The sequence below is a fragment of the Ranitomeya variabilis genome, chromosome 4 (genome assembly GCF_051348905.1).
Source record: "Ranitomeya variabilis isolate aRanVar5 chromosome 4, aRanVar5.hap1, whole genome shotgun sequence".
Taxonomy (NCBI): Eukaryota; Metazoa; Chordata; class Amphibia; order Anura; family Dendrobatidae; genus Ranitomeya; species Ranitomeya variabilis.
Genome location: NC_135235.1, coordinates 184,737,622 through 185,157,225, shown reverse-complemented (window position 1 = coordinate 185,157,225; position 419,604 = coordinate 184,737,622). Strand labels below are relative to the sequence as shown.

The 419,604-nt window shown below is 44.5% G+C and overlaps 1 protein-coding gene across 1 annotated transcript; it reads right to left on the bottom strand.

Annotated features, from left to right (window-relative positions):
- Nucleotides 1–161,825: 161,825 nt before the first annotated feature.
- On the bottom strand, nt 161,826–406,613 carry LOC143770143 (sulfotransferase 2B1-like). The gene is made up of 7 exons (XM_077259473.1): nt 406,487–406,613; nt 374,224–374,365; nt 217,016–217,227; nt 201,357–201,483; nt 201,181–201,275; nt 168,272–168,452; nt 161,826–162,178 (listed from the first exon to the last, which is right to left on the bottom strand). Exons 2-7 carry the CDS (start codon nt 374,357–374,359, stop codon nt 162,054–162,056), a joined length of 876 nt encoding a protein of 291 aa, XP_077115588.1. The 5' UTR covers nt 374,360–374,365; nt 406,487–406,613; the 3' UTR covers nt 161,826–162,053.
- Between the last annotated feature and the right edge of the window lie 12,991 nt (nt 406,614–419,604).

The following is a 419,604-nucleotide window of genomic DNA, read 5'->3' as shown; positions in this document are numbered from 1 at the left end:
CTGAAAGTGATGCAGTAATGTCACCAAATTGCACTCTGTGTTATCTTTAGTGTGGCTTCTTTGCCTGCTGTGGCTGCTGCTACTGATGATAGCACAAAGTTGTGGAAATGTGAACAGTCACGGCTGGTCTACATCTGCTGGGTTAGCAATAGTGGAAGACTTGTCGGTCACAATTATACTATTTCTATTCTTGTGACAGTTCTTCCACTTCTGTAGTGTCAGGCCCTCAATTTTTAAAATGTGAAAACTCCTGGTTGGGTGTCCTGCTGGATTGAGTGAAGTGGAAGACGTATCTGTCACAATTATATTTCTACTGTCCTGAAATTTATGCCACATCTGTTGTGTAAAGCCCTCAATTGTTTAAATGTGAACACTCCTGGTTGGGCATCTATCTGTTGGATTGGGCATAGTGAAAGACCTGTCGGTCCCTATTATGCTGTTTCTACTGTGGTGAAATTGATGCCACTTTGGTATTGTCTGCCAATAATTTTTGGAAATGTGAACACTGTTGGTTGGGTCTCTTTCACATGTGTTGTTTGTAGCAGTAGGCCTCCGAGACCATCAGGTCTCCACTGCCATGGATTCAACTACCCGTGTTACTATCCTTAAATGTTTCTGACAATGGTAGTCTACAAAACTGATATTTGTGACACCTGAGTGGCTCAGCATGAAAGCAGGTAGAGGTGTTGCATGTGGTAAAAGAGCTCTCAGCAAAGGAGGCCTACACCGTTCCCTCACCCGCCTCGTCCTACTGTGACATTCAATTGAAAGCTGTAAATATTGTTCCAGACCCCGATACCTCATACCTGGCTGATTGCTGCAGTACTATAGTACAATTTGTACTGTGGGTGAATTGAGACCACTTTCCTGGTGTCTGTCACTCATTTGATGTGTTTTGGCAGCATTTGTGGCCGTTATAAGGGGTTGTGCATGCGTTTGTTTTTGAATCACATTGACATGAATGGCATTCGGTTGTGTTTGGAGAATATATCGACGAATTAATCAGCGAATATTGCAAATTCGGCAATCGTAATCTGAACCGAACATTAAAATATTCGCTCATCGCTACTCTTGATAGTGAACTCATGAACAATAAATTAGCAAATGTACTTCTTAGAAGTTACCTTGAGTTCCTTTGTGACCTTGAAAACTATTATACAGTGTAACTACACAGCATTTATTCTTAATTATGCCAATTTTTTTTTCAGTAGTTATAAGCCATTGTTGGTATGAACCTGAATGCTGACTTTTGAATTGATGTTTGTTGATTTGTTGAATGCTTGTTAACTACCTATTGCATCCATCCCTGCAGCTTATTGTTCTGCTATCTTTGAGGGACAAAGGCACCGGTTAATTGAACAATTGATGTTTGTTAACGTGGTTAATCCCTGCTGACTACCTATTGTATCAGTCTATTTAGCTTGTTCTGCAAACATTAAAGGACAAAATATGTATGTTGCTTGAACACTTGAACAATGAGAGATGACCTTCTCCCACCTCTCCCCAAACCTGTGGATAATGGCCTGAATAAAAGCTAAAGGGATCTGACTCCTGGACTGCTTCCAGAGACTCTATATGACAGTAGCCAATGAATCATGGCTCCAACCAGAGGGATACAGATTTGAAACTCTAGAGAGCAGCAGTCAAGGAACCATGGCCTCAACTGGAGGAATACAGATTTGATTCACTGCCCTGTTGTGAACTCTATTTTTGGGCTCCCTCTAGTGGTCACAAGCGGTACTGTGTAGTGTTGTCTTTCTGCAGGTTGGCAGCATCAGCTGGTTCGTTATCCTTGGTTGGTTTCCTATTTAGCTCACCTGGATACTCAGTTCCTTGCCTGCTCTCAATGTATTCAGTGCTCTTCAGATTCCTTGTGACTACCTTGCTCCCAGTCTCTCCAAGACAAGCTAAGTTTTTGTTTGTTTATTTTTTGATTATCAGCATTCATCATGTTTCTTGTCCAGCTTGCTAAAATGTGATTTCCTCGCTTGCTGGTTGCTCTAGGGGACTGAGTTTCTCCCCCCACACCGTTAGTTGGTGCGGGGGTTCTTGAAATCTCAGTGTGGATATTTTGTAAGGGTTTTTTACTGACCGCACAGACCCCTTTTCTATTTTCTGCTATCTAGTATTAGTGGGCCTCATTTGCTGAATCTGCTTTCACCCCTGTGTATGTGCCTTCCTCTTACCTCACCGTTATTATTTGTTGGGGGCTTCTATATCTTTGGGGATTATTTCTCTGGAGGCAAGTGAGGTCTTTCTTTCTCTCTAGGGGTAGTTAGTTCCTCAGGCTGGCTCGAGACGTCTAGGATTTTAGTCACGTTCACCGGCTACCTCTAGTGTGTTGGATAGGTTCAGATTTGCGGTCAGTCCAGTTTACCACTTCCCTAAAGCTTGTCCTATGTTTTGTTACTTAGCTGGAGTATTTTGTGATCCTCAACCACTAAGGATCATAACACTGCCCATCACTGAACCCATGGAGACATTTGGAAAACCCATGCTGGGATAATCATGTCACCTGGCCACATACCTCAATGGTATCTGTCAGCTTCCTAAGCGTGCTGCTACCTCCTTTGACAAATACAGGGTGCCACTGGTTGGGGTAGTTGGCCCTGGAAGCACCGAATTCTCAGATGTTATAATTCCCAGTGAGCCAGCTGAAGGGTGAGACGCTGCTATTTGCACTTATGTACCTTCTGGGTCTGTGCTAAATGTTGTTGTCTCTTGGTGGTTCAATAATGTATTGCCACACTTTGTTACCCTCACCCTTTGTTGTCTGAGTAGTATTCTGCCCATGGAGAGGGAGTGCGAGCGTTCAGCGGGATGAGTCCTTGTCCATGCGGTCTTTCTAAAGAGAAACAGGCCAGCGGACACGAGCACCCACTGACCCTCGTGTCTCCACATATACTTTTCTTTTCAAGAGATATTTGTTGGTTAACCACTGCTGGAAAGGGTAATAATCACTGTGAATTTCTTCCATTTTTACACCATTTGTTTTACTGTGGATTGCTGCCTTACAAAACTCTTTAGAGATAGTTTTTTTAATATTTTCCAGCCTGATGACCATCAGCAACTCTTCTGAGGTCATAAGAAATCTCCTTCATTCATGCTATGATACACATCTTTAATCATGTGTTATGAAATTCAGACTCTGAATGATGCCTGTTCTTTAAATAAAACTGGTTGCCCATGCACAACTTTAAGTCATCCCATTCATTGGGAACACCAGTCTCTAGTTTCACCTTCAAATTATCTACTAATTCTAACATTTCAAATTATTTTTCCAATTACAGCCATTTGATATTGGATCACTTTCCTTGTTTTAAAAACAAGCAAAGTGAGTTTTTGACTCATTTGTTTGATTTGGTTCTATTGCAGAAATAATGAAAATTCTGAAGGATTTACATTCTTTAAAATAGCACCATAACTGATCAACTCTAAAAATATTACAGGAAGAGATGAGATAGAGATGAGAGAATAAAATCTAGTGGAATTTAATTTTACTTAAATTTGACAAAAATCTGCATTTGGCAGAATTCATATTTTTGGTATTTCGCTTTTGCAAGATTTCTACAAAATAGGGACCATGAAAATGTAAAAATATAAAAATCCTTGTATTCACGTTACCACTCACCTCCTGGTCCCTCTGTGTCACCTGTCCGGTCCTCACCTAGGCCTGAGCATCTTATTCAGGTGATAAAATCCATGAAGGAGGATTTGAATGTTTAGAAAATATTTCTTAACTAAAATGGTCATACTTGTTGTCAATCTAATGAAGTGTCTAATGCTGAATTGGAGTTATCTACAGACTCTACTGGCTCCAACGGTTTTGGCACTATTTTTGGCATTGAGTGGTGTGCAGAGATTCTTGGCAGGAGTCTTGGATCAGCTCCGCACTGTGCAGCAATATTTCTTTCATTGAGCTGTTCATTGACACTGGCGTGGCAACCCAGGGCATCAGGACATCAGGCACAGGAAGGACATCAGGACAAAAGCAGGACATCAGGTCAAAGGCAGGACATCAGAACACAGGCAGGACATCAGGAACATAACACAAAGGACACAGTTCAGACAGGATCAGATAATGGATATGCAGCCACCAGGATAGGTGGATCTGGGTACTTTGCCCCGAGAACAGGCGGAAAATACAAGATACAAATGGATCTGGATATTCTGCCCCCAGAGAAGGCGGAATCTGGGTACTCTGCCACCAAAACAGGTGGAAAAAACAAGAAACAAATGGATCTGGGTATTCTGCCCCCAGAGTAGGCAGGATCTGGTACTCTGCCCCCAGAACAGGCAGTAGACAGGTATCAGCACTCTCAGAACAGACTGCAGACAGAACAGGAGCTGCATACCTAACTCACTAGGCAAGACACAGAAACACAATGCAATGCTCTGGCCCCGCCCAACAGGAAAGAGGGAGTTTATATAGGAGCTGCCCCTCAGCAATAGGCTGAGGAAGCAATGCAGGTGCACACTTAAACCCTAATAAAAGCAGGGTAGGAATGGCCACGCGCACCCTAAGAACAAACAGAAACCATTACAGCACAGGAACTGTGGCTTAGGGCACCTGGCAGCGACTGCTAGCTTGCACACGTGGAAAGTCATGTAAAAGCTGCAGACGACCTCGCAAGCCGTGGCTAGCTTCCACAGCAGAAGCCAGGGACCGCACATGCAAGTGGCCGTGCAGCAGAGCAAAGATATCACAGCACATGTACAGCTACGCAGCGGTGGCAGGGAACTGAGCAGCGTCCATACAGGTAACAGACAACAGTATCCCTGCACAATTGGGGGGAGAGGAGCAAGGGTTAAAGCAGAGACATGCAGAGTAACGCCGAAGAAACAAGGTATAAACCCAGCGGCGTTACAGTGGCCAAAGCATTCTTCACATGGTCAGCTAGCCCCCTCCAAAATACTGGGATGAGGACTTTATCTGGCCACTCCAGCTCTGATGCTAAAGTCCGGAAGTGGATGGCAAAATGGCTGACCATGGACGAGCCATGTGTCAATGCCAGCAGTTGGAGCACCATATCATGTGTAACTCGAGGTCCCAAAAAGACCCGTTTCAGAGTGTTCAGGAACCGTGGAGCACTCTGCACCACATGATCATCGCGCTCCCACAGCGCCATAGCCCACTGCAGTGCCCTGTCCCACAGGAGGGATATTATGAATCCCACCTTTGCCCACTCTGTAGGAAAACGTGCAGCCAGGAGCTCAAGGTGTATTGCACACTAGCTCATGAATCCCCTGCACAACTTGCTGTAGCCAGTAAACTTGTCTGGCAACGGGAGGCGAGATAATGTTGGAACAGGGGTGGCAGTGGACAAACTGGCTGCAGCCACGCTACCAGCCTGAACAGCTACTGCAGTAACATCCACAGCTGAGGTTGTGCACTTGAGAGCTGCCAACCTGCCCTCCAGCTGCTGGATGTACCGCTGCAGTCGCTTTTCATCCGCTATTACTAGACAGACCCTGGTGCTAGTATAATGTTAGGGCTGGCGGAACGCACCAAATAATATAAAGGTAGTAATAAGGTGTGATTGCAACCTGGGTTCCACCGTGCAGAGATGTTACATGCTGCCTGGTAATGGCAGACGCTATATGGCGGTATAATAGATGAACACACGCGGGATAGCATCACCCGGTGTGAACAGAGGTGGACTCTGTTGCTTCACAGAACCGCACTATCACAGAATATCAATGCCGTAGCCTGTTAAAGCTCACAGAGCTCAGCAAAGTGAGCACTAGTGTACAATCACAGGACTCTGCCCCAAGGACACAGGTTTAGAGTACCTCTAGACCCACTAGCACTCGGCGCCGCAACTGAGGTGCCAGGAGAGGCTACGCTAAGAGATTTAGCGCACTATGTGAGCCATTAACCACCGAGACTAGGGCCTGGAAAATGCACTAATTGCGCATGGCGTCACACTGGGGGTCGCTGCTAATGTGATGCAGTACATTCTTGCCTAGTGCTGAATGGCACAGTCTGGTGGTAGTTAGCTCAAACACCCAACTACATGCAACAACACTAGGGAAGGGGATGATTGGGATCTTTCAACAGATATCAAACACACATCCACACACACGAGTTCAGTTTTATACTAGCGCATGGTCGGGTGGCCATGCAAACATTCTATAGTTGCAACCTTCCATGACCTTCCCAGTGGACCAATCAGAGCTGCAAGAGGACATGAGCATGTGACCTCCGACCTCCAATGAGAGGTCACCCCACAGGCATGCTCAGTAGACAAAAAGCAGGACTCAGTCCCTGGAGCATCTGCTCGCCGCTGAGTAATGCTGGTTTCAATAGCTGGACCTGTGACAGCACCAGTAACCAAATGCACAGCATCAGCTAGAGCAAGACAATGCAACTGACATCTCTGCGGAGCAGGCTCCTCTGTGGCTGGAGAAGAATGGTAGACCGCAAAAGACATGGTTTCAGTTTCCCCCTGTGCAGCAGTGGGAACCTTACCCCTACATGTTCAGAATCACATTGAGCAATTTAATTGGAAAGATATCTTTTGGATCTACAAATTAAATAATCTCACCCCAAATGGACTTAATGAAATTACAGATGTATTCCTATGACCATTCTCACAATATCATAAATTTTATCATCATATGCTTTCGGTATTACAATCATATCTATTTTTAACACTTGCTCTTAATATATAATATATTTTTTCCATATCATGTCATGTTTCTCACTTTCCCATATCCTTCTATATTATTTCTAAACACTCTTTTTCGGTGATTACTTTGTATCTTCGTTCATAGTGCACCCACACACACAAATGATACACCATTTGAAAGGTAAACTTGTCCCCTTCAGCAAGAAAATAGCCAAACCACACATCCTCGATGTGATCACAAAATACAGTTTAAACATTAATTTTCATAAACCTGCAGTAAGGAAAAATGACCTGCAGGTGGCACCACACTACCCCAAAGCACACTACCACAAAGCTGCTTTAAGACATCACAAACAAATCCAAACAGATTGCACACTTCACTGCAGGAGAGTCACATATGCAAATATATTTGTAAACATGCACTGCTTATTCTATTGGAAACATGCACTGCCTATTGTACATTTCAAGCTGCAGCTGTGTTTCTTAGTCATGATGGTGCACCACCATGCAAATTAGATTTTTCTATCTACTCAAAATCAAATGGGCAACTTCATAAAATCTCTTACTTGAATCCACATTCTGATCCAATTTGCTACCCATTGCTTTTCCCATGTGGAGAAGCAGGTTGGAGTGAAGGAAGGCATCATGTCAATGTCAGCTGTATGAACTGTCACTGCTCAATTGCATCTGCAATTTGCAATTGCATTGCTATTGTTATCGGTTAGCAGTTAGAGATGGTTTCAGTATACTTCATGCTTCAGGTAAATTATTTCAACAGTACACTATAGACAGTTATGTAAAAATAGAAGGTTCCAGATTAGCGTATATTCGCACACATCAAAAACAACTTAGAGCTGACAGTTACAAAGGTTTAATGAACTTTCTTCTGACCAGCTTGCTTTTTTGGAAATAGCCTGCACCCCCGACAACCAATGTGCAAAAATTTTGCACGTGCAAACTAGTATATACAGTGCCTTGCGAAAGTATTCTGTTCCCTGGAACTTTTCAACCTTTTCCCACATATCATGCTTCAAACATAAAGATGCCAAATGTAAATTTTTGGTGAAGAATTAACAACAAGTGGAACACAATTGTGAAGTTGAATGAAATTTATTGGTTATTTTACATTTTTGTGGAAAATCAAAAACTGAAAAGTTGGGCGTGCAATATTTTTTGACCCCTTTAACTTAATATTTTGTTGCGCCAACTTTTACTGCAATTACAGCTGCAAGTCGCTTGGGGTATGTCTCTATCAGTTTTGTACATCGAGAGACTGAAATTCTTGCCCACTCTTCCTTGGCAAACTGCTTGAGCTCAGTGAGGTTTGATGGAGATTGTTTGTGAACAGCAGTTTTCAGCTCTTTCCCCAAATTCTCAACTGGATTGCGGTCTAGACTTTGACTTGGCCATTCTAACACCTGGATACGTTTATTTGTGAACCATTCCATTGTAGATTTTGCTTTATGTTTGGGATCATTGTCTTGTTGGAAGACAAATCTCCATCCCAGTCTCACGTGTTTTGCAGACTCCAACAGGTTTTCTTCAAGAATGGTCCTGTATTTGGCTCTATCCATCTTCCCATCAATTTTATCCATCTTCCCTGTCCCTGCCACCACCATGTTTGACAGTGGGGATGGTGTGTTCAGGGTGATGAGCTGTGTTGCCTTTACGCCAAACATATCGTTTGGCATTGTTGACAAAAAGTTCAATTTTGGTTTCATCTGACTAGAGCACCTTCTTCCACATGTTTGGTGTGTCTCCCAGGTGGCTTGTTGCAAACTTTAAACAAAATGTTTTATGGATATCTTTGAGAAATGGCTTGCTTCTTGCCACTCTTCCATAAAGGCCAGATTTGTGCAGTTTACGACTGATTGTTTTCCTTTGGACAGACTGTCCCACCTCAGCTTTAGATCTCTGCAGTTCATCCAGAGTGATCATGGGTCTTTTGGCTGCAGACGGCCGGGTCTTGGTAGATTTGCAGTGGTATGATACTCCTTCCATTTCAATATGATGGCTTGCACAGTGCTCTTTGGGATGTATAAAGTTTGGAAATCATTTTGTATCCAAATCCTTCTTTAAACTTCTCCACAACAGTATCACGGACCTGCCTGTTGTGTTCCTTGGTCTTCATGATGCTCTCTGTGCTTCAAGCAGAACCCTGAGACTATCACAGAGCAGGTGCATTTATACTGAGACTTGATTACACACAGGTGGTTTATATATATCATTATTAGGCATTTAGGACAACATTAGATCATTCAGAGATCCACAATGAACTTCTGCAGTGAGTTTGCTGCACTGAAAGTAAAGGTGCCAAATAATTTTGCATGCCCAACTTTTCAGTTTTTGAATTTCCACAAAAATGTAAAACAACCAATACATTTTGTTCAACTTTACAATTGTGTTCCACTTGTTGTTGATTCTTCACCAAAAATTTACATTTGGTAGCTTTGTGTTAGAAGCATGATATGTGGGAAAAAGTTGAAAAGTTCCAGGGAGCTGAATACGTTCGCAAGGCACTGTATATATTATATTTTTTTGCTCTTCCACTTCTCACATCAGTTTGTGTTTTGATCCGCCCACCTAATTTTTTTTTGGTCTTCTCCTGTCCAGAGCGCTTGTCCACTGGATCCTCGTTCTATGTCCTGAGAGATAGCCAATATTTCCTTGAGTTTCACATTATTAATTTCTTTCTAAGAGAAATACATGCCGCTTCCCTTTCCCTTCTATCAATTCATTCAGTAAACATGCTTGACAAGCTCCCAAACTAGCAACTTGTCTCAGATATTTGGTCACAAGCTTGTCCGGCATCACTGCAATAGCCGCAATCGTGAAACAACATGCACACCCTCAGTATTCCCAAGTAGCAGAACACAAACACATCTATCCTATTGGCTAGAGAAAAAAAATGTAGTTTCATTAAAATGGCATCGGGCACCGCCGCCTATATGATGAATATATATATTTTTTTTTTTCAAACAATAATATATACAGTATGTAAAATAACTGGCAGGTCATTTTGGGATCAGTGACCTGTCATGAGTAGTGTTGAGCATTCCGATACCGCAAGTATCGGGTATCGGCCGATATTTGCTGTATCGGAATTCCGATACCGAGATCCGATACTTTTGTGGTATCGGGTATCGGTATCGAAACAACATTAATGTGTAAAAGTAAGAATTAAAATAAAAAATATTGCTATACTCACCTCTCCGACGCAGCCTGGACCTCACCGAGGGAACCGGCAGCGTTCTTTGCTTAAAATGCGCGCTGTTCCTTCCTTCCGTGACGTCACGGCTTCTGATTGGTCGCGTGCCGCCCAAGTGGCCGCGACGCGACCAATCACAGCAAGCCGTGACGTAATTTTCAGGTCCTTCTAGGCATTCAGTATTTTAAAATTACGTTCCGGCTTTCTGATTGGTCGCGTCGCGGTCACATAGGCGACGCGACCAATCACAAGCCGTGACATCACGGGAGGCAGGAGACGCGCGCATTTTAAAATGCGCGCGTGTCCAGCCTCCCGTGACGTCACGGCTTGTGATTGGTCGCGTCGCCCATGTGACCGCGACGCGACCAATCACAAGCCAGAACGTAATTTTAAAATCCTGAAGGACCTGAAATTACGTCACGGCTTGCTGTGATTGGTTGCGTCGCGGCCACATGGGCGACGCGACCAATCACAAGCCGTGACGTCACGGGAGGCTGGACACGCACGCATTTTAAAATGCGCGCGTCTCCTGCCTCCCGTGACGTCACGGCTTGTGATTGGTCGCGTCGCCCATGTGACCGCGACGCGACCAATCACAAAGCCGGAACGTAATTTTAAATACTGAATGCCTAGAAGGACCTGAAAATTACGTCACGGCTTGCTGTGATTGGTCGCGTCGCGGCCACATGGGCGGCACGCGACCAATCAGAAGCCGTGACGTCACGGAAGGAAGGAAAAGCGCGCATTTTAAGCAAAGAACGCTGCCGGTTCCCTCGGTGAGGTCCAGGCTGCGTCAGAGAGGTGAGTATAGCAATATTTTTTATTTTAATTCTTTATTTTACACATTAATATGGATCCCAGGGCCTGAAGGAGAGTTTCCTCTCCTTCAGACCCTGGGAACCATCGGGGATACCGTCCGATACTTGAGTCCCATTGACTTGTATTGGTATCGGGTATCGGTATCGGATTAGATCCGATACTTTGCCGGTATCGGCCGATACTTTCCGATACCGATACTTTCAAGTATCGGACGGTATCGCTCAACACTAGTCATGAGCCATAAAGATGAATATGTAAGCAGAGCATCACATAAAGCCACACCCACAGCCCTACCCACAGGCTGCCCCAGAGCACAAGATTCTCATTAACTGAAAACTGCAAATAAAGATTAAGCAACAACCACAAAATAGATTTCATCAACCAAGGTATCATTTTAATCAGTATAACGACACTGACCTTACACTGTCTGTAGTTTACTGAGCACAATCCTGATGACATGTTCACTGTAAATTTTACTTATTTCTCACAACCCTGAATCACAACAACACACCAACCTATCCCCTTAGTTCATTTTTTCATCCTTCCAGCTTTCCACTTTTATAATTTTATTGCGAAAAGGGCTCAAAATACAAAGTAAACTTAAAGCAAGTATTAGAGGCTTAGAAACTAAAATGTAACTTTTATTACGGATTAGTTAAAAAAAAGTTTCATGTTCAAAAAACCAAACAAACACTGGACAGATAAAGTCCAAATGTGACAACAAATTGCGCAACACCAAAAATATAGCTATGCTCACAGGTAGGGTTGAGCGAAACGGATCGGACAAATTCAAAAATCGCCGACTTTCGGCAAAGTTGGGGTTTCGTGAAACGCGACCCGATCCCAAAGTCGCGTTTCGTATGACGCTTTCACCGCCATTTTTCAGCCAATGAAGGAGGACGCAGAGTGTGGGCAGCGTGATGACATAGGTCTCGGTCCCCACCATCTTAGATAAGGGCATGACAGTGATTGGCTTGCTTTCTGCGGCATCACAGGGGCTATAAAGGGGCGTGAACGCCGACCGCCGTTATACTTCTGCCGATCTCAGCATAGGGAGAGGTTGCTGCAGCTTCGTCAGAAGCAGGGATATCGTTAGGGAGGGAAGATTAACCCCCAAACCGCTTGTGCTGTAGCAATTTCCACTGTCCAACACCACCTTTGTTTTGCAGGGACAGTGGAGGCTATATCTTTGTGCATCAGCTCTGTAGCTTATTAGGCTGCCTTATAAGGCTCCCTGATAGCTGCATTGCTGTTTGCACGCTGCTGTGCAAACCAACTGCTTTTTTAAAAGCAAAAATCCTTTTGCTCTTTTCTGCAGTTATCTTGTGTATTTGTCCACACTTTTGTGTGCAGCAGTCCTTTTTGTTGCTGCCATACTTGTCCTGAGATCATTGTAGGGAGATAGAAATTGTACTACAGTCCTTGGATTTTTTCAGATATCTTCCAGCCACTTGCTGCCACTTACATTGCGTTGTGTTACACATTGGGCCTGAGTTGTGGTGCTGTCTCCCCCCAAAAAAAGTGAGATTGAAATTCTCACAAAGTGGATATATGTCAGTTTTGTTAGTTTGTGGTGTATCAGCCAGCCACGTTCTGCCACTCACATTGCGTTGTAAAATACACTGAGCCACAGTTTGGGTTCTGTGTCCAAAACAAAAAGTGAGATTGAAATTCTCACAAAGTGGATATACCTCAGTCCTCTTAGTTTGTGGTGTATCAGCCAACCACTTGCTGCAACTCACATTGCGTTGTAAAATACACTGGGCCTGAGTTTGGGTGCAGTCTCACCCCCAAAAAAGGGAGATTTAAATTGCCACTAAGTGGATCTACGTCAGTTCTGTTTGTCGTATATCTGCCAGCCACGTTCTGCTACTTACATTGTGTAGTGTAATACACTGGGCCTGAGTTTGGGTGCAGTCTCACCCCCAAAAAAGGGAGATTTAAATTCTCAACAAGTTTAGATACACCTTCTACCTTGTTTTACAGTACCATATAACGGTTGTTATTTTGGTTACATTTTCCCAAAAATGAGGAAGTCTGGTGGAAGAGGCCGTGGGCGGTCGTCAGCAGCTGGTAATAATGGTGGTGGTGGTGGAGCATCTGGTGGTAGTGGGAAAAGCAAAATAGCACCTAAGGCTGGAGGTGTTGAGCCAGCGTCATCGTCTGGCTACACAAGACCTCAAAGGCTCCCTTATCTGGGAGTAGGAAAACCGCTTTTAAAGCCGGAGCAGCAGGAAAAAGTTTTGGCTTTCCTTGCTGACTCAGCCGCTAGCTCTTTCGCTTCCTCTTCAGAAAGTTCCAAATATAAAAGCAGCGAGTCGTCAGTGGATGCTCCCTGTCAGGAACAAGTCACTTCCTTGTGTCCTTCACCCAAACCAAAAGTGAAGGATGCGTCAGGCGACACTACAGGTTACTCCATGGAGCTCTTTACACATACTGTGCCTGGGTTAGAAAGGGAAATTGTTAACAGCCCATTACAAGATGAATCGGACATGGAGTGCACTGATGCACAGCCACAGCTAGATTATTATGCTGCTTCATTGACTCAGATCACTACATTGCCCTCGCAGTGTACTGAGCCAGAAACAGACCCTGATGAGACTATGGTGCGCCGTCCCGAACGCTATAGTACCTTACACGGTGACACAGAGAAAGGTGCACATGACATTGAAGAGGAGGTGATAGATGACCCAGTTGTTGACCCAGATTGGCAGCCATTGGGGGAAGAGGGTGCCGCTGACAGTAGCTCAGAACCGGAGGAGGATGATCCGCAGCAGCCATCAACATCACAACAGCTTTCATCTGGCAGACCCGTCTCAGGCCAAAAACGTTTGTCAACCAAAAAAAACAGTTTTAGGACAGCGTGGCCATCCGGTGAAAGTAGCACAGCGTGCAATGCCTGAAAAGGTATTGCATAGTAGAAAGAGTGGAGTGTGGCAATTTTTTAACCAAGATCCGAATGATCTGTGCAAAGTTATCTGTAAGAAATGCCTTTAGCAGAGGGAAGAATCCCCTAAATTTAAATACAACGTGCATGCGTAGACATTTAACCAGCATGCACTTGCAAGCCTGGACTAACTACCAAACATCCCATACCATTGGTGCACCTGCTCAGAATGAAGGTAGTCAGCAACGCTACATTGCTTCCCTCACTGTAAGCCCACCAGTTAGGACACCACCAACAGCAAATGTGGAGGTATCATCGCAAGGCCAAAGCAGTCAGGGAATCACAAGGTTTTCGGTAGGAAACACTGCATGTAGGTCAATATCAAAAATACCATCACCAACCCTCTCTCAATCCGCCATGATCACCACCACCACCACCGATAGTTCCACTATATGCACCTCTCCAGTACAGCTCACCCTACAAGAGACTCTCATTAGGAAAAGAAACTACTCATCCTCTCATCCGTGTACACAGGGTTTGAACATTGCTAGACTAATCTCGTTAGAGATGATGCCCTACCGGTTGGTTGAAAGCGAAGCTTTCAAAGCCCTGATGACCTATGCAGTACCACGCTATGACCTACCCAGTCGACACTTCTTTGCGAGAAAAGCCATCCCAGCCCTCCACCAGCATGTCAAACACTGCATTGTCCATGCACTGAGGCAATCAGTCAGTTGAAAGGTGCACCTCACAACAGATGCATGGACCAGTAGTTATGACCAGGGATGTTACGTGTCCATCACGGCACACTGGGTTAATGTGGTGGATGCAGGGTCCACAGGGGACAGCCATAGTGGGACAGTTCTGCCTAGCCCAAGGTCTAGGAAAACAGTTGGCTGTAGGCGTTCACCACCCCTCCTCCTCCTCCTCCTCCAGCAGAAGTGAAAGCTCGTCCACAGAGCGCAGTCGCACGACCACTCCATCCGCAGCTGCCAGTTGTGCACACGAGGTGTCCCATTATGGAACAGCTAGTGGCAAGCGTCAGCAAGCTGTGTTGGAAATAAAGTGTTTGGGCGACAACAGACACACCGCGGAAGTTCTGGTCGAGTTCTTGCAGCAAGAAACTCAGTCATGGCTGTGCAGTGTACATCTTGAGGCAGGCAAGGTAGTCAGTGATAACGGAAGGAATTTTATGGCTGCCATAGCCCTTTCAGAACTGAAACACATACCTTGCCTGGCTCACACCTTGAACCTGGTGGTGCAGTGCTTCCTGAAAAATTATCTGGGTTTACCAGCCCTGCTCCTGATGGTGCGAAGACTTTGCTCGCACATCCGGCGGTCACCCGTACACTCCAGCCGTATGCTTAACCATCAGCGATTGCTGAATCTTCCCCAGCACCACCTAATAATCGACGTTGCAACAAGGTGGAACTCCACACTGCACATGCTTCAGAGGCTTTGCGAACAGAGGCGTGCTGTAATGTATTTGTGGGTGGATACACATACACGGGCAGGCATTTGGATGGCAGACATTGAGTTGTCAGGTGTGCAGTGGTCGAAGCTACAGGACCTCTGTCAAGTCCTTCAGTGTTTTGAGGAATGCACACGGCTGGAAAATGCAGACAACACCATCATAAGCATGAACATCCCACTAATGCGTCTGCTGATGCAAAGTTTCACACACATTAAGGAGCAGGCGTCTGCAGCTGAGGAGGAGGGAAGCCTTGATGACAGTCAGCCATTGTCTGCTCAGGGAACTCTCCTGGACGAGGTGGTGGATGAAGAGGAGGAGGAGGAGGATGATGGGGATGAATATTTATGGGAGGATGCTTCTCAGGGGGCAATAGAAACTGGTGGCGTTGCAAGGTCAGGTACAGGTTTTTTTGCGGGTGACAAGTGATGTTGATTTGCAAGACAGTGCTCCTCAACCCAGCACAAGCCGTGAATTGACACCTGGAACATTGGCCCACATGGCTGAGTATGCCTTGCGTATCCTAAAAAGGGACCCCCGCATTATCAAAATGATGACCGATGATGATTACTGGTTGGCCTGCCTCCTGGATCCATGATATAAAGGAAAAATACAAAATATCATGCCACATGAGAACCTTGAGCAAATATTGACTACCAAACAAGCAACTCTTGTAGACCGTTTGGTTCAGGCATTCCCAGCACACAGCGGCGGTGATGGTTCTCACACGAGCTGTAGGGGGCAACGTGGCAGAGGTGTTAGAGGTGCACAAATCATAAGTGGCGTTGGACAGAGGGGTTTTATGACCAGGTTGTGGAGTGATTTCGCAATGACCGCAGACATGACAGGTACTGCTGCATCAATTCAAAGCGACAGGAGACTGCATTTGTCCAGTATGGTTACGAACTATTTTACCTCCCTTATCGTTGTTCTCCCTCACATGTCATTCCACTTTGATTACTGGGCATCTAAAATAGACACCTGGCCTGAATTGGCTGAATATGCATTACAGGAGCCCGCTTGCCATGCTGCTAGTGTGCTATCAGAAAGAGTCTTCAGTGCTGCTAGTTCAATACTGACCGAAAAAAGGACTTGTCTGGCTACCCAAAATGTTGATGATCTAACCTTTATTAAAATGAACCAATCATGGATTTCAAATTATTTTGCCCCACCTTCCCCTGCTGACACGTAGCTTGCCTGAAAAATGTCTGGCTTTTGGCCTCCTCTTACTGACTGCTCCAATTCCTCCATTTGCAGCTGCTGAATGTCCACCATAGGCCATTTTTATACCTCCCTAAATGGGCTGACTCCCCCCACAGGGCCGTGGTCACCACTTGACACAAGCACCCGTGCAAGTGCCGTTTGCCTGGACAGGTGGGTGTGCCCACTCTTGGGCGATGGCACTGGCACAGGGTCCCTCATAGTACAAAGAAGTGTCTCTGATGGTGGTGGTGCACAACCAACGTCAGACACACCGTCGTAATATGAGGGGCCCTGTGCCAGTACCGCCACCCACGAGAGAGTGTTCCCCCTGCTCAAACAGTGCTCTACCACTTGCAATACTTACCTCTCCCTGCTCCACCTCTGTGCTGTTAAATCCTTCAATGGCACTGCCAATACAAATTTGTTGAAATGATAGATGATAGTTAAAATATACAGGGGCCCTGGCCTCCATTTAGACCAGTTAATACTTTGCGCCTACTACCACTGTCTGCTACTCAGCAGAGGAGCCCACCCCTGTACCTAGCTATGCCACCATTTTACTTATTAACAATTTTTTGACAGACATTTAGCCTACTTTATTATTTGGGCCTACTAACTTTGTCTGCTACTCATTACAATTTTCCGAAACTGAACAAAGCAATGCCGCCAGTTTACTCCAGTTACCAATTTTGAACTGCATTTAGCCTACTTTTTTATTTTAGGCCTACTACTTGTGTCTGTCTGCGCCACTCAATACAGCTGTCCTCCACTGAACAAAGCTATGCCGCCTGTGTACTCCAGTTACCAATTTTGAACTGCATTTAGCCTACTTTTTTATTTTAGGCCTACTACCTGTGTGTGTCTGCGCCACTCAATACAGCTGTCCTCCACTGAACAAAGCTATGCCGCCTGTGTACTCCCGTTACCAATTTTGAACTGCATTTAGCATACTTTTTTATTTTAGGCCTACTACCTGTGTCTGTCTGCGCCACTCAATACAGCTGTCCTCCACAAAACAAAGCTATGCCGCCTGTTTACTGCTGTTACCATTTTTGAACTGCTTGGAGCCTACTTTTTTAATGTGGGCCTACAAACTGTGTCTGTGCCACTCCTTACAATTGTCCTCCGTTGAACAAAGCTATGCCGCCTGTGTACTCCTGTAACCAATTTTGAACTGCATTAAGCCTACTTTTTTTATTTAAGGCCTACTAAGTCTGTCTTACAATTGTCCTCCGCTGAACAAAGCTGAGCCTCAATTTTCATCCCGTTTCGAATATTAAACTGCATTTGGCCTACTTGTTTGGTTGGGCCTACTAACGGTGTCTGCCACTCCTTGCTTTTCTCCTCCACTGAACAAAGCTGAGCCTCAATTTTCATCCTGTTTCGAATATTAAACTGCATTTGGCCTACTTGTTTGGTTGGGCCTACTAACGGTGTCTGCCACACCTTGCTTTTCTCCTCCACTGAATAAAGCTGAGCCTCAATTTTAATCCCGTTTTGAATATTAAACTGCATTTGGCCTACTTGTTTGGTTGGGCCTACTAACGGTGGCTGCCACTCCTTGCTTTTCTCCACTGAACAAAGCTGAGCCTCAATTTTCATCCTGTGTCGAATATTAAACTGCATTTGGCCTACTTGTTTGGTTGGGCCTACTAGCCGTGTCTGCCGCTCCTTGCTTTTCTCCTCCACTGAACAAAGCTGAGCCTCAATTTTCATCCTGTTTCGAATATTAAACTGCATTTGGCCTACTTGTTTGGTTGGTCCAACTAACAGTGTCTGCCACTCCTTGCTTTTCTCCTCCACTGAACAAAGCAATGCCGCCTGTGTACTCCCGTTACCAATTTTGAACTGCATTTAGCATACTTTTTTATTTTAGGCCTACTACATGTGTCTGCGCCACTTAATACAGGTGTCCTCCACTAAACAAAGCTATGCCGCCTGTTTACTCCTGTTACCATTTTTGAACTGCTTGGAGCCTACTTTTTTAATGTGGGCCTACAAACTGTGTCTGTGCCACTCCTTACAATTGTCCTCTGTTGAACAAAGCTATGCCGCCTGTGTACTCCTGTAACCAATTTTGAACTGCATTAAGCCTACTTTTTTTATTTTAGGCCTACTAAGTCAGTCTGCGCCACTCCTTACAATTTTCCTCCGCTGAACAAAGCTGAGCTTCAATTTTCATCCTGTGTCGAATATTAAACTGCATTTGGCCTACTTGTTTGGTTGGGCCTACTGTTGTGAACTCTGTGTTCAGGCTCCCTCTTGTGGTCACTGGTGGTATGGTGTGACTTTTGCTTTGGGCTCCCCCTGGTGGCTTTGTCTGTTATCCTGCTGGTCTCTGGCTATCAGCTGGTTCATTATCCTCTGGGAGGTTCCTATATAGCTCTGTTTTACTTTCACTTGTTGCTGGCTGTCGATGTAATCAGTGCTACTCAGATTCCTTCTGACTACCTTGCTCCCAGTCCATCCAGGACAAGCTAAGTTTTGTTTGCTCATTTTTTGATCAGCAGTGTTTATCATGTTTTCTGTTCCAGCTTGCTAAAATGTAATTCCCTCGCTTGCTGGTTGCTCTAGTGGGCTGAGTTTCTCCCCACACACCGTTAGTTGGTGTGTGGGTTCTTGAAATCTCAGGATGGATATTTTGTAAGGGTTTTTTATTGATCGCATAGACCCCTGCTCTATTTTCTGCTTTCTAGTACTAGTGGGCCTCTTTTGCTGAATCTGATTTCATCCCTATGTATGTGCCTTCCTCTTACTTCACCGTTAATATTTGTTGGGGGCTTCTATATCTTTGGGGATTATTTCTCTGGAGGCAAGTGAGGTCTTTCTTTCTCTTTAGGGGTAGCTAGTTCCTCAGGCTGGCTCGAGACATCTAAGAATTTTTTAGGCACGTTCACCGGCTACCTCTAGTTGTGTTTGATAGGTTCAGATTTGCGATCAGTCCAGTTACCATCTTCCTAGAGCTTGTCCTAAGTTTATTCACTTGCTGGTCTATTTGTGATCCTCAGCCACCTAGGATCATAACAGTACAGCCGGCCAACAAAGTGTTAATTGCATGGCAGAAGCAGGAGAAAAGAAGCCTTGAGAAATTTTTTTTTTTTGTGTGTTGTTGCCGTGTGTCTAGCTGCTGTGGCTGGCTTCTCTCCTCCTCTTAATCTTGGTGTGGCTCTGAGTTCAGCTGCTGACATGGATGTCCAGAGCTTGGCTTCCAGTCTGGATCATCTTGCTGCTAGGGTTCAAGGTATTCAGGATTTTGTTGTTCACAGTCCTATGTCAGAGCCTAGAATACCTATTCCGGAGTTGTTTTTTTTAGATAGATCTAGGTTCCTGAATTTCAAGAACAATTGTAAGTTGTATCTTTCTTTGAAATCGCGTTCCTCTGGTAATTCCGTTCAGCAAGTTAAAATTATAATTTCTTTTTTGCGGGGTGACCCTCAAGATTGGGCTTTCGCATTGGCGCCAGGGGATCCTGCATTGCTCAGTGTGGATGCGTTTTTTCTGGCCCTTGGATTGCTCTATGAGGAACCTAATCTTGAGAACCAGGCTGAAAAAGCGTTATTGGCTCTCTCACAGGGGCAAGATGAAGCAGAGGTGTACTGCCAGAAATTTCGGAAATGGTCGGTGCTTACTCAGTGGAATGAGTGTGCCCTGGCTGCAAATTTCAGAGAAGGTCTTTCTGAAGCCATTAAGAATGTCATGGTGAGGTTCCCTACGCCTGCAGGTCTGAATGAGTCAATGACTCTGGCCATTCAGATTGATCGGCGTTTGCGGGAGCGCAAACCTGTGCACCATTTGGCGGTGTCTTCTGAACAGACACCTGAATTTATGCAATGTGACAGAATTCTGACCAGAAGTGAACGGCAAAATTATAGACGGCAAAATGGCTTGTGCTTTTACTGTGGTGACTCAGCTCATGTTATCTCAGCATGCTCTAAGCGCAAAAAGAAGGTTGATAAATCAGTCACCATTGGTACTTTACAGCCTAAGTTCATTTTGTCTGTTACCCTGATTTGTTCCCTGTCATCTTACTCAGTTAATGCTTTTGTAGATTCAGGTGCTGCCCTGAGTCTGATGGATTGGTCGTTTGCCAGGCGCTGTGGTTTTGATTTGGAGCCTTTGAAATTCCCTATTCCATTCAAGGGGAATTGATTCTACACCATTGGCTACGAATAGACCTCAGTACTGGACACAAGTGACCATGTGCATGACTCCTGTTCATCAGGAGGTGATTCGTTTTCTTGTACTGCATAATTTGCATGATGTAGTCGTGTTGGGTCTACCATGGCTGCAGACTCATAATCCAGTCCTGGATTGGAAAGCTATGTCTGTGTCAAGTTGGGGTTGTCAGGGAATTCATGGTGACGCTCCTGTAGTGTCAATTGCTTCGTCCATTCCTTCTGAAGTCCCTACGTTTTTGTCAGACTACCAGGATGTATTTGAGGAGCCCAAACTCAATTCTTTACCTCCTCATAGGGATTGTGATTGTGCTATAGATTTGATTCCTGGTAGTAAGTTTCCTAAGGGACGACTTTTCAATTTATCTGTGCCGGAGCATGCTGCCATGCGGAGTTATATAAAGGAGTCTTTGGAGAAGGGACATATTCGCCCGTCCTCATCCCCTCTTGGTGCAGGATTCTTTTTTGTGGCTAAGAAGGATGGTTCCCTGAGACCTTGTTTTGATTATCGCCTTTTGAATAAAATCACGGTCAAATTTCAGTATCCTTTGCCATTGTTAACTGATTTGTTTGCTCGCATTAGGGGGTCTAGTTGGTTCACCAAGATAGATCTTCGTGGTGCGTATAACCTCGTGCGTATAAAACAGGGTGATGAATGGAAAACTGCATTTAATACGCCTGAAGGCCATTTTGAGTACTTGGTGATGCCTTTTGGACTTTCTAATGCTCCTTCAGTCTTTCAGTCCTTTATGCACGACATCTTCCGTGAATATCTGGATAAGTTTATGATTGTGTATCTGGATGATACTCTGGTTTTTTCGGATGATTGGGAGTCTCATGTTAAGCAGGTCAGGATGGTCTTTCAGGTCCTGCGTGACAATGCTTTATTTGTGAAGGGCTCAAAATGTTTTTTTGGAGTCCAGAAGATTCATTTTTTGGGTTTCATTTTTTCTCCTTCCACTATTGAGATGGACCCAGTCAAGGTTCAGGCTATTCATGACTGGACGCAGCCTACATCTGTTAAGAGTCTTCAGAAGTTCTTGGGTTTTGCTAATTTTTACCGTCGCTTCATAGCTAATTTTTCTGGTGTTGTTAAGCCTTTGACGGATTTGACCAAGAAAGGTTCTGATGTGACTAATTGGTCTTCTGCGGCTGTGGAGGCCTTTCGGGAGCTGAAGCGTCGGTTTTCTTTGGCTCCGGTCTTATGTCAGCCAGATGTCTCACTTCCCTTCCAGGTGGAGGTTGATGCTTCCGAGATTGGAGCGGGGGCTGTTTTGTCGCAGAGAAGCTCCGATGGCTCTGTGATGAAGCCATGTGCTTTCTTTTCAAGAAAGTTTTCGCCTGCCAAGTGGAATTATGATGTCGGTAATCGGGAGCTGTTAGCTATGAAGTGGGCATTTGAGGAGTGGCGACATTGGCTCGAGGGAGCTAAGCATCGTGTGGTGGTCTTGACTGATCACAAGAATTTGATTTATCTCGAGTCGGCCAAACGGCTGAATCCCAGACAGGCTCGTTGGTCGTTGTTTTTCTCTCGTTTTGATTTCGTGGTTTCGTACCTGCCTGGTTCGAAGAATGTAAAGGCTGATGCTCTTTCTAGGAGTTTTGTGCCTGACTCTCCTGGAGATTCAGAGCCGGCTGGTATTCTTAGAGAAGGGGTGATTTTGTCTGCCATCTCCCCAGATTTGCGATGTGTGCTGCAAGAGTTTCAGGCGGATAGACCTGATCGCTGTCCACCGGAGAGACTGTTTGTCCCGGATAGATGGACCAACAGAGTCATCTCCGAGGTTCATTCTTCGGTGTTGGCGGGCCATCCTGGAATATTTGGTACCAGAGACTTGGTGGCCAGGTCTTTTTGGTGGCCTTCCTTGTCGCGGGATGTGCGTTCCTTTGTGCAGTCTTGTGGAATTTGTGCTCGGGCTAAGCCTTGCTGTTCTTGAGCCAGTGGTTTGCTGTTACCTTTGCCTGTCCCGAAGAGGCCTTGGACGCACATTTCCATGGATTTTATTTCAGATCTCCCTGTCTCTCAGAGAATGTCTGTCATCTGGGTGGTGTGTGATCGTTTTTCTAAGATGGTCCATTTGGTACCCTTGCCTAAGTTGCCTTCCTCCTCCGAGTTGGTTCCACTGTTTTTTCAAAATGTGGTTCGTTTGCACGGGATTCCGGAAAACATTGTTTCTGACAGAGGATCCCAGTTTGTGTCTAGATTTTGGCGGACCTTTTGTGCTAAATTGGGCATTGATTTGTCTTTTTCGTCGGCCTTCCATCCTCAGATGAATGGCCAAACCGAGCGAACTAATCAGACCTTGGAGACTTATTTAAGATGTTTTGTTTCTGCTGATCAGGACGACTGGGTTACTTTTTTGCCGTTGGCCGAGTTTGCCCTTAATAATCGGGCTAGTTCTGCTACTTTGGTTTCTCCTTTCTTTTGTAATTCGGGGTTTCATCCTCGTTTTTCCTCAGGTCAGGTGGAGCCTTCTGACTGTCCTGGAGTGGATGTTGTGGTTGATAGGTTGTATCAGATTTGGAATCATGTGGTGGACAATTTGAAGCTGTCTCAAGAGAAGGCTCAGCTCTTTGCCAACCGCCGTCGCTGTGTGGGTCCTCGACTTCGCGTTGGGGACTTGGTGTGGTTGTCTTCTCACTTCGTTCCTATGAAGGTCTCCTCTCCTAAGTTCAAGCCTCAGTTTATCGGTCCTTATAAGATTCTGGAAGTCCTTGGCCCTGTGTCATTTCGTCTGGACCTCCCAGCATCATTTGCTATTCATAATGTTTTCCATCGCTCGTTGTTGCGGAGGTATGTGGTGCCTGTGGTTCCTCCGGTTGAGCCTCCTGCCCCGGTGCTGGTTGAGGGAGAATTGGAATACGTGGTGGAGAAGATCTTGGATTCTCGTATTTCTAGACGGAGGCTCCAGTATTAGGTTAAATGGAAGGGCTATGGTCAGGAGGATAATTCTTGGGTTGTCGCCTCTGATGTTCATGCGGCTGATTTGGTTCGTGCCTTCCATGTGGCTCATCCTGATCGCCCTGGTGGTTTTCATGAGGGTTCGGTGACCCCTCCTCAAGGGGGGGGTACTGTTGTGAACTCTGTGTTCAGGCTCCCTCTTGTGGTCACTGGTGTTATGGTGTGACTTTTGCTTTGGGCTCCCCCTGGTGGCTTTGTCTGTTATCCTGCTGGTCTCTGGCTATCAGCTGGTTCATTATCCTCTGGGAGGTTCCTATATAGCTCTGTTTTACTTTCACTTGTTGCCGGCTGTCGATGTAATCAGTGCTACTCAGATTCCTTCTGACTACCTTGCTCCCAGTCCATCCAGGACAAGCTAAGTTTTGTTTGCTCATTTTTTGAGTTGAGTTTGAGCAGTGTTTATCATGTTTTCTGTTCCAGCTTGCTAAAATGTAATTCCCTCGCTTGCTGGTTGCTCTAGTGGGCTGAGTTTCTCCCCACACACCGTTAGTTGGTGTGTGGGTTCTTGAAATCTCAGGATGGATATTTTGTAAGGGTTTTTTATTGATCGCATAGACCCCTGCTCTATTTTCTGCTTTCTAGTACTAGTGGGCCTCTTTTGCTGAATCTGATTTCATCCCTATGTATGTGCCTTCCTCTTACTTCACCGTTAATATTTGTTGGGGGCTTCTATATCTTTGGGGATTATTTCTCTGGAGGCAAGAGAGGTCATTCTTTCTCTTTAGGGGTAGCTAGTTCCTCAGGCTGGCTCGAGACGTCTAAGAATTTTTTAGGCACGTTCACCGACTACCTCTAGTTGTGTTTGATAGGTTCAGATTTGCGATCAGTCCAGTTACCATCTCCCTAGAGCTTGTCCTAAGTTTATTCACTTGCTGGTCTATTTGTGATCCTCAGCCACCTAGGATCATAACAGCCCACTAACGGTGGCTGCCACTCCTTGCTTTTCTCCTCCACTGAACAAAGCTGAGCCTCAATTTTCATCCTGTTTCGAATATTAAACTGCATTTGGCCTACTTGTTTGGTTGGGCCTACTAACGGTGTCTGCCGCTCCTTGCTTTTCTCCTCCACTGAACAAAGCTGAGCGTCAATTTTCATCCTGTGTTGAATATTAAACTGCATTTGGCCTACTTGTTTGGTTGGGCCTACTAACGGTGTCTGCCGCTCCTTGCTTTTCTCCTCCACTGAACAAAGCTGAGCCTCAATTTTCATCCTCTTTCGAATATTAAACTGCATTTGGCCTACTTGTTTGCTTGGGCCTACTAACGGTGTCTGTCGCTCCTTGCTTTTCTCCCACACTGAACAAAGCTGAGCCTCAATTTTCATCCTGTTTCGAATATTAAACTGCATTTGGCCTACTTGTTTGTTTGGGCCTACTAACGGTGTCTGCCGATCCTTGCTTTTCTCCTCCACTGAACAAAGCTGAGCCTCAATTTTCATCCTGTGTCGAATATTAAACTGCATTTGGCCTACTTGTTTGGTTGGGCCTACTAGCCGTGTCTGCTGTTCCTTGCTTTTCTCCTCCACTGAACAAAGCTGAGCCTCAATTTTCATCCTGTTTCGAATATTAAACTGCATTTGGCCTACTTGTTTGGTTGGTCCATCTAACAGTGTCTGCCACTCCTTACTTTTCTCCTCCACTGAACAAAGCAATGCCGCCTGTGTACTCCCGTTACCAATTTTGAACTGCATTTAGCATACTTTTTTATTTTAGGCCTACTACATGTGTCTGCGCCACTTAATACAGCTGTCCTCCACTAAACAAAGCTATGCCGCCTGTTTACTCCTGTTACCATTTTTGAACTGCTTGGAGCCTACTTTTTTAATGTGGGCCTACAAACTGTGTCTGTGCCACTCCTTACAATTGTCCTCTGTTGAACAAAGCTATGCCGCCTGTGTACTCCTGTAACCAATTTTGAACTGCATTAAGCCTACTTTTTTATTTTAGGCCTACTAAGTCAGTCTGCGCCACTCCTTACAATTTTCCTCCGCTGAACAAAGCTGAGCTTCAATTTTCATCCTGTGTCGAATATTAAACTGCATTTGGCCTACTTGTTTGGTTGGGCCTACTAACGGTGTCTGCCACACCTTGCTTTTCTCCTCCACTGAATAAAGCTGAGCCTCAATTTTAATCCCGTTTTGAATATTAAACTGCATTTGGCCTACATGTTTGCTTGGGCCTACTAACGGTGTCTGCCGCTCCTTGCTTTTCTCCTCCACTGAACAAAGCTGAGCCTCAATTTTCATCCTGTTTCGAATATTAAACTGCATTTGGCCTACTTGTTTGGTTGGGCCTACTAACGGTGTCTGCCGCTCCTTGCTTTTCTCATCCACTGAACAAAGCTGAGCCTCAATTTTCATCCTGTTTCAAATATTAAACTGCATTTGGCCTACTTGTTTGGTTGGGCCTACTAATGGTGTCTTCTGCTCCTTGCTTTTCTCCTCCACTGAAGAACGCTGAGCCTCAATTTTCATCCTGTATCGAATATTAAACTGCATTTGGCCTACTTGTTTGGTTGGGCCTACTAACGGTGTCTGCTGCTCCTTGCTTTTCTCCTCCACTGAACTAAGATGAGCCTCAATTTTCATCCTGTGTCGAATATTAAACTGCATTTGGCCTACTTGTTTGGTTGGGCCTACTGTTGTGAACTCTGTGTTCAGGCTCCCTCTTGTGGTCACTGGTGGTATGGTGTGACTTTTGCTTTGGGCTCCCCCTGGTGGCTTTGTCTGTTATCCTGCTGGTCTCTGGCTATCAGCTGGTTCATTATCCTCTGGGAGGTTCCTATATAGCTCTGTTTTACTTTCACTTGTTGCTGGCTGTCGATGTAATCAGTGCTACTCAGATTCCTTCTGACTACCTTGCTCCCAGTCCATCCAGGAGAAGCTAAGTTTTGTTTGCTCATTTTTTGATCAGCAGTGTTTATCATGTTTTCTGTTCCAGCTTGCTAAAATGTAATTCCCTCGCTTGCTGGTTGCTCTAGTGGGCTGAGTTTCTCCCCACACACCGTTAGTTGGTGTGTGGGTTCTTGAAATCTCAGGATGGATATTTTGTAAGGGTTTTTTATTGATCGCATAGACCCCTGCTCTATTTTCTGCTTTCTAGTACTAGTGGGCCTCTTTTGCTGAATCTGATTTCATCCCTATGTATGTGCCTTCCTCTTACTTCACCGTTAATATTTGTTGGGGGCTTCTATATCTTTGGGGATTATTTCTCTGGAGGCAAGCGAGGTCTTTCTTTCTCTTTAGGGGTAGCTAGTTCCTCAGGCTGGCTCGAGACGTCTAAGAATTTTTTAGGCACGTTCACCGGCTACCTCTAGTTGTGTTTGATAGGTTCAGATTTGCGATCAGTCCAGTTACCATCTCCCTAGAGCTTGTCCTAAGTTTATTCACTTGCTGGTCTATTTGTGATCCTCAGCCACCTAGGATCATAACAGTACAGCCGGCCAACAAAGTGTTAATTGCATGGCAGAAGCAGGAGAAAAGAAGCCTTGAGAAATTTTTTTTTTTTGTGTGTTGTTGCCGTGTGTCTAGCTGCTGTGGCTGGCTTCTCTCCTCCTCTTAATCTTGGTGTGGCTCTGAGTTCAGCTGCTGACATGGATGTCCAGAGCTTGGCTTCCAGTCTGGATCATCTTGCTGCTAGGGTTCAAGGTATTCAGGATTTTGTTGTTCACAGTCCTATGTCAGAGCCTAGAATACCTATTCCGGAGTTGTTTTTTTGAGATAGATCTAGGTTCCTGAATTTCAAGAACAATTGTAAGTTGTATCTTTCTTTGAAATCGCGTTCCTCTGGTAATTCCGTTCAGCAAGTTAAAATTATAATTTCTTTTTTGCGGTGTGACCCTCAAGATTGGGCTTTCGCATTGGCGCCAGGGGATCCTGCATTGCTCAGTGTGGATGCGTTTTTTCTGGCCCTTGGATTGCTCTATGAGGAACCTAATCTTGAGAACAAGGCTGAAAAAGCGTTATTGGCTCTCTCACAGGGGCAAGATGAAGCAGAGGTGTACTGCCAGAAATTTCAGAAATGGTCGGTGCTTACTCAGTGGAATGAGTGTGCCCTGGCTGCAAATTTCAGAGAAGGTCTTTCTGAAGCCATTAAGAATGTCATGGTGAGGTTCCCTACGCCTGCAGGTCTGAATGAGTCAATGACTCTGGCCATTCAGATTGATCGGCGTTTGCGGGAGCGCAAACCTGTGCACCATTTGGCGGTGTCTTCTGAACAGACACCTGAATTTATGCAATGTGACAGAATTCTGACCAGAAGTGAATGGCAAAATTATAGACGGCAAAATGGCTTGTGCTTTTACTGTGGTGACTCAGCTCATGTTATCTCAGCATGCTCTAAGCGCAAAAAGAAGGTTGATAAATCAGTCACCATTGGTACTTTACAGCCTAAGTTCATTTTGTCTGTTACCCTGATTTGTTCCCTGTCATCTTACAAGGTTAATGCTTTTGTAGATTCAGGTGCTGCCCTGAGTCTGATGGATTGGTCGTTTGCCAGGCGCTGTGGTTTTGATTTGGAGCCTTTGAAATTCCCTATTCCATTCAAGGGGAATTGATTCTACACCATTGGCTACGAATAGACCTCAGTACTAGACACAAGTGACCATGTGCATGACTCCTGTTCATCAGGAGGTGATTCGTTTTCTTGTACTGCATAATTTGCATGATGTAGTCGTGTTGGGTCTACCATGGCTGCAGACTCATAATCCAGTCCTGGATTGGAAAGCTATGTCTGTGTCAAGTTGGGGTTGTCAGGGAATTCATGGTGACGCTCCTGTAGTGTCAATTGCTTCGTCCATTCCTTCTGAAGTCCCTACGTTTTTGTCAGACTACCAGGATGTATTTGAGGAGCCCAAACTCAATTCTCTACCTCCTCATAGGGATTGTGATTGTGCTATAGATTTGATTCCTGGTAGTAAGTTTCCTAAGGGACGACTTTTCAATTTATCTGTGCCGGAGCATGCTGCCATGCGGAGTTATATAAAGGAGTCTTTGGAGAAGGGACATATTCGCCCGTCCTCATCCCCTCTTGGTGCAGGATTCTTTTTTGTGGCTAAGAAGGATGGTTCCCTGAGACCTTGTATTGATTATCGCCTTTTGAATAAAATCACGGTCAAATTTCAGTATCCTTTGCCATTGTTAACTGATTTGTTTGCTCGCATTAGGGGGTCTAGTTGGTTCACCAAGATAGATCTTCGTGGTGCGTATAACCTTGTGCGTATAAAACAGGGTGATGAATGGAAAACTGCATTTAATACGCCTGAAGGCCATTTTGAGTACTTGGTGATGCCTTTTGGACTTTCTAATGCTCCTTCAGTCTTTCAGTCCTTTATGCACGACATCTTCCGTGAATATCTGGATAAGTTTATGATTGTGTATCTGGATGATACTCTGGTTTTTTCGGATGATTGGGAGTCTCATGTTAAGCAGGTCAGGATGGTCTTTCAGGTCCTGCGTGACAATGCTTTATTTGTGAAGGGCTCAAAATGTCTTTTTGGAGTCCAGAAGATTTCTTTTTTGGGTTTCATTTTTTCTCCTTCCACTATTGAGATGGACCCAGTCAAGGTTCAGGCTATTCATGACTGGACGCAGCCTACATCTGTTAAGAGTCTTCAGAAGTTCTTGGGTTTTGCTAATTTTTACCGTCGCTTCATAGCTAATTTTTCTGGTGTTGTTAAGCCTTTGACGGATTTGACCAAGAAAGGTTCTGATGTGACTAATTGGTCTTCTGCGGCTGTGGAGGCCTTTCGGGAGCTGAAGCGTCGGTTTTCTTTGGCTCCGGTCTTATGTCAGCCAGATGTCTCACTTCCCTTCCAGGTGGAGGTTGATGCTTCCGAGATTGGAGCGGGGGCTGTTTTGTCGCAGAGAAGCTCCGATGGCTCTGTGATGAAGCCATGTGCTTTCTTTTCAAGAAAGTTTTCGCCTGCCAAGCGGAATTATGATGTCGGTAATCGGGAGCTGTTAGCTATGAAGTGGGCATTTGAGGAGTGGCGACATTGGCTCGAGGGAGCTAAGCATCGTGTGGTGGTCTTGACTGATCACAAGAATTTGATTTATCTCGAGTCGGCCAAACGGCTGAATCCCAGACAGGCTCGTTGGTCGTTGTTTTTCTCTCGTTTTGATTTCGTTTTTTCGTACCTGCCTGGTTTGAAGAATGTGAAGGCTGATGCTCTTTCTAGGAGTTTTGTGCCTGACTCTCCTGGAGATTCAGAGCCGGCTGTGTTGTGATCCGCTTTTTGGGCTCCCCTAGTGGTGGCTGGTGGTACTGGAGACTTGTGTGTTCTTTTCTGCCTCAGCTCACCTGCTTCCATCAGTTTTGGGAGTTCCCTATTTAGCCTTGCTCTCCAGTCACTTCCTTGCCGGTCATCATTGTAACCTGAGTCTTTCAGTTGCATGTTCCTGCTACCAGTCTGCTGATCAGCTAAGTGGACTCTTGTCCTTTTTGTTTTGTATTTTTTGTCCAGTTTACAGTTTGTCATTTCCTGTTACTGGAAGCTCTTGTGGACTGAAATTGCCAATCCTGTGTCATGAGTTGACACAGGAGTCTTAAAGTAATTTCAGGATGGGTTTTTGAAAGGGTTTTTCAGCTGACCGTGAAGTCCTCTTTTGTATCCTTCCTCTATCTAGTAAGTGGACCTCGCTTTGCTAAATCTACCTTCATACTGTGTATGTCTTTTCCTCTGAACTCACCGTTAATATATGTGGGGGCTACTATCATCTTTGGGGAATTTCACTAGAGGTAAGCCAGGTCTGTTCCTTCCTCTTCCAGGCGTAGTTAGTTCTCCGGCTGGCGCATGGCATCTAGGCAGCCGTAGGAATGCTTCCTGGCTACTGTTAGTTGTGTGGTAGATTTAGGTCACGGTCAGCTTGAGTTTCCATCACCCGAGGGCTAGTCTGTTATTTTGTGTTTCTGATGTTCCCATGCCATTGGGGAATCATGACACGGCTGGTATTCTTAGAGAAGGGGTGATTTTGTCTGCCATCTCCCCAGATTTGCGATGTGTGCTGCAAGAGTTTCAGGCGGATAGACCTGATCGCTGTCCACCGGAGAGACTGTTTGTCCCGGATAGATGGACCAACAGAGTCATCTCCGAGGTTCATTCTTCGGTGTTGGCGGGCCATCCTGGAATATTTGGTACCAGAGACTTGGTGGCCAGGTCTTTTTGGTGGCCTTCCTTGTCGCGGGATGTGCGTTCCTTTGTGCAGTCTTGTGGAATTTGTGCTCGGGCTAAGCCTTGCTGTTCTCGAGCCAGTGGTTTGCTGTTACCTTTGCCTGTCCCGAAGAGGCCTTGGACGCACATTTCCATGGATTTTATTTCAGATCTCCCTGTCTCTCAGAGAATGTCTGTCATCTGGGTGGTGTGTGATCGTTTTTCTAAGATGGTCCATTTGGTACCCTTGCCTAAGTTGCCTTCCTCCTCCGAGTTGGTTCCACTGTTTTTTCAAAATGTGGTTCGTTTGCACGGGATTCCGGAAAACATTGTTTCTGACAGAGGATCCCAGTTTGTGTCTAGATTTTGGCGGACCTTTTGTGCTAAATTGGGCATTGATTTGTCTTTTTCGTCGGCCTTCCATCCTCAGACGAATGGCCAAACCGAGCGAACTAATCAGACCTTGGAGACTTATTTAAGATGTTTTGTTTCTGCTGATCAGGACGACTGGGTTACTTTTTTGCCGTTGGCCGAGTTTGCCCTTAATAATCGGGCTAGTTCTGCTACTTTGGTTTCTCCTTTCTTTTGTAATTCTGGGTTTCATCCTCGTTTTTCCTCAGGTCAGGTGGAGCCTTCTGACTGTCCTGGAGTGGATGTTGTGGTTGATAGGTTGTATCAGATTTTGAATCATGTGGTGGACAATTTGAAGCTGTCTCAAGAGAAGGCTCAGCTCTTTGCCAACCGCCGTCGCTGTGTGGGTCCTCGACTTCGCGTTGGGGACTTGGTGTGGTTGTCTTCTCACTTCGTTCCTATGAAGGTCTCCTCTCCTAAGTTCAAGCCTCAGTTTATCGGTCCTTATAAGATTCTGGAAGTCCTTGGCCCTGTGTCATTTCGTCTGGACCTCCCAGCATCATTTGCTATTCATAATGTGTTCCATCGCTCGTTGTTGCGGAGGTATGTGGTGCCTGTTAGGGTTGAGCGACTTTCATTTTTTTAAGATCGAGTCTGGTTTTGTGAAACCCGATTTAGTCCAGAGTCGAGTCGAGTGAAGTCGGCCGATTATCGCTAAAAGTCGGGGATCGACCGAAACACGAAACCCAATGCAAGTCAATGGGGAAGCATAGCCGGCAGTGAGTGGAGGCCAGGAAAACACCTACAGTGCACATTTTACTGCCAAAAACATCCATTCTTGTTTTCTGAAGCTTGTCAATCTTAATTAACTTTATAATAATAGTTGGGCACTGGAAATTGGGGGTCATTTGGCAAAAGTTGTGGGGGTAGGGCTGGTTCAAGGTTTTAGTGGGCCCAGGAAACATGGACTATGTCATGGCGGTGGAGCAGGGAGAGGTAAGTATTTCAACGTTGCAAGTGCTGTGATCCTGAGCAAGCAGGGGGGGCCCACTCGTTCGCATTGGCACTGGCACAGGGCCCCTCAAAGTACGGCGGTGTGTTTGCATGGCGGGGGCGCCTCCCACCAGCAGTGACACTTTTGCGTACTCTGAGTGGCCCTGTGCCAGTGACGTCGCCATCGAGTATGCCCCCCCACCTGATGAAGGAACCTGCACTTTCATCTGCACCTTCCTCTTTGTCCCTGTGTAAGGTGGTATAATATGCGGGAAGGGGAACCTTACTTTCAGCAGGGTCAGATTCTGGCTGTGTAGAGTACAAGGGGAATGTAGTGGTCTAGGTCAATGTACCAGCAGACTCATCTAGCAGTGGCTGGGCAATGGGCAGGATGATGAGGAAACAGATATAGGGCCAAAGAATAAAGTAGGCTAAATGCAGATCAAAATTGGTAACAGGACTAAACAGGCGGCATTGCTTTGTTCAGTGGAGTAGCAAACCCAAGAGCAGCAGACACTGTTTCAAGGGCCTAACCACACTAGTAGGCCAAATGCAGTTTAATATCTGATAGTATAGGCCGAAAGCCAGAATGTGGAAGCTCAGCTTTGTTCAGTTGAGGACAACACCAGGGAGGGGCAGACACCGTTAGTAGGCCCTAACCACCATTTTGTTTTTTAAAAAACACTTAATGAGAGCCAGAAGGTTGAAGCTCAGCTTTATTCAGTTGAGGGCAACACCAGGGAGGGGCAGACACCGTTAGTAGGCCGGAACCACCAATGTGTTTAAAAACAGCAGTTAATCAGAGCCGGAAGGTAGAAGCTCAGCTTTATTCAGTTGAGGGCAACACCAGGGAGGGGCAGAAGCCGTTAGTAGGCCCTAACCACCATTTTGTTTTTTAAAAAACACTTAATGAGAGCCAGAAGGTTGAAGCTCAGCTTTATTCAGTTGAGGGCAACACCAGGCAGGGGCAGACACCGTTAGTAGGCCGGAACCACCAATGTGTTTAAAAACAGCAGTTAATCAGAGCCGGAAGGTAGAAGCTCAGCTTTATTCAGTTGAGGGCAACACCAGGCAGGGGCAGACACCGTTAGTAGGCCGGAACCACCAATGTGTTTAAAAACAGCAGTTAATCAGAGCCGGAAGGTAGAAGCTCAGCTTTATTCAGTTGAGGGCAACACCAGGGAGGGGCACAAGCCGTTAGTAGGCCCTAACCACCATTTTGTTTTTTAAAAAACACTTAATGAGAGCCAGAAGGTTGAAGCTCAGCTTTATTCAGTTGAGGGCAACACCAGGCAGGGGCAGACACCGTTAGTAGGCCGGAACCACCAATGTGTTTAAAAACAGCAGTTAATCAGAGCCGGAAGGTAGAAGCTCAGCTTTATTCAGTTGAGGGCAACACCAGGGAGGGGCACAAGCCGTTAGTAGGCCCTAACCACCATTTTGTTTTTTAAAAAACACTTAATGAGAGCCAGAAGGTTGAAGCTCAGCTTTATTCAGTTGAGGGCAACACCAGGGAGGGGCAGACACCGTTAGTAGGCCCTAACCACCATTTTGTTTTTTAAAAAACACTTAATGAGAGCCAGAAGGTTGAAGCTCAGCTTTATTCAGTTGAGGGCAACACCAGGCAGGGGCAGACACCGTTAGTAGGCCGGAACCACCAATGTGTTTAAAAACAGCAGTTAATCAGAGCCGGAAGGTAGAAGCTCAGCTTTATTCAGTTGAGGACAACTTGAATTAGGGACTGCAGACAGACTTAGCAGGCTGTCCCCTGTGTGGACCATGCATCCAATACATTAACAGATTAGAAGTAAACAAAGTCCAGCTCACCATACTGACATTCCCGAGGACTCGGAGCACGGAGCCACTGTGTCAAGGCGTAGACGAACAGGAAAAGAGAGGAGATCCAGCTCAACGATGCAGTGAAAAATCCATAACTTTATTCACTTCCAATAGTATAGTGTAAGGATAAAACATCAGCGTGCAATAGAATAAAATCCAAGATCAACGCGTTTCCGGTGGCACAGCACCCTTAGTCATGATACCTGGTACGTGTCAAATCTCATGCTTTTATACTAAGATCCGGTGAACACACCGGCATAGCAATTAAGTTGGTGAATCCAACAAAGTAGAAACACATGAGAGTGAACACAAGTTGAACGTGTTTATAAAATTTTATAAAAATTTTTATTTTATAAACACGTTCAACTTGTGTTCACTCTCATGTGTTTCTACTTTGTTGGATTCACCAACTTAATTGCTATGCCGGTGTGTTCACCGGATCTTAGTATAAAAGCATGAGATTTGACATGTACCAGGTATCATGACTAAGGGTGCTGTGCCACCGGAAACGCGTTGATCTTGGATTTTATTCTATTGCACGCTGATGTTTTATCCTTACACTATACTATTGTAAGTGAATAAAGTTATGGATTTTTCACTGCATCGTTGAGCTGGATCTCCTCTCTTTTCCTGTTAGTCTACGCCTTGACACAGCGGCTCCGTGCTCCGAGTCCTCGGGATTGTCAGTATGGTGAGCTGGACTTTGTTTACTTCTAATCTGTTTATTGGTGTCTCCGTGCTCGCCTAGACTCCCATTATATTTACAATTAAGGCAAAAGGATTTATTTTCATCTTAACATCAGCGCAATAGATCTTGACGTGATAAAATGGATACGTCAAAAAGACAAAACAAAGCAGAGAAACTATTTGCATTGTCAGCAACGGAGGAGACTCCAACAACCGGCAATAAAGATGCCTCACTTGATAATTTATTATCCTTAATGCTCAAGGAAAATCGCCTCTGGTGGGATCTTAGCTCATTGAGAAACTATAAAGAAAAAAATGTTATCCCAAGAGGACTGAGAGTGAAAAAAATTCCCAGTACTGTGTTTTCAGATACTTTTGTTCAGGAATGGAATGCAATTTTATCTGACTGTTCGTTGAAACTAATTGCACTTATAATACAATACGAGGAAAATTCTCTAACGAAATTGCAGCAAGACATTGAGATCACAATTAAGGAGGTGAAGGACAAAATGACATCGGCACAATTTGATGAATTTATTAATACAAGCAATTCTAAAATTTCCAAAGCAGAAGAAAATATCATGGACATGAAAAAACGCAAGCTGGACCGTGATCTTTATGATTATGCAAATGAACAGGTTTATGAATGGGGGAGGTGGGATAAAATGAATCAATCCCAAAGATCAATCCTTAAACCCCATAAAAACCGCATTTATAAAAATCGCATGCAGAGACAGGTCACCTTCAGCTCATCTGATTTGGACACTTCAACTGGAGTCACGGAGGACTCAGACTCTGAACCTGCACAAAGTTCAAAAAACTCTTATTTCAAAAAAAGCAAACCTCCATTAATCAACAGAAGAAGGTTTACCGGAGGAAAGGAAGAAAACATCGAAGTAAACAGAAATCCTCCGAGATATCATCTCAGACGTCAACGTTAGGACATTTTAATGTTGTTAATATTTCTTCTGTTCCCCTTACAGATGATCAACAGGAACTCTTATCACATGGCCTTAATTTTGTACCAAGCTGTAATTTTGATCTTTTTTCTACAATCTGTGACGTAAATAGATTTATTAGAAATATTGCTCTTAAATTGCACTTTAGAGATGATCCAACAGGGGTAAAATGCGACACTAACCCTCATGATAATGCTTTCAAATCTCTTGATTTTGCAGATCAGCTGTCACTCATGTGCTTATTAGAATTGCAGGAGGAAAGCTCAGAGGCGAGCAAAAACCTAATCATTCCAAAAAATATAATGAAAGTGCCCAACCCCCATTACTATCCTGTCCAAGCACGTACACCTGCCATGGACAGATTCCAAAATGTAATGGAATCCCAGCTGAGAAGCCTTTCTGAAGGAGTGCGGGATAAACACTTACATAATAATAATCTTAAACCAAGACTACAGAAGGCATTACGTGAACTTCAAAATAACGACGACCTTGTCATTAAAAATTCTGACAAGGGCGGATCCGTTGTCGTGATGGACAAGGATAATTATATTACATGGGTCAATAACATGCTTTCGGACTCGACCGTGTATAAGTGCCTGTCTGCCAACCCCACTCCACAAATACAAAACAGAATTTATCATCTCATTGATGATGGTGTCAGCATGGGATTCTTTAACAAAAAGGAAAGTGATTATCTGAAAGTCCCAAATCCGGTAACTCCAATTTTGTACGCTTTGCCCAAAACCCACAAAAATAAACATCCACCACCCATGAGGCCAATTGTGTCAGGTATTGGATCTCTGGGCGAGAGGCTGGGGGAGTGGCTGGACCTGCTCCTCCAGCCTCTCGTCCAGAGAACACCTGGTTATTTGAGGGACAGTACTGACGTTCTCAATTTTATGGAGGACTTTATATGGCAGCCCAATTTCTCATGGATTGCCTCAGATGTCACCTCGTTGTATACTTCCATACCATACAAGGTGGCGCTATTTGCACTTAAATTCCACATGCAAAAATATAGTGATTTTTCCGTTGATCTTCAGTCTTATGTCATAGAGGTTACCTCGTTTCTTATGACTACCAATTTTTTTTGCTTCAACCAAACATACTACATGCAAATCAGTGGTGTCTCAATGGGCGCTAAATACTCGCCTTCCATTGCCAATTTGGTGATGAGTTGGTGGGAAGAATCTTATATCTATAATTTTGAGAATCCATTTAAAGATTGCATACGTTGGTACGGTAGATACATCGATGATTTGATTATTATTTGGAATTCGGATGTATCTACCGTGCAGAATTTAACGGATTATTTTAATTGCAATTCTTTTAATCTCAAATTTGTTTCACGTCAGGACCACATTTGCATGGAGTTTCTAGATTTAAAATTAAAGGGTGTATCCAATACCCCTATTGTTACCTCCACTTTTCGGAAAACTACCGCAGGAAATACGATTTTGCGTGCAAATAGCCACCACCCCAAACACACAATTAAAAGCATTCCTGTAGGGGAGATGGTAAGGGCAAAGCGTAACTGCAGCATTCAGAAAGATTATTCTCAAGAGATCGAGAGCATAAAAGAGAGACTTGTGCAGAGAGGCTACAGTGACAGGCACTTATATAGAGCAGAAAAAATTGTTGCACGACGACCACGCTTTCATAGTAAACAAAATCACAATCAATCTTTCCAGAATCCAATCACTGTGGTTTTTCAGTTTAGTAACCAATTTGATTCAATTAAAAAATTAGTAAAAAACAATCTTGCTATTCTAAAAGAAGACTCTGATATAGCTGAAATCCTGAAAAATGGATGCAGAATTGTGTCCAGAAAAGCGCCCTCTTTAGGTACTAGTTTATCACCAAGCTCTCTTAAGGCTCCCTCTGCACAGCCCTCTCATTGGCTCAGTACAAAAGGCTTTTATAAATGTGGTATTGTGGCATGTAAAACCTGTAAATTTTCGCTGAAGTGCTGTAATTTCACTGACGCTGGTGAACAGAATACTTATCCCATCAAAACATTTCTAAATTGTAACACCAAGAATGTAGTGTACATAATAGAGTGCACAGCTTGTCACCTTAAATATGTTGGGAGCACTATACGCTCCTTAAAAACAAGAATTCGTGAACATGTCTATGATGTTGAGAATATCAACATCAATAGAAATACATCACAAGCCTCACAGCACTTTATTAACCATCATAAGTCTAATCTTGAGTCATTCAGAATCTACGCTATTGAAAAAATCTATAAACCTTTCAGAGGAGGTGATATTGAAGCAACCTTGAGAAACAGAGAAACATGGTGGATTTTCAAGCTTGGGACTAGAATACCACATGGCTTGAATAAAAGGAAGGACATAATGCTTTGTTATTGATACTCTTGCAGTGTATAGATACCAATGTTGCTCCTCCATTAACTTGATTACCTAGCCTGTAGTCCACACCACTTACATGTTTTCTCTAAGTTTATTACTTTTCTAGTTACTAATTTCTTGATTAATTTAGCAAATTTCTTTAAAAAATAGTTGTATTTTTTCCTCTCCTTTTCTCCCCATAGTGGGATATGGAGAATAGAATCACCCTAGTATTATTGATTCTTAAAGTATGTTTATTTATTGCATACTCACTCATATGCTTCACTGCTTCCTCCTTATAGCTGATTCCATTGTCATTGTTACGGCGTCTGCAGCTGTACTATAGCTTTTTTGGACGCAATAGTTCCCTGACCTGCAATGGCCTCGTTGCTGCTCGTTCTGCTCCCTCACCCGTAGCCGCTTATTAGTTCATGGACACTTTAAAAGCGACCTCCGAACTAAAGGAGCCTGTAGCTCTGCCGTCTATTAGGCTGACACGCATACCATATCTGCGAACACAGAAGGCATTTGCCGACACACATAAAAGTCTGTGTTCGATCCTGGGTAGACAGCTCTGTTTTAACCTCTTATTAACCCCTTCACCACCAAGGGTGGTTTGCACGTTAATGACCGGGCCAATTTTTACAATTCTGACCACTGTCCCTTTATGAGGTTATAACTCTGGAACGCTTCAACGGATCTTGGCGATTCTGACATTGTTTTCTCGTGACATATTGTACTTCATGATAGTCGTAAAATTTCTTCGATATAACTTGCGTTTATTTGTGAAAAAAACGAATATTTGGCGAAAATTTTGAAAATTTCGCAATTTTCCAACTTTTAATTTTTATGCCCTTAAATCACAGACATATGTCACGCAAAATACTTAATAAGTAACATTTCCCACATGTCTACTTTACATCAGCACAATTTTGGAACCAAAATTTTTTTTTGTGACGGAGTTATAAGGGTTAAAAGTTGACCAGCAATTTCTCATTTTTACAACACCATTTTTTTTTAGGGACCACATCTCATTTGAAGTCACTTTGAGGGGTCTATATGATAGAAAATACCCAAGTGTGACACCATTCTAAAAACTGCACCCCTCAAGGTACTCAAAACCACTTTCAAGAAGTTTATTAACCCTTCAGGTGTTTCACAGGAATTTTTGGAATGTTTAAATAAAAATGAACATTTAACTTTTTTTCACACAAAATTTATTTCAGATCCAATTTGTTTTATTTTACCAAGGGTAACAGGAGAAAATAGACCACAAAATTTGTTGTACAATTTGTCCTGAGTACGCTGATACCCCATATGTGGGGTTAATCCACTGTTTGGGCGCATGGCAGAGCTCGGAAGGAAAGGAGCGCCATTTGACTTTTCAATGCAAAATTGACTGGAATTGAGATGGGACGCCAAGTTGCATTTGGAGAGCCCCTGATGTGCCTAAACATTGAAACCCCCCACAAGTGACACCATTTTGGAAAGTAGACCCCCTAAGGAACTTATCTAGATGTGTGGTGAGCACTTTGACCCAACAAGTGCTTCACAGAAGTTTATAATGCAGAGCGGTAAAAATAAAAAATCATATTTTTTCACAAAAATTATCTTTTCGCCCCCAATTTTTTATTTTCCCAAGGGTAAGAGAAGAAATTGGACCTCAAAAATTGTTGTGCAATTTGTCCTGAGTACGCTGATACCCCATATGTGGGTGTAAACCATTGTTTGGGCGCAGGGCAGAGCTCGGAAGGGAAGGAGCGCCATTTGACTTTTCAATGCAAAATTGACTGGAATTGAGATGGGACGCCATGTTGCATTTGGAGAGCCCCTGATGTGCCTAAACATTGAAACCCCCCCACAAGTGACACCATTTTGGAAAGTAGACCCCCTAAGGAACTTATCTAGATGTGTGGTGAGCACTTTGACCCAACAAGTGCTTCACAGAAGTTTATAATGCAGAGCCGTAAAAATAAAAATTCTTTTTTTTTTCACAAAAATGATTTTTTAGCCCCCAGTTTTGTATTTTCACAAGGGTATCAGGATAAATTGGACCTCAAAAGTTGTTTTCCAATTTGTCCTGAGTATGCTGATACCCCATATGTGGGGGGGAACCACTGTTTGGGCGCATGACAGAGCTCAGAAGGGAAGGAGCGCCATTTGGAATGCAGACTTAAATGGATTGGTCTGCAGGCGTCACGTTGCATTTGCAGAGCCCCTGATGTACCCAAACAGTACAAACCCCCCACAAGTGACCCCATATTGGAAACTAGACCCCCCAAGGAACTTATCTAGATGTGTTGTGAGAACTTTGAACCCCCAAGTGTTTCACTACAGTTTATAACGCAGAGCCGTGAAAATAAAAATTCTTTTTTTTTTTCACAAAAATGATTTTTTAGCCCCCAGTTTTGTATTTTTACAAGGGTATCAGGATAAATTGGACCCCAAAAGTTGTTGTCCAATTTGTCCTGAGTATGCTGATACCCCATATGTGGGGGGGAACCACTGTTTGGGCGCATGACAGAGCTCGGAAGGGAAGGAGCGCCATTTGGAATGCAGACTTAAATGGATTGGTCTGCAGGCGTCACGTTGCATTTGCAGAGCCCCTGATGTACCCAAACAGTACAAACCCCCCACAAGTGACCCCATATCAGAAACTAGACCCCCCAAGGAACTTATCTAGATGTGTTGTGAGAACTTTGAACCCCCAAGTGTTTCACTACAGTTTACAACGCAGAGCCGTGAAAATAAAAAATCCTTTTTTTCCCACAAAACTTATTTTTTGGCCCCCAGTTTTGTATTTTTCCAAGGGTAGCAGGAGAAATTGGACCCCAAAAGTTGTTGTACAATTTGTCCTGAGTACGCTGATACCCCATATGTGGGGGTAAACCACTGTTTGGGCGCATGGGAGAGCTCGGAAAGGAAGTAGCACCGTTTGACTTTTCAATGCAAAATTGACAGGAATTGAGATGGGACGCCATGTTGCGTTTGGAGAGCCACTGATGTGCCTAAACATTGAAACCCCCCACAAGTGACACCATTTTGGAAAGTAGACCCCCTAAGGAACTTATCTAGATGTGTTTTGAGCGCTTTAACCCACCAAGGGCTTCACAGAAGTTAATAATGCAGAGCCGTAAAAATAAAACAAAAATTTTTTCCCACAAATTATTTTTTTAGCCCCCAATTTTGTATTTTCCCGAGGGTAGCAGGAGAAATTGGACCCCAAAATTTGTTGTCCAAGTTGTCCTGAGTGCGATGATACACCATATGTGGGGAGAACCACTGTTTGGGCGCATGGGAGGGCTCGGAAAGGAAGGAGCGCCATTTGGAATGCAGACTTAGATGGAATGGTCTGCAGGCGTCACATTGCGTTTGCAGAGCCCCTAATGTACCTAAACAGTAGAAACCCCCCACAAGTGACACCATGTTGGAAAGTAGACCCCCTAAGGAACTTATCTAGATGTGTGGTGAGCACTTTGACCCACCAAGGGTTTCACAGAAGTTTATAATGCAGAGCCATAAAAATAAAACAAAAATTTTTTCCCACAAAAATTATTTTTTAGCCCCCAGTTTTGTATTTTCCCGAGGGTAACAGGAGAAATTGGACCCCAAATGTTGTTGTCCAATTTGTCCTGAGTGCGCTGATACCCCATATGTGGGGGGGAACCACCGTTTGGACGCATGGAAGGGCTCGGAAGTGAAGGAGCGCCATTTGGAATGCAGACTTAGATGGAATGGTCTGCAGGCGTCACATTGCGTTTGCAGAGCCCCTAATGTATCTAAACAGTAGAAACCCCCCACAAGTGACACCATGTTGGAAAGTAGACCGCCTAAGGAACTTATCTAGATGTGTGGTGAGCGCTTTGACCCACCAAGGGCTTCACAGAAGTTTATAATGCAGAGCTGTAAAAATAAAACTAAAAATTTTTCCCACATAAAATATTTTTCAGCCCCCGGTTTTGTATTTTCCCGAGGGTAACAGGAGAAATTGGACCCCAAAAGTTGTTGTCCAATTTGTCCTGAGTGCGCTGATACCCCATATGTGGGGGGAACCACTGTTTGGATGCATGGGAGGGCTCGGAAGGGAAGGAGCGCCATTTGGAATGCATACTTAGATGGAATGGTCTGCAGGCGTCACATTGCGTTTGCAGAGCCCCTAATGTACCTAAACAGTAGAAGCCCCACACAAGTGACCCCATTTTGGAAACTAGACCCCCCAAGGAACTTATCTAGATGTGTTGTAAGAACTTTGAACCCCCAAGTGTTTCACTACAGTTTATAACGCAGAGCCGTGAAAATAAAAAATCTTTGTTTTTCCCACAAAAATTATTTTTTAGCCCCCAGTTTTGTATTTTCCCAGGGGTAACAGGAGAAATTGGACCCCAAAGGTTGTTGTACTATTTGTCCTGAGTACGCTGATACCCCATATGTTGGGGTAAACCCCTGTTTGGGCACACGGGAGAGCTCGGAAGGGAAGGAGCACTGTTTTACTTTTTCAACGCAGAATTGGCTGGAATTGAGATCGGACGCCATGTCGCGTTTGGAGAGCCCCTGATGTGCCGAAACAGTGGAAACCCCCCAATTATAACTGAAACCCTAATCCAAACACACCCCTAACCCTAATCCCAACAGTAACCCTAACCACACCTCTAACCCTGACACACCCCTAACCCTAATCCCAACCCTATTCCCAACCGTAAATGTAATCCAAACCCTAACCCTAACTTTAGCCCCAACCCTAACTGTAGCCTTAACCCTAGCCCCAACCCTAGCCCTAATGGGAAAATGGAAATAAATACTTTTTTTTTATTTTTCCCTAACTAAGGGGGTGATGAAGGGGTGTTTGATTTACTTTTATAGCGGGTTTTTTAGCTGATTTTTATGATTGGCAGCCGTCACACACTGAAAGACGCTTTTTATTGCAAAAAATATTTTTTGCGTTACCACATTTTGAGAGCTATAAATTTTCCATATTTTGGTCCACAGTCATGTGAGGTCTTGTTTTTTGCGGGACGAGTTGACGTTTTTATTGGTAACATTTTTGGGCACGTCACATTTTTTGATCGCTTTTTATTCCGATTTTTGTGAGGCAGAATGACCAAAAACCAGCTATTCATGAATTTCTTTTGGGGGAGGCGTTTATACCGTTCCGCGTTTGGTAAAATTGATAAAGCAGTTTTATTCTTCGGGTCAGTATGATTACAGCGATACCTCATTTATCTCATTTTTTTATGTTTTGGCGCTTTTATACGATAAAAACTATTTTATTGAAAAAATAATTATTTTTGCATCGCTTTATTCTCAGGACTATAACTTTTTTATTTTTTTGCTGATGATGCTGTATGGCGGCTCGTTATTTGCGGGACAAGATGACGCTTTCAGCGGTACCATGTTTATTTATATCTGTCTTTTTGATCGCGTGTTATTCCACTTTTTGTTCGGCGGTATGATAATAAAGCGTTTTTTGCCTCGTTTTTTTTTTTTTTTTCTTACGGTGTTTACTGAAGGGGTTAACTAGTGGGCCAGTTTTATAGGTCGGGTCGTTACGGACGCGGCGATACTAAATATGTGTACTTTTATTGTTTTTTTTATATATTTAGATAAAGAAATGTATTTATGGGAATAATATATATATATTTTTTTCATTATTTTGGAATATTTTTTTTTATTTTTTTTTACACATTTGGAAAAATTTTTTTTAACTTTTTTACTTTGCCCCAGGGGGGGACAATACAGATCGGTGATCTGTCAGTTTGCATAGCACTCTGACAGATCACCGATCTGCGAGAAGTGCAGGCTGCTTCACAGTGCCTGCTCTGAGCAGGCTTCTGTGAAGCCACCTCCCTCCCTGCAGGACCCGGATCCGCGGCCATCTTGGATCCGGGTCTGGAGCAGGCAGGGAGGGAGGTAAGACCCTCGCAGCAACGCGATCACATCGCGTTGCTCCGGGGGTCTCAGGGAAGCCCGCAGGGAGCCCCCTCCCTGCGCGATGCTTCCCTGCACCGCCGGCACATCGCGATCATGTTTGATCGCGGTGTGCCGGGGGTTAATGTGCCGGGGGCGGTCCGTGACCGCTCCTGGCACATAGTGCCGGATGTCAGCTGCGATATGCAGCTGACACCCGGCCGCGATCGGCCACGCTCCCCCCGTGAGCGCGGCCGATCGCGTATGATGTACTATCCCGTCCGTGGTCATGGGGGCCCACCCCACCTCGACGGGATAGTACGTCAAATGTCGGGAAGGGGTTAAATAAATAATAAAAAATTCCCCCCTTTTTTTCTCAATGCTTAAAATATATAATCCCTATTAAGGAGTAATGCAGCTTTATTTATTATATTGATATTATGCCACATAACATCATACTTTTGATCATGTGCCTTTATGACACAAATACAAGTAAAATCAGGCATTAATCATTGCATTATTACTGTATTTCATTTCTATTAAATTTCTTATTAATTACATTTAATTTTGTATAACTGTAATTACCCAGGCTTTCCTAATTGCTGCACACAGGATTGTATATATGTATTTTGTGCATTTTTTGTATTTTTTGTATTTTTTGCTTTGTTCTGTTTTCTCTGCATTTCTATTTAGTGTTAAAATTTGTTTTTATAAACACGTTCAACTTGTGTTCACTCTCATGTGTTTCTACTTTGTTGGATTCACCAACTTAATTGCTATGCCGGTGTGTTCACCGGATCTTAGTATAATAGCATGAGATTTGACACGTACCAGGTATCATGACTAAGGGTGCTGTGCCACCGGAAACGCGTTGATCTTGGATTTTATTCTATTGCACGCTGATGTTTTATCCTTACACTATACTATTGGAAGTGAATAAAGTTATGGATTTTTCACTGCATCGTTGAGCTGGATCTCCTCTCTTTTCCAATACATTAACCCATTGAGCCACAAAGGACACGTAACCTTCCGTGGCCATGCCTACAGGTCCATGTGTCTGTTGTCAGGTGTACCTTTGTCAGTGTAGGCCTATTGGAAGGAGGGACCGCAGACAGGCTTCGAAGGCCTAACACAATAAAATGGGCTGGCTGTAGGCACTTTAAAATTGGTTCCAGGGGTACACGGGCAGCAGTGGTCTGGTCAGTGGAGGCCTAGTGGAAGGAGGGACCGCAGACAGGCTTCGAAGGCCTAACACAATAAAATGGGCTGGCTGTAGGCACTTTAAAATTGGTTCCAGGGGTACACAGGCAGCAGTGGTCTGGTCAGTGGAGGCCTAGTGGAAGGAGGGACCGCAGACAGGCTTCGAAGGCCTAACACAATAAAATGGGCTGGCTGTAGGCACTTTAAAATTGGTTCCAGGGGTACACGGGCAGCAGTGGTCTGGTCAGTGGAGGCCTAGTGGAAGGAGGGACCGCAGACAGGCTTCGAAGGCCTAACACAATAAAATAGGCTGGCTGTAGGCACTTTAAAATTGGTTCCAGGGGTACACAGGCAGCAGTGGTCTGGTCAGTGGAGGCCTAGTGGAAGGAGGGACCGCAGACAGGCTTCGAAGGCCTAACACAATAAAATGGGCTGGCTGTAGGCACTTTAAAATTGGTTCCAGGGGTACACGGGCAGCAGTGGTCTGGTCAGTGGAGGCCTACTGGAAGGAGGGACCGCAGACAGGCTTCGAAGGCCTAAACTAACAAACAATAGGCTCATGGCAGTTTTACAGCGGTTACATGGATACACGGGCAGGCAGCTTGGTGGTGAGTGGAGGAGTATTTAAAGTAGGGACCGCAGACAGGCTACCAAAGGCCTAAAATAACAAACAATAGGCTCATGGCAGTTTTACAGCGGTTACATGGATACACAGGCAGCTTGGTGGTGAGTGGAGGAGTATTTAAAGTAGGGACTGCAGACAGGCTATCAAAGGCCTAAAATAACAAACAATAGGCTCATGGCAGTTTTACAGCGGTTACATGGATACACGGGCAGGCAGCTTGGTGGTGAGTGGAGGAGTATTTAAAGTAGGGACCGCAGACAGGCTATCAAAGGCCTAAAATAACAAACAATAGGCTCATGGCAGTTTTACAGCGGTTACATGGATACACGGGCAGGGAGCTTGGTGGTGAGTGGAGGAGTATTTAAAGTAGGGACCGCAGACAGGCTATCAAAGGCCTAAAATAACAAACAATCGGCTCATGGCAGTTTTACAGCGGTTACATGGATACACAGGCAGCTTGGTGGTGAGTGGAGGAGTATTTAAAGTAGGGACCGCAGACAGGCTATCAAAGGCCTAAAATAACAAACAATAGGCTCATGGCAGTTTTACAGCGGTTACATGGATACACGGGCAGGCAGCTTGGTGGTGAGTGGAGGAGTATTTAAAGTAGGGACCGCAGACAGGCTATCAAAGGCCTAAAATAACAAACAATAGGCTCATGGCAGTTTTACAACGGTTACATGGATACACGGGCAGGCAGCTTGGTGGTGAGTGGAGGAGTATTTAAAGTAGGGACCGGAGACAGGCTATCAAAGGCCTAAAATAACAAACAATAGGCTCATGGCAGTTTTACAGCGGTTACATGGATACACGGGCAGGCAGCTTGGTGGTGAGTGGAGGAGTATTTAAAGTAGGGACCGCAGACAGGCTATCAAAGGCCTAAAATAACAAACAATAGGCTCATGGCAGTTTTACAGCGGTTACATGGATACACAGGCAGCTTGGTGGTGAGTGGAGGAGTATTTAAAGTAGGGACCGCAGACAGGCTATCAAAGGCCTAAAATAACAAACAATAGGCTCATGGCAGTTTTACAGCGGTTACATGGATACACGGGCAGGCAGCTTGGTGGTGAGTGGAGGAGTATTTAAAGTAGGGACCGCAGACAGGCTATCAAAGGCCTAAAATAACAAACAATAGGCTCATGGCAGTTTTACAGCGGTTACATGGATACACAGGCAGCTTGGTGGTGAGTGGAGGAGTATTTAAAGTAGGGACCGCAGACAGGCTATCAAAGGCCTAAAATAACAAACAATAGGCTCATGGCAGTTTTACAGCGGTTACATGGATACACAGGCAGCTTGGTGGTGAGTGGAGGAGTAGTGCAAGGAGTGTCTGTCCCAGTACTCCCAAAATATAAATAGATGTTAATGTCTCGCAAAACAACCAAAACAAAAAAAAAGGTGGCATACTTAGGTACAGGGGTGGTCTCATCTACTGAGTTTCTGACATAGTAATTTGGCAGTAACTATTTAATGGTGCCAATATAGGACACAGACACAGACTACTTTAAGTTGCATCATAGATGTCTACAAATTTGTATTGTCAGTGCCAGACATTGAATGATGTCAGCGAATAGACTAAAGATTGGTGGAGCTGTGCGACATAATTTTGCACGTGGTAGAGCACATTTTGAGCTGGGGTAGGGGGGAACTCTCTTGAGGCCGGCGGGACCGCCCCAGGGCCCCTCATGTTACAACGGTGTGTCTGACGTTGGGTGCGCACCACCACCGCCAGAGACACTACATTGTACTATGAGGGACCCAGTAGCAATGCCGTCAACCAAAAGCGAGCACACCCACCTCTTCAGACAAACAGCAGTCTCACGGGTGCTTGCGCCAAGTCGCGATACCACAGCCCCGTGTGGGGAGTTTGGCCATTTAGGGAGGTGTAAACATGTCGTATGCTGTACAATCAGCTGCAGCAAATTAGACATTAGAAAAGTAATTCACAGGCAAGAGCTTTTCATAGGAAAGCTAGGTGTCGGCCGGGCAAGGTGGGGCAAAAGATTTCGAAATCCAGTTGTGGTTCATTTTAATGAATGTTAGATCGTCAACATTTTGGGTAGCCAGACGAGTCCTTTTTTCGGTTAATATTGAACCTGCAGCACTGAATACTCTTTCTGATAGGACACTTGCTGCCGGGCAAGCAAGCTCCTGCAATGCATATTCTGCCAATTCTGGCCAGGTGTCTAATTTGGAGGCCCAGTAATCAAATGGGAATGACGGTTGAGGGAGAACATCGATAAGGGATGAAAAATAGTTAGTAACCATACTGGACAAATGTTGTCTCCTGTCACTTTCAATTGATGCAGCAGTACCTGTCCTGTCTGCGGTCATAGCAAAATCACTCCACAACCTGGTCAGAAAACCCCTCTGTCCAACGCCACTTCTGATGTGTGCACCCCTAACACTCCTAGTCTGCTGCCCCCTGGAGCTCGTGTGAGAACGATCACGTGCGCTGTGTGCTGGGAATGCCTGAAGCAAACGGTCAACAAGAGTTGATTGTTTGGTTGCTAATATTAGTTCCAAGTTCTCATGTGGCATAATATTTTGCAATTTGCCTTTATAGCGTGGATCAAGGAGGCAGGCCAACCAGTAATCGTCATCGTTCATCATTTTCGTAATGCGTGTGTCCCTTTTTAGGATACGTAAGGCATAATCCGCCATGTGGGCCAAAGTTCCAGTTGTCAAATCTCCGGTTGTGATTGGTTGAGGGGCAGTTGCAGGCAAATCTACGTCACTTGTGTCCCTCAAAAAACCAGAACCCGGCCGTGACACGCAACCAATTTCCTGTGCCCCCGGGAAAGGTTCGGCATTAAAAATATACTCATCCCCATCATCCTCCTCGTCCTCCACCTCCTCTTCGCCCGCTACCTCGTCCTGTACACTGCCCTGACCAGACAATGGCTGACTGTCATCAAGGCTTTCCTCTTCCTCTGGTGCAGACGCCTGCTCCTTTATGTGCGTCAAACTTTGCATCAGCAGACGCATTAGGGGGATGCTCATGCTTATTACGGCGTTGTCTGCACTAACCAGCCGTGTGCATTCCTCAAAACACTGAAGGACTTGACACATGTCTTGTATCTTAGACCACTGCACACCTGACAACTCCATGTCTGCCATCCTACTGCCTGCCCGTGTATCCTCCCACAAATAAATAACGGCACGCCTCTGTTCGCACAGTCTCTGAAGCATGTGCAGTGTTGAGTTCCACCTTGTTGCAACGTCTATGATTAGGCGATGCTGGGGAAGGTTCAAAGACCGCTGATAGGTCTGCATACGGCTGGCGTGTACAGGCGAACGTCGGATATGTGAGCAAAGTGCACGCACTTTGAGGAGCAGGTCGGAGAACCCAGGATAAGTTTTCAATAAGCACTGCACCACCAGGTTTAAGGTGTGAGCCAGGCAAGGAATGTGTTTCAGTTGGGAAAGGGAGATGGCAGCCATGAAATTCCTTCCGTTATCACTCACTACCTTGCCTGCCTCAAGATCTACTGTGCCCAGCCACGACTGCGTTTCTTGTTGCAAGAACTCGGACAGAACTTCCGCGGTGTGTCTGTTGTCGCCCAAACACTTCATAGCCAATACAGCCTGCTGACGCTTGGCAGTAGCTGGCCCATAATGGGACAACTGGTGTGCAACAGTGTCATCTGCCGATGGAGTGGTTGGCAGACTGCGTTCTGTGGAAGAGCTGTAGCTTCTGCAGGAGGACGAGGAGGAGGAGGAGGAGGGGGTGCGAACGCCTACAGCCAACTGTTTCCTAGACCGTGGGCTAGGCACAACTGTCCCTAAATTGATGTCGCCTGTGGACCCTGCATCCACCACATTCACCCAGTGTGCCGTGATGGACACATAACGTCCCTGGCCATGCCTACTGGTCCATGCATCTGTAGTCAGGTGCACCTTTGTACTCACAGATTGCCTGAGTGCATGGACGATGCGCTGTTTAACATGCTGGTGCAGGGCTGGGATGGCTTTTCTGGAAAAAAAGTGTCGACTGGGTAGCTCGTATCGTGGTTCAGTGTACTCCATCAGGGCTTTGAAAGCTTCGCTTTCAACTAACCGGTAGGGCATCATCTCTAACGAGATTAGTCTAGCTATGTGGGCGTTAAAACCCTGTGTACGCGGATGCGAGGATAAGTACTTCCTTTTTCTAACCAGAGTCTCATGTAGGGTGAGCTGGACTGGAGAGCTGGAGATCGTGGAACTTTCGGGTGTGCCGGTGTACATGGCAGACTGAGAGACGGTTGGAGACGGTATTGTTTCCGCCGGTGCCCTAGATGCAATATTTCCTCCTACAAAACTGGTGATTCCCTGACCCTGACTGCTTTTGGCTGGCAAAGAAACCTGCACAGATACTGCCGGTGGTGCGGAAAATGGTGGCCTTACAGTGACGGAAGGGATGTTGCGTTGCTGACTAGCTTCATTGGCCGAGGGTGCTACAACCTTAAGGGACGTTTGGTAGTTAGTCCAGGCTTGAAAATGCATGGTGGTTAAGTGTCTATGCATGCAACTAGTATTTAGACTTTTCAGATTCTGACCTCTGCTTAAGCTAGTTGAACATTTTTGACAGATGACTTTGCGCTGATCAGTTGGATGTTGTTTAAAAAAATGCCAGACTGCACTCTTCCTAGACTCGGATCCCTTTTCAGGGATTGCAGACTGAGCTTTAACCGGATGGCCACGCTGTCCTCCAACAGGTTTTGGCTTTGACACGCGTTTTGGGCCAGATACGGGCCCGGCAGATGGAACCTGTTGCGATGTTGATGCCTGCTGCGGCCCCTCCTCCACCTCCGCTTCTGAACTACTGCCGCCTGCACCCTGTTCCCCCAATGGCTGCCAATCGGGGTCAATAACTGGGTCATCTATTACCTCCTCTTCGAGCTCGTGTGCAACTTCGTCTGTGTCACTGTGTCGGTCTGTGGTATAGCGTTCGTGGCGGGGCAACATAGTCTCATCAGGGTCTGATTGTGGATCTGTACCCTGAGAGGGCAATGTGGTGGTCTGAGTCAAAGGAGCAGCATAGTACTCTGGCTGTGGCTGTGCATCAGTGCACTCCATGTCAGAATCTACTTGTAATGGGCATGGCCTGTTAAATGTTTCACTTTCTAAGCCAGGGACGGTATGTGTAAAGAGCTCCATGGAGTGACCCGTTGTGTCGCCTGCTGCATCCTTCTCTCTTGTTGTAGTTTTTGCTGAGGAGGACAAGGAAGCGACTTGTCCCTGACCGTGAACATCCACAAGCGACGTGCTGCTTTTACATTTACCAGTTTCTGAAGAGGAGGCAAAAGAGCTAGAGGCTGAGTCTGCAATGTAAGCCAAAACTTGCTGTTGCTGCTCCGCCTTTAAAAGCGGTTTTCCTACTCCCAGAAAAGAGAGCGTTCGAGGCCTTGTGTAGCCTGACGACGAAACTGGCTCCACAGCTCCAGACTTACGTGGAATATTTTTATCCCCACGACCACCTGATGCTCCACTACCACTACCATCATTAACAGCTGACAATGAACGCCCACGACGACCTCTTGCACCAGACTTCCTCATTGTTTTAAAATCTTAACCAAAGTAACTTTATTTGTTGCTGTCAAACAACTTACACGGTGAGCTATAACTTCAGTATGATTTCAATATCCCTTAACAGGTTGGTGAGACCACAAGGAAAATCAGGCACAATGTTACACACTCTGTTTTCTGTGGCACAAAATCACAGAGATGACACACACGCAGGACTGTCACTCAAGCACTAATGTCAATATTAATCTCCCACCTAATTTATTTATTTTTTTTTCTCAGGGAGACTTTAGAAACCAAATAATATTAAAAAAAAACAAAAAAAAAAAGGCTTTCTATGGCCCACAATTAGAGAGAGAGAGGTGGCACACCCAGGAGTCAAGATTGGCGCACAAGCTGAAAGGGCAATATTACTCTCCCACTGTTTTTTTAAGTTTTTTTTTTATTATTTTCAGGGAGACTTTAGAAACCAAATAATATTAAAAAAACCAAAAAAATAAATAGCCTTTCTATGGCCCACTGAATGAGAGAGAGAGGTGGCACACCCAGGAGTCAAGACTGGCACACAAGCTGAAAGGGCAATATTACTCTCCCACTGTTTTTTTATGTTTTTTTTTTTTTTCAGGGAGACTTTAGAAACCAAATAATATTAAAAAAACCAAAAAAAAAAATAGCCTTTCTATGGCCCACTGAATGAGAGGGAGAGAGGTGGCACACCCAGGAGTCAAGACTGGCACACAAGCTGAAAGGGCAATATTACTCTCCCACTGTTTTTTTATGTATTTTTTGTTTTTTAAGGGAGACTTTAGAAACCCAATAATATTTAAAAAAATAAATAAATAGGCTTTCTATGGCCCACTGAATGAGAGGGAGAGAGGTGGCACACCCAGGAGTCAAGACTGGCACACAAGCTGAAAGGGCAATATTACTCTCCCACTGTTTTTTTATGTATTTTTTGTTTTTTAAGGGAGACTTTAGAAACCCAATAATATTTAAAAAAAAAAAAAATAGGCTTTCTATGGCCCACTGAATGAGAGGGAGAGAGGTGGCACACCCAGGAGTCAAGACTGGCACACAAGCTGAAAGGGCAATATTACTCTCCCACTGTTTTTTTATATATTTTTTGTTTTTTAAGGGAGACTTTAGAAACCCAATAATATTTAAAAAAAAAAAAAAAAAAGGCTTTCTATGGCCCACAATTAGAGAGAGAGGTGGCACACCCAGGAGTCAAGACTGGCACACAAGCTGAAAGGGCAATATTACTCTCCCACTGTTTTTTTATTTATTTTTTTTTTTTTCAGGGAGACTTTAGAAACCAAATAATAAGAAAAAAAATAAATAAATAAATAGGCTTTCTATAGCCCACTGAATAAGAGATAGCACACACAGCAGTGGCACACAAGCCCTGACTGAGGCCAATATTTTTCTACCACTGATTGATGTAGTGTTTTTGTGTTGAGGTAGAATTTAGAACACAAATCACGGAAAAAATAAATAGGCTTTCTATGGCCCACTCAGTGAGAGATGGCACACACAGGGATGGCACTGTAGCAGAAATGCCAATCTTAATCTCCCACAAAAAAAACAAAAAAAAAAACAGGGACTGTCCTACAATTACTATCTCCCTGCAGTAATCTAAGCCAGGTATGGCAGGCAGCAATAGGAGTGGACTGATGCACAAATTAAATAAAAAGTGTGGACAAACAAAAAAGATAGCTGTGCAGAAAGGAACAAGAGGATATGTGCTTTGAAAAAAGCAGTTGGTTTCCACAGTGGCGTACACACAGCAATACAGCTATCACGGAGCCTTCTAGGGCAGCCCAATGAGCTACAGCGCTGAGGAAAAAAAAAAAAATAGCTTCCACTGTTCCTGCACACCGAAGGTGGTGTTGGACAGTGGAAATCGCTACAGCACAAGCAGTTTGGTGGTTAGTGGACCCTGCCTAACGCTCTCCCTGCTTCTGACGAAGCGGCAGCAACCTCTCCCTAAGCTCAGATCAGCAGCAGTAAGATGGCGGTCGGCGGGAACGCCCCTTTATAGCCCCTGTGACGCCAATCACTGCAATGCCCTTCTCTAAGATAGTGGGGACCAGGATCTATGTCATCACGCTGCCCACACTCTGCGTTCACCTTCATTGGCTGAGAAATGGCGCTTTTCGCGTCATTGAAACGCGACTTTGGCGCGAAAGTCGCGTACCGCATGGCCGACAAGCACAGGGGTCGGATAGGGTTTCATGAGACGCCGACTTAGCCAAAAGTCGGCGACTTTTGAAAATGATCGACCCGTTTCGCTCAACCCTAGTGCCTGTGGTTCCTCCGGTTGAGCCTCCTGCCCCGGTGCTGGTTGAGGGAGAATTGGAATACGTGGTGGAGAAGATCTTGGATTCTCGTATTTCTAGACGGAGGCTCCAGTATTTGGTTAAATGGAAGGGCTATGGTCAGGAGGATAATTCTTGGGTTGTCGCCTCTGATGTTCATGCGGCTGATTTGGTTCGTGCCTTCCATGTGGCTCATCCTGATCGCCCTGGTGGTTTTCATGAGGGTTCGGTGACCCCTCCTCAAGGGGGGGGTACTGTTGTGAACTCTGTGTTCAGGCTCCCTCTTGTGGTCACTGGTGTTATGGTGTGACTTTTGCTTTGGGCTCCCCCTGGTGGCTTTGTCTGTTATCCTGCTGGTCTCTGGCTATCAGCTGGTTCATTATCCTCTGGGAGGTTCCTATATAGCTCTGTTTTACTTTCACTTGTTGCCGGCTGTCGATGTAATCAGTGCTACTCAGATTCCTTCTGACTACCTTGCTCCCAGTCCATCCAGGACAAGCTAAGTTTTGTTTGCTCATTTTTTGAGTTGAGTTTGAGCAGTGTTTATCATGTTTTCTGTTCCAGCTTGCTAAAATGTAATTCCCTCGCTTGCTGGTTGCTCTAGTGGGCTGAGTTTCTCCCCACACACCGTTAGTTGGTGTGTGGGTTCTTGAAATCTCAGGATGGATATTTTGTAAGGGTTTTTTATTGATCGCATAGACCCCTGCTCTATTTTCTGCTTTCTAGTACTAGTGGGCCTCTTTTGCTGAATCTGATTTCATCCCTATGTATGTGCCTTCCTCTTACTTCACCGTTAATATTTGTTGGGGGCTTCTATATCTTTGGGGATTATTTCTCTGGAGGCAAGCGAGGTCTTTCTTTCTCTTTAGGGGTAGCTAGTTCCTCAGGCTGGCTCGAGACGTCTAAGAATTTTTTAGGCACGTTCACCGGCTACCTCTAGTTGTGTTTGATAGGTTCAGATTTGCGATCAGTCCAGTTACCATCTCCCTAGAGCTTGTCCTAAGTTTATTCACTTGCTGGTCTATTTGTGATCCTCAGCCACCTAGGATCATAACAGCCTACTAACGGTGGCTGCCACTCCTTGCTTTTCTCCTCCACTGAACAAAGCTGAGCCTCAATTTTCATCCTGTTTCGAATATTAAACTGCATTTGGCCTACTTGTTTGGTTGGGCCTACTAACGGTGTCTGCCGCTCCTTGCTTTTCTCCTCCACTGAACAAAGCTGAGCGTCAATTTTCATCCTGTGTTGAATATTAAACTGCATTTGGCCTACTTGTTTGGTTGGGCCTACGGTGTCTGCCGCTCCTTGCTTTTCTCATCCACTGAACAAAGCTGAGCCTCAATTTTCATCCTGTTTCAAATATTAAACTGCATTTGGCCTACTTGTTTGGTTGGGCCTACTAATGGTGTCTTCTGCTCCTTGCTTTTCTCCTCCACTGAAGAACACTGAGCCTCAATTTTCATCCTGTGTCGAATATTAAACTGCATTTGGCCTACTTGTTTGGTTGGGCCTACTAACGGTGTCTGCTGCTCCTTGCTTTTCTCCTCCACTGAACTAAGATGAGCCTCAATTTTCATCCTGTGTCGAATATTAAACTGCATTTGGCCTACTTGTTTGGTTGGGCCTACTGTTGTGAACTCTGTGTTCAGGCTCCCTCTTGTGGTCACTGGTGGTATGGTGTGACTTTTGCTTTGGGCTCCCCCTGGTGGCTTTGTCTGTTATCCTGCTGGTCTCTGGCTATCAGCTGGTTCATTATCCTCTGGGAGGTTCCTATATAGCTCTGTTTTACTTTCACTTGTTGCTGGCTGTCGATGTAATCAGTGCTACTCAGATTCCTTCTGACTACCTTGCTCCCAGTCCATCCAGGACAAGCTAAGTTTTGTTTGCTCATTTTTTGATCAGCAGTGTTTATCATGTTTTCTGTTCCAGCTTGCTAAAATGTAATTCCCTCGCTTGCTGGTTGCTCTAGTGGGCTGAGTTTCTCCCCACACACCGTTAGTTGGTGTGTGGGTTCTTGAAATCTCAGGATGGATATTTTGTAAGGGTTTTTTATTGATCGCATAGACCCCTGCTCTATTTTCTGCTTTCTAGTACTAGTGGGCCTCTTTTGCTGAATCTGATTTCATCCCTATGTATGTGCCTTCCTCTTACTTCACCGTTAATATTTGTTGGGGGCTTCTATATCTTTGGGGATTATTTCTCTGGAGGCAAGTGAGGTCTTTCTTTCTCTTTAGGGGTAGCTAGTTCCTCAGGCTGGCTCGAGACGTCTAAGAATTTTTTAGGCACGTTCACCGGCTACCTCTAGTTGTGTTTGATAGGTTCAGATTTGCGATCAGTCCAGTTACCATCTCCCTAGATCTTGTCCTAAGTTTATTCACTTGCTGGTCTATTTGTGATCCTCAGCCACCTAGGATCATAACAGTACAGCCGGCCAACAAAGTGTTAATTGCATGGCAGAAGCAGGAGAAAAGAAGCCTTGAGAAATTTTTTTTTTGTGTGTGTTGTTGCCGTGTGTCTAGCTGCTGTGGCTGGCTTCTCTCCTCCTCTTAATCTTGGTGTGGCTCTGAGTTCAGCTGCTGACATGGATGTCCAGAGCTTGGCTTCCAGTCTGGATCATCTTGCTGCTAGGGTTCAAGGTATTCAGGATTTTGTTGTTCACAGTCCTATGTCAGAGCCTAGAATACCTATTCCGGAGTTGTTTTTTTGAGATAGATCTAGGTTCCTGAATTTCAAGAACAATTGTAAGTTGTATCTTTCTTTGAAATCGCGTTCCTCTGGTAATTCCGTTCAGCAAGTTAAAATTATAATTTCTTTTTTGTGGGGTGACCCTCAAGATTGGGCTTTCGCATTGGCGCCAGGGGATCCTGCATTGCTCAGTGTGGATGCGTTTTTTCTGGCCCTTGGATTGCTCTATGAGGAACCTAATCTTGAGAACCAGGCTGAAAAAGCGTTATTGGCTCTCTCACAGGGGCAAGATGAAGCAGAGGTGTACTGCCAGAAATTTCGGAAATGGTCGGTGCTTACTCAGTGGAATGAGTGTGCCCTGGCTGCAAATTTCAGAGAAGGTCTTTCTGAAGCCATTAAGAATGTCATGGTGAGGTTCCCTACGCCTGCAGGTCTGAATGAGTCAATGACTCTGGCCATTCAGATTGATCGGCGTTTGCGGGAGCGCAAACCTGTGCACCATTTGGCGGTGTCTTCTGAACAGACACCTGAATTTATGCAATGTGACAGAATTCTGACCAGAAGTGAACGGCAAAATTATAGACGGCAAAATGGCTTGTGCTTTTACTGTGGTGACTCAGCTCATGTTATCTCAGCATGCTCTAAGCGCAAAAAGAAGGTTGATAAATCAGTCACCATTGGTACTTTACAGCCTAAGTTCATTTTGTCTGTTACCCTGATTTGTTCCCTGTCATCTTACAAGGTTAATGCTTTTGTAGATTCAGGTGCTGCCCTGAGTCTGATGGATTGGTCGTTTGCCAGGCGCTGTGGTTTTGATTTGGAGCCTTTGAAATTCCCTATTCCATTCAAGGGGAATTGATTCTACACCATTGGCTACGAATAGACCTCAGTACTGGACACAAGTGACCATGTGCATGACTCCTGTTCATCAGGAGGTGATTCGTTTTCTTGTACTGCATAATTTGCATGATGTAGTCGTGTTGGGTCTACCATGGCTGCAGACTCATAATCCAGTCCTGGATTGGAAAGCTATGTCTGTGTCAAGTTGGGGTTGTCAGGGAATTCATGGTGACGCTCCTGTAGTGTCAATTGCTTCGTCCATTCCTTCTGAAGTCCCTACGTTTTTGTCAGACTACCAGGATGTATTTGAGGAGCCCAAACTCAATTCTTTACCTCCTCATAGGGATTGTGATTGTGCTATAGATTTGATTCCTGGTAGTAAGTTTCCTAAGGGACGACTTTTCAATTTATCTGTGCCGGAGCATGCTGCCATGTGGAGTTATATAAAGGAGTCTTTGGAGAAGGGACATATTCGCCCGTCCTCATCCCCTCTTGGTGCAGGATTCTTTTTTGTGGCTAAGAAGGATGGTTCCCTGAGACCTTGTTTTGATTATCGCCTTTTGAATAAAATCACGGTCAAATTTCAGTATCCTTTGCCATTGTTAACTGATTTGTTTGCTCGCATTAGGGGGTCTAGTTGGTTCACCAAGATAGATCTTCGTGGTGCGTATAACCTTGTGCGTATAAAACAGGGTGATGAATGGAAAACTGCATTTAATACGCCTGAAGGCCATTTTGAGTACTTGGTGATGCCTTTTGGACTTTCTAATGCTCCTTCAGTCTTTCAGTCCTTTATGCACGACATCTTCCGTGAATATCTGGATAAGTTTATGATTGTGTATCTGGATGATATTCTGGTTTTTTCGGATGATTGGGAGTCTCATGTTAAGCAGGTCAGGATGGTCTTTCAGGTCCTGCGTGACAATGCTTTATTTGTGAAGGGCTCAAAATGTTTTTTTGGAGTCCAGAAGATTCATTTTTTGGGTTTCATTTTTTCTCCTTCCACTATTGAGATGGACCCAGTCAAGGTTCAGGCTATTCATGACTGGACGCAGCCTACATCTGTTAAGAGTCTTCAGAAGTTCTTGGGTTTTGCTAATTTTTACCGTCGCTTCATAGCTAATTTTTCTGGTGTTGTTAAGCCTTTGACGGATTTGACCAAGAAAGGTTCTGATGTGACTAATTGGTCTTCTGCGGCTGTGGAGGCCTTTCGGGAGCTGAAGCGTCGGTTTTCTTTGGCTCCGGTTTTATGTCAGCCAGATGTCTCACTTCCCTTCCAGGTGGAGGTTGATGCTTCCGAGATTGGAGCGGGGGCTGTTTTGTCGCAGAGAAGCTCCGATGGCTCTGTGATGAAGCCATGTGCTTTCTTTTCAAGAAAGTTTTCGCCTGCCAAGCGGAATTATGATGTCGGTAATCGGGAGCTGTTAGCTATGAAGTGGGCATTTGAGGAGTGGCGACATTGGCTCGAGGGAGCTAAGCATCGTGTGGTGGTCTTGACTGATCACAAGAATTTGATTTATCTCGAGTCGGCCAAACGGCTGAATCCCAGACAGGCTCGTTGGTCGTTGTTTTTCTCTCGTTTTGATTTCGTGGTTTCGTACCTGCCTGGTTCGAAGAATGTAAAGGCTGATGCTCTTTCTAGGAGTTTTGTGCCTGACTCTCCTGGAGATTCAGAGCTGGCTGGTATTCTTAGAGAAGGGGTGATTTTGTCTGCCATCTCCCCAGATTTGCGATGTGTGCTGCAAGAGTTTCAGGCGGATAGACCTGATCGCTGTCCACCGGAGAGACTGTTTGTCCCGGATAGATGGACCAACAGAGTCATCTCCGAGGTTCATTCTTCGGTGTTGGCGGGCCATAATGGAATATTTGGTACCAGAGACTTGGTGGCCAGGTCTTTTTGGTGGCCTTCCTTGTCGCGGGATGTGCGTTCCTTTGTGCAGTCTTGTGGAATTTGTGCTCGGGCTAAGCCTTGCTGTTCTCGAGCCAGTGGTTTGCTGTTACCTTTGCCTGTCCCGAAGAGGCCTTGGACGCACATTTCCATGGATTTTATTTCAGATCTCCCTGTCTCTCAGAGAATGTCTGTCATCTGGGTGGTGTGTGATCGTTTTTCTAAGATGGTCCATTTGGTACCCTTGCCTAAGTTGCCTTCCTCCTCCGAGTTGGTTCCACTGTTTTTTCAAAATGTGGTTCGTTTGCACGGGATTCCGGAAAACATTGTTTCTGACAGAGGATCCCAGTTTGTGTCTAGATTTTGGCGGACCTTTTGTGCTAAATTGGGCATTGATTTGTCTTTTTCGTCGGCCTTCCATCCTCAGACGAATGGCCAAACCGAGCGAACTAATCAGACCTTGGAGACTTATTTAAGATGTTTTGTTTCTGCTGATCAGGACGACTGGGTTACTTTTTTGCCGTTGGCCGAGTTTGCCCTTAATAATCGGGCTAGTTCTGCTACTTTGGTTTCTCCTTTCTTTTGTAATTCGGGGTTTCATCCTCGTTTTTCCTCAGGTCAGGTGGAGCCTTCTGACTGTCCTGGAGTGGATGTTGTGGTTGATAGGTTGTATCAGATTTTGAATCATGTGGTGGACAATTTGAAGCTGTCTCAAGAGAAGGCTCAGCTCTTTGCCAACCGCCGTCGCTGTGTGGGTCCTCGACTTCGCGTTGGGGACTTGGTGTGGTTGTCTTCTCACTTCGTTCCTATGAAGGTCTCCTCTCCTAAGTTCAAGCCTCAGTTTATCGGTCCTTATAAGATTCTGGAAGTCCTTGGCCCTGTGTCATTTCGTCTGGACCTCCCAGCATCATTTGCTATTCATAATGTGTTCCATCGCTCGTTGTTGCGGAGGTATGTGGTGCCTGTGGTTCCTCCGGTTGAGCCTCCTGCCCCGGTGCTGGTTGAGGGAGAATTGGAATACGTGGTGGAGAAGATCTTGGATTCTCGTATTTCTAGACGGAGGCTCCAGTATTTGGTTAAATGGAAGGGCTATGGTCAGGAGGATAATTCTTGGGTTGTCGCCTCTGATGTTCATGCGGCTGATTTGGTTCGTGCCTTCCATGTGGCTCATCCTGATCGCCCTGGTGGTTTTCATGAGGGTTCGGTGACCCCTCCTCAAGGGGGGGGTACTGTTGTGAACTCTGTGTTCAGGCTCCCTCTTGTGGTCACTGGTGTTATGGTGTGACTTTTGCTTTGGGCTCCCCCTGGTGGCTTTGTCTGTTATCCTGCTGGTCTCTGGCTATCAGCTGGTTCATTATCCTCTGGGAGGTTCCTATATAGCTCTGTTTTACTTTCACTTGTTGCCGGCTGTCGATGTAATCAGTGCTACTCAGATTCCTTCTGACTACCTTGCTCCCAGTCCATCCAGGACAAGCTAAGTTTTGTTTGCTCATTTTTTGAGTTGAGTTTGAGCAGTGTTTATCATGTTTTCTGTTCCAGCTTGCTAAAATGTAATTCCCTCGCTTGCTGGTTGCTCTAGTGGGCTGAGTTTCTCCCCACACACCGTTAGTTGGTGTGTGGGTTCTTGAAATCTCAGGATGGATATTTTGTAAGGGTTTTTTATTGATCGCATAGACCCCTGCTCTATTTTCTGCTTTCTAGTACTAGTGGGCCTCTTTTGCTGAATCTGATTTCATCCCTATGTATGTGCCTTCCTCTTACTTCACCGTTAATATTTGTTGGGGGCTTCTATATCTTTGGGGATTATTTCTCTGGAGGCAAGAGAGGTCTTTCTTTCTCTTTAGGGGTAGCTAGTTCCTCAGGCTGGCTCGAGACGTCTAAGAATTTTTTAGGCACGTTCACCGGCTACCTCTAGTTGTGTTTGATAGGTTCAGATTTGCGATCAGTCCAGTTACCATCTCCCTAGAGCTTGTCCTAAGTTTATTCACTTGCTGGTCTATTTGTGATCCTCAGCCACCTAGGATCATAACAGCCTACTAACGGTGGCTGCCACTCCTTGCTTTTCTCCTCCACTGAACAAAGCTGAGCCTCAATTTTCATCCTGTTTCGAATATTAAACTGCATTTGGCCTACTTGTTTGGTTGGGCCTACTAACGGTGTCTGCCGCTCCTTGCTTTTCTCCTCCACTGAACAAAGCTGAGCCTCAATTTTCATCCTGTGTTGAATATTAAACTGCATTTGGCCTACTTGTTTGGTTGGGCCTACTAACGGTGTCTGCCGCTCCTTGCTTTTCTCCTCCACTGAACAAAGCTGAGCCTCAATTTTCATCCTCTTTCGAATATTAAACTGCATCTGGCCTACTTGTTTGCTTGGGCCTACTAACGGTGTCTGTCGCTCCTTGCTTTTCTCCCACACTGAACAAAGCTGAGCCTCAATTTTCATCCTGTTTCGAATATTAAACTGCATTTGGCCTACTTGTTTGTTTGGGCCTACTAATGGTGTCTGCCGATCCTTGCTTTTCTCCTCCACTGAACAAAGCTGAGCCTCAATTTTCATCCTGTGTCGAATATTAAACTGCATTTGGCCTACTTGTTTGGTTGGGCCTACTAACCGTGTCTGCTGTTCCTTGCTTTTCTCCTCCACTGAACAAAGCTGAGCCTCAATTTTCATCCTGTTTCGAATATTAAACTGCATTTGGCCTACTTGTTTGGTTGGTCCATCTAACAGTGTCTGCCACTCCTTACTTTTCTCCTCCACTGAACAAAGCAATGCCGCCTGTGTACTCCCGTTACCAATTTTGAACTGCATTTAGCATACTTTTTTATTTTAGGCCTACTACATGTGTCTGCGCCACTTAATACAGCTGTCCTCCACTAAACAAAGCTATGCCGCCTGTTTACTCCTGTTACCATTTTTGAACTGCTTGGAGCCTACTTTTTTAATGTGGGCCTACAAACTGTGTCTGTGCCACTCCTTACAATTGTCCTCTGTTGAACAAACCTATGCCGCCTGTGTACTCCTGTAACCAATTTTGAACTGCATTAAGCCTACTTTTTTATTTTAGGCCTACTAAGTCAGTCTGCGCCACTCCTTACAATTTTCCTCCGCTGAACAAAGCTGAGCTTCAATTTTCATCCTGTGTCGAATATTAAACTGCATTTGGCCTACTTGTTTGGTTGGGCCTACTAACGGTGTCTGCCACACCTTGCTTTTCTCCTCCACTGAATAAAGCTGAGCCTCAATTTTAATCCCGTTTTGAATATTAAACTGCATTTGGCCTACTTGTTTGCTTGGTCCTACTAACGGTGTCTGCCGCTCCTTGCTTTTCTCCTCCACTGAACAAAGCTGAGCCTCAATTTTCATCCTGTTTCGAATATTAAACTGCATTTGGCCTACTTGTTTGGTTGGGCCTACTAACGGTGTCTGCCGCTCCTTGCTTTTCTCATCCACTGAACAAAGCTGAGCCTCAATTTTCATCCTGTTTCAAATATTAAACTGCATTTGGCCTACTTGTTTGGTTGGGCCTACCAACGGTGTCTGCTGCTCCTTGCTTTTCTCCTCCACTGAACTAAGATGAGCCTCAATTTTCATCCTGTGTCGAATATTAAACTGCATTTGGCCTACTTGTTTGGTTGGGCCTACTGTTGTGAACTCTGTGTTCAGGCTCCCTCTTGTGGTCACTGGTGGTATGGTGTGACTTTTGCTTTGGGCTCCCCCTGGTGGCTTTGTCTGTTATCCTGCTGGTCTCTGGCTATCAGCTGGTTCATTATCCTCTGGGAGGTTCCTATATAGCTCTGTTTTACTTTCACTTGTTGCTGGCTGTCGATGTAATCAGTGCTACTCAGATTCCTTCTGACTACCTTGCTCCCAGTCCATCCAGGACAAGCTAAGTTTTGTTTGCTCATTTTTTGATCAGCAGTGTTTATCATGTTTTCTGTTCCAGCTTGCTAAAATGTAATTCCCTCGCTTGCTGGTTGCTCTAGTGGGCTGAGTTTCTCCCCACACACCGTTAGTTGGTGTGTGGGTTCTTGAAATCTCAGGATGGATATTTTGTAAGGGTTTTTTATTGATCGCATAGACCCCTGCTCTATTTTCTGCTTTCTAGTACTAGTGGGCCTCTTTTGCTGAATCTGATTTCATCCCTATGTATGTGCCTTCCTCTTACTTCACCGTTAATATTTGTTGGGGGCTTCTATATCTTTGGGGATTATTTCTCTGGAGGCAAGCGAGGTCTTTCTTTCTCTTTAGGGGTAGCTAGTTCCTCAGGCTGGCTCGAGACGTCTAAGAATTTTTTAGGCACGTTCACCGGCTACCTCTAGTTGTGTTTGATAGGTTCAGATTTGCGATCAGTCCAGTTACCATCTCCCTAGAGCTTGTCCTAAGTTTATTCACTTGCTGGTCTATTTGTGATCCTCAGCCACCTAGGATCATAACAGCCTACTAACGGTGGCTGCCACTCCTTGCTTTTCTCCTCCACTGAACAAAGCTGAGCCTCAATTTTCATCCTGTTTCGAATATTAAACTGCATTTGGCCTACTTGTTTGGTTGGGCCTACTAACGGTGTCTGCCGCTCCTTGCTTTTCTCCTCCACTGAACAAAGCTGAGCGTCAATTTTCATCCTGTGTTGAATATTAAACTGCATTTGGCCTACTTGTTTGGTTGGGCCTACGGTGTCTGCCGCTCCTTGCTTTTCTCATCCACTGAACAAAGCTGAGCCTCAATTTTCATCCTGTTTCAAATATTAAACTGCATTTGGCCTACTTGTTTGGTTGGGCCTACTAATGGTGTCTTCTGCTCCTTGCTTTTCTCCTCCACTGAAGAACACTGAGCCTCAATTTTCATCCTGTGTCGAATATTAAACTGCATTTGGCCTACTTGTTTGGTTGGGCCTACTAACGGTGTCTGCTGCTCCTTGCTTTTCTCCTCCACTGAACTAAGATGAGCCTCAATTTTCATCCTGTGTCGAATATTAAACTGCATTTGGCCTACTTGTTTGGTTGGGCCTACTGTTGTGAACTCTGTGTTCAGGCTCCCTCTTGTGGTCACTGGTGGTATGGTGTGACTTTTGCTTTGGGCTCCCCCTGGTGGCTTTGTCTGTTATCCTGCTGGTCTCTGGCTATCAGCTGGTTCATTATCCTCTGGGAGGTTCCTATATAGCTCTGTTTTACTTTCACTTGTTGCTGGCTGTCGATGTAATCAGTGCTACTCAGATTCCTTCTGACTACCTTGCTCCCAGTCCATCCAGGACAAGCTAAGTTTTGTTTGCTCATTTTTTGATCAGCAGTGTTTATCATGTTTTCTGTTCCAGCTTGCTAAAATGTAATTCCCTCGCTTGCTGGTTGCTCTAGTGGGCTGAGTTTCTCCCCACACACCATTAGTTGGTGTGTGGGTTCTTGAAATCTCAGGATGGATATTTTGTAAGGGTTTTTTATTGATCGCATAGACCCCTGCTCTATTTTCTGCTTTCTAGTACTAGTGGGCCTCTTTTGCTGAATCTGATTTCATCCCTATGTATGTGCCTTCCTCTTACTTCACCGTTAATATTTGTTGGGGGCTTCTATATCTTTGGGGATTATTTCTCTGGAGGCAAGTGAGGTCTTTCTTTCTCTTTAGGGGTAGCTAGTTCCTCAGGCTGGCTCGAGACGTCTAAGAATTTTTTAGGCACGTTCACCGGCTACCTCTAGTTGTGTTTGATAGGTTCAGATTTGCGATCAGTCCAGTTACCATCTCCCTAGATCTTGTCCTAAGTTTATTCACTTGCTGGTCTATTTGTGATCCTCAGCCACCTAGGATCATAACAGTACAGCCGGCCAACAAAGTGTTAATTGCATGGCAGAAGCAGGAGAAAAGAAGCCTTGAGAAATTTTTTTTTTGTGTGTGTTGTTGCCGTGTGTCTAGCTGCTGTGGCTGGCTTCTCTCCTCCTCTTAATCTTGGTGTGGCTCTGAGTTCAGCTGCTGACATGGATGTCCAGAGCTTGGCTTCCAGTCTGGATCATCTTGCTGCTAGGGTTCAAGGTATTCAGGATTTTGTTGTTCACAGTCCTATGTCAGAGCCTAGAATACCTATTCCGGAGTTGTTTTTTTGAGATAGATCTAGGTTCCTGAATTTCAAGAACAATTGTAAGTTGTATCTTTCTTTGAAATCGCGTTCCTCTGGTAATTCCGTTCAGCAAGTTAAAATTATAATTTCTTTTTTGTGGGGTGACCCTCAAGATTGGGCTTTCGCATTGGCGCCAGGGGATCCTGCATTGCTCAGTGTGGATGCGTTTTTTCTGGCCCTTGGATTGCTCTATGAGGAACCTAATCTTGAGAACCAGGCTGAAAAAGCGTTATTGGCTCTCTCACAGGGGCAAGATGAAGCAGAGGTGTACTGCCAGAAATTTCGGAAATGGTCGGTGCTTACTCAGTGGAATGAGTGTGCCCTGGCTGCAAATTTCAGAGAAGGTCTTTCTGAAGCCATTAAGAATGTCATGGTGAGGTTCCCTACGCCTGCAGGTCTGAATGAGTCAATGACTCTGGCCATTCAGATTGATCGGCGTTTGCGGGAGCGCAAACCTGTGCACCATTTGGCGGTGTCTTCTGAACAGACACCTGAATTTATGCAATGTGACAGAATTCTGACCAGAAGTGAACGGCAAAATTATAGACGGCAAAATGGCTTGTGCTTTTACTGTGGTGACTCAGCTCATGTTATCTCAGCATGCTCTAAGCGCAAAAAGAAGGTTGATAAATCAGTCACCATTGGTACTTTACAGCCTAAGTTCATTTTGTCTGTTACCCTGATTTGTTCCCTGTCATCTTACAAGGTTAATGCTTTTGTAGATTCAGGTGCTGCCCTGAGTCTGATGGATTGGTCGTTTGCCAGGCGCTGTGGTTTTGATTTGGAGCCTTTGAAATTCCCTATTCCATTCAAGGGGAATTGATTCTACACCATTGGCTACGAATAGACCTCAGTACTGGACACAAGTGACCATGTGCATGACTCCTGTTCATCAGGAGGTGATTCGTTTTCTTGTACTGCATAATTTGCATGATGTAGTCGTGTTGGGTCTACCATGGCTGCAGACTCATAATCCAGTCCTGGATTGGAAAGCTATGTCTGTGTCAAGTTGGGGTTGTCAGGGAATTCATGGTGACGCTCCTGTAGTGTCAATTGCTTCGTCCATTCCTTCTGAAGTCCCTACGTTTTTGTCAGACTACCAGGATGTATTTGAGGAGCCCAAACTCAATTCTTTACCTCCTCATAGGGATTGTGATTGTGCTATAGATTTGATTCCTGGTAGTAAGTTTCCTAAGGGACGACTTTTCAATTTATCTGTGCCGGAGCATGCTGCCATGTGGAGTTATATAAAGGAGTCTTTGGAGAAGGGACATATTCGCCCGTCCTCATCCCCTCTTGGTGCAGGATTCTTTTTTGTGGCTAAGAAGGATGGTTCCCTGAGACCTTGTTTTGATTATCGCCTTTTGAATAAAATCACGGTCAAATTTCAGTATCCTTTGCCATTGTTAACTGATTTGTTTGCTCGCATTAGGGGGTCTAGTTGGTTCACCAAGATAGATCTTCATGGTGCGTATAACCTTGTGCGTATAAAACAGGGTGATGAATGGAAAACTGCATTTAATACGCCTGAAGGCCATTTTGAGTACTTGGTGATGCCTTTTGGACTTTCTAATGCTCCTTCAGTCTTTCAGTCCTTTATGCACGACATCTTCCGTGAATATCTGGATAAGTTTATGATTGTGTATCTGGATGATATTCTGGTTTTTTCGGATGATTGGGAGTCTCATGTTAAGCAGGTCAGGATGGTCTTTCAGGTCCTGCGTGACAATGCTTTATTTGTGAAGGGCTCAAAATGTTTTTTTGGAGTCCAGAAGATTCATTTTTTGGGTTTCATTTTTTCTCCTTCCACTATTGAGATGGACCCAGTCAAGGTTCAGGCTATTCATGACTGGACGCAGCCTACATCTGTTAAGAGTCTTCAGAAGTTCTTGGGTTTTGCTAATTTTTACCGTCGCTTCATAGCTAATTTTTCTGGTGTTGTTAAGCCTTTGACGGATTTGACCAAGAAAGGTTCTGATGTGACTAATTGGTCTTCTGCGGCTGTGGAGGCCTTTCGGGAGCTGAAGCGTCGGTTTTCTTTGGCTCCGGTTTTATGTCAGCCAGATGTCTCACTTCCCTTCCAGGTGGAGGTTGATGCTTCCGAGATTGGAGCGGGGGCTGTTTTGTCGCAGAGAAGCTCCGATGGCTCTGTGATGAAGCCATGTGCTTTCTTTTCAAGAAAGTTTTCGCCTGCCAAGCGGAATTATGATGTCGGTAATCGGGAGCTGTTAGCTATGAAGTGGGCATTTGAGGAGTGGCGACATTGGCTCGAGGGAGCTAAGCATCGTGTGGTGGTCTTGACTGATCACAAGAATTTGATTTATCTCGAGTCGGCCAAACGGCTGAATCCCAGACAGGCTCGTTGGTCGTTGTTTTTCTCTCGTTTTGATTTCGTGGTTTCGTACCTGCCTGGTTCGAAGAATGTAAAGGCTGATGCTCTTTCTAGGAGTTTTGTGCCTGACTCTCCTGGAGATTCAGAGCTGGCTGGTATTCTTAGAGAAGGGGTGATTTTGTCTGCCATCTCCCCAGATTTGCGATGTGTGCTGCAAGAGTTTCAGGCGGATAGACCTGATCGCTGTCCACCGGAGAGACTGTTTGTCCCGGATAGATGGACCAACAGAGTCATCTCCGAGGTTCATTCTTCGGTGTTGGCGGGCCATAATGGAATATTTGGTACCAGAGACTTGGTGGCCAGGTCTTTTTGGTGGCCTTCCTTGTCGCGGGATGTGCGTTCCTTTGTGCAGTCTTGTGGAATTTGTGCTCGGGCTAAGCCTTGCTGTTCTCGAGCCAGTGGTTTGCTGTTACCTTTGCCTGTCCCGAAGAGGCCTTGGACGCACATTTCCATGGATTTTATTTCAGATCTCCCTGTCTCTCAGAGAATGTCTGTCATCTGGGTGGTGTGTGATCGTTTTTCTAAGATGGTCCATTTGGTACCCTTGCCTAAGTTGCCTTCCTCCTCCGAGTTGGTTCCACTGTTTTTTCAAAATGTGGTTCGTTTGCACGGGATTCCGGAAAACATTGTTTCTGACAGAGGATCCCAGTTTGTGTCTAGATTTTGGCGGACCTTTTGTGCTAAATTGGGCATTGATTTGTCTTTTTCGTCGGCCTTCCATCCTCAGACGAATGGCCAAACCGAGCGAACTAATCAGACCTTGGAGACTTATTTAAGATGTTTTGTTTCTGCTGATCAGGACGACTGGGTTACTTTTTTGCCGTTGGCCGAGTTTGCCCTTAATAATCGGGCTAGTTCTGCTACTTTGGTTTCTCCTTTCTTTTGTAATTCGGGGTTTCATCCTCGTTTTTCCTCAGGTCAGGTGGAGCCTTCTGACTGTCCTGGAGTGGATGTTGTGGTTGATAGGTTGTATCAGATTTTGAATCATGTGGTGGACAATTTGAAGCTGTCTCAAGAGAAGGCTCAGCTCTTTGCCAACCGCCGTCGCTGTGTGGGTCCTCGACTTCGCGTTGGGGACTTGGTGTGGTTGTCTTCTCACTTCGTTCCTATGAAGGTCTCCTCTCCTAAGTTCAAGCCTCAGTTTATCGGTCCTTATAAGATTCTGGAAGTCCTTGGCCCTGTGTCATTTCGTCTGGACCTCCCAGCATCATTTGCTATTCATAATGTGTTCCATCGCTCGTTGTTGCGGAGGTATGTGGTGCCTGTGGTTCCTCCGGTTGAGCCTCCTGCCCCGGTGCTGGTTGAGGGAGAATTGGAATACGTGGTGGAGAAGATCTTGGATTCTCGTATTTCTAGACGGAGGCTCCAGTATTTGGTTAAATGGAAGGGCTATGGTCAGGAGGATAATTCTTGGGTTGTCGCCTCTGATGTTCATGCGGCTGATTTGGTTCGTGCCTTCCATGTGGCTCATCCTGATCGCCCTGGTGGTTTTCATGAGGGTTCGGTGACCCCTCCTCAAGGGGGGGGTACCGTTGTGAACTCTGTGTTCAGGCTCCCTCTTGTGGTCACTGGTGTTATGGTGTGACTTTTGCTTTGGGCTCCCCCTGGTGGCTTTGTCTGTTATCCTGCTGGTCTCTGGCTATCAGCTGGTTCATTATCCTCTGGGAGGTTCCTATATAGCTCTGTTTTACTTTCACTTGTTGCCGGCTGTCGATGTAATCAGTGCTACTCAGATTCCTTCTGACTACCTTGCTCCCAGTCCATCCAGGACAAGCTAAGTTTTGTTTGCTCATTTTTTGAGTTGAGTTTGAGCAGTGTTTATCATGTTTTCTGTTCCAGCTTGCTAAAATGTAATTCCCTCGCTTGCTGGTTGCTCTAGTGGGCTGAGTTTCTCCCCACACACCGTTAGTTGGTGTGTGGGTTCTTGAAATCTCAGGATGGATATTTTGTAAGGGTTTTTTATTGATCGCATAGACCCCTGCTCTATTTTCTGCTTTCTAGTACTAGTGGGCCTCTTTTGCTGAATCTGATTTCATCCCTATGTATGTGCCTTCCTCTTACTTCACCGTTAATATTTGTTGGGGGCTTCTATATCTTTGGGGATTATTTCTCTGGAGGCAAGAGAGGTCTTTCTTTCTCTTTAGGGGTAGCTAGTTCCTCAGGCTGGCTCGAGACGTCTAAGAATTTTTTAGGCACGTTCACCGGCTACCTCTAGTTGTGTTTGATAGGTTCAGATTTGCGATCAGTCCAGTTACCATCTCCCTAGAGCTTGTCCTAAGTTTATTCACTTGCTGGTCTATTTGTGATCCTCAGCCACCTAGGATCATAACAGCCTACTAACGGTGGCTGCCACTCCTTGCTTTTCTCCTCCACTGAACAAAGCTGAGCCTCAATTTTCATCCTGTTTCGAATATTAAACTGCATTTGGCCTACTTGTTTGGTTGGGCCTACTAACGGTGTCTGCCGCTCCTTGCTTTTCTCCTCCACTGAACAAAGCTGAGCCTCAATTTTCATCCTGTGTTGAATATTAAACTGCATTTGGCCTACTTGTTTGGTTGGGCCTACTAACGGTGTCTGCCGCTCCTTGCTTTTCTCCTCCACTGAACAAAGCTGAGCCTCAATTTTCATCCTCTTTCGAATATTAAACTGCATCTGGCCTACTTGTTTGCTTGGGCCTACTAACGGTGTCTGTCGCTCCTTGCTTTTCTCCCACACTGAACAAAGCTGAGCCTCAATTTTCATCCTGTTTCGAATATTAAACTGCATTTGGCCTACTTGTTTGTTTGGGCCTACTAATGGTGTCTGCCGATCCTTGCTTTTCTCCTCCACTGAACAAAGCTGAGCCTCAATTTTCATCCTGTGTCGAATATTAAACTGCATTTGGCCTACTTGTTTGGTTGGGCCTACTAACCGTGTCTGCTGTTCCTTGCTTTTCTCCTCCACTGAACAAAGCTGAGCCTCAATTTTCATCCTGTTTCGAATATTAAACTGCATTTGGCCTACTTGTTTGGTTGGTCCATCTAACAGTGTCTGCCACTCCTTACTTTTCTCCTCCACTGAACAAAGCAATGCCGCCTGTGTACTCCCGTTACCAATTTTGAACTGCATTTAGCATACTTTTTTATTTTAGGCCTACTACATGTGTCTGCGCCACTTAATACAGCTGTCCTCCACTAAACAAAGCTATGCCACCTGTTTACTCCTGTTACCATTTTTGAACTGCTTGGAGCCTACTTTTTTAATGTGGGCCTACAAACTGTGTCTGTGCCACTCCTTACAATTGTCCTCTGTTGAACAAACCTATGCCGCCTGTGTACTCCTGTAACCAATTTTGAACTGCATTAAGCCTACTTTTTTATTTTAGGCCTACTAAGTCAGTCTGCGCCACTCCTTACAATTTTCCTCCGCTGAACAAAGCTGAGCTTCAATTTTCATCCTGTGTCGAATATTAAACTGCATTTGGCCTACTTGTTTGGTTGGGCCTACTAACGGTGTCTGCCACACCTTGCTTTTCTCCTCCACTGAATAAAGCTGAGCCTCAATTTTAATCCCGTTTTGAATATTAAACTGCATTTGGCCTACTTGTTTGCTTGGTCCTACTAACGGTGTCTGCCGCTCCTTGCTTTTCTCCTCCACTGAACAAAGCTGAGCCTCAATTTTCATCCTGTTTCGAATATTAAACTGCATTTGGCCTACTTGTTTGGTTGGGCCTACTAACGGTGTCTGCCGCTCCTTGCTTTTCTCATCCACTGAACAAAGCTGAGCCTCAATTTTCATCCTGTTTCAAATATTAAACTGCATTTGGCCTACTTGTTTGGTTGGGCCTACCAACGGTGTCTGCTGCTCCTTGCTTTTCTCCTCCACTGAACTAAGATGAGCCTCAATTTTCATCCTGTGTCGAATATTAAACTGCATTTGGCCTACTTGTTTGGTTGGGCCTACTGTTGTGAACTCTGTGTTCAGGCTCCCTCTTGTGGTCACTGGTGGTATGGTGTGACTTTTGCTTTGGGCTCCCCCTGGTGGCTTTGTCTGTTATCCTGCTGGTCTCTGGCTATCAGCTGGTTCATTATCCTCTGGGAGGTTCCTATATAGCTCTGTTTTACTTTCACTTGTTGCTGGCTGTCGATGTAATCAGTGCTACTCAGATTCCTTCTGACTACCTTGCTCCCAGTCCATCCAGGACAAGCTAAGTTTTGTTTGCTCATTTTTTGATCAGCAGTGTTTATCATGTTTTCTGTTCCAGCTTGCTAAAATGTAATTCCCTCGCTTGCTGGTTGCTCTAGTGGGCTGAGTTTCTCCCCACACACCGTTAGTTGGTGTGTGGGTTCTTGAAATCTCAGGATGGATATTTTGTAAGGGTTTTTTATTGATCGCATAGACCCCTGCTCTATTTTCTGCTTTCTAGTACTAGTGGGCCTCTTTTGCTGAATCTGATTTCATCCCTATGTATGTGCCTTCCTCTTACTTCACCGTTAATATTTGTTGGGGGCTTCTATATCTTTGGGGATTATTTCTCTGGAGGCAAGCGAGGTCTTTCTTTCTCTTTAGGGGTAGCTAGTTCCTCAGGCTGGCTCGAGACGTCTAAGAATTTTTTAGGCACGTTCACCGGCTACCTCTAGTTGTGTTTGATAGGTTCAGATTTGCGATCAGTCCAGTTACCATCTCCCTAGAGCTTGTCCTAAGTTTATTCACTTGCTGGTCTATTTGTGATCCTCAGCCACCTAGGATCATAACAGCCTACTAACGGTGGCTGCCACTCCTTGCTTTTCTCCTCCACTGAACAAAGCTGAGCCTCAATTTTCATCCTGTTTCGAATATTAAACTGCATTTGGCCTACTTGTTTGGTTGGGCCTACTAACGGTGTCTGCCGCTCCTTGCTTTTCTCCTCCACTGAACAAAGCTGAGCGTCAATTTTCATCCTGTGTTGAATATTAAACTGCATTTGGCCTACTTGTTTGGTTGGGCCTACTAACGGTGTCTGCCGCTCCTTGCTTTTCTCCTCCACTGAACAAAGCTGAGCCTCAATTTTCATCCTGTTTCAAATATTAAACTGCATTTGGCCTACTTGTTTGGTTGGGCCTACTAATGGTGTCTTCTGCTCCTTGCTTTTCTCCTCCACTGAAGAACACTGAGCCTCAATTTTCATCCTGTGTCGAATATTAAACTGCATTTGGCCTACTTGTTTGGTTGGGCCTACTAACGGTGTCTGCTGCTCCTTGCTTTTCTCCTCCACTGAACTAAGATGAGCCTCAATTTTCATCCTGTGTCGAATATTAAACTGCATTTGGCCTACTTGTTTGGTTGGGCCTACTGTTGTGAACTCTGTGTTCAGGCTCCCTCTTGTGGTCACTGGTGGTATGGTGTGACTTTTGCTTTGGGCTCCCCCTGGTGGCTTTGTCTGTTATCCTGCTGGTCTCTGGCTATCAGCTGGTTCATTATCCTCTGGGAGGTTCCTATATAGCTCTGTTTTACTTTCACTTGTTGCTGGCTGTCGATGTAATCAGTGCTACTCAGATTCCTTCTGACTACCTTGCTCCCAGTCCATCCAGGACAAGCTAAGTTTTGTTTGCTCATTTTTTGATCAGCAGTGTTTATCATGTTTTCTGTTCCAGCTTGCTAAAATGTAATTCCCTCGCTTGCTGGTTGCTCTAGTGGGCTGAGTTTCTCCCCACACACCGTTAGTTGGTGTGTGGGTTCTTGAAATCTCAGGATGGATATTTTGTAAGGGTTTTTTATTGATCGCATAGACCCCTGCTCTATTTTCTGCTTTCTAGTACTAGTGGGCCTCTTTTGCTGAATCTGATTTCATCCCTATGTATGTGCCTTCCTCTTACTTCACCGTTAATATTTGTTGGGGGCTTCTATATCTTTGGGGATTATTTCTCTGGAGGCAAGTGAGGTCTTTCTTTCTCTTTAGGGGTAGCTAGTTCCTCAGGCTGGCTCGAGACGTCTAAGAATTTTTTAGGCACGTTCACCGGCTACCTCTAGTTGTGTTTGATAGGTTCAGATTTGCGATCAGTCCAGTTACCATCTCCCTAGATCTTGTCCTAAGTTTATTCACTTGCTGGTCTATTTGTGATCCTCAGCCACCTAGGATCATAACAGTACAGCCGGCCAACAAAGTGTTAATTGCATGGCAGAAGCAGGAGAAAAGAAGCCTTGAGAAATTTTTTTTTTGTGTGTGTTGTTGCCGTGTGTCTAGCTGCTGTGGCTGGCTTCTCTCCTCCTCTTAATCTTGGTGTGGCTCTGAGTTCAGCTGCTGACATGGATGTCCAGAGCTTGGCTTCCAGTCTGGATCATCTTGCTGCTAGGGTTCAAGGTATTCAGGATTTTGTTGTTCACAGTCCTATGTCAGAGCCTAGAATACCTATTCCGGAGTTGTTTTTTTGAGATAGATCTAGGTTCCTGAATTTCAAGAACAATTGTAAGTTGTATCTTTCTTTGAAATCGCGTTCCTCTGGTAATTCCGTTCAGCAAGTTAAAATTATAATTTCTTTTTTGTGGGGTGACCCTCAAGATTGGGCTTTCGCATTGGCGCCAGGGGATCCTGCATTGCTCAGTGTGGATGCGTTTTTTCTGGCCCTTGGATTGCTCTATGAGGAACCTAATCTTGAGAACCAGGCTGAAAAAGCGTTATTGGCTCTCTCACAGGGGCAAGATGAAGCAGAGGTGTACTGCCAGAAATTTCGGAAATGGTCGGTGCTTACTCAGTGGAATGAGTGTGCCCTGGCTGCAAATTTCAGAGAAGGTCTTTCTGAAGCCATTAAGAATGTCATGGTGAGGTTCCCTACGCCTGCAGGTCTGAATGAGTCAATGACTCTGGCCATTCAGATTGATCGGCGTTTGCGGGAGCGCAAACCTGTGCACCATTTGGCGGTGTCTTCTGAACAGACACCTGAATTTATGCAATGTGACAGAATTCTGACCAGAAGTGAACGGCAAAATTATAGACGGCAAAATGGCTTGTGCTTTTACTGTGGTGACTCAGCTCATGTTATCTCAGCATGCTCTAAGCGCAAAAAGAAGGTTGATAAATCAGTCACCATTGGTACTTTACAGCCTAAGTTCATTTTGTCTGTTACCCTGATTTGTTCCCTGTCATCTTACAAGGTTAATGCTTTTGTAGATTCAGGTGCTGCCCTGAGTCTGATGGATTGGTCGTTTGCCAGGCGCTGTGGTTTTGATTTGGAGCCTTTGAAATTCCCTATTCCATTCAAGGGGAATTGATTCTACACCATTGGCTACGAATAGACCTCAGTACTGGACACAAGTGACCATGTGCATGACTCCTGTTCATCAGGAGGTGATTCGTTTTCTTGTACTGCATAATTTGCATGATGTAGTCGTGTTGGGTCTACCATGGCTGCAGACTCATAATCCAGTCCTGGATTGGAAAGCTATGTCTGTGTCAAGTTGGGGTTGTCAGGGAATTCATGGTGACGCTCCTGTAGTGTCAATTGCTTCGTCCATTCCTTCTGAAGTCCCTACGTTTTTGTCAGACTACCAGGATGTATTTGAGGAGCCCAAACTCAATTCTTTACCTCCTCATAGGGATTGTGATTGTGCTATAGATTTGATTCCTGGTAGTAAGTTTCCTAAGGGACGACTTTTCAATTTATCTGTGCCGGAGCATGCTGCCATGTGGAGTTATATAAAGGAGTCTTTGGAGAAGGGACATATTCGCCCGTCCTCATCCCCTCTTGGTGCAGGATTCTTTTTTGTGGCTAAGAAGGATGGTTCCCTGAGACCTTGTTTTGATTATCGCCTTTTGAATAAAATCACGGTCAAATTTCAGTATCCTTTGCCATTGTTAACTGATTTGTTTGCTCGCATTAGGGGGTCTAGTTGGTTCACCAAGATAGATCTTCGTGGTGCGTATAACCTTGTGCGTATAAAACAGGGTGATGAATGGAAAACTGCATTTAATACGCCTGAAGGCCATTTTGAGTACTTGGTGATGCCTTTTGGACTTTCTAATGCTCCTTCAGTCTTTCAGTCCTTTATGCACGACATCTTCCGTGAATATCTGGATAAGTTTATGATTGTGTATCTGGATGATATTCTGGTTTTTTCGGATGATTGGGAGTCTCATGTTAAGCAGGTCAGGATGGTCTTTCAGGTCCTGCGTGACAATGCTTTATTTGTGAAGGGCTCAAAATGTTTTTTTGGAGTCCAGAAGATTCATTTTTTGGGTTTCATTTTTTCTCCTTCCACTATTGAGATGGACCCAGTCAAGGTTCAGGCTATTCATGACTGGACGCAGCCTACATCTGTTAAGAGTCTTCAGAAGTTCTTGGGTTTTGCTAATTTTTACCGTCGCTTCATAGCTAATTTTTCTGGTGTTGTTAAGCCTTTGACGGATTTGACCAAGAAAGGTTCTGATGTGACTAATTGGTCTTCTGCGGCTGTGGAGGCCTTTCGGGAGCTGAAGCGTCGGTTTTCTTTGGCTCCGGTTTTATGTCAGCCAGATGTCTCACTTCCCTTCCAGGTGGAGGTTGATGCTTCCGAGATTGGAGCGGGGGCTGTTTTGTCGCAGAGAAGCTCCGATGGCTCTGTGATGAAGCCATGTGCTTTCTTTTCAAGAAAGTTTTCGCCTGCCAAGCGGAATTATGATGTCGGTAATCGGGAGCTGTTAGCTATGAAGTGGGCATTTGAGGAGTGGCGACATTGGCTCGAGGGAGCTAAGCATCGTGTGGTGGTCTTGACTGATCACAAGAATTTGATTTATCTCGAGTCGGCCAAACGGCTGAATCCCAGACAGGCTCGTTGGTCGTTGTTTTTCTCTCGTTTTGATTTCGTGGTTTCGTACCTGCCTGGTTCGAAGAATGTAAAGGCTGATGCTCTTTCTAGGAGTTTTGTGCCTGACTCTCCTGGAGATTCAGAGCTGGCTGGTATTCTTAGAGAAGGGGTGATTTTGTCTGCCATCTCCCCAGATTTGCGATGTGTGCTGCAAGAGTTTCAGGCGGATAGACCTGATTGCTGTCCACCGGAGAGACTGTTTGTCCCGGATAGATGGACCAACAGAGTCATCTCCGAGGTTCATTCTTCGGTGTTGGCGGGCCATAATGGAATATTTGGTACCAGAGACTTGGTGGCCAGGTCTTTTTGGTGGCCTTCCTTGTCGCGGGATGTGCGTTCCTTTGTGCAGTCTTGTGGAATTTGTGCTCGGGCTAAGCCTTGCTGTTCTCGAGCCAGTGGTTTGCTGTTACCTTTGCCTGTCCCGAAGAGGCCTTGGACGCACATTTCCATGGATTTTATTTCAGATCTCCCTGTCTCTCAGAGAATGTCTGTCATCTGGGTGGTGTGTGATCGTTTTTCTAAGATGGTCCATTTGGTACCCTTGCCTAAGTTGCCTTCCTCCTCCGAGTTGGTTCCACTGTTTTTTCAAAATGTGGTTCGTTTGCACGGGATTCCGGAAAACATTGTTTCTGACAGAGGATCCCAGTTTGTGTCTAGATTTTGGCGGACCTTTTGTGCTAAATTGGGCATTGATTTGTCTTTTTCGTCGGCCTTCCATCCTCAGACGAATGGCCAAACCGAGCGAACTAATCAGACCTTGGAGACTTATTTAAGATGTTTTGTTTCTGCTGATCAGGACGACTGGGTTACTTTTTTGCCGTTGGCCGAGTTTGCCCTTAATAATCGGGCTAGTTCTGCTACTTTGGTTTCTCCTTTCTTTTGTAATTCGGGGTTTCATCCTCGTTTTTCCTCAGGTCAGGTGGAGCCTTCTGACTGTCCTGGAGTGGATGTTGTGGTTGATAGGTTGTATCAGATTTTGAATCATGTGGTGGACAATTTGAAGCTGTCTCAAGAGAAGGCTCAGCTCTTTGCCAACCGCCGTCGCTGTGTGGGTCCTCGACTTCGCGTTGGGGACTTGGTGTGGTTGTCTTCTCACTTCGTTCCTATGAAGGTCTCCTCTCCTAAGTTCAAGCCTCAGTTTATCGGTCCTTATAAGATTCTGGAAGTCCTTGGCCCTGTGTCATTTCGTCTGGACCTCCCAGCATCATTTGCTATTCATAATGTGTTCCATCGCTCGTTGTTGCGGAGGTATGTGGTGCCTGTGGTTCCTCCGGTTGAGCCTCCTGCCCCGGTGCTGGTTGAGGGAGAATTGGAATACGTGGTGGAGAAGATCTTGGATTCTCGTATTTCTAGACGGAGGCTCCAGTATTTGGTTAAATGGAAGGGCTATGGTCAGGAGGATAATTCTTGGGTTGTCGCCTCTGATGTTCATGCGGCTGATTTGGTTCGTGCCTTCCATGTGGCTCATCCTGATCGCCCTGGTGGTTTTCATGAGGGTTCGGTGACCCCTCCTCAAGGGGGGGGTACTGTTGTGAACTCTGTGTTCAGGCTCCCTCTTGTGGTCACTGGTGTTATGGTGTGACTTTTGCTTTGGGCTCCCCCTGGTGGCTTTGTCTGTTATCCTGCTGGTCTCTGGCTATCAGCTGGTTCATTATCCTCTGGGAGGTTCCTATATAGCTCTGTTTTACTTTCACTTGTTGCCGGCTGTCGATGTAATCAGTGCTACTCAGATTCCTTCTGACTACCTTGCTCCCAGTCCATCCAGGACAAGCTAAGTTTTGTTTGCTCATTTTTTGAGTTGAGTTTGAGCAGTGTTTATCATGTTTTCTGTTCCAGCTTGCTAAAATGTAATTCCCTCGCTTGCTGGTTGCTCTAGTGGGCTGAGTTTCTCCCCACACACCGTTAGTTGGTGTGTGGGTTCTTGAAATCTCAGGATGGATATTTTGTAAGGGTTTTTTATTGATCGCATAGACCCCTGCTCTATTTTCTGCTTTCTAGTACTAGTGGGCCTCTTTTGCTGAATCTGATTTCATCCCTATGTATGTGCCTTCCTCTTACTTCACCGTTAATATTTGTTGGGGGCTTCTATATCTTTGGGGATTATTTCTCTGGAGGCAAGAGAGGTCTTTCTTTCTCTTTAGGGGTAGCTAGTTCCTCAGGCTGGCTCGAGACGTCTAAGAATTTTTTAGGCACGTTCACCGGCTACCTCTAGTTGTGTTTGATAGGTTCAGATTTGCGATCAGTCCAGTTACCATCTCCCTAGAGCTTGTCCTAAGTTTATTCACTTGCTGGTCTATTTGTGATCCTCAGCCACCTAGGATCATAACAGCCTACTAACGGTGGCTGCCACTCCTTGCTTTTCTCCTCCACTGAACAAAGCTGAGCCTCAATTTTCATCCTGTTTCGAATATTAAACTGCATTTGGCCTACTTGTTTGGTTGGGCCTACTAACGGTGTCTGCCGCTCCTTGCTTTTCTCCTCCACTGAACAAAGCTGAGCCTCAATTTTCATCCTGTGTTGAATATTAAACTGCATTTGGCCTACTTGTTTGGTTGGGCCTACTAACGGTGTCTGCCGCTCCTTGCTTTTCTCCTCCACTGAACAAAGCTGAGCCTCAATTTTCATCCTCTTTCGAATATTAAACTGCATCTGGCCTACTTGTTTGCTTGGGCCTACTAACGGTGTCTGTCGCTCCTTGCTTTTCTCCCACACTGAACAAAGCTGAGCCTCAATTTTCATCCTGTTTCGAATATTAAACTGCATTTGGCCTACTTGTTTGTTTGGGCCTACTAATGGTGTCTGCCGATCCTTGCTTTTCTCCTCCACTGAACAAAGCTGAGCCTCAATTTTCATCCTGTGTCGAATATTAAACTGCATTTGGCCTACTTGTTTGGTTGGGCCTACTAACCGTGTCTGCTGTTCCTTGCTTTTCTCCTCCACTGAACAAAGCTGAGCCTCAATTTTCATCCTGTTTCGAATATTAAACTGCATTTGGCCTACTTGTTTGGTTGGTCCATCTAACAGTGTCTGCCACTCCTTACTTTTCTCCTCCACTGAACAAAGCAATGCCGCCTGTGTACTCCCGTTACCAATTTTGAACTGCATTTAGCATACTTTTTTATTTTAGGCCTACTACATGTGTCTGCGCCACTTAATACAGCTGTCCTCCACTAAACAAAGCTATGCCGCCTGTTTACTCCTGTTACCATTTTTGAACTGCTTGGAGCCTACTTTTTTAATGTGGGCCTACAAACTGTGTCTGTGCCACTCCTTACAATTGTCCTCTGTTGAACAAACCTATGCCGCCTGTGTACTCCTGTAACCAATTTTGAACTGCATTAAGCCTACTTTTTTATTTTAGGCCTACTAAGTCAGTCTGCGCCACTCCTTACAATTTTCCTCCGCTGAACAAAGCTGAGCTTCAATTTTCATCCTGTGTCGAATATTAAACTGCATTTGGCCTACTTGTTTGGTTGGGCCTACTAACGGTGTCTGCCACACCTTGCTTTTCTCCTCCACTGAATAAAGCTGAGCCTCAATTTTAATCCCGTTTTGAATATTAAACTGCATTTGGCCTACTTGTTTGCTTGGTCCTACTAACGGTGTCTGCCGCTCCTTGCTTTTCTCCTCCACTGAACAAAGCTGAGCCTCAATTTTCATCCTGTTTCGAATATTAAACTGCATTTGGCCTACTTGTTTGGTTGGGCCTACTAACGGTGTCTGCCGCTCCTTGCTTTTCTCATCCACTGAACAAAGCTGAGCCTCAATTTTCATCCTGTTTCAAATATTAAACTGCATTTGGCCTACTTGTTTGGTTGGGCCTACCAACGGTGTCTGCTGCTCCTTGCTTTTCTCCTCCACTGAACTAAGATGAGCCTCAATTTTCATCCTGTGTCGAATATTAAACTGCATTTGGCCTACTTGTTTGGTTGGGCCTACTGTTGTGAACTCTGTGTTCAGGCTCCCTCTTGTGGTCACTGGTGGTATGGTGTGACTTTTGCTTTGGGCTCCCCCTGGTGGCTTTGTCTGTTATCCTGCTGGTCTCTGGCTATCAGCTGGTTCATTATCCTCTGGGAGGTTCCTATATAGCTCTGTTTTACTTTCACTTGTTGCTGGCTGTCGATGTAATCAGTGCTACTCAGATTCCTTCTGACTACCTTGCTCCCAGTCCATCCAGGACAAGCTAAGTTTTGTTTGCTCATTTTTTGATCAGCAGTGTTTATCATGTTTTCTGTTCCAGCTTGCTAAAATGTAATTCCCTCGCTTGCTGGTTGCTCTAGTGGGCTGAGTTTCTCCCCACACACCGTTAGTTGGTGTGTGGGTTCTTGAAATCTCAGGATGGATATTTTGTAAGGGTTTTTTATTGATCGCATAGACCCCTGCTCTATTTTCTGCTTTCTAGTACTAATGGGCCTCTTTTGCTGAATCTGATTTCATCCCTATGTATGTGCCTTTCTCTTACTTCACCGTTAATATTTGTTGGGGGCTTCTATATCTTTGGGGATTATTTCTCTGGAGGCAAGAGAGGTCTTTCTTTCTCTTTAGGGGTAGCTAGTTCCTCAGGCTGGCTCGAGACGTCTAAGAATTTTTTAGGCACGTTCACCGGCTACCTCTAGTTGTGTTTGATAGGTTCAGATTTGCGATCAGTCCAGTTACCATCTCCCTAGAGCTTGTCCTAAGTTTATTCACTTGCTGGTCTATTTGTGATCCTCAGCCACCTAGGATCATAACAGTACAGCCGGCCAACAAAGTGTTAATTGCATGGCAGAAGCAGGAGAAAAGAAGCCTTGAGAAATTTTTTTTTTTGTGTGTTGCTGCCGTGTGTCTAGCTGCTGTGGCTGGCTTCTCTCCTCCTCTTAATCTTGGTGTGGCTCTGAGTTCAGCTGCTGACATGGATGTCCAGAGCTTGGCTTCCAGTCTGGATCATCTTGCTGCTAGGGTTCAAGGTATTCAGGATTTTGTTGTTCACAGTCCTATGTCAGAGCCTAGAATACCTATTCCGGAGTTGTTTTTTTGAGATAGATCTAGGTTCCTGAATTTCAAGAACAATTGTAAGTTGTATCTTTCTTTGAAATCGCGTTCCTCTGGTAATTCCGTTCAGCAAGTTAAAATTATAATTTCTTTTTTGCGGGGTGACCCTCAAGATTGGGCTTTCGCATTGGCGCCAGGGGATCCTGCATTGCTCAGTGTGGATGCGTTTTTTCTGGCCCTTGGATTGCTCTATGAGGAACCTAATCTTGAGAACCAGGCTGAAAAAGCGTTATTGGCTCTCTCACAGGGGCAAGATGAAGCAGAGGTGTACTGCCAGAAATTTCGGAAATGGTCGGTGCTTACTCAGTGGAATGAGTGTGCCCTGGCTGCAAATTTCAGAGAAGGTCTTTCTGAAGCCATTAAGAATGTCATGGTGAGGTTCCCTACGCCTGCAGGTCTGAATGAGTCAATGACTCTGGCCATTCAGATTGATCGGCGTTTGCGGGAGCGCAAACCTGTGCACCATTTGGCGGTGTCTTCTGAACAGACACCTGAATTTATGCAATGTGACAGAATTCTGACCAGAAGTGAACGGCAAAATTATAGACGGCAAAATGGCTTGTGCTTTTACTGTGGTGACTCAGCTCATGTTATCTCAGCATGCTCTAAGCGCAAAAAGAAGGTTGATAAATCAGTCACCATTGGTACTTTACAGCCTAAGTTCATTTTGTCTGTTACCCTGATTTGTTCCCTGTCATCTTACAAGGTTAATGCTTTTGTAGATTCAGGTGCTGCCCTGAGTCTGATGGATTGGTCGTTTGCCAGGCGCTGTGGTTTTGATTTGGAGCCTTTGAAATTCCCTATTCCATTCAAGGGGAATTGATTCTACACCATTGGCTACGAATAGACCTCAGTACTAGACACAAGTGACCATGTGCATGACTCCTGTTCATCAGGAGGTGATTCGTTTTCTTGTACTGCATAATTTGCATGATGTAGTCGTGTTGGGTCTACCATGGCTGCAGACTCATAATCCAGTCCTGGATTGGAAAGCTATGTCTGTGTCAAGTTGGGGTTGTCAGGGAATTCATGGTGACGCTCCTGTAGTGTCAATTGCTTCGTCCATTCCTTCTGAAGTCCCTACGTTTTTGTCAGACTACCAGGATGTATTTGAGGAGCCCAAACTCAATTCTCTACCTCCTCATAGGGATTGTGATTGTGCTATAGATTTGATTCCTGGTAGTAAGTTTCCTAAGGGACGACTTTTCAATTTATCTGTGCCGGAGCATGCTGCCATGCGGAGTTATATAAAGGAGTCTTTGGAGAAGGGACATATTCGCCCGTCCTCATCCCCTCTTGGTGCAGGATTCCTTTTTGTGGCTAAGAAGGATGGTTCCCTGAGACCTTGTATTGATTATCGCCTTTTGAATAAAATCACGGTCAAATTTCAGTATCCTTTGCCATTGTTAACTGATTTGTTTGCTCGCATTAGGGGGTCTAGTTGGTTCACCAAGATAGATCTTCGTGGTGCGTATAACCTTGTGCGTATAAAACAGGGTGATGAATGGAAAACTGCATTTAATACGCCTGAAGGCCATTTTGAGTACTTGGTGATGCCTTTTGGACTTTCTAATGCTCCTTCAGTCTTTCAGTCCTTTATGCACGACATCTTCCGTGAATATCTGGATAAGTTTATAATTGTGTATCTGGATGATATTCTGTTTTTTTCGGATGATTGGGAGTCTCATGTTAAGCAGGTCAGGATGGTCTTTCAGGTCCTGCGTGACAATGCTTTATTTGTGAAGGGCTCAAAATGTCTTTTTGGAGTCCAGAAGATTTCTTTTTTGGGTTTCATTTTTTCTCCTTCCACTATTGAGATGGACCCAGTCAAGGTTCAGGCTATTCATGACTGGACGCAGCCTACATCTGTTAAGAGTCTTCAGAAGTTCTTGGGTTTTGCTAATTTTTACCGTCGCTTCACAGCTAATTTTTCTGGTGTTGTTAAGCCTTTGACGGATTTGACCAAGAAAGGTTCTGATGTGACTAATTGGTCTTCTGCGGCTGTGGAGGCCTTTCGGGAGCTGAAGCGTCGGTTTTCTTTGGCTCCGGTCTTATGTCAGCCAGATGTCTCACTTCCCTTCCAGGTGGAGGTTGATGCTTCCGAGATTGGAGCGGGGGCTGTTTTGTCGCAGAGAAGCTCCGATGGCTCTGTGATGAAGCCATGTGCTTTCTTTTCAAGAAAGTTTTCGCCTGCCAAGCGGAATTATGATGTCGGTAATCGGGAGCTGTTAGCTATGAAGTGGGCATTTGAGGAGTGGTGACATTGGCTCGAGGGAGCTAAGCATCGTGTGGTGGTCTTGACTGATCACAAGAATTTGATTTATCTCGAGTAGGCCAAACGGCTGAATCCCAGACAGGCTCGTTGGTCGTTGTTTTTCTCTCATTTTGATTTCGTAGTTTCGTACCTGCCTGGTTTGAAGAATGTGAAGGCTGATGCTCTTTCTAGGAGTTTTGTGCCTGACTCTCCTGGAGATTCAGAGCCGGCTGTGTTGTGATCCGCTTTTTGGGCTCCCCTAGTGGTGGCTGGTGGTACTGGAGACTTGTGTGTTCTTTTCTGCCTCAGCTCACCTGCTTCCATCAGTTTTGGGAGTTCCCTATTTAGCCTTGCTCTCCAGTCACTTCCTTGCCGGTCATCATTGTAACCTGAGTCTTTCAGTTGCATGTTCCTGCTACCAGTCTGCTGATCAGCTAAGTGGACTCTTGTCCTTTTTGTTTTGTATTTTTTGTCCAGTTTACAGTTTGTCATTTCCTGTTACTGGAAGCTCTTGTGGACTGAAATTGCCACTCCTGTGTCATGAGTTGACACAGGAGTCTTAAAGTAATTTCAGGATGGGTTTTTGAAAGGGTTTTTCAGCTGACCGTGAAGTCCTCTTTTGTATCCTTCCTCTATCTAGTAAGTGGACCTCGCTTTGCTAAATCTACCTTCATACTGTGTATGTCTTTTCCTCTGAACTCACCGTTAATATATGTGGGGGCTACTATCATCTTTGGGGAATTTCACTAGAGGTAAGCCAGGTCTGTTCCTTCCTCTTCCAGGCGTAGTTAGTTCTCCGGCTGGCGCATGGCATCTAGGCAGCCGTAGGAATGCTTCCTGGCTACTGTTAGTTGTGTGGTAGATTTAGGTCACGGTCAGCTTGAGTTTCCATCACCCGAGGGCTAGTCTGTTATTTTGTGTTTCTGATGTTCCCATGCCATTGGGGAATCATGACACGGCTGGTATTCTTAGAGAAGGGGTGATTTTGTCTGCCATCTCCCCAGATTTGCGATGTGTGCTGCAAGAGTTTCAGGCGGATAGACCTGATCGCTGTCCACCGGAGAGACTGTTTGTCCCGGATAGATGGACCAACAGAGTCATCTCCGAGGTTCATTCTTCGGTGTTGGCGGGCCATCCTGGAATATTTGGTACCAGAGACTTGGTGGCCAGGTCTTTTTGGTGGCCTTCCTTGTCGCGGGATGTGCGTTCCTTTGTGCAGTCTTGTGGAATTTGTGCTCGGGCTAAGCCTTGCTGTTCTCGAGCCAGTGGTTTGCTGTTACCTTTGCCTGTCCCGAAGAGGCCTTGGATGCACATTTCCATGGATTTTATTTCAGATCTCCCTGTCTCTCAGAGAATGTCTGTCATCTGGGTGGTGTGTGATCGTTTTTCTAAGATGGTCCATTTGGTACCCTTGCCTAAGTTGCCTTCCTCCTCCGAGTTGGTTCCACTGTTTTTTCAAAATGTGGTTCGTTTGCACGGGATTCCGGAAAACATTGTTTCTGACAGAGGATCCCAGTTTGTGTCTAGATTTTGGCGGACCTTTTGTGCTAAATTGGGCATTGATTTGTCTTTTTCGTCGGCCTTCCATCCTCAGACGAATGGCCAAACCGAGCGAACTAATCAGACCTTGGAGACTTATTTAAGATGTTTTGTTTCTGCTGATCAGGACGACTGGGTTACTTTTTTGCCGTTGGCCGAGTTTGCCCTTAATAATCGGGCTAGTTCTGCTACTTTGGTTTCTCCTTTCTTTTGTAATTCTGGGTTTCATCCTCGTTTTTCCTCAGGTCAGGTGGAGCCTTCTGACTGTCCTGGAGTGGATGTTGTGGTTGATAGGTTGTATCAGATTTGGAATCATGTGGTGGACAATTTGAAGCTGTCTCAAGAGAAGGCTCAGCTCTTTGCCAACCGCCGTCGCTGTGTGGGTCCTCGACTTCGCGTTGGGGACTTGGTGTGGTTGTCTTCTCACTTCGTTCCTATGAAGGTCTCCTCTCCTAAGTTCAAGCCTCAGTTTATCGGTCCTTATAAGATTCTGGAAGTCCTTGGCCCTGTGTCATTTCGTCTGGACCTCCCAGCATCATTTGCTATTCATAATGTGTTCCATCGCTCGTTGTTGCAGAGGTATGTGGTGCCTGTGGTTCCTCCGGTTGAGCCTCCTGCCCCGGTGCTGGTTGAGGGAGAATTGGAATACGTGGTGGAGAAGATCTTGGATTCTCGTATTTCTAGACGGAGGCTCCAGTATTTGGTTAAATGGAAGGGCTATGGTCAGGAGGATAATTCTTGGGTTGTCGCCTCTGATGTTCATGCGGCTGATTTGGTTCGTGCCTTCCATGTGGCTCATCCTGATCGCCCTGGTGGTTTTCATGAGGGTTCGGTGACCCCTCCTCAAGGGGGGGGGTACTGTTGTGAACTCTGTGTTCAGGCTCCCTCTTGTGGTCACTGGTGTTATGGTGTGACTTTTGCTTTGGGCTCCCCCTGGTGGCTTTGTCTGTTATCCTGCTGGTCTCTGGCTATCAGCTGGTTCATTATCCTCTGGGAGGTTCCTATATAGCTCTGTTTTACTTTCACTTGTTGCCGGCTGTCGATGTAATCAGTGCTACTCAGATTCCTTCTGACTACCTTGCTCCCAGTCCATCCAGGACAAGCTAAGTTTTGTTTGCTCATTTTTTGAGTTGAGTTTGAGCAGTGTTTATCATGTTTTCTGTTCCAGCTTGCTAAAATGTAATTCCCTCACTTGCTGGTTGCTCTAGTGGGCTGAGTTTCTCCCCACACACCGTTAGTTGGTGTGTGGGTTCTTGAAATCTCAGGATGGATATTTTGTAAGGGTTTTTTATTGATCGCATAGACCCCTGCTCTATTTTCTGCTTTCTAGTACTAGTGGGCCTCTTTTGCTGAATCTGATTTCATCCCTATGTATGTGCCTTCCTCTTACTTCACCGTTAATATTTGTTGGGGGCTTCTATATCTTTGGGGATTATTTCTCTGGAGGCAAGAGAGGTCTTTCTTTCTCTTTAGGGGTAGCTAGTTCCTCAGGCTGGCTCGAGACGTCTAAGAATTTTTTAGGCACGTTCACCGGCTACCTCTAGTTGTGTTTGATAGGTTCAGATTTGCGATCAGTCCAGTTACCATCTCCCTAGAGCTTGTCCTAAGTTTATTCACTTCCTGGTCTATTTGTGATCCTCAGCCACCTAGGATCATAACAGCCTACTAACGGTGGCTGCCACTCCTTGCTTTTCTCCTCCACTGAACAAAGCTGAGCCTCAATTTTCATCCTGTTTCGAATATTAAACTGCATTTGGCCTACTTGTTTGGTTGGGCCTACTAACGGTGTCTGCCGCTCCTTGCTTTTCTCCTCCACTGAACAAAGCTGAGCGTCAATTTTCATCCTGTGTTGAATATTAAACTGCATTTGGCCTACTTGTTTGGTTGGGCCTACTAACGGTGTCTGCCGCTCCTTGCTTTTCTCCTCCACTGAACAAAGCTGAGCCTCAATTTTCATCCTCTTTCGAATATTAAACTGCATTTGGCCTACTTGTTTGCTTGGGCCTACTAACGGTGTCTGTCGCTCCTTGCTTTTCTCCCACACTGAACAAAGCTGAGCCTCAATTTTCATCCTGTTTCGAATATTAAACTGCATTTGGCCTACTTGTTTGTTTGGGCCTACTAACGGTGTCTGCCGATCCTTGCTTTTCTCCTCCACTGAACAAAGCTGAGCCTCAATTTTCATCCTGTGTCGAATATTAAACTGCATTTGGCCTACTTGTTTGGTTGGGCCTACTAACCGTGTCTGCTGTTCCTTGCTTTTCTCCTCCACTGAACAAAGCTGAGCCTCAATTTTCATCCTGTTTCGAATATTAAACTGCATTTGGCCTACTTGTTTGGTTGGTCCATCTAACAGTGTCTGGCACTCCTTACTTTTCTCCTCCACTGAACAAAGCAATGCCGCCTGTGTACTCCCGTTACCAATTTTGAACTGCATTTAGCATACTTTTTTATTTTAGGCCTACTACATGTGTCTGCGCCACTTAATACAGCTGTCCTCCACTAAACAAAGCTATGCCGCCTGTTTACTCCTGTTACCATTTTTGAACTGCTTGGAGCCTACTTTTTTAATGTGGGCCTACAAACTGTGTCTGTGCCACTCCTTACAATTGTCCTCTGTTGAACAAAGCTATGCCGCCTGTGTACTCCTGTAACCAATTTTGAACTGCATTAAGCCTACTTTTTTATTTTAGGCCTACTAAGTCAGTCTGCGCCACTCCTTACAATTTTCCTCCGCTGAACAAAGCTGAGCTTCAATTTTCATCCTGTGTCGAATATTAAACTGCATTTGGCCTACTTGTTTGGTTGGGCCTACTAACGGTGTCTGCCACACCTTGCTTTTCTCCTCCACTGAATAAAGCTGAGCCTCAATTTTAATCCCGTTTTGAATATTAAACTGCATTTGGCCTACTTGTTTGCTTGGTCCTACTAACGGTGTCTGCCGCTCCTTGCTTTTCTCCTCCACTGAACAAAGCTGAGCCTCAATTTTCATCCTGTTTCGAATATTAAACTGCATTTGGCCTACTTGTTTGGTTGGGCCTACTAACGGTGTCTGCCGCTCCTTGCTTTTCTCATCCACTGAACAAAGCTGAGTCTCAATTTTCATCCTGTTTCAAATATTAAACTGCATTTGGCCTACTTGTTTGGTTGGGCCTACTAATGGTGTCTTCTGCTCCTTGCTTTTCTCCTCCACTGAAGAACGCTGAGCCTCAATTTTCATCCTGTATCGAATATTAAACTGCATTTGGCCTACTTGTTTGGTTGGGCCTACTAACGGTGTCTGCTGCTCCTTGCTTTTCTCCTCCACTGAACTAAGATGAGCCTCAATTTTCATCCTGTGTCGAATATTAAACTGCATTTGGCCTACTTGTTTGGTTGGGCCTACTGTTGTGAACTCTGTGTTCAGGCTCCCTCTTGTGGTCACTGGTGGTATGGTGTGACTTTTGCTTTGGGCTCCCCCTGGTGGCTTTGTCTGTTATCCTGCTGGTCTCTGGCTATCAGCTGGTTCATTATCCTCTGGGAGGTTCCTATATAGCTCTGTTTTACTTTCACTTGTTGCTGGCTGTCGATGTAATCAGTGCTACTCAGATTCCTTCTGACTACCTTGCTCCCAGTCCATCCAGGACAAGCTAAGTTTTGTTTGCTCATTTTTTGATCAGCAGTGTTTATCATGTTTTCTGTTCCAGCTTGCTAAAATGTAATTCCCTCGCTTGCTGGTTGCTCTAGTGGGCTGAGTTTCTCCCCACACACCGTTAGTTGGTGTGTGGGTTCTTGAAATCTCAGGATGGATATTTTGTAAGGGTTTTTTATTGATCGCATAGACCCCTGCTCTATTTTCTGCTTTCTAGTACTAGTGGGCCTCTTTTGCTGAATCTGATTTCATCCCTATGTATGTGCCTTCCTCTTACTTCACCATTAATATTTGTTGGGGGCTTCTATATCTTTGGGGATTATTTCTCTGGAGGCAAGCGAGGTCTTTCTTTCTCTTTAGGGGTAGCTAGTTCCTCAGGCTGGCTCGAGACGTCTAAGAATTTTTTAGGCACGTTCACCGGCTACCTCTAGTTGTGTTTGATAGGTTCAGATTTGCGATCAGTCCAGTTACCATCTCCCTAGAGCTTGTCCTAAGTTTATTCACTTGCTGGTCTATTTGTGATCCTCAGCCACCTAGGATCATAACAGTACAGCCGGCCAACAAAGTGTTAATTGCATGGCAGAAGCAGGAGAAAAGAAGCCTTGAGAAATTTTTTTTTTTTGTGTGTTGTTGCCGTGTGTCTAGCTGCTGTGGCTGGCTTCTCTCCTCCTCTTAATCTTGGTGTGGCTCTGAGTTCAGCTGCTGACATGGATGTCCAGAGCTTGGCTTCCAGTCTGGATCATCTTGCTGCTAGGGTTCAAGGTATTCAGGATTTTGTTGTTCACAGTCCTATGTCAGAGCCTAGAATACCTATTCCGGAGTTGTTTTTTTGAGATAGATCTAGGTTCCTGAATTTCAAGAACAATTGTAAGTTGTATCTTTCTTTGAAATCGCGTTCCTCTGGTAATTCCGTTCAGCAAGTTAAAATTATAATTTCTTTTTTGCGGGGTGACCCTCAAGATTGGGCTTTCGCATTGGCGCCAGGGGATCCTGCATTGCTCAGTGTGGATGCGTTTTTTCTGGCCCTTGGATTGCTCTATGAGGAACCTAATCTTGAGAACCAGGCTGAAAAAGCGTTATTGGCTCTCTCACAGGGGCAAGATGAAGCAGAGGTGTACTGCCAGAAATTTCGGAAATGGTCGGTGCTTACTCAGTGGAATGAGTGTGCCCTGGCTGCAAATTTCAGAGAAGGTCTTTCTGAAGCCATTAAGAATGTCATGGTGAGGTTCCCTACGCCTGCAGGTCTGAATGAGTCAATGACTCTGGCCATTCAGATTGATCGGCGTTTGCGGGAGCGCAAACCTGTGCACCATTTGGCGGTGTCTTCTGAACAGACACCTGAATTTATGCAATGTGACAGAATTCTGACCAGAAGTGAACGGCAAAATTATAGACGGCAAAATGGCTTGTGCTTTTACTGTGGTGACTCAGCTCATGTTATCTCAGCATGCTCTAAGCGCAAAAAGAAGGTTGATAAATCAGTCACCATTGGTACTTTACAGCCTAAGTTCATTTTGTCTGTTACCCTGATTTGTTCCCTGTCATCTTACAAGGTTAATGCTTTTGTAGATTCAGGTGCTGCCCTGAGTCTGATGGATTGGTCGTTTGCCAGGCGCTGTGGTTTTGATTTGGAGCCTTTGAAATTCCCTATTCCATTCAAGGGGAATTGATTCTACACCATTGGCTACGAATAGACCTCAGTACTAGACACAAGTGACCATGTGCATGACTCCTGTTCATCAGGAGGTGATTCGTTTTCTTGTACTGCATAATTTGCATGATGTAGTCGTGTTGGGTCTACCATGGCTGCAGACTCATAATCCAGTCCTGGATTGGAAAGCTATGTCTGTGTCAAGTTGGGGTTGTCAGGGAATTCATGGTGACGCTCCTGTAGTGTCAATTGCTTCGTCCATTCCTTCTGAAGTCCCTACGTTTTTGTCAGACTACCAGGATGTATTTGAGGAGCCCAAACTCAATTCTCTACCTCCTCATAGGGATTGTGATTGTGCTATAGATTTGATTCCTGGTAGTAAGTTTCCTAAGGGACGACTTTTCAATTTATCTGTGCCGGAGCATGCTGCCATGCGGAGTTATATAAAGGAGTCTTTGGAGAAGGGACATATTCGCCCGTCCTCATCCCCTCTTGGTGCAGGATTCTTTTTTGTGGCTAAGAAGGATGGTTCCCTGAGACCTTGTATTGATTATCGCCTTTTGAATAAAATCACGGTCAAATTTCAGTATCCTTTGCCATTGTTAACTGATTTGTTTGCTCGCATTAGGGGGTCTGTCATGATTCTCAATGGCGAGAGAACATAGCCCAGCATATATGAGAACTAGCTCTTGGAAGATGGAAACTATACTGACCATGAACTAAACCTGCCGCACAACTAGAAGTGGCCGGGTAGCATGCCTACGTTTTATATCCCTAGATGCCCAGCGCCAGCCGGAGAACTACCTAATCCTAGCAGAGGAAAAGACAGTCCTGGCTCACCTCTAGAGAAATTTCCCCAAAAGGCAGACAGAGGCCCCCACATATATTGGCGGTGATTTTAGATGAAATGACAAACGTAGTATGAAAATAGGTTTAGCAAAATCGAGGTCCGCTTACTAAATAGCAAGAAGACAGAAAGGGCACTTTCATGGTCAGCAGAAAACCCTATCAAAACACCATCCAGAAATTACTTTAAGACTCTAGCATTAACTCATAACACCAGAGTGGCAATTTCCGATCACAAGAGCTTTCCAGACACAGTAACGAAACAGCAGCTGTGAACAGGAACAAAATGCAAAAACACACAAGGACAAAAGTCCAACTTAGCTGGGAGTTGTCTGGTAGCAGGAACATGCACAGAAAGGCTTCTGATTACATTGTTGACCGGCATGAAACTGACAGAGGAGGAAGGTTATATAGCGACTCCCACATCCTGATAGGAGCAGGTGAACAGAGGGGATGATGCACACAAGTTAATTCCACAAGTGGCCACCGGGGGAGCCCAGAATCCAATTTCACAACAGTACCCCCCCCTCAAGGAGGGGGCACCGAACCCTCACCAGAACCACCAGGGCGATCAGGATGAGCCCTATGAAAGGCACGGACAAGATCGGAGGCATGAACATCAGAGGCAGTGACCCAAGAATTATCCTCCTGACCGTATCCCTTCCATTTGACCAGATACTGGAGTTTCCGTCTGGAAACACGAGAGTCTAAGATCTTTTCCACAACGTACTCCAACTCACCCTCAACCAACACCGGAGCAGGAGGCTCAACGGAAGGCACAACCGGTACCTCATACCTGCGCAACAATGACCGATGAAAAACATTATGAATCGAAAAGGATGCAGGGAGGTCCAAACGGAAGGACACAGGGTTAAGAATCTCCAATATCTTGTACGGGCCGATGAACCGAGGCTTAAACTTAGGAGAAGAAACCCTCATAGGGACAAAACGAGAAGACAACCACACCAAGTCCCCAACACAAAGCCGAGGACCAACACGACGACGGCGGTTGGCAAAAAGCTGAGTCTTCTCCTGGGACAACTTCAAATTGTCCACCACCTGCCCCCAAATCTGATGCAACCTCTCCACCACAGCATCCACTCCAGGACAATCCGAAGATTCCACTTGACCGGAGGAAAATCGAGGATGAAACCCCGAATTACAGAAAAACGGGGACACCAAGGTGGCAGAGCTGGCCTGATTATTGAGGGCGAACTCCGCCAAAGGCAAAAAAGCAACCCAATCATCCTGATCCGCAGACACAAAACACCTCAAATATGTCTCCAAGGTCTGATTAGTCCGCTCGGTCTGGCCATTAGTCTGAGGATGGAAAGCAGACGAAAAAGACAAATCTATGCCCATCCTAGCACAGAATGCCCGCCAAAATCTAGACACGAATTGGGTCCCTCTGTCAGAAACGATATTCTCCGGAATACCATGCAAACGAACAACATTTTGAAAAAACAGAGGAACCAACTCGGAAGAAGAAGGCAACTTAGGCAAGGGAACCAGATGGACCATCTTAGAGAAACGGTCACACACCACCCAGATGACAGACATCTTCTGAGAAACAGGCAGATCCGAAATAAAATCCATCGAGATGTGCGTCCAAGGCCTCTTCGGGATAGGCAAGGGTAACAACAATCCACTAGCCCGAGAACAACAAGGCTTGGCCCGAGCACAAACGTCACAGGACTGCACAAAGCCTCGCACATCTCGTGACAGGGAAGGCCACCAGAAGGACCTTGCCACCAAATCCCTGGTACCAAAGATTCCAGGATGACCTGCCAACGCAGAAGAATGAACCTCAGAGATGACTCTACTGGTCCAATCATCAGGAACAAACAGTCTACCAGGTGGGCAACGATCAGGTCTATCCGCCTGAAACTCCTGCAAGGCCCGCCGCAGGTCTGGAGAAACGGCAGACAATATCACTCCATCTTTAAGGATACCTGTGGGCTCAGAATTACCAGGGGAGTCAGGCTCAAAACTCCTAGAAAGGGCATCCGCCTTAACATTCTTAGAACCCGGTAGGTACGACACCACAAAATTAAACCGAGAGAAAAACAACGACCAGCGCGCCTGTCTAGGATTCAGGCGCCTGGCAGACTCAAGGTAAATTAAATTTTTGTGGTCAGTCAATACCACCACCTGATGTCTGGCCCCCTCAAGCCAGTGACGCCACTCCTCAAAAGCCCACTTCATGGCCAAAAGCTCCCGATTCCCAATATCATAATTCCGCTCGGCGGGCGAAAATTTACGGGAAAAAAAAGCACAAGGTCTCATCACGGAGCAGTCGGAACTTCTCTGCGACAACACCGCCCCAGCTCCGATTTCAGAAGCGTCGACCTCAACCTGAAAAGGAAGAGCAACATCAGGCTGACGCAACACTGGGGCGGAAGAAAAGCGGCGCTTGAGCTCCCGAAAGGCCTCCACAGCATCAGGGGACCAATCAGCAACATCAGCACCCTTCTTAGTCAAATCAGTCAATGGTTTTACAACATCAGAAAAACCAGCAATAAATCGACGATAAAAGTTAGCAAAGCCCAAAAATTTCTGAAGAGTCTTAAGAGAAGAGGGTTGAGTCCAATCACCAATAGCCTGAACCTTGACAGGATCCATCTCGATGGAAGAGGGGGAAAAAATGTATCCCAAGAAGGAAATCTTTTGAACCCCAAAAACACACTTAGAACCCTTCACACACAAGGAATTAGACCGCAAAACCTGAAAAACCCTCCTGACCTGCTGGACATGAGAGTCCCAGTCATCCGAAAAAATCAGAATATCATCCAGATACACAATCATAAATTTATCCAAATAATCGCGGAAAATGTCATCCATAAAGGACTGGAAGACTGAAGGGGCATTTGAAAGACCAAAAGGCATCACCAAATACTCAAAATGGCCCTCGGGCGTATTAAATGCGGTTTTCCACTCATCCCCCTGCTTGATTCGCACCAAATTATACGCCCCACGGAGATCAATCTTAGAGAACCACTTGGCCCCCTTTATACGAGCAAACAAATCAGTAAGCAGTGGTAACGGATATTGATATTTAACCGTGATTTTATTCAAAAGTCGATAATCAATACACGGCCTCAAAGAGCCGTCTTTCTTAGACACAAAGAAAAAACCGGCTCCTAAGGGAGATGACGAAGGACGAATATGTCCCTTTTCCAAGGACTCCTTTATATATTCTCGCATAGCAGCGTGTTCAGGCACAGACAGATTAAATAAACGACCCTTAGGGTATTTACTGTTGTGAATTTACTTTTTGCTCCCTCTAGTGGTTACTAGTTTTTTGACTCTGGTTTTTCTGTCATTCCTTTTATCCGCACCTGGGTCGTTAGTTAAGGGTGTTGCTATTTAAGCTCCCTGGACCTTCAGTTCAATGCCTGGCAACGTAGTTATCAGAGCTAGTCTGCTGTGCTCTTGTCTACTGATCCTGGTTCCAGTTATATCAGCTAAGTCCGCTTTTTGCTTTTTGCTATTTTGTTTTGGTTTTGTATTTTTGTCCAGCTTGTTCCAAATATATATCCTGACCTTTGCTGGAAGCTCTAGGGGGCTGGTGTTCTCCCCCCGGACCGTTAGACGGTTCGGGGGTTCTTGAATTTCCAGTGTGGATTTTGATAGGGTTTTTGTTGACCATATAAGTTACCTTTCTTTATTCTGCTATCAGTAAGCGGGCCTCTCTGTGCTAAACCTGGTTCATTTCTGTGTTTCTCATTTCCTCTTACCTCACCGTTATTATTTGTGGGGGGCTTCTATCCAGCTTTGGGGTCCCCTTCTCTGGAGGCAAGAAAGGTCTTTTGTTTTCCTCTACTAGGGGTAGCTAGATTCTCCGGCTGGAGCGTGTCATCTAGAATCAACGTAGGAATGATCCCCGGCTACTTCTAGTGTTGGCGTTAGGAGTAGATATATGGTCAACCCAGCTACCACTGCCCTATGAGCTGGATTTTTGTATTCTGCAGACTTCCACGTTCCTCTGAGACCCTCGCCATTGGGGTCAAAACAGTTTGCCAGGCCAGTATTAAATGTTTAATGCATTGCAGAAGAGGGATTATAAGAAAGAAGATTCTGAGTTTTTTTTTTTTTTCTTCTTCCCCTTTACCTCAGAGTGGCTATGCTTGCTGCAGACATGAATGTCCAGACCTTGATTACAAGTGTGGACCAGCTGGCTACTCGTGTGCAGGGCATACAAGACTATGTTATCAGTAATCCTAGGTCAGAACCTAAAATACCGATTCCTGAACTGTTTTCCGGAGACAGGTTTAAGTTTAGGAATTTTGTGAATAATTGTAAATTGTTTTTGTCCCTGAGACCCTGTTCATCTGGAGACTCTGCTCAGCAAGTAAAAATTGTTATTTCGTTCTTACGGGGCGACCCTCAGGATTGGGCTTTTTCGCTGGCGCCAGGAGATCCGGCATTGGCTGATATTAATGCGTTTTTTCTGGCGCTCGGTTTACTTTATGAGGAACCCAATCTTGAGATTCAGGCAGAAAAGGCCTTGCTGGCTATGTCTCAGGGGCAGGACGAGGCTGAAGTGTACTGCCAAAAATTTCGGAAATGGTCCGTGCTGACACATTGGAACGAGTGTGCACTGGCCGCTAATTTTAGAAATGGCCTTTCTGAAGCCATTAAGAATGTTATGGTGGGTTTTCCCATTCCCACAGGTCTGAATGATACTATGGCACTGGCTATTCAAATTGACCGGCGGTTGCGGGAGCGCAAAACCGCTAATTCCCTCATGGTGTTGTCTGAACAGACACCTGATTTAATGCAATGTGATAGAATCCTGACTAGAAATGAGCGGAAAATTCATAGACGCCGGAATGGCTTGTGCTACTACTGTGGTGATTCTACACATATTATCTCAGCATGCTCTAAACGTATAGCTAAGGTTGTTAGTCCTGTCACCGTTGGTAATTTGCAACCTAAATTTATTCTGTCTGTAACTTTGATTTGCTCACTGTCGTCTTTTCCTGTCATGGCGTTTGTAGATTCAGGTGCTGCCCTGAGTCTTATGGATCTGTCATTTGCTAAGCACTGTGGTTTTACTCTTGAACCATTAGAAAATCCTATTCCTCTTAGGGGTATTGATGCTACGCCATTGGCAGCAAATAAACCGCAGTATTGGACACAGGTTACCATGTGCATGACTCCTGAACACCGCGAGGTGATACGTTTCCTGGTTTTACATAAAATGCATGATTTGGTTGTTTTAGGGCTGCCATGGTTACAGACCCATAATCCAGTCCTGGACTGGAAGGCTATGTCAGTCTCAAGTTGGGGCTGTCGTGGTATTCATGGGGATTCCCTGCCTGTGTCTATTGCTTCTTCTACGCCTTCGGAAGTTCCGGAGTATTTGTCTGATTATCAGGATGTCTTCAGTGAGTCTGAGTCCAGTGCACTGCCTCCTCATAGGGACTGTGACTGTGCTATAGATTTGATCCCAGGCAGTAAATTTCCTAAGGGAAGACTGTTTAATCTGTCGGTACCTGAACATACCGCTATGCGTTCATATATCAAGGAGTCTCTAGAGAAAGGACATATTCGTCCGTCTTCTTCCCCTCTTGGTGCGGGATTCTTTTTTGTGGCAAAAAAGGACGGATCTTTGAGACCTTGTATTGATTATCGGCTTTTAAATAAGATCACTGTCAAATTTCAGTATCCTTTACCGCTGTTGTCTGACTTGTTTGCCCGGATTAAAGGTGCCAAGTGGTTCACCAAGATAGATCTTCGTGGTGCGTACAACCTTGTGCGCATTAAGCAAGGTGATGAATGGAAAACCGCATTCAATACGCCCGAAGGTCATTTTGAGTACTTGGTGATGCCTTTTGGGCTCTCCAATGCGCCTTCAGTTTTTCAGTCCTTTATGCATGACATTTTCCGGAAGTATCTGGATAAATTTTTGATTGTTTATCTGGATGATATTTTGGTTTTTTCTGATAATTGGGATTCGCATGTGGAGCAGGTCAGGTTGGTCTTTAAAATTTTGCGTGAAAATTCTTTGTTTGTCAAGGGCTCAAAGTGTCTCTTTGGTGTACAGAAGGTTCCCTTTTTGGGGTTCATTTTTTCCCCTTCTGCTGTGGAGATGGACCCAGTCAAGGTCCGAGCTATTCTTGATTGGACTCAGCCCTCGTCAGTTAAGAGTCTACAGAAGTTCTTGGGTTTCGCTAACTTCTACCGTCGTTTTATCGCTAATTTTTCTAGCATTGTGAAACCTTTGATGGATATGACCAAGAAGGGCTCCGATGTAGCTAACTGGGCTCCTGCTGCCGTGGAGGCTTTCCAGGAGTTGAAACGCCGGTTTACTTCGGCGCCTGTTTTGTGCCAGCCCGATGTCTCACTTCCCTTTCAGGTTGAGGTGGATGCTTCAGAGATTGGAGCAGGGGCCGTTTTGTCGCAGAGAGGCCCTGGTTGCTCTGTTATGAAACCTTGTGCCTTTTTCTCTAGGAAGTTTTCGCCTGCCGAGCGAAATTATGATGTGGGCAATCAGGAGTTGTTGGCCATGAAATGGCCATTTGTGGAGTGGCGTCATTGGCTCGAGGGTGCTAAGCATCGTGTGGTGTTCTTGACTGATCACAAAAATCTGATGTATCTCGAGTCTGCTAAACGCCTTAATCCGAGACAGGCCCGCTGGTCATTGTTTTTCTCCCGCTTTGATTTTGTTGTCTCGTATTTACCAGGTTCAAAGAATGTGAAGGCCGATGCTCTTTCTAGGAGCTTTGTGCCTGATGCTCCTGGAGTCGCTGATCCTGTTGGTATTCTTAAAGATGGAGTTATCTTGTCAGCTATTTCTCCGGATCTGCGACGTGTGTTGCAGAGATTTCAGGCTGATAGGCCTGAGTCTTGTCCACCTGACAGACTGTTTGTCCCGGATAAGTGGACCAGCAGAGTCATTTCCGAGGTTCATTCCTCGGTGTTGGCAGGTCACCCGGGAATTTTTGGCACCAGAGATCTGGTGGCCAGGTCCTTTTGGTGGCCTTCCTTGTCAAGGGATGTGCGGTCATTTGTGCAGTCCTGTGGGACTTGTGCTCGAGCTAAGCCTTGCTGTTCTCGTGCCAGCGGTTTGCTCTTGCCCTTGCCTGTCCCGAAGAGACCTTGGACACATATCTCCATGGATTTCATTTCTGATCTTCCGCTATCCCAGGGCATGTCCGTTATCTGGGTGATATGTGATCGCTTCTCTAAGATGGTCCATTTGGTTCCTTTGCCTAAGCTGCCTTCCTCTTCCGATCTGGTTCCTGTGTTTTTCCAGAACGTGGTTCGTTTGCACGGCATCCCTGAGAATATTGTGTCAGACAGAGGATCCCAGTTCGTTTCCAGATTCTGGCGATCCTTTTGTAGTAGGATGGGCATTGATTTGTCGTTTTCGTCTGCTTTCCATCCTCAGACTAATGGACAGACGGAGCGAACCAATCAGACTTTGGAGGCTTATTTGAGGTGTTTTGTCTCTGCTGATCAGGACGATTGGGTGACATTCTTGCCGTTGGCTGAGTTTGCCCTTAATAATCGGGCTAGTTCCGCCACCTTGGTTTCGCCTTTTTTCTGCAACTCTGGTTTCCATCCTCGCTTTTCTTCGGGTCATGTGGAGCCTTCTGACTGTCCTGGGGTGGATTCTGTGGTGGATAGGTTGCAGCGGATCTGGAATCATGTGGTGGACAACTTGAAGTTGTCACAGGAGAGGGCTCAGCGCTTTGCCAACCGCCGCCGCGGTGTGGGTCCCCGACTACGCGTTGGGGATTTGGTGTGGCTTTCTTCCCGCTTTGTTCCTATGAAGGTCTCCTCTCCCAAATTTAAACCTCGTTTTATTGGGCCTTACAAGATATTGGAAATCCTTAATCCTGTATCTTTTCGTCTGGATCTTCCTGTGTCGTTTGCTATTCACAATGTATTTCATAGGTCCTTGTTGCGGCGGTACATTGTGCCTATAGTTCCTTCTGCTGAGCCTCCTGCTCCGGTGTTGGTTGAGGGCGAGTTGGAGTACGTGGTGGAGAAGATCTTGGATTCTCGCCTCTCCAGGCGGAGGCTTCAGTACCTGGTCAAGTGGAAGGGCTATGGTCAGGAGGATAATTCCTGGGTGGTCGCCTCTGATGTTCATGCGGCCGATTTAGTTCGTGCCTTTCATGCCGCTCATCCTGATCGCCCTGGTGGTCGTGGTGAGGGTTCGGTGACCCCTCACTAAGGGGGGGGTACTGTTGTGAATTTACTTTTTGCTCCCTCTAGTGGTTACTAGTTTTTTGACTCTGGTTTTTCTGTCATTCCTTTTATCCGCACCTGGGTCGTTAGTTAAGGGTGTTGCTATTTAAGCTCCCTGGACCTTCAGTTCAATGCCTGGCAACGTAGTTATCAGAGCTAGTCTGCTGTGCTCTTGTCTACTGATCCTGGTTCCAGTTATATCAGCTAAGTCCGCTTTTTGCTTTTTGCTATTTTGTTTTGGTTTTGTATTTTTGTCCAGCTTGTTCCAAATATATATCCTGACCTTTGCTGGAAGCTCTAGGGGGCTGGTGTTCTCCCCCCGGACCGTTAGACGGTTCGGGGGTTCTTGAATTTCCAGTGTGGATTTTGATAGGGTTTTTGTTGACCATATAAGTTACCTTTCTTTATTCTGCTATCAGTAAGCGGGCCTCTCTGTGCTAAACCTGGTTCATTTCTGTGTTTGTCATTTCCTCTTACCTCACCGTTATTATTTGTGGGGGGCTTCTATCCAGCTTTGGGGTCCCCTTCTCTGGAGGCAAGAAAGGTCTTTTGTTTTCCTCTACTAGGGGTAGCTAGATTCTCCGGCTGGAGCGTGTCATCTAGAATCAACGTAGGAATGATCCCCGGCTACTTCTAGTGTTGGCGTTAGGAGTAGATATATGGTCAACCCAGCTACCACTGCCCTATGAGCTGGATTTTTGTATTCTGCAGACTTCCACGTTCCTCTGAGACCCTCGCCATTGGGGTCATAACAATTTACTACCCGGGATCAAGTCTATGGCACAATCGCACTCCCGGTGCGGAGGTAGTGAACCAAGCTTAGGTTCTTCAAAAACGTCACGAAAGTCAGACAAGAATTCAGGAATCTCAGAGGGAATAGATGATGAAATGGAAACCAAAGGTACGTCCCCATGAGTTCCTTTACATCCCCAGCTTAACACAGACATAGCTCTCCAGTCGAGGACTGGGTTATGAGATTGCAGCCATGGCAATCCCAGCACCAAAACATCATGCAGATTATACAGCACCAGAAAGCGAATAACCTCCTGGTGATCCGGATTAACACGCATAGTCACTTGTGTCCAGTATTGTGGTTTATTACTAGCCAATGGGGTGGAGTCAATCCCTTTCAGAGGTATCGGAGCCTCCAATGGCTCCAAATCATACCCACAGCGTTTGGCAAAGGACCAATCCATAAGACTCAAAGCAGCGCCAGAGTCGACATAGGCGTCCGCGGTAATAGATGACAAAGAACAAATCAGGGTCACAGATAGAATAAACTTAGACTGTAAAGTGCTAATTGAAACAGACTTGTCAGGCTTCTTAGTACGCTTAAAGCATGCTGATATAACATGAGTAGAATCACCACAATAGAAGCACAACCCATTTTTACGTCTAAAATTCTGCCGCTCGCTTCTGGACAGAATTCTATCACATTGCTTATTTTCTGGCGTTTTCTCAGTAGACACCGCCAAATGGTGCACAGGTTTGCGCTCCCGCAGACGCCTATCGATCTGAATAGCCATCGTCATGGACTCATTCAGACCCGCAGGCACAGGGAACCCCACCATAACATCCTTAATGGCATCAGAGAGACCTTCTCTGAAAATCGCCGCCAGGGCGCACTCATTCCACTGAGTAAGCACAGACAATTTGCGGAATTTTTGGCAGTATATTTCAGCTTCATCTTGCCCCTGAGACAAGGACATCAAGGCCTTTTCCGCCTGAAGCTCTAAATGAGGTTCCTCGTAAAGCAACCCCAAGGCCAGAAAAAACGCATCCACATTGAGCAACGCAGGATCCCCTGGTGCCAATGCAAAAGCCCAGTCTTGAGGGTCGCCCCGGAGCAAGGAAATTACAATCCTGACCTGCTGTGCAGGGTCTCCGGCAGAGCGAGACTTCAGGGACAAAAACAATTTGCAATTATTTTTAAAATTTTGAAAGTGAGATCTATTCCCCGAGAAGAATTCAGGCAAAGGAATTCTAGGCTCAGACATAGGTGCATGAACAACAAAATCTTGCAAATTTTGTACCTTTGTGGCGAGATTATTCAAACCTGTAGCTACACTCTGAAGATCCATTTGAAACAGGTGAACACAGAGCCATTCAAGGATTAGAAGGAGAAAAATGGAGGAAGGCTGCAGTATAGGCAGACTAGCAAGTGATTCAATTAAGAGCACACTCAGAACTAGAGGAAAAAAAAAAAAAAAATTGTAGCAGACTTCTTTTTTCTCTCCTTTCTCAGCCAGTAATTTAACCCTTTTTTTTGGCCGGTCAAACTGTCATGATTCTCAATGGCGAGAGAACATAGCCCAGCATATATGAGAACTAGCTCTTGGAAGATGGAAACTATACTGACCATGAACTAAACCTGCCGCACAACTAGAAGTGGCCGGGTAGCATGCCTACGTTTTATATCCCTAGATGCCCAGCGCCAGCCGGAGAACTACCTAATCCTAGCAGAGGAAAAGACAGTCCTGGCTCACCTCTAGAGAAATTTCCCCAAAAGGCAGACAGAGGCCCCCACATATATTGGCGGTGATTTTAGATGAAATGACAAACGTAGTATGAAAATAGGTTTAGCAAAATCGAGGTCCGCTTACTAAATAGCAAGAAGACAGAAAGGGCACTTTCATGGTCAGCAGAAAACCCTATCAAAACACCATCCAGAAATTACTTTAAGACTCTAGCATTAACTCATAACACCAGAGTGGCAATTTCCGATCACAAGAGCTTTCCAGACACAGTAACGAAACAGCAGCTGTGAACAGGAACAAAATGCAAAAACACACAAGGACAAAAGTCCAACTTAGCTGGGAGTTGTCTGGTAGCAGGAACATGCACAGAAAGGCTTCTGATTACATTGTTGACCGGCATGAAACTGACAGAGGAGCAAGGTTATATAGCGACTCCCACATCCTGATAGGAGCAGGTGAACAGAGGGGATGATGCACACAAGTTAATTCCACAAGTGGCCACCGGGGGAGCCCAGAATCCAATTTCACAACAGGGGTCTAGTTGGTTCACCAAGATAGATCTTCGTGGTGCGTATAACCTTGTGCGTATAAAACAGGGTGATGAATGGAAAACTGCATTTAATATGCCTGAAGGCCATTTTGAGTACTTGGTGATGCCTTTTGGACTTTCTAATGCTCCTTCAGTCTTTCAGTCCTTTATGCACGACATCTTCCGTGAATATCTGGATAAGTTTATGATTGTGTATCTGGATGATATTCTGGTTTTTTCGGATGATTGGGAGTCTCATGTTAAGCAGGTCAGGATGGTCTTTCAGGTCCTGCGTGACAATGCTTTATTTGTGAAGGGCTCAAAATGTCTTTTTGGAGTCCAGAAGATTTCTTTTTTGGGTTTCATTTTTTCTCCTTCCACTATTGAGATGGACCCAGTCAAGGTTCAGGCTATTCATGACTGGACGCAGCCTACATCTGTTAAGAGTCTTCAGAAGTTCTTGGGTTTTGCTAATTTTTACCGTCGCTTCATAGCTAATTTTTCTGGTGTTGTTAAGCCTTTGACGGATTTGACCAAGAAAGGTTCTGATGTGACTAATTGGTCTTCTGCGGCTGTGGAGGCCTTTCGGGAGCTGAAGCGTCGGTTTTCTTTGGCTCCGGTCTTATGTCAGCCAGATGTCTCACTTCCCTTCCAGGTGGAGGTTGATGCTTCCGAGATTGGAGCGGGGGCTGTTTTGTCGCAGAGAAGCTCCGATGGCTCTGTGATGAAGCCATGTGCTTTCTTTTCAAAAAAGTTTTCGCCTGCCAAGCGGAATTATGATGTCGGTAATCGGGAGCTGTTAGCTATGAAGTGGGCATTTGAGGAGTGGCGACATTGGCTCGAGGGAGCTAAGCATCGTGTGGTGGTCTTGACTGATCACAAGAATTTGATTTATCTCGAGTCGGCCAAACGGCTGAATCCCAGACAGGCTCGTTGGTCGTTGTTTTTCTCTCGTTTTGATTTCGTGGTTTCGTACCTGCCTGGTTTGAAGAATGTGAAGGCTGATGCTCTTTCTAGGAGTTTTGTGCCTGACTCTCCTGGAGATTCAGAGCCGGCTGTGTTGTGATCCGCTTTTTGGGCTCCCCTAGTGGTGGCTGGTGGTACTGGAGACTTGTGTGTTCTTTTCTGCCTCAGCTCACCTGCTTCCATCAGTTTTGGGAGTTCCCTATTTAGCCTTGCTCTCCAGTCACTTCCTTGCCGGTCATCATTGTAACCTGAGTCTTTCAGTTGCATGTTCCTGCTACCAGTCTGCTGATCAGCTAAGTGGACTCTTGTCCTTTTTGTTTTGTATTTTTTGTCCAGTTTACAGTTTGTCATTTCCTGTTACTGGAAGCTCTTGTGGACTGAAATTGCCACTCCTGTGTCATGAGTTGACACAGGAGTCTTAAAGTAATTTCAGGATGGGTTTTTGAAAGGGTTTTTCAGCTGACCGTGAAGTCCTCTTTTGTATCCTTCCTCTATCTAGTAAGTGGACCTCGCTTTGCTAAATCTACCTTCATACTGTGTATGTCTTTTCCTCTGAACTCACCGTTAATATATGTGGGGGCTACTATCATCTTTGGGGAATTTCACTAGAGGTAAGCCAGGTCTGTTCCTTCCTCTTCCAGGCGTAGTTAGTTCTCCGGCTGGCGCATGGCATCTAGGCAGCCGTAGGAATGCTTCCTGGCTACTGTTAGTTGTGTGGTAGATTTAGGTCACGGTCAGCTTGAGTTTCCATCACCCGAGGGCTAGTCTGTTATTTTGTGTTTCTGATGTTCCCATGCCATTGGGGAATCATGACACGGCTGGTATTCTTAGAGAAGGGGTGATTTTGTCTGCCATCTCCCCAGATTTGCGATGTGTGCTGCAAGAGTTTCAGGCGGATAGACCTGATCGCTGTCCACCGGAGAGACTGTTTGTCCCGGATAGATGGACCAACAGAGTCATCTCCGAGGTTCATTCTTCGGTGTTGGCAGGCCATCCTGGAATATTTGGTACCAGAGACTTGGTGGCCAGGTCTTTTTGGTGGCCTTCCTTGTCGCGGGATGTGCGTTCCTTTGTGCAGTCTTGTGGAATTTGTGCTCGGGCTAAGCCTTGCTGTTCTCGAGCCAGTGGTTTGCTGTTACCTTTGCCTGTCCCGAAGAGGCCTTGGACGCACATTTCCATGGATTTTATTTCAGATCTCCCTGTCTCTCAGAGAATGTCTGTCATCTGGGTGGTGTGTGATCGTTTTTCTAAGATGGTCCATTTGGTACCCTTGCCTAAGTTGCCTTCCTCCTCCGAGTTGGTTCCACTGTTTTTTCAAAATGTGGTTCGTTTGCACGGGATTCCGGAAAACATTGTTTCTGACAGAGGATCCCAGTTTGTGTCTAGATTTTGGCGGACCTTTTGTGCTAAATTGGGCATTGATTTGTCTTTTTCGTCGGCCTTCCATCCTCAGACGAATGGCCAAACCGAGCGAACTAATCAGACCTTGGAGACTTATTTAAGATGTTTTGTTTCTGCTGATCAGGACGACTGGGTTACTTTTTTGCCGTTGGCCGAGTTTGCCCTTAATAATCGGGCTAGTTCTGCTACTTTGGTTTCTCCTTTCTTTTGTAATTCTGGGTTTCATCCTCGTTTTTCCTCAGGTCAGGTGGAGCCTTCTGACTGTCCTGGAGTGGATGTTGTGGTTGATAGGTTGTATCAGATTTTGAATCATGTGGTGGACAATTTGAAGCTGTCTCAAGAGAAGGCTCAGCTCTTTGCCAACCGCCGTCGCTGTGTGGGTCCTCGACTTCGCGTTGGGGACTTGGTGTGGTTGTCTTCTCACTTCGTTCCTATGAAGGTCTCCTCTCCTAAGTTCAAGCCTCAGTTTATCGGTCCTTATAAGATTCTGGAAGTCCTTGGCCCTGTGTCATTTCGTCTGGACCTCCCAGCATCATTTGCTATTCATAATGTGTTCCATCGCTCGTTGTTGCGGAGGTATGTGGTGCCTGTGGTTCCTCCGGTTGAGCCTCCTGCCCCGGTGCTGGTTGAGGGAGAATTGGAATACGTGGTGGAGAAGATCTTGAATTCTCGTATTTCTAGACGGAGGCTCCAGTATTTGGTTAAATGGAAGGGCTATGGTCAGGAGGATAATTCTTGGGTTGTCGCCTCTGATGTTCATGCGGCTGATTTGGTTCGTGCCTTCCATGTGGCTCATCCTGATCGCCCTGGTGGTTTTCATGAGGGTTCGGTGACCCCTCCTCAAGGGGGGGGTACTGTTGTGAACTCTGTGTTCAGGCTCCCTCTTTTGGTCACTGGTGGTATGGTGTGACTTTTGCTTTGGGCTCCCCCTGGTGGCTTTGTCTGTTATCCTGCTGGTCTCTGGCTATCAGCTGGTTCATTATCCTCTGGGAGGTTCCTATATAGCTCTGTTTTACTTTCACTTGTTGCCGGCTGTCGATGTAATCAGTGCTACTCAGATTCCTTCTGACTACCTTGCTCCCAGTCCATCCAGGACAAGCTAAGTTTTGTTTGCTCATTTTTTGAGTTGAGTTTGAGCAGTGTTTATCATGTTTTCTGTTCCAGCTTGCTAAAATGTAATTCCCTCGCTTGCTGGTTGCTTTAGTGGGCTGAGTTTCTCCCCACACACCGTTAGTTGGTGTGTGGGTTCTTGAAATCTCAGGATGGATATTTTGTAAGGGTTTTTTATTGATCGCATAGACCCCTGCTCTATTTTCTGCTTTCTAGTACTAGTGGGCCTCTTTTGCTGAATCTGATTTCATCCCTATGTATGTGCCTTCCTCTTACTTCACCGTTAATATTTGTTGGGGGCTTCTATATCTTTGGGGATTATTTCTCTAGAGGCAAGCGAGGTCTTTCTTTCTCTTTAGGGGTAGCTAGTTCCTCAGGCTGGCTCGAGACGTCTAAGAATTTTTTAGGCACGTTCACCGGCTACCTCTAGTTGTGTTTGATAGGTTCAGATTTGCGATCAGTCCAGTTACCATCTCCCTAGAGCTTGTCCTAAGTTTATTCACTTGCTGGTCTATTTGTGATCCTCAGCCACCTAGGATCATAACAGCCTACTAACGGTGGCTGCCACTCCTTGCTTTTCTCCTCCACTGAACAAAGCTGAGCCTCAATTTTCATCCTGTTTCGAATATTAAACTGCATTTGGCCTACTTGTTTGGTTGGGCCTACTAACGGTGTCTGCCGCTCCTTGCTTTTCTCCTCCACTGAACAAAGCTGAGCGTCAATTTTCATCCTGTGTTGAATATTAAACTGCATTTGGCCTACTTGTTTGGTTGGGCCTACTAACGGTGTCTGCCGCTCCTTGCTTTTCTCCTCCACTGAACAAAGCTGAGCCTCAATTTTCATCCTCTTTCGAATATTAAACTGCATTTGGCCTACTTGTTTGCTTGGGCCTACTAACGGTGTCTGTCGCTCCTTGTTTTTCTCCCACACTGAACAAAGCTGAGCCTCAATTTTCATCCTGTTTCGAATATTAAACTGCATTTGGTCTACTTGTTTGTTTGGGCCTACTAACGGTGTCTGCCGATCCTTGCTTTTCTCCTCCACTGAACAAAGCTGAGCCTCAATTTTCATCCTGTGTCGAATATTAAACTGCATTTGGCCTACTTGTTTGGTTGGGCCTACTAACCGTGTCTGCTGCTCCTTGCTTTTCTCCTCCACTGAACTAAGATGAGCCTCAATTTTCATCCTGTGTCAAATAATAAACTGCATTTGGCCTACTTGTTTGGTTGGGCCTACTAACGGTGGCTGCCACTCCTTGCTTTTCTCCTCCACTGAACAAAGCTGAGCCTCAATTTTCATCCTGTTTCGAATATTAAACTGCATTTGGCCTACTTGTTTGGTTGGGCCTACAAACGGTGTCTGCCGCTCCTTGCTTTTCTCCTCCACTGAACAAAGCTGAGCCTCAATTTTCATCCTGTTTCAAATATTAAACTGCATTTGGCCTACTTGTTTGGTTGGGCCTACTAACGGTGTCTGCCGCTCTTTGCTTTTCTCCTCCACTTAACAAAGCTGAGCCTCAATTTTCATTCTGTTTCGAATATTAAACTGCATTTGGCCTACTTGTTTGGTTGGGCCTACTAACAGTGTCTGCCGCTCCTTGCTTTTCTCCTCCACTGAACAAAGCTGAGCCTCAATTTTCATCCTGTTTCAAATATTAAACTGCATTTGGCCTACTTGTTTGGTTGGGCCTACTAAAGGTGTCTGCCGCTCGTTGCTTTTCTCCTCCACTGAACAAAGCTGAGCCTCAATTTTCATCCTGTTTTGAATATTAAACTGCATTTGGCCTACTTGTTCGGTTGGTCCAACTAACAGTGTCTGCCACTCTTTGCTTTTCTCCTCCACTGAACAAAGCAATGCCGCCTGTGTACTCCCGTTACCAATTTTGAACTGCATTTAGCATACTTTTTTATTTTAGGCCTACTACATGTGTCTGCGCCACTCAATACAGCTGTCCTCCACTAAACAAAGCTATGCCGCCTGTTTACTCCTGTTACCATTTTTGAACTGCTTGGAGCCTACTTTTTTAATGTGGGCCTACAAACTGTGTCTGTGCCACTCCTTACAATTGTCCTCTGTTGAACAAAGCTATGCCGCCTGTGTACTCCTGTAACCAATTTTGAACTGCATTAAGCCTACTTTTTTATTTTAGGCCTACTAAGTCAGTCTGCGCCACTCCTTACAATTGTCCTCCGCTGAACAAAGCTGAGCTTCAATTTTCATCCTGTGTCGAATATTAAACTGCATTTGGCCTACTTGTTTGGTTGGGCCTACTAACGGTGTCTGCCACACCTTGCTTTTCTCCTCCACTGAATAAAGCTGAGCCTCAATTTTAATCCCGTTTTGAATATTAAACTGCATTTGGCCTACTTGTTTGCTTGGGCCTACTAACGGTGTCTGCCGCTCCTTGCTTTTCTCCTCCACTGAACAAAGCTGAGCCTCAATTTTCATCCTGTTTCGAATATTAAACTGCATTTGGCCTACTTGTTTGGTTGGGCCTACTAACGGTGTCTGCCGCTCCTTGCTTTTCTCCTCCACTGAACAAAGCTGAGCCTCAATTTTCATCCTGTTTCGAATATTAAACTGCATTTGGCCTACTTGTTTGGTTGGGCCTACTAACGGTGTCTGCCGCTCCTTGCTTTTCTCCTCCACTGAACAAAGCTGAGCCTCAATTTTCATCCTGTGTTGAATATTAAACTGCATTTGGCCTACTTGTTTGGTTGGGCCTACTAACGGTGTCTGCCGCTCCTTGCTTTTCTCCTCCACTGAACAAAGCTGAGCCTCAATTTTCATCCTCTTTTGAATATTAAACTGCATTTGGCCTACTTGTTTGCTTGGGCCTACTAACGGTGTCTGTCGCTCCTTGCTTTTCTCCCACACTGAACAAAGCTGAGCCTCAATTTTCATCTTGTTTCGAATATTAAACTGCATTTGGCCTACTTGTTTGTTTGGGCCTACTAACGGTGTCTGCCGATCCTTGCTTTTCTCCTCCACTGAACAAAGCTGAGCCTCAATTTTCATCCTGTGTCGAATATTAAACTGCATTTGGCCTACTTGTTTGGTTGGGCCTACTAACGGTGTCTGCTGCTCCTTGCTTTTCTCCTCCACTGAACTAAGATGAGCCTCAATTTTCATCCTGTGTCAAATAATAAACTGCATTTGGCCTACTTGTTTGGTTGGGCCTACTAACCGTGTCTGCTGCTCCTTGCTTTTCTCCTCCACTGAACTAAGATGAGCCTCAATTTTCATCCTGTGTCAAATAATAAACTGCATTTGGCCTACTTGTTTGGTTGGGCCTACTAACGGTGGCTGCCACTCCTTGCTTTTCTCCTCCACTGAACAAAGCTGAGCCTCAATTTTCATCCTGTTTCGAATATTAAGCTGCATTTGGCCTACTTGTTTGGTTGGGCCTACTAACGGTGTCTGCCGCTCCTTGCTTTTTTCCTCCACTGAACAAAGCTGAGCCTCAATTTTCATTCTGTTTCGAATATTAAACTGCATTTGGCCTACTTGTTTGGTTGGGCCTACTAACGGTGTCTGCCGCTCCTTGCTTTTCTCCTCCACTGAACAAAGCTGAGCCTCAATTTTCATTCTGTTTCGAATATTAAACTGCATTTGGCCTACTTCCTTGGTTGGGCCTACTAACGGTGTCTGCCGCTCCTTGCTTTTCTCCTCCACTGAACAAAGCTGAGCCTCAATTTTCATCCTGTTTCGAATATTAAACTGCATTTGGCCTACTTGTTTGGTTGGGCCTACTAACGGTGTCTGCCGCTCCTTGCTTTTCTCCTCCACTGAACAAAGCTGAGCCTCAATTTTCATCCTGTTTCGAATATTAAACTGCATTTGGCCTACTTGTTTGGTTGGGCCTACTAACGGTGTCTGCCGCTCCTTGCTTTTCTCCTCCACTGAACAAAGCTGAGCCTCAATTTTCATCCTGTGTTGAATATTAAACTGCATTTGGCCTACTTGTTTGGTTGGGCCTACTAACGGTGTCTGCCGATCCTTGCTTTTCTCCTCCACTGAACAAAGCTGAGCCTCAATTTTCATCCTCTTTTGAATATTAAACTGCATTTGGCCTACTTGTTTTCTTGGGCCTACTAACGGTGTCTGTCGCTCCTTGCTTTTCTCCCACACTGAACAAAGCTGAGCCTCAATTTTCATCTTGTTTCGAATATTAAACTGCATTTGGCCTACTTGTTTGTTTGGGCCTACTAACGGTGTCTGCCGATCCTTGCTTTTCTCCTCCACTGAACAAAGCTGAGCCTCAATTTTCATCCTGTGTCGAATATTAAACTGCATTTGGCCTACTTGTTTGGTTGGGCCTACTAACGGTGTCTGCTGCTCCTTGCTTTTCTCCTCCACTGAACTAAGATGAGCCTCAATTTTCATCCTGTGTCAAATAATAAACTGCATTTGGCCTACTTGTTTGGTTGGGCCTACTAACCGTGTCTGCTGCTCCTTGCTTTTCTCCTCCACTGAACTAAGATGAGCCTCAATTTTCATCCTGTGTCAAATAATAAACTGCATTTGGCCTACTTGTTTGGTTGGGCCTACTAACGGTGGTTGCCACTCCTTGCTTTTCTCCTCCACTGAACAAAGCTGAGCCTCAATTTTCATCCTGTTTCGAATATTAAGCTGCATTTGGCCTACTTGTTTGGTTGGGCCTACTAACGGTGTCTGCCGCTCCTTGCTTTTTTCCTCCACTGAACAAAGCTGAGCCTCAATTTTCATTCTGTTTCGAATATTAAACTGCATTTGGCCTACTTGTTTGGTTGGGCCTACTAACGGTGTCTGCCGCTCCTTGCTTTTGTCCTCCACTGAACAAAGCTGAGCCTCAATTTTCATTCTGTTTCGAATATTAAACTGCATTTGGCCTACTTGTTTGGTTGGGCCTACTAACGGTGTCTGCCGCTCCTTGCTTTTCTCCTCCACTGAACAAAGCTGAGCCTCAATTTTCATTCTGTTTCGAATATTAAACTGCATTTGGCCTTCTTCCTTGGTTGGGCCTACTAACGGTGTCTGCCGCTCCTTGCTTTTCTCCTCCACTGAACAAAGCTGAGCCTCAATTTTCATCCTGTTTCGAATATTAAACTGCATTTGGCCTACTTGTTTGGTTGGACCTACTAACGGTGTCTGCCGCTCCTTGCTTTTCTCCTCCACTGAACAAAGCTGAGCCTCAATTTTCATCCTGTTTCGAATATTAAACTGCATTTGGCCTACTTGTTTGGTTGGGCCTACTAACGGTGTCTGCCGCTCCTTGCTTTTCTCCTCCACTGAACAAAGCTGAGCCTCAATTTTCATCCTGTGTTGAATATTAAACTGCATTTGGCCTACTTGTTTGGTTGGGCCTACTAACGGTGTCTGCCGCTCCTTGCTTTTCTCCTCCACTGAACAAAGCTGAGCCTCAATTTTCATCCTCTTTTGAATATTAAACTGCATTTGGCCTACTTGTTTGCTTGGGCCTACTAACGGTGTCTGTCGCTCCTTGCTTTTCTCCCACACTGAACAAAGCTGAGCCTCAATTTTCATCTTGTTTCGAATATTAAACTGCATTTGGCCTACTTGTTTGTTTGGGCCTACTAACGGTGTCTGCCGATCCTTGCTTTTCTCCTCCACTGAACAAAGCTGAGCCTCAATTTTCATCCTGTGTCGAATATTAAACTGCATTTGGCCTACTTGTTTGGTTGGGCCTACTAACGGTGTCTGCTGCTCCTTGCTTTTCTCCTCCACTGAACTAAGATGAGCCTCAATTTTCATCCTGTGTCAAATAATAAACTGCATTTGGCCTACTTGTTTGGTTGGGCCTACTAACCGTGTCTGCTGCTCCTTGCTTTTCTCCTCCACTGAACTAAGATGAGCCTCAATTTTCATCCTGTGTCAAATAATAAACTGCATTTGGCCTACTTGTTTGGTTGGGCCTACTAACGGTGGTTGCCACTCCTTGCTTTTCTCCTCCACTGAACAAAGCTGAGCCTCAATTTTCATCCTGTTTCGAATATTAAGCTGCATTTGGCCTACTTGTTTGGTTGGGCCTACTAACGGTGTCTGCCGCTCCTTGCTTTTTTCCTCCACTGAACAAAGCTGAGCCTCAATTTTCATTCTGTTTCGAATATTAAACTGCATTTGGCCTACTTGTTTGGTTGGGCCTACTAACGGTGTCTGCCGCTCCTTGCTTTTGTCCTCCACTGAACAAAGCTGAGCCTCAATTTTCATTCTGTTTCGAATATTAAACTGCATTTGGCCTACTTCTTTGGTTGGGCCTACTAACGGTGTCTGCCGCTCCTTGCTTTTCTCCTCCACTGAACAAAGCTGAGCCTCAATTTTCATCCTGTTTCAAATATTAAACTGCATTTGGCCTACTTGTTTGGTTGGGCCTACTAATGGTGTCTGCCGCTCGTTGCTTTTCTCCTCCACTGAACAAAGCTGAGCCTCAATTTTCATCCTGTTTCGAATATTAAACTGCATTTGGCCTACTTGTTCGGTTGGTCCAACTAACAGTGTCTGCCACTCCTTGCTTTTCTCCTCCACTGAACAAAGCAATGCCGCCTGTGTACTCCCGTTACCAATTTTGAACTGCATTTAGCATACTTTTTTATTTTAGGCCTACTACATGTGTCTGCGCCACTCAATACAGCTGTCCTCCACTAAACAAAGCTATGCCGCCTGTTTACTCCTGTTACCATTTTTGAACTGCTTGGAGCCTACATTTTAATGTGGGCCTACAAACTGTGTCTGTGCCACTCCTTACAATTGTCCTCTGTTGAACAAAGCTATGCTGCCTGTGTACTCCTGTAACCAATTTTGAACTGCATTAAGCCTACTTTTTTATTTTAGGCCTACTAAGTCAGTCTGCGCCACTCCTTACAATTGTCCTCCTCTGAACAAAGCTGAGCTTCAATTTTCATCCTGTGTCGAATATTAAACTGCATTTGGCCTACTTGTTTGGTTGGGCCTACTAACGGTGTCTGCCACACCTTGCTTTTCTCCTCCACTGAATAAAGCTGAGCCTAAATTTTAATCCCGTTTTGAATATTAAACTGCATTTGGCCTACTTGTTTGCTTGGGCCTACTAACGGTGTCTGCCGCTCCTTGCTTTTCTCCTCCACTGAACAAAGCTGAGCCTCAATTTTCATCCTGTTTCGAATATTAAACTGCATTTGGCCTACTTGTTTGGTTGGGCCTACTAACGGTGTCTGCCGCTCCTTGCTTTTCTCCTCCACTGAACAAAGCTGAGCCTCAATTTTCATCCTGTGTCGAATATTAAACTGCATTTGGCCTACTTGTTTGCTTGGGCCTACTAACGGTGTCTGCCGCTCCTTGCTTTTCTCCTCCACTGAACAAAGCTGAGCCTCAATTTTCATCCTGTTTCGAATATTAAACTGCATTTGGCCTACTTGTTTGGTTGGGCCTACTAACGGTGTCTGCCGATCCTTGCTTTTCTCCTCCACTGAACAAAGCTGAGCCTCAATTTTCATCCTGTGTCGAATATTAAACTGCATTTGGCCTACTTGTTTGGTTGGGCCTACTAACGGTGTCTGCCACACCTTGCTTTTCTCCTCCACTGAATAAAGCTGAGCCTCAATTTTAATCCCGTTTTGAAAATTAAACTGCATTTGGCCTACTTGTTTGCTTGGGCCTACTATCGGTGTCTGCCGCTCCTTGCTTTTCTCCTACACTGAACAAAGCTGAGCCTCAATTTTCATCCTGTTTCGAATATTAAACTGCATTTGGCCTACTTGTTTGGTTGGGCCTACTAACGGTGTCTGCCGCTCCTTGCTTTTCTCCTCCACTGAACAAAGCTGAGCCTCAATTTTCATCCTCTTTTGAATATTAAACTGCATTTGGCCTACTTGTTTGCTTGGGCCTACTAACGGTGTCTGTCGCTCCTTGCTTTTCTCCCACACTGAACAAAGCTGAGCCTCAATTTTCATCTTGTTTCGAATATTAAACTGCATTTGGCCTACTTGTTTGTTTGGGCCTACTAACGGTGTCTGCCGATCCTTGCTTTTCTCCTCCACTGAACAAAGCTGAGCCTCAATTTTCATTCTGTTTCGAATATTAAACTGCATTTGGCCTACTTGTTTGGTTGGGCCTACTAACGGTGTCTGCCGCTCCTTGCTTTTCTCCTCCACTGAACAAAGCTGAACCTCAATTTTCATTCTGTTTCGAATATTAAACTGCATTTGGCCTACTTCCTTGGTTGGGCCTACTAACGGTGTCTGCCGCTCCTTGCTTTTCTCCTCCACTGAACAAAGCTGAGCCTCAATTTTCATCCTGTTTCGAATATTAAACTGCATTTGGCCTACTTGTTTGGTTGGGCCTACTAATGGTGTCTGCCGCTCCTTGCTTTTCTCCTCCACTGAACAAAGCTGAGCCTCAATTTTCATCCTGTTTCGAATATTAAACTGCATTTGGCCTACTTGTTTGGTTGGGCCTACTAACGGTGTCTGCCGCTCCTTGCTTTTCTCCTCCACTGAACAAAGCTGAGCCTCAATTTTCATCCTCTTTTGAATATTAAACTGCATTTGGCCTACTTGTTTTCTTGGGCCTACTAACGGTGTCTGTCGCTCCTTGCTTTTCTCCCACACTGAACAAAGCTGAGCCTCAATTTTCATCTTGTTTCGAATATTAAACTGCATTTGGCCTACTTGTTTGTTTGGGCCTACTAACGGTGTCTGCCGATCCTTGCTTTTCTCCTCCACTGAACAAAGCTGAGCCTCAATTTTCATCCTGTGTCGAATATTAAACTGCATTTGGCCTACTTGTTTGGTTGGGCCTACTAACGGTGTCTGCTGCTCCTTGCTTTTCTCCTCCACTGAACTAAGATGAGCCTCAATTTTCATCCTGTGTCAAATAATAAACTGCATTTGGCCTACTTGTTTGGTTGGGCCTACTAACCGTGTCTGCTGCTCCTTGCTTTTCTCCTCCACTGAACTAAGATGAGCCTCAATTTTCATCCTGTGTCAAATAATAAACTGCATTTGGCCTACTTGTTTGGTTGGGCCTACTAACGGTGGTTGCCACTCCTTGCTTTTCTCCTCCACTGAACAAAGCTGAGCCTCAATTTTCATCCTGTTTCGAATATTAAACTGCATTTGGCCTACTTGTTTGGTTGGGCCTACTAATGGTGTCTGCCGCTCCTTGCTTTTCTCCTCCACTGAACAAAGCTGAGCCTCAATTTTCATCCTGTTTCGAATATTAAACTGCATTTGGCCTACTTGTTTGGTTGGGCCTACTAATGGTGTCTGCCGCTCCTTGCTTTTCTCCTCCACTGAACAAAGCTGAGCCTCAATTTTCATCCTGTGTTGAATATTAAACTGCATTTGGCCTACTTGTTTGGTTGGGCCTACTAACGGTGTCTGCCGCTCCTTGCTTTTCTCCTCCACTGAACAAAGCTGAGCCTCAATTTTCATCCTCTTTTGAATATTAAACTGCATTTGGCCTACTTGTTTTCTTGGGCCTACTAACGGTGTCTGTCGCTCCTTGCTTTTCTCCCACACTGAACAAAGCTGAGCCTCAATTTTCATCTTGTTTCGAATATTAAACTGCATTTGGCCTACTTGTTTGTTTGGGCCTACTAACGGTGTCTGCCGATCCTTGCTTTTCTCCTCCACTGAACAAAGCTGAGCCTCAATTTTCATCCTGTGTCGAATATTAAACTGCATTTGGCCTACTTGTTTGGTTGGGCCTACTAACGGTGTCTGCTGCTCCTTGCTTTTCTCCTCCACTGAACTAAGATGAGCCTCAATTTTCATCCTGTGTCAAATAATAAACTGCATTTGGCCTACTTGTTTGGTTGGGCCTACTAACCGTGTCTGCTGCTCCTTGCTTTTCTCCTCCACTGAACTAAGATGAGCCTCAATTTTCATCCTGTGTCAAATAATAAACTGCATTTGGCCTACTTGTTTGGTTGGGCCTACTAACGGTGGTTGCCACTCCTTGCTTTTCTCCTCCACTGAACAAAGCTGAGCCTCAATTTTCATCCTGTTTCGAATATTAAGCTGCATTTGGCCTACTTGTTTGGTTGGGCCTACTAACGGTGTCTGCCGCTCCTTGCTTTTTTCCTCCACTGAACAAAGCTGAGCCTCAATTTTCATTCTGTTTCGAATATTAAACTGCATTTGGCCTACTTGTTTGGTTGGGCCTACTAACGGTGTCTGCCGCTCCTTGCTTTTGTCCTCCACTGAACAAAGCTGAGCCTCAATTTTCATTCTGTTTCGAATATTAAACTGCATTTGGCCTACTTGTTTGGTTGGGCCTACTAACGGTGTCTGCCGCTCCTTGCTTTTCTCCTCCACTGAACAAAGCTGAGCCTCAATTTTCATTCTGTTTCGAATATTAAACTGCATTTGGCCTACTTCCTTGGTTGGGCCTACTAACGGTGTCTGCCGCTCCTTGCTTTTCTCCTCCACTGAACAAAGCAGAGCCTCAATTTTCATCCTGTTTCGAATATTAAACTGCATTTGGCCTACTTGTTTGGTTGGGCCTACTAACGGTGTCTGCCGCTCCTTGCTTTTCTCCTCCACTGAACAAAGCTGAGCCTCAATTTTCATCCTGTTTCGAATATTAAACTGCATTTGGCCTACTTGTTTGGTTGGGCCTACTAACGGTGTCTGCCGCTCCTTGCTTTTCTCCTCCACTGAACAAAGCTGAGCCTCAATTTTCATCCTGTGTTGAATATTAAACTGCATTTGGCCTACTTGTTTGGTTGGGCCTACTAACGGTGTCTGCCGCTCCTTGCTTTTCTCCTCCACTGAACAAAGCTGAGCCTCAATTTTCATCCTCTTTTGAATATTAAACTGCATTTGGCCTACTTGTTTGCTTGGGCCTACTAACGGTGTCTGTCGCTCCTTGCTTTTCTCCCACACTGAACAAAGCTGAGCCTCAATTTTCATCTTGTTTCGAATATTAAACTGCATTTGGCCTACTTGTTTGGTTGGGCCTACTAACGGTGTCTGCCGATCCTTGCTTTTCTCCTCCACTGAACAAAGCTGAGCCTCAATTATCATCCTGTGTCGAATATTAAACTGCATTTGGCCTACTTGTTTGGTTGGGCCTACTAACGGTGTCTGCCACACCTTGCTTTTCTCCTCCACTGAATAAAGCTGAGCCTCAATTTTAATCCCGTTTTGAAAATTAAACTGCATTTGGCCTACTTGTTTGCTTGGGCCTACTATCGGTGTCTGCCGCTCCTTGCTTTTCTCCTACACTGAACAAAGCTGAGCCTCAATTTTCATCCTGTTTCGAATATTAAACTGCATTTGGCCTACTTGTTTGGTTGGGCCTACTAACGGTGTCTGCCGCTCCTTGCTTTTCTCCTCCACTGAACAAAGCTGAGCCTCAATTTTCATCCTCTTTTGAATATTAAACTGCATTTGGCCTACTTGTTTGCTTGGGCCTACTAACGGTGTCTGTCGCTCCTTGCTTTTCTCCCACACTGAACAAAGCTGAGCCTCAATTTTCATCTTGTTTCGAATATTAAACTGCATTTGGCCTACTTGTTTGTTTGGGCCTACTAACGGTGTCTGCCGATCCTTGCTTTTCTCCTCCACTGAACAAAGCTGAGCCTCAATTTTCATTCTGTTTCGAATATTAAACTGCATTTGGCCTACTTGTTTGGTTGGGCCTACTAACGGTGTCTGCCGCTCCTTGCTTTTCTCCTCCACTGAACAAAGCTGAGCCTCAATTTTCATTCTGTTTCGAATATTAAACTGCATTTGGCCTACTTCCTTGGTTGGGCCTACTAACGGTGTCTGCCGCTCCTTGCTTTTCTCCTCCACTGAACAAAGCTGAGCCTCAATTTTCATCCTGTTTCGAATATTAAACTGCATTTGGCCTACTTGTTTGGTTGGGCCTACTAATGGTGTCTGCCGCTCCTTGCTTTTCTCCTCCACTGAACAAAGCTGAGCCTCAATTTTCATCCTGTTTCGAATATTAAACTGCATTTGGCCTACTTGTTTGGTTGGGCCTACTAACGGTGTCTGCCGCTCCTTGCTTTTCTCCTCCACTGAACAAAGCTGAGCCTCAATTTTCATCCTCTTTTGAATATTAAACTGCATTTGGCCTACTTGTTTTCTTGGGCCTACTAACGGTGTCTGTCGCTCCTTGCTTTTCTCCCACACTGAACAAAGCTGAGCCTCAATTTTCATCTTGTTTCGAATATTAAACTGCATTTGGCCTACTTGTTTGTTTGGGCCTACTAACGGTGTCTGCCGATCCTTGCTTTTCTCCTCCACTGAACAAAGCTGAGCCTCAATTTTCATCCTGTGTCGAATATTAAACTGCATTTGGCCTACTTGTTTGGTTGGGCCTACTAACGGTGTCTGCTGCTCCTTGCTTTTCTCCTCCACTGAACTAAGATGAGCCTCAATTTTCATCCTGTGTCAAATAATAAACTGCATTTGGCCTACTTGTTTGGTTGGGCCTACTAACCGTGTCTGCTGCTCCTTGCTTTTCTCCTCCACTGAACTAAGATGAGCCTCAATTTTCATCCTGTGTCAAATAATAAACTGCATTTGGCCTACTTGTTTGGTTGGGCCTACTAACGGTGGTTGCCACTCCTTGCTTTTCTCCTCCACTGAACAAAGCTGAGCCTCAATTTTCATCCTGTTTCGAATATTAAACTGCATTTGGCCTACTTGTTTGGTTGGGCCTACTAATGGTGTCTGCCGCTCCTTGCTTTTCTCCTCCACTGAACAAAGCTGAGCCTCAATTTTCATCCTGTTTCGAATATTAAACTGCATTTGGCCTACTTGTTTGGTTGGGCCTACTAATGGTGTCTGCCGCTCCTTGCTTTTCTCCTCCACTGAACAAAGCTGAGCCTCAATTTTCATCCTGTGTTGAATATTAAACTGCATTTGGCCTACTTGTTTGGTTGGGCCTACTAACGGTGTCTGCCGCTCCTTGCTTTTCTCCTCCACTGAACAAAGCTGAGCCTCAATTTTCATCCTCTTTTGAATATTAAACTGCATTTGGCCTACTTGTTTTCTTGGGCCTACTAACGGTGTCTGTCGCTCCTTGCTTTTCTCCCACACTGAACAAAGCTGAGCCTCAATTTTCATCTTGTTTCGAATATTAAACTGCATTTGGCCTACTTGTTTGTTTGGGCCTACTAACGGTGTCTGCCGATCCTTGCTTTTCTCCTCCACTGAACAAAGCTGAGCCTCAATTTTCATCCTGTGTCGAATATTAAACTGCATTTGGCCTACTTGTTTGGTTGGGCCTACTAACGGTGTCTGCTGCTCCTTGCTTTTCTCCTCCACTGAACTAAGATGAGCCTCAATTTTCATCCTGTGTCAAATAATAAACTGCATTTGGCCTACTTGTTTGGTTGGGCCTACTAACCGTGTCTGCTGCTCCTTGCTTTTCTCCTCCACTGAACTAAGATGAGCCTCAATTTTCATCCTGTGTCAAATAATAAACTGCATTTGGCCTACTTGTTTGGTTGGGCCTACTAACGGTGGTTGCCACTCCTTGCTTTTCTCCTCCACTGAACAAAGCTGAGCCTCAATTTTCATCCTGTTTCGAATATTAAGCTGCATTTGGCCTACTTGTTTGGTTGGGCCTACTAACGGTGTCTGCCGCTCCTTGCTTTTTTCCTCCACTGAACAAAGCTGAGCCTCAATTTTCATTCTGTTTCGAATATTAAACTGCATTTGGCCTACTTGTTTGGTTGGGCCTACTAACGGTGTCTGCCGCTCCTTGCTTTTGTCCTCCACTGAACAAAGCTGAGCCTCAATTTTCATTCTGTTTCGAATATTAAACTGCATTTGGCCTACTTGTTTGGTTGGGCCTACTAACGGTGTCTGCCGCTCCTTGCTTTTCTCCTCCACTGAACAAAGCTGAGCCTCAATTTTCATTCTGTTTCGAATATTAAACTGCATTTGGCCTACTTCCTTGGTTGGGCCTACTAACGGTGTCTGCCGCTCCTTGCTTTTCTCCTCCACTGAACAAAGCAGAGCCTCAATTTTCATCCTGTTTCGAATATTAAACTGCATTTGGCCTACTTGTTTGGTTGGGCCTACTAACGGTGTCTGCCGCTCCTTGCTTTTCTCCTCCACTGAACAAAGCTGAGCCTCAATTTTCATCCTGTTTCGAATATTAAACTGCATTTGGCCTACTTGTTTGGTTGGGCCTACTAACGGTGTCTGCCGCTCCTTGCTTTTCTCCTCCACTGAACAAAGCTGAGCCTCAATTTTCATCCTGTGTTGAATATTAAACTGCATTTGGCCTACTTGTTTGGTTGGGCCTACTAACGGTGTCTGCCGCTCCTTGCTTTTCTCCTCCACTGAACAAAGCTGAGCCTCAATTTTCATCCTCTTTTGAATATTAAACTGCATTTGGCCTACTTGTTTGCTTGGGCCTACTAACGGTGTCTGTCGCTCCTTGCTTTTCTCCCACACTGAACAAAGCTGAGCCTCAATTTTCATCTTGTTTCGAATATTAAACTGCATTTGGCCTACTTGTTTGTTTGGGCCTACTAACGGTGTCTGCCGATCCTTGCTTTTCTCCTCCACTGAACAAAGCTGAGCCTCAATTTTCATCCTGTGTCGAATATTAAACTGCATTTGGCCTACTTGTTTGGTTGGGCCTACTAACGGTGTCTGCTGCTCCTTGCTTTTCTCCTCCACTGAACTAAGATGAGCCTCAATTTTCATCCTGTGTCAAATAATAAACTGCATTTGGCCTACTTGTTTGGTTGGGCCTACTAACCGTGTCTGCTGCTCCTTGCTTTTCTCCTCCACTGAACTAAGATGAGCCTCAATTTTCATCCTGTGTCAAATAATAAACTGCATTTGGCCTACTTGTTTGGTTGGGCCTACTAACGGTGGTTGCCACTCCTTGCTTTTCTCCTCCACTGAACAAAGCTGAGCCTCAATTTTCATCCTGTTTCGAATATTAAGCTGCATTTGGCCTACTTGTTTGGTTGGGCCTACTAACGGTGTCTGCCGCTCCTTGCTTTTTTCCTCCACTGAACAAAGCTGAGCCTCAATTTTCATTCTGTTTCGAATATTAAACTGCATTTGGCCTACTTGTTTGGTTGGGCCTACTAACGGTGTCTGCCGCTCCTTGCTTTTGTCCTCCACTGAACAAAGCTGAGCCTCAATTTTCATTCTGTTTCGAATATTAAACTGCATTTGGCCTACTTCTTTGGTTGGGCCAACTAACGGTGTCTGCCGCTCCTTGCTTTTCTCCTCCACTGAACAAAGCTGAGCCTCAATTTTCATCCTGTTTCAAATATTAAACTGCATTTGGCCTACTTGTTTGGTTGGGCCTACTAATGGTGTCTGCCGCTCGTTGCTTTTCTCCTCCACTGAACAAAGCTGAGCCTCAATTTTCATCCTGTTTCGAATATTAAACTGCATTTGGCCTACTTGTTCGGTTGGTCCAACTAACAGTGTCTGCCACTCCTTGCTTTTCTCCTCCACTGAACAAAGCAATGCCGCCTGTGTACTCCCGTTACCAATTTTGAACTGCATTTAGCATACTTTTTTATTTTAGGCCTACTACATGTGTCTGCGCCACTCAATACAGCTGTCCTCCACTAAACAAAGCTATGCCGCCTGTTTACTCCTGTTACCATTTTTGAACTGCTTGGAGCCTACATTTTAATGTGGGCCTACAAACTGTGTCTGTGCCACTCCTTACAATTGTCCTCTGTTGAACAAAGCTATGCTGCCTGTGTACTCCTGTAACCAATTTTGAACTGCATTAAGCCTACTTTTTTATTTTAGGCCTACTAAGTCAGTCTGCGCCACTCCTTACAATTGTCCTCCTCTGAACAAAGCTGAGCTTCAATTTTCATCCTGTGTCGAATATTAAACTGCATTTGGCCTACTTGTTTGGTTGGGCCTACTAACGGTGTCTGCCACACCTTGCTTTTCTCCTCCACTGAATAAAGCTGAGCCTAAATTTTAATCCCGTTTTGAATATTAAACTGCATTTGGCCTACTTGTTTGCTTGGGCCTACTAACGGTGTCTGCCGCTCCTTGCTTTTCTCCTCCACTGAACAAAGCTGAGCCTCAATTTTCATCCTGTTTCGAATATTAACCCCTTCCCGACATTTGACGTACTATCCCGTCGAGGTGGGGTGGGCCCGTATGACCGCCGACGGGATAGTACGTCATAGCCGATCGGCCGCGCTCACGGGGGGAGCGCGGCCGATCGCGGCCGGGTGTCGGCTGCATATCGCAGCTGACATCCGGCACTATGTGCCAGGAGCGGTCACGGACCGCCCCCGGCACATTAACCCCCGGCACACCGCGATCAAACATGATCGCGATGTGCCGGCGATGCAGGGAAGCATCGCGCAGGGAGAGGGCTCCCTGCGGGCTTCCCTGAGCCCCCCGCAGCAACGCGATGTGATCGCGTTGCTGCGAGGGTCTTACCTCCCTCCCTGCCTGCTCCAGACCCGGATCCAAGATGGCCGCGGATCCGGGTCCTGCAGGGAGGGAGGTGGCTTCACAGACGCCTGCTCAGAGCAGGCACTGTGAAGCAGCCTGCACTTCTCTCAGATCGGTGATCTGTCAGAGTGCTATGCAAACTGACAGATCACAGATCTGTATTGTCCCCCCCTGGGGCAAAGTAAAAAAGTAAAAAAAAAATTTCCAAATGTGTAAAAAAAAATAAAAAAAAATATTCCAAAATAATGAAAAAAAAAAAAATATATTATTCCCATAAATACATTTCTTTATCTAAATTAAAAAAAACAAACAATAAAAGTACACATATTTAGTATCGCCACGTCCGTAACGACCCAACCTATAAAACTGCCACACTAGTTAACCCCTTCAGTAAACACCGTAAGAAAAAAAAAAAAAAAACGAGGCAAAAAACAACGCTTTATTACCATACCGCCGAACAAAAAGTGGAATAACACGCGATCAAAAAGACTGATATAAATATCCATGGTACCGCTGAAAACGTCATCTTGTCCCGCAAAAAACAAGCCGCCATACAGCATCATCAGCAAAAAAATAAAAAAGTTATAGTCCTGAGAATAAAGCGATACCAAAATAATTATTTTTTCTATAAAATAGTTTTTATCGTATAAAAGCGCCAAAACATAAAAAAAATGATATAAATGAGATATCGCTGTAATCGTACTGACCCGATGAATAAAACTGCTTTATCAATTTTACCAAACCCGGAACGGTATAAACGCCTCTCCCAAAAGAAATTCATGAATAGCAGGTTTTTGGTCATTCTGCCTCACAAAAATCGGAATAAAAAGCGATCAAAAACGGTCACGTGTCCGAAAATGTTACCAATAAAAACGTCAACTCGTCCCGCAAAAAACAAGACCTCACATGACTCTGTGGAGCAAATGTGGAAAAATTATAGGTCTCAAAATGTGGAGACGCAAAAACTTTTTTGCTATAAAAAGCGTCGCTGGTTTCACACTTCCGTTTTTGTCTGCAGCGTTTTTTGCACAAAAAAACGCATGCGTTTTTTCCCTATATTTAACATTGAAAACGCATGCGTTTTTTTTGTACGCGTTTGGTCGCGTTTTCAAACGCATGCGGTTTTTTTCTGCATGCGTTCATTTTCAGAAATACAACCTGCAGTATTTTCTTGCGTTTTTAAGCACATGCGTTTGTTTGCGTTAAAAACGCATGCATTTTTATCGAAAAAAACAGAAAACACACTGAAAAGCCACCCACCACCATCAAGGTGATAAAGGGATCCAAACCCTAACCCTAACTCTACCCCTAACCTCACCCCTAACCGTTTAATGAACATTTTCTGACAGTCATAGTGCCACGTATTTCAGTGCCACGTATTTCAGTGCCACGTATTTCAGTGCCACGTATTTCAGTGCCACGTATTTCAGTGCCACGTATCACGTATTTCAGTGCCACGTGTTTCAGTGCCACGTATTTCAGTGCCACGTATCACGTATTTTAGTGCCACGTATTTAAGTGCCACGTATTTAAGTGCCACGTATTTCAGTGCCACGTATTTCAGTGCCACGTATCACGTATTTTAGTGCCACGTATTTCAGTGCCACGTATTTCAGTGCCACGTATTTCAGTGCCATGTATTTCAGTGCCACGTATCACGTATTTCAGTGCCACATATTTTAGTACCACGTATTTCAGTTGCACGTATTTTAGTGCCACGTATTTCAGTGCCACGTGTTTCAGTGCCACGTATTTCAGTGCCACGTATCACGTATTTTAGTGCCACGTAGTTCAGTGCCACGTATCACGTATTTCAGTGCCACGTATTTCAGTGCCACATATTTCAGTGCCACGTATTTCAGTCACGTTTAGGGTTAGGGTTAGGGGTAGGGTTAGGGTTAGGGCTAGGGTTGGAGGTAAAGTTAGGGTTGGGGCTAAAGTTAGGGTTGGGGCTAAAGTTAGGGTTAGGGTTTGGATTACATTTACGTTTGGATTAGGGTTGGGATTAGAATTATGGGTGTGTCAGGGCTAGGGGTGTGGTTAGGGTTACCGTTGGGATTAGGGTTAGGGGTGTGTTTGGGTTAGGGTTTCAGGTAGAATTGGGGGGTTTCCACTGTCCAGGCACATCAGGGGCTCTCCAAGCGCGACATGGCGTCCAATCTCAATTCCAGCCAATTCTGCGTTGAAAAAGTAAAACAGTGCTCCTTCCCTTCCGAGCTCTCCCGTGCGCCCAAAAAGGGGTTTACCCCAACATATGTGTTATCAGCGTACTCGGGACAAATTGAACAACAACTTCTGGGGTCCAAGTTCTCTTGTTATCCTTAGGAAAATAAAAATTTGGGGGGCTAAAAATAATTTTTGTGGGAAAAAAAAGATGTTTTATTTTCACGGCTCTGCATTATAAACTGTAGTGAAACACTTGGGGGTTCAAAGTTCTCACAACACATCTAGATAAGTTCCTTGGGAGGTCTAGTTTCCAATATGGGGTCACTTGTGGGGGGTTTGTACTGTTTGGGTACATCAGGGGCTCTGCAAATGCAACGTGACGGCTGCTGACCAATCCATTTAAGTCTGCATTCCAAATGGCGCTCCTTCCCTTCCGAGCTCTGTCATGCGCCCAAACAGTGGTTCCCCCCCACATATGGGGTATCAGCGTACTCAGGACAAATTGGAAAACAAATTTTGGGGTCCAATTTATTCTGTTACCCTTGTAAAAATACAAAGCTGGGGGCTAAAAAATCATTTTTGAGAAAAAAAAAAAAATTATTTTCACGGCTCTGCGTTATAATCTGTAGTGAAACACTTGGGGGTTCAAAGCTCTCAAAACACATCTAGATAAGTTCCTTAGGGGGTCTACTTTCCAAAATGGTGTCACTTGTAGGGAGTTTCAATGTTTAGGCACATCAGGGGCTCTCCAAACGCAACATGGCGTCCCATCTCAATTCCAGTCAATTTTGCATTGAAAAGTCAAATGGCGCTCCTTCCCTTCCAAGCTCTGCCATGCGCCCAAACAATGGTTTACACCCACATATGGGGTATCAGCGTACTCAGGACAAATTGCACAACATTTTTTGGGGTCCAATTTCTTCTCTTACCCTTGGGAAAATAAAAAATTGGGGGCAAAAAGATCATTTTTGTGAAAAAAATATGATTTTTTATTTTTACGGCTCTGCATTATAAACTTCTGTGAAGCACTTGGTGGGTCAAAGTGCTCACCACACATCTAGATAAGTTCCTTAGGGGGTCTACTTTCCAAAATGGTGTCACTTGTAGGGAGTTTCAATGTTTAGGCACATCAGGGGCTCTCCAAACGCAACATGGCGTCCCATCTCAATTCCAGTCAATTTTGCATTGAAAAGTCAAATGGCGCTCCTTCCCTTCCAAGCTCTGCCATGCGCCTAAACAATGGTTTACACCCACATATGGGGTATCAGCGTACTCAGGACAAATTGGAAAACAAATTTTGGGGTCCAATTTATTCTGTTACCCTTGTAAAAATACAAAGCTGGGGGCTAAAAAATCATTTTTGAGAAAAAAAAAAAAAATTATTTTCACGGCTCTGCGTTATAATCTGTAGTGAAACACTTGGGGGTTCAAAGCTCTCAAAACACATCTAGATAAGTTCCTTAGGGGGTCTACTTTCCAAAATGGTGTCACTTGTAGGGAGTTTCAATGTTTAGGCACATCAGGGGCTCTCCAAACGCAACATGGCGTCCCATCTCAATTCCAGTCAATTTTGCATTGAAAAGTCAAATGGCGCTCCTTCCCTTCCAAGCTCTGCCATGCGCCCAAACAATGGTTTACACCCACATATGGGGTATCAGCGTACTCAGGACAAATTGCACAACATTTTTTGGGGTCCAATTTCTTCTCTTACCCTTGGGAAAATAAAAAATTGGGGGCAAAAAGATCATTTTTGTGAAAAAAATATGATTTTTTATTTTTACGGCTCTGCATTATAAACTTCTGTGAAGCACTTGGTGGGTCAAAGTGCTCACCACACATCTAGATAAGTTCCTTAGGGGGTCTACTTTCCAAAATGGTGTCACTTGTAGGGAGTTTCAATGTTTAGGCACATCAGGGGCTCTCCAAACGCAACATGGCGTCCCATCTCAATTCCAGTCAATTTTGCATTGAAAAGTCAAATGGCGCTCCTTCCCTTCCAAGCTCTGCCATGCGCCTAAACAATGGTTTACACCCACATAAGGGGTATCAGCGTACTCAGGACAAATTGTACAACAACTTTGGGGGTCCATTTTCTCCTGTTACCCTTGGTAAAATAAAACAAATTGGAGCTGAAATAAATTTTGTGTGAAAAAAAGTTAAATGTTCATTTTTATTTAAACATTCCAAAAATTCCTGTGAAACACCTGAAGGGTTAATAAACTTCTTGAATGTGGTTTTGAGCACCTTGAGGGGTGCAGTTTTTAGAATGGTGTCACACTTGGGTATTTTCTATCATATAGACCCCTCAAAATGACTTCAAATGAGATGTGGTCCCTAAAAAAAAATGGTGTTGTAAAAATGAGAAATTGCTGGTCAACTTTTAACCCTTATAACTCCGTCACAAAAAAAAATTTTGGTTCCAAAATTGTACTGATGTAAAGTAGACATGTGGGAAATGTTACTTATTAAGTATTTTGCGTGACATATGTCTGTGATTTAAGGGCACAAAAATTCAAAGTTGGAAAATTGCAAAATTTTCAAAATTTTCGCCAAATTTCCATTTTTTTCACAAATAAACGCAAGTTATATCGAATAAATTTTACCTTTAACATGAAGTACAATATGTCACGAGAAAACAATGTCAGAATCGCCAAGATCCGTCAAAGCGTTCCAGAGTTATAGCCTCATAAAGGGACAGTGGTCAGAATTGTAAAAATTGGCCCGGTCATTAACGTGCAAACCACCCTTGGGGGTGAAGGGGTTAAACTGCATTTGGCCTACTTGTTTGGTTGGGCCTACTAACGGTGTCTGCCGCTCCTTGCTTTTCTCCTCCACTGAACAAAGCTGAGCCTCAATTTTCATCCTGTGTCGAATATTAAACTGCATTTGGCCTACTTGTTTGCTTGGGCCTACTAACGGTGTCTGCCGCTCCTTGCTTTTCTCCTCCACTGAACAAAGCTGAGCCTCAATTTTCATCCTGTTTCGAATATTAAACTGCATTTGGCCTACTTGTTTGGTTGGGCCTACTAACGGTGTCTGCCGATCCTTGCTTTTCTCCTCCACTGAACAAAGCTGAGCCTCAATTTTCATCCTGTGTCGAATATTAAACTGCATTTGGCCTACTTGTTTGGTTGGGCCTACTAACGGTGTCTGCCACACCTTGCTTTTCTCCTCCACTGAATAAAGCTGAGCCTCAATTTTAATCCCGTTTTGAAAATTAAACTGCATTTGGCCTACTTGTTTGCTTGGGCCTACTAACGGTGTCTGCCGCTCCTTGCTTTTCTCCTACACTGAACAAAGCTGAGCCTCAATTTTCATCCTGTTTCGAATATTAAACTGCATTTGGCCTACTTGTTTGGTTGGGCCCACTAACGGTGTCTGCCGCTCCTTGCTTTTCTCCTCCACTGAACAAAGCTGAGCCTCAATTTTCATCCTCTTTCGAATATTAAACTGCATTTGGCCTACTTGTTTGCTTGGGCCTACTAACGGTGTCTGTCGCTCCTTGCTTTTCTCCCACACTGAACAAAGCTGAGCCTCAATTTTCATCTTGTTTCGAATATTAAACTGCATTTGGCCTACTTGTTTGTTTGGGCCTACTAACGGTGTCTGCCGATCCTTGCTTTTCTCCTCCACTGAACAAAGCTGAGCCTCAATTTTCATCCTGTGTCGAATATTAAACTGCATTTGGCCTACTTGTTTGGTTGGGCCTACTAACGGTGTCTGCTGCTCCTTGCTTTTCTCCTCCACTGAACTAAGATGAGCCTCAATTTTCATCCTGTGTCAAATAATAAACTGCATTTGGCCTACTTGTTTGGTTGGGCCTACTAACGGTGGCTGCCACTCCTTGCTTTTCTCCTCCACTGAACAAAGCTGAGCCTCAATTTTCATCCTGTTTCGAATATTAAGCTGCATTTGGCCTACTTGTTTGGTTGGGCCTACTAACGGTGTCTGCCGCTCCTTGCTTTTTTCCTCCACTGAACAAAGCTGAGCCTCAATTTTCATTCTGTTTCGAATATTAAACTGCATTTGGCCTACTTGTTTGTTTGGGCCTACTAACGGTGTCTGCCGCTCCTTGCTTTTCTCCTCCACTGAACAAAGCTGAGCCTCAATTTTCATCCTGTGTCGAATATTAAACTGCATTTGGCCTACTTGTTTGGTTGGGCCTACTAACGGTGTCTGCCACACCTTGCTTTTCTCCTGCACTGAATAAAGCTGAGCCTCAATTTTAATCCCGTTTTGAATATTAAACTGCATTTGGCCTACTTGTTTGCTTGGGCCTACTAACGGTGTCTGCCGCTCCTTGCTTTTCTCCTCCACTGAACAAAGCTGAGCCTCAATTTTCATCCTGTGTCAAATAATAAACTGCATTTGGCCTACTTGTTTGGTTGGGCCTACTAACCGTGTCTGCTGCTCCTTGCTTTTCTCCTCCACTGAACTAAGATGAGCCTCAATTTTCATCCTGTGTCAAATAATAAACTGCATTTGGCCTACTTGTTTGGTTGGGCCTACTAACGGTGGTTGCCACTCCTTGCTTTTCTCCTCCACTGAACAAAGCTGAGCCTCAATTTTCATCCTGTTTCGAATATTAAGCTGCATTTGGCCTACTTGTTTGGTTGGGCCTACTAACGGTGTCTGCCGCTCCTTGCTTTTTTCCTCCACTGAACAAAGCTGAGCCTCAATTTTCATTCTGTTTCGAATATTAAACTGCATTTGGCCTACTTGTTTGGTTGGGCCTACTAACGGTGTCTGCCGCTCCTTGCTTTTGTCCTCCACTGAACAAAGCTGAGCCTCAATTTTCATTCTGTTTCGAATATTAAACTGCATTTGGCCTACTTGTTTGGTTGGGCCTACTAACGGTGTCTGCCGCTCCTTGCTTTTCTCCTCCACTGAACAAAGCTGAGCCTCAATTTTCATTCTGTTTCGAATATTAAACTGCATTTGGCCTACTTCCTTGGTTGGGCCTACTAACGGTGTCTGCCGCTCCTTGCTTTTCTCCTCCACTGAACAAAGCAGAGCCTCAATTTTCATCCTGTTTCGAATATTAAACTGCATTTGGCCTACTTGTTTGGTTGGGCCTACTAACGGTGTCTGCCGCTCCTTGCTTTTCTCCTCCACTGAACAAAGCTGAGCCTCAATTTTCATCCTGTTTCGAATATTAAACTGCATTTGGCCTACTTGTTTGGTTGGGCCTACTAACGGTGTCTGCCGCTCCTTGCTTTTCTCCTCCACTGAACAAAGCTGAGCCTCAATTTTCATCCTGTGTTGAATATTAAACTGCATTTGGCCTACTTGTTTGGTTGGGCCTACTAACGGTGTCTGCCGCTCCTTGCTTTTCTCCTCCACTGAACAAAGCTGAGCCTCAATTTTCATCCTCTTTTGAATATTAAACTGCAGTTGGCCTACTTGTTTGCTTGGGCCTACTAACGGTGTCTGTCGCTCCTTGCTTTTCTCCCACACTGAACAAAGCTGAGCCTCAATTTTCATCTTGTTTCGAATATTAAACTGCATTTGGCCTACTTGTTTGTTTGGGCCTACTAACGGTGTCTGCCGATCCTTGCTTTTCTCCTCCACTGAACAAAGCTGAGCCTCAATTTTCATCCTGTGTCGAATATTAAACTGCATTTGGCCTACTTGTTTGGTTGGGCCTACTAACGGTGTCTGCTGCTCCTTGCTTTTCTCCTCCACTGAACTAAGATGAGCCTCAATTTTCATCCTGTGTCAAATAATAAACTGCATTTGGCCTACTTGTTTGGTTGGGCCTACTAACCGTGTCTGCTGCTCCTTGCTTTTCTCCTCCACTGAACTAAGATGAGCCTCAATTTTCATCCTGTGTCAAATAATAAACTGCATTTGGCCTACTTGTTTGGTTGGGCCTACTAACGGTGGTTGCCACTCCTTGCTTTTCTCCTCCACTGAACAAAGCTGAGCCTCAATTTTCATCCTGTTTCGAATATTAAGCTGCATTTGGCCTACTTGTTTGGTTGGGCCTACTAACGGTGTCTGCCGCTCCTTGCTTTTTTCCTCCACTGAACAAAGCTGAGCCTCAATTTTCATTCTGTTTCGAATATTAAACTGCATTTGGCCTACTTGTTTGGTTGGGCCTACTAACGGTGTCTGCCGCTCCTTGCTTTTGTCCTCCACTGAACAAAGCTGAGCCTCAATTTTCATTCTGTTTCGAATATTAAACTGCATTTGGCCTACTTCTTTGGTTGGGCCTACTAACGGTGTCTGCCGCTCCTTGCTTTTCTCCACCACTGAACAAAGCTGAGCCTCAATTTTCATCCTGTTTCAAATATTAAACTGCATTTGGCCTACTTGTTTGGTTGGGCCTACTAATGGTGTCTGCCGCTCGTTGCTTTTCTCCTCCACTGAACAAAGCTGAGCCTCAATTTTCATCCTGTTTCGAATATTAAACTGCATTTGGCCTACTTGTTTGGTTGGGCCTACTAACGGTGTCTGCCGCTCCTTGCTTTTCTCATCCACTGAACAAAGCTGAGTCTCAATTTTCATCCTGTTTCAAATATTAAACTGCATTTGGCCTACTTGTTTGGTTGGGCCTACTAACGGTGTCTGCCGCTCCTTGCTTTTCTCCTCCACTGAACAAAGCTGAGCCTCAATTTTCATCCTGTGTTGAATATTAAACTGCATTTGGCCTACTTGTTTGGTTGGGCCTACTAACGGTGTCTGCCGCTCCTTGCTTTTCTCCTCCACTGAACAAAGCTGAGCCTCAATTTTCATCCTCTTTTGAATATTAAACTGCATTTGGCCTACTTGTTTGCTTGGGCCTACTAACGGTGTCTGTCGCTCCTTGCTTTTCTCCCACACTGAACAAAGCTGAGCCTCAATTTTCATCTTGTTTCGAATATTAAACTGCATTTGGCCTACTTGTTTGTTTGGGCCTACTAACGGTGTCTGCCGATCCTTGCTTTTCTCCTCCACTGAACAAAGCTGAGCCTCAATTTTCATCCTGTGTCGAATATTAAACTGCATTTGGCCTACTTGTTTGGTTGGGCCTACTAACGGTGTCTGCTGCTCCTTGCTTTTCTCCTCCACTGAACTAAGATGAGCCTCAATTTTCATCCTGTGTCAAATAATAAACTGCATTTGGCCTACTTGTTTGGTTGGGCCTACTAACCGCGTCTGCTGCTCCTTGCTTTTCTCCTCCACTGAACTAAGATGAGCCTCAATTTTCATCCTGTGTCAAATAATAAACTGCATTTGGCCTACTTGTTTGGTTGGGCCTACTAACGGTGGTTGCCACTCCTTGCTTTTCTCCTCCACTGAACAAAGCTGAGCCTCAATTTTCATCCTGTTTCGAATATTAAGCTGCATTTGGCCTACTTGTTTGGTTGGGCCTACTAACGGTGTCTGCCGCTCCTTGCTTTTTTCCTCCACTGAACAAAGCTGAGCCTCAATTTTCATTCTGTTTCGAATATTAAACTGCATTTGGCCTACTTGTTTGTTTGGGCCTACTAACGGTGTCTGCCGCTCCTTGCTTTTGTCCTCCACTGAACAAAGCTGAGCCTCAATTTTCATCCTGTTTCAAATATTAAACTGCATTTGGCCTACTTGTTTGGTTGGGCCTACTAATGGTGTCTGCCGCTCGTTGCTTTTCTCCTCCACTGAACAAAGCTGAGCCTCAATTTTCATCCTGTTTCGAATATTAAACTGCATTTGGCCTACTTGTTCGGTTGGTCCAACTAACAGTGTCTGCCACTCCTTGCTTTTCTCCTCCACTGAACAAAGCAATGCCGCCTGTGTACTCCCGTTACCAATTTTGAACTGCATTTAGCATACTTTTTTATTTTAGGCCTACTACATGTGTCTGCGCCACTCAATACAGCTGTCCTCCACTAAACAAAGCTATGCCGCCTGTTTACTCCTGTTACCATTTTTGAACTGCTTGGAGCCTACATTTTAATGTGGGCCTACAAACTGTGTCTGTGCCACTCCTTACAATTGTCCTCTGTTGAACAAAGCTATGCTGCCTGTGTACTCCTGTAACCAATTTTGAACTGCATTAAGCCTACTTTTTTATTTTAGGCCTACTAAGTCAGTCTGCGCCACTCCTTACAATTGTCCTCCTCTGAACAAAGCTGAGCTTCAATTTTCATCCTGTGTCGAATATTAAACTGCATTTGGCCTACTTGTTTGGTTGGGCCTACTAACGGTGTCTGCCACACCTTGCTTTTCTCCTCCACTGAATAAAGCTGAGCCTAAATTTTAATCCCGTTTTGAATATTAAACTGCATTTGGCCTACTTGTTTGCTTGGGCCTACTAACGGTGTCTGCCGCTCCTTGCTTTTCTCCTCCACTGAACAAAGCTGAGCCTCAATTTTCATCCTGTTTCGAATATTAAACTGCATTTGGCCTACTTGTTTGGTTGGGCCTACTAACGGTGTCTGCCGCTCCTTGCTTTTCTCCTCCACTGAACAAAGCTGAGCCTCAATTTTCATCCTGTGTCGAATATTAAACTGCATTTGGCCTACTTGTTTGCTTGGGCCTACTGTAGAACGGTGTCTGCCGCTCCTTGCTTTTCTCCTCCACTGAACAAAGCTGAGCCTCAATTTTCATCCTGTTTCGAATATTAAACTGCATTTGGCCTACTTGTTTGGTTGGGCCTACTAACGGTGTCTGCCGATCCTTGCTTTTCTCCTCCACTGAACAAAGCTGAGCCTCAATTTTCATCCTGTGTCGAATATTAAACTGCATTTGGCCTACTTGTTTGGTTGGGCCTACTAACGGTGTCTGCCACACCTTGCTTTTCTCCTCCACTGAATAAAGCTGAGCCTCAATTTTAATCCCGTTTTGAAAATTAAACTGCATTTGGCCTACTTGTTTGCTTGGGCCTACTAACGGTGTCTGCCGCTCCTTGCTTTTCTCCTACACTGAACAAAGCTGAGCCTCAATTTTCATCCTGTTTCGAATATTAAACTGCATTTGGCCTACTTGTTTGGTTGGGCCCACTAACGGTGTCTGCCGCTCCTTGCTTTTCTCCTCCACTGAACAAAGCTGAGCCTCAATTTTCATCCTCTTTCGAATATTAAACTGCATTTGGCCTACTTGTTTGCTTGGGCCTACTAATGGTGTCTGTCGCTCCTTGCTTTTCTCCCACACTGAACAAAGCTGAGCCTCAATTTTCATCTTGTTTCGAATATTAAACTGCATTTGGCCTACTTGTTTGTTTGGGCCTACTAACGGTGTCTGCCGATCCTTGCTTTTCTCCTCCACTGAACAAAGCTGAGCCTCAATTTTCATCCTGTGTCGAATATTAAACTGCATTTGGCCTACTTGTTTGGTTGGGCCTACTAACGGTGTCTGCTGCTCCTTGCTTTTCTCCTCCACTGAACTAAGATGAGCCTCAATTTTCATCCTGTGTCAAATAATAAACTGCATTTGGCCTACTTGTTTGGTTGGGCCTACTAACGGTGGCTGCCACTCCTTGCTTTTCTCCTCCACTGAACAAAGCTGAGCCTCAATTTTCATCCTGTTTCGAATATTAAGCTGCATTTGGCCTACTTGTTTGGTTGGGCCTACTAACGGTGTCTGCCGCTCCTTGCTTTTTTCCTCCACTGAACAAAGCTGAGCCTCAATTTTCATTCTGTTTCGAATATTAAACTGCATTTGGCCTACTTGTTTGTTTGGGCCTACTAACAGTGTCTGCCGCTCCTTGCTTTTCTCCTCCACTGAACAAAGCTGAGCCTCAATTTTCATCCTGTGTCGAATATTAAACTGCATTTGGCCTACTTGTTTGGTTGGGCCTACTAACGGTGTCTGCCACACCTTGCTTTTCTCCTGCACTGAATAAAGCTGAGCCTCAATTTTAATCCCGTTTTGAATATTAAACTGCATTTGGCCTACTTGTTTGCTTGGGCCTACTAACGGTGTCTGCCGCTCCTTGCTTTTCTCCTCCACTGAACAAAGCTGAGCCTCAATTTTCATCCTGTGTCAAATAATAAACTGCATTTGGCCTACTTGTTTGGTTGGGCCTACTAACCGTGTCTGCTGCTCCTTGCTTTTCTCCTCCACTGAACTAAGATGAGCCTCAATTTTCATCCTGTGTCAAATAATAAACTGCATTTGGCCTACTTGTTTGGTTGGGCCTACTAACGGTGGTTGCCACTCCTTGCTTTTCTCCTCCACTGAACAAAGCTGAGCCTCAATTTTCATCCTGTTTCGAATATTAAGCTGCATTTGGCCTACTTGTTTGGTTGGGCCTACTAACGGTGTCTGCCGCTCCTTGCTTTTTTCCTCCACTGAACAAAGCTGAGCCTCAATTTTCATTCTGTTTCGAATATTAAACTGCATTTGGCCTACTTGTTTGGTTGGGCCTACTAACGGTGTCTGCCGCTCCTTGCTTTTGTCCTCCACTGAACAAAGCTGAGCCTCAATTTTCATTCTGTTTCGAATATTAAACTGCATTTGGCCTACTTGTTTGGTTGGGCCTACTAACGGTGTCTGCCGCTCCTTGCTTTTCTCCTCCACTGAACAAAGCTGAGCCTCAATTTTCATTCTGTTTCGAATATTAAACTGCATTTGGCCTACTTCCTTGGTTGGGCCTACTAACGGTGTCTGCCGCTCCTTGCTTTTCTCCTCCACTGAACAAAGCAGAGCCTCAATTTTCATCCTGTTTCGAATATTAAACTGCATTTGGCCTACTTGTTTGGTTGGGCCTACTAACGGTGTCTGCCGCTCCTTGCTTTTCTCCTCCACTGAACAAAGCTGAGCCTCAATTTTCATCCTGTTTCGAATATTAAACTGCATTTGGCCTACTTGTTTGGTTGGGCCTACTAACGGTGTCTGCCGCTCCTTGCTTTTCTCCTCCACTGAACAAAGCTGAGCCTCAATTTTCATCCTGTGTTGAATATTAAACTGCATTTGGCCTACTTGTTTGGTTGGGCCTACTAACGGTGTCTGCCGCTCCTTGCTTTTCTCCTCCACTGAACAAAGCTGAGCCTCAATTTTCATCCTCTTTTGAATATTAAACTGCATTTGGCCTACTTGTTTGCTTGGGCCTACTAACGGTGTCTGTCGCTCCTTGCTTTTCTCCCACACTGAACAAAGCTGAGCCTCAATTTTCATCTTGTTTCGAATATTAAACTGCATTTGGCCTACTTGTTTGTTTGGGCCTACTAACGGTGTCTGCCGATCCTTGCTTTTCTCCTCCACTGAACAAAGCAGAGCCTCAATTTTCATCCTGTTTCGAATATTAAACTGCATTTGGCCTACTTGTTTGGTTGGGCCTACTAACGGTGTCTGCCGCTCCTTGCTTTTCTCCTCCACTGAACAAAGCTGAGCCTCAATTTTCATCCTGTTTCGAATATTAAACTGCATTTGGCCTACTTGTTTGGTTGGGCCTACTAACGGTGTCTGCCGCTCCTTGCTTTTCTCCTCCACTGAACAAAGCTGAGCCTCAATTTTCATCCTGTGTTGAATATTAAACTGCATTTGGCCTACTTGTTTGGTTGGGCCTACTAACGGTGTCTGCCGCTCCTTGCTTTTCTCCTCCACTGAACAAAGCTGAGCCTCAATTTTCATCCTCTTTTGAATATTAAACTGCATTTGGCCTACTTGTTTGCTTGGGCCTACTAACGGTGTCTGTCGCTCCTTGCTTTTCTCCCACACTGAACAAAGCTGAGCCTCAATTTTCATCTTGTTTCGAATATTAAACTGCATTTGGCCTACTTGTTTGTTTGGGCCTACTAACGGTGTCTGCCGATCCTTGCTTTTCTCCTCCACTGAACAAAGCTGAGCCTCAATTTTCATCCTGTGTCGAATATTAAACTGCATTTGGCCTACTTGTTTGGTTGGGCCTACTAACGGTGTCTGCTGCTCCTTGCTTTTCTCCTCCACTGAACTAAGATGAGCCTCAATTTTCATCCTGTGTCAAATAATAAACTGCATTTGGCCTACTTGTTTGGTTGGGCCTACTAACCGTGTCTGCTGCTCCTTGCTTTTCTCCTCCACTGAACTAAGATGAGCCTCAATTTTCATCCTGTGTCAAATAATAAACTGCATTTGGCCTACTTGTTTGGTTGGGCCTACTAACGGTGGTTGCCACTCCTTGCTTTTCTCCTCCACTGAACAAAGCTGAGCCTCAATTTTCATCCTGTTTCGAATATTAAGCTGCATTTGGCCTACTTGTTTGGTTGGGCCTACTAACGGTGTCTGCCGCTCCTTGCTTTTTTCCTCCACTGAACAAAGCTGAGCCTCAATTTTCATTCTGTTTCGAATATTAAACTGCATTTGGCCTACTTGTTTGGTTGGGCCTACTAACGGTGTCTGCCGCTCCTTGCTTTTGTCCTCCACTGAACAAAGCTGAGCCTCAATTTTCATTCTGTTTCGAATATTAAACTGCATTTGGCCTACTTCTTTGGTTGGGCCTACTAACGGTGTCTGCCGCTCCTTGCTTTTCTCCTCCACTGAACAAAGCTGAGCCTCAATTTTCATCCTGTTTCAAATATTAAACTGCATTTGGCCTACTTGTTTGGTTGGGCCTACTAATGGTGTCTGCCGCTCGTTGCTTTTCTCCTCCACTGAACAAAGCTGAGCCTCAATTTTCATCCTGTTTCGAATATTAAACTGCATTTGGCCTACTTGTTCGGTTGGTCCAACTAACAGTGTCTGCCACTCCTTGCTTTTCTCCTCCACTGAACAAAGCAATGCCGCCTGTGTACTCCCGTTACCAATTTTGAACTGCATTTAGCATACTTTTTTATTTTAGGCCTACTACATGTGTCTGCGCCACTCAATACAGCTGTCCTCCACTAAACAAAGCTATGCCGCCTGTTTACTCCTGTTACCATTTTTGAACTGCTTGGAGCCTACATTTTAATGTGGGCCTACAAACTGTGTCTGTGCCACTCCTTACAATTGTCCTCTGTTGAACAAAGCTATGCTGCCTGTGTACTCCTGTAACCAATTTTGAACTGCATTAAGCCTACTTTTTTATTTTAGGCCTACTAAGTCAGTCTGCGCCACTCCTTACAATTGTCCTCCTCTGAACAAAGCTGAGCTTCAATTTTCATCCTGTGTCGAATATTAAACTGCATTTGGCCTACTTGTTTGGTTGGGCCTACTAACGGTGTCTGCCACACCTTGCTTTTCTCCTCCACTGAATAAAGCTGAGCCTAAATTTTAATCCCGTTTTGAATATTAAACTGCATTTGGCCTACTTGTTTGCTTGGGCCTACTAACGGTGTCTGCCGCTCCTTGCTTTTCTCCTCCACTGAACAAAGCTGAGCCTCAATTTTCATCCTGTTTCGAATATTAAACTGCATTTGGCCTACTTGTTTGGTTGGGCCTACTAACGGTGTCTGCCGCTCCTTGCTTTTCTCCTCCACTGAACAAAGCTGAGCCTCAATTTTCATCCTGTGTCAAATATTAAACTGCATTTGGCCTACTTGTTTGCTTGGGCCTACTAACGGTGTCTGCCGCTCCTTGCTTTTCTCCTCCACTGAACAAAGCTGAGCCTCAATTTTCATCCTGTTTCGAATATTAAACTGCATTTGGCCTACTTGTTTGGTTGGGCCTACTAACGGTGTCTGCCGATCCTTGCTTTTCTCCTCCACTGAACAAAGCTGAGCCTCAATTTTCATCCTGTGTCGAATATTAAACTGCATTTGGCCTACTTGTTTGGTTGGGCCTACTAACGGTGTCTGCCACACCTTGCTTTTCTCCTCCACTGAATAAAGCTGAGCCTCAATTTTAATCCCGTTTTGAAAATTAAACTGCATTTGGCCTACTTGTTTGCTTGGGCCTACTAACGGTGTCTGCCGCTCCTTGCTTTTCTCCTACACTGAACAAAGCTGAGCCTCAATTTTCATCCTGTTTCGAATATTAAACTGCATTTGGCCTACTTGTTTGGTTGGGCCCACTAACGGTGTCTGCCGCTCCTTGCTTTTCTCCTCCACTGAACAAAGCTGAGCCTCAATTTTCATCCTCTTTCGAATATTAAACTGCATTTGGCCTACTTGTTTGCTTGGGCCTACTAACGGTGTCTGTCGCTCCTTGCTTTTCTCCCACACTGAACAAAGCTGAGCCTCAATTTTCATCTTGTTTCGAATATTAAACTGCATTTGGCCTACTTGTTTGTTTGGGCCTACTAACGGTGTCTGCCGATCCTTGCTTTTCTCCTCCACTGAACAAAGCTGAGCCTCAATTTTCATCCTGTGTCGAATATTAAACTGCATTTGGCCTACGTGTTTGGTTGGGCCTACTAACGGTGTCTGCTGCTCCTTGCTTTTCTCCTCCACTGAACTAAGATGAGCCTCAATTTTCATCCTGTGTCAAATAATAAACTGCATTTGGCCTACTTGTTTGGTTGGGCCTACTAACGGTGGCTGCCACTCCTTGCTTTTCTCCTCCACTGAACAAAGCTGAGCCTCAATTTTCATCCTGTTTCGAATATTAAGCTGCATTTGGCCTACTTGTTTGGTTGGGCCTACTAACGGTGTCTGCCGCTCCTTGCTTTTTTCCTCCACTGAACAAAGCTGAGCCTCAATTTTCATTCTGTTTCGAATATTAAACTGCATTTGGCCTACTTGTTTGTTTGGGCCTACTAACGGTGTCTGCCGCTCCTTGCTTTTCTCCTCCACTGAACAAAGCTGAGCCTCAATTTTCATCCTGTGTCGAATATTAAACTGCATTTGGCCTACTTGTTTGGTTGGGCCTACTAACGGTGTCTGCCACACCTTGCTTTTCTCCTGCACTGAATAAAGCTGAGCCTCAATTTTAATCCCGTTTTGAATATTAAACTGCATTTGGCCTACTTGTTTGCTTGGGCCTACTAACGGTGTCTGCCGCTCCTTGCTTTTCTCCTCCACTGAACAAAGCTGAGCCTCAATTTTCATCCTGTTTCGAATATTAAACTGCATTTGGCCTACTTGTTTGGTTGGGCCTACTAACGGTGTCTGCCGCTCCTTGCTTTTCTCCTCCACTGAACAAAGCTGAGCCTCAATTTTCATCCTGTGTCGAATATTAAACTGCATTTGGCCTACTTGTTTGGTTGGGCCTACTAACGGTGTCTGCCACTCCTTGCTTTTCTCCTCCACTGAACAAAGCTGATCCTCAATTTTCATCCTGTTTCGAATATTAAACTGCATTTGGCCTACTTGTTTGGTTGGGCCTACTAACGGTGTCTGCCACACCTTGCTTTTCTCCTGCACTGAATAAAGCTGAGCCTCAATTTTAATCCCGTTTTGAATATTAAACTGCATTTGGCCTACTTGTTTGCTTGGGCCTACTAACGGTGTCTGTCGCTCCTTCCTTTTCTCCCACACTGAACAAAGCTGAGCCTCAATTTTCATCTTGTTTCGAATATTAAACTGCATTTGGCCTACTTGTTTGTTTGGGCCTACTAACGGTGTCTGCCGATCCTTGCTTTTCTCCTCCACTGAACAAAGCTGAGCCTCAATTTTCATCCTGTGTCAAATATTAAACTGCATTTGGCCTACTTGTTTGGTTGGGCCTACTAACGGTGTCTGCTGCTCCATGCTTTTCTCCTCCACTGAACTAAGATGAGCCTCAATTTTCATCCTGTGTCAAATAATAAACTGCATTTGGCCTACTTGTTTGGTTGGGCCTACTAACGGTGGCTGCCACTCCTTGCTTTTCTCCTCCACTGAACAAAGCTGAGCCTCAATTTTCATCCTGTTTCGAATATTAAGCTGCATTTGGCCTACTTGTTTGGTTGGGCCTACTAACGGTGTCTGCCGCTCCTTGCTTTTTTCCTCCACTGAACAAAGCTGAGCCTCAATTTTCATTCTGTTTTGAATATTAAACTGCATTTGACCTACTTGTTTGGTTGGGCCTACTAACGGTGTCTGCCGCTCCTTGCTTTTTTCCTCCACTGAGCAAAGCTGAGCCTCAATTTTCATCCTGTTTCAAATATTAAACTGCATTTGGCCTACTTGTTTGGTTGGGCCTACTAACGGTGGCTGCCATTCCTTGCTTTTCTCCTCCACTGAACAAAGCTGAGCCTCAATTTTCATCCTGTTTCGAATATTAAGCTGCATTTGGCCTACTTGTTTGGTTGGGCCTACTAACGGTGTCTGCCGCTCCTTGCTTTTTTCCTCCACTGAACAAAGCTGAGCCTCAATTTTCATTCTGTTTTGAATATTAAACTGCATTTGGCCTACTTGTTTGGTTGGGCCTACTAACGGTGTCTGCCGCTCCTTGCTTTTTTCCTCCACTGAGCAAAGCTGAGCCTCAATTTTCATCCTGTTTCAAATATTAAACTGCATTTGGCCTACTTGTTTGGTTGGGCCTACTAACGGTGTCTGCCGCTCCTTGCTTTTCTCCTCCACTGAACAAAGTTGAGCCTCAATTTTCATCCTGTGTCGAATATTAAACTGCATTTGGCCTACTTGTTTGGTTGGGCCTACTAACGGTGTCTGCCGCTCCTTGCTTTTCTCCTCCACTGAACAAAGCTGAGCCTCAATTTTCATCCTGTTTCGAATATTAAACTGCATTTGGCCTACTTGTTTGGTTGGGCCTACTAACGGTGTCTGCCACACCTTGCTTTTCTCCTGCACTGAATAAAGCTGAGCCTCAATTTTAATCCCGTTTTGAATATTAAACTGCATTTGGCCTACTTGTTTGCTTGGGCCTACTAACGGTGTCTGTCGCTCCTTCCTTTTCTCCCACACTGAACAAAGCTGAGCCTCAATTTTCATCTTGTTTCGAATATTAAACTGCATTTGGCCTACTTGTTTGTTTGGGCCTACTAACGGTGTCTGCCGATCCTTGCTTTTCTCCTCCACTGAACAAAGCTGAGCCTCAATTTTCATCCTGTGTCAAATATTAAACTGCATTTGGCCTACTTGTTTGGTTGGGCCTACTAACGGTGTCTGCTGCTCCATGCTTTTCTCCTCCACTGAACTAAGATGAGCCTCAATTTTCATCCTGTGTCAAATAATAAACTGCATTTGGCCTACTTGTTTGGTTGGGCCTACTAACGGTGGCTGCCACTCCTTGCTTTTCTCCTCCACTGAACAAAGCTGAGCCTCAATTTTCATCCTGTTTCGAATATTAAGCTGCATTTGGCCTACTTGTTTGGTTGGGCCTACTAACGGTGTCTGCCGCTCCTTGCTTTTTTCCTCCACTGAACAAAGCTGAGCCTCAATTTTCATTCTGTTTTGAATATTAAACTGCATTTGGCCTACTTGTTTGGTTGGGCCTACTAACGGTGTCTGCCGCTCCTTGCTTTTTTCCTCCACTGAGCAAAGCTGAGCCTCAATTTTCATCCTGTTTCAAATATTAAACTGCATTTGGCCTACTTGTTTGGTTGGGCCTACTAACGGTGGCTGCCATTCCTTGCTTTTCTCCTCCACTGAACAAAGCTGAGCCTCAATTTTCATCCTGTTTCGAATATTAAGCTGCATTTGGCCTACTTGTTTGGTTGGGCCTACTAACGGTGTCTGCCGCTCCTTGCTTTTTTCCTCCACTGAACAAAGCTGAGCCTCAATTTTCATTCTGTTTCGAATATTAAACTGCATTTGGCCTACTTGTTTGTTTGGGCCTACTAACGGTGTCTGCCGCTCCTTGCTTTTCTCCTCCACTGAACAAAGCTGAGCCTCAATTTTCATCCTGTGTCGAATATTAAACTGCATTTGGCCTACTTGTTTGGTTGGGCCTACTAACGGTGTCTGCCACACCTTGCTTTTCTCCTGCACTGAATAAAGCTGAGCCTCAATTTTAATCCCGTTTTGAATATTAAACTGCATTTGGCCTACTTGTTTGCTTGGGCCTACTAACGGTGTCTGCCGCTCCTTGCTTTTCTCCTCCACTGAACAAAGCTGAGCCTCAATTTTCATCCTGTGTCAAATAATAAACTGCATTTGGCCTACTTGTTTGGTTGGGCCTACTAACCGTGTCTGCTGCTCCTTGCTTTTCTCCTCCACTGAACTAAGATGAGCCTCAATTTTCATCCTGTGTCAAATAATAAACTGCATTTGGCCTACTTGTTTGGTTGGGCCTACTAACGGTGGTTGCCACTCCTTGCTTTTCTCCTCCACTGAACAAAGCTGAGCCTCAATTTTCATCCTGTTTCGAATATTAAGCTGCATTTGGCCTACTTGTTTGGTTGGGCCTACTAACGGTGTCTGCCGCTCCTTGCTTTTTTCCTCCACTGAACAAAGCTGAGCCTCAATTTTCATTCTGTTTCGAATATTAAACTGCATTTGGCCTACTTGTTTGGTTGGGCCTACTAACGGTGTCTGCCGCTCCTTGCTTTTGTCCTCCACTGAACAAAGCTGAGCCTCAATTTTCATTCTGTTTCGAATATTAAACTGCATTTGGCCTACTTGTTTGGTTGGGCCTACTAACGGTGTCTGCCGCTCCTTGCTTTTCTCCTCCACTGAACAAAGCTGAGCCTCAATTTTCATTCTGTTTCGAATATTAAACTGCATTTGGCCTACTTCCTTGGTTGGGCCTACTAACGGTGTCTGCCGCTCCTTGCTTTTCTCCTCCACTGAACAAAGCAGAGCCTCAATTTTCATCCTGTTTCGAATATTAAACTGCATTTGGCCTACTTGTTTGGTTGGGCCTACTAACGGTGTCTGCCGCTCCTTGCTTTTCTCCTCCACTGAACAAAGCTGAGCCTCAATTTTCATCCTGTTTCGAATATTAAACTGCATTTGGCCTACTTGTTTGGTTGGGCCTACTAACGGTGTCTGCCGCTCCTTGCTTTTCTCCTCCACTGAACAAAGCTGAGCCTCAATTTTCATCCTGTGTTGAATATTAAACTGCATTTGGCCTACTTGTTTGGTTGGGCCTACTAACGGTGTCTGCCGCTCCTTGCTTTTCTCCTCCACTGAACAAAGCTGAGCCTCAATTTTCATCCTCTTTTGAATATTAAACTGCAGTTGGCCTACTTGTTTGCTTGGGCCTACTAACGGTGTCTGTCGCTCCTTGCTTTTCTCCCACACTGAACAAAGCTGAGCCTCAATTTTCATCTTGTTTCGAATATTAAACTGCATTTGGCCTACTTGTTTGTTTGGGCCTACTAACGGTGTCTGCCGATCCTTGCTTTTCTCCTCCACTGAACAAAGCTGAGCCTCAATTTTCATCCTGTGTCGAATATTAAACTGCATTTGGCCTACTTGTTTGGTTGGGCCTACTAACGGTGTCTGCTGCTCCTTGCTTTTCTCCTCCACTGAACTAAGATGAGCCTCAATTTTCATCCTGTGTCAAATAATAAACTGCATTTGGCCTACTTGTTTGGTTGGGCCTACTAACCGTGTCTGCTGCTCCTTGCTTTTCTCCTCCACTGAACTAAGATGAGCCTCAATTTTCATCCTGTGTCAAATAATAAACTGCATTTGGCCTACTTGTTTGGTTGGGCCTACTAACGGTGGTTGCCACTCCTTGCTTTTCTCCTCCACTGAACAAAGCTGAGCCTCAATTTTCATCCTGTTTCGAATATTAAGCTGCATTTGGCCTACTTGTTTGGTTGGGCCTACTAACGGTGTCTGCCGCTCCTTGCTTTTTTCCTCCACTGAACAAAGCTGAGCCTCAATTTTCATTCTGTTTCGAATATTAAACTGCATTTGGCCTACTTGTTTGGTTGGGCCTACTAACGGTGTCTGCCGCTCCTTGCTTTTGTCCTCCACTGAACAAAGCTGAGCCTCAATTTTCATTCTGTTTCGAATATTAAACTGCATTTGGCCTACTTCTTTGGTTGGGCCTACTAACGGTGTCTGCCGCTCCTTGCTTTTCTCCTCCACTGAACAAAGCTGAGCCTCAATTTTCATCCTGTTTCAAATATTAAACTGCATTTGGCCTACTTGTTTGGTTGGGCCTACTAATGGTGTCTGCCGCTCGTTGCTTTTCTCCTCCACTGAACAAAGCTGAGCCTCAATTTTCATCCTGTTTCGAATATTAAACTGCATTTGGCCTACTTGTTTGGTTGGGCCTACTAACGGTGTCTGCCGCTCCTTGCTTTTCTCATCCACTGAACAAAGCTGAGTCTCAATTTTCATCCTGTTTCAAATATTAAACTGCATTTGGCCTACTTGTTTGGTTGGGCCTACTAACGGTGTCTGCCGCTCCTTGCTTTTCTCCTCCACTGAACAAAGCTGAGCCTCAATTTTCATCCTGTGTTGAATATTAAACTGCATTTGGCCTACTTGTTTGGTTGGGCCTACTAACGGTGTCTGCCGCTCCTTGCTTTTCTCCTCCACTGAACAAAGCTGAGCCTCAATTTTCATCCTCTTTTGAATATTAAACTGCATTTGGCCTACTTGTTTGCTTGGGCCTACTAACGGTGTCTGTCGCTCCTTGCTTTTCTCCCACACTGAACAAAGCTGAGCCTCAATTTTCATCTTGTTTCGAATATTAAACTGCATTTGGCCTACTTGTTTGTTTGGGCCTACTAACGGTGTCTGCCGATCCTTGCTTTTCTCCTCCACTGAACAAAGCTGAGCCTCAATTTTCATCCTGTGTCGAATATTAAACTGCATTTGGCCTACTTGTTTGGTTGGGCCTACTAACGGTGTCTGCTGCTCCTTGCTTTTCTCCTCCACTGAACTAAGATGAGCCTCAATTTTCATCCTGTGTCAAATAATAAACTGCATTTGGCCTACTTGTTTGGTTGGGCCTACTAACCGCGTCTGCTGCTCCTTGCTTTTCTCCTCCACTGAACTAAGATGAGCCTCAATTTTCATCCTGTGTCAAATAATAAACTGCATTTGGCCTACTTGTTTGGTTGGGCCTACTAACGGTGGTTGCCACTCCTTGCTTTTCTCCTCCACTGAACAAAGCTGAGCCTCAATTTTCATCCTGTTTCGAATATTAAGCTGCATTTGGCCTACTTGTTTGGTTGGGCCTACTAACGGTGTCTGCCGCTCCTTGCTTTTTTCCTCCACTGAACAAAGCTGAGCCTCAATTTTCATTCTGTTTCGAATATTAAACTGCATTTGGCCTACTTGTTTGTTTGGGCCTACTAACGGTGTCTGCCGCTCCTTGCTTTTGTCCTCCACTGAACAAAGCTGAGCCTCAATTTTCATCCTGTTTCAAATATTAAACTGCATTTGGCCTACTTGTTTGGTTGGGCCTACTAATGGTGTCTGCCGCTCGTTGCTTTTCTCCTCCACTGAACAAAGCTGAGCCTCAATTTTCATCCTGTTTCGAATATTAAACTGCATTTGGCCTACTTGTTCGGTTGGTCCAACTAACAGTGTCTGCCACTCCTTGCTTTTCTCCTCCACTGAACAAAGCAATGCCGCCTGTGTACTCCCGTTACCAATTTTGAACTGCATTTAGCATACTTTTTTATTTTAGGCCTACTACATGTGTCTGCGCCACTCAATACAGCTGTCCTCCACTAAACAAAGCTATGCCGCCTGTTTACTCCTGTTACCATTTTTGAACTGCTTGGAGCCTACATTTTAATGTGGGCCTACAAACTGTGTCTGTGCCACTCCTTACAATTGTCCTCTGTTGAACAAAGCTATGCTGCCTGTGTACTCCTGTAACCAATTTTGAACTGCATTAAGCCTACTTTTTTATTTTAGGCCTACTAAGTCAGTCTGCGCCACTCCTTACAATTGTCCTCCTCTGAACAAAGCTGAGCTTCAATTTTCATCCTGTGTCGAATATTAAACTGCATTTGGCCTACTTGTTTGGTTGGGCCTACTAACGGTGTCTGCCACACCTTGCTTTTCTCCTCCACTGAATAAAGCTGAGCCTAAATTTTAATCCCGTTTTGAATATTAAACTGCATTTGGCCTACTTGTTTGCTTGGGCCTACTAACGGTGTCTGCCGCTCCTTGCTTTTCTCCTCCACTGAACAAAGCTGAGCCTCAATTTTCATCCTGTTTCGAATATTAAACTGCATTTGGCCTACTTGTTTGGTTGGGCCTACTAACGGTGTCTGCCGCTCCTTGCTTTTCTCCTCCACTGAACAAAGCTGAGCCTCAATTTTCATCCTGTGTCGAATATTAAACTGCATTTGGCCTACTTGTTTGCTTGGGCCTACTGTAGAACGGTGTCTGCCGCTCCTTGCTTTTCTCCTCCACTGAACAAAGCTGAGCCTCAATTTTCATCCTGTTTCGAATATTAAACTGCATTTGGCCTACTTGTTTGGTTGGGCCTACTAACGGTGTCTGCCGATCCTTGCTTTTCTCCTCCACTGAACAAAGCTGAGCCTCAATTTTCATCCTGTGTCGAATATTAAACTGCATTTGGCCTACTTGTTTGGTTGGGCCTACTAACGGTGTCTGCCACACCTTGCTTTTCTCCTCCACTGAATAAAGCTGAGCCTCAATTTTAATCCCGTTTTGAAAATTAAACTGCATTTGGCCTACTTGTTTGCTTGGGCCTACTAACGGTGTCTGCCGCTCCTTGCTTTTCTCCTACACTGAACAAAGCTGAGCCTCAATTTTCATCCTGTTTCGAATATTAAACTGCATTTGGCCTACTTGTTTGGTTGGGCCCACTAACGGTGTCTGCCGCTCCTTGCTTTTCTCCTCCACTGAACAAAGCTGAGCCTCAATTTTCATCCTCTTTCGAATATTAAACTGCATTTGGCCTACTTGTTTGCTTGGGCCTACTAATGGTGTCTGTCGCTCCTTGCTTTTCTCCCACACTGAACAAAGCTGAGCCTCAATTTTCATCTTGTTTCGAATATTAAACTGCATTTGGCCTACTTGTTTGTTTGGGCCTACTAACGGTGTCTGCCGATCCTTGCTTTTCTCCTCCACTGAACAAAGCTGAGCCTCAATTTTCATCCTGTGTCGAATATTAAACTGCATTTGGCCTACTTGTTTGGTTGGGCCTACTAACGGTGTCTGCTGCTCCTTGCTTTTCTCCTCCACTGAACTAAGATGAGCCTCAATTTTCATCCTGTGTCAAATAATAAACTGCATTTGGCCTACTTGTTTGGTTGGGCCTACTAACGGTGGCTGCCACTCCTTGCTTTTCTCCTCCACTGAACAAAGCTGAGCCTCAATTTTCATCCTGTTTCGAATATTAAGCTGCATTTGGCCTACTTGTTTGGTTGGGCCTACTAACGGTGTCTGCCGCTCCTTGCTTTTTTCCTCCACTGAACAAAGCTGAGCCTCAATTTTCATTCTGTTTCGAATATTAAACTGCATTTGGCCTACTTGTTTGTTTGGGCCTACTAACAGTGTCTGCCGCTCCTTGCTTTTCTCCTCCACTGAACAAAGCTGAGCCTCAATTTTCATCCTGTGTCGAATATTAAACTGCATTTGGCCTACTTGTTTGGTTGGGCCTACTAACGGTGTCTGCCACACCTTGCTTTTCTCCTGCACTGAATAAAGCTGAGCCTCAATTTTAATCCCGTTTTGAATATTAAACTGCATTTGGCCTACTTGTTTGCTTGGGCCTACTAACGGTGTCTGCCGCTCCTTGCTTTTCTCCTCCACTGAACAAAGCTGAGCCTCAATTTTCATCCTGTGTCAAATAATAAACTGCATTTGGCCTACTTGTTTGGTTGGGCCTACTAACCGTGTCTGCTGCTCCTTGCTTTTCTCCTCCACTGAACTAAGATGAGCCTCAATTTTCATCCTGTGTCAAATAATAAACTGCATTTGGCCTACTTGTTTGGTTGGGCCTACTAACGGTGGTTGCCACTCCTTGCTTTTCTCCTCCACTGAACAAAGCTGAGCCTCAATTTTCATCCTGTTTCGAATATTAAGCTGCATTTGGCCTACTTGTTTGGTTGGGCCTACTAACGGTGTCTGCCGCTCCTTGCTTTTTTCCTCCACTGAACAAAGCTGAGCCTCAATTTTCATTCTGTTTCGAATATTAAACTGCATTTGGCCTACTTGTTTGGTTGGGCCTACTAACGGTGTCTGCCGCTCCTTGCTTTTGTCCTCCACTGAACAAAGCTGAGCCTCAATTTTCATTCTGTTTCGAATATTAAACTGCATTTGGCCTACTTGTTTGGTTGGGCCTACTAACGGTGTCTGCCGCTCCTTGCTTTTCTCCTCCACTGAACAAAGCTGAGCCTCAATTTTCATTCTGTTTCGAATATTAAACTGCATTTGGCCTACTTCCTTGGTTGGGCCTACTAACGGTGTCTGCCGCTCCTTGCTTTTCTCCTCCACTGAACAAAGCAGAGCCTCAATTTTCATCCTGTTTCGAATATTAAACTGCATTTGGCCTACTTGTTTGGTTGGGCCTACTAACGGTGTCTGCCGCTCCTTGCTTTTCTCCTCCACTGAACAAAGCTGAGCCTCAATTTTCATCCTGTTTCGAATATTAAACTGCATTTGGCCTACTTGTTTGGTTGGGCCTACTAACGGTGTCTGCCGCTCCTTGCTTTTCTCCTCCACTGAACAAAGCTGAGCCTCAATTTTCATCCTGTGTTGAATATTAAACTGCATTTGGCCTACTTGTTTGGTTGGGCCTACTAACGGTGTCTGCCGCTCCTTGCTTTTCTCCTCCACTGAACAAAGCTGAGCCTCAATTTTCATCCTCTTTTGAATATTAAACTGCATTTGGCCTACTTGTTTGCTTGGGCCTACTAACGGTGTCTGTCGCTCCTTGCTTTTCTCCCACACTGAACAAAGCTGAGCCTCAATTTTCATCTTGTTTCGAATATTAAACTGCATTTGGCCTACTTGTTTGTTTGGGCCTACTAACGGTGTCTGCCGATCCTTGCTTTTCTCCTCCACTGAACAAAGCAGAGCCTCAATTTTCATCCTGTTTCGAATATTAAACTGCATTTGGCCTACTTGTTTGGTTGGGCCTACTAACGGTGTCTGCCGCTCCTTGCTTTTCTCCTCCACTGAACAAAGCTGAGCCTCAATTTTCATCCTGTTTCGAATATTAAACTGCATTTGGCCTACTTGTTTGGTTGGGCCTACTAACGGTGTCTGCCGCTCCTTGCTTTTCTCCTCCACTGAACAAAGCTGAGCCTCAATTTTCATCCTGTGTTGAATATTAAACTGCATTTGGCCTACTTGTTTGGTTGGGCCTACTAACGGTGTCTGCCGCTCCTTGCTTTTCTCCTCCACTGAACAAAGCTGAGCCTCAATTTTCATCCTCTTTTGAATATTAAACTGCATTTGGCCTACTTGTTTGCTTGGGCCTACTAACGGTGTCTGTCGCTCCTTGCTTTTCTCCCACACTGAACAAAGCTGAGCCTCAATTTTCATCTTGTTTCGAATATTAAACTGCATTTGGCCTACTTGTTTGTTTGGGCCTACTAACGGTGTCTGCCGATCCTTGCTTTTCTCCTCCACTGAACAAAGCTGAGCCTCAATTTTCATCCTGTGTCGAATATTAAACTGCATTTGGCCTACTTGTTTGGTTGGGCCTACTAACGGTGTCTGCTGCTCCTTGCTTTTCTCCTCCACTGAACTAAGATGAGCCTCAATTTTCATCCTGTGTCAAATAATAAACTGCATTTGGCCTACTTGTTTGGTTGGGCCTACTAACCGTGTCTGCTGCTCCTTGCTTTTCTCCTCCACTGAACTAAGATGAGCCTCAATTTTCATCCTGTGTCAAATAATAAACTGCATTTGGCCTACTTGTTTGGTTGGGCCTACTAACGGTGGTTGCCACTCCTTGCTTTTCTCCTCCACTGAACAAAGCTGAGCCTCAATTTTCATCCTGTTTCGAATATTAAGCTGCATTTGGCCTACTTGTTTGGTTGGGCCTACTAACGGTGTCTGCCGCTCCTTGCTTTTTTCCTCCACTGAACAAAGCTGAGCCTCAATTTTCATTCTGTTTCGAATATTAAACTGCATTTGGCCTACTTGTTTGGTTGGGCCTACTAACGGTGTCTGCCGCTCCTTGCTTTTGTCCTCCACTGAACAAAGCTGAGCCTCAATTTTCATTCTGTTTCGAATATTAAACTGCATTTGGCCTACTTCTTTGGTTGGGCCTACTAACGGTGTCTGCCGCTCCTTGCTTTTCTCCTCCACTGAACAAAGCTGAGCCTCAATTTTCATCCTGTTTCAAATATTAAACTGCATTTGGCCTACTTGTTTGGTTGGGCCTACTAATGGTGTCTGCCGCTCGTTGCTTTTCTCCTCCACTGAACAAAGCTGAGCCTCAATTTTCATCCTGTTTCGAATATTAAACTGCATTTGGCCTACTTGTTCGGTTGGTCCAACTAACAGTGTCTGCCACTCCTTGCTTTTCTCCTCCACTGAACAAAGCAATGCCGCCTGTGTACTCCCGTTACCAATTTTGAACTGCATTTAGCATACTTTTTTATTTTAGGCCTACTACATGTGTCTGCGCCACTCAATACAGCTGTCCTCCACTAAACAAAGCTATGCCGCCTGTTTACTCCTGTTACCATTTTTGAACTGCTTGGAGCCTACATTTTAATGTGGGCCTACAAACTGTGTCTGTGCCACTCCTTACAATTGTCCTCTGTTGAACAAAGCTATGCTGCCTGTGTACTCCTGTAACCAATTTTGAACTGCATTAAGCCTACTTTTTTATTTTAGGCCTACTAAGTCAGTCTGCGCCACTCCTTACAATTGTCCTCCTCTGAACAAAGCTGAGCTTCAATTTTCATCCTGTGTCGAATATTAAACTGCATTTGGCCTACTTGTTTGGTTGGGCCTACTAACGGTGTCTGCCACACCTTGCTTTTCTCCTCCACTGAATAAAGCTGAGCCTAAATTTTAATCCCGTTTTGAATATTAAACTGCATTTGGCCTACTTGTTTGCTTGGGCCTACTAACGGTGTCTGCCGCTCCTTGCTTTTCTCCTCCACTGAACAAAGCTGAGCCTCAATTTTCATCCTGTTTCGAATATTAAACTGCATTTGGCCTACTTGTTTGGTTGGGCCTACTAACGGTGTCTGCCGCTCCTTGCTTTTCTCCTCCACTGAACAAAGCTGAGCCTCAATTTTCATCCTGTGTCAAATATTAAACTGCATTTGGCCTACTTGTTTGCTTGGGCCTACTAACGGTGTCTGCCGCTCCTTGCTTTTCTCCTCCACTGAACAAAGCTGAGCCTCAATTTTCATCCTGTTTCGAATATTAAACTGCATTTGGCCTACTTGTTTGGTTGGGCCTACTAACGGTGTCTGCCGATCCTTGCTTTTCTCCTCCACTGAACAAAGCTGAGCCTCAATTTTCATCCTGTGTCGAATATTAAACTGCATTTGGCCTACTTGTTTGGTTGGGCCTACTAACGGTGTCTGCCACACCTTGCTTTTCTCCTCCACTGAATAAAGCTGAGCCTCAATTTTAATCCCGTTTTGAAAATTAAACTGCATTTGGCCTACTTGTTTGCTTGGGCCTACTAACGGTGTCTGCCGCTCCTTGCTTTTCTCCTACACTGAACAAAGCTGAGCCTCAATTTTCATCCTGTTTCGAATATTAAACTGCATTTGGCCTACTTGTTTGGTTGGGCCCACTAACGGTGTCTGCCGCTCCTTGCTTTTCTCCTCCACTGAACAAAGCTGAGCCTCAATTTTCATCCTCTTTCGAATATTAAACTGCATTTGGCCTACTTGTTTGCTTGGGCCTACTAACGGTGTCTGTCGCTCCTTGCTTTTCTCCCACACTGAACAAAGCTGAGCCTCAATTTTCATCTTGTTTCGAATATTAAACTGCATTTGGCCTACTTGTTTGTTTGGGCCTACTAACGGTGTCTGCCGATCCTTGCTTTTCTCCTCCACTGAACAAAGCTGAGCCTCAATTTTCATCCTGTGTCGAATATTAAACTGCATTTGGCCTACGTGTTTGGTTGGGCCTACTAACGGTGTCTGCTGCTCCTTGCTTTTCTCCTCCACTGAACTAAGATGAGCCTCAATTTTCATCCTGTGTCAAATAATAAACTGCATTTGGCCTACTTGTTTGGTTGGGCCTACTAACGGTGGCTGCCACTCCTTGCTTTTCTCCTCCACTGAACAAAGCTGAGCCTCAATTTTCATCCTGTTTCGAATATTAAGCTGCATTTGGCCTACTTGTTTGGTTGGGCCTACTAACGGTGTCTGCCGCTCCTTGCTTTTTTCCTCCACTGAACAAAGCTGAGCCTCAATTTTCATTCTGTTTCGAATATTAAACTGCATTTGGCCTACTTGTTTGTTTGGGCCTACTAACGGTGTCTGCCGCTCCTTGCTTTTCTCCTCCACTGAACAAAGCTGAGCCTCAATTTTCATCCTGTGTCGAATATTAAACTGCATTTGGCCTACTTGTTTGGTTGGGCCTACTAACGGTGTCTGCCACACCTTGCTTTTCTCCTGCACTGAATAAAGCTGAGCCTCAATTTTAATCCCGTTTTGAATATTAAACTGCATTTGGCCTACTTGTTTGCTTGGGCCTACTAACGGTGTCTGCCGCTCCTTGCTTTTCTCCTCCACTGAACAAAGCTGAGCCTCAATTTTCATCCTGTTTCGAATATTAAACTGCATTTGGCCTACTTGTTTGGTTGGGCCTACTAACGGTGTCTGCCGCTCCTTGCTTTTCTCCTCCACTGAACAAAGCTGAGCCTCAATTTTCATCCTGTGTCGAATATTAAACTGCATTTGGCCTACTTGTTTGGTTGGGCCTACTAACGGTGTCTGCCACTCCTTGCTTTTCTCCTCCACTGAACAAAGCTGATCCTCAATTTTCATCCTGTTTCGAATATTAAACTGCATTTGGCCTACTTGTTTGGTTGGGCCTACTAACGGTGTCTGCCACACCTTGCTTTTCTCCTGCACTGAATAAAGCTGAGCCTCAATTTTAATCCCGTTTTGAATATTAAACTGCATTTGGCCTACTTGTTTGCTTGGGCCTACTAACGGTGTCTGTCGCTCCTTCCTTTTCTCCCACACTGAACAAAGCTGAGCCTCAATTTTCATCTTGTTTCGAATATTAAACTGCATTTGGCCTACTTGTTTGTTTGGGCCTACTAACGGTGTCTGCCGATCCTTGCTTTTCTCCTCCACTGAACAAAGCTGAGCCTCAATTTTCATCCTGTGTCAAATATTAAACTGCATTTGGCCTACTTGTTTGGTTGGGCCTACTAACGGTGTCTGCTGCTCCATGCTTTTCTCCTCCACTGAACTAAGATGAGCCTCAATTTTCATCCTGTGTCAAATAATAAACTGCATTTGGCCTACTTGTTTGGTTGGGCCTACTAACGGTGGCTGCCACTCCTTGCTTTTCTCCTCCACTGAACAAAGCTGAGCCTCAATTTTCATCCTGTTTCGAATATTAAGCTGCATTTGGCCTACTTGTTTGGTTGGGCCTACTAACGGTGTCTGCCGCTCCTTGCTTTTTTCCTCCACTGAACAAAGCTGAGCCTCAATTTTCATTCTGTTTTGAATATTAAACTGCATTTGGCCTACTTGTTTGGTTGGGCCTACTAACGGTGTCTGCCGCTCCTTGCTTTTTTCCTCCACTGAGCAAAGCTGAGCCTCAATTTTCATCCTGTTTCAAATATTAAACTGCATTTGGCCTACTTGTTTGGTTGGGCCTACTAACGGTGGCTGCCATTCCTTGCTTTTCTCCTCCACTGAACAAAGCTGAGCCTCAATTTTCATCCTGTTTCGAATATTAAGCTGCATTTGGCCTACTTGTTTGGTTGGGCCTACTAACGGTGTCTGCCGCTCCTTGCTTTTTTCCTCCACTGAACAAAGCTGAGCCTCAATTTTCATTCTGTTTTGAATATTAAACTGCATTTGGCCTACTTGTTTGGTTGGGCCTACTAACGGTGTCTGCCGCTCCTTGCTTTTTTCCTCCACTGAGCAAAGCTGAGCCTCAATTTTCATCCTGTTTCAAATATTAAACTGCATTTGGCCTACTTGTTTGGTTGGGCCTACTAACGGTGTCTGCCGCTCCTTGCTTTTCTCCTCCACTGAACAAAGTTGAGCCTCAATTTTCATCCTGTGTCGAATATTAAACTGCATTTGGCCTACTTGTTTGGTTGGGCCTACTAACGGTGTCTGCCGCTCCTTGCTTTTCTCCTCCACTGAACAAAGCTGAGCCTCAATTTTCATCCTGTTTCGAATATTAAACTGCATTTGGCCTACTTGTTTGGTTGGGCCTACTAACGGTGTCTGCCACACCTTGCTTTTCTCCTGCACTGAATAAAGCTGAGCCTCAATTTTAATCCCGTTTTGAATATTAAACTGCATTTGGCCTACTTGTTTGCTTGGGCCTACTAACGGTGTCTGTCGCTCCTTCCTTTTCTCCCACACTGAACAAAGCTGAGCCTCAATTTTCATCTTGTTTCGAATATTAAACTGCATTTGGCCTACTTGTTTGTTTGGGCCTACTAACGGTGTCTGCCGATCCTTGCTTTTCTCCTCCACTGAACAAAGCTGAGCCTCAATTTTCATCCTGTGTCAAATATTAAACTGCATTTGGCCTACTTGTTTGGTTGGGCCTACTAACGGTGTCTGCTGCTCCATGCTTTTCTCCTCCACTGAACTAAGATGAGCCTCAATTTTCATCCTGTGTCAAATAATAAACTGCATTTGGCCTACTTGTTTGGTTGGGCCTACTAACGGTGGCTGCCACTCCTTGCTTTTCTCCTCCACTGAACAAAGCTGAGCCTCAATTTTCATCCTGTTTCGAATATTAAGCTGCATTTGGCCTACTTGTTTGGTTGGGCCTACTAACGGTGTCTGCCGCTCCTTGCTTTTTTCCTCCACTGAACAAAGCTGAGCCTCAATTTTCATTCTGTTTTGAATATTAAACTGCATTTGGCCTACTTGTTTGGTTGGGCCTACTAACGGTGTCTGCCGCTCCTTGCTTTTTTCCTCCACTGAGCAAAGCTGAGCCTCAATTTTCATCCTGTTTCAAATATTAAACTGCATTTGGCCTACTTGTTTGGTTGGGCCTACTAACGGTGGCTGCCATTCCTTGCTTTTCTCCTCCACTGAACAAAGCTGAGCCTCAATTTTCATCCTGTTTCGAATATTAAGCTGCATTTGGCCTACTTGTTTGGTTGGGCCTACTAACGGTGTCTGCCGCTCCTTGCTTTTTTCCTCCACTGAACAAAGCTGAGCCTCAATTTTCATTCTGTTTTGAATATTAAACTGCATTTGGCCTACTTGTTTGGTTGGGCCTACTAACGGTGTCTGCCGCTCCTTGCTTTTTTCCTCCACTGAGCAAAGCTGAGCCTCAATTTTCATCCTGTTTCAAATATTAAACTGCATTTGGCCTACTTGTTTGGTTGGGCCTACTAACGGTGTCTGCCGCTCCTTGCTTTTCTCCTCCACTGAACAAAGTTGAGCCTCAATTTTCATCCTGTGTCGAATATTAAACTGCATTTGGCCTACTTGTTTGGTTGGGCCTACTAACGGTGTCTGCCGCTCCTTGCTTTTCTCCTCCACTGAACAAAGCTGAGCCTCAATTTTCATCCTGTTTCGAATATTAAACTGCATTTGGCCTACTTGTTTGGTTGGGCCTACTAACGGTGTCTGCCGCTCCTTGCTTTTCTCCTCCACTGAACAAAGCTGAGCCTCAATTTTCATCCTGTGTCGAATATTAAACTTCATTTGGCCTACTTGTTTGGTTGGGCCTAGTAACGGTGTCTGCTGCTCCTTGCTTTTCTCCTCCACTGAACTAAGATGAGCCTCAATTTTCATCCTGTGTCAAATAATAAACTGCATTTGGCCTACTTGTTTGATTGGGCCTACTAACGGTGGCTGCCACTCCTTGCTTTTCTCCTCCACTGAACAAAGCTGAGCTTCAATTTTCATCCTGTTTCGAATATTAAGCTGCATTTGGCCTACTTGTTTGGTTGGGCCTACTAACGGTGTCTGCCGCTCCTTGCTTTTTTCCTCCACTGAACAAAGCTGAGCCTCAATTTTCATTCTGTTACGAATATTAAACTGCATTTGGCCTACTTGTTTGTTTGGGCCTACTAACGGTGTCTGCCGCTCCTTGCTTTTCTCCTCCACTGAACAAAGCTGAGCCTCAATTTTCATCCTGTTTCAAATATTAAACTGCATTTGGCCTACTTGTTTGGTTGGGCCTACTAACGGTGTCTGCCGCTCCTTGCTTTTCTCCTCCACTGAACAAAGCTGAGCTTCAATTTTCATCCTGTGTCGAATATTAAACTGCATTTGGCCTACTTGTTTGGTTGGGCCTACTAACGGTGTCTGCCACACCTTGCTTTTCTCCTGCACTGAATAAAGCTGAGCCTCAATTTTAATCCCGTTTTGAATATTAAACTGCATTTGGCCTACTTGTTTGGTTGGGCCTACTAACGGTGTCTGCCGCTCCTTGCTTTTCTCCTCCACTGAACAAAGCTGAGCCTCAATTTTCATCCTGTTTCGAATATTAAACTGCATTTGGCCTACTTGTTTGGTTGGGCCTACTAACTGTGTCTGCCGCTCCTTGCTTTTCTCCTCCACCGAACAAAGCTGAGCCTCAATTTTCATCCTGTGTTGAATATTAAACTGCATTTGGCCTACTTGTTTGGTTGGGCCTACTAACGGTGGCTGCCACTCCTTGCTTTTCTCCTCCACTGAACAAAGCTGAGCCTCAATTTTCATCCTGTTTCGAATGTTAAACTGCATTTGGCCTACTTGTTTGGTTGGGCCTACTAACGGTGTCTGCTGCTCCTTGCTTTTCTCCTCCACTGAACAAAGCTGAGCCTCAATTTTCATCCTGTGTTGAATATTAAACTGCATTTGGCCTACTTGTTTGGTTGGGCCTACTAACGGTGTCTGCCGCTCCTTGCTTTTCTCCTCCACTGAACAATGCTGAGCCTCAATTTTCATCCTGTTTCGAATATTAAGCTGCATTTGGCCTACTTGTTTGGTTGGGCCTACTAACGGTGTCTGCCGCTCCTTGCTTTTTTCCTCCACTGAACAAAGCTGAGCCTCAATTTTCATTCTGTTTTGAATATTAAACTGCATTTGGCCTACTTGTTTGGTTGGGCCTACTAACGGTGCCTGCCGCTCCTTGCTTTTCTCCTCCACTGAGCAAAGCTGAGCCTCAATTTTCATCCTGTTTCAAATATTAAACTGCATTTGGCCTACTTGTTTGGTTGGGCCTACTAACGGTGTCTGCCACTCCATGCTTTTCTCCTCCACTGAACAAAGTTGAGCCTCAATTTTCATCCTGTGTCGAATATTAAACTGCATTTGGCCTACTTGTTTGGTTGGGCCTACTAACGGTGTCTGCCGCTCCTTGCTTTTCTCCTCCACTGAACAAAGCTGAGCCTCAATTTTCATCCTGTTTCGAATATTAAACTGCATTTGGCCTACTTGTTTGGTTGGGCCTACTAACGGTGTCTGCCGCTCCTTGCTTTTCTCCTCCACTGAACAAAGCTGAGCCTCAATTTTCATCCTGTTTCGAATATTAAACTGCATTTGGCCTACTTGTTTGGTTGGGCCTACTAACGTTGTCTGTCGTTCCTTGCTTTTCTCCTCCACTGAACAAAGCTGATCCTCAATTTTCATCCTGTGTCGAATATTAAACTGCATTTGGCCTACTTGTTTGGTTGGGCCTACTAACGGTGTCTGCCGCTCCTTGCTTTTCTCCTCCACTGAACAAAGCTGATCCTTAATTTTCATCCTGTGTAAATATTAAACTACTTTTGGCCTACTTGTTTGGTTGGGCCTACTAACAGTGTCTGCCGCTCCTTGCTTTTCTCCTCCACTGAACAAAGCTGAGCCTCAATTTTCATCCTGTGTTGAATATTAAACTGCATTTGGTCTACTTGTTTGGTTGGGCCTACTAACGGTGTCTGCCGCTGCTTGTTGTTCTCCTCCACTGAACAAAGCAGAGCCACCTGTTTACTCCTGTTACCAATTTTGAACTGCATTTGGCCCACTTTATTACTTGGGCCTACTAACTGTGTCTGCCACTCATTACAGTTTTCCTCCACTGAACAAAGCAATGCCGCCTGTTTAGTCCTGTTGCCAATTTTGAACTGCATTTGGCCCACTTTATTATTTGGGCATCTATCTCTGTTTTTCCTCCTCATCCTGCCTATTGCCCAGCCACTGCTAGATGAGTCTGCTGGTACATTGACCCAGACCACTACATTCCCCTTGCACTTTACACAGCCAGAATCTGACCCTGCTGAAAGTCAGGTTCCCCTTCCCGCATACTATACCACCCTTACACGGGGACAAAGAGGAAGGTGCAGATGAAAGTGCAAGTTCCTTCATCAGGTGGGGGGGCATACTCATTGGCGACGTCACTGGCACAGGGCCCCTCATAGTACGCAAAAGTGTCTCTGCTGGTGAGAGGCCCCACCGCCGTCAAACACACCGCCATACTTTGAGGGACCATGTGCCAGTGCCAATGCGAATGAGTGGGCCCCCCTGCTTGCTCAGGATCACAGCACTTGCAAAGTTGAAATACTTACCTCTCCCTGCTCCACTGTCGTGACGTAGTCCGCGTTTCCTGGGCCCACAAAAAACTTGAACCAGCCCTACCCCCCACAACTTTAGCCAAATTACCCCCAATTTTCAATGCCTAACTATTATTAGAAGGTAAATTAAGATTGACAAGCTTAAGTAACAAGAATTGATGTTTTTGGCATTAAAATGGGCACCGTAGGTGTTTTCCTGTCCTCCACTCACTGCCAACTTTGATTCCCCATTGACTTGCATTGGGTTTCGTGTTTCGGTCGGCCCCCGACTTTTCGCAATAATCGTCCGATTTCACCCGACCCGACTTTTGAGAAAGTCAGGTTTCGCGAAACCCAACTCGATCCTAAAAAGTAAAAGTCGCTCAACTCTACTCACAGGCATAGGAACTGGCAATCTGGTAAATATAAATGTAAAACAAAACTATCTCACATACAGCAGCAAATAGACACAGTGAAATATTCAATTTCCATATCCCATAGGTACTACACTATATATGACTTAAAGCCCTGGATAGGGGTTGTACTTTATGCATCACCTCATTATGCGGTTCGGTTAAACTTTCTGACCCCATGGTGCGTGCCCCAAGTTTTAGGCCCACAACACTAAGTCATATGCGGCAATACGTAGGAAAAATCTCACCGCATGGCACAGGTTGAGTCTTCTATAATGGCCAGTATGTAGAATATCACCAGCATTCTGTCCCACAGATTATTTTCTCCTGATGCGTTTCTTCAATCTTGATTCTTCAGGGGAGTAGAGTATACCATAACTGGGTGTATATGAACCTCGTAATCAGCTGCACTGAATATTTCCCTGGGTCTGTTTGCTGCTATATGTGAGATAGTTGTGTTTTACATTTATATTTGCCAGATTGCCAGTTCCTATGTCTGTTAGCTCAACATAATAAATAAAAAAGGTTTTGGAGAGTAGGGAGACACTCAATTCATACTCCAAGGTTAACAAATGATTTGGTTTCTTGGTTATCTTCTGTATACACCCATATACACATTTATATTAAGGATCTCATTGAGCCTGGGTGGAGTATATATAAATAATACTATTGAGCTCTGGTAGATATATATGGATTGTGATATGTTACTCAGGGTACAAAGATCAACTAAATAGGATACTTTACTTAGTTTTAAGCCTGGTATCTATCCTTAAAAAGTTCTGAAGCAGGGAGTCTGTATGAGTATTATCTTGTTGACTACTAAAAGCTAAGTGAGCAATCTGAGATACACTATCGGAAAAAACAAGCTATCTTTTTGCTGTTGCGTGATTTGTTGGCACATTTGCATTATATCTGTCCACTGTTTGATTTTTTTGAACATGAAACTTTTTTTTAACTAATATGTAATAAAAGTTATATTTTAGCTTCCAAGCCGCTAATACTTACTCTTTGAATTTCCATTTGTTAGAATGACTTCCACTCTATATTATATGAAAATGTTTTCCTTACTTCTGACAGCACCATTCACTGCACAAAATACCATCTCCTAATATTTTTCTCACATATTTCCTTTGCAAGCTCATCTCACTGTCACTGCACCTTCACATGAGTCCTGACGATCTGAACGAGTCTCTCATGCTATTTCGCTTGTAATTCTCCACCTATTTGTTATATCATGATTTAGATCCCCTTTTTCTCTTTTATAACTTACCACCTTCTCCCTAGATTGCTCTTCCGACAAATGTTCTCTTTCTGGCTCCTATTCAGTGACTCATCCTAAGTTACATCCTGTTTCTCCTGTGCTATAAACTTTTTTGGTGGCTTCTCTGTTTAAAGGCCTCCTTCTGGTTCTTATTCATGGATTCATCCTGGATTCTAATCCCATTTCTCCTGCATTCATCTTTTCAACACTTTTTGTCCTTTTTCATCTATTCAGATTTTTTATTTTTATATGTATATGTGGATTTTTTGTTTTGTTTTGTTTTTGTACATTTAGATCATCTTTTATAGTGGCTCCTCTGTTTAAAGGTCCTTATCTGGTTCTTATTCATAGGTTCATCCTGGGTTCTAATCCCATTTCTCCCGCTCTCATCTTTTCAACAGTTTGTCCTTTTCCTCATTTGTTTAGGTGGCTCCTCCATTAAATTTTCACTTTCTATATCCTATTCACTGGCCCATCCTGGGTTCTTATCTTACTTCTTCTACATTCCAATAATTTATCCTCAATTCCTTGTCCTCTATTTACATTGTATCATCAAAAAGTATGGTATCTTTTTTCTCTCTACCTTTAATCAATTTGTAATTGCCAGTTAAACGTCCCTTAACTTCTCAATTTCCCTATTGATTTAAGTGTTCCTCTGGGTGTTCCCTATATAATTAGCATCCATTTGGGTCCTTTAAGAATCCATCTTTTGTCATGCTTTGCACATTTTCTTTAACTTGATAAAGACACCAGTACAGCATTGAAACATGTTGTGAATAAAAAACCTTATTCTCATCATAATTTCAGAAGACTTGATTCACTCCAGCAGTGAAGATCACCCATGTGTTAATCCAACTGGATCCAATATCTCCCTGCGGATTCATCCACCAGCCATGGGGCAGCAGCAGCTATCTTTCTTCATGCCTACATAGGAGTTGTGCCTGTCACCACACCACCAGATGAGTGTAACCAAACGTCTCCTACTCTCCCTCCAAAGGCTATCACCCTATTGTGCGCTCAGTTTCCCACTTCTAGATTTATTCATAGAAAAGACTGAAGGATATGATCACTTCTTTGAAAATAGCCTTCTCTGTCGCTCGTCACCAATTCCTGGCCAATACCTTACAGCTTGATGCACTGGTCTAAAATAAAATGACACTTTGCATTTTTTACTAAAACTGAGCCACATGTGTCTATGAGAAATGTCTGGTATGGTCGATCATCTATAAACAGATGGCCTGCCATCAAGAACCTGGCTAACAAATAAGAGATATACAAGGTCAGCCATCTTTGTGCAGACAGAGAGCGGCGGTGACAATAAAACTGTGCATGCACTCCTCCTGTACAAAGATGGCGGCAGTCAGAGAATCATTCGGCTGATCCCGGCGGCAGCGTGTTCGCAATGGTGTTCTGCTGGTCATACCGCGCAAGAGGCTACGTGAGTGTGTGTGAGTGTGTGAGAGTGTGTGTGTGGTGCATACGGCGTATAGAGTGTGTGTGAGTGTGTGAGTTTGTGAGTGTGTGAGTGTATGGTGCGTACGGCATATAGAGTGTGTGTGTATGTGTGTGGTGCAACGGTGTTCTGCTGGTGGTACTGTGCAATAGGTTGGTACCAGCAGCAGTTTCCACATTGAGACACCCATATCGTAGTCGGTGTACTTCCTCCGCTTGGAATTCTGGGATACGGTGACATCTGGACAGAACAGGAAATTAAAACATTACAAGGCAATTATATAAATAGACATAGAAACATGGATTACACTCAAATGCAATACATTTATTTAAAATAATGAAATGAACTCAGTACAGGAAGAACAGTAAGAAAACAACAATATCTTTTACTAGATCATTAATCTTATTCATAAAAAATCAAAGAATATGTCAAAGCTTTATGTGATCTTGCATATAAAATGTTAATTTGTAACCAATAATCATCACAGACTGGTAAATATAGTGCACTGCGAACATTTGGTCAGCTGGCAAAGCCCCGTTATTCCGGTACGTTTGTATCCCAAGGAAACTTCACACTGAAGTCTTCCATTTCTGCCTTATAGATCTTGTCAAAATATTCATTTTGAGCCACAGTAAAATTATTTTTCCAATCTCCGACTATTCCTGTAAATCACAAGTGGTGACAAAATATTGAAATTTATGTTTAAGAGATCTGTTATATGCACATAGTAACCCCTAAAATTGAAACATTCCCAAAACACAATACATAGGAAATATATAGAAATAAAAACTGTGGAGAATGTGGCATAGTCCAGACAAACTTGGATAAGGGTAAAAAGAATTTCATCTAATAAACATAAACTACACGTTTCTGCATTGTACTGATGCCTTCCACAGATATATCAGAATAAAGGGAGCTGTAAATGGTATAAAAAGATGGAATCACAAGTCTAAAGTCAAATGAAATCAATAGTAGAACATTTCATATAGACATAAATCCTTGAAAAACAATCAATACACAAAAAAACACATGATCATGTAGAAATAGGTCATCAATATCTGATCAGTAGGGTTGTAACAACCTGGCCGACCAACTATTGCCGTCAAAGGCTGGAAGTTCTCAGATGATGCCGGGAATGCAGAAGTTCTGTAAAAATTATAGTGACCACAGTCAGCTGCTGCACATTGCCCCCTATTCATTTAAATAGATGGTAAATCTCCAGTATCCGGCTGCAGCCACCATAGAAATGAAGGAGTGCCTGTGTTCTGGCAACGTCCAAGAACTTCCAGCCACCACCGATAGCAGCTGATTGAATTATGCATTTCACTGAAAAGGGATGCAGGAAAAGTATATACAGTGGGTATGGAAAGTATTCATTCCCCTTTAAATTTTTCACTCTTTGTTTCATTGCTGCCATTTGGTAAATTAAAAAAAGTTAATTTATTTCTCATTAATGTACTCTCTGCACCCCATCTTGACTGAAAAAAACAGAAATGTAGTAATTTTTGCAAATTTATTAAAAAAGAAAAACTGGTCATAAATATTTAGACCCTTTGCTCAGTATTGACTAGAAGCACCCTTTTGAGCTAGTACAGTCATGAGTTTTCTTGGGAATGATGCAGCAAGCTTTTCATACCTGGATTTGGGGATCCTCTGCCATTCTTCCTTGCAGATCCTCTCCAGTTCCATCAGGTTGGATGGTGAACGTTGGTGGACGTCATTTTCAGGTCTCTCCAGAGATGCTCAATTGGGTTTAGATCAGGGCTCTGGCTGGGCAAGTCAAGAATGGTCACAGAGTTGTTCTGAAGCCACTCCTTTGTTAATTTAACTATGTGCTTAGGGTTATTCTCTTGCTGGAAGGTGAACCTTCAGCCAAGTCTGAGGTCCAGAGCACTCTGGAAGAGGTTTTTATCCAGGATATCTCTGTACTTGGCCACATTCATGTTTCCTTCAATGACAACCAGTCGTCCTGTCCCTGCAGCTGAAGAACACCCGCATAGCATGATGCTGCCACCACCATGTTTCACTATTGGGATTGTATTGGGCAGGTGGTGAGCAGTGCCTCGTTTTCTCCACACATACCGCTTAGAATTATCACCAATAGACCGGGATCACACACAGCGAGATACGGCCGAGTCTCGCAGGTTAAAACCAAGCTCTGGCACTCCAGAGCGGAGTGTGAGGCTGCATAGCAATACATGGAGCCGCACGCTCCACTCCGGAGTGCCGATGCCAGAGCTTGTTTTTATCCTGCGAGACTCGGCCGCATCTCGCTGTAGTGTGACTCCAGCCATAGGTCTATCTTCATCTCATCAGACCAGAGAATCTTATTTCTCAAAGTCTGGGAGTCCTGCTTGTGCTTTTTAGCAAACTCTATGCAGGCTTTCATATGTCTTGCACTGAGGAGAGGCTTCCATCAGGCCACTCTGCCATAAAGGCCCGACTGGTGGAGGGCTGCAGTGATAGTTGACTTCTCCCTACTGCATCTGTGGAGCTCAGCCACAGTGAACTTGGAGTTCTTCTTTACCTCTCTCGCCAAGGCTTTTCTCCCACGATTGCTCAGTTTGGCTGGATGGCCAGGTCTAGGAAGACTTCTGATGGTTCGAAACTTCTTCCATTTAAGGATTATGGAGGCCACTGTGTTCTTAGGAACCTTGAGTACTACAGAAATTCTGTTGTAACCTTGGCCAGATATGTGCCTTGCCAGAATTTTGTCTCTAAGCTCCTTGGCCAGGTCCTTTGATCTCATGATTCTGTGAGCTATGAGGTCTTATAGGTGTGTTCCTTTCCAAAACAAGTCCTATCAGTTTAATTAAACACAGCTGGACTCCAATGAAGAAGTAGAACCATCTCAAGGAGGATCACAAGGAAATGGACAGCATGTGACTTAAATATGAGTGTCTGAGCAAAGGGTCTGAATACTTATGACCATGTGATATTCCGGTTTTTCTTTTTTATTAAATTTGCAAAAATGTCTACATTTCTTTTTTTCAGTCAAGGTGGAGTGCAGAGTGTATATTAATGAGAAAAAAATACATTTTTTTAAATTACCAAATGGATGCAATGAAACAAATAGTGAAACATTTAAAGGGGTCTGAATACTTTCTGTACCCACTGTGTGTATCTTGGGAATTGTAGATGAAGAACTGTGGTTGCACTATGATAAAATATTTCTGCGGGAAGTTCTATTTATTGCTAGGAAACCAATAGCACTAAGGTGGATGAGAGGAATCCTACTACTATTAATCAGTGGAAAAAAATAGTGAATGATATAATACCATATGAGAATATATTATATAGAAATAGAAGATGCACTCAGAAATTCCATAAGATATGGGAGAGATGGGGTGATTCACCCTTAACGCATCTATCCCCTAATGCCATGACTTCATTTATCTCACAATATGAACCCTAATGTTGTCCCTGTCAACATATGGAAGGTGACGATGTGTGTAAACTGCAACAGTATACTTTTACTATGACCCAAATGGGTACGTTATCTGATTTTTGATAGACATTAATTGAGTTAATTCAATTGAGTGTGCAATGCTTCATAATGGAAATTATCCTAATATGCTATGTTCTATATTGTTTGATCACTTTTTTTATTTGTTTACTCTATTATTGAGAGTGTAATGTTACTTACATGTTATTGTGAATGGTGACTGTTTGGATCATTCTGACCATACACTGTGATATTATATGTTTGTAACTTTATCCGGTGGAATCTTTCAATAAAAAGAGTTGAAAAAATTGAAAAAAAAAGTGTTGAGAGACAATAATATTATATATTGATGATGAGGCTTCCCAGTTAAAATGATGATTCTCCATTCAGGAACAACGTACGTATGCCAGTCACCGGTGCAAGAGGAACATCTGTTAAGTAAATGGAACCTGCTATCTTCTATGTCGGAGAATAAAGCCTGAAACAGCGGCAGTCAGAAGAAATTGGACCTGGACTAGCTAAAGATTTAGATATGGAGGAGGTCCAGGAGTCTTGCTGGACTTTTAGGTCTTAGTTGAGACTTGGGTTTTCTGTAAGTCAGAAAAAGCAACTTGTGCATGACACTGTAGGACTCTCAATCACTTTGCTTGCATCTGGAATCCGTTCAAGTTTTGTGACAAATCCGAGCGGCAAAAACAATATATAGATTTTGCTCTAATCCTATATTAATATAGATGTAGTCATTTTTAATTCATTTGACTCTACAATAGATGACTATAGGATCTGCGTGTTGTCTCTTGCACACACAGAGAACACAAAGACTGAAAATACAGTCATCTGAACGTGACCATATATATCACCAGAATTAGTGTTTCACTAAATCAGATTGATGAGCTAGTTTATCTCGTACTATCCCCCCCCCCCCCACACACTTCGTCCAGTGCTCCTCTGTTTTCTTTAAGAGAGCTGCTACAAACATTTCTGGTGGTGACGCCTTTTTCACACTTCCATTTTTAACAATCAGTCACAATCCATCAAAATGTTGAAAAGACAGATCCTGTGTGTTAGGTGTCGAATTCCCACCGCTGCACAGAGGGAATCTCGAACCATGTCCACTGCAGTCTCCCAATCTCCTCCAGCCACAGTGGAATCTGCTCAGCAGAGACTTCGATCATAGCGTCTGGCTCAAGCTGATACTGTGCGCTTGGGTACTGCTACCTTTCCAGGCTCTGCCTTTGCAGCCAGCACTGTTCAGCAGCAAGCAGGCATTTCAGGGACTAACCCTGCTTTTCCCACATTGAGCATGCCCACGGGATGACCTCCCATTGGACGTTGGGGGTCACATGCTCAGGTCCTGTTGTGGCTCCTATTGGACCATCTGGAAGGTCCCAGAGCACTACTGCTATAAAAGGTTGGCATGGCCGCTCGACCAGGCGCTAATGTAAACTTATTAACTTGTGTGTGTGGACGAATGCCTGTCGATGGATGAAAGCTCCGAATCATTCCCATCCCTAGTGTTGTTGCCTGCTCGCGAATGGTAGAGCTACCCGACAGTGCTATCCTGCACAATTGCACAAGTTGCTGAATCCAGATAGCAGCGACCGCCAGAGCGGCGCATTGCGCAGATAGTGCACTTTCCAGGCCCTAGTTAGGGTGGTTAGTGGCATCCGCCAGAGCGGTGCTGCGCGCACTCCTGTGCAGTAAATATTTTCTTAGTTTCCCTGGCACCGCAGTAGCGGTGTTGAGCAAGAGATCTAGATGGACTCTTACCTTGAGTCTTGGGGTAGAGTTCTGTGTCGCCTTGCTTGCGCTCTCTGTGCAGTATCGTGGCTCTGTGATGCAACAGGGTTCGCTTCCTTCATACTGGGTGAAGCTACCCCATGTGTGTACTCACATTATACCACAATATAGTCCGTTATTACCAAGCAGCAGGTGTCTTCGCTGCATGGTGGACCCCGGACTGCGAACGCACCTTATATCATCTCTAATTATTATTTGGTGCGTCCCGCCAGTCCTAAGATTGTGCTGATTGTAAAAAACGGATGCACTGGATCGTTTTTTTTTGGTTTTTTTTACTGATCCTTCAAAGCATATGCTGCCTGAATTTAAAGGATCAAAATTTGAGAGAGAGAGAGAGAATTTTTTTTTCCCTGAATTGAAATTCCTTCCAGGCATGCTCAGTTTCAAAAAACTGAATCCGTTGCTGGATTACGTCTTTTGACAGTCAGCGACGGATCCTGTGTCCATAGGCTTCCATTATAGCCAACGACGGACAGCGCAGGATCTGTCGCTGGGTAATTTTCCGACGTACAGCGATTTTACGATGGATCCAGTGCCCGACGGATGAAAAGGAAGGCCATCCGTCACTAATACAAATCTATGAGAAACATTTGCTAGATCCGTTTTTTCCACATTACGACGGATTTTGACGGGAACAAAAAGATGGAAGTGTTAAAAAAGCCTTATCTATTAGAGAAAAAAAGGATCTGCAATCTGAATTTGGACACCCCGGATTCTTAACTCCCCCAACAATCATCAGTCAGAGGCAACAATTCATATTACACTGTCAGCTGAACCTTTTGATATTGGCCTGTTTGGCCACTGTTAGTCTTATGTTAATTTATGACTTTTAGGGTAGGGGCACCATTAGAGTATGTGAACACTATATTTTTTAAATGTCTGCGAACCCAACACATTTTTCAGGTGGAAGACACTTTAGGACTTGCCAGTGTGTTTTCTCCTGAAGTTATATTTTGTATCTCTTTTTTTTATTCATCAGTTTTTCCTTGACATCTTTTGTTTGCCCATTTTGGACAAGTCATTCCTTTTACCCTCTTGACATCTTTGGAAGCCCAAAACAGTTAATGGAACCTCAACAGCAAACCGTTTTCACATTGCAGTGCATTTGTTCAGACCTTTTGGAGTTTACTTTTCAGGCAGGTTATATAGCGCACCAAACTGAAAAAGGTAAAAAAAAAAGCTTGGGCCACCAGAATATTTTGCTTTTCATATCTTTTTAGCCACTTCATGGCTTTTGAAGCTTGCATTTAAAAGAAGCTACAAACGATGGGACCTATGAACAGCTATGTCGTTTTGACATTGCTGCACATAAGTTAATTTGTTTTTTCTTTTTTTTAAGCTTTTCAAGCAGTTTTTAGGTGGAATCTGACAGATTAAAACACTGTATGTGCATACCTTCAGTCTGACTTGCCAGTAGAAGACATGACAGAAAGTGCCTAGTGCAGAATGAATGCAAGATAAGACCTTGACTATACATATTTTTCTTCTCAATATGGTGCTCAGTTGTTACCTTTTCTAAAAAATGGGCTTTTCTCCTGGTCCAAGTGACCAGGTGGCGCAAGGCTGTAATTAGCCATATTGTTCTGTTTCATGTTCTTAAAGGAAGCATTTTTTACCACAGAGTCCACTGCATCGTCATCTAACTCCTTTCCAAGAAATTTGCAAATCTTAATCACGCTTCCTCGTGGGTCCTGTTGGCAATTAAGAAAATCCAATTTTTAGCATAATAAATATACAGCATGAAATGAAATATTTATATTTCTACTTTAATGGTGCGACCAACCACACAATGCGACTGGACACATGAGGCCAAAACTCCACTCACGCTGTTTGCCAATTGCTGCATAATTTTATTTAAAAATAGTGTAGACATTGGCCAAGCGGGGCCAGAAGGAGCCTCAATGCATGATGAGCCAGAGAGTGTAGCTGCAGCCTAAGACTGCACTTACATCTTACAAGTTACTACTTTCATTACTGCATGTCTAGCTGTATTCTTAACCTGCTCCATGATGGCACGCTATGATGTAACACATAAGTTATTCAGATTCTCAAGTAGTCTAAAAGTTATTTTCATCTTCATTAGGGATGAGTAGATCCATGGAGGTTCGGGTTCTGGTAACCAACTGAACTTTGGCTCTCCCTCTTTATCTCTCTTTTTATTTCTTTTTCTCTCTTTCTATCTCTCCAGACTCCCAAACTGTGAAACAGACTTCCATCAGAAGTCCGTATTTGGACTTGAGGTGCAAGAACAACAGAAACACCGTCCGTATATTTGAACTCATTTTACAAACTACACTCCTCAATGAAGTCATCTAAGGGTACAGTGATCATATTGACACCACATGTGCCTCACAGGATTCTATACCAGCGGTGAGTGGTGAAGAAAGAATATATTACATTTTTACCACTAAAATATTCCTTTATCAACAAGTTTTTATATTCCTTTATCAACAAGTTTTTAATTTTTCTAAGGAAAATAGGACTTTTTTTTACAACAAACTGAGGACCACTTTTTCCTGAGTGCGCCAATGCCCTACATGTAATCAGGAAATATTTTTCAGGCACAGTGCAAATTACAGAAGGCAAGGAGCCCCAGATTTTACTGTTATGGTTTGCTGGTACCTTGACCCCCTGGGAGAGCCCATGAGGTGCCAAAACAGCAGAACCCCCCCATATCACTTTAGAAATGCCAAGTGTGGATGCAATATGTGGTTTATGTACACTGTGGGGTTCAGAAGGGAGGGGATTTGGGAGCAAAGAATTTGCTTAATTTCTTTTGGTAGGTGAGGAGCCATTTTGATATTCCAGAGCCTTTGTGTTTCCAGTAACATGGAAGCCCACTATAATCTCATTTACAGATCACAGACCTGAATGGGGAATTGTTTTTTTCGTGGACTGATTAGCGGCTTTTATTGGGAACATTTTACATATCCTTTGGGACCATATTTATCTGGCACTCTATGCTGAGTGCTTGTTTTGGGGTTATGAAGACACAGCATTGTATCTAATTAAACAGTAGACTATTTTTAGAAAGCGGATATTATTATTATATATTATATTATATTATCTATACTTTTGCTTGTAATATTGACTTGTATGGTGTGCTTGTGTAGGGAGGTGTACCGGGTCCACGGTTCCTCTTGCTTGTCTGGGCCGGTACGGCGGCCATTTTCCTGAAGCCGAGATGCGAACTCGGCTTCAGGAAAATGGCTGCCGCGATCTCCATCTGCGCACGCATGGCATCCCGCGGCCATTTTCCTGAAGCCCCGGGAAGCAGAGCACTCCATCTGCGCACGCGCGGCCTCAGGAAGATGGCTGCCGCCACCGATAAACCGTTGAATAGTGCAGATCGTGCTCTTTTTCTGCCGCTGCACAGTGCATTTGGCTGTTGCGCATGCGCGAACCACTACGCCAACGCCAGGAAGAAAAGCAAGAGGTGGGGGAGAAACAGCGATTTCACCACGTCCATTTGACCAGACCTGCGTGATTGACAGCCGAAAACGGCAACTTTACTAAGGTATTTTGGCAGCAAAGGTGGGGAATCAGGGGATAATAAAGGCACTATTGTACAGCACAGCTCAGGCCCTATTGAACACTATTTTTACCTCATATTGAAAAAACAGGGTGACAGGTTCCCTTTAACAAGGTGTTGCAGATCTTGGAGGAGACTCATGGAGACCTTACAGACGTAGGGGAACTGAGAACACGTCTTTTTAGTAGAATGCAAAGGGAGGGGGAGACCGTAACCCAATATATGAATGCATTGCAAGTCTGTTCTTTATGTGTGAAGAAAAGTAATGTGGCACTCACCAGATGGATTGATTATTCCAAAGTCCTGTTTTATTTCATCCAAGTGCACAAGAGACTTTGTCTGGTATTTGCCGTTCAGTGAGACATGCAGGGAGCGTGCAGGTGGACGACGGCCATTTCGCACAGTGAGCTCTTCAACGGGTCCAGGTTGCATGAAACGGCCGTCGTCCACCTGCACTCTCCCTGCATGCCTCACTGACCCCAGGGCCAGCATTAGGGGCAGGCAGACCAGGCAGCTGCCTGGGGCCCCCGCTCCTCCAGGGGCTCCCAGCTAGCAGCAAGTCACGCAGCCGCTATGGGGCCCCTGTGAGGCAGGGGGGCCCACCTGCCGCCAGCGCCGACTCCCCCGCCACATTGAACTATACAGTCGTCTGCTGGTACAGTTCAAAGCAATGATGGAGGATAGAGCATCACCTGACGCTCCCTCTCCCATCATTCCCTGCTCTGCCTCTGACACAGCGGGTGCGTGTCATCGCACACTCACTGTGTGCCGGGCAGTGCGGCAGCAGCCACCGACACAGGAGCAGGGAGCAGCGCGGGCTCAGGGAGAGGTGAGGAGCTTGTGGTTTGTTTGTTTTTTACTGGACTGTGGCCATTCTCGGGAGGCGAGAGGAGGGGAGGGAAGGGGGGGATGTGGGCTGTGCTGTATACTACTGTGTGGGCAGTGCTGTATACTACTGTGGGCAGTGCTGTATACTACTGTGTGGCCAGTGCTGTATACTACTGTTGGCAGTGCTGTATACTACTGTGTGGGCAGTGCTGTATACTACTGTGGGCAGTGCTGTATACTACTGTGTGGGCAGTGCTGTATACTACTGTGTGGGCAGTGCTGTATACTACTGTGGGCATTGCTATATACTACTGTGCGGGCAGTGCTGTATACTACTGTGGGCAGTGCTGTATACTACTGTGGGCAGTGCTGTATACTACTGTGGTCAGTGCTGTATACTACTGTGGGCAGTGCTGTATACTACTGTGTGGGCAGTGCTGTATACTACTCTGTGGGCAGTGCTGTATACTACTGTAGGCAATGTTGTATACTACTGTGGGCAGTGCTGTATACTACTGTGGGCTGTGCTGTATACTACTGCGTGGGCAGAGCTGTATACTACTGTGAGCAGTGCTGTATACTACTGTGTGGGCTGTGCTATACACTACTGTGTGGGCTGTGCTGTATACTACTGTGTGGGCAGTGCTGTATACTACTGTGGGCAGTGCTGTATACTACTGTGTGGGCTGTGCTATACACTACTGAGTGGGCTGTGCTGTATACTACTGTGTGGGCAGCGCTGTATACTACTGTGGGCAGTGCTGTATACTACTGTGTGGGCAGTGCTGTATACTACTGTGGGCAGTGCTGTATACGACTGTGTGGGCAGTGGTGTACACTACTGTGTGGGCAGTGCTGTATACTACTCTGGGCAGTGTTGTATACTACTATGTGGGCTGTGCTATACACTACAGTGTGGGCAGTGCTGTATACTACTGTGTGGGCTGTGCTATACACTACTGTGTGGGCTGTGCTATACACTACTGTGTGGGCTGTGCTATACACTACTGTGTGGGCTGTGCTGTACACTTTTGTGTGGGCTGTGCTGTACACTACTGTGTGGGCTGTGCTGTACACTACTGTGTGGGCAGTGCTGTACACTACTGTGGGCAGTGCTGTATACTACTGTTTGGGCTGTGCTGTATACTACTGTGTGGGTAGTGCTGTATCCTACTGTGTGGGCAGTGCTTTATACTACTGTGTGTAGGCTGTGCTGTATACTACTGTGTGGGCAGTGCTTTATACTACTGTGTGGGCTGTTCTATATACTACTGTGTGGGCTGTGCTATATACTACTGTGTTGGCTGTGCTATATACTACGTGGCTGTGCTAAATACTACTATGTGGGTTGTGCTATATAATATGGGGGAATATTATATTCTATGGGGGAGGCTGTGTTACTTACTATGTGGCTGTGTTATATATTTGGGGGGTAAATTATACATTATATTCTATCGAGGGGGCTGCATTATATTCTGTGGGGGGCTTTATTAGATTTTATGAGGGATAATTGCATCATACCCTTTGATGGGGCTACATTATATTCTATGGGGAGGTGGGCTGTATTATATCCTGTTCGGGGCTACATTATATTCTATGGGGGGGCTGTATTATATTTATATTCTATGAGGGGTGATTGCATCATACTCTATGAGGGGGCTACATTATACTATATGGGGGGCTGCATTATATTCTATGGGGAGGTTACATTATACTCTGTGGGGGGTTACATTATACTCTGGAGTGGCTGCATTATACTCTGTGGGGTGGCTGCGTTATACTCTGTGGGGTGGTGGCTGCATTATACTATATGTGGGCTGAATTATACTGTATCGAGGACTATGGGGTGTCACAGCGCCACTCAGAACCACTGCTCCTGCCGCCCCACCTGCAGCTCCACCCCCTGTTCGCCGGCATACTTACCCGACCCGGCGCGTGCCTTCCGGTCTCTTCTCCTCCAGTCTCGCCACCGATCCCTGGCTCCCATCGGGTGCGCGTGCACACTCCTCTTTCCAACTCCTTCTGCGCACGCGCACTTCCTTCCTCTGCTCTACAGACGCTCCCTTCCTCCTCTCTCTGACCCTGGAGGACCCTGACCCGGATGTCCTTCTGCGTCTCTCCTATTTAAGGTAACCTCTTCCTCTGCTCCATGCCTGATTGTCATTTGTCCTCATTTGACCCAGGTCCCTCTGTACCTTGCTCTGTCCTGTGCGTTTGCCATACCTTGCTTTGTCCTGGGCGTTCGCCATTCCTTGCTCTGTCCTGTGCGTTCATCATACCTAGCCTGTCCTGTGTTTCTGCCATACCCTGCCTGCCCTGTGTTTCCACCATTCCCTGCCTGCCCTGTGTTTCTGCCATACCCTGCCTGTCCAGTGTTCCCGCCATAACCTGCCTGTTTTGTGTTTCTGCCATACGCTGCCTGTCCTGTGTTCCCGCCATATCCAGTCTGTCCTGGGCATCCGCCATGCCCTGCCTATTCTTTGTCTCGGTCATTGCCAGTCAGTCCTGTGTCTCCGTTATAGCCAGTTCTGTGTCTTTTCCGCTCCTCCTTCCTGTCCCCGGGTATCAGCTTCCACGGCAATAGTCTCCCTCGGGCCTGCCCCTAACGCTCCCTGTATTGGGGGTGGTCTACCTGGCCAGCTCACCCTTGGGAGGTTTGTTGTCGTGGTTCTGTGGGTTCACCTTAGGAGTTCCAAAAGAGCTGACAGTACAATCAGGCCATGGACCCCGCTGGTACCCCGACTCCAACCCAAAAGGAACTACTGTTTCTCTGAGAGAACCAGTCTAGTATCATGTCCTTCTTAAAATCCATGGAGTCCCGTCTCTCGTCTCTGCAGGCCTCCGACCCTGGGAGCGCTCCGCAGCTGGCAGGTCTCCAACAGGAGCTTGCTCAGTAGAGTGACACCAAAACTAGCACCCTCAATTTTATGGCTTCCGTGGATGATCGCCTTCGTGTCCTCCAGTCTCCTGCTCCTGTTTCCTCTCAGTCCTCGGTCCCTCACCCACAGCCTCACCTGGCTAAACCAACTCGTTACAGTGGGGATCCAAAATTATGTAGGGGATTTCTGAACCAGTGCCAACTACATTTTGAGTTGCTCCCTATGCAGTACCCTACTGATCGAGCAAAGGTGGCCTTTGTAATTTCCCACTTAGAGGGAAAGGCTTTAGCTTGGGTAAACCCCCTCTGGGAGTGAGGTGAACCTCTTGTCTCTCAATTATCCATCTTTTTAGATACTTTTCGTAAAGTATTCGACGAACCGGGTCATTTGGCCTCTACCACCGTATCTTTTTAACCTTCATCAGGGTTCATTGTCTGTGGGTCAATACGCCATTATTTTTCGCACACTTTCATCTGAGTTAGGATGGAACAACGAGGCATTGGTGGGAGCCTTTTGGCGTGGTCTCTCATCTCGAATTAAGGACGAAATGGCGGGTCGGTATACTCCGACTACCTTGGAAGATCTAATATCCCTGGCAACCCGCATAGATTTACACTTCCAAGAGCGCACCCGAGAATCCGCTAGGGAAAGGACAGTTCCTCGTCTTCCTTCGGCTACTCTGTGTCCTTCCTCTCCGTCTACTGTGATGACTTCTGCTGTTTCTGTCCCAGAGCCCATGCGGGAGGATCGTCTCAAACCGGCAGAACAGCGCCGGAAGGAGAGACTGGCTCAAGGTCTCTGTTTCTATTGTGGCAGTGCGGCTCATCTTTTGCGTTCCTGTCCTTTGAGGCCGGAAACGCCTCAATCTAGGACAGGTAAGAGAGGTCTCCCTAGGTATCCCTGAACCCTCTCAACCCCTCACTCTTTCAGTTCTTTTGCATCTGGGTAATAAGCATTTTTCTGATTTTGCTTACATAGATTCCGGGGCGGCCGGGAATTTCATCCAACTCAAGGCAGTTAGGAGGTTGCGGATTCCGGTCAGATCCCTGGAGACTCCTCGACAGATTGCGTCGGTCGATTGTCAACCTCTGCGGGAGTCCGTTACCTTGGTTACAGAAGAGTTGGAACTCCAAATTGGAATCCTTCATCGGGAGAAGATCATCTTCTATGTGCTGCCCTCCTTGTCCCATACTATTTTGCTTGGTCTTCCTTGGTTGAGGACTCACGAGTCTTGTCTTGACTGACGGTCTGGTGAAATCCTGCGCTGGGGACTCTTCTGTCAGAGTAACTGCCTGCTTCCTGTTCAGCCATGAAAACCACCCCATCCAAGTTCTGTGCCTGCCAATTTACCTTCCTCATACTTGTCTTTCTTGGATGTCTTTGACAAGAAAGAAGCAGAGATCCTGCCTCCACATCTGCCGTACAACTGCCCAATCGATCTTGTACCTGGCTCCACTCCACCCCGGGGTCGTATCTATCCATTGCCTAAAACCGAGACCCAGGCCATGACTGAATATGTCCAGGAGAATTTGGCTAAAGGCTTTATTCGCAAGTCCTCCTCTCCTGCTGGTGCTGGTTTTTTCTTCGTAAAGAAGAAGGATGGATCCCTCCATCCATGTATTGACTACCGAGGCCTCAACAATCTCACGATCAAAAACAAGTATCCTCTAACTCTTATTCCAGAGCTGTTCAATCGCCTTAGGGGAGCACAAATTTTCACGAAATGAGACCCTCGCGGAGCTTACAACCTAATCCGTATTCTTTCTGGAGACGAGTGGAAAACTGCCTTTAATACCCGAGACGGCCACTATGAGTATCTTGTAATGCCTTTCGGCCTGTGTAATGCTCCAGCGGTGTTCCAGGAATTTGTGAATGATGTCTTCCGGGATCTACTCTACACCTGCATGGTGGTGTATTTAGACAACATTCTTGTGTTTTCCTCGGATTTTGCTTCCCACAGGAGAGATGTCCGCCAAGTCCTATCTCGTCTTAGACAGAATCATCTTTATGCCAAACTCGAGAAGTGTGTCTTTGAACAAATCTTCATTACCGTTTCTCGGTTATGTCATCTCTGACTCAGGCTTACGGTTGGATCCGGATAAAGTGTCTGCCGTTCTTAACTGGCCACGTCCTCAAGGGGTAAAGGCAATTCAACACTTTCTCGGGTTCTCACACTACTACCGGCAGTTTATTCCATATTTCTCTACTCTGGTCTCCTCAATTTCTACCTTGACTCGCAAAGGGTTTAATCCTCACATCTGGACTTCGGAAGCTGAAGAAGCATTTCAGTCTCTTAAGCAAGCCTTTGCTTCCGCTCCTGTACTTCGTCGTCCTGAGGTCAACAAGCCTTTCATCCTTGAGGTAGATGCTTCTGCCATTGGCGCTGACACGGTACTTTCCCAGAGATCATCTTCCGGACAATTGGCTGCTTGTGGTTTCTTTTCCAAAATCTTCTCCGTCTCAGAGAGAAACTACACCATTGGTGACAAAGAACTATTGGCAATCAAGTTGGCACTGGAGGAGTGGCGGTATTTGCTGGAGGGAACTGTTCACCCTTTCAAGATTTATACTGACCACAAGAATCTGGAATACATCCGTTCTGCGCAGAGACTAAATCCCCGGCAGGCCAGATGGTTGTTATTCTTTGCCCGCTTTGACTTTGAATTACATTTCCGTCCTGGCAACAAAAACTTTAAAGCTGATGCCTTGTCCAGATCTTTTCTTGCATCCGATGTAGAAGAAGAAACTTCACATATTATGGATCCCAGCAACATCATTCTTGTAGCTCCGATCAGCATGTCTTCTTTACCTCCAGGTAAGACCTTCGTCCAGGCTAAAAAGAGGTCTCAAGTTCTACGTTGGGGTCATGCCTCCAAATTAGCAGGCCATGTAGGGTACAAGAAGACACTCGTTCTCATCACACGCTATTATTGGTGGCCGTCTCTTCTACAAGACGTCCGAAGTTTTGTCGCCTCTTGTCCTTCTTGTGCAAGAAACAAGGTTCCTAGACATTTACCCTCCGGTCTCTTGCATCTGCTTCCAGTTCCTTCGGCTCCCTGGCAACACATCGCCATGGATTTTATTTCGGATCTTCCTCGCTCTTCTGGACATTCGGTCATTTTTGTAGTCATGGATTGATTTTCCAAGATGGCTCATTTTGTCCCTTTGCCTGGTTTACCTTCTGCTCCAGAGTTGGCAAGAATCTTCATAGCCCATATCTTCCGGATTCACGGTTTTCCTCTACACATAGTCTTGGATAGAGGAGTCCAGTTCACCTCTCGATTCTGGCGTGCTCTATGCAATCAGATGAAGGTTACTTTGGATTTCTCTACTGCTTACCATCCACAGTCCAACGGACAAGCTGAGTGCACTAACCAAATTCTAATGACTTATCTCCATCATTTTTCCAACAGTCATCATAATAACTGGTCTGATTTGCTTCTGTGGGCTGAGTTCACGTACAATAACCATATCAATGACTCTTCATCCAAATCTCCCTTCTTCATCATTTATGGACAACATCCTGGAGCTGCTCTGCCAGTGCTTCCTGTCTCGGGTGTGCCAGCAGCCAATCTTCTGTCTGAGGAGTTCTCCAGGGTCTGGCAGGAGACCAAAATCACTCTTGAACAAATGCCGATAAGAGACGCCTGGATCCTCCGTCATATCAGCCAGGTGATAAGGTCTGGTTGTCTTCCAGGTTCATTCGTCTTAAAATTCCTTCGTATAAATTGGGTCCTTGGTACATTGGTCTTTTCGAGATTTTGGCTCGTATTAACGACGTTGCCTACAAATTGAAATTCAATCAGATAAGTAACCAATTGTATAAAAACAATTCTGTCAAGCACAATTTATAAATAAATCCTCCCAAAAATTGTGTGCAAGAAAAGACAATAAATATCGATAAAATTAATTATTTATTTAATGGAATAATATAAAAAATATATATATATATAATATGACAGCTGATAGAAGCAGATTTATAAATAATTCTATGGTATGGGAACATACAGAAAATTCCAATCTTTACATTAGTACCATAAACCAGGTATTGCAAGAAATATACATATATAAAAGTCTAACACAAAAACACCTATAGCACAAGAATCTATTGCGGCCACACAGTGCATAAATAATTAATGCTAAATACAAGAACCATGTATCTCCTAGAATGCATACTAAAAAAACCTTTTAATAATTGTGCAAATCACAAAAAAGTGCCATAATGTGCATAGCAGCAAACTGAATTTACAAGGATTATAGTGTAATCACAAAATTACCAAAGTGCAGTGATAGACCAAATGTGTGCATAAAAAACTGGTTATGCACTCCAGGACTTTACATATATCCTGACAGGGCTGACAAACCCATATAAGGTGCAACAGTGCCAAAGACTGAATATAAAAAGTGTGCAATGCAGCAGAGAAGCCGGTAAAGTGTCTAGGTGCTAGATAAAAAGGCAAAACCTGGCAAAATATATTAATAATCAAAGTTCTCACATACCACGCTGCTCCTGGATCCCTACGTACGTTTCGGCGTTTAGCCTTCTTCCGGGGGGCGTATACACTCCAGCCCAGGGTGTGCATATTTAAGTAAATGGCCACCAATAAGAAAACAGATCTAAATGCCGGGCGGTGTGAAGCGGCGCATGCGCAGATGCCCCGCCGCTGAGCACATCCGCCCAGCGTCTCCAAGACAACGCACACCAAGCAAAACCCCCCGGCATGACCGGGAAATCGCCAGGGGCGCGCTGCCAAGGAAACAGACGCCGGAACAGATGCGGCCAGCAGCAGGGAAAACCACGCAAGCGCACAACCACCCACACTCAGATCTGGAAAAAGTTATAAAACTATCCTTAGTGCGTTTATACCGCTATCATAATGAGTATCATCCATAAAAACCGCATTATAATGAAACTTATAACAAATAAACTGTGTGCACAATAGACATATATTGTATAGATTTGAATATATATATATAATATAAACTTAATATTTAAAGTGCTGCAAAAACGAAAATTATAAAATCAAAACCATAAATGCTAATTTGTGCACATATGTACACAAATTAAAAATTATATAATAATGTGATAATGATATAATAATACCGTACTCATGAGTAATTAAATCCCATAATGTGATAATACATATGTATATAATAATACTAATAATAAAAAATAAAAAATATAAAATATAAAATAATACCCATATCAAAAATAAATATATAAAAAAAAATTATATAAATAATATAATAATAGTAATTATCAATACATAATATTAATTACTTAAATCAATCCATTGTGTAAAATTATTATAAATACATATATATAATAATATAAATTTTAAATTTAATAATAATAAAAATACGTGATGATGTGTAATAATAATAGAATCCTATTATGTGACATTAATACAAATAACAAAAATATGTAAAGTCATATCAGTGATAAATGCATAACAGTGTATGATAGTATAAACCATAAAATACCATTACAAGAATCCTATACTAATAAATACAATACTAATACAATAATGCATCATGAGTACAATAAAAATACAAAAATTACTATTATAGAAATAATTGTGCAAATGTCCTGGATATAAAAATTACATATACTACATATACAAAAATTTCATACACAAATTTTTTTTTTATATCTTTAATGTATAAAAAAGTTTTTACAAAAATCTTCTGATTAGTTGATAGCGGTGCCATTCATAAAATCTTCTCACTGCTCATGGGCTGGAGACCAATCCCAAAATAGAATAATGGATAATATAACTAAAAAAATATATATAAAGATTATTAATAACATATTAAAACAACAGTATAAAATATACAACATGAAATAACTACAAAAGATGATCAGAGAAAAGGTGAATAACTTATATTCTCATTTAAACCCAAAGGTTGGAGGGTACGAAGGGTCCAGATCCACCTGGTTTCTTTCTGAGCAAGTCGGCGACTAACATTGCCACCACGTAGATCTGAAATGATTCTGTCTATACCTATAACTCGAAGGCCAGTTGGATCACAATTGTGATAAATTTTAAAATGCCTTGGTAGGGTTTTTAGGTATTCTAATGTTGTTTCTTTTTCCGCAGCTATAATCTCTCTAACATGTTCTCGTACACGCACCTTTAAATTTCTGGTTGTGAGCCCAACATATATTTTTTGACACGGACATGTGGCATGGTATACAACAGCTTTCGTGTTACACGTAATCGACTGTATTATTTTATAAGTTTTTTTGTCAGAACCAACGAAAGTAGTTGCATGATCTATGTTGGGACAAGCAATACAATTGCCACATGGAGCACAACCCCATTTCTCAATAGGTTTAGGAATTATTGAGGGAAACAATGTAGATTGGGTGTTAATTGGATAAAAACTCTTAGTCAAATGATCTTTGAGATTACGGGCCCGACGTGCTGTTATACACGGTCGCTCTGGTAAATATGCTCTCAAAACAGGATCGCTTGTAAGTATAGTCCAATGCTTAGATAAAATATCCTGCATCATACCCCATTGTGAGTGATATTCCGTAATTAATCTAACTCTATTATCATTCTGTAATTTGTGTTTTGGAAAAATCAAACTCCCACGTTCGGTCTTCATGGCACGATGATAAGCCTTCTTGACGCTTCTATGACTATATCTTCGATCAATAAATCTCTTTTTCATATCGTCGGCTCGTATTTTGAAATCATCAATTGACGAGCATAGGCGCCGAAGTCTCAAAAATTGCCCAGTTGGAATAGCGTTGATGACATGTTTGGGATGTGACGAAGAGGCATACAATAATGAATTAACGGCCGTTTTTTTGTGAAAAATATCAGTTTGTAAAATGCCGAAGTTGTCACGTCGGATTGTGACATCTAAAAAATCGACATGATTAAAATCAAAATTGCATGTTAGTTTAATATTAAGTTGATTATTATTTAAAATACTAATAAAATTTAAAAGATCTTCAGGAGTACCACGCCAAATAAAAAAAATATCATCAATAAAACGAGTCCAAAAAACAACTCGTTCCATGGTATCCGTAGAAAAAAGCTCCCTCTCCCACAGCCCCAGGAACAGGTTGGCGTAAGAAGGGGCACATGCTGCACCCATTGCTGTTCCCTGGAGCTGCAGGAAGAAGGAGCCATTAAAAGTAAAAAAATTATGGGTTAAAATAAATTTTAAAAGTAAAATAAGAAAATCAATTTCTTCAGTATTAAAATTTAACATGCTTAAAAAATATCTAGAAGCTTTAAGACCATCATCATGCTTTATACTTGTGTACAGTGCCTCTACGTCACATGTAACCAATATCATGTCATCATCAATAACCATTGATTCTATTTTGCGGAGTAGGTCAGATGTATCACATAAATATGACGGTAGTGTCTCCACAAGGGGTTTTAAATGAGAATCAATATACCGGCAGACATTTTCTGTTAGGCCTCCAATACCAGAAATAATTGGCCTACCTGGTGGGCATGTGGGATCTTTATGAATCTTCGGTAATAAATATATCGTGGGTATCGATGGTTCTTTAATATTGAGTAACTCCTGTATCTCTTTAGTGATAATATTAGAATCACGTGCAGTCTGTAGTAATCCCCCAAGTTGAGCCCTATATGAAATAAGGGGGTTAAATGTTAATTTTTTATAACATTGACGGTCTTTTAAAAGTCGATTCATCTCTTGTTCATACATACGACAGGGCCAGACCACAATGTTACCCCCTTTATCGGCGGCTTTAAAAACCACGTCTTTCCTTTTCTTGAGGGAATTTAAGGCCGCACGATCATCCGTTGTTAAATTATCTGAGTATATATTCAATGGTATTTTCCCAAATTCCTCAGAAACAGTGCGTACAAAAATATCTACACTAGGACAAACTGACAAAGATGGAAATCTCTGAGATTTCTGCTTCAAAGTTTGAGGGACCTTACCTAAAGGTATAGTTTCATGCTCTTCCTGTAATTTTACAAGAGTTTCAAACATTTCCTGTTCGTCCACAGTGGATAAGCTTTGTTCTTTTTCTTTATTATGAAACCACTTCTTAAAGATTAATGATCTTGCAAAAATATTAAGGTCCTTTATAGCTGTAAAATGATCAAAACGAGAAGCAGGTGAAAATGACAACCCTTTTTCTAATAAAGATATCTCAGTTTTCGACAGGGGTTCATTCGATAGATTAATCACCTTTGGTGTATTTGTATCGGTATCCACCGTAGCCTTCCGCTTATTATAACCAGGTTTTTTGTCCCACTTCCTTTTTTGTTTACCAAACCGTGTAGACATCATATTAGTTGAGGAATCAGAGAATTCACCAGAAGAGGAAATAGATGAAACTGAAGTTGTTCTTTCACTATGCATAGGAATATTCGGCCGTTTCCATCTATAAACTTTTTTCTGCTTATAATCATTCATATCTCTTGATAATTTTTTTGAATGAGTATCCCGAATCTGTGCTTCCCACTCATCAAAATGTTTATTCATTTTCAATGAAAATGCATTTAGATCCTCACCCGAGCATATTGATTTCAAATTAGTTTGAGCCATATCAATTTGAGAGTCCAATGTTGCCAATGATTTGGTATTCAGGCCAATCAATAATTCCATAAATTTAGTTGAACTTTGAGAACAAACATCCTCCCAATCAGTTACAAATGCTGTATCTTCTACCGGAAATGATGGAAAAACATTAATCCTTAACCCTCTGGGTATCAATTTGAGTCTAATATAATTTTCCAAAAATGCCTTGTTCCAATAAATTTTCATTCTTTTATACAGTAACTGTTTAATATTATTTTGTAATTCAATAGATTTTCTCTGATCATCAAAATCACCATTACCCTGTTTAAAATTGAAAACACCAGTCAGCTGGTTCTGCCAGGATATTTCTCTGGCCTTATAATCCATCATACAATTGAGGTTAGCAAGGTCTGTGAAAACACAGAAAACAACAATTCAATCAGATAAGTAACCAATTGTATAAAAACAATTCTGTCAAGCACAATTTATAAATAAATCCTCCCAAAAATTGTGTGCAAGAAAAGACAATAAATATCGATAAAATTAATTATTTATTTAATGGAATAATATAAAAAATATATATATATATAATATGACAGCTGATAGAAGCAGATTTATAAATAATTCTATGGTATGGGAACATACAGAAAATTCCAATCTTTACATTAGTACCATAAACCAGGTATTGCAAGAAATATACATATATAAAAGTCTAACACAAAAACACCTATAGCACAAGAATCTATTGCGGCCACACAGTGCATAAATAATTAATGCTAAATACAAGAACCATGTATCTCCTAGAATGCATACTAAAAAAACCTTTTAATAATTGTGCAAATCACAAACAAGTGCCATAATGTGCATAGCAGCAAACTGAATTTACAAGGATTATAGTGTAATCACAAAATTACCAAAGTGCAGTGATAGACCAAATGTGTGCATAATAAACTGGTTATGCACTCCAGGACTTTACATATATCCTGACAGGGCTGTATTTTTATTGTACTCATGATGCATTATTGTATTAGTATTGTATTTATTAGTATAGGATTCTTGTAATGGTATTTTATGGTTTATACTATCATACACTGTTATGCATTTATCACTGATATGACTTTACATATTTTTGTTATTTGTATTAATGTCACATAATAGGATTCTATTATTATTACACATCATCACGTATTTTTATTATTATTAAATTTAAAATTTATATTATTATATATATGTATTTATAATAATTTTACACAATGGATTGATTTAAGTAATTAATATTATGTATTGATAATTACTATTATTATATTATTTATATAAATTTTTTTATATATTTATTTTTGATATGGGTATTATTTTATATTTTATATTTTTTATTTTTTATTATTAGTATTATTATATACATATGTATTATCACATTATGGGATTTAATTACTCATGAGTACGGTATTATTATATCATTATCACATTATTATATAATTTTTAATTTGTGTACATATGTGCACAAATTAGCATTTATGGTTTTGATTTTATAATTTTCGTTTTTGCAGCACTTTAAATATTAAGTTTATATTATATATATATATTCAAATCTATACAATATATGTCTATTGTGCACACAGTTTATTTGTTATAAGTTTCATTATAATGCGGTTTTTATGGATGATACTCATTATGATAGCGGTATAAACGCACTAAGGATAGTTTTATAACTTTTTCCAGATCTGAGTGTGGGTGGTTGTGCGCTTGCGTGGTTTTCCCTGCTGCTGGCCGCATCTGTTCCGGCGTCTGTTTCCTTGGCAGCGCGCCCCTGGCGATTTCCCGGTCATGCCGGGGGGTTTTGCTTGGTGTGCGTTGTCTTGGAGACGCTGGGCGGATGTGCTCAGCGGCGGGGCATCTGCGCATGCGCCGCTTCACACCGCCCGGCATTTAGATCTGTTTTCTTATTGGTGGCCATTTACTTAAATATGCACACCCTGGGCTGGAGTGTATACGCCCCCCGGAAGAAGGCTAAACGCCGAAACGTACGTAGGGATCCAGGAGCAGCGTGGTATGTGAGAACTTTGATTATTAATATATTTTGCCAGGTTTTGCCTTTTTATCTAGCACCTAGACACTTTACCGGCTTCTCTGCTGCATTGCACACTTTTTATATTCAGTCTTTGGCACTGTTGCACCTTATATGGGTTTGTCAGCCCTGTCAGGATATATGTAAAGTCCTGGAGTGCATAACCAGTTTTTTATGCACACATTTGGTCTATCACTGCACTTTGGTAATTTTGTGATTACACTATAATCCTTGTAAATTCAGTTTGCTGCTATGCACATTATGGCACTTTTTTGTGATTTGCACAATTATTAAAAGGTTTTTTTAGTATGCATTCTAGGAGATACATGGTTCTTGTATTTAGCATTAATTATTTATGCACTGTGTGGCCGCAATAGATTCTTGTGCTATAGGTGTTTTTGTGTTAGACTTTTATATATGTATATTTCTTGCAATACCTGGTTTATGGTACTAATGTAAAGATTGGAATTTTCTGTATGTTCCCATACCATAGAATTATTTATAAATCTGCTTCTATCAGCTGTCATATTATATATATATATATTTTTTATATTATTCCATTAAATAAATAATTAATTTTATCGATATTTATTGTCTTTTCTTGCACACAATTTTTGGGAGGATTTATTTATAAATTGTGCTTGACAGAATTGTTTTTATACAATTGGTTACTTATCTGATTGAATTGTTGTTTTCTGTGTTTTCACAGACCTTGCTAACCTCAATTGTATGATGGATTATAAGGCCAGAGAAATATCCTGGCAGAACCAGCTGACTGGTGTTTTCAATTTTAAACAGGGTAATGGTGATTTTGATGATCAGAGAAAATCTATTGAATTACAAAATAATATTAAACAGTTACTGTATAAAAGAATGAAAATTTATTGGAACAAGGCATTTTTGGAAAATTATATTAGACTCAAATTGATACCCAGAGGGTTAAGGATTAATGTTTTTCCATCATTTCCGGTAGAAGATACAGCATTTGTAACTGATTGGGAGGATGTTTGTTCTCAAAGTTCAACTAAATTTATGGAATTATTGATTGGCCTGAATACCAAATCATTGGCAACATTGGACTCTCAAATTGATATGGCTCAAACTAATTTGAAATCAATATGCTCGGGTGAGGATCTAAATGCATTTTCATTGAAAATGAATAAACATTTTGATGAGTGGGAAGCACAGATTCGGGATACTCATTCAAAAAAATTATCAAGAGATATGAATGATTATAAGCAGAAAAAAGTTTATAGATGGAAACGGCCGAATATTCCTATGCATAGTGAAAGAACAACTTCAGTTTCATCTATTACCTCTTCTGGTGAATTCTCTGATTCCTCAACTAATATGATGTCTACACGGTTTGGTAAACAAAAAAGGAAGTGGGACAAAAAACCTGGTTATAATAAGCGGAAGGCTACGGTGGATAACGATACAAATACACCAAAGGTGATTAATCTATCGAATGAACCCCTGTCGAAAACTGAGATATCTTTATTTGAAAAAGGGTTGTCATTTTCACCTGCTTCTCGTTTTGATCATTTTACAGCTATAAAGGACCTTAATATTTTTGCAAGATCATTAATCTTTAAGAAGTGGTTTCATAATAAAGAAAAAGAACAAAGCTTATCCACTGTGGACGAACAGGAAATGTTTGAAACTCTTGTAAAATTACAGGAAGAGCATGAAACTATACCTTTAGGTAAGGTCCCTCAAACTTTGAAGCAGAAATCTCAGAGATTTCCATCTTTGTCAGTTTGTCCTAGTGTAGATATTTTTGTACGCACTGTTTCTGAGGAATTTGGGAAAATACCATTGAATATATACTCAGATAATTTAACAACGGATGAACGTGCGGCCTTAAATTCCCTCAAGAAAAGGAAAGACGTGGTTTTTAAAGCCGCCGATAAAGGGGGTAACATTGTGGTCTGGCCCTGTCGTATGTATGAACAAGAGATGAATCGACTTTTAAAAGACCGTCAATGTTATAAAAAATTAACATTTAACCCCCTTATTTCATATAGGGCTCAACTTGGGGGATTACTACAGACTGCACGTGATTCTAATATTATCACTAAAGAGATACAGGAGTTACTCAATATTAAAGAACCATCGATACCCACGATATATTTATTACCGAAGATTCATAAAGATCCCACATGCCCACCAGGTAGGCCAATTATTTCTGGTATTGGAGGCCTAACAGAAAATGTCTGCCGGTATATTGATTCTCATTTAAAACCCCTTGTGGAGACACTACCGTCATATTTATGTGATACATCTGACCTACTCCGCAAAATAGAATCAATGGTTATTGATGATGACATGATATTGGTTACATGTGACGTAGAGGCACTGTACACAAGTATAAAGCATGATGATGGTCTTAAAGCTTCTAGATATTTTTTAAGCATGTTAAATTTTAATACTGAAGAAATTGATTTTCTTATTTTACTTTTAAAATTTATTTTAACCCATAATTTTTTTACTTTTAATGGCTCCTTCTTCCTGCAGCTCCAGGGAACAGCAATGGGTGCAGCATGTGCCCCTTCTTACGCCAACCTGTTCCTGGGGCTGTGGGAGAGGGAGCTGTTTTCTACGGATACCATGGAACGAGTTGTTTTTTGGACTCGTTTTATTGATGATATTTTTTTTATTTGGCGTGGTACTCCTGAAGATCTTTTAAATTTTATTAGTATTTTAAATAATAATCAACTTAATATTAAACTAACATGCAATTTTGATTTTAATCATGTTGATTTTTTAGATGTCACAATCCGACGTGACAACTTCGGCATTTTACAAACTGATATTTTTCGCAAAAAAACGGCCGTTAATTCATTATTGTATGCCTCTTCGTCACATCCCAAACATGTCATCAACGCTATTCCAACTGGGCAATTTTTGAGACTTCGGCGCCTATGCTCGTCAATTGATGATTTCAAAATACGAGCCGACGATATGAAAAAGAGATTTATTGATCGAGGATATAGTCATAGAAGCGTCAAGAAGGCTTATCATCGTGCCATGAAGACCGAACGTGGGAGTTTGATTTTTCCAAAACACAAATTACAGAATGATAATAGAGTTAGATTAATTACGGAATATCACTCACAATGGGGTATGATGCAGGATATTTTATCTAAGCATTGGACTATACTTACAAGCGATCCTGTTTTGAGAGCATATTTACCAGAGCGACCGTGTATAACAGCACGTCGGGCCCGTAATCTCAAAGATCATTTGACTAAGAGTTTTTATCCAATTAACACCCAATCTACATTGTTTCCCTCAATAATTCCTAAACCTATTGAGAAATGGGGTTGTGCTCCATGTGGCAATTGTATTGCTTGTCCCAACATAGATCATGCAACTACTTTCGTTGGTTCTGACAAAAAAACTTATAAAATAACACAGTCGATTACGTGTAACACGAAAGCTGTTGTATACCATGCCACATGTCCGTGTCAAAAAATATATGTTGGGCTCACAACCAGAAATTTAAAGGTGCGTGTACGAGAACATGTTAGAGAGATTATAGCTGCGGAAAAAGAAACAACATTAGAATACCTAAAAACCCTACCAAGGCATTTTAAAATTTATCACAATTGTGATCCAACTGGCCTTCGAGTTATAGGTATAGACAGAATCATTTCAGATCTACGTGGTGGCAATGTTAGTCGCCGACTTGCTCAGAAAGAAACCAGGTGGATCTGGACCCTTCGTACCCTCCAACCTTTGGGTTTAAATGAGAATATAAGTTATTCACCTTTTCTCTGATCATCTTTTGTAGTTATTTCATGTTGTATATTTTATACTGTTGTTTTAATATGTTATTAATAATCTTTATATATATTTTTTTAGTTATATTATCCATTATTCTATTTTGGGATTGGTCTCCAGCCCATGAGCAGTGAGAAGATTTTATGAATGGCACCGCTATCAACTAATCAGAAGATTTTTGTAAAAACTTTTTTATACATTAAAGATATAAAAAAAAATTTTGTGTATGAAATTTTTGTATATGTAGTATATGTAATTTTTATATCCAGGACATTTGCACAATTATTTCTATAATAGTAATTTTTGTATTTTTATTGTACTCATGATGCATTATTGTATTAGTATTGTATTTATTAGTATAGGATTCTTGTAATGGTATTTTATGGTTTATACTATCATACACTGTTATGCATTTATCACTGATATGACTTTACATATTTTTGTTATTTGTATTAATGTCACATAATAGGATTCTATTATTATTACACATCATCACGTATTTTTATTATTATTAAATTTAAAATTTATATTATTATATATATGTATTTATAATAATTTTACACAATGGATTGATTTAAGTAATTAATATTATGTATTGATAATTACTATTATTATATTATTTATATAAATTTTTTTTATATATTTATTTTTGATATGGGTATTATTTTATATTTTATATTTTTTATTTTTTATTATTAGTATTATTATATACATATGTATTATCACATTATGGGATTTAATTACTCATGAGTACGGTATTATTATATCATTATCACATTATTATATAATTTTTAATTTGTGTACATATGTGCACAAATTAGCATTTATGGTTTTGATTTTATAATTTTCGTTTTTGCAGCACTTTAAATATTAAGTTTATATTATATATATATATTCAAATCTATACAATATATGTCTATTGTGCACACAGTTTATTTGTTATAAGTTTCATTATAATGCGGTTTTTATGGATGATACTCATTATGATAGCGGTATAAACGCACTAAGGATAGTTTTATAACTTTTTCCAGATCTGAGTGTGGGTGGTTGTGCGCTTGCGTGGTTTTCCCTGCTGCTGGCCGCATCTGTTCCGGCGTCTGTTTCCTTGGCAGCGCGCCCCTGGCGATTTCCCGGTCATGCCGGGGGGTTTTGCTTGGTGTGCGTTGTCTTGGAGACGCTGGGCGGATGTGCTCAGCGGCGGGGCATCTGCGCATGCGCCGCTTCACACCGCCCGGCATTTAGATCTGTTTTCTTATTGGTGGCCATTTACTTAAATATGCACACCCTGGGCTGGAGTGTATACGCCCCCCGGAAGAAGGCTAAACGCCGAAACGTACGTAGGGATCCAGGAGCAGCGTGGTATGTGAGAACTTTGATTATTAATATATTTTGCCAGGTTTTGCCTTTTTATCTAGCACCTAGACACTTTACCGGCTTCTCTGCTGCATTGCACACTTTTTATATTCAGTCTTTGGCACTGTTGCACCTTATATGGGTTTGTCAGCCCTGTCAGGATATATGTAAAGTCCTGGAGTGCATAACCAGTTTTTTATGCACACATTTGGTCTATCACTGCACTTTGGTAATTTTGTGATTACACTATAATCCTTGTAAATTCAGTTTGCTGCTATGCACATTATGGCACTTTTTTGTGATTTGCACAATTATTAAAAGGTTTTTTTAGTATGCATTCTAGGAGATACATGGTTCTTGTATTTAGCATTAATTATTTATGCACTGTGTGGCCGCAATAGATTCTTGTGCTATAGGTGTTTTTGTGTTAGACTTTTATATATGTATATTTCTTGCAATACCTGGTTTATGGTACTAATGTAAAGATTGGAATTTTCTGTATGTTCCCATACCATAGAATTATTTATAAATCTGCTTCTATCAGCTGTCATATTATATATATATATATATTTTTTATATTATTCCATTAAATAAATAATTAATTTTATCGATATTTATTGTCTACAAATTGAAATTGCCCACTTCACTTCGTATACCCAACTCTTTTCACGTTTCCCTTCTGAAACCAGTCATTTTCAATCAGATCCATGCTTCTCCTGCTCAAACTCCTTTGCCGGTTTCTGACCCGGACGTTTTTGAGGTTAAAGATATTTTTGCCATGAAAAGGTCTAGAGGTAAAACTCTCTTTTTGGTCAATTGAAAGGGTTTTGGTCCCGAGGAGAGGTCTTGGGAACCCCGTGAAAACATACAGGCTCCTCGTATTTTAGCCAGATTCCTTTCTGGTCTTAGAAAGAAGGGGAAAAAGGAGAGGGGTACTATCACGGCACCACTCAGCGCTGCCACTCTTGCCGCCACACCTGCCGCTCCGCCCCCTGTTCTCTGGCATACTTACCCGGCCCGGCGCACTCCTGCGGTGTGCGCTGGCCTTCCGGTCTCTTCTCCTCCAGTCTCACCGCCGTTCGCTGGCTCCCATCGGGTGCGCATGCGCACTCCTCTCTCCAACTCCTTCCGCGCATGCGCACTTCCTTCCTCTGATCTACAGACACTCCCTTCCTCCTCTCTGTGACCCTGGAGGACCCTGACCCGGAAGTCCTTCTGCGTCTCTCCTATTTAAGGTAACTTCTTCCTCTGCTCCATGCCTGATTGTCATTTGTCCTCATTTGACCCAGGTCCCTCTGTACCTTGCTCTGTCCTGTGGGTTCGCCATACCTTGCTTTGTCCTGTGCGTTCGCCATTCCTTGCTCTGTCCTGTGCGTTCATCATACCTTGCCTGTCCTGTGTTTCCGCCATACCCTGCCTGCCCTGTGTTTCCACCATTCCCTGCCTGCCCTGTGTTTCCGCCATACCCTGCCTGTCCAGTGTTTCCACCATAACCTGCCTGTTTTGTGTTTCTGCCATACGCTGCCTGTCCTGTGTTCCCGCCATATCCAGTCTGTCCTGGGAGTCCGCCATGCCCTGCCTATTCTTTGTCTCGGTCATTGCCAGTCAGTCCTGTGTCTCCATTATAGCCAGTTCTGCGTCTTTTCTGCTCCTACTTCCTGTCCCCGGGTATCAGCTTCCACGGCAATAGTCTCCCTCGGGCCTGCCCCTAACGCTCCCTGTATAGGGGGTGGTCTACCTGGCCAGCTCACCATTGGGAGGTTCGTTGTCATGGTTCTGTGGGATCACCTTAGGAGTTCCGAAAGAGCTGACATGGGGATTACATTATAATACATGAAGAACTATGGGGTGCATTATACTATGGGAAGTGAATTGTACTACATGGATGACTATGGCGGTGCATTATACTATATGGAGCAATGTGAGGAGTGTATTATGCTATATGGAGGACTGAGGAGTATATTTTAATATATGGAGGACTATGAGGAGTGTATTATACTATATGGAGGACTATGGGAAGTGTATAATACTATATGGAGGACTATGAGGAGTGTATTATACTATATGGAGGACTATGGGGCACATTATATTATATGGAGGACTATGGGGTGTGCATTTTACAATATGAAGGACTGTGGTGCACATTATAATATATGGAGGACTATGGGGTGTATTATACTAAACAAGCAAAATGCTGCATATTCATTGGGTGATTGGATTGTTTATGCCGGAATAAAAATCATTGTTCTCAGCAGCACATCGCCGGTGTAAACTGTAGATGTGCTGCTGATAACATGATACTGTATGGTGATCTGTTAGTGATCTATTAGTGATCCTTCTGTCCCCTTCATTCTTTCTCAGATGGTGGAAAGAGGCCGGGAAACAAGCGTCCAACGACTTCAGTATTGTCGATCACACTCGTTTAGCGGCCTGAGATTAGTGCATGTAAATACAACCAAAATGCTTCTGTATGATGTGCAATATGTTAGCATTTGGGGCCCCATTTTAAACTTTGCCTAGGGCCCCACTTTGCCTAAAACCGGCCCTTACTGACCCACAAATACCACACAAAGTCTCTTGTTCACTTGGATGAAATAAAAAAGGACTTTGGAATAATCAATCCATCTGGTGAGTGCCGCATTATTCTTCTTCACACATAAAGAACAGACTTGCAATGCATTCATATATTGGGTTACGGTTTCCCCTCCCTCTGCATTCTACTAAAAACCTTCCTCTGTGCAACCTGGAATCTAAAATGCGTGAAATCTCAATCTCGCTGTCCTCATCAACTGGAGGAACAGTCGGCATCGCCTCCTTATCTGGTGTGTCAATTTTCTTCAGTAAAGATACATGAAAAGCTGAATTAATTCTCCAGGACGAGGGGATGTCTAATCTCACCGTTGCCGAGTTGACAACCTGAACCACTTTGAAGGGTGCTACAAACTTAGGCCCCAGTTTTTTAGAAGGGATCTTCAAACGCAGATTGATAGAGGACAACCAGACCTGTCCCCAACTGCAAACAATGCCTCCCTTCTTGTCAAAATATTTCTTTGACCTCCTATTTGCCTCTTTCAGATTATGGCGTACATTAGTCCAAACCCTGTCCAAATTTCCAGAAAAACTCTCCTCCTCAAGCACCTCTGCCCCAATCTTTGAAAATGGACCGAAAGATGGATGCCTCCCTGTACAGCAAAAAAAGGAGAACACCCAGCCTAGGAAGACATGTGATTATTAAGAGCAAACTCAGCTAGTGGTAGATATTCCGACCACATATCTTAATTGTCTGCTACAAAACATCTCAAAAACTGCTCGAAGTCCTGGTTCTTCCTTTCGGCCTGTCCATTGGACTCCGGATGATAACCTGATGAAAATTACAAATGAACCTTTAATCTGTCACAAAAAGCACGCCAAAAGCGAGCCACAAACTGTGGTCCTTTATCGTAAACAATGTCCGTGGGAACCCCATGGAGCCTGATAATCTCTTTCACAAATGCCTTAGCTAGAGTCTTGGCGCAGGGTAATTTATTGAACGGGACCAGATGACACATCTTACTAAACCGGTCCACAACAACCCAGATGACAGAAAAACCCTCAGAGACCGGCAGATTGGTGATAACATCCATAGAAAGATGTGACCATGGCAAATTGGGAACCTCCAAAGGGCACAGAAACCCGGCAGCCGGGGCATGTGAGGCCTTCGACCTAGCGCACACAGTACACTGACGCACCCACTTGACGAATTCTCTTTGCCACCCTGGCCACCCGAAACTTCACCCGATCGACTTCCTAGTTTCCGAAAACCCTGGATGACCCGCCAACTGAGACACATGACATTCAGCAAAAAAAGCTCTCCGCAAGGCTCTAGGCACAAATGCTTTACCATACGGAGTGCTAGTTGGTGCAGCATTCTGGGCCTCTAGGCGAGTTTAACCGCCAGCAACTCTCTGTTCCCAGCATCATGGTTGAGCTCAGTCTCCGAAAAATTTTTTCAAAAGAAAGCACAGGAAGGCACCCCATCATCTCCCTCCTGGGACAGAACTGCCCCCACCTCTACTGAAGAGGCATCAACCTTTACCAGAAATAGCTTGGTCTCATCTGTTTGGATCAAAAGAGGAGCAGAGCTAAACCTCTCCTTGAGATGATCAAAAACCTTAACAGCCTCAGAGGACCATTGGACAGTATAAGAACCCTTCTTGGTGAGATCAGTTATAGGTTTAGCGATCACAGAAAAATTATTTATGAATTTTCTGTAATAATTAGCAAACCCTAAAAATCTCTGAACCTACTTCAAACATTCAGGCCTAAGCCACTCCAGCACTGCCTGAACCTTCACCGAGTCCATCTCAAACCCATCACTGGAGACAAAATACCCCGAAAAACTCATTTTCTGTACCACAAACTCGCACTTCTCCAATTTAGCAAAGAGTGAGTTTTCGCTCAAAATTTCTCTCTGCCAATGTGACTCCAGATCAGGTGAATAGATCAAAATATAATCCAAATAAACAATAACACTCCTACCGATCAACAACCTCAGAATGTCTTTAATGAAATTTTGAAAAAATGCAGGCGCATTAGTAAGGCCAAAAGGCATCACCAGACACTCAAAATGACCTTCCGGGGTATTAAAGGCTGTCTTCCATTCATCACCCTCCTTCACCTGAAGCAAATTATATGCCCCACGAAGGTCAATCTTAGAGAACCACTTCGCTCCGGTTAGTTGGTTAAACAAATCAGGAATTAGCAGCAACAGATAAGGATTGTGCACAGTGATCTTATAAATCTCCCGAAAATCCAGACACGGCCTAAGGCCCCATCCTTAGGGGGTCTTATATGACCTGGAGCTAAACTAGTCTGTAGGTATTCTTTTAAAGCCTCCCTCTCGGGAATCGTCAGATTAAATAAACAACTCTTAGTAAGTATGTCAACTGGGACGACCTCAATAGCGCAGTCATAATCTCTATGGGGTGGTAGAGCTTGCGAATCAATCTCTAAAAAATACCCTCCAGAAATCCTGAATGGCTTCAGGGAGCTCCTTCTTCACAACAGCAGCAATGTGAACATTACAGCAATTACCATAACACCTGTGACTCCATGACCTTATAGTACTAGACAACCTGTCCAGAAAAGGATTGTGCATTTTTAACCAGGGTAAACCCAGGACGACTGGGCAAGGTAATTGGTCAAGGACAAACAAGCCTATACACTCCTGATGTTCCATATTCACAATAAGTGGGAACGCTGTAACCTTTCGAGAAATACACCCATGTTCCAGAGGAGTGTTATCAATAGCCACAACAGGAATAGGAGATGACAATGGTTCAGAATCAAACTTATATTTGTCTAGGAATAGTTGATCAATCAAATTAAGTGCAGAACCACAATCAACCATTACCTGAAAATCAATGGAATGACCTTGATATGTGGTATTACCAGAAAAAAAAAACTCCTGCGGACCGTAAAAAACGCAATACGAACTGGAGTTTTACTCCTACTGACCTTTTTTTTTTTCTTTCCTTATGCGAACCTCACATTGCTTAATAAAATGGTCAGCCTTACCACAATACAAGCATAGCCCTTCAGAAAGCCTCTTCTCCCTCTCCTAGGAACGAGTGGACATCGCCCCAAGTTGCATCGGTTCCCCGCTGTCGACGGGGCTCTCCTGAGTGACTAGGTTCAGCATTATAAGAGCCTTCTCTTCATTCTGTCTGCTACTCAATCTTCTAACCACACGGATAGCTAACTGCATAGCAGTTCCAAAGTATCAGGTGCAGGATATGCAATGAGCAAATCTTTAAAAATTAGTAATAAGTTCGTGGTGTATGAAGTCCAGCTTGAGGGAAAAGAGGATGCTCCCACTCGAAATCTTCACCTGAATATGCTTTGACCTTGCCTATCTAAAAACCTGGTTTGAACAGATGAATAGCCTGAGGCCCCTGAGGTAAACCATACACCAATGGAAGAAGGGGACGAAGAAGGGGATGAAAATTAAGTTCAGAAGGATTGGAGTCAGAGGGTACAGGTTCACCCATGGCCCTCTCTCCACAGCCGGAATCTGCCCCACAGGAGAACTCCACTACTTCTCCTAATCTGAATAGCTCCGAACAAACAATGGCCGGCAAACCCCCCAATCACTATGACCAAGAGAATTTTGTCAGGCAACAAATTACATAGGAGAAAAAGAAACAGTCATGCTCTCCTCGACAGTCTTGCACGTGGAATGGTGAGTGAAAAGAGTGGGGGAGTGTAGGGAGGTGTACCGGGTCAACGATCCCTCTTGCATGTCTGGGCTGGAACTGTCGGGACTGTCACCAATATTCCAGGGGGAAGAGGTTCCTGACTGCCTCAGTTCTGAACACATGACTGGTGGGGGCAGGTCCGATTTAAATAGTGATGTGAGCTGGAAGACAGGACATTTGGCTGGGACTGAGCTTGTGAGCAGTGAGACGGTTGATTCCCTCTTGACGGACCCACATGAGCTAGCTGTGCCTCCTAGCAAGACTGCTGACACGTGCTACCCTCAGCCCAGAGAGACATCTGCATAGGTTGTAGTGACCAGGATAGAGTGCATACCTTGGCTCCGCTTACCACCACCAAGGCACCGCTTACTCCCATTCTTGGGGTGCCTGCTGAGGACCGGACCATGCCTGTGTCCGCTGGACTGTGTGCTCCTGCTGCCACCTTGTCTACTGAACTTTCTGCTTCTTCCACTGTGCTGCTGACCTTCATCTCTACCCCATCATGTGCCCGGATCAGGATATCAAGTGCAGAAGGACCTGGAGGATTCATCACCAGAAGGAGACAGTGCATCACCCTTCTGCAGGGCCAGATCAGAGACATCTCATGCCGCCACCTTCCTCCAGCGCACAGAGACTGATAAGTTAACCTGTTATTATCTACTTCATTTGATTTTCCCCTATCCGCACGTTCATTTTCTTTATCCCCCTGTTCTTACCATCACTGTTTTATATAAAGAACCTGTTAACCCTTGCTCTGCCTCCTGTGTGTCACTGCATCCTACCACCTGCTAGTATCCTACACTTATCCTTGATGACCAGTCATGTTTACGGATATGCTAATTATTCATTCTCTAGGCCAGGTAGTTTGTTGATTTTTAAAGCAGAGGAGTAAAATAAATGGAAATAGATTACATAATCAAACAAAGCGAATTGGTTGTCACCATTCTTTCCCTTATCAAAGAGGCTAGACTGAAGGACACTTGTTTAAAGTGAACCTGTCACCAGGTTTGGCCAATATGAGTTACGGCCATCACCTTTCAGGGCTTATCTACAGCATTCTATAATGCTGTAGATAAGCCCCTGATCCAACCTGCAAGAGAAGAAAATACATTTTATTATACTCACCTGGGGGCGGTCTGGTCCGATGGCTGTCACAGGTCCTGGTATGGCACCTCCTATCTTCTTGTGATGCCGCCCTCCTGCTTGCTTCATGGCTCCCCAGCATCATGTTTCTGCGCAGGTGTACTTCCCTGCCCTATTAAGGGCAGAGTAAAGTACAGCATTGTGCAGGCATCAGGAAAGGTCATTGAGGCCCAGCGCCTGCGCACTTCAGGAATTTGCACTGCCCTCAACAGGGCAGAGAGGTACACCTTTACAGAAGTGCAATGCTGGGGAGCTATGAAGCAAGCAGGAGGGTGGTATCACAAGAAGATGGGAGCAGGACCTGCGGCAACTATCGGACCAGACCTTCCCCAGGTGAGTATAATAAAACATATTTTTCTTCTCTTGCAGGTTGGATTGGAGGCTTATCTACAGCATTATAGAATTCTGTAGATAAGCCCTGAAAGGTGATGGCCATAACTCATATCGGCCAAACATGGTGACAGATTCCTTTTAAACATAAAAAGAGGTGATATTCCTTTGTATATTCTGACAGAGAGAGAGAGGCAGAGATTCTGCCAAGATATCCAAACATCCAGGGGACCCTACAGGACTGCTGCAAATTCATCATGGCCCCATCACAAGGGACACAGATCTATCCTTGAGGAAAAAAACTGGGTTTTTTTGGACCCAGTTGGAAGAATACAGATCTGCTCCATTGACCATCTCTGAACCATGATACATTTGGAAAAAGCAAGGATTGGGACCAGCCGTTTGCCTGGCTCCAAGGAGATGTTCGGAGAAGCCAGGTTGTGACCCTCGGGTCAACTGGCCTTGTACTTGAATGGACTGTCATCTCCCTACACTTGTAGTTACCTCCTCTCTGTGTGCATACCATAGGTGGGGTAGCCGACCCTGGGAGCTCTGAAGTAACAGCTGCCAGTATCCCAGTGAGTGAGTGGAAGGGTTAGACTCTGGTCTGTGCAGTTTTGGCTAGCGGACCTGGGCACGTGCCGACCACCCCCCATGTCTCCCCAGGGGCTTCCATCTAAATCTCTGAGTGATATGGTTCAGATGAAACTCCTGTGGGATTTATTAACTATAGTGAGGCAGCAGAGTTTCTATGGACTTTCGTCTGGCTTCTGTTCAGCGGTGTCCTTCTTTTCACATTGTTTAAAACTGTGGCTTACACCACTTTTATGTAATCCTAAAAATATGGACACTGCTGTTTCATAGATCAGACAGCATTCACAGTGCCTCCATCTGTCTCATTATAGGGAATCTTCTTCCAGGGATTCTGTATGAAACAAGTATTTCAGAGATTTACACAGAAGCCCAGCTGCAAGAACTCAGAGCAGAGGGCAGGATAAATGTGCGCCGAGCTTTACTACAATCTTTGGGAGGCAGAATGAAAAAATAGCAAGAAAATAATTTGTTTAATTTATTTTTCCTCGTGCCGTATAAGTGACTATGTGACTGTATTCTTCTGGTCGGTGCGATTACAGCTTTATCAAATTTATATCGAGTTTTATGCTTGGCTGCTGTCACACACTAAAAACATAAAATAGTTTTTGCATCACCATATTTTGAGAGCTAAGAGACAGAGTCATGCGAGGGCCTGTTTTCCGCGTGATCAGTTGACGATATTATTTGTACCATTTTCAGGCACATTACATTTTTTGATCACTTTTTTTTCCGATTTTTGGGAGGCAGAATGAACAAAAAACAGCAATTCTGTCATTTTTTTTTGGGGGGGAGGTGTTTTTGCCATTCTTTTTGTGGTAAAATTGATAAGACAGTTTTATTCTTCGGGTTAGTACGATTACAGCGATACTACATTTACATAGTCTTTTATGTTTTGGCTCTTTTACACAATAAAAACAATTTTATAGAAAAAAATTATTATTTGTGCATCGTTTTATTCTGAGAGCTATAACTTTTTTATTTTTTCCGCTGATGGAACTGTATGGTGGCTTGTTTTTTGTGGGACAAGCAGGCATTTTTAGCAGTACCATACTTGGTTTTATCCATCTTTTTGATCACATTTTTATTCCACTTTTTGTTAGGCAGTATGATGATAAAGGGGTTTTTTTTGCCTTGTTTTTTTTTTATGGTGTTCACTAAAGGTGTTAACTAGTGAGACAGTTTTATAGGTTGGGTTATTGGGTTGGGTTGTTGCAGACGCGGCAATAACAAATATGTGTACTTTTATTGTTTTCAATACAAATAATTATTTATGGATACAATATCTTTAGATTTTTATATTATTATTTTAGATTTTTTTAAATAATATTTTTAAAATTATGTTTAATTTTTTTTCTTTTACTTTTGTTTAGCTTTTTTGCATTGTCTTACTATGGGACCAGCATTTTTTGCAGGCTGATTACAGCATGGGAATGCAGCAGCATCTCCATGTTGTATAAACTGTCAGCTCTGCACTGACAGAGAAAGTTGCACTGAACTGCACTGTGCATGATCAAGCAACTTTCCTTTGCTTTGGTGACCCTGATGTCATCATGACAGCATTAGCTCACCATGGCAACTATCGGAAGCCTGCATCACACAGCAGGGTCTCTGATGTCATCCCTCTGCCGGCTCCTGGAATGCTGCAATCACGTTCGATTGCAGCATTTAAGGTGTTAAAGTGCCAGGAGTGGTGCATGACCTCTCTTGGCACTTAGTGCCGGCAGTCAGGTGTCAAAATCAGCTGACACCCGGCTGCGATAGCCTGCACACGGACGGTGTGCATGGGCAATCGCAATGATGTAAAAATAAGTACCTGGTCAAATAGGCCCATGATACAGGGACGTATTTTTATGACAAATGTCATAAAGGGGCTAAGATGATTTTTTAAACAATATACATATATATTAAACCACACTGATTGAAAGGATTTGCCTATGACTTTTAATCATGGAAAGACAGCCATCGGACTTTGGCTCTTTTGCTTAGCTGTAACCAAAGACTTAAAATGCAGAGAGCTATAGGCATGTAAAGAGAACCTGTTAGCATGATTTGTATTGTTAATTAAAGACATAGCTGTAATGGTGCTGTATTACTAATTGAATTTATACTTTTGATGAATATGCTAATTATCTCTTCAGAGAGCAAGAGTACTAGAACTTTAATGCCACCTATAAAAAAAGCAATCCTAGAAATCAATGTCGACCGTTTAACAAGCCTTGTCACATGACTTAGGATAAAATCCAAAACCGGAACCTTAATTTGCAGACAATGTGTTTCAGTGTACTGCCCCTTATCAGCGCAAAGTGTGAGATCTGATTAGGCTGTTTGAAAGGCGTCTGACTGGGATCTAAGGGGTATTATTTCTTATTTCTCCTGAAGGAGAGTGACATGTTAAGTATGTTGAGATGAGGAGACTTTCAAGCCGAAATGCACTTTTGGGAAATATGCAATGGTCTCTTTGCATATTTCCCAGAGAAGCATTGCGGCTTGAAAGTCTCCTCATTGCGGCATACTTGTCTTGTCACTCTCCACAAGGAGAAACAATACCCCTTGGATCCCTACTTTTGGTGAAGAAATACATTTTGTTGACTTTGTTTTCCTTCTTTAATCACCATTTGAAGTTTTCTGCTAAATAGGTTTCAGTGCGCAGGGCCCGAATGAACACTGGGTCTTCTCGTTCCTGTCTGTGATTCCTTTCCTTGGCTTCTCCACTTATCTTTTTCAATTACCTCCCTTCTCTGCTTGAAGCCTCCACTTCAGAAAGAGGAAGCACATACTGTAATGAGGAGAATATCCAGTGCACAGTCCGGCCCCTGTGCACCAAAATCTAATTAGCAGAAAGATTCAAAAGGTGATTAAAGAAGAACCAAAAAGTGGATTTCTTCACTAAAAGCTTTAACGTAATTTGTATTTCTGTGGCATTACAGCCATGTATTTACTTTACTTAACACAATTGTGCTAACAGGCTCTCTTTAATCACACATTTGGATGATATAACATCCATTCTCCTAAAATTTTGGTTTTTCAAAGTAGAGATTTAAATCTATTACATTTTTAACCTTTTTATGAGGTTTATTTCTATACTTAAAATGGATATTCATAAAAATGTTTCCTCTACATGCCAATAATTTCATATTAAAGATTTACCTTCTGAAGATCCTCATAAGTGTGAAACATAAAGTTTTCTTTACCCAGCAATCCCATCCATCCCTTGACGTGCTTAAACCAAGATCCATATGGCACTGCAATAGATAAAATATGAGAGCAAAGAATCTGCTTAAAACTGACAATTTTGTAAGTTTACATTAATTTTAAATACTTACTGTTTTCAGCGAAGTATCCTTTTAGAAAACTATCCATATTTTCTGGATCTTTGCAGTAATTGCTCATTATTGAAAAATAATAAAGGGACACTGCGACATCTTTAGGATTTCTGATTGTATATATGATCTAAAACAAACATTTCAAAAACAAGAAATAAAAAAATTATATTGTTATATGATTGTTTATACAATTTTATGTTTGAATAGAAAAATATGAAGAATTAAGTCCTCAGTGGTTGATACCTTTTAATGACTAATTGAAAAGATGGTAACAAATTGCAAGCTTTCGAGACTACTCAGGTCTCATCATCAGGCATAGGCTAACAAATTCTGAAGAATCACATATTTTTGCACAACACAGCCCAAAAAAATGCCATAGACAAGACAGGTGATGTGAAGCAGAATTGCCATTATGTGAGTGATAACATTTATGTCCATAAATATTGAAGGAGTTCATAGATAAGGAATGTTTTATTGTCCTCTGATTGTTTTAGTCTATGCCTGATGAAGAGACCTGAGTAGTCTCGAAAGCTTGCAATTTGTTACCATCTTTTCAGTTAGCCCTTAAAAGTTATCAACCACTGAGGACTCTCAATTCTACATATTTTTCTATCCACTGGCTAACACAGTACCAAGATATATATCTTTCCTGTATGTTTGACTATTTACTTTTAAGATTTATTTCCTCTATAAAAGAAGGGATGGGATTTCTTTCAAAATGATGTCAAAACTAAATTAATCCACCCCAAAGGGTTAGAGTTGACGGGTGATATAATATATCTTGAAATTAATAACTGGCTTCTATAAAATCTAATATGATGTTTTCCTAATGCGGAACCAAAACAACACTGGATCACAACAGTTTAAAAAAAGAACAAAACAGGAACTGATGCCAACTATAAAATAGATAGCTGAGTTGTGATATGATGCAAAACTTCATACTGTAACACTTCCACACTTTAGTATGTCTGAGCAGTGATTGACAACTCAGTTGTCCAGTTTCGTGGAGTGCAGTGCTGCTGGGTAAATTATCATAAGAGAAAGACCAATTTAGGGTGTTGTCAGAGGATCAGTTCCATTTTATGGGAATAGTCATATCCCTACTACGAGGGGGTCCTCAGACCTGGGCATTTTCTTTGTCCCCATAGGTCCTAGAATGGTCTTTTGTGGATGCCTTTTTGTACTTTTTAGGTTTGATCTATGACAAATTCAATGGGATCCAGGTCGCTGAGACAAAGATCATGAACAGAAGGACCACATTGCTGATGACTACTGCACAGTGGTCCACTAACCACAGAGTTCTGACAGTGGTCCACTAAAGTTCTGTGGAATGATGCAGCTTTCAGGTGGCAGCTTCACAAAAGTCTTTCCGAGGCTCTTTAAGAATGCTCTGGTTCTTCATGATGCCCCTTGTTCCCTGGTGGAGGTCATGACCCAGGACATACAAATTGACAGCAGAATCCGTGAGAGACGTGGCGAACAGAAGGCTGCCCTTTATACTTCAACAAAGCAAGTCCCTTTACCGTAGGAGAAGCCTTTGGAAGTTAGAGTTGCCAGTCTTCCTGTTGTGGAGAGAAAATCTAGATAAGATTTTGGATTCTGTCTACACTGTCCTCTCACAGGTAGTGTTGAGCGATACCGTCCGATACTTGAAAGTATCGGTATCGGAAAGTATCGGCCGATACCGGCAAAGTATCGGATCTAATCCGATACCGATACCCGATACCAATACAAGTCAATGGGACTCAAGTATCGGAAGGTATCCCTGATGGTTCCCAGGGTCTGAAGGAGAGGAAACTCTCCTTCAGGCCCTGGGAACCATATTAATGTGTAAAATAAAGAATTAAAATAAAAAATATTGATATACTCACCTCTCTGACGCAGCCTGGACATCACCGCTGGTAACCGGCACCCTGCTTTGTTTAAAATGAGCGTGTTCAGTACCTTCCATGATGTCATGGCTTCTGATTGGTCGCGTGCCGCTCATGTGACCGCCACGCGACCAATCAGAAGCCGTGACGTCATCCCTCAGGTCCTAAATTCCAAATTCTAGGAATTTAGGACCTGAGAATCATGTCACGGCTTGTGATTGGTCGCGTGGCGGTCACATGGGCGGCCGCGACCAATCACAAGCCGTGACGTCATCTAAGGCCCTTCACGCGCTCATTCTTAGGAAGGAAGGCTGCCAGAAAGAAGCCGAGGGTGAGTATATTCCTATTAGGTATATACTCACCCTCGGACACGCCCTGCTTCTTTCCGGCAGCCTTCCTTCTTAAGAATGAGCGCGTTCAGGGCCTTAGATGACGTCACGGCTTGTGATTGGTCGTGGCCACCCATGTGACCGCCACGCGACCAATCACAAGCCGTGACGTAATTTTCAGGTCCTAAATTCCTAGAATTAGGAATTTAGGACCTGAGGGATGATGTCATGGCTTCTGATTGGTTGCGTGGCGGTCACATGAGCGGCACGTGACCAATCAGAAGCCGTGACGTCATGGAAGGTACTGAACGCGCTCATTTTAAACAAAGCAGGCTGCCGGTTACCAGCGGTGATGTCCAGGCTGCGTCAGAGAGGTGAGTATATCAATATTTTTTATTTTAATTATTTATTTTACACATTAATATGGTCCCGATACCGATTCCCGATACAACAAAAGTATCGGATCTCGGTATCGGAATTCCGATACGGCAAGTATCGGCCGATACCCGATACTTGCGGTATCGGAATGCTCAACACTACTCACAGGACATTTTCTCAAGAAGTGCCCAACTCATTCTCAGGCTATCAAACTATCAGGAGAATATCAGAGTCTGGGTGATAGCTGAGGAATGTATCCAAACTCCTAGGTACCTTTTTCTTCCTCTGATAGTGTACTGATGTTTTCCTTCAAGACCCAGATGTTATCAGCATTGGCATTCATTAGCTGCATGTCTGCTGCTAACTTTATTGATTTGGGACTGGCTCTAAAGTTAGGATTAGTGACAGTTAGTTTAAAAGACCCTTTCAAATTTTTGTTATTGACAAGACACAATTAGTCTGGAATTTGGTCAAAAGGGTAAGGGTGGATTTCACTCTACAAGCGGGAACATTTCACACTGAATCCATCTCCTGTTTTGTTTGGGATAATTTTCTTGCTGTGTTGATTGATGTCAGAAGGAAATTGTTAAATGGAGCTGCAATTGTTACAAGAAATGTCTAAAATCGGTACAAATATGCTCCGCTAGTCTGAAGGGTCTGCCAGGGTTCCTGCAGAACTTCAGAGTTGTGTTCTCGGAAAATGATGGGGAGATACTACCTGCCCTTTGTCCTTCTGATTGAGCTGATAATCTTGTCCCTGTTGCCAAATTACCTAGAGCTCGCCTTTACAACTTTTCTGCGCCTGAACGGACAGCCATGAAAGAATATGTTATCGAAAGTTTATGGCAGGGTCATATCTGTCTATCCTACTCCCCTATAGCTGTCTGACCTAGCCTCGATTTCCGGGAACAAAGCAAGATCACAGTTAAAAATATATACCAGCTTCCACTCATCCCCGACCTATATAATTAGCCTATGGGACCTACGTGGTTTTCTAAACTTGATCATAGAAGGGCTTACAATTTAATACACATCTGGAATGATGATGAGTGGAAAATGGCATTCTTAACATCAGAGGGTCTATTTGAAAATCTTATCATGCCATTTGGGTTATCCAATGCACCTGCTGTTTTCCAAAATGTTATAAATGATATATTTTATGATTGCTTTGGAAGATTTGTTATGATGTACTTGGATGATATTCTAATTTTCTCTCTCGATTTGAACTCAAACCAGGAATATGTTCATGTAGAATTAGAAAGCTTGAGGAACAACTCTTTGTGAAATTAAATAATTTTTTTTTTCTGTTCACAAAATTCCGTTCTTGGGATCTATCTTGTCTGCAGAGTGGTTTAACATGGACCCTGAGAAGGTTCAGGCCATAATTGATTGGATTCAACCTTTTCACCTTGAAGCTTTACATCAGGGTTTTTGAAAAATTAAAGGAGTATTTCATGTCTGATTTCATTTTAATCCAACCTGATCTCCAAGAATTCATTGTGGAGGTTGATGCTTCAGAGGTTGGGGTTTGGCCCGTTTTTTCGCAGGGGCCCAAAATTCTGAAACACCTATGTCCATGTCATTTTTTTCTCTGCTGAAAGAAATTATGATGTTGAGAATTGTGAGCTACTTGCTGTTTAACTGGCCTTTGAGGAATGTAGGCATTTTTTGGAAAGGGCTGTTCATCAAATTACTGTAGTCATATATCACAAAAATCTAGCTTACATTGAGTCAGCTAAACGATTAACTCCCAGACAGGCCATTTGTTACTTCTTTTTCTCTAGGTTTAATTTATCTTTCAAATTAAGGCCGGGGTTCAAGAATGTGAAAGCTGATAATTTGCCTAGCAGTCTTGATTCAATTTCTCCTCCAGAACCTACGCCTTCCATCTTTCCTAAGGGTATGTTTCCATGGTCAGGAAACACTGTGGATTGGATGCTGCATGCAGCCGCAGCCTCCAATCTGCAGCGTCCAGATGTTACAGCATAGTGGAGAGGATTTTATGAAATCCCATTTCCACTATGCGTTCAAAGACGCAGGTGGCAGACCTGCATAACCGGACATGCGGCACATCTTTATAGACAGCAGCTTGTCTATTTATCTTGCGGAGATACTGAGTCTCCGCAAGATAAATTACACAGTCTATGTATAGGATGCGGTGATTCCGCATGTGTTCAATGAACATATGCGGAATCGCCGAGCGTACAAAAGTCGGCAGCGCTTTGTACAGAAAGGGTATCTGCTGCGTCCAAATCGCTGCCATTCCGGACAGTGGAAACAAACCCTGAGGATATTGTGGTTTTCATGTTAACTTCAGAGTTGGAAGAGGAGATACTTTAAAAGTCCAGGCGTTGGCTCCTTATGTTATTCCAGGGTTCACATTATTTGTGCCTGTGTACCTAAGATTTTGTCTGTCCGAGGAGTTCCATGTTTCTGTCTTCAGAAGTCATTTTGGGGTCACACCGCTACACTGAAAACAATTACTAGATTTTTTTTGGTGGCCATCAGAGCTTAAAGGTATTATAGATTTTGTATCCACTTGTGAAGTGTGCGCACCCGCTAAATTCAGTCATAACCAGATAGTCAGGAAACTTGCTCCATTGCTAATTCCAGAAAGACCGTGGATCCATTTTTCCATGGATTTCATCACTGATTTGCCTTTGTCTGGTGGGAAAACTGCTATTTAGGTGGTTGTTGTCTGATTCAGCAAACAAGCTAATTTTGTTCCTTTGTCATAATTACCTAATGCAAAGGCACTTTCTATGTTGTTTAGTTCTCACATTGTAAGGCTACATGGGCTCCCTCTTAACATTGTGTCTGATAGGTGAGTGCAATTTGTCTCTCAATTCTGGAGAGCTTTTTGTTTTAAATTGGAGATTGACGTGTCATTTTACTTTGCATACCACCCTGAAACCATTGATCAGACTGTGTTAGCATCATGCCAGATCCCTGCTCTGATAGGCAGGGTCTTTGGTGTGTCTCTTAAATCACCCATGCTGCAGACAGTTCTTCCTTTCACCGTGCTCTGCATGCTTACAGCTAGTCCTCTAGCCATGTCCTTAAGGCATGCACCCCTGCGCTCCAGCCCTCTTAAAGGGCCAGCGCATGCACTTTCTATTTCCTCTCCAGCCAATAGCGGTGGGATATTATGTATATATTGCTTCCTCCCCAGTGGGTAGGTGCCTAAGCAACCTTCCTGTTTGCAATCTAAGTTGTGTAAGGTTGCATACCAGTCCCCGCTGCACTCAACTGCAGACCCTGCTTGCTGCACTCTAATGCAGATCCTGCCTGCTGCACTCAACTGCAGATCCTGCCTGCTGCACTCTAATACAGACCCTGCATGCTGAACTCTACTGCAGATCCTGTCAGCTGCACTCCGATACAAACACTGCCTGCTGTACTCTGATGCAAACTCTGTCTGCTGTACTCAGATGCGAACTGGCTGCTGCATCCTAATACAAACTCTGTTAGTTGCTCCCTCCAGTCTGTCCTCTGGGTCCAGCTGCTGTGTGTCCATTGGTCTGTCCTGGAGTGGCACCTGGTGTTCATTGGGAGCCAAGTCTAACCTCACAAATCAGAGGCTCTAGTGAACAGTCAGGTGGTCGCTTAGTGGCACAGTGGTTCCACAAACCACATCTGTGACAGACTGAGAGGACAAATCAATCTTTGGAACACATTTTATGGTTCTTTGTAGCAGCTCACCAGGAGGACTGCTCTTTGCTGCTGCGCTTGCCTTTAACAATCAGGTAAATCAGTCCACTGGAACCTCTCAGTGTTTCTATAATTATGGTTTTCATCCCAATTTTGGTGAGTTTTCTGTGATTTGTTCTGAATGTCCTGGGGTGAAAATCTCTGTGGGACTTTGGTATGTCAGGAGGCAGGTTCAAAAGAATATTGGAAACGCTCAGACTCACCAAAAATGGAATGCCGATAGAAGATGGTTAGTGGGTCCTGTTATTAAGGTTGGAGATAGGGTTTAGCTGTCATCCAGAAATATTAAACTTAAAGTACCTTTGGCTAAGTTGGGTCCAAAGTTCAGTAGTCCCTTTGAAATTCTGGAAGTGGTCAATTAAGTTTAAGGTTCTTCCTTCTCTCCACATCCCTCACGCCTTCTATAAATCCTTGTTGAAGGAATTTGTCCCCTCAGTGGTGTTGCTCTCATTGAGAATGATGTGCAGAGTGGCAAACCTCATAGGGTCTGAAATTACTTCCAACACCTCATCCACTGTAGGGGATAGAGACGTAAGCAGAGATCCTGGGTCCCAAGTTGAGACGTGAAGGCCGAGTGGCTAGTCAGGGCCTTCCATCTCTGAAGTTTCCTGGGAATCTGGTAGCTCCCCTAGAAGAGGAAGTACTGTAATGATTCTAACCCTCAGTATCTTTTTACAGTGATTGACAGCTCAATTGTCCAGATTGGAGCAATGGCATACTGAGCTGTCTGTGTTTTAATTGACAGCTCAACAGTCCAATTTGAAACTGGTAGGTGCTGAGCTCTCACCAGCTGATGCCTATTCTCTTGCTCAGTTATTTAAGTGAGCTGGAAGGCCCAGATTGTTGTCAGTTGTAGCTTCAGCTCTATGTGATTTGTTTTCCTTGTGCCTAATGCCTTGCTTGTTGATCTATCGCTGCCTGATCTTGGACCTCATTCTGACCCTCCATTTGTCTAATCCTGCTTTGATCAGCTATCCTCCCTGCATTTTGACCTCAAACTGTTACTTGACTATGCTTTTGTCTTTTCCCTCTGTTTATGACGTATCCTCATGACTGTTGCAAATAAAAGGGAAGAAGCCTCAGTGGCCGTAGGGAGGGCTAAGGGAGTCATGACTAATCATGAATAAGGAGGATTTATTTATTATAGCAGCACATGCTTCTGGTATTTAGGACATACTTTTTTTACTACTTTCTACTGGCCTTCTGCTGCTTTTGATTACATACTGGCTATTTCTTATCCTTCCTGCTTCCCTTCTGTCAGACTTTGACTCTCACTCCCTCCATTGCCTACGTTCATGTCTCCTCCACATATTCCTCAATGTTTGTTGCTCATATCTGAATGTTACACCTTGTCATGGCTGGTGGGCACAGACAGATTGGCCAATTTGTGTGCCAATAACATTAGCTTTATATTTATATTCTATAAAACATTAATGTAGTTTAACCTTTTGATATTCCATAGCACACTATTATGTCATGGAGGGTGTCAGGGTGTTTGGAGTGGGCTCAAAAGCAAAGCCTGCTCCATTGAAGGGTAGTTTACAACTATGTTACATAACTATCATCTGGTGAAACAGCAGTGATCAGCTATACCCCTGATCACTGCTGTTAACCTTTTAAATTCTGCTGTAAATTACTGAACGACTCCGAAACTGCCATATTATTTCTCCTGTGTTGTCAAGTCGCAGACTGGTAGTCATAGAAGAGACTGATTATTTTTTTTTACTATGAACAACAATACTGTAGCATTGAAATGCATGTTATATCCAATCAGTCATTGGTTCAAGTTCCCCAAAGTACTTAAAAATAAATTGAAGTGTAAAAATAACGTTTTGAAAAATATTAAAAGGGAACCTGTCATGTCCCCAAATGCTCTTCGACCTGCAGATATGAAAGCCCGGTTATTAGTAGGAATTGAACTTTATTCCTCTCAGCAGCCACTGGCTTTTAGTCATAGAAGTGTGGCTGATGCGACTTCAGTCATTGCTCTGTACATAAAATCATGGCTCAAAGTGTTGGCAGTCTTGTAAAAGGTTCCAGAAAATGAAATATTTCTTCCACAAAGTTATTGCAATTACAGATGTTTTGTTGTATGCATTTTTATTTCCTTTGTGTGTATTCTAGCAACACAAAAGAGAAAACACAAAAGCCCCAAAATGGGCCAGACAAAATTGTTGGCAACCTCAACTTAACATTTGGTTGCTCACCCTTTAGAATAAATAACTGAAGTCAATCTCTTCCTATAACAATCGACAAGCTTCTTACACTTGCCAACTGGAATTTTGGACCACTCTTCTTTTGCAAACTGCTCAAGGTCTCTCATATTTGAAGAGAGCCTTCTCCCAACAACAATTTTAAGATCTTTCCTCAGTTGTTCATTGGGATTTAGATCTTGACAAATTGCTGACCACTTCAGAACTCTCCAGTGCTGTGTTTCCATCTATTTCAGGGTGCTTCTTGAAGTATGTTTGGGGTCGTTGTCCTGCTGAAAGATCCATGACCTATGACACAAATCCAGCTTTCTGAGCACTACATTGCAACCCAATATTCTTTGGTAATCTTCAGAATTCACGCTGCCTAGCACACAGTTAAGGCACTAACACGAGAAGCAAAAAAATAACCCCAAAACATCTTTGAACCTCCACCAAATTTTTTTTCTGTTGGTAAAGTGTTCTTTTCTTTGTAGGCCTCATTTCATTTTCAGTAAACAATAGAATGATGTGGTTTACGAAAAAGCTCTCTCTTGGTCACATCTGTCCACAAGACACTTTCCAAGAAAGATTTTGGCTTACTCATGCACATTTTGCAAAATGCAGTTTAGCTTTTTAAAGTCTCTGAGTCAGCAGTGTTGGTTGTCAACAAATAACTTGCGTTGATACTGATGCACCCTGAGCATGCAGGACATCTTGAAGTTCTTTTTAATTTGACTGTGGCTGCTTAACCACCATCCACAAACTAATATAGGAAAATCTGTGCTTCAGGGTGCAAATAGCGCTCCATCCTTCCTTAGTCTGTCCATATGGCTAAGCATACAGTAACTGTACAGCCACATATTGCGTATTACCACGTTCAGTAGAAATTGTTGAACATATTATGGAGCCTTCACTGCCCAATGGTATAACATTTTGTGACAGAGCCGTGGTGTCAATATGATCACTGCACCTCTAGATGAATTCATTGAGAGGTGCAGTGCAGTTTGCAAAATGGGGTCATTTTTGGATGTTTCTGCTGTCCTGACACCTCATGGGCTCTCCCAGTGGGTCATGGCACTCGTAAACCATAACAGTAAAATCTGCACTATAGTGTGATGCTCCTTCCCTTCTGAGCTTTGCAATGTGCCTGAAATATATTTCCCAATTACATATAGTGTATTGGCGCACTCTGGAAAAAATGGACCTCAGTTTGTTGTAAAAAAAAATGTCATTTTAGCTCTTAAAAAATTAAAAACGTGGGGCTAAAATAACATTTTAGCAGTAAAAATGTAATTTATTCTTTCTTCATTCACCACTCAATGGTATAAAATTCTGTGAGGTACATGTGGTCTCAATATGATCACTGCTTCCCTAGATTATTTCACTGGAGAGTGTAGTTTGTAAAATGAGTTCACATATGGGGGGTTTCTGTTGTTCTGGCACATCAGGGGCTCTGCCAATGTGACATGTGACCCTCAAAACATTCCAGCAAAATCGGAACTTCAATATAGCGCTTCTTCCCTTCTGAGCTTTGCACTGTGCCTCAAAAGTAGTATTCCCCCACATATGGAGCATCGGCGTACTCAGGAGAAATTGCCCAGCAAATTGCATGGTGCAACTTCTCATGTTACCCTTGTGAAAATTTAAAAATGGGGCTAAAGTAACATTTTTGTGAGGAAAATGTGATTTCTTTATTTTCACAGCTCAACGTTATAAACCTCTGTGAATCACCTTGGAGTTCGATATGCTCTCCACATATCTAAGTACATTCCTTGAGGGGTCTAGTTTGTATAATGGGGTCACATGTGGGGGTTTCCACTGCTTAGGCACATCAAAGGCTTTCCAAAAGGGACATGGCATACTCTAATGATTCCTGCAAATTTTGGGTTCAAAAAGTCAAACGACACTCTTTCCATTCCAAGCTTTGCTGTGCGCCCTAACATTGGTTTTCCCCCATATATGGGGGATCAGAATGCTCAGGAGAAATTGCACAACAAATTTTGTAGTCCGTTTTTTTCTGTTACCCTATGAAAGTAGAAAAAAAATGGGGCTAAATTAATTTTTTTGGGGAAAAGAAGTTAAATGTTCATTTTTTCCCCACATTCCAAATATTCCTGTAAATCACCTGAAGGGTTAATAATCTTCTTGAATGTGGTTTTGAGCTTCTTGAGGGGTGCAGTTTTTAGGATGGTGTCAATCTTGTGTATTTTCTACTATATAACCCCTCAAAGTGTCTTCAAATGTGAGGTGGTCCCTAAAAAAATGGTAGTGTAAATTCTGTTGGAAAAATGAGAAATCGCTGGACAAATTTTTACCCTTATAACTTCCTGAAAAAAAAATTAAAAATTGATCTGATATAAAGTAGACATGTGGAAATGTTATTTATTAACTATTTTGTGTGACATATCAATCTGTTTAATCCCTTAAAGGGAACCTGTCACCCCCAAAATGGCTGGTGAGGTAAGCTCACCGGCATCAGGGGCTTATCTACAGCATTCTGTAATGCTGTAGATAAGCCCCCGATGTAAGCTGAAAGAGGAGAAAAAGACGTTAGATTATACTCACCCAGGGGCGGTCCCGGTGCGGTCAGGTCGGATGGGTGTCTCCGGTCCGCTCCGGCGGCTCCCATCTTCATTCCATGACGTCCTCTTCGGGTCTTTATGCCACGGCTCCGGTGCAGGCGTACTTTGTCTGCCCTGTTCAGGGCAGAGCAAAGTACTGCAGTGCGCAGGCGCCGGAAAGGTCAGAGAGGCCCGGCGCCTGCGCACTGCAGTACTTTAATAGCATATAGTTATTCTTGCTAAGGACACATTAGAAGTATGTAGCAAAAATGGTTACAAAATCCAAAATCAAAAACTGTGTCCAATTCAAAAAGGGATAGAAACTAGTTCTATGCAAAATATCAATTGAAACTTATAGAGAAAAACCACGTATTTATGAACAGATAACAAACTTTATTAATTGTTATAAAAACAAACAATTAAAAATAGCCAACAGTGCTACAAGTGAGCCAAGAGAAAAACATACAGGCATCACCAAAAGATGGGTAGATAAATTACTAAAGTAACATCCTGCATATGGGTTCCTCAATACATGAGTCATAAACACCGGGGTAAAACAGAGCACTATACACACAGCACATTATACACATAGAAACCTTGATCCTTGAATCCCTTAGTCACCAGCATAAAGAAATATCTCTATGGGTAAACAGATACAGGGTTTGATATATATATGTGGGATAGGCTGATATCATTCATGGTCTGTGCGCATGCGTACGGGTGCCCCGGTGGGTGTTGCCGGCGACGGCGTCTCTCCCTGGCTGTGGGCGGATGTCGGGGGCGGCTCCCTGCTCGCACCTGTTAGGTGTGCGGCCGGGGAGTCCTCTCCGGCGTCCTGCCTCCAGTCATGACGCACTCGCTGGCTCCACTCTATCTGGGGATGCCGGGCGTCATGCGCCACTTGGAACCATGTGAGTCCAGCTTTTGACTACAAGTACCATGATCCTCTTGGGTCTATCTTCCGACCATGTGATTTATGACACCGTACTCGCTTATTGGCCACCGTTCATACAAAAAGGGCATGTTTCCGTTGTGATGCCACTCCCCCTGACGAAGGCACGTTGCCGAAATGCGCATTGGGGCTGTGGCATCACCATTTGTATGTTGGTAAGTGTTATTTGATTTATGTTACGGTTCTCTGCATATCCCTATAACTTATACTTTAGGGGTTCTAACATTGAGGGCCTCTTTTGGCCTCAAGGACGGCATTAGTACATGTATATAGTTTGCTATCTTCACTTCAAACCCTGTATCTGTTTACCCATAGAGATATTTCTTTATACTGGTGACTAAGGGATTCAAGGATCAGGGTTTCTATGTGTATAATGTGCTCTGTGTATAGTGCTCTGTTTTACCCCGGTGTTTATGACTCATGTATTGAGGAACCCATATGCAGGATGTTACTTTAGTAATTTATCTACCCATCTTTTGGTGATGCCTGTATGTTTTTCTCTTGGCTCACTTGTAGCACTGTTGGCTATTTTTAATTGTTTGTTTTTATACAAATTAATAAAGTTTGTTGCACTGCAGTACTTTGCTCTGCCCAGACAAAGTACGCCTGCGCCGGAGCCGCGGCGTAAAGACCCGAAGAGGACGTCATGGAATGAAGATGGGAGGCGCCGGAGCGGACCGGAGACACCCATTTGACCAGACCGCACCGGGACCACCCCTGGGTGAGTATAATCTAACGTCTTTTTCTCCTCTTTCAGGTAACATCGGGGGCTTATCTACAGCATTACAGAATGCTGTAGATAAGCCCCTGATGCCGGTGAGCTTACCTCACCAGCCATTTTGGGGGTGACAGGTTCCCTTTAACCCCCAAGGGTGGTTTGCACGTTAATGACCGGGCCAATTTTTACAATTCTGACAACTGTCCCTTTATGAGGTTATAACTGTGGAACACTTCAACGGATCCTGATAATTCTGACAATGTTTTCTCGTGACATATTGTAATTCATGATTCTGGTAAAATTTCTTGGACATTACCTGCATTTATTTGTGAAAAAAATGGAAATTTACCCAATTTACCAACTTTGAATTTTTATGCCCCTAAATTACAGAGATATGTCACACAAAATACTTAATAAGTAACATTTCCCACATGTCTACTTTACATCAGCACAATTTTGTAACCAAAGTTTTTTTTTGTTAGGGAGTTATAAGGGTTAAAAGTTGACCAGCAATTTCTCATTTTTACAACACCATTTTTTTTAGGGATCAAATCACATTTGCAGTCACTTTGAGGGGTCTATATGATAGAAAATACCCAAGAGTGACACCATTCTAAAAACTGCACCCCTCAAGATGCTCAAAACCACATTTTAGAAGTTTATTTACCCTTCAGGATTACACACAGGATTTTTTAAAATGTTTGAAAAAAAATGAACATTTAACTTTTTTTGACAAAAAATTTACTTCAGCTCCAATTTGTTGTATTTTACCAAGGGTGATAGGAGAAATTGGACCACAAAAGTTGTTGTACAATTTGTCCTGAGTATGCTGATACCCCATATGTGGGGTTAAACCACTGTTTGGGCGCATGGCACAGCTCGAAAGGGAAGAAGCACCGTTGGACTTTTCAATGCAAAATTGACTGGAATTGAGATAGGACGCCATGTCGTGTTTGGAGAGCCTCTGATGTGCCTAAACATTGAAACCCCCCACAAGTGACACCATTTTGGAAAGTAGACTGCCTAAGAAACTTATCTAGATGTGTGGTGAGCACTTTGTCCCACCAACTGCTTCACAGAAGTCTATAATATAGAGCGGTAAAAATAAAAAATCATATTTTTTCACAAAAATCATATTTTTGCCCCAGTTTTGTATTTTCCCAAGGGTAACAGAAGAAATTGGACCCCAAAAGTTGTTGTGCAATTTTTCTTGAGTACGCTGATACCCCATATGTGGGGCGGGACCACTGTTTGGGCGCGTGGCAGAGCTCGGAAGGGAAGGATTGCCATTTGGAATGCAGACTAAGATGGAATGGTCTGCGGTGTCATATTGCGTTTGCTGTGCCCCTGATGTACGTAAACAGTAGAAACCCCCCACAAGTGACCCCATATTGGAAACTAGACCTCCCAAGGACCTTATCTAGATGTGTTGTGAGAACTTTGAACCCCCAAGTGTTTCACTACAGTTTATAATGCAGAGCTGTGAAAATATAAAATCTTTTTTTTTTCACAAAAATTATTTTTTAGCCCTCAGTTTTGTATTTTCCCAACAGTAAAAGGAGAAATTGGACCACAATACAGTATTTGTTGTCCAATTTGTCCTGAGTACGCTGATACCCCATATGTGAAGGGGAACAACCATTTGGGCACATGGCAGAGCTCGGAAGGGAAGGAGCGCTGCTTGGAATGCAGACTTAGATGGAAAGGTCTGCAAGCGTCACATTGCCTTTGCAGAGCCCCTGATGTACCTAAACAGTAGAAACCCCCCACAAGTGACCCGATACTTGAAACTAGATCCCCAAAGGAACTTATTTAGATGTGATGTGAGAGCTTTTAACCTCCAAGTGTTTCACTGCTGTTTACAATGCAGAGCCATAAAAATAGTCATTTTTTCCCACAAAAATGATTTTTTTAGCCAACAAATTTTTATTTTTTCAAGGGCAAAAAGAGAAATTGGACCCCAAAAGTTGTTGTCTGATTTCTCCTTAGTAGGATGATACCCCATATGTTGGGCGCACGGGATAGTTCGGAGTGGAAGGAGCACTGTTTTACTTTTTCATCGCTGAATTGTCTGGAATTGAGATCGGACGCCCCGGTTGTGCCTAAACAGTGGAAACCCCCCAATTCTAACTGAAACCCTAACCCAAACACACCCCTAACCCTAATCCCAACCCTAACCATTACCCTAACCACACCTCTAACCCGAACACGCCCCTAACCCTAATCCCAAACACACCCCTAACCCCAACACACCTCTAACCCTAATCCCAACCCTAAACACACCCCTATCTCCAACACACCCCTAACCCTAATCCCAACCATAGCCCTAACCACACTAGTAACCCTGACACACCCCTAACCCTAATTCCAACCCTAATCCCAACCGTAAATGTAATCCAAACTCTAACCCTAGCTTTAGCCCCAACCCTAATCCTAACTTTATCCCCAGCCCTAACTATAGCCCTAACCCTAACTTTAACCCCTAACCCTAATGGGAAAATGGAAATAAATGCATTTTTTATTTTAATATTTTTGCCTAAATAAGGGGTTATGAAGGGAGGGTTTGTTTTACTATTTATAACGGGAGGTTTTAGCGGATTTTTATGATTGGCAGCTGTCACACACTAAAAGACGTTTTTTATTGCAAAAAATTGTTTCTGAGTTATTACCTCATAAAATAACAGTGGTCAGAATTGTAAAAATTGGCATGTCAATAATGTGCAAACCACCTTGGGGGGTAAAAGGGTTAATGTTTGCACACATCTTAGTGCTTACACTGTGCTTCTGCTCTCTTTAGATTGCACTTTTTACATTACATATTTGATCTACGTATTACATCTAGTTGTTATGTACTTTTCATTTTGATAAATACAATAATAACAATACAAATGTGATCACACTACAGCATTACACAATGTTTTTGATGACTTGTTGTGTAATAATTTACCTTCGCTTTAGAACCATTAAAAGATTTCATAAAAAGGTGTTTGGGTATGTGGCTGGTAATTAGGCGAGGGTGTTCCTCACTTTGTTGTAGCTCTTTGGCAACATCTAACTCTTCAATCCAAGGTATTCTTTTCCAGTTCAGTACAGTATTGTTCCAGGTTGGGTCTCCATTCTTATGAATGAGGCTTAAAATCTCAATCATCCATGTGGTACCTAATAATGTTATTAAAAGCAAAAGGAAAAAAAGTATATAATTTTAACATTTGAGAAATACTAGGTATTCAAGATGATCTCTGAGCATTTGTTCAAGACATTTAAATTTATGGGGCCAGATCTGAATACATCTTATATGACGTATTGATATATGAAGAAAAATGTGGCACTCACCCAGGTATTGCTTGTAGAGAAAAATCCTTTATTCGCTACATTCAGCGGTTAGGAGTACATGGAGAGGCGATTTAGATGAAGGCAAGAGAGAGTGCGGGGACAGAAATGAGGACTACGGCCGTTTCGCGCTAAGCGCTTCAACGGGTCCAGGGGCCTGGACCCGTTGAAGCGCTTAGCGCGAAACGGCCGTAGTCCTCATTTCTGTCCCCGCACTCTCTCTTGCCTTCGTCTAAATCGCCTCTCCATGTACTCCTAACCGCTGAATGTAGCAAATAAAGGATTTTTCTCTATAAGCAATACCTGGGTGAGTGCCACATTTTTCTTCATATATCAATACGAGTGAACGCTTCCACCATTTTCTGTGATGCACCACCATTGATATGCTTCAATCTGGAAAGTGTTAAAGGTCTATGTCTTCCAATCAAGTATTTTGCCTGTGAAGATTCATTAACCTAGTGCCGCACGAACCTGTTTCTGCTACTCATCTTATATGACGCATGCAAAAAAAATATTAAATGACACAATATATTACAATAAAAAATGCACAACTACAAATGAGATACGTGGAAGAAGTGAATTCAAACTCAGAAATGCATTTTCTTACTTGTAAACCATCTGCGATCGACATTTTTTGTATTGAGGATGACAAGATTTATTGACATTAACAGCTTTATTAGGAACAGAATTTTTGGAGCAGTGCAATGATCCTGACTTTTACGGTTTGCTCACACCAGCATCTAAAAAATCAGTCCCATTCTCATCCTGAAAAGACTGGTGAAAACCATACAGTTCACCTTTTGTCATGAGAATGCAATGGAATTGTAAGATTATTTTCTCGTCTCGGATTCATACGAAATCCGTAAGCACTGCATTTTTATAATCCTGTTTTATATTCTATAGTACACTATGTAAACTTAATAGCTACTTGAAAAAAATAAAGCAATCATGCATATAGATATCGATACAAAGATGATATAAAGATCTAAAATAAATAGATAGTAAATAGAATAGATACAGTCTTGTAAAAGTATTCACCCCTTGTTATTTTTTGTGTTTTGCTACCTCACAACCATTTTTTTAAGGGTTTGCATCAGTTCATGTAAAGTGCATGCCTACAACTCTGAATATCTAGGTTTCTCTTTATTGTAAAACGAACAATAAATAGTACAAAAAAATGAAAACTTCAGTAAGAATAACTATCCCCTCCTTTTTTCAAATGTATTATTTAGCCTTCTGACCGAGCACTCCGCCTCCTAGCCACAGGTGTTTTAATTGCAACAGGTCCATTACCCATCTACAGAGAGAGAGAATGTTAGTCTAAGAAGAGGTTTTCATAGGTACCCATTCAGATGGAGACGTTTATTCTCAGCTAGGAAAGGAAAGCATAGGACCTGGTATAAGAGAGATGCCGTAAAGTGGCTACCAGGTACACATAAAATTGGCCATTTTTATGCGTCAAACTTTCTCATTTTTCATATTTCTAGTGCAGTAATGCAGTTTTATTTTCATGTTTCATGTTTGCATGTTTCAGCGCTGCAGTGTGCTGCCTTATTTGCTTGACTGTAAAAGAGTTGGTGACTCTAGGTTCAGCACCTGTTCACACTTAGTCTATGTTTGGATGTGACGGTCAGTTTTTTCAAATGTATTATTTAGCCTTCTGACCGAGCACTCCGCCTCCTAGCCACAGGTGTTTTAATTGCAACAGGTCCATTACCCCTCCACAGAGAGAGAGAATGTTGGTCTAAGAAGAGGTTTTCATAGGTACCCATTCAGATGGAGACGTTTATTCTCAGCGAGGAAAGGAAAGCGTAGGACCTGGTATAAGAGAGATGCCGTAAAGTGGCTACCATGTACACATAAAATTGGCCATTTTTATGCACTAAACTCTCTCATTTTTCATATTTCTAGTGCAGTAATGCAGTTTAATTTTCGTGTTTCATGTTTGCATGTTTCAGCGCTGCAGTGTGCTGCCTTATTTGCTTGACTATCCCCTCCTAAAGTCAGGACTTTGTAGAGACTCCTTTTTGCAGCAATTACAGCCAGGGCTGCCATCAGGGCATGACAGCCATGACTGGCGTATGGGGCCCGGTGAGCAGAGGGGGCACGCATCGGGCCCCGTCTAATCTGCTCACCGGGCCCCCCCCTGCCGGCGCTGCGGGCCCCCCCTGCCGGCGCTGCAGGCCCCCCCTGCAGGCGCTGCGGGCCTGCGGGACACTATTGACGTGCGGGCCCGTGCCTGTTATGATCCTCAGTGGCTTAGGATCACAAATCTAACCAGCTAAGTCAGAGATAATAGGATGAGCTCTGGGGATGTGGTAACTGGACTGACCGCAAACCCGATCCTAACCGCACACACTATAGGTAGCCGTGGAACGTTTCCTGAAATCCTAGACATCTCTTCATGGCCTGAGAAACTGACTAACTATAGAGATAAAGTAAAGACCTCACTTGCCTCAGAGAAATAACCCCAAAGATATAGAACAGCCCCCCACAAATAATAACGGTGAGTTAAGAGGAAAAGATAAACGCAGAGATGAAACAGGTTAAGCCAATGAGGCCCGCTAACACTAGATAGCAGAAAATAGCAAGGGATCTGTGCGGTCAGTAAAAAACCCTATACAAAAATATCCACGCAGAGAATGCGAGAACCCCCACACCAACTAACCATGTGGGGGGAGCAACTCAGCACCCCAGAGCTACCAGCAAGCAGAGATATCACATATTAGCAAGCTGGACAAAACTCATAATATTCTAGGAAACATATTGAACACAGATGAGCAAGAATAAGCAAACAGAACTTAGCTTCTCTTGGAGAGACTGATATCGGATGTAGACAGGAGGAATCAGAATAGCACTGAATACAACGACAACAGGCAAGGAATGAAGGACCAGGTGAATTAAATAGGAAACCTGACTAGCAGATGACGAGATAGCTGATCCCAGCCAGAAACCTGCAGAATAACAAAAAGAGCCACCAGGGGGAGCCCAAAGAGAGAACTCACACAGTACCACTCACGACCACAGGAGGGAGCCCGGAAACAGAGTTCACAACAGTACCCCCCCCCTTGAGGAGGGGTCACCGAACCCTCACCAGAACCCCCAGGGCGATCAGGGTGAGCCACATGGAAGGCACAAACCAAATCGGCCGCATGAACATCAGAGGCGACAACCCAGGAATTATCCTCCTGACCATAGCCCTTCCACTTAACCAAATACTGAAGCCTCCGTCTTGAAATACGAGAATCCAAGATCTTCTCCACCACGTATTCCAATTCTCCCTCAACCAGCACCGGAGCAGGAGGCTCAACAGAAGGAACCACAGGCACCACATACCTCCGCAACAAAGACCTATGGAACACATTACGGATGGTAAACGATGCCGGGAGGTCCAAACGAAATGACACAGGGTTGAGGATTTCCAAAATTTTATAAGGACCGATAAAACGAGGCTTAAACTTAGGAGAAGAAACCTTCATAGGAACATAACGAGAAGACAACCACACCAAATCCCCCACACGAAGTCGGGGACCCACACAGCGACGACGGTTAGCAAAGCGCTGAGCCTTCTCTTGTGACAACGTCAAATTGTCCACCACATGGTTCCAAATCTGCTGCAACCTATCCACCACAGAATCCACCCCAGGACAGTCAGAAGACTCAACCTGACCCGAGGAAAAACGAGGATGAAAACCAGAATTACAAAAAAAAGGCGAAACCAAAGTAGCCGAACTAGCCCGGTTATTAAGGGCAAACTCGGCCAATGGCAAAAAAGTCACCCAATCATCCTGGTCAGCAGAAACAAAACATCTTAAATAAGTTTCTAAGGTCTGATTAGTTCGCTCGGTTTGGCCATTCGTCTGAGAATGGAAGGCCGACGAAAAAGATAAATCAATGCCCATCTTAGCACAAAAGGACCGCCAAAATCTGGACACAAACTGGGATCCTCTGTCAGACACAATGTTTTCAGGGATGCCGTGCAGACGAACCACATTCTGAAAAAATAGCGGAACCAAATCGGAGGAGGAAGGCAACTTAGGCAAGGGCACCAAATGGACCATTTTAGAAAAACGATCACAAACCACCCAGATGACAGACGTTCTCTGAGAGACCGGAAGATCCGAAATAAAATCCATGGAAATATGCGTCCAAGGCCTCTTAGGAACCGGCAAAGGCAAAAGCAACCCACTGGCACGAGAACAGCAAGGCTTAGCCCGAGCACAAATCCCACAAAACTGCACAAAGGAACGCACATCCCGCGACAAGGAAGGCCACCAGAAGGATCTAGCCACCAAATCTCTGGTACCAAAAATCCCAGGATGACCTGCCAACACCGAAGAATGAACCCCGGAAATAACTCTGCTGGTCCATCTATCTGGGACAAACAGTCTCTCTGATGGACAACGGTCAGGTCTATCCGCCTGAAATTCCTGTAACACCCATCGCAAATCTGGGGAAATAGCAGACAAAATTACCCCCTGTTTGAGGATACCAGCCGGCTCAGAAACTCCAGGGGAGTCAGGCACAAAACTCCTAGAAAGAGCATCAGCCTTCACGTTCTTCGAACCAGGAAGGTACGAGACCACGAAATCGAAACGTGAGAAAAACAATGACCAACGAGCCTGTCTAGGATTCAACCGCTTGGCCGACTCAATATAAATCAAATTTTTATGATCAGTCAATACCACCACACGATGCTTAGCTCCTTCTAGCCAGTGTCGCCACTCCTCAAATGCCCACTTCATTGCCAACAACTCCCGATTACCAACATCATAATTTCGCTCAGCCGGCGAAAATTTTCTTGAAAAGAAGGCACATGGCTTCATCACAGAGCAATCAGAGCTTCTCTGTGACAAAACAGCCCCTGCTCCAATTTCAGAAGCATCAACCTCGACCTGGAAGGGAAGAGAGACATCTGGCTGACATAAAACTGGAGCCGAAGAAAACCGGCGCTTCAGCTCCCGAAAGGCCTCAACGGCCGCAGGAGACCAGTTAGTCACATCAGAACCCTTCTTGGTCAAATCCGTCAAAGGTTTAACAACACCAGAAAATTAGCAATGAAACGACGGTAAAAATTAGCAAAACCCAAGAACTTCTGAAGACTCTTAACCGATGTAGGTTGAGTCCAATCATGAATAGCCTGGACCTTGACTGGGTCCATCTCAATAGAAGAATGAGAAAAAATAAAGCCCAAAAAGGAAACTTGCTGGACTCCGAAGAGACATTTGGAACCCTTCACAAATAAGGCATTGGCACGCAGGACCTGAAATACCATCCTGACCTGCTTCACATGGGATTCCCAATCATCCGAAAAGACCAAAATATCATCCAGCTACACAATCATAAATTTATCCAGATATTCTCGGAAGATATCGTGCATGAAGGACTGAAACACAGAAGGGGCATTAGAAAGTCCAAAAGGCATCACCAAGTACTCAAAATGGCCTTCGGGCGTATTAAATGCTGTTTTCCATTCATCGCCCTGCTTTATACGCACAAGATTATACGCACCGCGAAGATCTATCTTGGTGAACCAACTAGACCCCCTAATCCGAGCAAACAGATCAGACAACAATGGTAAGGGATACTGAAATTTGACCGTGATTTTATTTAGAAGGCGATAATCTATACAGGGTCTCAACGAACCATCCTTCTTGGCCACAAAAAAGAATCCCGCACCAAGAGGGGACGAGGAGGGGCGAATATGTCCCTTCTCCAAAGACTCTTTTACATAGCTCCGCATAGCGGCATGCTCTGGTACAGACAAATTAAACAGTCGTCCCTTAGGGAACTTACTACCAGGAATCAAATTTATAGCACAATCACAATCCCTATGAGGAGGTAGGGTACTGGATTTGGGCTCATCAAATACATCCTGGTAGTCCGACAAAAACTCAGGGACTTCAGAAGGAGTAGAAGAAGCAATTGATACCAAGGGAGCATCGCCATGAATTCCCTGGCAACCCCAACTCGACACAGACATTGCTTTCCAATCCAGGACTGGATTATGAGCCTGCAACCATCGCAGACCCAACACGACAACGTCATGCAAATTATATAACTCAAGAAAGCGAATCACTTCCTGATGTGCAGGAGTCATACACATGGTCACTTGAGTCCAGTATTGAGGTTTATTCTTGGCCAATGATGTAGCATCAATTCCCTTCAATGGAATAGGGAACTGTAAAGGCTCAAGGATAAAACCACAGCGCTTGGCAAATGACAAATCCATCAGATTCAGGGCAGCACCTGAATCTACAAACGCCATAACAGAGTAAGATGACAGAGAGCAAATCAAAGTAACAGACAAAATGAATTTAGGCTGTACAGTACCAATGGTGACAGATTTAGCGAAGTTTTTTGTGCGCTTAGAGCATGCTGAGATAACATGAGCTGAATCACCACAGTAAAAGCACAACCCATTCTGACGTCTATGATTTTGCCGTTCAATTCTGGTCAGAATCCTATCACATTGCATAGACTCAGGTTTCTGTTCAGAAAACACCGCCAGATGGTGCGCAGGTTTGCGCTCCCGCAAGCGCCGATCAATCTGAATGGCCAAAGCCATTGACTCATTCAGACTCGCAGGCGTGGGGAACCCCACCATAATATTTTTAAGGGCTTCAGAAAGACCTTTTCTGAAAATTGCCGCCAGGGCACACTCATTCCATTGAGTAAGCACTGACCATTTCCTAAATTTCTGACAATAGACCTCTGCTTCATCCTGACCCTGAGAGAGGGCCAGCAAAGCTTTTACTGCCTGGTCCTCAAGATTAGGTTCCTCATAAAGCAATCCAAGCGCCAGAAAAAACGCATCCACATTAAGCAATGCAGGATATCCTGGCGCCAGTGAGAAAGCCCAATCTTGAGGGTCGCCACGTAACAAAGAAATAACAATTTTAACTTGCTGAGCATGATTACCCAAGGAACGAGGTCTCAAAGAAAGGAATAACTTGCAATTATACTTAAAATTCAAAAACCTAGATCTATCACCAGAAAACAGCTCAGGAATAGGTATTTTTGGCTCTAATATAGGACTATGAATGACATAATCCTAAATGCTTTGTACTCTTGCAGTAAGATGATCCACACTAGAAGTCAAACTCTGAATATCCATGTCTACATCTAAATTCAGAGCCACCCAGAGATTAAGGGGAGGAGAGAAGCAGGACACACTGCAGAGCAGAAAAAAAAAAATTGAACTCAGGATTTCTCTTATCCCACTTTTGCGATGCATTTAACACTTTTTGGCCTGTTGTACTGTTATGATCCTCAGTGGCTTAGGATCACAAATCTAACCAGCTAAGTCAGAGATAATAGGACGAGCTCTGGGGATGTGGTAACTGGACTGACCGCAAACCTGATCCTAACCGCACACACTATAGGTAGCCGTGGAACGTTTCCTGCAATCCTAGACGTCTCTTCACGGCCTGAGAAACTGACTACCCCTAGAGATAAAGTAAAGACCTCACTTGCCTCAGAGAAATAACCCCAAAGATATAGAACAGCCCCCCACAAATAATAACGGTGAGTTAAGAGGAAAAGATAAACGCAGAGATGAAACAGGTTAAGCAAATGAGGCCCGCTAACACTAGATAGCAGAAAATAGCAAGGGATCTGTGCGGTCAGTAAAAAACCCTATACAAAAATATCCACGCAGAGAATGCGAGAACCCCCACACCAACTAATGACGTGAGGGGAGCAACTCAGCACCCCAGAGCTACCAGCAAGCAGAGATATCACATATTAGCAAGCTGGACAAAACTCATATTATTCTAGGAAACATATTGAACACAGATGAGCAAGAATAAGCAAGCAGAACTTAGCTTCTATTGGAGAGACTGATAACGGATGTAGACAGGAGGAATCAGAATAGCACTGAATACAACGACAACAGGCAAGGAATGAAGGACCAGGTGAATTAAATAGGAAACCTGACTAGCAGATGACGAGATAGCTGATCCCAGCCAGAAACCTGCAGAATAACAAAAAGAGCCACCAGGGGGAGCCCAAAGAGAGAACTCACACAGTACCACTCACGACCACAGGAGGGAGCCCGGAAACAGAGTTCACAACACGTGCCCGCACGTCAATAGTTAACAGCTGCCGCCAGCCAGTCGGCTTGAGCGGCCGCAGTGCGCAGTCGCACTTCGCCGGCATCTGACATCATTGTCAGCCGCCGGCGAGTGCGTCCTTCACCTGCGTGGAGGAAGTGAGGTTCCCCGCCGCAGGAGCACACGGCCAGGTAAGAACTCGTTTTTTTTTTTTTTGGAGAGTGGCGATCCCAGGGGGGGTGGGGCCCGGGGCAGAACGCTGGACACGCTGGGGCCCGGGGCAGAACGCTGGACACGCTGGGGCCCGGGGCAGAAAGCTGGACACGCTGGGGCAGAAAGCTGGACATGGGCAGTATGATGGTCTGGACACAGGGGCAGAGATGCTGGACACAGGGGCAGAGATGCTGGACACAGGGGCAGAGATGCTGGACACAGGACACAGGGGCAGTATTCTGGACACGGAGCAGAGATGTTGGACACAGGGGGCAGAGATGCTGGACACAGGGGGCAGAGATGCTGGACACAGGGGGCAGAATGCTGGACACAGGGGCAGAATGCTGGACAAAGGGGCAGTATGCATTGCTGGACAAAGGGGCAGTATGCTGGACACGGGGGCAGTATGCTGGAAACAGGGGGCAGAATGCCGGACACAGGGGGCAGAATGCCGGACACAGGGGTCAGAATGCTGGACAAAGGGGCAGTATGCTGGACAAAGGGGCAGTATGCTGGACAAAGGGGCAGAGATGCTGGACACGGGGCAGAATGCTGGACACAGGGGCAGTATGCTGGACAAAGGGGCAGAGATGCTGGACACAGGGGGCAGAATGCTGGACACAGGGGCAGTATGCTGGACACAGGACACAGGGGGCAGAGATGCTGGATACAGGGGGCAGAGATGCTGGACACAGGGGGCAGAGATGCTGGACACAGGGGGCAGAGATGCTGGAAACGGGGGCAGAATGCTGGACATGGGGGCAGAATGCTGGACACGGGGGCAGAATGCATTGCTGGACAAAGGGGCAGTATGCTGGACACGGGGGCAGAATGCCGGACACAGGGGGCAGAATGCTGGACAGAGGGGCAGTATGCTGGACAAAGGGGCAGTATGCTGGACAAAGGGGCAGAGATGCTGGACAAAGGGGCAGAGATGCTGGACACGGGGCAGAATGCTGGACACAGGGGCAGTATGCTGGACAAAGGGGCAGAGATGCTGGACACAGGGGGCAGAATGCTGGACACAGGGGGCAGAATGCTGGACACGGGGGCAGAATGCTGGACACAGGGGCAGTATGCTGGACAAAGGGGCAGAGATGCTGGACACAGGGGGCAGAATGCTGGACAAAGGGGCAGTATGCTGGACACAGGGGGCAGAATGCTGGACACAGGGGGCAGAATGCTGGACAAAGGGGCAGTATGCTGGACAAAGGGGCAGAGATGCTGGACACAGGGGGCAGAATGCTGGACACAGGGGGCAGAATGCTGGACAAAGGGGGCAGAATGCTGGACAAAGGGGCAGAGATGCTGGACACAGGGGGCAGAATGCTGGACAAAGGAGCAGAGATGCTGGACACAAGGGGCAGAATGCTGGACACAGGGGGCAGAATGCTGGACAAAGGGGGCAGAATGCTGGACAAAGGGGCAGAGATGCTGGACACAGGGGGCAGAATGCTGGACACAGGGGCAGTATGCTGGACACAGGCGCAGTATGCTGGACACAGGCGCAGTATGCTGGACAAAGGTGCAGAGATGCTGGACACAGGGGCAGTATGCTGGACACAGGGGCAGAGATGCTGGACACAGGGGCAGAGATGCCGGACACAGGGGCAGAGATGCTGGACACAGGGGCAGAGATGCTGGACACAGGGGCAGAGATGCTGGACACAGGGGCAATGAATGATGCTGGACACAGGGGCTATGAATGATGCTGGACACAGGGGCTATGAATGATGCTGGACACAGGGGCTATGATGCTGGACACAGGGCCAGAATGGAGATATGGGGTATGATGAAAGACATGGGGGCATGACTGGAGACAGATGGGGAAGGATTGGAGACAGATGGGGCATGATTGGAGACACTGTGGGCAGAATTGGAGACAGATTGTGCAGGATCATGGGGCAGGATGGATACAATGGAGACAGATGGGGCAGGATGGGGAGATCATATGGTGCAGAGAGGATACTCATGAGGGCAGGATGGGAGAACATATGGCTGACGCCAGGAATGAGACACACGGGGGCCAGGATGGGGAATATTATTACCATAGGGACTAATTAAGGGATATTATTACTGCAGTGATGTATTTATTTTTTGAGGACACTGTTTTAAATGAGGGGGTGGTCCTGTTACTGTGTAGAGTGACACTATGTCGCCTCTTTTTCTTTATGCGGTGTAATGTAGAAGTTGGGAAAAATTAAGTAATGTGTTCTACAAGCGGAGCTCGAGATAACTCTGTTATTTCCTGCAGAGACGAGTCCTGGCTGGAAGACATGATGGCGGTCTGTGCTGGATGAAAGATGAAGGACTTCACCTAGAGACGTCACTGGTAAGTCAGTGTTACTTATACACTGCCACTATACACTGTATACTATATACAGAGCTCCTGTGTATAATTTCACTAGTGATCACTGTATTATCTGTACACAGACACTGCATACTAAGTACAGATCTCCTGTGTATAATGGCACTTATGGTGATAGTGTGGTGCTTTTTTTTATTACTGATCAGAATTGTAGTATTCAGTCACTATGTGGTGGTAATATGTGGTCTGGACATGGTGTTGCGGTATTTGTCCCTTGTATGTGATATTATTCGATCACTGTGGTGGTAATATGCGGTCTGGTCATGGTGTAGCGGTATTTGTTCTTTGTATGTGATATTATTCGATCACTGTGGTGATAATATGTCATCTGGTCATGGTGTAGCGGTATTTGTTCTTTGTATGTGATATTATTCGATCACTGTGGTGGTAATATGTCATCTGGTCATGGTGTAGCGGTATTTGTTCTTTTTATGTGATATTATTGGTCATTTTAAAAATTGAAAAATAAATAAAAATATACCTAAATTGTTTTGCATATTTTAACAAATATTTAATAGGTTACAGCAGAGTAGGGCCTCACCAATAGAGTCTACCGTGTTATGGTGGCGGCTTACAAAATCTTTTGGCCAAAACAAAAGCTGCCGGCTATATGTGTGATCTGGTGATGGTAACTGTTAGGGTATGTGTCCACGTTAAGTAAACGCTGCGTGTTTGACGCTGCGTGGGGCCACAGCGTCAAACACGCAGCGTCCAGATGTTCCAGCATAGTGAAGGGGATTTTATGAAATTCCGTCTCCACTATGCGTGGTAACACACACCCGGCGGCCCTGCGACTCCCGACATGCGGCCCTTCTTTTAAGATCGCAGCATGTCCGTGTTCCTTGCGGCAGCTGCGCTGCCGCAAGCTATAACACAGGGCCCTATGTGTGAGGTGTGATGATCCCGGATGTGTGCAATGAACACATCCGGCATCATCGCGTCACAGTAGGGGGCGGGGCTTAGCGCGGAGCGGGTTTGCCGCTCCGACGCAACCGCCGGCCATCCTGAAGGTGGACACGTACCCTCAATGTGTGATTGGTGAGAAGTGGAGTTTTTCCAAAAGAGAGCGGTGGGACTGTGGACAGTTCGAGGGGTGGAGCGTGGAGGCGGGGCTGGGGTGGAGCCTGGGCGGAGTCTCAAGGGGTCCCCGAAAATTTTGCCAGTATGGGGCCCCGAAATTTCTAGTGGCAGCCCTGATTACAGCTGCAAATCGCTTTAGATAAGTCTCCATGAGCTTTAAACATCTTGCTACTTAGATTTTTGTTCAATGCTCAAGGCTAAACTGCTTCAGCTCCTTCAGGTTAGATGATTTCCTTTGATGAACAGCAATCTTCAAGTCTGACCAGAGATTCTCAATTGGGTTAAGGTGTGGGCTTTGAGTAGGCCACTCCAAAACACTTACACATTTCCCCTTAAACCACTGGAGTTTTGAGTGTTGCTTTAGCAGTTTGCTTTGAGTCATTGTCCCATTGTAAAATCACTGACAGACAGAAACAGGTTTTGCTCAAGAATATCCCTGTATTTCGTACCATCAATTTTCTTCTCTATGCAGACCATGTTCCCTGTCCCTGCTCCTGAAAAACATCCTCACAGCATGAAGCTGACACCACCATGTTTCATTGTGGAGATAATGTTCTTGGGGTGATGAGTTGCGTTGGTTTGGCTTCAGATATAGCATTTACCTCTGTGGACAAAAAGTTAAATTTTGGTCTCATCTGTGTCACGATTCCTCAGCTCAGTGAAAAATTGCTATGCTGTTCTATGGAGACTGCCTTGCTAAGCTGTCTGTGTCTTGATTGACAGCTCTGCTGTCCAATCTGTTACTGGGACATGCAGGACTTTCTGCAGGTGTTCAATGTTTTGGTGATTGCATAGCTACTTAACTGAGCTGTCTGCTCCTGATCCCTGCCAGACATAGTTTGTGCTTCTAGGTGAGTTTTACCCAGATTCTGTTGCTCTGAGTTCTGATCTTCTGCTGCCTGACCCTTTGGTCCGTGTTCTGACTATCTCTTTGTCTTGTCCTTTGACTTTTGATCCAGTATCTCTTATTATTGACCCTGGACTCTGACCAGACTTATGTCTTCATCTTTTCCTTTGGTTATCTATATACTCTCTTGATATTGACCCCGGAACGTCGGAGGCTATGTGCACACGCTGCGGATTTTGCTGCGGATCCGCAACGTTTCTGCAGCTGTTGATCCACAGCAGTTTCCCTTGCATTTACAGTACAATGTAAACCTATGGGAAACAGAAAACGCTGTGCACATGATACAGAAAAAAATGCTCGGAAACGCAGCGGTTTACATTCCGCAGCATGTCAATTCTTTGTGCGGAATCCACAGCGGTTTTACACCTGCTCCACAATAGAAAACCGCAGGTGTAAAACCGCAGTGGAATCCGCACAAAAAACGCGTGTTTAAATCCACAATAAATCCGCAGGTAAAAAGCGGTGCTTTTGACCTGCGGATTTATCAAATCCACTGCGGAAAAATCCACAGCCCTCACAGATACGTGTGCACATATCCATCTCTTCTGCCTGTCCATGAGTAGTGACTATCGTCACATTACATCTGGCCATATACTTTTTTTTTTTTTGTTTCCTGAACAATGAACCCAGTTCGTGCACTCTGTGATCAGGTGACGAATCTGAAAATCAACCAAAAATAGGTATGAGAGGGTAAATCAACATAGGCTAACATAAAAGAACCCCAATTTTGATAAGATATAAAATATACCTTTTATTATTAATTTAAAAAAAAATGGACAAACAACAAATACAAATACCACACTAGAAAGTGCACACTGCGTTCACCCTAAAGATAAACCCTGACCTGAATGCCTGTATAATTGTGGAGGTTGGCACCCTACATCAACCCACATGAGAATAACGCCCCTGCTCACCGATGACTGACCCTACTGTCCTATTGTTCCCTATAGATAAGTGCCAGCTGATACTTTCATAACTCATGAGGACAGTACCCAATAATGCAGGTAAGAAAAGCAGTACATGCATAGTTAAGTTCAAGTAAAAGGTGAATCTCCATGCTTGCTAGACAATGATGCAATGAAAAATACATGAGATAAGTATACCCCTCTAGTCTGTACCTACGCTAAACCCTGCCTATTCAGCAGAGGTTGGCACCCTACTTGTCAGCGGATATGGTGTTCCCACTCAAAGGCGGCTGGCCCTATGAAACCCTATAACCCATGAACCCCAAAAGTCAGTAAAACAGATATAAAAGGTGCTTAAAAATCAATGAGATAACATAATTAATCCAATCTTCAGATCTTAAGATAAACCATAGTTTAATATGATAAAGTAAATAAGATAGTCATGAGGGGTACTTTAATTAGATGTCATATGACCTCTACACATTTCACTACATGGCTCATCAGGAGGCTGGATAAATGGATGACATGTCTGACCCAGAGGGCTCAGGATCTGACCAGGGATCACCAAAGGCTAGAATCATCACAGTCCCAGCTGCAGGGTCAGTTTAGTGAGTGGTTCACAAAGCGCTCCGCTATCAACAGTAGTTATGTCTCCTGGACTCACGGACATGCAGGTGAATACCCCGAACCAGTTATGGCACTCATACTTCAAAAGGGAGCAAAAGATATATCGCCTATTGATATGGCATGCTTCAAAAACAGCACACATCCAATGTAGAAAAATAGAAGCATTTAGCCATAGATATCTAAAAAGGATTTCCTTTATTAAATATATCCTTCAAACAACATATACATTTTTCATTATTGATAATTTAAAAAGGGGTAAAGCTGCACAGAAAAAACCACCGCCAAAAATCACAAAGGTAGCGAACAAATAACATAGATGCCGAAAATTATGTTCCTTAGGGGTAAATATAAGTATTATCCACCAAATATTGCACCTATTCCATAGTATGCCTTATAATATAAATTGTACCCATGCACTATAAGCCTAGACTCTTCTACACTATCTGCATAGCCTTTGTGGCATCAAAGTGATGAATACCAGGGTTTAAGTGCCCTAAAGAGGTCTGACTAATGGGAGCATGGGAATGTGAATAAAGAAGGTCAATTACCTGTGAGAAGTGGCGGTGACTCAACCCGGACGCGCGTTTCGCCTGTGGCTTCGTCTGCGGGGAAAGTGTGATGGCTTGGAGCGTGGGATTGCTTAAGTAGTGCCGGGTTTATTGTAGGAGGCAGCAGTTGAATGGCGGCGCTTCCGCCGGTTACACTGCGTGACGTCGCCACAGATCAGCGTCATGTGAACGCGGGCCGCTCCCCTCCCGACGCGTCAAGGAGGGAGGCGTGCCCGGGACCAGCCGAGACGCGTCTCCATGGAAACGCCAGAGCAGAGAGCCGGCGCAAGCGCACACTGCACACCGGTGGATGTTGTTCCCTCATTCATGGCCTGAAAAGAGCAACTATATTGTGCCATATAATGCGTTTCCCTATTGGCTAGAGACAATATGTCGATCCCTATAGTGCATAAGTGCAATTGTGCAAAAAATGATAACATAAATTAAACCATACGAATTTATAACTATTATATACGTCCCCGATATATTTTTTGGAGAATGCATAAACAATAAAGCGCATATAATTAATAATCATTCCAAACAAAGAATAAATATACAGTGTATGTTTCATAAAAATCTATAGATATAAATCACCAACATGATATTAAGAAAGTGCATAAGCAATAAAGTGCATATAATTAATAGAAAGATAATTATTCTAAACAGAGAATAAATATCCAGTATATATATTTCATAAAAATACAGATCCCCGACATAATTTAGAAAAGTGCATATGCAAAAAGTGCATAAAATTAAGAAAATCACCATTCCAGAAAAACAATAATAAATATCCAATACACGCTACATAAATATACAAAAATTTATATATATATATATATACATACAAAATGTTATAAAAATACCTATTAATTTATGTATAGTGATCTAAAATTCCACTGACTCAGCCATACATAGGTTACACAAATTAGTGACAACAAGGTTTATTGTATAATTCGGCCTCACAAAGCGGTTCCCAGTATGCAGAATAGTGGAGTATGCTTGCAGGGGATTGAATAAAGCCGCCACCCAATTGACGCCTCATTAATTCATACTGCAATAGAATGAGGCTGCTCCATACTAAAAAAATAAAAACATGTTATTAAAACCAGACAGAACACAAATTTAAAAGCATTAAACAAATATTGCCATAGATCTACAAAAAAGGGGCAAAACTGAGGACTTCATTAAGTCCGTGTGGTTGGACCGAGCCTACTCTGTAAATCCATTGGACCTCCAGCTGTGCCAATTTTTTCCTCCAGTCCCCTCCCCGACTGTCAATGTGCACCCGATCGATGCCAACCGCAGATAGTAGTGTGGCATCGCAACCATGGAACTCCTTAAAATGCCTAGGTATAGGCTTCAACAAGGATACGTCTTCAACAGCAGATGCATTTGAGATATCTCGAAAATGTTCCCTAATCCTGGTCTTAAGGGGTCTAGATGTAAGTCCCACATATAATTTAGGGCATGTGCATGAAGCAAGGTAGACCACTCCTATGGTATTACATGTGATGTGCTGCGTAATTGTAAATGTTTTTTTACCATCACTTGTTGGAAATTCGGTTGCGCGTGACATATTGGGGCAGGAAATGCATTGGCCACAGGGATAAAATCCCCATTTTGGGCCTTTGGATGAAAAAGATTTAGCTGGATGGGGACCTTTATAATAACTGCGAACCAATTGGTCCTTCAGATTTGGTGAATGTCTGAAGGTAATAGCTGGCTGGTGTGGGAGATATTTTACTAAGGTACGGTCCGCCGTAAGAATGGGCCAAAATTTTTTTAGAACTTCCTTCATTTGAAGCGATTTGCCGTTAAATGTGGAAATGAATCTCACGGTGGGGTCACTTATAGCTTTTTTACATGGTTGCAGTAATTCGGTACGTTTTGCCGCTTTGGCTCTTTGAAATCCCTTTTTAATGCTTCTTTTAGAGTAGCCACGTTCTTCAAATCTGGCTGTTAGAGCACTAGCTTGCTTCTGAAAGGATGCATCTTCCGAGCAAATTCGCCTTGCCCTTAAGAATTGTCCAGTGGGAATACCATTGATTAAGGGCCTAGGGTGTGATGAAGTGGCGTGGAGGAGGGTATTTACGGCCGTCTTTTTTCGGTGGACATCAGTCTCCAAAGTTTTTCCCTTATATCCCATTATTTGAATGTCCAAAAAATCAATATTTGTTTGACTGTGTTTACAAGTTAGTTTTATATTTAAAGGATTGTCATTGAGAATCCTAACAAAATCGAGAAGGTCCCGCTCTGGGCCCTGCCACACGACCAAAATGTCGTCTATGTAGCGGGTCCAGAACAGGACCCTCTCGATATGTGCCACCGGCCGAGTGAAAAAAATACCCCTCTCCCACATGCCTAAAAACAAATTTGCATAAGATGATGCAAAGGCCGCACCCATGGCGGTGCCTTGCCTTTGCTGGTATATGCTCTCCTTAAAAATGAAAAAATTGTGTTCCAAAGCAAAAGATAGTAACATAATAAGAAAATCATTGAATTCAGGGTCATATTCCGTCATTGCCAAAAAGGTTTTTACTGCTTGTATACCGTCATGATGGTGAATAGACGTGTATAGAGCTTCAACGTCCATAGACATCAGCCACATGTCCTCTTCCCACGGTATCCCCTCAATTTTCCTCAAAACATCACTTGTATCCTTGGCATAGGACGGGAGGTCCCACACCAAGGGCTTGAGATGGAAGTCCAGGAATTTGGATATAGTTTCGCATAGATTACCGTTACCCGAAACTATAGGGCGTCCTGGGGGGGCCGTGGGATTTTTATGAACTTTAGGGATAAAATATATGCATGGCATACGGGGATAAGGTGGAATTAGATGGTTTTGGAGATCTTTAGTAATTAACCCCTTGTAAAATGCAACATCCAAAATATTTTGCAACTCCTGTTGGTATTTAGAGGTGGGGTTAAATGTTAGTTTTTTATAACAAGTCTCGTCCCGTAATTGCCTAAATGCCTCCCTTTCATATAAGTGCGTCGGCCATATTACCACATTGCCCCCTTTGTCGGCGGGCTTTATCACGACCCCCCCAAGGGTTTTAAGTTCTTTTAAGGCCATTCTATGGGCTCGAGAAAGATTTTGGTTGTGATCAATTATGCCAATTTGCTCAAATTCTTTAGCAACCAGTTTTACAAATAGATCTATATCCGGGTAGAGGCTAAGAGAAGGAAATTTCTTCGGAGTGGGGGGGACAAATTTACTTACATTAGTTGTTAAATTCTGTGAGTGTTGTTCACCCTCCAATTCCTCCAGATTTTTCAAAACTTGTAAGTCCGTATCCGTCAAGTTGTCAGCCGCCGGTTTTTCATGCAGCTTTTTTAAAACCAGCTTGCGGGCGAACAATTGCAAATCCTTTATGGCTGAAAAAGAATTGAAGGGTGAAGTTGGTGAAAAAGTTAGCCCCAAGCCCAAAACTTCCCTTTGCGGCACCGTGAGCTCATGTTTAGATAGATTAATCACCTGCAGTTTAGATGATGAAGCACCCTCATTGTGTCTTTCATTCCGTCTATAGGTGTCATTTTTCCTCTTATAGTTAGTTTTACGTAAATTATACAGGCGTTTTTGAGTCCCCTCGGCTTCTCTTGAGGATGCAGATGAAAATGAAGATGAACGGGATATATTTGATGTATTCACAACTTGAGTTTGCCATTTATAGATTGTACCATTTTTAAAATCCTGCAGATCCCTTTGGAATTTTTTGGCCTTAATCTCCTTGGTTTCTTTTTCCCAAGCATTAAGTTGGATTTCAATTTCCTTATTTAAACCGTCCATTTCAAGCACAGATAGGCTTTCACCCAGCTTTTTTTGCGTGCTTTCTATATCCATGTCTAATTTGTCTAGATTTTTCTTATAGTTTCCTATGAGGAGCTCTATTAGGGTTTTTGAACACATGGAACATGCTTCCTCCCACCTTGTTCTAAAGGTTAAGTCCTCAATTGGAAATGAGGGCATTATACGTATCCTTAAGCCCCTTGGAATGAGGCTTTTTGCCAAATAGCTCTCCAAGGATGCCTTAGTCCACCATGCTCGGGTTCTTTTCCTCAGATAGTGTTTCATAGAATTTTTCAGTTCTAAATTCTGCCCGCTTTCTGCAGAAATATTCTGCGCAGCGTCCCCACCGAATACAGTATCGATACATGTAAGCCAGTTTTTATCTCTGGCCTTCAAATCCATTCTGGCGAAAATTATGAAAAACTGTAAATAAATACAGCACAAAATTACAAATACTTCAAAAGGGAGCAAAAGATATATCGCCTATTGATATGGCATGCTTCAAAAACAGCACACATCCAATGTAGAAAAATAGAAGCATTTAGCCATAGATATCTAAAAAGGATTTCCTTTATTAAATATATCCTTCAAACAACATATACATTTTTCATTATTGATAATTTAAAAAGGGGTAAAGCTGCACAGAAAAAACCACCGCCAAAAATCACAAAGGTAGCGAACAAATAACATAGATGCCGAAAATTATGTTCCTTAGGGGTAAATATAAGTATTATCCACCAAATATTGCATTCAGGCCATGAATGAGGGAACAACATCCACCGGTGTGCAGTGTGCGCTTGCGCCGGCTCTCTGCTCTGGCGTTTCCATGGAGACGCGTCTCGGCTGGTCCCGGGCACGCCTCCCTCCTTGACGCGTCGGGAGGGGAGCGGCCCGCGTTCACATGACGCTGATCTGTGGCGACGTCACGCAGTGTAACCGGCGGAAGCGCCGCCATTCAACTGCTGCCTCCTACAATAAACCCGGCACTACTTAAGCAATCCCACGCTCCAAGCCATCACACTTTCCCCGCAGACGAAGCCACAGGCGAAACGCGCGTCCGGGTTGAGTCACCGCCACTTCTCACAGGTAATTGACCTTCTTTATTCACATTCCCATGCTCCCATTAGTCAGACCTCTTTAGGGCACTTAAACCCTGGTATTCATCACTTTGATGCCACAAAGGCTATGCAGATAGTGTAGAAGAGTCTAGGCTTATAGTGCATGGGTACAATTTATATTATAAGGCATACTATGGAATAGGTGCAATATTTGGTGGATAATACTTATATTTACCCCTAAGGAACATAATTTTCGGCATCTATGTTATTTGTTCGCTACCTTTGTGATTTTTGGCGGTGGTTTTTTCTGTGCAGCTTTACCCCTTTTTAAATTATCAATAATGAAAAATGTATATGTTGTTTGAAGGATATATTTAATAAAGGAAATCCTTTTTAGATATCTATGGCTAAATGCTTCTATTTTTCTACATTGGATGTGTGCTGTTTTTGAAGCATGCCATATCAATAGGCGATATATCTTTTGCTCCCTTTTGAAGTATTTGTAATTTTGTGCTGTATTTATTTACAGTTTTTCATAATTTTCGCCAGAATGGATTTGAAGGCCAGAGATAAAAACTGGCTTACATGTATCGATACTGTATTCGGTGGGGACGCTGCGCAGAATATTTCTGCAGAAAGCGGGCAGAATTTAGAACTGAAAAATTCTATGAAACACTATCTGAGGAAAAGAACCCGAGCATGGTGGACTAAGGCATCCTTGGAGAGCTATTTGGCAAAAAGCCTCATTCCAAGGGGCTTAAGGATACGTATAATGCCCTCATTTCCAATTGAGGACTTAACCTTTAGAACAAGGTGGGAGGAAGCATGTTCCATGTGTTCAAAAACCCTAATAGAGCTCCTCATAGGAAACTATAAGAAAAATCTAGACAAATTAGACATGGATATAGAAAGCACGCAAAAAAAGCTGGGTGAAAGCCTATCTGTGCTTGAAATGGACGGTTTAAATAAGGAAATTGAAATCCAACTTAATGCTTGGGAAAAAGAAACCAAGGAGATTAAGGCCAAAAAATTCCAAAGGGATCTGCAGGATTTTAAAAATGGTACAATCTATAAATGGCAAACTCAAGTTGTGAATACATCAAATATATCCCGTTCATCTTCATTTTCATCTGCATCCTCAAGAGAAGCCGAGGGGACTCAAAAACGCCTGTATAATTTACGTAAAACTAACTATAAGAGGAAAAATGACACCTATAGACGGAATGAAAGACACAATGAGGGTGCTTCATCATCTAAACTGCAGGTGATTAATCTATCTAAACATGAGCTCACGGTGCCGCAAAGGGAAGTTTTGGGCTTGGGGCTAACTTTTTCACCAACTTCACCCTTCAATTCTTTTTCAGCCATAAAGGATTTGCAATTGTTCGCCCGCAAGCTGGTTTTAAAAAAGCTGCATGAAAAACCGGCGGCTGACAACTTGACGGATACGGACTTACAAGTTTTGAAAAATCTGGAGGAATTGGAGGGTGAACAACACTCACAGAATTTAACAACTAATGTAAGTAAATTTGTCCCCCCCACTCCGAAGAAATTTCCTTCTCTTAGCCTCTACCCGGATATAGATCTATTTGTAAAACTGGTTGCTAAAGAATTTGAGCAAATTGGCATAATTGATCACAACCAAAATCTTTCTCGAGCCCATAGAATGGCCTTAAAAGAACTTAAAACCCTTGGGGGGGTCGTGATAAAGCCCGCCGACAAAGGGGGCAATGTGGTAATATGGCCGACGCACTTATATGAAAGGGAGGCATTTAGGCAATTACGGGACGAGACTTGTTATAAAAAACTAACATTTAACCCCACCTCTAAATACCAACAGGAGTTGCAAAATATTTTGGATGTTGCATTTTACAAGGGGTTAATTACTAAAGATCTCCAAAACCATCTAATTCCACCTTATCCCCGTATGCCATGCATATATTTTATCCCTAAAGTTCATAAAAATCCCACGGCCCCCCCAGGACGCCCTATAGTTTCGGGTAACGGTAATCTATGCGAAACTATATCCAAATTCCTGGACTTCCATCTCAAGCCCTTGGTGTGGGACCTCCCGTCCTATGCCAAGGATACAAGTGATGTTTTGAGGAAAATTGAGGGGATACCGTGGGAAGAGGACATGTGGCTGATGTCTATGGACGTTGAAGCTCTATACACGTCTATTCACCATCATGACGGTATACAAGCAGTAAAAACCTTTTTGGCAATGACGGAATATGACCCTGAATTCAATGATTTTCTTATTATGTTACTATCTTTTGCTTTGGAACACAATTTTTTCATTTTTAAGGAGAGCATATACCAGCAAAGGCAAGGCACCGCCATGGGTGCGGCCTTTGCATCATCTTATGCAAATTTGTTTTTAGGCATGTGGGAGAGGGGTATTTTTTTCACTCGGCCGGTGGCACATATCGAGAGGGTCCTGTTCTGGACCCGCTACATAGACGACATTTTGGTCGTGTGGCAGGGCCCAGAGCGGGACCTTCTCGATTTTGTTAGGATTCTCAATGACAATCCTTTAAATATAAAACTAACTTGTAAACACAGTCAAACAAATATTGATTTTTTGGACATTCAAATAATGGGATATAAGGGAAAAACTTTGGAGACTGATGTCCACCGAAAAAAGACGGCCGTAAATACCCTCCTCCACGCCACTTCATCACACCCTAGGCCCTTAATCAATGGTATTCCCACTGGACAATTCTTAAGGGCAAGGCGAATTTGCTCGGAAGATGCATCCTTTCAGAAGCAAGCTAGTGCTCTAACAGCCAGATTTGAAGAACGTGGCTACTCTAAAAGAAGCATTAAAAAGGGATTTCAAAGAGCCAAAGCGGCAAAACGTACCGAATTACTGCAACCATGTAAAAAAGCTATAAGTGACCCCACCGTGAGATTCATTTCCACATTTAACGGCAAATCGCTTCAAATGAAGGAAGTTCTAAAAAAATTTTGGCCCATTCTTACGGCGGACCGTACCTTAGTAAAATATCTCCCACACCAGCCAGCTATTACCTTCAGACGTTCACCAAATCTGAAGGACCAATTGGTTCGCAGTTATTATAAAGGTCCCCATCCAGCTAAATCTTTTTCATCCAAAGGCCCAAAATGGGGATTTTATCCCTGTGGCCAATGCATTTCCTGCCCCAATATGTCACGCGCAACCGAATTTCCAACAAGTGATGGTAAAAAAACATTTACAATTACGCAGCACATCACATGTAATACCATAGGAGTGGTCTACCTTGCTTCATGCACATGCCCTAAATTATATGTGGGACTTACATCTAGACCCCTTAAGACCAGGATTAGGGAACATTTTCGAGATATCTCAAATGCATCTGCTGTTGAAGACGTATCCTTGTTGAAGCCTATACCTAGGCATTTTAAGGAGTTCCATGGTTGCGATGCCACACTACTATCTGCGGTTGGCATCGATCGGGTGCACATTGACAGTCGGGGAGGGGACTGGAGGAAAAAATTGGCACAGCTGGAGGTCCAATGGATTTACAGAGTAGGCTCGGTCCAACCACACGGACTTAATGAAGTCCTCAGTTTTGCCCCTTTTTTGTAGATCTATGGCAATATTTGTTTAATGCTTTTAAATTTGTGTTCTGTCTGGTTTTAATAACATGTTTTTATTTTTTTAGTATGGAGCAGCCTCATTCTATTGCAGTATGAATTAATGAGGCGTCAATTGGGTGGCGGCTTTATTCAATCCCCTGCAAGCATACTCCACTATTCTGCATACTGGGAACCGCTTTGTGAGGCCGAATTATACAATAAACCTTGTTGTCACTAATTTGTGTAACCTATGTATGGCTGAGTCAGTGGAATTTTAGATCACTATACATAAATTAATAGGTATTTTTATAACATTTTGTATGTATATATATATATATATATATAAATTTTTGTATATTTATGTAGCGTGTATTGGATATTTATTATTGTTTTTCTGGAATGGTGATTTTCTTAATTTTATGCACTTTTTGCATATGCACTTTTCTAAATTATGTCGGGGATCTGTATTTTTATGAAATATATATACTGGATATTTATTCTCTGTTTAGAATAATTATCTTTCTATTAATTATATGCACTTTATTGCTTATGCACTTTCTTAATATCATGTTGGTGATTTATATCTATAGATTTTTATGAAACATACACTGTATATTTATTCTTTGTTTGGAATGATTATTAATTATATGCGCTTTATTGTTTATGCATTCTCCAAAAAATATATCGGGGACGTATATAATAGTTATAAATTCGTATGGTTTAATTTATGTTATCATTTTTTGCACAATTGCACTTATGCACTATAGGGATCGACATATTGTCTCTAGCCAATAGGGAAACGCATTATATGGCACAATATAGTTGCTCTTTTCAGGCCATGAATGAGGGAACAACATCCACCGGTGTGCAGTGTGCGCTTGCGCCGGCTCTCTGCTCTGGCGTTTCCATGGAGACGCGTCTCGGCTGGTCCCGGGCACGCCTCCCTCCTTGACGCGTCGGGAGGGGAGCGGCCCGCGTTCACATGACGCTGATCTGTGGCGACGTCACGCAGTGTAACCGGCGGAAGCGCCGCCATTCAACTGCTGCCTCCTACAATAAACCCGGCACTACTTAAGCAATCCCACGCTCCAAGCCATCACACTTTCCCCGCAGACGAAGCCACAGGCGAAACGCGCGTCCGGGTTGAGTCACCGCCACTTCTCACAGGTAATTGACCTTCTTTATTCACATTCCCATGCTCCCATTAGTCAGACCTCTTTAGGGCACTTAAACCCTGGTATTCATCACTTTGATGCCACAAAGGCTATGCAGATAGTGTAGAAGAGTCTAGGCTTATAGTGCATGGGTACAATTTATATTATAAGGCATACTATGGAATAGGTGCAATATTTGGTGGATAATACTTATATTTACCCCTAAGGAACATAATTTTCGGCATCTATGTTATTTGTTCGCTACCTTTGTGATTTTTGGCGGTGGTTTTTTCTGTGCAGCTTTACCCCTTTTTAAATTATCAATAATGAAAAATGTATATGTTGTTTGAAGGATATATTTAATAAAGGAAATCCTTTTTAGATATCTATGGCTAAATGCTTCTATTTTTCTACATTGGATGTGTGCAGTTATGGCACTCTTTGACAGATTTTCAGGGTGGAAGGATCAATTTAGGGTATTTAAGGAGAGACGTAAGTTATTTTTTACTCTACGACCCCAGTCTTCAGGGAATGAGTCCCAGCGAGTGGGTATAATTATGTCCCTATTGCGTGGGAGTCCTCAGACTTGGGCATTCTCTTTGTCCCCACTAGCCCCAGAACACCCTTCTGTTGATGCATTTTTTGATGCTTTAGGGATGATTTATGACAAACCTGATAGGGTCCAGGTCGCAGAGGCTAAGATCATGAACATGACGCAGAGGGGCCGCACCGCTGAACAATAAAGTTCACAGTTTTGGAAATTGTCATCTGAGGTTCTATGGAACGATGCTGCTCTCAGTTTACAGTTTCGCCATGGCTTTATGGATGCACTTAAGGATGCTTTGGCTTTGTATTCTCCACCCTGTTCTTTGGGGAGGCCATGTCTCAGGCAATTCGTATGGATCATAGAATTCGAGAGAGAAGTGATGACAAGCGACAAGGGGTTTTGGTCATTCTTCCCGAGTTGGTTTCCTTACCTGAGACAGTACCAATTGAGTTTGGAACCGCCAGCTCTCAGGCCATGGACAGGAGACGTCGGCATGATCTGCGACTCTGCTTCTACTGTGGTTGTGCTGTACATTACCTCAATGACTGCTCAATTTGCCCTCAAGCAAACAAGCCGTTGGGAAACTGCTAAGTCTGGGTGATACTCAAGGAAGTACCATTTTACTCCACAGATAAAGTGCTGTTGAATATGGAACTATTAGTGATGAGCGAATATACTCGTTACTCGAGATTTCTCAAGCATGCTCGGGGGTCTTTCGAGTATTTTTTAGTGCTCGAAGTTTTAGTTTTTAGTTCTGCAGCTGAATGATTTACATCTGTTAGCCAGCATAAGTACATGTGGGGGTTGCCTGGTTGAGAAATCTAGAGTAACGAGTATATTCGCTTATCACTAGGAACTATGTTTTCAAAACCTGTGGTTATCTGCACTTGCTTTCATTGACTGTGGGTCTGCAGTGAACCTTATTGATTCTGGACTTGTTCTTAAATTAGGATTAGGGACAGTTAGAATGGAAGGACTTATTCAGATTGTTGCTATTGACAAAACACCGTTTGTTAGGACCTGGCGGAATGCACCAAATATAAATAAGAGGCAATGTAAGATGCGTTCTCAGTCCGGGGTCCACCGTGCAGAGAAGACTCCTGCTGCTCGGTAATGTTGGACTATATGGCGGTATTAAGAGAAAACACACACGGGTTAGCTTCACTCAGTATAAAGGAAGTTAACCCTGTTGCATCACAGGGTCGTGATACCGCACAGAGAGCGCAAGCAAGGAGTCACAGAACTCTGCCCCAAGACTCAGGGTCAGAGTCCCTCGAGACCTCCTGCGCTCGAACCGCTACAGTCATGTCAGGAGTAAACGAAACTAAAATAGGTTTAGCGCTCTGTGTGTGCGCAGCGCCGCTCTGGGGAACACCACTAACCACCCTATCTAGGGACGGCTAAGCGCACTGGTTGCGCACGGTGCCGCACTGGCTAACGCTGCTGACAGACGCTGCAGATTGTGCCTGGTGCTGGATGGCACTAACTGGCGCTGGATAGCTCCCACATTCACGAACATTCATCAACACTAGGGAAGGGAATGATTCGGAGCTTTCACCAGAACAGGCATACATCCGCACACACAAAAACTGATTTATATTAGCGCATGGCCGTTCGGCCATGCAAACCTTTTATAGCTGTAGATCTCCAGGACCTTCCTAGTGATCAAATAGGAGCCGCTACAAGACCTGAGCATGTGACCCCCGACCTCCAATGAGAGGTCGACCCATGGGCATGCTCAGTAGGGGAAAAGCAGGATATAGTCCCATTGAACGTCTGCTCACCACTGATCAGTGCTGGCTACAGGGGCTGATCCTGGAAAGGCAGCAGTAACAAGCGCACAGTATCAGCTTGAGCCAGACACTGGGATCGACGTCTCTGCTGAGCAGGTTCCACTGCAGCTGGAGGAGAATGGGAGACCACAGCGGACATGGTTTGAAATTCCCCCTGTGCAGAGTTGGGAACTCGACACCTAACATTACCCCCCTCTTTGGGCCTCGCTACGCTCGAAGGCAGCATTGAGCTGCGGAGCCCGAATGTGCTCAACAGGCCCCCAGGACCTGTCCTCTGTGCCATGATCCTTCCAAACCACCAAATAGAAATTTTTTCCATGTACCACCTTACACCCCATGATAGCATTCACCCCGTACTCATCCGTGGACGAACCTGATGTCCCGGCAGATGACTCAGAAAACCGGGACATGTGAACGGGCTTTAAGAGGGAGACATGAAAGGTGTCGGTGATACCCAGGTGTGGAAGAAGGGCTAGATGATAGACCACAGGGTTAACCTGATCCAGAACCTTGAAGGGGCCTAAGTAGCAAGGCGTAAACTTAGCGGACTCAACTCGCAGCCTGATGTTACGGGCAGAGAGCCACACTAAGTCGCCAGGAGCAAAGGTCAGAGTGGGGCACCGATGTGCATCGGCGGAGACCCTCATTCTCTCCTTGTAGGCCAGGATGGCATCCTGTGTGCAGTCCCAAATGTCACATGCCTCCACAGCCCAGTCTGCCACCCTGGAGTCGGCGGAAGACACGGGCATGGGCACCAGAATCCGCGGATGCTGGCCGTAGTTAAGGAGGAATGGGGTCTGCCCAGTGGAGTCAGCTACGGTGTTGTTCAGCATGAACTCTGCCCATGGTAGCAGGATTCCCAGTCATCCTGCTTGGCAGAAACAAAATGTCACAGGTATGTGACCAGGGTCTGGTTGGCCCTCTCTACCAACCCATTCGTCTCGGGATGGTATGCTGAAGAGAGATTCAGCTCGCTGCTGAGTAGACGACAAAGCTCTCTCCAGAACAGAGACGCAAACTTGGGACCCCGGTCACTGACAATTTTGTCTGGCATACCGTGTAGGTGGAAAACGTGTTTAATAAACAACGCCGCCAAGGCCCATGCAGAAGGTAGCCGTGGAAGAGGCACAAACTGCACCATTTTGGAAAAATGGTTGGTGACTACTCAAATAATGGTGCAGCTGCGGGACTTGGGTAAACCCACCAAAAAGTCCATCCCGACCATTTCCCAGAGCCTGTCTATCACCGGCAGGGGGTAAAGTAGCCCAGCAGGCCGTTGTCAAGGAGACATTCTTGGCGCAGGAGACACATGCCCGAATATAGTCTGCGACATCACGGGCCATATGCGGCCACCAGTATGTCCTCGACCGGAGCTCAGATGTCCTCTTAGTCCCCAAATTTCCACCCACCCTGGAGGAATGGACCCAGGTGTGAACCTCCGGTTGCAAATTAGATGGAACAAAAGTCTTGCCTGGAGGCCCAGACTCTACCGAAACTGGGGCCGCAGTTCTCAGGCTCTCAAAAGGGACAATAAGCTGAGGCTCCTCTTCCTCCTCCTCTGATGACACTAATGAGCGGGAGAGAGCGTCGGCATGAGTATTCTTCTTTCCGGAGAGAAAATGGATGGTGAAGTGGAAACTGAAGAAGAACAAGGACCATCTGGCCTACCAAGAGTTTAGCCGCTGGGCAGTTTGTAAATATACCAAATTTTTGTGGTCGGTGAATACTTGGAAGAGATAGCGAGCCCCCTCCAGGAGGTGTCTCCACTCCGAAAAGGCCAAGTTCATGGCTAGCAATTCCTTGTCCCCGATGGAATAATTCCTCTCTTTTGGTGGAAAGGTCTTGGAGAAGAAGAAGCAAGGATGCTTCCGACCTTGAGCATCCTTCTGGAAGAGGACTGCTCCAGCACCGACAGAAGAGGCATCCACCTCCATGATAAATGGTTTATCAACATCAGGGCGATGTAAAATGGGAGTGCTAGTGAAGTGTGACTTGATAGAGAGGAAGGCCTTGGAGACCTCCTCCGACCACAATTTGGGATTAGCTCCCTTCTTGGTGAGGGCAACCAGGGGAGCTACCAAGGTTGAGAAGTGGGGAATGAACTGGCGATAATAGACTATGAATAGGGTTGAGCGACTTTTACTTTTTTAGAATCGAGTCGGGTTTTGCGAAACCCGACTGTGTCAAAAGTCGAGTCGAGTGAAATCGGCCGATTATCGCAAAAAGTCGGGGATCGACCGAAACACGAAACCCAATGCAAGTCAATGGGGAATCAAAGTCGGCAGTGAGTTGAGGACAGGAAAACACCTACAGTGCCCATTTTAATGTCAAAAACATGAATTCTTGTCACTTAAGCTTGTGAATCTTAATTTACCTTATAATAACATTTAGTCATTGAAAATTGGGGGTCATTTGGCTAAAGTTGTGGGGAGGGGGGTAGGGCTGGCTCAATTTTTTTGTGGGCCCAGGAAACGCGGACTACGTCATGGCGGTGGAGTCGGGAGAGGTAAGTATTAAAAGTTTGCAAGTGCTGTGATCCCGAGCAAGCAGGGGGGCCCACTCGTTCGCATTGGCACTGGCACAGGGCCTCTCAAAGTACGGCGGTGTGTTTGACGGCGGGGGCTCCTCACACTGGCAGAGACATTTTTGCGTACTATGAGGGGCCCTGTGCCAGTGACGTCGCCAACGAGTATGCCCCCCCACCTGATGAAGGAACCTGCACTGTCATCTGCACCTTCCTCTTTGTCCCCGTGTAAGGTGGTATAGTATGCGGGAAGGGGAACCAGACTTTCAGCAGGGTCAGATACTGGCTGTGTAGAGTGCAAGGGGAATGTAGTGGACTCTGGGTCAATGTACCAGCAGACTCATCTAGCAGTGGCTGGGCAATGGACAGGATGAGCAGGAAACACAGATATAGGCCCAAAGAATAAAGTAGGCTAAATGCAGTTCAAAATTGGTAACAGGACTAAACAGGCGGCATTGCTTTGTTCAGTGGAGGAAAACTGTAATGAGTGGCAGACACAGTTAGTAGGCCCAAGTAATAAAGTGAGCCAAGTGCAGTTCAAAATTGGTAACAGGAGTAAACTGGTGGCTCAGCTATATTCATTGGAGGAGAACACCAAGGAGCAGCAGACACCATTACTAGGGCCCAACCAAACAAGTAGGCCAAATGCAGTTTAAAAATTCCTATAGGCCGAAAGCCTGAAGATTGAAGCTCAGCTTTGTTCAGTGGAGGAGAAAAGCAAGGAGCAGCAGACACCGTTACTAGGGCCCAACCAAACTAGTATGTCAAATGCATTTTAAAAATTCCTATAGGCCGAAAGCCTAAAGATTGAAGCTCAGCTATATTCAGTAGAGGAGAACATCAAGGAGCAGCAGACACCGTTACTAGGGCCCAACCAAACAAGTAGGCCAAATGCAGTTTAAAAATTCCTATAGGCCGAAAGCCTGAAGATTGAAGCTCAGCTATACTCAGTGGAGAAGAACACCAAGGAGCGGCAGACACCATTAGTAGGCCAAACCAAACAAGTAGGCCCAATGCAGTGTAATATCTGATATAGACTGAAAATTGAAGCTCAGCTGTGATCAGTGGAGGAGAACACCAAGCAGCGGCAGACACCGTTAGTAGGCCAAACCAAACAAGTAGGCCAAATGCAGTGTAATATCTAATATAGCCTGAAAATTGAAGCTCAGCTGTGTTCAGTGGAGGACAACTGTAATTGGAGGCAGACACAGTTAGTAGGCATAACTAAGAAAGTAGGCAAAATGCAGTTTAAAATTGATTAGTGGAGTACACAGGTGGCATAGCTTTGTTCAGCGGAGGACAACTGTAATAAGTGGCTCAGACAGACAGAGTAGGCCTACAATTAAAAAAGGTGGCAAATTGCAGTTCAAAATTTGCAATTGGAGTACACAGTCAGCATAGCGTGGTTCAGCGGAGGAGGACAAGTGTAATTAGTGGCTCTGACACACTGAGTAGGTGTAAAATAAAAAAAGAAGGCTATATACAGTTCACAATTGGTAAGAGGAGTACACAGGCAGCCTTGCTGGGTTCAGCGGTGGAGGACAACTGTTGTGAGAGTCTGACACAGTTACTTGGACAAAATAAATAAGTTGGCTAAATGCTGTTCTAGATTTTTAAGAGGAGTACACAGGCGGCATAGCTTGGTTCAGGGAAGGAGGAGGACAACTGTAATAAGTGGCTCAGACAGACTGAGTAGTCCTAAAATAAAACAGTTGGCTGAATGCAGTTCCAAATTGGTAACAGGAGTACACAGGCGGCATAGCTGGGTTCAGCGGAGGACTACTGTAAAAAGTGGCTCAGACAGACAGAGGCTAACCTAGAAAAAGGTGTCTAAATGCAGTTCAAAACTGCTAGCAGGACTAACCAGGCGGCCAAGTTTGTTTCAGGGGGGGACAGTTGTAATGTTAGGACAGACAGACAGACAGACAGAGGCCTAACCTAAAAAAAGGTAGCTAAATGCAGTTCAAAACTGCTAGCAGGACTAACCAGGCGGCCTAGCTTGTTTCAGGGGGGGACAGTTGTAATGTTTGAACAGACAGACAGAGGCCTAACCTAGAAAAAGGTGTCTAAATGCAGTTCAAAACTGCAAGCAGGACTAACCTGGCGGCCTAGCTTGTTTCGGGGGGGGACAGTTGTAATGTGTGGCAAAGACAGACAGACAGACAGAGGCCTAACCTAAAAAAAGGTGGCTAAATGCAGTTCAAAACTGCTAGCAGGACTAACCAGGCGGCCTAGCTTGTTTCAGGGGGGGGACAGTTGTAATGTTTGGACAGACAGACAGAGGCCTAACCTAAAAAAAGGTGGCTAAATGCAGTTCAAAACTGCTAGCAGGACTAACCAGGCGGCCTAGCTTGCTTCAGGGGGGGACAGTTGTAATATTTGAACAGACAGACAGACAGAGGCCTAACCTAGAAAAAGGTGTCTAAATGCAGTTCAAAACTGCAAGCAGGACTAACCAGGCGGCCTAGCTTGTTTCAGGGGGGGACAGTTATAATGTTTGGACAGACAGACAGACAGACAGAGGCCTAACCTAAAAAAGGTGTCTAAATGTAGTTCAAAACTGCTAGCAGGACTAACCAGGCGGCCTAGCTTGTTTCAGCGTGGGAGGTCAACTGTTAGGAGAGGCTGACACAGTTACTAGGCACAAATAAATAAGTAGGCTACATGCAGTTCACAATCGGTAACAGGAGTACAGAGGTGGCATAGCTTTGTTCAGCGGAGGTCAACTGTTAGAAGTGGCTGACACAGTTAGTAGGCCAAAATACTAAAGTGGGCTAAATGTCAGCCAAGGAATTGGTCATAAATAAACTGGTGGCATAGCGAGGTACAGGGGTGGGCTCCTTTGCAGAGTTGCAGACAGGGGTAGTTGGCGCAAAGTATTAAGGGGTCTAAATGGAGGCCACGGCCCCTGTATTTTCTTACTATCATCTATCATTGCAACAAATTTGTTATGGCAGTGCCATTTAAGGATTTAACAGCACAGACTACACAGTGGTGGGGCAGGGAGAGGTAAGTTTTGCAAGTTGTAGAGCACAGTTCGAGCTGGGGGGAACACTCTCTCGTGGGCGGCGGTACTGGCCCAGGGCCCCTCATATTACGACGGTGTGTCTGACGCTGGTTGTGCACCACCACCGCCAGAGACACTTCATTGCACTATGAGGGACCCTGTGCCAGTGCCGTGGCCCAAGAGTGGGCACACCCACCTGTCCAGGCAAACGGCACTCGCACGGGTGCTTGCGTCACGTTGTGACCACGGCCCTGTGGGGGGAGTCAGCCCATTTAGGGAGGTATAAAAACGGCCTATGGTGGACATTCGGCACCTGCAAATGGCGGAATTGGAGTAGTCAGTATGAGGAGGCCAAAAACAAGAAATGTTTCTGGCAAGCTACATGTCAGCAGGGGAAGGTGGGGCAAAATAATTAGAAATCCATGATTGGTTCATGTTAATGAAGGTTAGATCATCAACATTTCAGGGAGCCAGATGTGTCCTTTTTTCGGCCAGTATTGAACCAGCAGCACTGAAGACTCTTTCTGAGAGCACACTAGCAGCTGGGCAAGCGAGCTCCTGTAATGCATATTCTGCCAATTCGGGCCAGGTGTCTAGTTTAGATGCCCAGTAATCAAAGGGGAATGAACTGTGAGGAAGAACATCGGTATTGGCGGAAAAATAGTTGGTAACCATACTGGACAAATGCTGTCTCCTGTCACTTTGAATCGATGCAGCAGTACCTGTCGTGTCTGCGGTCATTGCGAAATCACTCCACAACCTGGTGAGAAATCCCCTCTGTCCAATGCCACTTCGGCTTTGTGCACCTCTAGCACCTCTGCCATGTTGCCCCCTACAGCTCATGCGAGAACCATCAGCGCCGCTGTGTGCTGGGAATGCCTGAACCAAACGGTCTACAAGAGTTGCTTGTTTGGTAGCCAATATTTGCTCAAGGTTCTCATGTGGCATGATATTTTGTAATTTGCCTTTGTATCGTGGATCCAGGAGGCAGGCCAACCAGTAATCGTCATCAGTCATCATTTTGATAATGTGGGGGTCCCGTTTTAGGATACGCAAGGCATACTCTGCCATGTGGGCCAAAGTTCCAGGTGTCAATTCACTGCTTGTGCTGGGTTGAGGAGCACTTTCTTGAAAATCTACCTCATTTGTGACCCGCAAAAACCCTGTATCTGACCTTGCAATGCCACCAGTTTCTATTGCCCCCTGAGAAGCATCCTCCTCCCATAGATATTCAGCCCCATCATCCTCCTCCTCCTCCTCTTCATCCGCCACCTCATCCTGGAGAATTCCCTGACCAGACAATGGCTGACTGTCATCAAGGCTTCCCTCCTCCTCGGCCGCTAATGCCTGCTCCTTGATGTGCGTCAAACTTTGCATCAGCAAACGCATTAGTGGGATGCTCATGCTTATGATGGCGTCGTCCGCACTGACCAGCCGTGTGCATTCCTCAAAACACTGAAGGACTTGACAGAGGTCTTGGAGCTTCGACCACTGCACAGCAGACAACTCCATGTCTGCCATCCAACTGCCTGCCCATGTATGTGTATCCTCCCACAAATACATGACAGCACGCCTCTGTTCGCACAGCCTCTGAAGCATGTGCAGTGTAGAGTTCCACCTTGTTGCAACGTCTATTATTAGGTGGTGCTGGGGAAGATTGAGCGATCGCTGATGGTTAAGCATATGGCTGGAGTGTACGGGCGACCGGCGGATGTGCGAGCAAAGTCTGTGCAAGCAAAGTCTGTGCACCTTCAGGAGCAGGGCTGGTAAATCAGGGTAATTCTTGAAGAAGCACTGCACCACAAGGTTCAAGGTGTGAACCAGGCAAGGTATGTGTTTCATTTCGGAAAGGGCTATGGCAGCCATAAAATTCCTTCCGTTATCACTGACTACCTTGCCTGCCGCAACATGTACACTGCCCAGCCATGAAGGAGTTTCTTGCTGCAAGAACTTGGCCAGAACTTCCGCGGTGTGTCTGTTGTCACCCAAAGACTTCATTTCCAACACAGCCTGCTGACGCTTACCACTAGCTGTTCCACAATGGGACACCGCAGGTGCAACACTGGCAGCTGCGGATGGAGTGTTTGTGCGACTGAGCTCTGTGGATGAGCTTTTGCTTCTAGAGGAGGAGGAGGAGGAGGAGGTGCAAACGCCTACAGCCAACTGATTCCTAGACCGTGGGCTAGGCAGAACTGTGCCACTATGGCTGTCCCCTGTGGACCCTGCATCCACCACATTAACCCAGTGTGCCGTGATGGACACGTAATATCCCTGGCCATGCCTACTGGTCCATGCATCAGTTGTGAGGTGCACCTTTCTACTGACCGATTGCCTCAGTGCATGGACAATGCACTCTTTGACATGTTCGTGGAGTGCTGGGATGGCTCTTCTCGCAAAGAAGTGTCAACTGGGTAGGTCATAGCGTGGTACTGTGTAGGCCATCAGGGCTTTGAAAGCTTCGCTTTCAACCAACCGGTAGGGCATCATCTCTAACAAGATTAGTCGAGTAATGTAGCCATTCAAACCCTGTGTACGCGGATGAGAGGAAGAGTACTTTCTTTTCCTATCAAGAGTCTCTTGTAGGCTGAGCTGGACTGGAGAGCTGCATATGGTGGAAGTAGCGGGGGTGGTGGTGGACATGGCAGATGGAGAGAGGCTTGGCGATGGTATTCTTGATGTGGGCCTACCTACAGTGTTTCCAACCAAGAACCTTGTGATTCCCTGACTGCTTTGGCCTTGCAACAATACCTCCACATTTGTTACTGGTGGTGTCATAACCGGTTGGCTTACAGTGAGGGAAGCAATGTAGCGTTGCTGACTAGCTTCATTCTGAGCGGGTGCACCAACGTTACGGGACGTTTGGTAGTTAGTCCAGGCTTGCAAGTGCATGCTGGTTAAATGTCTAGGCATGCACGTTGTATTTAAATTTTTGACATTCTGCCCTCTGCTAAAGGTCCTTGAGCATTTTTTACAGATAACTTTGCACTGATCATTCGGATCTTGGTTAAAAAATTGCCAGACTGCACTCTTCCTACTATCGAATACCTTTTCAGGCATTGCACGCTGTGCTACTGTCACCGGATGGCCATGCTGTCCTACAACTGTTTTTGGTTTGGACACACGTTTTTGGCCAGATACGGGCCTGCTAGATGAAAGCTGTTGCGATGTTGGTGCCTGCTGCGGCTCATCCTCCTCCGCTTCAGAGCTACTGCCAGCGGCACCCTGTTCCCCCAATGGCTGCCAATCGGGGTCAACAACTGGGTCATCTATCACCTCCTCTTCAATGTCCTGTGCACCTTCCTCTTTGTCAACGTGTAAGGTGCTATAGCGTTCGGGACGGGGCACCATAGTCTCATCAGGGTCAGATTCTGGCTCAGTACACTGCGAGGGCAATGTTGTGATCTGAGTCAATAGAACAGCATAATAATCTAACTGCGGCTGTGCATCTGTGCACTCCATGTCTGATTCATCTTGTAATGGGCTGTGAACTATTTCCCTTTCTAACCCTAGCACGGTATGTGTAAAGAGTTCCATGGAGTAAACTGTAGCGTCACCTGCCGCATCCTTCACTTTGGCTTTGGGTGAAGGACACAAGGAAGTGACCTGTTCCTGACCGTGAGCATCCACTGATGACTCGCTGCTTTTACATTTGGAACTTTCGGAAGAGGAGGTGAAAGAGCTAGAGGCTGAGTCAGCAAGGAAAGCCAAAACTTTTTCCTGCTGCTCCGGCTTTAAAAGCGTTTTTCCTACTCCCAGAAAATGGAGCCTTCGAGGCCTTGTGTAGCCAAACGATGATGCTGGCTCAACAACTTGAGCCTTAGGTGCTATTTTGCTTTTCCCATTACCACCAGATGCTCCACCACCACCACCATCATTACCAGCTGGCAATGACCGCCCACGGCCACGACCTCTTCCACCAGACTTCCTCATTCTTGGGAAAATGTAACCAAACTAACAACCATTATATGGTACTGTAAAACAAGGTAGAAGGTGTATGTAAACTTGTTGTGAATTTAAATCTCCCTTTCTAAATGTGTGGGAGACTACTGCAAAATTCAGGCCCACTGTATTACACTACACAGTTTCAGTGGCAGACAGTGGCTGGCAGATATGCCACAAACAGGACTGACGCAGATGCACTTTGTGGCAGTTTAAATCTCCCTTTTTATGTGTGGGAGACAGCAGAAAAAAACAGGCCCACTGTATTACACTACACAGTTTCAGTGGCAGACAGTGGCTGGCAGATATATAAAAAAAAGGGACTGTAGTACAATAACAATCTCCCTACAGTGATCTCAGTCAGGACAAGTATGGCAGCCAGCAATAAAAAGGACTGCTGCACACAAAAGTGTGGACAAATAAACAAGATAACTGTGCAGAAAGGAAAGAGCAACAGGATTTTTGCTTTTAAAAAAGCAGTTGGTTTGCACAGCAGCGTACACACAGCAACACAGCTATCAGGGAACCTTATAAGCTACAGAGCTGATGCACAGAAATCTAGCCTCCACTGTCCCTGCAAAGAAAATGTGGTGTTGGACAGTGGAAATCGCTACAGCACAAGCTGTTTGGGGGTAAACCTTTCCTCCCTAACAATATCCCTGCTTCTGACGAAGCTGCAGCAAACTCTCCCTATGCTATGATTGGCAGAAGTAAGATGGCGGTCGGTGTGCATGCCCCTTTATAGCCCCTGTGACGCCGCAGAAAGCAAGCCAGTCACTGCCATGCCCTTTTCTAAGATGGTGGGGACCGAGACCTATGTCATCATGCTGCCCACACTCTGCGTGCACCCTCATTGGCTGAGAAATGGCGCTTAAAGCGTCATACAAAATGCGACTTTGGCGCGAAGATCGCCGACCGCATGGCCGATCCCACGCTGGGATCGGGTCTGGTTTCACGAAACCTGACTTTGCCAAAAGTTGGCGACTTTTGAAATTGTCCGACCTGTTTCGCTCAACCCTATCTATGAACCTCATAAGGCGCTGCACAGCTTTCAGAGAATGGGGTTCCTGCCAGTCCATCACAGCCTGTAGGTTGCCAGGATCCATGGCCAACCCCCGGGTGGAGATGATCTAGCCCAGGAAAGGCAAGGACTTCTTCTAAAACACACACTTCTCCAACTTGGCATAGAGGGAGTTTGCCCGTAAGAGGTCGAGCATCTGCAAACATCTCTCCGGTGGGAGTCTATATCTGGAGAGTAGATGAGAATATCATCCAGATAGACTATGACTGAGGTGGTGAGCATATCCCGGAAGATATCTTTCACAAAGTCTTGGAAAACGGCAGGAGCATTACAGAGCCCAGGTATTCATACTGCCCATCCCTGGTGTTAAATGCCGTCTTCCATTTGTCCCCCTCACGGATGCAAATCAGGTTGTAAGCGCCCCGCAGATCAAGCTTAGTAAATACTCTCGCCCCCCGCAACCTATCGAACAGCTCAGATAGAAGTGGCAAAGGGTACTTATTCTTAACGGTTATGGCGTTAAGTCCCCTCTAGTCTATGCAGGGACGTAATTCACCGTTCTTCGTTTGCACGAAGAAAAACCCAGCCCCTGTGGGTAACACCGACTTCCTAATGAATCCTCTTGCCAGATTCTCCTGGATATACTGAGACATTGCCTACATCTCCGGGAGAGATAGCAGCTAGACTCGACCCCGGGGAGGCTCAGCACCAGTCAAGAGGTCAATAGGACAGTCATAGGGGTGGTGAGGCGGAAGAGTCTCTGCAGCCCTCTTGGAGAACACATCTGCATAGGGCCAATAGGGCTTGGGGAGAGAGGAAAGATCTGCGGGTACCTCAGTAGTAGCAACCTGAATGCACTCCCTCTGACATCTACCCTCACAAGATTCACTCCATCCCAAAATTCTCCCTGTGGACAACTAAATATGAGGGGAGTGGTACCGTAGCCAGGGTGTCCCTAACTGGACCTCATCAATTCCCTCGGAAATGACAAGTAAAGAGATAATCTCCTGATGGGATGGTGACAAAGATAGAGTAAATGGGATGTTCTGGTGTGTTATCTGTGAGGGCAGCATCACCATGGGTATTGCGTGCCGCTGAGCAAAGGCAGAAGACATGAAGTTGCCCTCTGCCCCAGAATCCACGCAAAGCTCTACCATAAGAGTAGATGGGCCTATGGTAATTCTCCCCTTGAAAGACAATTTGGAGGAAAACTTCGCTGTGTCTAGTGTACCTCCTCCTACAACCACTAGGTGCTGACGTTTTCCCGACCACTGGGGACATTTTCTGGCATAATGTCCCGACTGCTGGCAGACAGGACAGACCTTGAGTACACGAGCGTTCCGGGACTTAGACCCTGCTCGTGTCACCTCCGTGGTCTCATGTGGCTCAGACGCCTGGACCGGAGATTCCGGAGGTTTGGTGAAGGTGGGAGCCAGCCGAAACCTCTGCCTACACTGGGCTCGCTTCCAACCTTCGCTCGTTAAAGCAAAGGTCGATGCGGGTAGATATTACTATTTGCTCCTCCAGTGTGGCAGGAATCTCCCTAGTAGCCAAGGTGTTCTTCACATGGTCAGTTGGTCCCCTCCAGAATACCGGGATGAGGACTTTAACTGGCCACTCCAGCTCAGATGCCAAAATCCGGAAGTGGACAGCAAAATGGCTGACCGTGGACGAACCCTGTGTCAATGCCAGCAATTGGATCACTGTTAGTGTTGAGCATTCCGATACTGCAAATATCGGGTATCGGCCGATATTCGCTGTATCGGAATTCCGATACCGAGTTCCGATATTTTTGGGATATCGGAAATCGGAATCGGGATCCATATTCATGTAAAATATAAAGAATAAAAATAAAAAATATGGATATACTCACCCACCGACGGCCCCTGGCTCTCAGCGGTGCAACCGGCAGCCTCCGTTCCTAAGAATGCAGTGAGTGTAGGATCTGCAATGATGTCACGGTCTTGTGATTGGTCGCGTGACCGCTCATGTGACCGCGACGTCATCGAAGGTCCTTCACTCACTGCATTCTTAGGAACGGAGGCTGCCGCTTGCACCACTGAGAGCCAGGGGCCGTCCGAGGGTGAGTATATCCATATTTTTTATTTTTATTCTTTATTTTTTACATGAATATGGATTCCAGGGCCTGAAGGAGAGTTTCCTCTCCTTCAGACCCTGGGAACCATCCAGGATCGCTCCCTATTACGTTCCAATATTTGTGTCCCATTGACTTGTATTGGTATCGGGTATCGGCGATATCCGATATTTTTGGGATATCGGCCGATCCAATCCGATACCGATACTTTCAAATATCAGAAGGTATCGCTCAACACTAATCACTGTATCATGGGTGACACGAGGTCCCAAAAAGACCTGCTTCAGAGAGCTCAAGAACAGCGGAGCACTCTGCATCACATGATCTTCGAGCTCCCACAGTGGCGTAGCCCACTCCAATGCTCTGTCCGACAGGAGGGATATTATAAATGCCACCTTAGCCCGCTCCGTGGGAAAACGTGCAGCCAGGAGCTCAAGATGTATAGCACACTGGCTCATGAATCCCCTTAAGAGCTTACTGTAACCAGCACACTTGTCTGGCAACAGAAGAAGGGATAATGTCAGAGCAGAGATGGCAGTGGACAAACTAGCTGCAGCCATGCTAGCAGCCTGAACAGCAACTGCTGTAACATCCACAGCTGAGGTTGTGCGCTCGAGTGCTGCCAACCTGCCCTCCTGCTGCTGGATGTACCGCTGTAGTCGCTTTTCGTCCGCCATTACTAGCCAGACCCTGGCGCTAGTATAATGTTAGGACTGGCGGAACACGCCAAATATAAATAAGAGGTGATATAAGATGCGTTGGCAGTCCGGGGCCCACCGTGCAGAGAAGACAACTGCTGCTCGGTAATGATGGACTATATGGCGGTATTAAGAGAAAACACACACGGGTTAGCTCCACCCGGTATGCTTCTGTTCACTTCTTTCAACTATCCCTATCCTTCAGCTAATCCGGGGAGAATTGTAGTCTTGACTGTATGCTTATGTTAGAGCCTGTTTATGTAAGTCATGTTGCAGTCACTGTTTCAGAAGTATTGTGTTAGTAGAGGTGTATTGTTCTCTGTAATCTTCCATCTCAGTTTTGTATTTTTTGTACTGTACACTGTCAAGGTTGCTTGTTTTAGATATATAGCTCTGTGAGAATTATGCTTTCTGCAATGAATATTGTCACAGCTGCTTATATTTAAAGTATTCAGTTTACACTTCTGTATTGTATTATCGTTGCTGTTGGTTTCTGTGATGTTTCCAGTATTGACTGACACTATTTTAGCTGTATGCTGGAATACACATAACCTCAGACGTGGAAGAAGGCAGACCAGAAACACTTCCCCACTTCCCCTCATTTCCGACCTATATGATCAGCTTACTGAGGCCAAGTGGTTTTCTAAGGAGCATATAATCTGATACGGATCCAGGAGGGTGATGAGTGGAAGACAGCGTTTTTAACATCTATGGGTTTATTCGAGAACCTGGTCATGCCTTTTGGTTTAACCAATGCACCTGCTATCTTTCAGAACTTTATGAATGATATATTTTTTCGGATATCATTGGAAGGTTTATTGTGATATACCTTGAAGACATTATCATTTTTTCTTCTGATCTGGATTCGCATGATGAGCATGTTCGTTATGTTTTACAAAGACTCAGGGAAAATTCTTTGTTTGCTAAATTAGAAAAGTGTACATTCTCTGTTCAGGAAATATCATTTCTGGAGTTCATCATATCTGCTGAAGGAGTTAAGGTTGATCCTGGGAAAGCGCAAGCTATAATTGATTGGGATCAACCTCACTACCTTAAGGCACCACAGCATTTGTTTGGATTCGCCAATTATTACAGAAAATTTATTAGGAGTTTTTCACAGATTGTTAAACCTCTTTTATTCAGTTGCCATGACAGCACAACGAGAGAGGGGATCCGCCCTTCAGGGACAGGAAACCTACAGACATAAAAGGGCGGTACCTCTCTCCCGCATCAGTTGGTTTCCTGTCCCTGACAGCGGAACCTCTTCAGACGGGCCTTGTGAAGAAGGTCGAAGACAAGAAGAAGTCCCACTCCTGACAGGTCAATGCAGGTAGTGGGGGTCCCCTACCTCGGCCTGATCAGGGGGCTGGAGGCACCACAGGGCAGGGGGACTGCTTGTTTAGGTGGCAGCAGGAGGAAGCGGCCTTGGGTGAACAGGCCGGCTTCTATGGTGTCCGCAGCCGTACCTTGTGAGTATGGGTCTGTGTCTGCTTAGTGCCACGTCCGCCGGGGCCTCTGCAGTCGGTTGGTGCCTTGTGGTGGGTGTCTGCGCTGGTCCAGGATGCTGCTGCCGTCCTGGTCTGCGTGTCTGCTCACAGGCCGCTGTCACGTCCGGAAGGGGCGTGTCCGGATGATGCGGCGAGTGGCGCGGGCTGATGACGCGGCCGGGCATGCGCAGTAGTGCTCTTTTCCGGCCGATGGCCGCGCCCAGCGTCTGGGGCGGACCTGGCTTCAGGGGGGAGGTTCGGCGCTTTCATGGTGGGCAACGGGGGCGCGGCACGGAGCAGAGGACCGGACTCCATCGGTATTCTTACCGGGATTGGCACCTGGAGTTCCCTACTGACCTCCATTGGGGGGCGGTACCCTCGGGGACCTATTTAAAGCGGCATGCATGGGCTGCTGAGTGTTCCTGTCCATTCCATAATGGAGTCGCCGGAGGGAACTCAGCAGCAGAGCAGCCAGCAGCAGCAGCCGCTTCAGCAGTTGGAAGTGCCTCAGAGAAGCTCCCAGCGTCGGTCTAGTGGCAGTAGCTGCGCTGGTGGAGCAAGAGGGACCCAGAAAGGAAAGTCCTCAGGCTGTAAAGAGTTGCCGGCTACGAAGGACCCCCCAGCTACGGTACCACTCATTGTTGGCTGGGTAAGTGATCTACGTGAAAGTTCACTTATTGATTATTGTCCCCCTTATATTCCCTCTCTCTTTACTAGGGGAGGAAGTGTTTGTCTAAAGCCAAACATAGGCAGTGTGCCGAATGTGCAGAGCCACTTCCAGATGGGCACATAAGGAAATTGTGTAAATCCTGCGTACAGCGCTTATTAGAGGAAGAGGCTCCCTACCTGACTTCTACGTTAAGAGAGATGGTTAGGCAAGAAGTCAGAGGTTCCATGAGGTCAAGGTCTCATAAAATGGAAGCTAAGAAGAGGGTTGATATTGCATCCCCTGTATCAGATGTGGTTTCAGACTCAGGTGAACTGAGCTCAGGATCCCTCCAGTCTACTTCCTCCGCTGAGGATATGGAGTCTAGTCGGACCTGTTTGTCTCTGGATAAAATTAACCATCTAGTCAAAGCGGTTAACAATACAATGGGGATAGCAGAGAGCCAATCAGAAAGCTCCATTCAGGACATCATGTTCAAGGGTATTGATCGGAAATCCCGAAGGGTCTTTCCAGTAGTAGACAAAATAAAATCACTGATTTCTAAAGAGTGGAAGAAACCCGAGAGGAAGGGGTCACTTCCGCCTGCATTTAAAAGAAGGTATCCCTTTGAGGAGGAGGCATCATCCTCATGGGATAAGGTCCCGAAACTGGATGCGGCAGTGGCAAAAGCATGCAAAAGAACGTCTCTTCCCTTTGAGGATTTAGGGAACCTGAAGGACCCGTTAGATAGGAAAGCTGATATCTTCCTAAAAGGGGCCTGGGAGACTTCGGCGGGATCCCTGAGACCAGCAATAGCGGCCACCTGCACAGCTCGGTCTTTGATGATGTGGTTAGGTCACCTAGAAGATCAGCTCAGGGACAAAGTCCCTAGAAATGAGATTTTATCCTCTTTACCCATAATCCAGGATGCGGCAGCCTTCCTTTCAGATGCATCAGCAGACTCTGTCAGATTAGTCACCAGGTCTTCAGCGTTATCTAACGCAGCCCGGAGAGCGCTGTGGATAAAATGTTGGCCGGGAGACTTACAGGCCAGAACAAAACTTTGCAGCATTCCCTGCGAAGGGGCTCATTTATTCGGACCTGTCCTAGATGAGCTATTGGAAAAGGCGGGGGATAATGAAAAACGCTTCCCTTTCTTAGGAAAACCCTTTTACAGGCGAGTTTACAACAGGGAATGGTCTAACCGCAGAAGGCCAAACAGAGACTCAAACAGAGAATCTACCAGATACAACAGCAGCAGGAGAAGAGGTATAGGATTCATGTTTAATCCTGCACGGGACTTTAAGAAACCTCAATGACTGGCGGAGCAGGTGGGGGGTAGGCTTTTGGCCTTCTACCTGGCCTGGATACAGATCACGAATAGCCCGTGGATTCTAAGCATTGTAGAAAAAGGCCTAAAGTTCGATTTCCACCGTATTCCTCAAGACAAATTTATTTTGACGCCTATTCGTTCTTCCCATGCAGAACAATTGACGCTAGAAGGAGAGGTCTGAGAACTTCAACAAAAAAGAGTTCTGATCAAAGTTCCTACAGAGGAAAAAGGTAGGGGGTTTTATTCCCCTCTGTTTCTAATCAAAAAGCCTGACGGGTCATATCATACTATCGTTAACTTGAAAGGCCTGAACAATTTTTTGTTGATTCCTTCCTTCAAAATGGAATCTGTAAAGACGGCAATAAAGTTGCTCTTTAACAACTGCTTCATGGTTGTCTTGGACCTCAAGGATGCCTACTACCATGTTCCAATACACGTAGAACATAAAAAATTTCTTAGGGTGGCAGTTTCTCTTGAGGGCACGGTAGAGCATTTTCAGTATCAGGCACTTCCCTTCGGAGTCGCGATCGCACCCCGAGTGTTTACAAAAATCATGGTAGAGGTTATGGCACACCTGCACGAACAGGACATACTAATAATTCCGTATCTGGATGATTTACTGATTGTGGGTCATTCGGAATCACATTGCAGGGACCAACTAGACAAGGTGATGGGAGCATTGCACAGGTTAGGCTGGATTATCAATCTTAAAAAATCTCGCCTACATCCCCTAAAAACACAAGAATTTCTTGGTTTCATCATAGACTCTAGTCAGCAGAAATGCCGCCTGCCAGATTTCTGGTTCTCTAATTGTTCTCTTGTTTCTACAAGACTGGGGAGTCCACCACTCCTCTGTGGGTCATTTGCATTTAAGCTGTTCCATCCTGCATGTCCACATGGATAGTCCTTCTCTGAACCCTGCTTATTCAGGTACTATACAGATTATCAGGTTTTAAATATATCAGATAGGGATTTTATACATTAGTTAGGACTGCTCTATAAGGGTATACCTTGACGATTTGGTGGAGCAGCTTAGTATACATTTTTTTGCAAAAAAACGTGTCAACTAAATACCCTGTTTTCGTTACATCTTTTGACTAGCACTTGCTGATTACTGTGATTTTTTTTTATTTTTTACAACAGAGTATTTTTGACCTCACTGTGCTCGTTTGTGTCTTCAAGTTTTCTGGTGGTGTGAACAGGTTCCTATAGACTTGTTCAATGTGCAAGTGGCCCATGTGTTTCTGGTTCTCTAATTGTTCTCTTGTTTCTACAAGACTGGGGAGTCCACCACTCCTCTGTGGGTCATTTGCATTTAAGCTGTTCCATCCTGCATGTCCACATGGATAGTCCTTCTCTGAACCCTGCTTATTCAGGTACTATACAGATTATCAGGTTTTAAATATATCAGATAGGGATTTTATACATTAGTTAGGACTGCTCTATAAGGGTATACCTTGATGATTTGGTGGAGCAGCTTAGTATACATTTTTTTGCAAAAAAACGTATCAACTAAATACCCTGTTTTCTTTACATCTTTTGACTAGCACTTGCTGATTACTGTGATTTTTTTTTTTTTTTTTTTACAACAGAGTATTTTTGACCTCACTGTGCTCTTTTGTGTCTGTAACTAATATTCAGCAACTAGTCACCAGGGCAATTAACAAGCCCTTAGTCTCGGTAAGAAGTGCAAAGTCTCCGTAGGTTCCCTTACATCTTGTATTCCGGGGATTCTCTGGGCTCAATATCACACCAGAACGCTACATTGGGACGTCCTTCATAATTCTTGTCATCTAGGAGCTCGTCTCAACAGTAAATTTTCTCTTTCTGCTGAAACGACTCATTCACTTATTTGGTGGTCACACATCCCAAATCTACGTAGGGGGGTCCCTTGGACAAATCATGTGACTAGAGTAGTAACTACGGATGCTAGCCCTAAGGGATGGGGGGCTCACTTAGGAGATGATTGGGTCCAGGGGCTTTGGTCTCAGTCTGAGCTAGACTTATCCTCCAATCTAAAAGAACTATTAGCCGTAGAACGCGCCTTGAATAGTTTTCTTATACCCCTACAGGGTCGTCACGTCAGGCTGTTATCAGACAACCAGGTAGCTGTGGCCTACATTAATCGTCAAGGAGGTACACGGTCCAATTCGTTAATGAATGTCACGGATCGCATTTTTCAGGTGGCCGAGAATCATCTTCTCTCTCTTACGGCTCTTCATATAAAGGGAAAGCTCAACACCATGGCCGACTATTTAAGCCGCAACAAGCTCAAACAAGGAGATTGGTCACTGAATCCAGCCATCTTCAATCAGATCGTACAATTATTGGGTTGTCCAGTAATAGACCTTTTTGCCAGCCGAGGGAACAAAAAATTACACCAGTTCTGTTCCCTAAATCCAAGAGACAACCCATATGCAGTAGACACTTTTCTAATTTCATGGCACTTCAGTCTCGCATATGCCTTTCCCCCTCTAAACCTAATTCCAATAGTTCTGAGGAAAATTCGGGAAGACAGGGCCCGGGTGATCTTGATAGCCCCATTCTGGCCCAAGAGATCATGGTTTCCTTGGCTGAGGAAGACGTCTATCAGCCGACCATGGATTCTTCCAGAAGTACCAGATCTGCTCTCTCAAGGCCCAATCTTCCATCCACGAGTAGCCAACTTACACCTAGCGGCGTGGAATTTGAGAGGTCTTTACTAAGGGGGAAGGGATTTTCTCGGGATTTAATAAATACACTTCTAAAAAGTAGAAAACCCTCTACAACAAACATTTATGTTAGGGTTTGGAAAAAATTTCTATCAAGTTCAGGGGCTCAGATTGACCAGATACCATGTATTAATCAGATTCTTGAATTTTTGCAAAAGGGTCTAGAGATGGGCTTGGCTACAAGTACTCTCAGAGTTCAAGTGTCAGCTCAGGGGGCGCTATACAATCTTAAGTTAGCCAGCAATCACTGGACATCCAGGTTTTTCAAGGCAGTCACTAGATCCAGACCAAGGTTAGTTCCATGGGATCTAAATCTTGTTCTCTCAGCCTTAACGCAAGCCCCATTCGAACCTATTGATAATATCCCAATAAAGTTCCTATCAATTAAAACAGCCCTCTTAGTTGCGCTCACGTCCGCAAGAAGGGTTAGTGATCTGCAGGCACTTTCTAGACATCCACCATACATGCAATTTAGGGAGGATAGAGTAATCATGAAACCTGATCCCCTTTATCTTCCAAAAGTTGCTTCAAAATTCCATAGGGTACAAGAAGTAGTCCTACATTCATTTTGTTCTAATCCCACTAATGATATGGAACGTAAGTTTCATTCCTTAGATGTAAGAAGATGCCTCCTTAAATATATTTCAGTTTCAGACGCATGGAAAAAAGATAACTCTCTATTTATAGCTTATCAAGGAGTGAGGAAGGGTCTTAGAGTATCTAAAAACACTCTTGCTAGATGGATCAGGGAGGCGATCTCTCTCGCTTATACAGCAGGTGGTATGGAGGTTCCAGAAGGTATAAAGGCACACTCCACGCGGGCCGTAGCATCTTCCTGGGCGGAGAGATCAGATGTGTCGATCGAAGACATATGTAAGGCGGCCACATGGTCTTCCCCATCTACCTTTCTTAGGCACTACAGATTAGATCTGGGTAGTTCCGCAGACCTCACGTTTGGGAGAAGGGTACTTGAGGCTGTTATCCCTCCCTAATCTTCCTTACTTCTCTGAAAGTCTCTTGTTGTGCTGTCATGGCGACTGAATAAATACGTACGCTACTTACCTGGTAGCAGTGTTTTTTCAGGAGCCCATGACAGCACCCTTATATTCCCTACCCTATTCTTTTCTTGGATGATTCAACACCTTTTCGGTTTTTCCTTTAAATTTCCATGTTCACTTACATAATAAAATGTACTTAATTGTATGCTGCATCTGTGTTACTAACCAAGGTGGTCCTCTCATGCTCTGGAACCAACTCATCCGGGAGAGAGGTACCGCCCTTTTATATCTGTAGGTTTCCTGTCCCTGAAGGGTGGATCCCCTCTCTCGTTGTTCTGTCATGGGCTCCTGAAAAAACACTGCTACCAGGTAAGTAGCGTACGTATATCGATCTCACATGAAAGGGCAAATCTAAAAGTTTGGTTGTCAGATGCCATTGAGGCCTTTAATAGGCTAAATATTGCTTCATGTCTGCTCCAGTTTTGATTCAACCTGATCTTCAGAAACCGTTTATAGGTGGATGACTCAGAGGTTGGGGTGGGGGCTGTTTTATTTCAAGGTCATAAAACCCTGACAAACTCATGACCATGTGCTTTTTTTCCTAAGAAATTTTCATTTGCTGAGAGAAACAATGATGTTGGAAATTGTAAACTGTTTGCTGTCAAGTTAGTGTATAAAGAATGGAGCCATTTTTTGGAGGAAGCTACTCATCAGGTCACGGTTGTGAATGATTTAAAAAATTAGCTTATATTGAATCTGCTAAACATTTAATCCATAGACAGGCCAGAGGGTCCTTTTTTTCTTCTAGGTTAAATGTTTCCATCATGTTCAGGCCAGGGTCTAAGAATGTTAGGGCTGAGGCTTTGTCATGCAGCCTTGATTCAGTTTCTCCTAGAGAAAAGCCATTATCCATTCTTTCTCTGGCTATAGTAATTTCTATGGTATCTTCGTAATTGAAAGCTGAGATTTGCCAAGTCCAGTCTTTAGTCCTTAGCATGGGTGTGCCCCTCCAATGATTTTTGCCGAGTTTTAATCTCCTGCTTGATTGTAGTTAATTCCATGTCCTCATATTTAATAATTAATGAAATTATCTTCAGTGAACATTGGCTTTGATTGGGCTAGCTGAACGCACCAAATAATTAGAAAGATGGTATCAAGTGCATTCGCAGCTCGGAGTCCACCGTGCAGAGATGGAACCTGCTGCTGAGTAATGACAGACTAAATGGCAGTATAATGTGGATACACACACGGGATAGCTTCACCTGGTATGAAGGAAGCGAACCCTGTTGCGTCACAGGGCCACGGTACCGAACAAAGAGCGCAAGCAAGGAGTCACAGAACTCTGTCCCAAGACTCAGGGAAAAAGTTCCTCTAGACCTCTTGCGCTCGACACCGCTACTGAGGTGTCAGAGTTTAACAGAAATAATAATTTATTGCACAAGAGTACGTGCTGTGCCACTCTGGTGGACGCCACTAACCACCTAGACTTGGGCCAGGAAAGCGCTCTATTAGCGCACGGCGCCGCACTGGCGGTCACTGCAATGAGACGCTGTGTCATGTGCTAGGTATATAGGTAGCACTGTCGGGCGCTAGATAGCATCCACCATTCACGAGCAGTCAACAACACTAGGAAGGGGATGATTAATGAGCGACAGTCACACATCAACACACACGTTATCAAGTATACACTAGCGCATGGCCGAGTAGCCATGCAAACCTTTTATGGCAGCAGTGCTACGGGACATTCCAGATGGTCCAATAGGAGCTGCAACAGGACCCGAGCATATGACCCCTGACCTCCAATGGGAGGTCATCCCATGGGCATGCTCAGTATGGGAAAAGCAGGACTTAGTCCCAGAAAGACCTGCTCACTAGAGTTGAGCGACTTTCATTTTTTTAAGATCGAGTCGGGTTTTGTGAAACCCGATTTTGTCCAGAGTCGAGTCGAGTGCAGTCGGCCGATTATCGCTAAAAGTCGGGGATCGACCGAAACACGAAACCCAATGCAAGTCAATGGGGAAGCATAGTCGGCAGTGAGTGGAGGCCAGGAAAACACCTACAGTGCCCATTTTAATGCCAAAAACATCCATTCTTGTTTCTGAAGCTTGTCAATCTTAATTAACTTTATAATAATAGTTGGGCATTGGAAATTGGGGGTCATTTGGCAAAAGTTGTGGGGGGTAGGGCTCGTTCAAGGTTTTAGTGGGCCCAGGAAACGTGAACTACGTCACGGCAGTGGAGCAGTGAGAGGTAAGTATGTAAAGTTTGCAAGTGCTGTGATCCTAAGCAAGCAGCCAGGGCCCACTCGTTGGCACTGGCACTGGCACAGGGCCCCTCAAAGTACGGCGGTGTGTTTGCATGGCGGGGGCGCCTCCCACCAGCAGCGACACTTTTGCGTACTCTGAGGGGCCCTGTGACAGTGACGTCGCCAACGAGTATGCCCCCCCACCTGATGAAGGAACCTGCACTTTCATCTGCACCTTCCTCTTTGTCCCTGTGTAAGGTGGTATAACATGCGGGAAGGGGAACCTTACTTCCAGCAGGGTCAGATTCTGGCTGTGTAGAGTATAAGGGGAATGTAGTGGTCTAGGTCAATGTACCAGCAGACTCATCTAGCAGTGGCTGGGCAATGGGCAGGATGAGGAGGAAACAGATATAGGGCCAAAGAATAAAGTAGGCTAAATGCAGTTCAAAATTGGTAACAGGACTAAACAGGCGGCATTGCTTTGTTCAGTGGAGTAGCAAACCCAAGAGCAGCAGACACTGTTTCAAGGGCCTAACCACACTAGTAGGCCAAATGCAGTTTAATATCTGATAGTATAGGGCGAAAGCCAGAATGTGGAAGCTCAGCTTTGTTCAGTTGAGGACAACACCAGGGAGGGGCAGACACCTTTAGTAGGCCGCAACAGCCAATTTTTAAAAAAAACAGCAGTTAATAAGAGGCAGAAGGTAGAAGCTCAGCTTTATTCAGTTGAGGACAACACCAGGCAGGGACAGACCCCTTTAGTAGGCCGGAACAGCCAATTGCATTTTTAAAAATGGTAATTTGGAACAGAAGGTTGAAGCTCAGCTTTATTCAGTTGAGGACAACACCAGGCAGGGGCAGACAGACACCTTTAGTAGGCCGGAACAGCCAATTGCATTTTTAAAAATGGTAATTTGGAACAGAAGGTTGAAGCTCAGCTTTATTCAGTTGAGGACAACACCAGGCAGGGGCAGACAGACCCCTTTAGTAGGCCGGAACAGCCAATTGCATTTTTAAAAATGGTAATTTGGAACAGAAGGTTGAAGCTCAGCTTTATTCAGTTGAGGACAACACCAGGCAGGGGCAGACAGACACCTTTAGTAGGCCGGAACAGCCAATTGCATTTTTAAAAATGGTAATTTGGAACAGAAGGTTGAAGCTCAGCTTTATTCAGTTGAGGACAACACCAGGCAGGGGCAGACAGACACCTTTAGTAGGCCGGAACAGCCAATTGCATTTTTAAAAATGGTAATTTGGAACAGAAGGTTGAAGCTCAGCTTTATTCAGTTGAGGACAACACCAGGCAGGGGCAGACAGACCCCTTTAGTAGGCCGGAACAGCCAATTGCATTTTTAAAAATGGTAATTTGGAACAGAAGGTTGAAGCTCAGCTTTATTCAGTTGAGGACAACACCAGGCAGGGGCAGACAGACACCTTTAGTAGGCCGGAACAGCCAATTGCATTTTTAAAAATGGTAATTTGGAACAGAAGGTTGAAGCTCAGCTTTATTCAGTTGAGGACAACACCAGGCAGGGGCAGACAGACACCTTTAGTAGGCCGGAACAGCCAATTGCATTTTTAAAAATGGTAATTTGGAACAGAAGGTTGAAGCTCAGCTTTATTCAGTTGAGGACAACACCAGGCAGGGGCAGACAGACCCCTTTAGTAGGCCGGAACAGCCAATTGCATTTTTAAAAATGGTAATTTGGAACAGAAGGTTGAAGCTCAGCTTTATTCAGTTGAGGACAACACCAGGTAGGGGCAGACAGACACCTTTAGTAGGCCGGAACAGCCAATTGCATTTTTAAAAATGGTAATTTGGAACAGAAGGTTGAAGCTCAGCTTTATTCAGTTGAGGACAACACCAGGCAGGGGCAGACAGACACCTTTAGTAGGCCGGAACAGCCAATTGCATTTTTAAAAATGGTAATTTGGAACAGAAGGTTGAAGCACAGCTTTATTCAGTTGCAGCTTCTTGGCAATAATATAAAGAAGACGAGACAGGACAACACTCGTTGGATGCCATATCTGTGTTTTCACTGGTAAAGAAACTGTCAGTTAACTACTTGTAGGAGAAAGTTTTTGTAGCTGGAGGCCACTTTTTGTATTGTACCAGTTTTTTGTTGTATGTTTGGAACTGAAGGTTGAAGCTCAGCTTTATTCAGTTGAGGACAACACCAGGCAGGGGCAGACAGACACCTTTAGTAGGCCGGAACAGCCAATTGCATTTTTAAAAATGGTAATTTGGAACAGAAGGTTGAAGCTCAGCTTTATTCAGTTGAGGACAACACCAGGCAGGGGCAGACAGACACCTTTAGTAGGCCGGAACAGCCAATTGCATTTTTAAAAATGGTAATTTGGAACAGAAGGTTGAAGCTCAGCTTTATTCAGTTGAGGACAACACCAGGCAGGGGCAGACAGACACCTTTAGTAGGCCGGAACAGCCAATTGCATTTTTAAAAATGGTAATTTGGAACAGAAGGTTGAAGCTCAGCTTTATTCAGTTGAGGACAACACCAGGCAGGGGCAGACAGACACCTTTAGTAGGCCGGAACAGCCAATTGCATTTTTAAAAATGGTAATTTGGAACAGAAGGTTGAAGCACAGCTTTATTCAGTTGCAGCTTCTTGGCAATAATATAAAGAAGACGAGACAGGACAACACTCGTTGGATGCCATATCTGTGTTTTCACTGGTAAAAAAACTGTCAGTTAACTACTTGTAGGAGAAAGTTTTTGTAGCTGGAGGCCACTTTTTGTATTGTACCAGTTTTTTGTTGTATGTTTGGAACTGAAGGTTGAAGCTCAGCTTTATTCAGTTGAGGACAACACCAGGCAGGGGCAGACAGACACCTTTAGTAGGCCGGAACAGCCAATTGCATTTTTAAAAATGGTAATTTGGAACAGAAGGTTGAAGCTCAGCTTTATTCAGTTGAGGACAACACCAGGCAGGGGCAGACAGACACCTTTAGTAGGCCGGAACAGCCAATTGCATTTTTAAAAATGGTAATTTGGAACAGAAGGTTGAAGCACAGCTTTATTCAGTTGCAGCTTCTTGGCAATAATATAAAGAAGACGAGACAGGACAACACTCGTTGGATGCCATATCTGTGTTTTCACTGGTAAAAAAACTGTCAGTTAACTACTTGTAGGAGAAAGTTTTTGTAGCTGGAGGCCACTTTTTGTATTGTACCAGTTTTTTGTTGTATGTTTGGAACTGAAGGTTGAAGCTCAGCTTTATTCAGTTGAGGACAACACCAGGCAGGGGCAGACAGACACCTTTAGTAGGCCGGAACAGCCAATTGCATTTTTAAAAATCGTAATTTGGAACAGAAGGTTGAAGCTCAGCTTTATTCAGTTGAGGACAACACCAGGCAGGGGCAGACAGACACCTTTAGTAGGCCGGAACAGCCAATTGCATTTTTAAAAATGGTAATTTGGAACAGAAGGTTGAAGCACAGCTTTATTCAGTTGCAGCTTCTTGGCAATAATATAAAGAAGACGAGACAGGACAACACTCGTTGGATGCCATATCTGTGTTTTCTCTGGTAAAAAAACTGTCAGTTAACTACTTGTAGGAGAAAGTTTTTGTAGCTGGAGGCCACTTTTTGTATTGTACCAGTTTTTTGTTGTATGTTTGGAACTGAAGGTTGAAGCTCAGCTTTATTCAGTTGAGGACAACACCAGGCAGGGGCAGACAGACACCTTTAGTAGGCCGGAACAGCCAATTGCATTTTTAAAAATGGTAATTTGGAACAGAAGGTTGAAGCTCAGCTTTATTCAGTTGAGGACAACACCAGGCAGGGGCAGACAGACACCTTTAGTAGGCCGGAACAGCCAATTGCATTTTTAAAAATGGTAATTTGGAACAGAAGGTAGAAGCTCAGCTTTATTCAGTTGAGGACAACTTGAATTAGGGACTGCAGACAGACTTTTCAGGCTGTCCCCTGTGTGGACCATGCATCCAATACATTAACCCATTGAGCCACAAAGGACACGTAACCTTCCGTGGCCAGGCCTACAGGTCCATGTGTCTGTTGTCAGGTATACCTTTGGACTGACAAATTGACAGAATGCAAGGACAATGCGGTCTTTAACATGCAGGTGGAGGGGTGGGATGGCTTTTCTCGCAAAAGAATTGTCAACTGGGTAGCTCATAGCGTGGTATATCGTAGTTCATCCTGGCTTTATTAATATTAAATTAAATAAAAAAATAGGCTCTAGGCACTTTATAATTGGTTCCAGGGGAACACGGGCAGCAGTGGTCTGGTCAGTGGAGGCCTAGTGGAAGGAGGGACCGCAGACAGGCTTCGAAGGCCTAACATAATAAAATGGGCTGGCTGTAGGCACTTTATAATTGGTTCCAGGGGAACACGGGCAACAGTGGTCTGGTCAGTGGAGGCCTAGTGGAAGGAGGGACCGCAGACAGGCTTCAAAGGCCTAACATAATAAAATGGGCTGGCTGTAGGCACTTTATAATTGGTTCCAGGGGAACACGGGCAACAGTGGTCTGGTCAGTGGAGGCCTAGTGGAAGGAGGGACCGCAGACAGGCTTCAAAGGCCTAACATAATAAAATGGGCTGGCTGTAGGCACTTTATTATTGGTTCCAGGGGTACATGGGCAGCAGTGGTCTGGTCAGTGGAGGCCTAGTGGAAGGAGGGACCGCAGACAGGCTTCAAAGGCCTAACATAATAAAATGGGCTGGCTGTAGGCACTTTATTGGTTCCAGGGGAACACGGGCAGCAGTGGTCTGGTCAGTGGAGGCCTAGTGGAAGGAGGGACCTTAGACAGGCTTCGAAGGCCTAACATAATAAAATGGGCTGGCTGTAGGCACTTTATTATTGGTTCCAGGGGTACACGGGCAACAGTGGTCTGGTCAGTGGAGGCCTAGTGGAAGGAGGGACCGCAGACAGGCTTCTAAGGCCTAACATAATAAAATGGGCTGGCTGTAGGCACTTTATTATTGGTTCCAGGGGTACACGGGCAACAGTGGTCTGGTCAGTGGAGGCCTAGTGGAAGGAGAGACCGCAGACAGGCTTCAAAGGCCTAACATAATAAAATGGGCTGGCTGTAGGCACTTTATAATTGGTTCCAGGGGAACACGGGCAGCAGTGGTCTGGTCAGTGGAGGCCTAGTGGAAGGAGGGACCTTAGACAGGCTTCGAAGGCCTAACATAATAAAATGGGCTGGCTGTAGGCACTTTATTATTGGTTCCAGGGGTACACGGGCAACAGTGGTCTGGTCAGTGGAGGCCTAGTGGAAGGAGGGACCGCAGACAGGCTTCAAAGGCCTAACATAATAAAATGGGCTGGCTGTAGGCACTTTATTATTGGTTCCAGGGGTACACGGGCAACAGTGGTCTGGTCAGTGGAGGCCTAGTGGAAGGAGGGACCTTAGACAGGCTTCTAAGGCCTAACATAATAAAATGGGCTGGCTGTAGGCACTTTATTATTGGTTCCAGGGGTACACGGGCAACAGTGGTCTGGTCAGTGGAGGCCTAGTGGAAGGAGAGACCGCAGACAGGCTTCAAAGGCCTAACATAATAAAATGGGCTGGCTGTAGGCACTTTATAATTGGTTCCAGGGGAACACGGGCAGCAGTGGTCTGGTCAGTGGAGGCCTAGTGGAAGGAGGGACCTTAGACAGGCTTCGAAGGCCTAACATAATAAAATGGGCTGGCTGTAGGCACTTTATTATTGGTTCCAGGGGTACACGGGCAACAGTGGTCTGGTCAGTGGAGGCCTAGTGGAAGGAGGGACCGCAGACAGGCTTCTAAGGCCTAACATAATAAAATGGGCTGGCTGTAGGCACTTTATTATTGGTTCCAGGGGTACACGGGCAGCAGTGGTCTGGTCAGTGGAGGCCTAGTGGAAGGAGGGACCTTAGACAGGCTTCGAAGGCCTAACATAATAAAATGGGCTGGCTGTAGGCACTTTATTATTGGTTCCAGGGGTACACGGGCAACAGTGGTCTGGTCAGTGGAGGCCTAGTGGAAGGAGGGACCGCAGACAGGCTTCTAAGGCCTAACATAATAAAATGGGCTGGCTGTAGGCACTTTATTGTTGGTTCCAGGGGTACACGGGCAACAGTGGTCTGGTCAGTGGAGGCCTAGTGGAAGGAGGGACCGCAGACAGGCTTCAAAGGCCTAACATAATAAAATGGGCTGGCTGTAGGCACTTTATTATTGGTTCCAGGGGTACACGGGCAGCAGTGGTCTGGTCAGTGGAGGCCTAGTGGAAGGAGGGACCGCAGACAGGCTTCAAAGGCCTAACATAATAAAATGGGCTGGCTGTAGGCACTTTATTATTGGTTCCAGGGGTACATGGGCAACAGTGGTCTGGTCAGTGGAGGCCTAGTGGAAGGAGGGACCGCAGACAGGCTTCAAAGGCCTAACATAATAAAATGGGCTGGCTGTAGGCACTTTATTATTGGTTCCAGGGGTACACGGGCAGCAGTGGTCTGGTCAATGGAGGCCTAGTGGAAGGAGGGACCGCAGACAGGCTTCTAAGGCCTAACATAATAAAATGGGCTGGCTGTAGGCACTTTATTATTGGTTCCAGGGGTACACGGGCAACAGTGGTCTGGTCAGTGGAGGCCTAGTGGAAGGAGGGACCGCAGACAGGCTTCAAAGGCCTAACATAATAAAATGGGCTGGCTGTAGGCACTTTATTATTGGTTCCAGGGGTACACGGGCAGCAGTGGTCTGGTCAGTGGAGGCCTAGTGGAAGGAGGGACCTTAGACAGGCTTCGAAGGCCTAACATAATAAAATGGGCTGGCTGTAGGCACTTTATTATTGGTTCCAAGGGTACACGGGCAACAGTGGTCTGGTCAGTGGAGGCCTAGTGGAAGGAGGGACCGCAGACAGGCTTCTAAGGCCTAACATAATAAAATGGGCTGGCTGTAGGCACTTTATTATTGGTTCCAGGGGTACACGGGCAACAGTGGTCTGGTCAGTGGAGGCCTAGTGGAAGGAGGGACCGCAGACAGGCTTCAAAGGCCTAACATAATAAAATGGGCTGGCTGTAGGCACTTTATTATTGGTTCCAGGGGTACACGGGCAGCAGTGGTCTGGTCAGTGGAGGCCTAGTGGAAGGAGGGACCGCAGACAGGCTTCAAAGGCCTAACATAATAAAATGGGCTGGCTGTAGGCACTTTATTATTGGTTCCAGGGGTACACGGGCAACAGTGGTCTGGTCAGTGGAGGCCTAGTGGAAGGAGGGACCGCAGACAGGCTTCAAAGGCCTAACATAATAAAATGGGCTGGCTGTAGGCACTTTATTATTGGTTCCAGGGGTACACGGGCAGCAGTGGTCTGGTCAGTGGAGGCCTAGTGGAAGGAGGGACCGCAGACAGGCTTCAAAGGCCTAACATAATAAAATGGGCTGGCTGTAGGCACTTTATTATTGGTTCCAGGGGTACACGGGCAGCAGTGGTCTGGTCAGTGGAGGCCTAGTGGAAGGAGGGACCTTAGAAAGGCTTCGAAGGCCTAACATAATAAAATGGGCTGGCTGTAGGCACTTTATTATTGGTTCCAGGGGTACACGGGCAACAGTGGTCTGGTCAGTGGAGGCCTAGTGGAAGGAGGGACCGCAGACAGGCTTCAAAGGCCTAACATAATAAAATGGGCTGGCTGTAGGCACTTTATTATTGGTTCCAGGGGTACACGGGCAGCAGTGGTCTGGTCAGTGGAGGCCTAGTGGAAGGAGGGACCGCAGACAGGCTTCAAAGGCCTAACATAATAAAATGGGCTGGCTGTAGGCACTTTATTATTGGTTCCAGGGGTACATGGGCAGCAGTGGTCTGGTCAGTGGAGGCCTAGTGGAAGGAGGGACCTTGGACAGGCTTCGAAGGCCTAACATAATAAAATGGGCTGGCTGTAGGCACTTTATTATTGGTTCCAGGGGTACACGGGCAACAGTGGTCTGGTCAGTGGAGGCCTAGTGGAAGGAGGGACCGCAGACAGGCTTCTAAGGCCTAACATAATAAAATGGGCTGGCTGTAGGCACTTTATTATTGGTTCCAGGGGTACACGGGCAACAGTGGTCTGGTCAGTGGAGGCCTAGTGGAAGGAGAGACCGCAGACAGGCTTCAAAGGCCTAACATAATAAAATGGGCTGGCTGTAGGCACTTTATAATTGGTTCCAGGGGAACACGGGCAGCAGTGGTCTGGTCAGTGGAGGCCTAGTGGAAGGAGGGACCTTAGACAGGCTTCGAAGGCCTAACATAATAAAATGGGCTGGCTGTAGGCACTTTATTATTGGTTCCAGGGGTACACGGGCAACAGTGGTCTGGTCAGTGGAGGCCTAGTGGAAGGAGGGACCGCAGACAGGCTTCTAAGGCCTAACATAATAAAATGGGCTGGCTGTAGGCACTTTATTATTGGTTCCAGGGGTACACGGGCAGCAGTGGTCTGGTCAGTGGAGGCCTAGTGGAAGGAGGGACCTTAGACAGGCTTCGAAGGCCTAACATAATAAAATGGGCTGGCTGTAGGCACTTTATTATTGGTTCCAGGGGTACACGGGCAACAGTGGTCTGGTCAGTGGAGGCCTAGTGGAAGGAGGGACCGCAGACAGGCTTCTAAGGCCTAACATAATAAAATGGGCTGGCTGTAGGCACTTTATTATTGGTTCCAGGGGTACACGGGCAACAGTGGTCTGGTCAGTGGAGGCCTAGTGGAAGGAGGGACCGCAGACAGGCTTCAAAGGCCTAACATAATAAAATGGGCTGGCTGTAGGCACTTTATTATTGGTTCCAGGGGTACACGGGCAGCAGTGGTCTGGTCAGTGGAGGCCTAGTGGAAGGAGGGACCGCAGACAGGCTTCAAAGGCCTAACATAATAAAATGGGCTGGCTGTAGGCACTTTATTATTGGTTCCAGGGGTACACGGGCAACAGTGGTCTGGTCAGTGGAGGCCTAGTGGAAGGAGGGACCGCAGACAGGCTTCAAAGGCCTAACATAATAAAATGGGCTGGCTGTAGGCACTTTATTATTGGTTCCAGGGGTACACGGGCAGCAGTGGTCTGGTCAGTGGAGGCCTAGTGGAAGGAGGGACCGCAGACAGGCTTCTAAGGCCTAACATAATAAAATGGGCTGGCTGTAGGCACTTTATTATTGGTTCCAGGGGTACACGGGCAACAGTGGTCTGGTCAGTGGAGGCCTAGTGGAAGGAGGGACCGCAGACAGGCTTCAAAGGCCTAACATAATAAAATGGGCTGGCTGTAGGCACTTTATTATTGGTTCCAGGGGTACACGGGCAGCAGTGGTCTGGTCAGTGGAGGCCTAGTGGAAGGAGGGACCTTAGACAGGCTTCGAAGGCCTAACATAATAAAATGGGCTGGCTGTAGGCACTTTATTATTGGTTCCAAGGGTACACGGGCAACAGTGGTCTGGTCAGTGGAGGCCTAGTGGAAGGAGGGACCGCAGACAGGCTTCTAAGGCCTAACATAATAAAATGGGCTGGCTGTAGGCACTTTATTATTGGTTCCAGGGGTACACGGGCAACAGTGGTCTGGTCAGTGGAGGCCTAGTGGAAGGAGGGACCGCAGACAGGCTTCAAAGGCCTAACATAATAAAATGGGCTGGCTGTAGGCACTTTATTATTGGTTCCAGGGGTACACGGGCAGCAGTGGTCTGGTCAGTGGAGGCCTAGTGGAAGGAGGGACCGCAGACAGGCTTCAAAGGCCTAACATAATAAAATGGGCTGGCTGTAGGCACTTTATTATTGGTTCCAGGGGTACACGGGCAACAGTGGTCTGGTCAGTGGAGGCCTAGTGGAAGGAGGGACCGCAGACAGGCTTCAAAGGCCTAACATAATAAAATGGGCTGGCTGTAGGCACTTTATTATTGGTTCCAGGGGTACACGGGCAGCAGTGGTCTGGTCAGTGGAGGCCTAGTGGAAGGAGGGACCGCAGACAGGCTTCAAAGGCCTAACATAATAAAATGGGCTGGCTGTAGGCACTTTATTATTGGTTCCAGGGGTACACGGGCAGCAGTGGTCTGGTCAGTGGAGGCCTAGTGGAAGGAGGGACCTTAGACAGGCTTCGAAGGCCTAACATAATAAAATGGGCTGGCTGTAGGCACTTTATTATTGGTTCCAGGGGTACACGGGCAACAGTGGTCTGGTCAGTGGAGGCCTAGTGGAAGGAGGGACCGCAGACAGGCTTCAAAGGCCTAACATAATAAAATGGGCTGGCTGTAGGCACTTTATTATTGGTTCCAGGGGTACATGGGCAGCAGTGGTCTGGTCAGTGGAGGCCTAGTGGAAGGAGGGACCTTGGACAGGCTTCGAAGGCCTAACATAATAAAATGGGCTGGCTGTAGGCACTTTATTATTGGTTCCAGGGGTACACGGGCAACAGTGGTCTGGTCAGTGGAGGCCTAGTGGAAGGAGGGACCGCAGACAGGCTTCTAAGGCCTAACATAATAAAATGGGCTGGCTGTAGGCACTTTATTATTGGTTCCAGGGGTACACGGGCAACAGTGGTCTGGTCAGTGGAGGCCTAGTGGAAGGAGGGACCGCAGACAGGCTTCAAAGGCCTAACATAATAAAATGGGCTGGCTGTAGGCACTTTATTATTGGTTCCAGGGGTACACGGGCAGCAGTGGTCTGGTCAGTGGGTGGGGCAAAAGATTTCGAAATCCAGTTGTGGTTCATTTTAATGAATGTTAGATCGTCAACATTTTGGGTAGCCAGACGAGTCCTTTTTTCGGTTAATATTGAACCTGCAGCACTGAATACTCTTTCTGATAGGACACTTGCTGCCGGGCAAGCAAGCTCCTGCAATGCATATTCTGCCAATTCTGGCCAGGTGTCTAATTTTGATGCCCAGTAATCAAATGGGAATGACGGTTGAGGGAGAACATCGATAAGGGATGAAAAATAGTTAGTAACCATACTGGACAAATGTTGTCTCCTGTCACTTTCAATTGATGCAGCAGTACCTGTCCTGTCTGCGGTCATAGCAAAATCACTCCACAACCTGGTCAGAAAACCCCTCTGTCCAACGCCACTTCTGATGTGTGCACCCCTAACACTCCTAGTCTGCTGCCCCCTTGAGCTCGTGTGAGAACGATCACGTGCGCTGTGTGCTGGGAATGCCTGAAGCAAACGGTCAACAAGAGTTGATTGTTTGGTTGCTAATATTAGTTCCAAGTTCTCATGTGGCATAATATTTTGCAATTTGCCTTTATAGCGTGGATCAAGGAGGCAGGCCAACCAGTAATCGTCATCGTTCATCATTTTTGTAATGCGTGTGTCCCTTTTTAGGATACGTAAGGCATAATCCGCCATGTGGGCCAAAGTTCCAGTTGTCAAATCTCCGGTTGTGATTGGGTGAGGGGCAGTTGCAGGCAAATCTACGTCACTTGTGTCCCTCAAAAAACCAGAACCCGGCCTTGACACGCAACCAATTTCCAGTGCCCCCGGGAAAGGTTCCGCATTAAAAATATACTCATCCCCATCATCCTCCTCGTCCTCCACCTCCTCTTCGCCCGCTACCTCGTCCTGTACACTGCCCTGACCAGACAATGGCTGACTGTCATCAAGGCTTTCCTCTTCCTCTGGTGCAGACGCCTGCTCCTTTATGTGCGTCAAACTTTGCATCAGCAGACGCATTAGGGGGATGCTCATGCTTATTACGGCGTTGTCTGCACTAACCAGCCGTGTGCATTCCTCAAAACACTGAAGGACTTGACACATGTCTTGTATCTTCGACCACTGCACACCTGACAACTCCATGTCTGCCATCCTACTGCCTGCCAGTGTATGTGTATCCTCCCACAAAAACATAACAGCCCGCCTCTGTTGGCACAGTCTCTGAAGCATGTGCAGTGTTGAGTTCCACCTTGTTGCAACGTCTATGATTAGGCGATGCTGGGGAAGGTTCAAAGACCGCTGATAGTTCTGCATACGGCTGGCGTGTACAGGCGAACGTCGGATATGTGAGCAAAGTCCACGCACTTTGAGGAGCAGGTCGGAGAACCCAGGATAAGTTTTCAATAAGCACTGCACCACCAGGTTTAAGGTGTGAGCCAGGCAAGGAATGTGTTTCAGTTGGGAAAGGGAGATGGCAGCCATGAAATTCCTTCCGTTATCACTAACTACCTTGCCTGCCTCAAGATCTACTGTGCCCAGCCACAACTGTGTTTCTTGTTGCAAGAACTCGGACAGAACTTCCGCGGTGTGTCTGTTGTCGCCCAAACACTTCATAGCCAATACAGCCTGCTGACGCTTGCCAGTAGCTGGCCCATAATGGGACAACTGGTGTGCAACAGTGTAATCTGCCGATGGAGTGGTTGGCCGACTGCGGTCTGTGGAAGAGCTGTAGCTTCTGCAGGAGGACGAGGAGGAGGAGGAGGAGGGGGTGCGAACGCCTACAGTCAACTGTTTCCTAGACCGTGGGCTAGGCACAACTGTCCCTAAATTGATGTCCCCTGTGGACCCTGCATCCACCACATTCACCCAGTGTGCCGTGATGGACACATAACGTCCCTGGCCATGCCTACTGGTCCATGCATCTGTAGTCAGGTGCACCTTTGTACTCACAGATTGCCTGAGTGCATGGACGATGCGCTGTTTAACATGCTGGTGCAGGGCTGGGATGGCTTTTCTGGAAAAAAAGTGTCGACTGGGTAGCTCGTATCGTGGTTCAGCGTACTCCATTAGGGCTTTGAAAGCTTCGCTTTCAACTAACTGGTAGGGCATCATCTCTAACGAGATTAGTCTAGCTATGTGGGCGTTAAAAGCCTGTGTACGCGGATGCGAGGATAAGTACTTCCTTTTTCTAACCAGAGTCTCATGTAGTGTGAGCTGAACTGGAGAGATGGAGATCGTGGAACTTGCGGGTGTGCCGGTGGACATGGCAGACTGAGAGACGGTTGGAGACGGTATTGTTTCCGCCGGTGCCCTAGATGCAATATTTCCTCCTACAAAACTGGTGATTCCCTGACCCTGACTGCTTTTGGCTGTCAAAGAAACCTGCACAGATACTGCCGGTGGTGCGGAAAATGGTGGCCTTACAGTGACGGAAGGGATGTTGCGTTGATGACTAGCTTCATTGGCCGAGGGTGCTACAACCTTAAGGGACGTTTGGTAGTTAGTCCAGGCTTGAAAATGCATGGTGGTTAAGTGTCTATGCATGCAACTAGTATTGAGACTTTTCAGATTCTGACCTCTGCTTAAGCTAGTTGAACATTTTTGACAGATGACTTTGCGCTGATCAATTGGATGTTGTTTAAAAAAATGCCAGACTGCACTCTTCCTAGCATCGGATCCCTTTTCAGGGATTGCAGACTGAGCTTTAACCGGATGGCAACGCTGTGCTCCAACAGGTTTTGGCTTTGACACGCGTTTTGGGCCAGATAGGGGCCCGGCAGATGGAACCTGTTGCGATGTTGATGCCTGCTGCGGCCCCTCCTCCACCTCCGCTTCTGAACTACTGCTGCCTGCACCCTGTTCCCCCAATGGCTGCCAATCGGGGTCAACAACCGGGTCATCTATTACCTCCTCTTCGAGCTCGTGTGCAACTTCGTCTGTGTCACTGTGTCGGTCTGTGGTATAGCGTTCGTGGCGGGGCAACATAGTCTCATCAGGGTCTGATTGTGGATCTGTACCCTGAGAGGGCAATGTGGTGGTCTGAGTCAAAGGAGCAGCATAGTACTCTGGCTGTGGCTGTGCATCAGTGCACTCCATGTCAGATTCTACTTGTAATGGGCATGGCCTGTTAAATGTTTCACTTTCTAAGCCAGGGACGGTATGTGTAAAGAGCTCCATGGAGTGACCCGTTGTGTCGCCTGCTGCATCCTTCTCTCTTGTTGTAGTTTTTGCTGAGGAGGACAAGGAGGCGACTTGTCCCTGACCGTGAACATCCACAAGCGACGCGCTGCTTTTACATTTACCAGTTTCAGAAGAGGAGGCAAAAGAGCTAGAGGCTGAGTCTGCAATGTAAGCCAAAACTTGCTGTTGCTGCTCCGGCTTTAAAAGCGTTTTTCCTACTCCCAGAAAAGAGAGCGTTCGAGGCCTTGTGTAGCCAGACGACGAAACTGGCTCCACAGCTCCAGACTTAGGTGGAATATTTTTATCCCCACGACCACCTGATGCTCCACTACCACTACCATCATTACCAGCTGACAATGAACGCCCACGGCCACGACCTCTTGCACCAGACTTCCTCATTGTTTTAAAAAATTAACCAAAGTAACTTTATTTGTTGCTGTCAAACAACTTACACGGTGAGCTATAACTTCAGTATGATTTCTATATCCCTTAACAGGTTGGTGAGACCACAAGGAAAATCAGGCACAATGTTACACACTCTGTTTTCTGTGGCACAAAATCACAGAGATGACACACACGCAGGACTGTCACTCAAGCACTAATGTCAATATTATTCTCCCACCTAATTTTTTTTTTTTTTTCTCAGGGAGACTTTAGAAACCAAATAAGATAAAATGTTTTTTTCAGGGACAATTTAGAAACCAAATACTAATAAAAAAAAAATAAAATAAAAAAATAAACAGGCTTTCTATGGCCCACTGAATGAGAGAGAGAGAGAGGTGGCACACCCAGGAGTCAAGACTGGCACACAAGCTGAAAGGGCAATATTACTCTCCCACGGTTTTTTTATGTATTTTTTTTTTTTCAGGGAGACTTTAGAAACCAAATAATATTAAAAAAAATAAAAAATAAATAGGCTTTCTATGGCCCACTGAATGAGAGAGAGAGAGAGGTGGCACACCCAGGAGTCAAGACTGGCACACAAGCTGAAAGGGCAATATTACTCTCCCACTGTTTTTTATGTATTTTTTTTTTCAGGGAGACTTTAGAAACCCAATAATATTAAAAAAACAAAAAAATAAATAGGCTTTTTATGGCCCACTGAATGAGAGATGCCACACACGCAGGACTGTCACTCAAGCACAAATGTCAATATTAATCTCACACGTTTTTTTTTTTTTTCTCAGGGAGACTTTAGAAACCAAATAAGATCAAATGATTTCTTTCAGGGACAATTTAGAAACCAAATACTAAAAAAATAAAAAGACTTTCTAGGGCCCACTGAGTGAGAGATAGCACACACAGGAGTCAGGAGTGGCACACAAGCCCTGAGGCCAATATTAATCTCCCACTGATTGATGTTTTATTTTTTTTTCTGGTAGATTTTAGAACCCAAATCAAGCAAAAAAATAAATAGGCTTTCTATGGCCCACTGAGTGAGAGATAGCACACACAGGAGTCAGGAGTGGCACAAAAGCCCTGAGGCCAATATTAATCTCCCACTGATTGATGTTTTATTTTTTTTTCTGGTAGATTTTAGAACCCAAATCAAGCAAAAAAATAAATAGGCTTTCTATGGCCCACTGAGTGAGAGATGGCACACACAGGAGTCAGGAGTCAGGAGTGGCACACAAGCCCTGAGGCCAATATTAATCTCCCACTGATTGATGTTTTATTTTTTTTTCTGGTAGATTTTAGAACCCAAATCAAGCAAAAAAATAAATAGGCTTTCTATGGCCCACTGAGTGAGAGATGGCACACACAGGAGTCAGGAGTCAGGAGTGGCACACAAGCCCTGAGGCCAATATTAATCTCCCACTGATTGATGTTTTATTTTTTTTTCTGGTAGATTTTAGAACCCAAATCAAGCAAAAAAATAAATAGGCTTTCTATGGCCCACTGAGTGAGAGATAGCACACACAGGAGTCAGGAGTGGCACAAAAGCCCTGAGGCCAATATTAATCTCCCACTGATTGATGTTTTATTTTTTTTTCTGGTAGATTTTAGAACCCAAATCAAGCAAAAAAATAAATAGGCTTTCTATGGCCCACTGAGTGAGAGATGGCACACACAGGAGTCAGGAGTCAGGAGTGGCACACAAGCCCTGAGGCCAATATTAATCTCCCACTGATTGATGTTTTATTTTTTTTTCTGGTAGATTTTAGAACCCAAATCAAGCAAAAAAATAAATAGGCTTTCTATGGCCCACTGAGTGAGAGATGGCACACACAGGAGTCAGGAGTCAGGAGTGGCACACAAGCCCTGAGGCCAATATTAATCTCCCACTGATTGATGTTTTATTTTTTTTTCTGGTAGATTTTAGAACCCAAATCAAGCAAAAAAATAAATAGGCTTTCTATGGCCCACTGAGTGAGAGATGGCACACACAGGAGTCAGGAGTCAGGAGTGGCACACAAGCCCTGAGGCCAATATTAATCTCCCACTGATTGATGTTTTATTTTTTTTTCTGGTAGATTTTAGAACCCAAATCAAGCAAAAAAATAAATAGGCTTTCTATGGCCCACTGAGTGAGAGATAGCACACACAGGAGTCAGGAGTGGCACAAAAGCCCTGAGGCCAATATTAATCTCCCACTGATTGATGTTTTATTTTTTTTTCTGGTAGATTTTAGAACCCAAATCAAGCAAAAAAATAAATAGGCTTTCTATGGCCCACTGAGTGAGAGATGGCACACACAGGAGTCAGGAGTCAGGAGTGGCACACAAGCCCTGAGGCCAATATTAATCTCCCACTGATTGATGTTTTATTTTTTTTTCTGGTAGATTTTAGAACCCAAATCAAGCAAAAAAATAAATAGGCTTTCTATGGCCCACTGAGTGAGAGATGGCACACACAGGAGTCAGGAGTCAGGAGTGGCACACAAGCCCTGAGGCCAATATTAATCTCCCACTGATTGATGTTTTTTTTTTTTTTCTGGTAGATTTTAGAACCCAAATCAAGCAAAAAAATAAATAGGCTTTCTATGGCCCACTGAGTGAGAGATGGCACACACAGGAGTCAGGAGTCAGGAGTGGCACACAAGCCCTGAGGCCAATATTAATCTCCCACTGATTGATGTTTTATTTTTTTTTCTGGTAGATTTTAGAACCCAAATCAAGCAAAAAAATAAATAGGCTTTCTATGGCCCACTGAGTGAGAGATGGCACACACAGGAGTCAGGAGTGGCACACAAGCCCTGAGGCCAATATTTTTCTCCCACTGATTGATGTAGTGATTTTTTTAAAGGTAGATTTTAGAACCCAAATCAAGCAAAAAATAAATAGGCTTTCTATGGCCCACAATTTGAGAGAGAGAGGTGGCACACCCAGGAGTCAAGACTGGCACACAAGCTGAAAGGGCAATATTAATCTCCCACTGTTTTTTTAATTTTTTTTTTTTTGTTTCAGGGAGACTTTAGAAACCAAATAATAAAAAAACAAAAAATAATAAGCTTTCTATGGCCCACTGAGTGAGAGATGGCACACACAGGAGTCAGGAGTGGCACACAAGCTGATAGGGCAATATTACTCTCCCACTGTTTTTTTATGTTTTTTTTTTTTTTTCAGGGAGACTTTAGAAACCCAATAATATTAAAAAAAAATAAAAAATAAATAGGCTTTCTATGGCCCACTGAATGAGAGAGAGAGAGAGGTGGCACACCCAGGAGTCAAGACTGGCACACAAGCTGAAAGGGCAATATTACTCTCCCACTGTTTTTTTATGTTTTTTTTTTTTTTTTCAGGGAGACTTTAGAAACCCAATAATATTAAAAAAAAATAAAAAATAAATAGGCTTTCTATGGCCCACTGAATGAGAGAGAGAGAGAGGTGGCACACCCAGGAGTCAAGACTGGCACACAAGCTGAAAGGGCAATATTACTCTTCCACTGTTTTTTTATGTATTTTTTTTTTTTTCAGGGAGACTTTAGAAACCCAATAATATTAAAAAAAACAAAAAAATAAATAGGCTTTCTATGGCCCACTGAATGAGAGATGGCACACACAGGGATGGCACTGTAGCAGAAATGCCAATCTTAATCTCCCACAAAAAAAAAAAAAAAATGTCCTACAATTACTATCTCCCCTGCAGTAATCTCAGCCAGGTATGGCAGGCAGCAATAGGAGTGGACTGATGCACAAATTAAATAAAAAGTGTGGACAAACAAAAAAGATAGCTGTGCAGAAAGGAAGGAACAAGAGGATATGTGCTTTGAAAAAAGCAGTTGGTTTCCACAGTGGCGTACACACAGCAATACAGCTATCACGGAGCCTTCTAGGGCAGCCCAATGAGCTACAGCGCTGAGATAAAAAAAAAAAAAAAAATAGCTTCCACTGTCCCTGCACACCGAAGGTGGTGTTGGACAGTGGAAATCGCTACAGCACAAGCGGTTTGGTGGTTAGTGGACCCTGCCTAACGCTCTCCCTGCTTCTGACGAAGCGGCAGCAACCTCTCCCTAAGCTCAGATCAGCAGCAGTAAGATGGCGGTCGGCGGGAACGCCCCTTTATAGCCCCTGTGACGCCGCAGACAGCAAGCCAATCACTGCAATGCCCTTCTCTAAGATGGTGGGGACCAGGACCTATGTCATCACGCTGCCCACACTCTGCGTTCACCTTCATTGGCTGAGAAATGGCGCTTTTTGCGTCATTGAAACGCGACTTTGGCGCGAAAGTCGCGTACCGCATGGCCGACAAGCACAGGGGTCGGATCGGGTTTCATGAGACGCCGACTTAGCCAAAAGTCGGCGACTTTTGAAAATGAACGACCCGTTTTGCTCAACCCTACTGCTCACCACTGATCAGTGCAGGCTACAAAGGCAGAGCTTGGAAGGGCAGCAGTAACCAGTCGCACAGTATCAGCTTGAGCCAGACGCTGGGACCGACGTCTCTGCTGAGCAGTCTCCACTGCAGCTAGAGAAGAATGGGAGACCGCAGCGGAGATGGTTCGAAATTCCCCCTGTGCAGAGGCGGGAACTCGACACCTTACATTATCCCCCATCCTAGGCCCCCCCTTCCCTGGGCCTTGCTACGTTTCTAAAGTGGCAATGAGCAACGGAGCCCGAATGTGCTCCACAGGTTCCCAGGTTCTGTCCTCTAGGCCGTGACCCTTCCAGTCCACCAGATAGAACTTTTTGCCATGAACCACCTTGCACCCCAAGATAGCGTTCACCTCGTAATCGTCTGTGGACTAACCCGATGTCCCGGCAGATGACTCGGAAAACCAGGACATGTAAACGGGCTTTAAGAGGGACACATGAAAGGTGTTGGTGATACCCAGGCGTGGAGGAAGAGCCAGACTGTAGACCACAGGATTAACCTGTTCCAGAACCTTGAAGGGACCTAAGTAGCGAGGCGCAAGCTTAGTTGACTCAACTCACAGCCTGATATTGCGGGCGGAGAGCCACACTAAGTCGCCAGGAGCAAAGGTCGGAGCGGGGCGCTGATGTGCATCGGCAGAGACCCTCATTCTCTCCTTGGAGGCCCAGTTGGCATCCTGTGTGTGGTCCCAGATGTCCCGTGCTTCCACTGCGCAGTCTGCCACCCTAGAGTTGGCAGAATAAAAGGGCATGGGCACAGGAACCTGCAGATGCTTGCCGTATTAAGGAGGAATGGGGTCTGCCCAGTGGAGTTGGCTACGGCGTTGCTCAAGGCAAACTCCACCCACGGTAGCAGAGATGCCCAGTCATCCTGCCTGGCCGAGACAAAGTGTCGTAGGTATGTGACAAGGGTCTGGTTGGCCCTCTCTACCAACCCATTCATCTCGGGATGGTACACTGAAGAGAGATTCAGCTCAATACTAAGTAGGTGACAAAGCTCTCTCCAGTATCGAGATGCAAACTGGGGACCCCCATCACTGACACTCTTATCAGGCATACTGTGTAAGCAGAAGACATGTTTGACAAACAACACCGGCAAGGCCCGTGCAGAAGGTAAACGTGGGAGAGGCACCAATGTACCATTTTAGAGAAATGGTTGGTAACTACCCAAATAATGGTGCAGCTACGGGACTTGGGTAAGCCAACCATCCCGACCATCTTCCAGGGCCTATCAGCCACTGGTAGATGGTAAAGTAGCCCAGCAGGCCATTGTCGAGAAGACCTATTCTTGGCGCAGGATACTCACGCCGGAATATAGTCTTGGACGTCACGGGCCATATGTGGCCACCAGTATGTCCTCGCCAGAAGCTCTGATGTCCTCTTGATCCCAAAATGTCCACCCACCATGGACGAGTGAGCCCAAGAGAGAACCTCCAGTCGCAAATTAGATGGCATGAAAGTCTTGCCCAGGGGCACAGACTCTAGCGACACCGGAGACACAGTTCTCAGACTCTCGGAGGGGACAATTAGCCGAGGCTCCTCCTCCTCCTCATCTGATGACACCATGGAGCGGGAGAGAACATTGGCGCAAATGTTCTTCTCCCCGGATAGGAAATGAAGGGTGAAGTGGAACCGGGAGAACAGGGACCATCTAGCCTGGTGAGAATTTAGCCGCTGGGCTGTTTGCAAATACACCAAATTCTTGTGGTCCGTGTAAACTTGGAAGGGAAAGCGAGCTCCCTCCAGGAGGTGTCTCCACTCTGAAAGGGCCAACTTTATTGCTAGCAACTCCCTGTCCCCGATGGAATAATTCCTCTGTACCAGAGAGAAGGTCTTGGAGTAGAAGAAGCAAGGATGCTTCCGACCTTGAGCGTCCTTTTGGAAGAGGACTGCTCCAGCACTGACGGATGAGGCATCCACCTCAATAATGAAGGGTTTATCTACATCGGGACTATGCAGAATGGGAGTGCTAGCAAAATGGGACTTAACAGATAAGGAGGCCTTGGAGACTTCCTCCGTCCACAATTTGGGATTTGCACCCTTCTTGGTGAGGGCTACCAAGGGAGCTACCAAAGTGGAGAAGTAAGGAGTGAACTGGCGATAATAATTAATGAACCTCAAATGCACTGCACAGCTTTGAGAGAATGAGGTTCCTGCCAGTCCATCACTGCTTGTAGCTTGGCAGGATCCATAGCTAATCCCCGAGCTGAGATGATATAACCCAGGAAAGGCAAGGACTCCTGCTCAAACAGATACTTCTCCAACTTGGCATAGAGGGAGTTTGCCCGTAGGAGGTCGAAGACTCTGCAAACATCTCTCCAGTGGGAATCTATATCTGGAGAGTAGATGAGAATATCATGCAGTTAGACTACCACCGAGGTGGAGAAAATATCCCACAAAATGTCATTCACAAAGTCTTGGAAGATGGCTGGGGCATTACAGAACCCAAAGGGCATCACCAGATACTCATAGTGCTCATCCCTGGTATTAAAAGTCATCTTCCGTTCGTCCCCCTCACGGATGCAAATCAGGTTGTAAGCACCCTGCAGATCTAACTTAGTAAATACCCTCACTCCTCGTAGTCTATCGAAGAGCTCAGATATCAAAGGCAGAGGGTACTTATTCTTAACGGTGATGGTGTTAAGACCCCGGTAGTCAATACATGGATGCAATTCTCCATTCTTCTTTTGCATAAAGAAGAACCCAGCCCCCGCAGGTGACACTGACATGCTAATGAATCCTCTTGCCAGATTTTCCTGGATGTATAGGGACATTGCCTCCATCTCCGGGAGAGACAGGGGATAGACTCGTCCCCGGGGAGGTTCTGACCCAGGCAAGAGATCAATAGGACAGTCATAGGGGCAGTGAGGCAGAAGAGTCTCTGCAGCTATCTTGGAGAATACGTCCGCATAAGACCAATATTGTTTGGGGAGAGAAGTAAGATCTGCGGGTACCTGTGTTGTGGCAACTTGAACGCACTCCGAAGTAAGGAAGGCGTTCCAGCTCCATAAAATTCAAATGCTTTATTTCTCCATTAAAAATTGGTGTAGTACAAACAGTCCTTGCCTTAGCGCAAAAGTCCAAGTACAGAGTACATGCGACGCGTTTCGATCGTACCCGATCTTAGTCAATGCATGATTTTCTGAGATTTACAATGATTGTTATCTAGTGTTCATGGACCAATCCAGTGATCAATGCTGGTCACATGATTATTACCACAGGTCCTGAACACATGAACTTCGCCGCAGCTGCGGAAATTGCACACAAGTGTGGTTAAAATACTAAATGACATATCATAAATATACATACAAAACAATCAACAATGCAAGGATTAATACAAAGATAAATTCAAAGAATAAGAATGGAATAAATTCAGCAGTAATGGTACATAATTTCATTTTTACGATTCAGGCCAAATGGATATCTGGTTCGCAAATTATATATCCAAAAAGCTTCTCTGGTTAGAAGCTGTCTTTTGATATCTCCACCCCGCTGTGACAGTTTAGTTTGTTCTATGCCCTGGATTGTCATCATAGATGTATTACCTGAATGACACATGATAAAGTGTTTGGCAGCAGCTGATATATTTTTACCTTGGATATTAGTGCTTCCTAGGTCCCTTAAGTGCTCTGTGAATCTAGTTGTCAGCTTTCTCGTAGTGCACCCTATGTATGACAAATTACATTCTCTACAGTCAATTTTGTACACTACATTCTTTGAGTGACAATTAATAATTTTTTTTTTTTATTTGGAAAGTTTTGTTTTTATCCTTATCTTGGAATGTGTTATTTGTTAATGCGTACCTGCATGTACTGCACGCAGTGACACCACATTTGTAAAAGCCTTTACATTGTAACCATGTACTAGAAGCCGGCTGTGATTGAAAGAGACTAGGTGATAAAGAGCTGCCAATAGTTGGCGCTCTCCTGGCCACAATATTGAGCCCATCTTTGAGAATATCTGATAGTGAATCGTCTTCCTGCAATATAGGTAACCTTTTCAATATTATATTTTTAATTTCGTTGAACTGGCTGCTGTATTGGAAACAAACATATGGTTTCTTACTTTTACCTTCTCTTTCTCTTTTATTCTCCCTATCTAGGGTTAAAAGACTATCTCTAGGTTTTTTATCCACTACTTTTTGTGCTCTATTTAGGGTCCAGTCAGGATACTGTCTTTCTTTTAGCTGCACTCTTAAGCCATCAAATTCCTCCTTTTTAGATATTTCACTACTACAGTTTCTCTTGTGCCGTGTATATTCTCCCACTGGAATTGACTTTATAGTATGTTTGGGGTGGCTACTCCTCGCATGTAGCACAGTATTCCCACTGATGGGTTTTATGTGCGTCTTGCTGTCAACAATCTGATTGTGGCTTCTTATAGCCTTTTCTTTTTGCACATTTGCACTTTTGGACTTTGCCGAAGTCTCCCAATCTAATCTTGCCATTCACTGTATTTTTGCAAATGCTCACAGTACAGAGTTATCTAAGGTCATCATGAATCTTAATGATAGATCAGCAAAGGCTGCACAAGTTTTCGGTGACCTCAGCAGTACTCCAGCTGAAGATTCTGATTTTTCTATGCACATGCTGGAATTGGAAAAATTATCCAAACATGAAATGAAAATCTGGTGGAATAATACCACGCTGCAGAATTACCTAGCCAAGGATATGATCCCACGGGGCTTAAGGATAAAAAAAGTCTCCACGGTGTTGTATTCAGAGAACTTTCAAAGGGAGTGGAATCAGATCCTAACAAATTGCTCACTAAATCTGATGAAATTGTTGGTGAAACATGAAGAGTTAAAACTTGGTGAAGTACAAAAAAATATTGAAGAAATCACCATCACCATTGACAAGCTTAAAAATTCTTCACAGTATGAATCATCAATGAAAAAAATGAAAGATAATATCGGTGCGCTGGAAATTGAAATTATGGACCGTAAAAAACGGAAATTTGAAAGGGATCTGAAAGACTATGCCTCAGACAAAGTATATGAGTGGGGCGAGTGGGACAGAAGTTATAAATCCCCGAGATCCATATTAAAAACTAGTTCAGCACACAGAAAACCGCTTGGCAAATCGCAAGTTGGATTTGTATCATCAGATGCGGAATCGTCGGATGCAAATTTAAGTGCGTCAGATGCATCTTTGGATAACAATACGTGGGAAAATAGAAGAACTTTCTACAAACCGCCAAAAAACGGAAAAGACGGGGGGGCAGAAAACACAAAAAGCATGCCGAGAATGACCACCAGATACAAGGGCAAGCAGAAAAGGAAACAAAATGCAATGTGATTAACCTTTCAACATCAAAACTCACGAAGGATCAATTGGATGTGTTGTCCTTAGGGTTAAATTTTGTGCCCGACACTGAATTTAATTTGTTCACAACTATCATGGATGTGAACAAATTTATCCGTAATCTTACAATAAAAAAACATTTTTTCAACAGTGAAGAGGAGAGAAACATAGAACCTGAAAAACAGGGGGTTAATGAGTTTGCACATATGGACTTCAGTGAGCAATTAGCGCTTGTATGTCTTCAAGATCTGTCCACACAGGGTGCAACAGGGTTTTCATCAAATGATCAGTCTGCTTGCTTTAACACTAAAAATCCATACTTCTACCCTATCCAGTCCAGGGTGGAATGTATGGATAAATTCCAAGAAATGATGGAGAAAGATTTAAAACATCTCAAAGACAGTATTACTAAAACAAACAAGAGCAACCTCACATATAGACAAAAAAAAGCCCTCAGGGAACTGAAAGAAATGAAAAATATTATCATTAAAAAAAGTGATAAGGGGGGCATGATAGTAATTATGAACATAAAAGATTATAAAGAAAAAATGTTAGAATTACTAATGGATAATGAAACTTACGGTAAAATGAAAGGCAATCCATCTAAACAATATAATGAGGAAATAAATATCATGGTAAATGAAGGTTTGAGTTTGGGTGTCCTTAGTAAAAAGCAGGCTGATTATTTATATGTTCCCAATCCCAAAATGCCCATATTATACGGTTTGCCTAAGGTGCATAAAGGAGTGGGTTTGCCGGCTATGAGACCCATAGTGTCGGGTATAGGGTCAATGAATGAACATCTCTGTGAGTGGGTGGACTCCGTCTTACAACCCCTTGTTGTTAAATTACCAGGCTATGTTAAAGATTCTAGGGAAGTTCTCAAAACCTTTTCAAATAAAATATGGCAGAAAAATTATTCATGGTTGTGCTGTGATGTTATATCACTGTACACATGCATACCACATACCCTGGCAATGGAAGCGCTACGTGATCACTTGGAAAATTTCAGCTCCTATACCCAGGATCTAATTAATTATGTGTTGCAAGTCACTTTTTTTCTTCTAAAACACAATATTTTTTCATTTGAAAATACGGTGTATGAGCAGAGGACAGGCGTTCCAATGGGGGCTAAGTATTCTCCCTCATTGGCAAATCTGACTATGGCGTATTGGGAACGCAAATATATCTACAGTGTGAACAATCCCTTTGCCGGGTCCATGGTCTGGTACGGCAGATACATCGATGACACCCTAATTATTTGGGGTGGCGATGTATCTGCCGTACCGGATTTCATTGGATACATCAACGCAGGGCCGGACTGGGACTAAAATTCAGCCCTGGCATTTGAAGTCACACAGGCCCACTTGTCGCATGGTGACTGTATAATATCTTTGAAAGTAAAAAACAAGGGTGCTCACTCTACTTAAACAGGGTGCTCAGGAGAAAAAAACCTGATAATACCTCCCAGCTACCTGGGCCCATTGGGTCTGCTTTTTTTCTACGTAATCTTAATTTACGCACACCTAGCCATTTTCAACCGCCCCGCACTTATCATCCGGTAGAAACTTATATTGATTTTGTTAAGAAGGATATCAAAAAGAACCTTGATTCCATAGAGAGAGGGCAATTTCATGTCAAACACAACCTATCTAGAGAGGAAAGTAGAGCCTTAATATCACTAAGAGATAACAAGGATATAATTGTAAAGCCGGCGGACAAAGGGGGTTCGATTGTAGTGTTGGATCGTAGTTATTATATGGGGGAGATCCGGGCCCAACTCAGTGATCTATCCACATATCAACCTATTAACAATAACCCCACATTTGAAGTTGCCAGGGAGATTAAGGATCTGGTTGCCCACTACACAGCATTGGGTACAATTGACACTAAACTGGGTGAATTTTTAATAAATCAACATCCTATTACCCCGGTTTTTTATAGTCTCCCCAAGATCCACAAGCATCCCACTAGACCTCCAGGGCGCCCTATCGTGGCTTCCACGGATTCCCTGTTGTCCCCTTTGGCCATTACATTAGATAAGATTCTATCTCCACTCATACCAAGCATTAGATCATATATTAAGGACACTACTGACTTTCTAACATCCCTCCGCAGTTTGGGCAGACTACCTTTTGGGTGCAGGTTGGTCACAATGGACGTTAACAGTCTGTACACTAGTATCAGACATCAGGATGGCATTACAGCTGTCATGGCCTTTCTCTCCAATCAAACTCAGTTTTCTAGTCACCAAAGAGAATTTTGTAAAGACTTACTTACATTAGTATTAACCCGCAACTTCTTCATTTTTGAGGATCAGTACTTTATACAAAAGAAAGGAACTGCAATGGGGTCCAATATGGCACCCCCATATGCCAACATTTTTATGGACCACTTCGAGTCATCCTACGTCTATGGACATCCCAGCTTCACGTCACACGTGATATACTGGCGACGGTACATAGACGACATTTTTGCAATTTGGACGGGAGATGTCGACTCTCTCCTGAGTTTTCATTCCGATCTTAATTCCCTCCTACCAGGTCTTTCCTTTTCATTGTCCCATGATCCTTTTTCTATTAACTTTTTGGACACCATGGTTATCATCGACATTGATGGGAGAATTGAAACTGACCTTTATGTGAAACCTACTGATAGGAACAGCCTACTGAGATATGACAGTTGTCATCCACGTCACATTAAGAAAAGTCTTCCAAAATCCCAACACGACAGGGTGGATAGAATTGTTTCCAATCCTGAGACCTCTCGTGTCAGACACCAAGACATGAATAAAAAATTTCATGATAGGGGATATCCTGAACACATTCTTTCCTCTCCTAGGCCTATTGTACCGGATAGAGGTCCGTCTATTCCACGTATGGCTTTCGTTAGCACTTTTCACCCTTTTAATTATCTCTTCAATAAGAGCATTCTCCGACATTGGGACATTCTAAAAAAAGCGTACCCTCAAGTTAGAGAATTTAATTCTAAACCGCTCATTAGTAATAAAAGATGCAAGAACATCAGAGACCTCCTTGTTAGGGCCGATGTTGGTTCAAGTAAACAAGGACTTTCACAAAGGGTCTTTTCTACACCTCGAAAAGGGACATTCCCATGCTTAGGTTGCAATCAATGCTCTAATGTCACTAAGGGGGATTCATTCACACACCCACGGTCTGGCAAAAGGTTTCCTATTGATGGTCATTTTACATGTGGTTCTTCTTTTGTAGTGTACCTCATCAAGTGTCCGTGCGGTCTCGGCTATGTTGGAGAGACAACCCAGCATATCCGAGACCGCATCTCTCAGCATAAATCTACCATTAGGCGTGGAAGATTGTTGTTACCTATTCCGTTTCATTTTTCACAAAATAACCATGGTGTCGCCCAGCTCAAATACCAGGTTATAGACCATGTCCCTTTGGCCCGGAGAGGAGGGGATAGGGTTAAAAAACTGAAGGAGCGTGAATCCTTTTGGATTCACACATTACAAACCCTACACCCCTTAGGATTGAATAGAGAGTATGAAGTTGATTTTTGAGATTTTTTCTTATTTGCATGTTATCATAATTATTATGGAATTATTATGGGTATATTACCTAGTTGGTTTTTCTTTCTGTATTAACATTTTTCTCATTTCTCTCAACTGTCCCAACACAATTATTGGTATTTCATTAGGAGTTTGCCATTTATATCTCTGTTGACATATTATGTTTGTAATATCTTTTATTAGCCTCACCAGGTACACTCCTTACCACTGCTTCAATTAATAGGCCCCAGGCCTCTTTTATAGCTATTATTAATTTGTGGTGTGCCGGAGTCATCTATAACATGTATAATATCTTTGTACACTTGTAGGCTACAAGAAGTGAGGGGAGTGTAACACAACTATATAACATATAATTACAGCTGTATCCAACATTACAGCTCAGCCCCCATAGACTATAATACAGCACAGCCCCATAGAATGTAATGCAGCACAGCCCCCATAGAATTTAATGCAGCACAGCCCCCATAGAATGTAATGCAGCACAGCCCCCATAGACTATAATACAGCACAGCCCCCATAGAATGTAATACAGCACAGCCCCCATAGAATGTAATACAGCACAGCCCCCATAGAATGTAATGCAGCACAGCCCCCATAGAATGTAATACAGCACAGCCCCCATAGAATGTAATGCAGCCAGCCCCATAGAATTTAATGCAGCACAGCCCCCATAGAATGTAATACAGCACAGCCCCCAAAGAATGTAATGCAGCACAGCCCCATATAATGCAATGCAGCACAGCCCCATAGAATGGAATGCAGCCAGCCCCATAGAATATAATACAGCACAGCCCCATAGAATTTAATGCAGCGCAGCCCCCATAGAATGTAATGCAGCACAGTTCCATAGAATGTAATGCAGCACAGCCCCATAGAATGCAATGCAGCACAGCCCCATAGAATATAATGCAACACAGCCCCATAGAATATAATGCAGCACAGCTCCCATAGAATGGAATGCAGCCAGCCCCCTAGAATATAATGCAGCACATGCCCATGGAATGGAATGCAGCCAGCCCCATAGAATATAATGCAGCCAGCCCCATAGAATGTAATGCAGGCAGCTACCATACAATATAATGCAGCACAGCCCCATAGAATGTAATGCAGCACAGCCCCATAGAATGCAATGCAGCACAGCCCCATAGAATGCAATGCAGCACAGCCCCATAGAATATAATGCAGCACAGCCCCATAGAATATAATGCAGCACAGCTCCAATAGAATGGAATGCAGCCAACCCCATAGAATATAATGCAGCACAGGCCCATAGAATGGAATGCAGCCAGCCCCATAGAATATAATGCAGCACAGGCCCATGGAATGCAGCCAGCCCCATAGAATATAATGCAGCACAGGCCCATGGAATGGAATGCAGCCAGCCCCATAGAATATAATGCAGCACATGCCCATGGAATGGAATGCAGCCAGCCCCATAGAATATAATGCAGCCAGCCCCATAGAATGTAATGCAGGCAGCCACCATACAATATAATGCAGCACAGCCCCCACAGAATGTAATGCAGGCAGCCCCCATAGAATGTACTGCAGGCAGGCAGCCCCCATAGAATGTACTGCAGGCAGGCAGCCCCCATAGAATGTACTGCAGGCAGGCAGCCCCCATAGAATGTACTGCAGGCAGGCAGCCCCCATAGAATGGAATGCAGGCAGGCAGCCCCCATAGAATGGAATGCAGGCAGGCAGCCCCCATAGAATGGAATGCAGGCAGGCAGCCCCCATAGAATGGAATGCAGGCAGGCAGCCCCCATAGAATGGAATGCAGGCAGGCAGCCCCCATAGAATGGAATGCAGGCAGGCAGCCCCCATAGAATGGAATGCAGGCATGCAGCCCCCATAGAATGGAATGCAGGCAGGCAGCCCCCATAGAATGGACTGCAGGCAGGCAGCCCCCATAGAATGGACTGCAGGCAGGCAGCCCCCATAGAATGGACTGCAGGCAGGCAGCCCCCATAGAATGGAATGCAGGCAGGCAGCCCCCATAGAATGGAATGCAGGCAGGCAGCCCCATAGAATGGAATGCAGGCAGGCAGCCCCCATAGAATGTATTGCAGGCAGGCGGCCCCCACAGAATGTAATGCATGCAGGCGGCCCCCACAGAATGTAATGCAGGCAGGCGGCCCCCATAGAATGTACTGCAGGCAGGCGGCCCCCATAGAATGTACTGCAGGCAGGCAGCCCCCATAGAATGTACTGCAGGCAGGCAGCCCCCATAGAATGTACTGCAGGCAGGCAGCCCCCATAGAATGTACTGCAGGCAGGCAGCCCCCATAGAATGTACTGCAGGCAGGCAGCCCCCATAGAATGTACTGCAGGCAGGCAGCCCCCATAGAATGTACTGCAGGCAGGCAGCCCCCATAGAATGTACTGCAGGCAGGCAGCCCCCATAGAATGTACTGCAGGCAGGCAGCCCCCATAGAATGGAATGCAGGCAGGCAGCCCCCATAGAATGGAATGCAGGCAGGCAGCCCCCATAGAATGGAATGCAGGCAGGCAGCCCCCATAGAATGGAATGCAGGCAGGCAGCCCCCATAGAATGGAATGCAGGCAGGCAGCCCCCATAGAATGGAATGCAGGCAGGCAGCCCCCATAGAATGGAATGCAGGCAGGCAGCCCCCATAGAATGGAATGCAGGCAGGCAGGCAGGCAGTCCCCCCCCCCAATAGCTCCACAATTCACTCATCACTCTTTGTTAAAAAAAAAACAAACACTCTACTCACCTCTCTCCTCGTGCCCCGCGCTGCTCTCCTCTGGCTCCGGTCTCAGCAGCTGCAGTCTGCCCGGCGCCCGGTCACACTGCAGGTGCGCGATGATATGACGTCATCGCGCACCCGCAGTGTCAGCGGCAGGCAGAGCGGGGAATGATGGGAGAGGGGGCGTCAGCAGACGCACTCTCCTCCATCATTGCATTCAACTGTACCGGCGTCTATGATGCCGGTATAGTTGAATGCGGGGCCGGGAGTGTGCCGCGACAGCGGGGGGAAGAGTGCCGACAGCGGCACACTTAAGCGGCCCACTACTGCCATCGGCCCTTCTGGCATTTGCCAGAACTGCCCGATGGCCAGTCCGGCCCTGCATCAACGGCAACGATTTTGGTATCAAATTCACCCACAAATGGAATAAAAGTACTATTTCATTTTTAGATCTAGACTTGATGGGGGTAGAAAATCAGATTGTTGACAGCAAGACGCACATAAAACCCATCAGTGGGAATACTGTGCTACATGCGAGGAGTAGCCACCCCAAACATACTATAAAGTCAATTCCAGTGGGAGAATATACACGGCACAAGAGAAACTGTAGTAGTGAAATATCTAAAAAGGAGGAATTTGATGGCTTAAGAGTGCAGCTAAAAGAAAGACAGTATCCTGACTGGACCCTAAATAGAGCACAAAAAGTAGTGGATAAAAAACCTAGAGATAGTCTTTTAACCCTAGATAGGGAGAATAAAAGAGAAAGAGAAGGTAAAAGTAAGAAACCATATGTTTGTTTCCAATACAGCAGCCAGTTCAACGAAATTAAAAATATAATATTGAAAAGGTTACCTATATTGCAGGAAGACGATTCACTATCAGATATTCTCAAAGATGAGCTCAATATTGTGGCCAGGAGAGCGCCAACTATTGGCAGCTCTTTATCACCTAGTCTCTTTCAATCACAGCCGGCTTCTAGTACATGGTTACAATGTAAAGGCTTTTACAAATGTGGTGTCACTGCGTGCAGTACATGCAGGTACGCATTAACAAATAACACATTCCAAGATAAGGATAAAAACAAAACTTTCCAAATAAAAATTTTTATTAATTGTCACTCAAAGAATGTAGTGTACAAAATTGACTGTAGAGAATGTAATTTGTCATACATAGGGTGCACTACGAGAAAGCTGACAACTAGATTCACAGAGCACTTAAGGGACCTAGGAAGCACTAATATCCAAGGTAAAAATATATCAGCTGCTGCCAAACACTTTATCATGTGTCATTCAGGTAATACATCTATGATGACAATCCAGGGCATAGAACAAACTAAACTGTCACAGCGGGGTGGAGATATCAAAAGACAGCTTCTAACCAGAGAAGCTTTTTGGATATATAATTTGCGAACCAGATATCCATTTGGCCTGAATCGTAAAAATGAAATTATGTACCATTACTGCTGAATTTATTCCATTCTTATTCTTTGAATTTATCTTTGTATTAATCCTTGCATTGTTGATTGTTTTGTATGTATATTTATGATATGTCATTTAGTATTTTAACCACACTTGTGTGCAATTTCCGCAGCTGCGGCGAAGTTCATGTGTTCAGGACCTGTGGTAATAATCATGTGACCAGCATTGATCACTGGATTGGTCCATGAACACTAGATAACAATCATTGTAAATCTCAGAAAATCATGCATTGACTAAGATCGGGTACGATCGAAACGCGTCGCATGTACCGGTACTCTGTACTTGGACTTTTGCGCTAAGGCAAGGACTGTTTGTACTACACCAATTTTTAATGGAGAAATAAAGCATTTGAATTTTATGGAGCTGGAACGCCTTCCTTACTTCGTTATGTATATCCATCTTAGTCCAAGATGATGTTCCGTGCACCTGCCTGGATTGGTGAGCTGGCTGTGGCTTCTTATAGCCTTTTCTTTTTGCACATTTGCACTTTTGGACTTTGCGGAAGTCTCCCAATCTAATCTTGCCATTCACTGTATTTTTGCAAATGCTCACAGTACAGAGTTATCTAAGGTCATCATGAATCTTAATGATAGATCAGCAAAGGCTGCACAAGTTTTCGGTGACCTCAGCAGTACTCCAGCTGAAGATTCTGATTTTTCTATGCACATGCTGGAATTGGAAAAATTATCCAAACATGAAATGAAAATCTGGTGGAATAATACCACGCTGCAGAATTACCTAGCCAAGGATATGATCCCACGGGGCTTAAGGATAAAAAAAGTCTCCACGGTGTTGTATTCAGAGAACTTTCAAAGGGAGTGGAATCAGATCCTAACAAATTGCTCACTAAATCTGATGAAATTGTTGGTGAAACATGAAGAGTTAAAACTTGGTGAAGTACAAAAAAATATTGAAGAAATCACCATCACCATTGACAAGCTTAAAAATTCTTCACAGTATGAATCATCAATGAAAAAAATGAAAGATAATATCGGTGCGCTGGAAATTGAAATTATGGACCGTAAAAAACGGAAATTTGAAAGGGATCTGAAAGACTATGCCTCAGACAAAGTATATGAGTGGGGCGAGTGGGACAGAAGTTATAAATCCCCGAGATCCATATTAAAAACTAGTTCAGCACACAGAAAAACGCTTGGCAAATCGCAAGTTGGATTTGTATCATCAGATGCGGAATCGTCGGATGCAAATTTAAGTGCGTCAGATGCATCTTTGGATAACAATACGTGGGAAAATAGAAGAACTTTCTACAAACCGCCAAAAAACGGAAAAGACGGGGGGGCAGAAAACACAAAAAGCATGCCGAGAATGACCACCAGATACAAGGGCAAGCAGAAAAGGAAACAAAATGCAATGTGATTAACCTTTCAACATCAAAACTCACGAAGGATCAATTGGATGTGTTGTCCTTAGGGTTAAATTTTGTGCCCGACACTGAATTTAATTTGTTCACAACTATCATGGATGTGAACAAATTTATCCGTAATCTTACAATAAAAAAACATTTTTTCAACAGTGAAGAGGAGAGAAACATAGAACCTGAAAAACAGGGGGTTAATGAGTTTGCACATATGGACTTCAGTGAGCAATTAGCGCTTGTATGTCTTCAAGATCTGTCCACACAGGGTGCAACAGGGTTTTCATCAAATGATCAGTCTGCTTGCTTTAACACTAAAAATCCATACTTCTACCCTATCCAGTCCAGGGTGGAATGTATGGATAAATTCCAAGAAATGATGGAGAAAGATTTAAAACATCTCAAAGACAGTATTACTAAAACAAACAAGAGCAACCTCACATATAGACAAAAAAAAGCCCTCAGGGAACTGAAAGAAATGAAAAATATTATCATTAAAAAAAGTGATAAGGGGGGCATGATAGTAATTATGAACATAAAAGATTATAAAGAAAAAATGTTAGAATTACTAATGGATAATGAAACTTACGGTAAAATGAAAGGCAATCCATCTAAACAATATAATGAGGAAATAAATATCATGGTAAATGAAGGTTTGAGTTTGGGTGTCCTTAGTAAAAAGCAGGCTGATTATTTATATGTTCCCAATCCCAAAATGCCCATATTATACGGTTTGCCTAAGGTGCATAAAGGAGTGGGTTTGCCGGCTATGAGACCCATAGTGTCGGGTATAGGGTCAATGAATGAACATCTCTGTGAGTGGGTGGACTCCGTCTTACAACCCCTTGTTGTTAAATTACCAGGCTATGTTAAAGATTCTAGGGAAGTTCTCAAAACCTTTTCAAATAAAATATGGCAGAAAAATTATTCATGGTTGTGCTGTGATGTTATATCACTGTACACATGCATACCACATACCCTGGCAATGGAAGCGCTACGTGATCACTTGGAAAATTTCAGCTCCTATACCCAGGATCTAATTAATTATGTGTTGCAAGTCACTTTTTTTCTTCTAAAACACAATATTTTTTCATTTGAAAATACGGTGTATGAGCAGAGGACAGGCGTTCCAATGGGGGCTAAGTATTCTCCCTCATTGGCAAATCTGACTATGGCGTATTGGGAACGCAAATATATCTACAGTGTGAACAATCCCTTTGCCGGGTCCATGGTCTGGTACGGCAGATACATCGATGACACCCTAATTATTTGGGGTGGCGATGTATCTGCCGTACCGGATTTCATTGGATACATCAACGGCAACGATTTTGGTATCAAATTCACCCACAAATGGAATAAAAGTACTATTTCATTTTTAGATCTAGACTTGATGGGGGTAGAAAATCAGATTGTTGACAGCAAGACGCACATAAAACCCATCAGTGGGAATACTGTGCTACATGCGAGGAGTAGCCACCCCAAACATACTATAAAGTCAATTCCAGTGGGAGAATATACACGGCACAAGAGAAACTGTAGTAGTGAAATATCTAAAAAGGAGGAATTTGATGGCTTAAGAGTGCAGCTAAAAGAAAGACAGTATCCTGACTGGACCCTAAATAGAGCACAAAAAGTAGTGGATAAAAAACCTAGAGATAGTCTTTTAACCCTAGATAGGGAGAATAAAAGAGAAAGAGAAGGTAAAAGTAAGAAACCATATGTTTGTTTCCAATACAGCAGCCAGTTCAACGAAATTAAAAATATAATATTGAAAAGGTTACCTATATTGCAGGAAGACGATTCACTATCAGATATTCTCAAAGATGGGCTCAATATTGTGGCCAGGAGAGCGCCAACTATTGGCAGCTCTTTATCACCTAGTCTCTTTCAATCACAGCCGGCTTCTAGTACATGGTTACAATGTAAAGGCTTTTACAAATGTGGTGTCACTGCGTGCAGTACATGCAGGTACGCATTAACAAATAACACATTCCAAGATAAGGATAAAAACAAAACTTTCCAAATAAAAATTTTTATTAATTGTCACTCAAAGAATGTAGTGTACAAAATTGACTGTAGAGAATGTAATTTGTCATACATAGGGTGCACTACGAGAAAGCTGAAAACTAGATTCACAGAGCACTTAAGGGACCTAGGAAGCACTAATATCCAAGGTAAAAATATATCAGCTGCTGCCAAACACTTTATCATGTGTCATTCAGGTAATACATCTATGATGACAATCCAGGGCATAGAACAAACTAAACTGTCACAGCGGGGTGGAGATATCAAAAGACAGCTTCTAACCAGAGAAGCTTTTTGGATATATAATTTGCGAACCAGATATCCATTTGGCCTGAATCGTAAAAATGAAATTATGTACCATTACTGCTGAATTTATTCCATTCTTATTCTTTGAATTTATCTTTGTATTAATCCTTGCATTGTTGATTGTTTTGTATGTATATTTATGATATGTCATTTAGTATTTTAACCACACTTGTGTGCAATTTCCGCAGCTGCGGCGAAGTTCATGTGTTCAGGACCTGTGGTAATAATCATGTGACCAGCATTGATCACTGGATTGGTCCATGAACACTAGATAACAATCATTGTAAATCTCAGAAAATCATGCATTGACTAAGATCGGGTACGATCGAAACGCGTCGCATGTACTCTGTACTTGGACTTTTGCGCTAAGGCAAGGACTGTTTGTACTACACCAATTTTTAATGGAGAAATAAAGCATTTGAATTTTATGGAGCTGGAACGCCTTCCTTACTTCGTTATGTATATCCATCTTAGTCCAAGATGATGTTCCGTGCACCTGCCTGGATTGGTGAGCTGGCTGTGGCTTCTTATAGCCTTTTCTTTTTGCACATTTGCACTTTTGGACTTTGCCGAAGTCTCCCAATCTAATCTTGCCATTCACTGTATTTTTGCAAATGCTCACAGTACAGAGTTATCTAAGGTCATCATGAATCTTAATGATAGATCAGCAAAGGCTGCACAAGTTTTCGGTGACCTCAGCAGTACTCCAGCTGAAGATTCTGATTTTTCTATGCACATGCTGGAATTGGAAAAATTATCCAAACATGAAATGAAAATCTGGTGGAATAATACCACGCTGCAGAATTACCTAGCCAAGGATATGATCCCACGGGGCTTAAGGATAAAAAAAGTCTCCACGGTGTTGTATTCAGAGAACTTTCAAAGGGAGTGGAATCAGATCCTAACAAATTGCTCACTAAATCTGATGAAATTGTTGGTGAAACATGAAGAGTTAAAACTTGGTGAAGTACAAAAAAATATTGAAGAAATCACCATCACCATTGACAAGCTTAAAAATTCTTCACAGTATGAATCATCAATGAAAAAAATGAAAGATAATATCGGTGCGCTGGAAATTGAAATTATGGACCGTAAAAAATGGAAATTTGAAAGGGATCTGAAAGACTATGCCTCAGACAAAGTATATGAGTGGGGCGAGTGGGACAGAAGTTATAAATCCCCGAGATCCATATTAAAAACTAGTTCAGCACACAGAAAACCGCTTGGCAAATCGCAAGTTGGATTTGTATCATCAGATGCGGAATCGTCGGATGCAAATTTAAGTGCGTCAGATGCATCTTTGGATAACAATACGTGGGAAAATAGAAGAACTTTCTACAAACCGCCAAAAAACGGAAAAGACGGGGGGGCAGAAAACACAAAAAGCATGCCGAGAATGACCACCAGATACAAGGGCAAGCAGAAAAGGAAACAAAATGCAATGTGATTAACCTTTCAACATCAAAACTCACGAAGGATCAATTGGATGTGTTGTCCTTAGGGTTAAATTTTGTGCCCGACACTGAATTTAATTTGTTCACAACTATCATGGATGTGAACAAATTTATCCGTAATCTTACAATAAAAAAACATTTTTTCAACAGTGAAGAGGAGAGAAACATAGAACCTGAAAAACAGGGGGTTAATGAGTTTGCACATATGGACTTCAGTGAGCAATTAGCGCTTGTATGTCTTCAAGATCTGTCCACACAGGGTGCAACAGGGTTTTCATCAAATGATCAGTCTGCTTGCTTTAACACTAAAAATCCATACTTCTACCCTATCCAGTCCAGGGTGGAATGTATGGATAAATTCCAAGAAATGATGGAGAAAGATTTAAAACATCTCAAAGACAGTATTACTAAAACAAACAAGAGCAACCTCACATATAGACAAAAAAAAGCCCTCAGGGAACTGAAAGAAATGAAAAATATTATCATTAAAAAAAGTGATAAGGGGGGCATGATAGTAATTATGAACATAAAAGATTATAAAGAAAAAATGTTAGAATTACTAATGGATAATGAAACTTACGGTAAAATGAAAGGCAATCCATCTAAACAATATAATGAGGAAATAAATATCATGGTAAATGAAGGTTTGAGTTTGGGTGTCCTTAGTAAAAAGCAGGCTGATTATTTATATGTTCCCAATCCCAAAATGCCCATATTATACGGTTTGCCTAAGGTGCATAAAGGAGTGGGTTTGCCGGCTATGAGACCCATAGTGTCGGGTATAGGGTCAATGAATGAACATCTCTGTGAGTGGGTGGACTCCGTCTTACAACCCCTTGTTGTTAAATTACCAGGCTATGTTAAAGATTCTAGGGAAGTTCTCAAAACCTTTTCAAATAAAATATGGCAGAAAAATTATTCATGGTTGTGCTGTGATGTTATATCACTGTACACATGCATACCACATACCCTGGCAATGGAAGCGCTACGTGATCACTTGGAAAATTTCAGCTCCTATACCCAGGATCTAATTAATTATGTGTTGCAAGTCACTTTTTTTCTTCTAAAACACAATATTTTTTCATTTGAAAATACGGTGTATGAGCAGAGGACAGGCGTTCCAATGGGGGCTAAGTATTCTCCCTCATTGGCAAATCTGACTATGGCGTATTGGGAACGCAAATATATCTACAGTGTGAACAATCCCTTTGCCGGGTCCATGGTCTGGTACGGCAGATACATCGATGACACCCTAATTATTTGGGGTGGCGATGTATCTGCCGTACCGGATTTCATTGGATACATCAACGGCAACGATTTTGGTATCAAATTCACCCACAAATGGAATAAAAGTACTATTTCATTTTTAGATCTAGACTTGATGGGGGTAGAAAATCAGATTGTTGACAGCAAGACGCACATAAAACCCATCAGTGGGAATACTGTGCTACATGCGAGGAGTAGCCACCCCAAACATACTATAAAGTCAATTCCAGTGGGAGAATATACACGGCACAAGAGAAACTGTAGTAGTGAAATATCTAAAAAGGAGGAATTTGATGGCTTAAGAGTGCAGCTAAAAGAAAGACAGTATCCTGACTGGACCCTAAATAGAGCACAAAAAGTAGTGGATAAAAAACCTAGAGATAGTCTTTTAACCCTAGATAGGGAGAATAAAAGAGAAAGAGAAGGTAAAAGTAAGAAACCATATGTTTGTTTCCAATACAGCAGCCAGTTCAACGAAATTAAAAATATAATATTGAAAAGGTTACCTATATTGCAGGAAGACGATTCACTATCAGATATTCTCAAAGATGGGCTCAATATTGTGGCCAGGAGAGCGCCAACTATTGGCAGCTCTTTATCACCTAGTCTCTTTCAATCACAGCCGGCTTCTAGTACATGGTTACAATGTAAAGGCTTTTACAAATGTGGTGTCACTGCGTGCAGTACATGCAGGTACGCATTAACAAATAACACATTCCAAGATAAGGATAAAAACAAAACTTTCCAAATAAAATTTTTTATTAATTGTCACTCAAAGAATGTAGTGTACAAAATTGACTGTAGAGAATGTAATTTGTCATACATAGGGTGCACTACGAGAAAGCTGAAAACTAGATTCACAGAGCACTTAAGGGACCTAGGAAGCACTAATATCCAAGGTAAAAATATATCAGCTGCTGCCAAACACTTTATCATGTGTCATTCAGGTAATACATCTATGATGACAATCCAGGGCATAGAACAAACTAAACTGTCACAGCGGGGTGGAGATATCAAAAGACAGCTTCTAACCAGAGAAGCTTTTTGGATATATAATTTGCGAACCAGATATCCATTTGGCCTGAATCGTAAAAATGAAATTATGTACCATTACTGCTGAATTTATTCCATTCTTATTCTTTGAATTTATCTTTGTATTAATCCTTGCATTGTTGATTGTTTTGTATGTATATTTATGATATGTCATTTAGTATTTTAACCACACTTGTGTGCAATTTCCGCAGCTGCGGCGAAGTTCATGTGTTCAGGACCTGTGGTAATAATCATGTGACCAGCATTGATCACTGGATTGGTCCATGAACACTAGATAACAATCATTGTAAATCTCAGAAAATCATGCATTGACTAAGATCGGGTACGATCGAAACGCGTCGCATGTACTCTGTACTTGGACTTTTGCGCTAAGGCAAGGACTGTTTGTACTACACCAATTTTTAATGGAGAAATAAAGCATTTGAATTTTATGGAGCTGGAACGCCTTCCTTACTTCGTTATGTATATCCATCTTAGTCCAAGATGATGTTCCGTGCACCTGCCTGGATTGGTGAGCTGGCTGTGGCTTCTTATAGCCTTTTCTTTTTGCACATTTGCACTTTTGGACTTTGCCGAAGTCTCCCAATCTAATCTTGCCATTCACTGTATTTTTGCAAATGCTCACAGTACAGAGTTATCTAAGGTCATCATGAATCTTAATGATAGATCAGCAAAGGCTGCACAAGTTTTCGGTGACCTCAGCAGTACTCCAGCTGAAGATTCTGATTTTTCTATGCACATGCTGGAATTGGAAAAATTATCCAAACATGAAATGAAAATCTGGTGGAATAATACCACGCTGCAGAATTACCTAGCCAAGGATATGATCCCACGGGGCTTAAGGATAAAAAAAGTCTCCACGGTGTTGTATTCAGAGAACTTTCAAAGGGAGTGGAATCAGATCCTAACAAATTGCTCACTAAATCTGATGAAATTGTTGGTGAAACATGAAGAGTTAAAACTTGGTGAAGTACAAAAAAATATTGAAGAAATCACCATCACCATTGACAAGCTTAAAAATTCTTCACAGTATGAATCATCAATGAAAAAAATGAAAGATAATATCGGTGCGCTGGAAATTGAAATTATGGACCGTAAAAAATGGAAATTTGAAAGGGATCTGAAAGACTATGCCTCAGACAAAGTATATGAGTGGGGCGAGTGGGACAGAAGTTATAAATCCCCGAGATCCATATTAAAAACTAGTTCAGCACACAGAAAACCGCTTGGCAAATCGCAAGTTGGATTTGTATCATCAGATGCGGAATCGTCGGATGCAAATTTAAGTGCGTCAGATGCATCTTTGGATAACAATACGTGGGAAAATAGAAGAACTTTCTACAAACCGCCAAAAAATGGAAAAGACGGGGGGGCAGAAAACACAAAAAGCATGCCGAGAATGACCACCAGATACAAGGGCAAGCAGAAAAGGAAACAAAATGCAATGTGATTAACCTTTCAACATCAAAACTCACGAAGGATCAATTGGATGTGTTGTCCTTAGGGTTAAATTTTGTGCCCGACACTGAATTTAATTTGTTCACAACTATCATGGATGTGAACAAATTTATCCGTAATCTTACAATAAAAAAACATTTTTTCAACAGTGAAGAGGAGAGAAACATAGAACCTGAAAAACAGGGGGTTAATGAGTTTGCACATATGGACTTCAGTGAGCAATTAGCGCTTGTATGTCTTCAAGATCTGTCCACACAGGGTGCAACAGGGTTTTCATCAAATGATCAGTCTGCTTGCTTTAACACTAAAAATCCATACTTCTACCCTATCCAGTCCAGGGTGGAATGTATGGATAAATTCCAAGAAATGATGGAGAAAGATTTAAAACATCTCAAAGACAGTATTACTAAAACAAACAAGAGCAACCTCACATATAGACAAAAAAAAGCCCTCAGGGAACTGAAAGAAATGAAAAATATTATCATTAAAAAAAGTGATAAGGGGGGCATGATAGTAATTATGAACATAAAAGATTATAAAGAAAAAATGTTAGAATTACTAATGGATAATGAAACTTACGGTAAAATGAAAGGCAATCCATCTAAACAATATAATGAGGAAATAAATATCATGGTAAATGAAGGTTTGAGTTTGGGTGTCCTTAGTAAAAAGCAGGCTGATTATTTATATGTTCCCAATCCCAAAATGCCCATATTATACGGTTTGCCTAAGGTGCATAAAGGAGTGGGTTTGCCGGCTATGAGACCCATAGTGTCGGGTATAGGGTCAATGAATGAACATCTCTGTGAGTGGGTGGACTCCGTCTTACAACCCCTTGTTGTTAAATTACCAGGCTATGTTAAAGATTCTAGGGAAGTTCTCAAAACCTTTTCAAATAAAATATGGCAGAAAAATTATTCATGGTTGTGCTGTGATGTTATATCACTGTACACATGCATACCACATACCCTGGCAATGGAAGCGCTACGTGATCACTTGGAAAATTTCAGCTCCTATACCCAGGATCTAATTAATTATGTGTTGCAAGTCACTTTTTTTCTTCTAAAACACAATATTTTTTCATTTGAAAATACGGTGTATGAGCAGAGGACAGGCGTTCCAATGGGGGCTAAGTATTCTCCCTCATTGGCAAATCTGACTATGGCGTATTGGGAACGCAAATATATCTACAGTGTGAACAATCCCTTTGCCGGGTCCATGGTCTGGTACGGCAGATACATCGATGACACCCTAATTATTTGGGGTGGCGATGTATCTGCCGTACCGGATTTCATTGGATACATCAACGGCAACGATTTTGGTATCAAATTCACCCACAAATGGAATAAAAGTACTATTTCATTTTTAGATCTAGACTTGATGGGGGTAGAAAATCAGATTGTTGACAGCAAGACGCACATAAAACCCATCAGTGGGAATACTGTGCTACATGCGAGGAGTAGCCACCCCAAACATACTATAAAGTCAATTCCAGTGGGAGAATATACACGGCACAAGAGAAACTGTAGTAGTGAAATATCTAAAAAGGAGGAATTTGATGGCTTAAGAGTGCAGCTAAAAGAAAGACAGTATCCTGACTGGACCCTAAATAGAGCACAAAAAGTAGTGGATAAAAAACCTAGAGATAGTCTTTTAACCCTAGATAGGGAGAATAAAAGAGAAAGAGAAGGTAAAAGTAAGAAACCATATGTTTGTTTCCAATACAGCAGCCAGTTCAACGAAATTAAAAATATAATATTGAAAAGGTTACCTATATTGCAGGAAGACGATTCACTATCAGATATTCTCAAAGATGGGCTCAATATTGTGGCCAGGAGAGCGCCAACTATTGGCAGCTCTTTATCACCTAGTCTCTTTCAATCACAGCCGGCTTCTAGTACATGGTTACAATGTAAAGGCTTTTACAAATGTGGTGTCACTGCGTGCAGTACATGCAGGTACGCATTAACAAATAACACATTCCAAGATAAGGATAAAAACAAAACTTTCCAAATAAAATTTTTTATTAATTGTCACTCAAAGAATGTAGTGTACAAAATTGACTGTAGAGAATGTAATTTGTCATACATAGGGTGCACTACGAGAAAGCTGAAAACTAGATTCACAGAGCACTTAAGGGACCTAGGAAGCACTAATATCCAAGGTAAAAATATATCAGCTGCTGCCAAACACTTTATCATGTGTCATTCAGGTAATACATCTATGATGACAATCCAGGGCATAGAACAAACTAAACTGTCACAGCGGGGTGGAGATATCAAAAGACAGCTTCTAACCAGAGAAGCTTTTTGGATATATAATTTGCGAACCAGATATCCATTTGGCCTGAATCGTAAAAATGAAATTATGTACCATTACTGCTGAATTTATTCCATTCTTATTCTTTGAATTTATCTTTGTATTAATCCTTGCATTGTTGATTGTTTTGTATGTATATTTATGATATGTCATTTAGTATTTTAACCACACTTGTGTGCAATTTCCGCAGCTGCGGCGAAGTTCATGTGTCCAGGACCTGTGGTAATAATCATGTGACCAGCATTGATCACTGGATTGGTCCATGAACACTAGATAACAATCATTGTAAATCTCAGAAAATCATGCATTGACTAAGATCGGGTACGATCGAAACGCGTCGCATGTACTCTGTACTTGGACTTTTGCGCTAAGGCAAGGACTGTTTGTACTACACCAATTTTTAATGGAGAAATAAAGCATTTGAATTTTATGGAGCTGGAACGCCTTCCTTACTTCGTTATGTATATCCATCTTAGTCCAAGATGATGTTCCGTGCACCTGCCTGGATTGGTGAGCTGGCTGTGGCTTCTTATAGCCTTTTCTTTTTGCACATTTGCACTTTTGGACTTTGCCGAAGTCTCCCAATCTAATCTTGCCATTCACTGTATTTTTGCAAATGCTCACAGTACAGAGTTATCTAAGGTCATCATGAATCTTAATGATAGATCAGCAAAGGCTGCACAAGTTTTATGTGACCTCAGCAGTACTCCAGCTGAAGATTCTGATTTTTCTATGCACATGCTGGAATTGGAAAAATTATCCAAACATGAAATGAAAATCTGGTGGAATAATACCACGCTGCAGAATTACCTAGCCAAGGATATGATCCCACGGGGCTTAAGGATAAAAAAAGTCTCCACGGTGTTGTATTCAGAGAACTTTCAAAGGGAGTGGAATCAGATCCTAACAAATTGCTCACTAAATCTGATGAAATTGTTGGTGAAACATGAAGAGTTAAAACTTGGTGAAGTACAAAAAAATATTGAAGAAATCACCATCACCATTGACAAGCTTAAAAATTCTTCACAGTATGAATCATCAATGAAAAAAATGAAAGATAATATCGGTGCGCTGGAAATTGAAATTATGGACCGTAAAAAACGGAAATTTGAAAGGGATCTGAAAGACTATGCCTCAGACAAAGTATATGAGTGGGGCGAGTGGGACAGAAGTTATAAATCCCCGAGATCCATATTAAAAACTAGTTCAGCACACAGAAAACCGCTTGGCAAATCGCAAGTTGGATTTGTATCATCAGATGCGGAATCGTCGGATGCAAATTTAAGTGCGTCAGATGCATCTTTGGATAACAATACGTGGGAAAATAGAAGAACTTTCTACAAACCGCCAAAAAACGGAAAAGACGGGGGGGCAGAAAACACAAAAAGCATGCCGAGAATGACCACCAGATACAAGGGCAAGCAGAAAAGGAAACAAAATGCAATGTGATTAACCTTTCAACATCAAAACTCACGAAGGATCAATTGGATGTGTTGTCCTTAGGGTTAAATTTTGTGCCCGACACTGAATTTAATTTGTTCACAACTATCATGGATGTGAACAAATTTATCCGTAATCTTACAATAAAAAAACATTTTTTCAACAGTGAAGAGGAGAGAAACATAGAACCTGAAAAACAGGGGGTTAATGAGTTTGCACATATGGACTTCAGTGAGCAATTAGCGCTTGTATGTCTTCAAGATCTGTCCACACAGGGTGCAACAGGGTTTTCATCAAATGATCAGTCTGCTTGCTTTAACACTAAAAATCCATACTTCTACCCTATCCAGTCCAGGGTGGAATGTATGGATAAATTCCAAGAAATGATGGAGAAAGATTTAAAACATCTCAAAGACAGTATTACTAAAACAAACAAGAGCAACCTCACATATAGACAAAAAAAAAGCCCTCAGGGAACTGAAAGAAATGAAAAATATTATCATTAAAAAAAGTGATAAGGGGGGCATGATTGTAATTATGAACATAAAAGATTATAAAGAAAAAATGTTAGAATTACTAATGGATAATGAAACTTACGGTAAAATGAAAGGCAATCCATCTAAACAATATAATGAGGAAATAAATATCATGGTAAATGAAGGTTTGAGTTTGGGTGTCCTTAGTAAAAAGCAGGCTGATTATTTATATGTTCCCAATCCCAAAATGCCCATATTATACGGTTTGCCTAAGGTGCATAAAGGAGTGGGTTTGCCGGCTATGAGACCCATAGTGTCGGGTATAGGGTCAATGAATGAACATCTCTGTGAGTGGGTGGACTCCGTCTTACAACCCCTTGTTGTTAAATTACCAGGCTATGTTAAAGATTCTAGGGAAGTTCTCAAAACCTTTTCAAATAAAATATGGCAGAAAAATTATTCATGGTTGTGCTGTGATGTTATATCACTGTACACATGCATACCACATACCCTGGCAATGGAAGCGCTACGTGATCACTTGGAAAATTTCAGCTCCTATACCCAGGATCTAATTAATTATGTGTTGCAAGTCACTTTTTTTCTTCTAAAACACAATATTTTTTCATTCGAAAATACGGTGTATGAGCAGAGGACAGGCGTTCCAATGGGGGCTAAGTATTCTCCCTCATTGGCAAATCTGACTATGGCGTATTGGGAACGCAAATATATCTACAGTGTGAACAATCCCTTTGCCGGGTCCATGGTCTGGTACGGCAGATACATCGATGACACCCTAATTATTTGGGGTGGCGATGTATCTGCCGTACCGGATTTCATTGGATACATCAACGGCAACGATTTTGGTATCAAATTCACCCACAAATGGAATAAAAGTACTATTTCATTTTTAGATCTAGACTTGATGGGGGTAGAAAATCAGATTGTTGACAGCAAGACGCACATAAAACCCATCAGTGGGAATACTGTGCTGCATGCGAGGAGTAGCCACCCCAAACATACTATAAAGTCAATTCCAGTGGGAGAATATACACGGCACAAGAGAAACTGTAGTAGTGAAATATCTAAAAAGGAGGAATTTGATGGCTTAAGAGTGCAGCTAAAAGAAAGACAGTATCCTGACTGGACCCTAAATAGAGCACAAAAAGTAGTGGATAAAAAACCTAGAGATAGTCTTTTAACCCTAGATAGGGAGAATAAAAGAGAAAGAGAAGGTAAAAGTAAGAAACCATATGTTTGTTTCCAATACAGCAGCCAGTTCAACGAAATTAAAAATATAATATTGAAAAGGTTACCTATATTGCAGGAAGACGATTCACTATCAGATATTCTCAAAGATGGGCTCAATATTGTGGCCAGGAGAGCGCCAACTATTGGCAGCTCTTTATCACCTAGTCTCTTTCAATCACAGCCGGCTTCTAGTACATGGTTACAATGTAAAGGCTTTTACAAATGTGGTGTCACTGCGTGCAGTACATGCAGGTACGCATTAACAAATAACACATTCCAAGATAAGGATAAAAACAAAACTTTCCAAATAAAAATTTTTATTAATTGTCACTCAAAGAATGTAGTGTACAAAATTGACTGTAGAGAATGTAATTTGTCATACATAGGGTGCACTACGAGAAAGCTGAAAACTAGATTCACAGAGCACTTAAGGGACCTAGGAAGCACTAATATCCAAGGTAAAAATATATCAGCTGCTGCCAAACACTTTATCATGTGTCATTCAGGTAATACATCTATGATGACAATCCAGGGCATAGAACAAACTAAACTGTCACAGCGGGGTGGAGATATCAAAAGACAGCTTCTAACCAGAGAAGCTTTTTGGATATATAATTTGCGAACCAGATATCCATTTGGCCTGAATCGTAAAAATGAAATTATGTACCATTACTGCTGAATTTATTCCATTCTTATTCTTTGAATTTATCTTTGTATTAATCCTTGCATTGTTGATTGTTTTGTATGTATATTTATGATATGTCATTTAGTATTTTAACCACACTTGTGTGCAATTTCCGCAGCTGCGGCGAAGTTCATGTGTTCAGGACCTGTGGTAATAATCATGTGACCAGCATTGATCACTGGATTGGTCCATGAACACTAGATAACAATCATTGTAAATCTCAGAAAATCATGCATTGACTAAGATCGGGTACGATCGAAACGCGTCGCATGTACTCTGTACTTGGACTTTTGCGCTAAGGCAAGGACTGTTTGTACTACACCAATTTTTAATGGAGAAATAAAGCATTTGAATTTTATGGAGCTGGAACGCCTTCCTTACTTCGTTATGTATATCCATCTTAGTCCAAGATGATGTTCCGTGCACCTGCCTGGATTGGTGAGCTGGCTGTGGCTTCTTATAGCCTTTTCTTTTTGCACATTTGAACGCACTCCCTCAGACATCTGCCCTCACAAGATTTACTCCATCCCAGAATTCTCCCAGAGGACCACTCTATCTGTGGAGAGTGGTAACGCAACCAAGGTATCCCTAGTAGAATCTCGTCTATTCCCTCAGGAATGACCAGAAGGGAAATGATCTCCTGATGGGATGAAGACATGGATAATGTAAAAGGAACAGTCTGTTGTGTAATTTGTGTGGGCAGTGTTGACCCATTCACGACTCTTAAGGTCACTGATTTGGCTAGCATAACCAGGGGTATTGCATGCCGTTGGACGAAGGCTGAGGACATGAAATTTCCCTCCGCCCCAGAATCCACACAAAGCTCGACCGTAAAAGTGGAAGGGCCAAAGGTAATTGTCCTCTTGAAGGACAATTTTGAGGAAAACACCGCTGTGTCCTCCTACAGTTACTAGACACGGTCATTTCCCCTGCCGCTGTGGACATTTCTTGGTATAATGTCCTGACTGCTGGCAGACATTACAGACCATGGGTATTCCAGCTGCCCGAGACTTAGGACCCACTTGAGAAACCTCCATGGCCTCATAGGGCTTGGAAGCCTGAACAGGGGACTTCAGTTGCTTGGTGAAGGTAGGTGCCAGCCGAAACCTCTGCCTACACTGGGCTCGCTCCAACCCCCACTCATGAAAACAAAGGTCAATGAGAGTGGATGTGGCTATCAGCTCTTTCACTGTGACGATAATCTCCCTAGTGGCCAAGGTGTCCTTCACATGGTCAGCCAGTCCTGTCCAGAACACGGATAAGAACTTTATCTGGCCACTCCAGCACAGATGCCAAAGTCCGGAAGTGAACGGAAAAATGACTGACCATGGATGAACCCTGTGTCAAAGCCAGAAGTTGGAGCGCCGAATCATGGGTGACACGAAGTCCCAAAAAGACCTGTCTCAGAGAGTCCAGAAACCTTGGAGCACTCTGCACCACATGATCGTTATGCTCCCACAGTGGCGTTGCCTAGTCTAACGCCCTGCCCGACTACAGGGATACAATAAATCCCACCTTCACCTGCTCCATGGGAAAACGTGCAGCCAGGAGCTCAAGATCTATAGCACACTGGCTCATGAATCCCCTAAAGAGCTTACTGTCACCAGCAAACTTGTCTGGCAACAGAAGAAGGGATAAAGTCGGAGCAGGGGTGGCAGTGGACAAACTGGCTGTAGCTACGCTAGCAGCCTGAACAGCAACTGCAGTAACATCCACAGCAGACGTTGTGCACTCAAGAACCGCCAACCTACCCTCCAGATACTGGATGTACCGTTGTAATCGCTGTTCGTCCGCCATTACTAGCCAGACCCTGGCGCTAGTGTAATTTTAGGGCTAGCGGAACGCACCAAATAATTAGAAAGATGGTATAAGGTGCGTTCGCTGCCCGGTGTCCACCGTGCAGAGATAGAACCTGCTGCTGAGTAATGACGGACTATATGGCCTTATAATGTGGATACACACACGGGATAGCTTCACCCGGTATGAAGGAAGCAAACCCTGTTGCGTCACAGGGCCGCGGTACCGCACAAAGAGCGCAAGCAAGGAGTCACAAAACTCTGTCCCAAGACTCAGGGAAAGAATCCCTCTAGACCTCTTGCGCTTGACACCGCTACTGCGGTGTCAGAGTTTAACAGAAACAATAATTTATTGCACAAGAGTGTGTGCAGTCCGCTCTGGCGGACGCCACTAACCACCCAGACTTGGTCCAGGAAAGCACTCTATTAGCGCACGGTGCCATACTGGAGGTCACTGCAATGAGAAGCTGTGTCGTGTGCTAGGTGTATAGGTAGCACTGTCGGCTCTAGATAGAATCTACCATTCACGAGCAATCAACAACACTAGGAAGGGGATGATTAATGAGTGACAGTCACACATCAACACACACATACGTTATCAAGTATACACTAGCACATGGCCGAGTGGCCATGCAAACCTTTTATAGCAGCAGTGCTACGGGACCTTCCAGATGGTCCAATAGGAGCTGCAACAGGACCCGAGCATGTGACCCCTGACCTCTAATGGGAGGTCATCCCTTGGGCAGTATGGGAAAAGCAGGACTTAGTCCCAGAAAGACCTGCTCGCCGCTGATCAGTGCAGGCTACAAAGGCAGAGTCTGGAAGGGCAGCAATAACAAGTCGCACAGTATCAGCTTGAGCCAGACGCTGGGATCGATGTCTCCGCTGAGAAGGCTCCACTGTGACTGGAGAAGAATGGGAGACTGCAGCGTAGCTTGTTCGCGATTCCCCTGTGCAGAGGCGGGAACTTGACACCTAACAGGCTTAAAATGGAATTCCATTCTTTTGCAAAATCTTCACAAAAGATTGTTGAAGGGATTTTTTTTTAAACTCAACCCCTTGGGATCATATTTTTAGACTCATAAGTCTTAAGAGAAGTGAAATTCCACTAAGTTCGCATCTCTTTGACCATTTTTTTTCTCCAGTTCTAGCATTAAACTTTTAAGTTCATCCAATTCAGATACAAGCACAGGTGTATCATTACTAGTGTTGAGCATTCCGATACCGCAAGTATCGGGTATCGGCCGATATTTGCGGTATCGGAATTCCGATACCGAGATCCGATACTTTTGTGGTATCGGGAATCGGTATCGGAACCATATTAATGTGTAAAATAAAGAATTAAAATAAAAAATATTGATATACTCACCTATCCGACGCAGCCTGGACCTTACCGCTGTGAACCGGCAGCCTTCTTTGCTTAAAATGAGCGTGTTTAGGGCCTTCCATGACGTCATGGCTTCTGATTGGTCGCGTGCCGCTCATGTGACCGCCACGCGACCAATCACAAGCCGCGATGTCATCCCTCAGGTCCTAAATTCCCTTCTAGGAATTTAGGACCTGAGGGATGACGTCACGGCTTCTGATTGGTCGCGTGGCGGTCACATGAGCGGCATGCGACCAATCAGAAGCCGTGACGTCATGGAAGGTACTGAACGCGCTCATTTTAAGCAAAGAAGGCTGCCGGTTCACAGCGGTAAGGTCCAGGCTGCGTTGGAGAGGTGAGTATATCAATATTTTTTATTTTAATTCTTTATTTTACACATTCATATGGATCCCAGGGCCTGAAGGAGAGTTTTCTCTCCTTCAGACCCTGGGAACCATCAGGGATACCTTCCAATACTTGAGTCCCATTGACTTGTATTGGTATCGGGTATTGGTATCGGCGAGATCCGATACTTTGCCGGTATCGGCCGATACTTTCCGATACCGATACTTTCAAGTATCGGACGGTATCGCTCAACACTAATCATTACTAAATACTGAGGCTAGTTTACTCAACCTGGCAGTATGGTCATCTATGTCAATTAAGATTTTGGACTGAGGATCCATGGTTCATAAACAAAAGAAAGGCAGGAGGTAAGGTGCATCCACACGAAATCAAAAAAAGGTTGATTTGAAAAAATATAAAATATACACGGGGGACAACACAGTAATAGTACGACTGAAAATGCTCAATATTAGTGATGGGTGAGCACTAAAATGCTCGGGTGCTCGATGTTTGGGTCGAGCAAATTGGAATACTCGGGTACTCGACCCGAGCAACGAGCCCAATGTAAGTCTATGGGAAACCTGAGTATTTTTACTGCGATCACCCCCGGGGGTCTTTTTAAGGTCTAAAAACATCTGGGCTGCCAAGAATTACAATGCACCCCAATACCCATTTCACGAGAGATACAGGAGGGCCTTCTAAAAAATGTTGCATTGAATGCAAGGCCTGCCCTGCTATCAAGTCATATGCACCCCAATAAGCCTTTGAACCCAGATACTGGATGGCCACAGGAAAACCCACTTTACAGTCTTCAGTTGGTCCTGCCTTACAGTTTCTGTATGCATTGAATGCAAGGGCCACTTGACCCAAATATGCACCCACCCCAATCCCCCCTTGGAAGAAACATGGAGGAGAGCCTCCTCAAAAAAAACTGTCCCATTACAAAGGAGTGGGTCTCCTAGACCCGTAATGCCCATACACTAAGTGTATGGGCACACAAACATTTCCCCATGGGGGGGCACATTTTTTACACAATTTTTTAGGGTGATCATAGACACTCTTGCCCAAAAATTTACTGGCTGTAGCAGCATGGAACATGTTACCCTGGTGGTCTAGTGGCAGTGGATGATGAGATGTGGAGGAAGGCCTCATTAAAAACTACGCCCAATTAAAGAGTGGGTCTCCTAGACTTGAAATGCCCATACACAATGTATACTGGCTGACAAACATTTCCCCATGAGGGGTAAATTTTTACAAAAAAAAAAAATGATCACAAATTCTCTCCTCCATCACCCAGCACCTCCTCCCTCCCCACTCATCTCTGTTGAAGACTTTGCCTCATTTTTCAAGCAGAAGATTGATAACATCAGAGACGGTTTTTGTCGACAACCCCCAGAGCCCTTCCACCCAACTGGCCAGCCCTCCACCTCCAAAACCAACTTCTCCACCATTACAGAAGTTCGACTCTCCACTCTACTCTCAAGATCTCATCTCACCACCTGTGCACTTGACCCGATCCCTTCCGCCTTCATCCCAAACCTCGCCACAGTCTTCATCCCAACTCTAACCCATCTCTTCAACCTATAACTAACAATTGGTGTTTTCCTCTCAAGCATTAAACATGCTTCAATCACACCTATCTTTAAAAAGCCCTCTCTTGACCCATCCTCTGTATTTAGCTATCGCCCTATATCACTTTTCCCCGATGTCTCAAAACTACTGAAACAACATGTCCATCTTGAACTGTCCTCCCATCTCTTTTCCTGCTCCCTCTTCGACTGCTTACAATCTGGCTTCCGGTCACACCACTCAACTGAAAATGCCTAAGGTCACCAATGACCTATTAACTGCCAAGAGCAAGCGACACTACTCTGTCCTCCTCCTCCTGGACCTATCCTCTGCCTTTGACACAGTGGACCAATCCCTATTATTACAGACCCTCTGATCCCTTGGCATCACAGACGTGGCCCTATCCTGGATCTTGTCATACCTAACAGACCAGACATTCAGCATGTCCCACTCACACACCACCTCCTCACCTCGCCCCCTATCTGTCGGAGTCCCACATAGTTCAGTCCTAGGGCCACTGCTCTTCTCCATTTACACCTTTGGCCTGGGACAGCTCATAGAATCTAACGGCTTTCAGTATCACCTCTATGTTGATGACACATGGATCTACATCTCTGGACCAGATATCACCAGTAGGGTTGAGCGATACCGTCCGATACTTGAAAGTATCGGTATCGGAAAGTATCGGCCGATACCGGCAAAGTATCGGATCTAATCCGATACCGATACCCGATACCAATACAAGTGAATGGGACTCAAGTATCGGACGGTAAATCAGCCCTTTCTGTCCTTCTATATGGGGTTCTGGAGGGGGGGAGAGTGTGGGCGGTGCGTGGGCGGAGACTGCGTGTCTCTGTGCGGGCGGGGTCTGTGCGGGCCTGCCAGGGATCTCATTCTATGCGGCCGGCGCTGTATGCCCAGGCTTGATGTGGCGTGCCGGGGCTTGATGCGGCGTGGGAGGGCTCTGCGGCGTGCTGGGGGGGTCTATGCGGCGTGAGGGGGTCTAAGCGGCGTGCTGGGGGGTCTATGCGGCGTGAGGGGCTCTCTGCGGCGTTCTGGGGCGTCTATGCGGCGTGCTGGGGGATCTATGCGGCGTGAGGGGCTCTCTGCGGCGTTCTGGGGCGTCTATGCGGCGTGCTGGGGGTCTATGCGGCGTGCTGGGGGGTCTATGCGGCGTGCGGGGGTCTCTGCGGCATGCTGGGGGGTCTCTGCGGCGTGCTGGGGGGTCTCTGCGGCGTGCTGGGGGGTCTCTGCGGCGTGTGGGGGGGGGTCTCTGCGGCGTGGGGGGGGTCTCTGCGGCGTGCGGGGGTCTCAGTGCGGGCATCGTCCGATGGGACTACAAGTCCCATCGGGCTATGCCTGCTACACTGACAGTGATTGACACATTAGCCAATGATGGGACAGTAGTAGTCCCATCATCCGGCTAATGTGTTGAATGAAAAAAAAAAAAATACTCCATACATACATTCTACATACATAAATACATATAGACATACAGTACATTCATACATTACATACATGACATACATTACATTAAACATAGATTACATACTCACCATTACTTGTCATTTTGATCCCCGAAGCCAGTGTCATCTATAAAAAATGTGAAAAAAACAAACAACCAATATACTCCCTGTCCGCAGAAATCCACGAGTGTCCCACGACGATCTCCCGTGGAGAGCAGCAGCATCAAATAATGCGACCGCTCTCTAGGGGCTCAGAAACACAATGACGGGAGGAAGGTATCCTTCCGCCACTGTATTCCTCCGCCGCTGTAAAAAAAAAAGTCCCTAGTCTCACTTTATGGCATTGCTGTATGAGACATTTTCCCATGCAGCAATTATATAAAGTGACACTTTGAACTCAGGTAACCTCAGTGATGCACTGCAGGAGCCATTGTCTCCTGTCAGTGTGTCACTGAGGGTCCTATAGAGCAGTGACGTCACCCGATGTCACTGTTCTATAGGGGAGATCGTCGTGGGACACTCGTTATTAATTGGACTACGGCGGACAGGTAGTATGCGGTTTATTATTTTACGTTTTTTGCAGGCGCTGAAGTATGGTAAGTATGGTGAAATGAAGAATATTAAAATAATTTTTCCTAATGTGTGCGTGTTTTATTAACCCTTTTCTTACTATTGGATTAATAACGGATAGGCGTCTTATTGACGCCTCTCCGTTATTAACCCGGCTTAATGTCACCTTACGATAGCAAGGTGACATTAACCCCTTATTACCCCATATCCCACCGCTACACGGGAGTGGGAAGAGAGGGGCTAAGTGCCGGAATTGGCGCATCTTACGGATGCGCCATTTTCGGGGCGGCTGCGGACTGGTATTTGTAGCCGGGGGGGGGGGCAATATCCATGGCCTCTCTCTAGGCTATGAATATCAGCCCGCAGCTGTCTGCGTAGCCTTTCTGGCTATAAAATATAGGGGGACCCCACGTCATTTTTTTGGGGGGTCCCCCTATTTTAATAGCCAGTAAAGGCTACGCAGACAGCTGCGAGCTGATATTCATAGCAGGCTACAAATATTGGCCCCCGGCCGTCGGCTTTCCCCCTCTGGCGCAGAAAATTGCGCGGGAGCCCACGCCGTTTTTTTCCATTTTTTTTTTTTTTTAAATTCAACGCTCATAAAGGCCTCTTTCACCCTTGCGTCAGTACGGGTCCGTCGCTATGCGTCGAGCCGACGTACCGACGCACGTTGTGAAATTTGTACACGACGTGGGCAGCGGATGCAGTTTTTCAACGCATCCACTGCCCATTCTGAAGTGCGGGGAGGAGGGGGCAGAGTTTCTGCTGCGCATGCGCAGTAGAAAATGGCAGACGCGACGGACAAAAAAACGTTCACTTGAACGTTTTTTCGTGCCGACGGTCCGCCAAAACTCGACGGATCCGTTGCAGAACGGACGCGACGTGTGGCCATTCGTCGCGATCCGTCGCTAATACAAGTCTATGGGGAAAAAAATGCATCCTGCGAGCACATTTGCAGGATCCGTTTTTTTCCGCCAGATCTGTTTTTTCAGTCGGATCCGTTGTTTTCCGCCAGATCGGTTTTTTTCCACCAGATCCGTTTTTTTCCGCCAGATCCGTTTTTTTTACATTGGATACGTTTTTTCCTGCCAGATCTGTTTTTTTCCACCGGATCCGTTTTTTTCCACCAGATCCGTGTTTTTTTTCCGCCAGATCCGTTTTTTCCTGCCGGATCCATTTTTTTCCGCCAGATCCGTTTTTTTCTCATAGAGTTGTAATAGCGCCGGATTGCGCCTGATGGCCACACATTTCATCCGTTTTTTGCAGGATTCGTTAAAAAAAACTGTTTCCGCCGGACGGAAAACTCATAGGAACGTTTTTTGTCCGTTATTTTTCATGCATGTTTCCATTCAAATCATGCACATTTTCCGTTTATTTATTTTCCAAAAACCTCATCAAAACCTGCATCAAAACTGCATGAAAAACCGCACCAAAAACCTGCATCAAAAACAGCATCAAAAACCGCACCAAAAACCTGCATCAAAAACCGCACCAAAAACTGCATCAAAAACCGCACCAAAAACTGCATCAAAAACCGCACCAAAAACCTGCAGCAAAAAAGCACCAAAAACTGCATCAAAAACCGCCCCAAAAAACTGCAGCAAAAAACTGCAGCAAAAAAAGCACCAAAAACTGCATCAAAAACCGCATCAAAAAGCTACATCAAAAACAGCACCAAAAACTGCACCAAAAACTGCATCAAAAACAGCACCAAAAAACTGCAGCAAAAAAAGCACCAAAAACTGCATCAAAAACCGCATCAAAAAGCTACATCAAAAACAGCACCAAAAACTGCATCAAAAACCGCACCAAAAACCTGCAGCAAAAAAGCACCAAAAACTGCATCAAAAACCGCATCAAAAACTGCACCAAAAACTGCATCAAAAACCGCATCAAAAAGCTGGAGCAAAAAAAGCACCAAAAACTGCATCAAATACTGCACCAAAAACTGCATCAAAAACCGCACCAAAAACCTGCAGCAAAAACTGCATCAAAAACCGCATCAAAACTGCACCAGTTTTTTATGCAGGTTTTGATGCAGTTTTTGGTGCAGTTTTTGATGCGGTTTTTGATGCAGGTTTTGGTGCTGTTTTTGATGTAGCTTTTTGATGCGGTTTTTGATGCAGTTTTTGGTGCTTTTTTTGCTGCAGGTTTTTGGTGCTGTTTTTGATGCAGTTTTTGATGCAGTTTTTGGTGCTTTTTTGCTGCAGGATTTTGGTGCGGTTTTTGATGCAGTTTTTGGTGCAATTTTTGATGCGGTTTTTGATGCAGTTTTTGGTGCTTTTTGCTGCAGGTTTTTGGTGCGGTTTTTGATGCAGTTTTTGGTGCAGTTTTTGATGCGTTTTTTGATGCAGTTTTTGGTGCTTTTTTGCTGCATGTTTTTGGTGCGGTTTTTGATGTAGTTTTTGGTTCAGTTTTTGATGCGGTTTTTGGTGCTTTTTTGCTGCAGGTTTTTGGTGCGGTTTTTGATGCAGTTTTTGGTGCTGTTTTTTATGTAGCTTTTTGTTGAGGTTTTTGATGCAGTTTTTGGTGCTTTTTTTGCTGCAGGTTTTTGATGCAGTTTTTGGTGCTTTTTTGCTGCAGGTTTTTGGTGCAGTTTTTGATGCGGTTTTTGATGCAGTTTTTGGTGCTGTTTTTGATGTAGCTTTTTGATGCGGTTTTTGATGCAGTTTTTGGTGCTTTTTTTGCTGCAGGTTTTTGGTGCTGTTTTTGGTGCTTTTTTGCTGCAGGTTTTTGATGCCGTTTTTGATGCAGTTTTTGGTGCTTTTTTGCTGCAGGTTTTTGATGCAGTTTTTGGTGCAGTATTTGATGCAGTTTTTGGTGCTTTTTTGCTGCATGTTTTTGGTGCGGTTTTTGATGTAGTTTTTGGTTCAGTTTTTGATGCAGTTTTTGGTGCTTTTTTTGCTGCAGGTTTTTGGTGCGGTTTTTGATGCAGTTTTTGGTGCTTTTTTGCTGCAGGTTTTTGGTGCAGTTTTTGATGCGGTTTTTGATGCAGTTTTTGGTGCTGTTTTTGATGTAGCTTTTTGATGCGGTTTTTGATGCAGTTTTTGGTGCTTTTTTTGCTGCAGGTTTTTGGTGCTGTTTTTGGTGATTTTTTGGTGCTTTTTTTGCTGCAGGTTTTTGATGCCGTTTTTGATGCAGTTTTTGGTGCTTTTTTGCTTCAGGTTTTTGATGCAGTTTTTGGTGCAGCATTTGATGCAGTTTTTGGTGCTTTTTTGCTGCATGTTTTTGGTGCGGTTTTTGATGTAGTTTTTGGTTCAGTTTTTTATGCAGTTTTTGGTGCTTTTTTTGCTGCAGGTTTTTGATGCGGTTTTTGATGCTGTTTTTGATGCAGGTTTTTGGTGCGGTTTTTCATGCAGTTTAGTTTTGATGCAAATTTTGATGAGGTTTTTGGAAAATAAATAAACGGAAAATGTGCATGATTTGAATGGAAACATGCATGAAAAATAACGGACAAAAAACGTTCCTATGAGTTTTCCGTCCGGCGGAAAGTTTTTTTTTACGAATCCTGCAAAAAACGGATGAAATGTGTGGCCATCAGGCGCAATCCAGCGCTATTACAACTCTATGAGAAAAAACGGATAAAATAGGGGGACCCCCCCAAAAAATGACGTGGGGTCCCCCTATATTTTATAGCCAGAAAGGCTACACAGACAGCTGCGGGCTGATATTCATAGCCTAGAGAGGGGCCATGGATATTGCCCCCCCCCGGCTACAAATACCAGACCGCAGCCGCCCCGAAAATGGCGCATCCGTAAGATGCGCCAATTCCGGCACTTAGCCCCTCTCTTCCCACTCCCGTGTAGCGGTGGGATATGGGGTAATAAGGGGTTAATGTCACCTTGCTATCGTAAGGTGACATTAAGCCGGGTTAATAACGGAGAGGCGTCAATAAGACGCCTATCCGTTATTAATCCAATAGTAAGAAAAGGGTTAATAAAACACGCACACATTAGGAAAAAGTATTTTAATATTCTTCATTTCACCATACTTACCATACTTCAGCGCCTGCAAAAAACGTAAAATAATAAACCGCATACTACCTGTCCGCCGTAGTCCAATTAATAACGAGTGTCCCACGACGATCTCCCCTATAGAACAGTGACATCGGGTGACGTCACTGCTCTATAGGACCCTCAGTGACACACTGACAGGAGACAATGGCTCCTGCAGTGCATCACTGAGGTTACCTGAGTTCAAAGTGTCACTTTATATAATTGCTGCATGGGAAAATGTCTCATACAGCAATGCCATAAAGTGAGACTAGGGACTTTTTTTTTTACAGCGGCGGAGGAATACAGTGGCGGAAGGATACCTTCCTCCCGTCATTGTGTTTCTGAGCCCCTAGAGAGCGGTCGCATTATTTGATGCTGCTGCTCTCCACGGGAGATCGTCGTGGGACACTCGTGGATTTCTGCGGACAGGGAGTATATTGGTTGTTTGTTTTTTTCACATTTTTTATAGATGACACTGGCTTCGGGGATCAAAATGACAAGTAATGGTGAGTATGTAATCTATGTTTAATGTAATGTATGTCATGTATGTAATGTATGAATGTACTGTATGTCTATATGTATTTATGTATGTAGAATGTATGTATGGAGTATTTTTTTTTTTTTTCATTCAACACATTAGCCGGATGATGGGACTACTACTGTCCCATCATTGGCTAATGTGTCAATCACTGTCAGTGTAGCAGGCATAGCCCGATGGGACTTGTAGTCCCATCGGACGATGCCCGCACTGAGACCCCCGCACGCCGCAGAGACCCCCCCCCACGCCGCAGAGACCCCCCCACACACACACGCCGCAGAGACCCCCCAGCACGCCGCAGAGACCCCCCAGCACGCCGCAGAGACCCCCGCACGCCGCATAGACCCCCCAGCACGCCGCATAGACCCCCCAGCACGCCGCATAGACCCCCCAGCACGCCGCATAGACGCCCCAGAACGCCGCAGAGAGCCCCTCACGCCGCATAGATCCCCCAGCACGCCGCATAGACGCCCCAGAACGCCGCAGAGAGCCCCTCACGCCGCATAGACCCCCCCTCACGCCGCATAGACCCCCCCAGCACGCCGCAGAGCCCTCCCACGCCGCATCAAGCCCCGGCACGCCGCATCAAGCCTGGGCATACAGCGCCGGCCGCATAGAATGAGATCCCTGGCAGGCCCGCACAGACCCCGCCCGCAGAGACACGCAGTCTCCGCCCACGCACCGCCCACTTTACATTATAGTGATTTTAGCACTGTGGGGACTTCCGATTCCGATATCCGATACCACAAAAATATCGGATCTCGGTATCGGAATTCCGATACCGCAAGGATCGGCCGATACCCGATACTTGCGGTATCGGAATGCTCAACACTAATCACCAGCCTACTAACCAGAATCCCTCAATGTCTGTCAGCTATTTCATCCTTCTTCTCCGCTAGATTTCTAAAACTTAACATGGACGAAACAGAATTCATCATCTTTCCCTATCTCATGTGACCCCCCAACGAATCCATTACAGTAAATGGCGGCCCACCCTCCCCAGTCCCACAAGCTCGCTGCCTTGGGGTAATCCTTGACACTGATCTCTCCTTCAAATCACATATCCAATCCCTTTCCACTTCCTTCCTACTTCAACTCAAAAATATTTCACCGATGCGTACATTCCTAAACCAAGGATCTGCAAAAACCCTAGTCCATGCCCTCATCATCTCCTGCCTCGACTATGCAACCTCCTGCTCTGTGGCCTCCCCTCGAACACTTTTGCTCCCCTCCAATCTATTCTAAACTCTGCTGCCCAACTAATTCACCTCTCCCCCTGCTAATCCCCGGCCTGTCTCCTCTGTCAATTCCTTCACTGGCTCCCCATTGCCCAGAGACTTCAGTACAAAACCCTATCCATGACATGCAAAGCCATCCACAACCTGTTTCCTCCATACATCTGTGACATCTCCCGGAACTTACCTGCATATGCAACCACCGATCCTCAAAAGATCTCCTTCTCTACTCCCCTCTTATCTCCTCTTCCCACAATCACATACAAGATTCTCTCGTGCATCACTCCTACTCTGCAATTCTCTACCACAACATATCAGACTCTCGCCTACCATTGAAACCTTCAAAAAGAACCTGAAGACCTACCTCTTCCGAAAAGCCTACAACTTGCAGTAACCACTGATTGACCAAACCGCTACATGACCATCTCTACCCTCACTTATTGTATCTTCACCCATCCCTTGTAGATTGTGAGCCCTCGCGGGAGGGGTCTTCTCTCCTACTGTACTAGTCTTGTATTGTTTAAGATTATTGTACTTGTTTTTATTATGTATACCCCTCCTCACATGTAAAGCGCCATGGAATTAATGGCGTTATAATAATAAATAATAATAATGATAACAATAATAATAGTGTTTACTGTTTAGAGCTAGGGTAACACAGAGCAAAAAAAGGAGAATGGAAGCCTCAAAAGCACACTTTGTAGCCCACAGATAGATGAGGCGTGTCACGGAACTACCACACTGTAATATATATATACAGTGTATATATATATATATACGTTTATATATATTTTTTTCTACCAAGATAGTGTATACTGTTGTGAATTAGACTTTTTGGCTCCCTCTTGTGGTTACTAGTGATATGACTCTGGGATTGTCTTTCCTCAGTTTGGCACCCACCTGGGTCGTTTGTCCAGGGGTGTTGCTATATAAACTTCCTGGATCCTTAGTCCAGTGCCTGGCATCGTTGTAATCAGATCCTTTCTGTTTGCTCCTGTCTGATGGTCCTGGTTCGTGCATAATTAAGCTAAGTCCTGCTTCTTTGTTTTTTGGTTATTTGCTTTGCTCTTATTTTTGGTCCAGCTTGTAATAAATGTGATTCCTGACTTTGCTGGAAGCTCTAGGGGGCTGGTGTTCTCCCCCCGGGCCGTTAGACGGTTCGGGGGTTCTTGAATATCCAGCGTGGATATTTTGATAGGGTTTTTGCTGACCATATAAGTCATCTTACTATATTCTGCTATTAGCTAGTGGGCCTCTCTTTGCTAAATACCTAGCTCATTCTTACGTTTGTCTTTTCCTCTTACCTCACCGTTATTATTTGTTGGGGGCTTGTATCCAACTTTTGGGGTCTTTTCTCTGGAGGCAAGAAAGGTCTTTCTTTTCCCTTCTAGGGTTAGTTAGTTCTCCGGCTGGCGCGAGATGTCTAGAACCAACGTAGGCACGTTCCCCGGCTGCTGCTATTTGTGGTGCTAGGATTAGATATATGGTCAGCTCAGTTACCACTGCCCTATGAGCTGGTTTTTTGTGTTTGCAGACTTAGTAATTATTTCTGAGACCCTCTGCCATTGGGGTCATAACAGTATACACCTAGGGTATTAGACAGACCACAAACTGGAATGTATGCATGAAAAACAACTATTTTTAGATGACACACAAAACGGCCATTGGACAAAGATAACAGAATGTTTCAATATGTGGCCTGTATTTTTTTTTTAATTTTCAAACTACAAAATACTATATACACCAAGGGTATTAGACCAAAAACTGCAATGTATGGCTTAAAAGCCAAGATTTGAAGACCAAAGATAGACCAGACATGTGACTGAGATAACAGACTGTTTCAATATGTGGGATGTATTTTTTTTGAAATTTTGTAAACCACAAAATACTGTATACACCAAAGTTAGCAGACCATTAACTGGAATGTATGGCCAAAAAGCCAAGATTTGAAGACCACAGATAGAGCAGATGTGTGACTGAGATTACAAACTGTTTCAATATGTGGGATGTATTTTTTAAAATGTTAAAAACCACAAAATACTATATACACCAAGGGTATCAGACCACAAACTGGAATGTATGGCTGAAAAGCCAAGATTCGAAGACCACAGATAGACCAGACGTGTGACTGAGATAACAGACTTTTCAATTTGTGGGATGCATTTTTTATAATTTCAAAAACCACAAAATACTGTATGCACCAAGGGTAGCAGACCACAAACTGGGATGTATGGCTGAAAAGCCAAGATTTGCAGACCACAGATAGACCACACGTGTGACTCAGATTACAGACTGTTTCAATATGTGGGATGTATTTTTTTAAATTTTAAAAACCACGAAGTGCTGCATACACCAAGGGTAGCAGACCAAAAACTGGAATGTATGGGTGAAAAGCCAAGATTGGAAGACCACAGATAGACCAGATATGTGACTGAGATTACAGACTGCTTCAATATGTGGGATGTATTTTTTTAAATTTTAAAAACCACAAAATACTGTATACAACAAGGGTAGCAGTCATGCAGACCAAAAAATGCAATACATGCCTGCAAAGCAAGGATTTGGACACCACAGTTACACCGTGCGTCTGACAGAGATAACAGAGTGACCAAAAAGTTTTTTTGATTTTTTTTTTTACCACCAAAATTGTGTCCATAAGTAGGATGTGACACTAAAATAAAACATTTGCATTACTAAAATTGCACAAACATTTCCCCACGGGGGCATCAAAGACACCCTTTCCAAAAATTGGTCTGCCTGTAGCAACACAGAATCCGTTAACACTGGTGATCTAGTGGCGGAGAATGAGGAGACATAATGAATGATCAATCTTACTGAAATAAAAAAAGAATAAAGGATGTGAATCCATCTATGAAAGAAAATAATGAAAGGGAGGGGCGAACACAGGTTCATAGATATAAAGCCAGAATGTGTCCAACGAGATATGTTGGTCCCTAGCAACAATTCAGAGACAGGGATATAAATAAAAATATAATATAATAGTATTTCAATATTTTTAGATTGTAGAGGTACAATAGGTAGAACTAGGTCATTAGAGGATGGTCCAGAGATAGGAAAAATGGAAAGACCATGTTTAATGCATGGTGGTGGTGGTGGTGGTGGCATCTAAGTGACTGGGAGCATTATCCACTCTCCAACCAACAACCATTTCACACTGCTCTGGCTTCAATAGTGGTGTGCTGTGGTCCCCTAGAAACTGGGACAGGAAGGTCGAGCCCAAAGATGTGGGTCTTTGTTGTGGCCTACTTTCAGCTTGGCCACGGCCTCGTCTTCTGCATGCACCATCAGCATCTCGTCCACTTCCCCGTCCCTTGCCCATATTTAATGGACTACTGAAATATTAGAAAAGCTCAATAAAAATGGATTTTTTTGGAAAAAAATAATGTGATCAGTATGCCTGAAAAGCCAGTATTTGGAGATCACAGATACACCGAGCATCTGATGGAGATAACAGACAGTTAAAATATATATTTAAAAAAAAAAAATTACAAAAAATAATGAGTAAACCAAGGCTAGCAGACAAAAATACAACGTATGCCTGCAAAGCGAAGATTTGGACACCACAGATACACCAGGCGTCAGCCAGAGATAACAGACTGATCAAAATGTGGCCTTGATTTTTTGGGGCACACCAAAATTGTCAATAAGTTGGCTATGACTAGTGTTGAGCATTCTGATACCGCAAGTATCGGGTATCGGCCGATATTTGCGGTATCGGAATTCTGATACCGAGATCCGATACTTTTGTTGTATCGGGAATCGGTATCGGGATCGATATAATCTGTAAAATAAAGAATTAAAATAAAAAATATTGATATACTCACCTCTCCGACGCAGCCTGCACCTTACCGAGGGAACCGGCAGCCTTCTTTGCTTAAAATGCGCGCGTTTAGTGCCTTCCGTGACGTCACGGCTTCTGATTGGTCGCGTGCCGCCCATGTGACCGCGACGCGACCAATCACAAGCCGTGACGTAATTCTCAGGTCCTAAATGCCTATTCACGGAAGGCACTAAACGCGCGCATTTTAAGCAAAGAAGGCTGCCGGTTCCCTCGGTAAGGTGCAGGCTGCGTCGGAGAGGTGAGTATATCAATATTTTTTATTTTAATTCTTTATTTTACACATTAATATGGATCCCAGGGCCTGAAGGAGAGTTTCCTCTCCTTCAGACCCTGGGAACCATCAGGGATACCTTCCAATACTTGAGTCCCATTGACTTGTATTGGTATCGGGTATCGTTATCGGATCAGATCCGATACTTTGCCGGTATCGGCCGATACTTTCCGATACCAATACTTTCAAGTATCGGACGGTATCGCTCAACACTAGCTATGACACAAGAAAAATGGAGTACTAAAATTGTAAGTTATTTTGCGCAATGATATGCGATGCGTGTGGCGTACAACTCACAATAATAAATATAAGAACTGTAGCTAAATATTTTAGGGTCAGCTATAGATTTTTGGGGCAGCAAAATTTTGTCCAAAAATGTGTAAGACACTACAAAATATTAGATGGTACCAAAAAAAAGGACAGATCGCATCTGATGCCTAGGATAATTTTTTTTTTTTAAATTCAAAGATTTGCACGGTCTTGTATTGCAATGACTTGGCTGTAGTCTGTAGCGTGATCAAGCAAATAAATGTAGAAAAAAGGGGGCTATGGATTGCTTTCTAATAAAATTAGCAGGTATAAGCTTCAAAATAAAAATAAAAAAAATCCCACGGATAACTGCAGCTAGGTATATATAAAATAAGCAACAGCAGAAGAGAGTAATGGAGCTTTTGGAGGTATGCAGTGTTAGGGCTGTCGGAACGCACCAAATTATAAGAGAAATGGTATAGATGCATTCGCAGCCCGGGGTCCAGCGTACAGAGATGGAACCTGTTGCTGAGTAATGACAAACTATATGGTGGTACAATGTGGATACACACACTGGTTAACTTCACCCAGTGTGAAGGAAGAAAACCCTGTTGCATCACAAGGCCTCGGTACCGCACCAAGAGCGCAAGCAAGGAGTCTCAAGACTCTATCCCAAGACACAGGATTAGAGTACGTTCAGACCACTTGCGCTCAACACCGCAATTGGGGTGTCAGAGTAACTGAAAATATAACTTAAATGCACAAGAGTGCATGCTGTGCTGCTCTGGCGGACGCCACTAACCACCCAGACTCGGGATAGGAAATAGCGCACGGCACCGCACTGGCGGTCTCAGAAAACTAGACGCTGTTTTGTGTGTTTAATGCTGATAGCTCAGCCGGGCGCTAGATAGCAGACATCCACCTTACGTGAGCAGTCATACACAAGGGAGGGGATGATTAAAGAACGACTTGCACTCATCAACACACACGTTTTCAAATGTACACTAGCGCATGGCCGAGCGGCCAAGCGAACCTTTCATAGTGGAAGTGGTACAAGACCTTCCAGATGGACCAATAGGAGCCGCAACAGGACCTGAGCATGTGACCCCCGACCTCCAATGGGAGGTCATCCCTTGGTCATCCCTTGGTACAAGACCTTCCAGATGGACCAATAGGAGCCGCAACAGGACCTGAGCATGTGACCCCCGACCTCCAATGGGAGGTCATCCCTTGGGCATGCTCAGTATGGGAAAAGCAGGACTTAGTCCCAGAAAGACCTGCTTGCTGCTGAACATTGCTGGCTACAAGGACAGAGCCTTGAAGGGCAATAGTAACCAGTCGTCCAGTATCAGCCTGAGCTAGATGCTAGTAGCGACGTCTCTGCTGAGCAGACTCCACTGTGGCTGGAGAAGAATAGGAGACTGCAGCGGAGATGGTTCGAGATTCCCCCTGTGCAGAGCCGGGAACTTGATACCTAACATGCAGTGAGATCTATGTACTCTCATACAGTGCCTGCAGGCTTTGCACTGATGTGGATATGTGCACATAGACTCCCCTGCCTACCTAGCGCTGCAATCTATGTATCACCAAATTAGCCCTAAAAAGGACTGTTGGTTTATCAGGATTTGTGGACTGAACTCTAGCAGACCCACACTAACTATTAAAAGAACGATTCTGACCCTATCTCCGCAGCAGCTCTCCCTACACTAGCTAACTCTGGAGCGGCATGCTGGGTGGCGCCAGGTCTCTTATAAACTTGATGATGCTGTGCGACCAGCCAATCACTCTAACACCACAACAAAGATGGCTGAGGCATTACAGTACATAGCAGATAATCCCTGCATGGTCACTTGCTCTCTAAAGAGCGCCAAAATTGCAGGGCTGAGACCTGAGCTCCTGCCGGAAATACTCGGTTCTCACTGAATAAACCGAGCATAGTGATACTTGGGTGAGTACCTAGTAGTGGTGAGCACGATCACTCATCACTAGTTTGAATCAGTTCATGTAAAAAACATGCCTACAACTGTGAACATTTGGTTTTCTTTTTATTTTGCGGCAAACAAATAGGACAAAATACCAGAAAACGTCAGTGTGCATAACAATTCACCCCTTAAAGTTATTAATTTCTAAATCCTCTTTTTGCAACAATTACATCTACAATTCAGTTTGGATAAGGCTCTATTACCTTTCCCTATCTTGCCCCCAGGATTTTTGTCCATTTCTCAAGTCAAAACTGCCCAAGATCCTTTAAATTAGATGGTTTCTTCTGATGAACAGTAATCTTCAAGTCTGACAACAGATTCTCATTTGGATTAAGGTCTGGGCTTTGCGTCGGCCATTCCAAAAAATTTACATGCTTTCCCTTTAACCACTCCAGTGTTGCTTCAGCAGTATGCTTTGGTTCATTATCTTGTTGGAATGTGTGCCTCCATCCCAGTCTTAAAGGGACTCTGTCAGCTCAAATTGGCGGGATATTAAAATGATTTCTTACCGATCAGATGGGCGGCGTATCCTCTTTATTTCTCCACCCCGTCCGTCCCTGTTTTCTGCATTATTTTCGGGAATAAGAGTATGCGTGTGCCATGCAGTCTTTGGTAGCACATGCCCAGTATGCTTTGCCCTACTGCGGGCAAAGCCGAAAAGCATTACTGCACATATACCTGTGCACTATGTCCCGGAACACAGCTAAAAACTTCCGGGCCATAGTGCGCGGGCGGAAAACGGGGTGGAGAAATAAAGAAGATACGCCGCCCAGCTAAGAAATCATTTTAATATCCCGCCAATTTAAGCTGACAGAGTCCCTTTAAATCACTGACAGGTAGTGTGGCGTGCAGTCTTGTCTTGAGAGGTGCTGTTGAAGTGGAGTGGCAATCCCCGTAGTAGAGTAATGTTCAATCACCTCACATTCTTGATAGATGCTTGTGAGAATGTTATTGTACAGATACACATGCAGCAATAACACAATTCAGATAAAGGGATAGAGAAAATGGTGAGGCAACAAGAACATAATGTTTTGACCCTCACAGGGTTTTGTTCATATAGTCGCTGTTGGCAAGGTTCACTAAATGGTATAAAGAATATTTTGATTGCAAAGAACACCTGGATCCAGGGGAGGTCCAGCGCACCTGTACATTGGATTATAGACTGCATAGACTCCAGGAGACGTCACGGACCGCCCCCGGCACATTAACCCCCGGCAGACTGCGATCAAAGATGATCGCGGTGTACTGGCGGTACAGGGAAGGATCGCGCAGGGAGGGGGCTCCCTGCGTGCTTCCCTGAGACCCCCGGAGCAACGCAATGTAATCGCATTGCTCCGAGGGTCTCTTACCTCCTCCTCCCTGCAGCAGGCCCGGATCCAAGATGGCCACGGCATCCGGGTCCTGCAGGGCGGTGGCTTCACTGCCTCTGCTCAGAGCAGGCGCCGGGAAGCCTGAATCTGTGCACCTCAGATCGCCGATCTGACACAGTGCACAGCAAAGTGTCAGATCGGCGATCTTACACTATAACATGATGGCCCCCCCCGGGGCAATGTTATAGTGTAAAAAAAAAATATTCACATGTGTAAAAAAAAAAAAAAAATTCCCCCCAAAAATTCAAAAAATAAAATAAAATATTGTTCCTATAAATACATTTCTTTATCTTAAAAAAAAAACAATAAAAGTACACATATTTAGTATCGCCGCGTCCGTAACGACCCAAACTATAAAACTGTCCCACTAGTTAACCCCTTTAGTGAACACCGAAAAAAAAAAAACTAGGCAAAAAACAACGCTTTATTATCATACCGCCAAACAAAAAGTGGAATAACACGCGATCAAAAAGACACATATAAATAACCATGGTACTGCTGAAAACGGCATCTTGTCCCGCAAAAAACGAGCTGCCATTCAGCATCATCAAAGAAAAAATAAAAAAGTTATAGTCCTCAGAATAAAGCGATGCAAAAATAATTATTTTTTCTATAAAATAGTTTTTATCGCATAAAAGCGCCAAAACATAAAAAAAGATATAAATGAGGTATCACTGTAATCGTACTGACACAAAGAATAAAACTGCTTTATCCATTTTACCAAACGCAGAATGGTATAAACGCCTCCCCCAAAAGAAATTCATGAATAGCTGGTTTTTGGTCATTCTGCCTCACAAAAATCGGAATAAAAAGTGATCAAAAAATGTCACGTGCCCAAAAATGTTACCAATAAAAACGTCAAGTCGTCCCGCAAAAAACAAGACCTCACATGACTCTGTGGATCAAAATATGGAAAAATTATAGCTCTCAAAATGTGGTAACGCAAAAAATATTTTTTGCAATAAAAAGCGTCTTTCAGTGTGTGACGGCTGGCAATCATAGAAAATCCGCTAAAAAAACCACTATAAAAGTAAATAAAACCCCCTTCATCACCCCCTTAGTTAGTGAAAAATTAAAAAGTTAAAAAAATGTATTTATTTCTATTTTCCCATTAGGGTTAGGGTTAGGGTTAGGGTTAGGGCTAGGGTTAGGGTTAGGGTTAGGGCTAGGGTTAGGGCTAGGGTTAGGGTTAGAGTTAGGGCTAGGGTTAGGGCTAGGGTTAGGGTTAGGGTTGGGTCTAGGGTTAAGGCTACAGTTAGGGTTGGGGCTAAAGTTAGGGTTAGGGTTGGGGCTAAAGTTAGGGTTAGGGTTTGGATTACATTTATGGTTGGGAATAGGATTGGGATTAGGGTTAGGGGTGTGTCAGGGTTAGGGGTGTGGTTAGGGTTACCGTTGGGATTAGGGTTAGGGTTTTGTTTGGATTAGGGTTTCCGGTATAATTGGGGGGTTTCCACTGTTTAGGCACATCAGGGGCTCTCCAAACGCGACATGGCGTCCGATCTCAATTCCAGCCAATTCTGCGTTGAAAAGTAAAACAGTGTTCCTTCCATTCCGAGCTCTCCTGTGTGCCCAAACAGGGGTTTACCCCAACATATGGGGTATCAATGTACTCAGGACTAGTGTTGAGCGATACCGTCCGATACTTGAAAGTATCGGTATCGGAAAGTATCGGCCAATACCGGCAAAGTATCGGATCTAATCCGATACCGATACCCGATACCAATACAAGTCAATGGGACTCAAGTATTGGAAGGTATCCCTGATGGTTCCCAGAGTCTGAAGGAGAGGAAACTCTCCTTCAGGCCCTGGGAACCATATTAATGTGTAAAATAAAGAATTAAAATAAAAAATATTGATATACTCACCTCTCCGACGCAGCCTGGACATCACCGCTGGTAACCGGCAGCCTGCTTTGTTTAAAATGAGCGCGTTCAGTACCTTCCATGACGTCACGGCTTCTGATTGGTCGCGTGCCACTCATGTGACCGCCACGCGACCAATCAGAAGCCGTGACGCCATCCCTCAGGTCCTAAATTCCAAATTCTAGGAATTTAGGACCTGAGAATTACGTCACGGCTTGTGATTGGTCGCGTGGCGGTCACATGGGCGGCCGCGACCAATCACAAGCTGTGATGTCATCTAAGGCCCTGAACGCGCTCATTCTTAGGAAGGAAGGCTGCCGGAAAGAAGCCGAGGGTGAGTATATTCCTATTAGGTATATACTTAGCTTACACATGTGAAATAACCCCCATAAAATGGAATACTTTATTCAATAATATAATAAAAAATAATAAAGCAAATTTTAATTTGCTGTCCTAGAATCTATTCCTACCTAGGTGCGGGGGTTGGCACCCTAAGAATTGACGAGAATTTGCTTTATTGGTAGGGGTAGTGCACGTATATCCATACACCCCTTTAGCTTTATATTGTATATCACTTATGCTATAACACTTTCATAGGATATGTAAGTTATTTATCTCTGATATTCTTCCAGTATAGGGTGTTGATTCATTTATGTCGGGGTTATTACCCCCTCAATATTCATCTAGTAGATAGGGGTTTGTTTTTTAGCATATTATTGAATAAAGTATTCCATTTTATGGGGGTTATTTCACATGTGTAAGCTATTTTTGTTTCTCCCTCAGTTATATATTTGTTGGTTAGTAAGTCTTTAAATTGTATTTTTCATGGCTAGCTTTTTATCTGGACCCATCAATACAGGGCAATGGATAGAGGATGCGAATTTGGCCTTCTCTACTGATAGTAGCCGGGCAGGGGTTAATAGCTCAATTTCTATAAAAAACTTGTTTAATGAACTATTTGTGGGGTACAAAAATAATATCAAATCGTTTTGGGAAATTAAGGCTCTTGAAAATTATCTTAAAAATAACATTGTTCCCAGTGGTTTGAGGATTCAGCTCCTTCCGTCTCCTAGATTGGTGAATCCTCAACTACTAGAGGTCTGGCAACGAGAATCTATAGAGTCCTCCTGTAGATTTATGAGAATCTTGATTGAGGAGGAGAAGATTAATTTTGAACGCACTAGAAAAATATTGGGGGAACTTATAGAAAAAGCACTAGTGTTTAAATCTGATCCTGAATTTACAAGGAGGGAGTCCTTATTACAGACCTCTGTGGAAAAATTCCAGGCCAACATCAAGGATAGGAAGCATTTTCAGTTCACAAGGGACTATACTGAATTTAAAGAAAACAGGGCATATAATTTTGTGAACCCCCGGCGCGATAATCGTGTCCAAATTTCGTCATCAGAAACAGATAATTCTGACAGTGAGAGATCTAACTCTGGTAATAGGTGGAGACAGAGGGGTAGGACACGGGGCAGAGGACAAAAACAAAGACAGAGATGGCAAAGCTATGGCACATATATGCATGCTCCTATGGGGTCCACCAATATGGGCATACAAATGCAAGGTGGTATCCAAACAAACAATTCTACTATCACCATGAGCGAGCCATCCTGTCCAATGCCAGTGTCTGCACCTTCATCCTCGTTGCCCTCCTCCTCTCCTTTTTTGGAGCAGAGGGCCCCACTCGGTTATCCACTGAGAAACAGAATGGTTTAGCACTTGTGGGGTCTAGTCAAATTATTAATCTGAGTAATTATGAGTTATCGTTTGATGAATATAATGTTCTACTTAAGGGCCTTAATTTTGTCCCCACAACTAAGTTTGATGTTTTTGGTTGGGTTAAAGACATCAATTTGTTTGCACGTAAACTCAAATGGCACAAGTTCCATCTTGATAAGGATAGAGAAAGATGTGTAGATTTGGGGATTTCGGGCGAGGATCTTGAAACCGTTGACATCTTGACTGACCTATTGAGGGATAACGAACGCAATGATGGTCTGGGTCCCTTTACGTCATTGAAACGCAAAAGTACTAGGGCACCCCCAGCTGGGGGTCTGGACTCTATTGACATCTTTCTCAAGGTGGTGGAGGAAGATCTCTTGAAGATCAATCCCAATGAGAGGGGGAATACTCCATCGTCTAACCTGACTAGACCTGAAATGCTGGCTCTAACTGAATTAGAGAATAATAAAGATATAGTAATTAAGCCCTCCGACAAGGGGGGCAACATGGTCATAATGAATCATGACCAATATATGTCCATGTGTCAATTGATACTTGATGATAGAGAGACATATGAAATTTTGAGTAAAGATCCAACTCCACAATATACTGATACGTTAATGTGTCTTCTTATTAGAGGCCTTGATCTCAGGTTGTTAACTAAGGACGAATTCGAGTTTCTTTCCCCCTCCTTCCCTCTGGTGCCTGCCTTTTATTGTCTCCCTAAGGTACATAAGGGGCTTTCGCCCCTGAAGGGTCGCCCTATAGTGTCGGGGGTTAACTCGGTGGGCCAGAATGTAGGGATCTACATTGATAAAATTCTTCACCCTTTTGTTACGTCTTTGCCCTCATATTTGAGGGATACTCTGGACTTACTCACCAAACTCGAGGATTTGGACACTGATACCAATACTTATCTAGCGTCTATAGACGTAGAGGCGTTGTATGGTAACATTCCACATGAGGCAGGCATCAGGGGGGTGGAATTCTTCCTCAATACACGTGCCACCCAATGTATCCCACATAATAAATTTATGGTTGAATTAATGACATTTATTTTGAACCATAATTGTTTTCTTTTTTCTGGTAAGACCTACCACCAGCTCAGGGGGACGGCGATGGGGAGCTCCTGTGCCCCATCGTACGCCAACCTCTTCCTGGGCTGGTGGGAGGAGACCGTTATTTTTGTGGAAGAAGCTTGGTGGTTCCCCAAGATTTTATTTTGGTCGAGATTTATTGACGATGTGTTCATACTATGGTCAGGCACTGTTGCCGAGTTTGACCAATTTATCTTGCATATTAATGAGAATAATATCAATATGAGGTTCACATCGGAGATACAGGAAGAATCCATCAACTTCCTTGACCTTAATATAAGAAAGGACCAGAGGGGTAGACTCACCACCAAGACTTTTAGGAAACCCACCTCCACTAATGGTCTCCTCAGATGGGATAGTTTCCATCCTGGCACCTTACGTAAAGGGATCCCCAAAGGACAATTTCTTCGTATCAGGAGAAATTGTTCTAATAACTGTGACTTTACTGAACAGGCCTATGACCTCAGATGTAGATTTGGTCAGAGGGGATACCCGGGGACGGTTCTGGATGGGGCCCTGAGACATGCAGCTGGTTGTACTCGGCATGAATTGCTTCACCCACCACGAAAGGAGGACATGCCTGAGATCCCGAGAATCATCGGTATGTTCGATAATAGATCAAATGTGGTACAAAATATCTTGAAAAAGCACTGGGGGATTCTCAGGGCTGACCCGGATTTGAAAGATTTTGTCCCCTCCACCCCAAGAATTACATACAAGAAGGGTAGATCCATTAAGGACCGTCTGGTCCACAGCTTTTATGAGCGTCCTAAAGTACCTGGTACCTGGTTGGACCGCAAACCGTGTGGCACCTTTAGGTGTGGTAGCTGCAAATTCTGTTCATGGATAAGAAAAGAAAAAACCTTCAAGAGCACCACATCAGATAAGATCTATTACATGAGAGATTTCGCAAACTGTAAATCTGAGGGTGTAGTGTATATGGCAACCTGTTCATGTCCGCTTAGCTATATTGGGAAAACTAAAAGAGAGTTACGAAGACGCATTGGAGAACATCTGGGGGACATAAAACATAAGCGGGATACACCATTAGCCCAACATGTCAGATGTGTTCATTTGAATGATAGTAGAGCAATTTCTTTTTGTGTTCTTGAAGTTGTGCGACGTAATCCCCGAGGTGGCAATTTGGATAAATTGCTCCTTCAAAAGGAGTGTCAATGGATTTTTAGGTTACGCACTCTTGCACCTTATGGTTTGAATGAGCAGCAGAATTATTGTTGTTTCTTATGATGGGTACATTCATTGATATTAGCTAGCCTTCTGTATTGGGTTATTTTTCCCGGTTTATGTTATCTATTTTTATTTATCTATTTTCTTATATCATTTTTTCTTCTGCAGCGTCACCACAGGGTCCTTATTTGGTGTTGATTTATTATTTTGATGTTATCTATTTATATTTATATTCATTTCCTGTTTTGCTGTCTATAACTCCCTTTCTTTATATTTTTTATATCTTTATAAATTTTGTATATGTGCAGTTCGGCCCCCGCCCCCCTCCCATCCTTTCCCCTTCTCATTTTTTCCCCCTACTGGGGATGCTGATGCACTGCCCCACTACCTATGTATAATGGGAGTATGGGGTGTGCATGTGCTCTTTTGTCCATTACCTTTTTGCGTATGTATTATAACTAATATCTTTGTCCTGCATTTATTAGGCTTTCCACATATATATATTTATATTTATATCTCTTTTCTGGAGTGCCCTTTGGACTCCAGTATCATGGGGGTCTGTGGTGCTTTACCGCATTCATTTGGTGCAGTTCGGCGCATGTGCTGTATGCAGTGCCTCTACAGAGCGCCCTTGGACTCCAACATCATGGTGGCGTGTGAGGCTCTACCGCTTCTCTCATCCGGCGCATGCGCTGTTCTTTAGCGCTCATACCGAAATTTCCGGTGTCCTGTGTTGGTAGAGGTACTTTTTGCTTCACACTTCTGTGTGGGGCCGCCGCGTGCTTCTTTAACATGGCGGTATATGTGGCTTTATCTGTACCTGCGGTATAGACACTCTGTAGTAAGGGACGGCTACTCGTTTTTATCATTAAACAGGAAGTACTTTCATTTTCTTTACTGGGAGATCACCTATTTAAGCATGGCCCTCAGGTATGTCGCTGCAGCCCTATCTTTATATATATCTTTATACTGCCACGTTGGTATCTTGACTCTCCTGATGAACCCATGGTTATGGGGGAAACGCGTCGAGAGGTTGTCTGCGGAGTTTGTTTGCCCCGTTTCTCTATGTGAAGCCACTATGACTGGATGAATGATCGGCTGGGGTTGATTATGGCAGCAGATAAGTATATGTTATTACCGATGAGTATACATCATTACCATCATTGATATGTATCTCTACTACTACTTACTGCATTCCCTTTTGAGCTGAGTGTATTTATCTGTTTATATCCAGTTATATTTGGTGGGGGCTTGTTCTGATTGTGTCCTTTTGTGGCATTTTTTGTTGGTATCAGCCCCATATAATACTGGTTGTACTTTATGTGTGCAATATATATATTTTTTATTCTATGACTTTAGGTCATCATTGTATACTAAGTGTTATTTAGATGTTTTATCTATCCCTGCCTTACAGCACATTGCGGGGGGTGGGCCTGGTATGCTGTATTAGTGGTACCACATATTGTTGACAAGTTATTTACAGCCACCTGGCCTTCTGCTTCATACTCTATCCCTTATAGGGAGTCTATAGGAGACCAGGGATAGCCATCGTACGAGCGGGGGCACCACTCTCGTCAATTCTTAGGGTGCCAACCCCCGCACCTAGGTAGGAATAGATTCTAGGACAGCAAATTAAAATTTGCTTTATTGGTAGGGGTAGTGCACGTATATCCATACACCCCTTTAGCTTTATATTGTATATCACTTATGCTATAACACTTTCATAGGATATGTAAGTTATTTATCTCTGATATTCTTCCAGTATAGGGTGTTGATTCATTTATGTCGGGGTTATTACCCCCTCAATATTCATCTAGTAGATAGGGGTTTGTTTTTTAGCATATTATTGAATAAAGTATTCCATTTTATGGGGGTTATTTCACATGTGTAAGCTATTTTTGTTTCTCCCTCAGTTATATATTTGTTGGTTAGTAAGTCTAGGTATATACTTACCCTCGGACGTGCCCTGCTTCTTTCCGGCAGTATATCAATATTTTTTATTTTAATTCTTTATTTTACACATTAATATGGTCCCGATACCGATTCCCGATACAACAAAAGTATCGGATCTCGGTATCGGAATTCCGATACGGCAAGTATCGGCCGAAACCCGATACTTGCGGTATCGGAATGCTCAACACTACTCAGGACACATTGGACAACAACTTTTGGGGTCCAATTTCTTCTGTTACCCTTGGGAAAATACAAAACTGGGGGCTAAAAAATAATTTTTGTGGAAAAAAAAGGATTTTTTATTTTCACGGCTCTGCGATATAAACTGTAGTGAAACACTTGGGGGTTCAAAGTTCTCACAACACATCTAGAAAAGTTCCTTGGGGGGTCTAGTTTCCAATATGGGGTCACTTGTGGGGGTTTCTACTGTTTAGGTACATTAGGGGCTCTGCAAACGCAATGTGACGCCTGCAGACCAATCCATCTAAGTCTGCATTCCAAATGATGCTCCTTCACTTCTGAGCTCTGCCATGCGCTCAAACGGTGGTTCCCCCCCACATATGGGTATCAACCTACTCAGGACAAATTGGACAAGAACTTTTGGGGTCCAATTTCTTCTGCTAACCTTGGAAAAATACAAAACTGGGGCTAAAAATAATTTTTGTGGAAAAAAAAGATTTTTTATTTTCACAGCTCTGCGTTATTAACTGTAGTGAAACACTTGGGGGTTTAAAGCTCTCACAACACATCTAGGTGAGTTCCTTAGGGGGTCTACTTTCCAAAATGGTGTCACTTGTGGGAGGTTTCAATGTTTAGGCACATCAGTGGCTCTCCAAACGCAACATGGCGTCCCATCTCAATTCCTGTCAATTTTGCATTGAAAAGTCAAACGGCACTCCTTCTCTTCTGAGCTCTCCCATGCGCCCAAACAGTGGTTAACCCCCACATATGGGGTATCAGCGTATTCAGAACAAATTGGACAACAACTTTTGGGGTCCAATTTCAATCTTACCCTTGGGAAAATAAAAAATTGGGGGCAAAAAGATCATTTTTGTGAAAAATATGATTTTTTTATTTTTACGGCTCTGCATTATAAACTTCTGTGAATCACTTAATGGGTCAAAGTGCTCACCACACATCTAGATAAGTTCTTTAGGGGGTCTTCTTTCCAAAATGGTGTCACTGGTGGGGGGTTTTCAATGTTTAGGCACATCAGGGGCTCTCCAAACGCAACATGGCGTCCCTTCTCAATTCCAGTCAATTTTGCATTGAAAAGTCAAATGGCACTCCTTCACTTCCGAGCTCTGCCGTGCGCCCAAACAGAGGTTTACCCCCACATATGGGGTATCGTCGTACTCAGGACAAATTGTACAACAGCTTTTGGGGTCCATTTTCTCCTGTTACGCTTGGTAAAATAAAACAAATTGGAGCTGAAGTAAATTTTTTGTGAAAAAAAGTTAAATGGTCATTTTTATTTAAACATTCCAAAAATTCCTGTGAAACACCTGAAGGGTTAATAAATTTCTTGAATGTGGTTTTGAGAACCATGAGGGGTGCAATTTTTAGAATTGTGTCACACTTGGTTATTTTCTATCATATAGACCCCTCAAAATGACTTCAAATGAGATGTGGTCCCTAAAAAAAATGGTGTTGTAAAAATGAGAAATCAACTTTTAACCCTTATAACTCCCTAACAAAAAAAATTTTGGTTCCAAAATTGTGCTGATGTAAAGTAGACATGTAGGAAATATTACATATTAAGTATTTTGTGTGACATATCTCTGTGATTTAATTGCATAAAAATTCAAAGTTGGAAAATTGCAAAATTTTCAAAATTTTTGCCAAATTTCCATTTTTTTCACAAATAAATGCAGGTAATATCAAAGAAATTTTACCACTATCATGAAGTACAATATGTCCCGAGAAAACAAGGTCAGAATCATCATGATCTGTTCAAGCGTTCCAGAGTTATAACCTCATAAAGGGACAGTGGTCAGAATTGTGAAAATTGGCCCGGTCATTAACGTGCAAACCACCCTTGGGGGTAAAGGGGTTAAAAATATAAAAAAAAAAATCACACCCCTTTCGCCCCATAAAAAATACAACAATGCAAAAAAGAATCAAACATACATATATTTGGTATCGTTGCATTCACTATCACCTGATCTATCAATAATAAAAAGGTCTAACCTGATCGCTAAACGGCGTAGCGAATTACCAGAATTAAATTTTTTTGGTTGCCGCGACATTGCATTGAAATGCAATAATGGGTAATCAAAAAATCGTATCGTAATCAAAATGGTATCATTAAAAATGACAGCTTGGCGTGCAAACAATGCTACGGATATCGGAAAATGGCGCAACTTTTTTTTAACAAAGTTTGGATTTTTTTTCACTACTTAGATGAACAAGAACCTAGACATATTTGGTGTCTATGAACTTGTGTTGACCTGGAGAATCATAATGGCAGGTCAGTTTTAGCATTTAGTGAACCTAGTAAAAAAGCAAAACAAAAATCAAGCGTGGCATTGTACTTTTTTAAAAATTCTCTGCACTTGGAATTTTTTCCTGTTTTCTAGTACATGACATAGTAAAACCAATGGAGTAGTTCAAAAGTACAAATCAGCCCTCAAAAAACAAGCCCTCATATGGCCATTTTGACAAAAAAATAAAAAACTTATGGCTCTGGGAAAAATCACATGGCGCTCCTCTCTATGTAAAAAGCTGCCATCTTGTTTTAGCCCCATTTTGACACTGTAACAGTGCAGAAAGGCTGCTCCTGACACTGCCAGCATTAACAACAAAATTTTAGCTAGTTCGATAGGCGGTTGTATATCAGTCAGATACAGTAGCGAGCTACTGTCCAATGTGGCTGTATAAATTACCTTCCAGCATTTTTTTTCTTTTTTTCGGCATTACTGAGCTACACAAAAAAAAGCCAGCAGGGCAAGTGTTGTGCAATGCTTCTATTGTGCTCCATGCATGAGTATAGCATTCTAATTCACATGTAGCTGATGGAAAAATATTAAACAGCCTGTGTATCCCACCTTGTCATTTAGTGCTAAGGTGATACAAAACTGTCTGCAGACCTAACGCACATTAAAAAAAGTAATCATTTTTTCTGTTGCTAAATGTGAAACAGCCTGCTGTATCCCATGTTGTCATTTTGTGGCGGTGATATGAATCTGTGTGTAGAGCTAACATGCATTAAGAAAAATTATATTATTTTATTTTGCTGAAAATTTAACGCGCATTAAAATTTTTTTTTTATTTTTCCGTCAATATGGCCATGTGAGGGCTTATTGTTTGCAGGACGAGATGTACTTTTGAACGATACCATTGGTTTTACCATGCCGTGTAACAGAAAACGGGAAAAAAATTCCAAGTGTGATGAAAATGCAAAAATAGTGCAATCACACACTTGTTTTTTGTTTGGCTTTTTTGCTAGGTTCACCAAATGCTAAAACTAACCTGCCATTATGATTCACCAGGTCATTACGAGTTCATAGACATGTAACATGTCTTGGTTATTTTTTATCTAAGTGGTGAAAAAAAATTCCAAAGTTTGCTATAAAAAAAATAAAAAAATAAAAATTGCGCGATTTTCCGATACCCGTAGCGTCTCCAATTTTCATGATCTGGGGTCGGGTCAGTGCTTATTTTTTGTGAGCCGAGCTGGCATTTTTAATGATACCATTTTGGTGTAGATACATTCTTTTGATCGCCCGTTATTGCATTTTAATGCAATGTTGTGGCGACCAAAAAAACGTAATTTTGGCGTTTTGATTTTTTTTCTCGCTACGCCATTTAGCAGTCAGGTTAATCTTTTGTTTTTATTGATAAATCGTGCGATTCTGAACGAGGCGATACCAAATATGTGTATGTTTAATTTTTTTTTTATTGTTTTATTTTGATTGGGGCGAAAGGGGGGTGATTTGAACTTTTATATATTTTTTTATTTTTTTATATTTTTAAACACTTTTTTTTTCTTAATTTTGGCACGCTTCAATAGCCTCCATAGGATGCTAGAAGCTAGCACAGCATGATCGGCTCTGCTACATAGAGGTGAAATACAGATCACCTCTATGTAGCAGAAAGGCAGGTGTACTTTGAGCGCCGACCACAGGGTGGCACTCAAAGCAATCGGCCATCAACAACCATAGAGGTCTCAAGGAGACCTCTGGTTGTTATGGCAATGCACCGATGACCCCCGATCATGTGACGGGGGTCAGCGGTGCGAGCATCTCCGGCCGCGCGGCCGGGAGCGCTAGTTAAAGGGAACCTGTCACCACGTTTTTGGAAGATGGGATAAAAATAGCGTTAAATAGGGGCAGAGGTGGGCGTTACATTAGTGTGTGTGTTATGCGTTTATTACCCACCTAAGTTGCCGAAATAACTTTGCAAAGTCTCCGTTTTCGCCTGTCAATCAGGCTGGTCAGGTCACATGGGCGTGGTGTCTTCACCCAGATTTGGCGTAGTTTTCCGTTGGTGGCGTAGTGGTGTGCGCATGCCCAAAGTCCGGAATCCTCTGCCAGGGGATTTAAAATAGCGCGGTGTTCGTTATTGCATTGGTGATCGGTGGGCGCGGCCATCTTCCTTTGGCCGCGCGTGCGCAGAAGCGGCGCTCTGCTGGCCGCGGCTTCAGGAAAATGGCCGCGGGATGCCGCGCGTGCGCAGATGGATATCGCGGCGGCCATTTTCCTGAAGCCGCGGCCAGTAGAGCGCCGCTTCTGCGCACGCGCGGCCAAAGGAAGATGGCCGCGCCCACCGATCACCAATGCAATAACGAACACCGCGCTATTTTAAATCCCCTGGAAGAGGATTCCGGACTTTGGGCATGCGCACACCACTACGCCACCAACGGAAAACTACGCCAAATCTGGGGGAAGACACCACGCCCATGCGACCTGACCAGCCTGATTGACAGGCGAAAACGGAGACTTTGCAAAGTTATTTCGGCAACTTAGGTGGGTAATAAACGCATAACACACACACTAATGTAACGCCCACCTCTGCCCCTATTTAACGCTATTTTTATCCCATCTTCCAAAAACGTGGTGACAGGTTCCCTTTAAATGCCATTGTCAGCGCTTGACGGCGGCATTTAACTAGTTAATGGGTGCGGGCGGATCGCGATTCCGCTCGCGCTCATTGCGCGCACATGTCAGCTGTACAAAACAGCTGACATGTCACGGCTTTAAGGTGGGCTCACCGCCGGAGCCCACCTTAAAGCAGGGGATCTGCCAGCTGACGTACTATTCCATCAGCTGGCAGAAAGGGGTTAAAATATTTTTTTTTTCTTTTAATAAACATGATACAGCACACATCCTTTTCATTTAGTGTTGTTGAAATTGTTCTGTGTGCAGAGCTGTTGTACATTCAAATTAATTGATTTTATTTTTTTTACAAACGTGATACAGCAGCCGAGATCCGAGTTTGAAATTGTTTTGAACCTATCTTCTTGATTATTTGCATTTTTGGCATCCAATTTCTCACGGGCATCTTTTATACCTAGCTTGAGACACGCATCTGTAACATTGATCTTTTGATGTGCACCAAATGCTCTCTGGTAATTGGTGTTGGGTAGATGAATAATAGTTAACGGCTGGATCCTGAATCTCGCACCCTCCATAGCCGCCCTGTTATTGCTTCTGTTGTATGTTCCCATTTCCATCAAAAAAAATTCTTCTGCTACTAACGTCATACAGTAGGAGACATATCACTTTTAAATTGTTTGGAGCAGCTCCTCAATGTTATACAGGCCTTATCGATAGGCCTAAAAAATATCTTCTGTTACTAATGTCATACAGTAGGGGACATGTGACTTTGAAATCTCATCAATGTTATACAGGCCTTATCCACACCAAAAATCTGTTGCTAAAGTCATACAGTATTGGACATATCACTTTGAAATTTTTGGGAGCAGATCTTTTTTGTCATACAGGCCTCATCGACTGAAGCAATTCTTTCTGCTGTGAGTAAGGTGATTAATCACACCATATTTCACCTTCTAATTTTGTGCCACTGAAATTCAGCTGTGTGCAGAGGTTGCACAGAGGTTGCACAGAGTAAAAAATCTATTTGGTGTTTGAGGTGTATGTGGGGTAGATGTTAATGTTTCTGAAAGCACTAGTGACCCACTAATGTGACATCCTATCCAAACAATACTGGCAACTTCTGTTACTGGATGTTATATTTTTAGTTTGCTGCATTGTTCTTGCAAAATTGCAGTCTCTGATATTTTTAGTGGGGCTTATATGCCTGTTGCTGCTGCTGCTGGCGATGTTAAAAATAAATTGTGGAAATGTGAACACTACTGGCTGGGTGTCTATCTGCTGGGTTAGGTGTAGTGGAAGACGTGTCGATCCCTATAATACTATTTCTACTGTGATTAAATTGATGCCACTTTTAGTGTCTGACACAAATTTTTGTAAATGTGTAGATTCTGCATTGGGTCTCCTTCATGTGTGTTGCCTATAGCAATAGGCCTCCGATACCAGCAGTCCTCCACTGTCTTTGAGTCAACTACCCATTTTACTATCCTTAAATTTTTCTGACAATAGCATACCTCCCAACCGTCCCGGATCCCGCGGGACTGTCCTGATTTTGACAGTCAGCCCCGGGATCCCGGGAGGGACATTAGTTGTCCCGCACTATGTGCCAATGCAGGGGGCGGCACCTGAGTAACTTAGGTTTGTGGCTGTTTTTTTTTTTATAAAAGCTGGGTCACCTCCTCACCGACCCCGCCCCCTGTGTGGCGCTGCGCTGCCTGCCACGCTGAGGGAGAGAGGCTGAGAGCCAACAGCGATCAAGAAGAAAGGTCAGCGACTCACTACCTCCTGTGTGTGCACGGAGCTCCAGCTTCTCCTGCTCTTATCTGCTATCCCGGCAGAGAAGGAGAGAAGGGGGAGGTGCCGGGACAGTGCAGAGCTGTGAGCAGCTGGAGAAACTGAAGAGCTGCACATGGACATCAGCCGCCCCTGCACCACAGAGGAGATTGTGTGATGTGTGTGAGCTGAGTGATGTGTGTGAGCTGTGTGATGTGTGATGTGTGTGAGCTGTGTGATGTGTGTGAGCTGTGTGATGCTGCATGTGTGTGTGTGAGATGCTGCATGTGTGTGTGTGAGATGCTGCATGTGTGTGTGTCTGATGCTGCATGTGTGTGTGTGTGTGTCTGATGCTGCATGTGTGTGATGGCTGCGTGTGTGTGTGATGGCTGCGTGTGTGTGTGATGGCTGCGTGTGTGTGTGATGGCTGCGTGTGTGTGTGATGGCTGCGTGTGTCATGGCTGCGTGTGTCATGGCTGCGTGTGTGTGATGGCTGCGTGTGTGTGTGTGATGGCTGCGTGTGTGTGATGACTGCGTGTGTGTGTGTGATGGCTGCGTGTGTGATGCATTTGTGTCAAAGCTGCATGTGTTTGTGAGCTGCGTTTGTGATGCTGCGTGTGTATGTGTGATACTGCGTGTGTGTGATACTGCGTGTGTGTGATGCTGCGTGTGTGTGATGCTGCATGTGTGTGAGCTGCGTGCATGTGTGCTGCGTGTGTGTGAGCCGTGTGTGTGAGCGTGTGTGTGAGCTGCGTGCCTGTATGTCATTATACAGTATGGAGAACTGTGGCCATTATACAGTATGGAGCATCATGTGCAGTCATTATACAGTATAGAGCATCATGTGCAGCCAGTATACAGTATCGAGCATCATGTACAGTCATTATACAGTATGGAGCATCATGTGTGGCCATTATACAGTATGGAGCATCATGTGTGGCCATTTTACAGCATGGAGCATCATGTGCAGCCAGTATACAGTATGGAGCATCATGTGTGGTCATTATACAGTATGGAGCATCATGTGTGGCCATTATACAGTATGGAGCATCATGTGCGGGCATTATACAGCATTGAGCATCATGTGCGGTCATTATACAGTATGGAGCATCATGTGTGGTCATTATACAGTATGGAGAATCATGTGCGGTCATTATACAGTATGGAGCATCATGTGCGGTCATTATACAGTATGGAGCATCATGTGCGGTCATTATACAGTATGCAGCCTCATGTGCGGTCATTATACAGTATGGAGCATCATGTGCGGTCATTATACAGTATGGAGCATCATGTGCGGTCATTATACAGTATGGAGCATCATGTGCGGTCATTATACAGTATGGAGCATCATGTGCGGCCATTATACAGTATGCATGCGGTCATTATACAGTATGGAGCATCATGTGTGGTCATTATACAGTATGGAGCATCATGTGTGGTCATTATACAGTATGGAGAATCGTGTGGTCATTATACAGTATGGAGAATCATGTGGGGCCATTATACAGTATGGAGCATCATGTGTGGTCATTATACAGTATGGAGCATCATATGCGGTCATTATACAGTATGGAGCATCATGTGCGGCCATTATACAGTATGCATGCGGCCATTATACAGTATGCATGCGGTCATAATACAGTATGGAGCGTCATGTGTGGCCATTATACAGTATGGGGCATCATGTGTGGTCATTATACAGTATGGAGCACTGTGTGGCCATATTTTTTTGTTTATAATTATTGTATATAAAACAGTGTGATCAGCAGTGCTAAATGGGTGTGGTTGGGATGTGGATATGGGTGTGGCTAATTATGAATGGGTGTGGTCCCTTTTTCCCGTCTTCAAAAGTTGGGAGGTATGCAATAGTAATCTACAAAACTGTTATGTGTGCCACCTGAGTGTGGCTGTTCATCACTTTCAATTTTTTGGGGAGTTTATCACTTATATAGTGCCAATAATTCAACATTTTCTTTACAGACATTACTGGCACTGTCATCATTAGAATTCACATACAGAAATTTACTTTCTGTATGTCTTTGTAGTGTGGGTGCAAAAATAATTACTGGGAGTAAACCCTAGCAAACAAGGGTAGAACATACAAGCTCTTTGGAGATGCTGTCCTTGGTGGGGTTGTAACCCAGGACTGCAGCGCTGCAAGACTGCTAATTAGTGTTGAGCATTCCGATACCGCAAGTATCGGGTATCGGCCGATACTTAGCGGTATCGGAATTCCGATACCAAGATCCGATACTTGCCACGTATCGGATACCGGAATCGGAAGTTCCCAGGATTCAAACTGCACAAATTTGTACGAAATCAGCCAATGAGAATGATTCCAAGTGTGGGCACATCCTGTTCAGCATGGAGGGCCTGAAACTACTGGCAAGGCTGTGATTGGCTGCTGAAATGATGTCATGATGCAGTTTAAAAGTCGCTGGCGCCATTTTGCGCTCACTCTGCTGTGAATTCAGTTAGTGACAGGACGCTGTTTGCTGACTGAGGGCCAGTTTAGAGATAGCGATTTGCTTCTTTGTGCTTTTCAAAGGCTAATTTAGCAACCGCTGTGTTCACCTACTAATCACCTTGCTTTTGCCTTGTAGCGCTGTTTTCACAGCGATCTGCAAGGTCTGTGTGTGTGTGTGTGTGTGTGAGTGCAGCCCACTCTCTAGTCTGAGTGCAGCCATAGGCCATCCATAGCTGGTTGTATTCAGTTCAGGGAGGGTGGTTCATTGCCTCATACTGTTCTTTTTTTTTTTTTTTCAAGTAGTGTAGTCTGCTGCTCATTTTTTCAAAAAAATCCTATTAGTGTCTTTCCACCCGTCTCCAGCTAACTTGTGGAAAAACACTACATAGGATAACGTAGAGGAGGGTTTTTGGTCCTTGCAGCGCCGTTTACGGCTGTCTGCACGGTCTCCGTGTGACTGCAGCTCGCCCTGTAGTCTGTGAGCAGCCATAGCCTGGTTGTCTCCAGCTCGGGGTTCTTCACTGCGTCATACCGTAAAATCAATTTTCCTTTTGTTTTAAGTAGTGCAGGCTGCTGCACATTTTTTCAAAAAATTCCTATTAGTGTCTTACCACCCGTCTCCAGCTAACTTGTGGAAAAACACTACATAGGATAACGTAGAGGAGGGTTTTTGGGCCTTGCAGCGCCGTTTACGGCTGTCTGCACGGTCTCCGTGTGACTGCAGCTCTCTCTGTTGTCAGTTCAGCCCAAAAAAAATAAATAAATAATAAAGTTCACCAAACACACCAGTGACACCACTTTACATTTGTGTAGGCCACATTAGCTCATATTAAAGTCTAGTCCACACTTTAGAAAATTAGTGTTTCTTATACCTGTTAGGAGCTGTTCAGGAATAAGCACACAAAGACGTTAGTACTTTCTGCTTATCTTTATCAGTCAACCAAGATGAAGAAGGCAGTGAGTAAGGCGTGGGCGCGGAGCAGGGAGAGGACGTGGGGATTCTGTGCCTGCTGCGGGCACCGGTGACTCACCAGCACCCAGTTTCACCAGGGAACAGTCCTTCATGCGCAGCTTTGTCGTAGAGCGCCGTACACCGCTGCTGCGTGAAGAACAAATTGAAGCCGTTGTCGGATGGATGGCAGCTAACGCATCGACTTCAATTAGTGCCACATCCTCTCAGACACAGAGCACTGGAGAGCAGCCATCTGTCTCTTCACCACCTGCCAAATTGCCCAGGCAGACAGAGAGCCCAGGACAGGATCCGTCTCTACTTCTGTTCTCTGAATCTCTTGGCTTGGAAACAGGGGGCCAGCCATGCAGCATTGGAGAAATGGAAGAAGAGGCAGGGTGCAGTGATGCCCAACAGCTTTTTCTCTCTTCCTCTGAAGAGGCGGGTGGGCCAGTGCCTCCGGTCACCACATCGCAGGCCGCATCCGCTGATGATGACAATCAGGTGCCACTTTCTGGTGCGTGCTCTGCTGCTGAGACTACCCAGGAGGAGCAGTTGGTGGCAGAGGGTAGTGTAGATGATGAGGTCCTTGACCCATCGTAGCGTGAGGGACAGGAAGGTGGTGGGAGCAGCTCCGAGGAAGAGATTCCTAGAACGGGCCAAAGAGGTAGAGGGAGGGGGAAGACTGCGCAGCCTGTAGCCTCCACTTTGGCACCCGTTAGGAGCATATCTGTTCCAAAAGCCAAAAAGTGTCTGGCCCTTTTTTGACACAGATGCAGATGACATTTGCTATATCAAATGCAAGGTGTGTCATCACAAAGTCAAAAGAGGTCGAAATGTCAGCAAACTCAATACCTCCAACATGTGGAAACATGTGCGCAACAGGCACGCGGCGGAGTTAGAAAAACACACTGAAGAGCTAGGCCAACCAACAGCGGCAGCTACCACCTCTTCAGCTCGTGTTGCCTCTTCCTCCAGCTCACACGCAGCTGGTTCGGCTTCCTCCCAGGATCACCGTGGAAGAACCTCTGGCCCTGTTGTCCAGAGACCCGCTGTAATTCCACCCGCAGCACCACTTTCCCAGTCATCCACACACTCCCAGCCCAGTCTACAGCCATCGGTAGTACAGGCATGGGAGAAAAGGCGGCCTTTCTCATCAAACCACCCACGAGCACAGGCTCTGACTGCAGGCATTGCCAAACTTCTGTCACTGGAAATGCTGTCATTCAGGCTGGTGGAGACTGACAGCTTCCGTGACTTGATGTCATTGGCAGTCCCACAGCACAATGTGCCCAGCCGCTTTTACTTCAGCAGGCAAGCTGTCCCTGCCCTGCACAAGCATGTGGAGGGACACATAAAACACGCGCTACTGAATGCCGTCAGTAGCAAGGTCCACCTCACCACCGATGCGTGGACCAGTCAACATGGACAGGGGCGATACCGTTCCCTCACTGCCCATTGGGTTAATGTTGTTGAGCCGGGTACAGATCGTGCGAGTGGCGCAGGACATGTCCTGCCCACTCCAAGGATTGCAGGAATCCATTCTGTACGCATTGACTCCTCCTCTTACACCAGTTCCTCAGAATCATCGCTGCAGGAGCCGTCACAGTCCACCTCCACATGGACCCGTGATGAACGTTTACCTGTTACGACCGACATGAGCACAGCCGTGGCCAAACATCAACAGGCCGTCTTGAAATTAATTTCTTTGGGGAATCGAAGCCACACAGCGCAGGAGCTCTGGAATGCCATCAAGCAGGAGAGCGATGTGTGGTTTGTGCCAGTGAATCTCCAGCCAGGCATGGTAGTGTGTGATAATGGCCGAAATCTGGTAGCAGCTCTGGGCCTCGGCAACCTCACTCACATCCCATGTCTGGCACATGTGCTCAATTTGGTCGTGCAGAGTTTTTTGAGGGACTATCCGGATCTTGATGCACTGCTGCACAAGGTCCGCCTAGAGTGTGCTCACTTGCGGCGTTCCAGCACGGCAAAAGCGCGCATTGCGGCTCTGCAGCGCCGACACCACCTGCCGGTACATCGCATCATATGTGACCTACCTACCAGGTGGAATTCCACGTTACATATGTTGGAGCGGTTGTGTGAGCAGCAGCAAGCTGTAATGGAGTACCAGCTGCATCAGGCGCAAAGAAGTCGCACTCCGCGCCGTTCAGACTTCACAACCACAGAGTGGGCCACTATGAAGGACGTCTGCCAGGTTTTGCGTCCCTTCGATTATTCCACGCGGATGTCGAGTGCAGATGATGCACTAGTCAGCATGACTGTCCCCCTTATCTGCCTGCTTGAAAAATCACTGCAAGCGCTAAGGGATGATGTTGTGGAAGAGGTGGAGGATGAGGATTCACCATTTCCATCATCTTCTGGACAGTCAGCGCCACGTGGTTCCTCACAAACGCGTAGGCAGGGGACACTTTGTGAGGAGGATGAGGAGGAGTCAATGGAGGAGGAAGACATCCGTCCAGAGGAGGGAGATACACAATTGTCCAGTACTCAGTGTGTACAGCGAGGGTGGGGTGATGACGAGCGGGCAGAGATCACGCCTCCAGCAGGGGACAGCGTTTCTTGGCCAGTTGGCAGTCTGCAGCACATGGTGGATTACATGCTGCAGTGCCTGAGAAACGACCGCCGCATCTCCCACATTCTCAACATGTCTGATTATTGGGTGTTCACCCTCCTCGATCCTCGCTACCGGGACAACGTAGAAAGCCTCATCACACCGTTGAACTGGGAGCGAAAAATGCGGGAGTACCAAGACACACTGGTGAATTCCATCATCTTCTCCATTCCAAGTGAGAGAAGTGCTGCTAGTGCATTACAAAGCAGCTCAGTGTGTCCAGGCAGTGGTGGAGGCTCTGCACAAAGAGGGAGCAGAAGCAGTGCCTCTGCCCAAGGCAAGACCAGTATGGCCCAACTGTGGCACAGTTTTCTGTGCCCGCCACAAAAGTCTACACCATCACAGACGGCTCCAGTCAGCAGGAGGCAACGGTTCCGTCAGATGGTGACAGACTACATGTCTTGCCCTCTTGCTGTACTCCCAGACGGCTCTTCACCTTTCAAGTTTTGGGTCTCAAAGCTGGATACATGGCCAGAGCTAAGCCAGTATGCATTGGAGGTGCTGGCTTGCCCTGCGGCTAGTGTATTATCGGAACGCGTCTTTAGTGCTGCAGGTGGTGTACTAACTGACCGTCGCATGCGACTATCCTCCGATAACGTTGACCGGCTTACTTTCCTGAAAATGAACAAGGCCTGGATCTCGCAGGAATTTGCCACTCCTCTTCCTGATTAAATAATTACGTGACTGTCTACGTTATCCAGGTATCCTGTTGTGTTCATCTTTCTACCACCTGAACTTAAATTCCTGGGCTCCAACACCGCCAGTTGAGGCTCAGAAGTGCCGTCTGCACAGTCAAAACATACGACCCAGTGTTATTGGGTTTCAGTAACGTCAGCTGATCCCCAGCTGTGTAGCCGGCAATGTGTCCTGCGACCGCCACGCTGACACAACAACTGAAATGTAAGGGAACCTGTCCCCCCCCCCAAGGCATTTGTTACTGAAAGAGCCACCTTGTGCAGCAGTAATGATGCACGAGGAAAAGGTAGCTATTTTTGTTTAGCTCCTTGGACACGCAGAACTTAACACTTATAAAATGTGTCCACTGATACCATAAAACCGTCCCGGAGGTGGGACTTTCCTTCGTAATGTGACGCAGCACAGCCGTCATTCTTACCCCCCCGGCGCCGTGCGCCGGCTCCTCAGAGTTGTTTGATTCTGTCTCGAAGCCTGTGCTGTGATGTTATCCCTTGGCCAGGCACACTTAGCGCTGCCCCTCTTCTGACATCATTTGGTGTCAGGCTGGCTGTGCCTGTGCGGCCGCGCTGGCCGAGAGCCCGCCTCGCAGTGTCTTCTGATTTAATCCCACTGTGGGCCTGAGATCCATGGACATGCGCAGTGCATATCTCAACCTCCGCCTCTCACTCATCTCCCTACGCCTTCTTCAGACTGTGCACCGTCAGCTGATCCCTAATAGCATGCCACGGCCGTGATGCAGCACAGTCTGAAGAAGCCATAGGGAGGGGAGTGAGAGGCGAGGATATGCACTGCGCATGGCCACGGATCCCAGGCCCGCGGTGGGATTACATTAGACGACACTGCGAGGCGGGCTCTCGGCCAGCGCGGCCGCACAGGCGCAGCCAGCCTGACACCAAATGATGTCAGAAGATGGGCAGCGCTAAGTGTGCCTGGCCAAGGGATAACATAACAGCACAGGCTTCGAGACAGAATCAAACAACGCTGAGGACCCTGGGCACGGCGCCGGGGGGGTAAGAATGATGGCTGTGCTGCGTCATATTACGAAGGAATGTCCCACCTCCGGGACGGTCTCACGGTATCAGGGGACACATTTTATAAGTGTTTAGTTCTGTGTTTGCAAGGAGCATAATGAAAAGAGCCACCTTTTCCTTTTCCATCCTTTGTGCTGCACAAGCTGGCTCTTTCAGCTACAAATGCCTTGGGGGGGGTTAAAGGTTCCCTTTAGACTTTCTCCAATCAGGCTTCGGCCTACACTGTGTTCCTCTGCTCCTCCTGCTGTCCCTGGGCTCCAACACCGCTAGTTGCCGTCCAGTCGATCCTCTGTTATTGGGGTTCAGTAACGTCAGCTGTTCCCCAGCTGTGTGTGTGGCAATCCCTCCTATCTCCACCACCTCCTCCTCCTGCTGCTGTCCCTGGGCTCCAACACCGCTAGTTGCCGTCCAGAAGTGCTGTCCGCACAGTCCCAACAGTCCCTCCTCTGTTATTGGGGTTCAGTAACGTCAGCTGTTCCCCAGCTGTGTGTGTGGCAATCCCTCCTATCTCCTCCACCTCCTCCTCCTGCTGCTGTCCCTGGGCTCCAACACCGCTAGTTGCCATCCAGAAGTGCTGTCCGCACAGTCCCAACAGTCCCTCCTCTGTTATTGGGGTTCAGTAACGTCAGCTGTTCCCCAGCTGTGTGTGTGGCAATCCCTCCTATCTCCTCCACCTCCTCCTCCTGCTGCTGTCCCTGGGCTCCAACACCGCTAGTTGCCGTCCAGAAGTGCTGTCCGCACAGTCCCAACAGTCCCTCCTCTGTTATTGGGGTTCAGTAACGTCAGCTGTTCCCCAGCTGTGTGTGTGGCAATCCCTCCTATCTCCTCCATCTCCTCCTCCTGCTGCTGTCCCTGGGCTCCAACACCGCTAGTTGCCGTCCAGAAGTGCTGTCCGCACAGTCCCAACAGTCCCTCCTCTGTTATTGGGGTTCAGTAACGTCAGCTGTTCCCCAGCTGTGTGTGTGGCAATCCCTCCTATTTCCTCCACCTCCTCCTCCTGCTGCTGTCCCTGGGCTCCAACACCGCTAGTTGCCATCCAGAAGTGCTGTCCGCACAGTCCCAACAGTCCCTCCTCTGTTATTGGGGTTCAGTAACGTCAGCTGTTCCCCAGCTGTGTGTGTGGCAATCCCTCCTATCTCCTCCACCTCCTCCTCCTGCTGCTGTCCCTGGGCTCCAACACCGCTAGTTGCCATCCAGAAGTGCTGTCCGCACAGTCCCAACAGTCCCTCCTCTGTTATTGGGGTTCAGTAACGTCAGCTGTTCCCCAGCTGTGTGTGTGGCAATCCCTCCTATCTCCTCCACCTCCTCCTCCTGCTGCTGTCCCTGGGCTCCAACACCGCTAGTTGCCGTCCAGAAGTGCTGTCCGCACAGTCCCAACAGTCCCTCCTCTGTTATTGGGGTTCAGTAATGTCAGCTGTTCCCCAGCTGTGTGTGTGGCAATCCCTCCTATCTCCTCCACCTCCTCCTGCTGCTGCTGTCCCTGGGCTCCAACACCGCTAGTTGCCGTCCAGAAGTGCTGTCCGCACAGTCCCAACAGTCCCTCCTCTGTTATTGGGGTTCAGTAACGTCAGCTGTTCCCCAGCTGTGTGTGTGGCAATCCCTCCTATCTCCTCCACCTCCTCCTCCTGCTGCTGTCCCTGGGCTCCAACACCGTTAGTTGCCGTCCAGAAGTGCTGTCCGCACAGAGCCAAACACCTCGCCAATGTGTTAGTGGGGTTCAGTAATGCCTGCTGCTCCCCTGCTGTGTATACGGCAACGTGTCCTGCGACTGCCACGCAGGCACAACAAGTTAAATTTAAGGGAACCTCTCCCCCCCCCCAGGCGTTTGTTACTGAAGGAGCCACCTGTTATGACCCCAGTGGACAGGGTCTCAGAGGAACGTGTAAGTCTGCAAGATACAAAAATCCAGCTCATAGGGCTGTGGTAACTGGGTTGACCAAATAGCTACTCCTAACGCCAACACTAGAAGTAGCCGGGGATCATGCCTACGGTGATCGCTAGATGACTCGCGCCAGCCGGAGAATCTAACTACCCCTAGGAGAAGAAAACAAAGACCTCTCTTGCCTCCAGAGAAAGGGACCCCAAAGCAAGATACAAGCCCCCCACAAATAATAACGGTGAGGTAAGAGGAAATGACAAACACAGAAATGAACCAGGTTCAGCAAAGAGAGGCCAGCTTACTAATAGCAGAATAAAGCAAGATAACTTATCTGGTCAACAAAAACCCTATAAAAATCCACGCTGGAGATTCAAGAACCCCCGAACCGTCTAACGGTCCGGGGGGAGAACACCAGCCCCCTAGAGCTTCCAGCAAAGGTCAGGATACAGATAGGAACAAGCTGGACAAAAATACCAAACAAAACAAAAGCAAAAAGCAAAGAAGCAGACTTAGCTTGAAAAACAGGAACCAGGATCAGAGGACAAGAGCACAACAGATTAGCTCTGATTTCAACGATGCCAGGCATTGAACTGAAGGTCCAGGGAGCTTATATAGCAACGCCCCTGAACTAACGGCCCAGGTGAGGATATAGGAAAAGACAGACGCTCCAGAGTCAAATCACTAATGACCACTAGAGGGAGCAAAAAGCAAAATCACAACAGTACCCCCCCCTTAGTGAGGGGTCACCGAACCCTCACCACGACCACCAGGGCGATCAGGATGAGCGGCGTGAAAGGCACGAACTAAATCGGCCGCATGAACATCAGAGGCGACCACCCAGGAATTATCTTCCTGACCATAGCCCTTCCACTTGACCAGGTACTGAAGCCTCCGCCTGGAGAGACGAGAATCCAAGATCTTCTCCACCACGTACTCCAACTCGCCCTCAACCAACACCGGAGCAGGAGGCTCAGCAGAAGGAACCACAGGCACAACGTACCGCCGCAACAAGGACCTATGAAACACGTTGTGGATAGCAAACGACACAGGAAGATCCAGGCGAAAGGACACAGGATTAAGAATTTCCAATATCTTGTAAGGACCAATAAAACGAGGTTTAAATTTGGGAGAGGAAACCTTCATAGGAACAAAGCGGGAAGAAAGCCACACCAAATCCCCAACACGTAGTCGGGGACCCACACCGCGGCGGCGGTTGGCAAAGCGCTGAGCCCTCTCCTGTGACAACTTCAAGTTGTCCACCACAAGATTCCAGATCCGCTGCAACCTATCCACCACAGAATCCACCCCAGGGCAGTCAGAAGGTTCCACATGACCCGAAGAAAAACGAGGGTGGAAACCAGAGTTGCAGAAAAACGGCGAAACCAAGGTGGCGGAACTAGCCCGATTATTAAGGGCAAACTCAGCTAACGGCAAGAAGGTCACCCAATCGTCCTGATCAGCAGAGACAAAACACCTCAAATAAGCCTCCAAAGTCTGATTAGTTCGCTCCGTCTGTCCATTAGTCTGAGGATGGAAAGCAGACGAAAACGACAAGTCAATGCCCATCCTACTACAAAAGGATCGCCAGAATCTGGAAACGAACTGGGATCCTCTGTCTGACACAATATTCTCAGGGATGCCGTGCAACCGAACCACGTTCTGGAAAAACACAGGAACCAGATCGGAAGAGGAAGGCAGTTTAGGCAAAGGAACCAAATGGACCATCTTGGAGAAGCGATCACATATCACCCAGATAACAGACATGCCCTGAGACACCGGAAGATCAGAAATGAAATCCATGGAGATATGTGTCCAAGGTCTCTTAGGGACAGGCAAGGGCAAGAGCAACCCGCTGGCACGAGAACAGCAAGGCTTAGCTCGAGCACAAGTCCCACAGGACTGTACAAATGACCGCACATCCCTAGACAAGGAAGGCCACCAAAAGGATCTGGCCACCAGATCTCTGGTGCCAAAAATTCCTGGGTGACCTGCCAACACCGAGGAATGAACCTCGGAAATGACTCTGCTGGTCCACTTATCAGGCACAAACAGTCTGTCAGGTGGACAAGAATCAGGCCTATCAGCCTGAAATCTCTGCAACACACGTCGCAGATCTGGAGAAATAGCTGACAAGATAATACCATCCTTAAGAATACCAACAGGTTCAGCGACTCCAGGAGCATCAGGCACAAAGCTCCTGGAAAGAGCATCGGCCTTCACATTCTTTGAACCTGGTAAATACGAGATAACAAAGTCAAAACGGGAGAAAAACAATGACCAGCGGGCCTGTCTAGGATTCAGGCATTTAGCAGACTCGAGATACATCAGATTTTTGTGATCAGTCAAGACCACCACACGATGCTTAGCACCCTCGAGCCAATGACGCCACTCCTCAAATGCCCATTTCATGGCCAACAACTCCCGATTGCCCACATCATAATTTCGCTCCGCAGGTGAAAACTTCCTAGAGAAAAAGGCGCAAGGTCTCATAACAGAGCAACCAGGGCCTCTCTGCGACAAAACGGCCCCTGCTCCAATCTCTGAAGCATCCACCTCAACTTGAAAGGGAAGCGAGACATCAGGCTGGCACAAAACAGGCGCCGAAGTAAACCGACGTTTCAACTCCTGGAAAGCCTCCACGGCAGCAGGAGCCCAATTAACCACATCGGAGCCCTTCTTGGTCATATCCGTCAAAGGTTTCACAATGCTAGAAAAGTTAGCGATAAAACGACGGTAGAAGTTAGCGAAACCCAAGAACTTCTGAAGACTCTTAACTGACGAGGGCTGAGTCCAATCAAGAATAGCTCGGACCTTGACTGGGTCCATCTCCACAGCAGAAGGGGAAAAAATGAACCCCAAAAAGGGAACCTTCTGTACACCAAAAAGACACTTTGAGCCCTTGACAAACAAAGAATTTTCACGCAAAATTTTAAAGACCATCCTGACCTGCTCCACATGCGAGTCCCAATTATCAGAAAAAAACAGAATATCATCCAGATAAACGATCAGAAATTTATCCAGATAGTTCCGGAAAATGTCATGCATAAAGGACTGAAAAACTGAAGGGGCATTAGAGAGCCCAAAAGGCATCACCAAGTACTCAAAATGACCTTCGGGCGTATTGAATGCGGTTTTCCATTCATCCCCTTGCTTAATGCGCACAAGGTTGTACGCACCACGAAGGTCTATCTTGGTAAACCACTTGGCACCTTTAATCCGGGCAAACAAGTCAGACAACAGCGGCAAAGGATACTGAAATTTGACAGTGATCTTATTTAAAAGCCGATAGTCAATACAAGGCCTCAAAGATCCGTCCTTTTTAGCCACAAAAAAGAATCCCGCACCAAGAGGGGAAGAAGACGGACGGATGTGTCCTTTCTCCAGAGACTCCTTGATATATGAACGCATAGCGGTATGTTCAGGTATCGACAGATTAAACAGTCTTCCCTTAGGAAACTTACTGCCTGGAATCAAATCTATTGCACAGTCACATTCCCTATGAGGAGGCAATGCACTGGACCTGGACTCGCTAAAGACATCCTGATAATCAGACAAGTACTCCGGAACTTCCGAAGGCGTAGAAGAAGCAATAGACACAGGCAGGGAATCCTCATGAATACCACGACAGCCCCAACTAGACACTGACATAGCCTTCCAGTCAAGGACTGGATTATGGGTCTGTAACCATGGCAGCCCCAAAACAACCAAATCATGCATTTTATGTAGAACGAGAAAACGTATCACCTCGCGGTGTTCAGGAGTCATGCACATGGTAACCTGTGTCCAATACTGCGGCTTATTTTCTGCCAATGGCGTAGCATCAATACCCCTAAGAGGGATAGGATTTTCTAATGGTTCAAGAATAAAACCACAGCGCTTAGCAAATGAGAGATCCATAAGACTCAGGGCAGCACCTGAATCTACAAACGCCATGACAGGATAAGATGACAGTGAGCAAATCAAAGTTACAGACAGAATAAACTTAGGATGCAAATTACCAACGGTGACAGGACTAACAACCTTAGATATACGTTTAGAGCATGCTGAGATAACATGTGTAGAATCACCACAGTAGTAGCACAAGCCATTCCGGCGTCTATGAATTTTCCTCTCATTTCTAGTCAGGATTCTATCACATTGCATCAAATCAGGTGTCCGTTCAGACAACACCATGAGGGAATTTGCGGTTTTTCTATCACATTGCATCACATCAGGTGTCTGTTCAGACAACAACATGAGGGAATTTGCGGTTTTGCGCTCCCGCAACCGCCGGTCAATTTGAATAGCCAGGGACATGGTATCATTCAGACCTGTGGGAATGGGAAAACCCACCATAACATTCTTAATGGCCTCAGAAAGGCCATTTCTAAAATTAGCGGCCAGTGCACACTCGTTCCAATGTGTCAGCACGGACCATTTCCGAAATTTTTGGCAATACACCTCTGCCTCGTCCTGGCCCTGAGACATAGCCAGCAAGGCTTTCTCTGCCTGAATCTCAAGATTGGGTTCCTCATAAAGTAAACCGAGTGCCAGAAAAAACGCATCAATATCAGCCAATGCCGGATCTCCTGGCGCCAACGAAAAAGCCCAATCCTGAGGGTCACCCCGTAAGAATGAAATAACAATTTTTACTTGTTGAGCAGAGTCTCCAGACGAACAAGGTTTCAGGGACAAAAATAATTTACAATTATTCCTGAAATTCCTAAACTTAAATCGGTCTCCTGAAAACAGTTCAGGAATCGGAATCTTGGGTTCAAACCTAGGATTTCTGGTAACATAATCTTGTATACCCTGCACACGAGCGGCAAGCTGGTCCACACTTGTAATCAAGGTCTGGACATTCATGTCTGCAGCAAGCTTAAGCCACTCTGAGGTAAAGGGGAAAAGAAAAAAAAAAATGAGAGAGGGAAAAAAAAACCTCAAAATTTTCTTTCTTATAATCCCACTTCTGCAATGCATTAAACATTTAATACTGGCCTGGCATACTGTTATGACCCCAGTGGACAGGGTCTCAGAGGAACGTGTAAGTCTGCAAGATACAAAAATCCAGCTCATAGGGCTGTGGTAACTGGGTTAACCAAATAGCTACTCCTAACGCCAACACTAGAAGTAGCCGGGGATCATGCCTACGGTGATCGCTAGATGACTCGCGCCAGCCGGAGAATCTAACTACCCCTAGGAGAAGAAAACAAAGACCTCTCTTGCCTCCAGAGAAAGGGACCCCAAAGCAAGATACAAGCCCCCCACAAATAATAACGGTGAGGTAAGAGGAAATGACAAACACAGAAATGAACCAGGTTCAGCAAAGAGAGGCCAGCTTACTAATAGCAGAATAAAGCAAGATAACTTATCTGGTCAACAAAAACCCTATAAAAATCCACGCTGGAGATTCAAGAACCCCCGAACCGTCTAACGGTCCGGGGGGAGAACACCAGCCCCCTAGAGCTTCCAGCAAAGGTCAGGATACAGATAGGAACAAGCTGGACAAAAATACCAAACAAAACAAAAGCAAAAAGCAAAGAAGCAGACTTAGCTTGAAAAACAGGAACCAGGATCAGAGGACAAGAGCACAACAGATTAGCTCTGATTTCAACGATGCCAGGCATTGAACTGAAGGTCCAGGGAGCTTATATAGCAACGCCCCTGAACTAACGGCCCAGGTGAGGATATAGGAAAAGACAGACGCTCCAGAGTCAAATCACTAATGACCACTAGAGGGAGCAAAAAGCAAAATCACAACAGCCACCTTGTGCAGCAGTAATGATGCAAAGGGAAAAAGTGCCTCTTTTCGTGGTGCTCCTTGCACATGCTGAACCTAACACTTATGAAATGTGTCCCCTCACACGGTTAAACCATCCGGTCGGTGGAACTTTCCTTTGTCATGTGACGCAGCACAGCCGTCATTCTTACCCCCTTGGAGCCGTGCGCCTCCTCCTCAGCGTTGTTTGAATCTGTCCCGTAGTCTGCGCTGTTATGTTATCCCTTGGCCAGGCACACTTAGCGCTGCCCGTCTTCTGACATCATTTGGTGTCAGGATGGCTGCGCCTGTGCGGCCGCGCTGGACGAGATCCCGCCTCGTAGTGTCTTCTGATTTAATCCCACTGCGGACCTGTGATCCATGGACATGAGCAGTGCATATCTTAACCTCCGCCTCTCACTCATCTCCCTACGCCTTCTTCAGACTGTGCGCCGTCAGCTGATACCTAATAGCATGCCACGGCCGTGACGCCGCACAGTCTGAAGAAGCCGTAGGGAGGGGAGTGAGAGGCGAGGATATGCACTGCTCATGCCCATGGATCACAGGTCCGCAGAGTGATTACATTAGATGACACAGCGAGGCGGGATCTTGCTCAGCGCGGCCGCACAGGCGCAGCCAGCCTGACACCAAATGATGTCAGAAGACGCGCAGCGCTAAGTGTGCCTGGCCAAGGGATAACATAACAGTGCAGACTCCGGGACAGATTCAAACAACGCTGAGGAGGAGGCGCACAGCGCCAAGGGGGTAAGAATGACGGCTGTGCTGCGTCACATGACAAAGGAAAGTTCCACTGACCGGACGGTTTAACCGTGTGAGGGGACACATTTCAAAAGTGTTAGGTTCAGCATGTGCAAGGACTATAATTAAAAGAGCTAAGTTTACCTTTTCCAGCATTAGTGCTGTAAAAGATGGCTCTTTCAGCTACAAACGCCTTAGGGGGGGGTTAAAGGTTCCCTTTCAACTTGCATCAGTGCAGGCTGCGGCCTACACTCTGCTCCACCTGCAGAGCCCGGGCTCCAACACCGCCAGTTGGGGCCCAGATGTGCTAGCTGCACAGAGAAAAACACCCGCCAATGTGTCAGTGGGGTTCAGCACCGCCAGCTGTTCCCCTGCTGTGTAGCCGGCAACGTGTCCTGCAACAGCCACACAGACACAACAGACCCAAAGCAGCCGCCAGTGCAGGCTTCGGCCTACACTCTGCTCCCCCTGCTCCTCCTGCTGACCCTGGGCTCTAACAACGCCAGTTGGGGCCCAGATGTGCTAGCTGCACAGAGAAAAACACCCGCCAATGTGTCAGTGGGGTTCAGCACCGCCAGCTGTTCCCCTGCTGTGTAGCCGGCAACGTGTCGTGCAACAGCCACGCAGACACAAGAACTGAAATTGAAGTGAACCTGTCCCCCCTCCCCCAGGCGTTTGTATGTTTCACAGCCACCTTGTACAGCGGTAATGCTGCATGTGTGCAAGGTGGCTCATAAACTTATTCTCCTTGCACATGTGGAACTGAACACGTCAAAAATGTGTCCTCTGTGACCATTTAACCGTCCCGGAGGTGTGACTTTCCTTTGTAATGACACGCTGCAACCCCCTTGGTAGCGCTGCCCATCTTCTGGCATCATTGTTTGGCTGGCTGTGCCTCTGCGGCCGCCCTGACCCACACAACGCCCCTCGGTGTCTTATTTAGTTTGACTGCGAGGGTGTGATTGATGGGCATGAGCAGTGCATATGTTCGCCTGTCCCTCATCTCCTTCCGCCTTCTTCAGACTGTGCGGCTTCATGGCCGTGGCATGCGATAAGGGATCAGCTGACGCCGCACAGTCTGAAGCAGGTGTAAGGACCCGAGTGTGAGAGGCGAACATATGTACTGCGCCAGGCCATGAATCCCAGCCCCGCAGTGTTTTAACTATGTAAAGACACTGCGGGGCTGGGATTCATGGTCATCGCGAACCGCAACGGCCGACATTAAATGATGTCAGAAGATGGGCAGCGCTAACAGCGCAAGGCCAAGGGATAACACGACAGCGCAGACTCCTGTACAGCAATTAACAATGCTCAGGAGGCTGCGCCCAGCACCAAGGTGGGATTCTTGACATCTGTGCTGCGTCTCATTACGAAGGGAACTCTCGCCTCCAACACAGTTTGACTGTATAAAGGGCTAAATGTTATACGTGTTTCATTCAGCGTGTGCAAGGAGAAAAATTAAAAGAGCAACCTTTGACTTGTGCAGCAATACTGCTGCATAAGGTGTGGCTCTTCTAGTTTGTAACCCCTGAGGGGGGTTAAAGGTTACCTTTAAAATTGTTTCAATTAGGCTTCGGCCTACACTCTGCTCCACCTGCAGAGCCCGGGCTCCAACACCGCTAGTTGCTGTCCGGAAGTTCTGGCTGCACAGAGCCAAACACCTCGCCAATGTGTCAGTGGGGTTCAGCACCGCCAGCTGTTCCCTTGCTGTGTAGCCGGCAACGTGTCCTGCAACAGCCACGCAGACACAACAGACCCAAAGCTGCCGCCAGTGCAGGCTTCAGCCTACACTCTGCTCCCCCTGCTGACCCTTTGCTCCAACAATGCTAGTTGGGGCTCTAGGAAGACAAGCTTAGATAGGTCCCCATCCTGGTTCCAGCACTGTCAGCTGGTTCCGGGTAGAGCCTTTGGCTTAGGTGCCTCCTTCTGGGTATCCGAGTTCCACCAACGTCAGGTGGTCCTTGGTAGTGCCTTCAGGCACGGGTACCTCCTGCTTAGTAACCGGGTTCCAGTAACGTCAGCTGGTCCTCGGTAGTTCCATTGGCTCTTGGACATTCGGCTACCCATCCGGGTTCCAGTACCGTCAGCTGGTTCTCGGCAGTGTCTTTTGCTCTTGTACCTTCTGCTCCCCATCCTGGTTCCAGTACCGTCAGCTGGTTCCAGGCAGAGCCTTTGGCTTAGGTGCCTCCCTCTGGGTATCTGAGTTCCACCAACGTCAGGTGGTCCTTGTTAGTGCTTTCAGGCACGGGTACCTCCTGCTTAGTAACCGGGTTCCAGTAACGTCAGCTGGTCCTCGGTAGTTCCATTGGCTCTTGGACCTTCGGGTAGCCATCCGAGTTCCAGTTCCATCAGCTGTTTCTCGGCATTTTCTCAGCCTTCTTGTACCTTCTGCTACATTTCGAAGTTCAAGAGACTAAAGACGATGACCCGGAAGACCACCCCTAAGATGACGACGACACCAGAGACGACAACCACCGAGATGACGACGACCCTGGAGACGATGACCCTGAAGACCACCCCGATGACGACGACCCCGGAGACGACGACCCTGGAGATGATGACGACCTGGAAGACCGAGAAGCAGAAGAACAAGAGGCTGCAGAACAAAGAGCAGAAGAACATTAAGCATAAGACTAAATATCAGAGCAAAAGATATTATCTAAATTATAAGCAGAAGAAGACTAAGCAGTGTATGGGGGTGAGTCCATTCCTCCTCGTGGTGCCCCTGGATAAAGCCTGATGCTGCAGGCCAAACTGAACGCGGACAAATGTAACTCTTTTGTGACAGGCAGAACGGAAGGTGTAATCTTCAAACTTTCATAGATAACAACTACGGGAATGCCTGTCACAAATAAGAATATGATGAAGAAGTTGAATACGAAGAAGATAATAGTTAAATAAAAAGAATATGAACAATGTAAGAAAAAAAATAATAGTTAGAAGATGAAGAAGAAGATGAATAAAGTGAAGAAGTTGATATCAAAGAAGCTGATGATGAGGATAATGAAGAAGAAAGTGTGGGAGAAGTAAAAAAGAAGGTGAAGGGCGTGGAAGTAGTGAAACATCAATATCTGACAAAATAAAAAAAAAATAACATAGTCAAAATCTTTCTAACGCCGAACGTCATAAAAAAAAATAAAAATCATGCTATTCTATTTGATTGGGCTAAACCTCTGTGCCTTTAATGTCTCCGCCACCTCCCCCAATACATCCTACATTATTCTTAGTTGTTTTCCTTCATGTAGAATTAACCTACAAGGAAAGAAAGGGTTTATTTTAATTCCGATATTTTCGTCCCATTGACTTGCATTGGGATCGGGTATCGGTATCGGATTAGATCCGATACTTTGACGGTATCGGCCGATACTTTCCGATACCGATACTTTCCGATATCGGAAGGTATCGCTCAACACTACTGCTAATGTTTCTGTGGTTGGAAGGCTATCACTGTGATTTAAACTGTGTGCCTCACTGCTCTGTTGGGGAAAACCACTGTCAAGATTGTCTTCCAGCATATTTTGATACTGCAGCATGGGCGTGTCTGTTTCTAATTATGGATAGAACACACTTGTCTTCATCTCCTATTTTGCATCTATCACCTCTTTCATCTCATCTTTTTTATGGTCCTTCTCCATTTTTTCCTTCCATAGCAAACATCTGTGAGACCACAGACCTGAACTTATAGATATTGTTAACCCTAAAGATATCTTCTTCTTATCCCTCGTCTTCTCCCAGGACCAACTAAACCACCTGCTCACCTACACTATCTAAAGTGTGCTATAGCATGTAGATGACTGTAATAGGGATGCTGATCATGGCATCATCACCGCTATCTATCTTACTAGCTATTAAGAAAATGTACAGGAGGGTACAGAGGTTCTTCATTTGGATCCAGTACTCAAGTGTGATTTGCACCACATCCGTTGTGCAAGGCTATGAAAAATTTCATCCTGCACCAGGTCTCGGCGCTGCTGCCACAGTCACTGCAACAGGTGCATAGTTCAATTCCATGGTGTGGTCTTATCGCATATCAACCGGTTAACTGGTAGTCCAAATTATCTAATTTCCTACTGAAGTGGAATGGTGGAAGTCAGCATGACAGTGGTTTCTGGAGCAGTACATCCAGACGGGGACAGTGGAGGAGGAATTGCTGTACCATCAGGTTGAGGATGCAAGGCACATGTGTAAGATTGGCTCGGCGTAGGGCCACCACCAGGTTTGCACTGTTATTGCACATGGCCTTCCCTGGCTCCAGGTTGAGTGTAGACAGTCATTGCTCAAACTCGGCATAGATAGCTGTCCACAACTGATGATCCATATGACTGAGATCTCCAAGGCATATTATTGTAAACAATTCCTGATTATGGTGAGCCCTGGCTGTGCAGTACAAAGATGGAGGAGGGATTCTCTCTATGGTGTTGTAACATGTTGAATAAAGGCAGAGGTTGAGAGCGCAGGTGGAGGCCCGTGAGGAGATGGAAGAGGCATAAGCAATGCAAGAACTGTTACATACAGAGGTTTATTCCGCAAGCCCTGGGGATTCCAAGACTTGGTGCCTAGTGAGTGTGACACCTTAGCGTCTACTGGTTTATTTCTCCATCCCCTGGTGTGTACTAGTTTAGTTCTCAAACCCAAGCTGTTTGTTAGTCTAGATCTCCAATCACTGTTGTCCTTTAGTTTAGTTCTCCATGTTCTGGTGTTAATTTGTTTGGTTCTGCAACCATAGCTGTTTAGTAGTTTAGTTCTCAAACCCTTGCCTAGTTTAGTTAGGCATCTTATGGTGTGTTGTGGTTTATTTCTTCATCTCCAAGCACCCTGCAATCCTTGGGGATTGCAAGTCTTGTGGAGCAGCCATTTCCCCAACAGCCCCTACAGCCACCAGAGTCACCCAGTGCCCAGTCATCTAGCTGTAACTCCCCTTTCCATGCTTGCTCGTCCAGGTGTCATTGTTGAAATGCACCCTGGCAGACATAGAGTTTTTCAGGAAACAGGTGATGTTGTTTGCAACTTGTTGCTGTAGCGCAGGCACATATTTCTTAGAGAAGCAATGGTGACTTGGCAACTGGTATTGGGGGGACTGCTCCAGCCATCATCTTTGGAAACCGTCTCTATCCATAAGGCAGAGAGGCTGAATTTCCTTCACTAACAGATTGGAGTGGCCATGCAATAATGACAGAGATCACAGACCATGAGTCATACGGAAACAAGCACTGTGATCTTAGAAGCGAATAGCTCTCAGATGGCCCTTATCGTCCAGACAATGACACGATTGGGTGACAAATTATTCGAGGAGGCTGCAGGCTGTTCACAATAATTAGCTCAGAAAATTAATAGTGAGCGTATTACTTATCCACACCCAGATTACAACACATGGAATATACGTATATCCCGCTGTATGCTCATTGCTAACTCCACGATAACCCTACACGCCTCGCTGCCAACAACAATCTTGTTTTTAACTCAATAAGTAAATGCAGGCCGATTGGATGCCTTTCTTCTTTTGAGGATCACACCATCAAGGTGTTCCATCCACTCTCCCTCAGAGTAGCACTTATATACCAGACCCCAGTCTCACCCACCCACTTCCTTGACCACTTTAATGCGTTGTGGCCACACTTCATGTCCTCAGGATTGACAAACCTTATCCTGGGAGACTTCAACAGATTCACCTCCCCAATTGCATTACAGCTTTTATCTCTAGCCAATTCTCATGGCTAGGGTTGAGCGACCTTTACTTTTATAGGATCGGGTCGGGTTTCACAAAACCCGACTTTTTCAAAAGTTGGGTCGAGTGAAACCGGCCGATCCTATAAAAAAGTCGGGGTCGGGGTCGGCCGAAACTCGAAACCCAATGCAGTGCATTGGGTTTCCAATGGTTCCCAGGGTCTGAAGGAGCGGAAACTCTCCTTCAGGCCCTGGGATCCATATTTAAGTGTAAAATAAAGAATTAAAATAAAAAATATCGCTATACTTACGCTCTGACGGGCCCTGGTACTAACCGGGAACCTTCCTTCCTTAGAATCAGCCTTCCAGGACCCTGCGGTGACGTCACGGTGACGTCGCGGCTTGTGATTGGTCGCGCGGCCGCCCATGTGACCGCTCGCGCGACCAATCACAAGCCGCGACGTCACTGTGACGTCACCGAAGGTCCTGGAAGGGCTGATTCTTAGGAAGGAAGGCTGCCGGAAAGAAGCAGGGCGTGTCCGAGGGTGAGTATATAACTAATAGGAATATACTCACCCTCGGCTTCGTTCCAGCAGCCTTCCTTCCTAAGAATCAGCCCTTCCAGGACCTTCGGTGACGTCACGGTGACGTCGCGGCTTGTGATTGGTCGCGCGAGCGGTCACATGGGCGGCCGCGTGACCAATCACAAGCCGCGACGTCACCTTGACGTCACCGCAGGGTCCTGGAAGGCTGATTCTAAGGAAGGAAGGTTCCCGGTTAGTACCAGGGCCCGTCAGAGGGTAAGTATAGCGATATTTTTTATTTTAATTCTTTATTTTACACTTAAATCTGAATTCCGATACCAATTCCCGATATCTTAAACATATCGGGAATCGGTATCGGAATTCCGATTCCAGATTTAGAAGATCGCCGACTTCATGGCCGACCCCACACAGGGGTCGGGTCGGGTTTCATGAAACCCGACTTTGCCAAAAGTCGGCGACTTCTGAAAATTGCCGACCCATTTCGCTCAACCCTACTCATGGCCTCTCACAACTTTTCAAATTCTGAGACAAACAAATATGGCAACACCCCAGATCTGGACTTTGTCCAGCTCAGTTTAATCTCCAACCTAGATGACTCACCTCTTACCCTTTGTCCCCCATGAAATTAGGAGTATATCCATATCTTAGACATTTTTAGGTGCTCCCTAAAAGCACATCTGTTTAGGGCTGCCTATCACGTTCATAATTAATGTCCTATATATATATATATATATATATATATATATAGCTTATTCTCTACTTCTCTGAACATAATTCACCATCAAACTAAACCGTACCCAAAAGTCTCATGCAGTCTATATCTACCCCCCCATTTCCTCAAGATGGTTGTATCATCATTGTAAATAAACACCTGTAATTGCAATCAGCCCCACCTTATTGTAGATTGTAAGCTCTGAAGTGCAGGGTTGTCATTATTTTTGCTTGAATTGTTTGATTATCTTTAACTTTGTATCTTTTCACTGTTTTATATGAACTGTTGACTTATACAGTAAAGCTATGCAGAATGTGTTTGCAATATATAAATAAAGTTTATTGTTACTAGTAGATTGAAGATGGTGAAATTCAAGCTGTTAACTTTGCCATGTATAGGAGTAAAGAAACTATTACATGAGCACAACTGCACAAATGAGGGTTTGCTGCAGTGCCGACACAGGGTGGAGTAGGGTAAACATGACAAGCTGCTGGACTATGAGAGAGGTGCAGGAGGGGATGTTATGGTGGATTGAAAATAATGGAGTGTGCTTGGTATGTAAGATCAGTCAAAAACAGCAGGCATGTGCAATTCCACTTCAGCTGACACTCTCAATCACCCCAACTGTAGGAGGTAAACAAGTGGAGGTTCTTCGGCCTGTGTGACAACACTTGCCATGGTGAGGTAAGAGGAAGCATCAGAAGATGCAGTTGATGGCGAGACCCGCTAGTCTGCATTTTAGCACAATGACATTCCCAAATTAACTCCTGTTGATCGCGCAGATGCCCGTTCATGCATGTAGTACTGAATTATTTTTTTACTCTACTAGGTCTTTTTTAAAAACTTTGACAGCTAACATGATTTTTTAGATTTTTGACGGTCTGAAAAAAAGACTCAAGATAGCCAACTGCAGAACCCTGACGATGGAATATACTTCCAAAACGCGCGTCGGGGTGCGCACACTACAGTGACCAGATGGACCTTAAAGGTATAGCCCTCCTATTATTTCACTATCCTCGATAAACTTATATTTTTACCTTGGCACTCTGCACTTTATCTTTTCTTGAAGATTATCACTTCAATACATGTGGGACTTAGTTATTATTGCCTACGTTTGCCACTTTACACTTTATTCTTATATGGAGATTATCAGTTTACAATTGCACTCTGGATGTGGCACCTTTTTGCACTTTTTTGCACAATTTTGGCTTTTATTCACGCAACTTTTAGTCCCTTATTTCTATTAATAATTTTAAAATCATAAATGCAATTGTTGCTCTATTAGGAGGCATTACATTGGGGCCTCTTGATTCACCTTTGGTCCTATTATATTATTTTATTTTTTGTCTGGTATTATTAATATTGTCGCTATATTGTGTGCACACTTTTAATGTATTATTTTTTGTTACTATTGCTACTGGTATTAATAAAGGCATTTTAATCATTATTCTTGCCTGGTATTTTTATGGTTTTCCATGGTGTTGGTTTCTCCAAACTAGTGTAGGCAGATTTATAGGTAATGCAATTTTCCCATGGGAATTTATAAAAACAATCAGAGAGGAAGGAGACTGGAACTTAGAGCTCCTGATGTCTTTCTTTCTGAAGAGGTTCTTTGCATTGTCTGTTATTACACACAGACAAAAACAGGCTTTAATCAGTTGTAAAACATGAATGCTCTGCATTCAAAAATAATTCTATACTTTGGTCCTGACACCTTTCTTAATTGATCCCTTAGATGTTTTTATTTGTTTTATCATTACTAATTGACTTTGTCCTTGGTCCAATAATTTTGCCAATTTGTTGTCCTTGTTTTTTTAATTAATTGAGTTAATTTTACACACATATCAGCACTGTTTTTCTCATGTTGCTGTCTCATATTCATAATCTATCCTTTTGATGCCTCCAAGTTAGACACCAAGATTTATTCCACAAGCCAATGGTTTTAAACAGGCTTGAACTGGTTGGCAGGGAAAAAGGATAATTCTCTGGTAGGCCCCTGTGAAGTAGTGCTAATGAGCACTTGATTCACTGTTTATAGAAAAAAATACATCCCCTAATCATTCAGTAAACAGCTAGCCAAATTAATATTATATAGAAGCAAAAGTAAATTTGCGTACTAGGGTCAGGTTATTTTTCACGCAGCTGAACAGTGGGGCCAAATAGTCATTGTTATTGGTGGGCCTTTCTCAACCCAATCTGACACTAGTTTTAAATATTTGTGGAAATGCTGTCAAAGTCAAAAACACACATTAGCTTGTAAATAAAATGCAATTCTTTACTTTGCATATAAAATATTGTAAAAGAAAAAGAGAAAAAACATAAAGAGAAAGTGTGAAAAAAACAATGACAACGCCGAAGAGCCATGTTATCTAAAAAGAAATGATTTGTATATATACTTTGAATTTAATAATCATTTACCTGATTTTGGATACGTTATATTATAGATGTCATCATCTCTAACTTGAAATTCATTTTCTATAAACTCCAGATCTTCTATGGAGGTTAATATTTTAGGGAAAAGGACTCCCTTGTATTCAATGTAAGGATCCGACATGTCTTACTTTAAAAGAAATAAAAAATGTGGTCATAATAAGGTAATTTGCATACTTCGAGATATTGAAAAATAACACAAAGTTCACAGAGTAAGTTCTTTTATCTCTTTAGTCTTTAGAATAGAAACTGTCATTTACCATACCCCAAATTAGGTGCTAACGTCAGTATCTGGGTTTAACAGACAAATATCAACATTCATCGGATGCACATTTCGCTTACTGTGCACCAGAGGCTGGATTACTAAAGAGGCATCTTGTCTGGCACCATGAAGATAACAGTAGCTGGCACTTACTGTATTTTTCGGACTACAAGATGCACTTTTTCCCCACAAAAAATGTGAGGGAAAATGGGGGGTGCGTCTTATAGTTGGAATGCAGGCTTACCGGCAGTGGCGTGGTGGCGGCAGAGGGGCGGCGGCGGTGGCAGAGGTGCGGGGATGATGAGGCACAGTGAGCGGTATATATATGTGTGTGTGTGTCTCTCTGACATATATATATATATATATATATATATATATATATATATATATATATATATATATATATATATATATATACTGTATATATGTCTTAACGAACATTTGTGCACATAAATCCATTAGATGTCGGTTTTGCAAGCCTGCGAGAAAATATCGCAGTACGGATGCCATACGGATTACATACGGAGGATGCCATGCGCAAAATACGCTGTCACACCCTGCCTATGGATGACATACGGATCACTATTTTGGGAACATTTCTGCGTATTACGGCTGTAAAAAACGGACCATATATTCATACGCTGAGTGTGATGCCGGCCTTAGACTAGTGTTTTGCATGACAATAGTAATAAACAATTGAATTCAAATATACACAAAACAATCTATTTAGAAGGTATAAAAACAATCCGATCAGGGGTATTTCCGTTTTTGCGTCTCTATTTTTTGCTCCCCTACTTCCCAGAGCCATAACTTTCTTATTTTTCGATCATGGCCATGTGAGGGCCTTTTTTTTTGCAGGACAAGTTGTCCTTTTGAATGACTCCATTGACTTTACCATATAATTTAGCGGAAAGTAGGAAAAAAAATTTAAATGTGCAATTCCACAAATGTGTTTTTTTTTTTTTTTTTTTACCATGTTCACTAAATGCTGAAACGGACCTGCCATTAGGATTCTCCAGGTCATTACATGCTTACAAAGGTATAAGGAGGAGGATGGCACCTCTGTATAAAAATCTTAAAGGCTTTATTTTATAGTCAAAAAAGAAACAATTTCCACATGTTTGGCAGGAACAGTGTGATGCATTTCTGGCATTGGTTTCCCCTTAATCAAACAGTACATGAGTTACAAAGTGGAATGAGACTTTTAAAGAAAAAAAAACACACATGTGCAACAAATTACCAATTATGGCAAAACATTCAACACTGGAAAGCTGTATACATATAAGCAGTATATATATATATACATACAGTATATATATATATATATATATATATATATATATATATATATATATATATATGTGTGGCAATGGATACTTATATCTATAAAAGAATAACGTATCAAAAATTTTATGATATTTGTGTAGAATGTTTTTTTCAATAAATAAACACAGTATCTGTTTTATAATTCATTCACTTAGGCCGGTTTCACACGTCAGTGTCTCCGGTACGTGAGGTGACAGTTTCCTCACGTACCGGAGACACTGACACACGTAGACCCATTAAAATCAATGCATCTGTTCAGATGTCATTGATTTTTTGCGGACCGTGTCTCCGTGTGCCAAACACGGAGACATGTCAGTGTTCGTGGGAGTGCACGTATTACACGGACCCATTAAAGTCAATGGGTCCGTGTAAAACACTGACCGCACACGGACGTTGTCCGTCTGCAGTCCGTGTGCATGCAGGAGACAGTGCTACAGTAAGCGCTGTCCCCCCCACATGGTGCTGAAGCCGCGATTCATATATTCTCTGCAGTAGCGTTTGCTGCAGAGAAGATATGAATAATAGTGTTTAAAATAAAGATCTATGTGTCCGCTGCCCCCCCACCCCCTGTGCGCCCCCCCCCCGCTGTTCGGAAAATACTCACCCGCTACCTCGTTGGCTGTCGGTGCTTCCTGGTCTGGCCGCGGCTTCCACTGTATGCGGTCACGTGGGGCAGCCGATTACAGTCATGAATATGTGGCTCCACCTCCCATAGGGGTGGAGCCACCTATTCATGACTGTAAATGAGCGGCCCCACGTGACCGCATACAGTGGAAGCCGCAGCCAGACCAGGAAGCACCGACGGCCAACGAGGGAGCGGGTGAGTATTTTCCGAACAGCGGGGGGGGAAGCACAGGGGGTGGGGGGGGCGGCGGACACATAGATCTTTATTTTAAACACTATTATTCATATCATCTCTGCAGCAAACGCTGCTGCAGAGAAGATATGAATCGCGGCTTCAGCACCAGATGCTGGTACGTGTGGTACCCAGCACGGTGCGTGTGGTACCCAGTGGGCACACGGGCGGCACACGTGTGCCGCAAGTGTGCCACACTGATGTACACAAGAAACGTAGGGGCACACGGACACAGATAATTCCGGTACCGATTGTTTCCGGTACCGGAATTATCTGGACGTGTGAGACTGCCCTGAGGCTGTTCAGGGTCTAATGCAATGATCCAAAAGGCTTCTCTCATAAACAGTTTGTGCTGCCAACTACTGTCACTTTTGGGAGATTTAACTTGCTTTATGCCAAAATAACTAAAAACGATCTATTTTCCCTTATTGTTGTTCTAAAAAAAGTCTACGGCTCCTGAATAAGTTATATTATTGCTGTTAATATTGTAAATATGTTAAGAAATTATTTTCTTCAGTTTGCGGCTAGTGCATCCTATGTATCCAATTCCACAAATAGTGCATTCGATGCAATAAACGAACATAACATGTTTCACAATTAATAAAATAATTAATATTGTGATTATCAGCTATTTTCATAGTTTTTTAGCGTATTGACACATATTGCATTTTTTAGGGAAACATTTGTGAAATCTCTTCCCTATTAGCCATGTTGCATTATTGGTGCGTTTTTTGTATAGACTGGGTGAAAGCAGATTGCCTATCGATTTTCCCCTTCTGGCAACACATCTATTACCTTTATTTAAGATGTCAAGTAAGTTGTCGTCTTCGTGTAAATCAGGGATGTATTTCATTTTAATTTTTTATTTTATTGAACTGAGTGCTGTATGGGGTACTGAAAGTAGTAATTTGATTGGTTGTTATGAACTGGTGGCCTAGGAGCAGCATGAGACGTACTCTGGAGAAGGTGGTACCTGTACTGACCGCAGACCCTGAACTTAACACCGCAACTAGAAGTAGCCGTGGGATGTTCCTGTCACTCCCTAGACACCTCGTCACAGCTGGAGGACTAATTACCCCTAGAGATAGAAACGGAAAACTATCTTGCCTCAGAGAAAATCCCCAAAGGATAGACAGCCCCCCACAAATATTGACTGTGAGAGGAGAGGGAATTAACATACACAGACTGAAATCAGGATTTAGCAAAGGAGTCCATTCTAGCTACATAGAAAGGATAGGACAGAGTACTATGCGGTCAGTATTAAAAGACTAGAAAATATCCACCACAGAAGATACAAAATCTCCACATCTAACTAAAGATATGGAGGGTATTTCTGCATCTCCAGAGATTCCAACTTAGCTGAATAAATCCTTGCACAGAAAAAGCTGGACAAGAAAAAATATAGAAATGCACTGAACTATAAAGCCCACAGCATGTGGACTGCAAAAACAAAGCCAGAACTTATCTTTGCAGATTGGAACAGCATAGCAGAAGAAACCAGGCTGAGATGTGAATCCTCCAAAAACAATGGACAACTGGCACTGACTAAAGGATCTAGCCAGACTAAATAGCCCAGTTAGAATTGGTAATAAGTGGAAACACCTGATGACTGCTGAGATCCAAAGGAGCAGCAGTACCACTTATAACCACCGGAGGGAGCCCAAGAGCAGAATTCACAACAATTGGTGTCATTAGGATAGTATTTTTTCATTTTTTTCTTTTAGGAGGAGCAGGATAACATTTCTTTCTAGCCCTAAGGTTTTATTTTAGTCTATATTGATAATTTTCTTAGTGTATCTTATTTTCTTTTAAGTCTGGTTTTTGTAATGAGGATTATTTTAAATATGCCGTGTTGTAAGAGCATAATCTCTTTGCTCTGACAAACTCTCAATAAGGAATAGCTGCAATGGTATGAGAAGGATGGCAGTTGTCTACACGCAATGTGGTATTGCCACTGACTGGTTTGCGAAAAAGGGAACATATCACATTTTTGGTTGTCACAACGCTCATGAGGGAAATATCAAGAAATTCTATGTTGTTGATGGGACCGTTGAAAGTAAACTGCAAATTGACGACATTGCTATTGAAATAATGGTATGCCGGAAGACCACACAATTAGTATGTAATCCAGGCATCCACATAGGGGAGCGTGTAAGGAAGAAGCGACAGCGAAATGCGTATTGGAGATTTTTTTGCCTGAGCCACCTCTTCACACAGGTTTTGGTATTATGTCATTCATTCCCTTACACTCAGCATTGTGATTTTGCCATTTTGAACTTCTTTGTTTTTTGCTCATTTTTCTGCATTTTTTTTACTTTTGCACACGTTTTTGTAGTGTTTCCATCTCCCATGCATCTGCACTTTAGCACACTGCAATTTCAATTGGTGTGGAACATTTTCTCTTGATATATTTATTTGATATTCTTTTGATTTTTTATTTGCATCTCCTTACAAATGTTTCCATACTAAGGGCAGTTTCACATGATCATAGGCTTATTGGCATCATCTCCTATACAAATATACTGCCTTTGTATTAGCACGTATGCATACTATTTTTGACTGTCACTAGTGTTGAGCATTCCGATACTGTAAATATCGGGTATCGGCCGATATTCGCGGTATCGGATTTCCGATACTGAGTTCCGATACTTTCAGTATATCGAATACCGGAATCGGAAGTTACCATAGTGCAATGAGCCAGTTTGATTTAATTCAGCCAATGAGGAATCCTAAGAAGTGTGGGCACATCCTGTTATGCATGTTAGGCATGTAAGTAAGGGCATGGCTGTGATTGGCTGCTGAAATGATGTCATGATACACTATAAAAGCCACTGCCACCATTTTGGGTTCACTCTGCTGTGAATTCAGTTAGGGACAGAACGCTGCTCTTCTGACTGAGGGATAGTTTGAGATAGCGATTTGCTTCATAGTGCTTTACCCAGGCTAATTTAGCAACCGCTGTGTGAGAACCTTGTTTTTGCCTTGGAGCACTGTTCACATCTGTCTGCAAGGTCTGTGTGTGAGTACTGCTCACTCTGTAGCCTGTTCTGCAGTCACAGCTGGTTGTAGTCAGCTCAGCGTGCGTCACAGCCTCATACTGTTCCATTGTCCTTTTTACAATTAGTGCTGCCTGCTGCACATTTTTTCTGATTTATACTATTAGTGGGTTTCCATCCATATCCTGCTAGATTGTGGAAAACACTATATAGGCTTACATAGAGGAGCTTTTTTGGCCTTGCAGCGCTGTTTACAGCTGTCTGCAAGGTCTCTGCGTGAGTGCAGCTCACGCTGTAGCCTGTTCTGCAGCCACAGCTGGTTGTAGTCAGCTCAGCGTGCGTCACTGCCTCATACTGTTCCATTGTCCTTTTTTCAATTAGTGCTGCCTGCTGCACATTTTTTCTGATTAGTGGGTGATTCTATTAGTGGGTTTCCATCCGTATCCTGCTAGATTGCGGAAAAACACTATATAGGAGTACATAGAGGTAGAGTTGAGCGACTTTTACTTTTTTAGGATCGAGTCGGGTTTTGCGTCGGGTGAAATCGGCCGATTATTGCAAAAAGTCGGGGGCCGACTGAAACACGAAACCCAATGCAAGTCAATGGGGAATCAAAGTCGGCAGAAAGTGGAGGACAGGAAAACACCTACAGTGCCCATTTTAATGCCAAAAACATCAATTCTTATTACTGAAGCTTGTCAATCTTAATTTACTTTATAATAATAGTTAGGCATTGAAAACTGGGGGTCATTTGGCTACATTTGTGGGGGGGTAGGGCTGGCTCAAGTTTTTCGTTGGCCCAGGAAACATGGAATACGTCACGGCGGTGGAGTAGGGAGAGGTAAGCATTTAAACTTTGCAAGTGCTATGATCCTGAGCAAGAAGAGGGGGGCCCACTCGTTTGCATTGGCACTGGCACAGGGCCCCTCAAAGTGCAGCGGTGTGTATGATGGCGGGGGTGCCTCCCACCAGCAGAGACACTTTTGCGTACCATGAGGGGCCCTGTGCCAGTGACTTTGCCAACGAGTATGCCCCCACCTGATGAAGGAACCTGCACTTTCATCTGCACCTTCCTTTTTGTCCCCGTGTAAGGTGGTATAGTATGCAGGAAGGGGAACCTGACTTTCAGCAGGGTCAGATTCTGGCTGTGTAGCGCAAGGGGAATGTAGTGGTCTGGGTCAATGTACCAGCAAAGTCATCTAGCAGTGGCTGGGCAATGGGCAGGATGACAAAGAAACACAGATATATGCCCAAATAATAAAGTAGGCTAAATGCAGTAACAGTAACTAACTGGTAACAGGACTAAACAGACGGCATAGCTTTGTTCAGCAGAGGACAACTGTAATGAGAGGCTGACAATTAGTAGGCCCAATAAAGTAAGTAGGCTAAATGCAGTTCAAAATCGGTAACAGGACTAAACTTGCAGCATAGCTTTGTTCAGCGGAGGACAACTGTAATGAGAGGCTGGCAGTTAGTAGGCCCAATAAAGTAAGTAGGCTAAATGCAGTTCAAAATAGGTAACAGGAGTAAACTGGCGGCATAGCTTTGTTCAGTGGAGGACAACTGTAAGGAGTGGCGCAGACAGACTTATTAGGCCTAAAATAAAAAAGTAGGCTAAATGCAGTTCAAAACTGGTAACAGGACTAAACAGGCAGCATAGCTTTGTTCAGCGGAGGACAACTGTAATGAGAGGCTGACAATTAGTAGGCCCAATAAAGTAAGTAGGCTAAATGCAGTTCAAAAGCAGTAACAGGACTAAACTGGCGGCATAGCTTTGTTCAGCGGAGGACAACTGTAATGAGAGGCTGGCAGTTAGTAGGCCCAATAAAGTAAGTAGGCTAAATGCAGTTCAAAATAGGTAACAGGAGTAAACTGGCGGAATAGCTTTGTTCAGCGAAGGACAACTGTAAGGAGTGGAGCAGACAGACTTAGTAGGTCTAAAATAAAAAAGTAGGCTAAATGCAGTTCAAAACTGGTAACAGGAGTAAACAGGCGGCAAAGCTTTGTTCAATGGAGGACAGCAGTAATCAGTGGCGCAGACATTAAAAAAGTAGTCTCCAAGTAGTTCTAAAATGGTAACAGGAGTAAACAGGCAGCATAGCTTTGTTCAATGGAGGACAGCTGTAATGAGTGGCGCAGACAAAATTAGTAGGCTAAATGCAGTTCAAAATTGGTAACTGGAGTACACAGGCGGTATAGCTTTGTTCAGTGGAGGACAGCTGTATTGAGTGGCGCAGACAGTAACAGATAGTAGGCCTAAAATTAAAAAGTAGGCTAAATGCAGTTCAAAACTGGTAACAGGAGTAAACAGGCGGCATAGCTTTGTTCAATGGAGGACAGCTGTGATGAGTGTCGCAGACACAGTTCGTAGGCCCACATTAAAAAAGTAGGCTCCAAGCAGTTCAAAAATGGTAACAGGAGTAAACAGGCGGCATAGCTTTGTTCAATGGAGAACAGCTGTAATGAGTGGCGCAGACAGAATTAGTAGGCCTAAAATAATAAAGTAGGCTAAATGCAGTTCAAAATTGGTAACTGGAGTACACAGGCGGCATAGCTTTGTGCAGTGGAGGACAGCTGTAATGAGGGGCAGACACAGTTAGTATGCTCAACCAAACAAGTAGGCCAAATGCAGTTTAATATTTGAAACAGGAGTAAACTGGCGGCTCAGCTTTGTTCAGTGGAGGAGAAAAGCAAGGAGCGGCAGACACCGTTAGTAGGCCCAACCAGTATCCGCTAGCCTCCGCACCTGGAAAGATACCTTTTTATACTGGATAGGAAGAAAGAACGTATTAAAGAGCCTTATACTGCCAAAATTTCTATATATTTTCAACATGCTCCCAATTCAAATACCTATCTCCTTCCTAACTAAAATCCATTCCCTTTTCTTTAAATACATATGGCAAAAGTGCAAACCACGTATCAACTCTAAAACTCTTACCTTACCAAATGACATGGGCGGAATGGGCGCCCCAGATATAATTAAATATTACCAAGCTGCCCACTTAGCCAGAACAATATACTGGATTAGAAACTCAGAGAATAAGCAATGGCTAGATATAGAAGAGGCACTATCCCCTTATCTCCTTCGTGCTATTTTATTAGGATACAATAAATTACAGAACCTATCCAAATACAAAAACGCTCACACCTTAGCCACGATCAAAATTTTGAAAAAAGTGGGCTCTGCCTTGGTTCCTGCCCTCTCCCCTCTTACTAAGGTCACTGATTTATTAGACGATCTTCCTTTTTGAGCCACCCATGTACCGATAGAGCAATTGTTTGAAAATGGGACACTTCTCCCATTGCAGGAATTACGGTACATAGGATTCCTGGGCTGTCGGGCCTCACATTCCTCCAGCATGGAAAACCTTCTCACATTCTCTGCCAAAGGACCCACTTGGTAGACAGAACTGTATCTCCCTACGAGACCTTATGCGCCAGATTGAAACCCCCCACAAAAATTCTCTCAACGATTTACCAACTTCTACTCAAAATAGATGTACCTTTAAAGAGGGAGTATATAACCCGTTGGGAAAAAGACATAAGCTCTCCTCTTTCTGAGCAGCAGATTAACCCCTTAAGCCCCGAGGGTGGTTTGCACGTTAATGACCGGGCCAATTTTTACAATTCTGACCACTGTCTCTTTATGAGGTTATAACTCTGGAACGCTTCAATGGATCTTGGCGATTCTGACACTGTTTTCTCACGAGATATTCTACTTCATGTTATTGGTAAAATTTATTCGATATAACTTGCGTTTATTTGTGAAAAAAACGGAAATTTGGCGAAAATTTTGAAAATTTCACAATTTTCCAAATTTGAATTTTTATGCCCTTAAATAACAGAGATATGTCATGCAAAATACTTAATAAATAACATTTCCCACATGTCTACTTTACATCAGCACAATTTTGGAACCAAATTTTTTTTTTGTTAGGGAGTTATAAGGGTTAAAAGTTGACCAGAAATTTCTCATTTTTACAACACCATTTTTTTTTAGGGACTGCATCTCATTTGAAGTCATTTTGAGGGGTCTATATGATAGAAAATACCCAAGTGGGACACCATTCTAAAAACTGCACCCCTCAAGGTGCTCAAAACCACTTTCAAGAAGTTTATTAACCCTTCAGGTGTTTCACAGGAATTTTTGGAATGTTTAAATAAAAATGAACATTTAACTTTTTTTCACACAAAATGTATTTCAGCTCCAATATGTTTTATTTTATCAAGGGTAACAGGAGAAAATGGACCCCAAAAGTTGTTGTACAATTTGTCCTGAGTACGTTGATACCCCATATATGGGGGTAAACCACTGTTTGGGCACATGGCAGAGCTCGGAAGGAAAGGAGCGCCATTTGACTTTTCAATGCAAAATTGACTGGAATTTATATGGGACGCCATGTTGCGTTTGGAGAGCCCCTGATGTGCCTAAACATTGAAACCCCCCACAAGTGACACCATTTTGGAAAGTGGACCCCCTAAGGAACTTATCTAGATGTGTGGTGAGCACTTTGACCCACCAAGTGCTTCACAGAAGTTTATAATGCAGAGCCGTAAAAATAAAAAATCATATTTTTTCACAAAAATGATTTTTCGCCCCCAATTTTTTATTTTCCCAAGGGTAAGAGAAGAAATTGGACCCCAAAAATTGTTGTGCAATTTGTCCTGAGTACGCTGATACCCCTTATGTGGGTGTAAACCATTGTTTGGGTGCATGGCAGAGCTCGGAAGGGAAGGAGTGCCATTTGGCTTTTCAATGCAAAATTGACTGGAATTGAGATGGGACACCATGTCGCGTTTGGAGAGCCCCTGATGTGCCTAAACATGAAAACCCCCCACAAGTGACATCATTTTGGAAAGTAGACCCCCTAAGGAACTTATCTAGATGGGTTTTGAGAGCTTTGATCCCCCAAGTGTTTCGCTACAGTTTATAACGCAGAGCCGTGAAAATAAAAATTCTTTTTTTTTTTTCAGAAAAATGATATTTTAGCCCCCAGTGTTGTATTTTCACAAGGGTAACAGGATAAATTGGACCACAAAAGTTGTTGTCCAATTTGTCCTGAGTACGCTGATACCCCATATGTGGGGGGGGAACCACTGTTTGGGCACATGGCAGAGCTCGGAAGGGAAGGAGTGCCATTTGGAATGCAGACTTAGATTGATTGGTCTGCAGGCGTCACGTTGCATTTGCAGAGCCCCTAATGTACCCAAGCAGTACAAACCCCCCACAAGTGACCCCATATTAGAAACTAGACCTCCCAAGGAACTTATCCAGATGTGTTGTGAGAACTTTGAACCCCAAAGTGTTTCACTACAGTTTATAACGCAGAGCCGTGAAAATAAAAATATTTTTTTTTTCAGAAAAATGATATTTTAGCCCCCAGTTTTGTATTTTTACAAGGGTAACAGGATAAATTGGACCCCGAAGGTTGTTGTCCAATTTGTCCTGAGTACGCTGATACCCCATATGTGGGGGGAAGCCACTGTTTGTGCGCATGGCAGAGCTCGGAAGGGAAGGAGTGCCATTTGGAATGCAGACTTGGATTGATTGGTCTGCAGGTGTCATGTTGCATTTGCAGAGCCCCTGATGTACCCAAACTGTACAAACCCCCCACTAGTGACCCCATATTGGAAACTAGACCTCCCAAGGAACTTATATAGATGTGTTGTGAGAACTTTGAACCCCAAAGTGTTTCACTACAGTTTATAACGCAGAGCCGTGAAAATAAAAATGCTTTTTTTTTTCACAAAAATGATTTTTAGCCCCCCCCCCCCCAATTTTTTTCCCCAAGGATAACAAGGGAGCTTTTGGTCTCCCCGAGGCCAATCATCTGTTCCTTCACAGCCTTTTACTAGGCACTGCTCCTAATAGCCAGATTCCTACTCCACAATGATGAGGGGCAAACACCCCGAAACAGCTGTCTGTGGATGGATACCATGCTTGGCATAGGTGGTTTTCCTGTATTGGATGTTTTCCTTTATTGGATGCTGCCCTTCCCGTAGTTGTTCCTTCCCGGGGAAAGGTCTGGCTATTCACTGCTTGCGTTGAGAAACACATGATGGTGTCTCCGCAGCTATCCTACATGCATTTGCATATTTCCCATAAGGGATGGGGGCAGTGTTCTGGATCACTGCGTTGAGAAACACGTGATGGTGTCTCCGCGGTGTTGGATGTTTTGGTCTCCCCGAGGCCAATCATCTGTTCCTTAACAAGGGAACTTGGACCCCAAAAGTTGTCCAATTTGTCCCTAGTACGCTGATGCCCCATTTGTTGGGGTAAACCCCTGTTTGGGTGCACGGGAGAGCTCGGAAGGAAAGGAGCACTGTTTTACTTTTTCAACGCAGAATTGTCTGGAATTGAGATCGGACGCCATGTCGCGTTTGGAGAGCCCCTGATGTGCCTGAACAGTGGAAACTCCCCAATTCTACCTGAAACTCTAATCCAAACACACCCCTAACCCTAATCCCATCTGCAACCCTAACCACACCCCTAACCCTGACATACCCCTAATTCTAATCCCAACCCTAATCCCAACCGTAAATGTAATCCAAACCCTAACACTAACTTTAGCCCCAACCCTAACCCTAACTTTAGCCCCAACCCTAACTTTAGCCCCAACACTATCCCTAACTTTAGCCCCAACCCTAACTTTAGCTCCAACCCTAGCCCCAACCCTAACCCTAGCCATAACCCTAACCCTAGCCCTAACCCTAACCCTAGCCCTAACCCTAGCCCTAGCCCTAACCCTAACCCTAGCCATAACCCTAACCCTAGCCCTAACCCTAACCTTAGCCCTAATGGGAAAATGGAAATAAATACATTTTTTTAATTTTATTATTTTTCCCTAACTAAGGGGGTGATGAAGTGGGGTTTTATTTACTTTTATAGCGTTTTTTATATCGGATTTTTATGATTGGCAGCTGTCACACACTAAAAGACGCTTTTTATAGCAAAAAAGTTTTTGCGTCTCCACATTTTGAGACCTATATTTTTTCCGTATTTTGGTCCACAGAGTCATGTGAGGTCTTGTTTTTTGCGGGACGAGTTGACGTTTTTATTGGTAACATTTTCGGACATGTGACAGTTTTTGATCACTTTTTATTCCGATTTTTGTGAGGCAGAATGACCAAAAACCAGCTATTCATGAATTTCTTTTGGGGGAGGCGTTTATACCGTTCCACGTTTGGTAAAATTGATAAAGCAGTTTTATTCGTCGGGTCAGTACAATTACAGCGATACCTCATTTATATCTTTTTTTATGTTTTGGCGCTTTTATATGATAAAAGCTATTTTATAGAAAAAATAATTATTTTGGCATCGCTTTATTCTGAGGACTATAACTTTTTTATCTTTTTGCTTATGATGCTGTGTGGTAGCTTGTTTTTTGCGGGACAAGATGACGTTTTCAGCCATGGTTATTTATATCCGTCTTTTTGATCGCGTGTTATTCTACTTTTGGTCGGCGGTATGATAATAAAGCGGTTTTTTTGGGCTCGTTTTTTTTTCTTACGGTGTTCACTGAAGGGGTTAACTAGTTGGACAGTTTTATAGGTTGGGTCATTACGGACGCGGCGATACTAAATTTGGATACTTTTATTGTTTTGGGGGGTTTTTTTAGATAAAGAAATGTATTTATGGGAATATTTTTTTTTTTCTTCTTTATTTAGTTTTTTTTTTTTTTACACATGTGAAAAATTTTTTTTTTACTTTTTTACTTTGTCCCAGGGGGGGACATCACAGATCGCTGATCTGATAGTTTGCATAGCACTCTATCAGATCGGCGATCATACTTACATCGGAGCAGGCTGCTCTGCAGCCTCCTCCGACCCGGAAATACTCCCTGCAGGACCCGTATGCAGCCCCGCGGCCATTTTGGATCCGGGGCCTGCAGGGAGAAGACGCTCGGTACAAGGTGAGTATATCGCCTTGTACCGATCGTCTCAGGGAAGCACGCAGGGAGCCCCCTCCCTGCGCGATGCTTCCCTGTACCGCCGGTACACCGTGATCATTTTTGATCGCGTTGTGCCGGGGGTTAATGTGCCGGGGGCAGTCCGTGACCGCTCCTGGAACATAGTGCCAGATTTCAGCTGCGATAGGCAGCTGACACCCGGCCGCGATCGGCCGCGCTCCCCCCGTGAGCGCGGCCGATCGGCTATGACGTACTATCCCGTCGGTGGGAATTAAGGCCCACCCCACCTCGACGGGATAGTACGTCATATGGGATTAAGGGGTTAAAAAAATATATAAAAATTCTCACGGTCCCTCAACATGTGTACGTATCCAGGAAAATTCTTACAAAGCCATGATTAGATGGCATATCACACCACAACAGATTCATAGTTGGAGCCATGGCTGGTGAGGGCGACTTTAAACACATGTGGTGGTCTTGACCACGCTTAAGTCCATTTTGGGGTGAGGTGGCCTTGGTTATAAGAAAGTTGCTGGGGAGGAGAGTCACTCTGGAACCAGAAAATGTCTTCCTAAATTTACATATCTGGCCTAATGATAATTGTGCCAACAAACTAGCTCTATTTATTCTGGCAGCTGGGAAATCTCTGATCCCGATTAACTGGAACTCGCCTACAATACCCACTATCCAACAACTGTATTCAAAAATTGATCAACTGTTTCAGGTTGAGGAGCTGGCAGCAAGGGTCGGCCACGCCATCATTGCATTTCTTAAAGTTTGGACACCATGGATCCATTTTAGGACTCAGTCAACCTATCTTGCGACAATCTCAACATAATCGCATCTCATCCCAAGGTGTCTCCCCCCCCCTCTTCCCTCTCTTCTCTCTTCCTTTTTTTTTTTTCCTAACAGGTTGTTATCTGTAAAATATGATTATGCAGGTTTAGTTGAAATAATACCCGATATATGAGGATTGTTATGCCTGTACTTCTTTAGTTGACTTCAACTTGTTACAGTTGTTTTCATGAAAAAGTTTGTAATATGTTTATTTTTTCTTAATAAAAAGAACATTGAAAGAAAGAAAGTAGGCCCAACCAAACAAGTAGGCCAAATGCAGTTTAGTATTCAAAACAGGAGTAAACTGGCGGCTCAGCTTTGTTCAGTGGAGGACAACTGTAAGGAGTGGCGCAGACAGACTTAGTAGGCCAAAAATAAAAAAGTAGGCTACATGCAGTTCAAAATTGGTTACAGGAGTACACAGGTGGCATAGCTTTGATCAGTGGAGGACAACTGTAAGGAGTGGCGCAGACAGACTTAGTAGGCCAAAAATAAAAAAGTAGGCTACATGCAGTTCAAAATTGGTTACCGGAGTACACAGGCGGCATAGCTTTGTTCAGTGGAGGACAACTGTTAGGAGTGGCTGACACAGTTAGTAGGCCAAAATAATAAAGTGAGGTAAATGTCAGCCCAAAAAATGTTCATAAATAAACAGGTGGCATAGCTAGGTACAGGGGTTGGCTCCTCTGCTGAGTAGCAGACAGTGGTAGTTGGCGCAAAGTATTTACTGGTTTAAATGGAGGCCAGGGCCCCTGTATATTTTTGCTATCATCTATCATTTCAAAAAATTTGTATTGGCAGTGCCATTGAAGGATTTAACAGCAAAGACTACACAGTAGTGGAGCAGGAAGAGGTAAGTTTGGCAAGTGGTAGAGCACTGTTCGACCTGGGGGGAACACTCTCTCGTGGGCGGCGGTACTGGCACAGGGCCCCTCATATTACGACGGTGTGTCTGACGTTGGTTGTGTACCACCACCGTCAGAGACACTTCATTGTACTATGAGAGACCCTGTGCCATTGCCATCTCCCAAGAGTGGGCACACCCACCTGTCCAGGCAAACGGCACTCGCACGGGTGTTTGCGCTAGGTGGTGACCACGGCCCTGTGGGGGGAGTCAGTCCATTTAGGGAGGTAAAAAAATGGCCTATGGTGGACATTCAGCAGCTGCAAATGGAGGACTTGGGTCAGTCAGTCAGAGGAGGCCAAAGCAAGACATTTTCAAGGCAAGCTACGTGTCAGCAGGGGAAGGTGGGGCAAAATAATTTGAAATCCATGATTGGTTCATTTTAATGAAGGTTAGATCATCAACATTTTGGGTAGCCAGACAAGTCCTTTTTTTGGTCAGTATTGAACCAGCAGCACTGAAGACTCTTTCTGATAGCACACAAGCAGCAGGGCAAGCAAGCTCCTGTAATGCATATTCTGCCAATTCAGGCCAGGTGTCTATTTTAGATGCCCAGTAATCAAAGGGGAATGACCTGTGAGGGAGAACATCGATAAGGGAAGAAAAATAGTTCAGAACCATACTGGACAAATGCAGTCTCCTGTCACTTTGAATCGATGCAGCAGTACCTGTCATGTCTGCGGTCATTGCAAAATCACTCCACAACCTGGTCATAATACCCCTCTGTCCAGCATCACTTCTGATTTGTGCACCTCTAACACCTCTGCCATGTTGCCCCCTACAGCTCGTGTGAGAACCATCACCACTGCTGTGTGCTGGGAATGTCTGAACCAAATGGTCTACAAAAGTTGCTTGTTTGGTAGCCAATATTTGCTCAAGGTTCTCATGTGTCATGATATTTTGTAATTTTCCTTTATATCGTGGATCCAAGAGGCAGGCCAACCAGCAATCGTCATCGGTCATCATTTTGAAAATGCGGGGGTCCCTTTTTAGGATACGCAAGGCATATTCAGCCATGCGGGCCAATGTTCCAGATGTCAATTCACTGCTTGTGCTGGGTTGAGGAGCACTTTCTGGCAAATGAACATCACTTGTCTCCTGCAAAAACCCTGTACCTGACCTTGCTACGCCACCAGTTTCTATTGCCCCCTGAGAAGCATCCTCCTCCCATAAATATTCATCCCCATTATCCTCCTCCTCCTCCTCTTCGTCCACCACCTCGTCCAGGAGAGTTCCCTGAGCAGGCAATGGCTGACTGTCATCAAGGCTTCCCTCCTCCTCGGCTGCAGACGCCTGCTCCTTAATGTGCATCAAACTTTACATCAGCAGACGCATATTAGTGGGATGCTCATGCTTATGATGGCGTCGTCTGCACTTACCAGCCATGTGCATTCCTCAAAACACTGAAGGACTTGACAGAGGTCTTGTAGCTTCGACCACTACACACCTGACAAATCCATGTCTGCCATCCAACTGCCTGCCGGTGTATGTGTATCCTCCCACAAATACAATACAGCATGCCTCTGTTTGCACAGCCTCTGCAGTGTGGAGTTCCACCTTGTTGCAACGTCGATTATTAGGTGGTGCTGGGGAAGCTTCAGCGATCGCTGATGGTTCAGCATACGGCTGGAGTGTACGGGTGACCGGCGGATGTGCGAGCAAACTCTTCGCACCTTCAGGAGCAGGGCTGGTAATCCCGGATAATTTTTCAGGAAGCACTGCACAACCAGGTTCAAGGTGTGAGCCAGGCAAGGTATGTCTTTCAGTTCTGAAAGGGCTATGTGTTGTGGATTCTGTTTGTGGGCTCCCTCTGGTGGTTACTGCTGGTACTGGGTGACTTTGGTGGGTTGCGGCCTCTGGTTTCCACCTGTCCATCAGAGGCTGGGTGTTTCCTATTTTACCTGGCCTTTCTGTCATTCCCTTGCCGGCTATCAATGTATTCAGATGTGCTCTGTTTGGTTCCTGCCTACCTGCTCCCAGATCTTTCAGGATAAGCTAAGTGCTGATTTTCAGTTGTTTGGTTTTTTGTCCAGCTTGCTTATTATGTCTCTATGCTAGCTGGTAGCTCTAGTGGACTGAGGTTCTCCCCATGTGCCATGAGTTGGCACATGGGTTCTTGTAATCTCAGGATGGTTTTTTTTGATTAGGGTTTTTTGCTGACCGCTCAGACCCCTTTTGTATCGTTGTGCTTTCTAGTTTACAGCGGGCCTCAATTTGCTAATCCTATATATATCATCTCTATGTGTGTGCCTTCCTCTCATTTCACCGTCAATACATGTGGGGGGCAACTATACCTTTTGGGGTTCATTCCTCTGGAGGCAAGTGAGGTCTTTATTTTCTCTGCAGTGCTAGTTAGCTCTTAGGCTGGTGTGTGGCATCTAGAACCAATGTAGGCACGCTCCCTGGCGATCTCTAGTTGCGTTTGTCAGGCGTAGGGCAGCGGTCAGCCCAGGTTCCATCACCCTAGAGCTCGTCCGTTATATATTTGTACTTTGCTTGTCCTGTGCTATCCCTAGCCATTGGGATTCATGACAGTATAGCCGGCCCACAAAGTGTTAATTGTTTGGGCTGAAGCAGGAGAAAAAGAAGTGTTTAAGGGAAATTTTTTTTTTTTTTTCCCTTCAGAGTTTTGCTGCCTAACCCTTAATTGCTGTCTAGCTGCTTCTTACCTCCTCTTAACCCTTGAATGGCTCTGATCTTAGCTGTTTAACATGGATGTCCAGAGTTTGGCTTCCAGCCTGAGTAATCTCGCGGCAAAAGTTCAAAACATACAGGATTTTGTTGTTCACACTCCCATGTCTGAACCTAGAATTCCTATTCCAGAGTTCTTTTCTGGAGATAGATCTACCTTCCTGAATTTCAGGAACAATTGTAAATTGTTTCTTTCTTTAAAATCTCGCTCCTCTGGAGACCCTGCTCAACAGGTCAAGATTGTAATATCTTTCCTGCGGGGCGACCCTCAGAATTGGGCATTTGCATTGGCACCAGGGGATCCTGCATTGCTCAGTGTGGATGCATTTTTTCTGGCATTGGGATTGCTCTATGAGGAACCTAACCTGGAGGTTCAGGCTGAAAAGGCTTTATTAGCCCTCTCTCAGGGGCATGATGAAGCGGAAATATATTGTCAAAAATTTCGGAAATGGTCGGTGCTTACTCAGTGGAATGAGTGCGCCCTGGCTGCAAACTTCAGAAATGGTCTTTCTGAGGCCATTAAGGATATTATGGTGGGGTTCCCTACGCCTACAGGTCTGAATGAGTCTATGGCTATGGCCATTCAGATTGATCGGCGTTTACGGGAGCGCAAACCCGTGCACCAGTTGGCGGTGTCTTCTGAACAGGCACCTGAGACTATGCAATGTGATAGAATTCAGTCCAGAAGTGAACGGCAAAATTATAGGCGGAAAAATGGATTGTGTTTTTATTGTGGTGATTCAGCTCATGTTATATCAGCATGCTCTAAACGCACAAAAAGGGTTGATAAATCTTTTGCCATTGGTACTCTGCAGCCTAAGTTCATTTTGTCTGTGACTCTGATTTTTTCACTGTCTTCCATTTCCGTCGATGCCTATGTGGATTCGGGCGCTGCCCTGAGTCTTATGGATTGGTCATTTGCTAAACGCTGCGGTTTTAGTCTGGAGCCTCTGGAAGTTCCTATTCCTCTGAAGGGAATTGACTCTACACCATTGGCTATGAATAAACCGCAGTATTGGACACAAGTGACCATGCGCATGACTCCCGTTCATCAGGAGGTGATTCGCTTCCTTGTACTGTATAATTTACATGATGTACTAGTGCTTGGTCTGCCATGGTTACAAACTCATAATCCTGTCCTGGACTGGAAAACAATGTCTGTGTTAAGCTGGGGATGTCAGGGGGTTCATGATGATGCACCTCCGATTTCAATCGCTTCATCTACTCCTTCTGAGATCCCTGCGTTTTTGTCTGACTATAGGGATGTTTTTGAGGAGCCTAAGCTCAATTCGCTCCCTCCTCATAGAGACTGTGACTGTGCTATAGAATTGATTCCTGGCAGTAAGTTCCCTAAGGGTCGTTTATTTAATCTGTCACTGCCAGAGCATACTGCTATGCGGAATTATATTAAGGAGTCCTTGGAAAAGGGACATATTCGTCCATCTTCGTCCCCTCTGGGAGCAGGTTTTTTTTTCGTGGCAAAAAAAGATGGTTCCCTGAGGCCTTGTATAGATTATCGCCTTCTGAATAAGATTACAGTCAAATATCAGTATCCATTGCCATTATTGACTGATTTGTTTGCTCGCATTAAGGGGGCTAGGTGGTTCACTAAGATAGATCTTCGCGGTGCGTATAATCTGGTGCGGATAAAACAGGGTGATGAGTGGAAAACCGCATTTAATACGCCTGAGGGCCATTTTGAGTATTTGGTAATTCCTTTTGGACTCTCCAATGCTCCGTCAGTCTTTCAGTCCTTTATGCACAATATTTTCCGTGAATATCTGGATAAGTTTATGATTGTGTATTTGGATGATATTTTGGTGTTTTCTGATGACTGGGAGTCTCATGTTCTACAGGTCAGGAAGGTGTTTCAGGTTCTGCGGGCCAATTCTCTGTTTGTGAAGGGCTCAAAGTGTCTCTTCGGAGTCCAGAAGATTTCTTTTTTGGGGTACATTTTTTCTCCTTCTACTATGGAGATGGATCCCGTCAAGGTTCAGGCTATTTGTGATTGGACACAACCTACATCGGTTAAGAGCCTTCAGAAGTTCTTGGGGTTTGCTAATTTTTATCGTCGGTTCATTGCTAATTTTTCCAGTATTGTTAAACCTTTGACTGATTTGACTAAAAAGGGTGCTGATGTTGCTGATTTGTCTCCTGCGGCCGTGGAGGCCTTTCAGGAACTTAAGCGCCGGTTTTCTTCTGCTCCTGTGTTGTGTCAACCAGATGTTTCACTTCCTTTTCAGGTTGAGGTTGATGCTTCCGAGTTTGGAGCGGGGGCGGTTTTGTCACAGAGAAGTTCTAATGGCTCGGTGATGAAGCCATGTGCATTCTTCTCTAGAAAATTCTCGCCCGCCGAGCGCAATTATGATGTGGGTAATCGGGAGCTTTTGGCCATGAAGTGGGCATTTGAGGAGTGGCGTCATTGGCTTGAGGGTGCTAGACATCGTGTGGTGGTCTTGACTGATCACAAGAATCTCATTTACCTTGAGTCTGCCAGGCGTTTGAATCCTAGACAGGCTCGTTGGTCGTTGTTTTTTTCTCGTTTCAATTTCGTGGTTTCATACCTGCCAGGTTCAAAGAATGTGAAGGCAGATGCTCTTTCCAGGAGTTTTGTGCCTGACTCTCCTGGAGACTCTGGGCCTACTGGTATCCTTAGGGATGGGGTAATATTGTCCGCCGTATCCCCAGACTTGCGACGTGCATTGCAGGAGTTTCAGGTGGATAAACCTGATCGTTGTCCACCAGAAAGACTGTTTGTTCCGGATGATTGGACCAGTAGAGTCATCTCCGAGGTCCATTCTTCTGTGTTGGCTGGTCATCCTGGAATATTTGGTACTAGAGACTTGGTGGCCAGGTCTTTTTGGTGGCCTTCCTTGTCTAGGGATGTGCGCACCTTTGTGCAGTCTTGTGAAGTGTGTGCTCGAGCTAAGCCTTGCTGTTCTTGGGCCAGTGGGTTGTTGTTATCCTTGCCCATCCCGAAGAGGCCTTGGACGCACATTTCCATGGATTTTATTTCTGATCTCCCGGTTTCACAGAAAATGTCCGTTATCTGGGTTGTGTGTGACCGCTTTTCTAAGATGGTTCATTTGGTGCCCTTGCCTAAGTTGCCTTCCTCCTCTGAGTTGGTCCCTTTATTTTTTCAGAACGTGGTTCGTTTGCATGGGATTCCGGAGAATATCGTTTCGGACAGGGGATCCCAGTTTGTGTCTAGATTTTGGCGGACGTTTTGTGCCAAGATGGGCATTGATTTGTCTTTCTCGTCTGCATTCCATCCTCAGACGAATGGCCAGACGGAGCGAACTAATCAGACCTTGGAAACTTATTTGAGGTGTTTTGTTTCTGCTGATCAAGATGACTGGGTTGCTTTTTTGCCACTGGCCGAATTTGCTCTTAATAATCGGGCTAGTTCTGCCACGTTGGTCTCTCCTTTTTTTTGTAATTCGGGGTTTCATCCTCGTTTTTCCTCTGGTCAGGTGGAGTCTTCGGATTGTCCTGGAGTGGACGTGGTGGTGGACAGGCTACATCAGATTTGGAATCAGGTGGTGGACAATTTGAAGTTATCTCAGGAGAAAACTCAGCAGTTTGCTAATCGCCATCGCCGCGTGGGTCCCCGACTTCTTGTTGGGGATTTGGTGTGGTTGTCTTCTCGTTTTGTCCCTATGAAGGTCTCTTCTCCTAAGTTCAAGCCTCGGTTCATCGGTCCTTATAGGATCTCGGAGATTCTTAACCCTGTATCTTTTCGTTTGGATCTCCCTGCATCGTTTGCTATTCATAATGTGTTCCATCGGTCGTTGTTGCGGAGGTATGAGGTGCCCGTTGTTCCTTCGGTTGAGCCTCCTGCTCCGGTGCTGGTGGAGGGAGAATTGGAGTATGTTGTTGAGAAGATCTTGGATTCTCGTGTTTCCAGACGCAAACTCCAGTATTTGGTTAAGTGGAAGGGTTATGGTCAGGAGGATAATTCCTGGGTGGTCGCCTCCGATGTTCATGCGACTGATTTGGTCCGCGCCTTCCATAGAGCTCACCCTGATCGCCCTGGGGGTTCTCGTGAGGGTTCGGTGACCCCTCCTCAAGGGGGGGTACTGTTGTGGATTCTGTTTGTGGGCTCCCTCTGGTGGTTACTGCTGGTACTGGGTGACTTTGGTGGGTTGCGGCCTCTGGTTTCCACCTGTCCATCAGAGGCTGGGTGTTTCCTATTTTACCTGGCCTTTCTGTCATTCCCTTGCCGGCTATCAATGTATTCAGATGTGCTCTGTTTGGTTCCTGCCTACCTGCTCCCAGATCTTTCAGGATAAGCTAAGTGCTGATTTTCAGTTGTTTGGTTTTTTGTCCAGCTTGCTTATTATGTCTCTATGCTAGCTGGTAGCTCTAGTGGACTGAGGTTCTCCCCATGTGCCATGAGTTGGCACATGGGTTCTTGTAATCTCAGGATGGTTTTTTTTGATTAGAGTTTTTTGCTGACCGCTCAGACCCCTTTTGTATCGTTGTGCTTTCTAGTTTACAGCGGGCCTCAATTTGCTAATCCTATATATATCATCTCTATGTGTGTGCCTTCCTCTCATTTCACCGTCAATACATGTGGGGGGCAACTATACCTTTTGGGGTTCATTCCTCTGGAGGCAAGTGAGGTCTTTATTTTCTCTGCAGTGCTAGTTAGCTCTTAGGCTGGTGCGTGGCGTCTAGAACCAACGTAGGCACGCTCCCTGGCTATCTCTAGTTGCGTTTGTCAGGCGTAGGGCAGCGGTCAGCCCAGGTTCCATCACCCTAGAGCTCGTCCGTTATATATTTGTACTTTGCTTGTCCTGTGCTATCCCTAGCCATTGGGATTCATGACAGCTATGGCAGCCATAAAATTCCTTCTGTTATCACTGACTACCTTGCCAGCCTCAAGATGTACACTGCCCAGCCATGACTGAGTTTCTTGCTGCAAGTACTCGTCCAGAACCTCCGCGGTGTGTGTTGTCACCCAAACACTTCATTTCCAACACAGCCTGCTGACGCTTACCACTAGCTGTTCCATAATGGGACACCTCATGTGCAACACTGGCAGCTGCGGAAGGAGTGGTCGTGCGACTGTGCTCTGTGGACTAGCTCTCGCTTCTGGAAGAGGAGGAGGAGGGGCGAACACCTACAGCCAACTGTTTCCTAGACCATGGGCTAGGCAGAACTGTCCCACTATGACTGTCCCTGTGGACCCTGCATCCACCACATTAACCCAGGGCACCGTGATGGACACATAACGTCCCTGGCCATGCCTACTCATCCATGCATCTATTCTGAGGTGCACCTTTCTTCTGACTGATTGCCTGAGTGCATGGACAATGTGGTCTTTGACATGCTGGTGAAGGGCTGGGATGGCTTTTCTCGCAAAGAAGTGTCGACTGGGTAGGTCATAGCATGGTACTGCGTAGGCCATCAGGGTTTTGAAAGCTTCGCTTTCAAACAACCGGTAGGGCATCATCTCTATCAAGATTAGTCTAGCAATGTGGTCGTTCAAACCCTGTGTATGTGGATGAGAGGATGAGTAGTTTCTTTTCCTAACGAGAGTCTCTTGTAGGGTGAGCTGGATTGGAGAGGTGCATATGGTGGATTGAGCGGTGGTGGTGGTGGTGGACATGGCCGATTGAGAGAGGGTTGGTGATGGTATTTTTGATGTTGACCTACACACAGTGTTTCCTACCAAAAACCTTGTGATTCCCTGACTGCTTTGGCCTTGCGATGATACCTCCACATTTGCTGCTGGTGGTGTTCTAGCTGGTGGGCTTACAGTGAGGGAAGCAATGTAGTGTAGCTGACTACCTTCATTCTGAGCAGGTGCACCAACGGTACAGGACGTTTGGTAGTTAGTCCAGGCTTACGTTGTATTTAAATTTAGGGGATTCTTCCCTCTGCTAAAGGTCTTTGAGCATTTCTTACAGATAACTTTGCACTGATCATTCGGATCTTGGTTAAAAATTTGCCACACTCCACTCTTCCTACTATGCAATACCTTTTCAGGCATTGCACGCTGTGCTACTTTCACCGGATGGCCACGCTGTCCTAAAACAGTTTTTTTGGTTGACAAACTTTTTTGGCCTGAGACGGGCCTGTCGGATGAAAGCTGTTGTGATGTTGATGGCTGCTGCGGATCATCCTCCTCCGCTTCTGAGCTACTGTCAGCGGCACCCTCTTCCCCCAATGGCTGCCAATCTGGGTCAACAACTGGGTCATCTATCACCTCCTCTTCAATGTCATGTGCACCTTTCTCTGTGTCACCGTGTAAGGTGCTATAGCATTCGGGACGGGGCACCATAGTCTCATCAGGGTCAGTTTCTGGCTCAGTACACTGTGAGGGCAATGTAGTGATCTGAGTTAATGGAACAGCATAATAATCTAGCTGTGGCTGTGCATCAATGCACTCCATGTCCGATTCATCTTGTAATGGGCTATTAACAATTTCCCTTTCTAACCCAGGCACGGTATGTGTAAAGAGCTCCATGGAGTACACTGTAGTGTCGCCTGCCGCATCCTTCACTTTAGGTTTGGGGAAGGACACAAGAAAGCCACTTGTTCCTGACCGCGAGCATCCACTGACGACTCGCTGCTTTTATATTTTGAACTGTCGGAAGAGGAGGCGAAAGAGCTAGAGGCTGAGTCAGCAAGGAAAGCCAAAACTTTTTCCTGCTGCTCCAGCTTTAAAAGCGGTTTTCCTACTCCCAGATAAGGGAGCCTTCGAGGCCTTGTGTAGGCAGACGATGACGCTGGCTCAACACCTCCAGCCTTAGCTGCTATTTTGCTTTTCCCACTACCACCAGATGCTCCACCACCACCACCACCATCAGTACCAGCTGGCAACAACCGTCCATGGACTCTTCCACCAGACTTCCTCATTTTTGGGAAAATCTAACCAAAATAACAACCATTATATGGTACTGTAAAACAAGGTAGAAGGTGTATATAAACTTGTTGAGAATTTAATTCTCCCTTTTTTTGGGGGGGAGACTGCACCACAACTCAGGCACAGTGTATAGCACAACGCAATGTGAGTGGCAGCAAGTGGCTGGCTTATACACCACAAACTAAGAGGACTGAGGTATATCCACTTTGTGAGAATTTCAATCTCACTTTTTTTTTTGGACACAGAACCCAAACTCAGGCTCAGTGTATTTTACAACGCATTGTGAGTGGCAGCAAGTGGCTGGCTTATACACCACAAACTAAGAGGACTGAGGTATATCCACTTTGTGAGATTTTCAATCTCACTTTTTTGGGGGGGAGACTGAACCCAAACTCAGGCCCTGTGTATTTTACAACGCAATGTGAGTGGCAGCAATTGGCTGGCTGATACACCACAAACTAAGAGGACTGAGGTATATCCACTTTCTGAGAATTTCAATCTCACTTTTTTTGGGGGGAGACTGAACCCAAACTCAGACCCTGTGTATTTTACAACGTAATGTGAGTGGCAGCAAGTGGCTGGCTGATACACCACAAACTAAGAGGACTGAGGTATATCCACTTTGTGAGAATTTCAAACTCACTTTTTTTGGGGGGAGACTGAACCCAACCTCAGGCCCTGTGTATTTTACAACGCAAAGTGAGTGGCAGCAAGTGGCTGGCTGATACACCACAAACTAAGAGGAGTGAGGTATATCCACTTTGTGAGAATTTCAATCTCACTTTTCTTGGGGGGGAGACTGAACCCAAACTCCGGCCCTGTGTATTTTACAACGCAATGTGAGTGGCAACAAGTGGCTGGCTGATGCACCACAAACTAAGAGTACTGAGGTATATCCACTTTGTGAGAATTTGAATCTCACTTTTTTGAGGGGGAGACTGAACCCATACTCAGTCCTTGTGTATTTTACAACGCAATGTGAGTGGCAGCAAGTGGCTGGCTGATACACTACAAACTAAGAGGACTGAGGTTTATCCACTTTGTGAGATTTTCAATCTCACTTTTTTTGGGGGGGAGACTGAACCCAAACTCAGGCCTAGAGTATTTTACAACGCAATGTGAGTGGCAGTAAGTGGCTGGCTGATACACCACAAACTAAGAGGACTGAGGTTTATCCACTTTGTGCGATTTTCAATCTCACTTTTTTGGGGGGTAGACTGAACCCAAACTCAGGCCCTGTGTATTTTACAACGCAATGTGAGTGACAGCACGTGGCTGGCTGATACACCATAAACTAAGAGGACTGAGGTATATCCACTTTGTGACACCTTGAATCTCCCTTTTTTTGGGGGGAGACAGCACCACAACTCAGGCACAGTGTTTAACACAACACAATGTAAGTGGCAGAAAGTGGCTGGAAGATATCTGAAAAAAATCCATGGACTGTAGTACAATTTCAATCTCCCTACAATGATCTCAGGACAAGTATGGCAGCAACAAAAAGGACTGCTGCACACAAAAGTGTGGACAAATAAACAAGATAACTGCAGAAAGGAGCAACAGGATTTTTGCTTTTAGAAAAGCAGTTGGTTTGCACAGCAGCGGTGCAAACAGTAATGCAGCTATCAGGGAGCCTTATAAGGCAGCCTAATAAGCTACAGAGCTGATGCACAAAAATACACCCTCCACTGTCCCTGCAAAAAAAGGTGGTGTTTGACAGTGGAAATCGCTACAGCACAAGCAGTTTTGGGGTTAATCTTCCCTCCCTAACTATAGCCCTTCTTCTGATGAAGCTGCAGCAACCTCTCCCTATGCTAAGCTCGGCAGAAGTAAGATGGCGGTCAGCGTGCACGCCCCTTTATACCCTCTGTGACACCGCAGAAAGCAAGCCAATCACTGTCATGCCCTTCTCTAAGATGGTGGGGACCGAGATGCAGCGCCCCAGAGTCCTGGTCGTTGCAGTAATGTCGCTCTGCCACTAAGGGGAGTGATGTTACGTCTGATGGCACTGAAGGGGTTCATCTGACCAGGTATCACATACACCAATACATTTCACAGTCTGGCCTCCAGGGGGAGCTAAGGGTACTATTCATTAGGCCACTCCTCACAGTCTGGTAAAACTGGGGGTTAGGCAGGAAGTTAGAGGAGAAAGCTGACTGGGTTGGAACCAGGCAACACCTTGTGGCAGAGGGTGTTGCAGGGGAAGATTCAGAGGAGTCCCTGTCAGGGGTGGGATCCTGACAGAGACCGGGCAACCAGAGAGAATGTTACGGGACCGCGCCTGCACGATATAGCGGCGGTACCCCAAGAAAGGATAAGTAGCGAGATTTATTGTGCTGAGTGAGAAACGAGATCAACGCAACTAGGAGAATACCAGTAGGAGTCGTGCTGTAAGACGAGGCAACATCCTACTGAGGCGCAAATAACCGGTGGCCGGAACGCCGAGGAAGTATAGAGCTCCAGGCCAAACTTCAAACCTACGGCAGGACAGTCAGTTAGAGGCGGGCTGTCTCACCCAAATCACCTACGAAGACACAGGGGGGTAACAACAGGAGTGGGGCGAAGCTTGAGTCCCGGAAGAGCTCCGAGCCTCCCCGTCATACGGGTGCGTCCTAACTATAACATCTGGGGGACGAAGAAGAACATCCGAATCGAGTTGTGAGGGAACACGAGAAACAGACACAACAGTTGTGGGGACTATCCCGTAAGCACAGCAGGGGAGGACCACAACACACTAGCGCTAGAAGGTAGGCACAGATTTCCACCTGCAACGGGAGCTCTGGATGTGCCATCGGACCGGCCAGGCTTGCGCGGCCCGGTTAACCGTATTCCGGATTGAGGACCCTGAAGCCTTCAGTAAAGAGGTAAAGAGACTGCAACCTGGTGTCCTCATTATTTACTGCGACCGGCACTTCACCACACCATAACATCATCCCATACCTACACCTTTATTGTACGCCCTCAGCAGGGTCACGGACCGGGTTTAGCCACCGTGACAACCCCAGGACAGAGACTCAGAGGCCCGGTACCGGGTACCCCTCGGCCCTGCGGCAGTGGGGGCGCTACAAACTTGACGTCACGAACAGGATCTACTGAAGCCTGAAGAATCAGGTCATGTGTGCCTTGGAACTGTGATTTACTGTGCTTGGACTGTACTTTATTTCAAGGACTGTGTATTGCCATTTGCTGCCAAAAGTTCCTGCCAAAAACCGACACCATTGCAGTGCCACAGGGAGCGCAGAGGGAGAATAAGAGCGTGCCATGGGAGGAGACTACCAAAGCGGCGCCAAAAGTAGTGACCGCCCCCTCCGACTCTTGCTGCGAGATGACGACCTGCCCAGCAGCGGAGGAGGACCGCCCTCCGCCTTGCAACAGCGGGAACGAGGTGAAGAGGGAGCTCGACCTCGGAGAAATGGCGGAGCCAGGTGCATGCGCTGCCACCGAATGCCGGACAGCGATGATGATCAGCAAGTGCCCGAGCGACGACGAAGTGATCCCGGCTTGCCCTCGCCCACCAGAGGCGGACCCGTGTCCACCGCAGTGGAAGGATCTGAACTCCATGGAACCGCCGGCGGAGGAGCTGAGCCTATCTATCCCGACCACGGAGCCAGCGGGTGCGGAGCCGTGGAGAGCGGAGGCACATCGGGAGACTGCCTTGGAGGAGCCACGGTCTGGGCTGCAGCCGACTCCAGCGTCCTCGTCAACGGAACGGATCGACATCGGTGGAATCACATCAGACGCAGGTATGGGACGCGTCCCTGTTCCCCTGACCGATCCTGCTCCCCTGACCGATCCTGCTCCCGCGACCGCTCCTCATTCCAACAGTAACCGCCTCTTCTCGGTCGACTGGGTGATCCTCACCCCCGACATGATGGGGAAGCTGGTACCTCCACTACCGACCAAGATGGGAGAACCAATAGACGTGGGCCCAGACGGGGTGATCCTCCGGTGGGACACCCCCTGGATTGAGCCGGATGGAGCTCGGGGGGAGGGCCTCATCCTTGCTGTGCTCACTTGGGAACAGTATAAACAATGTCTGATTCTACACTGGAAAAACCAAAACGAGACAGAACAACCTGATACGCCAAAAATGCAATGCAGAAAGCCTGCGCACGGCAGGAAAGACGTGGTAAACCGGGGAACTGTGCTGGTCTTCCACCCGAAGAGGGGTTGGGGGTCCATACAGGAACCGAGACTACCAAGTGACATCTTCGTTACTAGTTACAACATGAAAACTCCCTGCTGCAACCGAGATGGTGACCCATTGCAAAGGGGGGATCAGGTGACCTACACCCGCCACCAGAATGCACAAGGATGGTGCGCTCGGAACGTCCAACGATGCGAGCCTGAGGGAGCGTCACCTGTTGCCCGACCATGACTGATCCGGATTTGACAGATCTTGTTACTATCACCACCGTACGCCTTGTAGTGGCTACCGAACTTGCAAGCAGGGTTAGCCTTCAAATCCAGACACCGGGTGATCTGACGGCACCTGAGAGACCAACCACCGGTACTGACATTGCATCGGCCGGGGACCAAGGACCGCATCCTGCTCTACCAGAAACTGAGTAAGCAAGAATGCTTTGTAAAATGTAAATAGTTCATTTAACTGCTTGGTTCCCGCTTGCTGCTATAACCCGATCAGGGTTAACTCTTAAAGGGATCCCTTTGTTGACCCGGGATCCCTATTGCTTTTTGTTTGTTTTCTACTTTTGCCGAGTTATCAAGAACTGCTGAATCATGAACAATGCATGATTACAAACTTCTTGTAAATAGTTTGCACCTTCTTAAAGGTGTCCTCTACTGGTTTTACATAAAAGAAGGACTCTTTGCGAAGAAACTGTTCCTGGAAGCAGCACCGGAGTCCTTACTGCAAATAGACTTGCAGCCTGAGAAGTTGCACTACCTCAGAGAGACTTGTTCCCCTCTTAAAGGGGATGTTCACATGTTGCACTTAGGAATAGTATTGCCTTAAGACAGTTAGATGGCAATAATGTCTTAAAAAGAAAAAGTAATAATGCTGATATGTAAAAGTTAAATGTAGCCAACTAGTTAATTGTGATAAATGTTTAATAATGTTGCTAGAAGAATGAGGACAGAAAGTGAACCCGTACGGGGTTAGTTGGCGAGTCCTCCTAGGAGCCATATAGAGATGGCTCAGTGATCCTGAACTGAAAGATAAATGATAAGTTCTATACTGTGTATAGTAATAGAAAGGCAGAAGGCCCGGGCGGAAAGGGGCGGTCCTGTAATAGAAAGGAGAGGCAGCAGGCCTGGAGCAGTTAGGACAGGCGGTCCTGCAGACATAAAGAAGGAGAATGCAGAAAAGTTGCTTAGTATTATAATGTTTTATAAGTAGGTCTTTAGTGGATTGAGCGTGTACGTCCTTAAAGGCAATGTTAAATTATTGTTCAAAGTTTGCACTTAGTAGAATACCCGGTTGGGTAAGAAAAGTTATTTATAATATTTAACCATGTTTGTAACGTTCAAGTGTCCTCACCTCCCATAAAGGGAAGCTCTGTTCAAATTTGCTTATTGTTACTGCATTTCTAAAATTGTATGTCTTTTTGCTGACATGTATTGTTGTTTTCTTCCCAGTCCAGGAGTACTGGATTTAACCGGGGGGGAGTGCAGCGCCCCAGAGTCCTGGTCGTTGCAGTAATGTCGCTCTGCCACTAAGGGGAGTGATGTTACATCTGATGGCACTGAAGGGGTTCATCTGACCAGGTATCACATACACCAATACATTTCACAGTCTGGCCTCCAGGGGGAGCTAAGGGTACTATTCATTAGGCCACTCCTCACAGTCTGGTAAAACTGGGGGTTAGGCAGGAAGTTAGAGGAGAAAGTTGACTGGGTTGGAACCAGGTAACACCTTGTGGCAGAGGGTGTTGCAGGGGAAGATTAAGAGGAGTCCCTGTCAGGGGTGGGATCCTGACAGAGACTGGGCAACCAGAGAGAACGTTACAGGACCGCGCCTGCACGATATAGCGGCGGTACCCCAAGAAAGGATAAGAAGCGAGATTTATTGTGCTGAGTGAGAAACGAGATCAACGCAACTAGGAGAATACCAGTAGGAGTCGTGCTGTAAGACGAGGCAACATCCTACTGAGGCGCAAATAACCGGTGGCCGGAACGCCGAGGAAGTATAGAGCTCCAGGCCAAACTTCAAACCCATGGCAGGACAGTCAGTTAGAGGCGTACAGTCTCACCCAAATCACCTACGAAGACACAGGGGGGTAACAACAGGAGTGGGGCGAAGCTTGAGTCCCGGAAGAGCTCCGAGCCTCCCCGTCATACGGGTGCATCCTAACTATAACATCTGGGGGACGAAGAACATCCGAATCGAGTTGTGAGGGAACACGAGAAACAGACACAACAGTTGTGGGGACTATCCCGTAAGCACAGCAGGGGAGGACCACAACACACTAGCGCTAGAAGGTAGGCACAGATTTCCACCTGCAACGGGAGCTCTGGATGTGCCATCGGACCGGCCAGGCTTGCGCGGCCCGGTTAACCGTATTCCGGATTGAGGACCCTGAAGCCTTCAGTAAAGAGGTAAAGAGACTGCAACCTGGTGTCCTCGTTATTTACTGCGACCGGCACTTCACCACACCATAACATCATCCCATACCTCCACCTTTATTGTACGCCCCTCAGCAGGGTCACGGACCGGGTCTAGCCACCGTGACAACCCCAGGACAGAGACTCAGAGGCCCGGTACCGGGTACCCCTCGGCCCTGCGGCAGTGGGAGCGCTACAGAGACCTATGTCATCACGCTGCCCACACTCTGCGTCCTCCTTCATTGGCTGAGAAATGGCACTGAACGCGTCATAAGAAATGCGACTTTAGCGCGAAGATCACCGACCGCATGGCCGATCCCACACTAGGATCGGGTCGGGTTTCATGAAATTCCTGAATTTGTCGGATCCGTTTCGCTCAACCCTAGTGGAGACCAAAAATGTCCTAAATATATATCACCTTATATAAAAATAGTACTGCATACCTGTCATGTAATAATGCTTTCCAATACACATATATAGACATCTTTTTTTTAGGCACACATTTATGCACACACACATTTACTACATATGTGCACCTAATACATACTGTACACATATACTACATATATGAACAGACAGATGCAGACAATCTGCATTCCTATATATGCCCACACACATGTTCATACATTCTTCATACATGCACGCACTTATGCTCACCTAAATGCAAACTTTACATACTGTATGTACATAATAGGCAGCTTCTTACTTTTCAAGTTCTGGGCTGTACTGAGGACTCCACTGAGGGGAAGCAACAAGGACTAAAGCAAGAAGTGGTGGGAACTATAATGAATCAGATGGGTGGAAGCAGACAAAGATAAAGTTATCTTTATTTTACTAAATAGGCAAACTAGAGAATGGGGACAATGCAATTAAGAAAGGGACACAAGCTCTGAGTCAAAGAACTTTGTAATCTTACCCTGGTCATTTCTGAACTCAACAGCATTGCATGATTAAATATTATATTCATTACCTTCTATTACAACAATGCGATGCAGAAATGAGAGTTGTATAGAAATGTAAAATGTACTTACATTCAGTAGAGGTTGAGCCTCTGAGAAAAACACTTTGTTATGTGTGAAAGGACCCAGTGGTCATATGATCTGTCTGATCACAGCATGAATAGTAGTTTTATTCACAAAACAAATAACATGACGATCCTGCACTCTGATCTATACTGCAGAATATCTCCACCCAATGGGCAAAACACATTTCACAAGAAAAAAAAGCAACATCCAAATAACAGCAGGAAAATAATATTGACAGAAAATTAGACTCTGAAACTTAACAATTATTATGGACTTAGGTTAATTTCTGTTGCACTTTAGCTTTTAGCTAACAGTAAGCAGAAAGTAGAGGGCAAGTTGCACGGTCCACATTACTTATAGTAGCAGCAGATGTAGCATGACATGGGGCGGTAGCTGCAGGCTAGGCCCTCATCTTCTCCGTATTGCCCTGGCAGCATGCTACATGAAGGAGTACGTCCTGGCTGGGCTTTGATGTTGATGCTGTGAGGGCCTTGTGCTTGAGCAGGCCACTTGTAACCGTTGGTGGGGGCCGGCCAAGACATAATCTTTACTAAACGGTAACTCGGTAAGGGTTATATAGAAGGGTAATGGGCAAAAAGTCTTATGGACCATTCCTTCACAGTATAAAGCCTTTTCATACACATAGTTTCCTTCTACTGTAGTATACACAGCACCAAAAAAGCACACTGCCTCACCATACTTCTTCACAGCCTATATTGTCACCACACTACTGGTCAGCAAAAGAGATGGGAAAACTTGTTCAGAAAACATTTAGCAATCTCAAATTCGGCACTAATGTAGCTTATTTGGATTCATTTTCGGATTCCTGAGCATTATCACTCAAAGTTGTCAAAATTTAAGCACAGTTTGGTAAATGATCATGTTTCCAGTAGTGATGAGAGAACTGCTCTCCACTAGTCGTTATTCGCCCTAGTATCACGGTATCCGGTGTACTCTGTGAGCATCGAGCATTTCCGGGATTATTTGGCGGGAGTTCGGATCTCCGCCCTGCTCTATAGAGCGCCAATGAACATGCAGGGATTGTCAGCCATGCACTGTAATGCCGTAGCCATCTTTGTTGTGGTATTACAGTGATTGGCTGGCCGCACAGCGCCATCAGGTTTATAAGAGACCGGACGCCGCCCTGCTCAGCGCATTCAGCTCTGGACACAGCGAGTGTAGGGAGAGCTGCTGTCGAGAGAGTCAGATTTGTTCTTTTATTAGTTAGTGTGCAGGGCCGGCGTCATCACCTGGGCAAGTTCCGGGGCCCTGGCGAGTCGGGGGGCCCACTCAGGGGCGCACCTACCATGTGGCAAGTTGAGCATGCATCTGTTCGGGCTGCTCATATAAGGCCATTTTGTGCACACAGGACCTGTGATGAGGTCACAGGTGGGAAGGAGTCAGAGGTCACATGATCAGCGGCCTTAGTGTATGCGGGACTCGGCTGTGCTGGTTGTAATGGTGCTGGATGCGGGGAAGTTTATGTGTGGGGTCAGGAGGGGTTTGCTGGGTGGATGAAGCAGAGCCTTATGTGTACGATGTGTACGGAGCGGTGCCGTGTGTGTACAGAGCGGCTGTGTGTGTACTTCATGTATGGAGAGGAGCCATGTGTGTATGAGGTGTATGGAGTGGAGCCGTGTGTGTACGAGATGTGCGAAGAGGAGCCGTATGTGTACGAAGTGTGCAGTGCTGAGCCACGTGTATACAAGATGTATGGTGCGGAGCCGTGTATGTACTTGGTGTACGAAGCAGAGCCGTGTGTGTATGAGGTGTGCAGAGCTGAGCCGCGTGTGTACAAGGTGTATGGAGCGGAGCCGTGTGTGTACTTTGTGTATGGAGCGGAGCCTGTGTGTATGGGGCATATGAAATGGAGCCCTGTGTGTACGAAGTATACGGAGCTGAGCCGTGTGTGTAAAGAGCGGAGCAGAGCCTTGTGTGTACGGGGTGTACGGAGCGGAGACGCATGAGTACGAGGTGTATGGAGCAGAGCTGCATGTGTACAAGGTTTACGTAGTGGAGCCATGTGTGTACAAGGTGTACGTAGTGTGGCTGCATGTGTACAAGGTCTACAGAGCAGAGCCACATGTGTACAAGGTTTACGGAGTTGAGAAATGTGTGTACTGAGTGGAGCCGTGTGTGTGCATGAGGTGTACGGAGCAGAGACGTCTGTGTATGAGGCATACCAAGCGGAACCATGTGTGTATGAGGTGTGCGGAGCCGTGTGTGTACGAAGTCGGTGTATGGTGGGGAGCAAATTTCATACCTCCCAACCATTCCAGATCCGGCAGGACAGTACCGATTTTGAGAGACTGCCCCGCTGTCGCAGCTGGGAGCTTACTTTTCCCGCGGACACAGGAGTACACGGCGAAGCCCCGAGGAGCACTTTAAAACTCACACATGACGTTCCACCTGAAGTGACGTGCTGGATGCTGACCGGAAATTAAGTAATTTCGGGAGGTGATTGTGACGGAACCATGGAGGCACTTCAGGGAATGCTTCAGATCCATCACCGTGTCCTTCTCCAACAGCACGGACAGCGGGATCACCTTGGAATCCGGGATGCCGGCCATGTGAGCTGATCATGATATGTCCCTCATCGGAAGGCTCAGGTGGGCATTACAATGGGAGCCGGGCTGCTGTAGTATCTTTATAGAATCTTTCTTTCGCTCTCTCGTTCTCTCTGTTCTTTCTTTCCCTCTCTAATCTTTCTTTCTTTCTTGCTCTGTTTTTTCTTTGTCTCTCTGTTCTTTCTCTTTCTTTCTCTCTCTCTCTCTGTTCTCTCTCCTTTCTTTTTTCTCTCTGTTCTTTCTCTGTTGTTTCTTTCTTTCCCCTCTTTCTTTCTCGCTCTGTTCTTTCTCCTCTTTCTTTTTCTTTCTCTCTCTCTTTCTTTCTCTCTCTGTTCTTTCATTCTCTGTTCTTTCTTTCATTCTTTCTCTCTCTGTTCTTTCTTTCCTTCTCTCTCTGTTCTTTCTTTCTCTTTCTTTCTTTCTTTCTTTCTTTCTTTCTTTCTCTCTTTCTTTTTCTTTCTTTCTTTCTTTCTTTCTTTCTTTCTCTCTCTCTCTCTCTCTCCCTTCATTCTTTCTTTCTTCTTTCTTTCCCCTCTTTCTTTCTTTCTCTCTCTGTTCTTTCTATCCTTTCTTTCTGTCTTTTTCTTTCTCTCTCTCCTTTCATTCTTTCTTTCTTCTTTCTTTCTCTCTCTGTTCTTTCTATCCTTTCTTTCTTTCTTTCTTTCTTTCTTTTTCTTTCTCTCTCTCCTTTCATTCTTTCTTTCTTCTTTCTTTCTCTCTCTGTTCTTTCTATCCTTTCTTTCTTTCTTTCTTTCTTTCTTTCTTTTTTTCTTTCTTTCTTTCTTTCTTTCTTTCTTTCTTTCTTTCTTTCTCTCTCTCTCTCTTTCTTTCTTTCTTTCTTTCTTTCTTTCTCTCTCTCTCTCTCTCTCCTTTCTTTCTTTCTCTCTCTATGTTCTTCCTTTCCCTTTAACCAACAAACCGAGAAAGGGGTTGGTTGTGTTAAAAAGGTACTACTGACCTCTCAGATCCTCAATATTAATCTGACCTGATGGCAAAATGACTATAGTTACCCATAGGATGAATAGTATATACATGATCTCATTTATATGGTATAAATAAGTGGTGCTTATAAAAAAAGGATGTTATACCCATACATGTTATTGCGACTTACGTGGGCAAGTGGAGAACATAGCCTATGGGCAACTATAGTCATTTTGTTATCAGGTCAGATTAATATTGAGGATCTGAGAGGCCAGTAGTACCTTTTTAACAACTCCCCCCTTTTCTGTTCATTGGATATAGGACACTTCCTTCACTGTGGTATCCCTTTGTTTTTGTTTGGATAATTTGGCTTTTTATAATTTTACCTAATGTAAGAAGTGAAATCTGGCATTGTGCTATACCTACAGTTAGGTCCATATATATTTGGACAGAGACAACATTTTTCTAGTTTTGGTTATAGACAATACCACAATGAATTTTAAACAAAACAATTCAGATGCAGTTGAAGTTCAGACTTTCAGCTTTCATTTGAGGGTATCCACATTAAAATCGGATGAAGGGTTTAAGAGTTTCAGCTCCTTAACATGTGCCACCCTGTTTTTAAAAGGACCAAAAGTAATTGGACAGATTCAATAATTTTAAATAAAATGTTCATTTTTAGTACTTGGTTGAAAACCCTTGGCTGGCAATGACTGCCTGAAGTCTTGAACTCATGGACATCACCAGAAGCTATGTTTCTTCCCTTTTGATGCTCTGCCAGGCCTTCACTGCGGTGGTTTTCAGTTGCTGTTTGTTTGTGGGCCTTTCTGTCTGAAGTTTAGTCTTTAACAAGTGAAATGCATGCTCAATTTGGTTGAGATCAGGTGACTGACTTGGCCATTCAAGAATATTCCACTTCTTTGATTTAATTAACTCCTGGGTTGCTTTGGCTTCGTGTTTTGGGTCATTGTCTATCTGTAGGATGAAACGACGACCAATCAGTTTGGCTGCATTTGGCTGGATCTGAGCACACAGTGTGGCTCTGAATACCTCAGAATTCATTCGGCTGCTTCTGTCCTGTGTCACATCATCAATAAACACTAGTGACCCAGTGCCACTGGCAGCCATGCATGCCCAAGCCATCACACTGCCTCCGCCGTGTTTTACAGATGATGTGGTATGCTTTGGATCATGAGCTGTACCACGCCTTCGCCATACATTTCTCTTTCCATCATTCTGGTAGAGGTTGATCATGGTTTCATCTGTCCAAAGAATGTTCTTCCAGAACTGTGCTGGCTTTTTTAGATGTTTTATAGCAAAGTCCAGTCTAGCCTTTTTATTCTTGATTCTTATGAGTGGCTTGCACCGTGCAGTGAACCCTCTGTATTTACTTTCATGCAGTCTTCTCTTTATGGTAGATTTGGATATTGATACGCCGACCTCCTGGAGAGTGTTGTTCACTTGGTTGGCTGTTGTGAAGGGGTTTCTCTTCACCATGGAGATTATTCTTCTATCCTCCACCACTGTTGTCTTCCGTGGATGCCCAGGTCTTTTTGCATTGATGAGTTCACCAGTGCTTTCTTTCTTTCTCAGGATGTACCAAACTGTAGATTTTGCCACTCCTAATATTGTAGCAATTTCTCGGCTTGTTTTTTTCTGTTTTCGCAGCTTAAGGATGGCTTGTTTCACTTGCATGGAGAGCTCCTTTGACCGCATGTTTACTTCACAGCAAAACCTTCCAAATGCAAGCACCACATCTCAAATCAACTCCAGGCCTTTTATCTGCTTAATTGAGAATGACATAACGAAGGGATTGCCCACACCTGTTCATGAAATAGCCTTGGAATCAATTTTCCAATTACTTTTGGTCCCTTTAAAAACAGGGTCGCACATGTTAAGGAGCTGAAACTCTTAAACCCTTCATTCGATTTTAATGTGGATACCCTCAAATGAAAGCTGAAAGTCTGAACTTCAACTGCATCTGAATTGTTTTGTTTAAAATTCATTGTGGTAATGTCTATAACCAAATTTAGAAAAATGTTGTCTCTGTCCAAATATATATGGACCTAACTGTATATTTATCTGCTGTATCTGTGCATCATGAATCGTGGTATGTGTTAATGGGACCCACTGAGACTCTTTCGCCCGGGGCCCTCAAAAACCTGGAGCCGGCCCTGTAAGGCTATGTGCACACGTAGGAAAAGAGGTGCAGAATTTTCTGCACAAAATCCACATCTCCTGGCAGAATACACAGCTGCGGATTTGCCGCGGATTTTCTGCGGATTTTGTGCGGTTTTTCTGGGGATTTTGTGCGGATTTTCTGCGTTTTTTGCCACTGCGGATTTTTATCATGGAGGGGTGCAGAAACGCTGCAGATCCACACAAAAGAAGTGACATGCACTTCTTTGAAATCCACAGCAATTCCTCACTGATTTTTCCGCACCATCTGCACAGCTTTTTTTTATCCCATTGAATAACATTGTACTGTACATCACAGTGCGGATCTGCAGCGTTTCTGCGCTGAAAAATCTGCTGCGGATCCACAGCAAATCCGCATCGTGTGCTCATAGCCTTAGGCCGGCCTCACACTAGCGAGTTTTACGGACGTATGAGCGCATAAACTACGTCCGTAAAATACGCATAACACACGGCCCAATGATTCCCTATGTCCCAGCTCCTATCAGCCGTATTTTACTGATCCGTATTATACGGTCTTGTACGGCCGTACAAAATCGCAGCATGCTGCGTTTGTCACCGTATTGCACAAAAAAATTGCCAATGAAAGTCAATGGGGGCGAGAAAAATACGGATTACACACGGACCAGCAGTGTGACCTGCGAGAAATATGCACCGGTAATTCAATTGCCGGCTTTTCATTTCTCCTTCCCAAACCCGACAGGATATGAGACATGGTTTACATACAGTAAACCATCTCATATCCCCTTTTTTTTTGCATATTCCACACTACTAATGTTAGTAGTGTGTATGTGCAAAATTTGGGCGCTGTAGCTGCTAAAATAAAGGGTTAAATTGCGGAAAAAAATCTGTAGTTACCTTGAGTCGCGGTGATGCGCCCTCTGCTGGATGTCCTCATGAACTGGAGCCTTGGAAAAGTTCCCACACTCGAGTTCATATGAGGACATCCAGCAGAGGGCTCAAGGTAACTACAGGTCACCCAGCTTTCCTTTCAGTACCCGGGGGTTTACAGGCACGAGCGAGTGCATTAGCACAGCTCCTGGCTGTAAAATGATTTAACCGCTTCAGATGGATTTACATCGTTGGACATAACAACGGAAGGTATGGAATATTGTTGTTTGTTTTTTTAACTTTGCTACAGAACGAGGGTCTTCAGGTGGATTAAGAGTCTAATAAAATATTACAACACCCTGTGTCTTTATTTCATTAAAATACTTTGTAATCATGTGTGTGTGTTTTATTAACCATTTCGTACTATTGGATTAATAATGGATAGGTGTCATAATTGACGCCTCTCCATTATTAATCTGGCTTAATGTCACCTTACAATAGCAAGGTGACATTAACCCTTCATTACCCCATATCCCACCACTACATGGGAGTGGGAAGAGAGTGGCCAAGTCCCAGAATAGGCGCATCTTCCAGATGTGCCTTTTCTGGGGTGGCTGGGGGCAGATGTTTGTAGCCAGGGGGGCCAATAACCATGGACCCTCTCTAGGCTATTAATATCTGCCCTCAGTCACTGGCTTTACCACTCTGGCGGAGAAAATTGCACGGGAGCCCACGCCAATTTTTTCCGCGATTTAACCCTTTATTTTAGCAGCTACAGCGCCCAAATTTTGCACATACACACTACTAACATTAGTAGTGTGGAATATGCAAAAAAAAAGGGATATGAGATGGTTTACTGTATGTAAACCATGTCTCATATCCTGTCGGGTTTGGGAAGGAGAAATAAAAAGCCGGCAATTGAATTACCGGCTGTTCACAGATATCGCGCTGAATGAAATCTAAATACAGAATATATATATATATGTGTCTCAATGACATATATATATATATATATATATATACTGTATATGTGTTTTAACGAACATTTGAGCACATAAATCCATTAGATGTCGGTTTTGCAAGCCTGCGAGAAAATATCGCAGTACGGATGCCATACGGATTACATACGGAGGATGCCATGCGCAAAATACGCGGACACACCCTGCCTATGGATGACATACGGATCACTATTTTGGGGACTTTTCTGCGTATTACGGCCGTAAAAAACGGACCGTATTTACATACGCTGAGTGTGAGGCCGGCCTTAGTGTGTCTACCAAAACTGAATCCACAAATCCTGATAAACCAACAGTCCTTTTTAGAGCTAATTCGGGGGTACATAGATTGCAGCGCTAGGTAGGCTGGAGAGTCTATGTGCACATATCCACATCAGTGCAAGGCATGGAGGCACTGTATGTGAGTATATAGATCTCACTGCATGGCAACACAAGCCTCATTCATACATAAATAAGAAAACACGACAAAGCTTTTGGTGGAAAAACAAGGCTGTGATGTTTATTTTTGGGTAACTCATTAATAAATAACAGTCCATTACCAAATAACTTAATCAGAATATGACCAAACACTCCAAAATCCAAAAATCCATCCACCCAGAGACTGGGCAATTTTCCCACAATACAAACATCAAGACAAAGAATAAATTAGGGGAAGGAGGGTGGGATCTTCTTTTCTTCAGGGGTACCACAGACTGACTGAAATCTGCCAGCACCTGTCAATATATATCCCCGGCGACAGCCCAGCAATGCACTGACAACCAATTAACAGCCGTTAAAAGGGCGCCAACACATCTGGCTGAAGCCAGATTTAATTTCTGCCCAGCAACTGTAAACACCAGTTAATACTTAACCCTTCACGAACCATATAGTATTGAACATTGCTCTGAATAGTTTGTGTGGCCATGTGACCCCCCCCCCTATATTCCCTACTTACGTGGGGGGGGGGCTACCATTCCTCCAAAAGCTTCATTACTGTCTGCTGCTGCATACTTTATATACACCTAGCTGCAGGTATCTGTGGGTAGGATTTTTTTTTTTGGCACCTGAATCCTGCTAATTTTATTACAAAGCAATCCAGAGCCCTCTTTTTTTTCTACATTTATTTGCTTGGTCACACTGCAGACTACAGCCAGGTCATTTTAACCCCTTAATCCCATATGACGTACTATCCCGTCAAGGTGACCTGGGACTTAATTCCCAGTGATGGGATAGTAGGTTATATGCGATCGGCCGCGCTCACGGGGGGAGCGCGGCCGATCGCGGCCGGGTGTCAGCTGACTATCACAGCTGACATCCGGCACTATGTGCCAGGAGCGGTCACGGACCGCCCCGGCACATTAACCCCCGACACACTGCGATCAAACACGATCGCAGTGTTCCGGCGGTACAGGGAAGCATCGTGCAGGGTGGGGGCTCCCTGCGTGCTTCCCTGAGACGATCGGTACAAGGCGATGTGCTCACCTTGTACCGAGCGTCTCCTCCCTGCAAGCCCCAGATCCAAAATGGCCGCGAGGCTACTTCCGGGTCCTGCAGGGAAGTGGCTTACCATGTGCCTGCTCAGAGCAAGCGCTGGTAAGCCAGGAGCAAGGCACATCAGATCGCTGATCTAACACAGTGCTCTGCAAAGTGTCAGATCAGCGATCTGTCACTATACAGTGATGTCCCCCCTGGGACAAAGTAAAAAGGTAAAAAAAAATTTTAAATGTGTAAAAAACAAAACAAAAAAAAAATTCCTAAATAAAGAAAAAAATATATATATTGTACCCATAAATACATTTCTTTATCTAAATAATAAAAAAAATTAAAGTACACATATTTAGTATCACTGCGTCCGTAACAACCCGACCTATAAAACTAGCCCACTAGTTAACCCCTTCAGTGAACACCGTAAAAAAAAAAAAACAAGGCAAAAAACAACGCTTTATTATCATACCGCTGAACAAAAAGTGGAATAACACGCGATCAAAAAGATGGATATAAATAACCATGGTACCGCTGAAAACATTATCTTGTCCCGCAAAAAAAGAGCTGCCACACAGCATCATCAGCAAAAAAGTAAAAAAGTTATAGTCCTCAGTAGGGTTGAGCGAAACGGGTGGGCAATTTTCAGAAGTCGCCGACTTTTGGCAAAGTCGGGTTTCATGAAACCCGACCCGACCCCTGTGTGGGGTCGGCCATGAAGTCGGCGATCTTCTAAATCTGGAATCGGAATTCCGATACCGATTCCCGATATGTTTAAGATATCGGGAATTGGTATCGGAATTCAGATTTAAGTGTAAAATAAAGAATTAAAATAAAAAATATCGCTATACTTACCCTCTGACGGGCCCTGGTACTAACCGGGAACCTTCCTTCCTTAGAATCAGCCTTCCAGGACCTTGCGGTGACGTCGCGGTGATGTCGCGGCTTGTGATTGGTCGCGCGGCCGCCCATGTGACCGCTCGCGCGACCAATCACAAGCCGCGACGTCACCGTGACGTCACCGAAGGTCCTGGAAGGGCTGATTCTTAGGAAGGAAGGCTGCCGGAATGAAGCCGAGGGTGAGTATATTCCTATTAGGTATATACTCACCCTCGGACACGCCCTGCTTCTTTCCGGCAGCCTTCCTTCCTAAGAATCAGCCCTTCCAGGACCTTCGGCGACGTCACGGTGACGTCGCGGCTTGTGATTGGTCGCGCGAGCGGTCACATGGGCGGCCGCGCGACCAATCACAAGCCGCGACGTCACCGCAAGGTCCTGGAAGGCTGATTCTAAGGAAGGAAGGTTCCCGGTTAGTACCAGGGTACGTCAGAGGGTAAGTATAGCGATATTTTTTATTTTAATTCTTTATTTTACACTTAAATATGGATCCCAGGGCCTGAAGGAGAGTTTCCGCTCCTTCAGACCCTGGGAACCATTGGAAACCCAATGCACTGCATTGGGTTTCGAGTTTCGGCCGACCCCGACTTTTTTATAGGATCGGCCGATTTCACTTGACCCGACTTTTGAAAAAGTCGGGTTTCATGAAACCCGACCCGATCCTATAAAAGTAAAGGTCGCTCAACCCTAGTCCTCAGAATAAAGCGATGCAAAAATAATGATTTTTTCTATAAAATAGTTTTTATCGTATAAAAGCGCCAAAACATAAAAAAATTATGTAAATGAGGTATTGCTGTATTCGTACTGACCCGAAGAATAAAACTGCTTTATCCATTTTACCAAACGTGGAACGGTATAAACGCCCCCCCCCCAAAAAAAGAAATTAATTAATAGCTGTTTTTTGGTAATTCTACCCCACAAGAATCGGAATAAAAAGCGATCAAAAAATGTCACGTGCCCAAAATGTTACCAATAAACACGTCAACTCGTCCCGCAAAAAACAAGACCTCATATGACTCTGTGGACCAAAATATGGAAAAATTATGGCTCTCAAAATGTGGTAACGCAAAAAATATTTTTTGCAATTAAAAGCGTCTTTTAGTGTGTGACAGCTGTCAATAATAAAAATACGCTAAAAAACCCGCTATAAAAGTAAATCAAACCCCTCTTCATCACCCCCTTAGTTAGGGAAAAATAAAAAAAAATTAAAAAATTTATTTATTTCCATTTTCCCATTAGGGCTAAGGTTAGGGTTAGGGCTAGGGTTAGGGTTATGGCTAGGGTTAGGGTTAGGGCTAGGGCTAGGGTTAGGGCTAGGGTTAGGGTTATGGTTACGGCTAGGGTTAGGGTTAGGGCTAGGGTTAGGGCTAGGGTTAGGGATAGGGTTAAAGCTAGGGTTAGGGTTAGGGCTAGGGTTAGGGCTAGGGTTAGGGTTAGGGCTAGGGTTAGGGCTAGGGTTAGAGTTAGGGCTAGGGTTAGGGCTACAGTTAGGGCTGGGGCTAAATTTAGGGTTAGGGCTGGGGCTAAATTTAGGGTTGGGGCTAAAGTTAGGGTTAGGACTACAGTTAGGGTTGGGGCTAAAGTTAGGGTTAGGGTTGGGGCTAAAGTTTGAGTTAGGGTTGGGGCTAAAGTTAGGGTTAGGGTTGGGGCTAAAGTTAGGTTTGGGGCTAAAGTTAGGGTTAGGGTTTGGATTACATTTACGATTGGGACTAGGGTTAGTGGTGTGTCAGGGTTAAGGGTGTGGTTGGGGTTATGGTTGAAATTAGGGTTAGGGGTGTGTTTGGGATAGGGTTTCAGTTAGAATTGGGGGTTTCCACTGTTTAGGCACATCAGGGGCTCTCCAAACGCGACACGACGTCCGATCTCAATTCCAGCCAATTCTGAGTTGAAAAAGCAAAACAGTGCTCCTCCCCCTTCCGAGCTCTCCCGTGCACTGAAACAGGGGTTTACCCCAACATATGGGGTATCAGCATACTCAGGACAAATTGGACAACAACTATTGAGGTCCAATTTCTCTTGTTACCCTTGAGAAAATAAAAATTTGGGGGGCTAAAAAAACATTTTTGTGGGAAAAAAAAATAATTTTTATTTTCACGACTCTGCATTATAAACTGTAGTGAAACACTTTGGGGTTCAAAGTTCTCACAACACATCTAGATAAGTTCCATGGGGGGTCTAGTTTCCAATATGGTGTCAATTGTGGGGGATTTCTACTGTTTAGGTGCATCAGGGGCTCTGCAAATGCAACGTAACGCCTGCAGACCAATCCATCTAAGTCTGCATTCCAAATGGCGCTCCTTCCCTTCCGAGCTCAGCCATGAGCCCAAACGGTGGTTCCCCCCATATATGGGGTATCAGCGTACTCAGGACAAATTGGAAAACAACTTTTGGGGTCCAATTTCTCCTGTTACCCTTGGAAAAATACAAAACAGGGGGCTAAAAAATAATTTTTGTGGAAAAAAAGGAATTTTTTATTTTCACGGCTCTGCGTTATAAACTGTAGTGAAACACTTGGGGGTTCAAAGTTCTCACAACACATCTAGATAAGTTCCTTGGGGGGTCTAGTTTCCAAAATGGTGTCACTTGTGGGGGGTTTCTACTGTTTAGGTGCATCAGGGGCTCTCCAAACGTGATATACAAATATCAAAAGCCACGTTGCATGTGTCTGAATTAATCAAGAGGAACAATCCCAGTGGCCAAATAAGGTGCATATATGTAAAGTGCATATGCATGATATACATAACACCGGTAAACCAACAGCTGAACCATGTGAGCAATGTTCAGAGTCCCAACAATCACCGCATCATTTCCCAAATCAACTGCATCTTGCAATTCACTTAAAATAAAGATTTGCTACCCCGAATCAATACATATTACCTGGATCTGTATGCCACTTCACGTGTATGGTGCCAAGTGGCACGCTGCACCTCGCAAAACCCCGATGAGCGTTTCATGAGTGCTCCTTCCAGGGGTTGTGTCTTATAAATGGGCATCATAGGATTTTATATTCACAGATGGCCAATGAAGCTATCACGGGGTGGAGTCAATACCAGCACGTCACATGAAAGCAATACAACTGGCTGTATGACATAAGTATAAGGGAAATGCAAAAGTGATATATTTGACTTATCAAGATCCACAACATATTAGAGTCCTGATAGCACTGAATGGTGATGGATACGTAATTGGATATCCATGCCCTAGAGTGAACACGGTGTAAAATATATAGAGAGTC

Excerpts from the sequence above, each read along its gene's own strand:
- LOC143770143 (XM_077259473.1), bottom strand. The coding sequence starts at position 374,359 with ATGTCGGATCCTTACATTGAATACAAGGGAGTCCTTTTCCCTAAAATA. Across the intron at positions 201,276-201,356 it reads AGGATACTTCGCTGAAAACA|TGCCATATGGATCTTGGTTT; the intron begins GTAAGTATTTAA and ends TATCTATTGCAG. Across the intron at positions 168,453-201,180 it reads CTTATGAGGATCTTCAGAAG|GACCCACGAGGAAGCGTGAT; the intron begins GTAAATCTTTAA and ends AATTGCCAACAG.